Genomic DNA, 477,017 nt, shown 5'->3' with positions numbered 1-477,017 from the left:
AAGACAAACAGTTTTTTTCCCCCCATTTGATTCACGCACACCCCCCCCCACCCCCCCACCCGCACACATGGCTCCAATAAGCGGAGTTATTTTTAGCAGTTTGGGAGCTTTAAAAGTATTTCAATAAGTCTATTCTGCCTCCTTGATAGGCAGAGTGTGTTTACCGAAGAAGGGCATTTCGACACTTTTTATTGGCTCGCTGTGTTTACACAAACAACCTGCAGTGCGCAGCGACCCTGGGCCGAGGGGAGGAGCGCAGGACGGTAGGGCACGGAGGAGGGCACGTGTGAGGGCAGAGCGCCCAGCCCGTGGAGATGCGCTGAGGAGAGTGTGCGGCGCGGGGGTCCGGGCTCTTCTGGAGGGGCAACGATGCGGCCGCAACGAGGGCTACGTCGACGCGGCCGAAGTCTCTACGCCGCTTTGGGGATAGAACGCGAAGTGGCTGCTGGGGTACCGGGTGGAGCTGGCGCCTCCGGACCCAGAGGTTGCAGGTTTGAATCCCAGCTGCAGTACCGTGGAACAACAAGCTTACTGGGTAAAATTACCCAGCTGTATAAAGAGGTAAACAATTGTAAGTTGCTTTGGAGAAAAGTGTCAGATGAATATAATGTCATTACAGAGAGTTTAGCTTTTGGTGTGAACACACACACTTTCTTTTCGCCAGAGCACACATTCATTTGGCAACGACTCCTTGGCCAACTCGGGAAGCTGCACTCCGCTGCACTCCGCGGCCCCTCAGGAAGAGGAGCAGAGGTACTGGGGGTGCGAGGGGTGCGAGGGGTGCGAGGGGTGTCCGTTGACCCCCCCGGAGCAGCACGGCCTGTCGAGCAGAATCCGAATCAAAGGCGAGCGCAGCAGGAAGAGCACTGGAGCAAACCGGTTTTCCAGAGGTTCCAGCGGAAGGCGGACGCTGCTTCCGATGGAACGAACCGAGGGCTTGAGTGTGTGTGTGTGTGAGAGAGAGAGAGAGACGGACAGAGAGAAGCGAAGGGCGAAGCGCCGTCACTGCGCTCGAGGGCGAGAACGGGCTGCGTCGGACAACTGCAGTGCTGAGCCGAGCAGGAAGAAGAGGGAGCGAAAGGCCGTCGCCGCAGCGCTCCGGAGGACCGAGACGCCCAGCAGCCCTTCGGAAAACATTCCCCGAAACGCTAATTAGGAAAACGATGCAGCTTCTTAATGGCAAGAACCCGACGCACAAAAAAAACACACTAAACAAAAAAAGGCGTCGAGAGAATGCCGGTCCAGCGGCGGTTTGGGTCAGAGCCCTATTTACCTACCGCAGTACCGCTTTCTTTCAGATCCTGCCAGCCCCCCCTCACCCCTCATCCCCCTCCCACTCGGCGTGGGTGTGTGTTCTGACTCCGATTCCTCCAGGGCCCCTTCCCTTCTGGAGCCAGGCAGCCACATGGTTCTGGTTAGGAGGCACAGCGCTCAGAATGAAATACAATCTTTCTCAAAGTTATTTTTCTCCCTCTACATTTTTTTTCTTTTTTCCAGACTTCATTAAAAATGGTGGGGTGGGGGGTGCTGGTCTGGGATCTTTGTCCTCATTAGGCTGCAGCTACAGAGATGAGGGGGAAAGTGGCCAGAACATTCTTGTGGCTTTTTTCGCCGTTCCTACAACTGCAATCGTTTCGAGGGAACAGTCGGAGGGCGAACAACAGAAGAGTCAAGTAGCCCCGAACGCGTCGAAACGCAAACACACGCACGGCGCTAGCAGGAGTGTAAAGCTCCTGCCGCTCCACGCTTCATGCCCACCTCCGCTCAGCCAGCCATTACTGCGCCGCAAAGCACTCATTAAGTGTATATATAGTCCCGGCGCGAGTGCGTGCAGCGTTTCGTCCCCGACGTGCGTAACGGCGGAAGGGAGGCAACGGGGCGCAGCCGAAGTGACCACAAAGTAGGTGACTGTGTCACTCGGTGCTTCTTCACACATCTGCGTGTCCTTACTGTGTCGGCGTGTAGCGGCTCTATGCGCGCGCACACGTGCTGGCGCTAAGAGAACGGCCTTATTTCATAACTGCAGCACGTCCGCAGCCCTTTGAGTGACTCGTCGAGGCCGAGCGGGATTCCAGATGGGCTTTAGGGCCCTGGCCTGGTGACAGTGATGGGGGGGGGGATTGTAAAAGTGGTGCGGCTCCACGTTCTGGGGGACCGGGGAGGGGGGGGGGGGGGGGCTTAAATTACTTTTCCTGCCATGAATGCTTACATTTATTGGCTCAGGTGTGTGGAGCATTTCTTTCAAGAACTGGCAGCGCGACTTCGCTTGACGGGAATCTACTTCGTTCCCGCGTGTCGGCGTGTGTGTTGGAGCGTCTGCGTACGAAGGGAAAGGCGTAGCTGCGCCAAGAGCTGTGCTGCTCTGCGTTCGCGAGGGTCGACGCATCGCGCTTCTCGAAATGGTGCGAAGGAACGGCTTCAGTCTGTGCTTCGCTCTCACTCCTTCCCGGAGACCTTCGCCGCTATTGACTCCGCCCGCTGCCGCTCCGCAGGCCGAGCGCCGACGGCCACGATCGCCAAGAGAAAGCGGCGAGTCGTCACGAGACGTGCGGCGAAAGCCACGGCGCTCCCTGCCGAGCTCGGCGACAGTCACGCGTGTGCCAATGCGTTCTTGGTGCAGAGGATCCTGGGAGCTCGATCGCCGAGTCGCAGGGGCTTCTCCTTCTCCTTCTCCACCCCCAGGCCCACATGCCCACATGGCACCATCCCAGAAGCCACAAAGGTCCTGGGTGGAGCCCAGCAGCAGCAGCAGCAGCAGCAGCAGCAGAAAAAGCAGCCCTTGTGCGCCTGCTGTCAGGGCTAAAGTTCAGCAATGTCAGCTTTTCCTGCCCTTAACCTGAGACCAGTGGATCGAGAGGAGGGGAGGCACTGAAAAGAAAAGAACCCAGACAAGTATGTGATGAAATGAGCAGGACGAGCAGGATGAGAGCAACCCGCTCGCTCCCTCACTCAGCATCTCGAAGCCCCTGTCCGGGTCACTGGTGGTGCGGAGCAGGGCCAAGCACGGATACAATCCACTCCACGGGTTTTTCTTCAAATGTTAATAAGCATTTTCATGCGTCTTATTTAATTATCAGCATTTCATTGTCATCGTGTAACGCAACCCTTATTTATGTTAAGCACAAAAATAATTTGAGGACACAGAAGCGGAAGCGAAAGCACCGTCCGCTCTCGAACCTGCACGTGGGCATCGCTGCCGTCCATTGAGGAGCAGCCCAAAGCAGAGCCGCGAAGGACAAATGCAGCAATGGTTAAGGATATTGTCCCGAAGTCTGCAGGATGCTGCTTCGAACCCCACTCCAAGTACCCGAGTACCCTTGAGCGAAGCACTTACCCTGAACTGGTCCAGTAAAAACACCAAGTTGTATAAATGGGTAAAAAAGGGCAGGTCACTGTGGAGAAAAGCCTTACGTTACATTTTCAATTATTCGTTTGGTAGACGCCACACATCTCCACCGGTACGACCCAAGAGAACGAAAGAGAGTCAGCTGAACGGCGGTGCAATTGGGGCGGGGCGGGGCGGGGCGGGGCGGGGGGGACAGCAGCACCTAAACGTCCTCCAGAAGAACGGAGTCAGCGGAGGAGCGCTGCTCACCTTCTGCCGCGGTGCCATCGAGTGTTGTGACCGGGGCCATCGCTGTGTGCTTCGGTGGTGCCCCCCCAAAGGAGGAAGACGCCCCCCAGAGAGCGCTCACAAGAGCCCGATGCCTCGCTGGAACACGACTTCCATCAGCGGAGCACGTGGACAGGGCCCCATGCAGGGGTGCGACCGGTGCCGAACGGCCACGTGGTCTCGGTCACGGCGAGTTCTTCCGGAGGCCTGAGAACATTGAGTGGAAGGAGCAGGTTCGCGAGCAGCAGCAATACACACCGGCAGCACAGAGGACCCTCAATGTCTCTAACCCATCGCATGCAGCCCTTTTGCACAGCGACACACTCCGCCTTCACACAGTAAGCGCAGTAACTGCTTCGTACCACGTGCAATCCGTGCTCCTTCACGTATTTTCTCGAAGCGTCGCGCTTTGTTCGGCGTGTATCTTGCGATTATCGTGTGTGTGCTTTGTGCACGGCGGAGTAATGATCCTGTGTGTTTGTGTGTGTGTGTATGTGTGTGTGTGGGGTGACGCGGCTCTGCTGTGTAGAGTCAGAGTCGGTGTGTTTGCGCTCTCCGCTCCTATCCGTGATGTGAGGTGTTCCGTCCCAGAGAAAGTGTGCGAGGTTCCCACCGCGCTCGTTGCGTCAACGGCAATGAAGGCTCTTGATCGCCAACTGGTCACGAACGTCTCGTGAAAACTTTTTCCGAACAGTCGTTGACGGCGTGGCATCAGGAGTGACGTTCTGGGACACCTGCGGACAGGAAGCGACGACTCCATACCCCCCCCCCCCATGCCAGATGTGCACCTGGAAGGTCCTGCTGCGAAAGGCACCGCTTCCGATATCCGTTCGAACGAAGGACGGGACGCTGTTCCGACAACCTGCCGCGAGCGGAGCTCAGCATTCTGGGTAAAGCCGAGCTGAGCATGCTGGGTAAACGACGTGCAGAAGACGCACGGAGGGCCCCTTTCCATTCAGTCCTGATGGACGGCCATCTCAAATTGATTTCTCGATGGCAAAGGTTCTTAATTGATTATGTGCCCCAAGGTCTAACTCTGCATGGTTCTGCCCCGCGATAGTCCAGAGGACACACACACACACGGGGACATTATGGGGTCTTCAGCTGACTGGTGCTCAATGACTCCGACGTCACAGGACACATGGAGCTTCGAGTCATGTGCTCCCACCTACCTTGGTGTTCGGGTTTCGGGAAAGGGAAGGTTGCGGTACCAGGGTAGGTGCCAGATACTGCAACTGTGTGTAACACACTCGTACACTGTCAGACGCATCATACCGGAGGGTGAAAAGTGTGTAAACTCACACAGATGTGTGATGCAGGCAATCACGCAGACATGGGATTGGACGTGAAGCTGCCCTCTCCTTTCACACACACACACACACACACACACACACACACACACACACTCTCTCTCTCTCGCTCTCCATGATACGGATGCGGAAGCGGAGGCGGAGCTGGCGGTGCGGTGAAAGCGGTCGAGCGGCAGGGTGGGGGCTGGGGTGTGACCACTTGCTGGGAGAAGTATTCCTCGCAGGGGAAAGGTGCCCCTCCCCCCGGAGAGACCTCATTTCTCTGGCCTGTCAGGATGGAATCTGCAGCTCAGCCATGACTAATCAGACAGAATAGCGCTGCCCATTACCCAGAGTGCACCGAGGCTCTCGAGGAGCGGGCTTGTGAGAACGGCGGGCTGACGGCGGAGCCCCCCCCCACTGCCGGACGGTCCGACGACGCTCCCTTCGCCAGGCGCCGTAATCCCTGATCCAAGATCAGATGGCACGACCACGGGCCACAGGCCACAAAGCACCGCTCGCAGACACGCGCAAATGCGTGCGGAGATGTGTGTGCGCGGCTTCACGCTGCCTACGGTGAAGGATGGCGCACGGGCACCTGGCAGCTCCCGCCGCCACAAGATAATGACTACAAGCATGGCCTGCGCCCACACGGCTTCACGCTGGAGTTCGGATACAGACCTGGGCTCGGTTCCCGACGTTCAGATCTATGTGTTTCTATTTCTATTATTTCTATTTTTTCTATTTCTACTTCTATTTCCTTGCCGGCTGCACACATGAACACTTCCATCCGTCTACAGAAACATACACATGTTCTACTACATGGTAAATATGTGCAACTGGAATTCACTGCACTGCAAAGTGCCCCCCCCATTAACAGTACTCTAAGGGGGGGTATAGGGGTACGAGTCCAGCTTTGGGGGTTGAAATGGTCAACGCTATTTTTCCAAAAAACAAGCAACGGTCAACTCAAAAGAGCTTCATTAAAGATAAAAAAATTATCCTGAATCACCTTATTTAAGAGCTCCTGTGACTAGAGTGGAACCAGGCCACTCGAGTAAAATCCGTGTGAAACCAGGTCATTTTCTGCTTAATGGGCCGAAATGTCTCAAAACAGTGTGAACATCTGGTTCATGTCGATAATTCAAGATCTGTGTGTTAACTTGATCCAAAAGTTGCACAAGGTGTCACAGAGAGTAGTGCTAGTCATGCCTGACGATAATAATAATAATAATAATAATAATAATAATAATGATGATTTGGTAATCGCCAGTTTCCTCAGCTCTGTAGAACTGTGGTGGTGCACAGTGTTCATGGCAGGATGAAAACATCAACCCAACTGGATGAGGCTCCATCATTATTCTCTTTTTGCAGCACGGAAAACAGAGGCACCGTGAAACAGGGGAAACTGGCCCCCCTCCCCGGTCGCTCTTACGTAGGAAAGAAGGAGACGGACGATCTTGGCGTCGAGCAAGAGTCACGTTTCGGGCTTGGAGCTCAGGACCCCCGGTGTAGTACGTGAAAACTAAAGGACCGCAGGATGCCATCATCAGCGACGCTCACCTGTTCTCGCCCGCGGTTCCTTCAGGTACCTCATTTAGCCGCCCAACGGTGAGCGCGAGCGAACGCGGTCGAGCTCGGCTCTACGGGAACGGCCGAGCGCACCGCACGTCGCGCTGCTCCACCCGACCGCCCTGCAAGCCCATCAACACACGGCCCCGGCGTTTCCGCAGCACCTCCACCTACCGCGCCGCGTTCCGCCATCACCCGGCGCACTGCAAACCACGGCATGTGCACGAGCACCGGCGTTTCCGGCGCACCTCCGTACACGCACACTGCGCCGACCGCTGACCGCTGCTCCGCTCTGGCCAATGGGCCGTCCCCGCAGGAACGCGGTGCGTTCGTGGTGTCAGGCGCACAGGGGTAGGTGGGTAGCCTGGGGCTCATTAAGGTGAAGTGGGGGCACATTCAAATGAGAGTTAAGAAAACTGGAGCGTGTGCCTGGCCTCTGGGCCATAGCTCATTGTGGGAGTTGTGTGGAGGGGGGGCTCTATTGACTCTTCAATGGGGCGATGAGAGGAGCGGGCGGTGGGGCGGGGTCGGCGTCAGCGACTGTGATTGGGGCACAGCGGGCCGGCCCTTTCAGAGCCACTGGGCTGAGCTAAATCCCTGTTCACATGCCCCTCCACGGGGCTCAAAGGCCTGGCCAGCATTCTGACCCTGCGCCCCACTCTGGCCCCCACTCAGGCCCCACCTTGGAAGAGCCATATTTACTCCTGCTGCTCTTAACAAACATGGTCTGGGTGGGCGGGTGGGGGGGGATCCACAATCCACAACTTCAGAGCGCAGCGGACTCTCCTCCTGCTCTGCCCTCACTTTCAAATGCACTCTTACCCTGGCACCGCAATGTCATACCCTGGTACCGGTCCACTCGAGTCAGAAGGAGGAGCTCCATTTGATACCCCTCCTTCGGATTATAAGCTATGCAGCCATGCAGTGAACAAGTGGTTATTGATGATTAGTTCCCAAACACTTTTTGGTCTAGTCTGCAGTGTGGTACAGTTGAGTGTAGTTTTACTCTTCACTATAGTTTTGTGCGAGGTTTTTACCGGAGCCGAGCAGCGAATAAATACAGGGTCGTCTGCACTGTGTAGCTTTTATTCGTTGTGGCTGAGAGATAAACGTGTCTTTGGAGTTACAGACAGATCAAGTTACACACAGATTCTGTGTTTGTAGGCTGAAGAGCCCGGGCGCCTCTGACGAGCGCCGATGCTGGGACACTGATGGCAGCGAGAGGTGTGTGTGCAGGACTAGGTGTGACTCCGGGGTAGACCCGAGCGGTGCCCCCCGTGCACTGGAAAGTGATGGGCGGTGCGCGAGTTCACGTGGGGGTTGGCGGAGGGCACAGGGAGCAGAGGGGGCTGCGCAGGGGGCATAACGTGAGCCCCCTTCAGTGAGAGGATGTCGATCTCCTCTCTCAGTGCCTTTATCTCCAGCGCCTGGGTCTGAACCACCTTCTGAAGACGACTCTTCTCCTCCTCCTCCACGTGCCCGTGCTCCTGAAACTGAGTGCCCTGCCAAGGAGACCCGCAGTGTTATACGCAGTGTTATACGCAGTGCGCCCCCCCCCCCCCACACACACACACACAGGGAGAATACAATTACAGTTACATTTATTTGTACATCTCCGAGAACATGAGTAGCTGCATATGGCATTTTTGCTGATTAATTATTAACCAGACAACACAGTCCACGTTTGAGGAGCACTTAGGAGATCAGGAAAGAAGTGAGTCTGAAAGAGATGTGTTTTGAGATCCTTCTCGAATGCTGAGAGCGATTCAGCAGTTCTGAGCGACAGAGGGAGCTCGTTCCCCCACATCGGAGGCAGAGCCGACAACTTTTGGTACTTACGATGCTCCTCTGTCTGTAGTTGAGTTTGTCCTCCAGCTCCTTCTTCTCGGCTAACAGGCTGCCCATCCTGCTGAGACGCTCAGTGTGCTGCTTGGTCACCTCCATCATGGCCATTTTGGCTTCTGTTACCTTGTCCTGTCACACACACTAGTCATCACCATCACTTCACCTGCACACCCCATCATGACAGTCCCTTTACAGACACACACACTCGCAGTTCATTTCATTTCGCTGAACTACTCATTATGCTCAGAGCTTGATACTATAACCTGTCAAAGATCGACACGTAACACCATGAGATGAACTTAGTGACAGAACCTGTGTTTGCAGGTAGGTGCAGAATGACCTGGAGCTTCAACTGCTTCTACATACACTGTCAGTCGTGCCATTTAATACTCACCATCATCTGTGGCACACAGACACACACAGACACACACAGACACACACAGGGATACGGGCACTTTTACCTCCCAGCGCTTGATCTCCTGGTTGAACGCTGCTTCCCTCACTCGAGCCCCATGCCTCATCTCCTCCAGGTTCCTGTTTCCTGACAATGTCTGCAGAGCTTCCAGATCCACTAGCTTCCCGAACTTCATCATCATAAGTTGTTCGCATCGCACTTCCAGCTCTGTGAAGAGAAGAACACACGGACACATGTACACGTTTGACAGATGCGGTGTTTACACACACACACACAGCAGCAGAGAAAGTGTTTGTCTGCATTCACACTTCCTGCCACAAGTAATTTGGGCAAAAAGGTGAAGAGACAGAGACCACCCATGTCCTCCCAGCGCACGAGCAGGTGAACGCACGCTGGATGCTGGCCTCCAGGTCCTTGCAGTCATGAATGAGCTGGATGTGCTGCTGCCGGGCCTGTCGGTACCGCTCCTTCTGGTGGTTCTTTTCCACCTGCAGCTGGCGAATTCGTTCCTGGAGACCTGCCAGAGGTGCTCTGTTCAGAACCAGCACCTGGTCCAGCTTCCCAGGGACGGCCCCATTGCTCACATACTCAATCTGCAGGACCGAAGAAACGATGCAGAGTCGAATGGACGCTTACGTGTGTGTACACACACACACACACACACACACACACACACACACACACACACACACACTGCAAACACTCGCAGAGACGGACAAGCTGCTGTACCTGGTGCAGCCTGAGTGGAACCACCACGTCCAAGGCGTTCAGTTTACGCTGCTTCTCACGGTTCAAGAGCTCCAAGTCGCCCTCTGCTGCTTCAAGGTTGTTTAGCACTATTTTCTCCTGCAAGTGACATCTATGTTTGAAAGAGCGATGCCGCTGCACCCTTCCCTCTTCAGCTCTGGTCAGAGCCGTGCCTCTTTCCACAGCCCTTCCTTTTCAGCCTCTCTTCAGCCTTACTCCCCCTAACCCTAACCCTCTACCAGAACTACAGTTTTACCTTTGTGGCAGAGTAATTACCGCTCGTTTCTGATTGCTCCACATCAATACTTACACTTGTGTGTATAAGTGTGGTGAATTAACTTCCTTCTTAACAGCCCTACACCACTACTTATACCTTCTTGGCCAGAGAGTCATGTTCCTTCCGTAGGGCCTCCAAACTCTTCCTCTCATCAGCCAAGAGCTCCTCCAGGTCCAGTCGACGCTCACGCAGCTGCAGAGTCACCTCAAACAGGTCCGGATCACAATCTGCGCTGGGACGCAGGGGACCGAGACTCACGGCATGGAGACAGAGCACTGGGGCACATTACTGGAACAGGGTATGCGATTTAGACAGCGGAAATGAGCTCCTGCACAGAGACGCAGAGTCTGGGGGCCGACAGCACGGAGTGAGGGGCAGCCTGGGAAATCCTAGCATGGAGTGATGCACAGGTGTTCGTACACAAAAAATATAATTATACTAGATAGTAATTCCGCAGGCATCTGCCAGCTTACAAAATTAATCAGTTTTTGAAAGCAGGGCGAATATCGGCATGTCGGATATTGAAAATCCATTTCCCATTCTTTAAAAAGAGGGAAAAAAAATAATAATGTGTTCCCGGTCGATCAAAAAACCCCAGACCACTTTTCCCAAATGTCACAAAATACTGTAAAACACCAATGTAACTATCAAGGCATGATTTCAGCGCAATAGAAAATACTTAGATTGGTATTTACAATGGTTTATTTAGCAGATGCTTTTCTCCAAAGCAATGTAGATCTCAGAAAACAACACAAAAGTGATTTATACCTGCTATCTTTGCTGTTCTGTTTGTAGACTGTGCTCAGAAAACCCAGGAAACACACACATACATACACACACACACACACACATTGACCAAACCCACTTGTGGCGAACCGGAGCCTAACCCAGCAACACAGGGCACAAGGCTGAAGGGGGAGGGGACACAACCAGGACAGGACGCCAGTCCATCGCAAGGCACCCCAAGCAGGACTCGAACCCCAGACCCGCTAAAGAGCAGGCACAGGCCAAACCTGCTGTGCCACCGCACCCCTCCCAAACCCAGGGAAGTTTTCTGCAATTACTGCTGCGGGGCAATTCCCACTTTCTTTTTAATCAGTTTTCTGAAGGATGAGCAATAAACTGAGCCGGAATCCACTGAGCGTGTCACGTTTATTGTGAACAACTTTCTAAAACTGTGCGTTGATGCTAAAAATGCAAATACATACCAACAAAAGTCAAGAGCCATTATACCGAAATTTCCTACTAAGAGCGCTCATAAACTGAGAAATGTTTGCATCAATCAGTTCGCACTAAAGCTGTTCCTGAAACAAGTACAAACTTTCAATGTGTACCTCATAAATATTTCAAAATCCTTTGACGTTTTGGATTTTTTCATTCTCACAAACTTCTGTTCCATTTTCATGGAATGTAAACTTGAATCTGGGGGTGCGGTGGCGCAGTGGGTTGGACCACAGTCCTGCTGTCCGGTGGGTCTGGGGTTCAAGTCCCGCTTGGGGTGCCTTGCGACGGACTGGCGTCCCGTCCTGGGTGTGTCCCCTCCCCCTCCGGCCTTACGCCCCTGTGTTCCCGGGTAGGCTCCGGTTCCCCGTGACCCCGTATGGGACAAGCGGTTCTGAAAATGTGTGTGTGTGTGTGTGTGTAAACTTGAATCTGACCAGAGTGATAGAAAGTCAAATATTTCTGAGCATGTGGTGCATCGCTGTATGGCGCTCACACTCACTTGGAGGGCAAACACTGTCATCCAGGGGGTAACTGCATTCTGATCCTTCACCGTCCTCATCTTCATCCCAGTCTGACTCTTCTTCTGATTCTTCATCACTGTCCTCCTGCTCTTCTGAGGGAGAAACAGACCCCCAGGCTCAGGGACCTACCTGTTCTGCTCTCTGTGCTCAGATACACTCACCCTACTTCTTGGACACTCTTACTCTGGAGACTTTGTTGTGAATTTGTCCTTCACGCAGCCAGTGACACCTAATCCCAACAAGTTTTATCTTCTCAGAAAATACCTTTGGAGGGTTAGCAAAACAGGCTCACACACACGGCCCTAGAGTTCCCATGACGGACAGTTCCTACCTTCATCTCCAGTTTTCTCCTTCTTCTTTACCCGCTTGATCTTCTTCTTGAAGACCTTGGTCAGAAAATCTGCAAATTTGTTGCTCTCCCCAAGAGAGGCAAGGAAAGTGGCAGTGATGGCCTTCTCCTGCTCCTGGAGCTTAGCAATGTCACGACGCTTCATCTCCAGCTGCAGCTCACATTCCTCCAGCTTGGACTGCACATACACAACCATGTTCAGGCCACATCTGTGTTCTCTTGTGGAAATCCAGTTAACACTGGGATCCACACACACACACACACACACACACACACACACACACTGACCCTGACAAGGTCATCCTCTTCCATGCGGCTGTTGAGTCTCTCCTGCAGACTGTTCTCTCTCTTCTCAAACTCCTTGAGTAACAGCAGCTCCTCAAAGAGGGTAATGTGCTGCAGGTCGGCCATTTTTATGTGGACATCCAACTCCAGCTTTTCGTGACGTAGCAGTTTGAGATCCGCGTCAAAGTACTTCACCGCCTGCTCCATCTGGGGTGGGGTCACCATACCTACTCCTTCAAACTCTAAACTCCAAAATCACTTCACCAACCATACACAATAGACTATAGTGCCAACCAGGTCAGAGGCTGCAGATGTAAGCAAATACATTCACCCATCAACACAGAAAAACAGCTCCTGTTAACCTCAGCCTCTAACCGTAACCTCTAACAATAACCCAAACCTCTGAGCCAAACCCACTCATCAACAGAGAAACAAACCTGGTTAACCCTAACCCCAACAGTAACCCTAAGCTTAATACCCACACACCTTTCTCAGTAGATTGTCCTGCATAGAAAGTAGTCTGATTTCCTCTGCAGATCTCATCTCCTCCTCCAACTGCGTGAGGTTATGATCTTCTGGTATATGTGGGCTTTGCTCATCTTCCGGTATATGTGGGGTGTGTTCAGGAGCATTGGCAGTACCACGGTCTTCGCGATCCTCAGTTTCCTGGCTCAGGAGCTCAAGGAGTCCCTTCTCCTGCCCCTTCTGGGCCCTCAGGGTCTGCAGACGCACTAGCATGTCCCGGGTGTAGTGCATTCTCTTCTCGGGGCATTTCCTCGGGCAGCAGGGTGGGCACACCAGGAATGGTGGCACGTAATTCTGGGGCCAGACTGGCCTGCACAGCCTGCAGTTTCTGCACCTGCTCGGCCAGCCAAGACAGCAGCCGAACCTTGGAGTCACGTAGGGCCATGATGCGCACGTTCATCTTCATCTTCCTCCGGTGAATCTGAAAGGGCAATGTGGGCCTCCATTAGTGTTCTGCACAAACTGCTGGTAACACATCATCTGTGACCATCACCAGCCCATGAGCCGCACCTGGTCCTCTAGAGCCATGAGTTGCACTCGCTTTGTCTTTGCATCAATTCTGAGGTGCTCTGGCACCGTGAAGTCTTCTGCTGTCTTCAGCTTGAAGTCGCCCATGTTCTCCATGGCCTGCTGTATGGCTAGAACATCCTGCGGGTCCTCACAGTTCTCACTGGGCTTCGACGCCAGACTGCAGATAGACACACGGCCAGTAACTCGACACTGTCACGGAACAAGTAACCCCACATGGCAGCAGGTACCGTAGCGCTTTGGGACATGACCTGTAGCCTTCAGGTTACGACTTACAGCTCGGCCCACTCGTCCTTCCGCTTCTGGATCTTGGCCCGTGCTTGCTCTGCTTTCTCAGCAGCTTTGCTCAGCTTCTCAGCCTGGCGCCCTGCCAGCCGGCTCCCCTCAGGGGGCTGCACTCGGGGCTGCAGCACGACGTCCTGGGGGAGGGACTCTGTGGTGGCTACACATGAACCATCGCACCCATAAGCAGACACACATACAAACAAGGACCCCAATACAAGTATCTACACACAGAATCATCTCGCAAGCTCTCACCTGGGGCAGATGAGGTCTCCTTGCTTGTGCTGGTCTTGCTGCGCCAGCGCTTCCTGAGTACCTTTGCGCCTTTCGGCCCGACCTGCTTCAGCTGGTGGAATTTGCATGCAAGAGCCAGAAGCCGGTAGGTTGAGATCTTGTGCTGACTTTGGAGTGCTACCACTGTGACCGTGTCCGACTCGAGCGAGTCCCGGAACCTGCAAAGCTCAAAGAACCATTGAGCAACCGGTGAGCAGGCAAAAGGAGACTCCTGGGATAAAGGTGATGGGTGAAACACGAGAATGAGGGGACCGGGGGAAAACAGGAATCATGGCTCACGAGAGCCCTCTATGGGCCTACCGTTCCTCCAGCTTCCGTAGGCCGATGCGATAGCGCTCCCCCTCCCACGCCAGCTCTTTGCGAGCCTCCCTGATGTTCTGAGCTATCTGCTGTTCCGTCTCCTCCCGAAAGCGCTTGTCGAGCTCCAGCTCCTGCATCGAAACAGCCAAGAAAGCAAAGGGTCTCACCATAGTGATCCGGACCACGCAAGGGCTGGGAAGCAGGGCTGAGGAGCAGGACCAAAATCTCACAGAGGTAGAATCACACAAGCAAACTGGAACAGAGCGTAACCATCTGGGGTTAGGGTTGAGTACCACAGGCTGCAGGCGAACGTGTTCGGGCAGCTTCTCGTTCTTCTGCAGAAGATGTTTAAACTGCTTTTGCAGGTCGGCCAGTTTCATCCGTCGCTCTGCCTTCCTTTGCTCGGCCACCCTGTGCAAGCGGTCCAGCTCCATACGCTGCTTGGCCATCTCAATGCTGCAGTCAGATCACACAGCAGCTCATGGAGCAGGCAACTTGCGGACGCATAGGGAACATGCCGGCAAACTAGGCAACCCACTAACTGACTGGGTGACTCAGCAGCAGCTCACACACTAACACAGCCTGGCACACTTGAAAATTGAGAAATACACTCCTACATATACAGGACAAGCCCACAATCCCTTATCTGAAACTCTTGGGGCCAGATGCTTTGTAATTCAGAATCTTTTGGAGCTCAGAAAGGTAAAATGGTGCAAGTACCATATACTGCACAACACATTCAGTGGGGTCTGGGGCAGCATCCCATAATAAAACACATTAATATTTCTGCAGCAAAAATGTGTAAATACTGACACTAAGTGGGACAAATGAAGACTATAAATAGTATTACAGTCTATTTATACAGCAGTAAACTGGTAAATGACAGCATGCTTCATGTTGCATTGGGGGGGTGGGGGGTCGTCCCTGCAGTTCACCGTACTTTTTTGCATTTATTTTGTTTTTTCTACCACTGCAACCGGCACAGATTTCGCCCATCAGCTAGTTCATTAGCTCTTCATGCAGAACATCTCAGCAAGATGGGCAGCTGAGGAGGAGGAGGAGCTGGAGGACATGTTACCTGTATAATAGTTTCTTTTTAAAAAATCTGTTGGTGTAATGTACATGGGTTCATACCATGGTATGTGACAAGCTGACTGTACTGTAGAATCAGGAGTCTGCATCCAAACCTCTCCTTCTGTTGGAATGCTGCGCTGTTGTGTCGTTCTCTGACTTGTATGTCACTTTGGACATACACACACACACTGGCCGAAACTGCCTGTCCCAAGTGGGGTCGCAGTGAACTGGTACCGAACCCGGCAACACAGGGCATAAGGCTGGAGGGGGAGGGGGACACGCCCAGGATGGGACGCCAGTTCGTTGCAAGGCGCTCCAAGCGGGACTCAAACCCCAGACCCACCAGAGAGCGGAACCTAGTGAACCCCGCCGTGCCACTGCACCCCCCTCACATCCATATGTAAATTCTAAGCAAGCCAAACACCTCATTGTAGAACGCGAAAGTTATCAAGAAACATTTGGATCGCATTTCGGAAATGTGGGCATCAGTGGGTAGGTAACTCACGCACCTGTAGGCATTGGGGTCCTCTATGTCTTGGGCCGCCTTCTCTGTCTCTATGCCCCTGCGAGGAGAGGGCACTTTGGCTCGCCTCTGTGCCAGGGCTGCAAGCAGGTCCTCTGGGGGCAGGAGACTGAACGCAAATATATTCCCATCCTGTCCGGCCGTGAGCACAAACTGCGAATCGTGGCTGCAGCGCACCCTGTGCACAAGGCCGTACTGGTTATCATGGATACTGAGGGCCCAGAAGGACTGCATGGAGGTCAGGTGCAGGTCTCCTGGTGTCACAGGGTACACCCGAATGTGCCCCGAGGTCATGCCACACAGCAGCAGGCGCCGGTTGGAGCTGTAGGGCGGAGCACTGACACTGAGCACTGGCACTGGTACACACATACACTCAGTGATGGTCATCATTTACTGTCCCTCGGTGCCCCACACACACACACGCACGCACGCACGCACGCACGCACGCACGCACGCACGCACACACACACACACACAAAGGCACCTGAAGCTGAAAGAGCAGATGGGATCATCCTCGGAGTCCTGCACAGGGAGGAAGGTGAAGGGCTCGTCCCATCTTTGCTGGGGGTCAGTTTCCTGCTGCTCAGAAAACTGGCAGTGGTACAGGTACCCGGCATCGTACCCTCCCTGCGCGCACATACACACACACACAGCAGAGTTTGGTGAGTGGGTGCCTTTCTGTTGCAGGCTGTGTGTCACAGGGATTTTTGTGAGTGTATGTTTGCAAGAGTGTGTGTGAGTACCATGGAGAGCCAGAAGGCCCCAGGCTGGGTGTAAAAGCTGCAGAGCAGGGGGCTTGGGGGGTCCGGGGTGTATAAGGGGGGCAGCTCTGGCTCCTCCTCCTCCTCCTCCTCCTCTAGCTCCTCCTGTGTGAGCTCACGGCCCTGATCTTTGGCACGCTTCAGGCGCTCCTCCCTCTCTTTCTTCTTCTTCTCCTTCTCCACTGCCCTTCTGGCCACCTCTGCATCTCGCTGTAAACACAGACACTGAGCCTAGGAGGCACGTGCACACACACACACACACACACACACACACACAGAGCCCATGTCCAAGAGCAGAGCAGAGGAACCTTGATGCGGGACTTGATGCTCAGAAAGCGAAAGTGTCGACTGGGGACCCCACACAGCTCATAGGTGGAGCTCGAGGTTTGGATCTCAAGGTCGGGGGCCTTGATCTCCACCACATGGCCATTCTGACAGAGGATCAGCAGTGTGTTTGCCTCCTGGACACAAGAACGCAGTCACAAGGGTACAAACACAGGTACAAGGAGTTCAAAGAGCCAAACAGTGTACACTTGAGTGCGAAGGAAACGTTTACATGTGATGGAGGAGACCACTCCATGTTCTTCACAGGCCCAGGCACACGGATAAAGCCGATGGGTTCGTAGCGGTCGCTCACTGTGAACAAGAACACGGTACAGTCTGTGCTCTTTGGGGGGGTCGGGGTGGGGGGTAGCAGGAGAAAAGACAAAATGGCACAAATTTAATACAGGTGACACTGGCACCTTGGTCAACAGGTGGACAGTGTCAGAGCAGAGGCTCTCTGGTCACTGGGCACCTCACCAGACTTCCATTACTATAAAACACATACGTACATTAATAAATAGACAAACATTTTATTTACGTTTACATTTATTCCACCTATTACAAAATACCTACAGTACATTAATAAATCCACCAATATTTCATTGCTGTAACAGAGTAACTGGGGACATGGTGTGGAATGAGACTCAGTGATGTGTAAGAGACACTTTAGTGGCACGCTGCACTTCTTGGTTTACCGCAGTAGCCAGCAGCTCGCCGTTGCGGTCAAAGGCAATGGCCGACACTGGGGCGTTGTGGGGCTTGAAGGCCTGCTTGAGTCGCATTTGGGCATCTGCTGAGAGGTTCTGCCCTCCCACAGGCTGTAGGTTCCGGCGATAGTACAGCTCCAGTAGCCGGACCACCCCATCCTCGAAGCCCACCGCCAGCAGACCACCGCTGGGGGCCACCTGGAAGCCCATCAGACCCATGTCAAGGGCAGATGTTGCTGCACGTGTATGCACACACACAAACACACAGACAAAACAAAGCCCTGCCCTACCCGTCGCCCACGCAAACCCACCATGCTGGGTGCCCAGGTTAGTGTGGTCCCACCCTGTCTGTATCTGTTCATGATCAGTTCCTTCTTCGCCAGGAAGTCATAAATTCTGACAGAACCTTGTGGAAGAGCATGCAGCGAGGAGAGGATATGATTACAGTGGAGGAACTCAGGTAAATGGATGTGAGACTGTGTCTGTGACTGTGTGTGTGATGTGTGACTGTGTGTGTGATGTGTGACTGTGTGTGTGTCTGCTTGTCATATTGTGTGCATCATTGTGTGTTGAGGCTACGTCAGTGCTCGTTTAACAGAAAGTCAATATCATTGTGTTACTATGCCAGCATATGGATGAGAGAAAGCGTGTGTGTGTGTGTGTGTGTCTGTGTGAGTGAGAGATAGTAGTCTCCATACAGTCCAATGCAGTGGTGGCCATCAGGTGACTTGTACTGCAGACATCCATTCCCTGGATAGCTCCAGCATGGAAGGAAAACAGGCACTCAGGGTCTTGAGTCTGAAACACACACACACACGCACACACACAGAGTGCATCACGGACTTGTTCAGGCTACACTGAAGTCACATCTGAAATTTTTCACCCAATAGTCGATACACATGTCTTTGCGCCACTCGACGTTAACGTGATGCACTCATCAGGAGCAGCACAACTCACAATGTTGGAGAAGGACAGGTCCAGCTTCCAGATGCCCCCGTGAGAGTCCTGTGGAAAAACAAGCATGTGAAAGACACCTCTGTGATGCTGCGGCACCTACGCAGGTATCCGTGATCGCTGTGCAACGCTGGGCTCTACATGCTTGGCAGGCGCCTGACCTGAGCAAACCAGATGAAGGAGTCCGGCACCGAGCTCTTGACCATGTACGAGAGGCAGACGTTGCGGCCGATCACCAGTTCGTTCATGGGCTCCATCTCAAAGAAGCCGGTGTCATCCATACAGTCTGCAGTGTCAATGGTCTCAAAGTCCCACACCTGAAACAGCGATGTCATGGTTGTCTCATGGCTCAGGTGAGAGAGGTTCAGTGGCACTATGGGATCACACAATTGCAGCCAATGTTGCTGCACGTCTGCATGCTGGTGACTATCGTCTGCGCTCACGAAGCACCGTGGGGAGAAGTTGGATGGTTGGCTGCTGAGAGCCCCTTACCCTGACAGCGCCATCTGTCCCGATGGTAACCAGCTCGCCCTCATCCAGAGAAAACTGCTGGATGGCCCCGCTATGGCACTGCCGTCCGCCCTTCCGGCAGATTTCCACTTTGATGAGACCCCCTTCCCACAACAGCATGTTACCCCACTCTGATCCTGACACCACCTGCGGGACAAAGGGGCAACAGCTTACTTTCGTCGTCCTCATCGCTGTCATTATCACAGTCTCCATCAACATCAACCCCGTCCTCTTAACTATGACCATCAGCCCCACTATGTTTAACGGCTTCACCGTTGCCACCGCCCTTGTCGTCATCCTCCCCTGATGATTTAAGGTGCACACAAATGAGGGCAGGGGGGACCGACCTTGCCATCTGGAAGCTCTACGTATCCCTCTATGTCTGTCAGTGCAGTCTTCCCAAACCTTCCCAGCAGCCCTTGAAGCTTGAGGCCCGTAAATGTGCTTGTCATCTTCCAGAACCTGCGTTGGGTCAGAGGGAGACGTGCCAAATAGAGGATGTTCTGGTCTTCACAGCCAAAAAGGCAGTGCATGAGCAGGCGTGTTGAAGCAAAGCCTCACTTTATGTGTCCAGCACCAGACGTGGTGAGCTGGCCTGGGTTGTCAGGGGAGAAGGTGACCTGGTACACATCTTGGGAGAAGGCCTTGCAGCGCAGCACAACCCTCTCCTCCATCCAGGCCCAAATGGTCAGCATGTAATCTGGCGCACTGCCCACGCTGGCCAGCAGGATGCCTTCACGGTTAAAGTCCACCGAGCTGTAGGCACGAGTCGTACCTCCTGAGGACACACAAAGGTGTTTGGCACACACGTCAAACACACACTGCCACGCATACACCATAATGCGCGGACACTATACCCACAGACACGTACATGAGCAGAAACACACAGATTCACACGCAGGTGTCTCTGACCTCTGAGGATACGGTACGGCTGCAGTGAGGGATACTCATAAATGATGATGTTGGGTGCCATGCCCTTCTCTGCCACAGCAAGGTGCTTCTTACTGGGGTGAACCTAGACACGGAACACACGACAAGGCACTTGTCTGCATTACAGGTGCATCTATGAATCGATGAGTCACCACACAATAACTTTGCCAACAGGCTGTGTTAGGCGTAGTAAGACCGTTGCCACTTTCGATATAAGACAATGTGATTCAAAGTCTGCAAAACAGCAGGCAATCCACTCAGAGCTTCTGCTTGTGCCAAATGGACTGTACTCCTCTGGCCATGAGTCCCTATGTCAATCTGTACTCAGCACTCCACGTGCGGTTGTCCTCCAGAAATCCTGGTTTCCAGTACATGTAGAGTGTGGAGGACAGCGCTGCAGCACATAGCTTCTCTATCTGAAATTCTGATATCCGCAGTTTTCAGGAACAGATTAATAGCGGAACTCAAGGGGTGCCTGTAGTGTGTGTACACTGCATGTCAAAGTATGTGTGACGTGTGAGAGAACCGGTACCATGATGGCGCCGATGCCTCCCCCACTACAGCTGCGCAGGTATCGCTGTTCCTTGCTCATCACATCCAGGAGGATGAGGAGATTTCCGGCAATGTAAACCAGGGTATTTTCATCCAGCAGCTGCAGGTTGGCTCGTCGGCCGCAGTCATAGCCAAACGAGTGGCTAAGGACGGTTAAGGAAACTTACCGCATCGTGACAGTCCAGACATTAAACTGTGTGTGTTTAAAGGGGGCAGGCATTATATGTCAGCGCTTGACTTTGTCAGTTAAAGACTCATTCCAGTTCCCCTCTGTTGTGCCCTCAACACATAGTTCCCTGTATCTCACTACCACGTTTCCAGACCCATTTATTAACACTTTTCACTGTTTCACCCATGACAGAGCCAACACCACTTCTCTGCTCAACTCCTCACTGAGGACACACCTCCCCAACACACTTGAAGAAGGCTTGTGCAATCCCAGTCTTCAAGAAGCCATCTCTTCACCATGAAGCCACTTGAAAAGACAAACTTTGCTCCCTCCTCCCTTGTTATCCAAAGCACTGGGAGAAATGCTCTCTTCTTCTCCCTCAGTGTCGTACTCCATACAGCCTGGCCCCTCACTACCTTCAGTCTCTTTTTCCTCCCTGCTGTCATTGGAATGACCTCCGCTTTGCCTCTGCCCTCATTCTCGGTGCTTGTTCTTCCCAAGAGCACACGGAAGAATCCTTCTTTCTCTCTTCTTACTCCAAAGCTATTCTGCCAGCTTCCAAAGACTCCTCTAACCACTGACTACCTTGGGGCAGGAGGTACCATCATTTTTAGAGACGCTGTAGGTGTACCTTGTGCTCGAAGGACCCGGGTGAGGATCCAAACTCCTGCTGTAGTACCTTTGAACAAGGTACTTACCCTGAATTGGTCCACTCAAAAAATACCCAATTGTACAGATGAGTAAATCACCCAAAGTAGGTTGACACTGTAAGATGCTTTGCAGAAAAGCACCACTTAAATAAACAAGTAACTGAAAATCATCATGTATCTTGGATCCGTCTAAAGCATCTTCATCCTCATTGTATTTCAGTGTGTTAATCCTTTCTTATCTGTAGGCTCAACTTGCCTTTAAAATGTTGTTCTTGCCTTGCTAAATTTTTTTCCCACATGACTGTGTAGTGCAGTCCTACGCTGATTTTGTGTTACACTTCATATTACTCTTACCCCATAAGCTGCCTTGTACAAAGGTTTTAGCTAAATGAATAAATACAGAGGGTGTCTATTAATAACTTAATGTGGAGAGAGAGTGTAGCGAGTGCGTGTTCATTTGCGAAGGAGACTGTGTGTAAAGGATACATGAGACTGAGCAGGTTGGCCGGGATATCGGAATCTTCACTGATGAAGGGCCGAGAGCACAGCTCTTCATAGTTGTAGTATTTTTCCTGTGGCGTTATCTCCAAGTCAGAGGTTCCCTCTTCCTGTCCTGGCTCTATCTCTTCAGCAAGTTCTGAAACAGACAGAGGAAGCCTGTTACATGATGCTGTTATTTCATCTTTTTGTCAAATACACTGTAACCTCAACTTATGAACACAATTACAAGTGTAACTCTGGTAGTAATTCGATTTGTTAGTAAATCCAAACCACTAGAAAAAGTTAAAAACACAGACAACTTCCAACTTATTCACTAGTCTCTTTAAAAACCTCAGATAAAGTAACTGTATAATGAATTCATTATTTGTTTTAATACCAGAAGAAACACAGGCCATTAACAGATATACCATGACCTGAAAGTCCATCTATTGCAGGGCTTTTATTTTATTAACTTTTATTAACTTGAAATCCTCATTTTTAACTGCTGTTTTACCTACACCTACCAGCAAATCACAGTGGTCCACTTTCATTCTCAACATGCCCACCTGGGGAATGAGAAGTCATCTGCGCCGTTATCTGTATGACTTTAACATTAGCCTTACCTACACACATGTATTTACAGTTTTGTAGAAATTATCCTCATAAGATATTAAGAAAGCTGTGCTCAACAGTCTTGTCTACAAGGGTCAGGTATTTTTTTAATGTTTCCTCAATTTTTAGTTGGGTCTTGGTACTTTCTGTATTGAAATTACCTCTTGAAACTCCACAGTGAATGTATTGATATGCAGACAACACACATATACTGTACACACACCACCATGTGGGGCTCCCAGGCCAAAGTGGGCTGTACACTAACCCCAGTATCAGCATTGAATGGGTTCTTAGGTACCAGTCTTATGGTCAGTGGGTTGAGCCCAGTTTGGCTGCATGTTTGTGTCCCACACACTTGCATGCAAAACTTAATTATGCAAAATTAATTCAGATTGACTATCTTTGGGGAGTGAAACTCATCTGTGGAGAACTGGATTTCTTGTGATTCCACGGTTTCAGAGTAACACGAGCTCACCTGTCACCGAGGTCTCGAGGGTAGCTGAGCGAACACTGTCTGGTTCTTCTGGACTCGGCTCACCGGGCTGGGCCTCTCCATCTCCCTCTGAAGCACAATTCGCACATCGCACAGGTACAGAACAGACAAGATTATCATGGGACAAATTATCTCTGGGGAAATGTGAAAGGGAAGGGAAGTGAAAGACTTGAGGAATAAAGGGCAAGAGTGACATTTAAGAGCATAAAAGGGATGTGTGGAAGAAATGCACTCGATATATGTGTGCTACCCATGTTGTCCAGGGACTGGACAGGTTTGGAAACTTCGTCTCCCTCCGCAGAGTCACCAGCTGAGGACACAATAGAAAAGGCACCTCTCAGCTCAGCAATTTACTTACTCTGCAGCCAAAGCTAAACAAACTCTGGGCACATTTCATAACACAATACTTAGTCCCGCCTACAATTAATTAAATGAATAAACAGAGTTATCTGTAAGCAAAATACCATGATTTCCGTCGCCTGAGACAAGTTCATCCAGCTGATTCTCCGACGAATCCATCTTGGCGTTGAATGGTTGCTTGGCAACCGCGACGGAGCAATGCTGGACGCAGAGCATTGTGGGAAACGTATTCGAGGAACTTCGACGTTCACTCATTGACCCAAGGTAGGCGTGACAACGTGTGTAAAAAAGTTTTGAACTCTGCCAAGTTATTACGTTTTACATTACAGGCAGTGGTACATAGTACCTAATTACAATGTACGACATGATGTACATTATGACGTACAGTATGACGATGAACCAACCGGGCGGTGAAATTATCGGGACTTTCGGCCCGGGTAGCTTCGCTAGTTTGTCAGGTTTCTAAAACGGTAAAACCTGTGCAGGTCAAAGACAAGAGCGGGTGATTCTAATTCGTGTAAAGGCGTGGATGTGACGTTAAAACGCTTCTCTGGTTGTAGACAGGCGATCGGATCGGGGAGTGTCAGCCATGAGCCGGAAGTCGAAGTGTGCGAGGGCTCGCGCGCCGCACCGCCACCGCACGCTCCGCTCCGCGCGCCGCTCTCCCTCCTGTCCTTCCTTCGGTCGCCTCAGTAGCGGCGCCGAGTTTTTCTCTGAACGTGTGTAGGAGAGCGGCTCGTGCACTTGGAGCTCTTTGTCCTCTCGATACTGTGTGTGTGTGAGAAAGAGTGACAGAGAGTCGGGGGGGAGCTGTTCGCAACGAGTCCCAGCTTTAGCCAAGTTAGTTAATTTGAGGCAAAAATCTTAATAAAATTCACTTCACCGCCACAAACGGACATTTATTCCCTGCCAGTTATTAATTTGAAGCAAAATCTTAATAAAATTCACTTCACCGCCACAGAAAACGGACATTTATTCCCTGCCAGTTATTAATTTGAAGCAAAATCTTAATAAAATTCACTTCACCGCCACAGAAAACGGACATTTATTCCCTGCCAGTTATTAATTTGAAGCAAAATCTTAATAAAATTCACTTCACCGCCACAAACGGACATTTATTCCCTGCCAGTTATTAATTTGAAGCAAAATCTTAATAAAATTCACTTCACCGCCACAAACGGACATTTATTCCCTGCCAGTTATTAATTTGAAGCAAAATCTTAATAAAATTCACTTAACCACTTTTTAAAACCCAGTTCTGGCTGCAGCAACGTCATGAGAGCAAAGGCGACTCGCATTCTTACATCAACTCTTTCTTCTAGTTACCGCTTCACAGGCAAAAAGGCCTTTGTGCAGAACAGTGAGCCTGTTGTATGAAAAAGTTGCACATTCTCATACCCCACTGTAGCGGTGTTTTGTTGTACGGGACCCTGTTACGTGAGCGCACATGATTCTGCACATTATTATGTTTCAGTAGAAGTCTGGATTTACATTAATGCTTTAACTTGTGTTCTCGGACAGGAAGGATGGCGAACATCCTCTGAGATCAGAAGATGGAATCATCAAGAGAACAGAGACCAGCACTGGGTGTGGTTTCCACCAGTCGCTCGCATACATTCTAGACTACGACCCTTTACTACATTCACTGTACTCACAACGGAATACTACCAGCAGATCTAACCTAGTGATGCATTAAATATCCTAGTGCTTTTTCTTTCTCTCTTGCATAATTTTGTGAAAACTGATGGCTATACCAGTGACCTGCCGGCTATGACTCCATAAACCGAACCGCAGTAAATGTGCCGTGCGCCATCTCCCACTGAGTGGCATGTGTCATGGTTTGGCAGGCGGTAGCAGGGAGGCAGACCTTGTGAATACGCCCCTTGGGGAGGAGCCAGTGAAGGCGCACCTGCGGGCATCGCAGCAGCTCTTGGTGGATTCTCTGTACAACATCGCCCCACTTCTCGACCACATGTTGGCCGCCAATCTGCTCTCCCAAGACAACTACTTCCAGGTTCAAGCGGAACGAACACCAACCGATCGTGCTCGCAAGCTGCTTGAGGTGGTTCACGCCCAGATGGATGAGCGTGGGGTGCAGGCTTTCCTAGACTGCCTGAGGAAGTGTGAGAACCATTACCCCCGCCTGCGCAAGTGGTTTCACAGGACCATAGGTAAAGATACGCACTTAATTCGTGCTCACGCGTGTTACTTGTGCATACGACACTGACAAATAACCTGTCATCTGTTGTGTTTTTCTTTGGATTGCACCACTGCAGAATCTCAGTGTGAAAACGTAGGTATGTACTCCTCCGTATTACAGCACTCCGGCTGTATCATGGGAGGGGTAGGTGTGCTGACTGTGTGCCTGTCGCACAGAATAGACTGTGGGTCTACACACACCAACACAGAGTAACACACTCACTAACTTACTCTCTTTTGTTTTATGCTCAACTCCAGCTGTTCGGTGTGGTCCAACAGGTGAGCCATTTTTTCAGTTAGCTGTACTCTGTGTCTGTGTCTCTCTCTCTGTGAGAATCAAGACTGAGGGCTCCACTCAGTATGCCGTCTGTGTGTATCTCCACCAGAAACCAGGCTCCGGGCTCAGTTCAGTATGCTGTGTCATCGTCTGGGTGTCTCGGTGCTGCCTGTTTCTCTCCAGCTATTCTCTGAAGGAACACTTACTCAGCTGGAGGTGGACCAGGTGCAGTCTTTGCCCACCTCTTACCAGCAGATTCAGCGTCTCCTGTCCATCTGTTTGTCAAAGGGCGAGAATGCCTGTAGGGGCTTCTACCAGGCTTTCCATGGGGAAGATGCACACCTAGCCAAAGAGATCGATGGTGAGACGTTTGACCCGCCGACTGTGCAAGCACAGATACTTTGTATTGAGTATCTTTGCTAAGGTATATTCTCTGTTGAGAAACCTTGCATCTTTTCAGTATTGGTTTTGTTAAGGTGTGTGTGTGTGTGTGTGTGTGTAGTGACTGTGTTAAGGCGCCTTGTATTGCAGCTCACTCTATCACTGAAGAAGACACAAAAAGCCTGCTCTCTGTGGCTGTGGAAGAGAGCAGAACTGCAGCTCCCCTGGATGAGCCTGACACAGGTACACTTGTAGAGTCAGTGACGACCGTTACCTTCTCCTCCTCCAGGGTACTAACCAGAGATGCACTTCTCTGCAGTTGTTTGCAGAAGCTAAAGTGTGAGGCTTTACGTTATTGTGGATGAAATATAGCCCTAGTTTGCTCTAGTTGTCTGTTTTATTTACCACTGTTGTGGATGGTCTGTGTTGCAGATGTGCTGCAGAAGGCATTGGATATAGTGGGTGGTGCTCTGGCTGAAGGTGCGAGGCTCAACGTGTGCGAGTTGGGCGTAGCTCTGGGGCTGTGTCGTGACGATGTCCGTGATTGTCTCCTGGAAGATGTGGACATTGACGGTGGTGCTCAGCTTAGGGCCCTGGTAACCCTCTTTTTGGAGAAGACCCAGGACGGCTCTCGGCTGCTCGCAAAGCTGGCAGAGTGCGATTTACAGAGTATGCTGCCTCTGTACTCAGTGGGTTCGAAGGCTGGCTTGTGGCTAAGATTATTGGATCAAGTCCTAGCGAGGAAATGTTTCGCACCACAGTTTTAGTCAGCTGTAAAAACGGAAATGGATACGATCCTCAGGCTCTCATCCTTCTACAGGGCTGCAACTCTCAGAGAGAGGGATCCTGCTCCTGGAGCTGCTGGCAGAAGCAGATCATCTCCTCCATGATGGCCGTGTCCAGCCTCTGGTGGTGCACATCTTCACCTTCCTGCTGTGGGACACCCTGACAGAGGCAGCGGAGGAGCCAAGCGCAGAACTACGGTCAGGCGTACCAGAAGCTGTGCAGATGCTGCGGACCGGCGGCAGGGTGGAGGCAGAGCTGCTGCTGGAGCTGGAGGAGTGCTGGGAAGAAGAGCCAACGGTGGACAGCTTGCGGCAGTTTGCACGCGCTCTCTCTCTGCTGATCCAGGATTTGTACCCTTGTCAGGACAGCCTGCACCTGTGCGCTGCCCACCACAAAGGGGAACTGGCTGTTTGCAGGCCACGAAGGCTTCAAAGGATCACACGCTTCCGAGGCCTGCCCGGCAGGATCATCAGCAGGGCATTGGGTACCCTGCCGTCAACATCTGAATCTCTGCAGAACCAGTACCGGGGAATCTGCCTAGCTGTAGCTCGTCTGCTGGAGCGTCTGTGCCCCGCAGAAGGTGGTACTGCTCACCTGCCTAGTGCTGCTACTGCTGCCACTGCCAGTGCAAGCACCGCCAAGATCACCCAGCATGTGCGTGCCATGTTGGCCCAGCCTGCCTTCAGTTCGGATGTGTTTGACGGTGGCGTTCGACATCGCCTGCTCTCAGTGCTCCACTTTGATCCTGCAAAACTGGAGCTGCCCTGCCTGCTGAAGCTGCACCGGGACAGCCTGGAAGTTCTGGGACGCTACCTGAGAGTCAGCGAGCGTCACTCCTTCCAGCTGCACCCAGATGGACTGCTAGTGCTGGGGGGCAGAGCTGAACTCTACTGGGCTGAAAGTGTCACAGGCCCTGTTGCCATTGACAATGGGATGGAAGAGGTGTTTCGTTTCCTCACCTCGGGTCCTGCCTCCATGCTTATGCGTATTTGTTGCCACGGTTACGAGGATAGGGAGTACTTCCGAGTGCACGAGCCCCACTGTGTATGTCTGTCAGGCCTGGGAGAGGGGGGCGTTGCTGAGTTGCAACGCATGGGGTTGCAGGTGCTGGGAGAAGAATCAGGCGAGGTCTGGGTGAGGGAGGCTGGGTCAGCCAATGAGCTTGTCACATTGGCAGAGAAACATGGCAGCCAGGTGCAGGAAGCTGGCTGCTGTTTCCTGCTCAAAACCCCAGGGCCTCACTGTGAGGTCAGGTTTGTGTACAAACACAGGAGGATCACAGCATCTAGCAAGAGCAACTGTGAAGTGATATAAACCTAAGCTCCAGGCAACCTTGAGCTGGAAAGGAAGGGGCCATCATTCAAGACTGGAGTCAAGGTTCACATTTATACATGTAGCTGACCCTTTACTCCAAAGTGCCTTCCAAGGTTAAGCTACCTACAGTTATTTGCCCATTTATACAGCTGGGTAATTTTACTGGCACAGTTTTAGGGTACTATAGGTGGAGGTGGGAACTGAACCTGCAACCTTTAGCTCCAAAGGCAGAAGCCCTAACCCCTATGCTACCAGCTGCCTATATCTGTTACATCTCATTTTAGTATGCCTGTGCTATTTTATTGATACCCTATAGCTTCATCTAAGAACAATGGGGTATGTGTCAATGTTAGGCCAACCCCCTGAGAATAAGTCAAAGAGCTGCTTTGACTGACCGGCCAAGAAATGGTACCATACGACAATGAATTGTGGGTAAATCTGTCGTGAGTGTAAAGCAGCAGTCTGCTTGAACCCTGGGCTGTTTCAGTGCCTGCATATCCTTGATTTGTGCTTTCGCACTGCGGTGCGAAAAGCGTTGTCAGCTCGTTTCAGAACTTTATTTCATTAGAATATCTTTGGTAGTGCAAAGGTGTGGGCTGCAGTTGTCAGGTCTGTGTTACCAGGAATAGCTCACAAACATAATGTTCAAGAGTTTATTTCATGCATGTGGAACCAACTGGACTGTCAGAAAAGCTAAAATAACTTCATGTTTGGACCAGAGGGCTTAGGCTTCAGTGAGGTCACCGGGGGAGAAAGGTCACTTTGGCTTTCGAACCATGGCTCACGTCTCACTGGAAACCAGTTGCCTCCATTCACCTCACAAGCCTGGGGAGAAAGAACATAGCTACTGCCACAAATGTCCCCAGCAGGCCAATAAAGACGCACATGTGAAACACTGGAAGTGTCTGCGTGTGTCCTGGGTGCTCCCTCCAGCTACAGGCCTCCAAGGGCCATACCTTCCCCACAGACACCTGACACCCCCCCCATGCCAACTGTGCACATCCCACACACACCTTCCTCCATAGTTACTGTCCACAGGAAGATCACGCTCAGGCAAGGATATGGCCACCTGTGGGGTCCTCATACTGGCAGCAGGTGGAACAGGGGAGAAGGAGGGGGATGCTGGACTGTCAGCCTCCTGCCTCTGCTGCTCAATGAGTTCTAGAATCTTACTGCGTGCTGCCGCACTCTGCCTGTTGAGCTCCTGGAGGCGCTTTTCCATGAGCGTCGCCTGCTGTGTGCAAGAGTGTAACTGTCAAATGTCCGTTGCAAACGCGCACTCCTACAAGAGCAAGAGAGCAGCTCTACGAAGGCAAAGCCAAGGCGGGCGACAGGCAGTAGGGGATGCAGTAAAAAGTGTAACAATTAATCATTAGCGCACGATCACTACATTTCTGGGATTGTTAACCTGACTCACCCACGCTGTGCTCGCAGCTACTCTACAGGCTGCTCTGGTCTCTGTGCCCTGCTCCTGGGGTCCTCCTCCTCCTAATGACGCCGAGCATAGCTGCTCCAGTTGGGCTCCGACCCAATAGTGCTGCCGACACGGATCGGAGACAGAGGTCTGACAGTGCATGAGGACCGTGTTGGGATCCCAGGAGGGCGAGAGACGAGGCAGGCTGGCGAAGGAGGGGATGGAGTGGGAGTCACAGCGCTCATTGCGTCCTTCCACCCCTGGGAAGACGGCACTGCTCCCCCTGGTGGTCATGCCATGGCACTGCAGAGAACAACCTTGCACTGCTCAAACAAAACCAAAGAAAGAACACAAGTGATACACTTAGAGCTGCAGAGCCCATGTGGTCTCTGCCAAGGACAGCTGTCACAGTTCAACAGTATTAGAGCCATGGTATCCATGATATGTTCATAACCACAACATATCCCAAAAAGCCTTTAAAAAAAAAAAAAAAAAAAAACCCTGCAGTAGACCATGGCTCGTACCTCGTACCTTGAGTGCTGAGGGGCTGAGAGTCCATCTGCCGTGGGGGGGAGAGCAGAACTGCTGGGGGTAGCAGCACCTGCTCCTGTACTTCTCTCTCAAGAGAGACAGCAGCATCCATGTGCGACGTCACAGAGTCTACAAAGACACAGTGCCTGTCCTAGGAGTGCGTTTACCTACGTGTATAAATGAGGGGATGTACATGGGGAGATGGCTTAGAGTGCCACTGGTGACTGCCTGTGGGCCACGTACCGCACGCACCGCCGTTAGCAGGTCCCGACTCTTCTTTGCTTCCCATTCCGCCCGGCTCCCCCAGCCCACCTGCTGCCAGAAGCAGAGTGTCGAGCCGCTGCTCCAGCTCCTTCAAGTGCTTCTGCAGGAAAACATGGAGGAAACAGAGCCCCTGAAGACAGACACGTGTAAACACAACATGCAGGAGTGTTCTTCAAATGAGGACAGCCAGCCATTGTCATGAGAGACAATCGTGCCTGGAGTGACCGGAGTTCGGAACAAACAGGTCACATGAGTGTGTAAGGAGACACTTTAGTAGTGCGTACACACACACACACACACACACACACACCCCTATAAACCCCAAACACAGCCACCAGATTGCTCCTACAAAGGGCTGTGCGTGTGTGTCCAGTGGTGTCGCGCTGGAGCCCTGGGAGACCCAGCGAGAGGCACCGAGTGTGGCATTGACACAGCGGAGTTGCTGCACCTGTAGAGCTGTGTTTTCCTCCCGCAGCGACAGCGATTCCACAGTGAGGGCGTCAAGCAGCCTCCGCTGATCCTGGACTTCTTCCTCCACTCTCTTCCTGTGCTCCACCTCCTTCTGCACTTTCTCATGGCTCTGCAGCAGTCACACTGGTGTTAGGATCTTTTGTCCCCAAAGCAGATTGCCTGGGGCACAGAGGTAGGTGTGTGTGTGTGTGTGTGTGTGTGTGTGTGTGTGTGTGTGTGTGTGTGTGTGTGTGTGAGAGAGAGAGAATGTTTCAGGGCGTCGGTTAATGCACCTGTCTGAGATGGCGTGCCAGACGGCCCAGGCTGGACACCAGAGACATGGAGAAGCCAGTGAGGCTGGGGGCACCTTGCTGGGTTTCTGCAGCCTCTGGAGCTTCATGGGGAGCAAGACTGTCCAGCTGCTCCTCCACTTCTCCCAGCATTCCTTGCAGAACCTCAAGGCTGGATTGATTCCCACTCAGAGAGCTGAGGGCTGAACTATTCAGTCTTGAGACGTCCTGCGTCCTGCTGGTCCCACAAGGCCTGGTTTTCTTATCTATACACACACGTGTCCGTAGTGCAAAGAACACACCAGCAGACAGAGGCGCACAGAGAAATCAGAAGAGAACAAACATTAAAGGCACATGCAGATAAACTGTCATCATTAACAAGTCCACCCGCTGGGATGTTCACAGATGTGGTCCCTGCTGAGGAGACACACCTGGCTTTTTCGGAGTAGCAGGACTGGGGTTCAGCACCTGCGAGACGAGGAGCGAAGGCGAGTCTGACTGAGGGCGCACACGGCGAACTTGTAGCGTCGCATTGAGTGCTGCAGGCGGGAGAGAGAGACTGCGTGACGTGGTCGGGGGGCTGGACAACGAGCCCCATGTGTGCAGTGTGTTTGTGGAGCAATGGGCTCCTACCAGCCTGCTGGTCCTCAGACACATGACAGGGATCCGAAGAGCAACTGCATGGTGCCTGGGGGTCGGGGGTCAACAGTCCGTTTTCTCTCTCTTCGTGGAAGCAGGCGTCCTGCAGGAGCAGCGCGTTCGACCTGCAGCCAAAAGCCGAGAACCCAGGACTTCACACAGAAAGTACCAGCTCTGTCCCATGAAGAAGCAGCTTGAGTTTCATACAAAAATTAAACACTACTCATACTCGCCTGATTTCATTACTTTTTATTCATTACCTGTAATTTCTTCTTTCTTTAAAAAAAAAAAAAAACTTGAGCAACACATTTCACTCTAACAGTTCTAGCTCTATTCTGCCAGTTCCTTGTGCCCAAACCTGAGTGACACTTCCTGCTGCTTCCCAACACACAGTACATGATGACCAACGACCACAAAACGGGCACTAAATGTCAGTGTTAGTACCGGCGCGTGTCCCTCTTCCACGTGCTGTGAGGGGACGGATCGTCTTCGCTGCCCTCTTCTTCTAAATCTCTGTCCAGCTCGTTCGGCGTCTGGAAAAGCCGGACTTAGAAACTTGTACAAACAGGACACATTTGTGCACGCACGCACGCACGCACTACAAGCCGAGAGGAGCACCTGTGCGTCTACGGATAGCCGGGTTAAGGGCTCTGCTCTCTGCAGCAACGGTACCTCAGATCTGGGTTCACAGCTGGGGGCCACAGTCACATGGGGGAAACCTGACACCCATAGTGTGACATCAGATGACAGCAGTAGAACCTGTGGCCACACACAGCTGAGGGCAGAGCAGCAAAGCTGCTGGTTACAGCACCGTAAGTAGGACAACACAAAGTACCGGTGTGTCTGCGAGGAGCATCGCCAAACAGGTCCTTCACCAGAGCTATCGCTTGGTCAGACTGGGCCAGGGCATCCTGCAGCTGGCACTGCTTCAAGAACACCTGCATGAGAAACTCCACACACACACACACACACACACACACACACACACGGCCTTTACCTCTCTTGTGATGCGCTGGCTAACAGAATCCAGGGCGGTGCGGCTACAAGGATGGCTCCTCCTAAAGCTCCTCCTGACAGCCCGCTCCCTGAGCTCTAGCTGTGCTGCGGCTCGATTCTTAGACTGGTGGATCTCACGGCGCCAGGACTGCGGAGGGAAACGGAGACGCGAACGTGCGGCACAGACACGGCGAGGAGAGGTAGCTCAAGTCGCAGTCACGTGACGGCGACGAACATGATGAGCTGTTCCGAACCACACGGGGGGGGGGGGGAGGGGGGACGACTAACAAAAGCGCTCAAACTCCAGACGTGTCACTCACCAGCTCCTCGGGCGTGGCCCTGTGCACCGTGAGGTCGTGGACGGTGCTCTGAGCAGAAATGAGAATGTCAGACACCCTATGTGAGGCCAACTGAACCTCAGCGCTGACAGGCGTGTGCGCCCGCAAACACACACGCTCACAGACAAATCAGAGGCAAAGAGTACTCCAGTGAATTAACAAAACATAATGTGTAAAGTTTGGACCAAATACTGGTTTATTTACAGCAAAAAGTGTCAAATGAACAGAGGAGGGTCCTTGATGTCACACACACACACACACACACACACACACACACACACACACACACACACACTCCTGCTGTGCCGAACAACCCTACCACCCATTCCTGTTTTGGTTTCGTCTTGGTCGCCCTCCTTGACCGCACTGGTCGCTTTCCTGGACCAAGGAAGGAGCGATTCACCTTCACATACGCCATCTAATCTTGCTGGAGGAAAAAAGATTTCAACTTACTACCGATGAGTAGAAACTAATTAAAATAATAAGTTCATGCTAATATTAGGATGACAATATTTAGCTATCAATTGTATTACATGTTAGGCTGCACACGCCGTCTAGGAAACAAAAAAACACAAAAAACAGGGTTAAGCCGTTAACTTAAAAATAGACAGGATCACTCTGAATATGGATGGTATTTTTCACAAAACAGTCTTTGCACAAAAAGGACAGCAGCAGAGCCCAGGCAGTTTGCACTCAGTATATTACTTTGTTATCATTATCTACATTTATTCACTTAGCAAAGGCACGTCAACAGAAGGATTAATATAATTAATAATAGGATAATAAAAATAATTATATAGAGGCACGCTGACAGAGTGGAAACGGCCCAGAACAGCAATTAATCCTACAAAAGTACTTAACGGTTAACCGCCTAGTAGGGTACTGTGCACTTATTATTTATATAAAGTCGCGTTACGATGATGCTGCTGCTGCTGCTGGTTGTTGTTCCTGAGCTTCACGCGACACATCATCATGACATGATCATGATGAATAAAAATGCGTTAATTAATCCGCAACGCGCTCGTTACTTGTGCGGCAACTAATGAAAGTGAACTTTTCTGTTCAGCGCTGTTGTTTTACTGAACTAGAAAAGTAAATTCACTAACGGCCCGATATAATATAAAACATCCGAAAGCAAGTAAGCGCCCGCAACTCGGAGCTCCGGGTTCACTTCACTCACTGAGCTCTAACCTATTAGTATTAGAATTAGGTCACTGACTAATGCAATGACACTGACTGTCACTGTGAGACTGAGTGAACCGAACGCTGCCTGAGGACGAACCTTTCAAACTTTATTCACTCACTATCTCTTCGAGAAAACTGTGGCAGCCGAGATGGCACGTGCAGTACACTGTACCACTGTAACACACTCTACCGTACCGTAGTATACTGCCAGGCGCACCAGTTAGACACCGCACAGCCTTCCCGCCACCGCCCAATAATGATGCCGCACTTTGACCTGCACGCGCTTCGGGGATAAATAGAGTTCACTTCCTCTCGTTGCCAAGAAACAGATAACGCGTGTTAGGAAGTGGATGCTGGGAAATGTAGTTTTATTTGAAACACTGTCACCGTCCCACGCAACACAGTAGTTGCGATAATAATAATAATAATAATAATAATAATAATAATAATAATAATAGTCCCCTGGGGGACCAGGTGTTCGTGGAGAGGCAGGCTGGAAATTTTCAAAATCCCTTCAGGGACCAGGCGTCCGCGGAGGCGCGGCAAGTAGGCCGGCCGCCTGGTACCCCGCGTGTCATCCGCGGACGCCTGGTCCCCGAGGGGACTTTGAAAATTTCCGGATATTATTATTATTATGTAGGGGGCGCAGTAGCGCAATGGGTTGGGCCCGGTCCTACTCTCCAGTGGGTCTGGGGTTCGAGTCCCGCTTGGGGTGCCTTGCGACGGACTGGCGTCCCATCCTGGGTGTCTCCCCTCCCCCTTCGGCCTTACGCCCTGTATTGCCGGGTAAGCTCTGGTTCCCCGCGACCCCATAGGGGACAACTAATCGGGGACGCGGTGGTGCAGTGGGTTGGACCAGGTCTTGCTCTCCGCTGGGTCTGGGGTTCGAGTCCCACTTGGGGTGCCTTGCGACGGACTGGCGTCCCGTCCTGGGTGTGTCCCCTCTCCCTCCGGCCTTACGCCCTGAGTTGCCGGGTAGGCTCCGGTCCCCCGCGACCCTGTATGGGACAAGCAGTTCAGAAAATGTGTGTGTGTGTGTGTTATTCACTAATCATATGCCATATGCAGGTTCGTGGTGGTATGGATGGGAGGCCAGTCCATCGCAGGACAATCACACACATTTTACGAAAACGTCCTCAAGAAAAAGGTGGTTTTCATGAAGCTAGTCTAAAATTATTCACATGTTCCTGTTGATATTTCTGTCTCAAATAATGAATGACTAGACTGTTCCTCATTATTTATCACACCCTTGCTTCAGTCTTTCTGCAAAAATATAAGCTTCCTCCTCCTCACTCCTAATATAATGCAAATTGTATTTCTGTGAGATGTATGTCACTTTGGAGAAAAGCGTTTGCTAAATGAATAAATGTAAATATAAATAAGTTTCCAGTTTCCAGTAATTTTCACAGAACTCCATAGCTGCTGGTTTGACGGCAACTTTTGGGTCACAAGGCCAAGGCTCTGACCGCTGCGCTGCCAAAAAACAGGGGACCCTTGTTAGGAAATAGGTGCTTTTGGGCAGTGAGTTTTACTCAAAGCTTGGGTTACAAAATCGTTATTTATAATGCAAAATACAGAACTGTCTGGGAAATATTTACCTGATTGGAAATGTGAAAAAATAAAGACAGGGTTCTTCTTTTGGTGTTTTGATGCCAAAGTACAAAGTTTATTCTGTGTGCGCTCTATACTCTGTATGCCCTTGTGATGGTACTCATTTACCCCCATATACAATGAAATTGCGGCGAGAGCTGATTTATGTCATTCAGCGTTCATTGCCATCTTGTAGCGGTAGTGTACGTGGTGCAATAAACGGTGGTGCAATAAGCGGTAGCGGGGCAGTGCCGCCCACCAGGGGGCGCTGTCCTCAATGAAGTAAACACAGAGTCCTTGTCGGGGTGACGTCCGTTGAGCGCGCGCTCCTCTCCCATTGTCAACGTATGAATACAGCAAGTATTGATGTAAACATTTTTAAAGTTTTACTTTATAAATAGCAAGCGGCATGACACTTGAGATAGCGCTGGCTTTAACACACTTTGCTAGAGGCCATTTCTCAGAAAACCGCAGAACTTGAAGGACACTGACTGAGTTGAAGGAGTTAAAAGAGACGTAGGAAGTGCCAGTTGAGTAGTAAGTGGATGCAGAGAGGAGCAGTGAGAAAATTCAAAGGGCGACATATAAAAAAATGTTGTACTGCGCTGCACTCCCAATGTACGACCATCGGGTGGCGTAGTGGTTACGGGTATAAACGTGCAACCCGGACGTCTCCTGCTCGACTACCACTCCGGCTGCGGCTCACGCGTACTGTACCGTGCTCCTCACTGCGCATGCGCGGGACTGGACGCGCACCTCCGTTGAAAAGGGCCATTCTGGCGGAGCGACCTTATGTGCGCTCGGCGGGAGAAGCCGCTCCAGCAACTCGCACGAAAGGACTCGTCACCCCCGGCGGCTCCCGGCCTTCCTGCTGCGAGCATGTTTGCGTGCCAAGGAGCCCTGGCCAGGCTGGCGTGTTCCCGGGACACTCCGGTGCTCGAGGGAGAGCCCGCGGGCAGAAGAAGAAGCTGAAGCCCGACTGCTGGTGGTGGCTGGTCTTCAAACTTAGTGCCCCGCGAGGACGGCGGGCGGCAGCGCGCGCGCGTCGCCTCTGCTCTGAAACCCGCGCCGTGGTCTGTTGCTGCTGCTGCGCTGGACAGGCGCCGCCGGGCGGGTGCGTGACAAGTGGGGCTTACACTTTTTACAGAACTTGGAGAGCCTGAGGCGCTGCCGCGACCGAAGTGATTCTGTGAGTTCTGAATCATTTCGTTTGTGCTGCAGCTGAGCTCAGCTTCCCTGGCTTGACAGCTGGGTGGACGGCAACTTGAGAGAGCCGCAAGTCTCGAGAGTGTCGACGAGTCTCGTGCCTCCAGACCAGCGTGCACGCACTTGACTTGTCTTTGCCCGGCGGTCTTCGCGCCAGTTCTCCCGCTCCACGTGCAGGCACTGAAGCCGAACCGGACTCGCTGCAGCGTTTGCCGACTCGCTCGCGCTCCTCCTCGCACATGTGGCACATGTTGTCACCTGGACTAGAGTCCCCCGTTCGCCGTGTCCCGCTCCGTCCTTCCGCTCCATCCATGCGAGGCAGCGCGCGCTCCACCACCAGGTTGGCTCGTGCGGACTGAAACAAAAAGGACCTCCGCGATGCGCGCCGTCCGCGTCCCCGCGTCCCTCTCCGTGGCCGTGACTCTGCTCCTGGCCACCATCGCCACCGTCGACGTGAATGCGAGTGGGGAGTACTGCCACGGGTGGCGCGACGCGCAGGGCGCCTGGCGCGAGGGCTTCCAGTGCCCCGAGCGCTTCGACGGCCACGAGGCCATCATCTGCTGCGGGAAGTGCGAGCTGCGCTACTGCTGCGCGAGCAGCGACGCGCGCCTCGACCAGGGCGCTTGCGACAACGACAGGCAGCTTCCCGAGCAGGGCGGCGGGGGGGTCGGCGGCGGCGGAGGCGCCAAGGAGGAGAAGGACGGCGCCGCAGGTGAGAGAGAGAGCGAGAGAGTGCGCTTCGCCCGGCCGCGGCGCTTCATTGCCACAACAAGTAGCTGCTTCCCCCGCCGGGACGCTGCTCGTCACTTTTTACCTCAGGCGGTGCTCGGCAAGTCCTGCACTTTTGACACCATTCGTCACGAGCTTCGCCTCTCTGCTCCTCTCAGAAAGTACTGTCTGTGGCGGGATCCGATGACCATGGCATGTTGTTGGCGCGAGCCACTGCTTTGGCGAACACCTCCTGGCGCATGTACACACACAAAAATATTATATATTATGTACAGTACAGGTATATGTGTGTCTACCTACTTTAGTTTAAAAAAAAAAACAAAAACAAAACAAAAGCCGGCTTTGTGCCGTCGTCGGCTAGTTTGTGGCGGGACGCGCGTGCGGTGACGGTAGACCTGGCTGGCTCGCGCTCGCTGTCCCCGCGAGGACAGGCTTTTTGCACTTGGGCGGCCGGGCGCCGCGCGGGGACGACCGACGACGTCCTCGTGCAGCGACAGCTTGTTGGGTTCGGGCGGAACCGGCAATGCGACTTTTAACAAGTAGCGTAAACGCACCGTGACCGTCCACCTGACTCTTGAGAAACTTGGACGGAGGAGTTTAATTATGTTTCCGTGGTTCGTTCCCTCTCTGCGCGTCACACTTGACACTTGACCCAGCAGTATTTGGTGCCCATGGCATGATTTGTGACTGGAGCTCCGTCGTCTCCTCACTCCTCACTCCTCGCCATCTGCGTCTCTGAAGGCTTCGTTCATACGCGGCGACCGCTGGCGGCGGCGCGGCGGGTAGCGCCGGTGCCTCGTGGCCCGCGTCGTGACGTGCTCGTTCGCGCGGAGCTGCGGTCCCGCTCCGATCTGCCGAGTTCGTGTCCTCCTGCCGAAGAAGGCAGAGCGCATTGGAGCCGCTACCTCTACCCTGGTACTGTACAGTACATAGGCTTGGCAGCGTGAATGTGGAAAAGTGTAACTTTCACGAGTGGGAGCAGTACACGGGGCTTGTTGCTCTACTCTCCCACTTGGAGTGGTGTCCCTGAAGCGCTCTGGCCTACAGGACCCCACACAGCAGGCCTGTTTCCCATGAGCACTCACTGCAGCGGTGAAGTGTGCTGACGTCAGACGCAGCCTTCTTCTCATTTATTACTGGTATTAGTGGTATTTATTAGTAGTATTAGCAGGGACGGCTGGTACCCTGGAGGTTAGAGCTGCTGCCTTCAGATCCAAAGGTCACAGCTTTGATCCTCACCTCTGGCTCTTGTACCCTCGAGCAAGGTACTTACCCTAAATTGTTCCAGTAAAATTACCCAGCTGGGTAAATTGTAAGCTTGTAGTAATTGTAACCTTAACATTGTAAGTCGCCTTGGAGAAAAGCGTCAGCTAAATGTGTTGTTAGTAGCATCGGCACTTTTTCATTTTCGCTCCCAATGTGACTGTACATAATAAGTGTGTGATTATTGATCCTAGTTTGACACAGTGTCACTTCCTCACTTCATCTGTTACTGTCTCCACATTCTGTACTTCCATTCGACTGGATCACAGTACAAACTCAGCTCGCTGGACCGCAGTGTGTGTGGATACTGTATCCTTAGGCCGCATATATATATATATATATATATATCAGGAGCGGTGAAAGAGATCGGGAACTTAGGAAACACACTTACACACACAAACATGTTCTGTGTCTGTTAGTGACTCTCCTGGAGGCATTTGAGCCTCAGTTTCACTCTCGCTCGAGAAACGAGGACTCCGACTCGGACTCAAACTAGGAACTGTAAGCGGTGTTTCTGGGGCGACTAATAATTTTTATAAGAATATTAAACAAGCAGCTACACTGTATGTTTGGCTCAGTGCGACTGCTTTTCTAACATTTATATTGCGACTTGAAGGATTTTGCCTTTTAATGACTGCAGTTGGTGCCAAGCTTATTAAAAAGGTTTTTATTTGGTGCTCAGCTTTCTCCAAGGTGACCGGCAAAGAGCGCGACGAGACTGAATAAAACAAACGTAGAGGAAAGCGTCGCAGTTATTAATGTATCCTGCTGTGTTCAAGTGGACGTGTGTGTGATGCTCTGAGTACTCTACCCCCCAGGACGCAAGTTTTTACACCGCTATGTGGAAGGAAGGAACCTACAAGACAGCTCATGCACAACAGGCCTACAAAACACATATAAAATATGTACATTCATTTTCCAGCTTGCCTAATGGCATCAAAACCCACTCTGTGTTCCATGCTGTTTGAAATGTATCATTGAGTAAAGACAATTTGAAAACTAGGCTAGGAAAACTAGGAAAAACCGCGCGTATATAGTAGGTCACGTGGACCAGCACTGAATCACGTGTTTCACATTGTGGGACAATGGCAGTGAATTCCAAGAGCCCTGAGTGCAAATATTCCTTTTAAGTATACATGTTGGACTTAAATTTATTATAGTCCTTTATCCATATTTTATCTTTTTTTGTTTGTTCAGCCTTAGTAAGTGGAAACCTCAGTAATGAAAATGCCTTTTGGAAATATTGATTTTTATCTGTCCATTTCTTATTCAACTGTTCATCTGTAATATATGACTAACATGGCAGTGAGTTTCTCATACATAGCAGTTGTACATCTGTCTTTGCAAGGGTTTCAGCCCAGTACTAGTCAGTTAATCATGGAAAGTCACTTTGCTCAAAGAGTAAATGGCAGCTTTTGTAACTCGCACTCTGATTTCATTGCTGATTTGGAGTCTCACTTGATTTGGCCTCGAAAGTTCTGGACTCGACTGTAACTGTGGTGTGTACTACATTGGCCATAGTTCCGGCGGTCTTAGAGTGTGTGTGTGTGTGTGTATGTGTGTGTGTGTAGATCTTCTGAGAGAACAACAAGGCATGGTGTTCTCTGTCTTCATTTGCAAGCGCTCAGATTTTGGAGCCCTTCCTGATTGCCAATTTCTCCCCTTGGGGATTTGGCATTCATTACAGTGGAGCAGGAAACTCATTTACGTGATGTTTTATGTGTTATGTTCTCAGTGTTGCCTTTGGCTTCTCCGCTTCTCCCCCCTGCAGTGCCCATTTACGTCCCATTTCTCATCGTGGGCACAGTGTTTGTGGCCTTCGTGCTCGTCGGCTCCGCCGTGGCCGTGTGCTGCTGCCGTTGCCTGCGGCCCAAGCACGAGCCGTCGGCGGCAGCACGTGGTGGGGGCCGACTGCTGGAGACGATTCCCATGATGCCGAGCGGCAGCGCATCCCGCGGTTCTTCGTCCCGCCAGTCCAGCACAGCCGCCAGCTCCAGCTCCTCCGCCCAGTCTGCACCGCGACCACCGCCCCAGCAGCCAGTGCTGCGTACCGCACCTGCTGTCTACACCAGCGTTCCCCCTGGCTTTTCTCTGGTCGGTTGTCCTCAGGGCGCCCCTATGCTCGCTGCCCCTACGCAGTTCCTGCACCCCCAGTACATCGGGTACGCCGTCCAGCACGAGCCTCTGGCAGTTACCCCGGCTCCACCCTTCTTGGATGCTGCCCCGGGAGGATACCGTCCTCTTCAGTCACCCTTCCCCCCAGTTTCCAGCATAGCAAGCGAGCAGACGACCCCAGCAGTGACTGTGTAAATGCTTGACCCTGCGTGCGTGCGTGCGTGCGTGCGTGCGTGCGTGCGTGTATGGGAGTACGCATGTGTAAAAGTTATTGTTTGTGGTGCTAGCTTCGATATGGGGATTCTGGGATTGTGGGACTCCATTCTCTATGGACTCCCGCTTGTCCTCCTCGAACCATGGAGAGGACTTTGCTGTAGCCTTGGGACCCGAGTTCTCGCTACACTGTGGATCGAGGTGCAGAAACCGCTGTATATTTGTATATATTGACTTGTGCACACAGACTGAACACAATGGTCCATTAACGCTAGGCTGACGCATGATGTTCGTGTGCATGCGAATGCGTGTGTGTGTGTGGGTGTGTGTACACGTGCTTGTTGTCCACCGTGTGAGTGTAGGAGCAGTGTGTGTAATGTTTTATGCAGGTGCTGTAATGTTGGGGAAAACAGCAGCTCAGATCCCAGCGGGACTGTAAAACTGTAATGAAGTGAACATGGGACAGACTGTGACGCTCCGCCCCCACCCTCTGTGGGATCCCTTCCACTGAGCTGGAACACACACACCCACACACGTTCTATGTATACGAGATCAAGGGATCAAGGTGATTTCTCACAAGTACAAGTGTTTTCTCTCTGCTTTACCTGAGACATAAGATTTTTGTCTGTGTGTATCAGGGCTGTTGTGTGATTGCTGTAAGAGTGCGCTAGAGTGTGTGTGTGTGTGTGTGTGTGTGTGTGTGTGTGTGTGTGTGTATGGTCTAAGTCTTGTGTGTTTCAGTGTCTGTCAGCTCATCTCCGTGGAGCTCGAGTCTGCAGTCTTCTGAGGGCTGGAGAGTTAATTATGGAGTAACTAGAGTCTGCCAACGTTTCCCTCTCCTGGGCTCCTCTGCTGACAACCCTTGTGTGTGTGTGCGTGTGTATTTTGGCCTTGGTAACAAACCTTGCCTGGAAAACCTGTGCTACACTGCATGTATGTCTGAGAAAGTGTGTTTCTAAAAGAGGTTTTGGTGGAGGACTAATGGATTGCTGATGAAATGTTGAACAAAATACCCTTACATCTGTGGGACGGATTTAAACAAGCCATTTCACTCTGGTAAACATACAGTGTACTATGTGGTATAATGTACGGTGTACTGTATAGGGACACTGCCCCTTCCACTGAGCACTATGTTGGTCCAAGCCTTCATCTGAGCATCCAGCCTTACATCCAACTGGTACGAAACCCTAACCCACTCGTACCCCACTCTAAAACACCTGTTTGAACCGAACTGAACCACTCTGTCTGCTGGGGACATCTGGGCAAAACAATCGTAAAGTTTACCTGCATGGCGAGAAGACTTTTCCACACTGTACTGTGCTCAGTGCCCTTCTCCATAATAAACATGCAGCTGTGTGAACATCCCTGGCTGTGTCCCCTGGTTGCGTCCCCTGGTTGTGTCCCCTGGCTGTGTCCTGCACTGAGCTGCTCCAGACTGTGACTGGTCACTCCAGGGCGCTGTGTGTTTGTGTCCTTGAAGCCAAACCTGAATTCAAGCTGACCATCTGTACCCAGGCATATGCAAATAACTTTGATGCAGCACCTGAAATACACACATTCAAACAAGTGGAAAGGTGCGCGCGCGCACACACACACACACACAAAGCCTTAAACAGAATTGACAGAGAGAGTGTGTTCCACTGTTGTATGGATGAGTGACCCAGTGTAAGTAGTGTATCTAGCAGCATAAGTCACCGCGGTGAATAAGGTGTGTGGGCTCATAACACTACATAGAGTTCATTGAAATTCGCTTTGGACAAAAGCATCTGATAAATAAGTACACACACATTTTCTGAACCGCTTGTCTCATACGGGGTCGCGGGGAACCGGAGCCTACCCGGCAACTCGGCATAAGGCCAGAGGGGGAAGGGACACACCCAGGACGGGACGCCAGTCTGTCGCAAGGCACCCCAAGCGGGACTCGAACCCCAGACCCACCAGAGAGCAGGACCCGGTCCAACCCACTGCGCCACCACGCCCCCCTGATAAATAAATAAATAAATGTAAATATAATTGTTCCACAGTCCAGCAGCACAGAAGCTGAGTCACCTTATTAAAAATGTCAGTACAAAATGCAGCACAAGATGTATGTAATATGTAAATACCTCGGTCTTAAGAATCTGCTCTTAGTGTCAAGGCTCAGCCAATCAGGACAGATCATGGTGTGAGCCCTGAGTGGAACTCAGCCAATCAAGGAAGAATGCTGTGAAACTCTGTCTGGCTTCAGCGAATAGGGGCCAAGTGGTAGCCAAGGTGCCAGACGCGAGCAGATCACTGCAGAGCATTAAGTCAGGAGCTAAAACGGTGTGACCAATCAGGGCGCAAGGGCACACAAACAAACGTAAACCGAATTTCTGACTCAGTCGGAATGCCTAGTTGGCATCAGAAAAACAGAACATCTCCAAACTGCACGTAGGCTTTTTACATTTATTTACTTTAAGTGAGGGGGAGCACGGGGACACGGCGGGCTTGGCCGGGTCCCGATCTCTGGCAAGTGTGGGGTTCGAGTCCTTCTTAGGGTGCCTCATCCCGTCCTGGGTGTGTCCCCTCCCCCTCCAGCCTTGCACCCTGTGTTACCGGGTTAGGCTCTGGCTCACCATGACCCAGCTCAGGACAAGCGGTTTCAGCCAGTGTGTGTATGTATGTGTGTGTGTACTTTAAGTGACACTTCCGTCCAAGGCAACTGTACAGCTGGGTAATTTTTACCACAACAATCTGGGCTGAGTACCTTCCTCAAGGGGAGAATTGGCTGGCGACGGATCTAACCCCCAAGCTACCACTACCTACTGCCTACGAACAGACCAAAGTGCTCCTCAAGAAATGCTTAATGTTTAAATCTTTAATGTAAAGATGTTTAATAAAATACAGATAGCCACACCCCCTGGTCTAAACACACACTACGCTTTCAGCAGTGAGAGTTGTGCTCCACAGAACACACACTTGGAGAAACTGTCACAATGAAGGAATGACGGCTAAAACAATCAAGAGCAGAGATACTCCTACACGCTTCAGGCATGTTCTTGGTGGGTTGCCATGAAAATTCCGCGACGGGAGAGTATTGGGAAAAGTTTACATGGGAGCCATCAGAAGTTGAGGAATGAACTTTCCATCGTGGACAAAGCATTACTTCTACATCCACAGCTGCTACAACCATCTTATTTCTCATCATCTTTCAACAACACACCGATTAATGTCTTTTATTATTATGTTTCTTAGCCTATTTTACTTGGCGACACACTAAACAGTCTGCTCTTACACACACTTTTCAACCAGCTGTTTGTCAGCACCCTGCACCTTCCGTTATATCAATGGCGGACACATTGCACTCATTGCGCTCATTACTCGTACGGCTACTCTTACAAAGCATGCAGCACCGGCTCTTGGACCATCTGTCGAACCTCATTTCCACGAGCCATGATTTGTGCACATGAAACTGTGTGTGCGTGCACGGCCACGCTGGGTGCGTGATTCTGGTTTGCACGGGGAACAAACACGAGTCACAAGGAACACAGAACACAATTCCATTTTATTGAGCAGGTTAAAGAGAGCAGGAGATCTACAAGGGGTGTGGCCACACAGGAGGGGTGTGGCCACACTAGGGGGCGTGGCTACATGCTCTTCTCCGTTGCACATGGAGTCAGCAGGAGATTAGGAAGCGGCAAAAAAAACGTGTCACAACAGAGACATGGAGGGCAGCATGTGGAAGGTAGACGTGCGAGAGGAGGCACATCTGGGGGGTCCTGGCGACTGCATGTCCTGCACAACAGAGCAACGCAGGACTGACTGCCCACAGCTACACACAGCTGTCCTGGCTTCCACTCAGAAAGACTTCCTGTGTTCTTTGGCAGGCTGACAGGGAAGCACGGTGGCGTTAAGAGCGAGTGGGGGGTGGAGGGTGGGGGCGGGTGCTGTTCGCTGATGGAGGGAACTGGTGTGGAACATGGCAGCGTGCCCACCCCTCCACACACCCCATGGAAGGAATTCCTTCCAGGCCTGTGTATGCCCCTGCCACCCCACCCCCACCGTCACCACGGCGATGAGTGATGCGTTAAACCTCTGGCTCAGGAGAGTGAGAAGTGAGAGCACCAGCAAGGCGACTGCAGACAGTGTCTTCCACACACACACGCACGCACGCATTCAGCTTTTCCCCAATGAAAACCAACAGTCACACAGACAAGTACACACTACTGCGTGTCCAACGGGAGACAAGCTACAACACAGACCCTCAGTCTAGTCGTGAGCTCAGGTCTGGGTGGTCTCCGTGACGACAGAGAAACGGAGAGAGGCAGACAGATGCTGTTGGAGGACCAGGCCCCTCCATGCCTCCTCCAGCCAGTGTGCCTAGCATGCCATGCCCAGTGCGCCAAGGTCAACTGCATGTAACATAAGAGTTCTGGTAAGGCCACTGCAGCGAGTGTCACCGGCTCGCATTGTGTCCCTGACACGGCGCCGACCCGAAGCCGATACGCCCCAGCAGTCGTAGATCCTGCTGCAGAGGGGCGGAGCCTGTGGGGGTCGAGCTACACGTGAGCGCGTTGGCGGGTGGTGTCGTAAGAACGCACCACCTGGGATTGTGACACTACCCCGTGCTCCTCTTGGGAGAAAGCATAGCCATCTGCAGGATGGAGAGACAGAAAGAGAGGGAGACAGTGGGGAGGGGCGAGAGAGAGCGCACTTGTGAACCACGCCGGAGCGACACCATGACACCACACGATGTTCACGGGGTCAGGAATACTCACGTGATACGGTCTGCTGCACAGAGTTTGAGCGCACAAGATTGGAGGGCGTTTTCCTAAAGACACGAGTCAGCAAGTGGGCACGCTCATTCAAGCTTCATGGGACGAAGACAAAGACAAAAAAAAACAAAAAACAAACAAACATGACTCATAAATAGGTGAGTTACGCTGCGCACACATTCACTGACTGACACGTAACAGATCGCGAACCCGATCCAGACACGACTTGACCACACAAGCCATCATTCCACCGAGGAACTCTAGCAAACACAGTGCTCTGGTACCCTTCAATTACTGTCACTGGAAAACAAGGTAAAAAGTTTGTCATGTGTGCAGTGAGCTGGGGGTGCGACAAATCCACCCCATCTGCACAAAGAAGGCTGTGTGTGTGTGTGTGTGTGTGTGTGTGTGTCTGGGGTGGGGTGCAATGAGGAAGGCTCTGTACACGTTCGCTTGCCGCCATCGCATACGACTGTTTTTACTGGAAATGCCTCTTCCGGTACGATAATACAAAGGAGGTGTGAGCTCATCACTCCTCAGACAACTGCTATTGTCCACATTTTGCGTGAGACTGCCGCCGAGGCCCTTCGTTCCTCTAGAGGTGTGTGCGCTCCGGCGAACGGGAAAGGTGTGTACGCGGGTGCAATGTATTGGGGATGAAGAGTAACGAAGTGAAATATACGTGAGGATGATCACAGTCGTGAGTCGGGCTCTCGGCCCTGTGCTCCGGAAGCCCTCGCGCTCGTGGTCCAAGAAGGACGTTCCCCTCAATAGAAGGCGGTAACCGTTTCCACAAGTCCGCAGGGTTCCTCGCCGCACTTGGCGCTTGGTAGCTTCCCGTTAGCCGACAAACTGCACCGTCTCCTTCTGCGAACTCCTCCTCCTTCTACGGAAAACTCCCAATTCTTTGCAGAGCTCCACCCTTTCATTTCTTCGCTTCTTCATCGCTCTGCTCCAGACTGCCGGCCCCCCCAGGCGAGGGGGGTGCTCTACGCCCTCACTTCTTTGGAAGTGCCTACATGACAACCACCATGGCTACCGCAGCACAGCTACACAGAGGGTCTACATGCTACTGCACACGGCACCACAGCAATCCTCACTGCTTACAGGCATGCAACTGTGTCCTCGATAAGGCGATCTGAGAGAGAGGCGGAGCCAAAGAAAGAGGGAAAAGTCGGAGGGGAAGAAAAGAAAGCGACACATGAGAACTCCAACCGGGATGCAGTATGTTGGGACAGAGGACCACGGCAAGCAGCACAGGTGGGCAAACCCAGGCAGGGGTACCTGTCCGGCAGCCTATAGATCTAAGTGTGGAAGACCACGCCCCTTTTCCTGCGGATGGTGCAATGATGTCATTTCAGGATGTGAAAGAATCACGGTGCTACTACAATACCCCAGTGTAACCCCAAAAGCAGGAGCTGCACACAGACACTCGGTGAGCCAGTGGACTGAAATGGAGACACAGCGAAACATGAGGCAGCGCCCGTTATCGCTTCTTATCGGAGTAAACATAAAGTAAAAGTCATTTAAACGGCAGTGTGCATCTGACAGCAGTGTTATGACAGGGTACGGTAAACATACCGCAGACTCTGCAGAAGATCATCACGGGGCCCTGCGCTCTGACCTACCTCCGGCCGCTGGCGTCTCTCAGCACGGCCGCCCCGGGGTCCACGGCTCGAGCCTCCAGCTCCTGCACTTCCTCCAACAAAGTCTTGCGTAACGTACGGCGCCCACTGTGTGCAGGACCATCACTTCCGTTAGCATAAACAGCGAAGGTGTGGCTACAAGAATCTACACATGAACACGTCACCGGATGTGCGTATGAGTGTGATCCAGTACACCCGTGCGTGAGATTAAAGGTATGTCGCACATTGCATCTACAGGTGTGTATATGAGTTGTCTGCTTGTATGAGTCAAGTTCATCGGCACGTTAAAAATAAATACAAACTAGGCAATAAATACACAGCGACTATAAAGTACATTCACATCTATTCATTAAGCCGAGGCTTTTCCCCAAACGGACTTACAATGTTAACCTATTTACGATTACTTTACCACTTATACACCTGGGTAGTTTCTCCAGGAGAAATTTCGGGTAAGTACTTTACCCAAGGGTACTACAACTGGAAGTGAGATTCGGGTCCAAAGGTAGCAGCTGTAATCGCTATGCTAAGAAGTATTTGGTAAGTAAGTAAAATATGAAGCGTCTGCTAAATGAATAAACGTATACAGACACGGCTATTTTATGATTGTATATAAATGCGTATGTCAGTATGTGTGTATATGCATCTATATTGTACGTGTATATATTTCACATACATGCATAAATATATACTGTATATGTGCGTATAAATGTATGACTCACGCATTCCAGGCCACGTCCTTCAGCAGACACACCAGTGGAATCAGAATCAGCCCGAGCCAAAAGCTCCAGCACTGCATTACCCTTCCGGCCTACAAAAGGTCACACAAACATCACGCTAACTTATGACAAACACTCCTCGGACAAACAACACCTGTAATAGCAGCCTGCCTGCAGCTGCACTCACTGACCTCTGACCTTTGGTCACGCTGCCCTTCTGCCAGGCGGCATCACACTCAAGGGCTTAACTACAACACCGGGGATCTTTCAAGATGGTGTTTGGCACATGAATCCTGTGCTGCTCTTTACTCCTCTGCTTTAATGTGGCTACAGAAGAGCAGAGCAAGTCCAGGTGGGCAGAGCCGCTCACCCCGGACCCTCACCCTGACGCTAACTGCTCCTCTTGGCTCCACTTTGTGGGGAACCTACTGCGTGATGTGTGTCAGTGACTGCAGAGAGCAAAGGAAGGGGGTCAAAGGGGAGAAAAGTGTTTTTCCGGGAGGAACCTCAGGTTTCCATTAAGCTGCTCAGTAACTAAGTAAAAAGCCTGGGGCTATAAGCTGTCTGCTCACCTTCAGAGGTGCCACACCGAGCACCTAGTGGATGTTGAGGGCTGTAAGTCAGTGTGTGTGTGTGTGTGTGTGTGTGTGTGTGTGTGTGTGTGTGTGTGTGTGTGTGTGTGTGTGTGCGTGCGCGCGTGTGTGAAGGTGTGGTCAGTGTACTTTACACCCGCACACACATACATACACACACAGAAACCATTACACACTTATTACAGACACCGATCACTGACAAGATGGACAAATATACGAAATCAGCTATACATCCGTCTAGCTCTCCCACAATGCACTGCTTTCCCCACTTTGCACTTGGGCTCCATTTTTCAAGCCCCACTGCCACACCGAATCTTCATGAAGTGAGACAGAGAGCGCAGCAGAGATAAAAGATGGGAGGGAAGCAGAAGGGGAGCAGAAAATCAAGTGGGGGGCACCAGGAGCAGAGCGGGTGCAGGGCAGGCAGAGCTCGCCGGTGGGTGAGGACTCTGCATTCCAGTCGGCCCCCAGCAGCTGCTCGGTTATTTGAGCACATTCCTGATTGCTGACACAAATTGAATTAATGGGGTGAGCGGGCCCCGTCCCCCGTCCCCCGTCCCCCTACCCCCCGCCCCTCTACCCCGTGCCCCTCTGCTCCCTGCTTAACAGTCAGGAAAAAGCAATTAACCCCCCATCGCACCACCTTTCCCGAGTCTGCGGAAAAGAAAAAAGTGGAAAAGAAACGTCGCTGTCCATTAAGGGTGTCTGGCGTCTTGAGATCCATCCCCCACCACGCGCCCTGACCCTCACGCTGCCACCCCTGCAGAAGGACTGTAAACGCCTAAGACTTGGGTGGCTGGACAGCAGGTGCAGGAGGCTAAGGAGCAGGCTGTGCCGTGCATAAATCTCATTGGGCTGCGCTGTGACCGACTGACAGGGGACTATAGGGCAAAGCAGCAGGACTGGAAGAGCAAAACAAAGCATCAGTCCCTGTCACCATCTCCTACCTGCAGAGCAGCAACACGCTCACCCTGGCCAGTTCCAACACGCACATGACAAACCTGGGGTGCACAGGAGACTTACCTGTCCCAGCATATCTGGAGCAATGGGGATGGAGGGCCAGATGGCAGAGTAAACAGCAAAAAAGAGAATCCACAGGATCATGCTGCCCCAAACGGCCAGGTGGCTGAACTGCAAGAGAGACGTGGACAGGTGTCACTCTGCTCTGGGAGCAATAAACGGGATTTGACCCCTCAACCTGTAAGTCGACACCGCAGGGATTCCTCGGACCCTCTGCTGCATTAACGGGGGGCCTGCGTAGGGACAGCTGAACAGATGAGGTGGCCTCCGAGCCTCCCACCCCTGAGGAATGTGCCCCCCATGGCTGTTTCCTAGTTGCCGCAGTGTCATCTTACATTTTACAATAGGAGACAGAAAGCTGCTCTCATACTGTCAGTTTGAATGTTGGGGCAGAAACAGCTGAGCTGGGTGAAGACATGTAGGTACTGCCCTAGTGACAGGGTGAAAAGCGTAAAGTAGCACTTCACGTGGTACGAAAACCAGCCCACAAAGCAACTAGACCAGTGGGTGCGGGGTCAGAGTTCAAAGTTCAACGTGGAGGACTGTATTTACTCTTGTCCAAGCAGTGGTCTCCATTCCGGCCTTCAGACACACAGTGACCACCACATACTGCGGAAGAGAAGAGATATTTCATGGCACCACGAAACACGGTACAGTACGTTTGCAGGGTCCACACCATTACACAGATACCGAGTCACAGACTGGTTGAACGGAGCACTCCCCAGGGGAGCACGCTTCTGATATCCCTCAGAACAACCAACACGTGGCCACGTGGTCAACACATTCTACGCACACTCGGAGCGCTGCACACGCCTCCCTGCCACCTCCACACACTCACTCATCATGTTTTCGCAGGATCCGTAGCGTCTCCACTGAACCGTGTGGCAGCGTGGGCCACTGTGACTCTGCGTGGCTCACGCTTCAACCATACATAGTAGAGGCTACGTTACCACGGTCGGCTGAAGCTGAGAGCACATCGCTATGGATTACCGTATTACCGTGATTGGCTACGGACGTTCCTACAGAGCATGCTCACCGTGTAGACGATGTTGCCCACGAACAGGTAGTCTACGCTGTGGCCGCTACCGAACACATTGTCTGAAAAACAAGCGATGGGAGTCAAATACCAGCGGTCAGCAGTAACTGCAAGTCCAGTGTCCGCACCACAGCTGGGTGCTCTCTCTCTGAGTCAAAGCTGTTTATCGAATTATGACTGATACAGTCAGCACATAATGGAAATATATTTATGTATTTTAACATATACATAGCCTTAAGTAGTAACAGTAATACTAAAAAAACAAATATTCAGGCTTCCCTTGATTTAGAAACTCTCTTCAGACAAAATTTTGATGTAACAGAGCTTGGCTTCTGATACCCAATTGTTGATTTACTAAACAGAAGTCAGTATAACAAAATTCCCCTGAAGAGTATCCAAAGAAAACGTGAAAGTGAAGTTGAAGTGCAGTAATGTACTTCATTTGGCGCTAGTGTACCATCAGCTGTTCCCTGTTGGTCTCCTGTCTCGTGTTTGCTTTATTTCCATGCCTTTGTGCAGTGTCAGTGCAAGAATGACTGCCAAGCATCCACCCTCCTTCACCCACAACAACTCACAATCAACTGTTCTCTTCACTCATTGTTGTCTGCACCCATGTTTAAACATCTGAATGACTGAATGTTCATTTATTTCTGCTGGATACATGGAAAACTATTAGTTTCTGAAATGTACTGCCTAGAAACAGACACTTTCAATTACCTCATTAACTGTATGATTATCATTAAATGTTTTATATTGTACTGAAATAAGTACAATAAAATGCACTTCTGTTCACTCGGGAGTTGTGCGTGGCTTTAGAGAAAAGCATCTGCTAAATGAATAAATATAAATGTTATGAGGGATTATTACAGAGAATTTGCACACTGGGAAACACTGCACTGAGTGACTGTCCAGGGAGAGACTACATTGGGAATCAGAAGTTAGTTCAGCAAAGGATTATTAGTTAAGGTTTTGATCTAAGCGACACTACTGTGTTTAAATATCCCACTAAATAGCACAAAAAGAGGACAGGATGTCACAGTAAAGGAGCCGGACTGATTAACAGAGGTTAAACTGTGTGAGATCAGGTGACACAGGTCCCGGCTGCTGGGGTCGGGTGACATGATTTAGAGACAGAAATAATTGTTCCGCTGCTGCGTCTCTTCAGATGAAGAACATGAGCTGGTCTCTTTTTTTCCCTCTTGGGGGAAAGAGCTCAAATATTTGGGTTGAGTTGTGCCTGTGGGCTGAGATCTGAAGTTTCTGTGTGTTTGAATATGTGTTTGTGTGTGTGAGATGGAGAGAGAGGAAGAAAACCTCCATTTGCTCCAAGTGTGTATGTGTGTTTCTAGGTGTGGGAACATCAGAGAACGTTTGCATGCGCGTCAGTGAGCGCCGCCTGTATTGTGGGCGGGTGGACCTTTTGCTGTGTGATGAACGAGGTGGTTACCGTGCTCCAGAACTTTAAGTGGAAACCAGAAGAGAATTACGGAGTGGATCAGAGCATTGATACAGTGACCCCAAAACACCTGGTGGAGAGAGAGAGACAGAGAGAGAGAGAAGGGACGAGGGGTGTGATTTCTGCCAAAACATACACAGCCCACACAAAAATGGCTACTGCAGCAGTGCCACCCCCAGATGAATGACTTCCTTATTCTGCCTCTCTGAATCTCATTACAGTTGCCATGGCAACTCTACAGACTCCCTCCCACCTTGTTTACTCAACGCAGAGAAACATGTGCACATAATATCCCGGCATTAATCATCAATCGCAGATTCCGCTGAGCCAATCGTTAATACCAGGCAGCACATGTCAGTCACAGTTCTGGCTACCACAATTTTCAAGGGGAAACAAGTGTGTGTACTTGTATGTCTGAGGGAGTGTATTCACTTGTAAGTGAGCAGGAGAAAAAGAGACATGCAGTTTGGGATATGTGTCTGCATGAAAGACATCCCATCATCTTAATGTTGAAGCCATTACCATTGTAGGTGATGTGGTGTGTGTGTGTGTGTGTGAGAGACACAGCGAGATCCCCACCTTAGTGTTGAAGCCGTCTGCATTCTGGGTGATGCGATAGAGCTGCGGGAAGCGCAACATGTTCTGCTGGCTGCAGGGTCGGTCAAATATCCCCAGAGTGAAGGGAGGCAGCGCTGTGAAAATCTGATGCATACACGCACACAGACATACACACACATGCGCAGACACACACACACAGATGTGCACACATACAAGACAGACAGAGAGAGAGGAATGGAAAAAGACAGAAAGAAATGAAAGCCTGTTGCATGCTGGGGGATGAACATCTACACTGATTTGCCTGTACTAGAGAGGACACAGACACAGACACACACACACACACACACACACACTGGATCCATCAGTCACACATCTCCACACAAAGGTGTTTGCTGTACTTGTAAGTGATGCCAAATAAGAGGAACACAAATAGAAGACTTGTCACAGAGGGCACAGTCTGAGGGAGGAAGAGGAAGGTCCAGGATGGAGGAAGGGGGGGGCTGAGAGAGGTGCTCTTACTGCTGCTACCCAAACGGGAGCCCTGCACTCTTACCACGTTATACAGGCCAATGCACCAGCGTTCAAACAGGATCTGCCCAGAGAAGCCGTTGACAAATGCAAACCACAGCTGCAGCGGGGGGGGGGGGGGGGATACAGAGAGAGAGAGAGAGAGAGAGAGAGATGGGGTCATTTTTGGGAGCTATGTGGTGTGTGTAACATGCTGGGGGTCCTTGAGTTCTTCTTCTGCACATTCAGTCACTCCTGACCTCTGCCCTCTGCCCCCTGATAACTGCCCTGCTGCCAGCTAATCCTCCACCAGCAGGAAGAGGTCAAAGGTCCCAGGCAGAAGCGCAGAAGAGGGGGGTGTACTCCGGTGTGCGGTAAGACACACACGCTCACGTGTACTGAACACATGCATTTACACACAGTCCTGCCTGAATGGGGCAAGGAGGAGCACCGACTGACACGTCTCATGCACCTGTTCAGATATTTTAAGGGGGAGGCCTCCGGTTCCAGTGCCCCCCGCCCCACTGTCAGACCAAATAAGGAGAACAGGGTCAAGGGTCAAAGGTGAACAGCATGACACACTTCCAACAGAATTAGGCAGACATGACGAGGGCCCCAGTGTGTGGTTGTGAGTACCCTGGGGAGCACAGCTGGAGGTTTACACCAATTTATTCATGTTGCTGAGATCCTCATCCACAGTGAGCACCGCAGTAAAAATGTCCCAAACAGTTCAAACCAAAAAACAACACGCACACTTTTCACACAAAATGATGCATTAACTTGCAGTTATGTTATTAGTGTGAAGGATCTAATTGACTGGTGTGTGTAGTGCTGAAGAGCCTCTCTTGCTCCGCCCAGACGGCTGCAGTATACACAGCTCTTTAGCATGTGTGTGTGTGTGTCTGTCTGTCTGTCTTTGTTGTCTTAGCCATAGGCATATATGAAAATGAATGTGTTCATTGCAGAAGAGGCTCTTGTTATTGTACGCATCACTGTTTGTGTACCATGGTGAGTCAATGTAAACGCGCCTCTGTGTTCACACGTGTTTTCGTTAATGCCTGAATGTTGCAGCAAGGCCCTGTGCGGGAGTGTGAATGATGTGCTGATAGTGGGAACAGCGCAGCTCTTGCACACACTGCGCACACAGAGAGTGGAGGCAGGGCTTTACCTCAATGATGTACAGCACCACGTTTTTGTAGAAGCAGTAGAGGATACACTTTGTGACCCGCGTGTAGCTCCATGATCCGTGGACCAGCAGCAGCTTCTCTAGGTAGGAAAACTGTCCGTGACAAAACACACACAGACACTGTGAGAAGCACAGAGAACGACAGCAAGAGATGGAAATGGTGCGAGGAACACGGAGAGAAGTGTTACGAAGCACCAAAAAGTGGACGAGAATCAGAAAAAAATACACACTGAGTGTAACACAAGGAAAAAGACAGAGGGAGTGCAATTGTTAGGTGCACAGAGACACACACATACACACACACACACAGTGGCAGTATTTCAAGAACTATATAATCACATCCACATGCTAAGAAAGGACAGAAAAAGTGAAAGTGTGAGAGATACACACACACACAAAGGAACAAAACAGAAGGGAGACAAACAGAAAGAAATGAAACACAGAAGGAAACGTGGAGGACTAAGACTTGAGAGCCTGAAAACACACACAGGTGTTCGTTGGCAGTATATGGCTATGACTGTGTGTGTGTGTGTTTGTCTGCAGCAGTGTGTGTGCCCCGCACCTGGGCAATGGAGTAGTCGGAGGAATTTGTCGCCTGCATTCCCTCGTTGCCACTAATTCCCACGCCTACATGTGCCGTCTGGATCATGCCCACGTCGTTAGCCCCGTCGCCGATCGCCAGGGTAATGGCGTTCACGTGCGTCTTCACCATGTCCACGATCTCCGACTTCTGTAACGGAGACACCCTGACGGGTCGCACAGGGGTTACTGCCTCATGTCCGCTTCTTCGCCTTTGTTGTCCTCTTGCTGGCCGCTCTACTGCAAAGCATTGTGGGAAAACCCTAGACAGAAGGGCAGCGATGCTTCATTGCAGCACTAATCTTTACTCACTTAATGTACTGAACGCTGCTCACTGACCCCCACTGATGGCGTCCATCAAAATGCAGAACACACACGGAGCACAGTGTTCCAGGGAGTTTACTACGCTCTTTTGTCTTGTTTTACTGAAGCGTGAACACACACACACACAAACACACACCATGCCTTGAGCCAAGGCTCAGGTCGTCCAACATCCATATTTCATTAGCACCTAAGTTATCAGCGGGGAGTGCGTGGGCGCTGGAAACTGGAAACTGGAAACTGGAAACTGGCTCAGAGGTGCGCAGTCACATGAGCCAAAATGGCTCCGGTGGGACGGGAATGAAGAGGAACAGAAAACTAATCCTTGTTAACACCCAGGATTTAGCGCCTCTGTAAAATGACTCATGTTTGCACTCTAGTTTTTTAAGAGAAAAAATACTCTATTGTCCCAAACCGGTTTCTGTCTCCTGCGAGAACAAAGAGGAGGAAGCCCGATGATTAAGTGGAACCTTCATCGGCGGGGGGGTGGGGGGGTTACTCTGCATGGGAAACTCCAGACTCCGTGTGACGAAAAATCGCTCTGCGCACAGATTGTCCATCGATAGAAGTCGTAATTTAGTGGATTACCGGGAGCGGGGCTGCCATGAGATGTCAGTCTTCCAAAGGGCGGCGGAGAAGCAGCCGTGTGTGTGTGAGCAGGACCTACTGGAGCGAAAACTTTACAGAGAACAGAGCAACTACGTGGGAGAGCACAGGAGGGCCCGAAAACATTAATAAATAAACAAGAGAAAGGAGAAGGGGAAATCCAGCAGCGCCGGTGGCCTCTTGCCCCGCTCTGAGCCCAGCTTGTTGGGTTGAGACGGGAAGAGCGCGGAGAAGGAGGAGGCCCCGGCGGGACGCGTTCGCCATCCCACGTGGAGCACTGGGCTCTGGGCCCAAGGAGACAAGAGCAAGACATGATACGCAGAGGCAGAAGCGCGGTAGGGAACAGAATGCCCGGGTCGGCCGAGGAGGACAGCACTAGGCAGGACCATCGCGGGAGGACCAAAGCGCCATGAAAAACAGATCTGCTCAGAGAGCTCAGATGTTGCTCAAACTAATGAACACCATCGTTTGGGGCTGCGAGCCCAGTGTGAACAGGGCCTTGGCCTTGGCTCCGCAGCTGACAGTCCAGCTCTGGGTGGTCCAGCTCATGGGGGGGGGCATTAGGCCCTGTCTCTGATAGCAGATCCAGCTTTGGCGCTGACGCCTCCTCGTACCCGTGGGGACTGGGCGCCGAGCAGGTGGGCAGGAGACCAAGCATCTGTCTCTAGGGGAAGCTTGGCTCTTGTCCCCCACAACAGTTGAGGAGCGATGAGTGCTGCAGCTCCAGCCTCCCACTGTTCCACATTCAGGACACAGCAACAGGCCCTGCCCTGCTACACAGCACACACACTTTCCTTTAGCTCCTCTTCCACTGTACACCACTTCTCATTTACATTTTTCACCAAAGCAACTTGTGAAGGTACTTACAGTGATTGACCCATTTACAGAGCTGGGTGATTTTACTAGAGCAATTCAGAGTAAGTACCTTGATCAAAAGGTACTACGGCTAGAGGTGGGATTTGAACCTGTGATCTCTTAGGCCAAAGACATCAGCAGCTCTAACCACTACACTAGCAGCTGTCCCCACCTCTCCTCATCCTAGCTGTGCTCACGCTTCCTCCTCCAGCTCACAACACCCTTTGTGCTGTACACCCCACAGCACTCGCACCGCAGCTTCTCGCAGCCGTGTCCCCGCCTCCCCTCGCCCCAGCGTCCCAACCCGTGTAGGTGGTGCGGTGTTGTGTGCGAACGAGCTTTGGACTTGGGTGTAAGGAGGCCGCAAAGCGAGCCGATGCTTCGGCACCTCCACACGCTAACACACACGCTAACACACAGACACACACGCACGTCCGCACTCGAGACAAAGAAAATGAGCCGAGGGACAGGGGGAGCTGCAAAGAAAAACACACTTTGTCATGGAATGTGAGTCCAGAATGAGGCCTTCTGGGTCCCTAAGTGCCTCTGTAAACAGAGCAGCTGCAGAGCCACCCGCACCTCCGACCTGCCCAACCCCCCCCCCCGCTCAGGGCCACAGATGCCTTACAAGGGTCCGAGGAGACCCCGTGCTCTGGATCTCGCTTCTACACAGGAAGTGTGCTGCTGAGAACCAATTACCCCCAGCAAACACACCCCAGGCACAAACACGCAGGCAGCCGTTCTGCCAGCAGAATGTTCTGGAAGGACTGTGTAGCCGAGCCATTCAATGGACTGCTCTTATAAGAAAGGTATTCTGAAAAAGTCCAACAAAAAAACACATTCAATCAATTTCCCTCATACTGTCCTATGGTTCCCCCCCCAACCCCCCCACTCCTCCGCTTCGGCCCCATTCAGCTGCACCAGGAGGCCGATTACTTTACCGCTGCTGCATGACATGATGTGGTTCCTACTGTTAGACAGTGTTCATTAGTGTAATCATTGCATGCTGTTCACCTTGAGGGCATCAGGGCATCTGTGTGCCCATGTGTGCATGAAAGTGTGGTTTTGTGTGTGTGTGTGTGTGTGTGTGTGTGTGTGTGTGTGTGTGTGTACCTCCACAAGTGTATGGAGGTGTACAAAGCTATACAGAGATGTACAGAGCTGTACAGAGGTGGGCTCTGACTACACAGCATGTCTGCACTACTGGCTTCAGGAAGCTCACTGTGTGCATACGTGTGTACAGCACAGCTGGATTTGAGGTAGAGCTGAGAATAAGGCACAGGTGTGTTCCCACGGAAGGGAAGCACAGGTGTGCACACGTGAGGTGTCTGGGTTTGTACCTGCAGCAGATGACAGCTTTACAGGACAGCGCCAGGTCAAGGAAGGACTGACGCACATCGAAGGACAGCGCGTACTTGAGCGTTTGCCCATCGATGATGAGGGCCAGCTCATTCTCCTGGCCCAGAGAGTCGCCCAGAGAGGCGCAGTGCGCAGTCAGAGTGGCACGTGTCGCCTGCAGGGGGAGACAGAGAGATAGAGGGGTTGGAGGGAACTTGCAGCACACACACACACACACACACACACACACACACACACACACACACAAAAACACACACTCTCACGCACACACAGAGGAATGGACAAAAAATAATACTCAGAGGTACACATAAATGGACAGTCACACACCCAAGTTGCTCACTGCTGCGATTACTTTCCTGCCCAGGGCAGCGTTACTCTTTGTTTGGCTCTTACACTTTGTTCTCTCGTAGCCCGGTCTCTGAGGAGTGTGTGTTCGCTGAGCAACGGAGCATGTAGAGGAGAGGTGAGCACAAGGGAGGGTGTTATCAGTGCAGTCCAAGAATCCCTGTAACATCTGATCCACATCAGCCCAGACCCCGGTGGGGGGGTGGGGGGGTGGCGGCGGCGAGGTGCTCACTCTGCTGCTCAAAGTGTGTTTCTCCCACCCCCGGTGGCATACACACCCAACAGGTTCGAGGTCACAGCCATTCTGCTATTGGGGAGATGCCCCTGTAGCAGGGAGGGGAGCACTGGGCTGTATCGCAATAATGGAGGGCTGGGGGTACGGGGGTACGGCGGTGTGGGGGTGTGGGGGGTGAGGCTCTCCGCTCCTGTGTTTGCTTTAAACTCCCTGCTGTCCTGGTGCAGCTAATGGAGAAAACAAACATCCCGTTTCAACTAATCAGATGCACATGCCAGAAAGGGCACGCACACACACACACACACACACACACGCACGCACGCACGCACGCACAAACCCACGCACATGCATACACACCCACATGCACGCACACACACACAGACACACAGCAGAGGGCTGTTAGTGTTCATGCCACTTGGTTGCTAATGGGCCAGAGGGCAGGAAAGTAACGGAGGAATTTGTACCGCGGTGTTTCTGCACAGACCACACAGGCTGCGTGTTGGACTGCTGAATGATTGCAGCCACTGCTACTGGTATCTGAGTCTAAATACACAGAAGGGTGTGTTGCTAAGGACACACACCAACCAGAGCGAAATGTAAGGGACCACTGTGACTGGCTCTTTTACTGACTATGTAGAGCACCGTCCCATCCAAGGTGTGTGTGATGACTGTGTGTGCGATGACTGTGAGGTGTGGAGGTCCCAGCTCTCCCAGGAAAGACCCTTCAGCTTACAGTGCGAGCTGCTCGACTGCCCACTGAGGTCACCGCGGTAACGACCCTGAGCTTGTGGCTGGCGAGATCGCCAGCTGTCCCCCTCCACCCCCCACCAAACACACAGCTTGTCGTGCCACGACGGCGCCCCCAGCAAAGGCCTCAGCTCCTGCTTTTCCAGCCGGTTTTACCTTTTTTTCTTGTACATTTGTAAACCCCAGTTCCTGTTTGAGCTGAAGCGAAACAGACAGAGTAACTGTATCCAGAGCAATTAAACACGGTATAATACTGTGATCGCACTGAGCAGGAACAACGTGTGTAGCACCAGTGTTGCTGTGTCCAGGAGTGTTATTTGCTCTTTTATGTTAATAAAACGAACATGTTATGGGGAAGCGTAGGCAGGATAGTGACACCAGTGCTCCGTTTCCCTCACACACACGCAGAACACACAGGCTGCTCGCTGACTACATTCCTGTGCCTTAACCGCACCGCTGGCCCCCTGCGGCTGCTAACTATCCAATATGCCGTTGTAGCAGCAGTACTCGCCGAGAGCCCGGCCACCTCTCCCTGAGCACTGTGTGTGTGCGTGTGGGTGTGTGTGTGTGTGAGCCGCTCACACCAGCATTCAGGAGATGGGAGCACTAGCGCCCCCTGTCTGACAGCGTTCACACAGAGTTTAAGAATCTCAGCCAAAGATGACAAGCGTTGGCAGGCAACCCACACACGCACACAGACACAGAGAGACACACACACACACGTTAACAGACAGAAACTCCAGAGATTTCTTATTTCTACATACTACATATTTCCCTGTCAAAAAATAACAGATCAGTGGAATGGGAAAAAAATTGCTTTAAACTAAATGATATTTGCAGAAAGATCTGTTTTGGCTGCTGGCAGAAACTCTCTCTCTCACACACACACACAGACACACACACAGACACAGACGCACGCACACACACGGACACACGGACACCTTCCCCCTGAGCTACACAGCCATATATGAGCACACATACAAATAGACACCGGTTCAGAAAGACAGTGTCACAGACTGAGAGAAACACACACACACAAACACACACAGACACATACATTGAGAATTGTGAGAAGGAGTGCTCTGCGCAAGAACATTCTTCAGCCGTCGAGTGTTCGACCTTATCGGGTTTATATTTAGAGACTATTTTTAGTGTGAATCGCAGCCCTTCACATGTGACACTGTACAGTTCACACTATGGATTGTGTTACAGGGGAATCTGCATCCATAGCCAGTGCATGTGTGCATGTGTGCATGTGTGTATGTGTGTGTGTGTGTGTGAGAGAGAGAGAGAGAGAGAGAGAGAGAGAGAGAGAGAGAGAGTGAGAGACAGAATGTACAGCCTGTGTGTGTTTGGAGCCGTTGGAGACAGCGAGGGACATGTGTGAGCAGGTTGATTAATGAGGGCAGCGCTGTGTGTGTTTGTGTTAGGACTAGAAAGAGGGCGGGACTGGTGCTGGGGACTCTGGGTAAAATGAAGGCAGTGGCGCATGGCTGCAGAGAGCTGTTATCGCTCCACATCTGAACGGCAGTAAGGGCGCGGGGGCTGGGCGAAGGCACGGCCGCGGTCCGACTGGGGGTCCCGGTGGCGCCGGGGAGGGTGATTGATGTGTGAGCTGCATCAGATAGGAGTGTGAAAGATGTTCTTGTCACAGCACAGCCGGGGGACACGGGACAGGCAGCCATGTTTACCCAGGAGGCCCTGCTTTCCAGGCCAGGAATTTGTTTTGACGAGAAACAACACTTGTAAGGGGTCAGATTTCACACGTGTGCGCACCCACACACACAGGCAGAGATAGATGGCTGTGCACATGCACACTGAAAATATGGTTAAACATTCACACACCAGCACATGCACAAAGAGAGGTGCTTCCAGACAGACACATGAACTTTGTGGGGGGTGGAAGGACACCGGTGGATGGATGGATGGATGGATGGATGGATGGATGGATGGATGGATGGATGGGGACCGAGGGACACCTCATTGGTGCAGCACTTCCGAGTGTCTCCCATAGCTGTTTGTTCACTGGAGTGTGAAGTGTTTCATGCAGCAAGGTGTCAAAAACACACTGCTTCACTGAACACTCGAACCCTGTGTCCTGTACAATAAGGGCACGAACACATAACATGACGTTTGGCCGTGCGAAGCACACAACTCGCAGATTTGCAGTAAAGATAAAGATATCTTTACTTTTTCTGTGCGCAGCTGTTGGGAATCACACATTGCGACAAAGCTGATGTCCTGAGTTTACCGCGGTACGGAGCACAAACTAGCCTCTGACTTCACATGCAGCCCAGAAACAGGGAAAAAAATTCTTTCAGCAAAAATTTCTGTCCAAATCATGAATTGCTGTATTTTGAAAAACACTCAAGGAGACAGAAGCAGCAGACAGAGTGTGACGAGAACTCACAGCGCCAGGGAAACACACAGAAATGGGGGGGGGGGCACAAACGCAGTAAACTATGGACACTGGGTAGGGGAAGGAGATTCACGTTGGGGGTTTTGTGTCATTTCTTTTCTCACGTTTCTCTGCCACTCCACCTCTCATGTTTTCCCACACGGAAACATCCTTCGCTCACGAGGAACCAACGGCGCCCAATCCGGGAGCACAGCCGTACTCGGTTCTCAGCCCAAGTCACTCACTCACACTGCTCTGGCCCTCTCCCCGCCTTCTGTCCCCACACGCTTACTGCAGTGCAAAGGTGTAAAGGCGGTACTCACATCGAGGGAGTCCTCATTGACGATGATGAGCGACATGCCATGTGACACCAAGCGACAGGAGTACCCTGAAGGCAGAGCGCAAGGTCAACAATGCATCCATGTGATGTACATCTCAACAAGCGACACACACGTGCGTGACTACTTGCGATTCACGCTTCATCGACCGGACAACTCAGGGGGTCCAGCCACGTGACTGACCAGTTATCCCAATGCATCTCATGTTTGTAACATTTTTAAAATCGTTTTGGCACGAGAGTAATCGTGGTATATGTAAATAAAATGTTTTATTTAAAAAAAGGCAGCAAAATGCCATGAAATGGCACAGTGTTTTCGATACACAACAATAAAGTATTTTTAAGTTTATAAACATTTCATAAATGTAAATTATTTCAGATTTTGAAATGACGAGACTTAACAATTTATGCTCCACTTTGCCGATTTTGCTTTTAATTGTGAGGAATGTACCCAATCAAGTGCGATACATTAGAGTGCGTCGTCCCAGCAGCTGGAGAGCTGAGGTTCGCTTAAACAAGGAAGAGCTTTGCCTGTGTGCATGACGAGCTCACCGATGTTGATGGCCGTCTCCTGCTTGTCTCCGGTGAGCACCCAGATGCGGATCTGGGCCTTCATCAGAGTGGCTATGGTCTCGGGGACTCCGGTCTGCAGACGGTCCTCTATCGCTGTGGCCCCAAGCAGCAGCAGGTTCTTAGAGAAGGACACGGAGAGGTGGCTGCACACGCTGGTGTGGAGCCACACACCCACAGGGCTACATACACACACACACACACACGAAGGAACACGTGCACAGGAACAAATTGTTTTGCAAACATCTCGGCACGCGGAGCCATCACTGTGGGAAGCATACGAAGAGCAGCACTTTGTCCCGCACCCTTCCTGCAGTAATTCTCCTCACCAGTTACTCTCTTTCAGCTGCACCGTACAGGACTTCTAAAGCAGAGGAAAGATGAAAATACGAGTAAACGGGAATGATGCCAATGGCCAGCCGGGGCAGAGTTACCTTCTCTATCTGCTCGTAGCACTCCTCCAGCTTTTGTGGCCGGTCCTTGAGAACCGTGCTGGTCTGACTGTACACTGTGAGCCACGACTGGTACTCCTCTTCCTCGAGGTCCACGTATGCAAAGCACAGAGTTCTCAGACCTGCAGGTGGAAAGGAGATGGAGAAAGTGACGCTGCGCTCTGAGAAAGGAGTGTGTCTGCAAGAGACAAACTGCGTGGAGCCCGTCCTCCTCCTGCGTCACAGCACCAATATTGGACGAGGAGGGTCCCGTCGTGTGGCGCCCTCGTCGCTGCGTCCTTTTGTATCCTCTCTGAAAACCATTCTGAATCCATACCGACGGTGGTCTTTGGAAATGCTTCACTTCAGCAAAACACTTCCTTACCAAATGTGCATTTATGGTGAAATATTTTTACGTTACTAAAACTTTTATGCAAGCAAATCACTTCAAATACTGCAGTAAAGTGTTTTGTGTAACAATCTGAGTTCTGTGTCACCAATTTTTATCTATTTTTTTCTCACTTCTGGAAAGTACAGTATCATTTACAAACTTTATACAAAATTTTGGCATGATGGCTCTTGTCTTTTGGACACACATACATATTACATATAACATATAGTTATTGTTGTCTTATTCTAAAGCAAAAACAACTGCGACAAACTTTCTGAAACCATAAAAAAGAGGTCAGTCTCAAGGACGTTAAACACATGAACTTTGAGAAACATCATGTCACTCAAGAGTGTGCAGTTCAGAGCACTTCGCTCTGCTTGTCTTCTGCATTCTAGTGAGGAACCGTGTTTTACGTCTTTTTGTGCAGCCTTTACCGACATATCTCACCCACCTTCTGTGGCAAACTGCTCCAGGTGTGACACAGTGATCTCTTTGTACTGTGAGTCTGGAGACAGGCGTTCAAAAATCACATTGTCCTGAAGTCAGACGGTACAACATAAAGAAACACACAACCATCAGTAAGTCCCAGCATCACCAGTGTGAACATGTTTACGTTTATCCCACAGTATTATTATGTTGTATTTCGCCGATACCTTTATCCAAGGTTACATACAATATTGGAAACGCTAAACATCCTACAACGATTTAGCCAGCTGTATGGCACCATGTAACATACTCCTTACCCTCACATTTAGCTTTTCTCCAAAGCAACTTACACCTTCATCTACCTACAACTATTTAATCATTTATATAGATGGGTAATTTTCATGATGCAGTTTAGGGTAAGTACCTTGCTCAAGGGTACTACAGCTGCAGGTGAGAATTGAACCTGTGGCCTTTGGGTGCAAAGCTAGCAGCTCGAACCACTATACTACCAGCTGCCCTTCACCTGCCCACTCACCAATCTACATACAAAGGCATTTTAGCATCACCAATCCACCTGAAACACATTTTTGGACTGTGGAAACCAGAGCACCCAGGGGAGCACAGTATAAATACGCAAACCCCACACAGACTGAGCTGTGATCCATCTTACGTTCAGTCAGGCAGCGCAGGCACTGTGAGACACCAACACTACACTACGATCCAACAACCCACTGGAGAAGGATGTTGTTGTTGGGCTGTTGTTCTGTTTTTGTCCTCTTGAATTGTGTACAGTCAGTTGTAAACAGCAGAGGCCACAACTCACCGCCCCCTTGCAATACAGCCGCAGCTTCCCTGTTGGCGTTCTCACAATCACAGACATACGCTTCCGATTGCTAAAGAAACAAGGAGATCACAAGGGACACACATCCTGAAATAATAGCAAACACATAATAAATTATATAGATGGCACAAAGTCCTAAAACAAGGTAACTGAAGATACATTCACATGTGGTTGTTACCTGGAAAATTCCAGCACATTGAGCAGCTCGTAGCTCTGCTCCTTTCCCCGCTGAAACACAGAAGCACATAAATGGCATAAGAAATTTGCTAAGAGACATCCTCAGTAGGCCTGGGATGGACAACGTGGGCTGAGGCTTTTGAAGGGGCACTCACCGTATCAATGATGACAGAGTGCGGTGTCCTTGCAGTGAAGATGAAGCCCAGACTCTTGGCCCCTTTCACCAGTGCACCTTCATCTGAGGGCCAATAAGAGAAAGCGTCTGCTCATCGTTGACAGAGACACAACTACACACACACTGGGACAGTCTCCACAATTTATGACAAACTCCAGCAAGTGTTTTTGTTTGGTTCAAACTCAGGTACGGAAGGTGCTGGTGACTCAGACCCAGGTGCAATACTTCTGACCATTTCTGACCTGGAGATGAAGCCTGGTAGACAATCTGGTCTTCGTTGCGCTCCGGAACAACAGTATGGCAGACGGCCATCATAGTTAGAAATTCACATATCTGGGGTGATGTGGGCTGCAAAGGAACGAGACAGAGAAAAGCAGATGGTCAGCGGAGAAGGGAGAGGAGAAGTACAGCAGATCATGAAAGAGCTCCTCGTATGTCACCACTGAGGGGAACGGGAACGTACGTGGTTCTTCTCTATGTTCTGGATTAGTGTCGGGTCGTCGAAATCTGCAGAGTTGTGGCTGCTGGAAGGGAGGTGGCTGACAGACAGACAAAGACAAGGGCTCTTAGACGCAGATAAACAGTCTTCAGCAACCAGACACAGACATCTTGGAACCAGGGACAGACAAGCAAAAGGTGCTGAGGCTGACAGTGAATCAAGAGACTCACATGATCCCAGCTGTGACTCATACAACTGGTCAAGTTCTTTCCTCCACAAAATCTATGAGGACTGACTACAGGAAGACAGCCTCTGGGTAGACATGCATTGGGATGATGGACACCAAGACGACTGACACTTACCTGAAGTCCTCCATGGAGCGCTCACAGTCCTGGTCCGGAAAGTGCCTTCAAAGATACACACACACATCACTACACAAGTAGATCAGATCAGTGCACACACAAGGAGACACATGCAAAGTGGATGCTATATGTTCTTTTTGTGCCCTATGTGGCTCTGAGCAACAATGACAAACACCATATATGAGATTCTAATTAAATCTCTCAATGGGATTATGTGTTACTACATACAGTAAGTGAGGAAGAGCCTCCAAAAACAATGGGATACAGATGTAGAGAAACAGAGCTTTTGTATATGGGTGTCCACCCACCCGTAGGTAATGCCAGCAATAGTGCACTTCTTGAAGTGCATGACGTTGCATGTGAGGGTCCCCGTTTTGTCCGAGAAAAGGTACTTCACCTGAAAGAAAGTGAAGCGATCCTTTCACATCTCTCCTTACTTGTCAAGGTTACCATGACAGATCATGTCAGAGAAAGCACACATGATGCTCCCACACGACAGCTGTTGAACTCCTGACCCTTGACTGGCCAGTCCATTTTTCACCTGACCCAGCTCCTCGTTCAGATTGGACGTTCGCGCCATGGCGGGAGTGTCTGTTTCTGCATAGTACATCTCCGTATCCTGTGAAGAAGGGCAGAGGGACAACGAAAAGCATGAAGGAAAAAGGAAGACCCAGAGGAAGAGTGGGAAGTACAGACAGAGAGAGGAACAGACATACAGTATAAACAATGGGGCAGAGGGACAGACAGACATATAAACAAGCAGAGACAAAGACATAAATACACAAACAGGGTACAGAAATGCATAAAAACAGTGGAGCAGAAGTGAAAACACAAGCAGGAGGAGCTTCACAGAGAGACAATGGCCGAAAGGGTGAACCCACGATAGTTCTCATAACACAGCGTCCGTCTACATCGACAACACGGGTGTCTCTGTCCAGAGAGCACATCTTTATGAGGGACCCCTCTCTGCCTTTCCACACCCTGTTCACACCACTGCTGTGTGGGAAACAGCACTGCAGGAAAAGGGATGGTTTCCCCCCCACACACACTGAATTAATGTATAGCAGTGTACCGTACGCAGTGTTTGCAGTGTGTCTATGTTCAGCACTTGTCCCCCCACCCCTGTAAGATGGGATCTGTGTCATCATCATCATGCTTATTTGCACATCACTATCTGATCTACTGTAAATGTGTGTACAGTTACCTATTTATGTACTACTTATATACCTACAAGGGGGGGCGCGGTGGCGCAGTGGGTTGGACCAAGGCCTGCTCTTCGGTGGGTTTGGGGTTCGAGTCCCGTTTGGGGTGCCTTGCGATGGACTGGCGTCCCGTCCTGGGTGTGTCCCCTCCCCTCTGGCCTTACGCCCTGTGTTGCCGGGTTAGGCTCCCCGCGACCCCGTATGGGACAAGCGGTTCAGAAAATGTGTGTGTGTGTGTGTGTGTGTGTGTGTGTGTATATATACCTACACCTATATACTGTACCTATATACTTTATACCTGTACCACTTTGGTTTTACACCAGCTGCTAGTTCATTTCCACTCAGCTGCCCTTCCCTTGCTGTTCAGTGCTGTTCTGTGATGTTGTGCTCTGTCAAGCGTGAGCGGTATTTCGTTCTCTTTTACATCTATATATGTGGAATGACAACAAAGTGAAGGTGGAGCTCTGAAAGCTGAAGTGGGGTATCAAACAAAAGGCCTCGCAAAGCCAAATTCTAGTGACTCCAGCTGTGTAGTCTCTACGTTAACACTCACTTTAAAGCACAATATCTTAAATGCAAAACTCATCCGACTTTAACAAAAGTTGATAGATAGATAGATAGATAGATAGATAGATAGATAGATAGATAGATAGATAGATAGATAGATAGATAGATAGACATGCAAGCTGAAAAGAAAAAGTTTTCTGCTTCTTAAGAAAGGATGATGTTAGGGAAAAGTTACACTTCCAGCAGAGACTGTCACCAAGGCTATTTGCGAGGAGGTAAAGCTGTTGTGAGGACATGGTCTGTGTGTCCTCTCTCAAATCTGAAGACACGCACCCAGTTGATGAAGAGAGCCTGAGTGAAGCGAACAACCTCCAGAGTGACCAGCAGGCTGATGGGGATCAGGTTGTTGTAGAGGATGATGAAGGTCAACAGGTTGTACCAGAAGTTAGTGGAGATGTCACCTGGAGAACAACAGATGCACAGGTGGATATGTGCATGGCTCTAGGTGTGTGTCCAGCTTGGTCTCACTCAGTGCCGTGCATGCATCTGTAAGGCAGGGAGTGTGTGTATGCATGTGTGTGCAGTTCTATGAGTGAACAAACTCACCCGCTCGCGACAGGTACCAGCAGGCTTCATCGGTGTGCTGTTTGTTCCATATGGCAGCACCCACTGAGCTCACCAACGCCATCACCAGGAGGATGCCGAATAGCACCAGGATCTGCACGTTGGTCACACGCTCTACATTGGATCTCTTCAAAGGGGCTTTCGTTGAGTTCTGGAGGAGGGAGAATGCAACTTAGAGCCAGTGCACAAACAAGGGCTTCCCTGGGGCGGCCAGCGTGTCAAACTGGCCATTTGTTCTCATGATGGTCCCTGGTTTCACGGCTCAGTTCGTATTTGTTTCACTATGTTGTTAAAGGGGCCATGTCCCCGGTGGGTGTGCCTGACTTGTTAACCAAGCCATTGTTCTAGAGACCTGCTGTCCTCACGCCTTGGTCCTGTCCCACCCCAGGAGCCACCTCCATCCCACGCTAGGTTTTCCCGAGGAGTGAGAAACAACAAGACCGCAAAAAATAAAGAACAAAATGCATAAGAATCAGAATGACAACGATGAGAGTTGGGAGCTTCCTTTGGATGGGATATAGAGCAGAAATGATCAGATTGATTCATTTAACTGATGCTTTTCTCCAAAGGAACTCACAACATTAGGCTACCGACAGTCGTTTACATCATAATGGATATGACAAATATTGTGCTTTGTACAATCATGGCCTGAGCTCTGACTCCACTTGTTCATGGTGACATACCTGCATGAGCTTGGAGTCATGTCCTGTGTAGACTACAATTCCCACAACCCACTGGGTGTTCCTGAGCTGTGCACCTCGCAGCAGCACCTGGTCTGGGCCCAAGGGAGCTGGACTGAAAGAGACAGAACCTCCAGGTTAGAGAGGGACACAGAGGTACACAGTAAGGTCTCCATGAGTTTAAGTGTAGACATGAGCAGAGGAGGATGCAGTGGTCCATGTGGACAAGCTCAAAGAACGGGGCGAGTGTTGTACTTTTGGTTGTCCAGCCGTAAGGTGCCAGTGAAGTCGTACAGGTGACGATTTGGACCCTCACACTCCAGCCTCCCCGACAAGCCCATCAGTTCCTCAGTGGACTGCAGATTTGCAGTGAGGGGCAGGCCCTGCAATGCACACATCAACATGCACGGAGGATGTGAGGGACAGGCGCGCGCACACACACACACACACACACACACACACACACACACACACACACACCCTCATGCACAGACCCACAGGAGCACATGGTGAAGTGACGGGGCTCACTTGTCTGATTTTAAGGTTGGTCTCTCCATCCAGATTCGAAGTCTCAATGTAGCACATTGCCTGTGGTTCACTGTGGAGGGAGAATGGATCACACTCAGTGCACTGAGAAAGCAACACTGACAAAAGTGATCCAACAATGCCAGAAACACTCTCTCTCGCACACACACACACACACACACACACACACAGGTGTGCATGCATTCAGGACACAATAATGCTTTTCATAAATCTAGTAACACGTTCACTAATCAGCGCACAGAGACAAACAGAGGAGACACAGACTGATGCACACTGACACACACTGACAGACATCGATGCAAATTCTCACAATCACACCACATGATGGCATGGCACACGGAGCAGAGCCTTACCTGGAGGACACTATGACCATGTCTGCAGGGAGGTGCTGACCATTGGTCACCTTCACCATGTCTCCTACTGCCACCTAATAGGGATGACAACAGGATTCAACTTGAAATATAAACATATAAACTGGCTGAATGAGGAATATAATGGAGGATCAAACTTGTAAAGGATGCACGGCACTCCTCATGTATCAGCTGGTTCATGCCAGAGCGCTCCGCTGTCCGCAGACCTCCACACTGAGAGAGTGGTCCCCTGTCCACACACCTTGCCTCAAATAGAGTAGAGGACCAGGGACATAAGCAGGACAGCGGGGTGATCGTGAGAAAAGCACTTCAGCACACTGACACCCACCACTGCTCCACACATCCACCTCAAAGTTGCTCCAAAGAAAGCCTTGGAGGCCCAGTGAGGCAGACGAGCCCTTTGCTAGAACGTCTGAAAAGGGCTTCTAGGACAGAGTTCCACAGGACAAGAGCAAAGCACAGGAGTGCCAAGCGCAGAAAAAATGTGACATGTGATGAATTACCTGTTTCCAAATGACCGTCTGCCACGTGCCGTTGCGCAGCACTGAAATAAGAAACGACACAGAGAACGTCATCATCAGCGTCCTGCACATATGACCATGAGCAGGACATGCGCCAGGTTCAGCGTATGCATCGCAGGTGAAATAAACATGGCAGTTTTCCAAAAAAGGTGCGGAAGCCTTAGTATCAGTAGCTTATTTTCCAGTCGCTCGCCAGCATTGGAGACGTCGCACGCAGGACATTCATGTGCTTCACTAGTGTTGTCCAGCAGCGGACAATCGCCACTGAGACACTAGCAAAAGGAGGCGAGCGACTGACGGCCTTTCCATATGTGTGAGGACGAGCTGAACTCGGTGTCACTCAGAGGAACAGCGGCCCAGCGTGGTGCTCACACCTGTTGTCTTCTTCTTGTTCACTGTGTTGTCTGCCTTGTGTCTCTTCTGTGGGGACAAGAAGTCCTGTGTCAGCGGGACGCTACACTGTGGATTGTCGTTTACGCTCCGCTGGGGGGGCAACTCGGTGCCCTGCCACAGGGGGGAACTGCTGTACTTACATAGTCCTCGATGATCTCCTTAATGCCAGCCACTGTGAGGATGAAGATGAGCGGTACCAGGGTGGTGTAACGGCCCGTTGGAGACACATCTGGGATTTGCTGCATGGAGAAGCACACGGTCACTGTGAGAGACACTGGTTCTCCCTGCCACTATTTGCTGCGAGAAAAAAATCTAATTCTCGAGCCCCACGCCCCGTTGGTGGTGTCCTAACGGTTTCATTCCATGCGCTTCTAGCAGAGTTTATGGGGTGTACAGCTCCTCTCCAGAGCTTCTCACTCGAGGGATCAGTAAGAGGCCGACAAACACTGCACATGGGGAACGTGCATTTTTACTGAATTCAGATTCTCTTCCGTTTCAATGCATCTTCAAGTTCATAAAAAAGTGTGTGTCCTCACAAGATCACCTGCTCGCAAACCTCATGTTCGTAAGATCACACTGACTCCTATTGCTGCTGGTGGACAACGAGAAACGTCTTCTACTGTGAGCACCACCAAGTCCAGGAGGCTGGACACACAGCCAGGTTTGTTCATGTCCCGCAAAAATCAGAGCTGAAGGTTAGTAAGTGCAGGACTCTGTTTTACCGTGTTACTTTTGTCAATGTCTATCTGTGGGATGAGTGTACGTGTCACTGTCTGCGTGCTGTGTGTGTATAAAAGTGTGACTGAGCTTGTGTTTCAAAAGATGTGAACAGGTGTGAGTTTACTTTTGCAAGTCCAGTATTTATCTCTATAGATGTGTGTATGTGGGAACACAGGGAACAGTGGATATGAATATAACAGGGTATAACAGGCCTAACCAACAGGGAAAGAACAGACCCCCCCCCCACCCCCACCCTAACCTCCCCAGTGGTACCTTGGTCTGTTTACACTGCCCTGCTCCATGTTTAGGAAACCAAATGGGTGTTTTTATCACCACGGCAACAACATGGGGGCAGACCGGAGGCCTCAGTCTCGAAAGATGTGCTCTTATTTTTACGCCTCACCATCGTTCACTTTGAAAAGAGCCTTTACTACATGAGGGCTTTAGGGAACGATGAAAAGCAGATGTTACAGTGTTTATTGTAGAAGTCTTGTAAGCGCTGTCCTTGAAGGCAGTGACAGAGCTTCAGCCAAAAATACTTTTGTGCAGTCATTAAGAAATCGTTGAGACAGTGCAGTCGATCCAGCATAGAAGCCCAGCAGGGTGCTCTTCTTGTTCCCATCCTTCCCCTTGTTTCCATTCCTATGTGACCTCATATTATTCATTGCTGCACTTATGGTACTTGCACCGCACCGATACCCTGATACTCTACTTATCCAGGCAGCATCCGGACATGACGTACGTACCTGCATGAGAGCAATGAAGAGGAAGAAGGCGTTGGCCGCGCGCCGGATCTGCTCGTAGAGGAAGCGTGGCAGGAATGTGAGGATCCCGTACTTTGTCGTGCTGGGGGAGAAACAAAGGGATGGCATCTGTCACGATATGAACTAGGAAGAGGAGGAAGCACGAGCACTTGATTCTAACACTAGCAACAGAGTGGCAGCAAGAAGCAGAGAGGGGAATGTCCCTATACTTTTGTTCACTCTGAAGGACATGGTGCACGTTTTTATGTGAATCTTCACAACAGTACACGCTATAATGCTGCAGCCTCATCCACCTTGCAGAGGATGTTCCGCGCTGTGAAAAGACACCATGTGTCTGGAGGTGGTGCTTTGACATCTTGCTCAAAGTCCTAGAAATAAAGCCAAAAACTTTATTCTGGGTCTCAGGGACACAGATTGGTCTGAGCAAAGTCTGAAGAGGACAAACAGGAAGAATCGTGAGGTGTGTGACGACACACTGCGCCCTTGTTGTCTCCAACAGCCTCCAGGAGAGAGCAGGCAGAGGAAGAGCCCAGTTGTGTCCGGTGAAGCCGCAATCAAACAGGCTGGGATGTGTTCAGAGAACCCAAAGAAGACGGTCGGCACTGACAGTTAGTCAGTCCCTCGTTCATTAGCCTTCATGTGTCAGTTCTGCCCTACACCAATAAAAGAGCCACACACACACACACACACACACACACACACACACACACACACACACACACACACACACACACACACACACACACACACACACACACATTTTCAGAACCGCTTGTCCCTTACGGGGTCACGGGGAACCAGAGCCTACCCGGCAACACAGGGCGTAAGGCCGGAGGGGGAAGGGGACACGCCCAGGACGGGACGCCAGTCCGCCGCAAGGCACCCCAAGCGGGACTTGAACCCCAGACCCACCGGAGAGCAGGACTGTGGTCCAACCCACTGCGCCACCGCACCCCCTAATAAAAGAGCAATGCTTTAAATATTTCCCGTATTCTTCATGGCAACAACACGTTTCTGCTTGGCTTAGATTTAATTTATTAAACATCAGTTTAAAAGTAATGTAAAATAAACTGCTTGGTAAAAGACTTCATAGTAATATAGATACATATTACACATCCTTCATTAAAATAGCACGCAACAGACACACATGCATTACAAGAAAATGAACATAGTGCACATTAAACATCACATCAGGCAGTAACTCATGGCTTGTTACACTTCTTACCACACGCTTTGCAATACTGAAAAACAGGCGGTTCCTAAGCACACAATATATGATTAGTTCTGTCGAGACAAGCGTATATTAAACCGAGAACAAACGGTGTGCATTAAACTGAGATCAGGAGAAAAAAAATTAGCTGAAGTGACCTGTGCGGGTTCCCTGGTTCCTCCCCTTGCGAACACAAGTGAGACCAGACGTCTGTTCATAACTCAAAGTCACTTTCACTGCTCATTCTCCATCGGTAAAAGGCTGATCGGTGTCACTGTCTTCAAATGCTACTCATATGCCGAGTCATATTCAGATGGTCTACAGCAGTGCGTGAAATGGGGAGAAAGGTGCACGTACGGTGCTCCGTTTATCAGCGTGCTGTTGCTGTGTGTGTGTATCAGTTCATCAGCAAACTATGAGAAGCATTCACTTCCAATGTGTGCACTAAATAAGAGATACCGGGACATATAGCTGATGTTCACAGCATTTATTTTTTTATTTCTTGTATAAAGGAAAACACAAATCCCAGTGAAATGATGTGGCGCTTACATACGGTGTGCGGCGTTCCCTTCATCAACAGGCACGTCTATAAAGAGACACACAATCGCATTGGCTGCCCGGTGAAATCAATTCGATGAAAAATGTTGAGGAATTTTCTCATCGGTTTCGGCCTCGGAGCCCATCCCATGCATCTCCACTGCATTCAAGTTTCACTTGAACTCTTGAAGTTCCTCGATTGCCTTCTGATGGGAAGATTTCCGTTTCCTACCTCACGCAGTCACTGCCCCTAATCATGGAAACGCTGTCCTTGCATCCCCACCATTAATGGTCCTTAATTCTCTTTCCATAAGTGCCCTGTCCCCAGGCAGCGTGTTTATCTCTTTTCTAATGTCTCTCCGCTGCGTTGTAGCATCGCATGGCAGGATGTTTCATTCCAGTCATGTCTGTATTTCCATGGTCCTCATCAGAAGCTTCGTTCATGTACAGATATTGTTACTCACCCCCCCCAGTCCAAGTGTATCGCCAGAAAAAGGGGCGCAGTCCACGTGGCCTGGGATGACATTCTATATAAAGTATCAGCGGAGACAAAGCACTCTTGTAGCGCCCAACACTGACACCAGACCAGTCCTGTATCAGTTCAACTTCCATCTTATGGCCTTTGCACTTGTGTTTCCCTGTATTCATATCAAGATGCAACAGTCATGTAACAGCGCAACAGAAACACGGCATGAAAAAAGGAGTTGAACTTTTCAGAGAGTAAATCACAGTCACACGCAATCGGCACACATCTATGTCTGGTGGTGGCGGTGCTGCTGTCCAGGAACAATCAACGAGGGGGGGCAAACTTGGAGCCGTAGCATAATGTTATCTAGTGCTGCAGCACCCATGGCAGAGAACCTGATAATATAAGTCACATTTTAAATGTCCACGTGCCTATTGGTGCTCATGTGACTGATGACACAACCGATAGAACCTCAATCAGGCTAATGAAAACGAGACCGAGTGAAATGTAAGACCCCACCCCCCACCCCCAAGTGCCTCTCTCAGTAGGCTTGGAGACGTTGCCATCATGCCCTTGGAGGACAGCCTTGTCCCTCCGACCTGCTGGCCCACTTGCAGGAAAGTGCGTCTCTCGTCAGAGGGATGGACTGTTTGGACTCCATGCACTTGCATATGTTCAGGTTTGTTTGAGGAAATGTTAAACAACAGATCAGCTCGGCATGGAAAGTGACCCGTCAACACACCTCCATAACAGATATATCCAATGGAAAGACAAACCATATACAGACATTTCCAGGGCAGAGACCAATCCAGAGTTTACCATTGTTGCTTTATAATCTGAAGGTTTCTGGTTCGAATCCCAGTCCTGCAGCAGTACTTTTGAGAAAGGTGTTATTGTGATCTTAATGAGACGGAACCTGGTAGAACTACACTTCTTAGAGTTGTTAGAGAGGAATGGCAACTGCAGATAGGCCCGATCACAGGTGTTACCATTACACAAGGATCAACTGTACCTTCTGGTATCAGAAAGATCTTTACATTACATTTATTATTCAGCAGACACTTTTCTCCAAAGCGACTTCCAATGAACTCTATGTAGCATTATCAGCCCACACACCTTATTCACCGTGGTGATTTACACTGCTAGATACACTACTTACAATGGGTCACTCATCTGTACATCAGTTGAACACACTCTCTCTCTGTCACTCACGTACTACGGGTGAACTGAACAGCAGGTCTTTGCACTGTGGGAGGAAACCAGAGCACCAGGAGGAAACCCGCAAACTCCACAGAGACTCAGCAGGGATCAAACCCATGCCCTCTTGCACCACCCAGATGCTATGAGACAGTAATGCTACTCGCTGTGCCACCGTACCACCCACCTCAGGGCTGCTCACTCACTCTATTAGTCTACATTAATGAATGAGAACAGCAAGAAGGAGCATTTTGTATTCCAAACAATATGTACAATGCTCCACTGTTAATACACCCCCTTAGGTTTGCCAGTAATGACTTCCTACAGTATGATTTCTCAGCTCAAAAGGTGATCATATACCAGGTCAAACTGAAGAGTGCAATCCGAGCTCCACCGCTACCCTGACAAGGAATTGCATCCTAAGGCCTGTTTTGCAGCTTTCAAGCTTTTTTATGAGCAGGACCTGCTCCCACTGAATCAACTGAACGAATCCACTTCCAACCCCCCAGACCTCATGCCGACGAAGCTGTATTTATCTTCAATGAGCGCTGTCATCAAACTCAGTATACTTAATATCTCTCTATCATCTGAGATGGTTCCAGGTGGATTTAAAAGTGTAATTCTGAAACCAGTGCTCAAGAAGCCGATCTTGGATGCCCCTCTTCTCACTATTTAAGACCAGTTTCTGGCCTTGCTTTTGGTCTGAAAATCCTGGAAAATGTTGTCACACATCAGCTGCCCTCCTAATTCACTGGAAATGAAACGTGTGGAACACGTCAGTCTGGTTCTGGTTCAGGTCCACACCCCAGTAGTGAAACGGCCCTGGTCAGAGTCACGAGTGGCGTTTCCCAGAGCCCTCGTCCACATGGATCTCATGGCAGCCTTTCTCACCACTGATCACAACATTTACAACTTCCACACAGGTTGGAGACAAGCCTGGGCCTTCCTGCTTTATGAATGGATCAATAATTTTAAGTTGCTCACCCCACAGAACGCTACCACTACAAGTCACAAAAGCAATAAGCACCAGTAGTAGTAGTAGTAGTAGTAGTAGTAGTGTAGCTACGCAACAATGGCACTTGTTCAGTGCTGCAGAGGTACTTCTTCACAAGTACTCATGGTAATACTGCTAGGGTAGCTCTGCTAGCGCGAGCCATGCCTGCTCTTTGCTGACCCCCCACTGAGTGTAGTGAGCACAGCTGCAGCAGGGATGTAGCAAGGATGTAGCAAGGATGTAGCAGGATGTAGCAGTTTGCACCTCCAACTTGCAGAGCGAAGAGTCTCATAAGAGCGCTTTGTACCTGTTGGAGCTCATTTGGGTGTAAGTCAGCGAGAAATGGAGCATTTTGGGGCTTGACGAATCAATTCTTCCGGCTTTGTCAGAGAAACAACGCCTTTATTCTCATCATCGGATCAATGAAGAAACTTCCCAAATGGGCTTCCTGGAGCTCTCCAGTGAAACTATAAAGCAGCATGTCAGATAAAGCACACCATCATCTGGGGCTAATGGAGCCCAGCTCTCCCAGCAGCACAGAGCAATCCATACCGTTATGGAGCTGACAGCGTCCAACACGAAGACAGACAATCAGACATCCCATCCATAATCTCATTGACAGAACAAAAATAGACTCCTCCAAAGCACAACTGGTCCTTGCAGCAGAATAAACGGATCAATCGTTGGTTCAGGCCTCCGGATAGCACTCTTGCCATTCTGACCTTTAGATGAAAAGGCACTAAAAGGAACATAAAAATCTCAGCAAATCAAACCATAAACCACAAACCAATAAACGGCATGTGTCTCTTCTCTTCTCATTATTCACCTTTACAATTATTGTTTTCTTTGTCTTGTATTTCTTTTGAGAGCCTACTGGTAACACCATAACAACTCCAGCTCCAAGTAACAAGTCATTTCTTGTCTATAAATGACTTGTAGTATTTTAGTTAAATGGCACTTGTTAAATTACATGAGAAGCAAATTGCATTTTTGGATTCTCACAAACGTGTTTTACTGAGAAATTTCAGAAGAGGTGTATAAGCAGTGTGTCAAAGCAATGTGAACTGCCTGCAAACACTGCGCCAAAAACTGTTCGGGAACACCAAGGCATGCAGAGATGTTTTTTCTTATTTTGAATGGTCCATTAGTACCCAGTGGTTAGGCAAAATGTGGTGGATGTTTATGCATTCCAAACGCGTTAAAATATAAATACACAATAAATGAATATCATAATATTTTCAGGGGAGGTGCATCACTGCAGATCTTACAAAGAGCCCCCTTGTCGAGGATTTCTTTCAGTTCGTACTGCAGATTTCATGTTGTCCAGCGGCATCCTTCCTTCACACTTGTTCAGTGTAAGTAAGTGAGTAAGTAAGTAAGTAAGGCTGTGGATGTCAGTGGAGAACAAGAGTTCTGATTCCACACTAACACGACCTGGAGTGCTGCTTCTCATCATCAACCTCTTGATTATTCATCCATGACTGGTGTTCTATCTGAATTCAGTGCACATTTCAAACCCTGATAAACTTATAGTATTGTTTCAGAATTCATTATCATTACCCTCAGACTGCACCTCAGATGACAGCAACCTCCAGACTGTGAGGGTTAGGGTTCCACACCCTTTCATTTACAAGGCAGGAAACCCCAGGAGAGGGTCCTATTGGAGCACAGGCTACAGAAGTCTTAGCTAATAGCTAAAGCCATCATCATTATTATTATTATTATTATTATTATTACTTCAGTATTTGTGAGTAACCTTGGACTTCTGTTCAAAGTCACTTACAGTTGTTACCCATTCTTATATTGTTGTATTTTTAATGAGGCAATGTGGGGTAAGTACAGCAGCGCTAGGAATGTGATCCCGACCGGAATCCTTCAGGTTATACGTCAGTATCATTGTCCACTATGTTAACTACTGGTCAAAGAGCTGTTAGCTACACTGGACCACAGGTTCCTAAACCGTCCAGAGCACTACAGCCCAACCATGACCATGAAACCCTCCCTCAACACACACGGCTTCAAAGCTGGAGCTCTAAAACAAACTAGTGCCCTGCTGAATGAGCAATGCAGGCGATACATGTTTCAGCAACAGTCATAATGAAACATCATGTAAGCTATTCCTGGCTGCATTAATCTCTTATTTTCTCTTTGGTTAAGTTGCTCCTCTACACCCAACAGTCTTTTTCAAAATGCTACAGAATAAATGAAATAAACTTAAAGGTGCACTTTGCAGGACTGTGCTCCCACTCTGCACCCGGGATGTTTTCAAAACACTGTTACACTTGAAAACTTGGAAGAGACTCAGTTTTCACAAAGGTAGAGAAAAAGCACAATCAGAGTAATAATGTTACATGAATAATACTTGTTAAGTTATGTTATAATACAGTGGCAAAAGTAGCACAGGGACAAGAGTACATATATATGATATAGCAGCAGCGCCGCCAACAACACGTGTCGCGCGTGCTGAGTCCGGCCTGCAGGTGCTGTGAGGGGAGCCTCTCCGACACCATCATCATCATCATCATCATCATCATCACCATCTCCCACTCACCTCACATGGTTGTCGCAGAACTTGGTCGCCTGCGGCTGGTTCAACGCGATGCTCCGGGCCGCTCCGTCCGCGGGCTCCGTCTGGGACGTGGTCCTCGACATCTCATCGTCCGCCTTGCGGTACCCAGCGCACGAGCCGGAGGGTCCTGCGCGGTTTGCGGAGGCACAGAGAATCGGGGCGGGGGGGTGTGGGTGGTGGTGGGTTCTGGGCTTGCCTTTGGGTTTGGCTTTGCCTTTGTCTCGGCTGCACGGTCACTCGGCGGAGAGCGACTGACGGATGACAGACACACACACCGCACACACACTGACACGCGGGGCTGCAGCTGAGCTCCCGGCAGCGCGAGCCGCGTCAGTGGCACGTGCTCCCAACATCATCACCTTTCACAGAGTATCGCGATCGAGACGGAGTTACCACCCCCCCCGGGACACCACAACCATAAAGAAGCTGCTGATCTCGGCACAATGGATGGCAGCGCCAACACACGGAGAGCGGCTCGTTCGCGTATTTATAGACTTTTTATTGTAAAGCAGCGCGTTCGCCTTCCGCCAGATGTGTTTCAACAGAAGACAGAAAGAAAGAGAGAAAAAAAGAGAAACAATATGAGAGCGGAGTAAAGCAAACAGCTCCTTTTGTGTCCCCGCGCGGCCACAGCGCAGCGCGCACAAGGTCCGCTTCCATCAGCGCCGCGCGGCGCTCGCAATAAAGGGCGCGCGCAGCTGCGCGAGGACTGACGCGCGACAGTCATCCGTCGTTACCCACCCGCGCCTCTTCCCGGCGCTTCCCCGACGGAGCGTCCCGTTCGCACCACCAGGCACCTTTAAAGAGACAGGCGAGCCGTGGACGCGCTGCGCGGTCGCGCCGACAGGTCGCCTTTCCACATTAAATTAGTTATAGGAACAGAGATCGGTGGTGAAGAGATCAGCTTCCCCTTGCTCCTATTAAATGAATAATTCATGTCTAATGTGCCCTGTATTATTATATCTCTCACTCAGGTGTGACAAGAGAGGAGCAGTTCCACAGAAACGTGTCAGCCAGGTGTGTGCAGGGATCAGCCAGTGTTAGAAATGACTCTTCAGCAGTATGTTAGGGTTGCCCCCCCTCCGGCCCCCACACCTATATAGTGTTCTGATCCTCATAAAACCAGACAGCACCTTACATCCCTGTACCGCACAAGCACGGGTAAGGAAATACTCACAGCAGAAAATAGACTTTAGTTTGTTCTCAAAACCCTGAAACCAGTGAAGAAACTTTACTGATGAGTATTTGTGCATTTTGGGGGCTCCACACCTTTCACATCACTAGGCATGTGTACGAGGTCACCGGGAGGCTTCCTTCCTTGGCTCCGCTGCTCCTCCCAGCCACTTCCTTGGCAAGGTACTACATGATAACTTTGGCCCACACTTTGCACCATAAAAATCCACACATGTGCTGAACTACTTCAAAACACCATTGTTTACACATCCACTATGAACAAATATTTTGTGACGTTTGCATTACTTTTTGTTTCTCAGTTTACGGTATTCCTGAAACAGACTGGCATCCCATCCAGGGTGTACCCCCCCCCATCTTTGCACCCATTAATTTCGGGATCGGCTCTGGACCACCACGACCCTCACTAGGACAAGCAATTGCTGAAAGCGAGCGATTAAGAGTGAGTGGCTCTGCAGTATTTTTATTTGCTCATAAAATATTGACTCTTCGTAGAACAGGCAAAGAGAAGCCCTTGTACAGGGATGGATGAGCAGCTCAGCTGGAGAACAAACCACAGCGACTGGTTCCATAGTCCTCTTTACTTTCTGCTCATTGTTCCAGTGCATGCCATCTGATCAGGTAAAACCAGGATATTTACCCAGTTCACCTCTGTAGGTAACAAATGGTGTTACCTGTAAAGAGCATCCAGGATCCACAGCACACGTGTATTAGCCTGACCAACTAATAACACTGAGCAAGACCTCAAGGCTCAAATACTTTGTCCACATGTCCACTTCTAATCCTGCGCCCTGTAAAATGACAACCTGGGGACAATTTTACAGAAACCAACAGCTTCAAACTAAACAGCGGCCTACAACACAAACATTGTAGAACGTGAGTAATTTAAAGCACAGCACTATAGCCTACAGAAAAAGAAAGACGGTAAGCAGCACCAGCAGTCCATGACGGGGTATCTCGGAGCTATGGGTTCTCTGAGTGTCATTGTACCCCTAACCCTAAGTACATTTACTGAAATTATCATTAGGACAGAAAATAACAGTCCACTAGTGACGCAGTTATACATCCAGTGCTCACAGGAAAATAGTCCAATCGGCCAAATCGCCAAAGGCATTAAACTACAGTATAACTTACTACTGTCTACAAATATTATCAATAAACGTAGTATTTCCTACAAAACATTCACTGCTTTTAAGCTGCCATAACCTACCGAGACACTGTATAAACAACAGCACCACAAAGCAGAATAAACTGCACAACAACCCACTTAACATCAGTAATCTACAGAAGCAAAGAAAAATCAAGGAAATATTAGTAAAGTAAATACTAAACTACATGACCATATATCTTCTGTTGGAAACCAGTTGTATCTAAAAATTTGAGCCAGTAAGTCCACCTGCTGACCTACAGTCATCACCACCTGTCTTTCTGGAGCTTTGCCTGACAAGCAACTTGCATCGCATGCAGCTCATGTTGCCTAGGCAACCCCCCGGTCATGTTACCAGGGAAACCGTGGGGCCGTGTTTCCAGGCTGCTGAGGCTGGATGTGCGGGTGACAGGCCTCTTACATCCCTTGTTACCACAGCAATAATCCTCACCAGGTTACTCAGCAAGTTCACCTTGATCTGCACCACTAATTCTATGCGGCCTAAGCCAACAGGTGTGTGTCACTCACTGGCCACATTCACACATACACACACAGGCACCCAGGGTAACCCCACAGGGGAGATTCACATGCTAGCTACACACATGCAAACACACACACGGGATAATCTCATAAATCAGAGTCACATCCTGGCCACATGCACTCTCTCACACACACACACACACACACACACACACACAGCATCTTGCTAATCTTAAGTACAGGGATAAGCCTTACAATCAAACTTTCCATGACACACTCTGCTATCCACATGCAGTCGGACATGCTTCAGTCCTGCCAGCATGAATATCTGCTCTAACACACACACACACTACACACACACACACACACACACACAGTACCATTTCCCACATGCAGACACTCAGCATTGTGTGACTCTAACTGTACTTCTTTTGCCAGTTTACCAGTCAGTTTGTGAATGTAAGGGATTGTAAATGCAAGTGAGTGTGCTTTAGTGTAACAATGTCAATATAAATGTATGTAAGTGTAAGTACAGGTTTCCCGCACATAACCAGCATAATTAATTCCCGGAGATCTGCTCTGTCCCTTTTCTTTTTTATAATTAATCACACTATTATGATTTCTATTTACTTGCCTTACTGTGTTCCTGGGTGATGCCATGCTACAGCAGGGGAGGCACAGGGGGATCTACTCACCATCCGTGGTGCTCACTGTCAAAAAGCTGAGTATTTTGAACCGCAGTTTCTGTTCCCATAAGGTATTTTTCTGAGTTGATAGCTCATTATGCAACTTTAAAGATACAAATTACATTTGCTCATAACTGCAAATCTAGTAATAAGGAGCCTTAATTATACAAGGGAAACATATACATGTGTACATGTGTGCAATGCTCTGCAATGGTGTGTGTGTCCAGTATCACTTGTCAATCAATCTATGGACGCACATGAACACTCTAATTGTATGTGTGTGAATGAATGCTTTGCTCATGCAGAGAAGATGCAGCAGCAGACACAAGAGGGGCAGCATGCATCTAGGACTCCAAGCAGAAGGGGGCGCCAGTCTGTGCAGCAAAACTCACTTTTATCAAACCTGTCTGTCATCCGGGAGCACATGGTGGCCCCCACGGGCAGGTCCTCGTCACGGTCCTGGCTAATGGGAGTCAACACTAACTGCTCTGGAAAGGCCAGGCCAAAGTGAAGTCACAGGAGAGAACAACAAACAAGGCAGGACATCAATGGCTGTTCATTTAGTGGGCGTGTCATCACAGCAGTGGGTGTGTCATCGCAGCAGCACGCCTGTCTACAGCACGCTTCTCTGTCTCGGCATCCCAACACCGCATGTGCTCTTCCCGGTACACTATTTTTGTCTTTGTACCACTGTAGTTAATGTGAACATGTCAGCGGTACAAAGAGGTGTATTCTTAGCACGGTCTCCAGGGATGAGCGTGGACTTGGGTTCGACTTGCGTCCCATCTGTCCGTTTGTTCCTGTTCCCTGCACTCAAATCACCAAAGTGCAAATTGCTATCAGATATTTGTGACAATAAAAGCCTTCTCACAGAGTGGTCTAGTAAGAAAGGTATAGGCAGCAAAAATGTCAATATTTCTAAATTGGACCACTGCCTCGGTCTACTATTCTAGAGTGATGATGAGCACGAAGTGGACATGCGCAGCTCTGAACCTTCTACAGGACTCCCCCCTCGTGGCCAGCCGAGGTCAGTGCACACCTACTTCTCACGCTGCGGAGATGAGGAAACACCGGTGGTTCGCAGAACCTTTTCAGTGCCACGAGTGCAGTCACATGCAGGTACACATTCATCCTATTTTGTTGTAAATCTAGTACATTTTCACCACCAGCACCCTGTCCGTGTCACAGTCAAGCATGTGAGTTTTCACAAGCCTACTTTTTGTGAACACCAATAATCTGCATTTAACTGGTGATCAATAAAGTCAGGTCCTTGGTTACTCTAGACTTGTACATATTTTATATGTTTACATGACTTCAAATCTGTCTGCTCCTCTTTCCACCTGTACCGCAAGGTGTAGCGATGGCTTAATACCAATTATTGCTCATCTGTGCAACCTAGTTTAGTAACCATAGCGACTGACTATCATGTGGAGAGGGCAGCTTGAGTGATTAAGGGAATAAACCAAAAGGCCACATGGGATTATCTGAATTATCAGGGGATCCTGTTCCTTCCAATCAGTTCACGACGCACTCTGCTCCATCCAATCACAGCAAAGTTCCTACCAGTCAATGCGAAACGGTAACTGTTCCCTCCAATGAGAAGTGCCGCTCGTCCAATCAGCGCACGGACAATCGCTTGCATGCTGTTCAATAAATCGTGGCCCAGTGCTTCATCCCTGGTACTACGGGTGAAAATCCCAAGGAACACAGTGACAACGGAGATGGAGCAGAACAACAGCTGCTCTACTAGATCTTTATAGGCTGTGATATCAGCATGGCCCCCACAGCTCCAGCAGAGCGGAGACCCACAATGCACCTGTTCCTATCAGCCCACAGACACTGGGGGTTCAGAAGCCCTGTGCAACACTGTGCTTTGTCACAGGGAGCCTCAACACAGTGCACAGTGTATCAATAAGGCTGATCGGTAATAACTGCATTTGCAATTGCAAAAAGTGACAATAGGAAACTGCTGAAAGGCAAATAATTGCTGGCTTTCCCAGACTAATAATAGATACTATATTACTTATTAAGAACAATAACAGTGGTAGCTGTAGTAGCAGGATTTTTAGCATTTACATTACAAGTGTGTCATGTACAAGTTTGAGTGCACTTGCAGGAAAGTGCTTTTCACCCGTGTGTAGTAATCAAGTGTAAGCAGGACATCCACCGTGGACACGGTCTTGCCGACTCTTCTGCAGCAAGTAGCTTTTCTTTGACTTTTCTCTTCAGTTTGTCCATACATAAAGTACATAACACGTATACTGTACAGTATATACAGTATGTACGAAAGCATTGCCCACGTGTCGTGCCCACTGCTCCGGCTCTCCACTGCATTGAACTGTACATTAGCCGCTATATAGCCCGCTAAAGTCACGTGCGGCTGCCGGAAAGCCGCGTCCTCAACTCACTTTGTCCCGATCGACTCGAGCGCGAGGGCTGGAACGAGCGCAGGGGGGGACAAGTCAATCAACCGCGAGTTCCTGGTGTTGCGCGACACACACGCAGACAGACGAACCGAAAAAAAAGCTTTTATTTCCACACACCAATTAATTCTTGTGAGATATGTATTCCTGTCCCCGTGACAGTTCTGCACGTCCCTTCACCACGTCCACGGCCGTCGCGCGCTTCTCACGCGCACCTCGCGCCACGGACTCCATCTTCCTCCAGCACGAGTCGCTCCCGGGTAGTACTTCATTTCCCTTTCACGGCACTGCCGTGTTTTCCAGCTATTTTCATGACACTCGTGACGCAGTACGGAACAGGCCAGCCGGTTTCAAACCGGGTTTGTGCCCACGCGAAAAACGGCGCGCTTTGAGCCCCCGCCCTGCGCGTGACCTCGACAGGTGCGGTGCGATAAAAAAAAGGTCTTCTTACGATGAGCTCTTTACCGTTACCGCGTCAGCTGACGTTGAAGCGCCCTGGAACCCCGTGTGTGTGTGTGTGTGTGTGTGTGTGTGTGTGTGTGTGTGTGTGTGTCTGTGTGAGAGAGAGAGAACAAGCTTCCCTTCTCTGTGAGGTTCGACAAATAAGGCGCCGCACACTGTGACTGTCACGTTTTGCGAGACCGCGGCGCGTCACACGGGGCGAAAGATGCTGACGATCAACTGGTGCCGGACACGTTCCTCCATCATCGCTCCGGCTCCGCCGCCGTGACGCCCCGCCCGGCCGGGACACGTCGAGGAAAGACGCTGCAGCTGGCAGGAGACACACATGTCATGCGGGAAACTTAAGGACGTTGCTGCTTAATCACAGCCGTCGCGCTGCCCGGCGTCAAAGTGGCCGTGAAACGCATTTAGCTGAAGGTAAAACCTTCGAATCGAACTGCAGCCGCTGCTGCTGTGCGGAAAATCAATCGCCTCAGCTTTGCGATGCGCCATGGTGAACCTGCGCGCGATACCCAGTGGTCCCGCCACACGATGCCACACTTGTGAAAATAATCATTAAGAATTGACCCCCCCCCCCCACGATTAACGATGAATAAGCATTCCGGTCAACCACCCCCCCTCCTCCTCCTCCTCCTCCTCCTCCCGGGTTTCCATCCATCGGCTTACCTCCCTCCGTGTGGACCTTTTTCGATCGCCGGTTGAAATACATCTTGAGCGCGTCGCGGTCGGGCTGCAGCGGGACGGGAGCGCGGACAAGATGGCATGCTCCTATGAGGCGGGCGCGCGCGGGGGAGAGCGGGCAGCGGGCGCCCAGCAGCGGCTCATCCTCGCAGAGCACGGCTCGCGCCGCCGCGCGCTCCGCTCCCGGCCAATCCGTCGCAGAATTAGCCGCAGGAATCCTGTCGCGAGGGGATCATTGGTGACCTCATCTGTCTCCGTGACTCCGCGCCGGTCCCGCAGCTCGCGCGCTCGCTCGCGTGGGGACGGGGAGTCCTCAGCCCTCAGGCCTCGTACGTGCTTTCCCCGCGCTGCTGTGTCCCGCGCCCCCACACCATGGTACACTTGGTGCTTTACCCAAGGATGAAAGAAGCCGACGAGCTCGTAACTAAAGCCCACAAGATGGCGACGCGCGCATCACAGAAGTACCGAGGCGAAGGAAGCGCACACCTTTCGTGGGTTTTTCAGCTCAGCCTCTTTTATTTGTCAATCATAGTGTGGAAATCCAGTCACGTGTACGGAGACATACATCTCATCTGTACCCTGCGCTCTAATGGCGTAATGACGTTACTCTAACACGGACATACTGACGACATCCGAATTTGTACACATGGGGGGGGGGGGGGGGGTTGGACGCGCTTTAATTCCGTTCATTTCCATTCATTTCCATACAATAGAGCGCAGGCTGCGGTGTTGGAGCCACAATGACCGGGACAGCAGCGAAATAACGGGAAGCCGCAGCCTTGTTCCCTCGGAAGAGCTGACTGGGGCTCCACGTGGGGGATCCCGCCAAGCGGCCCAAAGCCTGGTCGGTCTGGGTCTGGAGATGTTTGGGCTCCAGGAGCAGAGGAGGAGAACCTTACCAAGCAATGTGTGTAATCTCCGCACCCCAAGAGAAAGACTAACCTTATTACCCGACCAGATGTGCTGCTTGTGTCATGAAAGGTGTAGTGACCCATGTCCAGGATTCAGCCCTTTAGCTACGACAGGCATTTCATCTCTTTCCAAATACAAAAGGCCCCCACACACTTGTTGTAGACCGATATCTGGAGATTGACCAGCATTCTGACAGTAGGGCAGAGACACAGAGACACACACACACACACTCCATCCATCGTCAACAATCGCTAGCCATGAGCGGGGTCACGGCGAGCCGAGCCAGAGCCTAACCCAGCAACACAGGGAACAAGGCAAAAGGGGGAGGGGACACACCCAGGAAAGGACGCCAGTCCGTCTCAAGGTACGCCAAGCAGGGCTCGAACCCCACACTCGTCACACAAGGGGCACACACAGACACTGGACAAGTTAAACAAAAAATGTAATGTATAGTAAAGATGACGTGCGCGCACACACACGCACGCACGCACGCACGCACGCACACACACACACTGGGGGACTGAGATAAAGGGTGCACATAGAGATGGTTTGGAGAGTCAAGTAAACAACACACAAGGACTCCAGGCAAGACAAAGTTTGTATTTCCTTCCACCACTGAAGGGAAAAGAAAACACCATATTTATATAGTTAAACAGGAAGAGAATGTGTACCCACATCCATAAAATGCCAGCAGCTGTCAGTTCAACCCGACGTTGTCTTCAGCCACAGGTGAGCGCTGACATGGTCTACCACCTTCTTCTAGCGGAGCCTTGAGGACACCGTTCACAGCACCCGGCTTCAGAGTTAACGTCAGTACATACAAGTGAATTTACACAAGGCCCAACATTACATACTTTATTCTCCATCTTCAAGGTCACTGTTGAGAGCAACAAAGACAAAAATAAATGCAAGAAAAGGCTCACTGAACTATTTTTGGGGCTGTGCTGCTGCCCCTTTTGGTGACACTGTGCCACTGCCAGTGACCTTTCAAGTGCTGAGCTGGGAGAAGGGAACCAACCATGTGATTGTGCATGTAGTGCATTCAACCACAAATACAAGTGGAAAGGAAAAGTGCACTCAGTCATCTTTAGCACTGTTACCTAGAACACTCTTGAAGCAACTAAAATACACTAATAACCAGTAGGTGCAGTAGAGACACCCGGGATCCCACATACGCCAGACAAAATATGCAGAACCGAATGTGTTCAGTTTTGGGGTGAGCTTCAGAGAAGAGAGGTCTTGCAGGCTGCAGCAGGTATCTAGCAGGTTGTCTTTGCCCAGAAAGCAGTTTGTTTACCACTAACAGCCTGCTCCATCTCTTGCAGAAATGCATAGAGGCCATGGACCTGTGCCATGCCAGAGCGAAACGTGAATTTAGGTTCAGCTGCAAATGCAGGCTTGCTTGGACTACATGTCAGTTGCCCGTCATTCAGTGGATTATTTACACAGATGCACACTTCATTTCGTTAAAGAATCATACACACTGGCATTACAATGATACCTGAGGCCTGAAACAAAGACAAAGCAACTGGGTTCCTATGCAGTTTATCTCATGTGGAGGCCAGGGCTCAGCAGAACAGTCAGCATGAACAAAGATAGTCCAGCAGCTCAATAAAAGTAAAGAAGCTTTTTGTTATAGTCAGCTGGCACCATGTGGAAGCACACGAGCAGGGCGATCATGGTCCCAAACGCGTGCGGAGCAGTCACCAGCCTTCAATCTGCTCTTCCTTCCATTTCAGCTAAAATTTGGGGCAGATGCTGAGCCCTCTGGCTTCAATCCAGAGAAAAATCACACACATTAAAATAGAGCTTTAAAATGCAAAGTGTCAACAGAAGGTGCTGACTGCTATACCCAATTGATGTTTTCTTTAATGCCCCAGATCTAGGCAGTGATACATATTTACATGTAAATGAACAAATTTCTGAGTCTATCGGTCGCTTAATACAATCAGGCAGGGGATGACAATTCCTTACTGTTCATATATAGGAAGAAGCCTCTGCTCTCAAGGTCGATGCTTACGAATTTGTCCCCTTTGCTCATCAGAACGTCTCAAGCAATGCTATAAGAACGAGAAGCCATTTCAGACGTCAAAACCTTAGAAGGAAGTGCTGACACAGGAAACTGAAAAGTCTAAAAAAATAAAGTTTGTTTACCTCTCTGTGTTCTCAGCTTTCAAATTTGGTTCTACTGTTAGCTCAACGCGATGAATATCAATGAAAGAAACATTTAAGCTCTATTTACAGTGAGAAGGGCCCACGTGAGTGGGATCTGGTCTAAAGTGTGGGACTGGGCCCAGTGGGCATGGTCAGGCCTGGTGAACAGAGAGAACCGGTTGCCTGCAGATGGGGCAGGTGCTGTTCTCCGAGAGCCAGCGATCAATGCAGTGGATGTGGAACTCATGTGCGCAGGGCAGGCGACGCAGCTTGTTGCCCTGGGCGTACTCACTGATGCAGACGCTGCAGGCACGCCCCAGCTCACCCTCAAGGCTGGTCTGGCCATACGTGCGGGTGGACAGATTGTCAATCTGCTCTTTGGTCAAGCCCCGCGGGTGCTCCTCATCCTCATCATCATTCAGGAGAAAGAAGTGCGCCAAGCGCAGGATGGGCAGCGTGCCATTCTCAACCAAGTTGTTTGTGTCCCTGCTGGTAGGCCGTCCATCGCCTTGTGTCCCACCTGTTCGTGCGTGATCTTCCTCCAACCTGCCAGACCCCTCGCCATCCACACCTTGCCTGGTTGCCGATTCCTGGGATTCGGTCCCTTCGTTGCCATGGACACGGAAGGCCTGCGTGGAGGGGGCGCTCTCCTCAGCATCAGCCTCTGTCTCCATTAGGGAGCTGAGCTCCCCGAAACCAGTCATAATCTGCCGAAGGATGGAGCGCAGTGCCGTGGAGCTGGGCTCACCCAGGCCAGTCTCCGAGATGCGTCGCAGTGGAATGCGGATGGTGCTCACGTAGGTGCGCACCCCAGCCCGCTCAGAGCGGGAGATCGTGCGTCGGAAGCCTCCGCTGTCACTCTCGAAAGTAACCGTGTTCTCGGCCATGCGGACTCGCGAGCGGGTGCGGCTGGCGATGCTGTCCCGGTCACGGTTCTCTCCCGGTCGAATCCGCCGTACTTGCAGGTCCAGCATAATGGTTGGGTGGCGCCGCACACTTCCCCCGGTGCCTGAGGCCTGGGAATCCAACTCCTCAGCGACGGGCTCTACCGGGAGAGCAGGGGTTTGTGGGACCATCTCAGCCGTGGCCTGCTCTGCTGCCATGGAGACATCAGGTGCTGACAGGTCAGCGTGGCTGGTGCTGGGGGCAGGGCCACGGTCCAGCGGTGACCGGCTACGCTGGGAGGCCCTGCGGTGCCCTCCACTCAGACTAACTACCCTGACTCTGCGACCACGCCCTCGGGTTCGAGTCCTGCTGCTACGTGGCTCACAGATGGGCAGAGTCTCCTGGGGCATGGATGATACACGAGGACAGTTCGGTTCAACTGCAGCTTCCAGCTCCTCACCGGTATTCTGGGAATTCGGCTGAGCGGGAACCCACTCCTCAGGGCTCCTCTGTCTTTGCGGGTTCACAGAGGGCAAAAGATGGACAGCACGCAGTGTTCCTTGCTCTAGCGGTCCGCTATGGTCAGGCACGGTCTGCTGATGGCCAAGTGCAGAAACAGGGCTGCTCCGGTTACGTCTTGCCTGCATCCTCCTCCCTTGAACTGGGCGTGCCAAGGGATTGGAGGCATGCCGGGTAGAGGAGTAGTGACTGGGGCGGGCAGAGTTTGACAGCAGCTGTGGGGGATCGAGAGATTCGCTAGACTCTGGCTGTTCATGGTTTATGTTGATCTCCAGACTGAAGCGGAACTCCCCACTGTTGGGGTTTGTGCGACTGACAGCACGCCAGGTCTGGTTGCCACTCTGTCCACTGCGGGTGGCATTGCCTGTGCGCCGAAACGTGTTCAGCCACTCGAGCAGTGAGTCTCCATTAGAGGCCTCACCCACTGGCCCCACAGTCCCTGCAACACACAGAACCCAAGGCATTTATCTACCGGCATGAACCCCAAACACAACGAACCCAAACCCTTCAGCTCACATTCTAATGCTCAAACACAACGAACCCAAGGCCTGTAGCTTCCTGTCCAAAAGTAAAACACACAGTGGCCAAAGCTTTGAGCTTGTCCAAATGGTCTGTGCCCAGTGTGTTCTCTCACTAAGGTCCCGAGTGCTCACCATTTCTTCCATCCTCCTCCCCAGTTTCATTGCTCTGTGAGCGTGGCTGAACAGAAAGACGCTCTTTCGCTCCGTCTAGACGCTGTCTAAGCTCCTCTGCTGTCACCTCACCTAGAATACAAAGACAGAAGTTACTGATCACCTGCAACAAATTTTGGGAACAGTTATTTTTCACAAGTGGGTGCGGTGGCGCAGTGGGTTGGACCACGGTCCTACTTTCCGGTGGGTCTGGGGTTCGAGTCCTGCTTGGGGTGCCTTGCGACGGACTGGCGTCCCGTCCTGGGTGTGTTCCCTCCCCCTCCGGCCTTACGCCCTGTGTTACCGGGTAGGCTCCGGTTCCCCGTGACCCCGTATGGGACAAGCGGTTCTGAAAATGTGTGTGTGTGTGTGTGTGTGTGTGTGTGTGTGTGTGTGTGTGTTATTTTTCACCTGGTGGGATTCCTGCTCGCCTGGAACTAAGACAGGGATCTGTTAATGATTACCTGCAACAAACTAGTGGAGAAGTTACTGTTAACCTGGAACTAAGCAAGAAGATTTTACAGTTTACTTGGGACAAAGAAGGGGAATTACTCTTCACCTTCAACAAAAGGGCAGCAGGTAGCACAGTAGTAAGATCTGTTGCCTTCGGCTTGTACGGTCAAGGTTTAAATCCTAACTTCTGCTGCAGACCCCTTGAGGAAGATATTTACCTTAAATTGTTCTAGTAGAAACTACCCAGCTGTACAAATGGGTAAATCATCGTGAGTAGCTTAACTCAGAGCTCTTTGCCATAGAATCTTCAGCTACATAAATGCAAAACGGAGAGTTACTCCTAATCCTGAACAAGGGAGGCAAGGTTATCGTTCAGATGGAACAAAAGCGGAAGGCTGCTGATCACCTGAAAAGGAAGGGGAGGGGGTACCATTCGCCTGGAATAATAAAACTGGGAAGCAGTCACTGTTCACCTAGAACAACTGGGAAGGTCACTGTTCACGTGGAACAAAAGCAGAGAGGAGTTACTGTTCACCTGGAATAGAGATGGAGGAGATGTGGTTCTCCTGGATCAAAGAAAGGAGTTGCCTGTAACAGAGGACGGTCCGTCACTACTCATGTGGACCGAGAACGTCGAGCACCTAGGGAGGGGTCGCTCTTACCTGGCGTGCCCAACAAGTTGCTGTCCCGCATGAGCCGGTACTCCTCGTCGCTCAGGCTGTTAATGAAGTGGTAGTAGGCCTCCTCCCTGCGCAGCCGCTCCTGCTGCAGCCTCCGCTCGTCCCGGCTGCCGGGTGCCGCTGGGCTAGGCGGGTCCATCCTGCCGCCGCTCGAGTCACACACACGGCACAGACGTCAGTCACCCGCACGGGCCGAGCGCGATCACACACCCTGGCGGAGGCCGACCGGTCCAGGATTCACACGCCGGCCGTCCAGCAGCTTCCTGCACACAGTCACAGATGCTGAGCTCGCGACTTCTCCCCTTGTGAGAGAGAGGCCACGCTGCCTGCTCTAGGACCCTTTTGTTTTCCCTTTTTTTTTTTTTTAAATAAATGATGTTAGAACACGATTTCTGCCGTCACGTGAAGCGCAACGTGTGGTTTTACAGACAGGTGTGTGTAGTAGCGACTAAGCGAGAGGCTCCAACGCACCACTGAAACAAACGAAACGGCCCGGCCGGTACTAAACAAGAGATCCGCACGATCGTTAGCGACACGACGGCGCGATCATCACCCGACAGCTCCAACGCGTGCCGATGCGATGGTCGCCGCGAGACGACATGATGCAAAAGACTGAAGGAGCCGAAATGATGACATAAATCATAAAAATGCCTCCTGCGTGTCAGTGGTGTAGACACACTGACTAGTAGTCTAGTGGTGGCGAACACTGACACTGACTGAGTGTTCGGAACAGGTTGCCCGACCGGATTAAACTAAAGTCGGCTGCAGTGTGCGGCAGCGTGCTGGCGAACAAAGGCGGCAAGCGTCGACAGGCCATGGTCTGGCGAGACGTGAAGTGGAAGTGCTCCACGGCCATAATAACGTCTGTTTAATTTCCCAATCCGTGGCACACTGACAGTCTATGTTGTAGGCCATTGTGAGGAACGCAGAAAAGCAAAGCAACAGAAGTGACGCTATTCCCCAGGCGACCAATCACTGGGCGAGAAATGCTGACTGGCACCCGGCGCGTCCAAACAAGAAGGCCGGGGGGCGGGGCGTGACAAAGAGAAAGTCGGGCCCCATGTTAGTCAGCTCTCTGGAAGACAATAAAGAAGCACAGCGCGCTTAATTGAACCAAGGCGAGAGGAACGCGAGAGCGTACCCAAAAACCGTTCCCACCACCAGTCAGTCACCGTTTACCCTTCGGCAGCATTCGGTTGTCGCCTGTAGTGTAATGCGCAACTAATTTCTATTCAGACTAGTGCTGGCTAGCGCTGGCGAGTAAACGCTTTTGGACGTGACAGACACGCTGCGCAACGTGACATTGATTAATTGAGCACAAGAGCGCTGTGTGCCTTGTGTTCAAATGTGACGCCCGACATCCGCGCGAATGCACTACATCCCAGTACCTGATTCGGCAGCTGTAATATGGATGGGTCCGCTATCTTCTCTGCTCTCTCGGTACAATGTAGCTAAGATGGGACCATCGGTGCTGCATTCTATACTGTCCGACCTGCAACCAGGAGGACCTACGTAGTTCCCGTGGAGCCGCACGCGCACTGCTGACTGCTGACAAGCCGCAAACACGAGGCCCGAGACGAGAGTACTGCGCACATGATGAACTACTAACATAACTAACTGTTACCAAGAACCATAATTTACGTTTGCGTTCTAATGTTAGAAGGGGAGGAGGCACGTTACTATCCGTTCTCACAACAGGCGTGTAAACACTGTGCTTAGGAATATGAACACGTTATTGTGTCCTGACGCTGCTTGACGTCATTACGAACAACCCTGATTGTAAATGATTTTCAGACATATGCAGAGATGTCAGTTTTAACTAGGCACAATATTTCATGCTGGATTGTCATTATTTGGTTGATATCTTGCAGCCTTGTAAGTGCTTTGCGCTAACTAACATTAGCACTGGAAAGATATTTCTGCCTCTGTGAATAAAGAACATACAGGAAAAGCAATTCTGAAAAGAATCCTCAATTAAACAGTTCAAACGGTATAAAGCACTTGCTAATAGATACATTATTATAGCAAACAATCAATTGTCATTAACATCTTTTTCCATTTGCAATATAATTTTGTTTTAAATCAAAACATCAAATGCACATGATTTGTCAATAAAGGTGCTCAAACACATTAATGTAAAAAGGTGTTCATCTTCGAACTCCTTTAAACAGAGAAGAATTAAAGAAGAATTCCAAAGATGCTGGAGTGCATTCTATTATAGGCTCCCCCTGTAACATAATTAGTGAAGCTCTGTCTTTGGACATGCCGTACATGAATGCCAAGTCCCCCTGGCAGGTTTCAGGGGCTGCCAGCAGGAAACATGTCGTCACTGAAAGTAACACAATAAAAATCAAGGTGACCCTGCTGTACTCTTCAGGTCCTTTAAAGTGACACATCTTGTGCAGCCATATGAAATCTCATAAAACCGTAATATATTGTTTATACAGTCTGTGAATCATTACGGACAAACTGTGTTAAAATCCATTGATTTATATGATTCCTGTCTTTTTTTGAGACCTTAACTATCAGTCAGTAGTTCTTCTGTCCACCTCCACAACAACAGGACTACTTGCACTGTCCATGGTGCTGACATTCTCGGGCTGCACTTTATGTGTTCATGCGCGAATCAAGAGGATCTACAATTAACTGGGCCGTCCGACCACATCACGGGAATTATTACGGCACTGCCCCGCAGAAGAAGGCAAACTTTTTCACGGGCAGTTGAATGTGGGTTTCGAAGAGCACTAAATGTCCAGCGTCGTGCTGCCGTTCTGCAGACGAGAGGACTTGAGAAATTCTTTCGTCTCAGTCACAGGACATGATATAACATTTTCTGGCGAGGAACGGGAGGGGAGGGGACGAGACACAGCACACCGTCACTTCTCGCCAAGAGTTAAGATCCACGTGGTGCGCTGCCGTTCCGCGACAGCAGCCGCCTCCGGCTCTTTTCTCTTCCCCCGACGCGTTTGCGACACTTTGCGACACTGCCGTGTGCGGACGCACAACTCTCTCGAGTGAGATACCGGTCCGGCGGAGGGGCGCAGTTGCAGCAGGATCCCTGGGAAGAGACGCGAAATACAGCCGAGCGCACGCGGCCTCCGCCTGGCTGGGACGAAGGGCGCGCGCACCTCCGGCCCCCGTGTGGATCTCCGCCGGTTCATGAGGACTTTTTTCTTGGCTGAGAGGGACGCGAGGGAGAGAGAGACCGGCGGCGGGAGGGAAGGAAGGGAGGAAGGAGGGCCGGGAAGGCAGGCAGGCAGGCAGCAGGCAGCCAGAGTCAGTCAGAGTCAGTCAGTCAGTGAGTCCCCCGAGAAGCGGGCTGTAGTGTAGCTACCAGCCAGTGCCTCTCAACCCAAGTGAAGCCCAGCCGCGCTCGTCACGTCGTCAGGCACGAACAAACCAAACGGGAACAGCCGCGGCGCTCGAGTCGAAACGAGAGGAAAGATGGACTATGATTTCAAAGTGAAGCTCACCGGTGAGAGAGAGCGCGTCGAGGACTTGTTCGAGTACGAGGGCTGTAAAGTTGGCCGAGGGACGTACGGTCATGTGTATAAAGCGAAAAGGAAAGACGGGTGAGTGCAGTGCTGAGTGAGTGAGTGAGTGCGCGCGCGCGGCTAGGCCCGCCTCTCCGGCTCGTCGTCGCGCTCGGCTCGCGAAAAGAAGCAGCAGGGGCCAAAACGCTGACATTGTGTGTGTGTGTGTGTGTGTGTGTGTGTGTGTGTGTGTGTCACGCGCCCTCCAAAGTACGTGTGTGTCAGCTCGTAGATCCTCCGTAGAACCGACCGAGTCGATGCTCGCCCGTCTCGGGAGGCCCAGCGTCGTTGCTGGCGGCGCGAGGCGCGTCGCGTGCGTGCGTTCGCGCAAGAAGAAGCCGCGGTGTGTTTGCGCGGCGGGGCTGTTACGCGATCGAGACAAAATGGTGACACACACACACGGTGCAGCAGTGAGATCCAAGGCTGAACTGCACGGATTCGATCATTCGTGTTGCGGGGAAAGGAGCCCATCACCGACACAGGGGCTGACTGACTGACTGAGTGAGTGTGTGTGTGTGTGTGTGTGTGTTTGCAGAATCAATGGAGCGCTAACGTCCACTCCCTCCCTGTCCTCGGCTCATTAATGAAATAACTGTTTTTCACACGGTAAACTCAATGACGTGTATGCCCCCCCCAGCTAGTGGTGACACTGCTGGGAAGAGCAGAGGATCCGGAGGGGTCTGAATGTGGAAAAATGTGCAGTGCTTCTGTTTGTCCAACTTCTCCCTTTGTCTCTCGAACCTGCTGCCTCACGGTCCCCTGTCACTCCCTCTCTGTCCTTGGCACTGCTGTCACTGCCTTCTGGAGGAGGAGGAGGAGGAGGAGGAAACTCAGCAGTACAAGTGTCTTCTCTTGAGTTTCTCCTTCCATCCCACTCACCCCAATCTCATAAGGGCTCCGTGCTGCTCTGATAATGAGGTTACGTGTCACATTAAAAGCAATGAAAGGATCTTCAGAGTCACTTTGACATCGCAGGTGGACACCATGTTCATCATTGAGCGCGCGCGCGCCTGCGTATCAGCAGAGAGGGCCCGTACCCCTCGGTGTTCGTGTGTAGAACTGGCTTATGTTGTTTGTGCAGCTGAACCCATTTGGAAAATTTAATGAGCCCTTGACCCTGTCCTCTGCCTATCGTGTAACACGCAGGGAAATCACTTGGTCTCACTTGCACACACCGGGGGTGGGGTCATTATCTACAGGGGAGTCGCAGGCTGGGTCAGTATCTTTTACAGTGACAGATGTTGCCTCCTCCCGGGGGAAATTGGGGAGTTGAAGTTGCACGTGGTCCTCATTTTCACACACATTTTTATGCCCTAAAAGTGAAATGTAACCTAATTACTGATGTAGAAGCAGGTCCTTCAGATTCACATTTAGATGTGTACATCCCTAGTGAAGGGTTCCAGTGACAAGTGTCACTCTAGTTGTCCTGGACCTGGAAACTGCTAAGCATGACACTTTACCATCTTATTTTGAAACTGTTCTTGGATATCTAATGTTGCCACTTCAGTATTTCTCTCGCTTCATTTCACTAATGAAGTCAGGCATATGACATGTTCTTTAAGGCTCCCCCACAGGTTTTGCATTTTATGTTATATATGTGTTCCCGTTTGGTCAGATCCGAAAATCACGTTGCTTGAATTGTCTAGGCTGGTTGTCCTCAAATTTACACCCATAATTATTTGAATTAGCTCTCCCTGCACTCTCCAACTGCATCTCTGTTGTTTTTCCTTTTGAGGGTGACAACAATGAGATCTTGCTTCTTGGCAGCCCTTATCGCTTAGACAAAGTAAATGCTCTGTAGATGTACAGAGATTGCACGTACCTCAATTTGAGATTGTACTAATAAACCCAGGAGTATTGTCGGACCCTGAACTCAGTTCTGATCCACATCTGAAGAATATTGTTAAAGCCTAGTTTGTTTCCACCTGAGAAACATTGTCAGACCGTGTCCTATGTTACCTTCAGTTGCTGTCCTGGTTAACACGTTTCTCTTCTTTTGACTTGACCACTACAAGGATCTCCTCACTGGAGCCTTGAAATCCACATTAAACAAGGTCCACTATGTTCTCGATCCAGCAGCTAGAATCCGGACCGAATCACGTGCATGAGACCGCAGCATACCCGTGTTTGAATCCCCGCGCTACTATCATAGAAGGTCTCAAAATTCAAAATGTTCATGCTTACCAATGAAGCATTACATGACTTTAAGCCTTTTCCTCACCTTGGTGATCTTCCGATTCTGTCCTCTTTGAGGAGACATGTTCTCTCCTGCTGTGCCCCCAAGCTCTGGAATTCCCTAAATCGCACCACAGGCTAGACTTTTAAATCCAGGCCAAAAACTGACATTTTCATCGCTACCTTCAAATACCGCATTTAAGTGCTTCTTTTTCCTCTGTAAATCATTGATCCTCATAGTATGTGTGAGAGAGATGGGGTGTTTCACTGGTGTGTACATGAGCGATTTGCTGTAGTGTACGTATCTCTGTAAATGACCTCGGGTGAAGAGGTGTTGGCTAAGTATGACATACTGCTCATTGTATGTTGCTTTAGCGAAAAACATTTTAAATGTAACAGATGTTAATGTAAATTAATTTTTGTTTTATTATTGAATCCTATATATCTTTCTTTTCACTCTTATTTACTTTGGGAAGCATTTTTTCCCATTTATTTATTTCGTAGGCGCTTTTCTCCAAAGCGACTTCCAATGAACTCTGTATCAGCCCACACACCTTAATTCACTGCGGTGACTTACACTGCTAGATACACTACTTACACTGGGTCACTCATCCATACATCAGTGGAACTCACACGCTATGGGTGAACCTGAACAACAGCTCTTTGGACTGTGGGAGGAAACCGGAGCACCCGGAAGAAACCCACACAGACACGGGGAGAACAGGCAAACTCCACACAGACTGAGCGGGGATCGAACCCATGTCCTCTCGCACCACCCAGGGGCTGTGAAACAGCAGTGCTACATGCTGTGCCATCTTTTAAAGGCGCTATATAATTTTTTTCCCTCTGATATTTTAATAACATGTACACTTGTAATTTGTTTTACTATGGTCTTAAAAATGTCTTGCTGCAGACAGATTAATAGCGAACACTTTTGCAGTAGTATTATAAGTGTGGCACTTAGTTGTCCTTGAGGAAGGGCTGGCATGATGCTTTTTGATGGGCTAATGTGCTCTTTAGTTGGGATCCATTTATTTTTTCCACATCCACTCTGATTTAACAGTTTTCTTACATTATGTCAATTTGTTTACGCAATTTGGGGAATTCGGCCCTTTGTTTTAGAAAAACAAAAACCAGATGTGATGCATAGTTTCGAAGATGTCGCTAGATGTTCGCATACTTTCGTACAGCCGATTATTTGCATGTAAATAAATTTTACACATTTTCTTTATCTTTGTACATGGGATATGAGTACTTATGTTTGTGTTTTGCTTTCTTTGTCTGTGTGTTTAATGTTTCTCTCTCTCTGTGATGCAGGAAGGACGATAAAGACTATGCTCTGAAACAGATTGAGGGAACAGGCATCTCCATGTCCGCCTGCAGGGAGATAGCCGTAAGTGTGTTAGTGTTTGTTCACTGTGTTCAAGTGAGTTTGCTTGTTGTGCTGCATGAGAAGGTTTTTGCCATTACAGTGGTTCTCTTAGTTTGTCTTTTAGTGTGTGTGAGTCCAGTGCAATAGGTTTTCATGTTGTACACATTACTGTTGGTCCCCTGCACACAAACAAAATTGGAACTGAAAGGTGGTTCGTTTCTCATGAAGCAGGAGGGGTCGACTCCAGTTCTACATGGAGCGACCCGTCTACTGTGTGCTGGCCAGCAAATCCTAAGTGACTAGCTTGAAAAATCATGTGTCAGAACAGCTGGTAGCGTAGTGGTTAGAGCTCCTGCCTTTGGGCCCAAAGGCTGCTGGTTTGAATCTCTGTAGTACCCTTGAGCAAAGTACTTACCCTAAATAGCGCCACTAAAATTCCTCAGCTGTGTAATTGGGTAAATAATTGTTAAATAGTGTATCGTGGTAAGTGACTTTGGAGAAAAGCATCAAATAAATGTAAATGTGTCTGCAGCTGTATCTCTTCATATGTTGGTAAAGTGCACTTTACTTTGAAGAAAAGTGTCAGATAAATTAATAAATGGACATGTAAATGTCAGCATAAGTCCTGCATCACGCTTAGTGACGTATGGTGCTAGGATGCTTACGTGGTAGGGAAGCATTAGCTGGTTGGTGTTAGTCTTGTGTCAGTAGAATCATATACCCGGCAAATGTTGATTTGGTTCTCTGGTGAAGCAGGACTGGGTGGGATCATCTGTACTGATGATCATGATTTTGAATACACTATGAAAATTCCAATAATTTAAAAAAAATTAGTATTTTCATTATTAAACTAAATGTGTGAATAAAGTACACATTAATAGTTATTTTTTTTAAAAGTCTCTGGCCCTTCAGTTGAAATCTACAGTAGTAGGCCTGTCATGTCTTCTTCACAGTTGGACCTGGGGAGGGAGAGTCCATTTCTCATCCTTTGACCGCTTTGACTGATCACAGTCATGTTCAGGTTTTATTTTTTTAGCCAACTGCCATATTAATGTTTTCTTCCTGTAATTTAATGCTGAATGTCATGTGGCTGTTGTATACTGGTCATTTACTTCTTTTTGCCATCTGAACATTTATTCAGCTTAACATTGTTGTATGTTTCAGCTGCTACGTGAACTCAAACACCCAAACGTCATCTCCTTGCAGAAGGTGTTTCTGTCACATGCTGACCGCAAGGTCTGGCTACTCTTTGATTACGCTGAGCACGACCTCTGGGTGAGAACAGACTCTCCAACAGACCTACTAACACGCAGACTTTGAAAAAGAGTTACTGTCTGGTGGGCAGAGTCAGGGGCTGGCTTACTTTGTCACTCACTCTATGGTTGTGTATGTGACCCTAAGACTTCTATTTGTAGCACATAATAAAGTTCCACAGAGCCTCCAAGGCCAACAAGAAACCCTTGCAGCTGCCACGTGGCATGGTGAAGTCCCTGCTCTACCAGATCTTGGATGGCATCCATTACCTGCATGCCAACTGGGTGCTCCATAGAGACCTGGTGAGGACTGGGGTTTCGACAAAGACTTGGGGAGAATGCAGTATGTTTGTGTGTGTCTCACCATTAGACATATAATGGAAGATTGGCAGCTCCACTAATGACTTTGATGTTCTGCCGATTGTGTATGTGTGGTTCCCAACTATAGTTACCATTCATAATTACTGGACATAATGAGCATTAATTCCAGTGGTAATATTTTTTATGTGTTCCCGAGCCCCAAAACTGACAGCTGCTTATTCTGAAATGTCACAAAGTCCCATGAAAGTGGACCCACTTACTTCATTAGTTCACACTGGTTATCATAACATCACTAGTTACTCTCTAATAGTGTATGGCTGGCTGTCTGCGCTCGTTCATCTCTTTTGTGGCTGTTACACACTGTAAACTCAATCTCTAACAAATCAGACACACACATTGGGGATGTGCTGAAGAGGAAAACACTAAATTAGTTCTCTTGTGCTATTAAGACTGTGTTTTACATAGCTGAGGAAGTTTCTGAGTTCTGCAGTGTTCCAGTTCTTACTTTATTCTTTGCATTGCGGGATGTTTGTTTGGGGAGGGCAAATGTGGACCTCAGATGTACGGTTGGGATCGACCTGGTCCTGCTGCTTTTTCCGCTGTGCTCAAGACTGCATTGCAGAGATGTTCATTGTTGGCTAAGAGCATTTGAGAAGGTCCCTGTCTCCCGACCCAATCTGCAGCAGCCTCTGGGGGGAGCTACAAAGTGCTGCTCAGTGGTTGTGCAAAATCCAAAGTCAGTCCTTGTGGATGCAAAGATTATGTACGGTACATGTGCTTCTGCGTGACACATCCTCTCTCTGTTTTCACAGAAACCTGCCAACATTTTGGTCATGGGAGAGGGTCCAGAAAGGGGCCGAGTCAAGATTGGTACTTTTCTCTTCAGCATCCCACTGTCATGCTGGAATCCATAAGTATAAAGCTGAACCTTTATATGCAGCATATACAAAGGACCAGCATTTTGAAAAAATCCACCAGCAGTCTGTTACGTAAAGTGTACAAAATGCAGAGTACTGGTTTAAGAGACCAGTTAGCTTCACTGAGCTTTCGATAGAAACTGCCCAGAGCATACATACTGTTTTAAAAGATATTGAAACGTGCAGACATCCTGGCTTTAACTTCCTGGTTTCCCACACAGCGGATATGGGGTTTGCCCGTCTCTTCAACTCACCACTCAAGCCTTTAGCGGACCTGGACCCTGTGGTGGTCACGTTCTGGTACCGAGCCCCAGAACTCTTGCTGGGAGCCAGACACTACACCAAAGCCATTGGTGAGCCTTTGCCTGCTCTGGCATGTTTTAAACTTGGAGAAGCTGTGCGTGGGTGTGTGGGTGCTGACCTCTGCATGAGCAGCGTGCAGTTGAATTTGAGGCATACTGTATATGTCGGAGTTAGTGCTGGGGGCTTCTCTCCACCTTCATAGTCGGGCTTTTTCCTCACTTTATGTTCCTGCAGACATCTGGGCAATCGGCTGCATCTTTGCAGAGCTGTTGACCTCGGAACCCATATTCCACTGTCGGCAAGAGGACATAAAGACCAGCAACCCATACCACCATGACCAGCTGGACCGCATCTTCAACGTCATGGGGTTCCCTGCCGGTAGGTTCACGTCAGGAAATGGAGCACTCGCCACCTCTGATCTTCCCTGGCAGTTGCCTCTCGTATTTGATGCAGCTCCATGTCTTTCTTGCTTTTCGCTCAGATAAGGACTGGGAGGACATAAAAAAGATGCCTGAGCACTCCACCTTGATGAAAGACTTCAGAAGAAACACGTAGGTCTTATGTTGAGTTGAGCTCGTGTGGCAAGGAGGTAAAGGAGTTTGAGTTTGGACCAGGCACTCAGAAGGGGGTGGGAGAGGAGCTGACATGGGGCATAGAGGAGGTCTGGCCAGACGATCAAACCTATGGTAGAACTGTGTCACTGGACCAGAGAGCACCGTGTTCCACCTCCGTCCATGTCCTTATGTTTTCTGTTTTATCCTTCAGGTACACAAATTGCAGCCTCACGAAATATATGGAAAAACATAAAGTTAAACCAGATAGCAAAGCATTCCATTTGGTAAGAGCACATGTCGATGCACCACAGCAATGATGATCTCAATTTCAAAACTCTTATTGTAAATTATTTCTGTTCAATCACCAGCATGATGTCAAATCCAAGTTTAATTGTTCAAATGTACAAATAGTAATATTGTTGGCAGTATGGAAATGTGCCTTTATGTGTAATAGCCCAAGAAAAATATTGATGATGGTGTAGTGGTTAGAGCTGCTGCCTTTGAACCCAAAGGTTGCAGGTTCAAATCCCACCTTCAGCTGTCGTACCCTTGAGCAAGGTACTTACCCTAAAATTGCTTCAGTAAAACTTACTCAGCTGTGTAAATGGGTAGATAGATGATGAAGCTGATGATAATAGATGAATAAATGAGTTCACTGGAAGTTGCCTTGGAGAAAGTGTCTGCTAAATAAACGTAAATAGCTTAACTTTGTATGTCGCTTTGTAGAAAAGCATCATATAAATGTATTGTCTTAAACAACATTTTGGTTTTATCATACTGTTTTTGTGTGACCCCTCTCAGTAAAGAAATGTTATCATTATTAATGTTGGTAGCTGTTTGTCATACAGCGTCAGTTGTAACGTACTGTTGAGCTGACAGTGCCACCCTGGAGATGTACATTAAATGTGGTGCTATGCTAAGAAAGCTGTTTGGAGTGTGAACGTGGCACTAACAGACCTTTTCTGCCAGCTGCAGAAGCTGCTTACCATGGACCCTATCCGCAGGATCACGTCTGAGCAGGCCATGCAGGACCCTTACTTCCTGGAGGAGCCGCTACCCACCTCTGAGTGAGTGACATCTGTCTATCTATCTGAACCCCACGCCACATGAACCAATCCTGAGACAGGCAGTGCCACAACAGCTGGGTGCACGTGGTGGCGCAGCAGGTAGCTGCTGCCTCACAGCCCCTGGACGATGCGGGAGAACAGAAGATCGAGCTCCTTTCCGTCTGTGTGGAGTTTGCACGTTGTGCCGAGTTTGCTTGGGTTTCCTCATGCAGTCCAAAGACAATTCTTTAGGTGCCATTCCAGTGGCCGCCAGAGTAAATTTCCTCACAAGGATAAATAATTAGCATTAACAGCTTCTTCTTTTCAACCCGGAACAGTGTGTTTGCTGGTTGCCAGATCCCCTACCCCAAACGGGAGTTCCTGACTGAGGAAGAACCAGAAGACAAAGCAGATAAAGTAAGGAGAAGGGAAAGGAAGAGGGAGAGTGTGTCTCTGTTGCTGCATGTCTACTGGAGTTAAATGAGTTGTGTTTTCTGTTCCTGTGTTGCATCAGAAAAACCAGCAGCAGGGAAACAACCACACTAATGGGGCAGGACATACAGGGAACCCAGACAATAGCCACGCCCAAGGCCCGCCTCTGAAGAAGGTGCGAGTGGTTCCTCCAACCACTACCTCAAGTGGCCTCATCATGACCTCAGATTACCAGGTGAGTCTCCTTCTGTCTCTCACTCACTCCCTGCACAGGGATACACACGCACATACGCCAGCCTCGACAAGATTAAGGATTCCTTGGGCTTGCTCTTTGGCTTTGGCTCACTGCTCAAGCCTGCAGTTGACCTGGAATATGTGGTGACAGTGCAGCTGGTGAATTGGTTTGTCAGCAGCATGTTCTGTTTTGGTGGGAAAATTTTAACTCAACGGTATCCTTGTCTTCTGCAGCGCTCCAATCCACATGCTGCCTACCAGAACCCGGGACCAAGCACATCACTGCCCCAGAGCAGCATGGGGTACTCCTCTACCTCCCAGCAGCCCCCGCAGTACTCCCACCAGACCCACCGCTACTGAGGCCCTGTCCTCACATCTGCCCCCAGCCTGGGAGAATGTACCGACAGAGGGACATGCCTGCGGGGCAGACCAGGACGAACCTTGCCCCCTTCTCTTGCCCCCCCCCATACCCCCCATCCACACATGCACAGCTGCTCCAACTTCAGCAGTTAATTAAAAAAGACGATAAGAAACAGGAGAATCGAGCAACAGCTGCTTTGAGTGTTTCCTTGTCATTGCTGCACATTTTCACCGTGAAACAATTCTTTAAAGTGGTACTGTTTCAACCCCTGAAAGTTAGGTCTTCTCGTCTGAGATGAAGTCGATTAGTACCCTCACTTGGTCTGAGGGTCAGCTGAGTGGTTCCCTTGCATATCCTACGGGGGAAGCTGACGGGTCCCCTTCCTTGATCTGAGGAGAACCGCCCACCTGAGATGCGAGGTCCCACTGGACCGATCGTTTCCTTTCCCCGTTCCGTTTCCCAAGTCCTCTGAGTTCACCCAGACTAAAGCTGCTATGTTCTAGCCAACAGCGACTGAGTCGTATTTGTCCAAGGCGAAGCCCTCTGCTGGACCTGGGGAGCAGAGCATGCTGGGAATGCTGGCAGCTGGCTCCCACATGGTGCTGGTTTTGGGCTTTGAAAACAACTTGATCTTAGTGGTTTATAATTTAATACTTTCTTTTTTTCCTGGCGCAGTGGCTGTGTGAGCCTGCCGCCTGGAAGGGCACGACCGCCGCGTGCAAGCCTTAGCGCCTCATGAAGAGCCAGCAACATGAGCGCGAGATGTAACATGCATTGTACTGTGTACTCTATACTGTACTGTACTGTACTGTGTACTGTACTGAAATATTTTACATGAATGAAGCAAGTATCTGGACAATAAAGAGTTGAACTGTTAAGTTTGAACGCTGCACTGTTCCAGCGTCGGCGTATTGCCCCATTGCCCTTTGCAGTATGCCTGTGTGTGGAAGGGAAAGTACAGATGTCCACGTGTGTGTGACCGAGGGAGTGTGTCGGCCTGTCTGGATCATGTCGCCTCCTTTTGCCCTGGCTGCTCTCCTACCGAGAACAGAAACATCATCTTTTACTGAGCAACCTGCTGCCGATCTGGAGAGGCGAACAAACAGAAGGAATGGAGTAAAAGTTCGGCCTCTCCTCCCCAAAGGTTCGTGCGTTTTTTTTCCACTTGTTTTCGCTTTTCCGAACTCTTGTCTCCATCGCAACTAATTAACTGTCGGCGGCACGCCTAAGCACCGCCCCAAGGCCCCGTCGTCCGCTTTCCATTGGAGCAGCTCTAGCTGTCACTCAACTGCAGCAAGAGTCCTGTTGGAGGGCAGGCGTAGAGATGCGGTTAAATCCCTGTATGCGATCGCTGATTGGCGGAGAGGCGAAGCCGCTCACATTGGCCCCACCTCGCGCTGGGCTGTTTCGAGCGGTCCGAACGAAGCCGGACCGGACAGCAGACTGGACATTGAAGAGTAGGCGAACGTCAGGTAAGTGGCTGTGGTATTTCACCAATATTTTCAAATCGCTGTGATACTATTACTGCATTTATTTCAGTATTATGTCAGTAGAAGGGCTCGGGTCCCCGAGAGTCGTGGGATATACACTAATATAATAATTACCGGTCGGTCTCCCATCATCATTACTCACACCTCATGTTTTTTTGTGAAGAGGGGCCGCTTGCCTTTGTATTTTGTAACTTAATGCATAATTCACCAATTTATTGCTGCTCGAGGTTTGCTAGGATCTAAATTTTTACAAGAACTCCAAAGTGCTCGGTTACTTTGCCGTTATTATTGCGGGACCCAGACTCTCCTCCTCTGAGAATCGCTCTTATTTCGGATCCGCTGCGCTCGTTCGCGTGTAAAGGAACAGCGAGCAGCGCACGCGCCGCGTGCAGAAAACTAAAGTTGCTTTTCTTCATCGTCATATAAATTAATACGTGACACGAAACTGTGCTGGAGCAACATTGTGAGGCAAAAGTAAAAGCTGAGGCGACGTCGTGTGCCACACACAGACTCGGCGTGTCGGTCGGGCGGCTCTTCGGCCGGGACACACACACTTTTGTTCGCTCCTATGTCACATAATTATGTCATAGTATGTGTGTGCGCATCGTATCCGTGCAGAAACACACACACACACATCCGTGCGGTGGGAACGCGAGTCGGCGCAGAGATGGAAACTTCCCACGGAGTCACTTTTCGCTCGGTGCCACTCTGTTGTTTTCGTGGGTTTTTTTTTGTGTGTGTGCAAAGCCGCTGATGGCGTTTAAATACTGTTGCGGTCGCGCGCGGCGGTTCTGTCGCGCGCTGCTCGCGGGCGCCGCGTGACGTCATGCGGTCCGCGCTGCAATATTGATGGATCTTGCAGCCGCACATCCCGGTGCCCCATTTTGGGTGCACGGTGACCGTTGTGTGTGTGTGTGTGTGTGTGTGTGTGTGTGTGTGTGTGTGGGCGCGTGCGTGTGCGCGAGAGAGAGAGAACGCGTTAACTGTGTCTCTGTCTCGGCTTCGAAGGAATGCCATGGGGAGTTTTCCACTGGCCCCCCACCGAGAAGCAGCAGGACGTGGGTTCCTTCCTGGGATGTTCGAGACACCGCCACCTCTGCGTGTGTGTGGGTGTGTGTGAGGCCTGAACTTCATGGCCACTTATACTTTAAAGAACAGGATCTCTCCTTCAAGCTACAGCGTATTCCTGTCTTGTGTTTACGAGATTACTGTGTTTCTTTTCCCAGAGAAAACTGGGGCAGAGTGTGAAAGAAGGGAGGAACGGGGGTGGGGGGTGGTGTGCGGGGTGCATTCACAGCAGAGTTCCGCTGTTGCCTTGTGAACGAATGCGGTTCTATTATTCCAAGGAGGTTTCCCAAAGTGGCTCCCTCTTGTAGGGTCAGTAAATAGCGGTAGGAACCCCCACCCCCACACCCCGCTCCCGGCCGACCTCTCTTCAGCTCCGACCGTGGGGACGCTCTGTTTTTGTTCTTGTTCTTGTTGTTGTTGTTGTTGTCGCTGCCGTGTCCTTGTTCACTGTTCAATAGCTCAGCAATGCTCAGCTGGAGCAGCGAAGAATGTTAAGTGGGTTCATCTCGCTTGTTGTTCTAGTTTACGGTGTGTACCTGGACCGAAGGTGAACAGTCAAAGGCTGATCATTCACAGCAGATCATTTCCAAGACTCGACAGATAGATAGATAGATCACTGATCCCAGAGGGAGAGTGCACAGCTTTGCAGCAGCATACACACAAGAGTTGTGGACAAAACACAGGCAGTGATAGTGCGTGAGATCAGTAACGCATGAATAAACGAGTAAAGCACCCACAGACGGCAAGCAGTAACGTGGTAAAACATAAGGAAGAAGTGCAGTACCCTAAGCCCAGTATGAGCATGGCTACTGTAAGACCTTTTTCATTAATGTAATCCTGCGTATGAACGGTAGTAAAGAGTGGGGAGCAGCGCTTGGGTTGAGTCCTACAGGCGAGGATGTTGCTGTGAGGCCGGCCGGCGGGCGGGACAGCAGCCGTGCGGTGAAGGTGGGACAGCCTGGACAGATGGACACTGTGGTGGACACCATGTTTGTGAGATGGGGAGTGACGCGGAGTGCAGCCCGGTGGGAAACTCAAGGCTCCTCGCATGTCACACGCAGCAGGAGAACATTGAGAAAGGAAGGATGGGAGTTGGACCTCATAAGCACAACACCCTGCCCCGCCACTGGAGCTGCTCCTGGAAACTACCCCCCGCATTGTTCTAGAAGCGCGGTGTGAGGACAGGAAGCCGAGGATGGAACTCTGAAAAGGCCCGGAAGCAGGAAGTGGGGCAGATAACAGCAAAACAGGAATTGGAAAATCAGGATGGGATGACCAGCGGCGAGCCGTCCCCACCCTTACTGTACTCTATCAACTCTCTCTCTCACACACGCATACACTGCAGAGCTTTTTCTCCTCTTCACCAGTACATTCTTGCTGGTCCTCAGCACTTCACTGAAACCTCAGCTTCTCCTGTTTCTCCTGTCCACATGTCCTATGTCCTGCCCGCTGGTGTGTGCAGTGCTGTCCCTGTCTAGTGTTCTGGTGCAGCAGAGAGCACTTGCAGGTCTGGGGACAGGTCCACCTCACTCCCTCTCCCTCGATAACCCCTTACCCTGCAGAGCCGCGGTGGTTCGGAGCCTATCTCGGAAGCACAGAGAGCTGGGATCGGCAGCGTACGCCTCAGATGGGAGACTTGCACACGTTACGCACACATTCAGTCGATACAGGTGATTTAGAGTTACTGTTCCACCTGAAACACATCTTAAACAGCAACATGGGGAGAACATACACACTCCGTGCAGACGGAACTGGTTCCAAGGGTGTATAGTCCAGGCACTGCGAGGAGCCCATACTACATTTCCCCGGAGTGTATGACTGTTCCTACGTGTTGACATGTGAGAAGGGTGTGTGTGTGTGTGTGTATGTTTTTGTGTGTGGTGTGTTAATTTGTGTCAGACCCGTAATTCAGTAGTTGCAGGAGCACTGCATGGCAGGGCTGTGTTCCCACGGTCAGCTGGCACATCCAGGGCATTGTGTGTGTGTGTGTGTGTGTGTGTGTGTGTCTGAGTGAGAGAGAGACCACAGCATCGTAGCAGAGGAGACCCACGAGGGGCACAGGGCACAACACTCATGTACCAATAGCTGAGCCATCGCTGACACCACTCTCCTGTCGTGTGTACAGTGTGTGAGTGTCTTACGCTCCCCCCCCGTGACGTGGTGTACTGCAGCGGATGAGCACTAAGGTGTGTGTGACTGTGTGATTCTGTGCGTGTGCATGTGTCTGCAGCTCGACGAGCACAAGGCTGGATGAGATTTGCCAGTTTGCCTCATTTGCTAATGCTTTAATCTTCCAGGGGGGTGGAGGACCGCTGGGCCTGAGTCCTGCACCAGGAGTTCCCACGTTACTCTGCAGTCAGATGTTCTTGTGGCCCTTGTGCCCGAGGCTAATGGACGTCCTGATTTTTATTGTGTCTTTAGCGGTTGACTAGTGAATATGAGATGCTCTGTTGACACCTGGACCCCATGCACTTGTCCACCTCTCTTGGGGGGTGTGTGTGTGTGTGTGTGTGTGTGTGTGTGTGTGTGTGTGTGTGTGTGTGTGTGTGTGTGTGTGTGTGGGGTTCTGAAGCACTCCGTGTGTGGGTGTGTGTGTTAATTTCCCAGCTGACTGTGAGAGGTGACCATGCCGCTGGTGAAGAGGACCGTGGAGCCACGTGCCCTCTGCCGGGGAGCCTTGCCCGAAGGGATCGGCAGCGAGCTGGAGTGTGTCACAAACAACACCCTCTCCGCTATCATCCGTCAGCTCAGCAGCCTCAGTAAGCCCCGCCCCCTGCAGCCTGCTTTCATTCCCTGTGCCTCCTTTCTGCTTGCTGTATCATCAGATGTTTGACACGCCTCATTTCCGTGTGTTTCAGATGGCATCGCTGAAATTCAGCCAACATGTGGTTATAAACGATAACGGGCTTTGTACGCACACTTTTACACACTTTCATCTCTGAGATGTACACCCCTTTGGAGAAAAGCATCTGCTAAATGTAATGTAAATGAGTGCGCATGTGCCACTGCTGGACACGACGGTGATGTCATGGAGATTAGAGCTTACAGGCTTTATTGTGGCAGTCGGGTTTACAGCAGCAGAAGCTTGTGTGTGTGTGTGTGTGTGTGTGTGTGTGTGTGTGTGTGTGTGTGTGTGTGTGCTCACGCGCTCATGCGCTCACTCCCCCTCACCATGCCACTGTGCTCTCCTGCTACATGCACTGCTCACAGTGTGTCCCCTTGGGGCAAACTGGCTAATGTGAGCATCCCTCACACGAATCGACCGCCCCCAGCAACCATGCACACTCAGTGTCTATGGCAAAGTTCCATCTGTGATTCTCAGCTCATTCCCGTTACCCTTTTTCATCTGTGTGTATGTGGGTGACGATGCCTTAACCGCATGATTCCCTTGGTGATCATGCAGCCCTGTCCAGTGGGCATCCCATGTGCTCTGTCCATCACAGCTGTACCCTGGACCACAGGTTTAAACATCACCCGGACTTGTGCTGCCCCAGGAATCACACGTGTGTGTGTGTGTGTGTGTGTGTGTGTGTGTGTGTGTGTGTGTGTGTGTGTGTTCTCTGGCCTTATAAAAATCCAGTTATGTTTCTGTGTGCCTCCTCTCATTCTTCTTCCTGCTATTGCTTTTTACTGGCAGCTGTGTGAGAGGGAGGTTAAAAATAAATGGCTGAAAACAAAAGCCTGGGTGGGGTGGGGTGGGGTGGGGGTGGGGGTGGAGATTATTGTCTGTGTAGAGCAGGCTGTAGAGTTCAGGTCAGAAATAATAAGGACAAGTAAGCAAGTGTATTGACACATTCCTGTCCACAGTGCAGTGGGGGGTCCAGGCTGTGTGAAGGTGGAACAGAGCAGTTTGGCACCTCAGGTCATCAAGAGGCCATTCGCCTGCTCATGGCATGTCGTCCTGCTGCAGGTAAACATGCAGAGGACATCTTTGGGGAGCTCTTCAACGAGGCCAACACGTTCTACGTGAGGGCCAACTCCCTGCAGGACCGCATCGACCGGCTCGCCGTCAAGGTCACCCAGCTGGACTCCACTGTGGAGGAAGGTGAGGCGAGATCCCGATTCACCAGTTGGTAAAGTACTACAGTAAACAGTGTGTGGGCTGGGATTCCACAGCTTCTCTGCATGCTGCTCCACAGTGATGTGGTGTGGAGGTAAATAATAGTGGACATTTAGTAAAGTGGGCAGCATGCTGGCACAGCGGGTGCCAGTGAATCCAACTTGCTCTGTATGGAGTTTGCATGTCTGTCTGGGTTTCCTCCAGGTCCTCTGGTGTGTCCCCCCCCACAGTCCTATAGTCCAAAGACATGTGGTTTAAGTGAATTGCTGTGAATTGCTGGTGGTGTCTGTCCAGTACGTGAACAGATAACTTCGCTAACATGTACTGACTTTTGGACCTTCTCTTCCCCAGTATCTCTGCAGGACATCAACATGAGGAAGGCATTTAAGAGCTCCACCCTGCAGGACCAGCAGGTGATGTCCAAGAGCAGCATTCCTAACCCTGTGCTTGAGATGTACAACGTGAGCGACAAGCCCCCGCCCCTCAGCATCCTGTCCCCCTACAGGTGCGGTCACCTCTGAGCACCTGCAGAGCATCGCCTCTGAGCTCGGATCCCGTTTCGTTTCTGTCTGGAACACCACCCCCCTTTACCTCTTTCTGCGGCACTTGATTCTCCAGGGTTTGACCCCTGACTTGTGGTCTGTGTGTCTGTTGCAGAGATGATCACAAGGATGGGCTGAAGTTCTACACAGACCCATCATACTTCTTTGACCTTTGGAAGGAGAAGATGTTGCAGGACACAGAGGACAAGAGAAAGGAGAAGAGGAGACAGAAGGTGCGTCCTCCCCAAATACATCTTGTTAGACTGTGCATAAGTGCAGGGGGAGCTGCCATGGATTATTATTATTATTATTATAATTATAACATCTGTTACAACTTATGATATTATTATGCATGCCACCAATTATTATTATGATTAAATACTTGTCCCATGCAGGGTCACGGGGGGCTTGTTCCTGTCCCAGAGACATACAGTATTGTGCAAAAGTTTTAGGCACTTGGTTGGGGGGAAAAAGTGTAAAGTGAGAATGCTTCCAAAAATCACACGCAGTCTGAAACCGCTTGTCCCAAGCGGGGTTGCGGAGAACCGGAGCCTAACCCGGCAACCCAGGGTGTAAGGCTGGAGGGGGAGGGGACACGCTCAGGACGGGATGCCAGTCCATCGCAAGGCACCCCAAGCAGGACTCGACACCCAGACCCGCCAGAGAGCGGGACTTGGCCAAGATGCTGCCCCACCGTGCTCCCCCTCCTTCCAAAAATAATGTTTTTAATGAATAAATTTCCTATTAAGTTTAGTAACCATCCATCGTCAACAATCGCTTGTCCCGAGCGGGGTCGCGGCAGGCTTGGCCTCTACTACTCCTGTCCATTTCGCCCACAGGAGCAGAAGCGCTGTGTGGACGGCACCCTGCCGCGGGAGGTGAAGAAGGTGCGCAAAGCTCGGAACCGTCGGCAGGAGTGGAACATAATGGCCTTTGACAAGGAGCTGCGTCCCGACAGCCGCCCATCTCACACCCTTCACCGCGGTGCATCGTCCGAGGGCTCCCTCTCTCCGGACAGCAGGTCTGTTCACAAAGACATCGACTCGAACGTGCAGATTCTCCCTCTTCCTGATGAATTTGTTACCTGTACAACATGCTGGAAATGTACCAACATGAACAAACCGCTCGCCAACTTCACTTCCAGCTGCCTTCACACACATTTTCACATCGTGGACACTTTGTTTTTCTGCTCCCTCTTCTGGCCATATGTGGTGTTGCACCCCTCTCTTCTCCCTTCACTCTATTCTGTTTTGCATAAAGGAATGAATCATATGAACATTGTGAATGTGGGACATCCTTAATTAAGCTCTACAGAGAAGTGCAATACAACGTGACATTATTGTTCACCGAGATTGACTTTTCCAAAGGAGGCTGCTATTCGTTGTTCTACATTTCACTTACAGACACTTAGTGTGTTTTTCTGTCCTCTAGGTCATGGATCCCCAATTTGAGCTTCCATGAGAGTTGTGCTTCTGTTTACTTTCCTGGAAGAAGCTCTCAAAGCCAGCAGTCCTCTAATAATTTAGGGCTCCTAATGTGTCTCAGTGTCCTGTCTTGTCTTTTCTTGCCTTTTGCCCCGTTTGCATTATGTACCTTACATGTGATCGGTGTGTGTCTCCCTCTCCAGGTCACACGGCTCTGACCACATGGACTACTGCTTTCCGACAACTCCCAACCATGTGGGCCTTGGCCACACGCATCACGTTGCACCGCCGACCCTGCCAAGCCACCATGTTGGCATGGATCGTGACTACCGCAGCGGAGCCGGGGCGTATCGGGGAGGTACCCTCGGGCGCCCTCATCAGCCACCACCCCCTCCCCCTCCCACAGAAGCCCTGAATGGCACCATGCCCCACCCCACCGTGGACTACCGGTAGACCATGTTTACGTGTTTCAGTCAGTGCTGCAGTCTGTAGGTGGGCACTGTGGGTGTTCACTAGTTTTTCCCTTTCTTTCTCTGCTCAGCAGGTCAGAATTCTACAGTGGTTCTGTCCCCCCAGCCCCACCGCAGGCCCCTCTCATCCCGTCAGCGCAGACAGCCTTTGCCACACCCCCTGCTCCGCCCTCTCTTGGTGGACCAGTGGGGGCAACCGCAGGCTACACGTCACCCCCTCTTCCCACTGCTATGCCAGCAGCAGCTCCCCCTCCCCCTGGTCCCCCACCACCCCCCCCAGGACCTGCACACTCTGGGTCCCCCAAGTGCTCCTCCCTTCCCAGTGAGGCTCAACCAGTCAGTGACGCACGAAGTGACCTGCTGGCTGCCATACGTATGGGTCAGTATGGTGTGTGTGTGTGTGTGTGTGTGTGTGTGTGTGTGTGTGTGTGTGTGTTAAAATAGAAGGGTCAAGGTTTAATTTTCCAAACTGAGTTGATCACTTTCATCCATGTATGCGAAGCTTTGCTGAAACTCTTTTTTTTTTTTCCCCCCCTTCATGAGTGGAGCGCTTTCCCTTGAAATACATAAATACAGTCAACAGACATAAAGTATAATTCCAGGATTATTAAAAACAATTCTAGACATTTGAGCTTCATCTATGAACAGAACCCCAAACACAGGTCACTCATTTCAGCCATATGGCAGTGGGTGTAGTCAGAGATGAGGATGTAATACATGGTTTCTGTACCCTGGTGTGTAGGACACAGTGAATGATTTGTGTAAACGAAAAGTAAAAGCATTGTGTCACATTTTTCACTAATTATAAGGGTAAAAACAAATTTTACTGCACGGCATTACTCTCTAGCCCACGAGTGACAAGTGTGCGTGTGTGTGTGTGTGTGTGTGACACTTCTCCTTTTGTAGGCATTCAGCTGAAGAAAGTGCAAGAGCAGCAGGAGCAGCAGGCAAAGCGAGAGCCTGTGGGGAACGACGTGGCCACGATCCTCTCCCGCCGCATCGCCGTCGAGTACAGCGACTCCGACGACGACTCGGAGCTTGACGACAACGAGTGGTCTGACTGAACCTGGAACCCGGAGGCGCGCACACCCACACACATGGGTTTATGTGTTTACATGCATCCGGGCATGTATAACATTCACACAGCAGCACACAAGAGATGCTCGTGTGTTAGTTTGTAAAAGAGCAGATGCGCAGTGCTGCTCATGCTGCTGAAGGGACACGTGGATCATGAGAGTAAAGGGTGAAAGGTTAGTTTTCGGTGTAGTTACGGCCCTCTGGATGCTAGATAAGTAGCCTAAGTGAGGTCGTCTTCCTTGTACAGAAACCGTCGTCTCTACTGCGTTTTTTATGCGTTTCTGTAGGCTTTAGGGAGTAGCCTAGAGATCGCTGTCGGGGTGTCCGGCATTCCAGGCGGGAAACGTCTGTCTCTAGGGGCTGACTGCTGCTGTCTTAGTGCTGTGGCTTAGACACATGGGCTCCAGGTTCCATTCTGGAGCAGAGCGTGGAAAATGTGGCTCTCGGGCAAGAGAAGTGTCGCACCTCAGCCCCCTGGCCCACATCCTGGCACATGGCATCCTGCAGACAAATTGCAGCGGAGACACTGGTCTCCATGACAACGGCAAAGCTGAGGCACTCATCTCTATAGAAACACTATCCTTAGTCTGTGTGGAGAAAAAAAAAATAAATTGGCATTTCTTTAGAATGTAGAGCACATTTTAATACAAAAATTAACGAGATTTTTAAGTCATTGAACTAACCAAAGCAATAAGGTACATTAAACACTTTGAAAAAATATACAGCACTGTTTCACATAATATCATACAACATTTCAGTTAATTAGTGCATGTTGATTATCAGTTATACTTTATTTTGCAGATACATAATTGGTTGTGCCATTTCTCAGTTAAAAATAAAGTGCATTTCACAGTTAACTACACGTCTACAGAAGATGCTGTTACTGTATTTAGTGTGTTGGAGCCGCTCCATGGCTCATACGTAGCATCAACACATAGTAATACTTGCCCTCTCTCAAACCTTTGGAAACGTCTCCTGCATGCTACACCACCAACGGTCTTTTTCACGTTTTCATGTTAGTTTGCCTCGAATAAACCCCTCCTACAAACTAAAATCCCAGGAAACCCCTCCCACATTCTGGTAAGTTCTAGAATCCTCCAGTCGCAGTCAGAATGGACTTGCAGTCAGAAAGGGCCACGGTACACATTAACAAGGAGGCATTCTCATCTACACACACACACACACACACACACACACACACACACACACTCTCTCTCTCTCTCTCTCTCTCTCTCTCTCTCTCTCTCTCTCTCTCTCTCTCTCTCTCTCTCTCTCTCTCTCTCTGCTGGTCCAGGTTCCTACTGTCTGTCAGAAGGGTTTGTACGATGGTTCTCCTTGGGCCCAGTGAACGCTAGCAGTCGCAGGCCAGAAGTTGGGTCGTCTCCCAAGGGGAGCACCCTAACAAAGTATATACACACCTGTCACCCAGTAAAACCTTGACTAACCCCAACCCAGTTGTGACTGACATCTGGCACAGGAAATCAGAGTGGGGACTATGAGCGGGGGGAGGGGATGAGCGCTTGCGGTCACGTCAAGGTCATGTAACAGTCTTTCTTCAAAGGAGCGCGCCCTGCTTACATGTGGGGGCCTTTGAGCACATCGCATCATCTCACCAAATCAACAAAAACTGGTGTGTGTTAAATACATTCAGAAGAAGCAATACAAGGTGTCTAAATACATTATTCAAATTTTTCAAGTAAGGTAAAACAAAGCTGGAAAAAATAGAAACTATATTTCAATAAATATCACAAAATATATTAAATCTTTTTAAAAGGTTCAGGTCACAGGCAGGTTCTGTTTGTTTGGACTGGATGCTCACATTCTAGATGAGATGATGGCCTTGGGTCCACCTGACCCGCTCGCACACGAAACGTGGTACATCACATTCGGTGCAGTGGCGCTGCTCGAGGGGCAAATGCCACGGGGCGCGGAAGACGGCTGGGCTTTCCGTGCGGAAGTCTGGAAGTTCTTACAGTAGACGTGGCGGGCGACCTGCGCTTCTGGGAAAGCGTTCGACGTGCCCTTCGACTCACCGGGTTCTTCTAGAAGTCTGGGAAGTTCTCTAAATGCACTTGGTCTGGAAATTCCCAGCATGCTCTACCTGCGACATACCCTGCAAGCTTGTATCCAGAATTCCCAAGTTGCTCAAAGAGCCGCTAGCACACGTTCGCCAAACACACCGTGCGGAATCTCCACTTTTCTCTCTCTCTGCGGTGGGCTCCCGCTCTACGCGTGTCTGCCGTGGAGCTTCGTTCTCGCGTCATTCGCCGTCTTCACGCTCGGCTCAAAAAGAGCTCCGGTTATGTGCAGTCAGTCTGATAGAACGTGCAGGAACCGTGACTCTGAGTCCTAGGCCCCGCTGCGGAGGAGTCGGGTTTGTAGGCCGTGTCCTCCAGGAGTTCTCTCTGTGTACTGGATGGGTGCCGGGTAGGATTACTGCGTGGGTGGTGACAACTTTCTATTCCGGCTCCCGCATCTGGAACGAGGGTGTTATTGCTTCTAGAATATTGCTGTAATCCTTACAAAAATAATCAGCGGAGTTATTGCTGGCTGACTGACTGTTGCCATGGAGACGTGGGACTGGAGAATCTTAGCAGTTGGGTATCATGGGTCAAGAGGTGAAGCGGATCATCCCAGAGTGCTGCGCTCGGCCGCCCCGCTCTTATTGCTGCTAACTCCTCCTTCTGACTGGTTGCGCTGCAAACGGTTAACGTTTCTTCCTCCGCTCACTGTCCGCAGTGCAGGTTCCTTTTTAATAAATGTGTCGATGATTCATCTGCGCCCGGCCGCGTGCAGCCACCTTTTGCGCAGGAGAAGGAAGGGCGCCGAGGAGCGGATCTCAGGGACGTCGCGTACAGCGGGGGCACGTGCGATGGCGCGGCCGGTGCGTGCTCCCCTCGCGCTGACACCCCCCGCCGCCCTCTCGAACTCGCGGTGGTGCAATAAATCGGGCGAACGGTCCCACAGCACGCGGATGGGAAGCGTAAGAGGAGCGAGCCAAGTTCGTCACCGACACCGAAGCGCTCGCTGAATCCACTGAAAACTGTACACACTGACTGACTGAACTAAGCCTTAGGGCGCCTGGCTGCTCATCCGATCAGCGAACTTGAACTGTAAATGTGACCGCGTGGAGCTCTAGCATTGAACGCGCAGAGAAAAAAGAAACGCTGCTGCTCGAAAAAGGCCAAAGGGAGGGAGAGAGAATCGTGTTTACGGATCATATTTAAGAGCGTTCACGTCGCCGTTATTTCTGCCCGCGAACGATCGATACATTCGGCTACAATGAGGACTGCGCTGCGCCGCGCTGCGCTTCACATCCTCCACTGTCTGCCGAGGACGAGGCGCGCGGATGAGAGGCGCGCTCGCTATTTTTAGCATCTCCCGAGTGCTTCGCTTTCCGCGCACGTTCCAAGAGCGGCAGCAGCAGCGGCGGGACGCGAGGCGCGCGCGCGCTCCGGCTGGACGGCCCCTGCAGCAAAGGGCCGCTTTCATTCATCGGGGCTCCGCTGCACGCGCCACGGCGCAGACGCAAAGCCACCAAAGCCTCGGAGAAGCAGACAAGTTAAAAAGCTAAAACCAGCAATTATGTACATAATATGTACAGCTGCTGAACAGGTTCTACCCCCAAGCGCGCGCGCACACACACACACACACACACACACACACACACACACACCCTCTCTACATGACCAGGGCTTGGTTGAGGAACACCTGATCATGCAGTATAAAGGGGATACAGCGCCGTAGTTTGGGGCGAGACAAAAAACGACCCTCTTCTCGCCACCCCCAGCAGAAAAGGGTTTGCGCGGAGCAAGTTTCACCCTCCCTCCACCTTCCGAGCCAGCTTTCAGGCTGCGCTACACATCGCTGGGGGTGCGAGCCCGCTGGACACTCGAGGGCACGCACCCGCAGCACACCATCCACAGCGCCTTTTGGATCTCCTGGTTCCGGAAGGCATAGATAAGCGGGTTGATGACCGAGTTGTAAGTGGCTGGCACCAGGGTGGCGTACGTGTACAGGGGCGGGTACGTGTAATCAGCCACCAGAGAGTACACGGTGAAGGGCATCCAGCAGGCGGCAAAGGTCCCGAGGATTATGGCCAGCGTGGACACACCCTTGCGAGTGGTGACGTAGTGGGGCGTGGCCGCAAGGAAGTGGTGCTGGAGGGCAATTTGGTGGGCGTGGTGCATGACAATCTTGCAGATCTGCACGTAGAGTTGCAGCATCAAGCCAAAGAGCAGCAGGAAGGAGACAGAGAGAACAGCTACGTTGTTCTTGGTGAGAGGCCACACGACACTGCAGGTGGACTCTGCGGCCAGGCAGTTGACACCCGTCACGGGAAGAAGACCCAGGCACAAGGACACACCCCACAGCAGCACCAGCATGGTGTACGTGAAGGTGACGGTGCGCTCCGAGTTGTAGGTGAGGGCATAGTAGAGTGAGAGGTAGCGGTCGATGGTGATGGCCAGCAGACTGAAGATAGAGGCTGAGAAGGAGGCCACGACCAAGCCTACCGTGAGCAGCTGGGCCGGGTTGGAGCGCAGCAGATAGGCGAACACGAAATGCAGCACCAGGCCGAGTCCAGCCAGCAGGTCCGCCAGCGCCAAGCTGCCGATCAGTAGGAACATGGGGGCCCGCAGACCTGGATTCTGCCAGATAACCAGCACGACCACCGCGTTCTCGCAGGCCATCAGTGTTCCCGAGCTGCACAGCACTATGTCCCACGGGTTGACCAGTGCCGCTGGGCCACGGGGCGCCGTGGTAGCAGGCAGAGGTGTCGCCACGGTGACATTGTCTGCCACCATGCCCCCACTGGTCCATGTGGTGTCAGGGGTCAGCCAGCTGGGGGTGACTGGTTGCTCCTCACTCATAGTGGCCCCCGTCTGGAACAGGCATCAAGGTCGGTTAGTGATGATACCCCCCCACACACACATGACAGCTGATACGGCTGAGAATACATACACATTCATGTTCAACACACATGTAAGTCTTATGGGCACAGCAAGGCCACCACGTTGTCAGGAGCCTGCCCAAAAATGCGTTCAAATGAGACACACACTCATAACCTCGCTACATAGAGGTTTCAAAATATACACTTAACACACCTCAACACTCACACACGCATTCACACACACACACACGCAGTTATACTCAGTTGCACACCTCATTCAAATGTCTGTGAACTCGACGGTCTCCATGGAACCAATTTTAAGTATCGGAGTAACAGAAATAATTCATGTCTGATCACCGTCACATCATAATGAATTAAGCTTCCCGTTTCCTCTTTAGCTTCCCGAAAATTCCTCACTGTTGGGTATCAGGTGGAATTCTGTTGCTGCAATTACGAACATGTCTTTCGGGTCATCTTGATCAAAGTGGATTATTGATTTTGAAATATATATATAGTGTTTCATAAATGAGCCCCTGGGTGTCCGCTACAGGCGCTCGCGGGGGGGGTAACATCATTTGTCCTGGTGCGCGGAGATCTTTCGCACCCCAAAGCCTTCACCCAAACGACGCCGGGAGCGCGCGGCCGATCAGCACCAGCGCGCCGCTCCTTTTGTCTTCCGAGAGAAGAAAAGCACGAAAGCGGCGGCTGTCGGTACAATTTCCATGCGAAACACTGTTACTATGCACACTTCATTCATTCATTCATTCATTCATTCATTCATTCATCCATTCATCCATCCATGATTCCATCCATCCAGCCGGTTAGTGAGTCGCTCGCGCGCCCACGTACCTTGACTGTGCCGCGAGGCGCCCGCGTCTAGAAGGTCCCACGGAGCCGCTCCTTTGCCATTATATTTCCGACGAGGGCTGCGGGTCCTTTGTGAGCAGAATCGAGGACGGCGGTGGCGGCGGCGGCGGCGGCTGCGGTGTGACCAATATAGGCGCGCTGCCGCCGACTGTGGATGCGCGCGCCGCAGAGGGTAGGGAGGGGTGGCTCCGATACTCCGGAGGCAGCAAGATGCCAACCTGCCAGACTCCGAAACGAGTCAGGTCCCGATGCCCTGCAAGAGGCGGCACGGCGGCGCTCGAGAACACGGCCGCGCGCGCAAGGACGATCAGGGCGACTGACGCGCATGTGAGAGCGCGCGGGGGGACCGCGGAAGGGGGCACATCCGAAAAGGAACCAAACACACACACGCACACACACACTCTGCCTTTTCCTTGTCTCGGTGGGCTTGAGCTGCTGTTTGTGTCAGCCGGTGTGTGTGTGTGTGTGTGTGTGTTTGCGCGTGCATGTCTTACAGTGCTGAAGGGTGCTGAAAAGGTGTCCAGTTTACCTCGCACACCTAAGGGACTCGCTTGAGGTGCTGAGGGTAGTTCTCCAGGTCTCTGCCTTTAAGGCTCCAGTAAGGTGCTGGATCAACACCAAAGGGAAGCTTACAGAGCCAGGGTTCGAAAAGATCAAGTTCCCTTTGCCAGCCTGTCTCATGCAGAGTTTTGTGTGTGTTCAGTGCCCCCTGTGGCCACTATTCCGGGACTGGACTATTTACAGTACTGTGAGACTGCAATCTGTGTCACCATCTCCTTCTCTCTCCCGTCACTCTCTCACCGCATCCTCTCTTTCCCATCGCTGTCCATCACCGTTGCCCTCTCGTCACCTCCCTCTCCCTCTCTCCATGTGGCACACACACGTACACAGTCGCTGGATATGAAGCGCATCTCCCAACGGGCCCTCCGCTCGTCTCCACCAACAGAGTCGCCCATTCGCCACCGACGAGAAGTTGCCCGAGTCAGGGTCATGGTGGCCTGGAGCCTATGCTGAAAGCCCAGAGTGGACAGGAGCCCAGGCCATCGCAGGGTAGCCACGTTCACATTCGTTCAAAAGTGATACCACATTGTCTGTCCATTCCTGCCTGAAACCTCTCTGCCCCAGGAGACGAGGAGCAGTGTGTAAAGCACCTGCTTGCTGAGCTCCTGGAAACCTCAGAGGTGAGTCTGCGGACCACACACACCACCTGGGAGCTGCGAAACGGGGAACATTTGAGGGAGAGAACATGGGGGTCAGGGGAGAGCATGCATCCCTATTTGTGTGCGAAGGGGATCCGTCTCACGAGGGCTGACAGCGGTTTGCAGAGCACGTGCGCACAATAATGGGCTATGAAGACATGTCCCCTGGTGTGTCCAGCAAGCCTAGTTCCCCCCCCCCCAGTCTTTGTGCATCACTCCATTGACCTCTGTTGTTAACACATTTATGTCACCAGTACCTGTCCGTACTGCACTTGAAGAGGGAGCCCTAAAAGACAAGCCAGCATCCATGTGGACACAAACACACTTACGCACACATCCGCAGCTGACGCCACTTCCTGTAAGAATCAGTGTAACAGACCGGACAACAGACTGCGCAGACTGCGCTCCGTTAAAGAGCACAACCGTTTTCCACTTTTGCCAAGGAATATATGTAAAAAAAGGGCAGCACTTGTGTCTCTCAGCACCTGGACAGTGTGAGAGGACACAGGTTTGATACCCGCTCAGCCTGTGTGCAGTTACACGTAGTTCGCCCCAGTTTTGCATGGGTTTCCTCTGGGTGCTCTTGTTCCCTCCCACTGTCCAAAGGCAAATTTTTCAGGTGGATTTATGACTCTAAATTGCTCATAGTGTGTGTGTGTGTATGGATGAGTGAGGTACTATAGTGTGTCTAAGACTGAGTCACCATGAATGGAAAGGTGCGAATTAAACACTACAGCAGCGCCCAGTGTACGTCGCTTTGGAGAAAACAGTCAGCTAAATGAATGCATGTAGAACAATGTGAAGCTCAAACTAATCTAACAACAGGTGTCATGATCCTTCACACGGCTGTTAAATGTAAATATGAAATTACTGACAAAGAATCTCAGTAGGATGTACAGTCAGGTGTTCATACATAAGCAGCTTCACAGCGACAGAATTTACTGTGGTGCAGCAGGATGCCTGTGATTGTTACGCGAAGCAGTGATAAACAAATATAATCCACGGTGTGTTTAGAGAAAAATGCGGGCTGGCTGGGTATGTACGCATGTCCGTATGTACGTATGTCTGTATGCACGTATGTCTGCATGTACGTATGTCTGTATGCACGTATGTCTGTATCTCTTCCTAATTAATTGTCGCAATAACTTAATGCTTTTGTGCTCTCACATGTACTATACGTTAGAGAAGCGATAACACTACAGCAGCTTTAGGCGAAAGGAAGAGATGAGAGGTTGAAGAAACGGTTGTGTCCCACTAGTAAAGGACAAGTTGTGAAGACTGCAGAGTTAACGGTTAGTTAAGATTGTCACGTTGCGGCTTTTCTGTGTCAAATAAAACATCGAGTACAAAGCACGATTCTAGCGGCAGTGTTTTTGTAAGGTGAAAAATATAAAGTGAAATCAAAGATATATATACCGTTGAAATAAACTTTATTGAAATGATTAATTAATATGTATTTAAATGACTGTTATGATGTGAAATAATAAATACATTTTTTTAAGAAAAAAATCGTAAGAACGATTCGGAACGAATCGCTACAACTTTTATTCTCCTATAGTATCTTCGCTTCATAAATATGTACCGGTGCATGTTCGTCCAGCCCCATTGTTTTTTTCAGTCAGGCAGTAGATGGGACACCTATGCGGTGATGTAGAGGGGGGTTCGGGGTCCTTCTTTCCTCCTTTCCGCTGCACCGGCCATCTTGTGAAAGACAGAGGGTAAGAAGAGCTCGCGGTTTTGTTCCTCTAAATAGTGAAATACGCCTTAAAAACCGTTTGCCCGTCATTGTGATGAAGGCAGAAGATGTGTGAAACACAGAATACGCGCAATAAGCAGCCGAGTTGCATTGAATGTCGTCAATAAAGTCGGTCTGCGATGGTGTGGTCACCGACCATGTGGGCCGCAGGCAGCGCCTGAGCTGAGCTGAGGCGGACGGACGGACGGACTGGCGGACTGGCGCTCGGCTCGTTCGCTGCACCGAAGGCAGAGCCGCGATTCCTGGCGCTGGGCTGCGAGTTTGGTCTCACTGACGTTTTCTGCCGTTGAGATTTACCGCAGTGTGGCTTTAAGTGAAGCACAGGGGCTCCAGCGTCGACGCGGCCAGTTGCTGCTTCTCTCCTCATGATTTGCGAGCGGTTCGTGTAACACACACAGACTCACTCACTCACTCACACAGAGATACACACACACAGTGCTTCTTCAAGTTAATGGCACTACCAGAAAGGGCCAGTAAATTAACCTTTTCATACCTCGATCAGGGTGTAATAAATGTAATTGTGTGTGGTATTTGTCCCCTCATGTAACATATCACGTTATTGCTCCATCCGCGCGGTGTCAGTTTCTTTAAAATGGTCACTTTTCAGCCACCAAAGTCCAAGATTTAACCAAAAGTCTTACGTGCAGCATTGTTTTTGTTCACCTCCTAACGCGTGTGTGTGTTCTGTAAGGTGTGCAGCCTGGTGTGGATCTCCAGCATCTCCTTTGCGCCTCCCAGCACCCTGTTATGTGACTTTTTTTAAAATGTGTTTTTAAGAAGGAGAAATTAGTGGTAAAATTTGCATTGTCGTGTTTAGTGTAACTGAAGGCCCATGTGTTTTCCGTGCTTTTTTTTTTGCCACTACAGCTGGAGTTTCCTTCCACAGAGATGCGTATGGGTCAAATCTGAGTCCAGGGCGCTAGTGCTTTTCGTCTTATTTTGTGACAGCAGCCATTATTTGCCAGAATACGCACCGATTTGACTGACCCATTTTGTAGAGATTGAATGAGCCATGTGTCGACATTGTGGTGTGGTGTTTTGCCTCCGCAGTGAGCTTGCACCATGACGAACACCAGAGGCAAGAGGAGGGGAACGCGGTACATGTTCTCCCGGGCTTTCCGGAAACATGGTGAGTGACACGCAGCTCCCGGGCTTCCGCTTCACCCCGTGTTGCTGATACCAGTGGCTTTGGCTGACAGCACTGTTCTCCCTCCATCAGGCCCCATTCCGCTGTCCACTTACATGCGCATCTTCAAGAAAGGAGACATTGTTGATATTAAGGTTAGTTGTGCTTTAATACGTGGTGAGGTAGATAGGTGGGTGGGATGGTTGTTGCTCGATGATGATTTTCTCCGACGATTGGCTTGATGCCAGATGAGCTCAACTTCACCGGCACTGAGAGCACATCATCTTGGTTGAGGGGCTTTTTATGAGTCTTTCACTTGAGAATTTTTTCTCAGAAATCGCACTCGCAGATCTGTGATCCAGTGTGAAACCCAGAGGCCGAGACTGTGCGTGCGTACCCACACCCCGGCCTGCGTTCACAATTTCTGTCTTTCAGGGAACGGGCACCATTCAGAAGGGAATGCCTCACAAGTGCTACCACGGCAAAACTGGTCGCGTGTACAATGTTACCCAGCATGCTGTTGGCATCATTGTCAACAAGCAAGTCAAGTGAGTACAAGTGAATAGACATGTGGGGACAGGGCTAAAAGCAGTGTGGTAGAAAACCCCACCTTCACTTTGCCTCGAGGGCAGTAATGTGCCCTTGTTGGCCATTCAGGTGGGCACAGCACCCTTCCTTGAGCCACCAGACAGACAAACTGGTCTCTGAGCTGGGTTTTATTGCAAGGGGACACTTGATGCATGCTCTTTGAGTGATGTCCTGCTGTGGTGTGATAAGCAGTCACCCAGTTGCAGAAGACTCTGGGTAGACTCTGGGTTAAGGCTTTAATGAATGCCTGTCCCCTTCCCCTCCACAGAGGTAAGATCCTGGCCAAGAGGATTAATGTGCGCATCGAGCACATCAAGCACTCTAAGAGCCGAGACAGTTTCCTGCAGCGTGTCAAGGAGAATGAGAAGAAGAAAATTGAAGCCAAGAAAACAGGCACCTGGGTGGAGCTCAAGCGTCAGGTATGCCGACCGCACATAGAGCCACATCTTCTGACCCATTAATCTATGGGAAGGCACTAGGGTAATGTTGTTAATGTTCCTTTTCACTGCTGTCTGATGTGTCCCTTGAGTGATGGAGTTGCAGTGAAGCTCACGATGTTGCCGCACAGGCACTGAGAGCAAAGAGTGTGGGCCTGTCTTCTAGTGCCTGTGCAGCACAGTAACTGGTTCTTGGAGGTGTAAAGTCTGCCTGTTGTCTCTTCCAGCCGGCAGCCCCTCGTCCTGCCCACTTTGTCCGCACCAAGAATAATCAACCACAGCTGCTGGAACCCATCCCTTATGAGTTCATGGCCTAGATGGTGACCAATAAACACTTTGTATTGCTCAACGCTGTCTGCTCCCCTAGGCTTTTATTCGCTTAACAGATTCTTTTCCCCAGTGAACATTGCATTGTATCTAGTGCATACGCTTTCATCTGAGCTGACTTGCAACGCTACATATACTGCTGTGAGGCACTCGTCTATGCACTAATGGAACACACACACACACTTGGGGAAATTCAGTCACCAGTTCAGTTGAAATGTTTCTTGAGAGGAAATCACACAAACTCATAAGTGCGATTTACATTTATTTAGCAGACTGTTCTCCAAAGCAACTTCCAATGAACTCTAGTGTTATCAGCCCACACACCTTATTCACCATGTTGGCTTAAGACTCCTAGATGCACTATGTACAATGGGTCACTCATCAGTGGAACACACACACACACACACACACTCTCTCGCTGTCACTCGCACACTATGGGTGAACCTGAACAGCATGTCTTTGGACTGTGGGAGGAAACCCACACAGACACAGGGAGAACATGCAAAGTACACAACCTGAGCTGGATCAAACCCACATCCTCTCACGCCACATTCTGCTGTGAGATAGCAGCACCACTTGCTGAGCCACCGTACTAGCCACGTGATTTAAGATACGAGAAACAATTGCTCACTTAAGGAGGTTGGAGCTCAGGATAGTTAAGATGGCACTTCTGCTATTCTGAGAGCTCCAGGAGGCCAACGGATGTTAGTTCTAGTTCAGATGCTTCGCATCCATGTGAAGCCCTGATCACTAAAAAGGATGAGGGGTCCTGCTGCAATTTCCTCTTCCAGAAGCAGGTGGCAGTGTGCAACAGTTCAGCTGATGGCTGTAATGTGTCTTTCAGACACTGGGGGTGCTATTTTCTACTTGAGAGTGTTGTGTAACTCCACCCAGACACGAGGGGGCGGTGTTCACCAGGTAAGATGACGGTTGTAATGTGTATTTCAGACACTGGGGGCGCTACTTCCCACTTGAGAGTGTTGTGTAACTCGGCACAAACACTAGGGGGCGGTCTTCCCTAAGATATAGGCACTACAACGCAACAAGGGCAGTGTTTTGCCACGTTAAATCTGAAATGCTTAGTGTCCACTGAAAACAGCAGTGGAAACCATAGATATCAGAAAAAAAGCGAGTTTCTGCCGCGTATATCTGTTGGTTCTATATGAAGGAGCTTCACTTCCACCAATGAATCGGATGTTATGCTGAGGGCCCTCTATGCCTGCTAGTGAGAGCTGGTAAAAACACATAGGCTTCATCTCCAAAACTAGGCTGGGTATTACACTAAGGGATCCAAATCCTCCCCCACCCTCGATAATTCATATATATTGTACTTGCAAGGTTTTATAATATCAAATTCAAATATCAGCTTGAGATTTTCATCCGTCTGCAGCCCTTCAATTGTCCACCAGCGGTGATACACACACGCGCAGAGTCTGAAACCCCTACACCCAGGGCGGGACGTCAGTCCATCACAAGGCACCCCAAGCAGGACTCGAACCCCAGACCCGCCAGAGAGCAGGACCCGGTCAAACCCGCCGGGCCACCGCACCCCCTCCGGTGCCGATAGATTAGATTAATTTCCTTCAACTCCTTTCGGCTTCTGTACACAAAGCCTGTGAAACGGCTGTCAGATTTCGGGATTCGCCTGTGAGCGGCGCACCGCCGTGTACCTTCTGGGCGTACATCTCCCACTCGGGTGTCACGCAGAACGGTGGAGGAAGAAGAGATGCAGATTTAGAAGGAACTGGTTCTCTGCTGCTCTTCGTGTGTGCTGTTCGCTCGTTGGGCTCCGCACGTCCAGGCCAGCTCATTACACCGTGTTTACTTCAACTGAGTCCCCAGTTTACTGTGTAAACAGAGATAGGACAGAGGTGAGAAAGTTCTGTGTACCGGAGGTTTATATGTTGAAATGCGCTGGTGAAAATGGTGGGAAAGTGCAGCGCTGCAGGTGGTTCTTGGGCCCCGGATGATGCTGCAAAAGCGAAAAGAGCTCAGCTGCCAAGACTAAGCGTGCGAGAAATTTCTGACGTTTGTTCAGCACCAGAGTCTCGGAAACGCGAAGAAATTCTCTTTTGCCGTTATGGCTCCGAGACTCTAATAGCGCTCATCGTTCCTGGATACACAGCCGCGCTTATAAAGTGGCACTCGGTGGGATTCGAGATGTGGCTACGCGTCTCGCCGGCACTGCAGCTGGTAAACAACACTAAATATAAACTCAAATATACGCTTTAAGTGTTCGAGGCGACTCGATGCGAAAAGATGCCATCGCTGGAATTGCCCGCTGCAAATGTCCCGTAGCTGTTCCCGGGGCCGCGCTGGGGGACAGGTGCTCTGTTCAGACGCTCACTGGGACTCGGGCCTCCGTCCCGTCCTGCGTTATTCGGCCTGTAATGACTCACGGCCTCGTAGAAAGCGTGCGGTGCGGAGCATCGCAAGCGCGCGGGATGTGAAGAATGTCACGAACGTCGCCGTTTCCCGCGGCACAGGCAGCGCTCGGTTCGATATGTCACAACTCCTTCGCGAAACGACCGGCCCCGTCCGCGATCTCCTGGCTCCGGGGGTCTGACGGGGGTTACTGATTCACGCGGCCAGGTGAAAGCAAGCTGGCCCAGAGACAAGGCGCAGCGTTGTTTCCAGGTCACGGGCCCTTCTGTGTTTACCCTGGGCCCGGGCTGCTCGGGGCGGACGGTTAATGTGTAATCGCAGCGGTCAATATGGCCGCCCTTCCGGATGGACAAGCTAACAAGCCCAATCTCCCGAGTGTCAAATGGGGCTGATTAAAGAGCTCATACTAGGCCGCCTTTATCTAGCGGCCCCATCCTCTCGTCCCGCTGATTCCGTGACCTCGGCACTGGGGTGAAATGCATGCTGGTGCAATCCCAGCTCTCGGGGGCAGGGTACGCACGAAGGCCAGGCCCCGAGGCAGCTGTTGACCCCACATGTGCGACGCAAGCGCAGCAAACGTGGCTGCTGGCCGTCTTCTCCGCTCTTTGTTAGCATTTCAAGGCCTCGCACAGCTGCGTGCCGCCGGGGAGAGCCTGTCGGTCACTCTGAGCCCGTCGGTCAGTCTTGAGCCTGTTGATCACTATGAGACGTTTGTCAGTCTTGAGCCTGTCGGTCAGTCTGAGCCCGTCGGTCAGTCTTGAGCCTGTCGGTCACTATGAGTCCGTCGGTCACTATGAGCCTGTCGGTCACTATGAGCCTGTCGGTCACTATGAGTCTGTTGGTCAGTCTTGAGCCTGTCGGTCACTATGAGTCCGTCGGTCACTATGAGCCTGTCGGTCACTATGAGCCTGTCGGTCACTATGAGTCTGTTGGTCAGTCTTGAGCCTGTCGGTCACTATGAGCCTGTCGGTCACTCTGAGCCCGTTGTTCAGTCTTAAGCCTGTTGATCACTATGAGATGTTTGTCAGTCTTGAGCCTGTCGGTCAGTCTTGAGCCTGTCGGTCAGTCTGAGCCCGTCGGTCAGTCTTGAGCCTGTTGATCACTCTGAGCCCGTCGGTCGGTCTTGAGCCTGTCAGTCACTCTGAGCCCATTGGTCAGTCTTGAGCCTGTCGGTCACTATGAGCCCGTCGGTCAGTCTTGAGCCCCTTGATCAGTCTTGAGCCTGTCGGTCACTCTGAGTCCGTTTGGTCAGTGTGTCGTCCCTCTAACAAACCAGAAGGAAGCAAGTTAAATGGCACTTTTGGGTTCCGCGGCTGCTCTACAAGACCTGTCTGCAGGTTCGAGAAGGTCCTCACACGGATGGGTTATAAGGGCCATTTCTGAGGGCTATTGACCGTAGATATTAACACGGTAACGAACCACATTCCAACCCTAAGAGCATTTTTCCGACATTAGTCAACGGTAACGAGGTGTCGCTGGACGGGGTGTGGCGATTACCTTTGCGGACGAACAAGCATCAGCAGCTGGACCAATATGTGGCTGTCAGTCACCTTTTTGGTTTGCGTACAAACGTACGAGTTCAAACCGAGGTTCAGTTCGCTGCTCAGCCTGTCACGGGTCATACTTTTCTCAGAAACGTTCACACGGGCCTCCTCGGCTCACGCCGCGCTGGCGGCCGGGGTCACCGTGGCTGACCTAAAGCGGCCAGAGTACACAGCGTGGTGAATGACCACGGTCACGCCGAGACCCCGGCTGCGAAAGAGAGCGGGCGGCGGTCCGGCCTCCCTCGGTCCCACGCTGAGTGTGTGAGCCACAGGAAGGAGTTGTAAGCAGGGTGATAAGGCCTGATAAAGGCAGTAAATCGTGAGACGTGGAGGCAGCGAGGACTCTCCGGCCGGGAGTGCGTCCGCCACCCAGGAGCCATCTGACAGTTTAACGACACCCACCGAAAGCTCATCAATCATCCGTGGCCCCACCCAGCCCCGCTCTGGCTGTACACCAGCAGCCAACCTGTCCGCGCTGCTTTACAATCCACGCTGACATCCGCTGAGACAAAGAGGGACACCAGATACACAGGGACATAGATATGGATGGACACACACACACACACACATATTCACTCACAAAAGGGGACACTAATACACACTTGTACAAACAAGGAGAAAAAAGACACTTTCATAGAAGCTAAAGATGGACTGACGGAACTTACAGGACACAGTCTCACATTTTCATCTTTGCATTTTTGCCCCTAACAATTTTAACTCGAGGGTAATCAGCTGACACACACACAGCTGCACGTGCCACCTGCGGGTGTAATGGAATATAACTCGTGTGTCCTTTAACATTTTCTCAGAGTAACGTGCAGAAGGAACCAACAGCAGAATTCTTCACTGCCAGATGTTCCGAGTACATGAACATTTCTAGGGGCCTGTCTGTGTGCGGATCGGACTCAAACGCACGTGTCACACACACACTCTACGCTGCGCTGCACTCGCTGCAATCGCTGCACTGCACGCGCTCCGTGCCGCCAATCACGCACCTCCGGCTCTCTGACGCGTCGGTTAATCCAATAGCAGAAACAACAGGGGCCACAAAAATATTCCTCAGCTGTTCCATTCTTTGAACACTCCCACCAAGCACGTGTGGTTGAGTAAGTGTTATTATTAAGCTATCATTATTATTATTAAATGACAGTACTGGGGTCGCTAGTTTTGTTCAGGATGTATTTTTCGGTGAATAAATGTACATATAGGTTAAGGAGAATTTCGGGCTCCCCCTTCACCCTTCGGGAAGGTGGTATCTCCCAAGCGCGATATAGACGATTCCAACATGGCGGCGGCGGCGGCGGTTCAGGCTCCGGCTCCTCCGCTTGCTGCGATTGCTCGTGGCTCCCAGAGTCCCTCCGTCCGTCCGCTCCCAGTACTGGTCATGGGCGAGAGGCTCCAGGATTCCCACCGACTCTTCATCTGCTCCTTCCCCGACTGCGGGGCGGCCTACAACAAGTCCTGGAAGTTAGATGCGCACATGTGCAAACACACCGGCCTGGTAAGTAGATGAGTGGGCGGCGCGAGGAACTCAGAGGCGCGAACACACGCGCGCGCGCGCGCGCAGCTTCCTGTCCAATCGGTCTGCGGCTCCTCCGCGCTCCGTCACGCGCTCATTCGCTCGCTCTGTGTAGTTCGTTCAGTCAGAGGGAGAAATCTGTGCCCGTCAATGTTGCCAGTATCTCTGGAGGAAAAGTGTCCCTAAAGGCGTAAACGTCAGTATTTACGAGGCAGTCTCTGCTGCCGTCCGCTCTCTTGAACTCTGACCTTTGACCTCTGACCCACAGAGGCCCTTTGGGTGCGCGAGCAAAGGCTGCGACAAGCGCTTCTGCACCAAGTACCACCTGAACCGGCACGCGCTGAGCCACAGCGGCGAGCGCCCGTACAGGTGAGGCTCTCAGGTGTTCGCTGCCCCCTCCCCCCGTGCCCTCCCGCTCACTCCCTGCTGCCGCCCCCCCAGGTGCACAGCGGACGGCTGCTCGGAGGCCTTCACCACCAGCAGCAACATGAAGAAACACGTGGCCCGCAGGCACCACAACAAGGAGAAGCTCTACGTTGTGAGTGGAGCCGCCGCTGCGTCTCGCGATGCTCGCACTCGACTCGTCGTTCTGTTGGGAGGGCGACGGGGGGAGGAAAAGGACAGATTCCCAGACAGAAAGGTCACCAAAAGTAAAAGTGGTGTAAATGGACTGTGCGCTCCTGTCAGGTCACTGCAAACTCTCGCTGCCACCCGTCGTCGTCTCACTTTGCCGCTGTGGATAAACGATGAAAAAATAGCTTCTAGCGCGCACGCGCACACACACGGAGCTTCTTGGGGATCAGAGGGAACTTGGGGCTGCAGTCCATTGGATTCCCCCCTGCGGCTGAAGTTCCCTTGAGGGAGGGAATGGACGTGCCGTAGGGCGTGGGTTCGATTCCCCCGTTGGCCCAAGTGGAGTTTGTGTGGGTTTCCTCCCACGGTCCAAAGACACCTTTTAACCTTTTAGGTCAGTTGATGTCTATAAATAGCCTGTAATGTACGGCGACTCACAGCGTGAAACACATACAACAGTACTACTGTTCGCTCCCAGTCGTCTTGCTAAATGAACCGTAGTACAGTGCTGAACTTTATTTCACTTTTCATTTCTACCTCATTGAGGGTTTTGTTTGGATCCGTCTGGCAATGAGAGCAGAAGCAGGAAGCAGTTTTCCCATGTCATGCACTAAGCACAGTGAAGCTTCTGGAAATAGCTAAATTTGTTCTGCAGCTCTAATGTTCCCGTGAGCATTTGCTCCATGTTTATGTTGTGTTGACTGTCAGGGACAGGAGTCTTGCTGGGAATCGCCAGCGTGGGCCGAGCGCCGACATACTTGTACCACACGAGCGGAAGAAAATTGACAAAGTGATGGACGGAAGTGGGACAACGGGCCCACTGTACGAAACGGGGTGCATATTGTCCGAGGGTGGTTCCGCTAACCACGCTACTCGTACCCGAGCCGTGTACAAGCTCTTTCTGAAAGCGCTGCACCTTTTCCTCCCCCTCTGGGTACTCCTCCTTCCCAGCAAACCCACCCTCTGCACTTGGCTTCTGAACTTTAATTGTGTGTAATTTCTGAACTCCCTCAGTGTGATTATGAAGGCTGTGGAAGAGAATTCAAGAAACACAACCAGCTGAAGTCTCACGAGTTTGAACACACCAATGTTCTACCCTATGAGTGAGTAAAGCCCCCCTCTATGGGGTTGGAGCCCTCCATGGTGTCTCCTTTAGTGCAGCTGTACACTTTGGCTACATTGCTGCCTGACTGGGTACTTTTTCCACAGGTGCAACTTTGAGGGTTGTGGGAGGCGCTTTCCTGTGCCCAGCAAACTGAAGCGTCACGAGAAGGTGCATAAAGGTATGTGTGCGTGTGCGCGCGTGTGCATGTTACTACTTTGGCTTGAGGAAGCAAATGGAGGTACCTTGTCACTGTAACTGAGAATGAAGTTTCAGTGACCTGTGACTTGGACCTTTGCAGGATACTCGTGCACAGAGGATGGCTGCAGCTTCCAAGGCAAGACCTGGACAGAGTACCAGAAGCACAGGAAAGACCAACATCAAGGTATGGTGTCTGAACATGGATGTGTTTTGTCCGCCATCACCATCTCCCAGTGGAGCTACATTAGTGTGTGTGTCCGTTTACAGTACAGCATGATCACATATCCAGATGGTACTAAAATGTACAGTAAATCTAAGCTGCACATCCAGTGACACTTAGCCACTTTTTTTTTTGGCAGTGTCTTGTGCTAACATTGATGTACATGTCTGGGTTCCCAGTACAGCTGCAGTGTCCCACTTGTACCAAGCTCTTCTGGAATGTCTGGAATTTCCAGCAACATCAGTACGTCCACCAGAAGGAGCGTCCCGTCTTCTGCTGTCCTAGGGAGGGCTGCCAGCGCACCTACACCACAGCCTTCAACCTGCAGAGCCACATCCTGTCCTTCCACGAGGAGCTGCGGCCATTCAGCTGCTCCCATCCTGGCTGCGACAAGACGTTCGCCATGAAGGTGACATGTTTCTCTTGTGCCACCATAATGTGTGTATATGAGGAAAGCGGAGTACACAGGTACCCAGACAGCATGTCCTTTGTGCTCTCTGTAGGTGAGCTTTTCCCCCAAAAACTCATGTCTGTCTTTCTCCTCCCCCCACACAGCAAAGCTTACAGAGACACAGTGTGGTCCATGACCCGGAGAAGAAGCAGCAGGTATGTAGGAGGAGGAGGGCCAGGTCCATGGTGTGGTACGCTGGCGTCTGATTACTTTGCATTACTGTTTGAAAACTTTTGGCTGTTGGCTTCTTAACACGCAGTCTACAGCAGAACTTGCACTACTGTCCACGTATTTAATATCCTGTGTATGACAGCTGCTGCTGTTGTTTACTTCTTAAGAACTCAGGCCTATTCCTTCAAGTTCAGTACGTATCAACCAGTCAGACTAGTGTGGCATACAGGTCCCAGATCTATGTAGTCTCAAAATACTGTGGTACTTCCAGTTTGTGAGTAGTAACCTGTGGAGGTCTTCCAGGAATATGGGAATGTTTTGCTCCATGTTGAGTGATCAGCGATAATGTTTTCTTCTTCCCAGAAAAAGTCCCGCCCCAAACGCAGCCTGGCTTCCCGTCTTAGTGGATACCAGCCCAAACGGAGCATCCCTTCAGAACAGAGCAAGCTGGCCGTGTTGCTGCAGGATGCAACCTTGCGAGAGGCCAACGGGGCCATGGCCCTCGGGGACTAATTTGCCCAAGCAGGCATGATCCTTTTTGAATCACCATGTTTTCACTCTTTCTTTTGTAGTACTGTACAGCTGATGTACAAAGTTTGAGTTCTATATGATGCCTTTGTTAATTGTCACTGCTGCATTCTTGTCTTAAGAGGATTCTGTTCTGAGCTACGTGCACTTACAGCAGATAACCCGCCTCAGTGCATTTCAGTTTAAAAAAGAAAATAAACACACAATTGTCTGGTACAGAAGGTGTTTATCTAGACAAATGGCAGCACACACGTATAAAACCCTCCTGAGAGCAGCTGGTGCAACTTGCGCTGCTGAGGAGGCCTAAGGCTGCCCTGCAGGGGGCATGGCAGGTTTGTAAGGCCTTTTTCCTAAAGATCAAAAGTCCTACCAGGTGCATGTTCTCTGTGCGAACACTGACCCGGTGACAGTGCAGGCACAGTTATGGCCTCGGTTCTCCTAGGCCAGGCTGCCAGGCCAGGACACCACAGTGAGGGCCACCCTGCTCCGCTGCTCTTTCAGCATGGGCACAAGCACCGAGTGGCTCATCCCTTCCGTGGACAGGCCGTTCACGGACACGATCATGTCCCCACACCTACAAGACCAGATGGATGCTCTTCAGAAAAGTGAATTAAGGTTCTACCTGATGGTTCTAGGCAGTTTGTGGGCTACCTGTACTCGAGACATACCATAGTTCTGTTAAAAACAAATTCCCATTGTGCAGCATTTAAAACAATGTACTGGCAGAAAAGGGCTACTAAGGTCACCTAAAGGGTGTGGACTTACTTTAGGCGGCCATCGTAGTACGCAGGTGTGCCCAACACTATGGTCTTAATGAAGAAAGGCTGCTTGCCATGGTTCTCCTCATAGCCCCCCACGATGCTGAAGCCCCAGCTGCCCAGGTGGTTTCTGCGCAGGACAATTTCACGCCTGCTCTGCAGGTAACTGCAACAGAGTGTGTCCACAGCAACTGAGCACCACGCCAGCTGTGTTTCGGTAGCACTCGCGTTCACCGACTTAGATGTAACTTCTAGCAACTGCTTCCCTTGGTTGAGGTCGGCACAAATTCTGTAAACCTCACACAGAACATCACAGGTCCTGGAGCGGAACATTAAGGGTGAATGGAAAAGAAGTGTGCAGCTGAGTAAGGGCTGTGAGTGCAGACAGGCATGAAAAGGTCTGACTGAAGCTTGCATCTATACAGATCCGTGTACGGCGTACGGGCCAATAGGGTACCTTGGCAGCCCGAGCCATGTGATCCAGGACGGTGACCAGTTGGCATCGTAGTCATTGCAGTGGGGATGCTCCTCGCCTGCGCTGTGCCCTTCCTCTGACACAGTGGTGACTTCCAGCGCCTTAAGCAGGACAGAGCAAGAGGCTGCACTGGCCTTCAACGTTCCCACTGCCTCACTGTGGCTCAGGCTGGTTAGGTCCTGACCATTAATGCTCAGGAGGACATCACCTAAATGCAGAGATGTCAGAATAAGTACTGGATGGACGGACGATCCGGGCAGGAGAGGCTGAGGAGGTGTCCTGACCTCGTCTGATACGGCCGTCTCTCGACAGACAGCCATGAGGTTGGACGCTGGTGACAAAGATCGGGAGCTCTCCGCTCTTACTGCCTCGGCCGCCCGCCACGGTCATGCCCAGGGACTCGTGGGCCTCTTTCTGGACCGTGATGTCCTTCTCCTGACAGGCGACACACTGGGACAGCTCCTGCAAAATACGGCAAGCTGGGACTTGCACATCGGGCTCAGACCTGAGGCTTAGCAGACGCAGGGCTTGGTGCCAATACACGCGCGCACACACTCACTCACTCACTCGTTGTGCTCGCTGCTGTGCCACGACTGGACTGGCAGCCAGACTGTGGGAGAGGAGCTGGCCGCTCTCGCAGCACCACGCTTCCTGTCCGTGGCTGGTGTAGGGCGGTGGAGTCGGGCTTTCCTTGTTTGGCCGGCCAATCAGGAGATGGACTCGTTCCCCACTGGCCTGAGAGATGAGGGTGAATGGAATGGACATTAATACATTCTGCTTAATGGACTCAGCCTGGCTGTCACAGCACTTTGGCGGCCCTGCATCTTTCTCTTCAGCTACAGCTCCATGCCGACTGCTGCGTGATGCAAACGAGCTGTTGCTCTCCACTGAACGAGTGTCTCTCACACACCTGGATGATCTGAGCAGCCTGCTCTGGTGTGCCGTGCCGCAGGTCATGCTCGTTGACAGCCAGCACGCGGTCGTTGCTGCGCAGCCGGCCGTCTTGTGCGGCGAGGCCGCCCTCCAGCAGGTCCAGCACGAAAACGCCCGCCTCGTCTGTTCGTCGCACCAGTTTGATGCCCAGCTGCTCTGCCGAGTCTCGCTTGTGCAGCGTAATGCGAATGCAGCCCTCGGACACCGTGGGTGTGGCCGGCGACGTGGGAACTGCCACCGGACGAGGGGCTAGACGTCGCTCCCGGAGCACGGTCAGCTGCAGGACGGAGCAGGGCTGCGACAGAGCCGCCCGAGCAAAGTTGTGGGGTACGTTGCTAATGTCCGTGTCGTTTACCTGCCGGGTGCAGACGTACGAATGTGAAGGCGGATTAGGGGAACAAACCGAAACTGGGGGAGGAGCCGAGCTCACCTGCAGTATCTGGTCCCCCGCCAGCAGACGGCCGTCACGAGCGACGGTACCATCTCGGTACACCTCCTGGATCACCACGTTGATGAGTGGTGTCTCGTTGCCCCCCACAATGCTGATACCCAACTCGACACTGGGGTTGGAGCGCGATACCTCGATGGTGGTGAGCTCACCCTCGGGAATCACAGGCAGCTTTGAACAGCCTGGGTTTGAGACAAACACTGATCACGCAAAACACTGGCACCTTTGGAGGGGGTAAGCTGACACTCGGGGATTGCGGTAAACGCTGATCGCACAAACACACACAGCAGCGTTGCTCACTGTCTTCTTCAGTGTTCTCTTCAAAGGCAGGGTTGTTCACTCCAAGCCCACTGGGCCATGTGGGAACGCTGCCGCACGCGTGGGTACTGCTCCCGGGGGGCGACGGCGATCGCTCCTTCAGCGCCGTCCGCTCCTCAGCCCCCCCGCTCTCGGCTTGTAGACGATCCAGCGCGTCCCTCTGACTCTGCATTCCTGCACACCTGAACACAACACCTTTTCGTATCGATGTGCACCCAATCCTTCGGGGGAAATCGGTTCTTCTGCCTGCGGGTGCTCATAGGGCCTGAGCCCACGGGTTTCATTAATGAAATATTAATCTACTGCCACTCGCACGAACCCACAGACACCCACGCTGCCTGCAAGTGCACAAAGTGTCCAGTGTCCATCTGAACTTCTTACTGCACATGTGAAGTTCACCCTCTACTACCTCAAGCTCCTCAGTGAATTTGCAGTACGTGCAGCTGCTTCTGTGTTTATACGTCTCTGAAAGATTTTGGAAACACGTCTCCTTTATGCGCCTACCAGCGGGCAACAGCATGTGGCGTGTGATGTACCGAACACCTGAATCTCAGCACAGGTGAGCGTGAGGCATCGTACCTGTACTGCAGGTGCGCCTCCAGGTCTCCCCGGGGCATGCTGTGGCTGCAGGCAGGGCTGAAGGGGCAGGTTACAACCAGCTTGTCCAACAGGTTGTGCACCAGGATGCTGGACTTGCGGCAGAGCGCCTCCTGCAGGCACGTGCGATCCAGCGGGCAGAAGTCCTTTTCCTGTAAGAAGCTGCGCAGGCAGCATGAGCAGAAGGTGTGTCCGCAAGGCGTGTCCAGCGGCTGCACCAGAGGCTGCAGACAGATGTGGCACACCAAGTCATCGTCCACCTCCAGCCGGTAGTTGTACAGGTGGTTCTCCTGGGCACGGTGTCTCTGGCCACACACAGCACACAGTGGGTCAGGTGATGGCTCCCCAGGCCCTGTCTCACCGCTGGCACTGCCCATGTTACCAGGCTGCTTCTGGAGGGGAGCTGCTCAGAACTCCCACTTGTGAGCCAAAAGCCCTGGTCACACAGGGTCCAGCTGCATCGCCTGGAAGAAGAAAGAAGAAGGAGCGGTTCAGAGAGAACACGGCAACAGCAGGATTCTTAGCTACGTAGGGGGTGATGTGGAGACTCAGCAGGGAGCGCTGGTGCCTACAGCTCCAGGGCTGTGGATTTTGGATGTGGGTCCAAATCTGAAGGCAAAAAAATGAAATCAGCTGACGGTGACAAGGCGCCAGAGGTGGTACACTGTAAAAGTGACTGCGACTAACGGTGGCCAGAGAAATCCAGAGAACATTTGTTTTCTCTCATGTATGTTGCTTTGAAATGAAAGCTTCCGCTAAACAAGTAGAAGTAAATGTAAATCATTTGTCACCGTTTTATCTACCATGTAATACACCCCCTCCTTGGTGTACTTGGTCTTGCCATAGCTACCGGAACATCCTGTCTCTTGCTGAAAAGACTACAATTAGTGTGTAACACAATGACTAGTTCTGATAATGACATGTTTCCATGACAACGGTGCAGTGCCACTGTGACTACCTGGTCCTACAATGTGTCACCATAGTAACCAGTGCTTATGAGCTGTGACTACTTCCTCTTATGACGAACCTGTCTTACTGTTCCAGTTCTGCTTAATGCTGAGACAGAAGTTTTACATTTCTGGCACCTAAAACGCAAACAAAATTACTAGACAGGACTCAACAATTTTGCGAATACACTACATTTACCGACAAATTTACCAAAATAAATGTTGCTTTAACCAACCAATGTCAACAAGAGCTTGGCCCGAGTGAGGGTGCGGTGAGCCGGAGCCTGACCCGGCAACACAGGGCACAAGGCCAAAGCAGGGGACACACACACACCCAGGATGGGATACCAGTCTGCCACAAGGTAATGTTTGTTTATATTTATCATATTCACATAAACATTTCAAAATCGTATCTTAGTACAGCTACATGTCTGGTTGCACACATGGTAATTTTCATAGCAGTTTTATTGTGAAACAAAGTGTAATTCTTGCATTGCACAACTTGCAAAATGAAGAACATTTCTGAAAAATTCTTAATAGAACATGCAAGTTAATCTACAGTTTGATCAAAAGCACCTGATGCCTTTCAAGGCTTCTGGAAGTATGTTCTGTTGACTCATGAATGAAGAGCTACATTTTTTTTTAACAATTCCGGCCCCTTCATGTCTCGTGAAAACCAAAAACAGCTTTCCCGAGTAAGAGCTTTTCACCAACAGTCAAGTGTGGTGGTGGCAGTGTGATGGCCTGGGGTTTTTTGTGCCACCATGAATTCTTCCCTATATCAGAAAATTCTAAAGGAGAATTTCAGGCGATCAGTTGCCAGCTGAAGCACGCCTCGGCCGTGCAGCAGAACAGCGGTCCCAAACATACAAACAATTCAACGTGAGAATGACTGGCAAAAACAAAATGAAAGTTATGGAATAGCCCCATCAGTCCTGGCCTCATTCTCACTGAGATGTTGTGGCAAGACCTGAAAAGACCTCTTTGTGTTCAGAAACCCGCAAGCGCTGCTGTGCTAAAGTGGTTCTGCATAAAGAAGTGGTCAAAATTCCTACACAGTGAAGTGAGACCGTGGTCAGCCTCTACAGGAAGCACTTAGTTGCAGTCATTGCAGCCAAAGGTGCCACCACCACAGTTACTTTCCCCAGACATACCACAGCACCGTTTCTATTATACACCATTTCTCTGTCATACTCTGCTCACAATCCTGTAACTGACAAAAAGATCAGCTCATATTCACTGCCAACTAGAGAAGGGGACAGGGGAAAATGCTTTCTCACAGCACTGTGACTGTAAGCTCCCCCAGAAGATATGCTATTTATTTGTATCCAGGCCACACTTCACCCATTTGCACTGTCACAGAGTAGTGTGGATCACAAGCAACGCAACATGTTTGTATTTCAGCACACAGCTGCTAATCCACAGAAACCTGGAGAGGCCCAGTCAAGGGCAGCAGAGTCATTTTCTCACATGTGCATCAGCATCAGTGACTCGTGTAAAACACTGTCACTCACAGCAGTGCTTTCTCAGGATTGCAGGAGCACTGCTCTTCATAGTATACCCTTCTTCACCTGTATGGAGGGTGAGATACCGGAGACCGAAACCGCACTGGTGACTGGAGCGATTGCAGCAGGAACAGGTGAGCGTGGTTGTTGTGGGAACAATGGACATCATCATCACCATGGCATGTGGATGATGATAATGGAGACACACTCATCGCTCATTCATTCATTGTGTACGATGAGTAAACACACACCTCTAAATGGAACCGAGGCTTTGCCAGTTTGCAGCCAGAGTGGCGGACTGCGCTGGATACATGTATAAAGGACCGCTTCCGACACAGGGCTCCGCATGATCGCCGCGGGTTGTCACTGCATGCCGCCACAACACGCGACCGAAAATCATGTCACACACACACACACAGCCGCGGCGCTACGTACGGTCCATAACACACACAGGTGACGGACGGACGCACGCACGCACGCACGATTTACCACACCTACCCTGCCTGTCTTCCTCGCAAAGAGGTGAAACGCCCTGTTGGAACAATTCAAGAAGACAACAGCATCCGCATGAACCGGGTGACATGCAACAGCGCGTTTAAATGGCCCAGTTGTTGCTACGCTGGAGCTCCGCCTCCTGTCAGTCTGGCAGTGGAGCGGCTCGCGGGAGGGCAGGGGCAGGGCGGCTCGCGGGAGGGCAGGGGCAGGGCTGCCCGCGTACATTGCCTGATCGAAAGAGGACCAGAGAGCGTTTCACGCGCTCATTAAAAGCTATCCGGCAGAGCTCCAACACACGGGTTTTTATCGCACATTACATAAAAATACTGATGCATAGATTTGTAAAATACGACGTATTATACCTAGTGAGTTATTACATCTTTTTTCATTCAGGAGCGCCATGGTGGCACTTCTCCAGGGGTCCTTGCTTGCGCTGTAAATCTCCAAATCTGTAAATACTGCGCGAACGTGAACAATAATACTCTTCTGGGAGGAATTGTCCGGTAAATATATGGCAGAAGACAGCGACTTAGAAAGGTTAGTAGCTTATGTAGCATACGCAGGAGCATTTAATGAGCTAGCCTAATCTAATAATAATATTATGCTATCGCTAAGGGAAAATGCTAATTGTAATGCTCACGTGCCGCCTCAGAATGATGTGTTGAGGTGCGTGGACGAGCCTGCGGGACGGTTTCTTAGCCCGCTGTTCGCCTCTTGGGTGTAGACCGCAAACTTCAGTGACAGCCGGGAAGTGTAGGGTTAGGTTTTCAACGGTTCCTCCTCGTCCCGTCCCCCCACGCCACGGTCGTGATGAACTCGAGTCGTGCCCAGACACTCACTCACTCACTCACTCACTGACACACACAGATCCAGACGCAGAACAGAATGCATGATCAGGCAGCTGTCTCTCTCTGTGTGTCAGAGCGCGTACCCGTCCCACACAGCACCCGCCCGCCTGCTTAAGACTCAAGTTAAAGTTGCCAAACGTCACGTCATGATGATGGTCTCTTCGTGGTGCCCTCAGGAGAGCCGTGGCCGAGCTGCTGCAGGAGGCCAGTCGGGCCAGAGTACGAGCGCAGACCATGGGCCCCGCTGGCTGGTGAGTGAGTGAGTGTTGGTGCCGCTCAGAGCTCATAGTATCAGTGGAACAGGCTGTACATGTCTGTCTCATAATATCTCAATATCTCATCATATCACAGGCTGGGTGTTCAGCTTGTAGAACGATGGGATGGGTAGTGCTGCTGCTGCCATAGCTACTGCTGGGTTCTGGGTTCGCACTGATGGGGCTAAAATTGCCCTGAATAGTAAGCCCGTTGTGTGGGAAAGGCAGGGTATATATTTTTGGAAGATTTTGTACTGGTTTCTTGTTCGGGACCCCATATGAGGGCTGAATGTATTTTATTCGTTTACATGACTCCTCTTAAAGGCGATTCATAGTGGTAAACCACTTTTAGTGATTTTTCCTGCATACGGGTGAGGTCATTTTTACTGGAGCAGTTCAGGGGAACTACCTTGCTCAAGCGTAGTACAGCAGGAAGTGTAACTTGGGTGTGAGTAAAAGGCATTGGGCCTAGCCACAATGCTATCCGCTGCCCCTGAATACAAAATAATAACTAAAAGCGGCATAAATATTTAAGAATAGTTTTACGTGTCTCATGCTTCCCATCTGTCTGGTAGAGATCTCAGCAGCCACCTGCAAGCTAATGAAAAATGTGCCGTTAAGAACTGCTCCAACAAATAATAAGAATTCTGCCTCTTATTTTGTCACCCCTCACTTTCTCTGTCTCATTTATGTTTTTGTTTATTTTATTTTTTCTCACTTTGATGCATCCTTGCCAGGATGAAGTGTCCATTACGGGGAACAAACAAGCGCTTCCTGATCAACACCCTTCGAACTGCCACCCAGCAGCGCCGGCCCATAGGCCAACCCAGGACTGACCAATCCGGAGCCAAGACGCAAGAGGCAGAACTCAGAGCCGAGCCGGTCAGATCCAGAGCAGGCCAGAGTCCAAAGCCTAAAAGGCGCGTTCATTGTGAAAGGCACAGAAACCGATCCCGTTCCCCGGTTGCTGGTCCTGATGCTGCCCACAACCCTTCGAAGCGCACAGTGATTGCCCAGGCTTGTTCCCCACGAGCTGAAGGTGTACAGAAAGACACGGGGTCACGAAAGTGACATTCCCACCTCTAGGCTCTTTCTGACAAGAGCCAATGTTCCTGTGTGTATGGGCAGTGTCTCCACTGGAACTGCTGACATTCCATTCACACTTTACCTCAATTTTGATGAACTCTGAGGACAAGAGAGAGGTGGCTGGAAAAATTCTCAGGGGTGTGTTGGTTGATGAGGAAAGGCTGCAAAGGGAGGCAACAGTTGGACAGTCGCACAGAGGAAAGAAAGAAGTGTGACTGGATCAGGAGCCAACAACTGTACAGTTGCTCAGATAAGTTACAAACTGTGGCGTTTATGTACTGCTTTACAAACTCTAAATTGTATAAATTTAATTGGTCTACTTTAAAACTTGTGTGTAATTTGTGGGGAAAAAAAAGTCCTTTGTGCCCTTTGTTAAAATTAAAGTTCATTCTTAGTCTTTCAACTGAAAAGGGTAAAATCTGTTTGAATACCCTTATTTTTGTGACTTCTGTAGGACGTAAGGGGCCTTCTGTTTTTCCTACAGTGACAAGTCTTAAATTCACTTCGGTCCAGCAGAACATTGTATATCTGTCATGCATCTTTGACAGGAAATTTTTTGCATGTGAAGGAACATGTTTCTACAAAATCAATGTTTGATCATGTCACATTATAGTTTATTTCAGACTACTCCTTTGCATCATGCTTTACATGATGCAAAAAAAGTCTTGAAGTCGGTCTGCTTTTTTTCCCCCTTATATGGAGTAAAGTTTCTTTATTTTAAGAATAACTTGCAGGCTTTGTAGAGAAGGAAATTGGTACTGTGGCCTTTACTCTGGCCACTAACAGTATTTTTTTTTTTTTTTTTTTGCTTTGGCATACTGATACAACAATAGGCATCTGTTTTCCCAAGAGCCAAGCCTTATCGCGTCATTGTCGGTTGTCTCCAGAGCGGCGGCACAAGGAACCAGGCAGCTGGGGCCAAGGTGCAGGTGCGAGACAGCAGCAGGGCGCTCTAGTTCCCACTGGTGACTGAATGCTGACCCCTGGTGATCCCTTGAGCCCAGTACAACAGATTTAGATAAGTAACAGGAAATTGTAACACATTATTAATATCATGTTATGTAAATCCAGTGACTTTGGACTATCTGACCTGAGGTGGCATTGTGTTGCTGTGGTGGTGTTTTAACCTGCACAGAAACACAGACCATCTGCTGAGGTCTGCGAGTCTGCACAGTGTTCGAAACCCTACATTCCATGCAGCACAGCCTTTGAGGTTCTGGCAGGGCCCTGGACAGTCCAGGGTGAGGTCTAGGCTGCAGGTTCTGGGCCGCTCCTAGAGCAGAGTTATTCCCATTAAAGTGTCGTTAGCATTCCTCGCGGATTAGTCTGCTCCTTGCGTGTATTTGCTTAGGCAGTGAGCTGTCGCCACTGGAAATCAGCTTGTTATCGCATTTCACTCTTTCTGACACTTACACCTGTATTATCAGTAACTCCTTTCTAAGCGTGACAAAGGGGGAAAAAAACTGCCATCGACAACCGGAGATGTGGATTCAAAAGTGCCTTCATACAGCCAGGTACCCCTCTCTAGAGAGTCCAGGGTAAGTACCTTGAATAAGGGTACTACAGCAGGAAGGGCATTCGAACCTGGAACCGTCGACTAGCCCTAGCTACTATTCTACCTGCCACCATTCACAGTTTCCACTTCAATGGGTAGTTATATAGCTGTATTTTAATTTAAATATATGCCAGTGCATAGCCATTTAATCAGCCAAGAAGCAGCAATTTGGACAAGACAGTTTGTGATCATCTGCCCTGTAAAGACCATAATTGTGACAATGTTCATTTACCCAGGACTCCACTGAGCACTGTTGCTAACAGTATCGGTAGTATCTTTGCACCCCCTATAGCTGACAAATGATTGCGCTCTGCGCAAAATGCGCGGTGCCTCGCGGCCGCACATAACCCGTCCAAAGTGTTTAACCCCTGTAACTGGTTTATTGCGGTCTAATTGAAAGTAGCCGAATTGGCTGATGGCGACCCAGGTTTATATTTGACAGCCTTTATTTCCACGCCTTGTCCGCCTTTCCCCGAAAGCCATTACGCACATTTGTGCTCTTTGGATAGAACTCCAAGTGACTTTATCGCGTTCACGCTTCAGGAGCGCCATTCATTGTGCGCGTTTCTGCAGTGGCACGTAGTTGGGGTTCGAGTGACCCTGCCTCGTGCTAAACCATGACCAAATATAAAGACCATTAAGCGCAATTACTTGGACCGTCTGCGGTGAAATGGGTTTGTTACAACTTTATGATACGAGTAAAGGCCCCATTAAGTTACTATGGCAAGCTTTTCGAGCGGCTGCTCACAAACAGAGCGGCAGAGCTGAATCGCTCGTTAAATAACAGAGTGGACGAGGCTTCGGTCCACATTTCCTTCAGGAACCAGTAACGCTCTTATACTTTCCCCTTTGGCATATTGCACGTGTGAGCGCACGCCGCCATCCAGGGGGACCATCAATGAGCGATAATATTCTTTACATTTATTCGCGAATATTGTGTGTGTTGGGGGGTTAGGATTTCCCTTCAGGACTGTAGTGGTCTAATACTCACAGTCACATGACTGAACTAATAAACGGTTGAGAGAAAATTTTGCAAAACCCCAAATAAATAGCACAAAGCTTTTGATACTTCACTTGGGCTCATGCAACCCAATATTTTTGTGCAACTCCAGTATTTATTGCTAGTATTTCTGGACTCCACCACCTGACAAGCTGTTACACCTCGGTATGTACCTATACATTTACATTACTAATGATTCCTGTAGAATAATGAAAAACCGATTCCTCTTTGGAACACAACATAATGGTTAGGTGTTCAGGTGTGTCAGAGAAGACAGAATAACAGGCTCGTCCATTTCCACGATCAACTTCTCCTAAGTGTGTTTACTGTCCGTTTCCTAAGGTCCGAGCGATCAGCAGCGGCCACGGGCCACATGCACCGACCCCCCCCCCCCCAGTGACGGAGCACCCCTCATAAACCCCTTCCCTGCGTGAGTGTAAAAACCCCGCTAATATTTGCTAACGCGAAAGATTCAGCGGACAGCAAATCACGTGATTCAAACCGTCTCTGCTTCCCAAGCAAGTCACCTTTATTTTAACGCCATCTGTGCCAAAGCCAGGACATGGTGAAATTTACGTTTTATTTTTTACGGAACAAAATATACAACATGTATTTTTCCTAGTAGGTGTAACTAACGTGGTTGTGCAAGTAATGCATCGTCACGTTTTTAAAACGATTAATCTTGTGAGAAGTGCGGCGTCCCCGCAGGCAGAGACACGCGGCAATCGTGTCACTTAAGCAGATTTGTTAAATGGAGTTAAATGAGCCATTTTAATGGGTGCAAATTTAAAAAATGTACAATTACAGCACGAGAGCTGTGTAAATATGTCGGCCCGAGAGAGCGGTCGAGAACACGTTATTAGTGGGTTGATCTTTGGTCCGGAGTGGATTCTCCCCACCCACTGGATCTCCAGGACAACCACGGCCACACTGGGGGTGTTTATGTGCGGCGCTCGGCCCTGTGTCCGAGGCGATCGAATCCCCCGCCGCTGTAGCTTAGAGCTGGTTGCTCTCCTTAAGAAAGTTTACGCTGGAAAGCGTCGCGTCCTAGTCAATTTGCACATCCTGTTATACTTTTTTTTTTTTTTTTTTTTTTTCTTTTTTAAATTAATATTCTTGAATCAGGTACATGACATTTTGACGTCTGATCTTTGTTCCAGAAGCACTCCCTGCTGCTTCATTTATTAGCAGCATAATCCAGCGCTCCCTCCGTCCGCGGAGATAAGGGTCCGCAGATTCCCCCGCTCACCTGGCCGGCCGTCGCTCCATTAGGCCCCACCGCAGGTGTTTCTTAGATACCCGACGGCAAACAGCCGTGTTTACCGAGGGGACTGATCGACACGTGGGTCACTTGTCGATTAGTGCGGGACTGAGCGTGGAAAAGGCGAGGGGAGTGACAAGTAAGCAGCTTTTCCCACGTTGTATCAACAGTGACACCGGTGGGTCGGCGCACCGGGGTCACATGGCGACAGACACACCTATGAGGGCCTGTCAGCGGTGCCTGGCGCAGGTGACCGCAGGCAGAGCTCCAGTGCCGCGCAGGGGCAGCTCGCGAGCGCATGAGCACCTGTGTGCTGGAGGAGCCCTGGTCACCAGCAGCGATGAACAGGGAGGAGCAGTACTACTCCTCCTCCTCCTCCTCCTCCTCAGCAGCGCACCTCTACAAGGACTCCTGCGCCTTTCAGAGACCCCCGGGCCCGGGGGATGAGTTCAGGCACAGCCCCCCGCCGTGCCTCTACATGGCCCGGCAGACGGCTCCAGTGTACCCCGCGCCGTCGCTCGGTTCCGTGGAGCCCCAGTGCCTCCCTGAGAGCGGCCCGTACGAAATGCCCCTGATGCGGGAGGACCCGGGGGTGGCACATCCCCACCCGGCTCCGCAACACGCACAGTCCGTGCTGCAGTCCAGCGCGGTGTACGGACACCCAACGGAGCTGGCGATGCTGCCCGATCGGAGCCGGTATCAGCTGCCCTTCCCGTGGATGAAGTCGACCAAGTCCCACGCGCACGCATGGAAAGGCCAGTGGACAGGTAAGACACGCGGAGCGGTGTCCGTAGGCGCCCCAAACGCGGTAGGAAGGCGCGTGCGTTGTTTCCATCTGAGATTTCGGGTCCAGGTTGAGTGTTCTTGGTATCCGTGTGACTGCACCCAGCTCATGGGTACAACACCACACGTTTTTCATGTTAGAAAGACACTTTGACTCATTTCTTGTGACATTTAAACACATCTTCGGTTCCGTGTTAGCGGGACTTTACAGTCGGGCCCAAGATCCAACAAGAGGCAAGTATTCAGCTACAGAGCTTTAGCTGATGTGATATAAATGTCTGCGCGTTCATGTGGTGCAGTGATCACAAAGTACAGCTCATGGCATTATTTGATACATGGTTTTTTCCACTATTTTGGTGATTTGGAATCGTCGATATTCTGATTAAGTTTTATCAGCTACTCGTGTGACTAACATCGGTTCATATGGTGGAAAGAAACAAACTAACTGCACTAAAGAATCACACGTCTGTATCTAAGTGTGTGTCTTTCTCCTAATGTAATGAGCACAGTATTTAAGATGTTCGTCGCTTTGGAGAAAAGTGTCTGTCTGATAAATGAACACATGATCATGTAAATGTAAATGTCTGGAGAAATGAACCTTTTTTTCAGTTAGACCACTAGTATATATAGAGTAGTAACAGTGTTTTCGCTCCAGTAACAGATGTATCGAATAATACAATAAAATACCAGGTACAATAAATTACAGCTAAGAGCTGTTAAATACTTTGTAGAAAAAAATACAGGGCGAGGAAAACACCGCCCGAGTAATTTTTATGTTTCCATGTATTGATGATGTTGAAAAGAACGATACGGAAAAAATCACGGACCTGTTTAAATGATTCCTACAGTAAGAATATATGAGATACGGATTTATTTATATGACAAAGGTTCATGTGAATAGTTGTGTTGCATTAACCCTTGATTGTGTTCGAGACCCTTTGTGTTTTTGGTATTCCTGTCGAAATTAGGCAGCTCATTCTTATTGAGTTATAATCTTAAAGCAATTATTATAACACATAGATCATGAGCTGAATTTGTTACACCTTTTAACGAATTCAATCCCTTGTCATTATCACAGTTCTACACTTATTCACTTATTGTCCACAGACCTCATTTACCGGAGATGGTGGTGTATGTGTGAAGGCCTAAATGTAACATGTGAAACTCGTTTCATTATAATTTTACCGATACAGTTATACTAAAACCAACCACATCTGATCGAACAGATGAACAAATAATGAATGAAACACGTAGAATTCAAAGAAACGCGTGATAATTAATTTTGTTCAGATGCCTGGCGGATCCCACGTGTCCGTATAAAGAAATAGAACAAACATGTTTATAATAGATAAAAGGAGTAGATTTGTGGGAACACAAACCGAAGGTTAAAATATATCGTTTCGCGCCGGAACTCGGGTGTAGTTTGCTATCTCCTTTATTTTCACTGATATGTTTTAATTAAATATAAAAATAAATGTAATTATTATAGAAACGTACGGAAACATCTACGGCCCAATGAAACTTTACGTACAAATATTAAAGAGATTAGGAATATCAAATAAATTAACAAAAACGAATTAGTATTAATCAAGTGGAAAGAGAAATGTAACCTGCGAGGCTACACAGCGTGATGATATTATTATTATTATTATTATTATTATTAGTAGTAGTAGTAGTATTGCTAGTTATTTTCTCGACACCAAATCCTAAACCATTGTTATTATTTTGATAGATTAGACCAACGAATCGAATGGATCTGATTCTTTTAAATTATTTTTAAAATCATGCACAAATTTTCGCTTGTGTTAAAAAAGAAAAGTAGAATGAATGATCAGTGAGAAGAAGGGCTTCGCCTGGCATAATAAGACTAAGAGTGAAGTGCTCAGTCAGTGTTCGTGGGCTCAATGTGACGCGCAGGACTGTTCCGTGTTACTCTTACGCCGGTATACAGTGTTACAGTACAGTGATTACAATGATTACTGTCATTACCTCCGTAGCTACTGCACCATAATAATAATTCGCTCTGAAGTTCTCGAGTCTCGCGTTAAAAAGAAAACCTTTAAGTTTAAGTGCTGCTCACGAAGAAACTACACAGTCGGTGCTGCTCTTCCAGTAAATCGTTTCGTCGGTGTTCGGATCAAGTTTTATCAGCTATTCGTGTGATGAACGTTGGTTCGCGTGGTGGAAGGAAAGAAAGAGAAAAAGAAAGAAAGAAAGAAAACGAACTGTACTTTGTAATCACACGTCCGCGTCCAAGTGTCTCTTTCTGCTCGTGTAACCAACACATCGATTGTATTTTCTATGAGATGTTCGTCGCTTTGGGGAAAAAAATGTTTGATAAATAAATACATAGAAATGAATACATGTAAATATAAATCGTCCTCGTATTTGTGAGAATAAATGATGTTGAAACTTTCTGAGGGAATTAGAATCGAGGTGACTGAGATGGACTTAATAATAATTTGAAATAATTAATAATTTTTGAAGGAATTACTATTTAAGGAGAAACTAAATGAGTACAGTGTAAGAGTTATGGACAGAGTCGTGGGAAGGCTTGTGATGTACAGTAGAAATTTTAGGAATGGTACTACAGAATTAAAGTGATCAGTTGTTTACTGGACTGAATCAAAATTTCCATGCATGTGCACAAACACGCAAAGACATTTATAAATGAAACTATTTCCAGCACGTGCACACTGTCATTGTCACTGTCACTGCCTTTGTGATGCAGCGCTCACACTGGGAAAAAGTGCAATAAGAAAAATTACCGTTGCTGTCAAATATTGTAGTTACCTGTCGTCATACTCTCAATAATATTGCGGATTAAAATAAATAAATAAACTATTACTGTACATAACAATAGTGGTATTATTAGCTAGTAATTTGATTAATTTGTCGCTCTGGATAAGTAGACTGCATTGTGTTACGAATTTTACCGCTATTGCCTTAGCAAATCAAGTGATATCTCACATGCGCGCACACACACACACACACACACCCACCCACCCGAGCTTATTATGACCCCTGAAATTTCTCTTATTTATGGGGGATCAAGAACAGAACAGGTTCGTCCCACCGCGGCTGTGTTCCGGCGTTTGTTCTTATTTAATCAATTTTTCACATAAACACCTTCAAGAGAGCAAAAATGTTCCCGTGCTGTATCACTTTTAAAACATTTTAATAATAGCCGGACACATTTGTAAGAGAAAAAAGACTCGCAGAGCTCGTGCCAAGTGGAAAATACGGAGCTGTAAGGTGTCTGAGCGCAAAAAGGGCTCTGAACTCTTAAGGGCCCCGAAACCACCCCCACGCCACGGCCATCCATCTGAAGGAGCTCGTGGAATCACCCACGTGTGTCTTGCAGTCTGTCTGTCCACCAGAGCTGCGGGACAAACTGCGGTCGGGCCCAAGCGCAGGGAGGAGCGCGCGCGCTGCTGTGTCCCCTGCCACGTGCGTGTCCCCCGCATCATTCCACCTTTTCACACAGAACATAACCAGGGACAAGCAGCGCTGCTCAGTAAAATATCATGAACCCTTCAAGACCTCATGTATTGAAAAACTGAGCGCTAGAGGCCACTTAGTTAATACGAGAACAAAGGGCAGGTGATGTGAAATTTTCCTGAAAAATTAAAGCATCCATCATTTCAAGGGTTGTTCTTACATGTGCGACATCCTTGGGCGGAGGTGTTCGGATCCCCACAGAGCAGCACATGTACCTTTGAGCAGGTGCTCAACGTTTACTCCTCCAGCACACACACAGCTGTAAAAGTGCTCCGCTTGCCCCATAAATAGAGGTAATAAACCACACAAGGCATTAGATGGCTGTTCTCCCACATTTGAGGCTTCCGGAACTTTGGATCTATAGCTGACAGGAAGGCCGACGTTTTACTTTTTTAACCAAATTGGGACAGACTCTTTTCCTTGGAGTGTTGCGTGTAAGTGAACCACAGAGGACCCGAGGACGTGCGGATCTTTGCACGGAGGGTCTCCTCCCTGTTTATGGGAAAGGAATAATTCTGAGCAATGTCCTGTTTCCACTTTTATTATGTCCTTATTATAAGAGGAGTGATAATTTCCGACAGTTTGTCCCGACTGGTGACAACTGGCCACCCGATCAGTTGAACAGGTTTGTAATTCCAAGCGGTGAAATTCTCAGCTGTTCTCAGCACTCCAACGAGAAGCATGTGAGGCTTTGATGCACGTGTGGCGAGTGTTCGAAGAGCATGTAAAAGAGGGTACGGTGGGTGGGGCAAGGTCGCCGACTGACTCCCTTCTCAATGCCGTGCTGCAGGCCCCTACATGGTGGAGGCTGAGGAGAGCAAGCGCACCCGCACTGCCTACACTCGCGCGCAGCTGCTGGAGCTGGAGAAGGAGTTCCTCTTCAACAAGTACATCTCACGGCCGCGCCGCGTGGAGCTCGCTGTCATGCTCAACCTCACAGAGCGCCACATAAAGATCTGGTTCCAGAACCGACGCATGAAATGGAAGAAAGAAGAGGACCGCAAGCGAGTGCGAGCCGGTGATCCCGAGCAGGACTCTGCCATCAGCTCCGGTGACCTGAGGGAGGAGCCGAGCATGGTGGTCCCACCCACTGCACCGGAAGCCACAGCATCCAGTTCCCCCCTGGCAGGTCAGACTTCCCAAAGCCTGTAGAGCCCAGTATCGCCATAGTTCTCGAACCCTGGGACTTAGGCGGAACACTCTGGAAAAGCCCTCCATCCTTAATGGTGTATTACCTAGAAGTAGTACATTTACGCTGACGTCTCTTCATTTAGTAGAATGCAGTGATCACTGCGTAACGTCTATCTGACACTTTAATCCAGCGTGATTTAGTGTTCCATACACTGCCAGTTAGCCATCTATACAGCAGAGCAATGTGTCTCTCACACACACACACACACACACACACACACACACACACACACACACACACACACACACACACACACACACAGTGGGACATTGAAAGTCACCAGTTCAACAGAAATGCATATTTTTGTGCAGTGAGGGGAAACCAGAGGAAGTCCCCATGAACACGGGGAGAACACACAGACTCCGTACGGAACTTTGTACCGTGCTGGTAGCAGGTGTATGTTGCTGGCCTTCAGCTGGAGTGTCTCCTCGTCACACGGGAAGCGTGGAGATGCAGAGCGACAATGCTGATGAAACATTTTTCAAACGGTCCCACCACCTCCCATGACCCGGCGCAGCCTGGTATGACTGGTATGAGCCAGGTGTTCAGAGGAAGAACCTGCCTCCTGTGAGCGTGAGCAAGATATGAGAGAGGAAACTGTTCCATTGCCCCACCTTGACTTTATGAGTAGCTGTTGCACAGCTGGAGCTCATTTCTGCCAATTCCCGAGAGCTTGAGTTATGTGTTCCGAGTTGAAATAATTTATGGAAAAAAAAACAAGTAGGCTGTGTGCTGCTTTTCTTGAAAGACCAAGATGTTTCCATCATTTTGACAATGTTGGCTTTGATGTGTATATAATTAATGAATTGTTTGTATTTAATGAGTGAAACAGGTAATTGTGATCAAATAAAAACAATAGAATAAGTGGTGTATTTTGATTTATTGAGTTACCTGCATGCTGTGGATCTTTCCCTCCATCCCCAAGGGTGGAGCACTCTTCACGTTTGCGTGAAAAAGAATAATGGTTGAGGAGCAGTTGGTCTTGGGTTCCTGCACTGTGTACTGAACCTGCAGGCAGGACCCGCTAAAGCTGAGTCCCAGGTGTTCATGACACGTATCGCTGTTATTTAGCTGACGTTACATTTTTACTGTATCCTGTGGCCCAGGTTCGAATGACACCTCCTGCTGTACCACTCTTGAGCGAAGTGGTCACCATGAGTTACTGCAGTAAAAAAAAAAAAAATTCTCAGCTGTGTAAAAGGGTCGATCAATGAAGCAGTTTCACGCTTAGTTTTGAGAAAAGCAGCAGCTAAATGTGTCAATGTGGAAAATCTGAAGCCCCACTAAACACACACACACACACACAAACCAATTCATGTTTATTGTGGCTCCTGGGAAATGGCAGCATTCCTTTTACAACTTGTTGGCCCAGGCGACGAGGCTCTGCAGGCGCAGGCGGCAGATCTTCTTCACTTCCTCTATGGCGAGCCGCAGCTCCTGCGTGGGCTCGTTGGCCAGGCGTTCCACTAGGCGGTGCTCTATGGTCGCTCTGTCGTTCAGACGGGCGCAGATGACGAACGGGAAGCCGAAGCGCTGCTTGTACTGCACGTTGAGCCGCTGCAAATGCTCCGCCTCTGCGGGGTCCAGGGACGTGAGGCCTGCCTGTCTCTGCTCCTCTCTCGAGTCGGCGGTCAGGGAGCCGCTGTGGAGTTCTCTACCGGCCAGGCAGGGGTGGCACCTGAGGACACCTTCTTTACCTGCGCCAAAGCCACAGGAACAGAGCTCCTGCACTCAGTGTGGCGGGAAACGCTTGTAGCCCCTCACTGCATTACTGCCCTTCCGCCACATTAATTCTCAGTCCTATTTGCTATTGCACCTCATTCTTCACTGCGGACCAGCGAGTGACCACTGAATCACCCCCGAGTGACTGCTGAGTGACCGCTGAGGTACCACCTTTCATCTGTCTTCAAATATATTAATGTAGAACATTACTGATGATGGTTCTCTTAACTGCCGCTGCACATAAAGCATTTTCCATTTACTGCTCAACTAAATGGTACCCTGTGCTTCTCCAGTTTTTTGTAATTTCATACCGTGTTCGGACATAGTTCTGCCCATGAAGCAGGGTACAGTGTCGGAACACAAAGAGATGCACCAAGCAGCGTTTTGTCTCTCCGCACTCACCGGACACGGTCAGGCTGTCGATAAAATCGTTGACAGCGGTCTCCATCTGGGCCAGATTGCTGAATGGGCGCTGCGACCACACGGCAGCTGCAACGAGAGGACATTTTTCCACTATATTGCCAAAAACATCCACAAAATCCTCATAGGAGAGCGAGTTCACGGTGCCGATGTCCATCTTCGCAAACTGAGAACTTATCTTGAGCAAACAGGTATTGCGCCAGGTGACCAGACTGTGTTCCCAATTTAAAACGACGGTCAGACCCTCGGCCCCAAGGGACGGAGGAGAAGCGTGAGCAAGCTCTGGACGTCCATGCCCAGATCGGAGCGTGTCCCTCTCTCATGGACACTTTAACCTGCAGGTTAGTCTAAAAGCACACTGTGACCAGCGCAACAGAATTTGCTCCCGAACCATTCGTTTTGTCCACCGTGGAGGACATATTTTTAGTGTGCCTCCCAAACTGTACATGTTCCAATTTATTATTTTTATTTTATATTTTGGAGATTTCACGGGATGAAAAAGGTGACCCACAAAGGAGGATTAGAGCATAGGACCCCTGCACCCCCACCCACCCACCCAAAACATCAGTAAGCTGGTAATATAAGTACATGATACCACACGTTTCTGGGGCTCAGAGAAGCTCCTTGAAATTAATCAGAGACCTTTCTTGCCTTATTTGTTTGTCTTTTGTATTCCAGGCCTTTTCCTCGGAATGGGTAAAGGACGCCGCATCTGGCTGTCAGTGTATGAAACGCGCGCAAATGAGCAGCGTTTGCACGTCGCTCGGTTCACAGGTAACACCTGGCAACCCCCGCTGAGCTCAGAGTGCGCAGGTGCAGAGCAGTGTGACTGACCTGGGGATTATCGTCCGTAGACGTGCGTGCGCTTTACCCCGTCCATGGGTGGACGCGTTTTCCACTGAACTCCTGTATGTCTGCATACAAGGAAACTCGAAATTCGCTCCCTCCTCTTACGACTCCTTGACAGATGGAGAGCGCTTTCATGGGGATCACAAACTAAATGGACACAGCGGACATCCCGACGTGTGACATGCGCTCCTTGTGCCCCTCTAAGGAGACGTGTATGACATCAGCATGTTAAATACAATAAAAGTAACACAGTATTAGTAAAAGAGCGATGCCCTGTAACAAATCCTCTACAAGCAATGGGGCAGGTTCCTTAAAAGTACAAAACCGAGCTGGGAACCCATGAGGACCAGTTGTTTTTTTTTTGCTCTGAATAGATTTAAAAGTCTGAACGGTCTCATCCAGACGGAGCGAAGGGTCCAGATCAGCGGTGAGAGACGAGCGAATCACAGTGACGGTAGTCATTGTGTGGGTCTTTGTAGTGCACGGCTCCAGGGTAAAATATGAAATAACCTGGAGATATTTTACTTTGAGAGCTCATTTCAATGTGTGCATCTGAAGCTCTACAAGTTTGGCGGATGTTTTCACTTCCTCTCACTTAGACTGCAGACACACGTATTGCCTTGTGTTGTTCTTGGATGCTTGAGGAACACCGCACTAAATTCAAGTATGATTGCCCTTAGGAACCCTTTAAATGCTTTTGGTTGTGCTGCGTTAGTGATATTCGGTGCCAAACATGAAGACGGAAACGTTGACGAAATCTTCCGAGCCCCGCCTTACCACGGGGGGGTTTCTCCACACGCCACCTGGGCAGGACGTACGTTCAGACGGCAGGCGAGCGGCCCGGACGATTTTACCGGGCGAGACCGTTGCGTTGTGCGGCTCAACGTCCTCCGACGGTCATGCGGCACGCGATGGTCTGCAGCCCCCCCTGCTGTTCCCAAACAGCCACACATTTACGCACCAGAGGCCAAAGGTACGCACTCATTTATCACTCATGGGTAAACTATCGATATGTGTAAATTTATTGCGAAAATAAAGGCAACGTGGCAAAAAGCATTTTCAGATAAGTTTAACAACATAAAAGAACAGTAACTTAATTTGCTCCCAAAACCACGACTGAGCTACACCTGAATCACGTGGCTGGGCGCAGTACAGAACAAGCTCTTATTTGACAGAAACAAACGTTCACAGAATTTTAATCGATGCGGGAATCATTAAGTGGCTAAAATATGAGTCGGTAATATCACACGTCGACCGCAGGGCTGAGCCGATACGCCCAGGGGCATCGCTGTGCTCCCGCTCCGGCAGATGCGCGTCGTCAGCGATGGAAGAGCGCGAGTTCGGCTCGGACACGAGCGCTTCCGGGCACGGCCCACGGACGAATATCGAATCAAGGGTCCACGGTGTATTGCAAATGCATAGCCGAGCTATACCGTCGCGTCTCCGGTGGTCCGCCGCGACGCCGCCGGGCGAAGCGCGGAACTCCAGCAGCGTCCGAGATGCGGAATGCTGAATTTGACCAGGTGTGTCGCCTGTGACCTCGCTGGGCTGATTATGAAGGCGCTTCCACCGCCTCGCGAGTGCCACGCATGCCAGCGGTGCCACCGGCAGGCTGTGGAGTGCTCGTCCACCCGTGCGCTACTGTGCATTCTGTATTTGTTCATCCATAGCTTGGTGCAGCACTGCAGAGAAGCATGCTGAAATTGCCGGCACGGCGAAGGCGTTCCGGCTCCGTCGGGAGGTTCCTACTCTCGTTCCTTCAGAGGAGTCAGCTCTGTGACCTTAGCGGCAGGACTCGGGCTCGTCCGGGCGACCGCACGGCCTCCTGGCGGCTCTCCCCGTTCGCCATCTGTCACGCCAGGCTCAAGTGTCGTGCGGAAATTCTGGTAAGCGCGCTGTCTGGCGATCTCTTCTTCGGAATTTGCGTACTGCTGAGGACAAGAACGCTCACATCCATACTATGGCGCAAGGCTTCGTCCCAAAATAACACTTTCTCGCAGACTCCTATTTATGACCGTCTGCGTTCAGTTTCTCGACGTTAAGCTGCCAGAAGCTTCGCCGGGAGACTTCCAGACTATTCAGAAAGTCCACTAAGGTATGTGGGCCAAAATGTGGAAATCAACAGAATGTAGTGATGCGCTCACTCCTCAGCAGGTGTGGCTCAAAAAAGAAAAGGAAGTTAAGGAAACTAGTTCTAGTTACAGGGTTACCCTAACCTGCTAATGTACACTGATTCTTACCTTTTTCTCAGCGTCCTTCAGTTGAGTCTCCATCATGGCCACCAGTTCAGAAAACTGGGGTCTGGCCTGCGGCTTGAGAGCCCAGCAAAGGCACATGATTTTGTACCTGGGGGAAGAATAAAAAGGGAACATTAACCCTTTCCCTTAGCGCTCCCATACATACATTTTCATAATGTACGTGTAACAGCAGTTTTTTATAGGTTTGCGCTACGTAATCGAGCTCATTCCCTGCTATTTACACCTATATTATACAGTAGTTCTCTGCAGCCACGGGCAGCTGCGTAGGAGTTACAGTCCGTGGGAGTACGTGCGTCGCACGGGCGGCCTGTTGAGGTGGAGAGTAAATCCACTCGCGCCGTCAGACGTACACGGAATCGCCGGCATAGTACGGCAGATCCATCTGAAAGCCGTTTTCGATCAGAATGTAGAAGTTGCGATCCACCTTAATACCTGGGTACGGAGTCACACCTGAGAAAAGTACAGAGAAGTAATGAAGCCCACGCACGTGTTCATGAAAGCAAAAGTAAACTCGACCTCTTAGAATACACCTGTCAGAGTGCGTCTGCGTGCATCTTATGTCTTTGTGTGCATTTGTGTGTTTCTGTGGCTCTCATGATGAATGTTCACCTAGATAAGCAGTGTGTGTGACTGTAGGCGTAGCGGCTGAGTCTGCGAGCGTGTTACTGTGTGTCTGAGCTTGTTCGTGCGCTAACAGGCGCGTTAGTCCGAGTGTGTGTGAGCGTGCCGCTGAGTACCGAGAGAGAAGATTTCCCATAAGAGAATCCCGTACGACCAGACGTCGCTCTGCATAGTGTACACTCCTTGGAACAAACTCTCCGGAGCCATCCATTTCACAGGCAGCCACACCTGCAACAGAGCACGCTCAGTGGACCGCCACACACACACACACACACACACACACACACACACCTCGCACAAAGAACACAGTGTGGAGTCACACCTGCTCTTCACAAGGAAGATGTTCTGCAGATGAGTATGAATATTATCAAGTTCAAAGAGGAACATGAACCCGTACTGTAAGCACAGCATGTGATTGGTAGGCGCACACGCGGGCACACACACACACACACACAGAGACGTTACAGCAGAGCAAGTAACAGAACTATTCAAAACACTTACATTTCCTCTCACCACATAGTTACTGTCATTTTCGATGTCTCTGGCAAGTCCAAAATCGCCAATCTTTACCGTCTTGCCGCTGGCCACCAGCACATTTCTAGCAGCCAGATCCCGATGAATACACTGCGCATACAAAGAGAAGTGGAACAAACGGAGGGGAGAAGAGCGCACAGCTCTGCTGAGATTGGGCTGGGGACCGAGCTGACGAACGGGATGCGTACAAGTGCACGCATACAGAGAAGGACTGAGTGTTTGGGAGAAAGATGGGGAAGAGCGTGAAGAGGCGGCGATGCACAGAGAACGGAGATGGAGTGTGTGGAGGTCAGTTAGAAGGGAAAGAGGAAAGAGTGTGTGTGTGTGTGTGTGTGTGTGTGTGTGTGTGTGCGCGTGTGTGCGTGTGTAGAGTGTGGGAGAGGGAAAAGGCCGAACGCTGCTCACGTTCTTCGACGACAGGAATTCCATTCCTTCGGCCACCTGATAGGCAAAACTGAGCAAGTCGCTGTACGTGAAGATGTTCAATTCTTCCTCTTGCAGAGAGTCCAGCTCTTCATAAATCCCTGAAAGAAAGGAACCCCAGGAAAGTACCCGGACTTGTGAAATGGACCCAGAAAAGAACGGAAAAATCAGGAGCTACAGCCAAACTAACTCCCACGGCAGCGAGTGTCACGCAGAGCCTACGTCAGGAGCACAATGGGCCGAAAAGGGCGAAACCCCAACGGCATCTACCACACGGAATGCACGCCGTCAAGTGTCACGCTGCCCTCTCGATGACCAGTACTGACTGTCTTCTTTGTCCGTGCTGGCAGTGCTCGTGTCGAAGAGTCTCTCTTTGTCTTTGGGGAACACCGGGGACATTGGGACGTAAAGGCTGCTGGACCCACTTGGCTTTTCCCTGTAGAGACACATGGAAATGTCAAAGTGTCCCAGGAGACAGCTGACAGCTACCTACAGCTGCTCTGGGGTTGGGAGCGGAAGAGGCTGCCAGTCCACGAAGAACGGACACCAACCTGGAGGGCACCTCTGACTGAAAGTTGTGGTACAGGCAGCTGAAATGGTTCTCGGTGAAGACGTCAGTCAGTGACCTTTGGAAATTCTCCCTGTTGTTTCTCAGGTAGTTCAGCAGGTCTCCATTGCAGCAGTATTGAAAAATCAAGTAAATTGGGCCTGCGGGTGAATTGCACAGAGTTAGGATGTCGGCAGGCGACATCATCAAGTGTAACTTTGCAGAGTAAGAGCTGCCGAATGTCTCAAGTACAGTCGCAGGTTAAACACGGCGCTCAGCTCTGCAGCAGCCCTACGGTGGAATTTAACCTTTTGATGAAATTTAATTTAAACCTATTTAATCCATGTGCTTAAATGATCCTGAACTCTGCTGCCGGGCCCATTCATCATGTTAGTCACATGTCCGACACGTCACCCGTGGAATCTGGACCCATGCAGTGCCTTTCCTTGATTCATTACACATTTACTGCTTCAGCGTGTACAGTACTTGCTGGGGACTCATACCAGAATTCGTGCAAGCGCCCAGCAGGTTCAAGATGTTGACATGGCTCCCAATATGAATCAGCATCTTCAGCTCTGACATGAGAGCCTCCCTCTCCTCGGGTTGGTGCTTCTCTACGCAGTTAGTGCATATCAACGTTACGCTGGATTAGTGTCAACATACACTGGGTCTGTGTTCCACGTATTAACATCATAGTGGCTCAGTTCAGTACCACTGAAATCACTGTTAAATACTATCATCGTAATGAGGAGTGAATGCGTTCCCTTTATACCACGGAACCTGAAATGATATATTTCTACGAAAACACGACAACGGCGTGACTCCAAATATAAAGAGCCTACTCTTCCGCTATGAAAATACATTAAAAGGCTTAACATGCCCTTCCATGAACACCTAATGTTAGTGGGTCGTGTGACTAGATCACCTGCGGTGGTCAGAACCTACAAAGCCCAGACACCATCAGACGGCGGAACATGTGCAGCACACCTTTCAGCATCTTCACTGCCACCTCCACGGAAGTGTCCGTCTTGTTGAGTCCATGGGCTGTGGCCTGAACCACCTTCCCAAAGGCTCCGGATCCCAGTTCCTTCCCTGTCGGCAAGAGAGTGCAACATTACAACATCTGGTCCCGCTGCAGGCCTGTAGAAAAGATCACCCTCCTCCCTCACCTAGCATGAGATTCTCCCTTGGAAATTCCCACTTCAAATCATAACTGAAATCCTTGAAGTTGATGTAGACGTAATCATTGTTGGAAGGTCCCACCATCTGGAGAATCTGGAGCTGACATTCATACTTGGGTTTCTGCAAAAGATGGACCTTCTAAGTGGCATTCCTGGAAGAAGTGTGTGCGACTGTCTTTAAATATCAATATCAGGTATACATGTGAATCATGTGTTTGTCTCTGTCGCTCTTGTCTCTTTCAACATAAGTGTATCTGTGTAGGATGTATGCTTCTATATATAGAAACATACACCCTAGACATTGGCGCCCATCCTGAAGGCCCCATCTCCCACACACACACACATCTATATATATATATATATATATATATATATATATATACACACACTTTCAAGTTCAAGCTCACCTTTTTCTTCAGCATGTAAACTAAAAATATGCAGACCACAAACAACAGCAGGAGCAGGATGCTGATAATGACCAGCGGGTATGCAAAGGATTCTGGAAGAGAAATTATGGTGACCTTCACAACGGCTACGAGTCATCAGCAAACAGTTTCTGGCAAATCCGTGGCTCACGCTACTCTTTACACTCACATTCTCTCTTTGTCTCTACGGATGCTTTACTCACCTTTGCGCGGCAGAGGGATTCCGTCGCTGCACTCGTAGCTCGCAGAATTTCTGACGCAGCACTTGATGATGATGTCACTGTCTAGTTCCTTTAATTGCACAGAGCTAGAGATGCTCTTGCGGCAAAAGTCTGGAAGCTGTGAGATGTAAAGTGGATGAGCAGCCCAGTCGTTCCACAGGACATCTTCATTACACCTGCAGGTGAAGTGAGCAGTGTGTGTTTCAGGTACATGCTCAGAGCTGGGTTTTTCATCCAGGGAAACCCTTGGACCCGTTTTTGTGCATCAGCTACACACTCCGACCCGTATTCACGCTTCAGGCACACACTCACAGCCATGTTTGGTTATGGGAATGCAGGTACTCTTACGTCCCATTTCGCCGGTCATTATTCGTGATTTACACATAAAATCAGAATATCAATAACGACGTCATGCACCCTGCCCTTCATGTTCATGTTTTTTTTAAAGTGGTTGAACTTTTTGAGGGTTGTCCCCAGAAATTAAGTAAGTAAAATTAAAAATTCTGCAAAGTCAGGTGGTAAGGCTTGATGGAGGAGGCTGGGGGGCAGACAGGATAGAGCTGCTGTGGTCCAGGCTGGATTTCACAATGGCCTGGAGCAGAAGGAAGATACCACCTTTTGTTTGGGGATGAAATGCAGGGAATGAGGCTTTGCTCAGAGGTCCGTCACGACCTGCGTGGCCGGATGCCGAAAACTTGTTGGTGATGGAAATGACTTCGCTTTTGAAAAATGAGGCTAAACTGTCAGCAGTGAGGGACGAGAAAGGAAAAGGAGGGGGGATGAAAAAGAGGAGAAATGAGTGAAGAGATTGTGGGGATTGTTGGTTGCAGACTGTACGTTGCTCCGGAAGAAGGTTTTTGCTGAGGAAACCACACACTGAAAGGATTCAAGGAGCTCCTTGTAAACTCATAAGTCCGTCTGATTTTTTGATTTCCGTCACTTCCGTTCAACAGCATGGAATTTGGTCCTGTTGGCATGAAGGTCATCTGGTAACCGTGCAGTGGATTGGGTATGCAATGCAGAGGACTAGGAGAGTCTAGAGTGGCGCACAGTGTTGAGAGGAAGATCATCTGTGGGCAACTCTCAGCACTGTGGAGAGGATGTGTCAAGAGGTCAAGATGATGGGCGGCCTGGTAAGCAGCAGAGCACTGGGACATGAAGATGTCAAAAGACTGTGGGAGTGACAGGAGGCTGGTAGCGTCAAGGTCCTCCACATGAAAGTTGAGGTCACCCGGGAGGATCAGGACACTGCAAGGAGGGCCAGCAAGGTGATTAAAAATAACCCCTCAGAATACAGCTGTGGGAATAATAGTTTCTCTTCTGCATGGAACTGAAAACGGAACAGATGGGCAACGTGGCGAGAGAACCAAATATTCCCACTGGGGAGAGGCGAGCAGCCCGCGTCACAGCTCTGCCGGCGGGACGAGGGATGTGGGAGAAAGAGTAGTTAGCGGAGAGGGCTGTGGGTGCGGCTGTGTCATCCGGGGGCGATCCGGGTTTCCGTCAAGGCCAGGAGGTTCAGCGAGAGATGGGAGGCGTAGGCCGGGATGAAGTCGGTCGGCCTTTCTCGCCGCAGACCGGCGGTTCCAGACGCCCACGGAGAAACCGAAGCGGGACGGGGGAGCCGAGAGAGCGGGACGCGCCGGGTTGCCGTCGCAGCCGAAACGTCAGGATCTGCGACGACGGCGATAACGCCGGGTCCGGGTGCCACGGACAGCTGAGGCGTTAGACCGTTTCAAAGCACGGTACCTCGCCAAACGCAGCACGGCCAGTAGAACTCGCAGCAGAGGACTCCCTCAGTGCACTCCTGCTGGAAACTCCCTTGCCTTTGAACCTGAGCCTCCGCAGCACAAGGCAACAACACGAAACTCACTAATTCATGACAGCGGGGAGCAGAAACCAAAAGTACTCCACGTTTAGTAAATAAACAACGGGAGAGTACGATTATTAGTACTAAACCCCAGAGCGACTCGGAGTGTCGGAATGCAGAGCAGTCTGGCAAAATTGTAATCAAATGGATCAATGAATAACCGATAGATAGATAGAGAGTGAGACACAAACATACCCGGTATGGAGCTGACAAGTTCTCCACGTGAGGTTCACAGGACGGGTGAAGTCGGCCGAACAACCGATCGTGTCTTCGAGGCGCTGCACGGTCACAGAGACGCCATCTGCAGAACGGAGACAGTTTGGTGGATCGGTCTCACCGGTCCAGAGTCACTCAAGGTGCGGTATTTGCTAGTGAGTTTGGCATTTGAGAAGATGACAACGAAAGAAAGTGACCTTTCTACACGTGGTGACCTATGAAAGTTTTATGTTTCTCTTCCGCTTGCTGTTATATTTCTGCTCACGGACAAATGTGCTCTTGACTCCCCACAGAAAGAAGAAAAAGGAAATGAGCTCTTACTCACCTACCACACAACAGGACATATTCCTAGTGATGGAGATGCCATTCGCCTCCACATGAAATTGGTATTCTCCTGGAGCGGGATTGCAGTATTTGAATGTCCTGTTGAAAAGAACACAGCACCTGAACACAGAACCCAGTGGAGTAAAACGCGGTACTGAAACCCCCACCGGAGAGAAATGTCATCCGCTGAACCGACGATCCAGTTTATGAGAACTCGGGGCTATAAACGGGTCCATTTCTCAATCCCTACTTTAATTTACAAGGCACTTATTTGCACTTAGGAAGGCTGAATCTGGATTTCAAGTGTGACAGGTGAGCGGTGCGAGATCAGAACCACCACGTGCTCTTCTTCACAGGTTTCAGATGCCCTCGTCTGCTAATTTGACCGGCCATTACCTCGATAATCACGGTAAACGATGTCAGCCTATTCGGCGGGTGTTAATGTGACGTAAAGGTAACAGCGTCAGCATCAACGTTTACGTTTATTTGTTTAGATTTCTCCAAAGTGACTTCCAGCATTAATCTACCTACAGCGATGGGTAATTTTACTGGAGCAATTTAGGGTAAGTGCTTTGCTCACGGCTACTACAGCTGGAGGGGAGAGTTGAACCTGTGATTTTTGGGTCCAAAGACAGCAACTCTAACCACTACATTACCAGCTGTCCCCCATTGTTTTCCCAGATTGTTTTCTTTTTACTGTTTCTTGAGCTAAAGGTTGAACTAATAAATCAACGCTGGGAATCACACGTATGTACAGTACAGTATGTAGAGTGTGTGGTCCTCTGAAACGAACGTGTTGAAACAAATTCTATGAAACATGCCTGCGTCGGTGTGTGTGTGTGTGTGTGTGTGTGTGACAACTGATCTAAGAAACAGTTATTATGGTGGTTAGGGGTGCCACATTGCAACCTGAAGGTCCCTGGATCAAATTCCACTTTTGCTGTCGTACCCTTGAGCAGTGACTTGTGCTGAATTTCTACAGCAGCAAAACCCTGATAGGAATAAGTAGTTATAAAATGCTTATCTAACACTGTAAGTCACCTTAGGCAAACATTTGAGCTAAATAATAATAATAATAATAATAATAATAATAATAATAATAATAAGGGGTGGTGCAGTGGCGCAGTGGGTTGGACCACAGTCCTTCTTTCTGGTGGGTCTGGGGTTCGAGTCCTGCTTGGGGTGCCTTGCGACGGACTGGCGTCCCGTCCTAGGTGTGTCCCCTCCCCCTCCGGCCTTACGCCCTGTGTTGCCGGGTAGGCTCCGGTTCCCCGCGACCCCGTATGGGACAAGCGGTTCTGAAAATGTGTGTGTGTGTGTGTGTAATAATAATAATAATGATAATAATAAAAACGTGTCGTGCACACCTGTCCCCCCAGTAGCGACTGGGCTCTGTGCAAGGCACAGTCTCATTGGGAGTGATCCACTTGCAGTGGGCCTCAGGGTAAGAGGACACCACTACCTGTAGGCAGAAGGACTTCCGTTCAGAGGCAGAGACGTAGTTTGTTTCCTTAATTTGAAGAATTTCCAGAAACGCCTGTTCTGTAAAGAAAGATCAATGTTCTCAACCCTTCAGCTTCACTAGAATTGAGCACTAAACACTAAGCATGAATTACAGGCACCTTTTCAGGGTGCGTGCAAACAGGACACATCTGTACTTTGGAAATACGGTCAAGGGAATAATTTCAACACTGAAAGAAAGTCCACCAACATTCCAGTTTGAGCATTTTTCAAAGATACAAAACATTTTCCTGTTTACTTATTTTAAAATTATTTTAAGTTTTTTCTTCTTCTCTGTTCTATTTTCTATAATTTCTAGAAGCACCCTGTTATAAGGCGCACGGATGTACAGTCTTTACGATTCACTTCTCACTGATTGTGATGTGGTACCGGTGACTTTGGAGTTAAGAACAAATTGAGTTACATACACACTTGCAGTCTGAATTGTGTTGGTAAGTTGAGGACTCGGCGTACATAAAATATTCACCTGTATGTGATGTACGACAGGCAATAACAAAAACGCTTTGATGCAGTAATTAGACATTACTGTACACTTACATCTGAGTACTTTATTACTTACTGAGTACTTATTGACACACTGGTATCATTTCCGCAATGTACTTTCCCCTACGATATAAGAAGGTCCTTTCTGGATTCGCCCCTCTAATAATATCCATTTCTCAGCCGCTGCCTGGTTCATCCGCCAACGCTGCTCAAGGTGATGGGCTCTGTTCACCTACCGAGGACCTGGATGCGAGTAGACTTATTTTTGCCATCACTTGGTGACGCACAGGTGTAGTTTCCACTGTGGTCCATGGTCACAGACTCAACAAACAGGTAGTTGAAGCTGAGTCCATAAATTCGGTCGCTGTGAAACACCGCCTGCAGGGCCGGTCACAGGGAAGTGAGAGAAAATAGAGATGGAGTCACAGAGAGACGGATGTAGAATGAAAGAGGACTTGGGCGGTGTTGCACGGATGCTACCTTGGGAGCTGCAGTGTCGTTCTGCCAATGTAAAAGGGCCTGTGTGTGTTGGCACTGCAGCAGCAGGGACTCTCCGACAATCCGTCTTACTAGAGTTGCTTCCTGGTCGCTCGCTTCTCGCTGCAAGGCTGTAACACAGAGCTTATTCTGGCTGGAGGTCACAGCCATGCAGGACTGGTGACATTCAAGAAAAACAGTGCACCGAAGCTAAAGACACAAGCTCTCAGCTACGGAAAATAGTCTCATTTTTGCTCGGGTCACACGGAGCAACATGCGCCATTGTACCGAGTTCCACGTGGACCATCGTGGCCGGAAAAACAATCGTACAAACGGTGCCTGAAACATTAGGCATCGGCACTAGAGGACAATACTGTAAGCAGAGCAGCCGACGTTGCAGAGAGGAGCAGCTGCAGTTGCACGGCTTCAGTACCGTATGCATGGAGCTTGGAGCACTCCTGTCCCAGGGAGTTCCCGGCGCAGCACAGGACATCTCTGTTATAGTAGTCGAAGGCAGACACGCTGCTCTCTGTCCAGGTGGACAAGGTGTTTTCCTTCCTCCCATGTCGTCCAATCCTGAACGAGTCATTAACGTATCAGTTCGGTCGAGCGGGCGAAGGCAGCGAGAGCAAAGGGTGTGAGCTTGGGCCACATCGCCGAGGGAAGCACGGACGCTAGAGGATACTGAGCTCAGCATGAGCCCGATCAATCACGGCCAGATCGCTCCTCCTTCGTTCTCAGGCTCTCGGTTCGAGCCTTCCGTTTCACGAAACCTACTGATTAAGGACACTTCTCTGGAGGTCGAAGGAATCCCAGCTGTAATTCGCCCACCGTTACATTTCTGAGCAGCACTAAGTATTTACACGTAGCAATAATCAGGATGAAAAATCCCCCGTGCAACTGGCTGCATTGTAACCCTGAGTTTCGGATGAAACGCTTGGTGCTACGGTGAGGCGACGAGCAGCCTAGATGATGGCAGAACGTCCGCTGTGAATTATACGAAATAGCAAAGTACCGTTTTCATTTGTAAAACATTAATATTTTGAACACAAACATTGTGTTACATACAGAAATGAAATACGTATCATTTCCGGCATATATCTACAACGGTAAATGTGATAAAAACGTGAAATATAGATTTCAGACACGGTTGGTTTAAACAAAGAGCAGAGTGCGGACGAGGCTCCGGAGCACAAACTGAACAGCCCTTGGCTACTGAAATCTAGTGAACAACTGACTGCACATGAGCACTGAAACAGATGGAAATTTACACTGATGAGGCCAGGTATTTACATCGCATGAAAACAATCTGTTTACCTGGGATTGGTCAGAGAGGAAAACCACGTGATTTGTGGTTTCGGGTGACCTCTTGAATAACATTCGAAGCTGTAACCATACCCTTGTCCAGCATAGACAATTTTCAGCTGTGGTGTGGATGGTCTTCCCACTTAGAAAAATGAGAAGAAAAGCCTAATTGTAGCCAGGTTTATCACATAATGCGCTTCGATACAGTATTTATACAAATAGAGGAAAGGGGGAGGGTACGACAGAGGGGACATGCGGGGTGCAACTCACTCTTGGGGTGCATGTGGATGCTGAACACCAAAGAAGAGTTCTCACTTCCCCAAGCGCAGTCCAGGCGGTAGATTCCCGATTCATTAACGAAAAGCTTGTACACACCCCTGCAGACAAAAGACGAGTCTATATTTGACCGCATGCGACGGTTTGGCAGAAGGCAGCTGACAGGTGCTCCTCGTGTTCCTCAGATGACGCAGGTTAGGCCGAAAACCCGAACTGCGCTGCCGTGGGGAGGACGTTGTAACCGACTGACCCCCTGTGGAGCGACTGCTCCACGCTGTTGCGTGTTGGGGGAAAGAACCGCTGCACTCACTGCAGCGCTTTGTACGACACAAGGATACAGGTATTCATCAGTACGTACCTAACGCACAGCGGGCGGCCGAACTGCAATACAGTCCCCAGCACCAAACACTCACCCTTCTTCAACGCTATGATATCTTCTGCCTTCGCCCTGAGCCCAGGAGCACTTGGGTTCCCCGCTGAAGTTCCGAACCACCAGCCAGGCACTCTCTCCGTCCGAAAGCGCAGTCGCTCCGGGTTCTAGGTTCAGCTGCTGGGTCTGGTTTAGTTCGCAAGGAATTGACACGACAGGTCCTCCACCAACCTGTCGATTAATCAGTCAGCGAGAGGGTGAGCCTCCCATGACGGCGGTCTGCTCTGAAGGCCATCGAGCGTACAATTAGAGCAAGAAGAATGATACAAAGGTTACCGTATATGGTTATGTTCATTCATGACACGTCCGTTATCGAGAATAGCTCCAAGTGCCTCCCACCTTGCTGTTACTTCAAAGTCGTATTATTAGCTGTTTACTGGTAACGCCGGAGAGTGATGGGTCTGCTGTTGGCATGGCAGTGTTTATACCGCATGCCAGAATGGAAGTGCGGCTCAGTGTCTTCATCTTCCTGTATGGCCTGAGGTTAAATGGTGTTATGTCGCTTTTGAGGACCGGTGGATGAGAGCGCATGATAGTCTCCTTAGAAGCCAGGGAGCCTAACTGTAACCCAGCAGCACATTATGTCCCCCAATTTAATGCTATAACTCATTATGTGGAGTGGAGCGCACATAAGTATTAGTACTGTACACTAACACTGAATTCTACACCGCTACTGCTGTCTGAAAGACACATTCCCGCTCACGTCAAGCAAGATTCTTATATCCCTGGGCAGCGCTGAGGTGACAAACACGGTGACCCTGGAGACCAGTGACCCGCGGAGGGGACGAGTCCTGTTCTACAGAGGGACAGACAGTGTTCCTGAGAAACAGTTGTGAGCGAAGGGGGACCTAAGATGCCACGTGTAATTTCAGGTTATTATCTTCAGAAACTGGAATGGTCTACAATGGCATGATTTTCCATAAAGGTCATTATTAATAGGGGGCACGGTGGCGCAGTGGGTTGGACCGGGTCCTGCTCTCTAGTTGGTCTGGGGTTCGAGTCCCACTTGGGGTGCCTTGCAACGGACTGGTGTCCCGTCCTGGGTGTGTCCCCTCCCCCTCCGGCCTTATGCCCTGTGCTGCTGGGTTGGATCCGGTTCCCCGCGACCCCATATGGGACAAGCGGTTCAGAAAGTGTGTGTGTGTCATTATTATATTATTATTGTTGTTCGTTTCATGCCTCACTCTTTAGTGTTCCCTTGGAGCAGAGAGCCAGTGAGGATGTGCCTGTGTGACTGTCAGTGCGCAGTACAGTGTGTCACTTCGTGCGCTCAGCCCCACTGACTAAGCAAGAGTGTGTCGCTCCGGGACTCCGGGTCACGCGCTCCCAGTGCGGCGCTGCGGGGGGTAGAACCCGAAGAGCTCCAGCTGCGCGTCTCCCACGTTAAAGTAGCGGAATGAAAAAAAGAGGTGCAGCGTCACGTAAAAGCGCAGGTATAGAGCGCCTCTGATATTTATATATATAAATATACAATGAATGTACATACATATATATATACAGTATTATTATATACTTAGCGGCGTCAAGCCGGCTCAGCGCAAACAGTGTAGGAATTACTAAGCCGTGCAGTATTACATGATCAACTGAACAGAAACTAAAAATGGAATGTTTCCAGTCATTCTATAAATAACTTTGCATCACGCGACACCAATGTGAATGTACAGAGTATACAGATTAGTATACATAATCATATACCAGTGTTTCTACTTGAAAAAATAAACATCGCACAGCAGGGGCTGCAATAACTGGGAAACTTTTCTGAAAACTTCGGCGTTGCGACAAACGAAATACGCAACAATCAATGACATGTATCCACCTTATTTCATAAACAAAGTCTAAGAGGAACCGAGCGAGGACAGACAGACAGACAGACACGCTCCAGGATTCGACCCCGTGTGAGCGCCGGCCTTGCCGCCTTTCGTAAATTCTTGACACATTTCTGGCTCCGAGAGTAGAAATGAGAAGAGTTTTTCGCCTCGCAGAGACGCGCGAAAACGGCCCGCATCAAACGAGGGAGCGGCGCCGCCTACCTTGTGCGCGCGACAGCTCGGCTCCGCACGCGCGCCCGCTGGGGACCACAGGCAGAGCAGCGCGAGGACGCAGCGTGGCAACGCGGCGGGGGTCGAACGAGCGCGCGAGGCGCCGACAGCCTGTTGCAAACCTGGGAGCGAAGCATGTTTAAGTTTATTTACGTTTCTGGCAAGGCCCTTTGCCTGTAAGTAGTGGAAAATAGACAATTATAAAACATGAAATTAGAAACTGCATGCAGAGCTGTTTTAAATTATTTTACTGACACACAAAACTGCAGTATCAATCATCATCATCATTCATGGTTTGCTTCGCTTGAGACAAGTTTCATGTCTGCAGCTATGTCTCTTAATGTAATTTATAAGAAATTGTACTTTTGCTGAGGTGTACGTCGCTCTGGAATAAAATGTTATGTAAATGTAATTGAATAATTTGCCATGGATGGAGAGCAACTTGCAACAACAACAACAACACAAGGCGACATGAAACGCAGCTAAAGCCACAGCAAGGGGTACAAAATGAGAGAGGTGAATAACTTAGAGAATAATCATAGCGGACTGACGCATGAGAAGGAATCAAAACTTTTAACTTTTAAAACTTGTAAGTTGGTGAAACTCCGCGCGCAGCATCTCAGTTCGTTCGTTCGCAGGAGGGAGCCGCGCGCGCGGTCTTACCGGCGGCAGTCGCGCGCTGCTTCGCGCTTCTCATCATCGCGGCTCCAGCGAGCGGAGGAGGAGGAGGAGGGCGAGTAAATGTCACGGTGTGGCTGCGGGGCAGAAGTGCTCCTCAACTATCTACCAACTACTCCAAGTACCACTTCTTAAAGCGGTCATGCGCGAGTGACGTATCGTACGTGAGGGACTCGACCGCGTGTGTGTGTGTGTGTGTGTGTGTGTGTGTGTGTGCGCGGGCGCAGCCGGTGAGGGAGAAGCCCACCGCGATTTTCCGCGTCTGCAGTGCTGCTCTACGTACTTCTCTCACATCGCTGCGCCCTGCCTGCGCTCTTCTGCGCTCTTCTGCACTCTGTACCACAGTAACGCTTGCTTTGTATCCTGAGAAAACGCGCAATGCACATGATCATGTGCCTGATGATACAACGACAATGATGAATGAATAAAGTCAGACCCGTCACTGAAACATCAGCACACTGACTGGACACACACTGACTGTGACCGCACATCATTCATAACACTCTGGTCTACATAACATACACTCGCGACTCATGATACATGATGATACTGTGTACACATAAAACGCACTTTTATGCACTTATACATACAGAGATAATGAAGCAAATACGGTAATTTACATTCAGTTAATAAATTACACTAAATAAGAACACATTTACTTACCAGGGAAAAAAACCTTGACTGTTTAAATGCTGCCGTGTGGTACAGTGGTAAACCAGGGTATGTTTACCCCGAGTCGGGGTTGAAGGAGGGGAAGAAGTGTGTGAAGGGACTCATGCGTTCAACAAGGGCTGGGTGGCACTGTGTGAGAAACAGTGTCAAAGAAGTGAACATCATTTTATGCATTTTTAAAGATATTTTTTACCAAAAAAAAGTTTTTTAAAACTAGTTGAATATATTTTCCTCTCCATTGCTTTCAAAAAGTTTTTTTCAAGTTCAAGTTTATTGTCATAGATACAAGTGCCATGTACAAGTATCATGAAATTCTTCCTGAATGCTTCTCCACAGACTAAGGACAAAGACAGAGACAATGGAAATTTCCCCACAGTATTTTAGATTTCGCACGTTTTCTTCAATATTCTTACGATGGTCCGTAAGATCCAAAACACGTAAAATCGAGGGTGGCCTGTATGCGTTCTAGTACCAACAGTAGACGAAAAAGCTGTTTGCGGGTTCACCCAGTCTGGACCATTTTTGAACTTCCTAAATTGTGAAGCTTCATCCATGAGCGAAGTACAGACTGTTTTCAAAAGTCTTTCACTCATATTTGCAAAGAAGTTTCTTTTGCATATACAAAAGGTTCATACAAGGTATCAATATTATCATTGACAGGTATTCATTCATTCATCTGGCCAATGCCATTAACAGCACTAATTTCAGATGATGTACAGAGCATTTAACAGAAGATCAATCCAAACGGTCACAAACAAAACAAGTTATAAGATCAGAGCGCACAGAATTTAACTTTATGAAACAATGACATAATACAAAGATACACAAAAGCACAGTGAGCCCTGACATGCAGGTAAAGGTCCCTGAATGAGTGGCGTAACAGAAGCAAGGAAAAATTGCATCAAAGGTGTCATGAGAAGAGCTGAGCCTCCATGACAGGTCAGGACCGAAGGTCAGGGGCTAAGGAGCAAGTCTGATAAAAAGAAGTTCATTGTACAGTTCAGGAGCCTAGAGAAACAGTGCAGGTTTCTCTTTGGTGCTTCTGGAAAGAAAATTCACAGGAAGCCAGCAGCTCAAGGTAGAGGAGACTACAATTTGGAGGCAGTGAGGAGCAGAACCATGCAGAGATCTATGGGTCAAGATGAGAGCCTCAAACTGAAGTGTGGCAGCAAGAAGAGCACAGGACTAGTGTGTGTTTCCAAAGCAACATAATACACCAGACCAGCTACAGGATTCTGGAGGAGCTGGACAGCTTCCAGTACATCCACTGGGCCCCTAGTGCTCGCAGAGGTGGGCTTCCAAATTTCCAGGATGTTGCCGAAAAAAGCAGGAGGTCTGCACGAATAAAAAGACGTGATGTCTGTACGCGAGAGTCGCACTGGTGTTTTTTGCTCTTGCTGTGTGTCAGGGGAACCTTTTCCAGAGCAATGTTTATATGAGAATTTGTGGAGAGAGAAGCAAAAGGCAGGAAGAAGATATTGAATTTTGAGCCACTGAAGAGGAACTGCTGCCAGTTATTGCTTTTATGTAGAAATTCCACAACTGTATCTTACTGAATACATTTCTGAAAGGGTAAATTGCAAAACACTAGTTTCTTTCATGAACCGCTGTCATGTGCAATGAAGTTTCAGCAGGCGTGGTGGTGCAGCGGTGATGCTGCCTCACAGCACTTTGGCTGTTCAGGAGTAGATTCTAATGCAGCTCAGTCTATGTGGAGGTGCGTGTTCTCCCCGTGTCAGTGTGGGTCTCCTCGGGGTGCTCCCCTTTCCTCCCACAGTCCAAAGACACGTGGTTTAACTGAACTGGCAATGCTAAATTGTCTGTAGTGGGTGAATGTGTGTATGTGGCAGTCTTGCAACGGATTGGCGTCTTGTCCAGGGTGTGCCATTCGCAGCTTTGAGCCCACTGATTCTGGGATAGGTGCTGGACCGCTGCAACCCTGACCAGCCAGAACAAGCCGTTAAAGAAAGCGAGAGACATTTTAGCCAAAACTGAGCCAGGGAGCAGCTGTTTATTTGTTCCAGGCAATAAATCCTTTAATTTAAAATATTTTTCTATCAGAATGAGTTGCATGCAGAGGTCACTTCTAGGTTTTCATGTTGATGCCAATGGGCGAGAGGTGACGTCACAGGGAAGAAAGTTGTTCGTATCACGAATGGGAATGCATGGATGACGTCACAGGAAAGAATCGGGGAGTGCTCCTAAAATTTCGAAACAACTTGTTTTAGGAGCACTGAAGCCGCAGTGCAGTTACTGTGAAAAGTGCAATTTAATATCTCCCCCCGCTCCGCCACACAGCTGTTTTTTCACAAACTTAGAACACAGCAGCTCCCCCGAGGCACTCCATGACGACTTTATTGGCGAGAAGGGAATGTTATGTAAGAGGCATTCATTGCGCACCCAACCTGCCCTGGAGCATCAGCCCGCCGCACCGCAGCGACAACCGGACGCGGCTTCCTGCCACTTTTAAAGAATGAATCGAGTGGAAGAGTGGCGCACGAGCCGGGCGCTGCGCGTGTACCCACAATGCAAAGCAGTCCGGAGGAAGAGAAGGGAAAACACGGCAGCGTGACTGGAACGGGCAGAGCGAGCAGGCTCGAGGCGCTCGCAGTCGCACACCGAGCGCCATTAACGGCACCTTTCCAGCGACATCACCAGCAGCTCAGCTGTGGGTCAAAGCGAACTTAGCCCAACTTTCCTGCCGCGGTGCGCAGTAGTAGAACTCGGCGGGATTCGGAATCGGAGGAGTCGCGCGGCGCTCAGCTAGCAGTAGCTAAGCTAAGGCTAAATGCCTGGCAGTAGTGGCTTCTGCTCTCCATCCATGTTGGAGCGCCTTCCGGCGGCGGCAGTGCCATGAATAGCGGGCTCCCACCTCCAGCCGCTCCGCCCGGGGTGGTCAAGGTGAAGTTCTGCCGCTACTACGCCAAAGACAAGACGTGTTTCTATGGAGAAGAGTGCCAGTTCCTGCACGAAGACCCGGTCACGGTGTCGACGTCCGGCGTCGCGAGCAGCTTGTCCACCACCACCACCATGCAGCACGGCGGCGGCGGCGGCAGCAGCCCGGTCCCCCTCTCCTCCCTGCCCGCTGCTGGAGCGGTGACGGCGGCGACGGGATCGTTCTCCCTCGGCGGAACCGCGGCGCCGGCCTGTCCGGGCGGCGGAGGGACCGGAGGAGGTGTGTCGTCGAAGAAGAGCGACCCGCCGGCGGCAGGCGCTGCTCTGGATGGGCAGCTGCTGAGCAGTGAGTGCCTTCGAGTCGGTCCGACAGCGGCGCGGGGGAGGCTGGCTGGGGCGCAGCAGAGGCCTACTACTGCGCTACGGACAGAGGCGGTAGCTTGTTGTGCTTGTGCTGCTGCTGCTGCTGCTGTTGTTGTTGTTGTGTTTATTATTATTGCCGCGCGCTTTCCCGCCTCACCGAGGCCTCCGAACGAGCGCGACGAACGGCGCCATGCTCTCTCTCTCTCTCTCTGTCTGTCTGTCTGTCTGTCTGTCTGTCTGTCCACTGCACTACAGCCGGCCTGGAGGGGAGTGTGGCTGTGTCGGGCCTCCCCGCAGCCGCTGCCCTAACGGGACTAAGGCTGCTGCCGCCACCGCAGCCTGCGCACAAGTGTCTGCTTTAATAGCGGCACATCCACATCATCATGTGTCTCGTACTTGTGAAATTTTGAAAACACTCGTAGAATAAAGACACCATTTGAGCGTGTTAACATTTCACACGACACCCCGTGTATTTACTAGTTTTTTGTTATATATATATATATATATTTTTTTTTAGAAATCCTTGGAATCTTTTGTTCGATCAGAGTCCTGCCGGACCAGTTAGTTCTCCCACACAGAGAGTGTAAACCTGGAAGCATCGCGTTGTTAATATTATTCATGATCTAGTATGATTAACGTAGAGCTGTGCACCTGGTGCTGTTCACTTCCTGCACGTTGTATGATGTTACACTGTTTCCACGCGGAATTGTTGTTTTTCTTAACAATAATAAACCGATATCTTGTTAACTTGCCAGAAAGCTTGTTTACGTCACTTCAGAACCGTTTTCCAATTGGTTGCCTGCTGCGGAGCGCTACAAATTACGGGCGATGACGTCATTTTAGAGTCGTTCTCCAATTGGCTGGCTGCAGCGCTTCACGTGCGCTCGAGCTCCTTGGATAGCACAAGATTGAGAAAATAATGTATCCTTTACAAACAAGTGGAAGAAAGCAGAACAAAAGATCAAGTGGGAAAAGTGTAAAAGTGCAAAAAGAGTGTGGTATCAAGAAGCGCTCAGTAACAATGATGCCAAATGAGTCTTATGAGTGGAACAGGATGTAGGAGTGCTTGGGGTCAAAGGTCAACTGCCTGACCAGTTTTGCCAGGTTAGGAGATTGTAGTAAAGATTGTGCCCTTTAAATGTTTATCTTTTGGATTTGTTGAACTGAACGAATTGGGCTTAATAAATTTCAGTGAGTTTCACAGCTGGCCTAAGTTTTTCTGGAATTGTGCTCAAATAATTTGAAAGCAAGGGGTTCAAAATTTACCTGTAAGCAGGCTTTATTTCACTTGTTTTACCTTTTGGAGTTTTTTTTAATGACCAGCCTAGTGAAAGCTGAGTAACACACTGGAAAATTTCTTTTGTTAAGCTTTGACATTTTTATATCATTAGGTTGTGATAGATGGTTTTGCTTTATATCAGTAATGTGTGTGTGTGTGTGTGTGTATATAATATATATATTTTATGCTGATGATATGATGCTGATTTCAGTGAAACCAAGGTTTCAGTAAAGAATGCAAAGGTTGTCAGAATAAAGTCAGGTGTAGTGTTCAAGAATTATTTATATATATATATATATAAATAAATATGCGCACATTCATTCATAGTTCATAAATTCTGTAACCAGTACAACCGCTTGGTCTGTGTGTTGTCTTGTTTAAGCATTTAATACTATTTTGCATTTTTGCCCTCCGTGTAGGAAATCCGGTGTGTGTCCAGTGTTGCTTCTCGGCGTGGGAGCACAGTGTAGACAGTGTATAACCTGTGAAATGAATGCCCAAATAAACACAGTGAAGTGCTGAAAAGACTGGTTATAGTTCATCTTGGAGCTCCTTGTTTTCCAGAGGAGATGGGTTGCTGGAGAACCCAAACTAAAGGCAGAAGTGTTGCTCGTGTGTGTGTGTGTGTGTGTGTGTGTGTGTGTGTGTGTGTGTGTGTGTGTGTGTGTGTGTGTGACACCAGCTGCAGATGAAAGCAAGTTCTGTCTTACTGGATTGAACTTGGGTTGAAATACAGTACTTTTAATCTTGTATCTGGCAGCATTGTGCTTAAAGAGACTGCCTTGTTACCACAAGATTGCCAGTACAAGTCCTTTGCAGGGTCCTAGTGTTGCACTATTGAGCAAGGTACTTGATGTCTGTTGCTCTAGTGTTATGTTCTGCTGTACAAACATTAATTTTTTTGATAGAAGTATCTGTTAATTGAAAATAAATTAATGTGACTTTAATGTGCAAAGTTGTTCTAGGCGAACTCAGCATAGTAGTTCATATTGAGATTAAAGTCATGTATTTACAGCCTCGGGTTTCGGTTTCAAATCTGTGGAAGGTTGACGATTCAAATGAAAAATTTTCTCACAGATGTCGGGGGGGAACTGTGACAACACAGAAGAAAACATAGCAATTGAGCTAGATGTTTAAAAACCTGTATTGTTCTGAGCTGCCTTTATGAAAAATAATCCTGTTTTATTTGCAGTGCGTATTTGTACTAGAAAAATTAAGAAATGCAGTTTTTACAGTACTTTTCAACTTCTGTTTTGAGGGCTGTGTGGACTTTTTACACAGCTCTCTTGTTATGGCTTAAAAAGGAAACACTAAATACAAAATAAGTTCAGTGACCATTTTGTCATGTAATAAAAGTTTTTTCTATGTTCAGGTAACATGGTAAATGGCAAAATTATGTTTTTGTCACTATTTAATAGGCTATTAGTACTTTTTTCATCTTTTCAATTTAGGCTGTAAAGGGTTTATAGTGAATAATGGTCATATTTAATAATTCTCTTAAAATATCTCCCCCTTTCCCACACCTCTCATTACTATGTCACTATTAATCTCTTTATTCTTACTCTAGTTTCTCCAGTGAGATATATAAATTATATAGATTATGTGTAAAGAACAGTATTTTTTGTCCAGTACTTCTTGTTGCTAAGGTGTGTCACCAACTTGTAGGGAAGTGTGACATTCAGAATTAGAAAGTTAATGTATGGTTTAATTTATTTGCATAGATGCGGGAAGCTTGTTAGCCTGGAAGGTTTTGTCTTAATTCCAAGAGAATAAAATCGCCAGTCCTTTCAGATGATGGGGCCAGTTCGCATGTGTGGTTTCATTATGAATATTTAGTCATACATCCTTGCAGAGGGCATGTTCTTTGGTGGTTGTGGGAACTGAGATGTCAAATACATCTGACCTAATCCTTATGGTCTTGTGGTCTGAGGAGTGTGACCATGGAAAATGAGGTTGGTGTGAATTGGCCCATGAGATGTTCTCTGAGTATTAGGCTAGGCTGGGCAGGGAAAGTTTTTGGATGTTCTAGGATTACTATAAAATGACATGTATAGATCAGGAAGTGTGATGTGCAGTGCATCATTGGAAGGTAATTCTTCTCCTATTTTGCAGTCCCTGGGTTAGAAGGTGGGCCCCTGACTGATACCAGCCTGACCAACTCCTACTTCAGCAGCAGCTTCATTGGGGTCAATGGATTTGGGAGCCCTTCAGAGCCCAAATTCTCCATGATACAGGTGCTTACTTTTAAATTTAACTGTAATCAGTTAGAGCCCTAAGTACTTAACTGTGTGGCTAACCAGGTACTTAACATGTTCACGCCTTTAAATGAGTGTCTGCAGGCAGAGTAGTTGATAAGGGTATAGGCTAAATTAACAAAAGTTTACCAGTTTACGGTGGTGCTGGAAAGTTTGTGAACTCTTCAGAATTTCCTGAATTTCTGTATAAACTTGACCTAAAATGTGATCAGGTCTTTAAGTCGTGAAAACAGAGAAGCCAATAAAACAAATGACACACAAAAGGTTATACTTTTTTCATTAATGATCCAACATTAAATGTCCTTGTCGAAAAAGGTAAGTAAACTTATGGTGTCAAAATCAAAGTGGCTATATTGTCATTCCATCCGAATACAGCTGGTACAGTAACAGTGAAACAAAACAACGTTCCTTCAGGACCGTTGTGCTACATAGAAACAACTCAAAGCTACCTACACATAAACAATAAATATATATATATATATATATATATTTATTTATATACATAATAATAAACAAATATACAAGAAATGATGTAAATGTAAACATACTGGTTAGCTTTTAGCAGCAATTTAAGAAAGGAGAGTGCAAAAAATTGCCAAGGGAGTGCAATGGTTCAGTAACTGGCATGACCCCCTTCAGCACTGACTGCAACCAAATGTTTACAGTAACTCTTATCAGTCTTGCACATGAGCTGGCATGATTTTTAGCCCATTTGTGCTTATAGACCTACTTGAGCTCAGCGATGTTGGTGGACTTTCTTACGTGAACTCCCCGATTCAGGCCCAGCTGCAACATTTCTGTTGGATTATAGTCAGGACTTTGACTTGGCCATTCCAAAACACAAAATTTGTTCTGTGTCAGTGTTCTTTGATAGACTGATTTGTGTGTTTAGGGTTGTTGCCTTGCTACAAGACCTACCTTCTGTTACATTTCAGTTAATGGACAGACGCCCAGTCATTATGCTGTAGGATTTGCAGGTAAAAATCCAGAATTCATAGTTTCGTCAATGATGGCAAGCCTTTTTGGTCCCGTGGCAGCAAAACAGACTCAAGCCATGATACTACCACCACTGTGTTTCTTGCCTAAAAGTATTTCTCTTTTAAGCCAAAAAATTTATTTTGACCCATCTGTCCATAGAACATTCTTCCAGTCATCTCCTGGCTCAGATAGAGTTCAGTAAACTTTAAATGGGCAGCAATGTTCTTCTTGGACTTCCTCCTTGCTACCCTCCCACATGCACCATTCTTGTTCAATGTTTGATTGATGGTTTGCTTCACTTGTGACCATTGACATTAGTCAGTGCAAAGGGGGCCTGCAGGTCCTTAGACGTTGCCCTGGGGTTCTTTGTGATCTCCTGGAACATTACACACCTTGCTCTTGAGTAATTTTTGTTGAATGACCTCTCCTGGGCAGAGTAACAGTGGTGTTGAATTTTCTTAATTTGTACACTATCTGACAGTGGATTGGTGAAGCCCACAGTCTTTAGAAATTGTTTTGTAACCTTTTCCAGCCTGATGAGAATGGACGACTCTTTTTCTGAAGTCCTCAGAAATCTCCACTGACCGAGGTATGGCATGCGTTCACAAACCTGTGTGGTGGAGACTAAAGTTTGCCAGTGAAGACTCAGATTTATGTTTTTTTTAAATAGGGCAGGGCCACCCAAACTCACACCTGATTGTCATTCCATTGATTGACACGCCAATGATGTCTTTGACTGAAATGATAATCCTAGCGGTTCACAAACTTTTTCCAAAAAAATAGATTTAATATTGGATCATTTTGATCAACAAATAAATGGAAAAAGTATGACCTTTGTGTGTTATTTGTTTTATTGGCTTCTCTGTATGTATTTTTTTACTAAAATGAACATCATATTTTAGGTGAAATTTATGGAGAAACTCAGAAAATTCTAAAGGTTTCACAAACTTCTCAGCGCCACTGTAAGTCCTGAACTGCTAAGATCTTCAACAGCTAGATATGAGTGCATGCAGATCAGTTCAACTTTGATTTAAAGCATTGTCTATGCAATTTTACCAAGTACTAAGAGGAACGGATTAATAATCGTACTCTTAATCAGATACTCCATTTATATTTTCACTTATAACCCCTACAAACACATATATTTAACTGTACCCTTAATTGTGAAAGGATCCCAGTTGTACCAGGCATTTCAGGTTCTTCTCAGCTCTGAAAAAACTTAAATTAATGCATTATTTAAAATAAATGACATTGTGCAAAAAGAAAATTTATATTGCCTTATGCAGTGTTTTTTTGGGTAAGTTGCAGTCTTATGTGTCTGTCACACTATTGTGTAGAGAATGACCAGCAGCAGCAGCTCACCAAGCCTCTTGAATGACAGTGCCAAGAACTTCACACAGGGTAAGGTGTTCATGCGTGCGCGTGCACACGCGCTCAGCCTGTTTGATTCCTAGGTGCACGTGGTGCTAAGCGGGGCTTCATCTACGGCTGTTGTAGCACCCTTTGAAATACCATCATCCTGTTTTTGATTCTGCCGCAGATCCAGTGAATTCATCAGCTTCTTCTCTTTTCGGTCACTTCTCTGGTCTGAGTCTGTCGCAAAGGAGAAAGGTGAGGGTATGACTCGTACTTGTGCACAAAGGGTACATTTCGTTGTTGGGCGTGCTAGAACACAACAGGGCTGTGCAGGTGTTGCATGACAAGGTGTGTTATCTGCAGGCTCCGAATCCTACAGCGAGTGAGTTCATACCAAAGGGGGCTACAGGACCTCGAGTGGCTTCCATGTCTCAGTCCAGCATGCCAGGCTTCTCCTCTCCATTATTTTCCCAGCAGGCCTTGGGCAGTACAGCTGCTGTTACATTGGCGCCAGGTCGGTCGAAGAGCTTTTGTCTTGCTGATGTGTGCAGGTGCCACCTGTTTGAAGCATGTGTGTGCAAGTTTCATCATCTTCGTCTCTTCACGTCAGGCACGTCCCTGTCTGCCGGGTCGTCACCTCTCCACTCGCCAAAAATCACACCCCACACCTCCCCTACTGCTCGTCGTCGCAGCCACACCCCCAGCCCTTACCCTGGTGCTGCCAGCTACGCTCACCTGGGCAACCCAGGAGCCTCAGGACACATCATCCAGAAGGAGACAGTGGGTGGGACCACCTACTTCTACACAGACAGTACCCTGTCTCCCATGACAGGACTGGTAAGTCTTGCATGTACTGCTGGAATCTCAAAATATTCACTGCTTTAAATATCTAAAAGCATGTCCAGTCATGCTTGGCAGTAAATTATCGCTCATGTCTGTATTAAATGTTTATTTGTTTATTCGTCCTGGGCATTTATTTACTGTCTTGAACTCCTGTGTTGCATCATGGTCTTCGGAGAAACGGCATTTCGTTCCACTGTATACGAGCTATATAGAGGAATGACAATAAAAACAACTTGAACTTAGCAGATGCTTTTCTGCAGAGTACCTTATTCTCTGTATGGTTTTGGTTCAGTTTAGATCTTCCTCTTTGTACAGTCTGAGCATGAGAAACACTGGAGTTGTCTGGAATTGCGATGCAATGCTGCTCTGTAAGAACTCTGTAAGATCTCCTTGTGATTTGTTTGCCCACAGGTGTTTCCCACCTTCCACATCTACCCGCCGACGGCACCGCACGTGGCCTACATGCAGCCGAAAGCCAATGCCCCGTCCTTCTTCATGGCCGATGAGCTACGTCAGGTCTCTCTGCTTGTCGTGTGACAGCTCTGGAATCCCCCTCAGCTGACACAGTTGTTTTTCTGAGCCCCAGGGCCCTTTGGTGCTGGTTTAAGGTTTAGGGCAGTGCTGAGACACAGTAGCAGGGCCATGTCTGGAAAAGGAGTTCAGGGTACTGTGCGTAGTTTTGTCCACAGGACAAGCACAGTATACATTTTACCTGTTCCGTCAAAATTTGCTCCTCTCAATTTTGGAACATATGGAAAAGACAAAAATAAGTAAATGGCTACGTTTAAAATATTCTGTGATAGGCAGGAACTCGGAACGCTTTTAAGTTCACCAAATACGTTTTTGACTGCGATACCATTTAAACCCAGAAATAAATTATTGTTTTTTTTAATGTGACTATATAAATTAAGAACTAAAACAGATTATGAAACATGTTTAACAGTCTTTTCTTAAATCACTGAAAATAGCAAGATATAGGTGCAGTTCAGCTTCATTGCAGGCACATTTGGGCGCTTAGTACTGAGAACGATTTCTAAATGGAAAGGAAGATGATGTGTTTTGCATGTAATTTCTTAACGTTTTACTTTAATTTATTGTGTGCCTATTAGCGGACAAGTGTCAGAATGATTCTACCTACTATGTGCCTATGAAAATTTAAGCACGCTACCTGTCCCACGGTGTCGGACAGTCCTTAATGTCAAGCCCTTTTGAATGTGTGCGAATAGATGTTTGGACCTCCGTAATGTTGCATGTGAGTCGTTATGCATCAGTCACCCCCTGGTGATCAGTGCAGAAGTGCTGTAGAATTCAGCTGCAATGTATAGGCACATGTTTTTAACAGATTGGCTAATTGTCATGTGGTCACTGCTGTGCTTCCACAGGAACTAATCAACAGGCATCTGATGACAATGGCACAGATCGATCAGTCGGAAAACCCAGGTGAGGTCCCGTGCATGTGGTCGCCGCAGTTTTCTTGTTTGCACCCTTGGAGCAGACTCTAGGTGCGCGTTTATGAGTGATGGGAGAGTTTGTGAGGAGTGCAAGAGCTTCAGGAAAACAAAAAACCCAAGACTGTCTGCAAAGATAGGAAATTCCCATGGTTCATTTAGATAGACACAGACCAAACGGAACTGTTATCTGGTTGCCGTTTAGCCGCGTGGTTGTTTTCAGGCAGTTTGTCTCCTACAGTTTGTGGAGGAGACAGGCTGCTTCCTGCTTGTGGCTGTTGAACCCAGCAACTGTGGTGAGGGTTTCGTGTCAGTGGGACCACTACTCTTAACCTGGAGTCTTGTGTTTAATACTCCCTTGCAGGCCATAAATTCCAGTCCTCCTTCTGCGGAGGTCAGGACTCAGTGTGCATACCCCATTGTACATATGCACTAAGTGCATTATACAAGTGTGCACAGACACGCACAGGAAGCACACTGACATACATACTCACGCACATAGATGATAAATTGTCGAAGTTCTGTGGTGGTCTGCAGGCTTTGGTCTCTTCCATGGTCTTCAGACAGGAAGTGTTGACACGTGATCTGTGCCTTACAGGTTTCCCCACTGAAGTGGACAACTACCACAGCCTCTTTCCCCTGGAGCCTCTCCCCCCACCCAACCGGATGCAGAAAAACTGCAACTTCAGTTACATCACTTCCTGCTACAAAGCTGTCAACAGCAAAGATGACCTGCCCTACTGCCTAAGGAGAATACATGGTGGGAACCATTTACACGGATGGATGCGTACACATCCATGTACAGGTGTACATGCAACTTTACACACAAAGCATATATTCCTGTCCATGCATAAAGTTCAGTGTTTTTGCATGTTTCTGAAGTTAAATTTTAATGGATCTTTTTTTCAATTCTGGTAGTATATGAATGCAGCCTGAAAGAGAGCAAATATATTTTGTTTTTATGTTGTTTCTTTGGTATGGCAGATAAAGAAGTTTAATCAGCCCAATTAAGTGTTTAATGGGAGTTGGCTGCTTGAATGGAGTCAGGCCTAATTTGGGCAGCACTGTTTGGTATAATTTTGAACTAATTAAACCCTCAAACAGCAAAAGGTGAGCTGGTAATTCAGTGGTGAATTGTGAATGTATCTAGGAGTGGCTGTCCTGCTAATATCTCAGTGGGAAAGGTATAAAATCATGAATGAGTTCAAAAAGAACTGTGGAACAACTGCTCGTTTCTCTTGCCTCAGCTCAAGTCACAGTAAGAAAGACACAAAATGTAAAAATTGGATATTGTACAAGCGAGAGCATCAAGGTGCTAACCACTGCTTAATGGAATATGCAAGCTCATTTGGAGTTTACCAGAAAGGACCTGATGTGTCTCCAGGCTTCTGGAAGTATGTTCTCTGGACTGATGAATCAAAAGGAGAACTTTTTGGATGACACTGGCCCCTTTATGTCTTGTGAAAACCAAATAGGTCCTTTTAGACTAAGGACCTTCTGTCAACTCTCAAGCGTGGTGGTGGCAGTGTCATGACCTAGGGATTTTTGTTGCCACAGAACCTGGGTGACTTGATATAGCTAAAGGAATCATGTATCCTTTGTTGTATCAGAAAACTCTAATTCAGAGCATGTCAGGCAATCAGTTCCTCTGTTGAAGTTGAAGCCGAACTGAGTTATGTAGCAAGACACTGATCGCAAACATACAAGCAATTATCAATGTGGCTGAATAAAAAACAAAATTAAAGCCGAGGAACAAACTAATCAAAGGGCTCACCTGAGTCTGATTGAGATGTTGTTGTAGGATGTGAAAAGGGCTGTTTGTGCATGAAAACCTGCAAGTGTTGCTGAATTAGATCAATTCTGCATGCAGCAGTGGGCAAAAATTCCTCCACAGTGACGTGAGAACCTGGTCAACTTGTTCCCGATAAAAGTGTTGTGACCAATTATTGACGCAAGTTACTTTTTCCACACCTATTGCTGCACATTTCATTGTCTTCCACACCAAGGAAATGACATAAAAACAATACAGCTGTCACTTTTTATCTTAAGCTGTGTTCGTACACAGACAAAAATATTTAATTTAGAAAAACTTTTCCATGGCACTTTACAAGCACCTGCATATGATTTCTGTGAACTGAAGCTTGTAAATCATTGATCTCATTTTTGGTGGTTTCTGTGTTCTCAGCTACATGATTTGAGTTGCTCCATATGCCCATTGTGTCATGGGTTTATGCTTTGCTTCCTCGCTATTTGTTTGGTACCTGTGTGTACACCGTACTGCATGATCAGCATGTGCTTCGTTTGAGTTCATATAGCATCCTTCCCAAAATGGTTATCTCACAGTGCTCAAGATATTTTGCTATTACAAATACTGACGGATGGACACGAAAGCAATTAACTGCTTAGAATGAAAACAAGTGCGAGAGCCAGGTGGTCGTGGAAAAGAAGAAGTGAAATGAATGAAGTTTGGTGCAGAAGAAAATGTACCTGAGGACGACCAACTGCGTGCTCATTTTCTGCAATTGGGAAATGTTTCAATAAGTAATGGTCCCTGGATCGTGCAGGCACGTTTTGAAGGCCTGCATGTCTTATCCTGGAAAGGTTCTCTAAAGGACTCTTGACATACATGAGAAAGTTTTCTGCACTTCATTGTAGACTTTAGCAACACCAGCAGTTTCAGTTGGAGTGTCTGAGCACAGTACAGTAGTGGACCTTAAGTCTACATTTAAATGTGTTCATCAGAGAGTAGTGCCTTACAGTACTATAGTGTGCTGTAGACAAAGTAATGTACACATTCTTCTATATTCATGTACACACTCTGTGTGTGTGTGTGTGTGTGTGTGTGTGTGTGTGTGTGTGTGTGTGTGTGTGTGTTGGGCTCCTGTTGTGTGTTTTTGGGCAGCATGATGGCACAGCAAATAGTGCTACTGTCTCACAGCACTTGGGTGGTGTGAGAGGACATGGATTCGATCCCCACTCAGTCTGTGTGGCGTTTCCATGCTCTCCCTATGTCTGCGTAGGTTTCCTTTGGGTGCTCTGGTTTTCTCCCACAGTCCAAAGACATGCTCTTCAGGTTCCCCATAGTGTGTGTGTGTGTCTGTGTGTGTGTGTTCCACTGATGTATGGATGAGTGACTCATTGGAAGTAGTGTAAGTCACCGCGGTGAATAAGGTGTGTGGGCTGGTAACTACATAGAGTTCATTGGAAGTTGCTTTGGAGAAAAGTGTCTGCTAAATAAATAAATGTAATGTTTAGAAGGCTCTTTCCCTGTGGTTGGTTGTGTTCCTTGTGTGTGAGATCTGTGTTTGCTAGGCTTCTCTGGTCAGACCAGAGTGTATTTGAGTTCCTCTGTGTGTAAGTTTCTCCTGTGTGTGACCAGAAGCACTTGAGGTCCTGTTTGTTGGGTTCTTCGGTTAAATTACTGCGTGCTTGAAATGTTCTTTGTGAGATTCCTCCTGTAAAATTAGAGTGTGTGTTGAGCTGCTCTGTGTGTTCAGGTTTCAGGCTGGTGAACACCAAGTGCATGATGCTGGTGGATATGTGGAAGAAGATCCAGCACTCAAACTGTGTCACGCTCAGAGAGGTCTTCACCACCAAGGCCTTTGGGGACCACTGTGAGTGTACAGTACATCTGCATACTTGGACCATGGGTGCTATAGAGTTTAAGGACACAGAGCTGTAACCTGAAGGTTGTTGATTCAAATTCCAGAAAGGCCTCTGCACTTGTACCCTTGAGCAAGGTATTTTACTTCATTAGCTCCAGATCCAGATGTGAAATTGTATGTTTATTAAAACGTATGCATCAACTAAGCACGTGTACATGCGCACACGCTGACTGAAATCGCTTGTCCCGAGCGGGGTCACGGGGAGCCAGAGCCTAACCCGGCAGCACAGGGTGTAAGGCTGGAGGGGGAGGGGATGCACCCAGGACGGGATGCCAATCCGTCACAAGGCACCCCAAGCGGGACTCGAACCCCAGACCCACTGGAGAGCAGGCATGAGCCAAACCCGCTGCGCCACCGCGCCCCTATCAACTAAGCAATGAAATTATTGTTCTTATAGAAGGCAGTAGTTTTGTAATAGTAGTGAGAAGAAATTTTCACCTCTCTTTCTGTCTCTCGCGCCTGTCATTTTCTCCTCCTCTCCTCTGGACACGTCCTTTTGGGGTCTGCTCTTATGGGGGCACATTTACGTCTCTGAGCTCTGACAGGTGCGATGTGTCATAGGCAGTCGATCGGGCGTGTGACCCTTCCCCAGTACAGCAGCAATGCAGTATGTACAGGTTATTTGCTTTAATTTGCGTGCTCTCTCTCTCTCTCAGCACTGGTGTTTTCCTACGACTTCCACGCAGGGGCTGAAACCATGTTTAGCCGACATTTCAATGATTCTACGGCAGACTCTTACTTCCCCAAGAGGAAATGGGGTAAGTGATTCTATAGAAATGTGTATGAATAATGTTTACTTGTTACTTTACCATTGTTAGTCGCGGCTGCTGTGTGAGTGGTGTCAAGGTGGCCACCACACTGACCACGCTGACCGCAGCGTGGGCCTGTTGGCTCCAACTCTCCTTGTTGGTGAAAAAGTTGTCGTTGCGGGTCACTGTTGACCTTTCCAGGAGAGGACCATGTGTGCTCTTTATGTGGTTTCACAGTTCCATATCAGCTGGGGGTCGGGAGGCATATTTTTGGTGTTTTTATGCATGTTTTGGTAGAGTTTTGCACACAGTGCGTTTCGAGTTTGTTCAATAGGGGGTTTGGCAAATCAGTGGGTGCCAGTGTTTCTGTTCAGGAGCTCCATTCAACATCTCACACACGTCTCTTTGCATTCCCACACAACACCCCAGAGTCGGTGCAGACCAAGAGCTCTGCGAAAATGACCCGCCCCGGAATGGTGGACACCAGTCGTCCGAGTCGCTCTAGTACTGGAAAGCAGAAGCAGCGGTTGAAACTTAGTGCTCCAGGTGTGCCGCTAGCAGCAGGAAGCGGGCGAGAGAAAGTAGAGCTGCGGATGCGTGTCCTCTGTACCGCTCCTTCCGCTCCCTCCCTGATCTGCCCCTCAGCGTAGCAAAGTGCGGCACGGCAGAGGAGAGCGCACGGGTGGCGCCGATGCGACCCTTCATCCTGGTCACGCCACGGGATCTGATCTAAACATGACCGTTGAGCCAAAGCAGAGCGGCTCGAAAAGTAGAAATTGCCTGTTTCCCGAGTCCTGGCCGGAGTCCCGCTGAGCTCCGGAGGGATCCGAAGCAGGCAGTTCTAGCAAGAGATCACAGAAATATAGGTGAAGTGAAACTTTTTATGGTGGAAAGGGCCAGAGTGCCTTGTAAAATGCCCCTGTGCGGTTTTCATCAGCAGCTGTAGAAAGCCTTTGGCTGAGTTATTCCCAGTGAAGAAAGTTCCACTGGTTACTGAGTGTAAAGGTTCTCCTGCTTTTGCCATCCATGGCCTTGATGGTTCAGACCTTTGGTTCCGTAAATACATGATGCTGAAGAATGTTGCGTGTTTATCAAATGAAAGTTCCTTTACCGTTACGACTTTGATGAAGATCACATGCTATCTTAGGAGCCGTTCGTGCAGAAATGCAGACAGTTCCAGGGGATTTGCAAACTGTCTCACAACTGCATGAGCTGTTGGAAGTAAAAGCTGACAGCAAGTCTTTAATTCCTGATAGCACTGTCCCTTTTAACTGGACCAAACCTGTGGTTAAAGTGATTTTGATGACAGGCTTGGATTTACCAACAGTATGAGCTGCAGCGCTCCGGTCCCAGTTTTCTCTGTGAGCGGAGATACGAGTTCGCAGCGATGAGGTGGGTCTTCAGTGTCATCATGAAGATACTGCAGTCTTGATGTCCTTTGCCACCCGGCGATGGAGGGGCATTCAGGCAGGAAGGAACAGAGAGGGGCATCCTGGGATATCCCAGTGCTCCATTAGTGAGCTTCTAGGGTGAATCCATTGGCAGAGTAAAGGAACCTTGAACTCCAGTGTGTGCCTTGCATCTATCTGCGTTTAAGACTGGCTCTGTGTGTGTCTGTGTGTGTGCGTGTGTGCGTGTGTGTGCTCCCAGTGGGCCAGCACGAGCCCCCACCTCCCCGGCAGCATGCTGGCCTGCTTCCCGAGTCTCTGATCTGGGCTTACATTGTCCAGCTGAGCTCTGCACTGCGGACCATCCATACCGCTGGTCTGGCCTGTCGGGTCATGGACCCCACGAAGATCCTCATCACTGGCAAGACCAGGTACTGATCGGCTACAAACACTTGACACACCCACGAAGGCTCTCGTTGCCAGGCAAACCAGATGTCGCCCATCTACACACTCGTGCTTGCAGATACCCACACGCTGCTGCATGTGTTTGGTGAATGTTTTCATCGTGGAGGACAGCAGATCCTCCTTGGCAGCAAAATAAAACACTGCTCATCTATACATATGTGCACTCACTCACTCACTCACTCACTCACTCACTCACTCACTCACTCACTCACACACACACACACACACACACACACACACACACACACACACACACACACACACACACACACACACACACTCTCTCTTTCTCTCTCACGCGCACTCACATCCTCTCCAGAAGGGTAGTGCTCTCTTTAGCTGGTACAGGTTTTGTATTTGTTTCTATGGATTCCTGTTACTGTAATAAATTCCTCCATCACTGAGGAAACGAAAGGAGAAGTCATTACTTCAGTCCCAGGTTCCTCTTCCAAGAAGCAGCAGAAGTAGCGTATTGAGAAAACCGAAATTGACGTGTTCGTTCAGAAAGCCACAGACTGCTCAACCACACCGCCGGGGGCTCAGACATGCAGACACACACGGCTATTTCATCAAAATTATTTTTGGATTTTCATTTGCATGAAAATTCTAATAAATTCTTACAGAAGGGTGTCCAGACACTGAAGTTACTAGAAAGAGCCATGCGATCATTCCTGTGATTCGCTGTAACCCTTTGACCCCCGAGCCCTCGCTCTATGTGTGTGGACGTATTTGCAAGTTCCTGTCTCCGTCTCTACCTGTATGCTGCTGTCACCCTGTGCTGTTCGTAAAAGCGATAAATGACAAAATAAATAAATGTCTAGAAAGCATGAGCAGCAAGTGCGTTTATGGTAAATGCGCAAAGCCATTGTGTGCGTGCTGTCGTTCTGCGCAGTGTGTTCAGTGTGCTCTCCAATTCTCAGGTTGCGAGTGAACTGCGTTGGGGTGTTTGACATCTTAACGTTTGACAGCAGCCAGACGAACCCGTTGGCCCTGATGCCTCAGTTCCAGGTGAGACTGGTGTCAGACTTGCCGCTCTCAGTGCTGGTTCTACACGCAATACCTTAGTAAAAACAAAGTAATCTTTGCCTGGATGAGATCATCAGTCTTGTACTTTGTACTTTGGTTTCACAAAACTGGTTCAGCCGCGGATGTTTGAGGAGCTACGTTTCCAAGGGCGAAAGATATGTCTCCCCAACTGAGAAGCACTTGCTGCTGCTTGTGGGTCTAGGGAGGGTTATGAAACCATTCAAAAACAAAGTGGAGTACATTGTACCACAGGAAGGATTCCATGACTCTGATGAAGGGAAACTTGTCGTCATATGTCGTGCAAGAGTCAACAAATTTTTGTTGGATCTTGTCGAGGTCACCATGATGGTTAGTTCCGTCCCGGTGTATAAAACCACAGAGTTTGTTCTTTGACCTTCACATCATCGTAGGCGTCTTGACAGTGTCTGCAGTGCTCCAGTTCTGTGAATGCAATTTGCCGTCGTGGATGTGTCTGTATGTGTGGGTCTGTCCATGGCTGAAGCTCTGTGCAGTGAGGTGAGGGTCATGGCTTGGGAGGGGTTCGTGCCGCCTTTCTCCTTGTAGGAAACCATCTCTCAAGTGTATCTTCTGTCTTTGTGTTGTTCGTTCTGTCCCCCAGCAAGCAGACCTCATTTCACTGGGCAAGGTGGTTCTGGCCCTGGCCTGTAACTCTCTGGCGGGAGTTCAGCGGGAGAACCTCCAGAAGGCCATGGAGCTGGTGTCCATCAATTACTCGTCGGATCTCAAGAACCTCATCCTGTAAGACTGTTCGTTCTGCAGTGAGTGGCACAGAGTCTTCTGTTCCTCTCTCAGCTCGGATTTGTGACTGAAGCGTACTCTTGTAGAACATTTGAATGGCTCTCGGGTTTGTGCGAGTTAATGCCAAAACATCCCTACGCAACTGTGACGAAAAGCAGTTTTAAAAGCTAATGCCTATAGAGTAATCATACTTTTAATTGATTTTAAATAATTTTATGGGTCATTCTGCCATTGTGTAGAGTCCGCTTCTGATCAAACATCGCTGTTCAACTGGTGTGTAAGGACGTGTGACAGTGGGTGCACACAGGTGTACACAAAAACAACACGCACAAAGGAATACGCTGCACAAATATACAAACATTAACTGCTACTTCCTTTAGACAGAGAAAGGAGAAAAGCCAATCATTGCAATTTGTCTTGTAGGTACCTCCTGACAGATCAGTCTCGGATGCGGAGTGTCAATGACATCATGCCTATGATTGGAGCTCGCTTCTACACCCAGTTGGATGCTTCCCAAATGAGGAATGACGTCATTGAGGAAGACCTTGCCAAGGTACAGGCTGTCACGCACACAAACCCGTATGTGTGTACATAAGCATGAACAGAAACAGTGCAGGTACAGTACGCACAGACACATTGAGGTGCATGTGTGCTAGCAGACACTGCTGAACATGGGTGCACCCACCACAAATGGGCGTGCTTGGCAGATGGGCTGTGGATCATCAGGCTGCACAAAGACACGAGCACCAGTCCTGCTGGTATAAGACTGATCCTGCTGACTTGCTGGGTGTAGGGCCAGTCCACTTGGCCCTAATTTTTAGTGTGTTTAGTTTCTCTTCTGCCCTCAATATAGGAGTGTGAAACCACAGAACTGCAGAGGTCTCCCTCCAGCCCAGGGTGTGTGTGTCATTGTCTTCACAAACAGTTCCAGCCCACATGTGCACATTGGAGGGTACAAGGCTGTGTGAGGGGCTAGCAGAAGGATTATAAGGCTTTGCTTTCACCAGTACCTCCTCTTCCATGTGGGATGAAGTGCCGTGAAGGAGGTGAAGCACCCTGCAAGCAGGTGATGTCCGGAGATGATTCAGGTGTGGAGTGCAAAGGAAGTGAGGCCAGCGCTAGGGCGTCAAGTGCTTGAAGTGTGGTATTTTAATATTTTCAGTTGAAAATAGCTGATCAAGTCATCCTCACCAGTTGTCTCAGCGGATGGATGTTTTCTCACTTGCCGGTTGTATTCGGAATGATCTCAGTTTCGTGTTTATTTCAATATGAGATGTAAATAATAATCTGATTGATTGTGCCAATGATAAGGAGAGTTTGTATTTTAAGAAGCTTGTTTTGGTGCAGTTTGGCAAGGCTTTGCTGCTAGTTTTTCCCCTATATCTTTACTTTATGTTGTTCATGAAAGACACAAGCTGCTCTGATAGTCATGTGTTTGTAAAAGTGTCTGAGAGGAGCGAACAAGTAAATGTAAATGATTACAATTTTGAAGAGCAGGTTGTCAAACGAACTTGGGTAGTGATTTTTTTTTTAGGGGTTTCTACGTGTTGCTTCTGCGAAGGCTGCTAGATAATTTTAATAATAATATTGCATTTATTTCAATAAGAATTTGCCCCAACGCACAGTTAAATCTGGCAGCAATTGTGGCGTTAGTGTCAGGTGTAACTTTTTATTTGGCGTAGTAGTCCGGCTACACTAAGGGTACGGAGCTCCTGGTTTTTGAATGTAAAAGAAATGCAAAACTGCAGCAGGTGCTCAGCACATCTGGTTTCATGTAGTTTGAAATCATACATGGAATTGCATGAAATCAAAATGTTAGCTCTGCTTGAAGAAGAACAGCATACCCCCCTGGGGCCTGGAGCTGAAAACCCTGCAACGTGTGCAATTCCAGCCTTTTCAGGCAAGAAATGGAGAGGTTGGCTAGAACTCTTCTTTACCGTGTATGACCTGCTCTTGCGACCGGTGTGTGTGTCTGGACGGGCGGCAGCTGGGCTCGCTGCTCACGAGGCCCTTGGTGGGCTGTGTGCGCAGTGGTTGATGCACTTCTGCTTCGACTGAAACGCAATGCATTGGTGTAGAACGATGTGGGACAGCATGACTGCATCCGTAACAAGAGCTGCGCTGGGATGTTACAGCCTTTCTTGTACTTGGGTCGTTTGTCTTTTCACAGTGCAAGCGTTGTGTTTATATACAGTTAGAAAAAAGTGTGCAAACCCATCTGGATTTCTTGCCAAATCGCTCCTAAAATGTGCTCTGGTCTTCATCAAGCTCATAATAATGAACGAAAAGTTGTATTAACACCAGTAACATTTTACATTACCGCGTCTCTACTGGACAAGCGGTTTTAAGCAGTGAAGATCGCAGATGGAAAACGTCTGTGAACCTTATTTTTAGTCACCACTGAAACCTGTTGCATCGGCAGTTTAGATGCAATAAATTGTATTGGACAAACTTGAGAAAATTGTTCCCTAGATGACCTGGTTGTTTTCGAGCCCATCCTGCTGGTCTGCTCCTGAGCCTGTGGACCCAAACATTGATATTTTATTTATTTATAAAGTGAGAGTCTTCCTATCTGTACTAAAAGACTAATTTTCTTCTCTTGAAGGAGGTGCAAAACGGGCGTCTTTTCCGGCTTCTGGCCAAACTGGGGACCATCAATGAGAGGCCAGAGTGAGTAGTAAGAGAAATAGTGCAAGTTTCCAGAGCACTACACTGAGTTATGCTGTAATCTTAGTTATGTAATTTCTAAGTTTATAGTTGTGTAGTAAACTTGACCAGAATATGTGGATGGAGTAGAGCGCCCAAGGGCAGTGTGGAAGTGGCGGGATGGAGATGCAGGAGATAGCGGAGATATCGGGGTGCTTGAAGAAACTGTGAAAGGCCAGGAGGTGTCGACCTTACCCCTTCTTTAAATAAGTGCGTCTGTTGCAGGTTTCAGAAGGACCCCACCTGGTCAGAAACTGGAGACCGCTACCTTCTGAAGCTCTTCAGAGACCACCTGTTCCATCAGGTCTCTGAGACGGGCTCTCCCTGGATAGACCTGAGCCACATCGTTTCTTGTCTCAACAAGGTGAGCCCTCCTGTCCCATGCACCCATTTTGTACAGTTGTAAGCAAAAGAAAGTGTGTGAGTACAGCAAGTGAAAAGTTTGGTTACACCTGGGCTAAGTGCTTTCGTTGGACAAACTGGACAGAGGATTGAAAGGAAAGCAGCCCACAGTTGTCCTGTGTCTCCAGGAAGTGTGTCAGAAGAGCTTTTAAAACACGTTGGCTGATCTCCTGCCCAAACTCCTGAGTGCTCTCCAGCAAGTACGCTCAAAACGTCTTAGTGGTACCAGCAAGCAATGCGAACTTTTGACGGCTGAACTTGGCAGAGTCCACAGGCTTCTACTGTGCAGGTGCTCGCTGACGGTCGTGTCTGTCTGCAGCTGGATGCTGGGGTCCCAGAGAAGATCAGCCTGGTGTCACGGGATGAGAAGAGCATCCTGGTGGTCACCTACTCGGACCTGAAGCGCTGCTTCGACAGCACTTTCCAGGAGCTACTTGCTGCCGCCAACGGTCAGCTGTAGCCTCGGGTGAGGCCTTGGTGCCATTCGGCCCAGGGCTCATTCATGACTGAACCTGAGCAAATTGCACTACGACAGAGGCGTGACCTCACTTCGGCAGGCGTCTGGAGGAATGTGGCTTCACCTCAGTCTGGTACACTGGTCCCTCCGGAAGAAACTTCTGCAGCTTGTCTTTTTGGTTTCATAATTCTCACCCACGGCTGCAATGATGGACCCTGTGAGAAGCTGTGAGGAGTTTTTTTTTTTTTTTTTTTTTTAGATTTGGGGAACAAAACCAGATGGTAATATTTTGCTGTTTTTTTCCTTTTGTTTTTATTTACTTGTGGTGGATGCACTAAAATTTTTTTTTTTTTTAAAATGTGCAAGGCCTCCAGGGGCTGCTGAGCGCTGGTTGTGCTCACAGGAGAACAGAAATAAAACCTGGTTTTCTTTTACTTTATTGGTACTGGAGAGCTAATCTGTTGTGGACTGAGTGGCGGGGGGGCACACACCACAGGTGACTTGTGAAGAGGGTTTATTTGTAAAAGCAGGGAGGAGTACTAGTAACACAGGGTGGCTTGTGATCATGGAACTGAAAGGGTGGCCTGTGGTTGTAGCATTATCATTTTTTATTGTTACCCCCCCCCCCCCCGCCTTTTTGAGGATCACCATATCCCTGTTCTCAGAGCGGTTCAGGGTGGGTGGACGGACTTCCTGTAGAACAAGTCTGCTGGAACAGCACATGATTTACTGCACTAGTGAAGGACTGAACATGGTGTGTTAAAGAGCACAGCCTGCGCCGCCTCTTCACCGTCTTCCATTGGCCCGTTCGTTCCCCACCCCACGTCTCCATCGCAGCTTCTTGTGTTAGAGTCCCGCTGGGCTCTTCGGATCTGCTGGCTTCCAGGTGTAAGAACAGTAAAGGGCACGTGTCCTTCGGTGACTCCGGCGAAAGGTACGAGTGGAGTCAGTGGCCTTTCCTTTGTGTCCCACTGAGCGCCGAGGCTCTCGCCTCTGTCTTTGCGAACTCGCGACGCTTCGGCAGCACAGGTTGAGGTCACGGTGCAGGTGAGAATGTGCGCTGGTTCGGCTTCGTTCTCTCAGATGCTGCGGTCGCTGCTCCCGGGAGGTACGGCGGCGACCTTGTGGCTTGGCAGGTAGATGTTCGCTCCCCTGGGGTGTCGGTCACCCCACAACAGGTGGCACAAGGACAAGGATGTGGGGGTCAGAGGCGCTGTGGCACACCGGAAATCACAGATCCTCTCTAGTGACTTTTTAAACAAATGTTTGAGTATAAAATGTTGTGGAAGTTGTGCAATATGGCTTCTACTCAGCCCCCCCAGAGCAGACAGCTGCGGGGTTCACATGCCTGTGGCCACATCCACAGGAAAGGTAGGTAGGTGTGTGTGTGTAAGCCATTCCACTATACTCACCCTCACAAGCCATGTGGATCTGTGCCCTTAACACACTTGTTGTGCTGTCTTTATCTCCATGTTGCAATATTTGTGTATACAGCAGTATTTTATTAAAAACAAAGTTTTACTCCTGCCTGGTGCTTATTTTTCATTTTTCAGGGCGGCTGCCATACAAGGCAGAGGGTCGGTTTTCTGTGGAGTCGTCACTCAGCTCTCATAAGAATATGTGAGTGTATTTTTATAGAAGGCAACGAGACGCCGTGAACCGCGGTATAGCGTGGTAGTCGGAGCCCCTGTGGAGTGTGACTCCTAGGCCAGTGAGCCCTAAGACATGAAGGCTTTGAAAGCAAATGTCAGTTTGAAACTTCCATTGAGAGAGAGAGTGAGTTATACGTGTATTTCTACAGTTGTGGGTATTGCTTGTGGAGCCCAGTGTTACTGAAGCCCTGCAAACATGTCAGGTAAAGTGTGAAATTATTAATGTTAATGGTAAACTTTTTGCAATAATATATTAATTAGTACTCATCTCACGTGGTACAATGATATACTACGGAAATTTTTATTACTTGGTACCAGGTAAAATAATTGAGGAAGAAGCCAATATGTATGCATTAATATAAAATATGATACAGCAGTTAAGCACTCAGCTGCTGTGCGGTGCCCACTGGCACGTTGGTTGTTCTTCACAGGTGCTGCAGGGGAAGGAGGGCCGGACTGTAGTCTGGTGGGTGGGAGCAGCGTACGGCAGAGATGGAGTCGCAGGAGAGCCCTGGAGCTACTTCACTGCTCCCACGGGGCTTTCGGAACATACCGGGGTAAACTGGTGCAGAGGGCAAACTCTCCCCCCTCTGTTTACAGACTGAGAGGAACCTGCGGAGCATGTCACACTTGTCCCTTTGCAGTGAAACACACTGAGGATGAGACTTTAAAGTAAGTTGGACTGGGTTTTGGTATTGTTAACTGGGTGTAGGCAGTATAAAAGACGGTAGGATAAACTGTTTTACCCAGTAAGGGGAGGGGTCTTTCACTCCACTTCACGTGCTGTAGCTCTTCCGACGGGAGGACCATGCCACTGTCTGTCTGGTAATCCTGCGAGAGACAGTAATACATCATGACAAAAAGGCCCCACCGTTTCCACTGGTGATAAAGGCTACCAGTGCTCCCTTCACATTTACTACAGTACACCGGTACATCGGAACTTACATGAGAGTGCTCTGCGTCCCGGTCAGGAAGCTCCTCAAAGGTGCTGAGGCCTGCAGCACTGGGAGCTGTGGGGCATCTGAAATGTTCACGTATGAAGGAAAAGGAAATGAAGTCCTTGTGTAGCACACGAATGCATCGCGGTACATCTTGCCTTACTGGCGTTTTAACCCGTCCTGTACCCTGATCCTGCCCTTACCGTGGACTGTGGGACTTGAGTTTGGAGGCCTGCAGGGGGTGCAGCTGAGCCAATGTACTGGGGTGGGTGGGGGGTGTGGGGCTCAGAGGAATGTAGTCTTTCCCATCCTAGAACGAAGGCACAGCTGAAGAGCAAGAGAACCTCGTGGAGGGATCGCCAGGCCGAGGGCATATGTGTGGCGGATGGGCCAGGTGGGGGTCAGACAGCATCTTTCGTAGTGCAGCGTTTACTTGAAAAAAACACTATGTATTCACTTTTATTTCATTCTTTGTTTGCCTTTGGAGTTGAGAGGCGAAATGGAAATGACAGTCATGAAATATTGCGAACTGGAAGTCGGCCGACTGCTGACTTTGCCTTGTGAAGCTGAATGGTAAGTGGATAAGAAGATGCCAGAAGCTGAATGCTGCGGGACCATGATGCCTTGGGAGTCCCGCCGTGTGCAGCGCGCCACTTTCGGCTCCTTGGTCTGCGAGCTCACCTGCTGGACTCGAGCCTGCAGCAGGTCCCCAAGGGTCTCAACCAGCTCAGTGAAGGTTGGCCGCGCGGCAGGGTCGGCTTCCCAGCAGAACAACATGGTGTGGTAGCTACGGGAGGGAAACCAATGTTATTCTTGGTCCAGCTTAACACTGAAGCATCAAATCCGTTACGCCCCAATGCTGAACATGAACCATTTGATAGAAACCATCTTCTGAGGAGACCTGAACCCTCCAAAAGAAAAGTGAGGTGTCGCTACACCCGTGTAGCACTGTGTGCAGGGTTACAGATCTGGGTAAACTGGTTTATGCTGAAGAAGGTGCAGTGTACCGCGGTGCTGGGCTAAGAGCGGTGGGGGCGCCTCACTCACATCTCTGGGGTGCTGTAGTCTGGGGCTCTCATACGTGTTCCCTCCTTCAACCTGTGGCAGAAGTCCTCATCCACATGAATACCTGGGTATGGAGAAGCTCCTGTGTACAAGACAGCAGCATTTCAGAATCATCTTGGCTGGTGTGATCAACTCCAGGAAGTTCTAGTGTCACCTTGGAGTGGAGTGGTCATTAAACTGACCCACTAAGACAAAAGGGTTCCTTGTGTGACTAACGCTCACCCAGAGAGAAGATCTCCCAGAGAAGAACACCAAAGGACCACACATCACTCTGTGTGGTGAAAACCTTGTCAAAGATGGACTCTGGAGACATCCACTTCAGGGGCAGCCTTGCCTACACACAAACACACACCTGTTACTGGTGCAAATGACGATGTGTGTCAGTTACAAGCTGGATCCAGAACCTCTGGCGGGTTATTGCATTACAGTTTTGAAGACATTAGGGGTTTGCGGTACAGTGAGGAGAAGGGCTGTCTTACGTCTCCCTTCCTGACGTAGTCGGGGTCCTTGTAGACGTCCCACGCCAGGCCGAAGTCACAGATTTTCACCACGTTGCTCTCAGATAACAGGACATTCCTTGCTGCCAGGTCCCGGTGGACGCACTGCAGTTCACACAAAAGACGGTCATGGAGGCAACCATGAAACCTGGCTTTAGAGCCACAGCCAGCCACTGAGTGTGCAGCCAACCGTTCTCCTGCTGTATGAACACACACATCATGCTCTTCAATGTCAATCTGACGATTAACTCTCGGAAGCTCAAGGACTGGCCCCTCACTTCAGTCACCACATCCTGCCAAAATGTAGAGGAGGAGATGAGAACCTTGCGAGATGCTAGGAACTCCATCCCTCGTGCCACCTGGAAGCTGTAGGAAATGAGGTCCTCTAAAAACAACGGAGAGTCCCAGGTGGAGTCAGAGCCTGCAAAACCAGGAGGTAATAGAAGAAAAGAAGCACAGGAGATGGTTGGTCACAGCTCTACAAACCAAGCCCAGTTACATCCAGGCTGCCTTCTTTCTCACACTCTCCCATTGCCCACTATCATCATTACCTTCATTGTCCTCACAATGGTCTCTTTCCTCTTCAAATCCAGAGCTGGCTGTACTCTGGCTGCTAGAAACGCTAGTGAGACGTTTCTTCCCTCCATTCTCTTCACCCAGATCCTGTGGAATCCCAAGCAAAGTGAGCATGATGATCAGGATGCTGTTGAGCAACGTACAGCAGTGGGGAACAGAGTAGAAATGTGGTATTGATGGAGCAGTGGCTGCTGTGCAGCAATTTCTAGAGCGGCACAGATGCAGCAAGTGCTGCCGTGATTGGAGCTGACATCATACGCTCAAAGGATATGGGTTTGAATCCAATCTTCTGCTCTACTACCATTGACCAAAGTTCTCAGTCAGAGTTGCCCTATTAAAAATGACCCAGCTGCATAAAGGGACAGCAAGTAATGTAGTGGTTAGAGCTGCTGCCTTTGCACCCCAAGGTTGCAGGTTCAAGTCCTACCTCCAGCTCTAGTACCCTTGAGCAAGGTACTTACTCTAAATCCCTCCAGTAGAATTAAATTACCCAGTTGTATAAAAGGATAAATAACTGTAGACGCCTTAACATTGTAAGTAAATGTAAATCATGGTAAGCCGCTTGGGAGAAAAGCATTATTTAAAAGTATAAGGCATTTATCCTAAATTGGTTCAGTAAAAAAAAGTACGCAGCAGTGTAAGTGGGTGGAACGTTGCAGAAAAGTATCAGGAAAGTAGATAAATGTAAGTGTGATGATGATGTGCAGCGTGGAGCAGCGAGTGACCCTGATTAGCAGTGGCCACCGTGGAGTGGTGTGCACCTGTGCTAAGTATGGCCAGGATGATGATGATGATGATACAGAGAGCAAAGTGACATCCGGGGGGGTCACCCTCCCCAACACACACACACACCCGCTTCAGGAGGAACACGTCCCGCTTGCTCTTGAGGTATGCCGACAGGTTGCCATATTTGCAGTACTCCACTATGACCAGCAGGGGGCCTAAAAAGTAGGAGCACAAGCAGCGACACGGAACACACACAGCCTTGTGGTGTGGGCCACATTTTGGGAAGGTCAGATGTTATTAAGTGGCTCGGATACCCTGCGGTTTAGTTCAAAAACAAGGTAACATGCACCAGTAGCTGATGAAACACACAGAGAGAGCGAGAGATACACACCTCCTGCTTTGGTACACGCTCCCAGAAGGTTAACGACGTTTAAGTGGTGCCCAATGTGGATCAGGATTTTCAGCTCTGTCATTAGGGCCTTGTGCTCGCTGGGCGTGGCACCGTCTAACACACACACACAGTGCTGTTGGTATGGTATTTCACAGCACAACTGTAATTTTACATATTGTGAGGTGTCAAGAACTATCCTGCACTGTGCAGTAATGTAAAATACAGTAATCTGTTACCAGGACCTTCCCTGGTAAAACTAACAGTAACAGTGGGCAGTAAACGGTGTCTGACAATATAGGTCTCTACATAAGATCTGTTCCAAGGTCAGTGCAACATCTGGGGGCATAAATGAAATGAGAGCAGTGGGTAACTTGTCGGTACCTTTGAGCATCTTCACAGCAACAGTCTTGCAGCTGATGGAATTGTTAATGCCGAACGCTGAGGCCTGCATCACCTTTCCAAACGCGCCTTGTCCCAGAGGTTTTTCTACGACATACATAGCAACGTAAGAGCAAAAGATGAAAGAACGGGGCTCTCAGGGTGACACAACTCACCCACCCCAAGAGCCATTCGGAGGCGTCGCACGCTACATAACTCCACGAAAGGTAGGATTAAACTCTACGAGAGAAGCGGACAGATGTTAATGTCGATGACGCTCAGTATAAGAGCACTAAGAAGGTCGCGCACCCAGTTTGAGGCGGTGTCTGGGGAACTCCCACTGGCCGGGGTCGTAGGGCAGCCTCTCGCACTGCTCGTCCAGCGCTCCCTCCCCGGCGTCCACGACGATTGACAGATAGTCTGTCTTGACACTCGAGGAAGTGGGCTGAACAGCAGACGCATTCAGAATCTCTGTTAAATTGCTCTCCTCGGCATCATGTTCGTGGTCCCAGCCGTCATCCCCAGTCCCGAATCCCACGAGGCAAGGAGGCCACGGGGGTCCTACCTGTTTCAGCTTCCGTATGAAGAGCGTGAGGAGCAGCCAAAAGAGGGTGGCAACCACACAGGTACAGGTAATAGTGGCGATCTCCAGGGACGACTCATGGGCTGAACGTAAAGACAAACACAGCTCTCTACATGTGTAACTGACACAAACCCGAGGGAGCAGGAACTTTCCGTGGACGAATCTGTTGTGTTACACAGAAGAGAAAGGCCAAAGCTGACCTGGTCTTCAAGACACAGGGAAAGGAATTTGTGTGTCCCAAAGAGTGTGCAGCAGGAGAGCGTAACAGGGAGAATGGGGAACGTCAGCATCTGACAAGCGGTGTGCAACACGAGTGCGTAGAGTGTCGTGTGTTTCACCTGCACTTGTGCTTGCAGTCCAAGGAGGGGCGCTACAGAATCACCATTGGCGTGTGCTCTGGCTCTCCAGAATGTGGTGGAAGAAGAAAAGTATTCAGAACAAGAACTCATTCATGTCTTTGGTTTTTTTGACGATGTACAAATAGCTAAAGAGTTGACTGGTTGAAAAGCGGGGAAGGGGGGCTTCCGAAGGAAATCTAAAAGGGAGACGGTTTCCTTCCTAACTGGGTATAACGGTAACAGTGAGCCCTCCGCTAGCGCGGTTGCTTGTATAGCGTCTGCTGTTACTAGACAGTCGGCCTTTCGGCTCCATCCTCCCCCCAGGATCGCTGTTCCAACTGCTAATGCTAAGCTAATGCTAAGCTAATGCTAACTTGCTAGGGCTTCACACACAACCAATGTGGGCAACATTAAGACGACGAAGGAGCGTCCTGTTGTCCCTGATTGTAGCAGCATACTGTGTTTTGCCCGACTGCATGTACTGTGCATCACCAAGATGATGGATTTAGGGTTAAACTGGCAAGATCTCATCATCTCTGGCCCCACATTTTCATTTGCGTATGGTTTATTTTATTCAATTAGGCTAATCATCGTTTTGACGAAGATGATGGTCACGATGTTGATTGTACCAGTTATTGATAATTTAACTTCATTATTGTTCATTGTGATCTTTTTCTTTGGAAGGTGTGTGGTTTGGAATCGCACACAGACTTTTCATATGTAAGAAAAATGATTGTTGTTTGCCGCCAGAAACGAGTTCTGAAGAAGACAGCAGCCAGCGATAAAGAGGCAGAAGGAAAGGCGGTTGAAAAAGTGCACATTGGGAGGCAGTGACTTCTTTACCATCGACCCAGACGTGGGCAGAGCTCTCGACAGAGCCTTTCTCGTTGGTGACCTTGCAGGTATAGAGTCCTTCGTCTTCAGCGGTAATTCGCTCAATGTGCAGTTTCCCTCCGTCTGGGCTCAGCAGAATACCTGGCCAAAATACCCAGCATGCACCAGTCTCAGTGTCCAGTTTTCCTGGCAGGACATGTTCACGTGCACGTGTGTGTACATTTGGCTCTCTCACCAGATCCCTGATGCATCCTCACATGGTCCTTGTACCACGTGACCTGTGGACGGGGCACCCCGCGGGCAGGACACGCGAGGGTCATGGAGCTGCTCACATTCACAGTGCAGTCGCTGAGGTTCTGCAGCAGCACGGGGGCCTCCAGAGCTGGAGGGGGTGGGGACTGTCACACTCAGTAGATCACTTCAAGCAGCTCTCCTGGCAAATACACTCGTGCTATCGAAGTACGCGGCTATTTTCTACCCAAGGGGCGGCGAGAAGAGGAACTACATTCAAAAACAAAAACGCTAGTGAACACGGCAATCGAAAAAGTCATTTTTTGGAAAAGGGAGAAATGCAATGAAGAAGCAGAGTGGAGTAAGGGGCGCAGCCCCAGGCACTGCAGATAGCACAATGCGCCGTCAATGCTGCACACCTTACTTCCCTGGGTTGTACCCAGGGACACCTGGTAAAAAAAAACAGGCCAAACTGTGAGTAGAACACTGTTTCACTCGGAAGCAGGAAGGAAGCATACATCATAGCATAAATCTATCCTCTCCTTCTCGCCATTGTTTGAGGGACTCTACCGAGGTACGAGGAAGTGCACATATTGAGCATGAATGAAAGAAGGAGCAGTGAAGCGAATGAACACGAGAGTCTTGTTCCAGGATGATTGCTGTCTCAAACAACTTCCTCTCCAACACCATTGATTATTGTCTTTCCTTGGTCCTGACAGTGTGCGATTGGCTGATTGTTCTGCGGCCCTGGAGCTGGTGCACACGTAAGTGTGGGAAGCACCATTGTTTACTCTTTCTCCTGATGGGCGCTCATTCCCATGTGAAAGAGGCGCTTTGCTCTTTGGACAGCAAGGGAGGGGTCACAGGAAGTTGCAGGACTCTGTTCCCAAGGACCCGTGCGTGTGCACGCACGTGTGTGTGTGTGCGCGCGCAGCCACGTGCACATGTGCACTTGCATTTGTGTGTGGCCACATGGTTCCGTGTGCCTGCATACAAATGACCATTGGCGAAAGGATCTGAACATCAATGCATGCTTGCGGCCATTATCCCAAGACTTGTAGCTGTACACAATCAATGAGCGGAGAACTGCTTGCTGAAGCCACTGTTTGGGCCATATTAATATACACTTAACCTGAACAGCTCCACAGCAGAATCCTTCCATACCAAAGCGATAAGTAAATGATGACACTAGTACGTTAAATGTGGGAGGCTGTGTGTGTTGTGAGATTGTTGCAGACAGAAGGATGGACAGTTCTTTTCCATTGAGCTAATGGACGCAGTGGGCTCACCTATGACCTCTATACTGGTGTCCAGGTGAACCTCCTTCCCTGTAAGCAAGTGTTGGGCGGAGCAGCTGTAGGTGCCGGAGCTGTGTGCCGTGAGGTTCCTCAGGAGCAGCCGGAGCGTGTTAGAGAATGGCCCGGACAGCAGATCGCTCTCGTGGCTCGGGAGCTGAGCTCGTACCTCGGCCGCGGGAACGGCTGTGCGTCGGGACGAGGTCCCGTAGATGGACTTGACTGCAGGTGTGGCCCGATGCCAAGACAGTGCAGTGTACAAGTGCTTGCTGGCTCGACACAGCAGATGGAGATCTGCTCCTTCCCTGGGCTCTTCCTCCAGGTCAATGGTGAAGCCTCCGGGAGTGTCTGAGAAGGAAGCGTGGTAGGACGAGTAAAATGAATCTGACACGTACAGAAACTGTGTAAAACATACATGTCCTTGTGTCTCCCATCAGGCCAAGCTTCTGTGGTCCAGACCGGACTGCGTTCTCGTAACCTTTGATGACAATGTTGAATAGCCATTGTCGGTTAAAGTAACAAGAAGAATACGGTAAAAACAGTTTTTATTTACTTTAGCCATTTGAAACTTCCCGTGGAAACAGCCCTCTGGTTTCCTGATGGAAGATAATGTTTATCTTTCCCGAACACCACCAGGACTCTCAAAATAAAGTGCATTAGGCGGCATGGGGAAGTGGGCCGATAAGAGGCGCAAGTTCCTGTTAACTCACAAGCTACACCCCTGCCCCGTACCCATGGCAACGGGAAGTCTCATGCACACCTAAATTGTAAATCTCTTAGTCAGGCACTAACAACATTAACAGATTCACTTGAACTAAAGGGCGTTAAGCACAAAGCTCCATGTGCCAAAAGAGTGCTTACACTGAACGCAACTACAGACAGCGGCAACATCTGCACTGTAATTATTGCTAACCTACATTTACGGCAGTATTTCAGTTTTTTTATACAGCGTAAATCAAGTAAGTGAAAATACTAAAATCTTAATAAATATATCATGAGGATTTGTAATAACAAAATGCTAAAAAAAAAAATGTAAAAGCCACAAAGGTTCACCTATTTTTTCAAGCGTTGGACCATGGGGTCATGGCATTGCACAAGTGGATATAAATAATGAATGGATTCTTTTTAAGATGCAGTTATTTTGGTTTGATTCATTTGTTTTTTTATCGTTTTAGTTTTTTTAATGCTCATATTTATAATGAAGTACTTTAAAGATGTAACCTTTTTTTATTTGTACAAGCAGTTTTGCTTTTTGCACTAAATAAAATATTTTTATGAATGATTATTAATATGACTGTTATGGTTATTATAATTTTACTCTTATTGTTAGAACACCACCTTCAAGGCAATTGTTGTAATAATACTTATACCTTGTAATACTTGTAAAAGGTTGCAGAGCCAATTGTCAAGTGTTCATAAAGTGTCCATGAGACACAAACAGTAAATCAAATCACAGTAAGTCACTGGTAATGATATTGCCTTTCAGAAGAATCCTTTGCATTCTATCATTTCAACTTTTAAATTAATAGGTAAGACTTTTCTTTGCCTTTTTAATGTTTAGCACTTAATTCAAAAGTGCGTTAGGGCTCGCTGTTATTACACATGATAAAGAACCACAAGTAGCACTTTGTTTGACTTGTCTTTAGGGAGGAATACAGCTGGGAGACAAGGGGCGAGATGCATGGGGGGAAGCCATACCCTGTGTCACGAAATGAGCTGAAATCTCCATGTCGATAAGGGGTTTCTCATAAATGACTTTTGCATAACAAGTTTGAGTTTTGTAATTCATGTCAAAATTTACATTTGCATAGAAATCTGAATTCTCCTAATAGCATCTGGGGCAGTATTTTGCCAAGAAATACATAATAAATATCTGACCCGTGAAATGTTAAAAAATCCATTACCTTTATACTGTGAATTTTCACTATAAAAACCTTGTAATAACCCGATAGTATAGGGATTCACAGTGGTGGTATTAATGGGTATGAATTTGTGGTAAAGTCCTGACCCACTGTACCTGTGATGTAAAAGCGGCTGTCCCTCCAGTCTTGACCCACATGGTTGGAGGCAACACAACGATATACCCCAGACACAGATGCTTCCGCCACTGTCAGCACCCCCACCGTCTGTGGAAAAACAGACCATTTCAGGGTTTAACAAAAACTCAAGGAATTCATCACGCACCATGCTCACGGCAAATATCACTCTCCAAAGAATACAACGCACCAGTTTACATGGTGCTGGGAACCGCGATGCCAACCACTTTAACAAAACCGTATCTGCACCCTGCCGGAGCTGGAGTTGTGGCCACATTCCGAGATGCGCTCACCTTGTTCTTCCCCTCAATAACTTCCTGCCTCTGACTTATGCTCAGGATGCGGTTCTCTGCAGATGCGATGTTTGCGTTGACCTCCACGGGGGTCCCTTTTGCAGAGGATGTCTGCTCGCACCTGGGAAGACAGACGAGGGAGAGATGAGCATCTGTCTGGGTGAGATGTCGTCATCAGTCATGGGCTGCGCAGCAGGTGCAGTAGTATCCTGTACTGTGGTTCTCTCGCTCAAACACACTCATTCCCACACCATGCAGTCACACACCCACACGGTGCATATTCACCGCTGCGAACATCACGCCTGTCGTCTCATTACTTGATGTAACGGAACCAAGTCAATAAGTGGGATTTCCACTGGGAAGCCTCAAAATAAACGGTTGCTTTTGACATGAACATGTTTTCAAGAACAAGGCTCATGGCTTATTGTGCCTTGGGTGAGCAATTCTCACATGACATGTGAAATAGTTGACTCGTCACTCCCGGCACTTGAGGTACGTGCTCACAACCACGTTGCCCAGCAGCTACGTGTTGCTGACTGTAGTCACGCAGCCGTGTGCCCAGTCCTGTTGGGTTAGTGCAAAACGTTGCTGTGATTCTGTTGCGCTGCTGATAACCAATATCCTCCCCCATCCCAGAAACCCTCCCAGGTTTGGATGAACACTGATTGCTCTTCCTCTTGGCAGAGACAGCTGAATGCCAGTGTCCTGTTGAGCAGACGGGACGTCCCCCACTGAGCGCCATGCCAACACCTTCCCCCATACCCCTCAGCGGTGTGGCTGGATTCTCCCACGCCTCCCAGGAAGCCCCGGGCTGTTGTGGTTACACCTTGCGGAGCCAAGCCCACTGACTGATGACATGCGAGGGAATCTGCAGGAAGCAGTAAGAGCAGCTGCAGAAGTAACTCACATTACTGACCCTCATGGAGAGTTCAGATTTCAGCTAAAACTCCCACAACACAGAGCACAAAAACAACATGCAAACTGATCTTTTCCGATACCATCTCTCACTAGACTCAAGAACTGCCATTTATACCTGTACTGAACAGTACCATGGTACTGTCCCACTTGTTTCCCACTTTTGTGTTTTATATGGGTGCTGCAAGTGGCTGCATTTCAAACGAGTGCACTTCATGTCATACGCTGCAAGGTGCAAATATTTTATTATAAGGGTGTTGTGCCTTGATGAATGTTTTATGTAGTTACCGTGAGTGGAACACGTGACAGGTGAAATGTGAGGCTGCGTTACATGCATGGAGATTGGGTCAAAGAAGAGATTCAACTTCCATATCACACAGAATAAACCTTAGGAAAACTAAGCAAATCGTTTCATAACATTTAATGTAAAACCAAAAAAAAAAAAAAAAAAAAAACCCATACATTTAATATGACATTTAAAAGAAAAGAAATAAATCATTTATCAGCCATATTACAAATGTGGCCATTGTCATGAGTCAGTTAGTGGTATAAAACTATTAAATATTAGATTTATATATTACTCAGGAATATCTTTACAAAGTGAATGAATCACATTGGGACTGAGACCCGTAAAGTAAGACACCTCAGCATGGAGGGTCACATGTCAGCAGCGCAAACACACGCAGACGCACACACGCTCACATCTCCTGACACACAAAAATAATTCTCACGCTCGGGTGCGTACACACAAATGGTACAGAAGAACATCCGACACATGACATCGCATCCGACACATTACAAAAGACAACTTGAGTGTGAACAGAAGGATGGTACTGGACAGTCATTAGAGCTCTGGACTGTGGGGCAGCCCTTAGAGAAGCGCTCGACTGTGCCCCACGCGTTGAAATCCTCGAAAGCTCGGCGAGGCGCTCGTCTCTTCTGGCTCTAGTTAAGTGTGAATATATATGCAGATAAACACACACATCTGGGGAGAAATCACAGCTTCCGTGGATGGTAGAACTACTGGAGCTGGGCAGGGGTGCACGCGAGGTTCACACATCCATTATAGTACCAAGGTATCACACTGGGAACGGCAGAGCATCTTGAGTCTGGTGGACGAGTGACAAGTAGGAAGCGGCACTTCTTAGGGCTCAGACACAGGAGGAAGGTCTCTCTGTCCGCGACGGAGCACAAGGTGCTTCATTCCAGAGAGAAATCAATAAATTAACTGAAGATGGTGGTTGGAGAGAAGCTGCGGCCCCTGGGTGCAGGTCATCCTGTCCGGACTTGGTTCTCCCCCGCAAGCAGCACTCCCAGCATGCTCTGCTACGTGTCCCTTGGGTAGGCAGTGTCGCTGAGGGTGCTGCCGTGGAAACAGCCGTGATGGGATGCGGTGGGGGGCGGGAGCTCAGAGGAGAGGGCTGAGCTGGGGCCAGGGTCTCAAGAATAGATCAAGCTCGTGAGGAAACAGAGCGTGCCACGTTTGAAGACGGGGGACAATCATGCAGCGGGGAAGTGTCTCGCGCCGGGGAGGAAGCCAAACAACCAGAGGAAAGCGCTCTGATTTTCGCACAGGAAGCTGGCTGTACTCCTGCCGGAGCAAGATAAGAACGCTCCCAGGGCCGGTCCCTAGCAGCCGGGGCCCTGCACTGTCCCCTGGCCTCTCCGGCTCAGCGTCAGGCTAGCGGCGCAGGGGTGCTAGAAGGAACAAGGGCCTCATAAGGGTTCCATCCACTCAATCACATCACTGGTACAAGCAGCAGCTGAGGGCTCGTGCCATGACAAAACCTTGAGTGTCACTCATCGTCTCTGCTGTCCTCCTTCATAAGAATCCATCTTTCAGGAAGGGTTATAGAATGTCAGCACCAAGAAAGCGTGTCGTGTAACCGGGCTCTTGGAGTGAGGGGGTTGTCGGGACAGCTGGTGGCGTAGTGCTTAGAGCTCCTGCTTTTGGCCCCGCAAGTCGCAGGCTCACATCCCACCTCCAGCCGTAGTACCAGGGCAAAGCACTTACCCTGAACTGCTCCAGTAGAATTGCTCAGCTGTATACACGGGTAAATATTGAAACCCTAACTCGAGCTCACGAGTGTCGGAAGGGGTGTGACACTGACCCCGCACATAACGGCACAGCCAGAGATGAACAGTGACACACAAGGTTTTGTCACAGCACTAGAGACATTTGTCTCAAGGGTGGAAATAAGAAACAGTTCCGCTCATTAAATGAGATGAAGACACAAGTAATGCTCTGCTTTTAAAAATGTCCACTGTGTTTACAAGGCTGAGTTGCATAGAACAGACATGACAACATGGAAGATCGGGACACAGCACTGTTGGAAAGAGAGGAATTATGGGGGAACCATGATGTGAGTGATGTGTGAACATTGTGTGGTGCTGCAGGGCTACTGCTGGACCCAACCCTCGCTCTCACCCTAAACACACGTGGAGAGGCTGCAGTAGGACAATGAATTTAACAATCAACGCAAGAAGTGTGTGAAAGGGTATAAATCCTGTCCACAGACTATCAACACTTTAACCCTAATGGAAGGCTACACCACTAAAACTGCGTTTGACTGTAATAAACATTTTTATACACAAACTGTATAAAAAGAACCATTTCTCTTCCTCTCAAAAAAAAAAAAAAAAAAAAAGTTTGCAAAGACACACATATACAAACACACAGACACACTACTGTATAGTTATTCAGCTTTTATGTCCCTGAGTGACACTTGAATCAACAGTAAGTGTGTGATGGTTTGACTGTGTGTGTGCAGGGGTGTAACACCGTGTGTAAAGAATGCATGGAAGACTGGCTGTGAATGAACGTGTGTGTGTGTAAGAAAGAATGTTTTTTTGCCAGTAGCCATCTATGTACGTGTCAAGAGTGGTTTGTGTTACTGTGAAATACTGTGTGGTTATTCATATTCAGCACTGCGTGCTTTAGAGTGTGTGTGTGTAAAGATTTTTCAAATCTTGACTGACCTTTCTAGATGACGCCCACATAATATTGAAGAGAAAAAAAAAAAAAAAAAACACCACGACAGACACTAATATAGGGTCAAAATGTTTTGTCATTAACTTTTATGCTCCATTGGTGACTGGAGTTATTAGTCATTTGCTGCATTAATTCGAGAGCTGGTGCAAAAGCTCCACAATGACAGGAAAACATGAGTGTGTGTGTGTGTGTGTGTGTGTGTGTGTGTGTGTGTGTGTTGTGTGAGAGAGAGAGAGAGAGAGAAAGACTGTGCAGATATTCTTTGACATTGGAAAGGTGATGTCTTCGAAATGCGCTTCTCAGACCGTGGACCGGATCTACATGTGGGGCCCTCAGTTCTCATGAAAGCCGTAAATGGTGTGTGTGTGTGTGTGTGTGTGTGTGTGTGTCTGTGTGTGTCAGAGTGTAGAAAAGGCATCGCAGGATCCTTCCGAGAAATAGAAACAACAAACAATCCTGTCACCCTGGATCCTCAAGAGGAAATTCATTAAATCTCAGCGTTTGATTTAGAAGTGAACACATAGAGCCTGGGAACACGGAACTGGGATCCATTGAAGTTGTCTTGCGCCACACACGTACACATGCAGACACACGCAATCACAGGGACACTTACAGATATGCACACATACAAACACACATGCACAATTGATACACACAAACATTCGAGCACGCAGACATACACAAAGGCACATTAAAGGCCTCCACAATGATGTCTCCTGAATATGAGAAGGAAATGCGGTCTGAACACATACTGAGGTAGACAAAACAAAGTCTCCACACACACACACACACACACAGAGCTCAAAGGCTACACCAGGACTACACACCCTCTTGAACTTGTACATTTAAATTTAAAACTGCTTTTTCACCATTAAGACAGAACAGAACAAAATATGTAGAATAAAAATATTAAATATCCAGCCAGTTAAACTGTTAAAAGTACATGACTGGAAGCTAATCAAGGTCATCTGCAAAAAAATATTAATTTTTCTGGTTCTGGGAGCAGCCAAAACGTTTCAGAATAGCAAGTGTGTCCATACGAAATCTGTTAGTCACTAACTTTGGCTAAGGGTCGTGTCAAGGAGCTGTGGTCATGGCAGCAGTGAGCAGCAGCGGTCAACAGTGGTCCACAGTGGTCAACATGAGGCAGGGAAGCAGTGGTCAAAGTGGAGCTCAGTATGAAGGAGTGTGTTTATGTGCACATCTAGCTCAATCAGGAGAACACTTACGGGCCTTTCTGTGGACATGGGTACCAAAGCCAGTGGATCTTAGCGGGCGGAATCCCTGCGGAGGTACAGAGCAAAGCCCGTGAGGTGCCTAGACGGACGATCCCCGAGTCCTGGAGCGACACTGCCTTCTCCTCGATCTGGGGCTTCACTGGAAACGAAATGAACAGTGCCGAAGAGACATTTTAGTGTGTGGGGATGACAGTTCGACACACAGCCTGGGCTCAGAGCAGTGCAAATGTGCGCGAACAGGACAGGTGTGACACTCACTGTTCACCACCAGAGAGATGGTCAAATTCTTGTACAGCCTGTACTGCTGGATTCCCACCAGGACAGTGTAGACTCCAGCATCCTCTGGTGCCACATCACGGATCACCAAGGAATTGCCCTCCACGTTGTAGCGCGAGCACCGCTCTGCAGCCACTGCTCCGTCCTTCAGCCTGCCACAGGAAGCGGCTCGGGGTCATACGCGTCAACCATTCATGTACACATGAATCGCTACACATGCAGTCATATATGAATACTTGATAAAACTAGCAGGGCTGTGGCAGGTTTGAACGGCAACTCTTTTTTTTTTTTTTTTTTTTTTTTTTTTTTACAGCTTTATCTTCACAACCTGTGTTGTACCTAAAAACCACGAAACTGAAATTGCCTGGTTTATCAGGTATGTCTCACACGTGATCACTAGCGACAAATACAGTACTGCTTGATAAGTGCACACAGATATTCTGTTTACTCTGAGTGATATGCAACTTTGTAAAAGCAGAAAAGCATCTGCTGAATGAATAGACGTCGATGTCCACGGATTCTCTTAATGACCACGAGCAGCAGAGTCTCCATCCTCGGTCTCGGACCAGACCAAGAGGAGTTACTGACACTGATGAGCACTGACACTGTTCTCTGGGCATTAGGATCACTTTGGGCACAAGTCCCAGCTTAGTAAACAGCTCCAGGGATTCACAGCTGGTTTTACTGCAGTACAACAGTGACAGGGATAGCTCCTACCAGATGACCTGGGGCGTGGGGAAGGCACGCAGCTTCACGGACAGTTTGTAGGCCTTCTGTCCAGCCAGGGCCTCCAGCAAAGGTCCATGTCTGTGCTTGAGCCGAATGAAGGGCTGGTCTGAGGGGAAAAGAGATGTGTCAGGACCTGAGGGCAGCTACGTCCACCTTACTAACCATAACTGGGCCACAGGATCAAGAGCGAGTTCAGGCTGACCAGCTGAGTACTGTTACTGTGAAACGATGCGGGTGTGGCAATGCTGCTCACTGACTCTAGTAAAATGGATGCAGCGGTGGGTACAGATGTTTGTGGTTCTCACCATAGACAGTGAGGGAGACATTCGTTTCTCGAGAGGATGGGCCGCTGGTCACGCGGCAGACGTACAGCCCGTGGTCTGACCGCCTCAGCTGGGGGATGGACAGAATGCTGTAGAAGACCCGGCTGGATTGGCCCTCCAAAATACGACGGCTGATGGAGGCTGAGCCATCGGTCTTTCATGCGCACACACAGGAAGGCAGAATGTCAGCAGAGCAACACACAGAGTCTCCTCAACTTGGAAAGGCACAGGAAGCGAGGGGAACGTGGGGGTACGATGTGTCAGAATGGAGAATTAGCTGCACCTGCCCCATCTACCTGCTCTCACCTGTCCAGGATATCTCCAGGTGATGGAAACTCGGGAGTTCCATGCCGCTGTAACGGTACAGTTGAGAGCGAAGCGGTCTCCTCTGAGGGCCAGCAGTGGCTCTGTACTGTTCAGATACACATCTAGGATCTTGTTCACTGCGGACACAAATAAAACGGACCGATTTGCCCTTTCGGTGTGCATTTCATGCCATTATCCATTTATACAAAGAGCTCTGGAGAGCATGTTAAAGCTTTACTGTCACAGGTTAGTAGAACAACACGCACACACACAGAGTAAAACCTTCAACAAGGCAGAAAATTATGGTTCAATTATGACACTAGCTGATGTTCAAGCTCTGGGCAGTTTGGTGGGTTGAGCAATTCTCTCCTCTCAACCACTGACTGCCTCCAAGCGTTAAAGGATGGCCTCAAAACACACCTTTCAGTCATGCCTCTCTTTTGATCTCCTAACACCTATAGTGTCTGTATCTGCATCACACTGTCTGTCACCATCATCTTCACATTCCCTGTGAAACAGTCCTACAAACCGCTACTCATGTGCTGTGTCTATGAGACTGACTGCGCTTTCATAGTCACGCATCTTCATCTAAAGCTCTTCATCGGCTAAATGTAAAATGCATTTTTTATTCCCGGAGCTTTTTGTCTGAGAGCACAAACGTAAATGTAAGCTCACGCTTGCAAGTACAGTAAGGGGAAGTGACACGTCCAGAAGAAGCAAGACCTCAGCTGTAGGTGCTGAGCATAAGACAGCAGGTCGAGGGACTTCACCTTGTCTGTGAGTCAGGTATTTATTGCTGTACAGAAGCCCGTCGACTGTGATCTCGCAGGAGAAAAGCCCAATGTGCTGGAATGTGGGGTTTGGGACAATGAACCCCCGCATGCTGTTCCAGATTATATTCTTCTGGTCTGGAATGAGCCTCTGTCCCGGAAACTGAAAGGGACACACACAAAGGCGTGGTACACGTCCATGAGATCACAAGAAGGAAGCTCTGAGACTCTTGAAGGGCTGTCTGCACAAGACCGGGGAGGACACAGCAATGGTGTTAGAAGGAGGATATGCCTGGAGGACATGAGACGCAGACTCCAGGAACATGGAGTCCTACCTGTGGAAACTGCACACGTCGCTTCTCAGACTCCCGAGCTGCAGAGACGATTTGGTGCAAAGACTGTAGTTGTATTTACTATGGTAGCTGTGCCCTGTGAAAGCATCTGCTCTTGACCCCACACCCCTCCGGTGGGAACTGGATGAACACTCCCAGTGCGACTATGCCCCCCCCACCTTCTTGCCCTGGGTGGGAGCCTCAGGATGAGGGAAACGTGACTCCAGCCCATCTCCTCACATCCTGTTACTACAGGAAATAGACCCTCCGCTCAGCCACAGGTCAGTGAACTGGAAGAGGCACTGGATGCATTCACGGCACAGGCAAGAGTTTGGCCTCCTGAGAACAGTCCCCTGGTGAGAGTAACGGGGCTAGAGACACAAACGAAGTGTAAAGTCCTTCCAGGAAAAAAACACTTGAGAGCGTGTGACACTCAGAGCGGGTGGAGGTGGATGTGTATTTTTAGAGTAATCACCTTTGAGGCTCCAGAACTCCAGAGACCGTACCTGGATGTAAACACTGAATGCAAACAGAGCTCATTTTGGGTCACACTCACAGGTCCCTGCCCATCGTCACGGCAAGGGCTGGACCGGTACACGTGGCCGCTTGTGTTCCTCTTTGAACTACAGTAGACACACCCCTCGCTTAACGGGCTTCTTGGAGTCTGTGGAATTGCCCGTTAGGCACTTTCTGGCTGGCAGGGGATCCAGTTACCATTATTTCCTTTGGGAAAAAGATCATTGATCCCCAGGTTTTATAAATAAAGACTAAACTAAGATATATTTTACGCACAACAAAGACAACACTAACATTTTCCATATTAGTTGCACCAAAAAGATTGTTTCTAGCTCGGCTTTTAATTTAATGCTAGAAAAAAGAAAGTGTTTCTCCAATGCAGCACCATGGGGGTCTGAAGTCTAATTCACAAGCCCCATTGGGCAAAGACAGCTGATAATTTGGCTGACAAATCTTTATGATATTAAGAAATATCCAGGATATTTACTAAGAACTGCTTCAAACCACACAATCTTCCTTTGATAGCAAGATGAAGGCCTTATGTACATTAGTGTAGAGTTCTTCTGTTATTAAAGCCGTGTTCATGACTGTGGCTCACGTGTGGCAGTGTGTCCTATAGCACGGAGGGTGGAGGAGGATGAAGAATGTCCCCATCAGCTGTTATTCAAACCTTCCTGGGGTTAGGAGGGCGAGCGACCCTGACACACACTCCACACCTTCCCCGTGTTCAAGTCCCTCTAGAGACGAACACCACGTCCTCAGTGCTGCTCTCTCAAAGAACAGACATTTTCACAATGATTTAAATAACTGAGTTCATCGTTCCATGTTTATATCTTATTTCTATATAGGACTCTCAGCACCCAGGTTTGTATCCCACCTACTATTCTAATATCCTTGATCAAGGTACTTACCCTGAATTGCTCTAGTAAAATTACCCAGCTGTATAAATGGATAAATCTCTGTAAGACACTTAGGAGAAACCTATAGGCTAAAATTCTAAAAAAATACAGCTAATAATAAATCAATACACTCGTTCTGTTCTGATGTTAAATTGAAATGAATCAATATTTGTGACTGAATCAGAGTATCAATATGATTTTTCCATGTCGTGTTGCTCTATAACTTTCTCTACATTGTTAAATGCATTTATTGTATTCTGTAACGGGGGTGCGGTGGTGCAGTGGGTTGGACGGGGTCCTGCTCTCCAGTGGGTCTGGGGTTCAAGTCCCGCTTGGGGTGCCTTGCGGCGGACTGGCGTCCCGTCCTGGGTGCGTCCCCTCCCCCTCCGGCCTTACGCCCTGTGTTGCCGGGTTAGGCTCTGGCTCCCCGCGACCCCGTATGGGACAAGCGGTTCAGAAAGTGTGTGTGTGTGTGTGTGTATTCTGTAACTTTAAGTGTTCCCATGACTGTTCATTCCATGTTTACTTGTTGAATGACACTGACATGGGAAGGGTGCGTGCGTGCGTGCGTGTTGTCTTCCTGTCTGGCGTGTCTTCGTCAGGATGACACACAGCACATCTGCAGAAGAAGAATGACTGTGTGTACAAAGTACTGAATTCATAAGCCCACCGCAGAGGTAAAAAGGGTATGTATTTACACACACACACAGACTGTCTGAAATTGCTTGTCTCAAGGGGGGTTGCGGCAAACTAGAGCCTAACCCGGCAATTTAAGTTCTAACAATTTTTCATTACACAGAATCCCATTATGTGCCAGATGAGTGTGGCAGACTCTTTGAGTGAAAAAAAAGCAAAGGGTGGCAAACAGTGAATATCCAAGTTTGTGCTGCACTTTTCTGGAAGTGGACTGAAGTAGTCAATGGTCAGAATTCACTTTGAGTCTCACTTAAGTAGTCAAACTGCCCATGCGCGTGCGCACATGTCTACAACCGCCTGTCCCAACCGGGGTTGCGGTGAGCTAGAGCCTAACCTGGCAACACAGGACGCAGGGTTGAAGGGGGAGGGGATACACCCAGGGTGGGACGCCAGTCCGTCGCAAGGCACCCCAAGCAGGACTCAAACCCCAGACCCATCAGAGAACAGGACCCGGCCAAATACACTGCACCACTGCGCCCCCCGCGGTAAAATAACAAAATAATAACATTTATAACAGTAAAAGCAGCAGCTCTGTGCTATTCTGTGCCGTATTTTTTTCTCTTTTTTGCCTGTGCTGTTTTACCAGACTGTGCTGTGACACAGTGCAGGCAACCCACTACTTCGTACAGCAGAGTCTCTCCCGCCCTCTCAGATCACAGCTGCAGAAGGCATCAGAGGGAGTGTCTCTCAGTACTTCCAGCCGGTAGCTCAGGGCACGCCAGACTGCATCCTGTCTCCTGGGGCGAGAGAGTACCAGGGGGCAGAGGAAGCCAGGGGGCGCCGCTCACAATGAACGCCAGACTGATGCCGGGGGCCATGTGAATGTCACAACAAACTTGTGGATGTATGATGGATTGTTCTCGGCACCCGCCCAGCACCTCTAAGTAGTATCTACAGTGCAATCATCATTAGAACTGCCCCCCTGACCACGGTACTAATTGCAGTACAGTCTGTGAAATGGATTTATTCTTATGATGGGATTAGTCTTGGCTGTAGGATTATAGCTGTGTCAGTGTACAGAGAGCCTTACCTTGACCAAAGACACTTGCAGGTCAGGGGTTGTGACCCTGCAAGGGAATGTTAGTGCCTGGCCCTCCTTCAGGTACAAAACTTCGGGAACCTCTGTGTGCATTTCCACAAAGGGCTGATACCTGCCTGGAAGACACACACCTGAGTCAGCAAACACACTTCACTTACTGAGCTGCAAAGCAATACCTTCGTTAGGAAATACATGCTCCCCCAGTTGCTCTCACTCCATCACACACTTCCATAGTGCGCGCACATAAACAGACACACACAGTGGAAATTTATTTTTGACTTCACGTGGAGTTCTCGCTATTGTTTCCCTACTTTGCTTCACTGCAGTTTTTACAGTATTCTGGAGCCATTTAAAGGGCTGGGTGTTGTTCCTCTATTGTTTGCTACCATGGCGTTCTTAAAAGGAAAGAAATCTCTGAACGTTAACAAAAGTACCCCAAGGACTGCTTAATGCAGCTTCCTTGTTGTTCTTTGATTTCAGGAGGAGGGCTGGGGGCCGTTAACACGGCCAGGGGACCCGTTGCTGGACGGAGCAGACAGAGCGCTTCCAAGGATCTCACTCCACCCAGCAACTGCCTCCCCACCTGGCAACAGGAGCCTCTATCCCGCGACCTTGAATCTCACCATCTTCTCCTGGCTGCCAGCATATGGGAGGGGGGGGGGGTCCATGAAGCCCTAGCCCACCACTGCCCCCCATCCTATGCCACACTCTGTGTTCCACATCCCCCCTTGGCCCTACCTCCCCAGGGCAGGATGTGGCACAAAGGCCTGAGAGGGAGATAAGATCGTTGCCATGGGAAAAGCCTGGACCTTCCATTGCAGTGCTATTTCAGTCCCAGGTATCGGCAAAAGAGCAGTTTATATATAAAGAAGCACGTAGTGAGAATGATTGTGACAGGAGAAAAAAGGGGGGGGGGGGGGGGGGGGGGACCAATTCACTATCTGATACGGTAACAAAAAAAATGGTCATAAGACATTAAGTAAGAAATTATTTTGTTTGGAGCCAGAGTGAGGACGAGACAAAGACCCTATGAAGATGAGTCAATGGATGGAGACGGAGGAATACGATTAGGAAAAGTAAAGATGTAAAAGTAATCTTACACTGACTAGTTTTTGCACAGGCGACACTTTTCTCCAAAGCGACATACAGCGTTAAGCTCCTCATGATGATTTACCCATTTATACAGCTGGTGGGATTCGTACCTGGGTCCTTTGAATGCAAGACAGCAGCTCTAACTACTATGCCATCTGCTGGCCCTGGTTAGTAGCTGAAATGTGTAAAGGTGGACTCGTACCTGAAAATGAAAGCACGGTAATGCAACCACACAGCTCAACTCAGACTAAACTGCCCTGTGAGCACAACTGTGCACCTGGACACTCTTGTGCCTGTATCCCTGTGCGCTTTCAGGCTTGTGTAGCTGCGCAGGTACTTTCCCTTACCTGTCACGTAGACGTAGACAGCAGCCTGCTTCTTGTGGTTGCGCTGGTATGTGCAGCTGAAGGAGCCCGTGTGCTTGACCAAGGCTGGGCTGAGTCGGAGGCTACTGCAGTGCAGCTTGTCCTGCTTCCCACAGCGATGCTCCACCACGGTCAGACTGTGCAGATCCTTAACCACAGTCTTCGGGAACGTCCAGGACAGCTCCCACCGGCCCCTGCGGCCAGAGCCTCACATTACCATCACCGAAGACATAACCACCTCTTCTCATTCCTTCTTGTCACCCCGCTTTCATACCAATCTCACACAATAATTGTGGCAGAAGCAGCACAGCAGCAGAAATCGGTGATGAGGGACATGCTACGTACAAGGGTGGCTGTTACCCCAAAAGGGAATGCACATGGTTTTTCAGGGCTCTGAAATGTGCAACTAACTGGGGATGAAATGTGGTAGAACTGGCATTCACACCCCTGTGCTGGTCCCGCTTCAGAAGCCGGGAGCAAACGGCTTGGTGTTTACTCACTTGCAGTTCAAGTGCAGAGTCTGGTTGGCCTCCATTGCAAGGTACCGGGCCTGAACATCAAGCACCGGGGAACTCAGCCTGGCTTTGGATTTCTGGCCTTGAGTGAGAGAGAGAGAAGGTGGGATCTTAATATGTCAGCAACAGCATCCTTCCTGCTGTCATCAGTCCTTACTGTGCATTGCCATCTACTGGCCAGTCCCCACTTGACTTGTTTGACACCTGCCCTATGTGCACAGGTGTGTGCGCGCGTGTGTGTGTAGAAGCCTTGACCGAAGTGCCCCATGTGTGCAGCCATAAGCTGCCCCATGTCAGGAAATCACACCCTGTGTGCTGTCATACACCGTCAGTGCAATGCCATGTCCCGACACATCTGTCTCTGCTCCCTCAACGCTCAATATGTAACGTTTACAACATAACACAACTCTGTATTCAAGTGTGCTGTAACAAAGTGCAGCACATTTCACTGACAGGTGAGTAACAAGGAAATTATTAAAACATACTTGTATCTTTGGATTAAGTTCAAGGAGGATTGCAGAAGATCTTCCTCAAAAAATCTGCATGACAGTTTTCTGGACTGCCCAGGAATTTAAACCATCTTATCACAGCTCTTCATAAGTTTGGCTTGATTTATTATTTACTGAAAAAATGAGCCCTGACACGAACCTCCCTCTAGTCCCTAAGACCAGTCACCAGTTTAATGGGTCTTGTCAAGAGCAATCAGAATCATGCACTGAAACAACAGAAATTTGTTCTCTTCCCTTTTTTGAGGAGCTGTGTCAGTGTTGCAGTGCTGACAGACCCCACAGACAATTAAAACATCACTGTAACCCTCCTGCCACCAGCCACTGCACACCTACCCCACTGCTACCTGCTGGCTAGCTAGAGCAGCTAACTGCACTGCCTCCCTTAGATCTATTTAAGACAACCGAGGTGCTTGAAGAAACCATCGCTTCAATGCGCTTTAAATATCATAAACGCCCTGTACTAACACTCATTTTCAAGGAATGAGTAAAGACAATGCAGCTGGAAGGCGCTCTTATGGACAGGCACACAGCTACGTACAACACATCCTCCACCCTCCAGCTGTCAGGATGACCGACTGCTGACCACCGCAGAACAACACACTTGTTGCCGCTGGCACCGTAATCATCTACTGCTGACCATCGCTCTAAAACAGACCTTCCATCGCTGACACCTGATGCTCTGTTGTTCAACATCTCAAGTGCACACCTTCCATGCCTGGCACTGCCATGACCTTCTGCACAGGATCAATAAGGAGGACCCACCCAAGCCAAGCCGGGCCCCAGTATGACCATTGCTTTCCTGTAAAAGGAAACAGACCGATCTGTACTTCTCAACTAACGGTTTAGGTTTTCACTCCAGACTTACTCAACTGCTCATGGAATGACTAAGTGCAGAGATTTCGCCACCAGTCGAGAATCAGAAAGTTTTTCTTAATGGTAAAAGCACAGTAACTGGTCTTATGACAAATCCATCAGCCTGTAGCCCTAGTAAAGTATAAATATTGGAAGGGAAGAGGGGGGAGAAAGAGAAAGCTTTTTTTTTTTTTTTTCTGGTCACATTTAGTGTGCATAAAACTTGTAGTTCTAACAATATGGCAAGTTTCACCTTGTGTGAATTAGCTGCAATACCTACTGTTGACAGCGCATACTGGTGCTCACTTTATTATAGCGATAACAAATGTTCCCAAAGGTGGGAACAAAGGCTGTTGGGTTAAAAGTGTACGTCTCAAGATGTCTGCGAGATATTGTAGGTTTTAGAGCTGTTTTCAGTCCCTGCCCCAACGTGTGGCGTTTGCACACGATAATTATTAACAGTTAATTTTCCTTTATGCTGGGATGCCTGTTGATCGCTTCAGATGATTCAGATCATGCTAAACTCAGCAGGTTCTCCGAGTACACCACTGTTTTAAAAGTGCATTTAAAGTAACTCCATGAACACCTGTGACTATTTGTCAAGCGTATCGGTGACATTAATAGAAGCGCTCGCTAGTTCCATTAAGCACAACCGCCTGGTACTTGACCCCCACACTTGCAGTATTTAGAGGATGTAATGATGCAAAGAAGGTCTGAGAGATGAAACGGAGGAAAGCAATTGCACAAGTTTTCATCTGAAAAAAGTTTGTCACACAAGCAGGAATTTTCTTTCCACTGAACCAGAAACTGATGCCTTTTCGCTCCATGGCGACAGGGGCCCAAGCGAAGCGTTCCCTAAAGCTCCCGGTACCATGACCATGAATTTCACAATGCTGCTTTTGGTTCAACGCTCATTCTGAATTAAGGCACAGTTTAAAAAAAATTAGATATGTTACTGCACATTAATGTAAATCCCAATAATAATAATGATAATTTAAACACAGCTCGGGGCCGCTCAGGGAATATCGGAGGCTGTCCCAGTCCGTGTCCTTCCCCGCTACACAAGTGAGACGCGACCCAATAACGGTCCGACGCCGGATTCCGTCGCGCGCGCCCTTTTCTGGCGACACGCGCTCACCAGCGCCAGTTCCTGCGCGCGGGCCGAGTTCCGCGAAACGGTCACGACCCCAAGTCATTTCTGTTCCAAGGAGTTCCTCAAAAGAAAGTTGTCAGGAGCTACCACCGAGAGCAGGGGAAAGGAGCCCCTGCGGGAGCGCTGAGGATGCTGAAGATGAAGACGACGACGAGGAGGAGGAGGGCGCCGTGACGCACCTGTCTCCACCGCGCGCGCCCAGCTCAGCCGTGAGTCGCTGCACACAACTGGCACTACAGTATTTTCTCTCGGACTGAAGTAAGAAGTATTAGCCCAGTTTCCCCGAAACTGCGCGTATTTCACATTATTAATTATTATTATTATATTTACCTGCCCCTCAGGTGAACTTCACCATGATGTTTTACCCACACTCAGACTTACATAGCAGGATATTCTTTCTGAGGCAACTGACCGACTCAGCTGAGGGAAAAGCACCCTGGGCCCGGGCCTGGCCTGACCTGACCTGACCAAAGGCACAAAACGCGAGGAGAGGTTGAAGAAGCAACCGGCTTCACTGAAACCGTAGCGGCCGGACTCGACTGGCGGCCACGGCGGGAGAGAGGAGGAGATGATCATGCCATGATGAGCGAGGAGATGATGATGAGGAGCAAGAGGAGGATGCTGGAGCCCCAGGACACACGGCTCAGACTCACTCACCCTTGGCCAGCGCGCCGCCCGGAAATCCACAGAGGACGAACACGGCTAAATAAATCATATTTCGATTAATAAGCAGCGGTGGCGGCGGCAGTTCCTCCTATGCGCTGAAACACAAAACGCGAATCCCGTTCGAAGGCACCTGACGCGATTCCTCAGCTGACAGGAGTTCCTTTTAAAACTTTGCCATGTTACGCTTCGACACGCACGAGCCAATTCCCAGAGGTGGTGGTGGGGGGGGGCGGCGGGGTGTGAAAGCGCCCAAAGCTCCAAGCGCACGCACTCCGCCTCGAGCCGCCGAAACTGTCCTCCGCTGCGCCACGAGCTCGCATTTATGCATTTCCCACAAGTGGCGCGACCACCTCGCGACGGCGCGGACACACCCATCTCGCGCCGGGCCAATTGGGGGGAGCGCGCGCTGCGGGACCGAACCCTGAGCTCGGCTCTGTAAGTAAACGCAACCGAAACAACTTCATCTTTTTCAAAATCGGTAAATAATAAAAAAAAAAAATAATTAAGAGGAGCGCACTGTGGAACAAGTGACACTAATGGAATTAGCCGCCAACGCCGCACTCAAGTCACGTCACGTCACGTCACGATGGGGGTCAAGAAAGAGCTACCTCTTCGCGGTGGCTGACCCCACGGGCAACGTCCCTGACGGCTAAGCGCTCTTCACATTGATCAAAGTGGTCTTTAAAGCTTGCCATATGTTGCTGAAGGTTTTGATCACACGATAAATAAATAAAGGTCACGATGATGCTCGCTGCTCCGTGGGGGGTGCTTGGGGTACCTGCGCTGCCGGCTATTGCCGCGGGACACACCGACCGACGGGCCCTTTGGAGCGCCGAGCTTCCCTTGCAGGACACAAATCGCTCAGGGTGGAGTGACTTTGATGCACAGTATTTTCCGTTTACCTCACTTCATTTTAAAAGAGGCGTTTCTCCACAGTAACTTCCAATGAACTCTGTAGTGTTATCACTATCAGCCCACACACTTTCTTCACCAGGGTGACTTGCAGTGTTCTACACACTACTTACTCAACCATACATCAGTGAAATACACTCACTCACTCACACACACACACTACGGTGACTTAGTCACTAATCCACATGAACAGCATGTCTTTGGACTGTGGGAGGAAACCAGAGCACCCAGAGAAAACCCACACAAACACAGGGAGAACATGCAAACTCCAGCACGTCCAGAGAGGCTGAGCAGGAGGTCTTAGGATTGGTACCTGCTCAGCCTCTCTGGACTCGGTGTGTCCTCCCCGTGTGCTCGGTTTCCTCTGGGCTCCACGGACACATTTCAGTTGAATCAGGGACCCACAATTACCTGTAGAGTGCGTGGCTGCTCTGCAATGGACAACTCTTCCATCTGGGGTGTACCCTCTCTCACACCTTGTGTTTCTGGGATAGGCTCTAGACCACTGTGACCCTGCCTTGGGGAGCTTAGAATAATGCGATGATGGGAACCAGGGCATGACTGTCCTGTTCCACATTGCTCTTTATAGCCAACATGACTACTGTGGAGAGGAAGGGGGAGGTGCTACAGGGGAGATGTACTGCCCCCTGCTGCTCAGTGCACACTCCTGCACTGGGACCAGTAGCCACAGGCAGTGATTTAATAACTTTGGGTTGGAGAAAAACTTTTTCCAGTGATACAAAAGAGAAACATTTAAAGTCTTTTATATGACTGTGATTATTTCACTGTCTTGGAATCATTCAAGGGACATAGGAAATACTACATTACTGATGAAGGAAAAGCCCTGGAGACACACAGCACTTTCACAAATTTAAAAAAAAAAAAAAAAAAAAGTGCAGGTCCCACAGCTTCAACAAACCTACCAAAATGGACTGCTTCATAGTTTTTCTTGAGGTTTTGTCTGCATGGCTCTGTAAACCAGTTTTCAATAACTGATCAATTCAAAATAAAAGATTTGAGGGACGAGCTGAAATGGAAAGTAAGTTCAGATCGATCATTCAACCACTCGTCCAAGTCAGGGTCCTTACACGTTTCGCAATATTTTGATCTTTCGGTCACACAGGATGTTGGCAAGTTGACACCTTTTGTTTTGCATCAGTTCATTATTTGATTAAACCTGTACAAATCTGGTGAGAATATCCAGCTCATTAAGTGTGTCTGGAATCCAAGTTCTGCTGCCAAAATGATCCTAGGACAGTGTTAGTTTGCATTATTAAACAAACAAAGTCAAGTAAAAAGAAAAAAAAAAAAAAAACTGACAAATGAAAAAATTAACTATAAATTTTAGTTTGAGGACAATATCCTGAAATTACAGAAGGATTATCACCAAACATTTTCTTTTTCTTAGGAAAAAATATTTTTATACTGAATATAAATGCACAAACACCACATTAAAACAAGTAGTGCCCTCAACAGGCTACTGGTATCTGTGACCTTGTCACCTCATCATTGTCCAAGGACAAGAGCCTCTTTCCCTGTTGACATGAGCATGAATGCTGGGTGAGATGCTCAAAGTGCAGCTTCACTACTCCAAATATACTAGGACACTGAAGAGCAGAATCAATTTTGAACTAAGAAATCTGAAAACACTGCTGCATGGCATTTCATGCAGTCAATAGTAAGATGCTAAAAAAGGTACAATTTAAAGCCAGGGAGGCTGATAACAATAAGGACACTAATGTAGTGCTCTGCACAGACACTGCTCAACAGATGACACTAAATTACAGTACACTACAGTATAGTCAAACAAAGTACAGACAAAAAAGGTCCTCCAAACTGATAGATACTTTCTTGAACCAGGCCTTAAAACAGTGCCACCTAGTGACTCAGTGAGACTTCACTCGCACAAACCCTCCCTCTCCTTCCTTGCGCTTCATACCACTACTGGACAAGCCTGGTGATACCTAAAAATTGCTGCCTTACCAACTGAACCTGCATTATGCACAAACACTTGGGAGATGCAGGGAGTTGTGACATTATCAGCTCCTTCTCCAAACAATTGTATCTATATTAAATATATAGAATGTATATAAAATATACATAATTTAATGCACTGTATACCTGTGATTTTTAAAAAAGTTTCATAAATAATGTAAGCTCAGAGTGATGCACACAAAGATTCAACAGCACTGCTGACAGCCCATTTAATGCTTGCTTTTTTCAACAGCATTCTAAACATTGTTACAACATAAATTTAAAAAATGTAATTAAAAAAATCCAGGTTTTCAATACATATTTAGTACAGATGAATAAAACCAACAAATGATGCTGTTATATCCACAGCACGGCCACACTGGAGAGGAAGTATGATTGCTTAACAGATGGGGTAACGTCCCATGTGTCTCACTCCACTGCCCTTTCAACAATGTAACATTACCAAGCCAAACAGCATCCTATTATGATGCAGCGCTTAAGGAAATCCATTCAGAAGTATGACATAGTACATTTTAATAAATGCAGAGTCAATTTACCAATATTCTAAGCCAAAACCCCCATCAAGACCATTTCAGTTTATGGTTACTGATTAACCTGTTCTGGTCTGTTTTCTGAATTTCTCGACCAAAAACAATTGACTAAAAGGCTGACAGCAGATAATGGGAGACTAGTACTGCAAAAGGTGTACCAAAGTAAGCAAAATGGGTAATGGGTGTGGGCAACAAGATGGAAGTGGTAGCGGAAGTTGGAGAGGAAAGCCAGTGCAGTAGAGAAATGGTATTGCAGGAGGTGGGACAGGTGAAGTAAACCAGTTTCCTCATTGAAGGTTAACAAAAAGATGGAACATTTAGGATTGTTTAAATTAACAAAAGGAGTCAGAAGTCATGAGGTGTTGAAAGCTCTGCCCATGTTTCATTAACCCGGGGAATAGAGGGAGTGGAACTACATTCCTTTTTGGTGTGTAGAACCATGTCTTTGGTGCGGTCGGGTCAGCTGAGGCAGGGTGGATTGCCTTCTCAAAAAGGAATAAAGAACTGGCTGTATGGAGCTAGAATACATCAGTGAAAGAAAAACATAAAAGGCCAAACCACATGACTAAACACGGACTTCAGCAGGTTTTGAGTAAGAACACACATACAGTTACTATATAAATCTCGTGTCCTTAAAGAGCCTAGGGCCTAGTATCATTTTAGTTTAACGTAGACTATCTAAATGATATATGTGCAGTGATGCCTAGTCTCACTAGGTTCCTGTGCTCCTCCTATTGCTTCATCCCAGAGATCACAAGCAGCCACTGAGGCCAGGTAAGGAGTGATGAGGTCCAGGTTTAGTCTGTCTGTGTCCACTCACACCTGGCCTTTCGTTTGCTGTTGGATCCACTCTGAAAACTTGATGACCTGTGTGTAGACACCAGGTCGGTTTTGTCTTGCACAGCCCTCACCCCAGCTCACAATCCCTGCAAGAAACCACCTCCGGCCCTTCTCGAGACACACCAGGGGGCCACCTGAATCCCCCTGTAACAGCAAACACATCACATTAACTCTAAACAGAGTCAAACACCTGCATACAAGACAAGGATGACTGCTGAAGACAAGTAGAGAGAGACCAAGGCAGCCTAAAGAGAGACAGAAAGGCAGTCAACATACAATAACATACACACACTCACTTGGCAGGCATCGACACCACCTTGGAGATTTCCAGCACACAGCATCCTGGGTGTGACTGCATCGTCATACAACTTGTTGCAAATATTGTGGTTGATGATTTTCACAGGTGCCTCTTGCAGTAATGTAGACAGTTCACCTGGAGCAGGTGACATATTTAATTTGTGGCCATTATGATTGATCTTCAAGGCCACCTACAAGAAACTGAACAGTGTGCAAGCAGCAGGAATGAATTAACTTTATTTGTGTTTGTGTAAGCAAGCATGTTAGTGGGAGATTACCGCAGGTGGTGGTTGTATGCAAGCAGGGAGAATGCAGTATTTACCATCTTCCATGAGAACCCCCCAGCCTGTGACAAAGCAGCTTGTTCCTGCGGTGAAGGTGTGAGATGGGGCAGGTACACACACAGGCTGAATCATCTCGTTGAAGAACACAGGGGTGCTTAGCTCCAGCAGAGCAATGTCATAGTCAGATGTAAACTGGTCATACTGCGCATGGAGCAGGATACGACGAATTGGCCGCGTGGCCACGGCAGTTCCCACCACGTTCATACCACGCATGCCCATGACAGCTTTCCAAGACCGTGCCTCAGAATACCTATAAAGTCATGCATGGAAGCACACACAAATAAGCAAAGACCTGTAGGGGAATTTCACTGAAGATGAAAATATGGAGGAAGTAATCGAGATGGAGAATGTGGAGATGACCATCGTTCTGCTCACTTGATCATGTCGGAGTCCTGGAAGCAGTGAGCTGCAGACAGTAGCCAGCGGCTCGAAACCAGCGAAGCACCACACACATGCCCATAACGCTCCATCTGCAGGCTCACTTGCCAGGGCCATGCCCCTGTCTGAGCAATGACCCCACCCACAATCTTAGTCTTCTTCTTTGGCCTTGTTCCACAGCCTGCAACAGGAAGCGCAGATTAAGAATTTCAAGAACTGTCATGAAAATGATTACAATAACTGCCATTTTCCCAAGTGAAAGCTACTAATGCAGGGTTGTACTCAGTATTGCTGTATGGCAGCCTGTATTCATGTTTAAGTGTGACAGACATGTTAAAATGCACTAATGAGTGTTAGTGTATACTGACGGGAGAGTCGCATGGCCTCACCACAGCGCATCTCATCTGAACCGTCCACGCAGTCTTTGATGCCATCACACTCGGGGTTGATTTTAGTCACACACTTCCCATTGGCACACTTGTAGGATGTGGGAGAGCAACCTTTTTGTACTGGCAGACAAAGATTGGTCAATGGTTCTTCACTGGTAAGTGAGATCAGCCTACAGGACCATTCAGTGGCCGTTCCTTGCAGCCTTATAGTGGCTCGCTATTGATTTCTCAGCCCATTAGCAATTATAACTTAAGAGTCTTGGGGCAAATGAGTCTTGGCAACACCTTGGGCTTAAAATAACCGTTAAGGTCATGCAAAGAAGCTAGATGGTTTAGTCACCATGAATTGAAGATATTATCAAGGATGACTTGGTGACTAGTGACACTCACATGTTGAGTGGATTAAAATGTTGACTTTTGTTAAACCATCACCCTTAGACATGTAACGTGTCCAAGATCATGTGTCCTAATTTTAAGCAGGACTGCCGTGTAAAATATTCTGAATGTCATTTTGATTATTGTTGATGCGTAAAGAAAACAAGTAAGAACAGTGAGACTGGGCTGATGAGGGAAGTCAGTCACAACATTGTAATAGTGATAAGGATCAGTCAGCTGCAGGTTTCAGTGATAAGAGAGACCAACAGAGGAGCAGCTAAAACACTCACAAGCCCTGGTGCAGTTGGCCTCATCACTGCGGTCCTTGCAGTCAAACACACCATCACACACTGAAGACCTGGCCACACACACTTTGTTAGGGCACATGAAGTAACATCTCCCTGCTGGATAGAGGACAAAATACATTGAGGAGCAAATGAAACATGCATCCATCACCAGACTCCATGAACACATCAATAGAAATGGATAAAAGTTCAACGGGGGGGGAGGCAAAAACGCAAGACCACAAATCAACACCAGACACAAACTATGCTGATTTGCAGCACTTAACGTACAATGATTGTCACAGAAACATCTAAAATAGGCCATTCTTACCACAGCCAGTTTCATTGTTGCTGTTACAAACAATATACTGTTTAACAGAATATTTACAGCTAACAATACATAAATGGGTAAATAACTACAACACGTATAAGTAATAATAAGTTAGATAAATTTGGGCCCAAATATGACTCTGTACCATTATACACCCACCACAATTGGCCTCCTCACTGCTGTCTGCACAGTTGCTTTGGACGCTGCATTGACTGATGTGGGATCTGCACTGACCATTCCCACAATGCACTTCTCCAGGTCTGCAGGCTGCCAAAGACATACACGCAACATATATGAGAACAACTAGAAAGAAGGCACATTTGGATGCATTCGGATGGTTCCCCATCGCACAGCTAGTAACTGTCCTCCTGGCCAGGACTTACTGCACTTGCTTTCATCACGGCCATCAGGGCAGTCTTTCGCCCCATCACACACTTTACGCAGGGGGATGCACTGGCCAGTCCCACAACGAAACTGTCGAGGGCATGCTGCAAAGATGTGTCACAGGTGATTTAACAGCACACATTTTCAGAGCAGGAGGCTACAAATCTCTGATTTTAAAAATACTTTATTTTCAGCTTTCAAATCCTTTTTTAGCCATTTCCCAAAAATACTGATTTTAATATATCCTATTACAGTAGGATGATAATCTACCCTCACACACTGTCAAACGAACAAAGTCTCTACTCTAGTGTATACATTTCTTCTTGCATTTTAGTAAACAAGCTCCAAAGTACTTTAATCACAAAAGGAATTAAGCAAAATGGGTATTGGGTGTGGGCATTAAAACAATTGTTTCTTCTACTTACCTCTAAAGTGCCTTACTGACCACAATTTGTAAAAAATACTTCAAGAAACACCTTCACCCAAACACAGTGAACAAATATAGTGTATACACAACACAGAGAATCAATGACACTATGCACTTTAACATCGTGCAACAGTTTTATTGTGATTATGCCTATAGGTTCTGAAGGTACAGATAGATATTCTTCCATGAAAACACATTTAACATTTTTTAAAAGCACAAACGCTTAAAATAACTAATTTCCTAGTAGTCTGACTATGCCAAAGACAAAAGTACAAACACTGAGATATGAAACAGTATTGCATGTAATGCCAGTGAGCATCTGGTGTAATGGGTAATGACTGCCACACTCCATACACCCTGTTTTTGTAACCCAAAAGCTAATTAAAGAAAACAAAACACATTTAGCTGGGATGAAAAGAATTGAGCCCTTTAACTTAATCTCATAAGTACGTGAGGTGTATCTAAAGCTAAACAAAACTCCACTGAAATAATTTAAGTAACATTATTTAATTTTACATGCATTTCTTAAATTATTCCTCCAAAGTGACATGTAAAAAAAGTATATGCAATAATTTGTACTATTTACAACTTTTTACCAGCCAATCAACGTCTACAACCACTTGTCCGAATGGGGTCGCGGCAAGCCAGAGCCTAACCCGGCAACACGGCACAAGGCCGAAGGGGGACACACCCTGGGTAGGACGCCAGTCCGCTGCAAGGCGCTCCAAGCAGGGCTCGAACCCTAGACCGCCTACACAGTAGGCACTGGTCAAACCTGCTGCGCCACTGCGCCCCCTCAGAATTATTTACCCAGTTATACAAATGGACAATTTTTCTTTACCAGAGCAACCTGGAGTAAGTAACTTGCTCAAGGGTACTTGAAGGATCTAGGTGTGAATCCCTCTGCTCAAGGGCAAAGGCAGCAGCTCTAACCACTATCTTACCTGCTATTCAACACTGGTATGAATGATCAAATTGCAAAAACATTAGAAAAAATTTGCAAAAGCAAGCATTTCTATAGAAATTTCAAAACCTACAAGTAAAAAAAAAAAAAACACACACCACCTTCAAAACTGTTAAACCTTTGAAACTAGGCCTCCACTTTTGATATGAGAACTACAGGAAAGGCTGTACAAATGATGAGAAAGGCTTAAACAGGTTAGTACTATTCTGTACGTATACTCAGCAGTGGTATTTACCAGGTTTTTACTCATCAGTACTCACAACTCTCCTGGGCAAACGCTCGGTACAGGATGTAGAAACCCTTGTGAGTATGCGACTCATCGGAGTGGAAGTGCAGCACCACCGGCGAGGAGTGGATTCTCTTTCTGCTGCTATCGGCGACAGGATTACACAACCTGCCAGAGAGTGTGTCCGTCCAGCAGGCTCACATATACTGACATGAACAACTTTGTACAGGCAGAAAACCCAAGGAACCCCACAACTAAATGCCTTTCCTTCACACATTGGACTGCAGTCCACAACATTTTGACTTCATGATCATTATATCAGCTTTTCTAGTTTGCTCCTGATCAGCGTGATGTGTCCAATAATCATTTCATAAACACCACAGACCTAATTATACAGCTCAGAATCAGTTGTGTGTGAAAAAGAAAACGGCTACTTAATGTTTCTAACACACTACTTTGATGCACTGGCATCCCATCTCTGGTGCACCCAGCCTCAAGTCCAATACCTACATTTACATTTATTCATTTCACAGGCACCTTTCTCCAAAGTGACATACATCACGTACATCATACCTCCAAGACAGAGGCGCATTGTTGTCTGGAGTCTATGAGACAACTAGTTACTAACAATGGCTGGATGAATGAATAAATACTTTCATAATTACACTCCTTTATCCACATAAACTTCAGGGCAAATCACTAGGTCTTCAATTTGTGGCACTTCAGCAAAAGATGTAGCAAGATGTTTGTTTGGAATTTATTGATTTATGCAACAGCTTTTGCTGCAAAGGGTACCCAGTCAGTTGTTTGATTATCAGGCTATTGTATTTTGGTATTTTAATTATTAATTTGTTGTGTACATTTCACTTTTATTCAGAATAACTTGAAGCAATTAATTTGTGCAGCTGAACATTTTCACTACAGTTAAGTATGGCTCTGTATGTAACAAATAAAAACTTGAAGTACCTCGCACAAAGCTACTCCAAGAACAGTCGGGAGCACGGGCTGAACCAGCGAGCTGGTCAATGTCTTTTTCTACTATACAACATGTCAGTTTCTCAGCCTTTCTTGGATATAGTAACTTTCAGCTGTCATTTCAACACAGTTCAAAGGTTGAATTTTTTTCTTATCACACACACACACACACACACACACACACACACACACACACTGTCGGAACCGCTTGTCCCACACGGGGTCGCGGGGAACCGGAGCCTACCCGGCAACACAGGGCGTAAGGCCGGAGGGGGACACACCCAGGACGGGACGCCAGTCCGTCGCAAGGCACCCCAAGCAGGACTCGAACCCCAGACCCACCGGAGAGCAGGACTGTGGTCCAACCCTTTTATCTATCATTTCATTGCAAATAACAAAAACTCTGATAAATACCAATAACCATTTACAAATAGAAATTGATAAATACTAGTTTAAAAATTCAACTGCAATGCACAGATTTCTTTACTATAAATGCAAATACATTTGACTACCCAATCACTCCTTTTTAAAGAAATCTCACACCCAAACAAATGTGACTAAGACAATTTTTACATTTGATTCAAGCACAAAAGTAAGACAACAGTCAATGGACACAAAGTTTGATTAGTTGGTATTGGTCTAATTGTTAAATCAATATAACAATTTATTGGAAACGACTGCTACAGCTGAATAACTGATGAGTTTCAGTCAGAGGCTTCGCCAGTCGCAGCTAACCAATGACCAAAATGTGTGAAGGATGTTGAAAATGTCAGGGCTCTACCAGTGACAACCTTTATATTTATGCCTTGAATGCCTAACATTTTGTGTAAATTCTGTGTTAGGATTAATGTTCATTTTATTTCTGCTCACTGATTCTGACACTAAATTCACACTCACCGGACTCCATTGATGTCTAGCCAGTCTTTCTCACAGCTGTCAGAAGAGGGAGAGTCCTGAATGTCGAACATCACAATAGTCACAGACAGCAAGTACCCAGGCAGTGGGGTCTGAGGGGAAGATGTGAAGACAGCACACCCATGCAGTCTCAATATTTTCACAATTAAAAAAAAAAAAAAAAGTCCATTACAAGCATAGGTCAAAAAGTATGCACAGTATTAAAAGTCTAGTCAAATACAAATTATTGCAGATACTTTGACTTTGAATTGTAGCTTTAGAAACAATACAGTTCTCAAACAAATGCACTTGTATGGGATGACTGGAATGTAGAACAAAAGAGATCTTGGCCGATTCTCACTCGTAATGTCCAGCTACAGTCAATGTTGGGGGGATAGTGGCTGGGGTAGTATGGGGATGTCAGAGTTCCGTTCCAGGCAGTCAGGGAACCACCACAACCTGCAAAAGAACAGAAAGCACCTTGCATCAGCTATGCCTACCTGACACCTGCAACATGTCTGAACTGCAAACCATCACAGCATAGCAAGTTTGTACTGATTATAGTGACCACACATGCAGATTATTTTTCAGGTTTTCACAGTGAGTAGTTAAATATACAACAATAATACATCCATGCTGTTTTTAATTCCAGACAACATGGATGTCCATGCTGAGGGTTGTTTAACACCACTGGAGTCACTCAGCCACAAAAAGGTGTGAACCCCAACCACATCACCCACTTAGACTGAACAGCAGCCAACTTGGCATGCTCTAGACAAGGTTCACAATGTGATATTGTTCTCATCATACTCTACATAGTTATGCGGCTACCGTCTGGACACCTAGGGTACTGGCTAGTCTGGACATAGACATAATGACAGTGCAGACACCTGCTACAAGAGCAAAAACCTTTTATGGACACCTTACGGACAAACTGCCATGACAGATCTGCAGATTGCAAGGATCTGCCATGAGTCCTTCAAGAGTGACAAAGTGGTTACCTATTTTAGGCACAGCTTGGAAATATGCTTTAAAAATGGCTCCATCTCTCTGTCTGTTGAATGAGAAGGTCACCAGCATGACGTTTCCTGAGGAGGTGAGTTTCATAACAGGAGAGGATCCAGAGACTGGGAGACCACACCACCTATAAAAGAATGCAGTATCTCACACCATTATATGCCACAAAAATTGCACATATGTTTTATCACATATGCTTGACCCCACAAGCACACACACTCCTACCTGGCTATAATTTTATTCTGCAAGGGTAGAAGGAAGTCATATGCGGAGAGCTTGTGGGCAGAGCAGCTTCCAGGTATGGCTCCATGTAAAGTGAGGATCACAAGCCGTACCACGTGTCCAGACGGGACACGCAAACGCCACTGATAATATGGCTTCTTGGGGCTCACTAGACTCAGAGTGCGGTTGTTTCCGTATTTGGCATAAAGATCAAATGACATTGCTGTGAATGTTAAATATGACATTAATGTTACAAAAGTGATCAGTCAAAGAATCTCATTCTCATCTTTCATAAACACAATTAGACAAATTCCCTGAAAGGGAAAAAGGTATGTTTTATAAACATTCAAAAAGAAAAAATTACTGTACAAAAGAGAAATGCATTAGACTCCATTTACGTCTTTTAGATTACCACAGAAGAGCACCTTGGAAGCCCAGCTGCCATTTGATGCTCTGAAGATTTGCAGTATTTTTTATCTTATCTGCCTGATCATCGAAGTCAGAACTCTCTGCCTCCAACCCTACAGCAGAATTGAACGTAGGTTGGGGAAAGGACACGATTGCCAAACTGGGAGAAGGACACAGGAGAGAACATTCTGGGTCCATACCTAACAACTGTAGGACATCCTCATCCTGCTCCAAAGAATACAGTTCCTCACTCTTAATGAGCAGCAGTTTGTTGCTACCGGTGCACGAGCGCTGCAAATGGCCCACGCCACCGTTGCGGATTGCTGGAATCACTGCAGCAGGGGCAAGGAACTTACTCCAGTAGAACACGCGAAGACCACCTGCAGCCCCTTCACTGCCAGGAGACAGACAAGCTTATTCACATACACACATTCTTATAAACAGAGCAACCGTTCAGAAAGAGGCTCATACATATTGATTGCGCCTGTGGCACACTTTCGGTGTTTACCTGAAAGCGGTGATCTCTGAGTGTATGTAATATGAACTCCAAGGGGAGGAGCTGTAGAGCCCCGAAAGCTGGTCCCCACGTCATCCCAGTCACCCCATTGTCATGGCAACATTCCCACACCAGGGGCACAAAAAAAGCACTGTGAGCTGCATGCCGTCACTATGACAAAAGAACAGTAATGTGCTAAGCTACTTCCTGGCTACTGAAAATCTATCTACAGGAACATTCAGTGTGTGCATGTTGGGAAGCAACTGCTGAAAAGGGTTTCAAGGTGAAAAACCACATTTTTCTTTAAAGAAAGTAATTTCAGCCAAGCACAGAAAGATAAAAATCTAGCAGTGTTTCCATCTATCATCACTACTCAGGCAAAGGGACCTATACAGTGGGGATCCAGGTATAAGCCCCCTCCATGCCACACTAGCCATCTGTGCAGATGAGGCCCATGGAAAACAAGTTCACCCTTGTTCCCTTTGAATGGGCGATATGGCTGGGGTGCGTTCACCCTTACAGACCACAGCGACACCAACGGTCAGTTGGATCTGTACAGGGCTGCGGAAGAAATCAGACAATACTCTCCACCCTGGACACTATGTTACATAAAGCCTGATGTTTGAAGAGTGAGAAGTAGTATGCAACTCAGGGCACGACTACCAGATGGGCCTACGCCTTTGTTAAGCCCCACTAAGTTGGCATAGGCCTCTTCATTAGGAGATATAATTTTGTACTTGACTACAGCAAAAATGTAATTAAAAATTTAATTCTGGATGCTGGCACCATCCTGGATAAACACACAGATTTATAAGCTATGAGTTGTATCAAGGCCCAAGAAGGGTCCAGCTGTTGCGCTTCTAAGCAGAGTTTGTATCGTTGGTGCGTCCACTACCAGTGGAAAAGCATATTAGCACCACCATGCTTAAACTTAACCTAAAATTTAAAAATATATTTAAAAAAAGTTCCCACAATCTGGCGGGGGAAAAAGTTAGCATTTTTGAGAGCTAATGAAGAACATGTCCTCCCCTCATCTCCGCAACCTCCCATTCAATGCTGTTGACCACGTGAACAAGTAGGATGTTCGTAGACTACAGACAATATCATCTACTCAGTCAGTAAAAGCTTAATGAAACTGATAACACCGACCCCTGCTACCTGTGCTACACCACAGTAGAGTCATTCTTAGTGACGACCTGTCAAAGAAGCCCAGGACCATTTCTCCAACTATTAGTGCTGCCGCAAACATAACGCCAAGCTAAAAGCTGCTATTTCTGCTTATACAACCTTGGTACTTAAGGCACTATCTTGCTGCTCCTACAAAGCACTGACTGCAGCTCTACGGCCATTGCTCCAGTCACGTGACAGACAATGTTTGTATTGAGGCTGATCTTCCCTTCGCTCTCCTTGCTGTGGTCTTGCTGTATGACAACAGCAGTGCTTGTCTTGGTGCCTGAAAGGCACAGCCCCTAGGGAAGGACTTAGCTGTGTCGCTACACCAAATGGGGTGAGAGGCAGCCTGGCTCCAGTTACCACAGGCTTTACACGTAAAAGAGCTGAGTGGAATGACACCATGGCCAGGACATGGACACTCACATAACGGACCGCAGCTGCCGCCAGCTCCTGGAATTGCAGGGAAGAAGCATCCATCAAGTCCGCAGCAAAGCTCTGGTTGGTCATCTCCACACTTCCTCCCAAGTAGAACACTGAGGAAGGAGGCCCTGAACGGAGAGAGTATCGCAAATTAGCCGAAGCATTATGGTTCAACACATTACTTTGAGAATACTTTAATCCGGTGCTGCTGAAGAGCACAACAGAGCCACACACACACACTGGATTCTATGCTGCCTCTTAGCACCAAAAAAGAAAAGAATGCAGAGTCCCAAAGAGCAGCAGTCCACACCTGCTCGAAGCAGAAGCTTAAACGCTACAGATAAAGAGCGGCAGAAGTCGGACAGTTAAATTCACATTTCAGTTAGATGAAGTCTAAACGATGCGCAGAAGCCCGGAGGAAGAAGAGGTGGCGGCAAAACTCACGACCGCACGCGCCACACGGGCCGACTTACACACAAAGAAGCGGAGGTTGAGAACGACGGCCGCGGAGAGGGCTAGGAAGGACGCCGCCCCCACCCCCCAGCTCCTCCAGCTCCTCCACCTGTTCTGCACAGGGCCGGGGGGGCACGGCGCTCCTCGTCCGCCCTGGGTGCACATGGGTGGGCTTGGGGACGAAGGGAGCTCTGTCACAGCGCTCTGACACACAGGTGAAACACTCCACTTTCAAACATGCAATCTGGTCAAAAGCTGCTACAAAAATCAACACCGAGTCAATTTATTTCCTATATATATTAAAGAAATCAACACCTTTCTAGTCAGTTGTTTTTTTTTTTGGTCATGATTAAGCAGGTTAAGCCAGGCGGACAATTATGAACAAAGCATATAAGTGCCTCCTTAAACGACCCCAAACCCACCTGGAACCAGTGAAACAAAACAGAACCCTAACACACAGCATCACTTCTTCCAATGATTAAGAAACAGAAGGGAAATTTCTTGCTTGGTAAAGCGGTAACATAGACAGACACAACAAGTTTATTTCACGACGGGCTTTTCGACGCAAGGACAAGGAAAGAGCAGAGGGAAAGGTGCATGATTCGGTACCGTTTAACGGAGAGTCAGAGTGCTAAAAATTAAGAGAGAAAAAAGGCATCGACTTGCACGGAATGGAACGAGTCGACGACACGTCAGACTGGACTGGTCACTCACTCGCACGGACCCACTTCTTGCCAAGTTCTGTCAGTGCGGCTCGCAGAGAAAAGTGAGGCGCGGAATTGCTGCAAATTACACTTAGCCGTTAGCGCTCGGGACGCTACAGAATAGTAGTTGCGGGCATCATATTTGATGCCGGAGGACTGACAATTTGCGCCTTTCCAGGACCTTTTGTTCGCGCCCAGATCCAGAGCCGAGGCACGGAAGCCATCGCTCTCCTAGTCCCTACCTGAGGCTCAGGTAGCCTGGCTGAGGCTGAGGCTGAGGCTGTGGCGGGGAGGCAGCGTCCGCAGCTGGACACGCAGTAAACCTCACAAGCGCGCGGGTCTCCCTTCATGGCAGCGCGAGAGCCCCACGGCGGAACGGCGGGTGCGCGGCGCGAGCAGCCCTCCTCGGTGCGCTAAGTTGTCCGCACGCAGGTGTCATACGGGGACCAGCATGCACCGCGGCGCCTGCGAAAATACCCGCGCGTTCGGACGCGGCTCCGCAGTGGTGGTGGTGAAAACTTTCCCGAGACAAGAGCCGCGCCGTTCGCAGGCGGATGGAATCATTTAGTTAGTGGAACTCACTTAGCTGAGGCCTTTTCGCCAAATCCACTTACACAGCTGGGTACTTTTACTGGAGCAATTTTGGGGCACGTACCTCGCCCACGGATACTACAGCTGGAGGTGGGGCTACAGGCCTGGTGAAACTCATGAGCCGGCAGCCTTCGGGTCCAACGGTGCACGATTGAACACGAGCGCAAACGCAAACTACCTCCAGAAACACCCCGTGCATCGTTAAGACAAGTTGGGAAATGGGGGAGGTGACGCCCTCTCGTTTCACGCAAAGAAATACGCACCTCAAGTGTTCGGATCATCTTTCCCAGGTGTCATCTTGGCGTCACCAGTCCCGACTCTGTTTTCCTCTCCTGTCACCTTCCATCTCCTGCGAAAACTGCCTGCATTCGGTCTGACTGAAGATCCGGACCTCTGGGCCTTCCGTCATAATCGATGCTTTGTGTCGCCTGATGCTTTTCTCAAGTCCCCTGAGCCAAACTGCTGGGAATTGTCGCCTCACGAACGTAAAATCATTTACTTTGTACAGGGTGACAGGTGAGCGATGTTAAGCAATAAATAAGGCAGGAGCATCCTTTAGATTATGTCCTTTGTGCAAAAGCTTGAACTAAAATTATGTACATCATCTTCATTACAAGGAGATTCTCTTCAACCTGTACAAAATATTTAAACATCGGTCAATTCCATTTTATTTCAGAGTGATCACGAGCAAGTTGTCACAAAGCCTTTTACAGCGTTTTCCATTTTCTGGAGGGATTCCAAAATGCGCTATGTTAAATTGAGTGAGACACCAGCTCAAATGAAAATGTGCAAGTCCTTTGGCCTGGACTCAAAACAAAGAACTTTGGAGAAAACTGGCATCATTTTCCCACCGGTTCTTATGGGCCAGATGACAGATGCTAATAGCGGGAGGTCTGTGTCACATCGAGTACGTGACGGAAACACGAGCTGCATCCGACAAGGTCTTGGGGCAACTGGTAGCGCGGTGGTTAGACCACTTGCCTTTGGACCCAAAGGCTGAAGGTTTGAGTCTTACCTTCAGCTGTAGTAGCCTTGAGCAAAGTCCTTACCTAAATGCTCTAGTAAAATTATTCAGCTGCATAAAGGAATAAATAATTGTAGGCAGACACTAAGTGGCGTTGAAGAAAAAATGCCAACTAAACAAATAAATGTAAATATACTGTGTTTCTCAGCACCGTAACCTATTGTTCCCCAGCGGGGGAGCTTCCGTTAGGGTGGAAGCTCCACAAACAGCCCTGTTAGAACTAGAGTCGCAGAGTGTGAATGCTGCTTGAGGCCAGAAGGGTGGAATTTGACATTAATCAAGGTTTATGAACATACATGTTCTTCTTGGACATTATTGACAAAAAAGCAAATGCACAACACTGGATTTCAATGACTAGTGAGGCACTGCAGTAATTTCCATTATTAATTTGCGTGGAATAGAGGAAACTCGGAGCGTCTGTCCCCGAGCAGGCGTTGCTTGCAGAATGTGGGTGTGCTTCATCCAGCTGTGGCTTCATCAGTGACTCAGTAACAGGGAAAATGCTGCAATGGACACTTTCATGGTATTCAGAGCATGTGACTCTGGATCCAGGCAGTGAACTTGGTCACTCTGGTGTAAACGCCAGGGAGACTGGGTCTGCCACAACCAGCCCCCCAGCTCACAATCCCGACAAGGAACCAGCGTCCTCCATCTGTCACCTTACATGACAATGGACCACCCGAGTCTCCCTGAAGATGAAATGAGAGATTGTGATATTAGTGCAGTGACTAATTAGTGCCTGATTACCCTGACATCTTATTCCTTCAACAGCAGTGTGTCCCTTTATGGGTGAAATCTGGGTTTGCTCTCATATGCAAATGTTTGTCTTCATCTTCTTACTGCTTACTCTCACTCTTGGCCACTCACTCGGCAGGCATCCTGCTCCCCCGACGGGACCCCTGCGCACAGCATGCGTGGCGACACAGGGCTGTAGGTCCGTTTGCATTCACTCTGACTGATGATTTGGACCTGGGCCTTCTGTAAAACTGAGGGCAGAACCTTGTCTGTAAACAAAAAAAGGAAGAGAGTTTCTCCGGGATGCTGAACACAAGGAGCAAGTGCGCTGCCTGCAGGTGTACTAAGTCGCATTTGTGTTTTGGGGCTGTTTAGTCTTGAAGAGCAGTTTAGTGAATTTCGGTGCACTGTCTTGTGCTCTGGTATACAGCATGACTGCATGATGCACTCTGTACATTTACAGATGAAACCATGTGTGCTGTACTCTTGTATAAATGCGCCGAGTCTGGCATTGCGTTACGCATGGTTTGACACTTTTACCTAGCTGTGTATGCAGTGTCAAAGTATTCATCTGTGTTTCAGATGGTGCTTTTCTCTAAAGCAACTCATACTGTTAAGCTACTTACAATTACATACCCATTCATACAGCTGGGCAGACACTGTAAGTGTATTGCTACTGCAGCAATTTTAGGGTGAATACGTTGCTTAGTGGTCCAACAGTTGGAGGCAGGATACAAATCCAGGACCTCTGGGTCCAAAGGCGGCAGCTCTAACCACTATGCTAGCAGCTGCCACATTTGTAAAGCAGAGAATTTTTGAAAATGGTCTGAGAAGGCTCTGTACGGGACTCGGAGGAACTCACCTTCTTCAGACCTGTAACCCCATCCAGTGACCCAGCAGCGGAGGCCCTCAGGGAGGGTTTGAGAAGAGGACGGCAGACAGATGGGCTGGATGTAAGCACCCAGCGATCCCGGCCAGGTCCGTCGCAACTGCAGCAGCGCGATGTCGTAGTCAAAACTGCGAGCATTATAGTACTCGTGCACTACAATCCTTTGGATCTCCACCACGTATTTTGCACTTCCCTGAGTGAGCATCCCCAGGTGAGCCGTCCACTGGCGAGGGTCCGACAGCCTGCCCACATTCGAAAGCAGCAGTCACAAAAGAGGCGTTCAACTATTTCGAACAGAGCGGTTTGCCCACACTGTCCTGCAGTACAGATAGTATGGTAAACGGTAGTGTGACAGTGGTGCTTGCAGGTCTGGTACCTGTCCTTGCTGAAGCAGTGTGCAGCTGACAGAAGCCACTGTGAGGAGATGACTGAAGCACCACAGTAAAGATGACCGGCGAAGTGAAGACTGACCTGCCACGGCCACTCGCCCTCACCTGCACTCAGCCCCCCCACCACGCGTTCGTACCCTGACTCATCCAGCCGGCCCGCAGCGTAGCCCTTTCGAAACACGGGCTGACCACAGGCTGCAAGGAAAACGGCAGCAAAATTTTATTATTTTTATTATCATCGTCAACATCACCATCACCACAAGAGCACTGCTTAGCTCGCGCCCCTCTTCAAAGTGACTTTCAATTTCAGTTATTTGTAAAAGTGGACAATTTTGGGGCCCTTTTTGGTGTTTGCACCAGAAAGATTCATAGCACAAGTTCGAGGTCTTTAAACAACTAAAATTTAGAGAGTACTATCACCGGGGTGAGGTGGACAGTAGGGGACCACCAGTGAAGGTAAAGGTGTCCTTTTAGGGGTAGGTAGGATTGCGATGTAGCAATCAGAGAAAGCGGTAGTGGGCAAGAAGAGGCTGATGACCGTTGCGGATTATCGTGGAGGCTGTCTTTTCTAGACAAGTGCAGCCCGTGTGCCCAGCGTGGAGAGTAGGGGGCCACCGCAAGTACAGGAGTTAAATTACTCTTTCTGCTCCAGGTTATGAACTAACACTGTAAACACAGTGGAGAAGTGCTGAATCACACCTCTGACAGGTTCGACAAGGGTCAGTGCAGTCAGGAACATTCAATTAAACCTGCTTTCCTTCCAGTAAGGAACTGACAGACTCAGTGATCAAAGAAAGGTCTGGGAACATCTCAGCCCAAGTAAATGACCGGGAACAGAAGACTTCACAGCGGGGCCAACTGGGTGCCGTGGCTGCGACTGCCGAGTAATGAACCAGGGCTGAAATGAACACCTAACGAGCTCAGACAGACTGCGGGCTTGGAGCCAGAGACCGTCTCTTTTCGGAGCACGGTGCTTGGGGCCAGACTACTTTACGCTGCGGTTATGAGAACACAGATTGCACACCGTACTGCCATCGTGACGGGCAGCTTCGGTCGCGGTTCAACTCACCGCAGTCGGCCTCGTCGCTGCGGTCCGTACAGTCGAGGACTCCGTCGCACTTTGCATTCCTTTTGAGGATACAAGCCCCACTTTGGCACTTGAACCTGACGTCTGAACAGGTGGTCTCTGCGGAGGCAACAGGTTCGCTCTCAGCATAGCAAAGGCAGCATGTTAGAGCTACAGATTATCAACACACGTACTGTACATAGGTGCACAGGCGTGTGTGTACATACAGCTCCTAGATCGGGGGCTCCAGTCACTTCCCCAAAAAAAGGTTAAGACATTTGATCTGAACCATAATTATCCTGAGTTTTGTGAAATCTGGTCACCTTTTAGGAACTTTTTAGATAATGTTACATGATCACCCTTAAAATATCTGAACTTTGACGGGGAAGCGGTTTGTTTAAAGGACACAATTACAGTATTTTGTTTGTTCATGAAGAATTAACAACAAAACATTTTAACCGTCTTCCTTGTGCTATATTATGTTGCCTGTATGTTTTTGCATTTTCTCAGTATCAAGAAAAAGGGAGAAAGTTTGCAAGAATAAATCAATAAATGTGTCATCGACCTTGAAATGGTAAATGGTGCAGAATACACCGGTAAGTCCTGGTAGTGTTTCATGGAAGAGAGTGAGAGACTCTACTTCTGACTGCTGCTGGAAGCTTGTTTTATCCTTCGAGGCCACAGCAGGGGAGGAACAAGCTCTGGAAAGGTAACCCGGGGTAGCAGTTAAACCATTAATTACCCCAGGGCTGCTGAGCAGAGACTGAGCAGCATGCTTCTAGGTTACCACATTTCTGCTTAACACCCCTAAATGTCAGAGAATCTCAACACACACGTTAATCCACCCTCTGCGTTGAGCAGTGCATGGTAGCTAAGCACTGGTACGGTGCAGCAGTGCCACAGCAGTGTAACGTTGCGTGCAGTGCTACGTTCGCCCTCTTTACCCAGAGTGCAGTTGGCCTCGTCTCTGCCATCTGGACAGTCCCGCTCTCCATTGCAAACGTAGAAGGGGTGCGCTTGGCTGGAGCTCTCACAGTTCTTGAAGGGTTTTGCTAAAAGAAATTATTGACAATATGAGATTTATACAGGCACCTGTTGCAGAGAGTGCAAAGGAAATTTCTTGTACCAAGATAATGAGCAGATTAGTTTCAGCGCTCACTATAATATGAAACACAGACACACACACACACACACGTGTAAAATAAAGCCCAACTGCTCATACGTACTGTAATTATAATGTAAGAGTCATAACGCACAGCGACAGGTGACAAGTGGCCGGTTCGGCTCGGCTCCGCTGCCGTCAGGGGCCCCAAAGAAATGAGTTTCTCAACTTTTCTCTCACTAGTGAGCTGCTGTGTCGCAAATTCCACGAGTGCTAATTGCTGAATAACAATCAGGAGCGGAGAAGAGAAAGAAATAAAAGACGACGCAAGAAAGCTAAAGGCAGTAATTTGTTGGGTTTGAAGTGAAATAAGCACAATGTACAGTAATACCTCGCCCTACATCGTTAATTGGTTCCAAAGGGTGCGACTTAAGTTGAAAAACGACAGAAAATGAAATAAGCCCTAAAAACCGATTTAGACCCCCTGTAAACCCCTAATAACAATTCCCCTTAAGTGTATACACTTCAATTGATGCTAAAGAAAAAAACAAAAAAAATTAAAATTAAAAAAAAAAAAAAGGGGCAGGTAAGACGATTTTTTTTATTTTTAAGCTTTTAATTGATTATATAGATTACATTATTTTATATATTTTAACGTTCATTTTTATTTGATTTTACACTTTAAGTGGTTTTTAAGTATTTTTTAATATTTTCGGCTGACCGACACCGACTAATAGTACTTTTCCATATATATTAACAAATAACTGACGTAAAGTCGAAATCGACGCAACATGAAACGACGTAGGGCGAGGTATTACTGTATTAAAATATTGTGTACAGACCTTTGAAATCAGTTACAATACTGACGTATTTCTCAGTGACATTTACTATTTATGTAAAATAACATTTTTAGCAAACCAGCGTGCAACCAGCTGAGGATTACTGCTTTGCAGCCCAGCTTTTACCTCATTATTCACTCGTAGTCTGGTGTATTTACTCTTATGGATGTTTAAAAGCAATAATTTCTGCTCTCAGCAGCTCAGCAACAGCAGCGCTCAAGAACAGAGTGAGAAGGATTTTTTTTGCCATCAAGAATTCACACCCTTAAAGCGAGCGACTGAACGGCCAACGGACGTGTGCTCCGTGCCTGCGGAAACCATGCGTACAGACAGCACACAGCTCCGGCGTCTTCCCAAAGCGACACGTACCGCAGAAGACCTCGTCGCTCTCGTCCTGGCAGTCATCTAGGCCATCGCAGCGACGCCACAGCTCCACGCAGAAACCCGTGGCACAGCGGAAATATCCTTCTGGACAGGCTAAGAGAGATGAAAAACGCAAAAACAAAGATCTGTCTCATACTCTGCAACTCTCAAAACCTACAAAATTAACATTATTATTAATGGACAGCTAAAGTCTTCAGCTTCTGGTTTCGAGGGGAAGATCAGGAAAGCAAGCATCTCCTAGGTGAGGCCATGACACAGCTGTATAGTGCAGGAAATGACTTTTCAGACAGGCTGGAGAAGACAGAAGGGAAACGTGTCCCAAGAAGGGCGTTCATAGGACAAGTTACAAGTTTTCCTCCAGAGAGCAGCCACAGAGCAGAGACCAGTGGGGGTCCCGCAGGAACCCGTGCGGTGTACAGAGCGAGCCTCTTTGCTCACGTTGGCTGATGTTGAAGGTGCCATATTCGGCGATGAAAGGAGGGTCGGCGCGTTTGGAACTACACAGGAACGCCACCTCGGGATTGGGATACCCGATGTGGAACACTGTGGAGTAGTCGATATAGCTGCCGCAGTAGCTATCGGGGCAATTTATACAAGTGTCACTGATCAATGAATTTACAGCAGTTTCCAACAAGTCAATATTACCTTTACAGTATTATACAGTAACCACCTCAACACAAAGAGGAAAAAGACAGAAAATTGTATTACTAAAACAGCATCCCATATCAGAATAATTTCCCTTTGCTTAAGTGGTAAAACCTTAAGTGGTAAATAATATGCTTAGATCAGAAGGATGCACCACTTCTGCCTTGATTTTGTCAGTTTTAATTAGGACAGATTTTACTCTGAAAGCTTTAGGCAAAATGCACAAGCTTTAGAATACATGCTTCCCTTGCATAATGAGCAACATTTGTTCTGAAGATCCGCTTATAAAGTGAATTCTTTTAGAATAAACTCTTTTTATTAACTGCAAAAAATTATGCGTTCCTGAACGACACAAGATTCACCAAACAAGGAAGATTCCCGTCCATCATTTGAAAACACACCTAACTGAAAACCAAAACAGAGAATACCAGAACTATCCTGAACACCTTTAAATCCAGGTTTAAGAGCCACATGTTCAAAATTACTGTGCTATGTTTTCCTGCCCCTTTTCTTCTCATCATTGTCATTTATGCCTTTGGCTGACACTTTTTTCCAAAAGTGACGTACACCTCAAGAGAAAACCAAAGCGCACTCCTCGGTCTGCGGCCACCTGCTCAATCCCATCACAACAAACTAGCAATGTTGGATATAACCCTTCGGTCAAACGTTGACTTAAGGCCCCTGCTTTACTTCAGCAGACATCGGTCCAACCGTCTGTCCAAGCAGCGGTATAGGTGTATCGGTGTTGATGCTCCCGTCCATGCCACTGACTAGTGTTTAGTGCTGCTGTACATTCTCATTGGTCTCGTCTCTGTCCTCCTGACCTTCATTATACTCAATAGCCAACTGGAAGTCTTGCCTCTCTCTCACACACACCTACATGATCTCATTCACCTTCCACCAACCATGGTCACAACCGTTCAAGTCTTTCAGATTCAGGATGTAGTTATGGAACTTCAGGGCCACACCCATGGTGTGATGTGGAGTCTAAAACAAAAACCACAGAACCCCAAAATTACTGTTACAAAACCACTGGATCAGTATGAAATGTAGTAGCTGGAACAATCCAGTGTACTGTACCTGAAATTGCCAGGTGCATGTGCATGATGGAGGGAGAAGGCTTGGGTAGAATGGGCTGGAGATCTTTCCAGTAAAACCAGTTTGTTTCTGCATCTGTATAGTACTGAAGCAAGCTGAGGGCAAGTATCAGCAATCATGAGGCACCGTTATAAACATTATCATAAGCAGTTTCTTTACATTCTCACCATCCACACACATCCAACTTAAACGCACACACGCTAAAAATTATGCCGACTACAAACCAGACAATAAGAGAAATCTAGAGCTTTACGTTCTTCAGGAACAGCTTGAAAGTGTCCACGAAAGCTTTTATTTCCCTGGGTTAGTCTGAAGGACAGCAGCATGACGCTGCCTGTGGCGACCAGTTGAAGGGTCTCGGACACAGGTTCACAAACCCTGTTCCAAAGAGATAAAACCTTGACGGGTAAAGAGCAGCTCACTGAGATCATGTAGTAAGGACACTGAAAATGTACTAGTTTTCAATGTTGGAGACATATGGAGAGCATCAGTAATAATGTAACAGAGTAAAAGCAGAAATACCAACCATCAGTCTTATTCTAAGCATAGCTATATTACAGTGGACACTAGTGTTATTATGCAGTAGTCGTATAAAATTAATATATTAAAATTTTAAATCAAAATAATGAATAATTTTTCTAAAAATCGGTCAATAAAAAACAAACCCGTCCGTTCAGCTGCATTAGGTTTGGCGAGGCGAACTGACCTGTACAGGATTCTGCTCCTCATGGGCAGCAGTGCGTCGTAAATGGTGAGGCTGTCGCCCGCACAGCTGCTGGGTTCGATGGCGAAAGCTGCGATGGTCAGGCGAATCAGGCATCCTGCCGCCGCCGTTAGCTTCACATGGCAGCTGAGGCCGGTCCAGTAGGAGAACACACTGAGGGGGACCACTGCTCCCGGTAGGCCAGCGTACAGCTTGTCCACACAGTTGGAGTCTGGGGGACGACTAGTGCCGTTAGCCTTCGCACCCCTCAAATACACACTCCTACAACCCTGATGACTTTCGCCCGTTTGCACGTAAACGCTGGTAAATGTCGGCGGGCTACCTGTAACAGTGCCGGTGTAGTCTGAGCGCTGAGCAACTGAACCCAGGGTAAAGTGGCAAGAAAAGAAATAGGAAAAGAAATCAGCGCACATCAAGCACATCACTGCAAACACACTGTCTGAAGTACTAGAGCAAGGACACACACACACACACCCCAAGGGTTCTCTCACCATTGATAAGGATAGAGTCGAGATCAACAGGCAGGCCAAGAAGGTATCCGATGGACGAGTGGTTCTTGATGCTCATGTGCACCGAGTCCCGCAAGATGGAGCTCACACACTCCTCACACACAGCTGGACTCTTGAGCTGCGGAGCCACGAAAACCAGCCAAAAGTGCACCAGCAGGCCTCCCTTGTCATTGCTGCAAGTCACACAGCAGAGGCCCCTTTTGAGAGCTGTCATGTGCATGTGCGCATAGCACATATACAAATATTAGAGAACCCTAACAATGTTTGTGTACCGATGGCGTTTTATTTGCCCCCCCCCCGTAGTACATTCTAACATTTTATTTAACCTGTATGATGCTCCACATTGAAAAAAGACCCCAAAAGACAAAATTTGACCAGAGCATTTACCTCAAGTCAGATATCACTGAATGCTTGTAAAGTCTGGAAACTGAAGAAGTTTTGTACACGTTGCTCACCTGAAAAAGAAATAAACATCAGTTTCATATGTTTTATGTTCATGATTGTCTCTCCAAAGAGATGCCTACAACTCCAGCACTGAAGGAAGAGGCAGGTGACGGGATTTATTTTTACTCAGGAGAAGTTAAATACCACCTGGTAGCACAGTGAGGTTAGACCTGTTGCCTTCAGATGCAAGGTTGTGGGTTTCAATCTCGCCTACTGCCGTAGTACCGCTGAGCAAGATATTTACCCTAAATTGTGCCAGTAAAATTACCCAGCTGTATAAATGGGAAAACAGTTTTGGTAGCTTCACACGTCGATTCGGAGAAAAGCATAAATGAATAAATGCAAGTGTGAAGGACTGCAGTTAAGAGACAGCATGATAGTGTTTGGCTTGGGGGAGACGGGGGCTGGAACTCACAGTGTGCTGGATCTTGCTTGCCATGGACAGGAACTCGCTGGACTCAGCGTGCCGGTACTCGGGTAGGAACTCCACTTCTGCAACACGAAACATTCCTGCGAAATAGACCCCACTGCTGCTTTCGCTGCGAACTATGAAGAAAGGAAAGACAAACACAAAGCGCACCATCAGCATCAATAGTGAAAAAAGTCATAGACAAGAGACGGATTTTAGAAAAAAGACACGAATATTCCACTTTAATTCAGGAAAAGTTACTTGGTTCTCTGCGTAAAGAGCTGTTCTACACTCAACTCACATATAAGAACCCACAGCAGTGACCACAGAATCACCACCACGACAAAAATGACGACGGTGAGCAGGATGGTCAAATTCTGCAGGCTTGAAAAGGGGTTTCTCTTCTTGGATTTTTTCTTGCCCTTCCGCTTCCTCCTGTTGTACCTCCTGCAGAGTTTGCTGAGCATGGCGTCCACAGTTGCCACCTCCACAGACACATCCGACACCTGGAGCTGGCATCACATTACGATCGACGCATTAGAACAGAGCCGCAAAATCAAAATGAGCTCAAATGATGACGAGAGGCCAGAATTCAGCAGAGACTTCAGCCGCAACGGTACCGTTTTGGAGCGTACGAAACAAATTCGGACTCAGTTTTACTGACTCAACTACCACTCCGTACCCCCAATAACACCCGCGTGCCGCTATGGTGGATTACACTGGACAACGGGTTAACCAGACTCGCACATACGTGAGCGAGCAACACATCTGGTGCCACATCTCCCTAGTGTTCCTTGGGTCGGAGATCATTGAATTACTGGGACCATGAATAATTAACATTGTGTTATTTCATCCCTTTAGCTGTACTTAACCCGCTCGTGAGCTACGGAGAAGCGTACGTCGTCTGCACAACAGCGTGGATGAAGACGCTACGTAAGCTATTGGTTCACGTTCTGCACTTCTAGGGGTCGATCTACTGGATTCGCATTTAAAAAGTAAACTGCTGTTACTAGGTCACGACACAACGTCACAAGAGTGGGAAAGCGTCATAGTAAATGATGGTAACAATATTACAAAATCACATCTGATATTCAATGCACTAAAGTGGAACATTGGAGCTGCTTCTGTACTAAGAAGCCAATAAATATTAATAAGAGGCATAAAAGTAATAATATAAATACTCACGCTTGCTTTGTCACTTTGATCTTCGTGCTGGTTTGGAGGGTTACTCTCCATGGCACACACACACACAGACACACACACACACACACACACACACACAGACACACGGTACCCCAGCTCAGCTGTACCAAATATGTGCAAAGTGTGGCAAATTTTTCTAAACAGAAAACAGATGATAATCCATGAGAGGCAGTGCAGTCCTCTGCAGCGGTTCGAGCTCCTGTGCCCACATTGGCTCGGGGATCAGTTTAGTATCCGGCTGCAGGCTGTAACTGGATATGAGCAGGTTAAAGGAGCAAACCAGGAAACCAGGAGCCACACTGCTTTAGTGCGCGAGAAGAGCTTTTCTTTCATTATCCCAACAAACTGGGTCCCCTTCAAGAAACCACTGCCCACAGATGGTGCAAACAGTTCACATTAACATTACTTATTATGAAAAGCATAATAGAAACGAGACACACACCAATTACTGATCTCACTCACACACAGATGCTTTTACTTATCGTGGGGACTTTAATTCCTTTATTATTCTAAAGCCATGGCTACAATTTTCACAAGTTAATTGTATTTATTTTTATGCAAACTAAGCTAAAAATAGCATTTGGCCTTGCGGGGAAGTTCCCACAAGTTGTTTCAACAATGTTTTACAAAGTATATCATGTGGGTGAGAGCGCACGCACACACACACACGCACGCACACACACACACACACACACACACACACACACACACACACAGTTGACGCACACCTGCTTTGTCATGCCCTTCTTGCTCTTCTCCACACGCTGGACTGGCCCATTTCTTTTAACTGGTTGCCCTGGCAACACACTTTACCCCTGGAAAATGGGTTTCACCGCCTGACCTCCTCTTCCCGTTGCTCCAATGTGTCACTCCATAGTTGAGAGCAGTTTGTCGATCACTGAGCAGTGTGCGAACCCACACGTTCGCATCCTTTGTCTCTAAACAGTGAGTGAGCCGTTGGTACGAGCACTGACTCAGACATAAACAGTAGTCACGCTCTGCAAGTGCAGCCCCTTCATCTTCGGTCCTAAAGCAGTTCAGCCCAGATGGAATGCTGGGGGATTCCTGTATGAGACACTGAGGAGCACATCAGGCTCAGAACTCATTCCTACTTTATTACTTCAAGTATATAACATAGGCAAAATGTATGCAGCTTTTGCTGTTGTGTCAGGTCACTTTCCAACCCTCTGAAATCTACACGTTGCTCTGGGATTTTTTTTTTTTTTTTTAAAAAAAAACTAACATTCACCCACTCAAACACACACAGATAGAAGGGAGGTAATCTTACTGCAACCCTAATCCTGTACAACTGCTGTGGAACAAACAAGAAGCATCTTTTGACAAAGTTAACGCCTTTTTGTGGTGTGAATGAGTGAATGAAGCTGTGACACGCAAAGAAACTACATACAATAGAAAGATCTAGTCAAGGATCCAGCCTTCAACTGAAAAATAAACACAAACATACACATGCGCTGGCATGTAAAGATCAACATTTTTATAGTACAGTTCTGTAAACCCTGTAGGAATATATGTGGAGAACCACTTTGGCACCAGGGTCCAATGCAGGCAGAACCTCCAGTGAAACAGTCAAATACTATCTTGTACAGTTGATGGAGCGGAGCGTTCGCTTCCTGCGGCGGAAACGGTGGGTGCATTCGCTTCCTGTGGCAGCCATGGCGGGTGGGCTCACTTCCTTAGGCGGGCGTAATGGGCAAGGCTGTGCCACAGGTAAAAGGGCTTGCGCCTGGGTTCCGCCAGTGAGAAGACCCGTTGCTGGGGGAGGCTAGTCGGCACAGTGACGTGACGCTGATGAAGAGGATGCAGGGGCTGATGCGCAAGAGGCACGGCGCAACCAACACAGACTGTACCTGAGGAACAGAACATCGTTACCAGGGCACCTTCAACACTCAGAGACCTTCCTCTATGAGGCAGAGCAAAGGTGAGGAGGTTCACACTCACTCTTGATATTCCCTCGTTTCGATTTCCTTGCATTGAGAATAGCTTGTTTCCTCTGGTGTTCACTTATTTCCATTCCTGCATCGAGAAAAAGAGAAGGGTTAAATTCACTGGAATTCAGGAGTAGTCGGGTGAACGTGATCTATCAGCACATTTCTCTACCGTATCAGTAAAGTAAAGCGAAGAGGAGAGAGAACACGCAAGCTTACCGAAATGGTCTTATTTCTCGTAACGTGACAGAATGCCTTCATCGGTGCGACGCTAATCCCGCCGAAACGCGTCACTGATGTTACAAGAAACATAACTATTTCGGTGAGCTCACGTGTGCTCTCACTTCTTTGCTTCAGTTTCTTATATACTAGTGAGTTCTGAAGCCCTCTAAGACACGAAGTTGACAGCATCTCGTTTTTACAATATATGTACTATATTTGTACAACAAATTACATGATTCACACAGTCAAACTTCCAGATGTTGTACTGGACCACTTTAAATATTACGACCATGCACGTTCCCAGCTTTATTCAGGTGTACACCATACCTATTTCCTGGTCCTCTATCACACGCTGGCGCTCTTCCCTCAAGGCTTCCAGCCACCGCTGCTTCTCCTCTGGTTTCCTGCAGCTGAGGATACACGCCTCTCCCGTGGCGCTATCCTGCAGTTTGAAGGCATGCTTCAGGCAGGCTCCGAGATCAGAGTCTCGGCCATCCAGGAGGTCCCGAAGCTCCATGTGGTCCATGTCCAGCCGGCCACGGTAGTGCAGTAGGTCCCGTCGGAGCAGATCCTTCTTACAGAAGACCAGCTGATGGTCGAACAGGAAGGCCGTGCGCTGTTGGGTCTTTCCGGGGCGGAGCACGCAGTTGAGCTCCCCGGAATGAATGAGCTCCGAGCTCCGGCCTAATACATCCTCTCCCTAAAAAGAAAGTGGAACAACCTGAGAAAAGAAAACCTACTGCTAGGCTTTGGAAAGAAAAGTCTCTGGGTTACGCAGAGCACTGCTATTCCAAGTGACATTACAACTACTGTATTCCAGAAGTGATAACAGAGGATGGAAGAGTTCTGGTGGCAATAAAAGTTCCCCCTGCCTGCTGTTGCACAACTAGGCCACTGTTCTAATGCTGTAGACTTATACTTATGTTTAAAACAGCGAAAGCTAATACTTGAGACACACGCTTGTCATATGTCAATATTCCGCACGGATTCCTTCAGTGGACATTACGACATGTTGGCCAAGTTTTGAACAACACTAAATGCTGTCTTTTCACTCATTGGAATAATGAGCAGTCCAAACATCTCACCTCCCAGTGCAGGATGGTGACCTGCCAATGAGCGATGGTGTCAATGCTCTCCAGCCGCCTTTTTCTCTCGTTGATGAGACGAGCCACCTTCTTCATGGCATCGAGCGCATCACTAACACTCTTAAAATCCCTGAGAAAGACAGAGCAGTGTACATACTTGTATACATGTATTCAGGGAACACGTATGCATACACACTACCGCTATATTTGTGGGTTGGTGTGTGCGTGTGTAAGAGAGGGAGACTACGTAGTGAAAGAGTCTTTTTTTAACCAACAGCACAAGCGATACATTTACAGATACGAAGTGTACGTTGCCCTCTGACACAAATCAGTCCCCGATTCCATGCGGTCTGACCCACATGCCCAAGCAGGTCACCTGTGCTCCTCAGGGGTATACTTCAGTAGCTCTCCAAGCTGCAGAGGATACTTGCAGATCTTCTGCACAGGTGTGAGCAGAAACCCAGCGAGCGAGATGTCAATCATCTGCTGCAGCAGGCGACAAGCTTCGAAGAAGTGCCGATAGCGACCCAGCTTCATGAGGCGGTGCAGCTCGGCAGTGGCCCGGGGGTGGTTATTGCAGTATTCCGAGTAAATCGAGAACCCCTCACCCTGATGGAAAGACAGCAGACAGAGTGGCTACACCAGTACTTTGGGTTGATGGCGAAGCCCCATCGCGGTGTGCCCTCAACTTTAAGCTTCAAGATAAATTACTGGTAATTAACCACTCAGTTGAGTTTGAGGGGATCTACCATTGCCATCAAAGTTTTTGCTGCAGTAAATATTTTCATACTGCTGTGGGTATGAATGTAGACAGAGGTTTACCTGTAAGAGAAAACAGGATCCTATCTCGCTTAGGTGAGGTTCACTTTTGTTGTACTTTTTCTCGAGGTCCTTTAAGAACTTGCGATGGAACTTGTAAATGTCTTCAATGTTGCTGAAGATCGTGTTCAGCTGCTGTGGGGTGAACATGGCAGTATGCTTGCGACACTGCCTGATGTAGCCCTACAAACACATAGCAATTAACATGAACACTGGTCACTGTTTACAAATACTATTTTAACAAATTAGACACAAAAAAAGAGAGCAATATACAACGTATACGAGGCCAGTTACCTTCTGAAATACACATCAGACAGGACCACTGCTCTACAGGGCTCTGATGCTTGCGGATAGCTGCACATACAGGTGTGCCAAATGCTTGTGAACCCTTAGGTACTCTTTAGGATTGCATACCTGCATGACTGACTTCTAAAGCGTGACCCGAGGAGGTCATAAAAATTCCACAGACCAAGCTGCGTTCAAACTCATATCCAAATTCACAGTCCAGGAGCTACCTGGTGCGTTTCTGCGCTGTCCTGTATATTGCCACACCTTTATTGAACATACTCTTGTTAAGTTCAAGGTCAAGGACAGGAAAAGCACGTGAACCATTACATTTAGTAATAGACGGAACCTCCCGTAGCAGCAATAAGCTCTTCGCTGGTCTCTCCAGACTGATGGAATTCGTTCATTCTCTATGCTAAAGCAGAACTGATCAGTAGGGTTTCCCTTCCGCACTGCCAGAGATCTGAACTTCTCTGGATTTATACTCATCGTAGCTCACGTGACAAGCCTCTACAGCCCCTGCAAAATCCACATTAGTTATGGGTTCAAAAGAGTTCAAAAACGTTTTCTTCATAAATGTTAATAGACTATAAATTGTAAAAGACTCATTGCGCTTTCCAGTGCAACTACAAGCAGGCAGCGTTTCCAACTCTGTCCACTTGTGTGCAACTCACGTACAAGGTTAGATCTGTTGGCATGTGCACTGCGGGGCACCCTGTAGTACGTGTAACTGTACGATGTACGATACTGTGTGATGCAACTGGCCACCAAGAAACAGGAAAACTGACCTCACAAATATCCTTCAAGTGTTTCATGTAGATGCGCTCTGTGCTCATGATCTCCTTCACCACATTGGCCCTCATCTGGTCCTTGAGTTCAGACCTGTGACATGTGTCACTGGAGAGCACGTTCCCTAGAACATGCTTGTTTGTCACACTGTCTATTTGCAAGTCCTGGTTCACTCGTACCTGGAAACCAAGAGACATCACTACTGCAATCGTGCCATCATCGCGGCTCAAGCACAACTTTGCCAGCAGTTCAAAGTAAACGAACCATCAGGATAACTTCAAATTGTTAGCAGAATTGTGAGATTCTGCTCTCTCCGAATGCATGATGCATATTTTGATTATATTGCTACAACAGGATATTACATTTACATTTACTCATTTAGCTGATGCTTTTCTCCAAAATGACATTTAAAGTTACAATTACTTACTCATTTACACAGCTAGGTAATTTTACTGGAGCAATTTAGGGTAAGTACCTTGCTCAAAGGTACTACAGCTAGAGGTGAGGATCAAACCCGCGACCTTTGGACGCAAAGGCAGCAACTCTAACCGCTACGCTACCGGCCGTCCCCTATTACGACCAGTGCTCCTAAGCTGCACGCTACCCGACTTGCAGGGGTCCAGGGTGCACACGACTCCACCTTCGTGGGTCCGGTTTGCACGCTGCACTCTGTGCAGTGGTCTGAGGTACGCACTTACCCTCACAAAACTTGAAGGAAACCACCCCTCCTGGTCAGCAACCACACCCCACCACCAGTCTCTATCAGAAGCTTCTAAGACACGGATGACATCCCCTGCTTTGAAGGCAAGTTCCTCCTCTTCCATTGTCACATGGTCCCATAAAGCCTCTGCATATACAGCATGTCCTGAACGTATCCACTGGAACAGATAAACCCAGAGGCGTGTGTTTGCATGCACAGATAATATAAATGATCATCAGCACAAAGATAAATTCCTGCCAGCACAAAACACCTTCGGTGAAATTCAAAGATGACACGAACAAAATACATTTCTCTGCACTTCTCTCCAATTTTTTCTTTAGAAATCAAACCAATGAGAGCCCGTACAATACCACTGCAACCAGTAAACCGATGCAGTTACTGCCACTTAAGAAAACTAGAAAAATGGCATTTCAAAACTATATCACAGCACATGTGCACGTATGTTTATGTTGGAAAACATTGTTACAGTGCCTTTTGTCCAGTCAGGTTACTGTTTAATGCTAGACTGTTACTTACTAAAGACAAGTTGTTTCCTGTGTTTACACACATTTTTGAAGCTATGCGAATAGTTATATTTTTCTAATCTTTGGATGGAGTTCAGGCCGTAGCACCAATTAACCCAAGAGCAGAGGATGATGACCAGAATACTTTCTCACCTCATCCAGTGTGGAAAGCTCTACTCCAGGCTGTAGGGATAGGTTGGGATCTGGAAGCTCATCAAAGCTGAGGTCCTCCTCGTTCCCAGCCTCCTCCAAGGTGCCCGAGCACTCTGCAGCTCCAGCTAAAGCAGCGTACCACGTCAGCCCTCCGCGTACTACCCCAGAGCTTGCGAATTATCCTCGTCTACAGCGGGCCTACGTCTTTTCCGAGGCAAAGGCATCTCACACAACAGTTGCTGCTATGCTTCTCATCAAGGTGAGCTGGAAACATTTTGATCACAAACTCGACTGCTTGCAGAACACCCTACAGCTGGAACCGCACGCACGCACACGCAGACACTTACTGCTCAGGACCCTGTGGACCTGCCGGCGGCCCAAGCTATCCAGTCCAGTTGGGGTGCTCAGCGAGAGCGGGCCGGGGTACAGTCGAGCCGAAACCTCTCTGTAGGGGGACACCGGGTGGAGGGGCATGGGAGGACGGGGGTGTGGCTGTAGCCCAGTTGGAGAGAGCAATACATAACATGAGAGTTCAGTCATGCTAAGAAGTCCTCAACCTGGCACGGCTGGAACATTTTAAACCTGCTAAAAAAAACGTCTGCATTTACTGGTTTTGAAAGTCATCACTCAACAATTAGATACGATCGGAAATGGATGACATTTTTACATCACAGCTAGAAGTGTCACTTCTACGAGAACACAGAATTACAACGCTGCAAATCTAAATTGTATTTTATTTTCACTGAAATCAAAGTGTGCTCTATGGTGGTGCAGCGGGCTTGGCCAATGCCCACTGTGTGGCGGGTGTGGGGTTCGAGTTCTGCTTGGGGTGCCTTGCGATGGACCGGCGTCCCGTCCTGGGTGTGTCCCCTCCGGCCTCGCGCCCTGCATTGCCGGGTTAGGCTCCGGCTCGTCGCGACCCCGCTCGGGACAAGCGGTCTCAGACAGTGTGTGTGTGTGTGTGTGTGTGTGTGTGTTCTATGGTGTTAAACTGTAGTTCTAATTTGTCGACAATGTCAACAGAAACATTCCGAAATGGAACAAAAGGTCATTTAAAACTAAAGTCAGAGTGAAGTAAATGATTCTGCGGGTAAAACTTGACTGGTTAACCTGGTCTATTCTCCAGAGCAGGATGCGTCAGTCCTGTTCGTGACCAGCCGCAGTGTTTGCTGGCATTTTTAATTCCACACCACATTAATGATACATAGGATCGCAGACCCCTAGTCCACAGAGGACAAAGCACTTCGGCCAAACTTACTGAGGGCAGGACATCTTCTGTCCCTTTCGCGGCTGGCGGAGAATAAAGGTCAACTCCTCCGATTACCGAGATGGGACGCCTCCTCCAGTGGTCTTCGCTTTTACAGCAGCGTGGTCCATTTTTGCTGTTGGACTCTTGGATAGAGATCCCATCGCTTCCATCACTCCCGCAACTTTCTTGACTCGAGTTGACACAATCTTCCTTGCTAACACAGTCCCCCTGCAAGGAGCTGCCCATGTCTTGACCAGGAGATCCCATCCCGTCTTGCGAGGGGGAACACCGTTTTCTACCGAATAGCTGACCGTAGTCGGAGAAGGGCCGAGGCTTCGGTCTGCTCGCCTTGCGCCTGGCCACGCTTGCAGATGACGTTTCTGCATCTGATGCTGTGGTGTCCTTTGCAGACGAGTCCGGATCCGGAATTCCAGAAGCGCCCGATACGGACCGGTCTGACGAATGTGAAGGCAGAATTGAGGCAGGAGTGCGTGCTGGGTGCGTAACCATCTCTTCGCCTTCGGGTAGAAACGTTTCCATGCCGTCCTGGGACAAACGCTGCCATTTGGTGGAAAGATCACAAGTCACGTTTCATACTTTGCTCCAAAGGCTGCCATGACTGCATACACACTGAAGCATCTTTTAGAAGAACAAATCTAAGTATAATATTCAAATAAAAAATGTTAACTGGACTTTGATGACATGACTGAAACGGCCACTGAAACGCCAACATGACCGGGGCACCACAATCAATACAGAAACCATTACAATGTTGGTACCGGGTCATTTATAGCAAAGGACTGCAATCAGCACTAAAGGAACGAGTTTGACGACACCAGTACATCAATAGTGTGGATTATTGAAACGGGACACTGTGACCCGACTAGTGGACTAGCGGTCTGGCTGTGACTAATTCTAACATATTGCATACATCGTTTTTTTTTTTTTTTTTTTTTGTTTTGAAATGACTATAATCCTGTTATACATCAAATGTCTGATGAAACTCAGCATACATACAAAGCATCTTCAGCAGTGTATAAAACTGTTCTTTATCAGCTCTGCATTTAACACAAACATTTTGTGCATCTTCAGAAATGCTATCACTAAGTGACTTTCTTTCAAAAGCTGTGTTTGCTTCCCCCGACACTTTTTTAAAATGATATTGTGATGCAATCGACTGTGTTTTGCAGAGAGAAACTGTGGCAGCAGCACAGTGAAAGACATACTGTCCCAGGCTGTGTCACCTGTTCCATTCCAGGACTTTAGCCTGAAGTGCAGCAGCTGCGTGTGTGTGTGTGTGTGTAGGGCGGGGGGTCATGTGTTCTCTGATAATTTCACAAACCAAGAAAGTGGAATTATGCAACTACAACAATCATTAACTTACATTACCTAAAAGAGCAGCAGCACTGGCCAGAAAATGTACCTTTCACGCACATACTTGGCGTCTTACTACAGTACTACGATCAACGCACACAGCTGTGAGCCAAGTTGCTCCACAGCACAGAGATGCCAGACACACGCTATGCTTTGAAATTGGGAAAATTTGTATTGTAAATATGGAGTTCAGCAGAATCTCGCTCTACCAAATAGCACATGTGATCATTCTCTTAAAATATGAAAAATCAGTAAGGACAATTTGGCTGAAATAAGGTGCAAAAGCCTCAGAAATATGCTGTAGTTTTCAGAGAATACAGACAAGCATATTTTCACTTCTCTTAGTTTGGTATCGGACAAAAACAACACAAACTAAAATTCCGAAACAATTTTGAGTGAGTGCTGTAGTTTTCAACTAGGATTTCTACCTGTATCAGCCTGTGAAAACGTTGACACACACACACACACACACACACACACACACACACACTCTAGAGAGACTAATCAGAGGTTGAACTTATTGCACAGTCCAGGCTGCCTGAGGCCACCATGCGGGTCTATGCGTGATGAATTGGTGACTCCGAACTGCCCCTAGTGTGTGTGACTGCGCGTGTATGCAAACGCAAACGAGCGAAATCGGTGCAACCTGATCCTCCTCAAGGCCAGGGCAGGGCGACGCGGGTTCCTCGGCGTCAGACAACGGCCTTCCATCTCCCGTGGTCAGCTGCCTTTCGCTATGAGATCGATGAAGATCAGAAGTCTCAGCCAGACAGGTGACGCGCTGAGCGCAACCGGTCACAAAGACCGGGGGAATACGAGGGGAGCCGGCGCCTTGCGCGGCAGGTGACCCGTGGCCCCCGTCTCCCAGAGGGTGAGCGAGCACGTCCGCACCGCGAGCAGGTGAAGGACGGCGCCGGCGTTCATTCTCAGGTAAGCAAGGGGCTCTTCGAGTGTAGGCGTCGTGCAGCTTGCTGACAGCAGACGCCGCGGGCTGGGCAGACGGGCTCCACCTCTTACGGGCAGACAGTTCAGTCATGCTGCTCACCAGCTTCCGCACGTGGCTCTTCCAGTGGCTGAGGCCGTTTTCCCGGATCTCCACCGACGAGGCGCTAGCGGCTCGCCGGATGTCGCCGTTCGGCGGAACCTCCGGTCGGGGGCACGGCGCCTTACGCTTGAATGGGCTTTTGAAGAGGCTGTCCGTGCTTCTGCTCAGCCTACCGAACGCCTTTCCGCCGCCGGCCCTCTCCGGCGGCTCCCGGCAGAGCGCGGCCGCGTCTACGTCTCGCAGCAGCACGGCATCGTGCTGCGAACGTTGTCCCGTGTTCGCGAGCGCGATGCGTCCCGGTCCGTAGGCTTTGCGAAGACTACGAGAGAAGCGAGCGTTTCTGCACAAGGCGGCCTCGTCGTCCGACTCTCCCTCCGTACCACGTACCTCAGCAGTATTCCACGCTAGCCGCTCACCGGCCGACATCCCATTCGACAGCACTCGGCTCTCATCGCTGCCGTTCCGATCTGATATGAACCCTTGCCGCTGATTATCTACTACATCGTCCTCCTGGCTCCTACTAGGCAGCATTATGATCTCTTCGCTCCGATTGGACTTTATCACTTCCACCTCACCCCGATGGGGCGACGTGTCATTTCCTCGGCTTGGACTTGGCTCCACGGCATCCGCCCGGCTCTGGATACCTTGGAGGACAGAGGAGCGCAGCTTCCTGAAGGAGCCCATGACCCGCAGGCTGGAGAGGTTGGACCATGCAGAGGAACTCCTGAGTGGAGGCTTCTGGGAGCTGGTGCTCACATGTTTGGATGGTGTAGAAAGGAGATGCATGATTCTGGAGGAGCGTGCAGAGCTCACATTTCCTTCTACTATTTCTTCAGAATGAGTGCCCTTTGTGAAATTTATTTTCTGCTGATCCTGAAAGGAATGGAATTTATCGTATTTTTTCTCCACTGAGGCATCTGGCTTCTCTTCCGCCACAGTTTGAGATGACTGAAAGAAATGTGGAACATCGCTGCTGGACGGATCTTTAGTATAAGATGCTTTTTTTGCCTCCCCCACCTAGAAGAAACACAAAGTCCACAGTAAAGTGTAGGAATCAGACATATAACACTGAAGCACACGCATTTTGTTTCAGGACTGTTCCATGCCCCCCCCCCCCCCCCCGCAATTTTCAGTTTTAACTCCTTTTTCAACTTACCAAAAAGCAGCAGTGCTATGGATTGGCCAATAAGCATAAAATACAAGGAACCGCATCATTTGTGCAGCTGAAACACTATCCTCGTCTTGCAAATTGTAAAAACACATAGTGGCCGAAGTGCAGTTTTCCTGCGTGGTCACGATACACAAAGTACGCGGTACGGTTTCTAACGGCCAGAGACAGCAGTCGGCACAGAGTATCATTAAAACGACTCGTACAAGATACAGCAACATATAAATTAAGGCAGCGAGCAGACAAGGTCAAAATGAACCGTTGTTCTCTGCAATTTGTCTAGAAGGGGGACCACTGGGTGCTGCCATGGGGAGAGGCACGCCTTTCCTGGAGGCTCAATTATGTTTGGACTGAACAACAAAGTTCTGGGATGCTACAACCAGGTGACCTGAGGGGCGGAATTGCTGGCTTTCACACGGTACCAGATACACAAACATCAATAAATTTATGAAATACAGGTAACGGGATGCTCTTTAAGTTGAGGTGACAGGGTGATGGTGTTAATCAATTGGCCAGCTGGCAAAGGAGGAGAGGAAAACAAAAACTCCAGAATGAAAGTAAACTTGTCGAGTTTGAGAGTAGAGAAAACTGCTCTCCGGGGGGGGGGGGGGGGGACAGCAGGTGGCACAGTTGTTTGAACTGCCACCCTTGGAGTCAAACAAAGCAGATCGGAATCCTGCCTACAGCTATGGTATCGATAAACAGGATACGTGTCCTAAATTGCAGCAGGAATAATTACTGTATAAATGAATCCTTATAAGCACCTGAACACTGCAAGTCACTTTGGAGAACGGCGTCAGCGAAATAAACATACATCAACTGCTCCGATACAGATGTACTGTACACGCAAATCCAGCACGGGGGCCGATCGGCTCCTTAGGCATCGTGTGACCGGTAGAGCTGGGGAAGTACTCTTCCCTGGGTGGGTCTGACGGGGAAAGTTGGGGAAGCGCCTCTTCTTATATTTAACCCTTTGTTATTACCGAAACAAAGCGGTACTCTCTCCAGCAATCTGCTCGTGTGTGTAGCCATTAGAACCCCCCCCCCTTGCCCGACCCTCCCGGTGCAGAAGCTCCGCCCTCATTCTCAGATGGGCTCCTCCCATCTTCCTTCCGTTCACCGAAGCTCCGCTCCGATTTCGGTGAAGCTCCACCTTCTTTCCACCAAAGCTCCGTCCTCGCACGCACGAGAGCGCAACCCACTACTATTCGCTAATCCTCGTCACACAAAGTAAAGAAAAACAGGACTTAATTAAGAGCTCAAAGCAGAGCCCCCACACAGCACCAGCTGGACTCCCCCAGCTAGCGGGATTAAACTTCGAGGTATTCGATGGCACGGAAAGGCCCGCTGCACACGGCTACAGGACCAGGACCAGGACCAGGAACACTGACACTGGGAGAAACGACACCGGTGACTTCATGTAACCGTATTCGGAACTATTTGGTTACTGTACATAAACACTTCACCCTTCTGTCGACGCAAACTCACCCCACACCGATTCCTACTCATTTTTGCGTTTTAGGAAAGCGCTCGACACACAGACACACGTCTGTACCCCACACATCGTCATTTCCGACATTATTGGCCGCTATTTCGGCGGACGATAATTTCATTTACGTACAGCAGACTTAAGTCATGTAGCTTTAGTGCTTATTTTTAGCGCCAGCAAAGTTCGCTATTAGGGGAAGACAGGTAAAGGAATGGTACAAAGTGGTAGGTAAGTATACTGTGTATGTCAGAACGATGACTTGATGATGGAAATTGTTCTGTTGGCTACAGGTGTTTGGAAAAACAGCTGCAGATGCAGTAATGTACCCCCCCCCCCGACCCCAAAGGTCCCCTAACAACGGAAACACTTTCTGCCGTGAACCAACTCACCCACCTCTCGACTTGCCTGCGAGCCGCTCAGGGCCCAGAGAAGCGTGTGCTGGTGCCTCACCAGTGCCAGCAATAATCTCATTACTGAGGTTTACTGGTTCACCGGCGCAGTCGCACAGTAACCGGTCTACGACGAGAGGGTAACCAGTCAACAGTGGCTTCGGGACCAGTGACACGTAACCCCTGAATGTGCTCGTGACCCGCATCGCATTTCCTTATGAACCAGTTTCATTCTTTGTGGAGACAAACCCGCAGAGGGAACACAAAGCGTGCCGCCTCCTCCGGGAGACGCGACGCTCGGCCCGGCGGAGGAAACGCCCACAGGAGGAAAATGAGTCGCAAACACGGAAGGAAAATAATGTCCATTTCAGAGACGATGTACAAATACAGCAGCCTAAAACTAACCTCTTGTCCACCTCTATAACAGGATCTTCTGAGCTCTGAAGTCCACCCCGGATGGAGGAGTCCTCCGCACAATTCAGTACTTATGGCCGAAGAGCGACTTCAGCAGGTAACAGAAAGACGCCGGCGTTACCATTCTCTGTAGCTGCGTCGCTGACACCGCAGCGCCGGGGTCTCTGTATGAGATCCACCAATATCCAGAGCCTGTTCGTGTCCAATGTATGATCTCAACGCTGTACCGATCACTTCAACTGTTCCAAATATCAATTAATATTATAAGCCCAGTTTATGGTCACTGTGACCTTTGAGAAAGGAAAAGGGCTGTAGATTAGTGCCTTGAGCAGCGCATGCAGAATAACTAATGGAGAGGGACACCTTTCTTTGAAGTCCACGCTTTTCCTCGCGCCGAGAGAACAATGAACACCGAAATCGACACAAAGCAAACACGAACACTGTGGGGACGTGTTCACCGAGCACAAATCGAAGTGTTTTTCCTCCACTTTCACATAAAAGCAGAACTTTTACAAAAGTCCCATTTAATTAATGTCATACAAATCTCTGTTTCTGTCTGAAACACAGATTTGTATGACATTAAAGTAGCGATACACACACCGATGAAATAAGTGATACAAACACCGTATTTAGAGACTCGAACGCTTCGACGACTGGTACTGAACGTGTGGCCTGTAAATAAGCGGCATGGAAATATTAACAGCTCACGTTGTTCGAAGTAGCAGTAATTCTCCAGCTGCGGCTGGAAAAAATTCTCCGTAACAGTAATAAGTGCAAACGCTGAATAAAATGACATCTTCTGTTCACTACCAGTAATGGTGCAAAAATCCCCCCCCCCAACTTCAGTAACCCAAGTGAAAGCAGAGAAGTGTCCCTGTAAGACAGCGTTCATCTTGAATTACGCATCACAATTATTCACGAGTAAAATTCCACGAGTTAAAGGGTTAGGGGTCTTAATGTGAAACGGGGGTCTGACAAAACTTTGCGCCCATCACTTTAACATTCATCTCTCGTCCTCATTTGGACAGCTAAGGCGCAATAATGATCATAATGACGGACGGCTCCCTTTCGTAAGAAATTTAAATTAAACAAATTAATGGATCCATGTGCTGTGAGCTCACACTGTGAAAATCAAAGTTTTTGCCTTTGTCTTAAAACTCTCTGGCCTTACTGCCCGGATTCAGAGAACGGAGGTGCTTCGCGTCAAGGTACCTCATCGGCTCGTCGATTTCAATGTTACTTGTTATTGCCGAGTGGAATTTACCCTCGTTTTTACCTTTCGCGGTGAACTGTGGGAAGAGATGACCGCAGATGGCAGCTGTGTGTGACTGGCGGTCCATCAGTGTGCGGCACCCAAAGGAGCATCCCGACCAAGTGTCCGTACGGGTTACGCAGAATGAATGACACCTGCCACACTGAAAGAATGACTCAGTTCACAGCGGAGCGTGTTGGAAACAGTAATTATACACAACTTGCTGAAACCGCAGGACGGTGAATTAAGCAGGCCTACGTGGACAATGACCATCATCATCATGTGCAGTATGATGATCACTGGACCAACAGTGGACAACTGGTGGCGTAGTGGTTACAGCTGCTGCCTTTGCTGCACCCAAAGGTTGTAAGTTTGAATCCCACCTCCAGCTGCAGTACACTGTGACTTGAGCGAGGTACTTACCACCCTAAACTAAAGTTGCTCCAGTAAAATTACTAACTCAGCTGTGTAAATCATGTGTAAACGTAAGTGTGTTAACCCCCACCGGCGCCGAGTCCCTGTTGTTGGCGTCGCGTCGCTATAACGACGAGCGCGAACCTCCTCCCTCGAGCTCGAGCTCCACCACCGCGAGTCGGACGGAATTAATAAGTAGCGCAGCACGTGACCGCAGCGACGCGGACGGACGATACTTGGCGACCTGCTGCTCCATCCATCCGTCCGTCCGTCCGTCGCGTTCCGCCGCAAAACGGGGGAAAACTTACCGCCTCGTCGTCGTTCATACTGCTGCTCCAGTCTGTGTGTGGGTTCCGAAACGAACCGGCGGCGACCTGCTACTTTTGTGCTGCTGCTGCTGCTGGTTAGTTAGTAGCGGCCAAACTACTTCACGAGTCCAAAGGTCTGTGGCTTTTTCCCAGAAAACATCATGTCGACACACATGATGATGATCTTAAGCTCGTTCTCAAGCAGCTCACGAGCTGCGGCTGCCCAGAGCGACGCGACGCGACGCGACTCCGCTCCGCTCCACTCGGACTTCTAGTAGCTTCGCGCTAAAGTAACGCGGATTCCATAAATTTCCCTCTGGAAAAAAAAGAGCTTTCGGCGGCGGCGAGCTACGGCGCAGCTGACCTGAAATGACCAACTGCTTTACGCCGGTTGCTAAAACAGATATATGAGCTGTTTCTCGCCTGTAATACGACTTATGCTCCTAAAATACAACCAAAAAAAAACTGAGCTCGGAGGAGTCGCTGGGCTGTAAAGTTCTCCAAGCGGAGGCTGCACTTTTCCTCAAGGACTATTGTGCATCAGTGCACTTGCTACAGTGGATGCGTTAGGGGCGGAGTCGTGGGCGGGGCCTGGTCGGAATAGTGGGTGGGGCATTGGCGAGGTCGTGGGCGGGGCCAGAGCATTTGCACCAGTTTCGCCGGTCGCCGAAATCCGTGTCGCTGCTTTTACTTCATTTACTCCTTTCCGTGAACCCAAAAGTGCGTGCGGCCGGCGGCAGCAGTTACATATTACATCCATATTTGGGTGAGATGTAGAGCAAAGACTCTTCATTCCGCATAACAATATAGCGCAACAACTTCGTTTCACACACAGCACCACTGGCGCTCGACTTCACCGTTTCAGCTTCATTTTAATAAAGTTTACACACATTTTCCACAACAAACTAACTGCATCGTGAAAAGCAAGGTAATGCAACAGAAATAATCAGAAATCGCTGCACTAGTTTTTAAAACAAATTTTTCTGTGAAAACATTACTAATTTTAGAAGGTTGCAGTCAAGAATAATCCTTGTGAAGTTGTGTATGAACTAAAAATGTATTAATGTTAAAATTACATATTGCATACCACTCAGATGTGTTAAATTGATAAATTGACAAATGAATGGATGTGAAGCTGCAACCTACTGGTAACAATCCACTACCCAACCAGTGCAATGCAGTAAATACATGTTTAAGCATTTTGGTAAGCACCTTAAGTTAGTTAAGTACATTGTATGAGCAATAAACACGTGTTCATTAAACTGCCCAGAATATATATAAATAACAAAAACGGAGGTCTCCACATTAATTTATGATCCCGTCGATATTGTTTGAGGTGATTTCACAGAATGCAGGCATGATTATGTCCATAGATTAATCTACAAAATTTAACACCAGCAACACTGCGAAGAACAGCGCTGTATCGGTTCATGAAACATTGTTTTTTTTGTGACTGCCACCCCTGTAAGGAGAACTATATGTAAGTCTTCTCACTAATAAACTGTACTCATACACATTAACGTTTCCACTATTATTTGTTTATATACTAAGCGGGACTTCAGTGGTTGGACACCACTGCACTGGCACTGGCCCAGCGGGTGGTCCCGTACGCGTACCCGACCCGTACCCGATAGTACACCTTATTGTGGAGGATGTCGATTGCTCAGTTGAAATCAAACTTTAACTCATTCACACATTGTAGTTTATCACTGATATAATCCAAACCTACAATTTCGCACAGACCGAGGAAAAAAGTTTCATTTAAACGGGCTCCGACAGACGCGAGCGCCGCCGCCAGTCTCCGTATCTTGTAGTCTCGCGATACTACTGCTCAGCGAGGCACGGCGGTATGTCCACCACGGGATTATCGCGTTCAAGCTCGTGTTCTCGCGTTGTTTGCGCTCAGGTTGGCAGAACAGCATGGCTGCCAGTGTGTTGCGGAGCTACACCAGAGGGGTCTGTCGAATGGCAAGCGGTCGGAAGGTCACACAGTTCTCGTCCCCTTCCTCGGAAGGTTAGCTGACTCCTCGCTCTCTTAACGCGTTTTTTATTGAAAGGGAGCTGCTGCAGCCATAAATGTACTCGTGTGAACGTTGACGGGGGGTGTGTGTGTGTGATGAGAAGTCAAGACTGGAGAGCTGAGATGTCATCATCATCATGTTACAATACATGTATCGTGGTTATTCGTCCGTTAAACTATTGAGACATAACGTGCTGCGTCATTATTTTACTTCTTCATGTATTCCTTCAATAATAACGACGTGGGAGTTATGCGTTTTTTCTACTGAAAGTGAGGTGAAATAATACGCGCCGGCTGTGTCCTTGTGTAAATATAAATAATAACAGGTGAGTTTCTACATAACGAATTTGATAAATGACCTTGTCGACCATCTACTTGACACAGAGTAAAAGTTATGGAACTGGTCTTTGATGATGCACATAATAATTTTTTTAAAACTTGTTGTTGTTCATTTGAAAACCACTAATTTAAAACCACTGGCCAAAACCAACCGATCTCCTGGCTTCTTCTTCTTCTTCTTCTTCTTCTTCTTGTGAAGCGTTGTTGTTGGCACAGCCATCTCTGCGTTAGAGAAGTGGTAAATAGATTATACTTAACGGAGGTAACAAAGTACACGCTCACACCATCGGTTTGCTTAAACCGGAAGAGAAGAACATTTATTTACATATGTGCTTCATCAGAACACATCACGCACAACAAAGGTCAGGAAATCAATACTTCACCAACATGAGAGCACACCGAATAGAATCTCCAGCAGTTGTCCACTTGCCAAGTGCCACTGACCCTCTCCTGTAACGTCACGTGAAACTACTTTTAACATGAGAGCCCGACGGCGGCGGCGTCCGCACGATGCGATGGACGGATGCGTTTCGCCGTTCCCCTGCAGCGGAAGCTTTTCTCCAAAGCTGGGACGTGCGCTTTTTTTTAACAGGCTTCCCCCATCATCGTGTGTCATTTCCAGGAGCGAGGCACAAATCCTCGATACAGTATGCGACGCGGCCGGACCTGCCCAAGCTCGCCTACCAGAAGGTGAAGGGTAAGAGCCCGGGGGTGGTTTTCCTGCCTGGCTTCGCCTCCACCATGGCGGGCCGGAAGGCCGAAGCCCTGGAAGAGTTCTGCAAGTCCCTGGGCCACTCCTACCTGCGGTAAATTCCTACTAGTGTGACTAGCAGCCATTATTCTTGGTAAATTTGTACCGAATTTACCTCTCCTGTTGTTAGTCATTTCATTTACACAGCTGAACATGTGAATTTTGGTTGTGCTTCAAGAGGTCCTCTGTTGTCTACATTTATTGTGTAAATATGTATGTACCGTTCAGTCTGAAGGAATGGACTGCATGAAAGGAAACTTTAAGAAAGCAGAACTGAAATAAGTGTCGGAAAGACCGGGATGTTGCCGTTCTCGTATGCTAAATTTTCCATGGGATTGCACAGGTTTGACTACACCGGCTGTGGAGCTTCTGAGGGCCAGTGGGCAGAGGCCACAGTTGGAACCTGGAAGAAAGATGTGCTTTTTGTTTTGGATGAGCTGGTGGAGGGACCACAGGTGAGTCCTCCTTTTGTCACCGGGAGAGCAACAGTGTTTTTTTTAATTTCATATTTTTCCAATTAGTTGTTGAAGCTGCTCTCACCCGTCGTAACAGCTTGCATTAGCGCAGCTTTCAAATGGCACAGAATGTCAGCTGTGAGATGGTAACTCCAGAGTGTGACCAGATCACACATGGAATTCTGAATAGATCACGCTGGATATCGCCTTGCTGTAGTTTGGTTTTGTCAGTTTCAGAGATCACCAGAGATCACCAGTCAGAAATCCTTCCGTGTTTTCAATAGACCTCATTATTGTAGTGCTTCTTTGATAGCAGATGATGCAAGTGAGTAATGGAGGTAACTATTTTAATGTTTTTTTTTTTTTTTTTGGTTGGAATGTCTTTTCTCTTGAGAAACCAGATTCGAAACTGCTGCAGTAGCAGGACCTGAGGTTTTCTTTGAGCGCATAATATTTATAATACATCGTAGGCTGAAACGCTGTACATTACCCATGGTCCTTTGGTGCAGATCCTGGTCGGCTCAAGCATGGGTGGCTGGCTGATGCTCCTGGCAGCTCTTGCACGGCCCGAGAAGACGGCCGCTCTGGTTGGAATCGCAACTGCTGCTGATTACTTTGTCACAGCCTTCAAATCCTTGCCTTTAGAGGTGAGTAGGAGCTGCTCTAGGTTTGCAAAGGTAGTCCTTACAACACCAGGCAACAGGACAAAGTAGAGCTAGTTTTTATACAGTGTAGCTGCTGCTGTCCTGTGCTCTTTATTCGGGGAAAAGTCTCTGTGTGGCACATTAAAACCAAATAATTATGAAGGACAGTGTAGTCTAATGATAATGACGGTGTTTGTACTGCAGGTAAGGAAGGAGATGGAAGAGAAGGGAGAATGGACACTACCCACCAAATATAACGAAGAAGGCGTTTACAGAATCAGCATGGACTTCCTCAAAGAGGCAGAGAACCACTGTGTCCTGCAGGGCCCGATTCCAGTAACCTGTCCCATGCGGCTGATCCATGGTCTTAAGGACCAGGACGTGTCCTGGCACATCTCCATGCAAGTGGCGGAGCGTGTCCTCAGTACAGATGTGGATGTCATCCTGCGCAAGCACGGCCAGCACCGTATGTCTGAGAAAGAAGACATCAAGCTGATGGTCTACACCATCGATGACCTGATCGACAAGCTGACCACGCTGGTGTGATTGGCTGCGCTTGCATTTGTGGCGGCCCTGAAGGAACCCTTGTCTTCCCCTTCTTGGGCTGTTTGGCTCCAGTGTGCAGGCAGCACCTGCAGGAAGTGGGAGTGTGAGCAGCCTGCATGCTGTGAGCAGTGATACCTGTCTGGTCCCAATCTGGTCCCTCGCACCCTGGAAGAGAATCTTTTTTCTTAATTTTTTTTTTTGTTTTTTACTAGTTTTGTTCAGTGTTGTGTTTAACACAAAGAATGCTGCTGTTTTGTTTGGAAAAAAGCCCTTTATTTCCAAAGATTTCTCTCTAGTATGACACCAGATCCCAGAATGCTCTTCCTGTGCCTTTTTATCGTTTTTCACACAATGTGCCCTGTCTAATAAATCTTGTCGGAAATCATCTGTTTCGTGTGCGTGTGCAGGTGAAGGGTGGCGCTGGCGTTCGTTCTCAGGTAAGCAAGGGGCTCTTCGAGTGTAGGCGTCGTGCAGCTTGCTGACAGCAGACGCCGCGGGCTGGGCAGACGGGCTCCACCTCTTACGGGCAGACAGTTCAGTCATGCTGCTCACCAGCTTCCACACGTGGCTCTTCCAGTGGCTGAGGCCGTTTTCCCGGATCTCCACCGACGAGGCGCTAGCGGCTCGCCGGATGTCGCCGTTCGGCGGAACCTCCGGTCGGGGGCACGGCGCCTTACGCTTGAATGGGCTTTTGAAGAGGCTGTCCGTGCTTCTGCTCAGCCTACTGAACGTCTTGCAGCAGCACGGCATCGTGCTGCGAACGTTATCCCGTGTTCGTGAGCGCAATGCGTCCTGGTCCATAGGCTTTGCGAAGACTACGAGAGAAGAGTGTTTCTGTACAAGGCGGCCTCGTTGTCCGACTCTCCATCCGTACCACGTACCTCAGCAGTATTCCACGCTAGCCGCTCACCAGCCGACATCCCATTCAACAGCATTTGATCACAAAATAAATGGACAGCTTTAGATTTATTCTTACAATTGCAACAGACATTCCACTCTATTTAAGAAATAAACCTTATAGTATATAGGATACCCTTACTGATTTTAAAAGGATGTTTACACAGTTCAACAAATATTGATCTGTGTGTTTGCTCACTTCTGCACAGGGATAATGTTGACAGCTGTGAAAGTGCAGTGTACAATTATTACTGCAAGGAGGGATAATGTGTCATGTTATGGGATAAACAGAAGCGATGTTCATATATTTTGTAATAGTTATTTAAAGTCAGAATGTGAACAGTACAATAATGTAAACACTACAGGAATGAACCGAGTACAAGCAGTGCCCTGACTTACGTACAACCCGTAGTTACGAACCACCCCCCGTAAAGCCTATTGTATTAAAAAATTGAGTTAAATACAATGATCCGTAATAAACGGGCACTACTTTGCAACAAACATCAAAACGCTGTGCGTCTACAGCGGTTCATCGGCTCATGGGTGGGGTGCGTGAGCCCGAGGTAGGACAAAGACTCTATTTTTCAGTCACCACATTGAAGTGTCTTGTGTTACTGTATTTTGCTTTCATTTTTTAGTTTTTACCCTCATAACCATGGCAACAAAGCGTAAATGTGGTGCAAGTGATGGTGATGCATCAAAGAAAAGGAAACCGATCACGACTGAAACTAAAGTGGAAATAATAAAGCGATGGGAAAAGGTGAAATGCCAGCAAACATCGGAAAAGCAAACATTAAAGTTTCTTAAATGTTTTTTATACCTACACACATGCAATTCTCTCCTCTCTCTGTTATAAATACTGTAGTAACATTCTTTTTATATCTTAATTATACTCTAGCTACATTTCTTATAGTTATCATTACATTGTATTAACTGTATTGTTATAGTAAAGATGTTTCAATGTATCCAGAAGCATTTCTTTAATGTTTTTTATGCATAGAAAGGTGCACGATATATGATATAGCAAGACAAACATTTGATGAACTGACGTTACACACCAAGCATAGCCAACTGTTTCGATTTACGTACAAATCCGACTTAAAGACAGATTTCGGCGCGGAACTCGTTCGTAATCCGGGGACTGTCTGTAGCGGGTTGTACAGTTCTGTCCACAAGGGGGCGCTAGAATACTGGAAAAAAGTTCCATCATCTCTGCAGACACAAAACCGTGTTATTGCCAATAACCCCAGGTTACCTTCATATTTATTTATTTAACTGTATAAGTGAGATATAAAAGCTACACTTTGGAAACAGTTGGTGTTGCACGCAGCCCCTGCTTCCATGCAAACTGCTGTTCTGCGCAGACGGGCTGTTACACACACACACACACACACACACACACACACACACTTGTGCTAGCTGTACACAGATCCCTATCAAGACAGGAAAAGGAGGGTGTGGCGGCAGCAGCTGCAGAAGAGACCAAAGCGCGACTCTTTGATGCACGCGAGGCCTTCCGCTCCGGTGACTTTAAGTGTGTGTTGTTACACATGAATGGAGCACTTTGAACATGTTTGGAATGAAAACACAAGCAGTGCCTGCTGTCCTCTGCCGTCCTGCTCCTAACCTCCCGACACCTGGCAGCCGTTCATCTTGCGCACTCCGGAGGACGTGTTCGGAAGCGGATCTGCCAGTCTCTCCATGCTGCAGCGCCGAGTCCTAACGCACCCTGTGGAGGAAACCGTGTGTTGGAAACTGTACAAATACACCCCGAACCTTTTTCCCTTTGCTCTCCGCAGGTCACGTGGCCACAGTGAGCAGCTCGGGCCGCTTTTCTCCTCTTGTGGATGAAGGTGGAGCAGAAGGACCGTTTTGCTGACAGTGCTAATTGACTTCAACTCGCCTCTCATGTAAATACACACACACACACTTTCAGAACCGCTTGTCCCATACGGGGTCGCGGGGAACCGGAGCCAACCCGGTAACACAGGGCGTAAGGCCGGAGGGGGAGGGGACGCACCCAGGACGGGACGCCAGTCTGCCGCAAGGCACCCCAAGCGGGACTCTAACCCCAGACCCACTGGGGAGCAGGACTGTGGTCCAACCCACTGCGCCACCGCACCCCCTTTCACTCATGTAAATATTTAGAAATAAATTAAAAAAAAAATACAGAAATTCTGTGATGGACTGGCACCCCACCCACGGCGCGGCCTCCCTGTCCCAACGTCCCGTGTTTCCCGGACGGCCGCCTAGGACAAGTGGCCACGGGCGGCGAGCGAGCAAGGGAATTGGAATCACTCTCCACACTTGTTCCTGCGCTCTGATTCACAGGCTAATAATAACGTCGTAGGAAAAAGGCAGCAGGGATTTCCCGAAGCGGCCCGAACGTCGGGAAAGATTTTGAACGCAATATTCCGCGCTCTCGCCGGGAGCCCGCGCAGCGTTTCCGCCCATCCGAGCGGGCCAGCGGAGCAACGGCTCAGAAGGAGACGCGTCCCGAAGGCCTCGCTGTTTACACGAGTTCTCCTTCACAGCAACTTCCTCGACCGCTTGTCGCGCTGCTTCCTTATTAGGAAGAGGGCCGCAGCGTTGCGGTCTCCGGAGGGATGCTGCGCGAATTCCACCGCAGGTTCAGCTGGAGCACCACCGCTCTCCTCCTCCTACGGGGCAGCGCGGGGCATGGAAAGAGCCCCGGAATGTCAACTATGTAGTCGAGTTCTTCGCTTTGCACTTGTCACAAAAGCATCATAATATCGCCACGTGTGTGTGCACGTGCGATCAGGCAACACGGAGGTGCTGCACACACAATGTTCCATTGCAAGAAATGAGGGAAACCCACCACGGCCCATTACGCGAAATGCGTTTTGTGCAAAATGCAGTTTATTGCGCTTTCGCCACAAAGTCGCATTGTGTTGGGAATTTTGCTACGTGGAAAACTGCGCAACTACTGCATGTGTGTGAAGCTCCGTCAGAAATATTCCTCGGAATACAAATTTTAACCTATTTCCTGTGATTCACGGAAACTTTTAGGAAACGTTTAACCCAGTTTAACCAATTGTGTTCACCCCATGACATTAAACTCACCTTTTAGTTCACAGTGAACATGTGTGCAGTGAAATCCAGGCCTGCTGCCTTCCTCCAGGGTAAAAACTCCAGTTAACCTTTAGCTCTGCAATTACAGCGACCACTGGTTGTGGGTTCGAATGTGGCTCAGATGGGTGCAGTTTGCATTTTCTCCACGTCTGTGTGCCAACTGTAAATTGCCGTGTGTGTTGATGAGTGTGCGTTATCGTCCTTCGGTGGACCGCCATCGCGTGCAGTGTGTACCCTGCCTCACGCTGCACGAATGTGTGTGACTGTGTGTGTATCACACTGCTCTGCTGGAAAAACTGCTACATGGTTCCCAGCAGGGAAGTACAGTACATCTGACCCTGTAAGTTGCCTTGAACAAAGGTGGCTGCTAATATCAGTTAAAAATAATACAAATCTAGTCCCAAATCCACAACAGCAAAGCAGTGTAAAATTATTTTCATTCAGCAGTTTTTGAGTCGCGCACCCACTGGTCCTGCGCTTCCACTTCCTTCCCATGAAACCTCTCCCATGCAAGTTCTTGAAAGACCAGCCCGAGAGGGAGGACTGGAGAGCTCATGGCTGCTCTCGTCCCGCAGCGCAGCCGCCCTCTTCTCCTCGCGCCCATTCGGACTCCATTGATCCCTGAAGTCAATCAACTGAACAACCGTGTCCCTTTAAAAGTAGTAATATATACGCAGTAAATTGTACGGTATTGCTGGGGTTCAGGGGGGCGCGGTGGTGCAACGGGTTTGGCCGGGGCCTGCTCTGTGGAGAGTCTGGGGTTCGAGTCCCGCTTGGGGCGTCTTGCGATGGAGTGGCGTCCCGTCCTGGGTGCGTGCCCTCCCTCTCCGGCCTTGCACCCTGTGTTGCCGGGTTAGGCTCCAGCTCGCCTCGGAACAAGCGGTTTCAGACCTTGCGTGTGTGTGTGCTGGGGTTCAACGCTCAGCTACATCACAAAGGTGTCTCTTTATATTGAAATTGTTGAGCTCTGTCCGTGAGTCCAGGTGAACTTTTCCCAGGTACCTTGAGGTGGGGGCAAAGGACAGCGGAAATGAGTGAGGAAGGGGGTCCAAATGAGGTGAACCAGATTTACCACTTTTACCAGTCTGGTCTGGTCTCCTGTTTTTCAGAGGTACTTTCTACCCCCTCTGGTTCACCTCATTTGGACCCCTTTTCCCTTCAGGGAAAGTGTTGTAACCCAGGTCATCTGCTCCATGGAAGAAGCTCCAAGTAGGAGCAGATGCCTTCAGTGGAGCACTTATCCGAGCTCCTTATTGTGAATCGAAAGCAAAGTCTCCTTCTCCGGCTGAAGGACATTTTCTTGCTGACAAAATGAACCAACGAATGAATTGAAAAAAGAGAAAGAATGAATGAATGAATGAATGAGTTAATCCAGTTGTGAGATCCGGATGCGATCCAACCCTCAGTGACACACAGTAGGAGCTGTGGCTCAAACCTTCTTTCACTGTAAAATTTTCTACACATGATGTGAACTGGCTTTTCCCCAGTCTCAGCATTATTTATTTTATTTATTTATTTATTTATTTAAATTACAGAGGGAAAAAAAAGAAAAGCATAAAAAGGACGTTAAAATAAGCGAAAAAAAAGTAGGTTACGGCGTTGCGGGCTGAAGGTCCTGGGTTCGAATCCCACTCGTGCTGTAGTGTCCCGAGCCAGGTACAGCACTTACCCTGAACTGGTGCGGTAACAAAAGCCTGCTGTAGTATATAAACGAGTAAATCACTCTGAAGTTGGCTGTCGGGCAGCGCGAGCGGCCCTGCACGAGGGTGTGGGGTAAAAAAGTGCGGTAAATAAATACCTTTCTTCTCCCGCATCCATCGCTCGTCGCCCGCGTGTGTGAAGTAAAACGCGGTGAATTCCTGGCTGCCCCTGCACGCTTGAACCTTCTCCTTTTTAGGGCATCCCGAGGAGTTGTGTAACAGGGGAAGGGCTTCCCCCCCCCCCCCCCTCCTCCTCCTCCTCCTCCTCCTCCTCCTCCTCCTCCTCCCTCCTCCCCCCTCCTCCCCCCTCCCGGGCACCGCGGCTCGGGTCCGAGGAGCACCAATCGGCTCCGCGGTTTCGGATTCGCGCTGGGGAGCGGATTGGCCGCAGGGGGGGGGTTGGAGTCTATCGCAGGCACACACACACACACAGACACACACACACACACGGGCTCCTCCCACTGGACTAGAAGCACCGCGGGACTTGAGCTCATCCCCTGCTGCAGTTGTTAGATCGGTCCCCCCGCGAGGCGCTCCAGAGCCCGACTGCAGACTGACTCCTCCCGAACTACAGAGTTGCACTGACTCACTTAGTTTTGTCGCGCGTCTCTTCTGCGCCGGGGCTTCGAACCACCACCATGCCGGTGTTCCACACGAAGACCATCGAGAGCATCCTGGAGCCCGTGGCCCAGCAGATCTCGCACCTGGTGATCATGCACGAAGAGGGCGAGGTGGACGGCAAAGCCATCCCGGAGCTCACGGGACCCGTGGCCGCGGTGCAGGCGGCCGTCAGCAACCTGGTCCGGGTGAGTTCGGTCCGGTCCGGTCCGGTCCGCTTCGCGAGCGCGTGGGAGGGGCTGCTGCCTGCCGCTGCTCTGGACTCCGCCGGCGGGCGCAGCCCCGGGCCGTCCGGATCGGACTAGCACCGCGTAGGACCCCCCCCCCCCAGGGCAGCGGCAGGCTTTGAAGGGCCTTTTTAAAGAGCGGCGGGACCCCCCACGCTGTGCTGGACCTCCCGCGATCTTTGTCCCCCTTGCAGCTCTCGGGCTCTTCCCTTCAGCTTGTGCTCCAGCAGCTGCTCCTGCTGCTGCTTCTTCAGTGCTTGTGCCGCTACTCGTCTCGCGACAGATACTGTGATTTCTGCTGTGGCGTTACCATGGTTTTCGACGCGTTGCCCTGTCACCCTGGATGGGTCCGCAGACACAAAGTCCTCCTCGTTCGCTCTCCTCACATTCCCTCCCCGAGACGCTTCCAACGGTTCGCCTCCGTGTACTTTCGGGGACCTTTCGGGCGTTTACCCTGTTTACCACTCCTGAGGATGTGAGCAACACCGGCGGGTTGCTCTATGGTCACGGTCACGTTGTGCCGTGGCTGTGGCTTTAGGGGCCGCACGCGCGGCTTTCTTGGCGGTCTGCGTCACCTTGTTCTGGCCGTGCAGGAAAATGCGGTAAACCTGCTATTTTAGACCTGTCTGAAAGTGTCACGCTGTAACGCGCCTGCCCGCATCGTACTCGGCCGCTTTGAAATCCTCTTCCGAACTTTGGCAAGCATCTCCCTGCGTGGAGGGCACGTTCTGGGCAGCTTGCACAAAATGCCGGGTCGCGTGTCTCGTACGAGACGTGCGAACTTTGAGAAACGCGGTAAAAAACAATGGCTGGCAGCGGGAGACGACGGAGCTCATCGCTGGTTACGCTGATTGCAGGGAAGGTCGACTGCGGCCTGTAGAAGGAGCTCCTTCCCCCTCCCGCTGCTGCGCTACAGGGACGTCGAGGAACCGTGGCTTGCGGCCCCGTCCCTTTGTCTTAGAATGTGCCGGAAAGCTCGTGGAAAGGGCGGAATCGCTCCAAAAGCGCCTCGAGGATTTGGCCGCAGTGCCGCCCAGCCGTTTTGGAGCATTAATTCACGGAGTGGACTCGATGACCGCTTTGCGGTTTCTGCCGCATCTGGAATTTCTCGTCGAAAGATCTAATGGAAGCGGCGCGAGCCGTACTGACTGCGCCTTGTGGGAGGTGCGGAGATATCGTGCGCACTTGTGTGGAAATACGCCCCCATCATCATCATCATCACCATCATCATCCTTTCAGGCCTGTTACCAACCGCACTGGGTCTTGTGAAATGTGTTGGACGTAGACAAGCCAACTGTCATTTCCTGGCTGCTTGTGTTGGGTGACTCTGTAATTCCGAGTCACCGTAGTCTCGGTCCAGTGTTGTGAATGACGGTGCGTCAGTAAGCAGCACGGTACGGACGCTCACCTTTACTACGGTGAAGTTGTTGCGGATTCCGGTGTAGCTCTTTGAGTTACACATTTGCACTTTGAAATGTTTCTCTTTGTCACATTTCACAAGCATGATGCTCGTTGCTTCTAAGTGTCAATGACAGTTTCTCTATGTGGAAAAGTGTCATGGAACAAAGTGCAGTGCAGCACATGGGTTCGAATCCCGCTCCCGCATGTCGGCTGGAACGCTTCGGGAAGGTCGCCCGTGCTTTCGGACTCTTGCGGAACGTTGTTGCGCGTGCCTTGGTACGTGTCCTCCGGTGTCGACTGGCTGCCTGGAAATATGGGGCCGCTATCTCTGTGTAACGTAAACGAAACAGCTGGACTGGCTATCTGGTTGCCGCGGAGACAGAATGCGCTGTGGCCTAGCTGTAAACGCCGCGTGACGCTTTGTGCTGTTGGCCGTACTTGTTGCACGAGCCTTTTCCCTTAAAGCGTTAATAAGTATTTTCATATTTAACACTGTCCATCTATTATTTATTATTTTATTTATTATTTCATTTTAACTTCATTGAAATTCACTAAGGGGGGTGCGGTGGCGCAGTGGGTTGGACCAGGTCCTGCTCTCCGGTGGGTCTGGGGTTCAAGTCCCGCTTGGGGTGCCTTGCGACGGACTGGCGTCCCGTCCTGGGTGTGTCCTCTCCCCCTCCGGTTCCCTCCGACCCCGTATGGGACAAGCGGTTTCAGATGGTGTGTGTGTGTGTGTGTGTGTGTGTGTGTGTGTGAGAAATTCACTAAAATGTTCCTTTTGTGTTTTTCATGAAGTCCCCCCCCCCAACCACAAGTACCATACCTTATACCCTGCCCTTCCTGGGTACATCGTGGACCACTGTGACCCAGCCTGGGACAAGTAGCTATTGATGATGGATGGATGTTCTAACTGCTGCTGCATTTGATATGGAAATAAGTGAACCACGGTACACACTGTTACTAAGGTAAAATGTAAATCAAGTGAAGGAATATGATGGATTTAGAGGCCGCGCTTGTGTAGTTTCACCATTTCGCTTCACTCTCGAAGGCGCAGCAGCTCTGCGTTGCGTTGCTTTCCAAGCTTCCTTCAAGCTCCAATCCTGGTGTTTGGAAGATGGCGAGGAAAAGCCCATGCCGCCTTTGGGCCCATGTAGGTGACGTGCGCCTAACGTGCATCGCGATTTACCGCGCTTTACTGAGCCTGGGAGCCAAGAGGTGGACCGAGGAGCTCCTGAGCAGCACGGGCTGAGGACGGGTCTCACGTTTCCTCCTCCTCCTCCGCTGGGCAGTACCGTCCTTACAAACAGCATCTCGTTGTTTCGGCGCCCTGGCAGCACACAGCAAGTGTTGTACTTTTACTCAGAACCAGGAACTGGAGCTTTGGGTCTGTGGTTTGAACCTGAAAGTTGGACGCTCTTTCCCGGTATCTGAAAGGACTCGCTGTGCACCGACGGCAGTATTTCCGCACTTCGCTCGCCGCGCTAATGCTCCTTTTCACGGCCGGGACGGGACCCTTTGGGCTCGTGTGCCGTAACTCGGCCCCGCGCCTGGGAATCGCCTCCGGCTGTCTCTTTTCGGAGCCGTTCCCAGGCGGCCGTCGTGCCGCCGCGAAACGTTTACTCTGCGGTCGCCGCAACCCAGAGCAACGCTGTCCGTCCGGTGCCGAGCACCACGTCCTTGCGCAATTGACACCTCCGTGTGTCGAAGCCCTTCGCCGGTGCAAGGAAGCTGGGATTTGCGGCTCTGTGTTGCGAATTGCGTGGGTGGGCGGAATTTGAATATTGTGCGCGGACTGCTTACGTAAGAGCTGAGCCGGTCGAAAAGTCCCAGGAAAACGTGAGCAGAACAGAAAGGCGGTGCAGCATTTTACTTGCAATGTTGTACGAAAATCTGGCCACCGCTGCAGTGTCGTTTACCACAGACTATGCGGAGGCAAAACGAATGGTTTCTACTCGAGCTGTTGGCTCCGCTCAAGTTAAAGTCACTTTGCAGGTTCGCTGAATGATGTCAGTACTTTACGAATCCTTGGTTCCCGTGAACAAGTTCATATAATTAGTACTATTTTGAGGACAACGCATGAGACGCACGATGAGCTGCTTAGAAACACATGGCTTTGGACAGTGGGAGGAAACCAGAGCACCGAGAGGAAACCCATGTAAATATGGGGAGAACATTCGAAGTTGACAGTCTGAGCGACTCGATCGAACCTATGTCCATTTGCTAGCCGCTGTGCCGCTGTGCATCGGAAATGAATCTTTCATCTGTTCATGGACTGTATTGAAAATGTTTGTCTGGTACACTGCTTTCCTTCCACAGTCCAAAGACACACAATTCAGGTAGATTGTTGACTCTAAATTGCCTTTAGTGTGGAAAAGGAGGGGTGACTGTGTGTGTGTGTGTGTGTGTGTGTGTGAGTCCCGTCCAGGGTGTCCCCCCTTGGCTTTGTACCCAGCGCTTCCAGGATAGGCTCTGGATCACCGTGACTTTTTTATGGCATTTTGTGCACGAAGAGCTTTGTCAAGTTGCCCCGATGGATCGGCTGGCAAAATGAGCCTCCATGGGGTCACTAGTGCTGAAATTCGGCCGCTCGGAAACACGCTAGAGAACGACGTCCCGCCTACATTTGCAATGACCTGCAGCCGTGGCCGTAACGCGACCGACTGGAGCCGGAGCACGTTGGCCAGCGAAGGACTCGATGGCTGCGGCGTTCCCGTGACCGTGAAAATGCGTTCCTCCTTCAGGTAGTCGGTGATCGCTGGTCACGGGTGTACGGGTAGGAAACGGGGACGGCCGTTTACATGTTTGCGTTTCCATGGTAACCTTTGCGTCCGTCATCTTCTCCCCCATTTCTATGGCCCTGAGACGGCGGAAGCGCCGCTGGTGGCGTCGGGACCTGGCAGCAGCGAGCATCCGCATTTCTGCCCGTCTGCCGCGGGCCAAGTGTGACGGCAGGGAAGCCGGAGGCCCGGATGAAACCCAACTCCGTCGCTTCTATAAACGTCGCTCGGGGCGTCGACGGCGACGTGTCCCGATTCGCTTTGGGCTCCATCCAGGGCGCCTTCCGCGGCCGTCGCTGTTGCCGGTGTGCTTTTAACTCGGAGAGGGGGACAGCGGGGGCCGCGTGGGGCCCTTAAGGGACGCTGGAATTCCCTTTGTTGTTTGTTGTGCACTGAATGAATGTGTGTGTGTGTGTGCTGTAACGAATTTGGACGAGCAAAGGACTGGCCATTGTTTCCGATGTCTGGTCTTCGTTAGTTCGGCAAGATGTCGCTGCAGTGTGGACACGCACGTATTTCTCCAGGCACCACGAGTTCAATAAGAGTATTAATTGGAAAACTGTTAATCAACGACGGGTCCGGTGCTGCAAACGACACGTTTCTAAGGACGACCGTCAAAACAAAATAATTAGTGGAGTACGGTTAATAAATGTGAAGCTGCACTTGAGCTACGAACGTGAGGGTTTTAACCGGAATTTATCTCAGCACACGCTGAAGAAGCGCTCTCCATCTCGCACAGGAAGCAGAAACCCAGCGTAGGTTTTTCCCCTTATGAGCTTCGTCGAGTCTTTCGGGGTTTTGCTCGACGTTTAAAACTCGAACGGTGTTTTCAGCGCATAAACCAGTTGTGTCTTTTACACCCAGAGCGCTTCATCTTACCCTAGTAAAGGAAGTTCCTTTTCTTTGAAGGTGTTTCTTAGAATCCCTCTCGCGTGATCACGCTCACTAAAAGTGCACAGAGCTCTCAGGAAAGAGGTGTTTCCATGGGGAGATGCTTTCACAAGTGCTCTGTGGCTCAGAAGAAGGTTCCCCGCACCTCTTAATTCCTTCCTAGGGGAGCAGTTCCAGCCCGGATCGGTTGCACGGGTTTGCACTCTGCAGCTGACAGTAACGCGCACGCACGCACACACACACACACCCTTCGAGGAAGGACTCTAACAGCAGTGCCGTTGGCTCTCGCTCTTCATGCGCGTTCCACCGCGGAGGTGAGGTCAGTCGTGGTACAGGATGCGACGAGCTGCACGGGAACAGGCCAAGCAGCCCGTTGAACGGGCTGGAATGCGCCCCTCCCCCGCCCCGACCCCGCGGCGGGCCGGTGTGTGTTCTGCGGGAGGGGCGTGTGGAAAAAACGAGACGGCTCGACTCGTTCGGAGGCCCGAGGTTTCGACCGCAGCTGCCGTGTAAAAGTGACCAGATTGCAGAAGTGACTTGCGCTGGATGAGCTCCGGCGGCGCAGACGCGTCGAATGAAAAGCGCTCGGCGAAACGCCCGCGCGTGCGTTGCAGCGGAGTGGAGTAGGGTGGGCCGTCGCAGCGAGGGGGAAACGATGTCCTCGTCTCTTCCCGACGGCTGCGCGTCGGACCCGTGGTCCACGTGGAGAGCGGGGGGCGAGTGCGTTTGCTCTCCAGCTGCACCCTTTTGGTGACTCATTCGCAAAGCGGTTCTTGGCGACGCGCATACTTGTGACGTTATCGTCGCGCGTGCCGTAGCCGAGTTCGCGCAGCCCTCGTGTCGGGTGCGAAGTTGCCGAGCCTCTGAACCCTGCGCAAACGTTCGCTTTGTCGCGCGGGCGTCCCGTCGCTGCGGGGCACCTCTTGTTGTCGTGCCACACCTGGGGCGGCAGTGTCTCGCCGCTCGGGGCGTTGGGAGGAGCCGGGTTTGAATCCGAACTCCTGCTGTTATACCCTTGAGAGAGGTCCTGTCAGGTAACCTGTACTTCTGCAGCAAAACGACCGCGCTGTAGAAACGTGTCAGTGACTGTAAAAAGCACTGTAAGTCCGTTTGGATGGATGGATGGGTGGATGTAAAGTGAAGATGGGCAGTGAAGGTGTCCCTCTTTTCCAAACCCACCACACAGCGCTCAGCACATTAATTACCCATTAATTCTATTAATACTATTAATACTTCCATGGTCTTGCGCTCATTTCCAGTTTCTGCTGCTCTGCTGTTTTTTAAAGCCGTTAATCAGAAAACTGCAGGAAGCGATTTTCTGGGCTCTTGCCGTGACATTTTAAAATGAAGCATCTACTTCATAGAGGGGGGTGCGGCGGCGCAGCGGATGCGGCCGGGTCCTGCTCTCCGGTGGCTCTGGGGTTCGAGTCCCGCTTGGGGCGCCTTGCGATGGACCGGCGTCCCGTCCTGGACGTGTCCCTTCCCCCTCCGGCCTGATGCCCTGCGTTGCCGGGTTAGGCGCCGGCTCCCCGCGACTCCGCTAGGGACAAACGGTTTTGGACTTTGTGTGTGCGTACTTCTTATAGACTTCTCCAGAAACCTGCTCCTCTGGCCCCTATAGGAGGATGTTGAACAAAATAAAAATGTATCAGTTTGTAAATGTAACTTTACGTACACAATGTAGCGAGTAAAGAATGCTGGGAAAATACAGGTAAAATATCAATCGTGACTCATCACGTAGGTTTTTCCTTATTTTAAGGAAGGTTTCATTGAAAAGGTTCTGCATCTCGGGCAGCAGACGGACCTCCTGCTCTCCTGCTTCCTCCTGCGCTGCTGAGAGGCTCCTCTCCACTTTCCCTCGAGTGACACGGCGTCCCGACAAAGCGGTTTCTGTCCTCGTCCCCGGTCTCAACGCACGGCTCCCTTCGCAGCCGTTGGCAGCTGACAAAGAAGCGTTAACCTCTTTGAGTTGCCACTGTGTTTTGGCAGGAGCTTCTGACCCGTTCGAGCGGCGCACCCCCGCCCCCCCCCCCCCAGCCTGCTGGGACAGGAGCAGTCGGCCAGCGCAGCGGTAAAAATGGTGGTAATTTCTCCTGTTTCCTGGCCCAGGATTCCCTCGTTTTTCTTCTTTTTACTTGGTGTATAATGAGTAACTGAGTGGGGTGAGGTGTGCAAAGATGGGGCGGCTGGTAGTATCGCGCTTACAGATCCTGCTTTTAGCACTGATGCTCACAGGTTCGAATCCCACTTCCTGCTGTAGTACCCTTGAGCAAGGTACTTACCCTAATTCACTGCAATAAAATGACCCATCTGTATGAGCAGGTAAATAAGTGTGAGGTGCCTTGGGGAAGAGCATCAGATTAATGAATAAATATCAGTTTAAATGTAAGGATGCGGTAAAGAGGAGCGTCAGTGTCGGCGGCGCTCTGGGGACGGGGGGTGTTTTTGTGCCACGGGGCTGATCTTTGGTGCTTTACACCCCCCCAGCACATCTACATCGATTTCGCGAAGATGTAGACAAAAACACTGAGCCACGCTCACTTTTGAGGAAATGACCGAACTTCCTCTTCCCTTGTCGACCGGAAGCTCACGCGCCGTTTCGGTTCACGGCTCCTACCTGTGCAGCTCTGGGATTGGCTCAGCTGAGCACTTTTCCCCAAAGCGACTCGCAGCGTTAAGGTGCTTACGCTGCTGTACCCTGCTGAGAATCTCCTGCTGCTTTGGCTGCATCTTTTCCATCGGCGTCTCGCCCTTCGCGAACACAGTTCCGCACTCGCACGCTCTCCGCAGCGCAGTTATTGGGGCTGCCGTTCAAACTGAAACACGCGCCCAAGGGTCACCTGACACACGGACACACGGCGATGGCGGAGAGTGAACAGCACGCTTGTGTGCGACGAAGACTCTCCGGGTCGCCCGAAGCGCGTCTTCGGACTCCGGGTGGGAAGCCGCTCGAACGCGGGGGGACGTTCGGTCTCCACACTTTGCTCACACGCGTCTCGGACCGAATCCGGCCCCCGACAGCTCAAGCGTGTCATCCGTGTCTCGGCAGATCTGTGTGTCTCCGTTTCAGGCAAAAACAATCGGACAATTGTGTTCTTTCTTCCCAGCGATCATATCGGAGGTTTATTACACTCAGCCTGACTTTGCTTTCACGACCCAACTTCGTACACAGAGTCGATGCCGAAACCGATGTGCCTGGATTTCACGATGAATGCTGTCCTTTCATCTTGATGGGTTTCTGAAGGCGTCTCGCCCACGGCGGCGGTGCGCAGTGTGGCTTCGGGGACACGAGACTCACCCGGGACTCCTCGCGGCGCCTCTGTTAACGAAAAGCTGTCGGGCTGGAAGTCGCCGAGTCGCCCGAGATGTGGCCTGCAATCCGCTCTGTGGTCGCGGTGTCCCTAGTGCTGCAGAACTGAAAACCCACTCAGGAGAGCGAGCCCCACTGTTACTTCTACTTACTGCACATTTCCAGGCTTCCTTGATTTCCAAAATGTATATTTTACTGTCGCTTATGTGATCTAAGAAAGACTTTGGCCACTTCTGGTTCTGAACAATAATCGCTTGAATAATCAATGTAATTACTAGGAAATGAGTGACGTTCTTTGACTTGTTCATACAGCTACTTAAGGTGCTGTGGAAAGTCAGGCCGTTGTGGTCAAGCGCATCACAATAGGAGTGGAGAGTGGGACTCGAACCCCAGGCTTCGCGTTGGAAGCCCATGTCCTTACGGAGTGCGCTGCCTACCACCTCCAATGGTCTCTCCATTCCTCTTTCAGGTGGGGAAGGAGACTGTCCAGACCACTGAGGACCAGATCATGAAAAGGGACATGCCTCCAGCCTTCATCAAGTAAGTCGCTTCGCTCAGTTGCGAAAAAACATTGTATCTGCATTGATACGATGAGACAAAAGTACTCCGTCCGAGAGGTCGTACACCGAACAATGGATGTTCTGAGAGAGACTCTTGGTAGCGTGGGGTCGGGCAGCAGGCTATAATAAGCCCTCGGAATCTTGTATGAAGGAACGGTTTTATTCAACCAAAGGTCAAACGTGGCATGTTAAGAGCTCGGAGTCCAGTGTTTATTTTCTATTAATAAAGAGGCACACAGTCTAATCTGCGATGTGCTCCTGCCTGTGGTCATTATTCTTCCTCTATGGCTTGTCCATCCATCCATCTTCCTCCGCTTTTATCCGGGGCCGGGTCGCGGGGGCAGCAGTCCGAGCAGAGTACTCCAGACCTCCCTCTCCCCGCACACCTCCTCCAGTTCCTCTGGGGGAACCCCAAGGCGTTCCCAGGCCAGCCGGGAGACATAGTCTCTCCAACGTGTCCTGGGTCTGCCCCGAGGCCTCCTCCCAGTGGGACAAGCCCGGAGCACCTCCCCAGGGAGGCGTCCAGGAGGCATCCGGAACAGATGCCCGAGCCACCTCAACTGGCTCCTCTCGATGCGGAGGAGCAGCGGCTCTACTCCGAGCTCCTCCCGGGTGACTGAGCTCCTCACCCTATCCCTAAGGGTGCGCCCAGCCACTCTGCGGAGGAAACTCATTTCTGCCGCTTGTATCCGCGATCTCATTCTTTCGGTCATGATCCAGAGTTCATGACCATAGGTGAGGGTAGGAACGTAGATCGACCGGTAAATTGAGAGCTTCGCCTTACGACTCAGCTCCCTCTTCACCACAACAGACCGGTACAATGACCGCATTACTGCAGACGCCGCACCGATCCGTCTGTCGACCTGCCGCTCCATTTTTCCCTCACTCGTGAACAAGACCCCAAGATACTTAAACTCCTCCACTTGAGGGAGCAACTCCCCCCTAACCCGGAGGGAGCAATCCACCTTTTTCCGACTGAGAACCATGGCCTCGGATTTGGAGGTGCTGATTCTCATCCCCGCCGCTTCGCACTCGGCTGCAAACCTCCCCAGTGCACGCTGCAAGTCTTGACTTGATGAAGCCAACAGGACCACATCGTCCGCAAAAAGCAGAGACGAGATCTCGCGGCCACCAAAACAGACACCCTCCGTTCCCTGACTGCGCCTAGAAATTCTGTCCATAAAAATAATGAACAGAATCGGTGACAAAGGGCAGCCCTGGCGGAGTCCAACATGCACCGGGAACAGGTCTGACTTACTGCCGGCAATGCGAACCAAGCTCCTGCTCCGGTCATACAGGGAACGAACAGCCCGTAGCAACGAGCCCCGAACCCCATAATCCCGAAGCACCCCCCACAGGATGCCACGAGGGACACGGTCGAATGCCTTCTCCAGGTCCACAAAACACATATGGACTGGTTGGGCAAACTCCCACGAACCCTCCAGCACCCTAGTGAGGGTATAGAGCTGGTCCAGTGTTCCACGGCCAGGGCGAAAACCGCATTGCTCCTCCTGAATCCGAGGTTCGACTATCGGTCGGATTCTCCTTTCCAGTACCCTGGCATAGACTTTCCCAGGGAGGCTAAGGAGTGTGATCCCCCTGTAGTTGGAACACAATCTCCGGTCCCCCTTCTTAAAAAGAGGGACCACCACCCCGGTCTGCCAGTCCAGAGGCACCGTTCCCGAACTCCACGCGATGCTGCAGAGGCGTGTCAGCCAAGACAGCCCCACAACATCCAGAGACTTGAGAAACTCGGGGCGGATCTCATCCACCCCCGGAGCCTTGCCACCGAGGAGTTTTTTGACTACCTCAGCAACTTCAGCCAGGGTAATGGACGAGTCCCCCTCCGAGTCCCCAGCCTCAGCTTCCTCTACGGAAGGCGTGTCGGAGGGATTGAGGAGATCCTCAAAGTACTCCTTCCACCGCCCGAGAACATCCTCAGCTGAGGTCAGCAGCGCACCACTTCCACTGTAAACAGTGTTCGTGGAACACCGCTTCCCCCCTCTGAGTCGCCGGACGGTTTGCCAGAATCTCTTTGAGGCCGACCGAAAGTCTTCCTCCATGGCCTCACCGAACTCCTCCCAAGCCCGAGTTTTTGCCGCGGCGACTGCCAGAGCCGCGCTCCGTTTGGCCCGTCGGTACCCGTCAGCTGCTTCAGGAGTCCCATGAGCCAGCCAGGCCCGATAGAACTCCTTCTTCAGCTTGACGGCATCCCTTACTTCCGGTGTCCACCACCGTGTTCGGGGATTGCCGCCGCGACAGGCACCGGAGACCTTATGGCCGCAGCTCCGAACAGCCGCACCGACAATGGAGGAGCGGAACATAGTCCATTCAGACTCAATGTCCCCCACCTCCCTCGGGACCTGGTTGAAGCTCTGTCGGAGGTGGGAGTTGAAGACCTCTCTGACAGGGGCCTCCGCCAAACGTTCCCAACAGACCCTCACTATGCGTTTGGGCCTGCCAGGTCTGTCCAGCTTTTTCCCCCGCCATCGAATCCAACTCACCACCAGGTGGTGATCAGTTGACAGCTCAGCCCCTCTCTTCACCCGAGTGTCCAAGACATATGGCCGAAGGTCAGAAGAAACGACTACAAAGTCGATCATCGACCTCCGACCTAGGGTGTCCTGGTGCCAAGTGCACTGGTGGACACCCTTATGCATGAACATGGTGTTCGTTATGGATAAACCGCGACTAGCACAGAAATCCAATAACAACCCACCGCTCGGGTTCAGATCAGGGAGGCCGTTCCTCCCAATCACGCCCCTCCAGGTATCACTGTCGCTGCCCACGTGGGCGTTAAAGTCCCCCAGTAGAACGACAGAGTCCCCAGTGGGAGCGCTTTCCAGCACGCCCCCCAGGGACTCTAAAAAGGCCGGGTACTCTACACTGCCGCTAGGCGCATAAGCACAAACGACAGTGAGAGACCGTTCCCTGACCCGAAGGCGTAGGGAGATGACCCTCTCATTCACCGGGGTAGACTCCAACACATGGCGGCTGAACTGGGGGGCTATTAATAAGCCCACACCAGCCCGCCGCCTCTCACCTTGGGCAACGCCAGAATAGTGGAGAGTCCACCCTCGATCGAGTAGAGTGGTTCCAGAACCCAAGCTGTGAGTGGAAGTGAGCCCGACTATATCTAGACGGTATCTCTCAACTTCCCGCACCAGCTCAGGCTCCTTCCCCGCCAGTGAGGTGACATTCCAAGTCCCAAAAACCAGAGTTGGCGCCCGAGGTTTGGGTCGGCCGGGCACTCGGCCCCGACCACCGCCCAAATCACAACGCACCGGCCCCTTATGGTTTCTCCGGCAGGTGGTGAGCCCACCGAAGAGCGGCTCCACGTTGTGGCTTCGGGCTGAGCCCGGCCAGGCCCCGTGGGCATAGACCTGGCCACCAGGCGCTCGCATGCGAGCCCCCCCCCCAGGCCTGGCTCCAGGGTGGGGCCCCGGTGACCCCATACCGGGCGGGGTAAACGGACGCCTTGATTTTTTTGTCATAAGGGGTTTTTGAACCGCGCTTTGTCTCGTCTGTCATCCAGGACCTGTCTGCCATGGGAGACCCTACCAGGGGCATGTAGCCCCAGACAACATAGCTCCTGGACTCATTCAGGCACTCAAACCCCTCCACCACGATAAGGTGGCGGTTCACGGAGGAGCTTGGCTTGTATCTTCACAAATTAATTTCATTGTGAGGGCTTTGGTAGACTGGAAAAAGTCCTTGTCTGTGATTCTTCTATGTGATCCCATGCTTTGGACATTTGGACCCATGGAAACAAGTCACATAAACCACCCAGTTGGATCAAAAACTGTTACGAGCTTTGAACGTGAGCAGATACCAAAGTGTTGAGACAACAGTAAGCAAAAAATCCTTTGTCACTGCTTGCTGCTGTAGAAGCAATGTTTTCATGTTCCGTCTTTCTCTGGTGACTTCAGCGAGTGAAATTTCATAGCTTCATGCTCTATGTTGCACTTATATTCATGCACTAGACTTAAATTAGCCACGCGCACGAAGACGACTGCCTGCTTCTGCATTGCAATTCTCTTCATACGGTAGTAAAAATGGAGGGAAGGCAAGAGCACTTAGTCGCAGTAAAACTGCAGGGTTGAAGTTTGTGCTACAATTTCTTTTGAGTTTCCTAGGAGACCCATATCAGTCTGCTCCATGTCTTCTCCACTGACTCTTTTCAGCACCTCAGACACTTCTGAATGCCAGCGCCACCATAAAGCCTATTTCTGTGTCCAGCAAAGTATCGTATTCCTGAGGATCTGAAACTACTCTCACCCTGTATGGAACATCTCATATCCTGTCTAGTAGAGCAAGCTTCTGAAAAGTGCACCGTCTCCCAACGGAGGAAAGCAGACTCAAGTCTCACAGCGATCCTTCTCAACAGCTGCTGTTTAATAACCTCTTGAATGGCCCCCGCCCCCGACCCCCCATTGAACACTTATTATAGCACATGTATCGCCGAAGCTCCGAGGATCTCCCTGTGCTCAGTAGTCCAGCCCACAGCCCCCCGTTCTGAGCTCATCGGATCCAACGGGACCGACGGCGAGCGTCGGAACGACTCCGGTGTGTTCAGGCCAAAGTGTGGCGATGCTCTCGCTCACTCGCACGTTTGGCAGTTTTTGAACTTTCTTTAAACGATGCCACACATATTTAAGAATTGCATTGAATATTTGTTGTTGTGACACAAGTGGGGTGTAGCACGACTTCCGGTAGCTTTTATTCAACGATTCCATTTACAGTCCCCTCAAAAACAAAAAAAAAAAAAAAACCCATTCAAAGTCAACATAAACCCAAGACTGCCTGTGCACTGGAGCTCACAGCTCTACCTGCAGAAAGCAACGCCTTTGACAACTTCTTCCACTCTCCTCGACTCGCTGCTCATGAAGAGTGCTTATGTTCCACTTGGCTGCACCTGGGACTTGTCTTCTAAGAGTGTAACTAAAAAACTATGTGTAGCCACCATTTACCAGATACCGAAGGTGAATTACAATGCTGGGTAAACTACAGAAAAAAATAATGTGCTGTGTTCTTATATGAATATTTTGTACACATATACATTTATTTTCATTGACAACGCTAATGGTGAAGAGTACAGGAACGGTTCAGTCCTTGGGCTCACGAATCAGAAAAGGGCGTCGGAAACGATTGCTGTCGACTTGAAAGAAGCGCAGACCTGCAAAGGTGACATTTCTGACACCGTAAAGTGTCACGGCGCCTCTGCCGTCATCAATCAGCACACATGCGGCTGGCAGCGGGGAATGCGGCTCCCTCTCTATATATAGCTCTCGGTGAGGCTCTGCTATGGAGCGGCCACCTCCACAAACTGGCACGGTCAAAGACTTTTGAAAATAGGCTTTTAGTCTAGTGCAGAGGTCCAAAATGAAGTGCGTCGTTTCTCAGTTTTGGCTCCGATGTGGTGGAACGAGGCCGATCCTCAACACGCGTCTTTCTGAGCCACTTCTCTCCTCATCTCCCGCTTGCTCCACGCATTTGCGTCGCTCCTTTTGTCACGATAACCTCCGTTTCCCATCGGACTCAAGTCTGCAGGCAGCTGCTCGCGACTAAGTGACAAACGGTGGTATCAAAGCGACCTCTTGGACGGTGGCGTCTACGCAGAACCTTCATTCCTTGAGCTGTGCATCATTTTGGAAAGAAGCGTCTGCTAAATGACTAAATGTAACCCTAAGTGCAGAAACTGTTGATGCTGAAAGTGAAAGGTGTGAAGAGAGTCTCTGTAGGAGAGGGTTACTGTGTGCCACCTTCAGGTTTACGTTTCCTTCACCTGTGCTGTGCAGGAGAGCGTTTTGAGTCCCTGTTTTTACTGACCTGCAGGGTCATTGTAATCTTCTCTTTCTTCCCATCTCGTTCAGCAGTCGTGTTTACTCTCACCCCCTACGCTCCGCTGGATCTAGGATTTGCTCAAGTGGAAACGCTTCTCGGTTGAAGATTTGCAAGACAAGCTGGGAGTGTCGCATGGCGTAGGGCCTGAACGAATGACTGGAAAAATGATGCACTAAGCCGAGTCACGAACGATCGCAGTGCTGTAGCCTGAAGAAAGGTGCTGCTCTCTTAATTTCGTAGTCTCTCGTGAATCCTTTTTGCTCCAGGTGGAGCATAAGGCGCCAGCGAATCTCTGCCAGCCTCTGCCATCCTGGGCAGTCGGCTGATCTCGTTCCAGCTCTTGTCCGTCTTCTTCAGCTCTTCTTCTACCGTCCTTCGCCAGGTACCCAGGGGTCTACCTGTCTTTCGCTCGCCGGGTGGTGCCCATCTGAATGCTACGCAGGGGTGTCTGGTCACATTCGTGCACAGCATGTCGCTCAGCCACCTCCAACGCCTCTGTTTCGCTTCGTCTCTAATCGTGTTAACGCCCCTCCGTTCACTCTCTTAGTAGGGGTTGTTCATCCCAGCAGCCGCTCTCAGTATTCCTGTACCTGCCTTGTCTCCTTGTCAACAGCTCCAAAAAGCTTTCACTTATTGCCTCAAGTTAGTTCGTTCTCCTCGACCTGGTGTGGTGTCTCCGTTTGGTGCGTCTCTGTGTTTTCTCATCGTACACCCCTTTGTGGTCGTGTGACACGCTGCAGGGTTGAGAACGCATGCACCAAGCTGGTCCAGGCCGCCCGGATGCTGAAGGCAGACCCCTACTCGGTCCCGGCCCGCGATTACCTCATCGATGGATCCCGCGGCATTCTCTCCGGCACCTCGGACCTGCTCCTCACTTTCGATGAAGCCGAGGTACAGCCCACCATCCTCCGGACATCTGCAGTAAACCTATCGATTTAGCCGATGCTCTTCTCCAAAGCGACTGACCATGTTATCGGCCAATACTTCATACCCCGCACCCGTGCCCATTGCTTAGTACGATTATTTTCCCATTTGTGCAGCTGGGTAATTTTTACTCGGCCAGATGAGGTAACTACCTTGTTTGAGGGTCCCTGGAGGTGGGATTCAAACCTGCATCCTTCAAGCCCCAAGGCAGCAGCTTTAACCACCATGCTTGCAGCTGCATGATTGTCACCTTTCCCATCTGGGAGGGGAAATCGTTGAGCAGGACGGATCTGAGGATCCCTCTTGCTGGAGCAGTAAGTCGTGTTCCACCGGTAGCAGAAATGATCCATCAGGAGGCGACGGGCTGTTGGAAGAAGGCATTTCATGAGTGGTGCACATGAGAATCTGTTTATATCATGAGTCCTTCGCAAGCTGCCGGAATGTGAGAACTACGACGAAGTACTGGCTTCAGACATTTCTGCGAAACAAACTGTTGAATTTTCTATCAAGTTTGTGTATCTCTTGTGTAAATGGCCGCGGTTAACGGTACAGAAAACCATCACGCCATAGGGCTGAATTGTAAATATAATAAGGGAAGGAAAGCTGCATTTATTTTTAAATTGTTTGATTTTAAGGCTGCAACTTTCGTATTGCTGTTGGTAGATTGTGTGAAAAAGATGAGAGGAAATTCTTGTGGCTGCGAATCCTGGCGCTGAATTGGGTGCAGCAAAGAATCATACGTGTGCTTTGAGTCGAAGATTCTCATACATTCTTGGCTTTAAATATCTTCTTCCCTTTTTTTTTTTTTTCTTAAGCTTATATATATATATATATATGTATGTTTTGTCGTCCTGGTAATCGCAGGTCCGTAAAATCATCCGTGTCTGCAAAGGAATTTTGGAATATCTGACCGTGGCTGAAGTGGTGGAGTCAATGGAAGACTTGATCACTTACACTAAAAACCTGGGACCAGGTGAGTGCGGGCGGCTGCACTTCACACACGTCGGCCTTGTGCCATTAAATCTGATCGGCCCGTCTCGAGATGGCTCAGGAAACACCAACGGAACACTTTTTCAACACGTTCTCACGTGAAGTTCTCAAACTAGACTTTATCTGCTTCGATTCTTTACATGTGACAGTATTTTTATGGGTGTTAAAATCCTATAGTAGCGCTGGATTTTTGCGTTCATTTCTCTTTCTCTTATTGTTTTACCATTATCAGTATTTAGAGTTTTGCATTTCTTTCATTTTATGTGTGGCAACAAGTGATGATGTTTAATTGTGTGTGCGCGCTACAGGAATGACCAAAATGGCAAAGATGATCGATGAGCGGCAGCAGGAGCTCACTCACCAGGAGCACAGGGTCATGTTGGTCAACTCCATGAACACAGTGAAGGAACTGCTGCCGGTCCTCATTTCAGGTGATGAGTGCGGACGAGGGCGTCGAGAGACCCCCGGGGACACGTCCTGCTCTTGTCTTTCGCTCGGACCTCAATGTCAAATGTGGTTTGTTGTTGAGTGTCGCTCCAGCTGCTCTGTTGACTGTTGGCAGCGAACGACTTTGCGCCGTCTTTGCTGTTTGCTCCGAGCGCACTTTTGTGCTCAATTCGAATGTTAAAAGTTATAAATGATGTGGGGGGGGGGGTGGCAGCGGCGGCAAATGACGTCCTGTAGACCCTCACACGCCTCGCACGCGAACACGCAGCCATAAAGATCTTTGTGACGACGAAGACGGCCATGAGCCCCGGCGTGGAGGAAGCGCTCAAGAATCGCAACTTCACCGTGGAGAAGATGAGCGCCGAGATCAACGAGATCATTCGCGTGCTGCAGCTCACCTCCTGGGATGAGGACGCCTGGGCCAACAAGGTAAGCGCCCCGGCCCGGGTGCCGCACCGCAAAGGAGCCGTGTTACCGATGCGGCGCCGGGACCAGCGGTTTGGCGCCGCAGGCTACAGGTGTCCGACAGAATCCCTCACGCCACGTGGACTGTGGCTCTAACGCTCTGTGAACGTGACCGAGAGTAACGGAGTTCCAGCCTCAGTCCAGACACGTTAATGTTCCGTGTTTGAGCTGTAATCTCACCTTCTGCTGCATTTTTCTGCATAATTCTTGCGGTTGTCTTCATCTCCTGAAGCTGCCCTGTCTGAACCTGTGCCTTTCTTGCCAAATTGCTTTCCATGTCCCTTTAAACGTTTCGCCGCACTTGCGTCTGCAGAAGGTAAGGATCCCTCGGTGCCCCTCGCCGGATTCTCGCATGCCTGCTCGACCCGTGTGCCGTGTTTTGTGCCTTGTGTGCCGTCACTCGCCGGGTGGCTGTCGCCGATCTTGGCTAGGTGGGCGGGCGAGGGCACCGGCGTTAATGGGATGCTGGTGCATTTCTGCAACAAACCTCGTGCTTCTGAAAAACTCGTGTTCCCCGGTGCCTTTCTCCCACGTACACAAGAGCAGTTCTGGCTTTCCTCCGCGGGACAGCGGGACGGTCCAGCGCCCTGTCGATCATCCGTACCCATGGCCGTTCCAAATGGACGCGTTCGTCTGACGTGGCGCAAACGGAAACGCATTTAGTCGGTGTAGCTGTGCAGCTCCGAAAGGAAGAATTTTTCTTTCTTTTTCTATTTTCCTGCATGAAGATGTTTCCTTGTAGGCGCTGCCCTGTTTTCTAATCACCATGGCGATAAATGGGACTTAATTACAGAGCCCGTGGGCCCTTCCGTTTGCCTCCCTCCGCTACTACAGGACAGTGTGGGCTGCGCCGAAAGGCTCCGCGTTGCAACTCGTGGACAGTAATATGGTCCGGCTCGTGCTACGGCAGGATGTCCTATTTTGCCCTCGTTACACGTGTCATATGAACATGTATTTTATTCTCCTGAGTAGCACGGTTTTTTTTTGGTGAGTCACAGCTGGTCGGGTCGAAATGACCACAATGACCTCATTGACTCGAATGAATTACCCTGTGGGACAGAGGGACAGTTTGGAGTCAAAGCTTCAAAGTGAACCCTGAACTCAGAATGAACATTTTACTCCAGGCGAGGACTGCAAGAAGACCGACGAGTTCGTTTTAGCATCATTTTAACTCCAAATGGAGTGAGAAACAACTTGCATCTAATGTTTCCTGCAAAGACGGTAAAAACCATCTTGGCGAGTTCTGCGAATGTGAACGAGGCCGAGAGAACGCGCCAGGCTGTGCTGGACGCTGTCCTCGGCCTTGGGGGAAGGGCACACGTCTTCAAAATAAGCGTGGGAGATGGTGCGTGCAACGTGCTCTGTGTTCCTGCTGCATCTTCGCCGTCCGTCCAGCTGTCCCTCGTCTTCTGTCTCGCGAAGGTCAAAGTGCACTCGCTGCGTCCCAACTGGTGCGATGCGCTCGCCCCGTGCACGACGTCACGCGGGCCGTTCCGACCGATGGGGAAGCGCTTCCTTCCAGCCCCTCTCCGACACTCTACGCTGTTTTTGCCCACAAATGGTTATTTTAAGACTAATAGATCTGAAATATGTGTTTGTTCTCGTGAAGTAGGAGAGCAATTCCTGTGCTCATATCCACCCCCACAGCAGCGTCAGGAACAAATGTTGTACTTTTTCTAATCTATACAAGAATGATGAGCAGAACTATGTATTTATGCACACATGACCGGCAGCATAATAACAGGTTTATTCCACACAGCACTTGTGTTTCTGTCTATTTCGGTCAAAATCAAGTGCTCCACAAAGTTAAAAAGGAATTCCCAAGTCTCATAGGTACAGTTTGATACGTATAGATTTTTCAAGCTTTACAGTGTTGGGTTTATTAGTGTTCGGCGTAAATCATAACTTGTCATTGCATCTGCCATTAATGACTCTGCTTTGTGGGAACAGATCAGCGAAGCTCCTTTAAAATCCATTGAGCCTCAATGACTTGGACAGATGGTTTAATTTCCATTTGCTCAGGCTGAAAATACACATAAATCTTTATTGCTCCGTTCGATACACCTGGATGTGCAGCCGCATCATTGTCTTAGTGTTCGTGGCCATGTGTGTTTTTTTTTTTTTTTTTTTTGTTTTTTTTTTGTTTTTTTTACTGTACCCTTATTATTGTTGTTGATTTTTTTAAAAATTTACTTCTAAGATGGAGAAAATTTTTCTGAACCGTGCACGGAATCCTGACTTCGGGGCGTTTTTCTTCAAGCCGCTCCTTCGGCCGCTGCGTGTATTTATAGTGTATGAGCCGTCAAGGCGGAAGCTCTGATAGAATGTGTGAGAAGGGAAAAAGGAGGTCATGTGCTCCACGTGTACATTAGATTATGGAGGGAAATGTTTAATCTCTCCCGCAAACACAAGGCAGTGCCCCCCCTCCCCCCGGGCTGCTCACTGCAGGATGAGTCAGTTCCACTGACCGCAGCGAAAGACGTTACCCAAAAAAGGAAACGAGTGGAGGCCTGCAGCTCCCTCTCCGTTCGTTCGCTGGGAAACACTGACTGCAATATTTCACAGTACAGCAGCCGTTCACTTCCATGGATTTCTTTGTTCTCTACAAACAGTTCTGGGAAGTTCACGTTTGTCAGGGTCTGTGGAGGGGGAAAAAAAAAAAAAGTAATCATGTCCTAAATGTAGCACAGATTCAATGTGTGTGTTTCTTTCTTTTTTTAAAAAAAAAAAATATTAAATGCATTTTTGATTTGAACAAAGATGAAGGCGAATTTGAGTTGAGTGCACAAAGTGTAGAGCTCTGCTGAAAGCTGCCAGTACTGACACTCGGGTCACTACTTGTTCAGCGTCGCGTCGTCTAAATACAGTGATCGCACAGTGTTTTGATACGAGAAACTCGTGTCGTCTGGAGCACAACTGATGATCATTTTGAAAGAAGCGATAACGCATTTCGATGGTGTCATCGCTGAATTATGTGACTCCGTGTGAATATCATCCCGGGTTCCGATGTGTCGGCCGCTGCAGGTGGACCGTGAGAAGGTGATCACACGTCGAGTATGATCAGTGGGGTCTTCGGGCGTTAGGTGTCTTTCCGCAATTTTTCCACTCTATTCAGATTATTGGAAAAGCACAGCCTGGAAATTCTGCCACAGTGTAAAATATTGCAACCTGTCAGTAATGTGTTTAAGTACAACTGATCAATGTGGTCGAAGTACACAGAAAACGTTGCGGCACTGATGCTTGTTGTGTGGTGCGGAGCTACATTATACATGTGAGGAGGTGTGGGTTGGAGTTTGAATGCATGGACTTGGAGACCCAAACACTGGAGTTGGAGCTGCCAGGCTGTGGAGGAATGGCTTCAGCATACGTAGCGTGTGCTCGGGGTCTTCATTTCTCTCTGTGTTGTCCTTAGGACACGGAGGCCATGAAGAGGGCTTTAGCACTCATTGACTCCAAGATGAACCAAGCTAAGAGTTGGCTGAAAGACCCTAATGCTCAACCAGGTAATTGGCACGGCCACCGGGTCTCGTGGGAAAGGGGCGAGAGCCTCCTGCCTCACCTTTCAACCCACTTGTGAAGGTGGACTCCGCAACATCACAGCACGTCGTGTCTGCGTTTCAGGAGATGCTGGGGAACAGGCCGTCCGGCAGATCTTGGACGAGGCGGGGAAAGTCGGGGAGCTTTGTGCCGGGAAGGAGAGGAGAGAGATCCTGGGAACGGCCAAGACCCTGGGCCAGATGACGGACCAGGTTTCCGAAATGCGCGCCAGGTAAACCTGTGCAGACCTTGTGCCGGTGATGTACGGTCACAGGCATCCAGGCTTTTACGGTGCGCCGGGTTTGATGTCTGCTCATCTCCTCCTTTGTTGATTGGTGACTGAGGGCCAGTTTAAGAAGCACAATCAAATAATTTACTGTGTTAAAACTAAATGGCGATGCTATTGTTTGGTCAGATGTTTACTGTGTACTTTCAGTAAACGTATTGATGAGTCTCACAACTGACCTAGTTGCAGCTGTGCCCGCCAGAAATGATGGGCTGTAGGTATGTTAGCAGTGGGTTCGGCACTGGACAGCAAGGTGCTCTCCCTGTCATTCGGCGCAGGATGCACAGATTCACAAAATTGTTTGGGCTTTTGTTTTCTAGCTGATTCAAAGTATGTTTCCACTGCTTTCTGGACACCACAGGGGACAGGGTGCCACACCCATGGCGATGCAGAAGGCCCAGCAGGTGGCCCAAGGCCTGGATGTGCTCACAGGCAAGGTGGAGAATGCTACCCGCAAGCTGGAAGCCATGACAAACTCCAAGCAGGCCATTGCCAGAAGGGCGGATGCTGCACAGGTGCGAACGTCACCTTTGTTAAATAATTTATTTTGGACTTCAGTGGTCTCAGAAACAACTGGAGAGAATGAAAACTGTCCGTGTAGCAGTTGTCATTCAGTACGTTAGTAAAATCGGTTAAGGGTCTGAATGCAGGTGCCAGGTGCTCTATATATACAGTATGTTTGCTCGATCTATGCAAGTATCTGTTCATATAAATGTATAACAAATAACTGTATAAGTCCAGCCGTAGGGTCTCACAAATGATAGAGGAAAATGTATAACTCTGAATGCAATGCAGGTGTTGTAGAAAATTTTATTTGCTCTTGTTGCCAAAGTTAACGGCAGTAAGTATTTACTTATATAATGTATCAGTTCTTGTACTTTTCTTGCCAATAAGTCACAGATTCACAGATTTCTATGTTTCCAACTCCGCGTATAAATGAATGGTGTGTTGACCCTGTAGAACTGGCTGGCTGACCCAAACGGTGGCCCCGAAGGAGAGGAGAACATTCGGGCCCTTCTAGCAGAAGCCAAGAAGATAGCTGACCTGTGCGAGGATCCCAAGGAGCGGGACGACATCCAGCGCTCCGTTGGAGAGATCGCCGGCCTCGCTGCCAAGTTGTCGGAACTCAGGAGACTGTACGTCGCCAGCAGCCACGCGCCACGTTTTTTGCTTCCTTTGCTTTGGTAGTTTAGTATCGGTCGTGCTGTTGGCGAGTTGTGTTCCACTGCTGTTCTCATCCTGTCCCACTGGAGCAGCATTTAACATAATAGATCTCATCCCCATTCCATCTGTGCAGTTTGCGTGTTCCGTTTGTCGATTTCCTCCGGATGGTCTGGTTTCCTTCCACGGTCCAAAGATGTGTTTCAGCTCGACTGGCTGACACGTGGCAGCACGGGAGAACAGCGTCTGTAACGCTGACGGTTTCGATCAATCACAGCCACCGAATAATGTTCAGCCTGCTATCACAACTGAAATGTGATTATTAATAGCAGTAATATTGCTGTTGTTGTTTAGCATTCGTTTCGTCAGCAGCCTACATTTAAGGTGCTTGCAGTGATTTTTCCTTTCATACAGCTGGCTTGTTTTTACTGGAGCAATTCAGGATAAGGACCTTGATCAGGGCTCTTCAAGTAGGAAGTGGGATTTCCTTTTATACAAGTTTGCATCGATTAACTCATATATTGAACTAATGGCAAATATATTTCAAGTTCAATGATACAAATCCCATGTACATTTGTCATGAAAATCTTCCTGAATGCTTCTCCACAGACTATGGGCAAGGACAATAGAAATACTGCATAAACAAAACAATGTCACTGACAGTAAATAACAGTAGGAGCAATGACAGCAATAACAATAAATAATGGTTACAGTAGTATATAAATATGTGTTGTTTCGGAGAGCAGGGCTGAGGACGTGTGTATCTTGTGGAGCAGAGGACATGGGGAAGGTAGGACCCAAGTGCTGGATCATTCATTCAAAGCCAAGGGGATAGACTTGTTCTTGTTGTCGGGTACGCGGTCGTTTGATCGGCGAAATGGGTGAAAGCGAAGATGTGTGGACGAAGTCGAGAAGCGAGGCGAGCGGTCGAGAGCCGGGGAACGAAGAACAGGTTTCGAGGACAAAGGGGAACGGGACATGGAACGTGACGAGTGCTGTTAGCGCACAGGGGACGGTTGTCTCTATGAGATTCCACAAGTCGAGAAGGGCTGAGGAGTGTCTTTCAAAGTCGAGTACTCCGATTACCACCCGCTGCTGCTGACTGAAGTGTGGACGTGGCAGTGTGGAACTTGTGCTGCTCTTGGCGGTATTTACATAAATGGTAGCTTGCGAGGGACCTAAACGCAGGGAAAAGCCGTGTTCTCTCCGCTAGTTTAACGAAAGGCGACGGGGACGGTCTTCCCCCGTCCTCCACACTGCAACGTGCGCCAGCCGCTGTCGCGTAAGCACCTTTAGTAGCGCAATACCCCTAGACAAGTGTCAATGACACCTTAATCTTGCCAACATTGTCAGTAACGCTACGCAGCGTCTGCGTATTGTGACACGCGCACAGATTTTCGGGAGTAAATGAACCACGTTTGGTGTGCGCTGCTCTGTCCGCAGGGGTAAAGGCGACACGCCGGAAGCCAGAGCTCTAGCCAAGCAGATCGCTACAGCCCTGCAGAACCTGCAGTCCAAGACCAACAAGGCTGTGGCCAACAGCAGGCCGGCCAAAGCCGCCGTCAACCTGGAGGGGAAGATGGAGCAGGCCCAGCGCTGGATCGACAACCCTACCGTGGACGACCGCGGTATAGGTGAGCCCAGCCATGCGTCCCAGGGGCGGCATCGGTCAGTTTTCTTCTCTGACTCGTCTCATGTCCCGAGGGTATCGTGCTACAGTTTTAAATGTTAAGTTCACCAGGAGCTCATTTGATCGCGAATTCTCCATGTCTGACAGTCACTTGTCAGGTTTTGTGCAAATCGTCTTCGATCGCTAAAGGTGCGAGGGTAAAACTGTGTTTTACACACGGTGTCCGGAATCCGTGGCAAAATGAAAGCGCCGTGTTTTACACCATGTTTTTCAGCAGCTGCCGAAGCCGTAACTCTTCATTTTGCATCGAAGCGCATCGGTATTGACCTGAAAACCGAAGCTGTGCGATTATGTGTCCTCCAGGCCAGGCGGCCATGCGCGGTCTCGTCGCTGAAGGCCGACGACTGGCCAACGCCATGCTGGGTCCGCACCGCCAGGAGCTGCTGGGCAAGTGTGAGCGCGTGGAGCAGCTGATGGCCCAGCTGGCGGACCTGGCTGCTCGAGGGGAGGGAGACTCGGCGCAGGCCCACGCCGTGGCCCAGCAGCTCCAAGACGCTTTGAAGGTGAGGGCGTTGGAAAGGGGTCGCTTGTGCGCTGGTGGCCAAGGGCAGCCCCAGCTGGCTGGTATGCGCTACTGTCACCTCCCAGCATGCATCAGAGTGCCAGTGTGGTCCACGAAAAAAGTAACTCGCGTGTGAGCTCTGAAGGTGGACCTGAAAATGTCTTTCTCTTACGCGATTCACCAAAACCTGCCATTTCAGTGGAAATGAGTACACCCGACCCCTGAGGGAAAAATCATAGTTCGGACGGAAAACGTTTGATTCAGGGATATTTTATGCGCTATAATTCTTAAATATGACACAGTGACGTATGCCAGCTGCACATAATTCATAATTCAAAGTGGCTGTGAATGTAATTTTATGAAACTGACCCCAACTTGAGCTCTTTGGGCGACGCTGCTGTTCCGGTGCTCGGCGTGCTGTACATTGGCATGCTGGTCCACTCGCCTATTCTCTTTCCAGGACCTCAAGGGGCAGATGCAGGAGGCGATGACCCAGGAGGTGTCTGACATCTTCAGCGACACCACCACTCCCATCAAGCTGCTGGCCGTGGCTGCCACCGCCCCCCCTGATGCTCCCAACAGAGAAGAGGTGAAGCTCGTCCGCCTCGGCCTTCTTTTCCCCTCCATCACCTCTCCGCTGTGGCTGAAATCTTCCTCCCTGTCTGGCGTTATAAGGTGTTTGAAGAACGGGCTTCCAACTTTGAGAACCACGCCCAGAAGCTGGGCGCTACGGCCGAGAAGGCTGCGGCTGTCGGCACGGCCAACAAGAGCACCGTGGAGGGGATCCAAGCGGCCGTCAAGTCGGCCAGGGAGCTCACGCCACAGGTGCGTCACGGTGCTCATCTGTCCCCGCGAGAAGCAAACCATCCGTGTGTCTGACTGTGGAACGGGCGCAAAGTGTGACTTTGAATGAGTCGCCCTTTGTTTTGCCTTTCTGTCGTGTTCTGTGTTTTTCCAGGAACGCTGATGGTTTTAGGGGTTTAAAGTTAATTTCATGCATAGTTGGACCATCTGGTTTGTCTCATGCTCTTTCAGAAGGAACAACTGCTATGAAAGGGGGTCTGTATATTTTCAGTGTTCGTGTTTGTATTATTTTCCTGAGCTCGGCGACTGTGTGGCTAGACGCTCGCGTTTCGAACCCTGCCGCTAGCCTGTCATTATGAGACAATGTAGATATTGCACTTTGTGGAAACTTCAAATTGTTCGTTGTCCTCCAAAACACAAATACAAATCGAGTGGTTTCGGAATTATGAAGGAAATGTACCAAAGATAGTTCGGGCCTCTCGTGGGTGGGGAATTCCAGCATTCCGAAACTGGGTGCAGTTATCGTAGGAAGAGCACGTTTCCATTTGCTACGCAAGTGGATGCGATTAGAAATGAGATGATGTTAAATTTAGTCGAAAGGTTCTGGTTTCTCCGGTTCGCTCATGTTGTCTGTCCTGAAGGTGGTGTCGGCTGCTCGCATTTTGCTGAGGAACCCTGGGAACCAGGCCGCATACGAACATTTTGACACCATGAAAAATCAGTGGATTGATAACATGGAGAAAATGACGGGTACGCCAAGTTCACAGGATCCATTGTGTTACTTCGGTCACCTTCGGCCTCTGCAATCTGGTCAACGTTCTGTTCTCTCACTACGGTTTTATACCTTGTTCTATGGGCATGATCCCTTTTCATTGTCCTGTGCACTTTTTTGTAAAAAAAAAAAAAAAACATATATTTTGGGTTATATGTAAGTCTTTTTTAACATTTAGTCTTAACCCTCAATGTACAGGTGTCAAAAGTAGGAGAATCCTTTGTATATAACTGTCAGGGATGTAACAGCTTATAAGGTGTTGCTGGTAGACAGACAGACAGTATTAGATTATTGTTGCTGTTGTTGTTGTTGTTGTTGCTGTTTAAATGTCGAGGACCCCAACCCCTTGCTGTATCTATCCGAAATGCAGTGCTTCCATTTAAGAATTCATGATTGTAGCCATAATGTAGGTATGACAACGGGCCAAAAGTGAATAATTACTTAATATTATTCATGACCTGAATTATAAATGTCTTTTAAACAGTAAAACATACAGTCAGCCTTTGATCGATAGTAAATATTTTAATTGCCCTTCTGTTGCCCTGCGGCAGGTTTGGTGGACGAAGCCATTGACACCAAGTCCCTGCTGGACGCCTCTGAGGAGGCCATCAAGAAGGACATTGACAAGTGCCGTGCGGCCATGACCAACATGCAGCCGCAGATGCTGGTCGCCGGCGCCACCAGCATCGCCCGCCGTGCCAACCGCATCCTGCTGGTGGCCAAGCGGGAGGTGGAGAACTCGGAGGACCCCAAGTTCCGCGAGGCAGTGAAGGAGGCTTCGGACGAGCTCAGCAAGACCATCTCCCCCATGGTCATGAACGCCAAGGCCGTGGCAGGAAACATCCAGGATCCAGGTAAAACACTGTTCCTCCTGTAGTAAAATAATCTGCTGCCCCCTCATGAAGCTGTGACTGCGTTCGATTGCTGTTGACCGTCTTGCAAATAACAGAACTACACAAACTGTCAGATACACACGGCTGTCTCTTTCTTCAAAACATCTGTACTTTGTTATTGACAGGTTTTGAGGCTCACAGCGACTTTTATTGTCAATTTTGAAGTCCTTTGACATGTCAGTGATAGCCCCCTCCTTCAGCTGTTCTCTGTTCACGAGGAATTCACTTTGGTCACGGCTCAGCGATGTTATCCTGCCCACTCAACCCCAGCGTGACTGTCCTACTCCCCTCACCGTGTTGGGCAGGTCTGCAGAAGGGCTTCCTGGACTCGGGCTTCAAGATCTTGGGTGCGGTGGCTAAGGTCAGGGAGGCCTTCCAGCCTCAGGAACCAGACTTCCCACCCCCTCCTCCCAGCCTGGATCAGCTCCATGTGAGTGAGTGAGAGCGAGAGTGTGAGTGAGCGTGCACGCTCAGAGCACCTTACCAGAGCTGTTTGCTTCCAGGATGGGTTCTGGGTGCCTTTTAGGGCAGAAGAGTTTTATGATGGAGGAACATTTCTCAGCAATGCCTTCACAGAAGGTGTGAAGCCAAAATGTTGCCTCTCCTCACTGGCTCTGCCTTCTCTGCAGCTGAACGATGAGCTGGCCCCTCCCAAACCGCCTCTTCCGGAAGGGGAGGTGCCCCCGCCAAGGCCACCCCCACCAGAGGAGAAAGACGAGGAGTTCCCCGAGCAGAAGGCGGGCGAGATGGTGAGCGAGCCCATGATGGTGGCTGCCCGGCAGCTCCACGACGAGGCCCGCAAGTGGTCCAGCAAGGTGAGCCCCCTCCCCGCACCCTACGCCAGCCCAGCACCACTCGGGCAACTGTGATGTGCCTTTATACGTCCAGCTGCAAACACAAGGATCACCTGAGCATCACCTCCTTCTGCCATGAGGTTATTTCAGCGTACTGTCAGAAATGTTACTGTAGGGTTCTTCTTGGGTTAGGGTTGAGTTTTCCATTATTGTGAATTTCAGCTGAGATACTTAGTCGCAAGTCGGGAAATGCGCTAATGCTTTGAAGGCTCTTTCTGGCGCAGATCTCTCCAGTCCTCCCCCGGAGGTATATGTGTGTAGGTCTCTACAAAAAACACTCGGTCCCTCTGATATCTGGAAGTTTCAGCCAAGGAGTGAGAGCCGTCATCCTCGGAAACGCTCCCGCATGCTGTACCTCTAACGGCGATTAATGTCTAACCTGATTCTTGTTCCCTTGTCTGATCCCTGCGACTCTGCTCCAAATGTCCATGAGCTGCTTCACCTGAAAAGAACAGATTCCTAGTTGCCGGAGCCCAAGGGGACTGTTTGTTTAATGATTTCCCAGTTATGCATCAGTTACGAAGCACTGGCAATTAAAGGGAACTTACGTGTGATTGAGGCATATAAAGGCAAACGTACAGTATGTCTGGATGTCCTGTGGATATCTCCATGTGTCACTGGTGTGTTGTGGGGCTGACGTACAGAGAAAGCTCTTCAAAGCTCATGGACCAATTTCCAGTAGCTAATATATAATAATTAGGTACGTATTATGAAAAACGCCAACACCTCCACAACAGGGAACATCTCCAAGAAAGAACTCTAAGATGTTTTGTGTTCAAATCACTGGTATTAATAATGCAGCTGCTGGCATAGTGGTTAAAACAGAGGCCTTTGGACTCAATCCCAGCTGCAGTACCCGTGAGAAAGGTAACTGCTGTGAATAAAGTTACCCAGCTGTATCAAAGGGGGATAACTGTAAGTGTAACACTGTAAATGACTTTGGAGAGAAGTTTGAGATGAATAAATATAATTCAGGATCGTGTTTGTGATGTAGTTCTGTGCTACTCGGATGATACGGGCAGTGGATACTGTAAGTGAACTGGTTGTGTTTGTTTTCCATGTCCATTCATATGTGAATCTCCCTGTATTTTGATGCCAATGAAATAGATGAGGCGTCAGCTGTAAACGTTGTTGTAAACACTGATTCATGGTGAATTTGTCCAATTTTTATGCCGGGCTTCACCATCATTCTCCCCGATTGTAACTTTCCTTCTCTTTGCCCGTCGCCCTTTTGCTCCGCGTTTGTTGCTTGCTTCTTCTCGTTCCTCTGTGCCGTGTCGCCCTTCCTCAGGCCTTAACCTGTCACGACTCTCCACCACGACTTTCTCTTCGCGTGTCTGTGTGCGTGTTTGTGCTCACCTTTTGTCTGATTGTTTGGGCCTCAACAAGAGCTTCATCTGGGTCTTCCATCTGCACCGCACACGTTGTGTACAGGATGATAGCCAGCGTCCTTGTGTGTGCTTAGCGTTTCGCACCGTACGCTGCCGTGGAGAGTGCCGTGAGCGCCGGACGTTACGATGAGCAATGGACGCAATTCAAGAATTCCCTTAAAACACATAGCCTTTCAGAAGACTGTGCTGGAAGAGCCTTGTATCCTGTTCAATAAGGGAACTCAATGACCCCGAAAGGACATGCGTGGAAGGTATTTTGTAGTGCATGTCTTTGCATTTTGATTCGTCATGTAGGAAGAGGTGGGAGTCTGTCATTAACGGGCCGCTTCCAGAAAGGCGTCGGGGGAACTGTCAGTGTTGTCACAGGTTTTAACTATGTCTTGTAATGTCCATATGATAGCAGCACCCATCACAAGATCCTTTCAGGATAGCGCCTGGCAAGGGCTTCATCGTGAGGTCCTGTTGAACGTTTCCACGCCGTTGTAGCCGCATGAGCTGGAAGGATGTCACAGCAGAGATAGGATCAGCAGGGTTTGCTATGCGCTCTGTATGTCCAAAGTTCCTTGTGGAGCTCCCTCAAAATGTCATGTGTGGCCAACTTGGGAATGAACCAGTGAGCTGTTGGTGCTCATTTTCTCGTTACGCTTTGAGTCTGTCGCTTCTTGCTGGCGGATGCACTTCCTTCCTCGCCCCCCCCCCCCCCTCCTTTCCTGTAGATGTGCTCCCCTGAGAGCTCTCCCAAACCTGTCATACTAACTCTGTCCTTGTTTCTCCATGCTGCCGTCCACCTCCTCCCACCCAGCCCGAAACTGCTGACGTGGGTTTCGAAACAGCCGAGGCAGACTTAGATATAGACGATGAGGACGAAGCGGACGATGTCGAGTTCGTCCTGCCATCAGACAATGAAGACGATTACGAACCCGAGCTGCTCTTAATGCCCACCAATCAGCCGGTTAACCAGCCCATGCTGGCCGCTGCTCGGTCCTTACACCAGGAAGCGCGCAAATGGTCCAGTAAGGTACTCGTGCCCTCCCACTGGCCGCGACCGAGCCTGCGACCGAGCCTGCATCCGGCCATAAGGAACGCTGGCCCCAGTGTTGCTGCATCTCTCCTGAGCCTTTGCTGGGCGCCCGTGGCTACTGTGGAATGACATGTTTTTGTTTTGTGCCTCGCCAGCGAACTGATACTGGCTTCACAAGGCCTTGAAGCTCCATTTTATCAGAGTTCAGTTTAGTCCTCTGGCTTCATTTCGCTTCGGTCGACTGCGCCACCAACCGGTGAAGCCAAGAATGACCGGTTTATTAATGGCTTCAGGGTTGCACCGGACCAAGTCCTGCCACCTGCCTGCGTGTTTTCACTCTGGCTGAACTAAGCAAGTTGGAGTAACCAACTGGAAACGGTGTGTGTCTAAAATGTGCACAAAAAGGAAGACTGTCTGCGTGCGTCTCTCTCTTTCCATAGTTGAAACAAAAAAATCATTGAAAATATGCACTGCAAAATGAGAAACTATTTTAATGTATTAAACTGGGCTCAGACGTTGCTTTGGATTTTCTGAGATTAAAATCAAAGTGACGCTCGAAGGGGCAGATGTCACACCGACGAGGCTGGGACCCATCACTACGATCTCAGCAGACATTTCTCATTTTTACAAGTTTTTTTCAAAGCACAGAAAATGATCTGAAACATGGCACAGGTTGTCATGATTATAGAGGTGCCTTTCGGCAGACATTCTCCCTCTTTAGGTGTGGATTACTAACATGTTCACACACTGCATGTCCCAGTTATTCATATGCAGGGTGTGAGTTTGATTTCCGTTTGTCTGCAATTTTTACAGACTTGAATTTTGGTGGTCCAAATGTCACGCATCACCTTTGTGTTGGTATCTTTGTTAATCTTTCATTAAAATACAGCGTTTTATTTAAATAGGATATGAAGCATAGGATGAATTCCCCCCCCCCCCCTTTCCCATCTCAAAATTTTTGAATAGTGAACAGTGATATTCTGCTCTGGGTCTATTTTCGGTAAAAGGCTATATTACTTTATAGTGTAGTTATAGTATGACTGAGAAGTCAAATAATTTTTAAAAGTTACATTGCCTGTCAAATCACTTAAACTGCATTATATCTCAGTGCAGTTTTTAACCGCCAGTACAGTATGTTACAAGCTTCCTGATATTTTCTGATGTACTTTTCTTCAAGCAAATCTAGCGAGCTTGATTTCAGTTTGTCATGTAGACCTTCTTAGGGATTCCGTACTTCGCGTCATTACTGACTGTACGCTGTGCACCGCAGGGCAATGACATCATCGGTGCGGCCAAGCGTATGGCCTTGCTCATGGCAGAGATGTCCCGCCTGGTGCGAGGGGGCAGCGGCAACAAGCGTGCCCTCATCCAGTGTGCCAAGGACATCGCCAAGGCCTCTGATGAAGTCACCCGGCTGGCCAAGGAGGTGGCCAAGCAGTGCACGGACAAGCGCATCCGCACCAACCTGCTCCAGGTCAGCAGGTTTAATGATAGAAACAATAAAGACAAGCGCACGTCTTACAGTGTATAGTCATGCTTTTAAAATAACTGTGACCGTGAACTTAAAAGTGTTCTCGGCCTTTTCGGTGAACTTTCAAACAATGGTTTCAATTCGCTTCCAAATGTCACGAGTGCAATGTGCGTCGCTGTGCTCGCGTTTCTTCAGGTGTGCGAGCGCATCCCCACTATCAGCACACAGCTGAAGATCCTGTCCACAGTGAAGGCCACCATGCTAGGTCGCACTAACATCAGCGAGGAGGAGTCTGAGCAGGTGAGCATCATGGACCAGAGGGGGGTGGGCACAATGCAGATAACGTGTACACGCTTAAAGCAACGCGTGATCCTTTAAAAAATTCCGTTTCCATCCGTTAAGGCTACGGAGATGTTGGTCCACAATGCCCAGAACCTGATGCAATCTGTGAAGGAGACTGTGAGAGAGGCAGAAGCAGCTTCCATTAAGATCCGGACGGACGCGGGGTTCACACTGCGTTGGGTGCGAAAGACCCCCTGGTACCAGTAAGCTCATGCTGTGAGCGGGAGACCGTGGGAGACCACGTCCCTCCGAGCAGGGAGTGGACTGAGGACACGTCCTTGTTCACACTTTGCCGAAAACGATCCCCACAACCCCTTTATGGAGACACAAAAAAAAGAAAATTTAAAAAAAAAAAAAAAAAAATTTTTTAAACAGTGGCTAAAGAACTTGTTAGATTTCAGAAAACCTCATTAATCTGCCCCTTCTTTCTTTCAGTAGATTCAGATTTTGTTTTTGCTGGATATACTTTTTTAAAAAGCAAAATTAGAATTATTTTTGTGTTCACATTCTGGTGTGATTACAAAATCCCAGGTATATACTGTATGTATATATATTTGGAGATTATATTTTTGGTATCAAGATATTACTTGTTACATGTCTAACAAGTCTGTCTGAATCTGCATGAAGAAGAAAGCTTTTTTTAGAACAGTATTGCATATTACTGCAGTTTAAATATCAGGATTATCTTCAATAATTCTTGTACACTCCTGTCTGTACTTGCCTTGTGCTTCACTTGCTTGAAGATAATGAATATATAAATATAGACTTTACACCAAACAATTTTCAAACCGTATTCCTAATTTACATTGTTCTATCATAACTATAGAAAACACTGCTGTCAATGTGAGTTTTATGTAACAAGGTAAATTAAAGTGCTTTTGAATGGCTTGTTTCAGCAATACAGTATTTACCCATCTTTCTTATTTCACAAACTGTGTCAAAAACTATGCCAAAGAATTTGTTTCATTGTGTTTTTTTGTAATATCGGTGAACACTAAGTGGTAGTTTATTAAGGACCTTGACAGAAGTTTTTGTGTGTTAATTTTTTGTTCCTGTAACATATAGATTCTTTGAAACATAAATGAGTTACAAATCATTATTTAGGTTTAGCCTGTCCTAAAACAGTAAACAATATTTAAGACTGTATTTGCATCTTTGTGTTGCTATGAATTTAGTGAAATTACTTTGATTAATTATTCAAATACCATTTGTTGACCATTTGCTGTCTCTTAATTTTTGGTTATCATACATACAGGTTTATCCACAGTTCAAGCCCAGCTCATGTTAGTAGTATAAAACTGTGCTATAACAATTTCATCAAGTTGTGTGATTCCTAGTAATAAATCTGTGCTTTAAAGGGGAAGAGAATACAATTAAAATCACATTTCTTGGAGGACTGTACAAATGAGGCCTGCATGCCATTCACTCCAGTTTCAGTTATTTATTATTGCTGCCTCTTAAATTACTCTTCAAGGTTAGAATTTTTCGATAAATAGATGATCGGTAATATATTAAATATTTCATAAATGAAGCCATAAAAGGTTCTTCGAGACTAGAACAATGGATCCTAAATTATGCACAGAAGTTAAATATAACTGTAATAAATTGAATTCACCAAGATGTTAGATGGTCATTGAAGATGTGACTTTGGCTAAGGATTGTGTTTCAAAGAACATGCTGCAGACTGAATGTATATTATTTGTTCTATAATATTCCTTAAACCTGTCTAATCTACATACCATGGTGCCTTCAGTAAAAGTTTAATAGTCTAAAAGGTATGTGCTTTGGTTTTTAACAACATATATTCATAGAAGTGTATGGTATTTGGGTTCAATAATTAATCCAGATTGTCAGACTCCTTTGATCGTCCTAAATTTTTTCTGTTTAAATTGTTCCATTTGACATGCTCTTATAATAAAGGATTTTATAACATTTAAGCTGTGTTTTTTTTTTTTTATTTTTGTCTATTTTTTATAAAACTTCTCCATGCAGCTCAAATGAATTGTGGTACTACTACTAAGAGTGTGACCAAGAGTGAGAAGTTATTAATCTTTTCTCTTTTTACCATGTAAGAAAGCTTAATACTAATGTTCATTAAATACAATCCATTACATCTATGTTTCATAAAATGTGGCAAAATATGCATCTTTTTGTACACCGAGTAGCTGCTCCTCTGAGAAACTCACTCTGTCCTATATTTCTCTACACTGAGGCACCAATTATGTTTTATTCCACTCATGGTGCAATCTTTCAAATTTACTAAACAAGCATAATATGCAAGGTAGATTTAATACTAGAAGGACATATGAAGAACCTGTAGTTCATCAGTGATAAAACACAAAGGAGGATGTAAGACGCCTCTTCGGAATCGGACGATCAGAACAAAGAGCAGCGAAACTGATCGCTTCTCTCTTCGCCCAGCTCGTCCGTCCGCCGTCATGGGTCCAGGCCGCCCAGCGTGGTGCGTGACGTCACACGGCAACGTGCCCTACGTGGTGACGTTAGTGGATGACGCAGGCAGCAAGGACCTGGATCGTCAGCGCTCTGCCCCAGGTGACATGTGTTGATGCCGGGACAGCGTCCTGACCATGGCAGCAGACAGACTTAGACGGAGAAACTTCAAACATGGATAAAAAGAAACTCAGGTAAAGTGAGACTTAGCTGCAAGGGGCGTTACCTTCGGTAGATAGAACTATTGTCTAGTCTAGATGGAGGAGCTCGCTGCAGTAGCTCCAACCACGTCTACGTTACCAGCTGTTTACAGCAGTGACCCAGAATGCTAGGTCTTCATTTGTGTTGGTTTGTGGGATAGAAAATTGGATAATATTATTCCAGATGCTGCAAAAACATAGATAGGTAGGACTATTCATTCATGTCATTGTGATTAAAATATATATAAGTAATGGACCTGGGGCTGTTAACACTAGTAGGAAGCAGTGTGCTATACTCTATAGTCAGAAAAACGCAAAGTCTGATGTTTTGCTTCTCCAAAGCTGTACATTGTACAAAATTTCCATAATTTTAATATGTATTCCCAGGGGAAAAGTCCTGTCTGTGGCTTTAATGTCATTCGGTTGAGGTGTGCCCCGCCTATCTGCGCGTGTCAGGCTACACATAGCCCCGCCCATTCTGCGCTTATTAGGCAACTATTAGCCCCGCCTCGTTCCGTGTGTTTCATTCACCGTGTAGGAAAGCGTTCCCTCGCGTTACGTTGCGTTTCACAAGTTACCGTATAACTACCGTATTAAACCATGGATGAGCACATTACCAAACTGAAGTGTAGGCCTATCGTTGAAAGACTTTCCATGCAGAGATTTCATCTTTGCTACTCTGTGTTGGGGGTTAACCGTTAACTAAGCTGTGAATTTGGGACGTAGTAAACACTTCTTCCCTCACCTACTATTGCAAATAATAGCTGCGTAATTACATACTGATGTCGTACATGTACGAAAGTTTTAGTTGCAAATGGCGCCTTTCTTGCGCTTTTCCGTAAACATGTTTGAAGTAAGCGAGCTACATTTGACGTTTTTGCGGGATGCACGGCGACGCGTGACATAACGGTAGGTAGGGAGTGAGGAGGAGACGCTCTTGATTGCGAGGCGCTGTCAAACTGCGCGCTCCTCCCACTCGGGCCTCGTCCAATCAGACTGGAAGGCACGCGGAGCCAAAGGGTTCCGCTTTTACTCGACAGTTGCTGCGGAACGTTCACTCGGCCAGCGCGAGAGCCGTGACGCGAGGACAGCAGCGCGAGACTCCGCGAGCACCGCCTGCCCGGGCAAAGCATCCGAAAGCATGCCGTTTCTACGGTAAATCGCCTCACGTCGCAAAAATTCGTTCAAAGCCATGTTTTTGAGGGTGTGTTTTCGCACGGGTATTTGTATTTAACCTGCAGTGTAAACAGCAACGTTCCCTACATTTTATCATGCAAAGAGAGAAGCATCGAATTTTCGTCTTTGCTCAGTTTTAGTCACACACGACTCGTGAGAGGTTCTCGTGATCATTCATTGTCTAATATTTTTCCCTAGTTAGTGACTGTATGAGTCTTTAATTTGGATTTTTGGAAGTTCTGCTTAGTATTATTATTTATTTTCATAACTACTATTTCATTTTAGAAAAACGCCACAATTGTGCTGCTCACACAGTGTGTAACGGCGCGGTTCTCCTCAGGCACCGACTCGACTGTCTCGTGCACACACACAGGCACTGGGCGCGCGCACTCACGCTCCCCTGGGCCACACCTGTTGGCATGGGCAACACACACCACCTCACATGGACACAAGTGTGTGTGCGGGCATGAGGGCTTTGCCTGTCCATCATGTCTTCTTCAGCTTGTCTTCACCTGCTCTCACTGCACTGTCCCTCTGTCAGCTGTTACACTTGTGAACTCGTATCATTCTGGAATAACAGTTATTATTATTGGTATTGCAATTGGCGAATTAGGTATGCTCTTTGGATTTGCTGAATTGATCTCTCCGTCAACAGACTGATGTGCTTCACAAATTTCTTGCAGAAGCACGCCGTCTTAACATTAATAATCTTCTGTATTTTCTAGCTCAGCAAATCATGGTTTGTTTACAGATATAATCAGCACAATATTTTTGTTTCCCTCAGTCAGAATGCCTTGTTTGGGATGGGAAATCCTTTGCTTGACATCTCAGCTGTGGTGGACAAGGACTTCCTTGACAAGTGAGTTGATTGCTTTTCTTTGTGAAAAAAGATTCAGATGTAATTGCTGTCAGGACTACCGCTGAAATGCAGGCCTGTTATTGTAATAGTTTTTCAGCATCGACACACTGAGATGTGCTCCAGATCCGCTGTCCGTGTTTCACTTGTTGAGGCTGGTAGACTGATTGTGGTACAGATTCACATGGAGATGGTGATGTTTGCAGTAATGCAATATGCAGGTATTTCTGGTGGCCTGTCTGTCACATTGTTTGTTTGGTTCAGATGTTCTGTGTGTCAGTCTCGCTGCTGACGTGGGAGAAAAGTACATTCTATATCAGTACCTTATTAAATGTTGCACAAATGCAGTAATTCAAAAGGATACTAAATATGTCCACTCAGTATAAAAAAAAAAAAAAAGTGTTTCACATTAAAATAAATGAACACTTGTTGATACTTTTCTTAAAGTTACGAGTTGTTTGACTGAAATGTTCAAATTCAAGCTAGAGTCGAGCTCCTTCATATCTGAGACCCAAGTCCCATGAAATAGCGACCCGTTTCGGGCTTGGCAACATGCTGTGTTCCATTAAAGGATGAGAATTTATTAGCCCAAAGGTTACTGGTCAAAGGTCCACTCCATATTGACCTTTTTATTGCTCCATTACTCTTCTCTTAATTTGCTTATGATACTTATCTAAACAAATTAGTGTGTTCTCATTTTTTCTATTTGTTCTGCTTTTCTGCTGCTTTTCTGCCCATCAACTTATGATGGGTTTAGGGGAATGTAACCCCACTGTAGATCGGGGGCCACTTGTAATTGCATAGTTCACAGGAATTTCTAAGTTGGAACAAGTTTGACATGATATAATGGTTGTGCATGATAGTAGGGAGCTTTAAATATTAAATTTTAAAAAGCACCAGAGATCAACAAACTTTTAATCTAATGTAAATGTCCTGTAGAAGCAAACTGCTGTCTGAAAAATCCTTGGAAATATAAACTGCATAATTTTGCTTAATCACAAAATATAATTGGATTTTCATACAGAGTTACACAAGGCCTTTTTGGCAAAATGCAGTGCATTACAGATATCTTGAACAAAGGTAATGTTATGGCATTTAACTGAGCTGAAATCAAAGTACTGCCTTCACTGTAACCCATATGGTGAAAATCTGTGTTTTGTTTCTGCAGGTATGGACTGAAGCCAAATGACCAGATTTTGGCTGAGGAGAAGCACAAGGCGCTGTGAGTGTTTTTCCCCAACAGCATGGACTGTCAGACTCACCCGTGCTGTTTCTTTTGTGATTTTACTCTGTTCTAATCCACTTCATATTTTCCTGTATCTGAACTCTGTGAGATTTTGTGGCATGTGTTTGTTGAGAGTTGAGTGAAACTTGGCACATCCAAAGTGTGCCTGTGCAGATATTGCCAGTATGATAAACCGAATTGCCCCAGGCACAGTTGTTAACAGTTGTGGACATCCTCACACACACAAAGTTTATCACAAACTATTAAGTTATTTTTAAGTATACTGTAGACCCAGTGAATTGCAGGATCGCTTATAACCTGGTCTAGGGTCAAATCCTGTCTTTTTTCTTCTGTTATTATTATTTGATAAAACAATACAAAATATATTAAAGTACTGTACAGGTAGTCCTCAGCTTACGATGGGGTTCTGTTCCGTCCATCTCATTGTAAGTCAGCTTCGTTGTTGAAAATCTCCAGATCCCCAGATACTGTATTATATAAACCATAAGGATATGTTACGACCAAACTTCGAGACTTGAAAGAATATAATCAAGCCCATGGGACACCAAATCTGGACTCACTTATAACACAGTCAGATAGGTTAACTCCAGCATCTGAACTATATGGGGTCTACGGTGTTTTATGAGGAAAAATAACCAGATTTTCTTTTTTTCCCCATGTTCCTGTCAATATATTGAATTAAGTTGTGATCATGTTTTAAGAACTGGTGAAGAAAGCCTTTGCTGGGTGCTACACATTGACCCTTGCGGTTAAGGTTCTGATTTTAAAGCCCTGACTCCACCCTGAGTTCTGTACGTTTTCACAGCACAACAAGTGGGGACTAAGCCGCCTGTGGCATCGATCCTGGCTGTGGTGTGAGTCTGCTTGTTGCCTCCACCAACATCGTTGTCCTCCTGCATGTGTAAAATGTGTACTTTAAAAAAAAATACACATGGTAGCCTACATGCGCACAGCCACTGTCACAAACTCTTCCAGATTTTGTTGTGCTGCTCAGCAGCACCTGACCTTTATTTTAACGAGCGCTTGTATCTTGTCAATGTCCTGAGTCATACAGTGCTTTCAGTGAGCGAAAGCAATAAGTATGAACTCAAACCTAATTCAAGTTGGACAACTGCAGTGGCGGAATGGTGAGGTTCTCTTTTGTTGTCCGTTTTAAGGTTTTCAGTGTGTTTTTACCCACAGGGTATTGGATGAGTTATAACAATTGACAGTCATAACTTGAGTTGTAGATGGAGAATGGCATGAAGTGTTAAGAAAGCATACGTTTAGATATAGATGGTATGGTGAACCTTGGGTCGGAATGCGTGAAGGCAACAATATTAAGTCATTTTCATTCCTTAAAAGTGAAACCGTCAAAAATGTATTCAGTGTAATGTGTCAAACCTGCCCTTGAAATAGAGTAATTTGCCAGTTTGCTGTGCAAATTAAATTCTGTTCTAAGGTTTATGAAATGTAATTTTATCGCCAATACATTGTAAACTGTAGTACATCTTATTTAGAGAGCTATGTCTGACATAATATTGTCGCTCAGAACCAGCAAGAGCTGTGGATGTTTAAGGGACGGTGAGGGTTTCATGCAGTATTTGAGCGTGGTGCTGCTAGAAAACCTTGATTTCTGGACAGGGCGCATTCTGAAGGTCTCCTCCTCACAGCTTCAATAACACTTCATCTTCTATGTCTCATGAAACCAGGGTCAAGAATAACAATTTCACAGTTGTGAATCCAGGTTCTTTCTCAGGATGCATTATAATAAACTGGATGAAGCAACAGGATAGTTGTTTTACCATGAGCAAAATAGACTAATTATATAAAATTCTGAACTGTATCAGTTAATTGTTGCATTTTATCTTTTTTCTGTAGCTTGATCATATTACCTCACAAATGAACTTTGTCCTTAGTTAACATGAACCATAGCATATTAAGTAATTTTTAATATCAAATGATTGAACCAAATGATCAGCTGTGTTAATCAGCAGTAGAATATTTGACTCTGTCAAGGTTTTAGTATTATTGTTAAATTGTTTTGTTGTGCTCTGTTGATCAGCAGCAAAGTTGTCTTTCATATTAAATTTAGCAGGCGCTTTTCTCCAAAGCCACGTGCGCGCGCGCACACATACACACAGAGTCCGAAACTGCCTCTCCTGAGCGGGGTTGCTGTGACCCAGAGCCTAAACCAGCAACACGGGGCTCAAGGCTAGAGGGGGAGGGGACGCACCCAGGACGGGTCGCCAGTCTGTCGCAAGGCACCCCAAGTGAGACTCAAACCCCAAACCCACCAGAGAGTAGGACCCGGCCAAACCTGCTGCGCCACCGTGCCCCCCAAGCCACGTATGTCTCATAGAAAAATTCAATGAATTCATTACATCAACAGAAAAAGACTTGGATGCAAACACATGATTGTAAAGCACAGTTAATTTGTTACATTCCACCATATGAGCCAGTGTACGTCACACCAATAGCTGCAATCTGTGATTGTAACAAGCACATATTAGAAAAAATTATTTTAAGGAAGTGTTAACAGTACAAATACTGCACATAATTTAATTGTAAACATATAAGGAAGCACTGTGGGAGGTTCTTTTCTAACACGTTGGCTTGTTACTCGTATTTTCTAGCTTAGCTTTGTTACCTGTTTGGTAAGATAACGTCATCATCAGCAATGTCGGACAGTAAACATGGTGAAATTCCTACAGCCACACTGTAAGCTCAGTTTTGTCAGCTATTAGGGGCACAAAAATGACACGTTAGGTGTGCTAGAATATTGAGGGCACATGTCTCACCCTTACCGCCACATGAAAATCTGCAAAGATCAGTGAATCGGTGCATATAGCATTACTGAAAATTAAATGGAAATTAACCTCTGCTACTGGTTTGGTATTTTTAGGTGTGGAGTAAAAATATGGTGTAGTTATGAATACATCTTAAGCACAGTGTGTTCTTGTGCCCTGTTCCAGTAAATGTACGGGTCTTTCTTTATTCACAAGGTTTTTTTTTTTTTTCCAGGCATTTGTTGTACCTGAAAGATTATTGCCAAGGAACATGGCTTTCCAAGTTCAAACATTGTGGCAGTTTAGTTTCCTTGGTGCTGAAACATAATCCTATCATTTGCTGTGCACCTCTCTGACTCAGTGCTGTAGCCCTGGGCAAAACATGGGTGTTGGCTCTCATCTCTCACTTATTCAAGATGGTGTCAGAGCTTATAATTTTGTTTTCACTAGTTATTAATTTGCATTCAGTTGACAGCTTTGTCCAAGGTACTAGCAATAATGGATACTGTACCTTGGGGCCTTTGTGTTTGAAGGACCCTGATTTGAATCCCTATTACTGACCCAGAATTGTTCTTGGAAAAAACAACCAATTTGTGTTTAAGGAGTTAAACATTCTAAGCATCTTAAGCACCTTGCTCAACAGTACTACTGCAGGAAGCAGAATTTGAACCTAGGCAATGCCTGCAGCCCACAGGGAGGACATCTATACCACATAGACTTAAGATGGATTTGAACCCTCCTTCAAACCTAGAGTCCCGGGGGATTTTATAAATACATAAACTTATAATGCAAGTCTACAGTTTTCCTTCTTCATGTGTTTCAGGTGCATCATTCACTCTAAAATGGCCCATATAGTGTGTGTGTGTGTGTGTGTGTGTGATGTTACTCTGGTATATAGATGCTATCTAAGGCTGTGAGTCACCTTGGAAAAAAGGTGTCAGCTGAATACTAGTTATTAACCATTGTACATCACTTTGGAGAAAAGCATTTGCTAAATGCTTAAACATAAATGTCTTGCTGCTCAGTGGCATGAGGTGCTGGAAATGCAATTTTGGTTTTTGTGAACGTGAATAAATGCCTGCTGCGTCAAAATAGGATATTAAACGGAACTCCTTGTAAGATAAAATTCTTGTAACTGGAATGGGTGGGTCTTGGGGTATGACTGTACAAATGGTCCTTGACTTACGACGGTTTGACTTAGAAACCGTACTTCAAGTTTTGAATTTAGATTTTTTTCCTTCTTCCTGGACCACCCATATGTGGAGTGATACTGTTTATGCTGGGCAGTGGCAGCGATCTACATCTCCCAGTCTGTCATGCAGAGGTGTGTTTTAGGTGTATTAAATGCATTTTCGACTTACGAAGGGTTTCGCGGAACATAACCCCATCGTAAATCAGGGACCACCTGTAATTTCTGTCTCAGGTGAGTGAAACAAAGGAAAATAAAAATCATACGTCTCTGAATGCAAATCTCCACTGAAAACAAATAGCAAGCCAATAAGTTTTGCACAGAAAGTATGACTGAGTAAATGTGACACTTCAACCTCTGTTTTGCTGTCTGGAGTTGACTGGAATCGTGTGGGATATTCAAATACATTACAAAACAGGAGCTTCATTGTAGAGCAGCAAACTATTGTACAGTTCTGTATAGTCTTCTTCACTGTGATTTACCCATTTATACAACACTGTATTCTAACTGTATCGGTTCAGTGTGAATACCCAGATAATAGGTACTACAGCACAACAGCAGGAGTGCGGTCAAACCTGGGACCTTCATGCTACAAGGCGGCTACTGGAGCACACAGTGTCTGCTCTTTGGCATATTTGTCAAAATCTGACACAGGAGGTGAAAACTTTTTGTCAGTTCTTTAATGACCATGAATTCCTAATGAGTGCTGTAAATGAGCGGTGATTGAACCATCTGCCTTGGGTGCAAACTGTTAATGAACTGCAGTAATTAAATTAGCTCTGAGATGTGGTCTGGTTTTATATGTTTGTCCTGCAGGAGCTCCAGTTTATTGTTCATAGTTGAGGATGTTTGATTTGTTAACTGATTTCTTTTTGGAGTGCTGTATTTGGGAATATATGTTGGATATGGCATAATTAGTGGGTCGTGGGCTGTTCCTAAGAAGGTGAATCCATGGTTCCGATGTGGACAGGAAGTGCAGATTTTTCTCCTCCTGTCTGTGATACGATTGTTGTTTATTTGAATAAATTTAATGGTAAAACTGTAAACCTTATGGAGCCACATGAGCCAGGCAGTGAGACTGTAGTCAGGTAGCTTGCTGTGGGAACCTGCAGAAGGTGTCAATATTAACGAGTGAATGCACAGTTTTTGTCTGCATTAGTCTCACACAGTTCACCTGTTTTTTTTTTTTTTTTTTTTCTCTGTTTGTCTACATTGAACAAATATTCCGATGTGTCATTAAGATAAACTGAACAGTGTGCCCTCTGCAAAAACCACAATAGTTTCAGCTGCTAAATGCTGGACCGGGCTCTACCAATGAGAAAGCATCCTTCCCTCTATATGAAGAGATTGATTCACCCTGACTGGAGGAGTTTGTACCTCTCACCCCAGAGTGAAAACTTTGCCCTGTGGACACATTTTCTGGAATTAATTAGTTTCATATGCACAGTGAGGGGTTGACTTATTGATCTTGATAACTTCAGATGAAATGCTGAAAAATGTCAGGATTATTGAGTATCTTAATTGTAAACACACAAGCAAAATATACCTTGATAATTTGTCATTTATTTCAGTTCAATTTATTTTATAGATTTAAAATAGGCATGAGGCAAAAAAAAAAAAAAACCAAATAGATCATATAAGAAACAAAGAAGACAGCTGACTAATGACTACTATTATCCAGTACTTTTATAGAGCTATAAGTATGCCTACTGGCCATGGAGGAAAGGAACAAAAACTCCCAATTGAAAGTTGAGGGAGAAAAAGAATCTCTGGGGGTCCAAGAGTCAGTGGTTGCTCAGTGAAATGCTTTTCTCCGAATGACTTCCAATGAACTCTATGTAGTGTTATCAGCCCACACACCTTATTCACCAAGGTGACTTACGCTCCTAGATACACTTCTTACAATGGGTCATTCCACTATACATCAGTGGATGAACCTGAACAGTATATCTTTGGGCTGTGGAAGGAAACCAGAGCACCTGGAGGAAACCCACACAGACATTGGGAGAACAGACAAACTCCACACAGACTGAGCAGGGATCGAACTCATGTCGTCTCGCACCACCCAGGTGCTGTGAGATAGCAGCACTACTTGCTGTGCCACTGTACCATATTTCTGAAACTTTGTGTCTTTGTTGACTCAGCATTTAGGTAACCCTTAACACAGTTCCGGTTGTGAGAGAAAATTGTGTCTATTGTTCCTTTACTTTTTGTAAGGACCTTTCACCTTTGAACTATGAATTAGGGTTTGCGATTGCTGCAGAAATGTGTGGTGTGAGTGGCAAGGCTGCGTCTGCAAGGACACATTAACCGCACCTGGTCTGTTGCTGTGTAAAGACAAGATAGCAACACTGTGTGAAGGAAACCTAACCCCGACAGGAGGAACACACAAAGGAAGAAGTCGTTACACTCTATAATAGAAGTCATAAAGACTGAAGTAACGGCCGTTATTAACCCTACCCTGTGGTGTATAAGTATCTGTATTCTGCCTGCCCTCGGTGTGACCCTCCCAGGAGGCTCACCCGTGCGCATGTATTGCAGTAAAGGCTTCTGTAACTGAGAGAAAAAGTTGATGTTGTACTTTCCTACCACACGGTCTTTTTTTTTTTTTTTTTCCTGCCATTTTTATTTTTAAAATACTTTAACAACTTTGCACTACATTGATTTTTACATTGTGGAGGCAAGAATATTCTCCTCTCTGCTAAATATTTTTTTTTCCCCAAATGTGAATTCTTAACAGCGATAATCCCCTGCTTGTATCAGTTTAAAAACAACTTTGAACATGGTATTGGTACTTGGTGTCTTCCATTGTAGTTTGTAACTTCTTTATTGCTCGGGTCCTGTGATAAATTTGTATTAGTTCAGATTGGATTGACAGTCCTCACTTGTACTAATGTGTAACAGTTTTGAAGTTTTCAGTATGCAGCATTGCTTTAGGTTATTGTAGTGTACGTACTGTAGCAGAAAGATCATCTTTCAATGAGAAGTATCCAGACGCTATGCTATTTCTTCAATTAGTAGCATTTTTAGGGGGAGTACAATAAAAATACCATTTTTTGGAATGAGTATATAGTCAAGAGCACTGTATAAAATGAGTTTTCAACGTTTATATGCATACAACTTAATGTTAACGTGTAATATTTCCGTTTTTTCTGCTGTTGCAGTTGGTGGTGTTGAATGTCCTGCAGATGGCAGCAAACATTCACAGATCTCTCCCAGTTTTTTCTAGTTTACTTTTCTGTCTTATTATCCATATTACAATACACACAATTTCAGATGACATGTAGGTCATTGTTACTTATTGAAGTAATCCTGACAGTGTAATAACTATTTAGACACCTGACATGTTAGTATGGGTTTTGATAGAGAATACTAAGCCCCGATTTGTTGTAGTGGGGCATTTTAGTTCTCAGGCCTTCTGCCTGCATTCCCTATGATATTTTTATTCAGTGTGGTGAACGGTATCCTGCTTAGCGGTTGGCTCCTGTTAGACATTTGAATTTTTTTTTTTTAATGCGCCAGAGTTTGAGAAACACAGTTACCTTGGTCTAGATGGCATCATTAAAATGTAATTTGCAGATGTTTTAACTTTGTAGGCAAATGCAGTTTTGCAAACACAACTTTAGTAACACTAAGTCAGCAGTTTTTGACCTGTGTACTGTCAAACAGACCATGTGTTTAATGTCTTCCTCTGTAAAATTTATGACTTAACCTTTGAAAGGCATAAGTATATCTTCTCGACTCATTAGGAGAGATGTACTGCAAGTCGCCTGTTAAAGGTACAGAATGCCAGTAAATTCCTTTGTTATGCTGCTTAACTTGCCGCATGAATAATTCACTGGCAGTTTATTACTCTGCTATTAGCATTCAAAATGTGGAGCTTTGTTGGGGAAAAGGCTGAGTCAGTGTGTTCTCGGGAGATTGAGACGTATCTATCCTGCCATTATCCCCCATAAGTGGAGATGGTTGCATTCGGGTGAAGTATCATGCTCATCACGGAGAATGGCTGCTGGTGCTGCGCCTTTCAATGTCCCATTCCGCATGGGAGTTCTGGAAGGTCCCACAGAGAGCAGGTAGCTGTGTGCTGTGGCCTTAGTGTCATGCGGTTCAGCGCTTTCAAAGTGACCCCTGCTCTGAACACGAGGACGACCGAGTCATCCGGAAAGGCACCGAGGTCCGTCCCTCCGTCCTTAATCCCCCTTCCCCCGGCATGGTGCTGCGAACCTACTCGGGTCGATATCACCACTATGCCAACATTGTAAACACAGTCCATCTTGGTAGCGGCGCCGCAGCGAATGCATGTAGGGTGAACTGTCTGCAGTCCAGCTGACAGGCCTCCCATTAGTACATCCCATTAGTGTCCCCTGTTGGCTGCCGCTTCCTCTCGATGTGCCCTCCTCTGGGTGATCTCCATGCTGCTGTCTGAGGTTTGCTGCAACCTGTCACTTGATTATCAATATTATTGGCGCCGCACAGGAGTCTTGCATTGCATTAGCATCAGTGGCACCCTAGAGACCTGTCTGCATTTTTTCACTTAATGTATATCTTACTGGATGCACAGGTTCTGTAGATTTACTGAAATTCTTTACAATGTTTGTTTTACCCATAACTGAAAAATAAAAAATGCAATTTTGGCATGTATTGATTGCCTTGTTCTCATTCTTTGATGGGGATTTATTTCTCCACCACCTCAGTGAATATAATAGATTGAAAGTGGAATTTATGGTGAAAGGAGAAGGAATGCGGCTTTGTCTGGTTTGAAAACCATGCTGTTCCTAATTACGGTGCTCTCAGCCAACATGGGCATATGCCAAGATGTCTGTTTTCCTTTCACCATATTAACAGTGTATCATTTAAATGTTTGTTTTATTATGCTTTATTGTAATGAACTGCCTTTTCAGGTGTGCAAACCTACATGTGTTGCTGTGATGTTGAAGGCAGATGTCAGGGAAGAAAACACATGGGCAGAGTGTGTGCTGGGTGGTGGCTGATGCAATCCCAATTGAGCCCTTCAAAGTTCCGCATTTCATCTGTTCTGTAGGTCTCTGTGACCAGCAGATGGCAGTAAATAAGCTGGTTGAGTTAACTGGCCTATTCCTTTTTAGTGTGATGAATGTCAGGATTTCTTTTTAAAAAAAAAAAAAAAAAAAAAAAAAACACACACAGTTCACTGTATAATGAACACGGGTAATGGACTTATCCTTGTCCCAGAGATATTTCATTTATGTAAGTAAATTATCTGTCTTTGCACTGCTGTTTTGTACAAATCGTCCTTTAATGAATAAATAGGACAGGTGCACTTTGGGGTCACCAAATTGGAACGACCATTGAAGTCCTAAAGCATTTAATGGAGCTATCATCAGGGTTTTTGTCTACATTTCCTCCTCCTGAGTGCGTACTGTGGACTTTTGCAGTTGTGATGATAGATGGACGTTCCCTGTGAAGACACACTGGAGGGGGTGAGGTCGAGTGTAGCCACACAGCTGAATTATTTTTGGGGTCTGAATTCCCTCCATGTACCTGCGAAGGACTCCTGATGGAAGAAAAAAAACATTTGCTCTGTATTCAAAGTTCACATGAGGCCATCTGGCTCTCTCCACATGGAGCTGAATTATTCACATGGAACATTATAAATTACCCAATTTTTTTTCCTCGCCCCACATCCCCTCTGGAGACCAGAGATGCTCCCTCTTTGGAGTCCAGGTTTTAGGGACAGGGAAACCTGGGAGAGTGAGGCAGCTTCGACCAATCTTGTTCCCCCTTTAAGACCGTGCCGAGTTCACCCAACGGGTGGCATTGTGATCATGTCTAGGCTCATGTCTCATCAGCAGTCTCGCCACCAGGTGAGCTTGCTTTGCAGAGTGATTAACGGTCCTCTGGACTCTTCTTGAGAAGCCCATGGAGAGCATGGGGAGATGCTAATGTGTACTGTGGAGGCACAGGTAGGGAAACGGCAACTTTGTTTTTGTCGTTTCACTTGAGCTGAGGGCTTCCTTGGAGTGACATGAGGAGGCACAGCTCAGTGTGACGTCTGAGTGTGATTAAAGTGCTTCGAACTTCGCTGATGCTGAGAACGCTGGTGTTCGGGTGGAGATTTTGGCTGGCAGTTAGACACAGAGAGATTAGCCGTGAATATTCCCATGGAATTTGACAGCCTGGATGTTTCTGGGCCAGATATCACCGGCCTTTGAGATGCTACTTCAAAGGTGCTGTAAAAATGTATTTTTAAAATATTGTACTCCCTTCCCTGCATGTGTGTGCATTTTTGTGGTGTGATGGACTTCCTTTGGGTGTGTGCATCATGTATATAAAGATGTACTTCCCCATCGAAATTTGTGAAATATTTTTACAAATTCACACCACACCCATTTTAAATTATCTCGAAATAATCCATGCTCCTCTGACTGTTTCAGATTGAGGGTTTTTTCTGGCCCTCTCCATCTTTATTTGCAAATTAGTTTGGAGTCAAGGATAGTCTTCATGTTTTATTCATTTTCAAATGAGAATTTATAGATGGTGAATGCTGGTTGTTTGCTGTACTTAAACTTGTCATAAGAGGATCATCATCTCCAGTAAAAAGGGTTGTCTAATATTTTGATGAGTAGCCCTAAAACGAAGGAAAAATGCAAACAAGGCTTCCTCATTTTCTTATAATGCTGACTTCTCCTGGGACATGTTCCTCTAAGTGACACAATATTTTTATTCCTCTGTTCATTCATTCATTCATTCGTTCATACATTCATTTTTTTTTTTTTTTTTTTTTTATTTACCACATAATCAGTACCTTCTGTGCAAAGGGTCCATCTGTATAATTTGATCAGGAGCGGAAGTTCGTTGTTTATTGGCCTCTGATTTTCTGTGCTCCATTCAGACTGTGGAAGCAATTATTACACGCCAGACCTCTCGGCTCAGCCGGCCTGTTAAGCGAGGCTCACTGGAGACACAAAGACGCTGAGATCCCATTGATCAGAGCCTAATAATTCCACGACATTTGGGAACCACTTGCCAGATGACTCTCTTCAAAGAAGGATTACCCGTTAACTCTTTGCCGTCCTGCGCTGCGCCCCATCCCACGCGGCCCTCTATACTTGTTCTCTCATGCTGTATCTCAGATGGCCTGGAGACCTTTTCACGTGCGCTGGTGAAAATTGATTCTCTCCCTCAACTCTCTGGCGGAGCGCAGAGAGAACCCCAGCGTCATGAATGTTTCCTGGTCCCTGGCCTGATTAGGAGCAGGCTGTTTGATCGTGTTTCCGTGCCGTCCCTGTGATTTGTAAGCTGTTTAACGTGAGTGAAGTAATTAAATGACTAGACTGTGAAGGAGGAGAGGGCGGGTGCTGTGGCGATCATTAGCGGCGAATTACCTCTGTGTACACTCCAAAGGATTCAGAAGGCTTCTCACTGGCCTGTCTAGAGGAAACGAATCCGGCCTGAGCATTGATTAACCCAGACTCATTCCTCCTGTGAAATCATCTGATGGGTGTGTTTCTAAGGGTGTTTTTCCAACCTTAATGGGGTGAGCTGATTTAAAAGGGAAATGGTGACAAATAACTGAGATGAATGTGCTCCTTTTCAAATTGGCATTTATCCATTAACCAGACACCAAACTCTAAAGTCACGTACAATTCAGGGCAGGCAAAAGTCCCTTTCACAACAGGCAAAGAGCTTCAGATAGAGACACATGATTTCTGGAGTACAGTCAGTTTGTCTTATATTGTATTTTTGAAGACGCATGTTACACGAGTAGCTGCCTGGAAAACTGAGTTTGATAGGAGATGCGAAGATGATTGTTGCAGGTGGTGTGGTGCTAATGTATGAAGCTGTTGAGAGAGCAGGAGACAAGTGGATATGAAGAAGATGTATTTTGAGACTCTCCTTGAACACTGGAAGGGATTCACTAGTTCCGAGGGAGACAGGGAGCACATTCCACCTGACGAGAGCCAAAACTGAGAACATACAGACTTCAGATTTTGGACCTTGTAATTGGAACCCCTATGCAGCTAGAGGTGCGGGAGCGTAGCGGTCTCGCTTGGAAAGGGTGGGTACCGAGCAGCGCGCCTAGTCCTTAGACAGTCATTTGACAGTCCTACAGAAATCCCAAAAAGGGGTTTCACACCAAGAGACAAAACAAAACAGAATAGTTGAAAAGGAAATACTTGTTTGATGTGATATAATGACTATCTATTCTGCAGTGGCATGATGATAGAAGACCTGTAGCTGAAATAATTGCTGTCAGCATGCAGGCATCTGATGGTATGTCTCGGTCCTCCAGTCTGTGATGTGCAATGAATTTGGGAACTGCCAGTTTTACAGTCTGTAAACAGGAATATTTCAACTTGATCATCCCTGTTTCACGTCTCTGCACAGGCACATCTGAGCGCTTTCCCTCCCAGCTGAAGCAGAGGCAGAAAGCAAGCAGCAGATTTCTGTAAATGTTTGAACACATTTAAAATTGCGTTTGTTTTCTGTGCTACGGGAAAGGTGCTGCTATTAACTTGTAATGTCAGATTTCAGATCCCCCCCCCGGATAGCATGGCAGAGGGGCTGCTCTTACCACTGCGTTGCACTGATGCAAAATTTCACACCTTCCCATACATATTCCAGACAATTATGCAAAAAATCCCTCTAAATGTGACTCTGTGTAACTTGTTACTGTGTTTAAGGATTATGGGAGTTTCGTTTGACCGACTTGAATCTGGCTTGTGCTCCTTAAATGGTTAAAGAAATCCCTCCCTCCCGGTGCAGAGCAGTGGCAGAACAGCTACTTCTGCTGTGTGGGATTTATTTGTAAGGCCTCAGAGAGCAGAGAATCCCCCGCTGTCTGTTGGTAGGTGTAGCAAATAGTTCCTCTCAGAGGAAGAGCAAAAATCTTCAGGAATCCCGATGGCTTTTGTAGATGTCTTGGCCCTCTTTGTCACACACACGCATTCCTGTTGTCTGCGTTGGCGAAAACGAGCCGTTACATGTGCATTAGTATTCATTCAGTGTTCATCTGTATTATCATGTCCATTCTTTGTTCGTCTGCATGGAGGAGGTGGCTCCACTTGAACTTTTATTGTACCATTCGTACAAAGGTGGTACTGGTGCTCTTACCTCGCTGTTGATCAAAGTCAGCCTTCTACAGTATGAAGCGGAGTTCATTTCTGTTTCATGACGTGAGTGCATTTTCCATTGCGGTGCATAAATGCTCAATTAGATGTAAATGAGTTCAAATACATTTTTGTTTCTAAACACTGTAATGGCATCATGAAACACGCAGCAAATGTGCCAGATTTGATATATGAACGTCAGTCTGTCAAAGACATGTATGGAACTTATTTCAGTCATGTATGGACCCTTGTCTATATTTTGTTTGTTTTACAGAAACATCATGCTGCAGCAGTTGGGATTTAAAAAAAAAAAAAAAAAAAAAAAAGCATGCATTCTTGTATCTTCACGCTGTAAATATTTACATAAATTATCACTTAGTCAAAACAAGCAACCTTCAAACATTTTTCATAGCTTTATGTTGACTTGCAGTCCAAACAATGTGATGAGGGCATTTTGATATTTCTGCGATTACTGTCATTTTGAATTTTTGGTTTAGCACACTTGTAATCTAAGGTTTGCAAACTGAAGTCTCAGGAGGAGCCCTGCTGTAGTACCCTTGAGCAACATATTCACAACTGTTCCAATGACATATCCATCTGGGCAAGCAATAAAATAAAAAATAATGACTTTCCAGGCCAATTAAATATAGATGGATGTACATGTACATTTGCTCTTATAAATGAAGGCAAATTCCCTTATTTAATGGTTGTTAGAAACACAAGAATTAGCGTAAACATGAGATTTGATCTGGTTGGGAAGTTTATCGGCAATGCATTTTGAGTCAGGATTTACATCTCCTTGACTTTCTGCCATTTAGAATAACACTTGATAAGAAAAGGGGAAACACTGATGGAAACATTACTCAGACGAGTGCAGATTATTCTTAGCCTGTGGCATTTAACGTTAGAATGCTTGGTTGAGTGTCTGTTGGTGAGTCATGGAGAAATGGGCCACCTCAAATCCACGGCTGATTCCGCTTCTGCTCCAAACTGAAGTACTGAACTGGCAGGATTGGTGGCACTATATTGGTACTTTCTACACTAAACACATCTCCTTCACTTGCTAACCTGACTGAAGCACATTTGTATTTGGTTATTTTAACACCAGCTTATTATAGCCTCTTGTCTAAGAATCTAAAAATCATGTTTGTTTAGTAGATTCCTTTGCCCAAGACTATGTACAGTGCTTAATACCCAACTTTACAATGACTGTACTGCAGAGTGTCCTTACTGTGCCAGTTCGTTGCAAGTGCCTTGATCATGAGTACCACAGCAGGCATGGGATTTAAATCTACAACCTTCTGTTTGCAAAGCTACGCTATCTGCTCTTGGTCAGCAATGGAGGGTGTGTGTTATCGGCAAAGTAAAGTACAGGGTTTGGCAGAACTCGGCTTATGTTTGTCGACTGCTGGTGGTGAGAATGATGAAAATGTTCCCTGGATTACTTGCCTTCAGGTGACTGTCTCTCTAGCCAAATTGATTTTACAGAGTCCAATCATCAGCCAATAAACACACAAAATAACCAAGCTCATAAATGCAGAAAGAGGACAACTATTATTTATGCTTGGTTGTCTATAATAAACACTGGAGGGTTTCTCTGTCGGTGTACTTTTATTCCCATTGGAAAGGTCTTATCACAGGATCTCAATTTGCAGTAAGTCAAGTGGAGCAGCAAGGCGTCCGTCCGTTAGGTGTCCTGCGCTGAGGTTGGTCCGCTGTGCTATGGGGACCCTTATTGCCGCACGTCTGCGGAGAGACCTCTTCTTGTCTTGAAAACGGCTGCGCATTATTCAGGTTCTTGGCAGTTGTTGCCAGATCCAGGGATCGGTAGCACAAATCCATCATTGTGCCTCATGCCCTGATAAGTGTAATGCTGACATAATTATTCAGATGATAGTGATAAACAAAGCTCAGCACACTGTACCCCGAGGGTATGTCACATAACAAATGCACTAGCAGAAATAATTTAGCATCTGAATTTTCTCACTGCAGCAAATTAAATGGACTGAAATGCAAAGAAATACCATCATTATGGATGTTTGTTTTCTAATTTTTTTCCCCTGTGTCATGTAGGCCTGCGTACGTACTGTGTACACTCACCGGCCGCTTTATTAGGTAGACCTGTTCAACTGCTCGTTAACGCAAATATCTAATCAGTCAATCACATGGTAGCATCTCACTGCATTTAGGCATGTAGACATGGTCAAGACAATCTGCTGAAGTTCAAACTGAGCATCAGAATGGGGAAGAAAGGTGATTTAATTGACTTTGAACATGGAATGGTTGTCGGTGTCAGACGGGCTGGTCTGAGTATTTCAGAAACTTCTGATCTGCTGGGATTTTTCACGCACAACCATCTCTAGGGTTTACAGAGAATGGTCAGAAAAAGAGAAAATATCCAGTGAGTGGCAGTTTTGTGGGCGAAAGTGGCTTGTTGATGCCAGAGGTCAGAGGAGAATGGCCAGACTGGTTCGAGCTGATAGAAAAGCAGCAGTAACTCAAATAACCACTCGTTACAACCAAGGTATGCAGAAGAGCATCTCTGAACGCACAACACGTCAAACCTTGAAGCAGATGGGCTACAGCAGCAGAAGACCACACCGGGTGCTACTCCTGTCAGCTAAGAACAGGAAACTGAGGCTACAATTCGTACGGGCTCACCAAAATTGGACAAGAGAAGATTGGAAAAACATTGCCTGGTCTCATGAGTCTTGATTTCTGCTGTGACATTCAGATGGTAGGGTCAGAATTTGGCGTAAACAACATGAAAGCATGGATCCATACTGCCTTGTATCAACGGTTCAGGCTTGTGGTGGTGGTGTAATGGTGTGGGGGGTATTTTTGTGGCACGCTTTGGGCCCCTTAGTACCAGTTGAGCATCGTTTAAACGCCACAGCCTACCTGAATATTGTTGCTGACCATGTCCATCCCTTTATGACCACAGTGTACCCATCTTCTGATGGCTACTTGCAGCAGGATAATGTGCCATGTCACAAAGCTCAAATCATCTCAAACTGGTTTTTCGAACATTACAATGAGTTCACTATACTCAAATGGCCTCCACAGTCACCAGATCTCAATCCAATAGAGCACCTTTGGGATGTGGTGGAACGGGAGATTCGCATCATGGATGTGCAGCTGACAAATTTGCAGCAACTGCATGATGCTATCATGTCAATATGGACCAAAATCTCTGAGGAATGTTTCCAGCACCCTGTTGAATCTATGCCACGAAGCATTAAGGCAGTTCTGAAGGCAAAAGGGACTCCAACCCGGTACTAGCAAGGTCTACCTAATAAAGTGGCTGGTGAGTGTATTTTGTGCCTTTGCAAAGCATTAGCATTAGCTCTTGAATTAGCATTTCCTTTAACTTTACTTTTGTCTGTAGCAACTTCTTTTGTTTTGCATTTGTTTAGGCTTAGTTTTAGCGTTTACTTTTTTCAGTTTCTCAGATGTCCATGACGTTTCATCACTCATTACGTGACAGTTGCCCAAAATGCTGCGTTCATTTTTTTTCTCTTTTTTAGCCAGTTTTCCATCTTGTTTGAAGAAACAGTGGTTTGGGGGGAAATATTCTGGATCTAATAAAGTACCAGTACCAGACTCCTTTCGGAACCAGATCTGTCTCGAAACGTGTTCTTCTTGGAGCTAACGTTTCCTCGTATGTAAACACGGAGTAACATATTTATGGCAGTTTTTAAACTGTTAGAAAGCACAGCAGTGTCCTGCACACGAGCCCAGAGTTTAGCAAAAGCTATTTCATGTCGTGTGGGCAGACTGTAGCGCGTTGCCCAGGAAGAAATGATGTTTGATTTAAATGACTTTCTTTTTTCCATCTTGATTTAATACAGATGACTTAACTGCAAACACATGTTGAGAAATGTTCTTTCTGCTTTTATCAAACTGACATTTAAATTCCAGTAACATTCACCGCACAGTATATCCATGAGAATTGTGCATAGTACACTTTTACTGATCATTTTTTTGTTCCCTTTGTCTGTTTCCTGCTCAGGTGTTTAACCTGGTCTTCGTGAGTAGAACATTCAACTTTACAAGACATCTTTTCACAAAACGGCATGCTTAAAGAATATTACCGAGACATTTTATGAGGGATATATTTCAGATTTAGTGGAATTCCATTTTTTGTTATACTTTTATACGGAAAGCCTTACATACCATTAAGTGACTTTATGTGTTAACTCTCTTTTTGCACTTCACTCATAATCTGACTGCAGGTTAAGTACCATCTTAAAGTTTTCAAGTACTACATCTGGAAATTGTAAACATTTAGATTTTATTTTGGCTAATTGTGTGCTTGCCATTTCTGCCACTAGTCCTCACTCAGTGTCAGCCCGCCCGTGTCTGGGTCCCAGAGGTCAGGCTGGGAGTCTACCAGGGCCAGCCCACACTTGACTAATGACTCTGTTCCACTTAGAGTTATGATTTCTGGCTGCGTGGCAGCAGTCTGAGTTGTTCAATAGAGGGGTTGTTAACAGAGGATGGTGTGTTGACGTGTTACTGAGAATGAGAGATGGAGGAAGAGTGAGATAGAAGCAGACAAAGCAGACACTGAGTTTGTGTGCAGCTTTGCTGAAGCTCAGACCACGGTGCTGTGGTAAAATTTTGGGTAAGTATTATTTGCTGTGGCGGAAATCAGCTCAACGTTCCCACACTCTTTGGACCACCAGTACAACCCCACCTCTGCGCCCCATCTGCCAGGGAAGGGACTCTGCAGGACACCTGAGGGTTTCATTCCGACAGTGATCCACTGCCCTGCGGTCGAATGCGACGGCTCCTCATAAAGCCCATCTAATTTATTTTCCAAAACCACGTGCTACACGCTAAATTACTATGACCTCACAAATTGCTTTCTAAAAATAGTAAAAAAAAAAAACAAAAAAAAACTTTTGCTGAGGTTTGTTTTAAGTGAAGGTTGACATCAACCTTTTTATTGGCTTGTAAAAATGTATTCCTGTACACGCCTTTGGTGGTCAGGCTGCATCGCTTAAGTTATTACGTTTCCCTCTATCCATCATTGGAGCTGTAGTCTGTAAGGTTGCCCTTTTCTCCTACCTGTTTAGGCCAAAATATACGTAGTTTCTAATTAAAAAGTGTTTTACAAAGAAGGCCAATTTAAAGTAAGCATGCTTTAAATTGAACATGCTATTTTATCAATTTTTATTTTTTGTTACTTTATTTCAATCTTTTTTTTATGAAGATTGCATAAGAAGGAGTGGGGTTAGAAGTGACAGGAACTGAATGAGAGCCAGCTGAAGGTCAACGGGGTTATTGTATAGCCTTAAAAATAAGGCTGGATGAAAGCCTTAAAAATGCTTGAGGTGAGGGGTCACTAGTGTCTGCAATAAACATTGTCTCTTTGTGGTTACTCTTTTGGGATGTGAACTTTAAGCTTGTGCGTTTTAACCAGGACAGTTTTTCGCTTTGGGTTTAATGCTCTATGCCCGTTTTATGTCTGCATGCTGCTTTTGTGTGCGCTCAGCTGAGGCTCTTCAAGAAATTAACCTGCGCTGACATTAATTAGCATGATGTTAAAGTTATTGGCGCACGCAGGTTTATAATACAAAGTCATGTGAAAGGACAGGAGCAGCAGCGGAGAGCAGGAAACCCACTGTGCACCATTTTACAGTAGCGTGAACTCTGTATCCGGCTTAACTCTCGACACTCTGTCCTCGTTTGCGGCGTGCTACACCTCTGACCTCGACTTCCTGTTTGCAGGCTTTACAAGTTGCGTGTGACTTTACTGTCTATCCCCTTGTTTGAGATATTTTACTGATACTTGGGTTTTTTTTCTTTCTTTCCAGATTTGAAGAACTAGTCAAGAAGAGCACGGTAGAATATCATGCCGGTGGATCCACCCAAAACTCAGTCAAAATTGCCCAGGTTAGCCTTCCTTTTTTCTCTTGCACCCACATTTGATTCCCCTCTAGAGTTTCTCCTTTTGTTTAGCTTTAGCATCATCGAATAGGCCAAAGAGTAGGTTTATAGGGCTCGCTAAATTATCTCTGTATGTGTAAGAGTGTGTCTGGGCTTGACCCAGATTTCATCTTTCATACTTTAGCAGATAAGTTGTTCATTGCTTTTATTAAACTGGCGTCCCTCTGTGGAAAAACCTCAAGCAAGTGTGTGTGTGTGTGTGTGTGTGTGTGTGTGTGTGTGAGGGTTATATTTTCATAACTTGTAATCCTCTGTGACACTCTCTTCTCTCCTCCGTGAATCTGACGTGTGCTGCTGACGTTCTGAGTGGCCAGGAGAGGCAGTCCTGCGAAAGCATTCTTCTTGAAAGTCGGCTATGCGCTGGCCCAACTGACGTGCTCCTGGCAGTGTGTGTATGTTAGCGGGTTTACAGGGCGGCAGGCTCCCGAGCAATTCAGCATCCATTCATCCATTTATTTATTTAAACCACACGCAGCTCTCAAAGACAGGTACACTCGCAGGGCGTACTTTTCAATTTTGGAGACCGCAGGCATAAAAATACTGTAAATTCCCCAGTTCCCATAAAGACTTTATTCCTCACTTTTTAAAACTTGGAACATTTACATCTGTAATTTGTTCAGCTTTATAAATGGGTACAGGTGCAAGCTACGTTAAGTCGGTGTGGTAAGGGCGTCTGCTACACAAATAAATTGCATCATCTGATCTATGTATCAACAGTTTGTGGAACATGTTCTCCATGATATTTCTGAGGTGATTATACACCAGAAATCATAAAGCCATGATTTTGTCTGTATGCATTTTCACATTGTTAGTTGGTTTTAGCTCTGAATTCAGAATTTTGGGGTTTTTTGCAAAAGCAAAGGCTTTAAAAAGGGATTTCCAATTTTTTCTTTAAACAGACATTGAGGAAAATGCTTTCAAACTTATTTTAACTCCCTGGTGAAATTCAAGGCGCAGTAAGGCATCTGCTGTTCTCTGCAGGGAGGAAGTGCTCGTGTTTCACTTCACAACTGGCGCTCACAAAGGGTGCGCTCGTCCCACTGTACTTAAGGACTGGAAATGCAGATGCGCCTCTGACTGAGTGCACAATACGTATACAGTAATGCAGAACATAGTAAATAGAGAAAGGTGCCATGAGTACAGCAGCATAAAGGTGAGAGAACTTCACAGGTTCTTAGTGTTTTCTGCTGTAGTGACTTTACAGCATTACTTTTTTAGTTCTACTGTTAAAGCGATCACACTGTAGAAAATGTATTATGCACACATTGACATTTTTTTAACACCGTACCATCGGGGAGCCAGAAGAAACTAACTCGGTGTGCTGTGGCAGTTGAATGTGTGAAATGCGATAAGGACTACGCTGAGAATACTCATCAAAGACAATGAATGATAATGAGATGCTCACTTGCACACAGGCCATGCTGATCACTGTTGCTGGAGCAGGTCACAGGTACTTGTTTGAATTCACTGATTTCCCTCATTGATCAGTGATTGGTTGAGTTGTTAAAGGTCTGTGTCTGTGTATATGGGAGGGGATGTAAACACGACTGGGTTTCATGTAAAGGCTCGGTATACTCTGGAGTACTGTTTTCTCATCTGCTGAAATGCAGTTTTTCCAGGAGTTGCTGTCAAGTGTAACTGTGCATGAAGTGACAAACAAAAAAAAAAATCCCATCAAGTGCAGAATCATCAACATCTGGAGGAGCATTCTGATGCGGAATGAGAGGTCATTCAGCGCTAAAGAAACCCTTAATGCATCGTAGTGGTTCAGTTTCTTATGAGTTTGTAGAGTCAAATGAGAGCAATTGGATGGCAAAATTTGTAAATTAAAGATTGCCATATTGACATGATGGGCAGTTTAGACAAAACAGCACTGTGAGGGATTTCCATTTGAGGATTGATGCCCATGGTTTACTTCAGAAGCACATATCCCTCTTGACTGATGGGTGGATCACTTCCCACCAGGGGAGGGATACTGTACCTTACCAAGCCAGGGTTCTTCCTTTCATGTTTCTGGCATTGATTGACCCTCCTCTCCACCTTTGTTTTTGATGAAAAAGTCTGGTTGTTAAACAACATTCATGACTTCAAGGTATTAAGGGGAGCCTCAGAAGGATGGAAAGATTAAGGCAGAGACCAATAAAAGGAAAGGGCGTTTCTGACAGTGAATTTGATTTCAGCCGAAGAATAATTCAAGAGGCGTGCACAGTAAACATCAGATTTTTACCTCTGAAATCATGGGTGCAAATTGAAATTGACTTCCACGATAACGCACATCTCTTAAGTGTGCCCTGCTAGTGGCGTTTTCTTCTCCTGAAAGTAGCAGTGAGGTTTGTGAGTACACCGGGGTAATATTCGTATGGGAGAAACTGGAGAGAAGAGAAGGAAAAGCAAAGTACAAATGTCTTACATCTCTGAAAAATTGGTAGAAAATCTGCAAAGATGTTTTAGCTCATTTCCTGATGAAAATGGTTAACCAAATGCCTCATGGAAAAGGAGTTTTCCTACAAGTGTACTTCGACTTTTGACTTGTACTCTTTTACAGCATGACTGCGTTGTGGAGCTGTTGATCATTTTACCGCTCTTCACTTTTGTTGTGAATGATATATAAATTTCAGACTGTTAGTGGTTTTTTTTTTTTTTTTTTATAAAACCTCTTCATGGGTTTTGTGAGTCTGATGTCAGCTGTTCTGGGTGGAGGGCATATCCTGTTATCTCCATCACACCTCAGTGGAGAGCACAGTGCTGTACCTTACAGTATACACACTCAAAGGAACGAGTAACACCTCTGATCTGTCTTGCGATCATGACGTTCATGCACTGTGTTTATCACAATGTAAATCTGATAAAAGTCAACCTCCTCCACATTGAAAAGATTTTTAGAGATGTAAGGTCTTAATTTTTCTTTAAACCAGCAAAAAATTCTTGCAGGCTGGTTGCAGTAATGGAAAGAGATTTGCCACAATGAGAAGATCCTGTTATGTTACAATGAGTTCTGTTCTGCACCTTATACGTCTTTATCTTACATTAGAAGCCAAACTGTAAAATGATGGGTGGTCAGATAACTGCGGCAGCTTCAGAAGCGTGAATTTGTATGGGGGTTTCTGAGACATAATCAAATGATTGATAAGTATGTTTATAGACTAAAAAAAAAAAAAAAAAAAATTTCCTTTTTTATTTTTTTTTGTTTATTAAAAGAGTGACTTCTGCGGATGAGAAAGGTAATAAACCCGGAAAAAAATTTAACAAAAGAAACTTACACAGATTTGACAGCCAAAATTGTGCATAAATTGAAGAGTATATAAATACCATGCCAAGCAAGGTTGACATATTTGCTTTAACCTATCTGAAAGTTATACTTAGCTGTGGTCCTGGTGCCATTTTCATTCTTTTTAAGAATTCCTCCTCCTTTCCTTCCTGTGCAAAACTGTCTGTTAGATGAACGTGAAGGGGCCCAGTGCAGTGCTTGAGTGCCTGGGATCTTTATTGGAAACACATGTGCAACGTGCTGTGGAACATTCTCTAGAAGATGGCTTTTTACATGCGATGGACTTCTCAGCTCATATTTATATGGAAACTTGAACAGGGCCGGTGTCTTGTTGTAGGCACCCAGTTACTCCTCAGGGCTTAAATGTCCTATGACCTCATGTTTTAACTTTATAGTTCTTTCTTTTAAACAAAAAATCCTTTCCAGCTTACTTCAGTCTTTGTTGAATAGTTTAATTCAAGATTTTATTTTTCTTCCCCCAAGCCTGCTACCACTTAGCAACAAGATGAGGGTAACTCTGATGTTTTGTCAAAAAAAAATTGCAAGATGTTTTTAAGATTTAAGTTTACTTCATTTCTCATAAGGATTTTGTTGCTTATGTTCATCAAATGTTCCAAAATGACATGTTTGCAGTACATGCTTTGGATACCTGGAGAATCAATTGGTGGTAGTACTGCAGAATGGTAAACACATCAGTAACTAGGCAAATTATTAGAACATCTCAACAATTCGGTATGATACTCTATTTTAAAACTGCTTAAAGTTGGAGACTTTAAGCACGTGCTTGAAGTTTTATTTATTTATTTAATTATGCCTTGAATTGCAAAGGAATGTGAGTGTAACCACACAAAAGTAAGAGTGCTAATTGACAATTAAATGTGGCGGACGTAGATGGTCTCGGAATTTTGGCCGGTGGAGACCCTGAACTGCAGCTCCATCATTAATGCCTGTGACTCATTTGTTTTGGAAAGGTTAATTGAACTTACTGCTTGTTTTCACATGATCGCCGGTTGCAAGTAATTTTTTTTTTTTTTTTTGCTTTGGACCAAGCAAAAAAAAGAAAGGAGAGGTCAGAGACAATTAAGCTCTGCAGTAACAACACAAAAGCTTCTATTCCCCAGGACTCCTTTAAACTGTTGACGTGCCATCTCTTTGCAAGGGTGCGAAATGGGGTGCGGCGTACTACCTGCTAGTGTTTGAGCCAGAGAAGAGGGATTCTGCTTCAAATGTAGTTGAAGTCATCTCATGTTTCTTCTACAGAAGGATGTGCATCAGTTTAATAGCACCAAACCTTGGTCTTACATTGTTTGTGGTAGACAAGGGGGCAGTGCTACCTTTGGATCTGAAGTTTTCTGGTTCAGTCCTTACTTACTGTTGTAGTACCCTTGAGCAAGGTACATAACCTTAAATTGCTCCACTGAAGTTATGCAGCTGTATAAATGGGTAAATGGTTAACTTAGTAAGAGATTGTTTAACATTGTAAGTTGCTTTGAAGACGAGCGAACTGGTAAATGAATAAATGTACATGGTTTAAGAGTGCATTACATTTGATGCTGCAATACCTGTAATCACAATTTTTCAACTTTGCTGTTGTGAATATGAGTGCGACGACTGCCGAGTATGTCCTTCCAAACAGCTTCAGCATACAAGGGGAACTTTAAACATCAGGTGGCCCCGCAACTTCTTACAAGCTTATTTTCTGCATCAATGACACATGTTTACATATGTGTGATTCTGTTATACAAAGTGGTTTCATTTTTGAGTTCATCGCTTGAACTGACCGTGGTTCACCAGAAATATGAAGTTGCTCTGCTGTTTGTGCATGTGGTCCTCATGGAGATGTATTTTATAAATTGGGGATGACCTGGCGAACAGGCTTTCGCAGAAAACATTTGCAGAAGGAGCAATCCAAGCCAAGTGTTTCTGTAACAGCTGCACATGTGAGAGACGACCACAAAGCCAGTTAGGTAGGATGACTTGATTTCTGTTGTCACTCTGAAGATCACTTAACACTCTGCCCCATTCAGGTTTAGGTTTGAAAAAAGGTGCGTCCTCAGGGATGGTGCTGCATTTGATTTAGTTTCGTCATTCACTGCAGCCTAAACACATCTTTGATCCCAAAGCTCTCATGCACTTAGATCATGTCAGGTTTTGTTTGTGCTTCTCCCTTCACATACAAAGTTAAGACTCTTAACTTCTGGATCTGCTCTGTCAGTGAATTCAGCCTTATGCAGCTGTGCATTGACATCATGTGTTTTTTTCTTAATTATTTTTTAAAAATAATTCAAAGGTCATTTTAGCAATGTCCCTTAGTGTAGCCACAGCAGAAGCAGCCCCCAGGATGAGTATATACACTTACAACGTTGAAGTCCCAGGAGGAGTCCTGCTCTTCTAGCTCTGGCCAAGCTTTTTAATTGCTTCTTAACTTTTGTCATTAAAATGTCCAACTGTATAAATGTATACAAGTTATAACTTGCTTTGGATGAGAGTCAGCCATGATGATGATGATAACCACCTAGTAGCTGCTACTTGTTCTGCAATGCAAGTTTTCAGTGGCCTTTGAGCTGAGTTATTACAAAGCTCTTGAATAAATCAAATTTCACAACAGAAATCATAACACAGTGGAAACCAGCAAATTGCCTGCTGATGAGCCTGTCAGAGCTGCCTGAGAAAATCTTGAGACGCGATGTCTGTTATTTGCAATGGAAACCCAAATGATGCCGTTGTTTTCCAGTGTCTAGTTAATACAGCTGTGTATGCTGGTTCGAATCCTTCTAGTTGCAACGTAGCACTTAATACAATTTTTCCTTACAAATCCAATTTTTACAGTTTGTTTAGAATTTTTCCTCACTTTTTGTAAACAAGGTGATATGTTGATTGCCCCACCCCCTGGCACACAGTTGCCATGGGGTCAACTGCAAATAGCCTATCAAAACGACTTTACTTTATTTTTTTTTTTTTTTTTTTTTAATAGAAGGGCAATAGAAGGTGAATTTCTCAAATAAAATTGGAATCTCTTTCCCCTTATTCCTGATTCTTGTCATGTGCGCAGATGGTCCCCACTTCATGACACAGATGAGAGCCAAAAAATGATACTGTGAACAATGTATAGTGGGGCTGTTTTTCCCGTAATAGATAATGGAAAATTCAGCTAATGTGGATTGTTGTGACTTAAATAAACAACAAAAAAACAGCATACTGACCTTTTCAGCTTTTGGTCTTTTTTCTTCAGTTCACCTCAGATGCTTTTTTTGCTCAAATTTAGACGAAGCTTGGGATGAATAAATAGGAAATGTACAAATTTGGGTTGTACTCTGTAAATCCATGCTTTGTACAAAAACACAAAGCAAGATACTAATGGCAAAGGGCGAACTAATGTTCTGTGGACATCGTATGATGTGTGGAAAGTAAGAAAGGATTAACTGACTACATTCTGTAGTTATTTTACTCTTATCTAATTTTTACTGTATTTGATTGCTTTCCATCCTCATAATTAGCTGTTTTTTTGAGAACAGTAATAAGAGTTTACTGTGTTTGGGTATTTATTTAGGAGGATGTACATATGTTCTGATAACACTTTGAATAGAACGCAGTTGGAGCAGGAGGCAACAGCACAGTCAAATTCTCATTGCTGTACCAGTAAAGTATTGTCTTGGAAACACATTGAATAATCAAAAATATAAAAGCACTTATTGGTTTTTCCTTGTAACTTTCAGTTATGTTAAAATAAATCGCTGTAGGGAGGGTGCTGTGGTGCAGTGGCTTGGCTGGGTCCTGCTCTCTGGTGGGTCTAGGGTTTGAGTCCCGCTTGGGTTGCCTTGTGACGGACTGGCATCCCATTCTGGGTGTGTCCCTTCCCCCTCCAGCCTGATGCCCTGTGTTGCTGGGTTGGGCTCTGGCTCACTGAAACCTCGCTCAGGACAAGTGGCTTCAGTTGTGTGTGTGTGTGTGTGTGTGTGTGTGTGTGAGAGAGAGAGAGAATTCCTGTACAGGCTTAGCACCATATCTCCATATCTGTAAAGTGTCTTATAGTTTAATGTGGTTACAAATAAGGAGCAGCATCTCCAAAAAAGGAATATAGGGCTACTACAATACAGCAGGGAGCACATGTATGCAGCAATACAACATTAATTTTAAAATTCAGTATTTTATTTTTGACATGCTGCAGTAGTTACAACCGAATTGTTCCTCTGCTCTTTCATCAGCATAATTGCACTGCAAACCAGCATTAGCAACATGGGAGCAGCCGCCCTCCCTTTGGAAGAACAATAGCAGCTTCTGTGTAAAGTAGCCACTTAACAACTGGCACCATAGCAAACCTATTAGATAATTATCCATGTGTCCATCACAGTGAAAACAATGTTGTAGCAACTTGTGTGGATAATAGATGGGTTCAAAAGACATGACAAGCTCTTAGGTGTTTGGCAACCCACAGCTGTTTGGTCATTATTGTTTTTCGTTCTTGTGTTATATGAAGACGTCTGCAGTATAACAGGGAATACAACTGCTTCCTTTTAAACTGAATTTTACATGGGGAGGATGTTCTCAGCAACACTTAATTTTCTGGCTTAATTTGGCTTCTTGTTTGACTAATAAATGAGTACTATGTTTTTCTTTACTCTCGCTTGTTGCAGAGCATTTTTCTTTCTTTTGTCCTTGGGCTGCGGGTATAAGCTATTAGTAATGTGAGCATGAGTTTGCGTAAAGGATAAGAATACTGAAAATTTTCCTGTTTTTTGCCCAAAAGATATTTATTACAGCTCAAAAAGACTTTTCAGTCGCTCAGGACGAGCGGCTTTATCGGGTGTTCACAATCGTGGCATCGTGGAATGCCTTTTTTGTGTATTTCTATGAAATGTCTGCACATTTCATTAATCACTTTATTAGGCATGTATTTATTGGACTGGTGTTTTACAAATACGGTCAGAAGAAAGTCTGTATTTTTAAAGATAGCCTAGTAATCGTATTGTGGCGCACAGTGCCATGAGTCTGGATGGTTGAGGTGGCCATCCTCGTCCCCTGTCCACTCAGCCTCGGAACTGGTACGGCTCCTTCACTCCCACGTGGCATGTTGCAGAAATGGCGGCGCCCACGTGGCTTTTGCCAACCGCTTCGCGCTCCCCGTGGCTGACCGGCTCCTGTGGGACCTTCGCGCTGGCTCTCCAGCCGCTCCGCATTGTCCCAGCTCCGTTGTCGGGGGTGAACATCCCTCTTGCGCCTCCAGTTGTCTCACCTCTCGGTCACCTCTCGGCAGAGGACCCCAGCAAGCCGCCCTGCTTGCAGCTCACGCCTCTGTCCCTTTGCCGCACGCCGAGTCTGCCGTGACGCTCATAAAATCGGCCGCTTCTTGCTGCGCAGCTCCCCTCCTTTTGTGGCGTTTGTGCCGCCATGTCGCTCTTTTAGAAAGCTCGCAGGGGCTTCAGGTAGGCTAGGCACTTTCTCCACGAAAGTGGCTGAATCTTGATCCGTGGGCGAATTCGCATTGGTGGGTTTGCTCACCCCTGTTACGGAGCCTCTCCTGTCCACAGACGAGGCGCGCTGCTCCGCGTTGTCGAGCACATCGTCCGATCTGCCCGGGAAAGCGGCGCTCATCGCGGGGCGACCTTCCTCAGCTCCAGCGCTTGATGGCGGTTTGCTGCCTCTTCCTGCCGCTCCTACAGTGGGCACAGGGCGACCCACTCGACCTCTTGCCTGTCTTCAGCAGCACCTCACAGCTCTTCTCCGCCGTCTTCGCCACAGCGCGTGCTTCCCCAGGGTCCTCCTGGACACCCGTGCTCCACCCCTGCTCCTCATCCTGGACCTCTGCCATCGGACGCCGTTCTTCTATCCCGCTGGCTTTCGGTGTCACGTCGTTTTTCCTTTCCTGCTCGGTGTTCAGTTGCATTGTCCTGCCCATCCCACTTCTGACACCAATGTGGCGCGCAGCACCGTGGGTTTGGATGGGGCGAAGGAGGACGCAGAGGCAGCGTTCATCATGAACGATTTACTAGAACACCGGCACCAGGGAAATAATGCTCTCGGTCCGACGACTGTTTCCTCCAGGACCTGCGCCTACAGCCAGCCTTCCAAGCCTGCTTAGCCGCCCCAGGCTCTCTCCCAACACACTGGTAGGCATGGTCACTCCATCATTTTCCCCTTAAGTGTCCTCAGTGGTTGCATACCCACATTTCACATTATTCTCCTTAATGCAACTATTTACATTTAGGAGTTTCCCTCCTAAAACAGTAACGCGGGGTCGTTAAAATATTTCTGCTTTACAGCTCAAGTACTATTGACTGAGAGCCTGACAGTGTTAATCGGCAATATCATTTACGAACATCATCTAGCACTTTGTTTTAGTGACAATGTCTGGAAACATTTGTATTGCTGTGTACTTTTGACACCGTGGAAATAACCGCGTTCCAGACTACAACAGCATCTCAGTGTCAGTAGAGGTGACAAGCCATCGTGTGTTCCTTTCCCTCTCAGCGCTGGAGTTCAGATTGAGCGTGACATCTTATGTAACGTGTCCTCCTCTGCTTGGGTAGGGGAGTACGCCGTCAGTCTGCTTTGTTTTTTTTTTTTTCCCCTTTTTCGAGGAGGGCATTTTGTGCACTGACTGCACTTGACTGTAGGCTAACTATGACAGAGATTTAATTGGAAAAGACTTTGCGAAGCACATTGCCGAATGCATGACTTGCAGCAGCTGCAGCAACAGCCCCTCTTTCCTGACCCGTAGTTCTTGGTTCTTCCTGGGTATGGAGCTGACGGGGCTTCGGTAAGGATCTCGTTTCTAGGCACTTACGGAGATCTTGATGTCAGCGTGACATGGAGTCCTGACCCTGCAGCACGTGAAGAAATGCGTTTTGACTGGCTGCAGATAGGAGTGTCTCCCCCGCAACTTCTCCTGCAAGGCAGCAAACTTGGATGCAGATGTTTACTTATTTTATGTCTCGCTGGACTCCTGTTCTTTCCAGCCAGATTTTTGACCCGATCTTTGGAAACTGGTGCACTTGTGACCGTTGGCAATTTTGGAATGCTGCTTTTGGATTTTTTGCTACTGGCCTTCAGGATTAAATTCACTAACAAACACATACTTATTGATTATTAATTTCATCAGCAGTTCTATTCTGAATTTTCCTTTTGTGAGGCTGACGCTTCAGATGCCAGTTTTAATGATGGATTGTATCTTTGTAGTTAATTGTTATGATAGTTAATGAGTTTGACTTCTGCTGCAAAATGAGCCCTCTAAGTGACTACAGGTTAATGGTATACTACTTTCTGGGCACTTGGAAGAGAAATGGAGGCAAAATAGTGCCTCAGTGAGACACAGTCGGAGGCTGTTCAAGAGGTTTGTTGTTTTAGTCCATTCTTTTATTCAGTGAGTGAGGTCTTCCTTTTTTATCACATTTTATTTTCTGGGCACGCACCTGCACTCGTGGTGAAAACGTTGCATAGCAACAGAGAAACAGCTTTAAATATTTGGGTTAAAAAACTTTCAAGAGAATACAGAAAAGAGCCTGCAATTAGATTTTATCCCCACAGGTCACAAGTTTAATGAGCCTTAGAATTTCCTCTTGAGCCACAGTTTGGAATTATGCAAGTGAAATACTAGCATTATTTTGACAAATGATTCTCTTTAAACCTGTTTGTTCCAATGTTGCGAGCAGTGCAGTGACTCAGTGGTACTCGCATGCATTTACAGCAATAGTTGAAGTTTGTCCAGTAGATGATCGACTTTAAAAAACCAAAAAGAAAACATCACCAGTCCTCCTGGATGCACTGTGTGTGTTGCAAAAAAGTCGAGAGTGTGACTTGGTTCCTTTTACCCGGCGACAGACTGGAAGCGGGTGTAGAAGAATGTGCAAACTGAAGTGTTGAGCCTTATGAAAACAGATGGGGGCGAATTTTGGCAGGCGCGTTGATGTGCAGTAGGTGACAGACAGCCAGCGCTAGTAATGCTCCTCTTTTTTTCAAGGTGGCGGCGATGCTTTCCTCCTCCTCTTCGCCTTCCTCCTCCACCTCCGCTACCTAGTGGGGGCACTGGGGACACAGTACATAATGCCACCGCAGGACCTCTCACACGTACACTGTCATTATTTACCTTTGATTTTTGACATTTTTTGTTCTCCCCCCAAATTCTGGAGGTGTGGTAGTTCATTTCCAGTTCCATTTTTGTATTTTGTCACTCTGCCATATGCAGAAAAACCCTGGAATTAATAATAACAGCATCCGTAACTGTTTTGTGTAGGCGTATTCTGGATGTTTACGTGCTGAATTTGTTGTCTGAATCGCCAAGCTTTAAGGTGGTACGTTTTTCAGATTTGAGCCATTAGCTGTGTTTGCGGATGTGTGTAATACCTCTGTAAGCCACAGAGCAATGAGAGCAACTGCTGAGAAAAACACTAGACCAAGTGAAGTTTGCTGCTGATATTTTATGACCTGTGTGATGTCACCATCGTGAGTACCAGCAGAATAGTAACTGACTGTGATCTTAGTTGAGCTTTTCAAGGTAAAGCTATAAGCGCGAAATCTTATTATTCATAAACCAGTAACTCCGATAGTGGTACAGAACAGAAATGCTTTTAATAAAAGTTCTGCAATTATGCTTCAGTAATCACTGAAATAAAATACATTGCATGCAGGACTCTGATCCATCTAAAATCTTCAGGTTCCCAACAGTGGAACAGACACTGCTTACTAAGCAGGTTTTATTTAAACCTGAATAAATGGCTCCTTCAGACAGAAAGTGTGCAGCTTTTGCATTTCACAAGTTTTAAACCACTAATAAGACGAGGGGTGGGGTTGGTTATACTGCAGCCTTTTGGAGTTACAAAGGACAGCCCAACATGACTGAAGTGGGTAGATTTGGGGCAGACGGTGCGGTTGTTATAGTAATAGTGCTGAATAAAGGAACATTTCTTTATGCGCTTCAGTCTCTAATGGCTGCAGGAAATTGCTTGACGAAGAGCATAGTAATTTACATGCACCTCCAGCCAAACCTCCGTAGTGGACTACACCTCGAGAGGTGGCAGGAGGGTTTTTCTCAAGGCTTGATACCCTTGATGTATTGCAGGACTGGTCCAAGCCAATCTGGCCCAACTGTGTGCCCGACAGCGGTGGGTCCAAAAATGGTGATATGCTCCTGTCCTCGTGTTGGCAGCCTCCTCCTTCACTCTTTCCACAAGCAAATGCAAGAGAGTTGAAGTCCAGAGCGGTTCAAGACGGGCTCCCCAGGGTTGCGGAGCACCGTTCTCTTTCTCGGGGTGGCTGGGGGCTGGGACTCATGCACTCAAGAGTTGTTGGGAAGAGTGGAAGGTCATCTGGAGCTGTCGTCATAGCAAGTCTTTTTTTTTTTTTTTTTTTTTTTTTTTTTTTTTTTAAAACAGTTTTTTTAAAACAAAGTTAATTAAATCTTGGGCTTGCAGCTGCAGTACTCTAGTTACCACTTTGTACCTTTTTCAAGTGAAATTCACTACTTAGTTTCTTTTAGCAGGCTTCATTTCTAGTCACTGTTTTCCACTTAAAAAAAAAAAAAATTAAAGAGTTAATTTCCTCCTTTTAAAAGACCTTGCCAGCGACATCCCTCATTAACACTGGGTAGAGGCCCCTCCAAGAGGTGTGCGTCCAACAGACTTGCATCTGCCTGAAATATTGTTGCGTTGAAGCAATTTTCCAAGTAATTTACAGGAAAAAATGCTGGTGAAATACGCAAGCACTGGCCGCCTTATTAAAATAACATTCCACATTATTTTCTAAACATGCTAACTGTGTAGTGACAAAAAGAGCTTTTGTGTGTAGGCTTTTGTTCTTTGTTGAGCTGCTCTGCTCTAGGTCTCTGAGTCATCTGTACTTCTCATTCTGATTATTAATTCCCTCACTTGTTGTCACTTTGTTGTCAGGCTACACAAGTTGAGGCGCTGTCTCATTCTGTGGAAGCTGGAGGGAGAGGTGTGGGTAAACATTTGCTAAAATCCCCCACCTTTAGCTGAACGTGCGCCTTGGTGCACGGTCCTCTTTTTTTTCCACAGGCTTTCTCAGAGCTGAGCACCGTGCGTGGAAAAACGAAGGACATTCAACTATTAAAAGACAGTGGGTTTGAATATTGCTTGGTCTGTGTGGAGTCTGCGTGTTCTCCCTGTGCCAGGTGGACAGGTGACTCTAAATTGCCCTTTGTGTATATATGTGTGTTACATTGCTCTGCTATATAAATGTGGTACCGCAGTGGTTAGAGCTGCTGCCATTGGACCCAAAGATCTTACGTTTGAATTCCACCTCAAGCTGTAGTACCCTTGGGCAAAGTACTTACCCTAAATTGCTCCAGTAAAATGATCTAGCTGTATAAATGGGTAAATTACTGTAAGTACCTTAACATTCTAAGTCACTTTGAACAAAACCATGAGATAAATGAATAAATGTAAACGACTGTAGGGAGTTTACTGTACCGCATTGTGTCCATGGATAAAGCTGAATACTAGTTAATTGTTTTATTGTATGAAGGGAAAGTATCCTTTAAATGAATACATATACATGAAGGTGTGATGGTTTCAGGTTTTTTCTGCAGATTAGCAAGTGTTACCCTCTAGCACGGTGTTGGATACGAAGAAACTCTCTTGATGCCCATAACTAATGTGTGCCCCCTTTACAAGGTGTTGATGTCCTTAAGTCTACAGGGCTACAGCACACAGAGAGCAGGTAGAATTCATCACCTACAGACACGCCATGCACCATGGGATACTTTTCTCAGCTGTTGGAAGAACAGAAAACCATCTGTTGGAGAGGAAATCTGCCTTTGTCATCTCAGGCTTAGCAGTTAAGTAATTTGATTTTGTTGTTTTTCCAATAAGTCCAAGGGATTTGGCCAGTAATTAAGTTTCCCTCATCCTCCTCAGTGACTTGGAACTGGTGCGTGCTCACGGCATTCTGTTTTTACATTTTTCTCAGAGCAGTGTAATGCCAAAAGGATGTTAACACAAGCATCTTTTGATGCATATCGAGTTGAGCCGAATGCTGTGCATTTTAAAGAGATGTTCTCCTCCGCTAGTCTTTCACATGTTAACCGGGCCTTGTTGACATTGTTTTGATTAGTATCTTCCTCACCCGTTAAGATAATATTCCCTAATTAGATTTTTAATATACTGCTGTGAGATTTTTTTTGATAATTACTGTCAGTGCTCTCTAGTGATTTTTACGGCTTCTCTTCGCTGTTGAGTTCATGCCTGGTTAGTTCACAGATATAAACAGAAATGTTATGCTGACAGATTGGTTTTCATCGCAAAATCTCTCTGTATTCATAAATTACACTGTGAGCTCTTGAATACCCACAGTCTGGCTTGCCATTGCACCTTTATCTTTCACTTTTCTTTACCAGGGAAAAAAAAAACTTTTTGCCATATTTTCACTTTTGATGAAATCCTGTTCTCGGCAGATCATTTAACGTAACGCCTTGCACAGAAAATATGCTTTAATGGAATTTGTCTGAAGCTACAATTGTGTATTTTTGAATTCATAACAGCAGAGACAACAGACGACATTGAAAGTGTCTGGGTCGGCCTCAGATGGCTCTCTGGTGCGCTCTGCAGCGCTATGGAGCGGGCGGTCCTACCACTGACGTTAAAATAAATGCTTCGAACAGCCCATCTGGTAATGTAGAGCCCTCGATCCTGACTCAGTACGTAGTATATCGTCCCTTTTTACTATCTCCAAAAGCAATTTCTGTTTATTTGATGGACTTGAACCGTAACAACACTGCAGCTGTAATGTGCAATTTTTCTCTTATTCCTATTGATGTGTCCTTGCGGTGCTTGTGGAGAACACTGCTGCGCTTTTTACATCTTTATGTATCCATCCACCCATTTTTTTTTTTTTTTATTACCGCTTGTCCTGGCCAGGGTCGCAGAGGCCTGGAGCCTATCCCAGAATCACTGGGTGCAAAGCTGAAGGGGGTACAGCCTAGGCTAGACTTCTGTCCATCGTAGGGTAGCTGCGTGCACACTCTCTCTCCTTCATTCACACACTTTGACATAACCAATCCACCTGAGCTGCATGTCTTTGGACTGTGGGAGGAAACCAGATCACCCTGGAGGATGTGGGAGAACATAACATGCAATGTGCATGCAGATTCACCGAGCCGGATTCGGAACTACACCTTGGGTACAGCGTTTCCTGCTGCACCACTGTGCCAACCCTTATATATGTTATTTGTTACGTTGTGATGAATGTTGTTCTCTGTGTGACCGGACTGTTCTAGACCGGGCAGAGCCGAAAGGCACCTGGAACATTATTACATAACTTTGGTTTTCTTCAGCATGTGAATACATCAGACTTTTTCTTTTAATTTTTGGTGTTGAAGATGACTGTGTGGTGTCCTTACTGTCTAAGCTGGCGAGGGGAACAAATCAAACTGGGGGCTGCCTCCTTTTGGACTGGATATGATTGCAATTTTCCATGCTTCTAGAGTGTCCCAGCAGTATCCTGGGCATTGAACTCTTTCTGTACTGTTCTTCAACAGCTTCTCAGTTTCAGGTGAGAGCAGAACACGTGTCAAAATGTAAGGCTTTGCCGATATAGTGTCAGTACCACGTGCGGTGGTAATGGAGGGCTAAATGACCGAGAATCCACGAAGGAAACAAAGCAGCACTTTTTGTGTTGGACAAGTGTCCGGCACAAAGGAGCTCTTGATGGATCTTTGCGGGCGTAATTGTCTAATTACTCTGGGCAGATGGGGCACGGAGCTAACTGGGACGCATCGCGCTGCTTCTCCCGTCTCGATAACAAAAGGACAGTCCATGTAACAGGCTCTTCAGTAGAGAGCCACGACGGGGGGGTCTCACTTCACCACAGAGTCCTTCTTCCACTCGACGTGTTACCACAGAAACAAATGCGTTCTGTAAACACTGTGGGGATTAGAGCTCTTGGGAAGTGTAACACGGCGCGGTAACAGGGGTGCGTTTGCACGCTGCGTCTCTGCCGCCTGTCGAGACTTGATTCATTACTAAAAGCCTAATTAAAGGGAGATCTGTTTAATGGTGTTTGATAATTGATCACGTCAGTTGCCGCGACCATACGCTCCGCAGCGAGTCTCGGTGGTGACCCCGCCTGTCGGACTATTTCATCCATTTTTCTCCTGCAGAGAGGAGCGTGGAGAAATTAAAAACACATTTTTTTCCTCATAGTCCTCCTCCTGAGCAGCCTTACACTGCAGAGCGGAGCCTGCGATGCAGCCCTGCCGTGGGTATGTTTCCATTTTGCCGCAGAGATGTGGTTCCCATTAAGCAGGTGATGCCTTAATCGCTGAGGAGCAGCGTGCACAGCGCTTGAAAAACTGTCCACACTCTTGATGGCCTGAAATGTTGTGCCTTTGTCTTCCAGAGAGACGCTTGTGATGCAAGCAGTGTTTGATCACTGAGGGTGTGGACAGGTGGACGGGTAGACAGGTGCAGCTACATCTCCTCCTGTTACTCTGCTGACTTTCTAATTCCAGCTTTCACATGGAGACCTGGTGCACACGTCTCTTACATTATTCTGTGTTTAACGCATTAAATATTAGCGCTGTGAGATGTCAAAAAGGCTTTTTGGTTAATTCATTTACAGTAATTAATCGCTATTGAAGCTACATTGTTACTACTTTAAGCTCTTTAGTGAACTGCAGTGCTCTGTTCACCGATGAAGGCTGAGGTGTAGGTCACAGCTTTTAGTTTTGTACTTGAAATAAAATACCTTTGTGTCTTACAATAAAGTTGTCATACATATAATAGTGCGCTTCCTTTGAGTCCATTTTGCGGCTGTCTGAAAAGCTTCTTTAGTTTCTGTATTATGATGTGAAAGCAATCACTGCGTAGTTTGCATAACCCCTGTGCAAAAGATAGCGATGACTCTGAACACTGCTCACTGCGTATACAGTATTGTTCTCTAAATGAATACTCGTCATCTGTATCGGTACGTGCACAGCCGCAGATGTCCTGCGGAGCTGGTCGATTGCCCGTTGTTTCCCAGCGGTTAGCAGAGTCGATACACACCTTGATGTCACGTGGCACTGCTAAACTGGCCACATCTGTGTTATTTCACACTCGCGGTTCTGCTGTAATAGAAAATGTCCTTTAATTGCTGCCATTTGCTTTGTTTCTAAATGCATCTGAAGTCACAGCAGTGGTTCTTCATTCCAGAGACGTCCATCATGCAGGCTGCCTGAATGTAACACGTTTGTCTGAAGCATCATCAAGCATCTTTTCTCTGAAGAGAAAGCATTGGTGTTTTGGTTCTATGTGGAAAGAGCAAAAATTTATTAGCGTGTAGGCCATCGTCTCTTCTGAAGGTCCGCTGTCAATCTCATGTACGCTGCTGCTTGAAAGTGTGTGCACCCTATAGGGATGGTCATTATTCTTGTATAAAATATTGAAATAAACTTGTAAAATTAATAAACAGGGTTAATTTATTTTTGCACCTGCACTACTTGCGTTTTTTCTATGCTTGATGCATGATTTCCTTTAAAGCAACATGTAGAATTGTTCATTGCACACCTATTATGTCACTTGAGAAGGACTGCTTCTCATTAAATAATTTTGTGTTAAAACTGAGACACAAAGGCTTCACATACAGTTTGCAGTACAGTGTTTGCATGTTCATTCAGTAGCATTGATTTGTTTGTTGTTAAATTGCCTGTGAAGAATAAGGGGAGAAAAAAAATAACATTTCAAAAGTTGCAAGGAGTAAATGGATTTTAAAAAAAAAAATTTGCAAATGATTTGCGGTTTGAAGCCTAGAACTCGTAATACCTTGGAAGGTATTAACGCAGTTGTACTGGGCAGAATGTTTACTAACCTTTTCCTCCAGTGCACCCTGGTACTTTTCACTGTGTTCTGTCTCTCTTTGCATCACAGATTCTGTTTGTTGGATTTTTGTATACCTTTTGCCCAGTAACCGAAGTGTGTTTGAAGTGTGCCTTTTTCTTTCATTTTTTAAAAATTTTCTGTGCAAAAGATCTGAAACACTTGTTCAAAGTCTGTATTGGACGGGTTCCATATACGTAGCAGCGCCAAAGCCGGGCAGGGTGGGAGTAACTGGGCCCTGCCAGTCACATGTGCTGCTGCGGTGCTTACGCATTCCTGTGTTTGGCAGCTCTTCTGTTTTCCTGACAGACACTTTTTAAGACAGCAGCAGCGCAGGGGGGTTCCTCATCATTAACACATTAATCGCACACAAAATACAGGTTGATGGTCGTAGGGGAATGGAGGGCACGCATTACTTCCAAGTGCCGTGTAGTTCCGGTTGGAAAACACGCTGAAGGGCAAGCGAGCAGCACACCTCACAACTGCGCTACCCCAGGGAAGCGCTGTGATTCATAGGTCGTGTGTGATGCTCGTGATGACTGCAGTTGTGCACGGACTTGGACCCTAGCGTCCGGATGCTGCTGAGCACAGACCCGCGAAGAACAAGTGGGTTCGTGTGGTTTCTCAACACAAATCGCCGTGTGTTCGCTTCCTGCACGGCTTTGTGCCGCCACACGTCTCCTGCAAAGGCGACTGGCCGCAGCAGGAGAAACTGAGATGATGCCTTTTTGTCTGTCTGAGCATGAGCCTGTCAGGGACTGCTCTTACGATTAATTTGCCCACTGATCAGAGGGATCTCAACACTGCCAAGAAAACTCGCATTTTTCCCCAATATAAATATTTCATATTGCAAGCTGGGTCCTTTACACACGTTTGGCTTTCGTGTTGGATTTTTCAAGTCCCTGTGTGGTGGTGAACTGTGTGTGTCTTTTTTTTGGCAACCACAGTATGTAACTGGTGTACCACTTTAGGCTCTGCGATCGCCAAATTAAATCTTTGACACGTTAATTCATGTGAGAAAAAGACGAGTGTTTGCATTTCTGATAATGTCTTATTTAAGCTAAATTTATGTGTTGTTCTATGCCAAGTTGCTGGGTTTTAAGCTGCCTTAAGGTGCAGTTACTCACAGTATTTTACCAGCCTTTTGTCCAGCTGTCTGTGGGACACAAAAAAATGACACGAGCAGCAAGTTCCATCATGGTTAGAGAAGACTTGAGTTTGACTGCCACACCTGCTCTGGTACCCTTTATCAAGGTGCTCACACTGAATTGCTCCAGTAAACCTACACAGTAAATGGCTAAAACATTGTAAGCAGGTTAGCGTACGAAGCAAACCTTTTCAGTTCCTCCAGAGTAACATGTCAGATAAAGAATTAATAACAGCACAAAATTGAAAATAATGCAAAGAATATTGTGAAGCACAGGAATCCCTGACGGATGGAGGGGAACGTGTTCTTTGATTAAACTTGTCCAACATGTATAGTATCAGTGCGCATTACACACATTCAAGTGTAATGTGTTAAGTGTATTATTTGTGCCGCTTGGTGATGGTGCGATGTGCTGTGAACTCGCAGTAGGTGGGTGTTCCACTACCTATCCCTTGGACTGAAGGGCACTTTGTCTCTCTGATTTATTTTTGGTCTTGTGCGGTCAGGCTGCCACTGTCAGAACAAATGTTGTTTTACTTTTCACCGCAACTCCCCACCCCCCTGTTGAAACCTGGTTTTTCTGCCTTGCCTTTCCACGGCTGGAGAAACAGTGCTCTCTCAGTGCTGCAAGGAACACTGAAGTTGATGGCGCTTCCTCGAGTTCATCCACAGCGTTGCTCCAGGGAGAAGGTCCTCTCTGAGAGGCTACAGAAGCTCGCCTCACCTGCTGTGCCAAAGCTAACAGGGGTGAGGGCCTGGAAATGCGGAGCGTTTTCGTACCCAAACCTGAGAAATAATGTTGGTACCTGGACTCGCTTTAAAATTTTTTTTTGTCTCTTTTTATTATTGTTATTATTACATTGCTTCATTTACCTGACGCTTTTTTTCAAAGCGACTTACTGTGTTAAGCTACTTACAGTTATTTACCCATTTATGCACCTGGGTAATTTTACTGGAGCAGTTTAGAGTAAGTACCTTTCTCAAGGGTACTACGGCTGGAGGTGTAATACCTTTGAGCAAGGTACTTATCCTAAAATTGGGTCCAAAGGCAGCAGCTCTAACCACTACACTACCAGCTGCCATTCATTATTACTTTTGTTTCTGTTTATTTTTTCCTTTCACATTCATATATGATGAATCATATAAATATATATATTATATGCAAAATTTTTTCTATATATATATAAAATTGTGAAATGTGACAAAGAACATGAATGAGGGCGAGTACATTTGGCACAAAATACACCCAGGCTGCTGCTGCTCAATCATATAAATGTTTTTCAGTGTGAATCCAATTTAATTGGTGTGTACAGTCCCAAGCCACAGAGAAACTTTGAAGCAATGCGTTAAGCACTTGCATGATGTAAGAGTTTTATGGCAGATAAACTTCTTGCATTTGGCAGACAAAACATAGTTGAAAGACATTTATGTGCATCGAAATTTTAATCGGTCCCGGCAATTTCTTTTCTTTTTTTTTCCCCCCCCGAGCATGTAATGGTCAGTACCATTGGGCAGACCCCTCCCACCACTTAGTTATTATGGATTTATAAACCATACGGCAGCAGTAGTCCATTAAAAGTGAGCAAGGGGGGGCCTAATGGGTGCTCAGGCAGTGCTCAAGTGACATTGTTATTACTGCGATCCGTGGGAAAGTTACGGTGGTTGACAGTATATTTTTGATTTATTGCATGGATTAGCTTTATGTCAGGCTGTGCTAGAGCATAACATCTTTTTGCCCTCTCAACAGAAGGGTCACCATGTGCCCAGGGGTGGAAACGTCTCTTTCAAGGAGTGCTCCTCTTCGTAGGGTCTGTGCGCAGGGACATTTCTAATTTGTTTTTCTGTTTCATAAGTTTTCTGATTTTCTTTTGCTTCCAACTTCTTATATCCTCTCAGCCTCCCACTATGAGCTTGAAACATCATTAGGTTTAATTTAGCTGTATAGGTTAAGTTGAAAGAATGGTTTGAGTTCAGGGAACGATATTGAAACAGCTGCTCAGGGATCCAGTTTTGTGTTCCTTGGAAAATAAAACAGTTTGTCCTGAGTCAGGAGGTTACCGTGTGTATGGGATGTAAAGGTGGAGGAAACATTGTGTTTGGAAGGCATCACCTCAGATCTTCTTGAATCTGTTTTGATATTTTTATGATGTGTCCACTGATGACTTGGTGCTCTTCTCCAGCAGTATTCCCACCTTTTTGCATTCCTGTGTTTCTTGCTCCAGTTCCCACTCAACACATAACACACTCTAGTTTCCATGTCCTCTTGCATGACATTTTAGTTCTGTCACTCAACAAATACTGCACAAGTCCAATGTCGTCCACGTTTGGGCTCAGGATCGAGTTATTATGGGCCTGTTATGTTTCAGCTCAGTAGAAAGTGGGATTGAAGCTGCATCCTCCGCAGGGTGTGTCTCCCATTCGCTGCCATCATTCACTCGAGGTCTGATGCTGCCTCCTTGGCAGGGCAGAGCAGAGCATCACTGCTGGTCATTGTTTTTTGGTCATCGGTGATGTAATGTTTCTCTCACAAGCTGGCTGTTTGTCAGGGTGAAGTTGTCTTCCTCTTCGCTTTATGGTTGGAGCCATGGCATCTTTTGTTTTTTCCCTTTTTCATTTTTGCTTCATTATTTTTTTTTTAAAAATTTTATGTATTTTTTTTTAACAACTGAGGTTGTGCCGTCATTTACAGGACCCACGAATGCCTTGTTTTAGAGGCTCTGATGATGCTGTCCTTTGTGGCCCCCCTGGCTGTGCCTGATGAGAAAGATATTTAATCGGTGAAACATTGTATTTGGCTGATATTATCTGCTTAAGCAGTTGTCTGAAGGCTGTTCTTTACGGTTCCATTACAAACACCCCCTCCCACTTTTGTTGGGAGCCAGGGCATTATTTACCAAGTCTGTGTTTATGGAGATAAATGAGACATAACTCTACCAGAGCTCCATGCTTCTGCCAGCAGCTGAAGGAATCTGCAAGGTTATCAGAGTTGTAAATCAAAACTTTAGATTTTTTTCTTCTTTTTTTGTTTGCTCCTGTACATTGCATCAAGATGTTAGGACAATCAGAGCTCTCCGTTTAGTCCACGCTGAGTGCTTCAAAGGCAGCAGAAGAACCGGAGACTTCCTTCCTAGCACTGGTTTCACAATCCGAGTTCACCGATGAGCACCGCCTCTAAATCTCGTCCCCGTTGCCTTTTGTGTCCCCACCTGTTTTCTCTGGGAATTTATGATGTGGAAAACAGATGGGCAGTGGCAACCAAGCTACACATGCAACAGGTATCACTATTTCCAAAACATCTCCATTTAGTGTACTATGCCATTTTCAGGTATGGCTGTAGTACCACTTTGTTTTACATCTGTTTGCGGTGATCACAAAGAGGAGTACAGTCATGTTTAATCATACACAGTCTTGTAGCCGATTCCTCTTTCCTGGTGGGTTTAATTAGTCTGAAATGAAAGGTTTGTCCCCCATGTCTCCCACGCAATAACCAGCCCCCCCACAACTCAGCCACTCGAATAGGCGAAAGCTCCAACTGTTTGTGTCACAAGAGGCAGGCAGTCTGGCCAAGTTGACTAATTTGATGGTATTGTTCCCAGGGACACTCTGAATTAAACTTTCTGCTCACCTGTTCTGTGGTCAGAGCATCTATATACATTTATGACTGTGATTTATTTTATTTATCCAAGTATCTGTTCACGTATTTCACCATTTCCTTCTGTTCCTGTTATTTTTGCTCTCGCATATATGTGCTCTATGTGATGGTTTATTTCCTTTGTCTGCAACCTAGTGAACGCACTCTAAGGCAACGTTCAGGATGCGTTTACTCATTTATCTGATGCTTTTCTGCAGAGCGACTTATAATGTTAATCTTCCTACAATTATTTACTCATTTATACAGCTGGGTCATTTTACTGGAGTTATTTTAGGATAAGTACATTGCTCAAGGGTACTACAGCTAGAGAATGGGATTCAAACCTGTGACTGTTGGGTCCAAAGGCAGTAGTTCAAGCCACTGCACTACTAGTAGCTCTTCTAGAATAAAGTGCTATATAGGAATTAATTATATTGTATGTCATATTTGTTCTTGTAGAGAACTCCTGTGTGCAAGACAACTTAAAATACAACATATACGCTAAGGTACTTCCGATTATTGACCAATTTGAAAAGGTGGGTTATTTTTACCGTATCAGTTTCAGGGTACTAGAGTGGGATTCAGGGTTCGAACCTGGATCTTTTGATTGCAAAGCACCTGCTGCCCTACAAAAAGCTGTTTGTGAAAAGAGAACCCAGCCACTCTGTACACGTTCAGTCCATGTTGAAGTAAGACCTGTATTTGTGCAGCAAGAGGGAAGGGAACCGGGAGCTTAAAGGGAAGACGCGCATGGTGTGCGCTTCGAAAGACCACGCGGGGTTGTTTTCATAGCCAAAATGGGGCTCGTTATTGTCTTCCGTCAGATATCTGATGAGGTCGTAAGAGGCATCAAACCTACCTTTGTTTGGCACAGCGCTGCTGGCGACGGCAGCCAGAGGTTACCCTGCGGCCGATAATGAGCCTCATATTCATCCAAATAATTCAGGGAACATTCTGCTGCCTCCAGCCAGAAGAATTGTTCATTTTGTTGCATTTATTGTTTTTTTTTTTTTTTTTAATTGCATTTACGTGGGTGGGATGGAGGGGTGTCAATTTGTTTTGTGGAACAGGACAGATGAATTGCTTGCGATGCGCAGGGAGTCGACTGAAAAGGACAAAGACGCCGTATTAATGCTCCGCAATAAAGTGGGATTTCTTTGTCTTAATCTCCAGCTAACAGGCTAACAGAGGAGGTATGAAATACCGAGTGATATACTGGAAATACCTGACCCCTTGCACTTCTCTGCGGAATTTAACTTATGGCTGCAGCCGTGGTGAGCCAACTGGATACGGTTTAATACCAACATTTTATTAGACGGATCTTATTTTAAGTCCATTTTCTGTGCTGCCACATTGAATTCGGTCTGTCCCTGACCTGTGATAAACCCCCACCCCAACATTGCCGTGTCCGCTGCAGATCCATCTATACCCCCCTCCCTTATACCCAGGCGTTTTTCCACAGGGGCCCCCGACATGTGTGTAAGATCAAAGCACCTTGCAAATCCCAGGTCCAGGGGGTGGGAGGGGGTGAAACTGACTCACCTGCACCTCAGCCAGGCCTGCCGTGAGGGAGGAGGTATGTGTGCGTGTCTGTGTGGGTATGTGTGTGTGAGTGAGAGAAGAGAGTTGCGGGGGCACAGCTGCAGTCTCGCTTGCTGACCCCACACTCCTCAGACAGGATTAAGGGCTTTGACTCCTAAAGGGCTTCCATGATGTCTCCTGGCCTCCAGCGGGACCCGGGGAACGTAAATACCTTTTTATGGCTGGTAAATTCCCACAGTAAATCAGCTCAGCTTCTGGAGCCCTTTTGTCTTTCGAATGAGGCGGGATTGAGAGCCCCCCCCACCCAGCGGGCCCTGCGACCCTACGTTGTGATAGCGTGCGCTCATCTGCCGCTGGCCGCTGCGGTATGTTCCCGGCCGTGTCAGGTGAAAGTAAACCACCTGTGAGCGGAGTGCCAGGACCGCATTCCGGTTTAGCCGGTACTGCCTTGTTTACCCTGTAAATAATTTATCTTCCAGCCAGGAAAAAGAGAGCCTGGTGTTTTAAGATAAGGGTCTTGTAGAAGAGTGCAGACCCGGGTGCTTTCTGTTCGCATGGCGCTGGCGCCTGGAGATCGCGATACAGCTCTTGGGCCTGCAGAGCGCGAGACGTCTGTCCCGCACTTCCTCCTTTGATACCCTTTCAAGGTAGGGGAGATAACACCAGGACATTCCTTCGCCACTTAACGTCGAAACCTGCAGGGCCTCAGCATCACCTGGCCTGATGTGTATCACATGAGTCGAACCCCCCTCCCTACTCGGGGGAACCTCTTTGTGTGTCTTCACACAATGGCGGCTTCTGGTCAGACGTGACAGAACACCACCCGCTCGCCGCTCTGCTGCCCGGCCCTTTCAACCACCGTTTCTTGCAAGATCCCTGCGCGACGTGCGGCCTGCCCATCAGGCCGTTCATCCGTCGTGCCGCCTTGCCTCTTACATCCTGTCGCGTGCAGGTAAGAGGAACGATGATGAGTGGCGCAGCACCCCTTGTGTGCAGCAGACGGCGTAGCGGTTGGAGTTGCTGCCTTTGACTCAGGTTTAAATTCAACCTCCTGCCCTAATACCGTTGAGGCTCATTCTTACCTTGAATGGACACGGTAAAAATTACTCAGCTTCATATTTGTAAATGGGAAAATTGTTGTAAGAAGCTTTTACATTTTGTGTTGCTTCAGAGAAGAGCTTCATCTCAGTAAATAAATGTAAATGTAATGTGCAGTTGTTGACTGTGAGCAGTTTGCCGCACCACCAAGAACGACCTTGTGAGAGGCCTTGGCGACAAATGTGTGCGATCCCCTATGCTCCAGAGTGCTGCCCTCCCTCCCTCCCCACCTCCTAGTGCCATGGGGAGGGGGCTTTGCTGGCCGGAGACTGAGGAAACCAAACTGTGCGCGGCCCCTTGTGGGCCCTGCACTGGCACCTACAGTACACAGAAATGCTCCGGATAGCTAACTGTGCATGAAATTGAACTGATAGGAGTTATTGACCAGATGTTCCACTCCAGGAGAAAAAAATAGCCTAGCATGTTACCTGATTGAGTGAAAATTCCTCGGCCATTTTTCTGATGGCAGGGACTTAGCCGGAAAGAGTGATTTAATAGAGTCTGCCAGACCTCATCATTGTCAATATGCTCTGACAAGCCCTTTGCCTGCTGTTTTTTTTTTTTTTTTTTTTTTTTACCCATGTCAGCAGCGACAAGTATTGATGGGCAGATGTTTAGCTGTTTTTATTGATAAATTATTTATTTTTTCCCTGGTGCTGAGTCTGCACTATGGGGGGGGGGAATCTGTGCTCCAGAAGATTTTGAAACGGCACACCTCTTCCCGGTTCCTGGACACAGACCCCAGTTGGCTATTTCAGTCGTCTAAAAATAGCTGAGAATTTTGCCTGGTTGATAAGCCTATAATTAATGTTGCCATTATCTAGCATGGAAAATGTAATCCCTGGAGGACTTTGCTGGTTAAAAAGAGCTTTCCAGGTTTAGCAGTATTTACAGCTCCTTATTGAAGAATCAACTCGCTGAACTAAATGTTAAATTTTTCTGTTGCATTTAAAGGGAATCCAGCTAGTTTAACCCCTTCTGTTCTGTGCTAGAGGAGTGTTGCGGCAAAAGTGCGGTGTAACAGTCTGTGTGATAAAAGGGCACTTTCACACAGCTTCTTTGAAGGAACAGAGCTACTAGGTTCACCTTCCTACTGGAGTATCTTTAAGGTAGAAAGTAGCCTTCCTTTGTTCTACTAGACTACATCTTTCATTAATTCCCCTTTTCCTTTGAAGGAAATTATAACAAGAAGTCTCACATCATATGGATATTTTCTCTTTATATAGATCAGGCAAAGAAACAGGAAATAATAGGAAACAGTATGGAAATATTATCAGATTTTCTTACCTGTAACAGAGGAAAATATAAACCAAGAAAAACATGAATAAAATGTGACATACACAATAGTGGGTAGTGATAGATGGATCACAGACCTCTGCATGTGTCCTGTGCAGTAGAGGGTGGGGTAAACACAAGCAGGAGGGTCCCCTGGCTGGCCTCTTTGCCCCGTTATTGTTTACATTTACATATTTAGCTGATGCTTCTCTTCAAAGTGACTCACAATGACTTTTCCCATTTATACAGCTGGGTAATTTTTACTGTATCAATCTGGGGTAAATACCTTGCTCAAGGGTACTACAGGAGGAGGTGGGATTTGACCTTGGGTCCTTTGAGTCCGTTGTTCTCTCTAGATATGACACAGCAGCAGCACTAGGTGTGGTGTAGAGCTCGGCATGGTGGGTCAGCCTCTTCGAGCAGGGCTCCCTGTCTTTGTGGGAGGTCATCGCTGAGTGCCCCTTCCCCCATGCTGGCAGGAGAGGCTTGGCTCAGAACCAATCTGTGCCAAAACAGCAAGCCCACTGTTTCTGTACTGTATGTGTCCTCGAAATGCAACGCTTTTGTGTTTCGGGGCTCTGCGCTCCTCTGCGTGGAGCAGCATTTCCCCAAGTTAAGTCAATATGTGAGTCATTAGCCGTTGCCGGGGATTGGTCGCACGTTCAGCGGCCGTCTTGCGGATTTCTGCTTCTTCCTTATCTGCTGCCTGGGGCAATGTCTCGCCCGCTGCTTCATTCTGCTGCTTCGTAACACGGTAATGAAGCGCCTTGATGTACATTTGCCAATTTCTGTGTCTCGCTGTCGTATAATTGGGATGACTCTGGGCATGAATATCCGGCACAAGGTTGTTTGACCTTTCCGCAACCTACAGATAACGCATAGTCGTAATGAAGGCATTATCTCTGATTTAGATCGCAATTGCAAAGGAATAGTCAGCGGGGTTTCTCAGTGGAAATGAGCTGACACATTTTCCTGCACGTACAATAACGCCCGAGAAGCAAGTGTAGCTAATTGTAATTGGGCGGTTTTGCAGCCATTTCACTTGGTTATCTCACACCGAGAAAGACAAACAAGAGGCCCTGTAAACCTGCTTCTGATGTCTCCAAGATGGCTTTTAAATGGAAACTTGTACCTTCATTTGAGTCCTCTTAATTTGCATGCTTTTGCTTAGCATTTGACTTCGAGAGGACCTATAACACTGTTCCACTGAACCTCCCAGGTCTCTGACAGTATTGCCAAAGGATGCTTTGTGCAGCACAACAAAGGGAAGAGCATGAGCAAAATGTAATCTGTATATGAATAGACTTTGCCTTGTACGTGGATGACATACAGCACCAAACGTTGTTTTGTTATCGTAAGGAATAGAAAATAGGAAATTATAGCTTAATTATAGGAAATTATAGCTTAACAAAGTAACTGACTGAACCCTAAAAACTGCAGTGCTGAATTTTACTCTCACTCACCCACTCATTTTTGATAAAGGCTCCATCTTCTCAGGGTCATGTTTTCCACGGACGGGATGCCAGATTTATTGGCTGTTACGGGTAAAGGTGTAGTTCTGTGTGGTCTGACATGTGCCTGAATGACTTGATTGACAATAAGACTTCTGGGTTCGTCTGTTTTCGTTGAGGAACGATGAACCAAAGAGCATATCAGAGATGAGAGGAAGGAAGAGACACCTCCGGTGACGGCAAGAACAAAGTTGCAGTACAAGAAGTCTCTGAGGAACTGGGTTAAGTGTGGGAGTCCGCCCTCTCGCTGTACATACGTTTGTCTTGGAGAGCAATGAGAAAGTGCTTGTAAAGGAACAAACAGTAAGCTCCACCGTGCACTATTTGGGAGGACTTCGGGGTTCACACTACTCTGTGATGTCTTACTCCCGTAGTTCATTAATGATCTGAGTGAGATCGTGTGGCCCTAAAAGGTCCCATGATATCAGACTTGTGACAAGTTACCAGTGTCCAGCTGAAAGGGCAGTTGAGGTAAGGTCATGCGACTGTTATCGGGAGGATCTACAGACCTGTCACAGCACGCTCAAGAGTTGCGTCAAAAACATGTTGTTTTGTTTGCTGAGTTTTGCTTTTTCCACTGTGAACCATGGAATTGTTCTGTGCTCTGTGGAAAAATTTGTGACACAATGATGCACATCTGTTCTACACGATGATGTAATGTACACTGACCTTTTAATACAGCTTTTTTACTGTTAGTAAACTTACAGTAGTTTTTTTTCTAGATAGCAAAATGCATCTTGCTATATTTTTGAGTAGCAACAAAATGTTGTGTGCACTGGTATTATCTTTAAATACTTTAGGTATGCCTATTCCATAATATATTAGCTAATGGTTATATGGTGTATCTGCTGTTTTGCGTTGCACTGTCTGGAGAAAGGAAGAGACCGAAGTGTTATTCTCTGTTAACACTCTGCTAATGATTAAAACAAATGAGGAAACTCCCCGGAACCATTTTCTTTAGTTCTCCACTTATTGTGTTGAGCTCCAGATCATCAGCTTACAATCTGTGCTACATAAGCACAGAAATATGTGCATTATCACAAAGTCCACATTGAAATAGCAAATTGTAATGTACAAACAGCAATAATTCAAATACAGACATGAGAATGAAGTATACCTGCTAGTGATGAACTTTACACAAAATTTGGAGATCACACCAGCCACTTACATACAAAAAACCTTTATTGGAATTTATAAAAACAAAACATTTCTGTTAACATGATGTTCAAGGTACAAAACTAGAAAAAAAAAGTGTATTGGTATAAACACTAACGTTTAAATTTACATTAGTTTAACAGATCTGTTTTCCTTTGAAGCGATTAGCAGCAACAGACACCGAGTATTTAGCTGACACCTTCATCCAAGGTGACCTGCACTGAAAAACAGGTACTCAGCTGTGTATTATCAGTGTAACACACATGTACACACACTTCAAGATACTTAGATGTTCCAGTTTACTGTTAATCCCCAATTTGCCAGTTTTTCATTTTCTTAAACATGAATAATATTGCCAATATATTTGTCAAATATTTTTGGTGTAAAATAAACACTACACACACAACAGTGTGCAAAACCTGTCACTGTGGCAGAAGTGTTTTGAAAACCCCAGAACATTCTTAGTTACATAATATAATAATTCTTTTCATGTATACAAGTTAACAATTATGATGATAGTTTTCATTATAGTTTGCATTTGTCCTTTGATCTATGAAGAGCAGAAACATTTTGCATATCTGTTTTAAAGAAATATTAAAACTATATACTTTTGGAAAACGTCGATAGCACCCAAGGCTAAAGGCTTCCTGTGTATGACTTGCGTACTCATCCTTCATCAGAGCCTGCCGACGGTGGCAATGTCAGCATCACCCTGTAAAAAAAAGGCGTTTGAGGGCTTGCGAGGAGCCGTCTGAAGCGCTCCGTCCACCTGGGGACCTTCCTTTTCCCCCACCTAAAAAGCTTGCGCTTGGAGGGGACCATGCTGTCACAGGCCACAGCTCCTGACCTTGCCTTCCACCCTCGCTGTGGTTGACCTTCATGCGCAAGGGTATGAGCTGAGGAAGCGGACCAGCCAGTGCTTCTCTTTTCTCCCCACCCCCCCACCATGGCCTCCGTGCTTTGTGCTGGTGCTCCACACACACCATGGCCTCACCTTGTTCTTCCCTCTTGTAGCAAATCTCTCTCTCAGCAAAAATAAATCTGAGTTTCTTTGGTTTCGTGCTGTGGAAGCAGGAGGCTGTGACTGTGAGCGTGTGCTGGGGGCTGACAGCTGCGATGGCGGTAGCTCACATTTGTGTTTTGTCCTCTGTGGAATTGAGGGAGGGTGTCTTTGGACCGGTAATGAAATTTTCTCTCTTTTTTTTTGGGAAACACTGTAGAGATGCATCATGGTTCTGTGGAATGATTAATTTCACACATATACAGGTCATCACTGAAAGCAGCAACATCTCATTCACAAGGGGCCCCTGTCAGCAACAAATGCAAGGTTGCAATAAAACAAGCAAACATAGCATCACGTGCATCTATAAATCTTTAGAGGTTAAACCCAAGTGCACTAAAAACATCCTTTTCATCATTCTCATAAAAGTGAAAAAGTCACACTGTGTCTCTAACATTGGTGTTACCCTAGGTATAGCCACCAGGGCTCTGTTTTAATTATGTTCATGGCTACTCATGGTCCTGTGGTCTTCGTGGGAGCATGTTGGATTTTAGTGATAATGTTGTGTATGGTCAGAAATCATTGTTTTTCCCAAATGATGAAGTCTGTTGCATTCACCTGTTGGTGACCATGTCCCCACCACTCCCTTTCCAGTGGATGATTCAGGAACCATACAAGGTGGCCACCTTTTTTGGCTGCATCGGCACGGACCAGTTCGGCGAGATCCTGAAGAGGAAGGCCGAGGAGGCGCACGTGGATGCCCACTACTACGAGCAGAGTGAGGAGCCCACCGGCACCTGCGCAGCATGCATCACCGGTGACAACAGGTCAGGAAGAGGGGGCTGTGCGCTGGAGTGTACCTGCTACTCACTACCCTCAGCAGCCGCATTTCCAGGAAGCCCATCCAGCAGCTTCTGGTTCCTCTTCATTTATCTGCTGTGCTACACCATTGGCACCATGTTTCCATGTGCCACTCAGCATCGCCAGATGCTGTTTGACTTTGATTAGCCGCCTGTTATGAGGGAGGTCACATTTAAAAGTCATTTTGCTTCCTGCCAGTGGGAGCGGGCTGATTGGCGAGTCGCCCCTCCAATGATTGATGGTGGCCTGAGCGGCAGTTCGCCCTGCCAGTAGGTGACACCGCCATGATGGCAAGGCCCCTCTGCCAATAGTAGTCTGCCCTGCCAGTGAACAACACCGCCACGAGTGGCTGTCTGTCCTTCAAGAGGACACCTTCCTGCCCCTGCTGCTTGCTTGGCCAAGCCTGGCCAGGCTGGGAGCACAGCTGCTGGTTGAAGTACTCAGGGAGGCTGTGGAGGGAGCTGTCATTCTCACAGCAAAGTCTGGTTCTTCCATCATGACTCATGTTGGCTATAGAAATGTCAACTGTCTTACCTTAATAGCATTCCCCTGCGAGGACATCAGCTGCTGAAAGGGCCAGGAGGTTTTATGAGAATCCAGGGTGTTTTTCACCATCTGGAAAAATCACGCTTTTAATTCTTTGAAATTAGTAAATTGGACTGAATGGGGGGACAAAAAATAGCATCCCATATCTTGTCACAAGATGGATGTGTCAGTTTATGTAAACAAGTCCTTTTTTGTTTATGGATATAAATAGATGCTGGAAGATTCAAAAGGAGTCAGTGTTCTGCTAAACTGACAGGTTCGTTCAAAGCAACCTGGCGCTTGGAGGCAGAGGGCACGAAATGTACTTAAGTTGTCAGGTATCTGAGCATCTCAAACAGTGCCGGGAAGAGATCAGGAACACTGGATTAGGTAGGCGCTGATACACTGATTACAGTGTCATTTCCAGTCTCATTGTCCCACCACGCTGCTTTTATTAAGTGGAAATAATCCTGTTTATTGTACTATATAAAGTATGACATCCGCACAAAATTACTCTGAATTGTCTGCTACCATTTCCCATTGGTATTTTTTACGTGGCTTAAACGTCACTAAAGCGCTGCTTCTGTTACGCATTTATTTAATTTGTCTTCTGACCTGTTCACGATGTGTTTGTGAGGCAGTTGGAAAGGGAGCTTAGCAAAGGGCGTTGGAGTGAGTCACGCACAGCTGTATGTTAAGGAGCTGCTCTTGGCCCCACTGACACATAATATAGCTCAGGCTATTGCCAATACTGCCAATTACATTCGGATAGTCTTGGGGGAACATGATTCAGGTTCGGATGAATCATCTCATTAAACCCAGTCGGTGAAAATCGTACAGGTTCTCATTCGCTTCTCGAAGCTCTTTAGTGGAGATTTATTCAGTGGTTTTCATAGGCAGAGGTCTTGTGCTATGATATATCACACTCTTGTTAAAATTACAGTAAGCCTAGTGTTGGGATGGAACAATTAGCGTTGCTTAGCTAGCTGGATGTTGTTAATTGGTTTAGTTTTTCATGATTCGGAGGTGGTTCTTCAGTGTTTGAAACATTCAAGCAGTTGGACTTTTATACAGCATAGAGCTGTTTGCAGTTGTAAACATTAGCCGTTTTAGAACCTGCATCGAAATACACTCTCTGTATGTTGCTTGATTTTTCCGTGTTTTTTTTTTCTTTATCTAATTTAAAATAGACTGTTTTATCCATATTTGAACATTTCCTTCACGTATTTCATTTTTAAAAGTCGGTACCTTCCCCCTTTTTGACAACATGCATTGATATCCATGAAAATGCATAATTTCCTTTGGAAATATGGGACTTTTAATACAGGCATCTATTTGAACTTGGAATTAGAAGATTAAAAAGAAAATAGAAACTTCAACTGACAGAAGGTAGGGAAACATTTTCAAGCTGTTTTTTATGTTGGGAGCATCGCCTGACAGCTGAGCCTCCAACTTGTAATTACAACTTCCAGAAGAGGTTCAGTGATGCTTGTTGACGCTTGCGGTTTGCAGATATTTCCCCTTGATGTTCACCCTTTTATTGCTGAGAATTGGTTGCACTACAAACAAGATTGTTTTGTAGGTTATGTGAATTTATTCATAGAAATTTAAAGCCTTTTTAACACAAAAAATTGAAAATTTTGAGAAGGAAGAGTAAAGCCTTTTTAGTTTCCAAGTGAATCTGAATCTCAGGTTTGTGCACAGTATCTCCAAAGACATGCTTTTTGAGCATTTTTTTTAAGGCTAAAAGGTTTCAAGTGAAGTAAATATGTGTGTAAACTGCCAGCCATATTCTGTACTTTATTTCGAATGTATTGACTTAGACAGGTGATATATAGTTGGGGTTCCATGTGTAATAACTCTTGAACGAGTTACTTAACCACAAGGCTAAGTCAAAGTATCCACAGTAATGTTCATAAAGTTCAAACCTTGTTGTGGATACTTTTTCACTCACCCTCATAGAATTACTCTATCGAAATAATCCTCTTGTGGAAATGGCTAAAATTGTAGGGGACTAGTGCCAAAAGTGTCAGCAACTGAGCACTAATAATAACAATAGTTTGTCTGGCATTGGTTCAGTTCTATGGGGTGACGCTTAAGAGTTTACAGGCGTGTTACCCATACATTCTGCACAGGATTTGTGTTTATCGACTACTTGGACGTATCTTCTACCGCAGTTACCCACCAACACCATGCCGATACAAGATATCCACCAAGGTCACGGCCTCCCTCAAAACGTCCTGCTGCCTGCCTTGTTTATTCTGACGGGCTATTTGAGATTCAGTAATCCCCCTAAAGGACCATGCTCCCCCATCCTTTGTCCATCAAGGGCTGAAGATGTTGGTCATCGATATTCCTTCCTGTTTGCAAAACTGCTGCCTCTTGGTGGTAGTACCCTTAAAGAAGGGTGGCGGTTGCTCAGGGATGACACTGAAAAGGTCAGCAGAGATTCAAGGGGAAGTCTATCTTCAACAGAAGGATTTGAGCTGTGGGAGATGGAAATCCCCCCACTCATGCTGATGGGATGGAATCAGAACCAGAATGGAGCTCCTTGCAGGTTCTGAAAGTAACATGCCACCCAGGGACATTTATTATTGCTGTGTGGCTTCAGCTGTTGGTAGAGAATAAGGTCAGACTGCTTTTTTGGGTTGTGTCTGACTCATTATAGTTTCACTTCCCTTTAATCTGAAACCAGTGTTGTGTAAATGAAGACAGAAATTATTACTGCCCTACATTTTTCACAGAGTTATGATGATTGTGGATATTTCCATTTCAATAAAGCAATTAATATGAGGACAATGTCTTGATGCTGCAGTAGAGCTTAAGAAAAATTAAAATCCCATTATGGTGGATGAACATGTCAAGATGGAGCTGTGACAGTCAATTCCAATTCATTGATATATTGTTTGATTAATAAAATCTGGGCCAACAACCCATTTGATTAAACCCTGTAAATATGTTTATCAGACAAAGATTAAATCAGGGGTGTTTTGAACAAGAATCCATTGCAATTAGCTATTTCACTTTACTGATGCTGTGCTGCAGTAAGAAGAAGCCATCTGACATTGGGTCCTACTGTGCCTTCCTCTAGGTCCCTTGTTGCTAACCTGGCTGCTGCAAACTGTTACAAGAAGGAGAAGCATCTAGACCTGGAAAGCAACTGGGAGCTGGTGGAAAAAGCCAGTGTTTACTACATCGCAGTAAGTATGCTCTTGGCTTTGCGCTTTCCTATCACAGTTTGATCAAGAGCAGCATGCTCAGAAATAAACTCTGCAAGAGATGGTACAGTGGGGTGATGGTTGTAAATTTGCCACCATTATTTTTCATTGCCTCAAATAAGTGCTAATTGTTGTTTCCCTATTTCAGTTTTGCTTGGGGATGGTGCTAAAACAGAAGTTAAAGCCAAGTTCAAAGCTAGTAGTGTTCCCTGTTCATTCCTGCTCTTGCAGTTTTCAGTTCCGCGCAATATGAAGTTACAGTCCATCCTTGGAGCAACAAACTACATAAGGGGAATTAGTGTTACTTGAATTAAATAAAAATTAGAAAACACAATTGATAGAGAGAGCTGTGAGACACATGTGAACAAGGGCATGCTTTGCAAACTTGGAGACAGGCAGGCGCTGAGGCTGGGTTATGTGTTCGGTTTGCTCTGATTGGCCGCATATACGTTTATATAGATTTCTGTATGTATTTGTACATTTTTGTGTTTTTGTGTCTATTTCTTATTTGAATCTTTTATTTTTCCCCAAAAATAAAGGCCGCTGTCCACTGTTCTTGCATCCACTGTACCGAAGAGGGACTGTACTGTGGTTCCACATCCTGTTTCCTGGTGTTTCTGTAGTATTAATACAGTGGCACTTTATCACGTTTACGATGCTGGACTCTGGTTGCACCACAAGAATTTGATGTGAATTGCAGTAAAAGAACTATCTCTTGGTGCAATGTCCACAGCTTTGAACCGTGCTTCTCCTTTTAGACCCACAATGAAATATTTGACACTGAGGTCAGTTAGTGAATGAAATTCACTGAGCCTGCGGAAGGCCAGCTCAGATGTCGTGGTGTCTTCTTGCAATGGTATTGCTGAAGCTGCTCAAAGTGGGTGAGCAATCACAGTGCAACTGGTTGGTTTGATCACTTTAAAAGAACCCAAAATCTAGAAACGTAACGTCCACTTAAGATACCAGAATTAGACATTCAGTGTTCTCTTATTTTTCATCTTAGTTTCCTAGTGATACAGTACCAGTCTAAAGTCTGCGTACATTTGCTGGAAACTCTTTTTAAACAAGGAATTTATTAAACAACTTTCACCAGGAAATTGTCTGACATATCTTCTCCAGTCTTCTGCATCAGTTTCCAGAGGTGTAGAACACTTGTGTGTAGTTTTGCCTTCGGGTCTCCAACTGTATATGTATCTTTCAATATTGTTATGCACGTGGCGGTGGAACAGTGCAGCACGGAGCACATGGATGGTAATTCCACCAAGAGCTATTGCTGTCAACGTGATGTGACCGTGTGGGTTGAGAAATGGAGGATTTCTTTTTTTGAGAAATGTGCATTCCCAATATTTCTGCTCCACGCTCCAGCCCAATTGGTGGCACTAATGCAAATTGTATCTGTGTCCTCTTCCGTTGTTATTCTGACTTTCTTAGGCATTGGTTTTTGCCTCTTACAAATGTCTAACAGTCCTCCAAGAAAACATGCTTTATTGTTCATTGAAACCACATGGTCCTGTAAGGCATATATTGTTCCTTAGCTTGAATTATAAATTTACATTTATTCATTTAGCTGATGCTTTTCTCCAAATTCACTTACAATGTGATGCTACTTACAATTATATACCCATTAATAAATAATTTTTTACTAGAGCAATTTAGGATAACTACCTTGTTTCAGGGTACTACAGCTGGAGGTGGGAAGTGAACCTGTGGCCTTTGGGTTAGGCAGTAATTCTAACCACTACATTACCAGCTGTCCCATAATATCCCATAAATGTACCCTTAGTTATAACTATACCGTAAAAATGATAACTTAGTTGCAGTACTTTGTGCTGTAAGTACAAGTTGTAATGATAAAATATGAAAAGCATTATTGATTTCATCATCAGTCAGTTTCATTTTTTGCTTTTCTTCTTGAGGGTTGTGGCCGTAGCAGGCAGAGCAAATGAGCCCAAAACTCGTGCTCTGGCTCCTCCTGGGGGATCTCCAGGCATTCCCAGACCAACCATGAGATATAATCTCTCTAGTGTACCCTGGGTCTGCCCTGGGGTATTCTTCCAGCGGGACGTGTCCGGAAGAACTCCCGCAGGAGACGCCCAAGGGACATTCGTACAACATGGCCAAACCGCCTCAAGTGACTCTTCGATCCAGAGGAGCAGCGACTGTTCTCTGAGACACTCCTAAATTGTCAAACTCCTCACCGTATCATAGAGAGTGAATCCATGTGGAGAAACCTCATTTCGGCTGCTTGTATCAGCGAGCTCATTCTTTTGGTCATGACCATTGGTGAGGATGGAGATGTAGATCCAGTGATAAACTGATAAGTTTGTTTGAAAAGAAGTGACACTGCACCAATTCGCCTCTCAATTTCACGCTCCCTCCTTCCTTGACTCGTGAACAAGACCTCGAGATACTTGAACTCCTCCACTAAGGGCAGTTGCCCTCCCCACCTGGAGATAATGATCCTCTTTTTTCCAGAAGAGGATCATGACCTCAGACTTGGAGGTGCTGATGTTCATACCGGCTGGTGTACGCTTGACAGTGAACCATTAGGCGGACGCCGATGACGTCACACTCAGATGAGCCCCCCCAACTGGATACTCTGAACGACTTCCTGTTTGTGAAGATCGCCAACATTTGATTTATTTTTATTTAATAATTACTACAGCCCTTAATGGCTAAACACATTTAGTTTGCGTTTTTTTTTTGTTTCCTTTCAGTAAAACTTTAAAATGTTGATTTTTATAAAATTAAACAAAGTAATTGCTCATTTTAAAAGACTTGCCATAATTTTCCTCCTGTTTATATTTTCTATTGCTGTTTAATAAAATGTAAAGTGTTCAAAGAAACTGCTTTTACATGCGAATGAAAATGATCGAACAGACACATTCAACACATTGTATGGGCGAGAGCAACAATAATTCACAGTTAAAAACAGGAGCATCCTGAAGGCAGTGGAGGAGAGGGAACAAAACTCCCAACACTCACACAGGATAGAAAACCTCTGGGGGGCCAAAGGCTGCCTATCCCTCCTGGTCAAGCAGTGCATGTGGGGATGAGTTGAAGGTTCCAACCTGGTCACGTTTGTACAGGAGAAGGGGGCACAGGAGACAGCAGATGCATGATGCCTGTAATGACAGTTATACAACAGCATAGAAAGCAGCAGCGCAAACAGGTACACTAATAGTTGGAGAGACAGCAGCATGGTCAGCAGCAATAGCTTTAGTCAGGCTGTGCTGAAGAACAGCAATGACCCTTAAGGATAGATTTGAATTCATTGACTGAAGGGGCATCCCTATCATTAGTTCGTAGGCTCTGTGTGTGTTTCCCTGTTGGGGGGCCTGTAACTGAAAGCTTTACTGCCAACAGCTCATCTGTTTATTCTAGCTATTGCAAGAAAGCCTGCATCTTCTGGTCGAAGAATGTGTTTCATCTTGTACATACTAATAAGTTCTGAGAAATAAGTAGGGGCTAAACCCTTCAGAGCCTTGTAAGTAAGCAATAAACCCTTCAGAGTCTTGTAAGTAAGCAGTAAGTATGTCCTAAACTTTCCTGGGAGTCAAAGCAGGGAGCTAAGAACTGGAGTAATATGATCATACTTTCTGGTTCTTGTTATAATCCTTGCTGCAGCATTCAGAGTTTTTTAATGTGGCAAGAGTGGTTTTTGAATTCCCTGAGACTAAGGCATTAAAATAGTTAAGTCTCATGTAGACAAATGCAAGTGTCAATGTTTCTGTAATTTGAACAGAAAGAACTCTCAGTTTTGCATTATTGCTAAGCTGCAGGAAACATATCCTACACAGAGAATTGTTACGCCTAATAAAGCGTAAACCCAGGTCAGGAAATACCTAGCTGGTTCTGCAAAGGTAAAGTTTAATCAATTTCAGATAATAGCTGATAGCAGTAAATGTTTGTCTGCCATAGTTTTTCCTAGCAACAGGACTGCTGTTTCATCCAAGTTTTTATCTGAACAAATACGTATATAATGGTACAAACCACTTTCCCATTTTTTTCTTCTCAATTTCACTTGATGCAAGTTTTTCTGTGAAAAACAGCTGCTTAATTATCCTCTTTTGCTCTGTTTTGTGTTGCATAATGTACTGCATTTCTCCAGACACTCTACTGTATTCCTCTATTTGAAGACCTTATTCATTGGTACTTTGAAGATGCTTGTATCCCCGAAACACTCAGCTCTGCTAAATTGGGATCTTTTGAAACCCACTCATTCCAGTGTTTATTGGAATTATTGTAATGACAATGTTTTTGCGGTGGTTCGGTGAGGCTGAGACATAATAGCAGTGAATACTCTTTTGAAATACTCTGTTAGGCCTGGCCACTCACCTTGTTTTCCTCTGGGTTTAGAAAGCACAACCTCATCCCAGTGTATCCATTTTGACAGCCGATTTCAGGATCTTTCAGTGGCCCCTTGCACTGGAATGAGTGGAGCAGCTGCTCTTCAAGTGTGAAAATTGATTACCCATCCACTGAGTTCATAGAAAATCCAGTTACTGCTCTCAGCTGTCGGACTGCAGCGCTGGTGATCCCATGGCCTCCTGTGGCCTCCCGTGGCCTCCAGTGGCCTGCCGCTCAGGATCCCATTCACGGCTGGCAGCTGGCGTGGTCCCTGCTTCGCAAAGATCCCTTTTAAATCTCTACATCTGGACCCTTCTGCTGGGGCAAACGGTCTTGTGTCAAAATGATACCCTCACAGTCACAGGATAGCCCTTCCCCCAACCCCTGTCTTGCAGATCATGAAATGAACATGAGCGGTTGGGTTTTCAGCCTACACCTCATGCAGCTTGACCCTAAATGTTGTGTTTCTGCTTGTTACTGAGAATACCGCAGTCCGTTCCGTACGACGGTGTAACGTTGGGCTTCAAAACAGTTGGCAGTTGTCTATGTGCACGTGGCTTCATGCACCAAACTGTTTTCATTTAGGAAGCCTGTGAGCCTCTAAAACCTCACTGTCGCAATTGTGTGATTTAGTCATTCAGCATTTGTCCAAAACACGCCTTTCAAGTTTGAAAACTGCTCAAATCCCCTACCCACCCGACCCCTCCTCTTTCGAAAAGAGTAGTTTCCACATTTCCCAAGAAAACAAATGCAAACGAGCATGTCTGTTTTGCTGTTTTCTGTCTTTGGCATGTGTCTTGCTCACTGCCCTTCTAAACGGGGGACAGTCTCAGGCCTGAGTGACAGTCCGAGAGCAGTGCTTCGAAACGGATAACAGCACAGTGGGGGGTTCTGGGACTGGTGTCCATTTCTTCTTCTTTTATTTATTTATGCTGCGTCTGGGTGGTCCCACATCACACTTCTCCCCATTTGTTTATGTCACAGCCCCCAACTATGCAAAGTGGCACAGATCTGTTGTGCTCGGACTGTCTCGAGCACAGGGACCCGAGCACAGACACGGCAGGCAAAGAGTTACTGGGGCTTGCCAGGAAATAAGGGTCTCGGTGCGAAAAGTGTCGCAGAGGACCCCGTGGGCCATTGAAACTGCACAGCTCTCCTTCGTGACGCGAACCTCCCATTGACTGCTTCCCCCGCTCCTGCACCGTACCGAGGTGTGTCCGCTCCACCATTTACAGACACCTCTTCCGGCCATCATCTCCATTAACCTTGCTAAGAGCACTCAGCACGTTCCTGGTCCGAATCGGGTTCGCTCATTGCTGTATTGTCACTGTATTCTTTGTGACTTTTTTGGAGCTTTTTTATTAAGCAAATGTTATCCTGTCCTCTCACACTTGTGATGCTCATTTCACTCTGGAAATCAGATTGCGAAAAACGTGTGTCTGCGCGTGTGTGTTTTAAGCTGTGATTGATGGCATTTGGCACAGCCTCTCAAGGTGCCTGCTAGTACGCACCACGATTGGACGGAGACGGCGTCGTCGTAGCGCCGCTGCAGCCAATGGGGCTCCTCGAGCTGCCGAGGCAGCGGCAGACACCGAGCGGGGAAGCGGCCCTGCCATTTCCCCACAAAGAGAATGCTGAAGTTCTGCCAAATGTTTGGTGGCAGGCTGTTGCTAGGAAATCAGGGTCCTAAGGCAACCGTCATATGGCGAGCAATTAGAAGCGGGAGCAGAAAAACAAAAATGAGGGAACGGGGGGTGGATTTTGGGAACAAAAACGGCGCATTTAACATATCTCTTTAAACATTGGGGATTTTTACATTGCAGATGGTATACTGCATTAAAAAAGACAGCTAGTATGAGTGACACTAATTGGTAGGGTTATTTTGTGTATGCTGGCCCAGTTATCTTCCCCTTTCCAAACCCCCTCGGACACACATACCCACGCACACGCGAGCCGAATGCAGCCTGCTGCTGCCTCCCTTTTCTTTTTTTTTTCTTTTTTTTTAAACCGCCGAGCAAGGTTTGCTCTGTAATTTGATCTCCTCTGACAGATGCGTTTTCGGTGATGCCACTTTGAATTAACCTACTGTGCCACAGTCCCCTGCAGCCCAGGCAAATAAAGTGACTGATTTCTATCTATCTATCTATCTATCTATCTATCTATCTATCTATCTATCTATCTATTTTTTATTTAACTGGGTAGATTCAGATGCAAGGGAAGAATTCTCTGCCAATGGCAGCGCTCCTGTTTTTTCCTTCTAATGTGCATACCTACTCAGGTTGAGGGCTGGCAACAGGAAAGGTTAATGAAAAGAATTAAACAAAGAACTGCGAAATGCGTCCGACGGTCTGGTTACAGATGGTCCGGAATGACCTGAGGACATAAAGAAGAGCTTTTTGACACTTTTGCAAGTACGTGCCAGCTCTGCTAAATCAGCAGCGTATCCAATGGTGCTCTGGCAGCGCCGCGCCTCACTGTGAAGGGGTGTGTGACCTGTGAAATGTGTTTTTCCTCTCCTCTCATTAGCTGCCCCCTCCTTTCTGCGTGGCAACTGTGACCCAGGCAGAAGCTGCACGCTCATGGATGCTTCTCAGTACTTGCAGTACTTCTTCCCCCCACTAGACACCGAGATCCTGGAAGAGCTCCCGGAATTTTAGGGTGTTGTGTCTCCATAGTGCCACCATTCCCATCTTCTAGGTCAGTTGTGTTTCTGTGAGCTCCATTCGTCCATACCTGTGCTGGTCAGTGCTGTTCAAAAGCTTAAGAAAATCACTTAATTGCCTCCAGTTTAAATTTTTTCTGCTAATGCGTACATCTGAAGGCTGTGCTTCACATTAACCACTCCATGCATTTTTAAGACAACAGTGACATTGTATATTCCCTCTGCTCTTTACATATTTGAAATGTGCATTTTATTGTTGCTGTTTTTCATTATTTTTCATGGTATTGTATGCAGGACTTAGTGGATGACAGTACCGGAGCAAGTCGTGCTAATCATGGCATAATGGAAGGGGCAGAGAAGGCATTTAAAGGGAAAGGGACGAAAGGGAATTGGCAGCGGAGTAACTGCCGCTGCAAGCGGCACGTAAGCCTGTAGCCCAAAGTGTCATGCAGCTCGCTGTGAGCCCTGCCAGCCTGCCGCATCCACTGCCAGCACAGGGACGGAGAGTGAGCGAGCTAGAGCGAGCGAGCAAGCGAGCGAGGGGGGGGCAGGACAGAGACAGGAGTACGCCGCATGGAATCACTGACACCTCATTTGCAAACCAGCCGCTGATTGCGCAGAGGTGACTGCGGCTCGAACCTGCCGCGAAGACACCGCTACCCCGCCCCCCCATCCCATCCCATCCCATCCCATCCCGCCCCACCCCGCCCCCACCTCGTCCTCTCCCTGACCTTGAGCGCTCGCCGGCGTCAGCTGGTCCGCGCGGCTCGTCCTTCGCCCGCAACCGGAGGGGACACAATGCAGAGGCGGTCTGGGAGAAGAGGCGCTGGCAGCTCCGCTTCTGTCTGCAGGCGATTGGTTACAGTGTTGGTCGCTCATGAAATTTAATCCTGCCGTATTTACATGCCAAGTTTTCACTTCTGGCAAGGCTTATTAAATAGATTTGTAAATGCGTTTCATCTTGATTAGAATTCATCCTCGAGAGATTAGACTTGTCTTCTTCGTGATGTGGGGCATGTAAATGATTTTGCCATGTAGCCGGCGAATTTGAGGGCTCTAGGAGCGGCGAAAACGCTCCATTCCCAGGACGCGCGCTCGGCCTCCTTCATCAGCTGTAGAAAACACCCGCTTCTTGTGGACTCGTCCGTTGCTCATACGCTCACGTCTGCCTTCTTTATTAGCCTTACAAGTCACCTACTTTTTTTGCTTGTGTCTTTTTACAGCCCTGTTTAATCTGATGGCGCCCGTGATTAGTTGAGCCGTCAAACATGAATTTACCTGAACGTTGCCCATCGACCCTTTCCGTGTTTTCGCTCCTTTAATGAAAGCGCTTTAATCTGAAGAGACACCCAAAGTCAGCGAGCTGTCTGGCACATTACTTCCGCCCATGTTCCTAATTTCTCCAATATCAGACGTATATTTGTGGCCCTGGGAGATGGGCGCCCGCTCATTCAGCAGAGAGCTGTCGATGTTTATCTGCCTAATTGAAGCGTCATTAGTTGACAGAAGTGGAGTCGTGATGTGCCTTGCTGCCGGCCGTTCAAAACGGCACAAAACGCTCCTGTGGGTGAGCGCTCTCCTCTGCAGAGATCCGCCCTTTAAAAAGTCAGGCTGCGGGGTGTGGGGGACCGAGAGCCACACGTAGGCCTTGGGCTACCATTGGGCCACAGATTGCTGCGTGTGTCGGTTGCGTTACTTTATGCTTCTTGCATGTCCATAACCTCCAGAAAACTTTGTTTTTCCTTATTGGTCTCTGTATTTTGTTTCTGGTTTGTTTGCCTGGGTGCGGAAAAGGGGTGTAATTGCAGTGCACTTTCTGAATCGCCACCTTGGCATCACGTGACCCTTCGCGCCCATCTCTCTGCATCGCGTGCGTGAACTCGACTGTTTGTTCCTGGCCTTGAGAAAGCAGAGTCCTCAAAGCAGAGCTCTTCTTTTCCACATTTTGAGGAGTGTTACAACACAAAAACAGTAGCTTTAATCCATTGTATCTGACTAATTTGCTGGAGGCGAGATTAGTAGCTGGCTGAGATCCAGAGTGTGGTCCGAACTACCTGCTTTCTGCTGCTTTTCCCATTTCACACCAGCTGCACTCTATAAAACTGAATTTATTTTTCACCCAGAATTTGAAGTATCTGGATAGTACTGAGTGCTGTGTGCTGCACTAAGTGCTACAGGGTATAGTCTACAAAGCTTTCTTCACATCAGCAGCTAAATAGCGAGCTGTTTCTCAAGTAAATGACAGTTTTCCAGAACCCCCTTTTGGACACACGCTAGAGAAGAAATTCAAATGATCACATTTGCAGTTCTCTTACATGTCACAGATCTTTGGACCAAGGGATGCTGATTCAGTAGACATGACGTGCTTAACATGGATATCTTTTGGTAAATGGGCCCCCGAGAGAGACCTTTAGCTCATTTGGAAGGTGATCAGTGTCAAATGTTAATCTTTGCCTCTTCTAATGTGTCCAGTTGCTTGTCTGAATCAATACTGAAAATGAGCACCGTAAATTTATGTACAGGAAACATATTTTTGGGTTTCCTTTCACTTGTCTTTTTAGAGTTTAAGTTACTAGCATTGTTTTGTGTGTTTACTCTCAGACGCCATTAATAAGCTGGTTGTGAAAGAAAAGGTGCTATTACCTAAGAACATGCCATTAGGGCGTATTGTTCTTATTGTTGTTAGTCCTTTATATAACTTATGATGGTGTGGATGGGGAGGTTATACTTATTTTTTCTGTCTCTTTTCTCTGATTGTAATCTGAAGTGTTAGAGCCTTTCTATAGTTTGATGGTGACTGATTATTTAGTTTTATTGCGTTTTAGCCATGGGATCAATATATTGTCGGCACGACACTTGAACAGGTCTTGCTGCAGCTGAGAATTAATTTGGGACAGATGTCATGCTGAATTTTGAGACATGGACACTTTTTCATTAATCAGTTTTAATGATTGGTAGCCCAAATATTCTTGTAATGAATGATTTGTACATGTGTACATCTCCATCAGTTGTTTGTTTAGCAGCGATCCAACATAAACCTCGGGGCTTAAGGAAGGAAGTTTATCGCCCAAAGCTTTGATGCGTCCGTACTCTGCAGCAGGAAACAGTGCCAGCTGAACATCGTTTTACGAATGACTCTTTGCGGTTAGAAAATGACACTCTGCACATAGTGTACAAATACAAATTCAAGACATGTGACCTGCTGGTCATTGTGAGGGGCTCTGCAGACGACGACAGCAAACTGAAATTTGTCACGGATTCCTGTTCCACGCATCTGTCCCATTTTAATGTCATTTGTGTGCAAAGGGCCCGTCGTATATCCGAGGTTTCGAGATCCTCATGCTGTATGTTATATAACGAAACGTCAACTGTCAGAAGTAAATTGAGTGCTGGCAGAGCAGGGAGAGAATACAGCATGCAGCTGTTAACAAAAAGCACTTTAGCTCCGCACAGATGTGCGTGCAGGCTGCCACATCTCGGATGGACCTGCCTGCTTCTTAGGCCTGCTCTCGGTGTCGCCCCCTCGTCACCTCTTACCGCGGTCTTCAGCCAATGGCATCAGCGGTGCATTTGATGCCAGAGCGAAGACGAAGCCACCCCCTTTTAAACGTGCCAAGTGTTCGTCCCCTTGTAAATAAAAGCAGACGTCTTTTTTGATCTTGTGTGTGCGTGCTTCCATTTCGACCACAGCGGCACAATCACATTTGAAAGCATTTTGTGCGGTAACATAACAAGGAGGACCAATCAAAACAATAACTGTGGTTCCTCTTGACAAAGCCCTGGGCTCACATTGTCAGAAGATGTAAGCTGACTCATTCACACAAGAAGGGCAACCATCCCTTGTAGCTAGGGGACCAATCTCATATATAAATAATGTTTCTTTTCCTGCCCCATGTAAACAAAAAGTAAACGTTTTGTTTAATAAAATGGATTTTGCTATTACAGTAATTCACATGGAGCAGTATCATGGTAGATATACAGTATGATAAATGTTATGATCAAATTAGTTCACTTAATACTTTTTTTAATGGCAAATTGATGTCAGATTTTCTTTCAGCTAGGAGAGAGATGCATTGATATTTTTTTTTCTCCCTCTCTCTTCCCCCTTCCCCTAAACAAAATGAAAAGGAATGAGACTTACTAATAGGCATGTTTATCTGGAGTTGCAGATTTCCAGCAGTTGGATGCCGTGGCTGGCATCCACATTGCTACAGATCCGCCACATGAATATTCAAGTCGTTCTGACTGAGGATATTGCCGGATCAAGGCAGCAGACATAATTATATTCTGCATGTTAATATTTTATTTAATTTTATATTGATAAATTCAAAACAAGCACAGCTGTTAGTGGCAAAGACATTAAGCTTTCATACTAAGTATTGTCTGATATCATTTGCCAAGACAGATTTGTTGCAGGAAGAAACAATGCGTCCCATAAAAAGTGATTTAAGTGGACTCTATAGGTAAACGATAACACCTTAAACTCTGTGCAAAATCATTTGATTTTATCAACATACCATAAGGGCATATTATTATGGAGATTAAAGTTTTTAAATGCAGATTAACTCTCAGATTTCCTTATTATATTTCATGTAAAATAATTATTACGTGGGATCAGATAGAAATTTAACTGTTAATCCTAAAGGAAATTGCACAATAGCATTCCATTTAAACATTGGATTTGCATTTCTAAAAGCCATATAAAGCGAAAAAGAGTTCTGTACTGTACTGTGTAAGAAGTATTTAACGCCTGAATCTGAGATTCCCTATTATGAAGTTGTATGTTTAGGGATGCGAAGCCACTTATTTTGAGGTTGCATCCCTAAACACCTCCCACAGTGTGATTTCTTCACGACCTATTTTTGTTGCTCTTCAAGAGTTTGAAAAAATCACACATCCCTGATGTATAAAGTGTTACTTGGTTATCCAGCTCTGCTCTTCATTGAGGAAACAGGGCTCACTTTCAACCCCCTGAAGGTTTTCACTACTAATTACACACTTTTTAATTAGTGCTACTCTAAAGGCAGTATGGAAGCACTATCTTGCAGAGACGTAGTGGCTGTTTGAGATGTTCTGATGTTCTCACTCTGCGCTCTTCAATATGATATCAATATTTGTTCTCAGGGGAGAATCATTTAGCTGTTTTTTTCTTCTTCTTCTTTTTATTCTCTCCTTATCCAGTCTTCTTATCTTTTTGACTTCAGGAAGTCGGTTTAAATGTACTGCTTGCTTTGAAGGCAGGGGACTCGTTTAGCGTCGCAAGTATTTCCTGTTATGGCATTAATACAAATTCATGAAACCAAAACAGATTTCCTATCGGCAAAGTTGATCGTGTGTCCGGGTTATCTCCAGTGCACAGCTTACATAGTAGTGTGACTTAGTGCTCTGCTTCATCCTTCCAAGCACAGTGTGGTGTGTGGAGGGGCTTCCTCTGCTCATTGTCCGCACTGCAGCGATAGCCACGCTTCGGTGTGTTTGCTGCCATGGCATAAACAGTGAAACCTTTCCGATGACTGTATATATGCTAAAAATAGCTCATTTGGTAAACGTTGGGTTGCTCTTGTGTTACACTAACATGTTTTCGGTGTCCAGCAGACTTGTTCGTTCATGTAGGTCCAGCTGTACATTGAAATGAAACGTTTCCTTATTTGAGTGCTTCCCCCTCCCCTTTCCCTTCAGAATGTTTAGGTTTTAAAAACATGAACCTGAGAAATGTAATTAAAGATGAATTATCCTACTCTTTCTTGTCTAGTTATATTGGCAGCGACAACGTTTTTGCAGCAAATACCCATTGTATCGGTATGGCAGGAGGGTCCCTTTGGGACTGACCTGAAATTGAGGTTATTGTACGCAGTTCGTGTTTTGACACAAGGTAATTACTTTGGAATCCATGTGTTGCAGCAGTGTGGGGGAAAATGCTGTTTTCCTCTCCTCATAAGCCTTTCGTGTTTCTGCTCTTGGTGTAAATGGCCAGAGAGAGAGAGAGAGAGAGTGTGTGAGAAATAAACAGGCTGTGCGAGTTTGTCAAGTCCTCTTAGCACAGGACAAATCGTTTCAGTTCTGTTTCGCCCGATCACTCTCCATGAAACCGTTTCCAGGGCTCGATTACAGTGGAAACCGGGATGGAATAATACCGCTAACAGATGTCATCTTCCTGAGAAGGTTCTGTGGTGGACCCTAGCAAAGACACTGACTTTAAGAGTCTTGTTGATTAGGCAGCGCTTCAGGATTTCCTTTCAACAGCCCTTGTTTATTTTATGAGACCGCTATTATGACAAGATGCTGACCTCAGTTGTTGCAGCTTCATCATATCACTGTGACGAGCAAGCAGATTTATGAAACACATGCAGGGCCTATAATAAAATGTTATAGAAATTTGGTGTCAGCTACTGTACCATCTGCTAGATTAACCCATTATACATTATACATATGTACCCAGTCGCATTCCTCTGTTTTCTCTATTTTGATGGATGCTCGTTTATTGAGTTTGGTTCCATAATGTTCTCTTAACTCCAAGTTTTACTTATATTTTAAACTTTCTTAAATTTGATATCTGCATTTATCTTCAGAGCAGTTCGAGCATTGGTTAAACCTATTTTTGTTTGCAGTTTCCGTGACATCCCCAGTGGTTTTTCCAGGTAGCTGGGAACTGCAACCAGAAATATATTCAAACTGTTAATATTCATCTTAAAACATCAAATATATGAGAAAGTAAATGGCTCTTAATTTCACAACCAATGACAAAATGGAGACTAGAACATGAGTCCCACATTGTGTTCCTTCTGGGAATGGAATACAGATATTTTTGAATAAGAACGAGCGCACAGCTTCTCTGAGAAATCCATTTCTAGCTCCACGAACATGTGTCTCGAGTGCCTTATAACTTCTGGTAATACCCCTGTAACCAGCATCACTTTAAAATATAGTGTGTATATATATTATTTTTTATGTGTGTGTCCACGCACGCTCATGTGTTTTTCACCAACAAGTACAGAAAACTTGGCTTGTGAAAGTAGTGTTGCTACGTTTGTTGGTTGTTTACAAAAAGAAGTGCGTTCCCTGTACCGTGTGTGTTCATAGCACAGGCTTTTAGTTCTCTGACTAAATGGTCTCTCAGCACGCAGGTGCTTCTCTAATGAGCTCTAGTTGTTACCTGATACTCTGAAATGCTGCCCAACAGGTGTCACTGTCATTCATATTTGGTGTGAAGCTACATGTTCATGGTGACTATATTGTGATCTACACTGGAAACACTTAATCTCAGTGGACCCTTTCTGTCAGTCCCTTTCCGCCGAGGAGTGAGTGGTGCTGGACAGTGCCAGTGAGACGCTTTACTGAGAGCTTCCTGTCCACAAACGGGCCTGATCCTGTCACGCTACTCCAAGATGATCCTTCCCTGAGGACCTTGCCTCTTTCTGTCATTTAACAAGTATCTCTAATGTGAGCCCATAAACACAAGGGGAAATGGGCAAATATTATACCTACTCAGTAGAAAGCCCACTGTTATGGTGTTCCAATGGCACCTGACACCTATCTTGGGGCCACTAGGTAGCCTCGATCATACGAAACTCAAGTCCCGGGAGAGGCTTGCTGTTGAATCCTCAAACAGCGTCATCTCAATTGATGTTTAAAGAATGTGGTGCAATTTGTAGGACACAGGGTTGGGTGAATGCATCAACTCGGCAGATGTCAAAGTGAAAGCCTGTTGATCACGCATTGGGCATATTGTGAGCTTTGCTTTCCAATGATGCATAACTAGGAACAAAAGTCATACATTGCAGTATGATTTTTCAGTTTTGAAATTTTATGCTACATGATGGGGCAGTTATGTCTGGTAGTTTCGCAGCCTCACTAACCATTTGTTTCCTTTCTTATCTCAAGAACTTAACAATAAGTTCAATATTTAAATATGTTGACTTAGCATGACTGCAAAATGCTCTTCTTTGAAATTTCTGCAGCGAGTTCTAAATTTGGTCTTCAAAATAGAGCCACTAACAGAGCGGCCCAAGCGTAGCCGGATCGCAGCTTACACACAGATATTTACAAATTGTTTACAGTGATCTGAAGGAGGCAGTGACCAAACACAGTTCTGTTTAGTCTGGATTGTTGGAGACTCTGGTCTTTGTGTATTGTAAACATTCCAGAGCAATGTTTGTCTCGGTCTCTTATTGTCCCCGGTCCACTGAGCCTTTGGGCTTCTGCTCCGCCTGTGTCAGCCAAGATTATCCCTCACCATGAAGTACCCTTAATCTGTACTTTTTGTGCTGTTCTTGTTATTATGTTGCACAGTCAACACTTGTGTCCCGTCTGATTTTGCTGAAATTGAGAAGATGTACTTTCTGAAGGGTACAACACACTACCACACTACCAAGGGGTTTTTCATTCTGTCCTTGTGTAGTCCTTCCGTCCATTGGTGCAACAGCAGGGCCCCTCCTGGAACCTGACCCGTCATCATTAACGTGAGCTTCCTTAACTGCTACCCCACCACACATGTACAGAGTCAAGGTAAGGCCTTACTCATTGTGGCAGGATGTAGCTCTATATTAACATATATATATTAATCCTTTCTGAAATTCTTAGAGTGTGAATGCACATCTGAAAGGATAAATGACACTTAGCATGTACGTGTTTACCGACAGCCCTCTGAAAGATGCAAATGATTACTGCCCACAGAGCAGCGCTTCGTACATCTCATCCCACTCTGGGGGTAAATGCCGCCCCTCCCCCACAGCGCACACCATCAAGGTCTACTGCTTGAAAAAGAAGAGTTAATCCAGTAGTTTTTGCATTAATTTCTGAATTACAACAGCCAGTTACAAAACAGGTACACAAACACATGCGCAAACATGTGGTGATGGGATGGACTCCTGAGCGGAACGACCTAAAACCAGAGTCATTCATTGCCCTCTTTAAACCATGCAGTAAACACTCTTTAATGGAGGTTTATTTTATGGCTTATTAGTTCCAGTGAATAACATCCAGCCAGGGACCGTGATAAGAATTAAAATCAGATTTATAAAAATAATTTTGTACCAGCTGCAGTGTTATTTGAAATTATAGCTTGTTAGTTTCAACTTTGATATACGGTTCTTTGTGGTTAAAGAGGCAGGTTGATGCATTAGAACATTTTGATAGTGGGAGTCAGTGACTGAAATGACTAACAAGGCCGGAAATAATGTACTGCCAGCTAAAAGCCCAGCCTCAATCCAAGAGAAAGCTCTACATTTATACAGAGTCACTCTTCCTTCATACGTATATACATACATACTGTACATGCATACATACACACTCTCTCTCTCACACACACACACACACACACACACATACTCTCATTAATATGGTAAATGTAAATGTGTGAATAGAGGGGATATTTGTAATTACATTTACATTTGTTTATTTATCAGATGCTTTTCTCCAAAGTGACTTCCAGTGAACTCTGTGTAGTCTGATCAGCCCTAATCTGTATTGAAAATCTATACATCTGTGTAATGGGAAACTTAAATATTAATATATCATACCCCACAATGAAGTGGCAGGTGAACCAGCAGCTCAAGCCTCAGAGCTGTCATTAGTATTAAACACTAATATTCTTTGAGTGAGCTTTTCATAAAGCGCTAGTTAATCACTTATCACTCTGTCATCATTTTTGGGCTTTGATTAATAAGATCGTTTCGACTATCTTATTATCCTATAATTGTTTTGGTTTTTTGCCCCTTTAAGTTCAGTACAAATTTATTCTCTTCCATTTTTTATTAAAAAAAAAAATAATAAAATGAAAAACATTTAGCACAGTCACACCTGTTTGATAAAAGTGTGATAAAAAACTTCTCCACAAGTTTTCTATCTATAAATTTGGTGTAACTTTTTATTTTGTGTTGTGCAGTTTCCTGGGTGATCGGCTCCATCACAACAACTTAATAGCTGAACTGGGACAAATCCAGCACACTGGACCAGGAGTGAGAGCTGTGGATAAAATCACTCTGACCTCCTTAGTCAGCAATGAGTCAGATACCCTCCATGAGTGTGTCTGTCAGGCTGCCTGATTTGAAATGATTTTGTTTTATATAACTTCCGAAAGGCTTGTTTTTCTCTAGGGACTAAGTATCTGTTCAAGTGAACACCACAGGAAAAGTCAGGCAAGCCTGCAATTATTGACTTTAAGGAATTTAAAGAGCTCACTTGGAAAATTAGGCTATATTCTGTATCGTCTATACATTTACTGTGCTTATACCATGTTTTTAAATGAACGCAACTGACAAACTGTTTTATAAACAACAAATTTTTGCATGTACACTTGTAAAAAAAAGTTTATGAACCCTTTGGAAAATCTGTGAACAAGATTAGTGTTCATGGGAGGTTGCCAAGGAAATGACTGCTTTCCTAAATAAAACATTGCTGTCCATCTCATCCGTTTGTTCCATAGCACCACTGGATCAATGTTCTGAGGATAGATGAGACAAAAGTTTATCTTTTTGGTAAAAGTACACAGCATATGTGGAGACAACAAAACACCGTGAACCAACACAAGAATTTCATTCCAACTATGGTGGAGGGAGTATAATGGTGTGGGGCCCCTGTGCTGCTGAGATGGCTTGCAGTAATTGAGGGACTAATGAATTCCAAGATGTACCAGGAAATTCTACAGCAGGATGTCAGAGAAGCAAAAATTAAATGCTGGAGAAAAGCAACAGCAGAGTGCTGTTTCAAACGAACAAAATTCTGTATTGTAGAATGGTAATGTCAGATTTCTGATCTTGGTCCCATTGAAATGATATTGGGTGATCTGAAGCAGGCTGTTCAGGCAAAACATCCCAAAAATATATGGAAAAACATAACAGTAAATTTGTAGATTTACCACATACATGGGAAATATTTCTGTTTGTCAGATTTGGGAAAATGTGGTTTCTGTTTTTCGAATTCACGCATGTAAAACGTGTATTTAAGGGCAAAATGTGCTCAGGAGGGCAGGTCTCACGATGCTGCATTATGAAAAACTAGCTATAGGTCTGGGGATTCCATTGAAGCCTCTTTTATACTGCTAGTGTTTTGAGAGTCTGAATGAGCTTTAAGGACGACATTTGCAGCTTTAAATTTATGTCACACCAGTGTTTTCCTTCCATGCTGACAAGATATAGATTAGCCTTTTTGTTAGTCCAACAATTGGTATAGCTGTCGTGTAATGCCGTCGTGGCCGTGATACAGACAGGGCTATTGATCTAAACTGTCCGATATCGTTTCAGAGATCTTTGTTTAACACCACAATGATGTTTTCCATGGAGAATAGAAGGGGTTTTAGAGCATGGAGGCCTGGTGGATCGCCTGGGGATTCTTGCCTCTGAAAGACTTTCTCTTTTATGGTTTTAGGAAGCTGTCAGATGGAATTTGGTGTAAGTTCTGTTATAGCTTAATACATATTAAGAGAACACGAGGAAAAAAGCTATTTTATTTGCACTTAAATCACTGAGAATAGCTCAGTGTTTTGTGTTCTTTCTGCGCCTCAACAATTTACAGTGTAATTTCGAGTATTTTTGGTATGAACAATTGTTCTTCCAGGGTGGACCCGTGCAGGCCTCTCAGTTCCATTTTTGGGCTCTGAAAGCCTTCAGCAGATGATATGACGTTACACACTGATATGTGTGCAATGGTAACGTGCTGATATTCGATCAGCAGGTATTTCGCGAATGCACAGCCCGAGCAGCTGCACATTCTGCACACGGCTGGATTATTTCCTACGGGCCTCGATGGCAGCGGTCCCATGAGACTCCAAAGCAGGGAGCAGTTTGAGCAAAGCGGCAAGAAAAATATATATATATCCACAAAACTCCCAGCTGTGCTGGTATCTGTAGGTTCCCATGTGTCTGCCAGGCCTCGTGACACATGTACAGCATCGCTTGCGATCTTTGAAGATTCAGACATGTGGGTTGCACATGACCTGCCAAAAAAACGGCAGTGTTTTAGCACAGTTCTTGACGTTCGTGATGGATCGTACGTGAACGCTAAAATTGCAGTATTAGGTCATCTTTTGCAAAGATGGTGTTTGAGCACATGCTTACTGACATTATTTTTAGTGACAAAAAAAAGCCTTAACAGCAAGTGTTTAGTTGTTGCTGTCTGGCATACCATCGTTTTCCTGTGCGGACAGGGATTGAACTGCCAGTGCTCTGTTAATGGTAAAGTGAGCAGGTTTCCCACTAAAGATAAAGGGGCTTTATTTAGTGGGTGTTGAGTAGACTCGTAATGGGAATAAGACCTGGCACTGAACTATAAGAACCGTTTTCTCTCTATGATAATATGGAGTAGTAGTTACGGAATTGTACTTGTGACCCAGGGGGCTGTACATAAAAATCCTGCGGAGGATGAACTAGTGAGTGCAGTATCTGAAATTCTGCAAAGTGTGAGTGAAAGTGTCAGAGAAAAGAGGCTGTTAAGAGGTCTTGGTTAAGCATATATGCAGGGTTATCAGTTTTCCTTAATGCAGCCGCTAAAAGTGCCGCTACATTCATTGAGTCACGACTGCAAGTCATTTTCTCAGCATCCATTTCAATATTTAACGTTAAGATCGCAGAATTGTATCTTCTAAGAGGAGCTGATAACGGGATGTGCGTTTGAATGGGGCACGTTTTGGAAAGCCTTCTGCTCTGTGTTGCAGTCCGGTAAATCGTAAGTGCCTTTAATGAGTTGCACCTCTCACCGGTGCGCCTATCTCAAAGTAATTAGAGTGGCGATGGTGGCCCACGGAGCTGTGAGAGCCGCCCTCGCCGGGGCTCTCGTATCAGTGCTCTCCCAGAGACGTCCCTTCGACAGGTCCAGCTGCTCTTTCTGCGGGCATGGATTTGCATCTGTGCGTGCACCCTATGCTGTCTCCCAGCAGGCTGAGCGTGCGTCCGCCGTGTCCCTGCCCTCAGCCGCTACTGCCTTTGGAGGGGCGGGAGGGCGGTGGGAAGGTTTCTCTCTTCCTCGCGTGCTAGATAAGGCCAAGGGCCTCGGAGGATTACATTGGCTAAGCTCTTATCAGGCCAGGAAATTCACTGACTGCTCAGAAGTGGTAGGAGGACAAATCAAGAGGAAGTATTATTGGTTTACTTGTTCCTCTTCCCACAGACAGATATCGCCGCATTGACGGAAAAGCTCTTTTTTAGAGTATTGATTTTAATTTTTTTTTTTTTTTTTTTAAAACACACCCACTTTTGCAGTGCTCACCATCCAGCTTGTTTTCTATGCATCGAGCTGATGGGCCAGACCGGGTGTGCTATGAGCTCTTTTCTGCAAGACATTCTGTCTGAGACTTGTATTTGTTCTAGCGATGTTGAGACATGCTGAAGAGATTACTTTATTACTGTTAGCCCATCCTGATCAGTTCTGCTGTTAATAAAAAATGGCTTAGCCCCAATAGCCTCTCAATAAATCTGTGTGCTGACTGTACCTTGAAAATAAATAGAAGTGTTACTTCAATAATTACCACAAGCACCACCTTTTTTATGACATCCATATGGTGGTCAAAATGACTTCCAGCTTTTGTTTGATGATTTATTTACTTCAAGGTTAAATGATTTGGTTAGAATTTTTCTGTGCTGAATGCATGAATGCGGTGTCACTAGTGTTACAGCAGGCTTGTTCTTACAGTATTACATTTGCTCTTTACTTACTAAACTGATTTTTTTTCCCCCTCGTGTACAATACTAAATTTGTAAGAACAGAAGTGAATTTGCAATGAAATATTCTGACCAGATGGGCAAGGCCTGTAAACTACGATAAATGCTTGCCTTGCGAGTTCTTAAAAATCTCAGCTTCAGAGAACCAAAGAAAAAAAATCAATTTCTTCATAATAATATGGTTCATTTATCAATTCATCACTGAAGTTCCATTTCACAGATTTTGAAACCAAATCACATTAATAACTGATACTTGAAGCATTAAAGTCGATTTTCCAAAAAGCAGTTTCTCAATATCCAACACTCCTGGGTCTATGCAGATGGAGGGTCAGTAAAAAAGCAGGATTTACTCTTTAAATGCTTTTACAGGGATTAAGAGGCAATGGAGGAAACCCTTCATTTCACAGTTCTTGAAAGGAGCTGGAGCTCCAAGATGAGGAGCGTGGACCTCCTTCAAGGCTCCAGTAACTATAAGCCCTCCCTGGGTTTTTACCTCCCTCAGCACAGCGCGGCTCTAAGTGGCTTACGCCGTCTGCAGACTCCACATTGAAACGCAAATGTGCGCCGTGAGTCTCACCGGCGATTGTGGGCAATAAAAGAGGATGTATTAGTCCATGAAAGAGAAATTATCTACAACGCCTTAATGAGTGTACTCTGCGGTGTGCGCTGGCCAAGGTTCGCTCGTGTGGCAACTAGCTTCTTCTCAGCAGCTCCTCAAGCCCTGCGCTTCTGCTGCACTTCCCGTGGTCTTCGACAAACAGCTACTTGGAGTATGACCGTGCCTCTGTTACCCTAATGCATCGGGGCGCAGCAAACACTACTGTGAGTAATGTAAATATTAAACTCAAATCTTTATCAGAAAAAAATTATTGATAATTATATAATAAATAAAATTATATAATATAAATAATTGATTTAATAATTGCTCCTTCAGAGCATTATAGCTGAGGTTAGTGGAGTTTATTCTGTAACGAGTAAACATTCAGATTGTAACAGTCCAGGGAAGCTTTAATCCTGTGCGGCATCACACGCACGTGCCATTCTTTATTTAGCATTTTTTACCTTTTCCCTCTAGCCAGTGTCCTAGTTCTTGTGTGTCCCCCTCAAAGCACAACTCCCAAGCCAACTCTAATGAAGTGTTTTCCTTTTACTCGCTCTTTGTAACACTGATCCGGCAGCAGAATACTTTTCAAAATTTTCTCTTCGAGAGCTTTATTATGCCTTTACTAGTTAATAATACACCATCAATGATTACGGAGGTACATACAGCCCCCTATCAGCCGCAAGCCAGGGATAACAGTTTCTGTGGCAAAATAATAAGACAAGCAGTTATCAATAATGCATGAATGAACATTGATTTATCGTTCTAAAAAACATTTAGACTTACCTTTAATTATGAGTGGTAAAGTTGCCAAATTCTGCACTCTTCCCGCTAATCACCTATTTTATGCAGACAACCAGTTCATGGAGTCAACTTCAACTGAATGCTAAAGAAGTAGCCAGATAATTTTAGAATCAAACTGGAACTCCATGAATTGTGAATTGAATCCAGTCGAATTGGTGCTGCGCTGAAGACTGACATTGCCACTGCTTATTTCGTGTACATAAGAGGATATTATAGGAAGGAGAAACATGAAGTGTTAATGTTGTAATATATGCATAATTAACTCAAAATGCAGCAAACATCCAGAAGTTATTGTCTGTTTTCTGTTGCGGATAAAGAATAACCTCGGTGTCTTTCAAAATCAAGCCTGCATTTTGAATTATTTGGTTAAAAGGCTTTTTTGGAAACACCAAAGTCATCATCTTTGTTCGTGCAGCTCTCTGTTTGCAGTTTGTTCAATTATTTTAAAATGTATTGAAGGATGTAGAGGAGTTACGTAATCCTTGGCTTATGTATAAATAACACGTGTAACAAAGCTGACCTTTTTCTCAGAGCTTTTTTTTGGCATAATGAAAATTTGCGCTCTGATGTTAAAAACACCATTTGCAGAGCACTAATTCTTTTAGGTCTGCATACAACCAAGATATATTTCTTTGGTGGTAAGGGCATGTGTCCCATCACCTTGACAACAGTTCTAATTACCCTGGCCTGACCAATCAATACCTGATTCGTTTTTCCTCCTGCTCAAATGTGCCACTTAAAGCTCTGTAGCCTTCGCTTAGCCTTTTGATTATTTGCCGTTGAAGAGGCTGGACCCACTGTTTGCTCTTCTTGGCCACGGACCAAGGGCTCCCTCTAATATAATCCTCTCCATCGATCCGATTTTGTTGACTTGCATAGTTTTTTTTTTCTTTTCCCCCCCCACCTCTCACCCACAAAGCAATTAGGAAGCCACCTCTCCCCTGCTGAGTGGAGCTTTTTTCGAGAGCCTCGTCTTTCTCAGGCCGCCATCTTGGCTACTTCTGTCGAGTAGCAGTTCTCCTAATTTGGAAATGATTACAATATTGTTATTACATAGAGCACGAGTGCTCCGGGGATCCAGGGCAAGGAGTAAAAGCAGACACGTGAAAAGCCACCCCGTAAGGGCCGTGAAGACGTTGTCAGCACACTGACAAAATGTGGACTTTTAGTTGTGTTTACAGCATGTTGGTTTTATGTCAAGAGTTATTTTTGTGGGAAGTTGATCAAGAACAACTTGTTTGAAAGCTGCCTTCACCCTGTGTAGTTTCAGATCGTTCTGACTGCGTGGGCTCCTTTGTAAGAGCTCTGCTATACTCTCAATGTTCAGGGTCCATGCATCACATGCAAGCTATTTCTAGGTGGCAATGTAATTGTTTATCATTAACTGCTGCTTTTTCTGAGCTCAGGCATCTTTTGGTAACACTTCTCTTCTCCATGAATTTTCTCACTTTTCTGAGTCCAAGGATGTGTTTCTGGTCAATTTGCATTTATTCATTTAGCTGACACTTTCCCCACACCCCATAGTAACTTACAGCTGCCTATATTTTTTCACTAGAGTAATTGGGGGTAAATACCTTGATCAAGGGCATTACAGCAGAAGGTGGGATTTGAACCTGTGAGCTCTGACTCCAGAGATGTCAGCACTAACCACTGCACCACCTGCTGCCCTTACATGTGTTACATTGAATGTATGGAATTTAATGCACTGTGTCTTAACACAGTAAGTCACCTTGGACAGAGTGTCAGGTCATTACTGTATAATAATCTGCCTGGCTGAATGAACAAAGATAAACGTAATTAATATCCGTACATTTATGGAATGCATCTAGCAGAGGAGGTGAAGACCAGAACAGATGTTTTGTAATACAGTTCCCGTTATGACACACACTTCTGCACTCGCACTGCACCACGGTACTCTGTGTTCACAAAACAGTGTTGTTACTATGACTCTAGTGTTCATCTTTGTGTGCGCAACTCAAGTGCAGTGTTGAAAACCATTTTTAGATTCCATCAGTGTTACATTCTCAGCAGCCATCGCAGTTAAAGGTGTTTTTTTTGTTCAAAATGACAGTTTATCACCATGTGTGTATCACCATGCTTCTTCTGTCCTCTTCATTCAAAGGGAACACAGCACTTGCTTTTTTATTACTTTTTCATTTTCAGTTTTTAGGGATATATCATGAACCACTTAGGAAACATGACCATGTTTGACGCACGTCGGTGCACTTTTTCACAGTGATTTGGCTGTTCGCAATACGGTGGAGTCCTGTAAATTTACTTGAGAAGCCCACCGTTGGATTATGTGTTACAACATTGATGACACAGTGTGCAGGAAGTGAGGAAGGCATGATCGCACAAAAAGTGTAATGATACACTAGTGCAAGTGTCTCACTTTGAAGGGAAAATTGCCTTTGTTTTGTGACATCTGTATACGTTTGACAGAAGCACAATGCCAGAGTTCTGCCACCCACGGTGTAATTAACGTTCACTCCTTCAGCATACGGTGTTTCTGTGCTTTGAGTAATTTATTCAATTTTCAGACTACCCACATGGAGTTCGCTCACATCATTTACAGTACACATTCAGGTTGGGCAGTTGAGTTGGCCAGAATGTTTCTCCTCTTTATTCATGGCAATGGCCGGTATTTAGCATGCATGCATTATCAGTGAAAATGAGGGTTGCTCATTGCCCTCTAGACTCATACTGTGATATTTGCTTATACTTAGTTACAGTCGGAAAGATGTTTGTCCCGTCTGTCTGTTCAGGCCAATGATTCAGCTCATTCGTTGCTTCCAGTAGCGCAGACACTGGCGCTGCAGCAGCGGCTGGATTTTGATGACCGGGACAGTAATATGAACCCTCGGCGATGCAACTTTTATTAATTGAGCCAAAGATGTGAACATTTCTCTCACTGTAATTTACTGAGACTGTTAACAGCTGCATTACGACTTATACAGGATTCCCAGCGAAACAAGGTCTGTGTCTGTGCTCGAAGGTTAAAGGTCACGCCAGTTTTGTGAATCCAGTTTTTACAAGAAAACCAGCGGGCCTGAAGGCTCGCTACAATGCGGCCTTTTTTGTTTTTGTTTTTTTTTTTTCTTTTTTTGAGTTGGAGTCTTTGCTATGTTTATGTGAGAGATGCTGGGCTTGCCAAGGTGTGTGTCTTTGCAGGACGCCACTCAGGGAGCAGCTCTGTGCCGGTGCACCACGGCCCTTCACCCCGCCATCTTCCTCCATAACTGTTTACATCTTATCGTTTGCCTTTGCTCATTGTCGTGGCAAGCTCCCCGAAAAAAAGGACAGCGGTGATACCCGGCTCAAAACGGCGGCAGCGTACAGCTGCAGTACAGCGGATAGGAATGGAGACCCAGGAGCCGACACATGCCCACAGATCCGTGGGTCTCGGCATTTATTTCCGCCCTCTTTTTTGCTTCTCTTCTGTTTTTCTTTCTGCCTAAAGCGCTGCAAATACTTTAGTGATGTTTATGGATGGACTGTGCTTCTTGTCAGTTTTTGAGAGGTTATTTAAAGGCTTTCAAGCTCTGTTTGGCTGTAAACACCTTGTGTGCCATCAAACCGCCAACCCGCTGGAAAGTTCTCGGCAGTCAGAAGGTAAAAGGCACTGGCTGTAAATCCGTCGTACGTGTTTTCATCTGGGAGGCTCACATTATAGTTGCGTTCAGATGATTTTTTAAATAGGCGTGAATCATTGATAGCCTGCTTTACATGCATTTTCATGTCTTAGGAGGACTGAGTGCGAGATGCTACATACAGTTGGAATGATTTTAATCAGCCAACATTCCAGCTCTCTGCATTGGGCACTAATCACCGGTATTAACTTTGTGACTGCTGTCGCCACAGTGCTCGCAAGCATTCGCGATGTTTCTCGCACTGTCAAATGTAATGTCCAAAACGAAAAGAAGCTTTGTCAAGAAGAGCTGTGCTCACTTAGAAGCTCTCAGGCTTTGCAAAGGAAATATTCGACCAAATCAGCTTGGTGGCATCTCGATCGGCGATCGGCCCTCGTCTGGCTGCAAGTGCAGCTTTGTTATCTTATTCCGCAAGCCCTTCTCCGCTTACGTTTTCCAAAATGGTTCACCGGGCCCTTAGTGGACAGATAGCGGTACAATACGAGAATCTCTGTTTCACTGTGCCGTGCGGTATGTCAATGGAGAAGAGGCCCGAACACAGGGTCAAGATCACCCCGCACACTTCACTGTCTCGGTTTTGCATCCTACACCCGAATAATGGCATAGCAATAAAACCTCAGCAGATCCTTGCAGTATATTTAATGTTCGTTAATAATCGGAAGTGTAAAAAATAATCAGGTTAATCATGTTAGACAGCTTTTTGGTATTAACTGCTGACAGACAATGCAGTCTGTCTCTGAGCCATAAACAGAATTTTCATATAAGCGTTTGAAATACATCCTTTCTCTAAAAATCACACCCCAGCCTGCAAATTCTGAGGTTCTGAGATGAACACATGCAAGTTAATATCATAATCCTACTAAATGTGTTCTGCACAGTCAATTATATCAGTGATTATATTAGGATGCTTTTTAAGAAAGCAGATAAAAAGCATGATAATTTTTAAACCACAAAGTAATAATGAAGAATTTGTAACAACACAGGCATCAAACCGGCATTATCTAAGAAAGCAAACAGAGGATTATATTTTTTACCATTACAGTATATTGTTCTTGATTATATTTTTCTAAAGTGGACCATTTGCTGCAAAGATGGATGATATTTTTTTCCAACATCGGAGAAGTTTACTTCAAAATAGTAGCCCAGATTCCCTACCGGAGTGTTAGTTAGTTACGGTATGAACCTACAGAAGTTCATCACTGAGCACCACCATGCGTACTGGACTGGTGTTGTCTTGTGTTGTCTGACCGGTGAGCTGTGACAGATTCATTAGCGTGTGACAGGGGACATATGAGCACTTCCTGTTTCCTGTCCACACCTCGCACTGCACCTGTGTTTACAGAGAAATGCACGTTTAGTGGCTCGCCGTTGGTGCTCTAACGGAGTGCGCGGAAGCCAAGGTCTTTGTGAAAAGCACACGCTGCCGTTCCCTGTCCCGCATGCTGTACACGGCGCCTTCGCTATATGGACGAGATGCATTTGTGGTTCCGAGCAATGCGTTTGTCGAGACCCGTTTTTTGAAGTGCCCTGAAGCCGTTTTATCTTTTTTTTGGGAGAATTTCAGCATCTGTTTCTGTATAGGTGGGATTAGCAGACTGTTTCTTGTTACTCAGGCAACATTTTCCATTACCCTCCTTCCTTGGCATTCTTAGCAGGAGAAATGGAAGCAGTGTCTCAACCTGTCCTTTCCACGCTTGCCCTCGCTGCCATATTATTATGTTATATTGTCACCGCTATTACAACCAGAGATTTCCAGGGAACCGTTTCGCAGGTTTTAATTGCATGCAAACAATGAAACTCTATTCGGTCTCAGACTTGAAGCCATAAACTGGAGCCCAAGTGTTTCCTTTCCTCGAAGAAGCACAGCGGTTCTTCTGCCTGCTCTTTCAAATGCACCGTTGTTTCTGGCACTCGTCTGAGTCCCCTTTCTCACGTTTATTCGTCTGAAACTGTATTTTAAAAAGCATACATGCACTTGCACATGCTTGAAATCTATCTTTAATTTTCTGCTAGCATCTGGTGTCTGTATGAAGTGCGAGTCTTCGGCTGGGCTGCGCGCTGAATTATGTGGATTAGTATTGGCATTTGTGGGCTCTTGGCTCTAGAACTTGTCTGTTTTAAATCCTAAGTACATTCCTTGCTTTTTCCCCCTCACAGCCCAGAGCGTAACTCTATCCAACACATTTTTTAAACACTGCATCTTAGGACGGAGCGAGATGGGGAGAGAGAGCGAGACCAGGCCTCGGTTCCAAGAAAGCTACCAGAGTCCGTGTCGACATTAGCCAGATTTTCTGCGCTAATCGAGCACGCTCCCCGATATTTTAAGTCAGCTGCCACTTCGAGTTCCCCCGGATAGGGTTAATGTGCTGAGTTCGGGCCTTCGGTGCCGCCGCTGTTGTACAGCTAATGTGCCGTGGGTTAATGTGATTATGTTCTCCTGCAGTGGTGCAAATTGTAGTTCTGAATCCCCCTTCCTGACCTGGAAGAATAACTTTCCCTCAAGTGTTGGTGTGCCGGGGACAGCGCTCTCTCCGGCTCGCTTCTCCGTGATGGATACGCTGCTCGGATTGCGCTGCAGGTTAGATAGTGGCGTCGGGCCTGAGATGGATGTCAGACTAATGGCACCGCTGATTATTTATTTATAGAGATTATTGCTAAATTGCTGATTACATATATTTGTGCTATCTAATTTCTTTACACATTAATTTTCAGGATGAAGGGTATGCTATGTCCTGAGTAAATAGATTTTTGTAAAAATGCCATTAGACTCGAATATGATAGTGTGTCCCCGGCGCTCACCTACAAAAGTACTGTGCGAGTATTCGTACGATGCACACGAATCAGTCAGTCATCGCCATTGTAGACGGAAAGGTGACTCTCAGTAAAAGTCATGACCTCTGTATCAAATAAACCCCACTCTTCACTTGAAATTTCACTCAATTTTATTTGGACTTTGTCCAAAATACCAACGAAACGTATTTGATACGACAGACCTGCCAGTTGTCATTTATAACCAAAGAATAAGAAAGCAGTTTGATTTAAATGCAGTTTCTGGATTAATGAAAACAGTTCAAATCCACCCGGGTTCAGTCAACCAACATGCAGTTTTTTGTTGACCAAAACAAACTTGTCTTAAAGAGTATTAGAGAACCAGTGGTGTGGTTCTACAGAAATAATGACCAGTAGCAATTTAAAAACACGAGCAGTTGTTTGTATGTGATTGCTGACGATGCATGATCTATGGTAGAATAACAAAGGCAATTTAGGCTATTGAAGTATAGAGTACGCTTATCTTTGTGGTCGGAGGATTGTTTGAATATCATTGAGATTCACTGCATCCATCAAGGAAGCAATCAATAGCCTGGATTTTCAAGTTGCTTGTATGATGTCACTGGTCTGGAAACAGTATTTCTTAGAAGTTACACAATTAACTGTGGCTTAGAAGGCAATTACTTTGTCTTTGTCTGGTACATTTTTTGCACATTCTGCCCAGATCATGATGTCTCTCAGAGTCTCTTGAAACGGCTGATGTGAATCAGAGTTAAATTCTCCATTAGAACTTTTGAAACCTCAGAACGGAGTTGCACTTCCAGCAGCGAGTTTAGAGCTGTAACTGTGCCTGATGGTAATCTGTACTAGCCTTCCAGTTCAATTTAATGACTCCTAAAAATCCAGATTTTTTTGAAGTCCTCATAAATGTTTGAATTATGTTTTTTCATTACATTCACTTCCTGGGACTTTACGACCAAAAGCTGGCTGGTGTGTACCTGTATGTGTACGCACGTGTGTGTGTTTATTCATTATCTCGAACACGTTTATGTGGCCTAGTTTATCGCATTTTCGGAAGCCAGTCTCTTGCTTTGTATAAAGCCCAAGTAATTTCTGCATTTCAGATGTCAGGGGGTTCAGGTGAGAGAGGAAATCGAGGACATGCGGTAGATTTCATGGCTGCCTTTCGTCAACTTCACTGACCAGATTACAAATTGAAGAAATCTGAAGGCAAGGAACTGTCACTGTACAAAGTGTGTCCTTAGCAAACTAATTTTTGAGATGAACTAAATCACAGAAGGTCTTCCCAGGCTGCAAGTCATTAAGAATGAGTGTACTTAAAGTATGCAGTTCAAATCATGGAAGGGAACAGGCCAGTTCTGAGTTAAGTACAAACTGAGCTGTTATTCAATTGCCATTGGTGTTGGATGGATGGATGGATGGATGAATGGATGGATCTACAGACTGATAGATACTTTACTGATACAGAAGGATCTGCACATTGTTACGGCAACACACATGGTGTTCATTGTCTCAGTTACACTGTGAGTGTATGGTGATCATTGTCACAGTCATGCTCGCTATGAACTGTGTTCACGGGCTTTGGATCCAACGCATCCTTTTTGCTGAGTTACATGCATTACGTAGAGATGCTGTTGAGATCAAAGCGGGGCGGCACCTTTTTCCCCCAGCCCTTCCCCCTTGTGGCTTTCACATTACCAGTGTTACATCAGCCTGGTCAAAGTATGTAGTTTTGAAGAAGTTATTCTTCACTTTATTTTTCTTCACCGTATTACCATATTTGTCCTTTATTTAGTATTTATATTGTGTATTAATGACACAGAGAGAGTGTTTTTCACTGATGTATGGATGAGTGACCCATGTAGTGTATCTAGCAGGGTAAATCACCTTGATGAATAAGGTGTGTGGGCTAGTAACACTACATGATATCCATTGTAAGTCGCTTTGGAGAAAAGCATCTGCTAAGTGAATAAATGTAAATGTAAAATTTATTTTCAACTGTTGTTTTGTTTCTTCAATCGGTGGTAGGCTTTGTTTTTGCTATTTACGTTCGCCTGGCAAACTATATTCTTACGGCTAACAAAAGTAAACACATCACACAGGCTAGTTTTTGTTCAGCGTGAATCTTGTTAACTTTTGTCCACTGACCTCAGAAGTAGGTGGATTCCTTGATATCAGATAAGGTTCCCTTGAACACAGCTGGTAAATAATGTTTGCATGAAGGGAAAACAGATGCTATCTGCACACTTGCATTGTGAAACATACAGAACATCAGACATATTTTTGTTCCTCTGGTGTAGTTGATGGTGTTCTCAGCTCATTCAGACTTACTGGCTTAACTGAACCTGTGTGTGAATACAGACCAAGTGACCTTGTTACAAAGTAAAAATTAAGGCGGTGGTTTCGTCACAACAGCCATAGCATGTTTTTCGAACGCTTTTTCCTGCAACCTTTGGAATTCTACTGAACACACAGTGGCCTGCTGCAGGCAGGATGATTGAAAATCGGAGCTCAGTTAACAAATGAAACGCGAACAGGGCTCCTTCACACACCAACGTAAACCAGCATTAAACTGTGAAACATTAAGCAGTGAAAAACAAACCTGTAAAAGTAAAGACGAAGAGTCATCGTTGCGAAAACGGAGGGAACTCACCTCCCCACCAGTGTTGTCCCTCAGACCAGCTACCGTTTTATCTTCATCCATTGTTCCCTAAGCAAGTCACAGCTGGTCTTCTCTGACAAGAGCATTGGCCTGAAATGCTTCTAGCAGCACGTCCATAATACTGAGCTCAGCCCCACGTCATGACCCCACTCCTGACCATCTCGCTCTATGCTAAACTTCCTTCAATTCCTTTTTGAAGTTTCACGCATCGTTGTCGTGTTACTGCTTACGCTTGTGCTTGAAACAGTGGAAGGATTCAGCTACTAAACGAAACGCCCCTGGTTGGCACCGCGAAAAAAACGCATGAGCTGAGGCAGGGCTGTGGAATCATAAGTATGGTACACGGTGTTCAGCTGCTCCACAGCATGTAGGCAAAGCCAGACGAGGAGGACGGTACTGTATGTGATTAACACGTGACCTTGATCAGCGCGGCATCGTTCCACTCCACACCATGAAGGTTAGCTCCCATCGGCTCCCGTCGGGAGGTGCTGCCTGAGGTGGTACGATGTTGAAACCTGCTGGGGAAAGACTATAATAGATAGATGGACCCAACCCAGGTAACCTGGAAAATGTCAGCTAGAATAAAGTCCTTGTGGGAAAGGAAACAGCAACTTTGAGAAGATATGTATAAATAAACATGAGCTGTACAATGTCATAAAAATGTGACCACTGCAGGTCATCTAGTTTATTAGACAAAGCAAAAGAGGAAGTGTACTATGTCGTAGAATACTATCATTTATGATAAATATGGTGCATTCAGGGTGATGTTGAGTTAGGCAGACACACAGAGTTGAAAAATAGCCTGCCCGATTGCAGTAAATTTTGCTTAGCGTGCAATAGTATGAGTGAATTAATGGATTGCGACGGGCTAGCGTGCCATCCTGGGTATACCTCACCTCGCACCCCTGCTTCCTCAAACTGGCTGGCTCCAGATCATTAAGTTTGTCTGTTAATTGAAAATTGTTGGCTGTTTTAAGAAAATATGCTGTAAACCTCATGCTCTTGTAAACTGCTTCATTATTTTTTCATTGTTGCATTTAAAGGATTGTTTTTTTAACGTTTCCTAACTCAGGTAGGTTGTAGGTGCAGGCGAAAGGCAAACAAAATTTTGAATTATGATACTGACATTTATCCAAAGAGCAGAAACTATAGCATGCTGTGAAATTTGACTAAAGCTTGTACTCCACCTGAAAGAATTTTAAATACGTTGTAGAAAAAAATCAAAATGGTGAAGGAGTGAACCATAACACAGTATTTTAAGAAGCAGCGTGAAAATTGCACCGGAACGAAGAACCTTCCATATCCTCCACTGCAGACAAATGAAAATGCTCCTTCTAAAATAGGATGTTTTCACACTTCAGATGTGCAGTGTATTTTTAGTTGTACGAGCGCAGCGCACTCGTCCGTGTAATGTGGATATTGCGAAGTGAAACGGGATCGCCACAAGTACAGACGTGAGTGCGTGTGTGATCGACGCCCTGCTGAGGGACGGGAGTGTTGACTTCGCTTTCAGTGTTCCTTTTCTGTGCCTTAATTTGTGACACATCTGACAGTATGACTCTTCAATTCTCCACAAGCATTTATTGCACAACCGCTTTTACGCAGATGACAGATTGCCATGGGTAAATGTCACAGCTGTATGCGCTTTTACGAATGAAACAGTCCCTGAATGACTGCATCATACTGTAGTAAATCACTTTTGGGGGTAGTTGAAACTTTGCTTGAGAACGACTCCATTCCCCCCCGTTTATAGGATGGGGTCCTATGCTGGAATGATTTAAGTTTTGTGCCCGGCTCAAGACTGATGCCGGACTGAAAACTCCACATCCAGGTCCTGCGATACCATGTTTTCCACAAGTGAAACAAACAAACAAACAAACAAACAAACAAACAAACACACACACAGAGTGTAGTGCAGGCACTTTGATCATCCCCCAGTGGAAATGCTACACTGCAGCAACGTGGGACTCGGTGGCATCTGGAGAAACTACACCTGTTATTCTCGACACACGATCCGTACCTGAGTGCTGAGGACTCTGCTCGTTCGGCGTCTCTTCTGCGAAATCAGGCTCGTGACGGAACCTGGAATTTCACATGACTTGGGCTCTTTACCCAGAAGCCACTGAAGTCACAAAGCTCTGAACTTTCAAAAGAGGCACATTTATTTTTATGAAAGGTCCGCCCCAGGCATTCCTGGGACTTCAAACACGGAAGCACAAAAGCTCTAATATGTACGGATCGTGTTTTCAGTTTCTCGCCATCAAAGGCGAAAGTGTGCTGATGACAGGAAGAACGTAGCGGTCCGGAGGACTGGAGGACACACAGGCCGTCGATGATGCGGCTAAATGGTTAAGATACCGTCGAGTCCACGTCAACCGCAGCTTGAACGCTCAACGACCAAGTAGATGTGTAAGGCAAAGGGGAGCGGTTAAAGACTCACCGTTTCTGTGTTTAATGTAGGAGCCCTATGGTGTTTTGATTTTTCTAAATATCATATCATTCATACACAAAGTGCTCTTACTTCTTGTTCATTTTATTTAATTTATTTAGCTCATACAGTTAGGACGGCCATGGAAAATTCAGTGGTGTAACTGATAATGTAGTTTGCAAGCATGTTTTTTTTCTTTTTTTAAAAAAACGCATTAAAGTGCTCTTTTCATTAACGTCTTTGTAGGATTGATTTTTAAAGTTCAGCACCTCCCTGGAAATTTGATAGCTTTGCTAGTCTTTGATCAGTCAGTAATGTGGTACAAATGAACGTTCATCTTCCACAACAAAAAGGCTATTTGTCTGAAAGGAGCAGTTTCCTTTGACACGTTGGCACCTTCTTAGAGAAAAACGTCAGAGTCGGTGATAAGCCATTTTCTCAATGTGAGCTTCTTGTGCATTCATGCTATCACCGTGCATTTAAAATTGTTGCAGCATAACAAAGCAAATGAACAACGGCTGACTTGTAAGGGAAATCGAAAAGCCGCTCTGCGAAAAACTGGGGGAGGCAGTAGTATGTGCGCTGAATTGTAGTAATTTTGTGGCTTTTAATGCAACACCATGGATTTCACAAGGAGCGCTTTGGCACTTTATACGTGTATCAAGGGTGGATTTTTCCCATTGATGCAGGCTATTATTAATAATTGTGTAGTGAAAACGAGGTTAAGAAGATCGGTGTCAGCATGGGAGTTTTGTGCACTTGGCACCAGGGTCCTGTTTCAGGTTTCAGGTTGAAATACAAAAGGGTTTTCTTACCTGATCTGTATTCATTCACACAATGTGGAGATCAACCTCTCTTGTTTCAGAGTAAGGGGAGTCCAGACAGGACTTTTGTTTTCCACAGAACCCGACACCGACACGTTGCTTCCTTCAGTGAAGGGCCTGGACTGTGGCCATTGGCCTTGTCCTCAACGGGTTTCAGCAGACCGTGCTTTAAGATGGGTGGAAAATTACATGTCTGGACATTTTTTTCTTTCCATTTACCTTTGATCCTCTGGTAAATGATTAAAAATAGTATTTGAGCTGTACATGTGCAGCCTCTAATGATGTCTTTAGGGATGAAGGGTAAAGATACTGAATGTTGAATTGCTGAAAGGTGCCATTTTTGCTGAGAATCTCCTGCACTATTCAGAATCCAAAGTGTCATTTGAAGTTTTTTTTTTTTTTTTTTTAACACTAATGTGTTTAGTTTCTCACCGTATACTTGTTAAGGTAACCTTTGGAAGTACAAATTAGTATGTCATTCTCTGGATATTTCATCCCACATTAAATTGACAGTATGCTGGAGAAAGATGTGCCAATGAGGCCATCTAACATTAGGGAAATGGCTGCTGTCATTTCAGGGTTTCTTCCTGACGGTGTCTCCGGAGTCCATCCTGAAGGTGGCCAAGCATGCTGCGGACAACAACAAGATCTTTTGCTTGAACCTGTCGGCCCCATTCATCAGTCAGTTTTACAAGGAGCCCTTGATGAAGGTCATGCCTTTTGTGGACATATTATTCGGGAATGAAACGGTGAGTCTGTGTGCTCTGAATGTCAAAACTTTTGGGTTCACATGATCTTTGCAGCATATGTACCATACTGTAAATCCATCAGGCTGGAACTGTAAGTGGGTAGATTTACGATTGATCATGTTTGTATCTATCTATGTGGGCTTGTGTGAATGTGTATGTGCGTGTGTCTTCATCCTGGGAATTCATTCAGATGACCTTGTTGAAAGGGAGGGGAAAATTTACTGCTAGCTTTTCAAAAAAAGTTTCACAAACTCAAGAGTGTGCAGTGTTTTCCTTTTCAGTTGGCAATTGAATGTTTCAAAGAGATTAATAAGAATGAAAGTTTTGCTTTTTGACCTTAATCATGTTGTGGTTTGCTGAAAATACTTGGTGAGGGGGTCAGTGACTCATTGCTGGGAGGACTTGCATGGACTTATGGCTGCATTGGAGAAGGATGTCTTGTTGACATAAGCATGGCCTTCCAGATGCATACTTGACTTGGGAGGTCAAGCCAGGGCCATAGGTAGCTAAAGGGCAAGCTGAGCAGCACGTGTGTAACCCCTCTCCAAACCACCCCCACACACCAAGCCAGCCACATTTCATCAGCCTGGAGGCCTGGAGACTTTGAGAGCTGGCCTACAACCCAAGTAGGAGTCACAGCTAAAGAGGCTTTCCCCCAGCGATGAAGTTATCATCACAGGTGATGAACCTAAACCCTTTGAGCCCTAGCAAGTTTGCTGCAGTGATGATGTAGAGGTGTCTGGAGCCAATGTGAGGGGTATGATTTGGCCCTCTAGCTGGGGACTGTGGTCTTGAACTCAGTGAGTTAATCGTATCCTTTTCTGGGAGGTTGGGCAGGCTGCGGTTGCTGAGGAAGCAGGTTTGAACCCCATTTGGGTCAAGCCTGTTACACATACACCAGCTTCAGCATTGGTCTGTCACCACATGTGAAATGCCTGCCCCTCGCGTGAAATGCATTTCTAATTCGCTTGACTAACAGACCTCGGTCTTCATTTTGTGGGCGTTGTGTGTTCCGTGGATCTTGGCAAATGACATTTCTCCAATTTTTTCTGGACGCTCCGGCTACAAAACTATTTTCTCCAAGTGCACATTTCCTCCAGGCATAACAAATTATCTTTAAATCTCAATGCGTATGTGCAGTAGATGACACCCCTTTAGAAGTATAGGCGTAGGGAAAACTGACAAGTGTTCAGCGACTATATAACAACACATCCTAGACAAGCTGTGAGAATCTGACAGTTGTTCCTCCTAAACAACCAAAAAACAGCTGCTGTTGTACTGTACATATGCTGTAACACTGATCATTAAGATCCAAACAATTATCTGTGAAGCTGTGGCAAAAGATGGGTTCATCCTCCAGTGCTAACTTGTTTAGAGGGCCACGCTGTCCGGTGATCTGGAGACAGCGGACTTTCGGTGCTTCCAGTCTTCTAGCTATAGATATCTTCCTCTGGTCAAGTTCCCACGTATTGTTCTTCCACAAGTGCCAAAGGCATGGAAGCTGTGAGCCTGCTTCATTGCCAGCCCTTTTTTCACCACAAAGCAAGGTTTTGCACATGGCTGAGACACAGCAGATAATATCTAAGGTGTGTAAATCCACTCGGCAGGTGTAGGTTCCTGGACAGTGGCGTTTTCACGCACCCCTTTGCCATTGACTTCTGCAGCAGGGAACATGGCATGCCACCCAGCTTGGAGATGACTGATATGTGGACGGGGCTCACGTTGGAGGTCTTCATATCCATCTTCCCTGTGGCAGGGAGGACTTGTAGTCATGCACTCCAAGTGGCAGGCAGCATGGCCACTGCAGCCTCTCCTGGCGCCAAGCAAAGGATCCCCCATAGCCTGGGGCACATTACTGAGAGTCATTCGCTGTCAGGATCGCAGGGATGGTTCCCCCCCAGCCTGCCCTGCACGTGATGTCAGATGGCAAACAGAATAAATCTGACTGTCACAGAGCTTGTGCATGTGTGTGCCTAAGCTCTGTAAGCGAATTGACACATTTTGTTTACACTTTGGACTTCATTAAAAATGCAATAAACCTTTCGTTCTGAAAATCACACGGGCTTATGGAAAAATGCACGCTAGCCATTTGTGAAATGAATGTAAACAATGCTGCTAAGTATGCGTTCTGTTACTGTAAAGCTTAGTGTGTGATGAAGTCTCTCGCTGGCAGTAGCACACTGTCCCCATGCTCAGTAAGGGTTTACCAAACAGTGTGAACATTTTTACACGGGCTCAGCAAATGGCAGTCCGCTGTGCTATACAACAGCATATTTTATTGCACTGATGGAAGTTCACTCGTAATAAGATGGGCTCACATGAACCTGTAATATTTGCAGGAACTATTAAGCCAGGTCTGCCATAAGGTACGTAACCGCAAATTCTCCTGTATGTAAATATAGTACTGCACTCGCACGGGTAATTACCACTTTTGGGGAGTTATTCACTTGGATGGAAAGTGAAGCGACGTGATGCTTTTACTCAGGTGCCGGGGCTCTGGAGCGGTGAAGACCGAGACATCGATTTTTGACATCTTTCTTCTTAATTGGCGAATATGACCCGGGAACAGAACTGGCCTAATTGAGTCCTTGTCGGCTGTCCTCTGACTGCATCGCATAAATTCAGGGTCTAACATTTCTGAACGTTTAATGGCCACAGTTAATTAAGCAAGGATGAGGAATCGTTTATGCCAAAACCAGATGGCTTAGCTGACAAAATTATTCACAATTTGCTTGCCATTTGTTGCACATAAGATGAACTGCACAATGGAAATTATTTGGTTATTACTCATGAATTTTTATTGCAGAAGCCTTGATGGTGTAGATAAATGAGGAGATTAATTGAGATTGAATGAATCACTAGGACCGATATTGTGTAGGCAATGATTCATTCCAGTGTGATTCAGATCATTTGAAATAACTGTCTTTTTTGTAGGTCCAGGGTGGCTGCAAGGTTGCTAAATGATTTAAAGGCCTTCATTCCTCATAAAATGGAGTCAGGAGCTGCCAGATGCTCGTTCGCCGTTAAGAGGCCCGCTCTACCTGTTTTCCTGTCTTTTCCTTGCCCCCGGTGCACACTGAGTGCTCCTCATCTTCAGGTGCTCTTCCCACCTAGGGTCAGTAGGAGCCTACGTGTGCTTACGTAAAAAGAGTAGCCCAGCTAATTGAAGTGGTCTGAAAGTGGCACGCATTGGCTTGGGATTTTACGGAAGCCTTAGAGCTGACATGCAATTATATGAGGAGCGAATCATCATTGTGAGACTTGCCAAGCTCTTTTTAAAGGCTGTTTAGACCATATGCTTCTTGGACTATTCAGACTATTCATTCCCTAGTTTTGTCTGCATTTTTTAAATAGTAATATTTAATACTTGATCTGCACACATGATGCATTCAAAGTCATTCTCACAATGGTTTAAGCCTCAGTATATGTGTGTTTGCAAAGTGGTGGCATTCTAATAACCTGATCTGATTCCCGTTATGCAGCAATACGATGTGGTCTGTTTGAACTGAGCTTCTAATTATTTTTCCGTGACTAAAGACGATAGAGCAGCAGAGCGAAGATACGTGTTAGTGTGGATGTGTTTTGTCAGCTTCTCGCTGTGTTTGCCGTGTTGTTTGTTTGCTTAATGGGCTGCTGAGAAGCCTCATCCGTGTGGTGTCGCCTACGGCTGTTTATCGCTCCTGTGCTCGGTGATCCCCACAGGCCAGAAGTAGGCGCTCCTCCAGAAAGGGCCCTTCTGCCCCATGGCCTGGGGAGACTGATTCCTGGGCTGCGTGCCCACAGTGACCCAGCAGACACGCTCACCCATCCACCGTGCCTCCGGGAGGCCGTTGAGTCTCGCCCGTCAAAGTGGAGAGGACGCAAGGGCGAGACCGGCGTGCGGCGCTGACAAAAGCGCTTGTTTGACCTCTGACCTTTGAGCCGAAGTTCCGCCGCGCCGAGCCATGCCGCGCCGCCTGTGAGAGAGCTGGGAAATTCTCGTGACACGAGCCTTCCTGCGTCTGTTTCCTGGCCCAGTGAAGAAGCCCATGGGCTTGGCCAAGAGGGTGTCTCCTCGGGGTTCAGACGGGAAGGATGTGCCTCGGAGAACGAGCGGATGCAATAAGGAACGCGCAGGCTGGCCGATTGGCGCGGCGGCCTTCCCGTGAGCCACTCTACTTGGCCTTTTTCATCAAAATCCCACATGACGAAAGCCCGCGTGAAGAACGTGCTGTAGGAACACCTTCTTGGCTGAAGAACCCACTTTGTGTTTCTTTGTCTAAAGCGTAGCAGCTTCCTGCAGTTTCATGCATGTCCCAATAACTTGTCAAAGTCACCGTTTACTGCGAGCCATTTTAATATTCACCTGCTGCTACAGGAGTCGGCTTCGGCTCGCTCGGGTCAGTATGCGTCTTGGGCAGCCCTGCCAACCCTTTCTGTCAGAATTCCAGGCAGCGCAAGAGCCGCCTTCCGCCAGGGGAGCACAGCTAACAGCTGTAATTGTGCGGCACAGGGCAGTGTTGGAAACCCTCCGAAGTGAGCCATCGAGTGTTTTTGAAATTGCCGAGGTTAAGAGAGAGGTTCTCGACAGCACAAGGAAATATGAAACCGTGGAGTGTCTTAACAAGCGGGCCGGGACCGGGGTCCTTTGAAAGGGAGTAATGATGGATGTACGAGAAGATATTGTGCTGAGGACCCGATCAATAGTGCGAGTGCTCTTCTGGCGCTGGGACCGGTATATATCTGTCACAGCGAGAGCCGCTGCAGCATGTCAGCTTGTTGCTGGAGTGACTCAGTAGAAGTTTAATGGCGCTCCTGCTCTCATACCCTGTACCCCGTCTGTTTATCCCCCCGCGCTTGTGATCTAGTGGGACTTAAGAGGCCAACAGGATGTTTTCCTTGTCTCTTATCTTCTGCCGCAAGCGCAGAGGGGGGGTGGGGGTGCTTTTGTCTTCGGATGACAATATTCCTATGTTTTTGTCGTGTTTTTTCGCTAAGCACGTGCCCCCGTTGGGTTTTCTTGTCTGACGCCTACCATCGTCAACCTTTGTTTTCCTACTTGTAGATTTCTCATTACGGGCAGTAAAACGCTGTCCGTTCAGGACCAATAGAAAACATAGAGAGTTCTCTGGAAGCCCTTGTTAGTCTGCACTTTCAGGAAAGGGGAATATGCGTAGTACCATTAAGTGAGAAACATTTTGGGTTTAAATTCTAAAGAGAGTGACAGAAAAAAATGTTGTTATAAGAACGTTCAATCAATGAAGTCCAGGTTCTCTCACCCAAGTCTGGCCAACACGTTTAGGGTTTAGCGTGAACACGTGGCCGTGATCCCACCGAGTATCTAAAAGGCAAATGTGGAAGTCAAGATTTTGTCAAGACATGTTCGGTTGGTACCGTGAAAGAAAGTGTAAAATAGGTTCAAGTAAGTCATTGTTACAGAGTTGTAATTGGAAATGGCCATGCTGATTTCTTTATTTATTTATTGTATTTTAAATAGCTTAAGGCCAATAGCTAACTGCTTTTGTTTATTAAATAACAGTGTTGTACGAAGGTACACGTGGCACAGCAAATTCACATATAACAGTATAGCTGTGCTGTATCAGAGCTGCTCCACGCTGCTATTAAAGAAATTACAGTATTGGAGGGTCGTGAGCATTTCTAAATATCCATTATATGGTTGATGAAATACAGCTGATCGAATGGTGGACGAAGTGATTTGTTACTTATTTGGAAACCACACCTCCTTTGATGTGGAACATAGCTCCCGAACGAACCGAATGAATTATTATTTTGATGACCTACATTATTGTGGGCTTTTTGATTGCATCACAGCAAGTATTTCCTTTAAGCTGAGCCTTGTGGGTATTTGCTTTCTGGGCACAGTTCCTCACGCGTCGCCGGCTTGCGAAGCCAGGGAAACGATTCGCTCCTCCAAACCTCAGTAAATTAGAGGCTGTTTCCTCTCTCTGCCTTGCGCTTGGCGAGGGGCCATTTCATGCCGCATCGGCAGATAGCGCTTTGAACCCGTGCCGTTTTCATATGGCCCGTTCATTAAAGGGAAGCTTTCATCTTCGTGACACAAATGGCTTGTTTTGTCACAGATGCTTTTTTCCTTCTGTTTTCGTTCCCTTCTACGAGTGAATACGACAACACGTCAAACTTTTTATACCTTAATAAATAAATACAGCTGAAGCGTTGGTAATGGGGGCAAGGGGAGGTATGTGTCTAGCTAAAATGATTGTTAAATGTCACCAGGTGTAATTTTATCAAAGCGACGTCACAGTAAAATGCAACCTTTTTTCCTCTTGAAATGTGTAACTGCACTTGTATGCATTACTGTATTTGATGCCATTCTGGGGGCTATATCTTTACCCCCCCTTTTTTTTTCTTACCTTTGACAATTCAGTGTAATTGCACCTTGACTGACGCCCTGTGCATTGTGCTCTTTTGAATTGACCTCTTGTTAGTGCCTTAAGGTGGGGGGGGGGGCGACAGGACAGGACAGGACAGGATGCGCGCTGGCTCACTGTTGCTCAGCGCCGCTCATTTGGAGGCACTTGTCACAAAACACAGCTCAGGTTGCTGTGGAACACAAGAATGCCTCCCCTCCTTCACACCACAATGTTATATCCTGGGCTGCAAGCTCTGTTTACTTCCTGTTTCCTCCCCGACGCTCAGAACGTCTCGGTCGCGACGTGCCGCAGACGCCTCCTCCCGCAGAGCGTAATCCTGAGCCCCCGCAGGACCCGCGGGGAAATGGTGTGTGACGGCCGCTTCTTGGGACCGTCAGACAGGTCAGAAGGAAGGTCATGGGACTGGATCGAAATGCGCTCCCGGAGAAAGGAGAAAGGAACGTGGCGCGCGCACAGCTGCCCTCGTAACTCTGGGCGTGATCCCAGCGAGCGCCGGCGTGGGCCCGTTCGTTAGCTTCCGTCCAACTGTCACGCTCAGCCTGACAGCCAAGCGTCTCCTGCGCTCTTTTCGCTTTTGCTCGGCTGCGAGTGTTTCCATTAAATTGTGTCTTTTTTCCGAGCGCCAGTAAAATAGACATAAAGCCCATAGTCTGTGCTGAAGTCCCCCAGCTATCAGCTCCTTAATTGAGAGAGTGGAGCTGTGCTAGTTCATGCAGAACTCCACACAGTTGGTAATGACATCTGTCAACTGCTGAAGCAAATCTGGTAAAAGGCTCCAAATCTAGGCCCTGGGAGGAGAAGTTCTCCAGCACAGCCTACAAATGTGATGGAAATGAGATGAATTGTGAGTCGATCTCCCAAGAAAGAAGTGTATTCATATTCCTAGTAGAAGGTGCCTTCACCTGGGTTATGAGGTCATAAATATCAGGACAGTTGCCGGTGTCACAAGATTTCTGTTAATTCTTTCACTTGAGGACACGTTGCCTGCATTGCACTTAGTTCATGGTTGTGACCTCACTCAAAGTATTTTAGCCATTTTTATTCTAACACAGTGAAAAAGGGCCCTTTCTTGTATTCCGTCTGCCTGTAAAATACAGATGATGTGTAAGATCCACCCTTGTGTATCTAAACATGATCTGTCTATCTTAATAAATACATATATAGAGCAATGCAAATTTTTTCCTGTGCTCTATATATATATGTTTATTTAGATATTCAGATGATGCTTCGATACACAGATGATGTTTGGTGATACGTAAATAAAACACTACGACTACTGACTGTCTCATAATGCTTATCTGAGTAGCAGAAGAGAAGTAATCTTCCTAAAGGGCATTGGCACCGTTGCCAGCACTTGTGTACAGGACGCTGTGCCAGATGTGTCATGTGTGTTTGATGGACTTATACGCTCATTCGGCAACGCAGCCGTTTGACTCGTGTTCAGAACCTGTCTCTCTCTGTCATCGCAGAGCATCGCCGACACGGGGATACACGACTTGAGATCGCGCTAACAGCATCTTTAAGCTTTAAGACTGTGCTTGGTGAAAATAAATCTCCCGCTGTCTTTCGCGTAGAGTGTTTGAACAGAAATACCGTGTTCTCCGGGAAGCTCGAAGACCTCACCGTGCACCAGGTATTTCCTTAAGCCGTCCTTTTCTGAACGGCTCGCTATCAGATTGGGAGGGGAGCAGGCTGGCAAACGCAGATTATTGTGTTCATGGTCGCATCGCTTTGTGTCGCTCTGTCGCAGTGAGCCTTGCTGTGGCCTGCTCTCTGGAGGGCCGGATGCAGGGTACCTTTTGCAGGCAGCAGTGCATTCTAGGATGCAAGCATCTTATGCAGGTCTCCTCTGGTTTTGAACTAAGTAAAATTATTCTTGTCTCATTTTCGTTTTTGTTCTGCTTTATAGAACCGTTTTTAATTGCGATGCACAGTTCAGCCAAAGGATCTGATCAGGGATTCTATTTACACTTTGTCTTCATCGATGCTACGGTGGAGATTTCACCAGATCGACTCGTCTTTTTCGACTTATGGTATTGACAACGTGGTTTAAGTACGTTTTGCTTTTTATACCAACACCAGTGATGTTTTTGGGAACAGTAAATAGGATCTGCGAGCCAGTTGGGAGCAATTGTGAAAATTTGGGAAACGGTGTCTAACACTGTCACAGTTACGGAATTCATGGTATCCCGAGCTTAGTGTAAATTAGTGTAAAGCTTAGTGTAAATTCCAGATAGTGAGACTACATACAGCAGTAACATACAGCAGTAACATACATCCATTAATGTGTAAATTTCATGGTATGAATGTAGGATGTAATTGCTTCAATAAACTTTTCTTTGATGTGGTTCTCTGTATTTTTCATTTTCTCCTTTTCCTGGAGGTAAGTCAGATTATATCTTGCAGGCTTCCAACTTTAGAAATGTGGATCCTAGACTGCATCACAACCATTTTCCCCCGCAATACTTTCTCTTTGAGGCAGTTGTCTCAAGCTACTAAATTTTGGTGTTTGTCGCAGTAATATTTAAAGGAACACAGTCTTTATTTGAATACAGCTCACCCCTGAACACATGTTTTAGCCCTGAAAATAAAACAATCAATGAACCGTCAAGCTGCTGACTGTACATACGGTTCCCGTGCACATTCACACATAAGAGGTTCTTTTTCCATTTTGAGCTGAACAGTAATGCCTGTGGCATTTAGCAATCCCTGCTCCAATGTTTTATAAGTCCTTTGAAAAAACAAGTAAGAGGTAAAACTCACTCCGACATTTGAGCCTTTGGCATGATAATGAGATGCTCTCATTTATACATGAATGTATTGACAATGAGACGGGGGTGCGGTGGCGCAGTGGGTTGGACCACAGTCCTGCTCTCCGGTGGGTCTGGGGTTCGAGTCCCGCTTGGGGTGCCTTGCGACGGACTGGCGTCCCGTCCTGGGTGTGTCCCCTCTCCCTCTGGCCTTACGCCCTGTGTTGCCGGGTAGGCTCCGGTTCTCCGCGACCCCATTTCAGCGGTTCAGAAAATGTGTGTGTGTGTGTATTGACAATGTTGTTGTGTATTGAGTATTGTGAAAACTCAGGGATAAGTGTTAATAGGCTACTCCTCATAGTACCATGGGTTAGAGTTTGGCTGGCCAGGTAATTTGTACAGAAAGTGTAGAAGAGCAAACTCTAACCCATGTTACTTTTAAGAGTGGCCTATTAACACTTATCCCTGAGTTTTCGCAATATTCAATACACAAGTGTACACTTTAGATTTTTAAAAAATAGCCCTCGGTAGTGATGAACATAAAGTTGTGTTCATCAGTGTTGGATACATTTTTTGTACTGTAAGCACTATAAGCAATATAGTTTGCCTCCAAATGCAAATGTCACCTTTGAAATGGTAGCAAGTTCCCAACAAGTGTGACCTGACCTGACCTGACCTGACCCCGAGTAAACATGTTACCGCGTTGACTGAGCTCTCAACTCTTTGGCTTCTGAAGACACCGCCACCCCACCCCCACCCCCACCCAACCCAACCCTTGCAGCGGAGCCTCCATCTGTCTGGGGATCTATGGCATATGTGGTGTGCGTGGCTGGCGCTCTGCTCTTCCTTCGCACCTTGCGCTCGACACACTTTGCATTAGACCCACCTGCACGCACTCGCTCCCCGTAAGGCCACGGACAGGAAACGGGCAGAACCCTTACTGTAAATAACCGGGTGGGCCGCGCCGCCCCGCGCCGCCCCGCACCGCCCCGCGCCGCACCGGCGTCCCCCGTGTCAAACACAATTTAATTTCCGCCTCAACATCACTCTCAGCTAACCCGGTCGCACAAACACTTAAGATTTTGAGTGGCCCGAGGGAGCTGTGCTTTTCCTTTATTAACCTTAGCACCGCGCTCCGCATCTTTGATTTGTGCTCTTTGTGAAACACCGGCATCTCTTTTTTTCTTCTTTTTTTCTGTCTCCTTTTTAAATAATTACAGACAGCTATAGAGCATAGAGAGGGGCTAATCACAGCACTTCTTACGTTGTAGTGCAGATAAAGTGCAGGTGCAGCATGGGTGTTCTTTGTGGGTTTCCTGCTTTGTCATTACAGTATTACATAACAGGAAAATGCATGTTGATGTACTTCACACTGTATAATTTTAATAACATCCAACCATTGACTCCCCACTAATGGTAAATTGTGCTGCTTAATTACTCCCAGTAAACCATGTTTAATCTCGCCAATGTGAGTAACTGAGTTAGGCTGTAACGAAGTTGTGATGTGAGCCAGCGAAGGTATGAATGGTGCCCAGGAGTTTAGGACGTGGTGCTCAGCAGGAGGAGCGCAGCACCTGCCTCGTATTCACCTTGTTCCCACAGGACAAGGTGAAATGTTCAGAGCTTGTACCCTGTTCAAATATCCAACGATTTTTTTGATTTGATTTTCAAGTCCACAAGTCGTAAATGATCTCAGAGAGATATGATTAGTGAAGTAATGAATTTCCACATGGTAAAGTTTTACATAATAAGTAAATATTTTCTTTTCTCATTACATTTTGAATTTTGCCCCATGCCTCACCTTCTTTGTCGCGGATGCGCGGTAAACTAATCACGCAGACACACACTTCATCGGAAGTAATGCGAAGGCGATTATCTCTCGTGGAGCAAATGTTATTGAAGCATTTCAATCAGGTGTTTGAGTGAATTTATGAACATTGCCAGTTTTTTTTCTCTCATTTTATGAGATGACACTGGTTAAAATGTATGATGCATTCAGCATAGTTAAGAAAATACACAAACAAATATATAGTGGTACTTGGCTATTGGGTGTCACCTTAGGGCACCGTATCCCACCGTTAGAAAAAGGTGTCTTGGTTTTGCTACCATGTTAAATGTTTCTGTGTCTGAGTCGCATGTAGACGGGGGGCTCATCCACAAGGGTTGACAGGAGGTGACAAATGGAAATTTTAGGGAGGGTGGGAGGCAGGGGGAGGGCTGGTTATTAGCTGCCATGGTGCCAGGTTGTCCAGGCATGGCTCCTTCTCCTCAGCGTACACAAAAAGCCCCAGCGAACCCCTCCCCGCCTGAGCCCGCCACAAAGCCCGGCCCAGTGCCAGGCACGCTGGCCGGCCCGAGTCCCCGGCTCATGTGCGCGTGGCGCATTAATTGATGTATCCCCGTGTCCCCGGCGCCATTATGCTGACCCGTGGCAGACGGGCCTCGGGCTGCCCCCCGGGAGCCGCTAACCTTATTGGGTCCCCCCCTTACCCCCCATCCTCTCCTAAAGGGTAAGGATGTCGACATCTCCCCAAGGTCACACTGTAAAGCAAACACAAGACCTTTCCAGCATAATTGCATCACCTTACTGTGCTGGCTGGGGTCAACGGTGGGAACCATAATGCTTTATTGCCTTTATATATAGATCTATGTATATGTACTATAGGGAGAAGTTATAATGTGCTGCCATATTTTAAAGATCATTAAAGGTGTGCGCTTGGCTTGGGTCCTCATTATTACGTTTCCTTATGTGAGGTCAGTTAGGGGACTGACCTGCTTGTCCTCCCCTTTTCTCCTGGATGGCAGCGGTCAGTCAAATGGCTACAACGGCAGGGTGGAGCATAGTCATCCTCCTGCATCGCCGGTGCCGATGAGGGCGGGTGGCGGCCTGCGGAATATTAATCGATGCAGAAGCACACCGGAACCGCTTTTATGCTGCTTAACCTGGGAAAATAACACGCAGCCTCAGATAAGCGAGTGGAGAAAGTGAGATGTCTGTGCTCGCCTTGTGCCGTACCCTGCAGAGTGTCTCCGTAATTAACTGCTCCGTTTTTGTTTTATTTCAGGAGGCGGCCACTTTTGCAAGAGAGCAAGGCTTTGAGGTGAGTTGACCGGCGCTGGCTCGCTAAACAGATCCTAAAGGATTATTTTTGCTGATAATGAAGTTCTTTTGGACAGTGATTGATGTGCTATTATACTCTCCAGGTCTTGCAGCAGTTGCCATGGAAACCTGGCAGTCGTCATGGTTTCTTTGTTCAGCCAGCTCTGTGTTATGACGCACTCTGCTAGGTCTGCACCCAACATCGCCTACAGATGTTATTTATTGAATTTTGAAAAGCCTCATGGGAAGCTGAGAAGTTGGGCATGGTTTCAAGCTTCCTCTGCAGATCCCGGGCCCCGTCAGGTTGTTTGGTTAAAAAGGCTCCTCATTAGCTTCATTACACTGAGGGAGGATTCGCTCTCCAGCACAGTTGTAGCGCTACACTAAACGCTCTAGTACAGCAACCTTTTAATAACTGAATTACTGCCACCTGTGGTTTTAGAATATGCAAATGAAAATTACAGCCCTCCTCAGTACATAAAATATTTACGTATGAAAGAGGCTGCTTCTTCACGGAGGGACAAGTGCTCATTTTGTCATTTCCCCATCAGACCTGTAATAAGAGTCTTTCTTTTCGGTGTCTTTGCGCTCAGCCGCGCATTCAGGCACACGGGGCGAATGTGAACGTGAATGCGAACGTGGAGGTGATGTCCCTGAACGCCTAAAGTGACGCGTCCTTTCGCATAGGCAGCTCCCGTCTCTATTTGAGGAGGCAGAAAAGGGCAGGGAAGATTCTGGAATGCCGGGAAGGGCGCACAAAGGGGCACATGCAGTCACAGCCAGTGGGCACCTCTCGCCACATTTTTCTTCAAGAGCTGCCGATGTGCGTGGGGAGCGCGCTCGCTGTATGCTTACACCATTAGGAGTCATAATTTATGACACGTTCGCGTAAAAAGAGCCGAGCGAAATGGAAACATCAGAGACACAATTGGCGTACAGCAATTATGCAAAGTACGATGCCTTACCGTGCAATGCGCGTGAAATACGAAAACCTTTCCCTGCCACCCTTCTCGGCGCACGAGCGCACGGGCAGCCGGAATCACAAACGCACTTTGTGTGTCGTTCCTTTTTTTCTCGCTTCGCTGCCTGTAGTTTTGCCATTTCAGAAAGCCAAGCCTTTGAATACCATTAGAGCGCTATTGTGTGCTTAAGTTTGAACCCTGCAATCCTATTAATATTTTCACACTTGTGAGGTGAAGCATGGCGTCGCTCCTCAGGGGGACTTGCTTTTCTTAAACGCTCGTTATTATTTACTAATAAGTATGAGAGCTGATTAGCATAGAGCACACAAAATACTAACTGTGGGCAGAAGAAAATGGAGAACATGTTTTAAAGAAAGAGCCACTGAGCGAACGAGAAAGCGGTGTGAATTAATGTGAGGAAGAAATGTAGAGTAGCTTAGGGAGGCTGCAGCCTTTTTTTTATTTCTTTTTATTTTATTTTTCAGCAGATTGACCTACAATAGAGCATAAACGGTTCCAGGAGGTAAATAAGTCGGGTACAAACAATCCCCAAGAGTTTTCTTGTGTTTCTTTGCCTTTCCTTGTGTTTGGCAACATGTAGAATGGCACTTGTGTCCGTTTTGGTGCGCAGGGAACGCGTGCCTCATTTTTCTTTATGATTCGCCTGCGTTTCATGAGACCGATGCAAGTACTGTACCATTGATGGTTATTTTTGTCCGTATTCTAAGGGAGAGCGAGCTGGGATTCTGCTTCCCTCATTGGTTTAGGGCATCACCTGAGCCACCGTCAATATGGGGACACTTGTGCAGCATCTGTTCATCTTACCAGTGTGTGTGTGTGTGTGTGTGTGTTTTTAGTATTTAGTACTGGACTTAGTGCAGGATTTTGGTGTATGTATAGAGAAGGTGGTTTTTAAAAAGCCTTTAGACGCATTTTCACAGACTGTGAATCACATGAGTGCACTGAAACATCGCTGGTGAAACCCGTCTTACGTTCCAACCGGTGGACTCTTGGTTCCATTTTCATTTTTTGGTAATGGGCAGCATGTTGATACCTCCTTAAGTCTCGAGTAGGAGTTTGAGTCATTCGTCTTCCTGTCTGCCTAAAGCTGTCAGTAGGTGCGCAGGTGCCCTGCGTTCTCCGCTCCTCGGTGGCCGGCCTGCGCACGAGCTCTGACTGGAGTGCAAAAAAACGGAGCTCACGTGAATTTTTGTCTCCTTCACTATACAATCTCAGTTTCACACACTGCTCCTCCACACATTTGTGGGAAAATCATTGCACTATAATTTAACTGGGAGTTATACCAGTGCTGTGGAGTCAGAGTCGGAAGCAATTGTTGGGTTACTGGAGTCGGAGTCGACGGTTTCGTGTACCGACTCCATAGTCCCGAGTGATACGCAGCTCAAGTACGATATGTCTTCAAACTCTAATGTTGTTCCATAATGTTTTAGTGACTAAGCATTTACTCTTGGTCCCTGGAGAAAACTCATTGAACCACACACATAAATGATCGATTGTTGAGGTTTTTTCTTAGTAACTCTGCTCTTGTTATGCAGTTCTTTTTTGGCATATGAGCCCATTGGATATTAATTGGATGAGTTAGTGTGCTGCCTGATGCCACGGAAACTCAGATTGGAGTATTGCGTGCAAATCTAATTTGTCTGATCGTGCCACTCAAAGCTTTCTCACAGTTCCTTAACGCCAAAAAAAAAAAAACTTTTCCCTCAAAAAATTTTCTCTCAAGGAACTCTGCTACATAATCTCTTTAATATTTTTCTTTTTAATCAAGATTTCAGTTCCAGTTCCTTTGCTTGGTTTTATTTGAGAACAAAACATTCCTCGTTCCAAATGGATTGTTTTGAATGTTTTTGTAAACAACGCAAAACAGATTTATATCAAGCAGGCACAAGCTTTTGGAATTTCTCAAATAAATGGTACCAGTTTAGAGAAGCCCAGTCACAATGATCAGTTGGCTCCTTTTACTTTGCTTTGACCTTTCGCATTTAATTCAAACCCTTTGTCTCCTTGTACACTTGGCTAGAGCCCTTTGGGCATTCGAAGGGCTGCTCAAGTGGCATGCGCCGGTAGCTCACCTTGCACACTGCGATGACACCGTGTAACCAGGCTGCTGAAATGTGATGAGCGTCTGAGTAAATAGTTTCCACCCAGATTGCCGGACTTCTCGCCCTACAATTTGTAGCTCGGCCAAGTACAAAGCTCAGATGAAGCTTAAAGACCAGTACGAGGGTTTAAAGGTGTATTGAAAAGAACTGCATATTCAGTAGATATCACTCTGCACGTAGACCTTTGTGACAATTCCAAATTGAAAAACTAGAGAAAAGAAAAGTTTTGATGGAATTTGAAGAGTTTTGCATAGGCTGTGTTGTAAGTGATACAAAAGCAGTGGGTGAGGATGGCTAAGCAGCATCCAGGCTGCAGTCTCCCCATACTTGGCATAGTGTTTCAGTCATTGCCTTGCAAGGTAGTTCTCTCTCCAGCAAGAATTCCCAGCTATAAAATTGGGTAATTATGAGTAGTTAGCACTGTAAGTCATCTTAGGCAAAGGTGTCAGAAAATATATAATAAAACCTGAAACAGAATGCAGAGAGAAAATGTTATATTTAAACTCTCAAGTTTCCCACTCATCCATTGATTGTCAGTAACTGCTTCCCGGTCGCAGGGCCGTTGTGGTCCAGAGTCAATCCCGGGAAGTGGTCCTGGATGGGACACCAGTCCATCACAGGTATTTAAACTGATGTGCAGTAAAATGAACTTTGCCAACAATATAAAGTGTGAATGTGTGAATGCATATTGCACGGTGTGATTTAAGTGCATATTTGTGTTCATTTGAGTACCGATGGAATCATGTAAGTAACATACATCGAGGATGTCCCTAAGATGGGAACTGCGCCTTTGCCAGTTGAGGGCCACCCGCATCAAAAAAGTGAATCTCTCTGCGAAATGTCACATGCGCTATAGATAAGGAATAACCTTCAATTCTCAATATGGCATAATGTATCCGCAATGCCAGAAACAGACATGTGATTTGAGAAGCGTGCTTTTGTTGAAATAAAAATGCTGCAATGCTGCTGGAGTGAAATGAAGGTGTGAAACCTGTGGACGCTTCATTTCATTAAGTCTTGTTGGCGACTTTCAGAGCTCAGTTTTGAAGTCTAAGCGTTCAAGGGCCCGTAGGCGGCAGTGACCAATGACGTCTTTGGGAATGAACGGAAGACACAAGCAATTCTGAACCAGAAGTGTTTTTCTGAGCTGTGGCTGTTTCTGCCTCTGTTTCGCACTCAGGGTAGTACACAAGGGTATTTCTCATGATTGAAAAGTGTGTTTGTTCTCAAGGGCTTCGCCGTGTTGTATTTCCACTTTATTACCCTAAGGTATTTTTGATAAGCTGATTCTTTTTATGTTAACTTGTTCTTTGTAAATATTAAGGAAATCTGAATAGTTTTGACTTAGTGTGAGTCATTTTTTCCAATGCCATTTAGTGTCGCACAGGCTCGTTGACATATATTTGTATTCATTTAGCGGGCGCTTTTTTTCCAAAGCAACGTACAATGAATATTTACTCGTATTCAGCTGACATCTTTGTCCAAGATGGATTACACTGCTATATACATGACACTAAACTCCCTCCGTTCACCCATTTTTACACTGTAACACACACATGCACGCTCTAAGGGCAATTTGGGGCCACCAGTTCATTTACGTTTTACATTCATTCATTTAGCTGGTGCTTTTCTCCAAAGCAACTAACCATGTTAAACAATTTATCAGTTACTAGAGCAGGGTTAAGTCCTACTGGAACACTTCACGATGAGTGCTTTAGTCAAGGTTGCTACAGCAGGAGGTAGGATTTAAACCTGCAGCCTCTGAGCCCAAAGGCAACTCCTGTCTTTGGGCTGTGGGAGGAAACCAGAGCACCTGGGGAAACCCCCGTGAGCACAGTGTGAACATGTTGTCTCTGCACATGTGCATTATGGGAAAGGATTCATTCATTCTGGTGAATGGGAAGCATTTCAGGATCCCTGCTGTGTAATTGTGGACAAGGGCAGATTGCCACCGTCCCTTTTCCCCTCCTGTGGTACCTACGCCAGTGGCTTCATCACGCCACAGCAGCCGCCTGCTTCCGGGGAGGACCTTGCTGGTCCAAGCCACATTCCTCTGGGCAAATAAAGAGGGCTAATTTCCCAGCCCCGCCATGCTCACATGAATGAGTGATAGGCATTCCATCTGCTTCTAATGTATGTTGATAGGTTAATTATGAATCAGTGCTGACGCTGGATTAAAGCCAAGAGAGTTCTGCCATCCCCAGGTGTCTACGAGGTACTCCGATGATGGTGGGTGGAGGTTGGAGGAGGGTGCTGGACCGAAGAGCTGCTTCCTGCCTCCCTACCTGTGTCCACGCTGCCCTATCTCAGTACATTATTTCTTCCATTTGCTTTGTCCCTTGTACCTCAGTGCTTCATTATTAAAGCTGTCATAGTGCTGAATTAAGTATGATTCATTCGCTGAAGCCATGTAGACTCTCCACAGGCGCTGAAAAAACTTTTAAAGTAGAATAATGCTTCTGAGATGCCACACGAGGATGAAAATCAGATTGGACTATGCGGTGACTTTGAATATGCATGTGTGTGGTTACATAAGGTCTTCAGAACCAGCCTCTGCTTTCGTTGCTCTGTTTTATATCTCAATACATATTAGAAAGCTGTGTTTGTGCAAAACACTTTTGGATAATTTGCTTTTTTCTCTAAGGGGTTTTAGTTTGCGTTTCATTTGTGTTTTGGACCATGTAATAGACAGAAATTGGTCTCATAAGTCATGTAATCCTCGCGTGTCCACAGTTTGAATGCAGTTAGCTTGTGTCACTTAACAGGGACTGTAAGCCACTCTGAAGTAGAGCATGTATCTGCAGAAACTGCCCTCAGCCAGCAAAACCTGATGTTGCGTTTGGCATGTGAGCGTTTTGTTGTTATGGTTGTCCGGTTGCTAGATTTGACAGAGCCACAGTTGTTGAGTGTAGCTGCTCTTACGTCTCCGGCCATGCCCCCTTGTTGAGTGTCACGAGGTCCTACCATGTATAGATGAAGTATCACACACCGATGCATCAATGGGCAAGATAACCGCACCCAGCTCTGGAGTGGTGAGCAGAGGGCCCAGGTTCAACTCTTCTCAGAAGAAGTGTCGGGTGTCTTCGCACTGAGCTTGCTGTGCATTGTGGTTTGCATAACTCTTTCAGTGGACCCATTCTGGACCCTGACATAACCAGTAATATGTAAGGAAAGGACTAAGTATTCTTTTTCCACCCAAAGTCTGTTAAGGGAATGTACAACCTGACTGCAGTGGGTGTGGAAACAAAGAAATTGGGTTGGGCAGGGTGGATTTGGATAAAAATATCCGAGTAATAATGGACTTCAGCATTCAAATCAATTTTGAATGGGGGGATAAGAAAATCTGTGTCTGAGTGTATCAGGTCTAGTTGCAGTTTTTTTAATAACATTACACTTGTTTGCAGACATCTTGATATCAGTTCAGTTTCTTCATTCTTTCTGTTAGGTGATGGGTGCTTCTTGGTTTATATAGAAAGGTACTTCCCCATTTATACAGTAGAGTAATTCAGAGTAAATTCCTCACTCCAGGGTACTACAGCAGGAGGTGGGGTTTGAACCTGGAAATTTGGATTGGAATGCCTTGACGTTAGCCTCTGCTCTACTGGCTCCACTGGGTATGAGGAGAACGAGAAATCTGTCAGTGAAACCCGCCATCAAATGACGTGACTCGTAGACAAAGAAAGTATGCTGGTAAGCAGTCCAGGAGACTTTGAGAAGTTAATGCATTTTATTTTGCACAGCTCCCTAGACTGAAGTGGGCACCTGCAATTGAGAAGGAAACAGGCAAAAACTCCCTTTATTGATTTGTGCAGTGACTATTGGTATAATTAAATAGTTGTGTTTATGAAAACACCTACATTTAAAGCATATGAAAATTGAACTGAAACCAACCGAATGTATCAACATAAATAACAACACCACTGTAGGTGGTTGCTTTCTGAGCAGCCAACAAGCGGCAGACAACGAGCATCTCTGTGGAGCTGGGCCAAGGAGTGTAAAAAGTGTCATAATTTTTATAAAGCTCGCTTTACCAATGGTCCTGCTCGTGATGTCATCGACATGGGGGGTTTGGAGTCGGGCCGTGTCTGTTTCGGTGGAGCTGGCGACGTGCCACATCCTGAGAATAACGCTCGTCACTTAAATAATGTTTATGCCAACATTAACTAGCCGTCTCCAGCATCGAGGAAATTGCAGTTTGAAAACAGCCTTATATCAAAGTGAAATATTACACGGGGGTATATGAAAAACTGTTTAATCCCTTAAAGGCCTCGTCCATTGAAAATCTGTAAGTTTAGAAACATAAGCAGCTCAGAGGATGAAAAAAGAAGCGGGGGAGAGTTGAGCGGTGGGAGTATGCTGCTGGCAAGGCCGGCGTCTGAGGCGGAGCCGCCGACTGCCGGTTACGGTGATGATGGAAGGTCCCCAGACTCACGGTGTGGCTTCGAGACCAGCGGGTTCAGACATGCAGTGGCTGGGCCTTTGTCGGTATAGGGTTCGGGGTGAGAGGGGGACGTCACCGGGACGTTCGCGCAAATTCACTCACTCACTTGCTCTCCCTGGAGTCCCCCTGCGCTTTGCTTGCGTGGACGTTGCCGTGCATCCCGTTTTATTTTGCGCCCCTTGCCCCTCGCCCTCGCTCTTCCCCGCAGCTTGAGCATCGTGGTTTCTTCTGTGGTGAAATGAAAAGAAAAATGTCCTTTTAAGTGAGAAAATCAGACAAGATGTAAGTGACTAAGCAGGTTTCACGCTGCTCGCTGAGCCACAGTCCTGCACGCTGAAAGATCGCCTGGGGCACAACCAGACATCTGCCATCTGCCCAAACCCAACGTGATAGGTCAGCATGGCAAATCGTTGGAACAGCCCAATTCTTTTCACCTCTTGTACCCTTTCACTTCTTATTTCTCCATCTTCCCTCTTTATTTTTGCTCATCGTACGAGAACTTGGAGCACTGCTTCATTGTGGTTTCCTTCATTAAGTACGTTTCCGTGATCGCAAGTGGTAACTTTTGTGCTTAATGTCTCTATAGGCTGATAGAGACACTTTTAATGAAGTTAAATGACATTATGTGCCGATATGTTGCCAGGGGCTATTTGATATGTATTTTACAAATGGCTTCATAACCGCTTCAGTGTCGGCCCTTTTAAGTGAATGAAACGTATTCATCCCTCTCTGTCCCTGGAGCATTTAGTCCGGCTCTCAGCCACATCAACTGCGTGTGTCCATCTGTGATTGTACATGAGCACATTCCTCTTCGACTGGAGAGAGGTACCATATAGGGCACTGGATAGAAATGACTTCAACTGAAATGAGCTGCATGTGGTGGATCTGATGTGGACTGATCTCGAAGGATCGGTGTCAAACAAACGGTTGCACGTTAGGTGTTTTGGCATTAATTGTTGCCACCGTTGAGCTGCCTTTCCCCCCCCCCCCACAGACAGAGGAGATCGAGGAGATTGCACAAAAGGCCCAAAAACTTCCGAAAGTGAACGGGAGCAGGCAGCGGACAGTGGTCTTCACTCAAGGCAGGGACCACACGGTAGCCACTAAAGGTAGGAAAACTCTTTGTGTTGGGGCCTCTCCTCAGCACCCTTGAGGACCCCAACATGTAGGCAACGCTGTTCATAATACAATCATCCATTCTCCTCAATGTGCCCTTAAATATCATTGAATGTAAAGCATTGATTATTTGTTGAGATACTTGGAAAGTACAGATTCATAAGTTAGTTTAGGGTGTCATTGTTTCAAGTGCTTGGGTATATTTTCCTCAGATTCTTCTCTTTTGACCGCAAATTAATTCACCTTTGACACTGCCCACAGTACGTGCTCAGACATACATCTCGGAGAATGACTGCGGTGCCTGGAACATGTAAGGGCAGCGATATTCTGCCAGAAGTTATGAGTTTTATCTGCCCAGCAGAAAAGGTCATTTGTAGCTAGCAGGTTGAGGTGCTTAAAAACACATTAGTGTACGGGGTAGAGGCACAGATCTGTGTCTCCTGCTGAGTGAAGTCGTATGTGTATTACAGAATGGCAAATCTTTTTCAGCTCCTTGCCATATTGTTAGCACGTCTGTGTTTTAACAACTGAGCAGCGAAACAACTTGCAGCGATTTCACTTTGAGGGGGGCCATCGAACAGCGAGCACCATATCTCGCAGAGACGGAGACGGTTTCAGATTACCTGTCCGTTGGCTCCGTGCAGAGCTGCGGGACGCTTGTTCCCACCCCAGCCCAGCTACCCGGGGCGAGGGTCCAGCTGCAGTATGCACTGCTTAGCTTTGGGAAGCCAGTACACAGGTTTTTCGGCAAGCGGCTGGGATTCGCTCATCTGCTTCAGGGTGGGTTTCATGTACTGGTTTTGAAATTTAGTTTGTTGTTGATGTAGCAAAAGTGAGATCCTTTCTTTTGACGTCCGCTTTTGAATCAGTAACCTAAAGTGTGAAAAAGTGAGCACACCACGTCGCCACAATGTCTTTGGTGCCATGGATTGGCGCGCTTATGCTAGCTGCTTGTGTCAAGCATGGCATGAAGCCGCTCAGGGTCTTAACATGTTCAAGTGGCATTGCAGGTTGCCGTCAGTGGCGCTAGGTATAAATGATTGTGTGTGTCACAGAACAGACATGCTCCATGTGGCATCGTGACGTGTCTCTCCCTAACATCAGTTTGAACTCCCAGTGTCCCGTCTCTTTCAACATACAAGGCCTGTCAAAGCATGGCTGGTGGCATCAGTCTCTATGGGCTGATGAGCGTTTTTCTACCAATTACTGCTTCTGCAAGCCTCATCAGAAACATGTTATTGGACAAGAGCACAGAAACGCCAGCTGCCAGATTTCAGGTGCTCCCGCTTCCCTTGAACCCAGGGCCCTGGGGGCCTAAAGAAAATGAACCCATCTATTGTTCTGTAGATGTTTCGCCATGATGAATAACGCCTGCTCTCGCCCCTCATTGATTCCGCATGAAGACAGAGTTGTGCGGCTCTGTGAACTTTATATAAAATGCATGATGAATGTGAGCCGGTTGAAGACAATGTCTTCTGGTGTCGTCTACAAAGGCAAACATGATAAATGTCAAAGAGTATCTGAGCCCCCCTGATAAGTGGTACAGGAGAAGGCCTTGCTCGATGGGAGCACGGCATTGTTATTCATGGCAGTTAAATAAATGTCAATATAAAAGAGAATTAAAGATTTTCATTTCCCGGAGGCGGAGCTCTAATAAACTTGATCTCTCATTTCGTTTGTAATTTGTCCTCTTGTCAGGATGTGATCATTCACCAGGCTTCACGTGCCACGCTAAGCTACTTAAGGATGATTAAAGACACGAAAATGCTTTGCCTGTGAAGTAATCTTGAAAAGAGATGCCAATTTGTTATTGCAGCCACCCCTCGCCTCCGCTGGCCTGCCTCCTTCCCCCACCTCTCTTTATAATATTAAAGCGCTCTTTGGTCGACTCTCACCGCTAAATGTGCTTAATGGAGGCTCCAGGAGATGCGCTGTCCTTAATTGAACAGCCACGGAGTCTGCTCAAGTGCGCTGCGCCACGCTGATGCACCTATTAAGGCCCTAATGAACATCACGGTGCCCTGAACTTTAGCAGCACATATACCTAATAAGGGATCGTGGGGGAGGACCGCTACCCCGTAATAGGCGATAGTGGCCAGATAAACCCCATGTCAGCGCTTTTGCAAGTGCGCGAGGTGGGGGCAGGGCGCCTTTTCTTTGTGTCATTTGGTGAAAAGGACCAGGTCCCCACATGTTAATCAAAACAAGAAGGCTTTATGCCTGTCCGAAGCTGGCTGACCGGCGGGATAAAGGAAGGAAGGAAATGCCCTGTGTTCCTGGTTCCTGGAATGAGCGCTCTGTTCCGATGCGCAGGGGAGAGTGCAGCTCTCGAAAACCGGGTGATGTTTCGGAGTTTCGGAATCTCGGAGTTAGGGCCGAAAAGTCTATCCCGACCTCCAGTCCTTCTCTGTCTATTTCATAAGTACAGGTCGGATTATTTTCATTTTTACCAATATACGGTACCTACATCCATAACAAAAATAAGGTATTGATAAATGTACATATGTCATGTAAATTAGGGTGGGAATAAATTTAAATATCTTTTTAAAGACTACATTAAAGAAATCAGTGCCATTCCAAAGAGTCGAAAATTCCCTCTTGTCATTAAATCAGTATGGAAAAATTACACAAGAAATTGCTTGAGTACTTTAAAACAAGTGACACACACACTTTGCTTATTTTGATTTATTTAATTTTGTTTGTGCGCCCATTTGCTAGATTTATGAAAAATTTCAAAAACTGCACGAGCGAGAGACAGCAGTAAGCGCTTGTGTCATATTTACAGCAAGACTGTAATAACGTAATTATTATAATTAGAATAAACAGGGTATCAGCGGCAGAGAATGCTGGTAGAGCCGGTGCCGCGTCGAGCTGGCCGTTTGCGGCCTGTTCTGTACACATCCACCTCTTCGCGTTGCCCTCCTGGCCCTCTTCCTGCGTTGCATGTTAGTTATCAACAAGTCACTTGGTTAACTTCACGCTCGGAAGCAGGATGTCGGGAACTGTGATTTCGGGGAGATTTGCTCATCTCTGCAATGTGAACGTGCAAGGTCTCTGTGTTTAGGTGGAACGCTGTTGTCCGTGTTATTGTGTGATTTTCCAGGGTCTTGCAGAACCTGCACAGCAACATTGGAGAGCATCAGCATTATATGCACCGCAGTAAAACCATGTTGATTAGCTATTAGCGCTTTTACCAAATACAGCAGCGATTGACGGTGGTATTTACCTGTCAGTCTTGTAATCTCTGATTGAAAGGTTGGGCCTCTTTTCACCATTGTTTTAATGTCATCTTTGAAGCTGTACCCTTTTTTTTTAAATTATGTCCCCAGGGACAGGCCAGAAAGTGTTTCCTTTTGGCCCCTTCAACAGTCATTATTGGTCTGTAATGAACACGCTTCTCGGAGATGATGAATTTTCTTTATGGCTACCGTGAGCTTTTGTGCTGGGATGTTTTCAGATTTCAAATTACTAACATGTTGCATTCAGGCACATCACATTTTTGAAACAGTGTAGACGTGTAATTGGTAAATAGTTCCAACAGTATGTTGTTTACCATCATACCCCGCGTAACATCCTATCGAACTACATCCGTTCACTTATATGTCCATGGTCCCATAAGAAAATGATAGAAATTAAAAAAGAATTTCAGACAGCGGGACGTAGCGGACGCAAGCGGCTTTTAAGCAGCCATACTCACACACGTGATTGCCCAGAGAGGTGATTTTGCTGCCGAGCATACAATGTTTAATTACCTGTAGTCTATAATACAGTATACGTATGTTTTAAGTCATAATGAACACCTATATAACTGGCTTACATTTGAAGGTTATTGTAATGTACTTCATTATTACCTTATTAACAAAATAAAACAGTTTACTGTACAGTACTGTGCAACAATATATGTGATCACGCATCGGTGGCATCACTGCAGCAGGCCAGCGTCTTGTTCATTCAAGTTTATCCCGCGTGTCTTGTTCCATTATCCTTTCTGCATCTTCCAGTTTTTATAAATCATCCACCCTTAAGTTCATAATGGGTCCAAAACGCAGCTCAACCAACCCCAGTGATAGAAACAGCAAGAAAATACAAAAGAGCGTTGATCTGGATGAGAAGGCGAAGATTATTAGGCAGTATGAAGGTGGAAAATCAGTCAGCGCTATTGCGCATGATTTCCAGAAGTCACACTCAACCATCACGACAATCCTGAAAAACAAAGGAAAAATTCTTCGAGCAGCAAAGGGATCTGCTTCCATGAAGGCTACGAGATTGACGAAGATGAGGGAGGACCCAATATCAGGAAAGTTGCTGAGCACGTGGATTGAAGATCAAACACAAAAGCGAATCCGTCTCGGCACCGTGCCCATCATGGCTAAGGCAAAAAGTTTATTTGAGATGCTGAAAGAGAAGGCAGGACCCGAATACGATGTAAAATTTAGCGCTAGCTCCGGATGGTTTATCCACTTTAAGAATTGCTGTGCGCTGCATAACGTTAAGGTTAGCGACGAGTCGGCAAGTGCCGATACCAAGGCAGCGTACCGAGTACTATACGCTAATATGAAGTTGTACAAGTATTGACTGAACTTACTGTTCCGAAACAACAAGAACAACAAAAGGGTTGTTTGAACGACGTCCAAATCGTACGTCGTACTGGATGCTCTCCCCCCAGTTTACTGTTGATTAACTGTGAAGTGAATATGAGAAGAGACATTTATTTCAAATGGACTTTTTTTGTTTTGTTTTTTTTGCATTCCTTTGGTTCTTTCACCTCTTTTCACCATATAATTCCCCCTCCACGCACGAGAGCATCTGCGACCTCCAGAAGAGCGGTGAGCTCTCGGTCTCGGATATCCCCGTGAAAGTAAAAGGCTGGAACCGCTGTCAAATCTCTGTCAGCAGACAGACCGCTCCTCTGTAATCTTCACACTCGATATTTGCTTTGCTACGGCGCAATGTGTTTGATCAGAAATGTCCCGTGGAACTTGAAGAGAAAAATCCCCTTCCATCTCCAGACATCAATTTGGAACGAAGGGTACGGAGCGTCGGAACAGACTGCCAACAAACCTTGGCTTTCAGACGTCCTGCGCAGGAGCGTAACCTGCCGGTTGAGGGCAATTAGCGGAGGCCTCATGCGTTGCGTGGTGGGACACGGCTCTGCGTTAGAGGATGGCCTGAGATGCTGAGATCGGGCAGCCCTGCTTCATTATGACCTCACCGCTCCTCGGACTGAACGGATTAGCATCACAATGGTGCCCGAGACTGGAATCAATGGCCCCTTTGAAAAACCACCTGTTTTAGTTTCTAAAAGGACGTGGAATTTTTCAGCAGCTTAATTATTGTGGTTGTCTTTCCCTTCCCTTGTTTTCCGTCTCACCGTGTCGCAAATTTCTCCTCTTTTTTACCGCTCTTCTTGGCAGTGGTCACGTTAATCAGTCCCACGTTCTTCAGACTCAAGTATGTAGATGCGGGTTACGATAAAGGAGCCGAATGAATGTTGACTTGTTGTTAACTTGGCTCACTTGCCAAGAAAATGGGGCACTTTTCTTTTGCTCGCATGTTTTTTTCACTTGGCTGAAAACCAAGTCAAACATTCCAGCGCTGTATTTGCCTACTGACATATATTTAAAAAGGTGTATATGTGCACTGCTCAGAAAAAGCGGGGACTGCAGGCTTCCTTTCTGCAACTTCTCCTCACTTGCTGGTAGCTGCAGTTGTGTAATGTCAGAGCGTGCCGCGCATTACGGTGCTCCGCCTATGAGACTACACCGCTGTTACCTTCCAAAGTGCTTCTGTGACCAATTATTAACTGACCGCAAAGATCTTCGAGTACTAAGCAGAGGAGGAGCTTTTTGTACCGGTTACTCGTAACATGTTTAATAGGATGTATCTTTTGTTCTCTTAATGAATTGAACAAGCATTAAGTGGAAAAATAAATGTTAGAAATAATTTGCTTTAAATCAATATGGTACGAGAAAAGCCCTTTTATCACACGAGTCCTCCATAATTGCTTTAATGCAATTACACTAATTTATAATAAACACTGCTCTTTGTCATTGCAATATTTTTCAGTGTTTTATTTCTGAATGTATTTTAAAAGTTAAATGCATTGGGTTGTGTAAAAGGCACAAACGAACGCACTTTCAGTTTTTCCCTTTTCCTACAAGCGCATTAACGTTATGCACACGCTTGCTAGGTAAGGGTAACAAAGTGAAGAAGCGACAAAAAAAGGCCTTTCTGTGCGCGGCTGTATAGCGATGTTTAGAGACGCACGCCGAAAGGCGGCACTAAGACGACAGAGCCCGGCGGCAAAGTTTTCATTACTGTGCTCTTTCAGAGTCCTGCCGCTCGCTCCTTTCTTTGTGTTTTACCTGTTGGAAAATGGCTGTGGTGCGAGACGCGCCTTTGACCGGGGCTGACTTTTCTCCGCCAAGGTTAATCATTTTCCTCCAGGAAGAAAATGATGTGAATAAGGCTGTTTAAAGTGGCCTGGAATGTAGGAACACTGAAGGTAAAGCGAGGTGGGCCGGTATTGTGTTGCACTATGGATTTGTTAGCTCTGATCTTTATAAAAAGATTGCGTATCTGTGTCAGAACCTCTATTATCTGTGGCGCGTACCGGTTTCACACACTTCAAGTACTTCCCTAAAATCAATATGCGCTTGGAACCAGCAATGGAATAGGTTCAGAACAAAATATGCCTCATCTGATCTTACTTTATCCCTTTAAAACTTTACAATTCTGTTGCTTGCTTGTCTACAAAATTTGTTTAATTCTCCCCTGGGCTATTTAAGAGACTCAGCGAACGTTGCTTCGCTGTCAAACGCTTGGAAATTCAAGGAGCGCACAGATTGTCCCATCTCAGCCCCGCTCATTTCACACAATCTCACATCATTATCATATCAATTGATGCGACTTGTATGAGACAAAGCAGGGTTATGGGAACCACGTAGAGCATCATGCACCATTAAACATTAAAGCCGTTGACAAGATATGTAGAAGCGCAGCCTTGTCAACCTGGGAAAGTCGGCCTTTTTGCCATTTGTTGTTTTCATCATAGATTTGGGAATAAACATTCCCCCGGCAGAGCCTGTAAGCTTTTTAATGCTTATGAATGGATTTTACACAGGCATACTTCTCTCTCTGCCATTTATTCCACCGTCCTTGCAATTTTATGCCGATTTATCTGTCACTTTTTTGTTGATTAAAGTGCTGAGTTTAAAAATATATAAAATGTAAATCGCTGAGTATTTGTGCTCCCAACAGGATATCATGGGCAGTGATCTATAGAGAGACGTGTGTGTGAGACGCTGCGTCTTCAGCATCCTTCCATTCGGTGCGAAACACCTCGCCAACAGCCTTAAGGCCTCCAAGGGCCGGCTGTGTGTTCAGCACCAATAGTGCCTGGTCACATGGCTCCTGATGTCCCCGTTCCCACGAACACGTATGGCCGCCGTGGTCGGCTGGAGGGCTGTTGCGAGGAGCGATGCGCCATGGTTCCCCCGTGTTCACCCACTGTCGGTCCATCACAGGGTATCCACACACACAGTCACTCTAAGAGTCATGCACCACTTCACCTTAAACACAGCTGTTTAGGAGCAAACCTGAGCACCAGGAAGAAACACACTCAGACGCCGGGAGAACGTGCAGTCTCAACACAGACAGAGTCGGATGCGAACCTATGCCTGAACAGCTCGGGAGCCGTAAGAGAGCAGCGAAATAGAATTACGGTAGATCACGTACTGTGTTCGGTACGTCTGTGTGGATGGGTATGTCTGTAGGCTATAAGTGACGGTGCGCTTCGGAAGAGGTCGCCCCCTTTCTGTAGGAGGTTCCACAGGCTGCGGAGAGAGTAGGGGCACGCAGTGCTACAGCAGGTGCCCCCGGGTAGCTCAGCTCAGCCGGCGGAGCAGAGGTGTTTGTCTCAGATGCCAGTCCCGTGGCTGCAAACTCCAGTGTGACAGGATCAGTGTGACAGGTTGTGTTACTGTACTTCCTGAGAGATGCAGCTTCCCTTCTCCGCAGCCTTGTTGCTGTCCTGCGTGACAGATCACCGCACGCTGACAAGAGCGTGTGTTGCAGGGGACGAACACCTTTGATGCCTTCTGGCACATTCTAGAAGGCCTTGTGGGCAACTAAGAAAGAGCCGACCGCTACGGATGAAACGGGGGGGAAAAGGGAAGACGAAAACCACACAGGTTGACCATTGAAGATGCTCTTGCCCTCTGTAACCTTTCAGTGACATGATATCGGTCTTGACTCAACAACTTGTCCAGCAGTACAACTTCTGTTTAGACTCTTAGAGAGAAAAAAACTAATTTCATGGCAGAGAAAATGTCAGGAAGGATTTTTAGAGTTCATTACAAAGCCCTTCATCAAGAGCGCATTATCAACAGTGAGCCTCCGTCTGCCGAGTGCCGCCAACAGGACCTGGACGTCCAGCGTCTTACTCGTCCGTTTCCCTACGAGAAAGCGGTCAGCTTGTCTGCCACTTATTTTGCCACGAGCTCTCCCCGAAAAGACTCATGAAATCCCGTAGTTGATTACGTTCTTTAATCCTGTTTAGACACTTACTTCATTACATAATGTATTCCTGTGAAAAAGGCGAATTTCAGGCTTTCTTAGCAGAGCTGTTGAGCGCTCTTTGGGAATTTGCTCTCGTCTGTAAGCTTTACTCAACACCATTATGCTTTTTGTTATTATGGTTGCCTCTTTATTGAATTTGAAGCAATTAATTAGTAAAACAGCAGCATTTGGGAAAGACACAATCCTGCCTTCTTCGTTCTGGCGAGAACTTGTTTAAATTGCCTCCTGATTCGTATTGTTAATCTGTAACTGCAGAATAATTGACAAACTATGAATTGCTCTTAACATAATTTACAAGTAAGATTTGCCGTTAATCATTTCGAGAGGTAGGTGGGCTTTCATGCTTCATCTGCAGCAATAATTAAATGGAGTCGTCGTGCCCCTAATTAGCTATTTCTAAAAGGATCTGTGTTTAATGTAATTAATTATCAAAGCAACAATCAACTGCTTCACCGAGGGGAAAAACGTTGTGCGCGAAATGCGAGCGTGTGTCTCATTGCTTGATTCGCCTTCGTTCGGTCAACGTTCGTGTCTTTAACCGCTCTCTTTCCTATTGTCGCCGTAGGTGTCAGAATTTGGAACGACAGCAACGCAGCTGCAGAATTTAGAATATTCTCTCGAGAACGTTTCGATGCGGTGTGTATGGGATCCCCGGACCGCGGCGGCCGAAGATTCGCTTGCGGCTCTGCTCTGAGACGAGACGGGCTGTTTGTAAAGAGCGGCGCGCCCGTCCAGTCGTCGCAAAGAAGGCGACCCGACATCCAGCTACATCCTTTACGCGCTTGGTACAACGGAAATGGTGCTTCTCGGTGCCGCCTAGAGCACCCCCCAGCCCCCATGTAGGGGGCAGCTGACGTAGCCCGGTGAGCGAAAACATAGCCAGTCAGCGAAAATCCAGCACGTTAGACAAACAGTATTATTAACATTAAAAGGAGTATTCCACTGTGGCATTGTTGCATTGCCAGCGTGCAGTCTTGTGTAAACGCCGCTATTAATTAGTGGATCCCGATACTGTAATAGGTACTACTAGCAAGTGCGTCATTTTTGTGCTTCAACACATGCGCACGTGACCGTGTTTATGTTCGTGCGGCTACGTAGCATGAGCAGAATTTCACCAGCAGCGTCATTTGGATCGTTCTTTTATTTGCGCTGTTGTCAGAATGCCTTTTTCCAGCTGGCCTTTCAGATTAGGTAACCCCCCCGCCCCCATTTCCATCAGCGCTCTTAGAAGCTGCCGGCCTGAACGGCACGAGCAAACATCACGGGCAGAGCGTTCCGGACGTAACGGCGATCGGAGCCGAAGCTCACCGAAAGACCCGTTCTCCTCCGGCACTCCCGCAAATGAACGCCTCGTTATCTGCTGATGCATTAAAATGTTGTAATATTTCCACACGGCACCTTTGTTTATAATCAGCTTGTTTTAAATTGCTCGGCGAATACAGGCACGGAGCTCTGGAGTCTGACCACGTGATGTCTCGTGACAGTTCAGCGGTCTCTGTCGGGGCACTTAGCACTCGTCGAAAAACGTAAATAAATAAATTCCTCTACTCTGGCGGAGGGCGCGAATCTGCTGCGGTGAGCCCCAACCGTACTGTGATGTCGAGTTAAAATAAGTTGAAATGTGAGAGCATTTTTTGCACACTTTCCCCACCCAGGACTTTTGTCACTCACTTCCATACATGCTGTACTTTCCAGGCATTTCCTTTCTAAGACTCACATCGGTACAGACCTTCATTCACGGCTATAAATGTTGACTCGAAGAGTCAAGCCTTTGCTTGTTGTTGGTCACTTTATAACATCTGGCATCCCTCCCCCCCCCCCCCGTCATTCAGCCATTCTAAATCCAAAAAAAAGATAAAACTGCATTTGCATGTCACTCAGTTATTAGCAGCAATGAACATGAAGCAGGTGAGGTCGCAGTAATGCTCGTTTTACTAATTTCCCTCATAGTTACTCATAGTGCCGAAGGAAGTCTCCAGTGAAATGTGACTATGTTCATTGTGTCTCATTTTTTGTATGTGTCTCTGTCCAAGGAAGCAGCAAAGAGTAGCAGAGGAGCAGATCAGCACTGGATGCACAGCCCTTCCCTTTCACTTGGGGCCCTTTTCACACAACTTGCCAAGATGTTGCCTGCAAGCTCTTGCCAGACCTTCATTTACTGCTTTCTGATACTATTTCACTGTCTTCCCAGGTGATGAGGTGTTGACATTTCCTGTCATGGACATTGATCAGAATGACATTGTGGACACAAATGGAGCGGGAGACGCCTTCGTGGGAGGTACCGTTTGTCCTGCTGCTCCTGTATGAAAGCTGCAACTCTCTTGTCCCGCACGTGGTTTTATAACCAGACTAATCTGTAAATGTTTCAGAAAAAACATTTCTTCTGCGTTGACATTTGTTCGTTGAGCGCACGCTTTTCTCGTCTCTGAGAGGAACGCAAAGCGCATCGCAGAAGCGGGAGAACAGATCTGGGTGCGGACGTGTGCTTCGAATGCTGTGCCATTTGAAGTTAGGCGCTCTAAATGATTCTATAAGTGCTCTAAACGTACGAATCACGTCGGCTGCGCGAGACGGGAGATGCTGAGAGGAGGCTGCTATCTGTACCCTGTGTGCTAATCAATACCGGGGTTTTACTTGGCCCTATTTGTCCGTTTCTGACATGGAATCGTCAATCAGTCCAAAAGTCCAAAATGGAAACTTCTCACATGACACGATTAGCAGGTGCGAGGCGACCGCACACAGATATTGTTAAATAAGTGCTTTGGAAGGAACAGGCGCCTCCAGGAGATGTTTTTTCTGCCGTTAACAGCTCTCCTTCACCTAATTGGGAAGCGTCATTTTGGGTTTCACACCTCCTCCCTCCTCGTTGTGAAAACCCGCTTTCTGCACGTCAAGGAAGGAGACCCATGCTGCTCCTATTCTTACTCATACTTTGCGTGTAGCTTCACACAGTCTGCTGTACCGGAGTATTCACGGGAGGAATATTAAGTGACGGCATTAATCCGATCATTAGCCTTCGGAAAACAAATAACTGACAGCCGTACCGATTGTTTTGACGCCGGGCAGCGACCGAACTTGTAATGATGGCGGGCTATGAGGGTGGACAGTGCTAATGGTACTCTGTTTCCTCTAGTCTCTTTCTCTGAGAACACGCATCGTCATTATTATTATTATTATTATTATTATTATTATTATTATTTCATGAGACACGCTAGGTTTTCCGCGCTGACAAATGTCTGCGGTGCCGCCTCAGTCTCATTAACCGCCGTTGAAAACAGAAATATTGATATTTGCAGTGTCCTCCAAAGCTGCCGATGTCCTGCGGTTCGATATAATAATGCGATCGGTGTACTTGGTGTGTAGCTCTCCCGCACCAAGCGCTGCACGGTGATTTGTTGCCAAGTCTTTTAGTGGATGTTCCTGGACAGCCAAGACATCCTAATAAAGCTGTAAGCATGTTTTCTCAAACATAGTATTGATTTTCCTCTTTTCCCCCCTTGGAGGGAGGGTGGAGGCCCAGGCTTTGTAGTGTTAGAAAATACATTTGCCATCTGTTCCTTTTTTTCCATTTTCTTCCCCAAGTTTTGGTAGCAAATTGGAGATCGACACAGGTGGGGGATTTGGAGCACAGGGGTCGTGTGATGATTTTTCTACCCGCCACTGGGGTGCTTCTTACATTGCTACGAAACACTTTACAGCATTTTTATTGTCCTTTGGAAATGTGTCATGTAAATCAATAAGACTACAAAGAACATTCCAGCAGGTGTTCTGTGTTTTATGCCCACCTGATGAGCTTTTTACCGGGGTACAGGTGGGCGACACGTGGGCACTTACTGACTCGCGGTGGGACAAGGTTACCCAGCTCTGTAATAACTGCCTGGCCTCTCCTTCGCTTCAGGCTACCTCTCGGAGCTGGTCCAGGGGCAGCCTATGGAGCGGTGTATCCGTGCCGGACACTACGCAGCCAATGTCATCATCAGACGTGCAGGATGCACTTTTCCCGAGAAGCCCGACTTCCATTGATGTCCATTCTGTGCGTGCGTGTGCGTGTGTGTGTGTGTGTGTGTGTGTGTGTGTGTGTATGTGTATGTGTGTGTGTGTGCGCGTGTCTCGCGTCGTGCGGGACTGCTTCTTTCCTCTCTTTTTTCCAAAGGATTCCTTTCCGTATCCCTTCCTGCTGTCGTCATCGTTCGTTCCGTGTTGAATTGTCCGGCTGAAGGAGTCCCGCGCAACAACTCTGGCTGTTGCATAAATGTGAATCCATTTAATTTAATGAACTCATTTACAGGAAGTTAGCGGTAAGTTAATTATGTTTATTTGCATATATTATTCACATGATATCATTTCAGGGGCCAAATGTTCTGTTTCCGTCACATTAACTGGAAACTGACATAGAAGTTAAAAAAAAAAAAAAAAAAAAAAAAGAAAAATTAAAAAAGATCATTTGTTTTTAGGAAATGCATTTATACATTAAAATAACGATGTTTTTGGAGCCATTAACGACTCAGTGCACATTACTATGCTATAGTTTTCAGTGCTGTTTTTTAACCACAACCAAACGCTTGCATTTGGTCATTTATGCAAGTCCGGCAGCCTCGTTGCGTAAGGAACAGCGATTCGGATCGTTTGGAGTGTGTGAGGGACCCTCAGATGATTTCCTGTATTTTCAAGCAGGGGTTTCCTCCTTGTGCTACATTCTGTTTCAGTGATGTACCATCTTGAGCTGAAAAAAAAATAAAAACAAGACTTTGATCGTAACGAAACAGCCTCAGCTTTCCTGATTTAATGCGAGCACCGAGTGGAAAAGCATTTGCTGGAAGGTAATGAGTATCGGCCCTGACTGCCATGCAGGCTGCTCCGGCACCTCATTAGCAGAAGGGGGTCCAGCCTGGTGCCCCAGTGCTGCCCCATAATCTCCCCTCGACTCGGTGGGGTTCTGACTGGATGCTGCATGTTCCCGGATTTCAATTGCATGCCTGCAGGAGGTCGTTTTTCTCAGTTATGGGATTAGTGGTTGCTCTTCATGGTGATCATTAGAGAGGCCCGAAAATTAGGCTGATCCTTGATGCCCAACTGTGCGGCTGGTGTACACCGGACCCGCCATTGGCAGACGCTGATGAGACGGGGGCCGGATGTAGCCTGTGCCTCTCTGTCTCTGTCTGTCCCTCTGTCTCTGACCCCTCTTGATGTCCAAATGCAGTAGAGACACCAGTACCCAAGCGCAGTATTTCTCTTATCCTAACAGAACCCCTTTTTGTTTTTGTTTTTTTTTTCCCCTTATTTTAAATTTATATTGTGTTTCCCATCTGAAGTCATGTTCGGTTATGAATTGCAGTTATTCACACTATTAAAATTACTAGAAATACGTTTTGAAATGAGAATTTTGGGGAAATGGCATACACGGTCACGAAAGTTCGTGAGAACACGTTGTGCACATGTATTCCATGATTACGAGTACAAAGATTAAACTTAAGGTTGCAGGGGTGTGTGTATTCGTGCCTCCATTTATTGTTGTTCAGGAAAAAAAATACAATATTAAATATAGAACGAATAATTTTCTTTATGGTAATCATATTGTGAAATGAAAAGAAATGAAATCCATTAAATAAAATATTTGGGGGAAATGTAATTAACAACTTGTTTGAGCCTTTTTTCCAGCAGTGCTTTTTTAAAGGTTTCACACAGATGCATTTTGAAAAGGACCACATTGCTGATTGGACCAGATCACAGTCCATGACAGCTGGTTCATTCGCTGCTCAAGGTGACAGATGGCAAAACACAAACACAAAAAAAGATGGAGCCGTGATTAAGTAGAGAATGTTTACAGTCACGTAGAGTCCTAACATTTTTGTTTTTCACTAAATTGCATTACAAGAATAAGAAATTCCCCTTCTTTGCTATCCCCGAAATTGAACGGCCCGTTGCGTTTCTGTTTGTGAGTTAGCGAATGTGTGTGTTGCGTAAATGCGGAAGTGCACAAAAATACACGAACCGAGTTTTCGTCTCACTTGAATTCAATTTTGACCTGAACGCCGGACGCGCTTTCTGTGAGACTAGATGCGTGACGGACACCCTTTGAGGCAGTACACGGATGCCCAGTGATGCCCAGTCCGCTTGAGAATGTCACCCTGGTATTTGCTTTGCTTCTTGGTTTCTGACCAGAACCTCTTCCCTGGCCACCAAGTGAGGTGTGCACAGATTCGCCTGCCGTTCGCCTCGCTCGCGGGTGCGCGGTGCTCCGAGCAGCAGCGCGGCAGTTGGCAGGGGGGCGACGGGGGGAGGGGCGCTCGGCGATGACACGCGCTTTGAGCCCCATCGTCCTGGGACTCGCGGAGCCGTGGAGGACCAGGCCAGACCCATGTTAAAGAGCCTCATCTGCATAATGAGCACACAGGCCTGCTTTGTCGCTGTTTTCCTTCACTTGGCATCTTCAAGTTTTTCCCTTTTTTGATGGAGTAAAAACGCCAGTTTATACACCATAAAGACTTGTTCAATTTTCAGCGCGTTCTTCAGATTTCCTCTGGTTTCATACGTAATGACATACGATCAAAAAGCAACGGGCTGGTTTGCTCGATAAGGACTCCCCGAGCTTTGAATTTAATTAGTTCTGCTAAAAGCATCAAAGCCATTTTGACATTAAGTAGCAAATCGCCAGTCGCAGCGAAAGAAGATGTAGAATGTGTTTCTCCTGACAGAAGATTGTTCTGTGAGAATAACATGATCATCCAGGCACACCGAATGGATCACCACACAAAGTTTGTACTTTCCACTTCTCTTTTGTCTGCATCTTACAGGAGATCTGTGACTTCGGGACCTGTCCGTGATCGTCAGCGCCGACTCCATCAATTGGCGCGTTGCTCTGGATGAGCTCGGAGTTTGCTTTACTCCCGTTGCCATACCGCATATTTTGGAATATTGTAATATGTAACTGTATTACGAAAGTCGCTCTTAAATTTGTATTGACATGTTCAGTAATTTATCAGACATCAACAGATGACTTGGATCCATCGAACAGACACATCGTACTCGGTGTCAAGTCTTTATTGGGAACAGTCTCGTACGAAACCGATTTTCATTTAGGCGCGTCCCGTGAGAATACACGGAGCAAGTAAGCGAAATGCAAAATTGGGCCGAGCAGAAATGCGAGTCTGCGCCCGGCCGCACCGCTACGGCTTTCGTCGAGAGCGTCTCCAAGCGCTGGTCAGCAGCAGCTCTCCAGCGGTCACTCGGGCGTCCAGAGGCTCGAACCCGGAAGGGAGGCCCGCCGCCCGAGCGGCACGGCGACATACGCGTCCTTATTGACGCAGACCTGTAGGTACCCGTGTTCCTAGGGCTCTGGTTAATGGAGCGGAGGCTTGGCTGCAAAGTGGGTCAATTACATCCAAGCCTTACATTGTGGCAAATAATATGACCAAAACGCGTCATTGTAGCAGCTGCACACAGTTACGGCGCAGAACCGCCAGCTGACTTTTAAACACCACGTGCTGTCGAGGGAGTCGCTTTCGCTCAGCGGTCCGTGTCGACGACGACGACGCCGCGATAGGGGCGCAGGTCCGGTCGGTCCGTCGGTCGGTCGCGCGCGCGCGCTGTGGACACGACGCGTGCCTCACGACACGAGCCGCGCGGCTCCTCTCGCTCCTCACTCGTGACGTGTCTCTGCTCGCGGCCGCCTGGCTTTCTTCACCCTCAGTCTGTACACGGAACGTGCTGCAGGTGTTCCAGAAAGACACTTTTACTGCTCTCGCGCGAACACTTCTGGAAAGTTCTGTTCGGCTCCTCGGTGACGTTTCCATCTAGACTCGTTAGCGGCTCTCAGTCTCCTCGAGACTCCATGTCAGTTTACGCGCTGATGTCACACAACGTGTGTCACTTCTGTCCGGTTCTGTTCGTGCCTTCCGCCCCCCCCCCGATAAATCGTGTCGCGACGATCCGTTTCGACCTGGAGGGGGGCGGTGGAGTGGACTGGGGGTAAAAACGATCGTTCCTCCTGTGTGATGGAACCGCGTGAGTGAGTGAGCGAGTGAGCGAGCGCGCGGGGCGCACGAGGCGGGAGGCGGCCGCTCTGTCACAGGCTGCTGTCTACATTAACCTTTCAATTAGCCGGCTGCTCGTTATCGGCGCGAGCTGCCGTGTCGTGTCGTGTCGCGTCGCTCGCGTGCGTCCCGCGTAACCCACGCGCGCAGCCCTCAACCTTCACCCCACCCCCACCGGTCCGCGCGACCCACGAGTCTCCGGACGGATTTTTTTCTCTCTCACCCCCCCCTCCGTCTCGACCGCCGCGATCGCGAAGAGGAGGAGAGACAGAAACGGAACGGGGGCGAAGAGAGAAACTTGACGAGGTAACGCGCTCGCTGGCGGCTGCTGCTGCTGCTCCTCCGTAGTCCGAGGGACAGACATTCGTTTCCCCTCCTTTTTCTCCCGCTATTTGGACGGACGGACGGGCGGACGGACTGATGCTGCGCGCTCCATCATTCGGGACATGCCATGGCATTGAGTCCGGAATAAAACTGCGCTGGGATGAGCGGTTCGGAGCGAGACGCCCAATTGAGGTGCACAGCCGCTGGCATTTTCTGCACGTTTGCTTTGCACGCTTCGCTTGTATTCACATTGCCACCGGTTTCTACCTGAGTAAAGTTGGGAGTGCGTTTTACCCCAATGTGTCCAGGCTGCCTCACACACGAGGCTCCTGGCGCTCGCTAACTTGTGTTTTTTTCCTTTCTCCTTTTGCTTTTTGCTTTCGCTGCTGCCCGAACTCACCTTCGGCGCAACTGTGTGTGTCGTTCAGGGGCGAAGCGCTACAGCGGCGCTGTTTTAAGTGAACGGAATTGGCACGTAAAATGACCTGGTATCCGAGTGTGAGTGTGTGTGTGTGTGTGAACGCACACGAATAGTCGGTGCGCCGACGGCCGGGACAGCTGCCACACACTGTGTGACACTCAGCGCTCGCCAACTTTCTGCGCACCTCGCTCGTCTCGGGCGGCAGGAGGAGGAGGTAAAGTGCACCGACCGGTGGGAAGGACAGCGAATCGAGGGAACTAGTTGTTTTAACCGACCGAGTGTCGGCAAAGCTGCAGTTCTGACGAGGAGTTTGTTTGCAGAAAGGTGGACGCGACGTCGTCTGAGCGTGCGGAGCGTTGCTCTTTTTTGCCACTGCCTGCCTGAGCCGTTTTGTGCGCGTAACCGCTCACACTGTCCTTACGACCGTAATTCGGTCGAGACATGACTGCATGCGCGAGAAAGCGCGTGAAGGAGCCCGGGGGGTCTCTGCGTTACGACGTGCGACGGGCGCTGGGTTGTAATAACTGCCAAGTAGTTACCTTAAAAGGCGGGGCAATTGAATATTAGGAGCAGATGGCGCAGCCAATAAATTCCGTCCAAGGGGGAGCGGGGGCGCGTCCTCGGTGATTGACGTGCGCTTGATCAAATCAGAGCTCGCACCCGTCGCTTTGCGGCCAATGTTAAAGTTGCGGGGGAGGGCGCATCCCCGAGAAGGTAAGGTTTAATGAGACTCCATTGGGTTGTAATCAGTGTCATGTCGGATTCATGTAAACTACAACATTGTAACAAAATGGCGCCTGTTAGATACCGCCGCCAGCGGCCGCTCGGATGCTACGAGTCCAGGTTTGTCATTTGCCGCTCGCTTCGCCCGAGTCACGGGTTAATTGGGCGATTAGCTCGCCGTCATAAATTACCTACAAGCACTGAGTGCCGCGTTTGGGAAGCTCAGCTGTCAGAGTCGCGACTGTTTACATGGAGACGGACGCCGGATGATGAGAAGATGCGAGCGGAGCTGCGAAGAAGGAGCGCGACTCACTCACACTCTGGCCATTTTGAAACTGGAATTAATTTGACGTGTTTCCAGCTGCTCGGGAATCAAGTGGGCCACTTTGTTTGTCAGCGGGCTGTTTTTGTGCGAAAACTACGCCGTTCCTTCCTCTCGTGTCGCCGCCGTCGCGCTCGTCGCTCCGTTTCACACACAGTTACAGTTACTGCTGCTGGTGGAGAAATATCGAGAACAGCATCTCGGTCCGGAGCGTTTATTGGACTCGTTGTTGTCACGTGCGGCACCAGGTCGTGCGGTTCGGGGGGGGGGATAAAGTGGAGATGATGGTCGCGTCTCGGGATGCTGGTGATGAGGGGTGATCATCATGGGGGGGGATGTGTGTCCGTGTCCGTCCGTCTCTCTCTCTCTCTCTCTCTCCCCCCCCCCCCCGTCCCTCCCTGTGTGACCTTGCTGCAGCACTACATGATGAGAGCACTTTGGTGTTACATCCACCCAGGAGAGGATTTTTTTCCCCAGCATCTAACTTACTGAGTAACAGTGTGGATTAGGGGGCGGGGGGACACGTGCATGGAAAGAGAGAGGAGGAAGAAGACTGCGAGGACTTGCATTGCAAGGAGGCACTGAGAGAGGAAGGGAGAGGCGTGCACGCACACACGGGAGGAAGAGCGACCGTCTGAACGCCACACACGCACACGAGGAGGAGGCGAGACAGATGTTCCACTCGTACAACCTGCTGCGTGTCACACGCTGACACCTCCATTCTTTTTGAAATCAGCTCTTAAATCCAAAGAAATGTTTTTATTTCCATACGAAGTGATACAGAAGTCCTTTTAAATGTATCGTTGCTTTCATTAATGTGGAAATTGAACCAAAAGACAGTTTGTTCTCGGTACACAAACACACACACACACGTTGGCTCAAGCCGCTTGTCCCGAGCGGGGTCACGGTGAACCGGAAGCCCAACTTGGCAGCACGGGACACAAGGCTTTGGGGGGGGAGGGCACACACACCCAGGACAGGATGCCAGTCCATCACAAGACACCCCAAGCAGGACTCAAACTCCAGACCCACCAGAGAGCGGGACCTGGTCAAGCCTGCCACACACACACCCCCCTCAGTACATTCAGCGAGGTGTAAAAAGTTAAATTTATAACTTAAGTTGTTATTGAGCTCCAGCCACTTGCAGACTCCCTAGGATTTTTCCAGCAATACTCTGTGTGCGTGTAACCCAGGTATTGGTGTGGTGGTTTTTCCCTCTTATTATCCACGTTCCTTTTCTTTACCACAAAAGTCATTAAAGAAATACCCTGTTTCTTGTAAGTTGACTAATTTAGCTTTACAGATTTTGCGGGGTTCGGCGTTTGTCGTGTGGATCAACTTCTGAGTGTCAACTGACCGAGCGTTGCCGCGGTGTTGCGTCGAGTCGGATTTATGTCCATCGGTGCCCACCTGGAGTTCTGGGGTCCGGTATGAGTTCGGTCTCCATCAGTTAGAGGAGGGAGAGGCGCATTCCAGGTGCTTTGTTGCGCACAAAGTTGGTCCAATATGTGTAACCTGCTGGGTTCCTCTCAGCTGTTAATGGATTGAAAGCGTTTTGCTGCTACACTGTTTGACCAGCAAAGAAAGTGTTTGGAAAATGCCTTTAAGTGTAGCACAAGGTGAATTACTCTAGTAATCTGCTCTTTATTTTCTCTCTTCTTTAGGTGTGGCTTGAATCACGAAGGAATTTCAACAAATTTGTTTTTGCTGGGTGATGACAGTCCAATTCCTTGAGGAGATTGTTCAGATATAATATATGTTCTGCAACTCAGCTTTACTTGCTGACTCTTCCTGGGATTTACAAGAATGATCAGTGCTATGTTTAATCATTTATTTTTGCGGTCCTTTCCACGAAATGGATGCAATTAATTCGTAATGAGAAAAGCAGAATCTCTATGGATCACTTCTGCCTAGCGCAACGTATTCAGCCATGGTAAAACTTGCAAACCCACTATATACGGAGTGGATTCTGGAAGCAATACAAAAGATTAAGAGGCAAAAGCAGAGACCTTCTGAAGAGAGAATTTGTCATGCGGTGTCAACATCACATGGATTGGACAAGGAGACCGTTTTGGAACAGTTGGAATTAAGTGTTCATGATGGCTCCGTTCTTAAGGTGACAAATAAGGGATGCGCTTCTTACAAAGACCCGGATAACCCAGGGAGAATAGCTTCTCTCAAATCTGGAGGCTTTTCCGTGTCCCTGAAAGGAGCGGCTTGGGGCTCGAGTGATCTGCGACATGTGGATTGGAATAAGATCCTGAAGAGAGCCATCGAGGCTCTGGGCGATCCCGGTGGCTCTTCTCTGAGGAACATCGAGAGGTTCCTTAGGAAGCAAGAGGACCTTTCGAACTTTGTTGCTAATCCCAGGTTCCAGCAGCGGCTGCGGCTCGCGGCCAAACGTGCGGTCAACAGTGGGAGGCTGCAGAAGAGCGGGCCGCTCTACCGGCTGGGCTATGGGAGCGCGGAAGGAAGAGGAACATCCAGGGCTACCAGAACATCTCCATCGTTGCTTCCACACGAGAAGGACCAGGTATGTCATTGTTTTGTTTACTAACTGAAACTTGCTGTTTTGTTGAACTTTTTGTGTTGTGTCCTTCAGAAATATTTTGCTGTTGCTCAAGAAGTGTTCAGGTCAAGGACATTGTGGCTCGAGCGTTGGATTTCTCCTGGGCTGAAACAGGTTTTTCCGCTAATTTGTCTGGGTCAGGGAGCCGGAGACCTGAGGTTTCACACGTTCACATGATATTGATGGCATCACTTTCTTGAGTCTGCAGCTCATTGTGGCTTTAATTTTACAGCTCATCTTGGATCCATTGGCAGATATTCTTTATAGTCGTGTACTAATGTTCAGTGTAGTGTTAAAAAGCTTTTCCTTGATTTGGAGTTAATATGGCTGAGAAAAGAAAGCAATATTTTTGTTTGTGGAAATGGGCTTTGTTGTAGTTTTGTGTTAACTTTTTTAAAATTGCTATCCGTTTTGGTTAAAGAACATTCGTCACAATTCAACCTGCGCAACGTCGTTCATGGGGAAACAGCTCAGGTATTACTTCATTCTAGCACTCGTTTTAATTACTTTTCTTTCCTCTAGTTCCTCAAGTGGTTTGGTGTGTTCTGTCCCGTTGACTTCAGCTTGTTTTTCACAGCATATTATTGTTGTTTGAAATTCACTCTTGATGCTTTCCTGTATGAAGTGAAGTTTAAAAAAGAAAAATCTCTTGTTTCAGGTGTATCTTGTGCCTACTGGTTATTTCTGTGCAATTAAACTCTATTAGTAGAACTGGTACTGCTCACTTTAACTTAAAGAAAGTATCACCTCTAAGTACTTGCTACAACCTTAGTGTCTTTTGCACATAATTAACGTGTGAAATGCAGCAGTAAGTGTTTTCGTTCTTGTGCTCAGGTGGATTGCTGTGTGTCTAGTAGCTCCTTACAGCAACCGCCCAACAAATAGGTGTGTTGCTCAAAGCCGCCGCCGCTTCCAGGCCTTCCGTTCATCTCCTGTTGCTTTGTTACACGTAGAAAAATGAAATATGTACGACGCTGTGGTGTCCGGTCATTAACTTGAGGTTTGTGCTCATGTTGCTGCTCTTCCCGAATCACCGTTTCTTTACTTCTGCCTTGGACTTGTTGCCCCACTCAACTCATTTCCACTCCAACATCCATATTTGAGCTGCTCTTTGTCCACCTTGACTACATATTACGACGACTGACTTTCGTACGTCACGTTTAACGAATACCTTCGGTTATATCGTGCTTGAAACGGTGAACTTTTCGGCTCCGATGAGGAACTACGTGGCAGCTGAGGAGCTGTTCTTACAGAAGCGGAGAAATTGACCTTTGGCTGTATTTTGATTCAGATGAACGTGAACGTGGCACACTTGGCACACTTGGCACTATGGCAGCGGCGAACGCACTAGTTGCGTCATCCAATTTGTTTGCACCTAAAGGCTATATTGCTACTGGGTCGTAAATCCTGGGTGACGTCTGCATGTGGATACAGCTTTCTTTTTTCACAGGCTATTAAAGGTGTAGCTATGTCTCTGCATCTTTCTGTCTGTTCAATAAAATTAACTTTGCTTTATTTTCTTTTTTCCCTTGGATGCGACTTATTCTTTATCCATGTCTTTAACATAACCTTGTTATATTAATAGCCATTTACATTTATTTATTTAGTAGACAGGGGGTGCTGTGGCGCAGTGGGGTTGGCCAGGGCCTGCTCTCTGGTGGGTCTGGGGTTCGAGTCCCGCTTGGGGTGCCTCGCGGCGGACTGGCGTCCCGTCCTGGGTATGTCCTCTCCCCCTCCGGCCCTACGCCCTGTGTTGCCGGGTTAGGCTCCGGTTTCCTGCGACCCCGCTTGGAATGGGTGGTTTCAGTCTGTGTGTGTGTGTGTTTAGCAGACACTTTTCTCCAAAGTGACTTCCAATGAGCTGTATGTAGCATTATCAGCCCGCACACCTTATTCAGTGAGGTGACTTACACTGCTAGATACACTACTTACAATGAGGTCACTCATCCATACATCAGTGCAACACACACACACACACACACACACACTCTCTCTCTCTCTCTCACTCACACACTATGGGTGAACCTGAACAGCATGTCTTTGGACTGTGGGAGGAAACACACACAGACATGGAAGGAACATGCAAACTCTACACAGGCTGAGCGGGGATCGAACCCACGTCCTCTCGCGCCACCCAGGTGCCGTGAGACGGTAGCCCTATTCGCTGTGCCACCCTTACGCCCTGCGTATTTTGCTGGAGTAGGTCTTTTTCACGTAATGGTTATTACGTTGTTAAAGTGTTGTTTTTGTTCTCTGAATATTTGGCTCTTAATTGTCCTTGGCAGGGTTCTTAAACACCTTTTTAAAGTAGCGAGCTGCTGTGAAGGAGGACTCTGCGTTTCAGTGCTGATTGAACTTGTTGCTTTTGTTAAAACCGTTCTCGTTACTTTTATTTAGCTGACGCTTTTGTCCGAAGCGGAGCGGTGCGAAGCCGCTTATGACTTGCCCGTTTACGCAGCCAGGTAATTTTTACTGGAGCGAATTAGGGTAGCTATGTAGGTCAAGGGTGCCATTGCAGGGGCTGGGTTTTGAACCTATGCCCATTGATTTGGAAAGCGGCACCTCCAACCTCTGTGAAACCTGGTCCCCCTTCGGGCAGCTTATTGCTTCAGAACTTGAGCTCTACTCAACAAGCGGAACAATTGTTTCATATCAATATGCTCGTCACTTACTAAACTTTTACAGCGTAACATAGTGCAGTACAGTACGATTGACAGTGTCGTGGTGGAACTGTCCAGAATCTCAGTAGGCAATTTCAGTTGCGCCTCCTACATAAATCGTGTTCGCGGCGCTGCGGTCGAACACTGGCAAGAAGTGCGAGGTGCAGTATTCCAAAAAATATTCTCAACATCACGGGTAATGCAGTATGGCACCTGTGCTACGCTTCTGTCCTCCTGGTAGTGATGGACAGGTGCTGCAGAATATAGGCAGAGATCCAAAAAAGCATTTCACTAAAGTAAAAATGGAGGAGAATTACTCAGTTTGCAGTCCTTTGTTCCGAATAGCTTTATGGTTGAACAATATTTAATATTGTATTTTTCATACAAGCCAAGTTCCGGTCTTCTTGAGGCCGTGTCAATATTGAGGGCGGTGACAACGGCAAAGAATAAAGACTGCGAGTGATTGCACATCCAGAAGTGTGTGTGTGTGTGTGTGTGTGTGTGTGTGTGTGTGTGTGTGTGTGTGTGTGTGCGTGCGTGTGCGTGTGCATGCGCGTAATCGCTTCTACTGTAGAAGCAGCTGGAAAAAGATTGGCTGCTGTGACGTTACTAGTTCAGCTCTCGGTCCTTGCTGTTGTACCCTAGAGAAATCGCCTTGCGTGCGTAACTTGCCGTAATTTGAATTCGCTTGCCGGCAAGTCGTCGATTGACACGCGTCTGCGATGCTCCTCGCTGTCATAGTCCATTCTGAGTAATAATTTAGTGGGAGTTCTGAGGGACGCTCTATTTATTAGGTGTTCGCCACAAATAAGAATTTAGTGAGAACTGCATGCTGAGTGGCACAATTTGGTCGGAGGAAATAGTTGAAAGATCCTAAGATTTCTGTGAATACGAACCATTTTGAATATTAATCCCGTTTAAGAGTAATTGGTCCAGATTTTCATTTATCCTGTCTGGCCCCATGATGTTTGGTCCAGTTCCATAAACTCAACCTGCTTTTGAAAGTTTCGCGTCGTAGTTGTGGGCGAAACGCTGTAATAAAGTTCACATTCATTCATTCATTCATTCATTCAGCTGATGCTTTTCTCCAAAGTGACTTACAGTTATCACAAGCTTACAATTATTTACCCATTTATACAGCTGGGTAATTTTACTGGATCAGCTTCAAGTAAGTACCTTGGTCAAGGGCACTACAGCCAGAGGTGGGGATCGAACCTGCGACCTTTGGATCCGAAGGCAGGAGCTCTAACCGCTGCGCCGCCAGCAGGTCGTACGGGTCACCTTTGAGCCGCATGATAATGCAGGTAAATTCTGGAACGTGTGCTCACCCTTCGGGACTTTCGCAGGTAGTGCTACGTGGCCGTCGCCTCGAAGCATAACGCGGTAACCTTGAGCACCGATGCGGACGCTCATCTGCTCCGCTTTCGACCGCTGCCGTTATTGCTGCCGGAGTCCGAACAATTTTCAAGTCCGCTGCGGTTTCCTCTGATGGAAATGTGGTGATCGCCCTAGTACCTGCTCTTGCAAGTCCATTTCTGTCCTCTCATTGCATGTGCAGATATTGGAAAAGTTCACCCTTTACTCAACATTTTATTCTCTTCCGTAGATGGTCTGGTCTTCGCTGCTCTCGTAACTGAACTGTATCACAGCTGCAGTAAACGTCACTGTCCTTCCTGTGGCTCTACGTAGGAATGGAATCTTTTTTTGATTTTCGGAAAAGCCTTTGCTCCCATTTACCATGTAATTCTGGTTGGCAGTCTTTTTTTTTTTTTTTTACTCATTTAAAAGTTGTGTGTAACATCTGATGCTACATTGTCTTTGCACCAGAGCATGTTCTATGAGCTCAGAACCCTTTTTATTTTTTGCAGTTGAGTTTTGTATTCGGAGGGGGGTGCGGTGACCCAGTGACTTGGACCGGGTCCTGCTCTCCGGTGGGTCCGGGGTTCGAGTCCCGCTCGGGGTGCCTTGCGACGGACCGGCGTCGCGTCTTGGGGGTATCCCCTCCCCCTGCGGCCTTTCACCCTGTGTTGCCGGGTTAGGCTCTGGCTCCCCGCGACCCTGCATGGGACGACCGGTTCAGACAGTGTGTGTGCGTGCGTGTGTGTGTGTGTGTGTGTGTGTGTTTTGTATTGAGCCACTGCAAGAGCGGAAACGGCAAAACTATAGTGCAGCAAATTATGTGTAAAATCAAAGGCCTCAGTCAGGATTAAAGCAAAGTGTTTCATGAAACTATAACCCAGTTTAAGGATGGAAATGGTTAACACCTAATGTGAAGACTCATTTTTACCTCCCTTACATAAGGAAAAATGGTAAATATGGTGAGCAGACTTAAATGTATCGGGTAGAATTTGTGTTGCTTTTTAGAAACGGCATCTTTCAAGTAAAGGTTAAATAAAGACTTATATATATTAAGGCTGTCTTTCCCTCTATCTAGGTAGAAATGTCCGTTTTTCTTATTTTTGGAAGAGATTGTTATTTTAGGCGTGCTGTCGCACTCCGGCTTGAAGTTGGCTCGTTGTCCTTCGGGTGTCGAGCGAAACCGGACACGTTACCCCGTATTCGAACGGCCGTTACAACGCGACGCTGTTAAACGTCAGAGTGCGGTTCTGCGGGAAAACTACGCTAGGACTGACGGCTCTACCTTCTACGGTGTACTTTTTACACCGGTACGTCCTTGTGTGGTGTCTAAGGGTTCTTCTTCTCATTTCGCTCACCTTCCCAGGTCGTTTGTTTCCTGCAGCTTGTAACTGCAAGGACTTCCATCCAAGCTACATTTTCAGCAACTTTGTAGCCTGCTGTGTGCCATGATCTTGGGCATTTACCGCACTTTACCATCTTTTATCTCACTTTCATGTCAGATCTAGTATCATGTCTGTTGACTTTGCTGCTTTTTGTTTATTCTCCACTCATAATTAGTAACTGTAGCAGAGCGCTGCTCTCAGCATCGTTTTGCTCTTAATTGGGTTGCTTTGATTGAAAGGTCTGCTATCGATACACAGTTACGGTTTTTACACGTGTACGTTTATCTTTCAAGTTTAAAATTTGGTTTTTATCATATATTGTGTTTGTTTGTTTTTTAAACAAACGCGATTAGCATCTCTGCTGCACGGAAACTCCGAGACGGAGCGTTGTGTCCGATTCCTGTTTGCAGCGATCGCTTTTCACGTTCCTCTACGTAAAATGTGTTGCGCTTAATGTGTCGACGCCGCACTCTCCGTACGAACGTCTATTTATTTATGTGTGACCGCAGCATAATTACTTTTTACATCAGTGACGGTCCATTTTCCTGCACCGCAGTGCCAACGCTGAACGCCGTTAGATAATCGAATGAAAGCAAGACGTCCTCTTGTTGAATTATTTAATTACAGGCCTTTGGATTCCAGGCATGACCTTGACTGTTGCTAGGAGGTAAATTAAATTGACATGAGCATCCAGTTGCTTTGCGCCGGTCCTTTAACAGTCGAAAAGGTCTGTCTTCTTGCAGATGGTTTGCGGAACGCGTGCTGGTGTTTGTCTTTGAGTGGGGTGGGTACATTTACGGAGGAAGAAACCGCAGAACCCCTGATCGATCGATCGATTCTGTGCCGTTTTATGCTTTTGATAACCTGTGCGTTGAAAGAGGGTCGTCTTTCCCTCGACTCATCAGCTCTCTCTTCTTCAGCTTTTGTGGGCAGATTTGCTGTAAGAATTCTAACAAGTTTTGTTTCTGTTAACTTCCGTTGGCTGTGCTGAACTGATGTGAAAATGATAGTCCCAAGTGCAAGTTAGTACAGAGTAAGTTGCACTGAATTTTGCTAGTAAATAAAAAGAAGAAGAAAAAAAAAGCACTCCTGTTTCACAGGAACAATGTAGAGCTTTTACTCTGCTCTACCAGGTTTTACATCTTGAAATGATTACTCCTGATGTCAGGTAAAAGTGAGTTTGTCCACCTTGATTTGTGGCCTGTGACAGGGGGTCATCATGGCTCATTGAAAAATGATAAGGGGGGGGGGGGGGAACACGAGCCTCCGGCAAGTCGCTCTTGCGTTTCGTCCTCCGTGCCGAGTTGCGGGGAACGGCTGCGCCCGGTGACCCGTCCCCTCGTTCCTTCGGCGCCTTAAGCGCCGTCACCCCGCATCTGCCCGGAATGCGAACGGCAGACGGTCGCCTTCCTCCTCGAACAGGATGAATCGTCCACGGAAGCTTCTCCGACCGGGCGTCGGATATCCCGCCGTTTGTTCGTCGTCTTCCTGAAGCGTGGCTGTTCTTCGGCAGTAGCGGGGCACCTCCTTGTTTTTTGCCAAAATGAAAAGCATTAGGCCTGCAAGATGGTGTTTGAAAAACAAATTTGATCATGTTTCATTTGATGACACAAAATAACTTTTAATTAGGTCATCCAAATAAATGGCAATTATCTGTTTCTGCCGTACAGCTCCTTCAGCTGGCAGGCTGCTCCTCCGGGCTCCAGCCAGGCGGGCACACGGCGAGTGTGTGTGTGTGTGCGTGCGTGTGCGCGTGCGCGCGTGCGGCTGACCGATTGATCATCTCCCACTGTTCATTGCATTGACAGACACTTGCTGTGCTGAGCACTTCTCACCGCAGGCGTCCTGCCGCCTCTGCTAGCTGAAGAAGCTTAGAGGTTCGCCGAACCCGCTGGCTCCTAATTGGCTGCTTAAACGCTCGTTAATTTGTTTCATCCCTACGTTTAAAGAGAAATTATTGAGGAGTTCGGGATCGAACGGGGCACGCGCTTCCGCGCCGCTTGAAGAATTCGTGCCAAGGTATCCGGTGGCATCGCGATGAAATAATGACGATTTCAAGAGAAGGGCGTTCCGGACGGCAAACGGCGACGTGACGGCCGATCCCGCGTTTGCCGCGGAAGCTGTCGTGCGGGGATGCGGGGACCGGATGAACAGCCTGCCGTCTCCCTGCGGGTTTACTACGGTACGGGCGCGTTCCGCCAGGGCCGCGGTACTTGGAGTCCCTGTTGGAGCCGTTATCTCGGCGGATTAGAATGCGAAGCCGCTTCCTTCGTTCCCGCTTGCCGAGACTGTTTTGGTTCTTTGCTTCACGGACGTGTAGGAAAAACAGATTTAATCGGAAGGGTTGTCAGACGCGCGTAGATGGGCGTGTCCGTACTCCTGGGGGCCTTCCCCACGCCACCCCACGCCACCCCACGCCGCAGGTCCACGTGTTCATTTATCGGACACTTTTCTTTTCGTCTCCAAAGCGACGGACATTTCGGCGAAAATGCAACGGGTCCATCGCGTGAGCGGCAAAAGACACTTGGATGCAGACATGCGGTTAAGTGAACTTCCTTTCTTTCCAGCACGTGAACCGACATTCATCGCACGAGTAGCTACGTAAAGTATCCATCATTCATGATTTTTCGAGACACGAACATTTGCGTTACCTAGCTACCACGTGCTGCTTAAAGGAATGGCTTTCTAAGCAGTTTGTGTGTTTGCAAGAACATTTCATCTCTTGCTTCTCCGACAAAAGGCGTCGGAACGCAAAGCTGCCCGAGGAGGATACCCCGGCCGTTGTACCGTCGGACCGCTGAGCGACCCGGACTCGTGAGCAAAGGCTCCAAACGGCGTCGCGTGTAAGCGAGCGCCCGGGGCGGGACCGTAAGGGACAGGAGGAGTTGAGGGAGGCGCCCGTCATATATTGGTCAAAACGTTACCGCGGTAGCCGCGTGCGTCAACTGTACTCCGTAAGGGAACATTTATCGTGACGTTTAGCGAGCGGCAAACTTTTCGGCGAGCGAGGCTACTGGCAAAGCGGTTTCGGTCAAGCGTGTCGCACAGGGTGAGATTTAGCAGAGATGCTGTAGTTTTGCGCCGTCGGCACGCGGGGGAAGCTGCGCGAGCCGCACGAACCTCGGATTCCTTTTGACGGCAGCACGTCCGTCGTCCTTTTACGTAAACGGAGTGGGTCAGGGAGCGGAGACGGAGCCGCGTTGACCTCGAACTGCTACTCAAGGATATCGACGTAATGTGCACGTGGAACCGCAGCGTACCACTACTAGGGTATTACCCTTCCGTACACAAGGTAGGCCAGATTGCGCTTGCGATTTTAGTGGTTTTTGTGTGACGGGTCTTTTATGGAGGAAACGTGAACGTTTCTCGTTGTACGTTTCCCCTAAAGGTAAGCGGGCCGCCGTGTGCCAAAAAGCTCCGGTTCCTTTCTTTGCGCGTGAACCTAGCGATTGCCGTCCGCTACCGTACATTCTGTCCTGTAATTAGTACCCGCGTTGCTGCCGTCTTGTGCCTCCGTGAGCCCGTGGTGCTGCAGACACGCTGGCTTTTCCGCCGTCGGGACGCTGAAGAAAAGGTCCTGCAGGTCACAGTGTCGCTGGGTGTGCAGCACGCCTTCATATATATACAGGTATTATTGTTATTCCTGTGCACACCTAACACCGAGAGACACGCGGAGGGGAGCGGGTTAAAACGGTGTAAGTAGTGTTGCGGAAACGAGATCGGAACGTACAAAACGGAAGAAGAAAAGTCGTACCCCGGAGCACAAGGACGCGGTATAAACGGGCCGAGCTACTGCTCCGTCCCCCCGGGGGCGTTTTCTGCCCGCGTTTACTTTGTCCACCTCCAGCCGTGGTCGCGCCGCACCCGCGGCGGCCGCTTGCTCGACGAACGTCCGTTCCGAGGCTCCGTTTGCGGCCGCGGGTTCTCGTCCCCGCTTCGGAGGGTCTTCGGTACACGGGGGCGCTTCCGGTTCGCGTGTAACGCTTTTGCACGCGGGTAGGCTTTCCGTGGAAACGCCGACAGGCGAGCGTTACGAGGACGCCGTCGATATTGCATCAGAAGCGCCGCTTGGGACGGAACCCGGCCGACGCGCGAGGGAACGGGTGCGGCACCCCGGTGCCTCCGGAGCAGCTTTAGATTGAAACGATTGATATTTTGCGAATCTGAACTGTTGTTTCCTCGTAGCGACGGTGTGTCGGGAGGAGTCCCGTGGGCAAAAATGCAATTCATACATGAATGGAAACAAATGAAAATGAATACGTTTGTGTGTGTGTGTGTGTGTGTGTGTGTGTGTGTGTGTGTGTGTGTGTGTGCGCGTGAGAAAATTGTCTCTGAGGTCTAAATTGAGATCACTTGAGCGATGCTAACCGCACCAGCAGCGGGGAAAAGATGTGATCTGAGAAATACACTGGTCTCTCTTATCTGAGCGCAGCTCCGTTCAGGTGTGTGTGTGTGTGTGTGTGTGTGTGTGTGTGTGTCTGTCTGTCTGTCTCATCGTCGTCCCTCTCACCTCTGTGCACCTAGTTTATGTCAGTGACTGAACACTTTAGTTGTTCAGCTGAACCGTTAAAAGTGATGGAAAATGTGCCGCACAGTTAATGTCATTTTTATTTGTTAATTCCCCCCCCACCACCACCCTGCATCAAAAACAGCCCTGAAAGCCTATCTGTGTGTGTTTGTTTTTTTTGTTTTTTTTTTTTGGCTCCCTTTGTAGTGTCTGAACCCCCCCCCCCGTGAAACAAGCATCTTATCACCGTCATCTTCTGCTTTATTGCAGCGAACGTCTCTTGCACTTAACTTGTCCTTCTCTTGTCACTTTGCTTGCAAAGCCAGCTATTAAAACCCACAGCGCCACTTTCTGGAAATTTGCACAGTTTCCTGTGACCCGAGGGTTCGGGTGAGATTTCTCCGCTGCTGAGCCTTCTCTTTCGGGTTCCGCTTAGTTCTTAAGCTCTAAAGGTTTGTGCGCAGGCGAGCTGCCGGGTTCCCGAGTCCCTTCGCCGGCCGCTCGGTTCTCGTCTCGAGCCGCGGGAGATGCTCTTCGTAGTTGCGGAAACTCTCGTTTCGAGCAGCGTTCGTAGACGAACGGATGCACCGATGATGACGTGAAGAAGTAACGTCACGGTGCGTCTCATATTTTGGGGATGTCGGCTTAGTGCTGCAATTTATGTCCCACTTAGGATGTCTTCTCAATTTTATATAATCCATATGCATTTAACAGCCTGTAATTATGTGTTCGTCAGAAATAAAATGATCCCCTGTTGCTTCTCTCACTGTTTTATGTCATGTCCTTTGCAAAATGTCAGCGATGTAGTAAATTGTAAGACACGAGATGTATTTTTTTATTACGTTTGTTCGCCAACCATCAAACGCTGAAGTCATTAATCTGCGGCACAGATGTTCGTTTTTGGAATGTTGACATTCGGAGTCGAAGGGAGAAACATTAGCGAAACGATGACATTGTTTTAATCCAATTATGTAAATACAGTTGCAGGTGGCAGTTGAAATCAACGTGAAGTTCTTGCAAATCATAATTGCTGCACTTAAAGGCTGATTTATGCTCCGTGTGCGGCGATCGTAGACGGGCGAACGTCGCTTTTGACAGCCGGGGCCGCGAAGCATCCTCGGTTATGCCGCACGCCTCCCGAAATTTGTAATCGTGCCGCAGGTTGCGCTCGCGGTTTCCGCAGCATTTCATGTCGAGCTACGAAAAAAGATTCAAGACGTGCCGAACTAAATGAAATGCTGAAATGGTACCGCTTTATTTGAGAAAAAGGTTGCTTTCGTCCCATTGGACGCGTTGAGATTTCGACAAGGAAACGGGTGAATAACGGGCCTTTGACTAATGCTACCTTAGACCGGCATTTGTGTATTTTAATATTTTCAAGCCACTTAAAACACCGGTTAACTTGCGACACTCAGACTTGATAAAAAACCAGAACCGATTTGGAATTCGCTTAATCTAAGAAACGCGATGTAACGGCAACCCGCGTCGTGCACCGATCGTGACCTGTTGCGGGACGAATAAATGGTCTCGCTGCACTGTTTCGTCTGTGACGGAGAGCTCCTTCGCAACATTTTCTCGCCTCCGAACCATAAACATTCTGTCCCTGTGTACTTCTCATAAGGCGGGAGCGGCACGCAAAGTCCTGCGTGACCGCATGTTTGATCGCAGTAAAATTGCTGGCGCTCAACTTGGAAGACTCCATGGTGGCGTCATGCATTCCGCCCTTGTCTTTCTAAATGCGCGTTCTGCTTCTCTCTCTTCTGCCCGCACCCAGCCTCGCGCCGACCCGATCCCCATATGCAGCTTCTGCCTGGGCACGAAAGAGTCGAACCGGGAGAAGAAGCCGGAGGAGCTGCTGTCCTGTGCCGACTGCGGGAGCAGCGGTAAGTGCGACCGCGGGCTGCGCTGTGGTGGCGAGCTGCGAGGTTCTCGTAAGCCTGCAGCTGAGCGCAGAAGGCTGTCCCCTCCAGGCCGTAGCGGCGCGTTAATCTCTCCGAGCGGGGTGTTTAACAAACGGAAAGAACTCGATCTTGCGCGGCATTTCTTTGTTTCTGTAATGGGTTCCCCCCCGTCATCGATATGTAAAAGGAGCTGTTCAATACCTCAGTCCCGTGGGCAGCCGCTACTGTGACGTGCATCGTTGGAAAAGGGACAGCGGGTAGCAGGGTGGCTAGAGCTGCTGCCTTCGGACCCAAAGGTTGCGGGTTCGAATCTCATCTCTGGCTGCTGTACCCTTGAGCAAGGTACTCGCCCTAAATTGCTCCAGTAAAAATTGCCCAGCTGTAGGTGGGTTAACACTGTAAGTCGCTTTGGAGAAGTGTCAGACAAATGATAAACGTTGAGTGCAAAAAGCAGCGATATCAACGGGACGAATGACGCTACGACAGGGTTGTGTCTGTATCGAAAGGTCTTCGTTGTCAGATGCACCTTTGTATACCTGCGGTGAAAAGCGTCCCCTGAATTAATAAATGTGACTCTGGTACGAATACGTTAAGTTGAGTAAATTCTCTACAGAGGTGCGTCTTACCGGCACCGTTAGCCCAACGTGTTCTTCTCTGGTAATTGTGTTGGGTTGTGTTGCACTCGGTGAAAATGCGAAGCGGTTCCTTCACCGAGACGTTTAAGGAGGCGGGAGGCTTCTCACGGCCGAGGTTCACGTTGAACCGTTTGAATTTCCCGCGGTAATCATGTGGCAAAGTAACGCGGTACAGTTGGGGCGCTCGATCGTGTTGAAACGGGCGCCGCCGTGAGAAACGAGAAAGTGCAAAGTTGAGCTACGCCTGTAGGTTCTGGCATTTTCGTGTACCGCTGGTTCTTCAGAACGGACCTGCCTGCCTGCCTGCCTGCCTTCCATTACGCTATCTTTCCCAGGTGGTAATTTGAGTCAAACAATTATTTGAAATGCCAGGAGTAATCGCTTTCCGACTGCGACGTTCGTATCGGCTAAATTTGACTAAGCAGCTCGGAAGAAATTTTCCCCGCTCCGCTCGGGGAGCGTACCGCTGCGGAAAATGTCCCCTTTTTTTTTTTTTTTTTTTTTTTTTTTTTTTTTTATACAAATGCCAAGAAGCCGTCGAGGTGATGTGAAGGCAAACTGTATTATTTATTCCCCCGTGGCTTTTTTTTTTTTTTTTTTTTTGTTAAATGGGATTTCTTGTACCTTCAATGTAGCTGTTGCATCTACCTTATTACGATCAAATAAAAATTTGTCAGCTCCGAGTCGCTTAGACACTCGATCGCTGTCAGATCTTGTGTAAGAATTGCGTGAAGTTCGGCGTTCTTTAGCGCTGCGGTGTTCAGTCTCGAAGAATCGGGTCACTCCCAGTTTGAGACTAACTTTGAAAGATGGTAAAAATTGCCTGCTTAGTGTTTTCGTTCCGTCACGGTAACGGCGTTTTAAGTTAAACGGCTGTCTGAGATGCAATAGAACGAACTGTGTGTTTTCAGAACGCGCAGGTCTGGGAGAAATCTTGGCACTGTGAGTAACGTCACTCATAAAACGTACGCTTAAGTTTCTGCCGTTTGATTTTCTTTAAGGGCATCCGACCTGTCTGAAGTTTTCCCCGGAGCTCACGTCGAATGTAAAGTCGCTGCGGTGGCAATGCATCGAATGCAAAACGTGTAGCTCCTGTCAAGTGCAGGGGAAGAATGCCGTAAGTAAACTTTACCTTGCCGGACAACCTACGTGCTTAGGAACGTATTAACTGAAGATAAACTCTACGATGAACAGGACTCGTGTTGGTCCCCCTCCCCTTGCCTAGCTACATTTCGATGGCCGTTATAATACGCGAGGCAGTTAAATGAGGGCGACTCTAATTAAACGCATTCTCTTCCGTTTTAGGATGATATGCTGTTCTGCGATTCGTGTGATCGGGGATTCCATATGGAGTGTTGCGACCCACCGCTTTCAAGAATGCCAAAAGGTAAGAGGTCTGCGGCATCACTTGCTGCACGTGATTTTCAGCATAAAGCGCTTACTCGTGCGCGGCGTTCGTACGCGTCCCGGCAGCTGCCGGTGATGTCGGTAAAGACGTCCACGTGACCGGTTCCTACTTCTGCTGTGAGTTTTCTGCTTCGTTTCAAAGGGTTATTAAATTCATTTCACTGCACAGTGTATGATCCCCCCCCCCCCCCCTCCATAAATAGAGAAATGAATTGAAAAAGTCTCTGTTGCGCTTTTGGATTTTAAGGAAATACTTTAAATTAGGATGTGTCCCCTGTATCGATCAAGAGACCTAATACTACTGTGTTTCTGGACATGCTCCAGGAATGTGGATCTGCCAAGTCTGTAGGCCAAAGGAAAAGAGAAAACGATTGCTGCATAAGAGAGCTGCCCAGATCAAACGTCGATATGCAAAACCGTTGGGAAGACCCAAAAATAAGCCCAAACAGTGTACCATGTGAGTTGGACGCCTTCCACGTGTGTCTGTGTGCCAGAAAGATGTTATTTTCACTGAAATCTGCAACAAGGTTGACTGTTGGAAAAGTTTTTTTTAAATTATTTTATTGAAAGATTTGATTTAGTATCTTTCTGCAGCAGATACTGGTTAACAGTTGTGATCGAGGCCGTAGTTCGAGTTTAGTTTTTTCTCTCAACTTCGGAAGTTTTCAGTGTTATCGGCTGTCATCTCAGGAATGTAGTTAAATTTGAGGAGAAAAAAGTGAAATTGCAGTATTTGCCCACAGGTTTGATTTGTGTCAGACGGGTTATTTCCGGTCCGCCGTCCTTTCCGGCACCTTCCTCGTACAGAGGGGTCCCACCGAGTTGCTTTCGCAGCTCCGACCGGCCACTTTCTCAGCGCCTTTCACCTGCTGCCTTCCCCGTGTTCCTCGTGCACCTCGTGCATTTGAACGTTTCCCCTTAAGTGTTCGGGGCTCTTCTCGGCGTCCGCGCAGTGTCTCTTTTGTGAGCTCAGCGCGGTCAAAGGGACCTAGGGCTTCCGCTTGACCGGAGCAAATCTGGAGCAAATCGCTACCAAACGACACATTTCGGGCTCCGTCTCGGAGGATCTGTTTCAAGCCTGAGGTTTACTGCCACGTCTTTGCTTGTAGGAGTAACTGTTTATGCTGCCTTTGGTTTATGAACAGCTTTTACAATTTCGCCCTTCTCCGTCCCCCCCTTGCCTATAGGTCTGTAAGCAGTGGAAGAGGTTCCATGATAGCACTGGCTGGAAGGGGGTCGCCTGGTAGGGGTCAAAAGATTACCATGTGTACCGCACGTTCATCTGGTCATGCCGCATCTGTGACGGACGCAAGAAACAGGGAGCTGGCCGTTTCAGACCCCTGTTGGGCTGACGACACCACCACCAAATTCACCACCTCCACTCCCACCCCCACCCCCACCACCACCCCCACGTGTTTCAGGTCCGCATCCACCTCCCCCAAACTCACCGTTAACAAGAAAACCAAAGGTCTTATCGACGGGCTCTCGAAATTTTTCACGCCGTCACCGGTGGGCCGAAGGCCGCGAGGCGAAGCATTAGGCCCCCAGCGTCCTGCGAGGAAGCGGGGCCCCCGGAGACCCTCGCGCACCCCTCGTTCCCACGCGGCGACCGCGGGCACAGCTCCGAAGCTGTCCGCCCCCCTCTGCGCACCTCTGGCCGCTACGCCGTTACCTGGACACAGCCCCGCTTCGCAGAAATCCAGCGGCTCTGCCTCGGCCCACTCCCCGCAGAGCTCTTCCAGCCAGTCTAGCGCGCCCTCCTTTAGCAGCCTCTCCAATAACAGCCAGCTTAAGGGACTTTTCGATGGACTCTCTCACATCTATGCCACTCAGGGACACTCTCGGAAAAAGGGACTCCCTAGCTACGCGCCGCCCAAGCGTGCGCGCCGTAAGCCGGATTTGTCTTCCACGCCTAAATCCTGTCCCCAGCTCCATGGGAAGAAAGACGTTAAGGGTAGGCTGGCGCCCCACCCTGCCGCCCCCTCGGGGTGGGGCATGCCAAGAGGACGCCCGTTTAAGGCGGTTGGCCATTTCAGACGAACGTCCTTCCTCAGAAAGCACAGGATGCTAGGCAGGTTAACGCATAAAGTGCCCCCTCAGAAGGGCACCCCCCGGCCGGGGAAAGGGAGCGTGCGGGATGGAAGAAATAAACCTGAGCGCAATCATGGTAAGCAAAGGCTCAACGCTCCAACCAAACCTGCGTCTGGTCCGATAAAAACACGCTGTTAACATTCAGCTTTTTTTTTTTTTTTTTTTTTTTTTTGCCATTCTTTATTTTTACCCCCAAAGCAACTGAAGTTTTGCTTTTTTTTTTTTTTTTTTTTTTTTTTTTTTTTTTGAGAACTCTAGAAATTCCCACACATTTTGCGCCTTGTTCTAATGCTGATTACCATCTAGACTTGACTAATCCTGATAATCACTGCAGTTTATTTCCTTTTCGTTCTTTTTGCCTCTGTATTGGCTGTGGGGTCCAGGCAGCTCCCATACCGGCTTGCACCGTTCTCCTTGTGCATGGCGTGCTCTGCCCTCTCTGCTCTCTGCTCCTTTGCTCCTTTCAGCACATCCCCATACTACAGCCCCCACCCCACCCCACCCCACCCCACCCCACCCCACCATCGTTGCCTCTGCCTTCTAGTGGCAGCACTGACTGCTGCTGAACGCGATGGCCTCTCCGCACCACGTTCTCCTGCGCTGCACAGATTTACTCCATGTGCCTTGTCCATTACTCAGTTTCACCACAAACGTGCCCTGCTGAACACCACAGATTGATTGACCCATCTGTGGTGAATTGTGGTTGTTATGCTAATTGTAATTGAATTTTCAATACCTTCCTTCCCTTGTAATCCACTCGCTGTGTGAATGCAGAAAAGAGGCGTTTGTCATCTTTGTGTGGATTTATGGGGTTAAAGATAAGGGGTTGCTAAGTCTTCACAGGCTTGTGATGAAATTGAATTCTGGGCCATTAGCACACTGAAATACGGTGATTTGATGCCTTTCACTTTTTTTTTTTTAAAAAAAAAAAAAAAAGAAAAACCTCTCCAGTTACTGTAGGTTTAGCAGCTGTAAAATGGGTTTCCTTCCTCAAATACTGTAACAGATATAATAATAGCCGCAAGTAATTTTCATGCAATTCTCTACAGGAATGGCTATTGTGCCATCCTCTCTTTTCCAGAGTAAGTGATTTATCTGTGAGAACTTACTTTTATACGTTGTCTCCCACTTCTTCATACCTGGAAGTAAAATCGAAGGTAAAAATGCACTTGTTCGCTCATGAATTGCTGCTTTCTCGCAGTGGGACATAATGAGGAAGATGAATGATATTATTTGGTGGCCCGTTAACTGAAACGGCGATCCGTTTTATTTCTATCGCTTTACTAGACAGGAAGCGAATGTAGTCAACGCGTCATAGATTTTAAATGACCCGTTGATGTGGTTCTTCAAATTATTACAAATATGTGCCGTTGTACCGATTGAGGGCGTTTTCAACAGGCCTTTCTGGATGTGACTTGTCATTTGAATTCAGTCGTTTTGGAGTCTCTTGAGAATGTGCCCGTTTAACGCTTTCACACGATGAGTTACCGAGAGGTGTGTGCGTGCGTGTGTGTGTGCGTGTGTGTCTTTGATTTACTGACCAACTGAAACGGTTGTGTGATTTTTCAATGACTCAGACAACGAAAGCATCCAAAAGGTAAAGCAGGAGACGTCGGAATCGAGCGTGGCTGTTTCGAAGCAGCACGTCTCACAAGAGGATGTGGAGATCTTCAGGAAAGTGCAGGAGCTCTCGATGCAGGTGAGGAGCCGGGATAATTATTTTGAGGATACATTTCTCCTAAAAATCCATTTCTTGATTTGTTGACATGTTCTGGTGTAAATGGGACAACATGTAAAACATAGTAAAGGGGAAAAAAATGATAGGAAAATAACTTGGTGTAGCTGGTTGGGAATAACCTTATGCCTCTGTTAGTCTCTGGACAATAAATAATTGATGATGATGCCATGTCCATAAAGGAGGGTCTTGGGGTTGGTGTTCCAGACACAGATTAAGCACGTAGTCTTACCCTAAACACGCTCAGTAGGGATTGCCAGTAGAATCCTTATTTGTCTAGGATGAGGCTTAATGTGTGTCCACGAAACTGAGCCCTAATGTTTTAATCGATTTGATTATTTATGTATCTAGCTTTGTGCTCAAGACATTCTTCATACACCAAAATTATAATTTTTTTTGTTTTTCCGTGCGTAGAAAACCGGTTGCGCAAACAGTGCGGGTTCCGCCCGCTACCCTGCGCTCATTGACTTCGGAAAATACGAAATACAGACCTGGTACTCGTCGCCGTATCCGCCCGAATATTCAAGGTACGATTGTTGGATGTGTCCTTTAAACGATGCCTTTCTGTGCTCTTACTGCCTAGGTGAATCTAGGAACAGCAGCAGTAGTTGAACTCATGCCTTTTTTTCCCCCCTTTTTTTTGACAGATTACGAAAGCTTTACATTTGTGAGTTCTGCCTCAAGTATATGAGAAGCAAGAATATTCTCCAGCGACATTCGAAGAAGTGTGGATGGTTTCACCCACCTGCAAATGAAATATATCGAAAGAATGACTTATCTGTTTTCGAGGTCAGCTTCGACGTGCTCGTCTGATCTGGTGTCGCCGGTCAGACCGTAAATACGACACGAGGTCCCTCCTAAAGCGCTCGTGATTTCTGTCCTCCGCTTCTAACCAGAGTTCTAATTTATAGTAATGTGTTAAACTTCACTGTGGTGCCACACCCCCCCCCGATCCCTTCCGGTGCCTTACAGTAGCAGTGGTGCCGTTTCAAGGAGCTTCGTGTTCCTCCCCGCAGGCAGCCGGCAGCCGGCAACCTGCTCGTAGCCGCCTTGTCTGCTGGGAGGTGCTTATTCGGCAACCAGCTGAGACGCTATGACAGATTTACACCCCCCACCCACACGCCAATTGGCAGAGTGTTTCCAATTATGTTCTGTCGCCGAGGAACGCCCGGCCCCGGTCGGCGGACGCCGCGACCGTGGTCCGAGCTCAGAATGAGCTCTTTGGCTGTCGAGCCCCAGAGCGTTGACACAGTTTAGACGCAATGTCTGGGCTCTTCTGGGGCACGACCTGGTCGGAGCAGTCGCGCTGAAGGAACCGTCTACCGATGTCACGGCAGGAACGAGACCGAGGCTGCCCGAAAAGAAAGCCTCCGGAATCCTTTGGCTCCCCGCTCTTGCTAAGGACCGCTCATACGTTTACCTTACTTGAGGGTTTTCTGTTGGAGTAAAATGAGCCAAAATGCAAATATTTTTCCCCCCCCTTTTTTTTTTTTTTTTTTTTACAAGATGTAGACGAGATCCTCATAACTTGTAACATTGAGACTTGTTTCTGAGAATGTCCACGTTGCATGTTTTTCTGTTTCCTCTGTTCAGGTTGATGGAAATATAAGCAAAATATTCTGCCAAAACCTCTGCTTGTTGGCCAAACTCTTTCTGGACCACAAGACGCTCTACTATGACGTTGAGCCTTTCCTTTTCTACATACTGACAAAAAACGATGAGAAGGGATGTCATCTTGTAGGATACTTCTCCAAGGTAAATCTTTTTCTTTCAGATGGCAGCGAAAATTTTGGTCTAGGCAGCGACTGCTACTGATTCGGGATTACAGCATTTTCATAATGCTGTCTCTGGTTTCCCCCAGAGCGTTGATTTTATTTATTATTTATTTTTTGGTGGGGGGGGGGGCTGGGAAATTTGTCACATTGTCGAGAACAGCTCTTTTTAAAAAAAAAAAAAAAAAAAAAAAATTGAAATAATTTAAAACGTCGTTATCGTGTTATTTCTCAAGCGCGTACGTATTGTAAAAGCAGTGTCTCTCAGTGTTTGGCGCAGCCGTGTTCGAGAGCAGCGGCAGGTGCGGTGAACTGCCGGCTTCAGCAGAGCTCTGACACACTTGATCTGTTTCCCCCCCCACACCCCTCCTTTTTTCTCCCCCCAGGAGAAGCTGTGCCAGCAGAAGTACAACGTCTCCTGCATAATGATCATGCCTCAGTACCAGCGGCAGGGCTTTGGCAGGTTCCTCATTGACTTCAGTGAGTCGCTCGGCGTCGCTCGGCGCCCTTGCGCACAGCCCACCTCAGCATTCGCCCTTTTACACGCACATTTGTTTTTCGATCGGCCTTGGCGGGGCTAGACGGTTATTGCTGGTGGCGGCGTTACGGGTTCTTACGTTTACAGGAGGAGGCTCTCGATCTAATACCGTTCTTCATGCTCTTTGTTTGGTATCGCGCAGCTCAGTTTTAGAGCTACATCCCGCTTTTTTGGGGGCTTTCTACTTCCGGCCAGAGCGTACCCCGTTCAAGTAGCGCCGTTCGCCAGCTTTACGGTAGGCCTGTGCGTTCAGAGCTCTGTTCTCCCAGGAGGTCGTTGTGTCCGTTAGCCCCGTTTGCACGGAGGATCTGCCCAAATGAAACTGGGAGGAAGGCAGGCGTGCGAGGACTTTTAGAGGCGGCGTGGCTACCTGCAGGTAATGATAATTAATGATCTTTGAGAGTTTATGAAAACAGCATTTGTAAAAATTCATCGAGGACAGTTGCAGCTTACAGTTGAGAAGATGGGACAAGGCAGCAATTGTGATGAGTGATAAAGGGGTTTAAAAAAAACATTACATTAACAAGACTAAGTTGTCGCATTAAATCGCTTTTAAATTACTTGAATGAGGTTTTTGTTTCTGTTCGCGTTACTTGTCCGAGCGAAGAAAATGTGCACTCGTACAGTCGTATTTAAACGGAATCGTGCCGTTTTCCTCTTCGTTCGAAATAAAATCTCATGAAGTTAGTCCCCCTCTGGTGATTTTTCATCTTTAAGTATTGCGAGTTTATAAATACGCCTGTAGCAGAAACCCTAACAGTGACTCACGAAGCATCGTTAGGATGCTGTCTTTGCTCATATTCTATTCGTTAATGTTCCCCCATCGTGAAACCGCAGCGTTAGGATGCAGCGCAAAACAGAGTCGATTTATTAAATAATAAATAACTTTGGGGTTACGCTTTGACGGTGGTGTTTATTCCCCTTCTAGCTTCAATTTATTTCCATTTTCACGCGAGTGTTTCTTTGCTCCTTGAATGACTTGCGCTGGTGTGTGCGCCTGTCTTCTCGCGGATAGGTGGCGTCTCTGGTAGCCGTAGGCCTTTTGAAAGCTACGCGTGTTAATTTTGCGCTGCTTGAGATGCACGGATGGCCATTGCCGGCGTGGCGTTAAGGCCAGTTGCTCATTTCAGCATGCTTTGTAATGTTGTCTCTTCTCTCTCATCGCTCCCTTTTTTCGCGCACGCCGACATTCTGCGGTTTCTATTCCGTTTGTCCTGCCGCATCGCTTGCTTCCTCCCATCTCTCTCTGCCGCCCTGGACGACGCGTATCTTGGAATCGGAGCGTCTCCCATCTCTCGGGCTCCTCGAAGGGAGAGCAGAGCTTTCGCGAGCGGCGTCCGGTGTAAAGCTAGGCTGCTTTCCGCAGAAAGCCTCCGGAAAGCGCTGACGGTTTAGCCCAGCTTGGTGCCCTGTGTTTGTTTCCTTTTTCTAGGTTACCTACTGTCGAGGCTGGAAGGACAAGCCGGCTCCCCCGAGAAGCCCCTGTCGGATCTGGGCCGCTTATCCTACTCGGCATATTGGAAAAGTGTCGTACTGGAGTACCTTTATAACCACCCAGATAAACACGTCAGTATTAAGGGAATAAGCAGGACTACTGGGATGTGTCCGCACGACATTGCCTCAACTCTGCAGCAGCTCAATATGATTGACAGGCGGGATGGCAGGTGAGTCGATATACAGTTTGTGCCCATTATCTCGAGTCGGCGCCTGATGAATTTGCAGCCACGTGCTCGTGACCGTCAGATACGTCCCGATCTCCCGGCGCAGCTGCAACCAGGAGTTCGTTTCCGTTAATATCCCAAAACGCGCGGTAATGCTTCCGTTCGCTTGCGTCTCCCTTCTTGACGTTGTAGTCACCTGTGGAATTGCTCGAGATGCTCACTTTGAAAGATGGGACTCGCTGAGATTGTCGCTCTTGCCAGATATTGGTGGACTCGAGGGAATATTAAAATGCAAATGTCCACGCGGCGGCCTTGCGGGAGATTACGTCCGTACCGTATCTCTGCGTCGAACGCGGTGAAGCGAACGGCGGTATTTCCGCGCTTTCGGAGTTTGTGAAATTACTGCGTCGTCTGTCATTTTGTTTAATTTCCTTGCTCAATTCTGTCTAGGTTTGTGATAATGAGGAGGGACAAGGTGCTGCAAAAGCACGTGGAGAGGCTGAAGGCAAACCCCCGACGGTACGAGGCCGACCCCGATTGTCTCCGGTGGTCTCCCGTCACAACCTTCACCGCGGTGCTCTCCGAGGAGGAGCGCGACGCCGAGATGGACGTACGTTTGTGCCCCCGTGTCATTTACGTATTTATTTATTGTTTTTTTTTTTTTTTTTCCCCCCCCGCTGATATACCTCTTTTCAAATGTTGACATACAGAAAGGCTTAATGAGAGGCGGGACTCTGGGGAAATAACATCTTAGCAAAAACGAGGCCGCAATCCGAGGCGTCGTCTTAGGGTGGCAATTAGAGATGGCTCAGATGCTCAGATGCTCAGATGTACTATAAGCACAGCTGTTAGCTCTGTTGTGTGAATTTGCTCTCTTTTGTTGGAACCCAAGTTTGCGTTGTGCCAGCTCCTCTGTTCAGTTAATGGCCGTCCTGTAATAAAGCCATCAGCAGTAGATTAGTTGGCAACATGACAGCCTACAGATGAGTGAAATTAAAAATGCAGGACTTCCAATAAAGTAATATTTATAGGCTATGAATCAAATTCTACTTAGTGTCCTTATCAAATCCTCATATATCGTTTATCTTAAGGAATTATGGCAGGAATTGAATGCCAGCGAGGCTTATTTTGATACCGGGGCTACGGATGCCCGCAGTTTGCTCGACGTGCTCGTTCGGGGTCTTCCCGTGTATGCGACCTTCAGTGGAAATTGGCGGCAGCACGAGTGCGTGTCTTCGCTGCAGCAAGGGCTTCGACTCGGTCTTCTTTCTGCGAAGCAAACGCGGCAAACGATGTCCGCAACTGATGTGACGGTTACCCGCTGTATTAAGCGTAACGGATTTCATGATGCGCGCTGGAACAAAGGCCCACGGACACTTGGGCCTGCAGGAGCGAGAGCGGAGTACCCTCGTTGCGCATTTTGCCGAAGTTTAAATTTCCATCGGTGCGTAGCGTCGTAATTCCGCCCCGAGAACAACCACTAATCAAAATGAAAAAAGCTGCAATGAAAAGAGTTCGGTGAATAGTTTTCCTCTCGCGGCTGAGCTTGCCGGTTGCTGCCGTGTCCAGCCTGCCGTGTGTATGTACATAGGTTGAACTGATGGAACACACCAGCTGCTGGGAGAAGGAAGAGCGAGAGCGTTACTCGCCAACGCGCACCAGCCGGCCGCCGCCGCCCGCAAAGACGCGGTGCAAGAACTCGCGTCGGGAGTCTCCAGACCGCTTCGCGGGTGCGGCCGAGGGACCCGTCCGGGAGAGCGAGGAGTACAGCGAGGAAGATGAGGACTCGGACGGTTTGCCTCCCATCCTCACGAAAGCCCAGGCTGTTCTCGGCGCCAAGAGGAAGGTGAGGAGGAAGAGCAGTGTCAGCCCCAACCTGAGGCGGGATTGGACATTGTTTTTTCTTTTATTACCATGGCTGTTGTGTACAAACAACAAAATTATTTGTATGAAAAACATACAGTGATCCCCCCCCCCCCCCCCCCCCCCTGCACAATTTTGTCTGCATTACTTTTTTAAACTGGCTTGTTTGTTCATCGATTGCTGTACTGATGGAGTTCTTCCATTTTATGGCTTTTCTTTATGTTTGTATAAAATCTTAAGATGCAAAGTTCGGAGTTGTTGTACAGGGTAGAAGTGCGAGTATTAAGATGCAAAGGATGCGTTTTTGAGCTGTTTTTTGGTAGTAAAATCACTAGCGCTTGTTGCCATAATTTGTACTGAGAACATTCTGTATATGTAGCACTGCCCTCTTGTGCTTTCAAGTGATACTACAGTAAGAGCCGCGGTATCGATACCACGTTTAGCCGTTCTTAATCTGTGTTCTTGCAGCGTTATATTCGATATGCTCCAAATGGTTTGTGTACATATAAATGATCTGACTGTGCACTTTTAACTGAAAATGTGAAGAAGTTGTATGTGTCTGTGTGTACGGCACTCTGGAACATCTGTGTATGGGAAGTGGGTCAGGTGTTGGTACTGTTGCTGTTGGGTCGTCCCCCCCCCCACCATCTCTTCGACCAATTTTTAGTTTGTCTCATAAGCACTTGCTCTTGTGGCTCCTGCCAAGAGAAATGTGTGAGGAAAGGGCCTCCAGCTTTCAGAAGGTGAGCTGCTTGCTGTATTTGCTGTTGCAGAGACCTGTCCTTCGACGCAAGAGGGGACGCAAGAGGAGGCGGATCAACAGCAGCGTCACTACAGAAACCATCTCCGAAACCACCGAGGTGCTCAACGAGCCGTTTGAGAACTCGGAGGATGAGAGGCCCATGCCCCTCTTAGAGCGCACGGGCAGAGAGGGAGAGACCGAGGAAGAGGAAGAGCAGGAGGAGCCCGAGCTGGTCAAGAGAGTCGATTCGCGGCGCTGGAGCCGACTGAGACCTGGGACAGACGAGAAAGACAATCGGAAATACCAAAGGGGGGATGCAGAGGAAGTTGGCGGCAAAGGTAACGTGGCCCTTTTCATCGTGTCATCTTGTTCTTGTGCTTTGTCTCCAGTTGCTGCGTCGAGGTCATCTGTAGGAATTATTAGTCTAACTCCTTATTTTTGGGGCACTTGGATATGTGGCTCAGTCCGTTATCTTGATGGCAGTATCTACTTTTAAATTAAATATCCATATATTGTTCACCGATTTGTGATTTTGGAACAAGTTTAAAGTCTTATGTTGAACAATATCTATTGCCTTGGTTTATTTTTACAGTATACTCTTAATACGCCAAAGCAAATAAATATAAAATTACAGGTAAACTTAGGCTCCATGATTCCACTGGGTTCATTATTTTCCGTTTCGCTTGCAGCTGTAAGAAAAGATGACAATCCTCGGCCTGCGAAGCGCAAAAAAGGCTGGCCCAAAGGGGTGAAAAGGGGTCCACCAAAATGGAGGCTCAAGAGGGAGAGGAAGATGGGCATTAAACTGAATCTTTACACTCCTCCTGAAACGCCCATGGAGGCTGATCACCAGATTCCCACTGAAGATCCAACAGAGAATCAGGAGGAAGCTCCTGCCATCACCGAGGAGGACGGCGAGGTTGCGAAAGACGCGGAGCCTCTGGACGCAGAACCAGACGAAACGTTGTGCGGGTCCCAGGGTCCGAGGCTGTCGACGCCCAAGAAGCAGGATGAGCTTGCCGACAAACCACCGGTTTGCCATCCGCAAGACCCTTTGAGCCAGGAGGGGCCGGACTCGATGGCCGCCGAACAGGATGAAGCCAGATGTGTGAGAGAAGAGCGGGAGTGTTGTGCAGGAACGGACGAGCTTGAGGAAGATGAGGAGGAGGAGCCGGTGCCTTTGGAGGACCACGATGCTGACGATGAAGACGACGGTCACGTCGATTCCACCGAGCTGGAGAAAGAGAGCAAAGTTCAGGAACCCTTGAAAGAGCAGGCGGACCATACCGAACCTTTTTTAGATTCAAAGAAACTAGCCTGCGAGGAACAAAGTCGGGCGGATCTGTCGCCGAGCTGCGACCGAGAGCTCCCCCCGCCTGCCGGGCAGGACATTCGTGAGGATGCGGGCAACTCGGAGTGTGCTGCCGACTCGGAGTCCGACGAAGACCACGGTGACGGACTAGAGCAGAAGGAGAGCAGGCCTCTGAGCCCAGATGTCAGAGAGAGCCCTTCGTTCTGCCCTGAGGTCGACACCGAGACCGTGCAGGCCGTGCAGTCCCTCACCCAGGAGGCTGAGCAGCATGACCAGGAGAGTCACGACCAGGAGAGTCACTTCCAGGACTGTGTGGAGACACAGGAGGCTTGCCGGAGCCTGCAGAGATACGCGCACATAGACCAAAGCCCCCAGATGGCCCCGCTGGACGACTGTCAGCAGTCCAACCACAGTAGCCCCATGTCTTCGGTCCATTCCCATCCCAGCCAGTCCGTCCGTTCGGTCAGCAGCCCGGCCGTCTCCGTCTTGGAGAGCGGCTATGCGCAGATCAGCCCCGAGCAGAGTGCCATCTCGATGCCGTCTCTGCAGAACATGGAGACGAGCCCCATGATGGACGTGCCCTCTGTGTCGGACCATTCGCAACAGCTCGTAGACAGCGGCTTCAGCGACCTCGGCAGCATCGAGAGCACGACGGAGAATTACGAGAACCCGAGCAGCTACGATTCGACCCTCGGGGGCAGCATTTGCGGGACAAACTCCTCCCAGAGTAGCTGCTCCTACAGCAACATCTCCTCCAGCGGTCTCTCGCAGAGCAGCTGCGCTGTGACCCAGCAGATGGCCGGCATCAACGGGAGCTGCAGTATGATTCAACAGAACAGCATGAGCTCTCCGCAGAGCTGCAGGGTCAAGTCCCCCCAGGGCTGTATTGTGGAAAGACCCCCGAGCAGCAGCCAGCACAGTCAGCACAGTCAGCACAGCCAGCATAGCCAGCACAGCCAGCACAGCCAGCAGCAGCTCCCACAGTGCGCTATGCCCACCACGTTCTCCTCGCCGATGCAGCTAGCCGAAATTTCAGACGCAGGCAACCCGAACCTCGGCATCTACGAGCGAATGAGTCAGGGCGACTACGGCGGCAGGCACTACCCCCAGTCGTCAGCCACGTTCAGCCTGGCGAAGCTGCAGCAGCTCACCAACACGCTCATGGAGCACCCGCTGCCCTTCGGCCACTCGTCCTCACCCATCACGTCCTATGCAAACAACGGCACCCTCTCGTCTCAGCTTGGCAACCCCGGCCTCGTGTCTCTCTCGCAGTCTCCTCACGCGGTCCCGGGGGGCCACCAAGCGCAGGCCACCATGACCCCTCCCCCCAACCTCACTCCTCCACCGATGATGCTGCAGCGCAACATGGCGTCGTCGAACATGGGCATCCCGTCCTCCCAGCGACTGCAGACGCAGATGGCGGCCAAGAGCCACATAGCCATGCGTTCCAAGTCCGTCCCCCTGTCGCATCACCAACAACAGATGTACGGACGGCCGCCCCAAGCTGTGCCCATGCAGGCCCCTGCCCGGACGCTGGCGATGCCACGCATGAACATGGGGGTGAACCTCATGCCCGCGCCGACCTACAACGTGAACTCCATGAACATGAACATGGCCCCGCTCAATGCCATGAATGGGTACAGGATGACGCAGCCCATGATGAACAGCAGCTACCACAGCAACCACGCCTACATGAACCAGTCCCCACAATACTCTATGCAGATGGGCATGATGGGGACGCAACCATATGCCCAGCAGCCCATGCAGGCCCCGCCCCACGGCAACATGATGTACACCCCAGCAAGCCACCACGGCTATATGAACGCGGGCATGTCCAAGCAGTCTTTAAATGGATCTTTCATGAGACGATAGTGTCGTCGTTAACGTACTGAGCGCGTACTATCTTGACATGCCCACCTTTGCTTGGAATATGTTTTTTGTTTTGTTTTTTCCTGCTGTTTGTTTGTAGTTGTCGCTGTTTCTTGGTTACTCTACGAAAAACCAGCACTTAAGAATGCAAAAAAAATTTTTTTTTTTTTTTTCCAACAAAAATTCTGAGTTTTTTTTTTTTTCCCTCCTATTTTTGGGAAGCCTTACTTAAAGATAATGAAAGATTCATTTGATTGGTGTCTTTTTTTCCCCTTTCTTCTTTTTCTTTCTCTTCTTTTTTTGAGTGGATCTGATGGTGGTGATGGGCTTCAGCGAGAAGAGGCTCCAGCACTGGCTTCGCTTTGCTGACGTGGAGCCTCCGACGTGGAGCCATTTAATGTGCCTGCGACGAATTGTAAACGTATTAGAGCCTTTTCAGTCTACCTGTCCAACAGTACTGAAATTTACTTTGTACCATACTTTCTGCCTTTCTGTGTTTAAATTATTATTATTTTTTATTCTTTATTTTTGGTAAAGTGACACTTAGCATGCGATGATGTCTTCATTAGTGACAGTGCATTAAGTAGTACTGTACAAGTGTTGTGCTTTATAGCAAGCCATTTTAAAAATGTATGGCCTTCATTAGATTTCCCTGTAACGGGAGAAAGATTATACTATATTTTTGTTAATTCTAATACTGTACAAATTGTAAACTTAGTTCTGTTTTTGGTTAAGTTTGAAAGGTTTTATTGCTAAATGTGTATAATTCTGAACTTTTTGTAACAGATTTCCTTAAAAGGAGGCAGCTTTCTGTTTTATAATGCAGACTGATTTCTGTCTAAATAATGAAGCATATCTCAGTGTTTGTACCCAAAAAAGCTCTAAAACATTTTGAAGTACACATCGGGAAATGTGGTGGAATTTTAAAAATAATAATAATGATGATGATGATTGATGGTTAATAAAGTAAATTTAGTCCAAAGTTGTATTTTATGAAAATGCCTTTAAATTTACATTTTCATTCCATCTGTAGATTTGTTTTCTATCTTTATAAGATGTTGGATTTATATTTTACAAAGTGTAGAGCGGTAGCCTGTGAATAGACCAAATTAAGCTAAAAAATCGCATGTAAAAAAGCAAATTGTACTTGTGTCTGTTAATATTGCTTTTTTGTAGCCTTTGTACCTGTACAGAGTGGCTGGTAGGAATGAGAGGGGAGCCCTGCTTATGTGTACAAAATAATACAGAACGACAGTCTTGTATTTATGAATTATCTTAGTCACTTAAAAATGCTGTACATTTTAGCATAAAATAAATTATGATGAACCACGTGTAGACTTGTTTCTGGTAGCTCTGTACTCGGTCTCGTTTTCACAGCAAGGACACGGTGACGAGACAGACCCCCCCCACCCTCTTTTTTTTTTTTTTTTAAAAATGTATACACACACACATTTTACAGCATCTATAATGATGCAGGATTATGGAGCACAAGTTGGTGCCAGTCATCCAAGTTTACATTTTTGCAAAGTCTGTCGGCACTGGGTGTTTCTGAGCTGCTTTGTGCTTCTGTAAAAGTGTTTTACTCTAATTTGACTGACATCATTGGAGGTGTTTGGTTTGGTGTTCATCTGGAATTGTTTACAAACGTACCTCTTGGAAAAGACGTACGTGAGCGGTTTTCAGCCTTTGTCCTTCTTTTGTGAATTCATCCATCCATCCATCTTCCTCCGCTTATCCGGGACCGGGTCGCGGGGGCAGTAGTCCAAGCAGAGCCCCCCAGACTTCCCTCTCCCCGCA

At 47.7% G+C, this 477,017-nt stretch overlaps 23 protein-coding genes across 62 annotated transcripts; 12 read left to right on the top strand and 11 right to left on the bottom strand.

Moving 5' to 3' along the window:
* Positions 1-7,551: 7,551 nt before the first annotated feature.
* On the bottom strand, positions 7,552-23,339 carry cfap44 (cilia and flagella associated protein 44). Its single transcript, XM_029248585.1, is given in 35 exon segments — positions 7,552-7,976; positions 8,314-8,448; positions 8,781-8,941; positions 9,126-9,327; positions 9,464-9,580; positions 9,855-9,985; positions 11,482-11,595; positions 11,835-12,030; positions 12,141-12,344; positions 12,624-12,848; positions 12,850-13,083; positions 13,173-13,350; positions 13,467-13,632; positions 13,728-13,924; positions 14,067-14,197; positions 14,360-14,522; positions 15,650-15,985; positions 16,148-16,290; positions 16,407-16,649; positions 16,733-16,885; positions 16,981-17,091; positions 17,444-17,653; positions 17,767-17,861; positions 18,154-18,253; positions 18,413-18,460; positions 18,571-18,726; positions 18,902-19,066; positions 19,267-19,381; positions 19,481-19,697; positions 19,832-19,934; positions 20,382-20,544; positions 21,707-21,857; positions 22,788-22,874; positions 23,056-23,115; positions 23,270-23,339. Coding segments are annotated over 35 exon segments (5,529 nt in total). The 5' UTR covers positions 23,325-23,339; the 3' UTR covers positions 7,552-7,712.
* Positions 23,340-23,371: 32 nt separating this feature from the next.
* Positions 23,372-28,809, top strand: LOC108939715 (uncharacterized). Of its 6 annotated transcripts, none has more exons than XM_018761280.2 (9): positions 23,372-23,429; positions 24,687-24,752; positions 25,013-25,336; positions 25,442-25,462; positions 25,623-25,643; positions 25,751-26,002; positions 26,173-26,265; positions 26,455-26,502; positions 26,843-28,809. In XM_018761280.2, exons 2-9 carry the CDS (start codon positions 24,719-24,721, stop codon positions 28,120-28,122), a joined length of 2,073 nt encoding a protein of 690 aa, XP_018616796.1. In that variant the 5' UTR covers positions 23,372-23,429; positions 24,687-24,718; the 3' UTR covers positions 28,123-28,809. The 6 variants fall into 6 exon arrangements, with proteins under 6 accessions (XP_018616796.1, XP_018616794.1, XP_018616795.1 ...); XM_018761278.2 differs by having other exon boundaries at positions 26,455-26,691; XM_018761279.2 differs by lacking the exon at positions 25,442-25,462 and having other exon boundaries at positions 26,455-26,691.
* On the bottom strand, positions 28,772-34,480 carry spice1 (spindle and centriole associated protein 1). 6 transcript variants are annotated; one of them, XM_018761285.2, is made up of 16 exons: positions 34,425-34,480; positions 33,364-33,471; positions 33,027-33,074; positions 32,708-32,854; positions 32,546-32,636; positions 32,329-32,429; positions 32,155-32,243; positions 31,705-31,835; positions 31,503-31,610; positions 31,075-31,337; positions 30,780-30,911; positions 30,311-30,431; positions 30,068-30,196; positions 29,540-29,859; positions 29,136-29,356; positions 28,772-28,947 (listed from the first exon to the last, which is right to left on the bottom strand). In XM_018761285.2, exons 2-16 carry the CDS (start codon positions 33,460-33,462, stop codon positions 28,935-28,937), a joined length of 2,013 nt encoding a protein of 670 aa, XP_018616801.2. In that variant the 5' UTR covers positions 33,463-33,471; positions 34,425-34,480; the 3' UTR covers positions 28,772-28,934. The 6 variants fall into 6 exon arrangements, with proteins under 6 accessions (XP_018616801.2, XP_018616805.2, XP_018616803.2 ...); XM_018761289.2 differs by having other exon boundaries at positions 29,136-29,353; XM_018761287.2 differs by having other exon boundaries at positions 32,546-32,633.
* A 1,849-nt stretch (positions 34,481-36,329) lies between these two features.
* shisa2b (shisa family member 2b) lies at positions 36,330-42,710 on the top strand. Its single transcript, XM_018760890.2, has 2 exons — positions 36,330-37,737; positions 40,789-42,710. Exons 1-2 carry the CDS (start codon positions 37,404-37,406, stop codon positions 41,325-41,327), a joined length of 873 nt encoding a protein of 290 aa, XP_018616406.2. The 5' UTR covers positions 36,330-37,403; the 3' UTR covers positions 41,328-42,710.
* A 2,143-nt stretch (positions 42,711-44,853) lies between these two features.
* atp8a2 (ATPase phospholipid transporting 8A2) lies at positions 44,854-85,333 on the bottom strand. The gene is made up of 38 exons (XM_029248694.1): positions 84,762-85,333; positions 83,591-83,686; positions 79,677-79,821; positions 72,704-72,803; positions 71,378-71,476; positions 71,219-71,264; positions 70,827-70,867; positions 70,306-70,379; positions 69,935-70,004; positions 69,662-69,789; positions 69,410-69,521; positions 68,709-68,877; positions 68,436-68,563; positions 66,935-67,012; positions 66,702-66,790; positions 66,394-66,438; positions 66,056-66,131; positions 65,835-65,940; positions 65,573-65,655; positions 65,419-65,468; positions 65,223-65,292; positions 64,425-64,509; positions 63,586-63,725; positions 63,134-63,272; positions 62,568-62,632; positions 58,501-58,673; positions 55,362-55,545; positions 54,782-54,892; positions 53,660-53,734; positions 53,128-53,250; positions 52,540-52,618; positions 51,093-51,154; positions 50,609-50,665; positions 50,060-50,167; positions 48,447-48,535; positions 47,710-47,814; positions 46,085-46,176; positions 44,854-45,960 (listed from the first exon to the last, which is right to left on the bottom strand). The coding sequence occupies exons 1-38, from the start codon at positions 84,838-84,840 to the stop codon at positions 45,866-45,868; spliced, it is 3,666 nt and encodes a 1,221-aa protein (XP_029104527.1). The 5' UTR covers positions 84,841-85,333; the 3' UTR covers positions 44,854-45,865.
* Positions 85,334-88,170: 2,837 nt separating this feature from the next.
* Positions 88,171-94,620, bottom strand: rnf6 (ring finger protein (C3H2C3 type) 6). The gene is made up of 4 exons (XM_018760924.2): positions 94,427-94,620; positions 93,021-93,301; positions 91,888-91,998; positions 88,171-91,673 (listed from the first exon to the last, which is right to left on the bottom strand). The coding sequence occupies exons 2-4, from the start codon at positions 93,175-93,177 to the stop codon at positions 89,983-89,985; spliced, it is 1,959 nt and encodes a 652-aa protein (XP_018616440.2). The 5' UTR covers positions 93,178-93,301; positions 94,427-94,620; the 3' UTR covers positions 88,171-89,982.
* A 1,369-nt stretch (positions 94,621-95,989) lies between these two features.
* Positions 95,990-106,402, top strand: cdk8 (cyclin dependent kinase 8). Of its 2 annotated transcripts, none has more exons than XM_018761183.1 (13): positions 95,990-96,610; positions 100,064-100,139; positions 101,283-101,393; positions 101,534-101,674; positions 102,505-102,562; positions 102,831-102,962; positions 103,147-103,290; positions 103,394-103,463; positions 103,678-103,750; positions 104,436-104,533; positions 104,851-104,929; positions 105,027-105,179; positions 105,413-106,402. In XM_018761183.1, exons 1-13 carry the CDS (start codon positions 96,483-96,485, stop codon positions 105,536-105,538), a joined length of 1,389 nt encoding a protein of 462 aa, XP_018616699.1. In that variant the 5' UTR covers positions 95,990-96,482; the 3' UTR covers positions 105,539-106,402. The 2 variants fall into 2 exon arrangements, with proteins under 2 accessions (XP_018616699.1, XP_018616700.1); XM_018761184.1 differs by having other exon boundaries at positions 96,004-96,513.
* Positions 106,403-106,919: 517 nt separating this feature from the next.
* Positions 106,920-116,837, top strand: wasf3b (WASP family member 3b). Of its 3 annotated transcripts, none has more exons than XM_029248938.1 (9): positions 106,920-107,011; positions 110,705-110,856; positions 112,008-112,142; positions 112,509-112,662; positions 112,815-112,932; positions 113,539-113,720; positions 114,327-114,572; positions 114,668-114,972; positions 115,500-116,837. In XM_029248938.1, the coding sequence occupies exons 2-9, from the start codon at positions 110,724-110,726 to the stop codon at positions 115,655-115,657; spliced, it is 1,431 nt and encodes a 476-aa protein (XP_029104771.1). In that variant the 5' UTR covers positions 106,920-107,011; positions 110,705-110,723; the 3' UTR covers positions 115,658-116,837. The 3 variants fall into 3 exon arrangements, with proteins under 3 accessions (XP_029104771.1, XP_029104769.1, XP_029104770.1); XM_029248936.1 differs by having other exon boundaries at positions 114,665-114,972; XM_029248937.1 differs by having other exon boundaries at positions 106,928-107,011; positions 110,670-110,856; positions 114,665-114,972.
* A 2,581-nt stretch (positions 116,838-119,418) lies between these two features.
* gpr12 (G protein-coupled receptor 12) lies at positions 119,419-121,727 on the bottom strand. Its single transcript, XM_029248890.1, has 2 exons — positions 121,411-121,727; positions 119,419-120,553 (listed from the first exon to the last, which is right to left on the bottom strand). Exon 2 carries the CDS (start codon positions 120,539-120,541, stop codon positions 119,528-119,530), a length of 1,014 nt encoding a protein of 337 aa, XP_029104723.1. The 5' UTR covers positions 120,542-120,553; positions 121,411-121,727; the 3' UTR covers positions 119,419-119,527.
* A 2,535-nt stretch (positions 121,728-124,262) lies between these two features.
* Positions 124,263-126,883, top strand: rpl21 (ribosomal protein L21). Its single transcript, XM_018760975.1, has 6 exons — positions 124,263-124,345; positions 125,434-125,512; positions 125,603-125,664; positions 125,945-126,057; positions 126,366-126,516; positions 126,762-126,883. Exons 2-6 carry the CDS (start codon positions 125,446-125,448, stop codon positions 126,849-126,851), a joined length of 483 nt encoding a protein of 160 aa, XP_018616491.1. The 5' UTR covers positions 124,263-124,345; positions 125,434-125,445; the 3' UTR covers positions 126,852-126,883.
* A 5,148-nt stretch (positions 126,884-132,031) lies between these two features.
* Positions 132,032-135,763, top strand: gtf3ab (general transcription factor IIIA, b). Its single transcript, XM_018760832.2, has 9 exons — positions 132,032-132,291; positions 132,578-132,678; positions 132,751-132,847; positions 133,897-133,985; positions 134,092-134,165; positions 134,286-134,369; positions 134,585-134,814; positions 134,961-135,011; positions 135,391-135,763. Exons 1-9 carry the CDS (start codon positions 132,076-132,078, stop codon positions 135,538-135,540), a joined length of 1,092 nt encoding a protein of 363 aa, XP_018616348.1. The 5' UTR covers positions 132,032-132,075; the 3' UTR covers positions 135,541-135,763.
* An 8-nt stretch (positions 135,764-135,771) lies between these two features.
* On the bottom strand, positions 135,772-142,112 carry lnx2a (ligand of numb-protein X 2a). 3 transcript variants are annotated; one of them, XM_018760831.2, is made up of 10 exons: positions 142,035-142,112; positions 139,067-139,548; positions 138,455-138,669; positions 138,152-138,351; positions 137,699-138,076; positions 137,356-137,523; positions 137,073-137,250; positions 136,771-136,996; positions 136,321-136,479; positions 135,772-136,129 (listed from the first exon to the last, which is right to left on the bottom strand). In XM_018760831.2, the coding sequence occupies exons 2-10, from the start codon at positions 139,459-139,461 to the stop codon at positions 135,994-135,996; spliced, it is 2,055 nt and encodes a 684-aa protein (XP_018616347.1). In that variant the 5' UTR covers positions 139,462-139,548; positions 142,035-142,112; the 3' UTR covers positions 135,772-135,993. The 3 variants fall into 3 exon arrangements, with proteins under 3 accessions (XP_018616347.1, XP_018616344.2, XP_018616346.2); XM_018760828.2 differs by having other exon boundaries at positions 137,699-138,351; XM_018760830.2 differs by having other exon boundaries at positions 137,699-138,351; positions 138,470-138,669.
* A 2,322-nt stretch (positions 142,113-144,434) lies between these two features.
* Positions 144,435-154,375, top strand: pdx1 (pancreatic and duodenal homeobox 1). Of its 6 annotated transcripts, none has more exons than XM_018761191.2 (5): positions 144,435-145,148; positions 147,117-147,204; positions 147,935-148,802; positions 153,110-153,448; positions 153,823-154,375. In XM_018761191.2, the coding sequence occupies exons 3-5, from the start codon at positions 148,334-148,336 to the stop codon at positions 153,849-153,851; spliced, it is 837 nt and encodes a 278-aa protein (XP_018616707.2). In that variant the 5' UTR covers positions 144,435-145,148; positions 147,117-147,204; positions 147,935-148,333; the 3' UTR covers positions 153,852-154,375. The 6 variants fall into 6 exon arrangements, with proteins under 6 accessions (XP_018616707.2, XP_018616706.2, XP_018616705.2 ...); XM_018761190.2 differs by having other exon boundaries at positions 144,435-145,184; XM_018761189.2 differs by having other exon boundaries at positions 144,435-145,205.
* Positions 154,376-155,130: 755 nt separating this feature from the next.
* Positions 155,131-172,474, bottom strand: LOC108939670 (fms related receptor tyrosine kinase 3). Of its 4 annotated transcripts, XM_029248730.1 has the most exons (25): positions 172,317-172,474; positions 171,645-171,775; positions 169,598-169,785; positions 169,179-169,285; positions 168,921-169,050; positions 168,037-168,179; positions 167,607-167,734; positions 167,363-167,504; positions 166,490-166,664; positions 165,124-165,221; positions 164,778-164,883; positions 162,695-162,888; positions 162,474-162,565; positions 162,055-162,187; positions 161,873-161,977; positions 161,389-161,499; positions 160,890-161,046; positions 160,665-160,774; positions 160,321-160,439; positions 159,883-160,005; positions 159,498-159,609; positions 159,111-159,210; positions 158,743-158,848; positions 155,636-155,722; positions 155,131-155,208 (listed from the first exon to the last, which is right to left on the bottom strand). In XM_029248730.1, exons 1-24 carry the CDS (start codon positions 172,351-172,353, stop codon positions 155,645-155,647), a joined length of 2,925 nt encoding a protein of 974 aa, XP_029104563.1. In that variant the 5' UTR covers positions 172,354-172,474; the 3' UTR covers positions 155,131-155,208; positions 155,636-155,644. The 4 variants fall into 4 exon arrangements, with proteins under 4 accessions (XP_029104563.1, XP_018616701.2, XP_029104561.1 ...); XM_018761185.2 differs by lacking the exon at positions 155,131-155,208 and having other exon boundaries at positions 155,634-155,722; XM_029248728.1 differs by lacking the exons at positions 155,131-155,208; positions 155,636-155,722 and adding an exon at positions 157,647-158,433.
* A 2,368-nt stretch (positions 172,475-174,842) lies between these two features.
* pan3 (poly(A) specific ribonuclease subunit PAN3) lies at positions 174,843-196,281 on the top strand. Its single transcript, XM_029248754.1, has 18 exons — positions 174,843-176,244; positions 179,653-179,774; positions 182,111-182,174; positions 182,314-182,384; positions 182,493-182,643; positions 182,740-182,966; positions 183,384-183,488; positions 184,355-184,412; positions 185,019-185,180; positions 187,918-188,034; positions 188,742-188,843; positions 190,485-190,653; positions 191,608-191,695; positions 192,333-192,472; positions 192,896-193,025; positions 195,078-195,142; positions 195,404-195,542; positions 195,900-196,281. Exons 1-18 carry the CDS (start codon positions 175,857-175,859, stop codon positions 196,038-196,040), a joined length of 2,439 nt encoding a protein of 812 aa, XP_029104587.1. The 5' UTR covers positions 174,843-175,856; the 3' UTR covers positions 196,041-196,281.
* Positions 196,273-224,365, bottom strand: flt1 (fms related receptor tyrosine kinase 1). 5 transcript variants are annotated; one of them, XM_018761034.2, is made up of 30 exons: positions 224,045-224,365; positions 220,859-220,955; positions 220,341-220,552; positions 218,893-219,017; positions 215,420-215,582; positions 214,650-214,786; positions 214,326-214,497; positions 214,009-214,126; positions 213,274-213,443; positions 213,007-213,154; positions 207,871-207,991; positions 207,559-207,667; positions 205,536-205,889; positions 204,251-204,397; positions 204,025-204,156; positions 202,826-202,926; positions 202,570-202,705; positions 202,264-202,368; positions 201,883-201,996; positions 201,618-201,706; positions 200,741-200,852; positions 200,513-200,610; positions 200,172-200,294; positions 199,915-200,026; positions 199,675-199,774; positions 199,309-199,414; positions 198,831-198,937; positions 198,635-198,710; positions 198,436-198,520; positions 196,273-198,290 (listed from the first exon to the last, which is right to left on the bottom strand). In XM_018761034.2, the coding sequence occupies exons 1-30, from the start codon at positions 224,100-224,102 to the stop codon at positions 198,115-198,117; spliced, it is 3,903 nt and encodes a 1,300-aa protein (XP_018616550.2). In that variant the 5' UTR covers positions 224,103-224,365; the 3' UTR covers positions 196,273-198,114. The 5 variants fall into 5 exon arrangements, with proteins under 5 accessions (XP_018616550.2, XP_018616552.2, XP_018616551.2 ...); XM_018761035.2 differs by having other exon boundaries at positions 198,131-198,301; XM_018761036.2 differs by lacking the exons at positions 218,893-219,017; positions 220,341-220,552; positions 220,859-220,955; positions 224,045-224,365 and adding an exon at positions 215,755-217,115.
* A 2,797-nt stretch (positions 224,366-227,162) lies between these two features.
* On the bottom strand, positions 227,163-240,480 carry LOC108939600 (suppressor of tumorigenicity 14 protein homolog). Of its 6 annotated transcripts, none has more exons than XM_018761039.2 (20): positions 240,147-240,157; positions 239,734-240,009; positions 238,808-238,991; positions 238,338-238,462; positions 236,754-236,821; positions 236,446-236,639; positions 236,263-236,358; positions 235,841-236,060; positions 235,600-235,742; positions 234,960-235,057; positions 234,602-234,711; positions 232,764-232,897; positions 231,112-231,216; positions 230,888-230,995; positions 230,404-230,517; positions 229,739-229,858; positions 229,347-229,530; positions 228,950-229,221; positions 228,627-228,763; positions 227,163-228,474 (listed from the first exon to the last, which is right to left on the bottom strand). In XM_018761039.2, the coding sequence occupies exons 2-20, from the start codon at positions 239,839-239,841 to the stop codon at positions 228,307-228,309; spliced, it is 2,688 nt and encodes an 895-aa protein (XP_018616555.2). In that variant the 5' UTR covers positions 239,842-240,009; positions 240,147-240,157; the 3' UTR covers positions 227,163-228,306. The 6 variants fall into 6 exon arrangements, 5 of the variants coding, with proteins under 5 accessions (XP_018616555.2, XP_029104585.1, XP_029104584.1 ...); XR_003797307.1 differs by having other exon boundaries at positions 228,337-228,474; positions 228,950-228,994; positions 229,114-229,221; positions 239,734-240,233; XM_029248752.1 differs by lacking the exons at positions 239,734-240,009; positions 240,147-240,157 and adding an exon at positions 240,346-240,480 and having other exon boundaries at positions 238,808-238,959.
* A 642-nt stretch (positions 240,481-241,122) lies between these two features.
* Positions 241,123-250,850, bottom strand: tmprss7 (transmembrane serine protease 7). The gene is made up of 17 exons (XM_018761048.2): positions 250,641-250,850; positions 250,346-250,476; positions 249,874-249,941; positions 249,469-249,659; positions 249,300-249,335; positions 248,960-249,188; positions 248,507-248,631; positions 248,236-248,348; positions 248,036-248,142; positions 246,949-247,085; positions 246,496-246,603; positions 245,130-245,237; positions 244,189-244,305; positions 243,107-243,314; positions 242,704-242,972; positions 241,974-242,110; positions 241,123-241,795 (listed from the first exon to the last, which is right to left on the bottom strand). The coding sequence occupies exons 1-17, from the start codon at positions 250,804-250,806 to the stop codon at positions 241,634-241,636; spliced, it is 2,412 nt and encodes an 803-aa protein (XP_018616564.2). The 5' UTR covers positions 250,807-250,850; the 3' UTR covers positions 241,123-241,633.
* Positions 250,851-252,636: 1,786 nt separating this feature from the next.
* Positions 252,637-267,736, bottom strand: spata13 (spermatogenesis associated 13). Of its 2 annotated transcripts, none has more exons than XM_029248805.1 (13): positions 267,168-267,736; positions 261,335-262,750; positions 259,324-259,872; positions 258,413-258,557; positions 258,066-258,190; positions 257,387-257,566; positions 256,688-256,867; positions 255,618-255,797; positions 255,172-255,404; positions 254,796-254,925; positions 254,038-254,410; positions 253,502-253,576; positions 252,637-253,410 (listed from the first exon to the last, which is right to left on the bottom strand). In XM_029248805.1, the coding sequence occupies exons 1-13, from the start codon at positions 267,183-267,185 to the stop codon at positions 253,229-253,231; spliced, it is 3,786 nt and encodes a 1,261-aa protein (XP_029104638.1). In that variant the 5' UTR covers positions 267,186-267,736; the 3' UTR covers positions 252,637-253,228. The 2 variants fall into 2 exon arrangements, with proteins under 2 accessions (XP_029104638.1, XP_018616559.2); XM_018761043.2 differs by lacking the exon at positions 267,168-267,736 and adding an exon at positions 266,470-266,522.
* Positions 267,737-269,074: 1,338 nt separating this feature from the next.
* Positions 269,075-272,653, top strand: abhd10b (abhydrolase domain containing 10, depalmitoylase b). Its single transcript, XM_018761046.2, has 5 exons — positions 269,075-269,181; positions 270,149-270,332; positions 270,621-270,732; positions 271,242-271,379; positions 271,581-272,653. The coding sequence occupies exons 1-5, from the start codon at positions 269,088-269,090 to the stop codon at positions 271,920-271,922; spliced, it is 870 nt and encodes a 289-aa protein (XP_018616562.1). The 5' UTR covers positions 269,075-269,087; the 3' UTR covers positions 271,923-272,653.
* Positions 272,654-277,962: 5,309 nt separating this feature from the next.
* On the top strand, positions 277,963-312,688 carry LOC108939667 (vinculin). Of its 2 annotated transcripts, XM_018761173.2 has the most exons (22): positions 277,963-278,418; positions 287,306-287,376; positions 293,981-294,131; positions 295,029-295,137; positions 295,463-295,585; positions 295,870-296,030; positions 299,479-299,569; positions 299,688-299,835; positions 300,251-300,404; positions 300,850-301,025; positions 302,494-302,684; positions 303,044-303,243; positions 303,703-303,831; positions 303,918-304,067; positions 304,688-304,796; positions 305,370-305,672; positions 306,017-306,141; positions 306,341-306,526; positions 308,759-308,974; positions 310,248-310,451; positions 310,644-310,748; positions 310,851-312,688. In XM_018761173.2, the coding sequence occupies exons 1-22, from the start codon at positions 278,251-278,253 to the stop codon at positions 310,995-310,997; spliced, it is 3,417 nt and encodes a 1,138-aa protein (XP_018616689.1). In that variant the 5' UTR covers positions 277,963-278,250; the 3' UTR covers positions 310,998-312,688. The 2 variants fall into 2 exon arrangements, with proteins under 2 accessions (XP_018616689.1, XP_018616690.1); XM_018761174.2 differs by lacking the exon at positions 308,759-308,974 and having other exon boundaries at positions 277,964-278,418; positions 310,851-312,687.
* Positions 312,689-313,309: 621 nt separating this feature from the next.
* Positions 313,310-440,650, top strand: LOC108939622 (adenosine kinase-like). Of its 3 annotated transcripts, none has more exons than XM_018761073.2 (11): positions 313,310-313,435; positions 315,402-315,476; positions 316,642-316,695; positions 335,588-335,666; positions 366,809-366,981; positions 370,632-370,740; positions 405,760-405,930; positions 418,138-418,173; positions 426,693-426,807; positions 437,586-437,672; positions 439,293-440,641. In XM_018761073.2, the coding sequence occupies exons 1-11, from the start codon at positions 313,416-313,418 to the stop codon at positions 439,415-439,417; spliced, it is 1,044 nt and encodes a 347-aa protein (XP_018616589.1). In that variant the 5' UTR covers positions 313,310-313,415; the 3' UTR covers positions 439,418-440,641. The 3 variants fall into 3 exon arrangements, with proteins under 3 accessions (XP_018616589.1, XP_018616590.1, XP_018616591.1); XM_018761074.2 differs by lacking the exon at positions 313,310-313,435 and adding an exon at positions 314,486-314,596 and having other exon boundaries at positions 439,293-440,643; XM_018761075.2 differs by lacking the exons at positions 313,310-313,435; positions 315,402-315,476; positions 316,642-316,695; positions 335,588-335,666 and adding an exon at positions 349,408-349,779 and having other exon boundaries at positions 439,293-440,650.
* A 1,273-nt stretch (positions 440,651-441,923) lies between these two features.
* Positions 441,924-476,549, top strand: kat6b (K(lysine) acetyltransferase 6B). 4 transcript variants are annotated; one of them, XM_029248647.1, is made up of 17 exons: positions 441,924-443,733; positions 446,882-447,750; positions 459,469-459,577; positions 461,232-461,347; positions 461,536-461,617; positions 461,962-462,094; positions 462,825-463,804; positions 465,306-465,427; positions 465,878-465,990; positions 466,111-466,252; positions 467,057-467,218; positions 467,622-467,715; positions 469,206-469,437; positions 469,885-470,044; positions 471,026-471,280; positions 472,071-472,377; positions 472,729-476,549. In XM_029248647.1, the coding sequence occupies exons 2-17, from the start codon at positions 447,148-447,150 to the stop codon at positions 475,221-475,223; spliced, it is 6,105 nt and encodes a 2,034-aa protein (XP_029104480.1). In that variant the 5' UTR covers positions 441,924-443,733; positions 446,882-447,147; the 3' UTR covers positions 475,224-476,549. The 4 variants fall into 4 exon arrangements, with proteins under 4 accessions (XP_029104480.1, XP_029104478.1, XP_029104479.1 ...); XM_029248645.1 differs by having other exon boundaries at positions 441,924-443,943; XM_029248646.1 differs by lacking the exon at positions 441,924-443,733 and adding an exon at positions 444,911-445,015.
* Positions 476,550-477,017: the final 468 nt, after the last annotated feature.

The sequence above is a fragment of the Scleropages formosus genome, chromosome 24, assembly GCF_900964775.1.
Source record: "Scleropages formosus chromosome 24, fSclFor1.1, whole genome shotgun sequence".
Classification (NCBI taxonomy): domain Eukaryota; kingdom Metazoa; phylum Chordata; class Actinopteri; order Osteoglossiformes; family Osteoglossidae; genus Scleropages; species Scleropages formosus.
The sequence above is the reverse complement of the archived record's forward strand: the minus strand, read 5'-3'. Positions and strand labels throughout refer to the sequence as shown.

Coding starts and splice junctions, on each gene's coding strand:
- rpl21 (XM_018760975.1), top strand. CDS start 125,446: ATGACGAACACCAGAGGCAAGAGGAGGGGAACGCGGTACATGTTCTCC. Junction 126,058..126,365: donor ATTGTCAACAAGCAAGTCAA/GTGAGTACAAGT, acceptor TCCCCTCCACAG/AGGTAAGATCCTGGCCAAGA. Junction 126,517..126,761: donor GGGTGGAGCTCAAGCGTCAG/GTATGCCGACCG, acceptor TGTCTCTTCCAG/CCGGCAGCCCCTCGTCCTGC.
- pdx1 (XM_018761191.2), top strand. CDS start 148,334: ATGAGCACCTGTGTGCTGGAGGAGCCCTGGTCACCAGCAGCGATGAAC. Junction 148,803..153,109: donor ATGGAAAGGCCAGTGGACAG/GTAAGACACGCG, acceptor GCCGTGCTGCAG/GCCCCTACATGGTGGAGGCT. Junction 153,449..153,822: donor ATCCAGTTCCCCCCTGGCAG/GTCAGACTTCCC, acceptor ATTTTTGTGCAG/TGAGGGGAAACCAGAGGAAG.
- flt1 (XM_018761034.2), bottom strand. CDS start 224,102: ATGATTTATTTAGCCGTGTTCGTCCTCTGTGGATTTCCGGGCGGCGCG. Junction 219,018..220,340: donor TGTCTACGTCTACGTGACAG/GTAAGGGAAAGT, acceptor TGTGTCTTCCAG/GCAGGTATCAGCCCTTTGTG. Junction 201,997..202,263: donor TGCTGTGAAGATGCTCAAAG/GTACCGACAAGT, acceptor TGTGTGTGTTAG/ACGGTGCCACGCCCAGCGAG.
- cdk8 (XM_018761183.1), top strand. CDS start 96,483: ATGGACTATGATTTCAAAGTGAAGCTCACCGGTGAGAGAGAGCGCGTC. Junction 100,140..101,282: donor CCGCCTGCAGGGAGATAGCC/GTAAGTGTGTTA, acceptor TGTATGTTTCAG/CTGCTACGTGAACTCAAACA. Junction 101,675..102,504: donor GGGTGCTCCATAGAGACCTG/GTGAGGACTGGG, acceptor CTGTTTTCACAG/AAACCTGCCAACATTTTGGT.
- wasf3b (XM_029248936.1), top strand. CDS start 110,724: ATGCCGCTGGTGAAGAGGACCGTGGAGCCACGTGCCCTCTGCCGGGGA. Junction 112,143..112,508: donor GGACTCCACTGTGGAGGAAG/GTGAGGCGAGAT, acceptor TCTCTTCCCCAG/TATCTCTGCAGGACATCAAC. Junction 112,933..113,538: donor AGGAGAAGAGGAGACAGAAG/GTGCGTCCTCCC, acceptor TTTCGCCCACAG/GAGCAGAAGCGCTGTGTGGA.
- gpr12 (XM_029248890.1), bottom strand. CDS start 120,541: ATGAGTGAGGAGCAACCAGTCACCCCCAGCTGGCTGACCCCTGACACC.
- rnf6 (XM_018760924.2), bottom strand. CDS start 93,177: ATGGACCCGCCTAGCCCAGCGGCACCCGGCAGCCGGGACGAGCGGAGG. Junction 91,999..93,020: donor CAACTTGTTGGGCACGCCAG/GTAAGAGCGACC, acceptor TTTGTATTCTAG/GTGAGGTGACAGCAGAGGAG. Junction 91,674..91,887: donor GGAGGAGGATGGAAGAAATG/GTGAGCACTCGG, acceptor TGTGTGTTGCAG/GGACTGTGGGGCCAGTGGGT.
- spata13 (XM_029248805.1), bottom strand. Junction 258,558..259,323: donor CAGAAGATGTCCTGCCCTCA/GTAAGTTTGGCC, acceptor ACTGGGCTACAG/CCACACCCCCGTCCTCCCAT. Junction 254,411..254,795: donor TCACCATCCTGCACTGGGAG/GTGAGATGTTTG, acceptor CTTTCTTTTTAG/GGAGAGGATGTATTAGGCCG.
- LOC108939667 (XM_018761173.2), top strand. CDS start 278,251: ATGCCGGTGTTCCACACGAAGACCATCGAGAGCATCCTGGAGCCCGTG. Junction 303,244..303,702: donor AGCTCCAAGACGCTTTGAAG/GTGAGGGCGTTG, acceptor TTCTCTTTCCAG/GACCTCAAGGGGCAGATGCA. Junction 303,832..303,917: donor ATGCTCCCAACAGAGAAGAG/GTGAAGCTCGTC, acceptor TGGCGTTATAAG/GTGTTTGAAGAACGGGCTTC.
- kat6b (XM_029248647.1), top strand. CDS start 447,148: ATGGTAAAACTTGCAAACCCACTATATACGGAGTGGATTCTGGAAGCA. Junction 465,991..466,110: donor TATCCGCCCGAATATTCAAG/GTACGATTGTTG, acceptor TTTTTTTGACAG/ATTACGAAAGCTTTACATTT. Junction 470,045..471,025: donor AGCGCGACGCCGAGATGGAC/GTACGTTTGTGC, acceptor GTATGTACATAG/GTTGAACTGATGGAACACAC.
- abhd10b (XM_018761046.2), top strand. CDS start 269,088: ATGGCTGCCAGTGTGTTGCGGAGCTACACCAGAGGGGTCTGTCGAATG. Junction 270,333..270,620: donor CTGGGCCACTCCTACCTGCG/GTAAATTCCTAC, acceptor GGGATTGCACAG/GTTTGACTACACCGGCTGTG. Junction 271,380..271,580: donor TCAAATCCTTGCCTTTAGAG/GTGAGTAGGAGC, acceptor TTTGTACTGCAG/GTAAGGAAGGAGATGGAAGA.
- lnx2a (XM_018760828.2), bottom strand. CDS start 139,461: ATGGGCAGTGCCAGCGGTGAGACAGGGCCTGGGGAGCCATCACCTGAC. Junction 137,524..137,698: donor AGGCTGCTCAGATCATCCAG/GTGTGTGAGAGA, acceptor CTCATCTCTCAG/GCCAGTGGGGAACGAGTCCA. Junction 137,251..137,355: donor CACAGCAGCGAGCACAACGA/GTGAGTGAGTGA, acceptor CGTATTTTGCAG/GAGCTGTCCCAGTGTGTCGC.
- atp8a2 (XM_029248694.1), bottom strand. CDS start 84,840: ATGCAAGCGATTGTCCGTGCGCTGATTGGACGAGCGGCACTTCTCATT. Junction 68,564..68,708: donor CTGGTACCTGTCGCGAGCGG/GTGAGTTTGTTC, acceptor GTTGTTCTCCAG/GTGACATCTCCACTAACTTC. Junction 53,735..54,781: donor TGGTGCTGTACATCATTGAG/GTAAAGCCCTGC, acceptor CCCCCGCTGCAG/CTGTGGTTTGCATTTGTCAA.
- LOC108939715 (XM_018761278.2), top strand. CDS start 24,719: ATGGAATCATCAAGAGAACAGAGACCAGCACTGG. Junction 25,337..25,441: donor GTGGTTTCACAGGACCATAG/GTAAAGATACGC, acceptor GCACCACTGCAG/AATCTCAGTGTGAAAACGTA. Junction 25,463..25,622: donor ATCTCAGTGTGAAAACGTAG/GTATGTACTCCT, acceptor GCTCAACTCCAG/CTGTTCGGTGTGGTCCAACA.
- shisa2b (XM_018760890.2), top strand. CDS start 37,404: ATGCGCGCCGTCCGCGTCCCCGCGTCCCTCTCCGTGGCCGTGACTCTG. Junction 37,738..40,788: donor GGAGAAGGACGGCGCCGCAG/GTGAGAGAGAGA, acceptor TCCCCCCTGCAG/TGCCCATTTACGTCCCATTT.
- LOC108939622 (XM_018761073.2), top strand. CDS start 313,416: ATGGATAAAAAGAAACTCAG. Junction 315,477..316,641: donor GACAAGGACTTCCTTGACAA/GTGAGTTGATTG, acceptor TTGTTTCTGCAG/GTATGGACTGAAGCCAAATG. Junction 335,667..366,808: donor ACTCAGTCAAAATTGCCCAG/GTTAGCCTTCCT, acceptor CTCCCTTTCCAG/TGGATGATTCAGGAACCATA.
- tmprss7 (XM_018761048.2), bottom strand. CDS start 250,806: ATGCTCAGCAAACTCTGCAGGAGGTACAACAGGAGGAAGCGGAAGGGC. Junction 246,604..246,948: donor CACCTTCAACATCAGCCAAC/GTGAGCAAAGAG, acceptor CATCTCTCTTAG/CCTGTCCAGAAGGATATTTC. Junction 243,315..244,188: donor CAGCGACGAGGCCGACTGCG/GTGAGTTGAACC, acceptor TTTTCCTTGCAG/CCTGTGGTCAGCCCGTGTTT.
- LOC108939600 (XM_018761039.2), bottom strand. CDS start 239,841: ATGAAGGGAGACCCGCGCGCTTGTGAGGTTTACTGCGTGTCCAGCTGC. Junction 236,640..236,753: donor TCAGAGATCACCGCTTTCAG/GTAAACACCGAA, acceptor GTCTCCTGGCAG/TGAAGGGGCTGCAGGTGGTC. Junction 236,359..236,445: donor GGATGTCCTACAGTTGTTAG/GTATGGACCCAG, acceptor ATTCTGCTGTAG/GGTTGGAGGCAGAGAGTTCT.
- spice1 (XM_018761285.2), bottom strand. CDS start 33,462: ATGGCGTATGTGAAGGTGAATCGCTCCTTCCTTGGTCCAGGAAAGCGA. Junction 29,860..30,067: donor TCAGCCCCTCAGCACTCAAG/GTACGAGGTACG, acceptor TTGTTTGAGCAG/TGCAAGGTTGTTCTCTGCAG. Junction 29,357..29,539: donor TAGCTGCGAGCACAGCGTGG/GTGAGTCAGGTT, acceptor TCTTGCACACAG/CAGGCGACGCTCATGGAAAA.
- gtf3ab (XM_018760832.2), top strand. CDS start 132,076: ATGGCGGCGGCGGCGGCGGTTCAGGCTCCGGCTCCTCCGCTTGCTGCG. Junction 132,292..132,577: donor TGTGCAAACACACCGGCCTG/GTAAGTAGATGA, acceptor TCTGACCCACAG/AGGCCCTTTGGGTGCGCGAG. Junction 132,848..133,896: donor ACAAGGAGAAGCTCTACGTT/GTGAGTGGAGCC, acceptor GAACTCCCTCAG/TGTGATTATGAAGGCTGTGG.
- pan3 (XM_029248754.1), top strand. CDS start 175,857: ATGAATAGCGGGCTCCCACCTCCAGCCGCTCCGCCCGGGGTGGTCAAG. Junction 188,035..188,741: donor CAAGGCCTTTGGGGACCACT/GTGAGTGTACAG, acceptor TCTCTCTCTCAG/CACTGGTGTTTTCCTACGAC. Junction 192,473..192,895: donor GATCTCAAGAACCTCATCCT/GTAAGACTGTTC, acceptor TTTGTCTTGTAG/GTACCTCCTGACAGATCAGT.
- LOC108939670 (XM_029248728.1), bottom strand. CDS start 172,353: ATGATGAGAAGCGCGAAGCAGCGCGCGACTGCCGCCG. Junction 171,776..172,316: donor GCAGCGCGCGACTGCCGCCG/GTAAGACCGCGC, acceptor CTTCGCTCCCAG/GTTTGCAACAGGCTGTCGGC. Junction 161,047..161,388: donor GGGCGCTTGCACGAATTCTG/GTATGAGTCCCC, acceptor ATTCACCCGCAG/GCCCAATTTACTTGATTTTT.